Raw genomic sequence first — 531186 nt, forward strand, 5'->3', positions numbered from 1 at the left:
TAACATTTTGTTTTGGCTTATTTTGCTTCCCCCTCCCCCACCCCAACAAAAGTATGCCAAGAGTCTATTCAAGGATCTAATATCCTTTTGTTTTAAAAGCAGTGGAAGAGTTTGCAGAAAGTATAACCACTTAGGAAAAATTACCACAGTAAATAAGCTAATCCTTCCCATAAGAGATAAAGGCAGGACTGGCCATTTCTGAGAATTATGTTTTATGACAGCTAACAAGTAACTTAGTAGATGACGGCAGATAACGACACAAATAGTCCATCCAGTCTGCCCAACCTGATTCAATTTAAAAAAAAATTATGTTTTTTTCTTCTTAGCTAAGTGATATTAAGCTTGTATAAATTAGATGTACTGTATCTGCACAAAGATGGATGCCCACATACTTAAATTAATCTCAAGATGATTTTAATCAGCAGTAATGTGGGAACCATGACTGCCATGTTGGATGTGTCACTAAATGTTCTGATTTCAGAAGGTTCAACTTGAACTGGAGAAATCCCTAAATTCAGTAATATTTTGAAACAAAGCTGGCAATGATCTCTCAAGATTAATTATATGCACAAGCAAATCATTTGTGAGAGCAGAGATCTTGAAAGTTTCAGTCCCTAATTTTACCTCCTCGATTTCTGGATTACTTATTATAATATCTAATTAAAGAGTCCAGGACTAATACAAAAAAAGGGGGGATAGAGGGCATCCCAGCCTTGTTCCCCATGCTATTTTAAAGGGCTTGGAAAGACAGTTTTTAACTCCAACTGTTGCTGTTGGCAAATGGTATAAAGCCTTTTTTTCGATCATGTCACACCATTGCTCCAAAAAGCCCACTGGCTGCCAATTTCATACAGGATAACATATAAAATAGCTCTTTTAGTCTTTAAGACAATAAAAAACAATACTCCTGCATTCATAGATAGGCTCCTTATTCCATATAGTTCATCTAGAGTTCTTAGATCATCCTCTCAATCTACTCTATATGTTCCCTCTTTAAAAATCATTGGAACTCGCCGTGCCGTTATCTTTTTGGTTACTGCCCCAACAATTTGGAACTCACTCCCTTTATACCTAAGACTTGAACAGGACTTGCAAAAATTTAAGAATAGCTTAAAGTGCCTTCTTTTCAAAGAAGCCTTTAACTGAATGTCCATTTTCTTGGTCATTTACGATTCTTATCATCCTCCGCCAAATTCAGACTATCATCCCCTTTCCCTTTGACCTTTTCTCTGTTCTCAACTTTTTTTCCTCACACCCTCCTATTGTACTACCCTTACATGGACTCTTTCTTTCAAAATTGTATTTCTTTCCCTCTTTCCTATTGTTTCATGTGGTTTGTTACCCTTGTTTTAGTTGTTAACTTTGTATGTTTTTTTTTAAACCAGTTAATTTTATTTAATTTGTATATGTGATTATTTAAATCCAATTTTATTTCTTGTAAAACGCATTGTAATTTGAAAAGCGTTCAATCAAATAATATAATAAACTTGAAACTTGAAACTTTATCACAGAAATAAAAAGCCCCTGAAAACACATATGTATTTAACTGTGAACAAGAAAGACCAATTAATCCTGTCAAATGCCTTCTCTGCGTCAAAGCAAATAAGCAGAGAAGGTGACAACACCCTTTTCACCTTCTCTAAAGAAAGCAGAATTTGTTTGATGTTCTTTGCCACCCAATGATCCCAGACAAAGCTTGGCCTCAAAATTGATCAATGACATAGGGCTAGATTCACTAAAGTCCACAAATCTATCCTATTCGTGTCCTATCCGTTTTCGATTCATTCTGGCTGATCAATTCAGTAAAGCTTGTCCATGCAAATGATCAAATTGTAAACATGCCCCCACGTCTCGCTGTAACATTGATTGATGCGCGTGCGCACTGTCTCCTTGTTGGTTTTGAAGCACATAACGCATGCGCTAGCTCTTTAGGACTTCACTGTTTAGAAATGGGGTGGGGTTTAATCGCAGACGTCATTGGCAGGCTCCGAATGTGACTACCGCAAAGCATTGTCATTAAAAATGCAATATAAGAACTGTAGTTTTTACCAACTTCTCTTTTTTCTTAAGTGCTGTTGCAAGCTGTTTAAGCTATGACCATAGCTTTTTGAAAAATTTGTTGGACAGGTTTAAGGAGAAATAGCATTGGAGGTTTGTGAGCAAGCTGTGGAATTCTTTGAGTTCATCCTTTTTTTACGGATCAATCTTAAAGTTTATTGCGCGCTTCCAAACAGCTTAACATTTCTCTCAGGAAAAAAACTGTTTAAGTTGCTAAAAAACACAACAGTTAACAGCAGTTGAATGCACTGGGACCATGCGGTGTTATATACAGCCTAGGAATCCCAAGAGGCTGTGTGGCTCTTTCTGCCGTGAAGCACAAAGCAACCAAAGGCAACCCCGTGATGTCAGATGCACGCGACAATCTAGCTGGAAGGAAGGGGGGGGAGGGATAGCTGGCCCTTAAAAGTTATTTTTGATTTTTAAAAAAATTTGGCATTGATATATGAAATGTACAATGCACAAGGAGAGCACGGGGTTAATCTGCGATTTTCTTGCCATGCGCATTATAAATCTGAGATTCACTCCCGCGCTCGCTATGCGCATTCCAAAAAAAATCAAAAAAATATTTCTAACGCTTATGTACATGAAAGTTTACATATATTTAAAGTTTAGATATATTATGGATTTTTTGCGGGGTAGATATATATTTTTAATGGGGTTCTTAACATACACGCGGCAGTTACTAGGCAGGAATAGTCAGCGAGGATGTAAAGCAACTGGTCCTCAGCAGTTGAAACTTTTTGGAACGGAAAGGCCAGTCGGTTTGGACAAAATGGTAGTACGAAAGTGAGTGCAAACCAAGCAGTACATGATCGGTTTGCTTAGTGAATCTAGCCCATAGATCTATAAGACTGTTGGGGATCTTTCCATGGTTTCAGCAAGAGCACTATAAGTGCTCCGCACAACGATGCTCACATTTGTCATATCCTTTTTCTTTGATACAGTGTAGAGATTGACAAATTTTTCCTGTCCCTGCAGGAACTCAATTTCCCCATCCCATCCCCATGAGTTTTATCACTGACCCTGTCCCATTCTTATAAGCTCTGCCTTAACCGCACAAGCCTCAAACACTTATGATTTTAAAGTGTTTGAGGCTTCTACAGATGAGGATGGAGCGTGTAGGAATAGGACAGGGACAGGAAAAGAATTCGTGGGGACGGAACAGGAAAATGAGTTCCCGCGGGGAAAAATTTGTACCCATGTCATTCTTTAATATAGTGCTTAACATTTTGCATAATCATAAACATGAACAAACCCTTCCCTTCCCCCCAACAGTCTCATTATATACCCTTATGATGGAAGAATGAGGTAGCATTTATATTTTAAAAAATTGGTTCCATCTGTCTCAAATCATTTAACATAAGGATTCCAAACTTTCAAGAAAGGTTCCAGTCTATGGCGTTTCAAAGCAGTTAAAGTTTGAATTTGTCTTTTGAATGTCTATCTTGCTTAGAACTTGTAGATGAGTTGGGACCTCAGGTTGTTTCCACATCAACCTAGTCACAGTTAACAATGGCGGCTATCATCTTATGATGCTTATTGTATACTAGTCTTATAGCCCATTACATTAACAGGTGCTAGAATAGATGTGTGTGTCTGTCTTTCTTTCTTTTTATATCTCTCCTTGGCTGCTGTCTGTATGTCTTTCTTTCTTTCTTTCTTTCTGTCTCTTTCCTTGGCTGTCCACCACTACCCCTTGCCTGCTCCCCCTGTCCATCAATAGCCCTTCTCCCTTCATTTTACCTCCCCTTTGTTCAGCAGCACCTCTTCCCTGCTCCCCCTGTTCAGCAGTAGGCCTCCCTTCCTGTTACCTCCCCCCCTGACAATCAGCACCTCTTCCCTGCTCCCCCTTTCCAGCAGTAGGCCTCCCTTCCTGTTACCTCCCCCCTGACAATCAGCACCTCTTCCCTGCTCCCCGTCTAGCAGTAGGCCTCCCTTTCTGTTTCCTCCCCCCCTGTCCAGCAGCACCTCTTTCATGCTCTCCCTATCCAGCAACACCCTTTACTTGCTCCCCCTGTCCAGCATCCGACTTCCGTTCCGTTCGCGTCTGCCCTCCTGTCCTGTCAGCACCCGCATGATGCCTTTCGCCACAGCTCAACTGCCTGCACCGCCGACAGCCACCTGAAGCCGCTGCGGCCTGCATGTGCTGATAGCCGCCGCGCACGCCTCATGCCGACTCAAGTCGCCCTGGTACTGGCCCGCTCCCGGCATCGCTGCCACTGCCGCCATCCCTGCTGGGTGGGAAGGTGGGCTCCATGAGAGGCCTGCGGGGCCGAAGCCTTTCAGCGTGGCTGGGGCTCGGGAGGAGGAGTCCTGGTGTCTTCTAGTGCGCATGCGCACTCCTGCCTGCCATGGACATACGGATCACGGAACATGCAGGTAGGAGTGCGCATGCGCGCTTAGCGTTTTATTATAGTAGATGTTCATTGGTTTTATATTCAGCAGTCCACAGCCCATATCCTTAGAGATCATGACCACACAAATGTTCCTTAGTATAGTAAAATTGTTTCCCAAAATGGACGAACCTTGGGGCATGTCCACCAAATATTCTCAAATTTCTCTTGGCCTCCATATTGTTATGGTTGTATTTATCTTATACAAACAAACTGATGTTAAATACTACTGGTACAAGAACTTATATACATTCTCAACCATATTGCTTGCTATTGAAACTCACAGTAATGAGTGCATCTTTCACACTTTGGGGGGGGGGGTTGAAATGCATATTCAACAAGCACTCCCACTGAGATACAGCGATTAGGTGTTATCTGCTGTAACAACAAATGATATAAGTGAGAGATACGTCCTCTGCTGCTGCTGTTATGCTGAACTCGCTCACATAGATTTTCTTCCTTGAGTAAATCTGATAAAGAGTTTTTTTCTGTATAAAATCAGTGACTTGATTATACTGGAAAATATCCGTTTGGGAAAGCCCATATTCTGCTATTAGTTCAGGCACCGGTAATAGTTTTTCCTCTATTAAAATCTGACCCAGTGTGACAAGTCCTCCAGCCACCCAATTTCTATATCTTGGATCCATCTGTACCAGGAGGAATTCCTCTACCGCTACGACTGGCGTCTGTTTAAAGTAGACCCAACCCCAGAACAAACAATTCCTAGCTGTGAACACATAGAAAAAAATGGACAACTAAAAGCGAGCCAGCATGGCTTGTGCAAGGGAAGATCGTGCCAAACGAACCTACTGCACTTATTTGAAGGGATAAACAGCCAGATGGACAAAGGAGAACCCGTAGACATCATCTATCTCGACTTCCAAAAAGCCTTTGACACGGTACCCCATGAGCGGCTTCTTAGGACGCTGTGGAGCCACGGGGTGGAAGGGGACGTACACAGATGGATTAAACACTGGTTGGCAGACAGAAAGCAACGGGTTGGAGTGAAGGGCCACTACTCGGACTGGCGGAAGGTCACGAGCGGTGTTCCCCAGGGGTCGGTGCTCGGACCGCTGCTGTTCAATGTATTCATAAATGACCTAGAAGCGGGGACAAAGTGTGAAGTTATAAAATTTGCAGATGACATCACCATAATCCTCCCATTCGACCCATCAGAGACCACCACCACAACAAAGCTAGAAACAACCTTAGACACAGTAGAAAAATGGATGATGGATCACAAACTAAAACTAAATTCTGAAAAAACAAAATTCCTTTTGCTCGAAAAAGCCCAAACTCCTACCATCACTGAACTGAAAATCAAAAATACCAAATACCCAATACAACCCGAACTAAAACTCCTAGGAGTTACGATAGACAGATGTTGCACAATGCAGCCCCAAATCAACAAAACAACCCAGAAAGCTTTTTTAACCATGAGAAATCTCCGCAAAATCAGAAAATTCTTTGACCAAGCACAATTTAGACTAATCGTCCAATCCCTAGTCTTAGGTCTGCTGGATTATTGCAACTCCCTATATCTTCCTTGTCCAGCCACTATGATAAAACAACTCCAGACCATACAAAACACCGCCCTCAGATTGATCTACTCACTCAAAAAATATGATCACATAACAACTGCCTTCTTAGACTCTCACTGGCTACCCATACAAGCACGAATCCAATTCAAATTCTACTGCCTGATATTCAAAGCATTACACGGCTCTTCCCCCTCCTATCTAAATAACCGCTTAAACCAAATCTCCACCTCAAGACACAGAAGAACCTCGAACCCTTTCGCCTTCCCCCCACTCAAAGGCATACAACGCAAGAAAATGTTTGACAACCTTCTGGCAACACAAGCAGTAAAAATCAACCATTCCATCTCCAATCTTATGACAATATCAGACAACCTCAAAACATTCAGAAAAGAAATCAAAACCCTGCTTTTCAAAAAATTCATCCAAATATCTTAACCCCTCCTCTTTTACCTCCAGAAGATTCACCTACCTTCAGATAACCTTCCCCCAAATTACCCACCTTAACACCTTCCAATTAAACAAATACCATAAATAGATTGTAACCTACCCTCTCTAACTGCATTCCATATGTATTTTTCATACAGTTCTTCACTGTCAGTTTAATTTCCATCCTATAAGTTCACATAGAATTTTTCTTTTTTCAACCATCTTTATTTTCTCTTCTTTATTAATTTCCAGGTACTTTAGTTAGATTGTGAGCCTTCGGGACAGTAAGGGAATTTTTAAGTACCTTTTTACTTCTCATTTATAATCTTAATGTATATTTTCTTCAAACCGCTTAGAACCTAACGGATGTAGCGGTATATAAGAAATAAATTACATTACATTACATGACACCAAACTCTGCAGCAGGGTTAGAACCACGGAAGAATGTGAAGACCTATAAAGGGACCTAAACAAACTGGAAGAGTGGGAAAGCAAATGCAAGGTCATGCATTTAGGGGAAAAAAACCCGATGTTCAGCTACAAAATGGGGGGATCAGTGCTAGGGGATAGTAACCTTGAAAAAGACTTGGGTGTGCTGGTAGATACTACAATGAAACCAACGGCACAATGTGCAGCAGCCTCCATGAAAGAAAACAGAATGTTGGGTATTATTAAGAAGGGCATTACAACTAGGACGAAGGAAGTCATCATGCCGCTGTATCGTGCGATGGTGCGCCCGCATCTGGAGTACTGTGTCCAGTATTGGTCACCGTACCTCAAGAAGGACATGGCGATACTTGAAAGGGTTCAGAGAAGAGCAACAAAAATGATAAAAGGTATGGAAAACCTTTCATATGCAGACAGGTTGGGAAGGCTGGGGCTCTTCTCCCTTGAAAAGAGGAGACTCAGAGGAGACATGATAGAGACTTTTAAGATCATGAAGGGCATAGAGAGGGTGGAAAGGGACAGATTCGTCAGATTATTGGGAACCACAAGCACAAGGGGGCACTCAGAGAAGCTGAAAGGGGACAATTTTAGAACCAATGCTAGGAAGTTCTTTTTTACACAGAGGGTGGTGGACACCTGGAATGCGCTTCCGTAGGTTGTGATAGGACAGAGTACACTACGGGGGTTCAAGGAAGGATTGGATAAATTCCTGAATGATAGGGGGATTGAAGGATACAGATAGAGGTAGAGATAGGTTTTAGACAGAGTATGGATAGAAGGATAAAAGGGATTAGAGAAGGATCACATTACAGGTCATGGGCCTGATGGGCCGCCGCGGGTGCGGACCGCTGGTCACGATGGACCTCGGGTCTGACCCAGCGGAGGCAACTTCTTATGTTCTAGCTTGGATCCAGAGATGTAATAAGACTCCTATAATTGGATTAGCTAATATTGCAATAACACGAAACTGCCCAATGATAGCAGGGTAGATGAGAGGTGGAATATCTCCCATAAACCATGATTCCATTTGTACCCAATTCTTATGTGTATCTCTTTGCCATGCAAGCAAATAACAAGGTTGGGCTGCTACACAGTAATACTGCAGTTGAGGAACTGCTATCCCACCCTGATCTCATAACTGGAATGAAAAACGAAAGAAAAAACTGCAGGAATGGTGTACAAGACACCAAGGCCCCGATTCTGCAAACTACACCTAACTTTAGGCATGGTTTAGATGTCTCCCATGTGCATGTCGCGCTGAGCATCACTTAGGTGTCAGATACGCTTCGCCAATAATACTTTTTTTTCCCTTCTAGACGCCTGGTAGACGTCCCCACAATGTATTTAGTTATGTTTAAATAATTTTTTATTGAGCATCAGGAAACAAGCACAGCCAATGCAAGAACCAGCAATTCCAAACAGAGTATGAAAAATAGCAAATAACATGCTGAAAATGGAGTAGATTCTGCGCCGTTCACGAAGCGATGGGACCAGACGGGATCCATCCCAGGATACTAAGGGAGCTCAGAGAGGTTTTGGGGAGTCCTATTAAAGACTTGTTCAACAAATCTCTGGAAACGGGAGTGATTCCTGAGGATTGGAGGAGAGCAGATGTGGTCCCTATTCATAAAAGTGGTCACAGGGATGAAGCAGGAAACTACAGGCACCGGAGCCTCACTTCAGTTGTTGGAAAAATAATGGAAGTGTTGCTAAAAGAAAGGATAGTGTACTTCCTTGAATCTAATGGGTTACAGGATCCAAGGCAACATGGCTTTACAAAAGGTAAATCGTGCCAAAAGAACCTGATTGAATTTTTTGATTGGGTGACCAGAGAGCTGGATCGAGGACATATGCTAGATGTAATTTACTTAGATTTCAGCAAAGCCTGTGATACAGTTCCTCATAGGAGGCTGTTGAACAAACTTGAAGGGCTGAAGTTAGGACCCAAAGTGGTGAACTGGGTTAGAAACTGGCTGTCGGACAGATGCCAGAGGGTGGTGGTTAATGGAAGTCGCTCAGAGGAAGGAATGGTGAGTAGTGGAGTCCCTCAGGGTTCTGTGCTGGGGCCAATCCTGTTCAATATGTTTGTGAGTGACATTGCTGACAGGTTAGAAGGAAAAGTGTGCCTTTTTGCAGATGATACCAAAATTTGTAACAGAGTAGACATTGAAGAGGGAGTGGAAAATATGAAAAAGGATCTGTAAAAGTTAGAGGAATGGTCTAATGCCTGGCAACTAAAATTCAATGCAAAGAAATGCAGGATTAATAATCGGAAGGAACCGAATATGCTGGGAGGAGAGAAGCTGATATGCACGGACAGGGAGAGGGACCTTGGGGTGATAGTGTCCAAAGATCTAAAGGCGAAAAAACAGTGTGACAAGGCAGTGGCCAGTAGAAGGAAGAAGGTGGTGATGCCCCTGTACAGGTCATTGGTAAGGCCCCACTTGGAGTATTGTGTTCAGTTTTGAAAACCGTATCTGGCGAAGGACGTAAGAAAACTTGAAGCGGTCCAGAAGAGGGCGACAAAAATGATAGGAGGTTTGCGTCAGAAGACGTATGAGGAGACTGGAAGCCCTGAATATGTATAACCTAGAGGAAAGGAGAGACAGGGGAGATATGATTCAGACATTCAAATACTTGAAGGGTATTAATGTAGAACATAATCTTTTCCAGAGAAAGGAAAATGGCAAAACCAGAGGACATAATTTGAGGTTGAGGCAGTAGATTTGAGGTAGTAGATTCAAAGGCAATGTTACGGAGTCTACTTTACAGAGAGGGTGGTGGATGCCAGGAAAGGCTCGTTTGAAATCGGTGCCAGCTCCTCCACGGAACCTCCATCGAAACTTCCCCCCCCTCCAGCCGCATGTATAGTCTGTACTGCATGTATAGCCCGCATGTATAGCCAGCTACTGCATGTTTAGCTTGCCACCGCATATATAGCCTGTATTGCCCATCACTGTTACCGCATGTATATCCTGCTACTGCTTGTACAGTATAGTTACCACCATTCCCCAGCTAAGCCCCACCTCTGTTTCTATCTTACTAGTAACAAATGCTAAGCTCCACCTCAGTCTGTATCTCACTATTAGCAATTGTTAAGTCCCACCCGTTTGTATCTCACTAGAAACAACTGAATGCTAATTCTTCTTCAGTTTTTGTCCCTCTCCCGTTTTCACTCAGTCCTCACCCGACTCAACTCTCCTCCCTCCTGCCTGGCAAACTCCACCCCAACCTCCTCTCATTGGTTCTACTTGATTCTCACCATGAAGCCACCTTTCTGGCTCCTCCTCCTACTCTGCTCTTTCACCAACACTTCTTACTGTCAAAAACCTCTCCCCCCCAACCTTCCCGACTCCACATATTCCAACAACACCTGCCCTGGCCTCAGAATCCCCACACTAGTACGTACCAGAACCCACCCCTTCAAAAAACACCGAGGAGTTAACCACACCTCTCTAAAGCCTGTTCCTTCAGCCAACCTATCCAATCTTACCTCTGACTCTCTCACCCCAGTCCCAACACTTTACTGTAACGCCAGATCTGTCCGAAATAAGACCCAAATACTAAAAGATTTACTTGGAGACTTCGATCCGGGTTTCTTGTGCATCACTGAATCATGGATCGAAAAAGATTATTTTTTCACACAAAACGAACTTTGCCCCCCTGGCTACTATGGCCTCTTCTCTCCCAGAATCAACCGGAAAGGAGGAGGCCTGGCTCTGCTTTACAAATCATTCTTCGATGTCCAGCTCCTTGAAAAGGGCAGCCATACCTCTTTAGAATTCATGCTAGCTTCAGTCAACGATGAACTTCATACCTACCCATTAGGTATCCTGTTACTTTACCGTCCACCTACCCCCTGGAACAAATCCTCAGAACTCGTTCTCGAGACTATAATAAGGGCCTTTTTAAAATTCCAGAGACTATTGATCATTGGCGATATTAACCTCCACCTAGATGATAACACCAACAAGGATGCAACTGATTTCAAAGACTTCCTCACCTCCCTAGGCTTCACTGCTCCTTCGTCCACCCCTACCCATGATAAGGGGCATACTCTAGACATCATCAGCTTCCTCGACCTGACCGAACACAAAACTTCTGCTGAAGAGGCCCGTTGGGAACATGTTCCCTGGTCTGATCACCTTCTAGGCTCCATCTGCCTTCCCATTTTTATGTCTCACCTTGGCACTCCACCCCGAGCCACTAACTCTATTACCTACCGCAAAAAAATCACGAGTGAATTGTTCTGGTCCCAATTTCTCAACCAACTTCCCCCTTTTCCTAAACATGCCGACCCAGATACCAACTGGCACAACTGGGTAACCCTTTCCGGGACCACTTACCGTGCTCTTGCCCCTTTATCTACTAAACCTATCTCCTATTCCCCCAAGGCTCCCTGGTATCTTCCATACCACAGGGAATTGAAGCAGAAATGTCGAGCCCTGGAACATAAATGGAAAGAATCGAAATCCCCTTCTGACAGACAATCCTGGAGAGAACATAAGAACATAAGCATTGCCTCTGCCGGGTCAGACCAGGGGTCCATCGTGCCCGGCAGTCCGCTCCCGCGGCGGCCCTCCAGGTCCATGACCTGAAAATGTTCCCTACCTAACCTAAAATGTCCATATCCTATTTGCTCAGTGTCCTGTGAGGTAAACCTCAATCTGTACCCCGTTATTCTCTTCGCTTCCAGGAAGTCATCCAGTCCCTTTTTGAACCCCAGAATTGTACTCTGGCTTATCACCTCTCCGGGAAGTGCGTTCCAGGTGTCTACCACCCGCTGAGTGAAGAAGAACTTTCTTGCATTCGTTATGAATCTGTCTCCTCTCAGTTTTTCTGAGTGACCTCTTGTTTTAGTTGCCCCTGCTAGTCTAAAGAATCTGCCCCTCTCCACCTTCTCTATGCCTTTCATGATTTTATAAGTCTGTATCATGTCCCCTCTCAGTCTCTGCTTTTCCAGGGTAAAGAGCCCCAGCCTGTCTAACCGTTCGGCATATGAGAGGTTCTCCATACCCTTTATCATCCTCGTTGTTCTCCTCTGGACCCTCTCGAGTATTGCCATGTCCTTCTTGAGGTATGGCGACCAGTATTGGATGCAGTATTCCAGATGTGGGCGCACCATTGCTCGATACAGTGGCAGGATAACTTCCTTCGTTCTGGTAGTGATACCTTTTTTGATAATGCCCAGCATTCTGCTCGCTTTTTTTGAAGCCGCTGCACATTGCGCCTCCGGCTTCATTGTGTTATCCACCAATACCCCCAGATTTTTTTCTTGGCTGCCTTCCCCGAGTACCCTCCCTCCCATCGTATAGCTGTACCTGGAGTTCCCCTTCCCTATGTGCAAGACCTTACATTTCTCCACATTGAAGCTCATCTGCCATTTTTTTGCCCACTCAGTTTGTTCAGGTCGCTCTGCAGTTCTTTGCATTCCTCAACAGTTCTGACCGTTCTGGAGAGTTTTGTGTCATCCGCGAACTTGATAACTTCGCACTTCGTCCCCGTTTCTAGATCATTAATAAATATATTGAACAGCAGTGGTCCCAGCACTGACCCCTGCGGAACACCACTTGTGACCCCTATCCAGTCAGAGAGACAATATCAAGTTCTATAACACTGTATTAAAAAAAGCAAGGAACAATTTCTATGGAGATAAAATCACCAGATCAAAAAAACAAAATAGTACATTGTTCAACATCTGGCGCAACCTAACCTCAAAAAACGACTCCACCTTTCCCCCCATCCGCAAACAACCTAGCCAAATTTTTCAACGAAAAGATTACTACCATAAGGAGTTCTTTCCCCCCAGCTGTCTCTTACAATTCTCTGCCTCCCAATGACTCCAACCCTATCCCTGCTGATAGATCCTGGACTGCCTTCAAACTAGAGAGTTGCGCGGGGACAGAAATTCCACCCGTCCCCGTGAGGAATCACACCCGTCCCCGTGAGGAATCCCTCCGTCCCCGCCCGTCCCTACAAAACTTCAGAAATAGTTATTTCATTTAATTATGCTACTGAATTAAAGGCTCTGGTAGAAACCCATTTACAAATAAGCAAAAAGATTATTAATTTGGAAATATTAATTGGGAAGAATACATACTTTGTAAACGGGTTTCTACCAGAGCCTCTAATGTTTATAAATTTTTATAAACACAACTAATATACTACTTTATCCTGAAGCAAAAAAAAAAAAAAAAAAAAAAAAGAAATTGAATTCTTTTCCTACCTTTGTTGCCTGGTTTCTGCTTTCCTCATGTTCTCATTCAATTCCTTCCATCCACTATCTCTCTTCCTTCTGCGTCTTCCATTTGCTCTGTTACTGTGCCTCTCCCTTTCTCCCCCCTTCCAAAATGGTCTGGCACCCATCTTCTTCCCTCCGCTCCCCCCATAGTCTGGCATCTTTGTCTTCTTCCCTGCCAGCGTCTTCTCCCCACTCTCTCTTCACCATTTCTTTTCAGCGACCTTCTCCCCCCCCTATTCCCCATGTCCTGTCAGCGTCCTTCTCCCCCCTCTGTCTTCCACATGTGCTTTCAGTGTCCTTCTCCCTCTCTGACTTCCCCATGGCCTTTCAGCGTCCTTCTCCACCCCCCCGTCTTCCCCATGTCCTTTCAGGGTCCTTCTCCCTCTCTGTCTTCCCCATGGTCTTTCAGTGTCCTTCTCCACCCCCCCCCCCGAGTCTTCCCCATGTCCTTTCAGCGTCCTTCTCCACCCCTTTGTCTTCCCCATGTGCTTTCAGCGTTCTTCTCCCCCCTCTGTCTTCCACAAGTGCTTTCAGTGTCCTTCCCCCCCCTCCTTCTCTCCCGCCCCGGGTGCAGCACAGCCGGTCAGGTCCCCTTACTTTTGTGGCGCTTCCCCGACCGACCGACCGACAACAGCCCCGGTCCGACAAACCTCTCTGCCCTTAACCGTGAATCTAAATTACCTTCTTACAGCTGCTGTAAGAAGGTAATTTAGATTCGCAGTTAAGGGCAGGGAGGTTTGTCTGACCGGGGCTGTTGTCGGTCGGTCGGGGAAGCGCCACAAAAGTAAGGGGACCTGTCCGGCTGTGCTGCACCCGGGGCGGACCGCCCCCTTCCCTCGCCACTCGAGCCGCGAGGTTACTCTCCTTCTCCTTACCTGCCCTGCCTGCAGCACAGAGCCGAACGGAAGTCTTCCCGACGTCAGCGCTGACGTCGGAGGGAGGGAGGGAGGGCTTTGTGCTGCAAGCAGAGCAGGTAGGGAGAAGAGCCGCGCGACTGAGTACATCCAGCCCCGCAGGAACCTCGCGACCCTCGGAGGCATCCCCACGGGATCTCCGCGACCCTAGGGGGCGTCCCCACGGGATCCCCGTGACCCGAAGGGGGAATCCATGGGATGCCTGCAGGATTCCCGTAGTCCCCGTTCCCGTGCAGCTCTCTACTTCGAACTCGTATCCAAACCCCAGATCTCTAAATTTTGTCTCAAACTGAAATCCTGCAAATGCATCCTAGATCCTTTCCCATTCTACCTTTACGAAAACATTCCTGCGCAGGCCATCTCCTCCCTTACCAGTCTTATAAATACTGCTCTACTATCGGGCCTGTTCTCCACAGAAATGGGACACATTGCCTTATCCCCTCTTCTGAAAAAAGCCAATCTCGACCCTTCCTTACCATCGAACTTACCACCCCATAGCAAATATCCCTCTCCTAACTAAACTGCTAGACGCCATAGTCGCTACCCAGCTCTCTTCTTACCTAGAAAGATTCTCCATTCTCCACCCCTACCAACATGGCATCAGATCCAGCTTCAGCACTGAGTCCCTCCTAGTTTCCCTAATTTCAAAGGTTCAACAACTACATTCTCGTAACAAATTTGCTGTTCTTTTACAATTCAATCTCTCTGCAGCTTTCGATGTCGTCCACCACGATATACTACTTTATCAACTTTCTGAGATAGGAATTGACTCCACTGTCCTAAAGTGGTTCTCAAACTTCCTTCGCTCTCGCTCCTACACTGTCAACACAAATGGCACCATGTCCGTACCTTGGACACCATCTTGCGGTGTCCCTCAGGGATCACCCCTATCCCCTATTCTCTTTAACATCTACATGTCCTCCCTGAAGCTCCTCCAACTTCCCCCCTGAAACAATCTACACATATGCTGATGACATCCTTGTCCTCCTTGAAACAGACCAGAACCTCTCCAACCTCCACGAGAACATTACATCCTGATTAATGAGACTCCACTCCTGGTCCCTTTCAGTACAGATGAAACTAAATGAATCAAAAACAAAATTACTCTGGCTCGGCCCAAAGTTAGAACACCTGCCCACCATCTTCGCACTACCCACAGGCGCTGCTCTGCACCTTGAGTTCTCAAGCAAGGTCCTTGGCATCACTATTGATTCTTCTCTCTCCCTCAATGACCACCTCAACTTCTTGGCAAAATCATGCTTTTTCAGCCTCCACATGCTGAGGAAAGTAAGATCTTACTTTCGCCAAAACATTTCACCGTCCTCGTCAATCCATCATCCTCTCCAAACTTGACTACTGCAATGCCATTTATGTATGCCTAACAAGAAAAAGTCTTCAAAAACTCCAGCTTATCCAGAATACTGCAGCCAAGTTGATCTTTGCAAAACGCAAATCTGACCATGTCTCCCCACTCCTATCCAATCTTCACTGGCTCTTTTAAGATCATTCACGGCATCCTTCCTCCCCTAATCCCACTATCCTTTAACTCCTCGAGTCCTGACTCCACCAGACCCGCTCAAAGATATAAACTATCCTTCCCCTCTCTATGCGGTATTCTCTATGCAGGTAAACTGGGAAAATCTCTTCTCTTCAAAATCACAGGTCTCTGGAAAGATCCTTACTATCCCGTTGTGGAACCTGGGCTCTCTCCAACTATTCTGCAAGCAACTGAAAACTTGGCTCTTCTCTAACATGTAATTCTATTTTCCCCCTTACCCTTCCATTTTATATATAAGCTCATGTAAACCTTTTCCTTCCTCTTCTTATATTTTAAGTTCTTGTAAACCGTGATGAGCTCCACTTCCGTGGAGAGGATGCGGTATATAAACAAGGTTTACTTTAGTTTAGTTTTACGTTAATACCCTTCAAGTATTTGAACGTCTGAATCATATCTCCCCTGTCCCTCCTTTCCTCTAGGGTATACATATTCAGAGCTTCCAGTCTCTCCTCATATGTCTTCTGGCACAAGCCTCCTATCATTTTTGTCGCCCTCCTCTGGACCGTTTCAAGTCTTCTTACGTCCTTCGCCAGATACGGTCTCCAAAACTGAACACAATACTCCAAGTGGGGCCTTACCAATGACCTGTACAGGGGCATCAACACCTTCTTCCTTCTACTGGCTATGCCTCTCTTTATACAGCCCAGCATCCTTCTGACAGCAGCCACTGCCTTGTCACACTGTTTTTTTGCCTTTAGATCTTCGGACACTATCACCCCAAGGTCCCTCTCCCTGTCTGTGCATATCAGCTTCTCACCTCCCAGCATATACGGTTCCTTCCGATTATTAATCCCCAAATACATTACTCTGCATTTCTTTGCATTGAATTTTAGTTGCCAGGCATTAGACCATTCCTCTAACTTTTGCAGATCCTTTTTCATATTTTCCACTCCCTCTTCGGTGTCTACTCTGTTACAAATCTTGGTATCATCTGCAAAAAGGCACACTCTTCCTTCTAACCCTTCAGCAACGTCACTCACAAATATATTGAACAGGATCGGCCCCAGCACCGAACCCTGACGGACTCCACTACTCACCTTTTCTTCCTCCGAGTGACTTCCATTAACCACCACCCTCTGGCGTCTGTCCGACAGCCAGTTTCTAACCCAGTTCACCACTTTGGGTCCTAATTTCAGCCCTTCAAGTTTGTTCAACAGGTTCCTCCTATGAGGAACCGTATCATTGGCTTTTCTGAAATCTAAGTAAATTACATCTAGCATATGTCGATCCAGTTCTCTGGTCATCCAATCAAAAAATTCAAACAGGTTCATTTGGCACGATTTACCTTTTGTAAAGCCATGTTGCCTCGGATCCTGTAACCCATTAGATTCAAGGAAGTACACAAGCCTTTCTTTCAGCAACACTTCCATTATTTTTCCAACAACCGAAGTGAGGCTCACCGGCCTGTAGTTTCCTGCTTCATCCCTGTGACCACTTTTGTGAATAGGGACCACATCCGCTCTTCTCCAATCCCCAGGAACCACTCCCGTCTCCAGAGATTTGTTGAACATGTCTTTAATAGGACTCGCCAGAACCTCTTTGAGCTCCCTTAATATCCTGGGATGGATCCCGTCTGGTCCCATCGCTTTGTTTTTCAAGTTGCTCATAAACACTCTCCTCCGTGAACGGCGCAGAATCTACTCCATTTTCTCGTGTAACTTTGCCAGACAATCTCGGTCCTTCTCCAGGATTTTCTTCTGTGAACACATAACAGAAGTAGTTGTTTAGCACATTTGCTTTTTCCTCATCATTCTCCACATATCGGTTCCAAGCATTTTTTAGTTTATCAATTCCATTTTTCATCTTCCTCCTTTCACTAATATATCTGAAAAAAGTTTTGTCTCCCTTTTTTACATTTTAGCCATTTGTTCTTCCGCCTGTGCTTTTTATTTATTTTTCAATTAACATATCAAGTATAAACTTGTACAGAAATGTAAGGTTAAGCTGAAAATAAAATACAATGTAAAATGCAACACAAATCAGATTAATATCTGCTATCATAACACAAATATATAAAGCTTAACTTTAACTCAAGTCCTAATTAAACCAAGATGTAGAATAGGCAAAAATTATAATAAAGAAATACAAACTACAAGATTAAAGACTGTATAGGCTGAGCTAGGAGGTCAAACAATCAAAGAGTACTCATATCTCTCCTCCTTTTTTCAGGCGAGCCATTGACAAGAAGGTTGTAAGTTGGCTAGGTTCAAAGAATACATATTTTTGCATCTGTTGCAATATCACACATTTAAATGGGTGACGAAGAAAAAAGGTCGCCCCTAGAGCTATAACAACAAAAATTCACGTCGATGTTTTTGTATATCTCGTGACAAGTCTGGAAACATTTGTATCCTATGTCCAAGAAATTATTTTTGTTTATTTTTAAAGAAAAGTCTCAATAACCAGTTCTTATCAGGTGCTAAGGCAATTGTAAGAAGAAGTGTTGCTGTCATTGCTACTTCCCTGTCCAAAAGTTCCAAAACCGTAGAAATGTTTAACAATTGTTGATCATCTTCCTTCAGTTTTTCTTCCCTTTTAGTAGGTAAATAATACACTTGGGTGAATGGCGGAACTAGTTCCTCAGTGATTTCTAAAACTTCCTTCAAGTAACGTTTCAACATGTCTCTATGAGTCACTGCCGCAACCCTGGGAAAATTAATTAACCTAAGATTATTGTTACGGGAAAAGTTTTCTAGAGACTCCAATTTTCTCCTTAAATTAATATTGTCTCTCACCAGTGTTTCAGTGACTTGTTTAGTAACTTTCATTCCTGGGAAGAATTCAATGTTGAATTTTTTAAATCTTGCAGGTCAACTTTAATATTGTTAATTTCGTTTTCTTGGATATGAACCTTATGCTCCAACTGAGACAATTGGGGCTTGATTGATTTGGCTAGATCTGCTACGAGATCCCAAATTGCCTCAAGAGTTACCTCTTGGGGTTTCTTTAATGTAATAAGAGGTTCTTTAATAGTAAAACTCTCACCAACCGATATGCCCTCCTGACTGTGGCTCTCCTGCTCTCGGACAAACCAAGGCGATGACAAATCCTTAGGTTCCACTAGGTTCCCCTGTAAAGACAGGGAATCATAGAAACATAGAAAAAGCGGCAGAAAAGGGCTATAGCCCACCAAGTCTGCCCATTCCAAGTATCCCCCCCCTGAATTTACTCCCTTAAAGATCCCACAAGAGTATCCCATTTTTTCTTAAAATCCATCACGCTGCTGGCCTTTATCACCTGGAGTGGGAGTCTGTTCCAATGATCCACCACTCTTTCGGTGAAGAAGTACTTCCTGGAGTCGCCATGAAACTTCCCTCCCCTGATTTTCAGCGGATGCCCTCTGGTGGTCGAGGGTCCCATGAGCCAGAAGATATCATCTTCTGACTCGATGCGTCCCGTGATGTATTTATACGTTTCAATCATATCTCCCCGTTCTCTTCTTTCCTCGAGTGAGTACAGTCGCAACTTCTTTAGTCTTTCTTCATACGGGAGATCCTTGAGCCCCATGACCATCCTGGTGGCCGTTCGCTGAACCGACTCGATCCTCAGCACGTCCTTTCGGTAGTGTGGTCTCCAAAACTGAACACAGTACTCCAAGTGTGGCCTCACCATGGCTCTGTACAACGGCATCATAACTTCAGGTCTCCTGCTGACGAAACTTCTGCGGATACACCCCAATATTTGTCTTGCCCTGGAGGAAGCCTTCTCCACTTGATTGGCAACTTTCATGTCTTCGCTAATGATCACTCCTAGATCGCGTTCCTCCGTGGTCCTAATCAAGGTCTCACCATTTAGTATATAAGTTCTACGCGGGTTTCTCTTGCCCAAGTGCATTATCTTGCATTTTTTAGCATTGAAGCCTAGCTGCCAAGTATTTGACCATTGTTCCAGCAGCAGTAGGTCATGTGTCATATTATCAGGTAATAAGCTTTTGCCTACTATGTTGCAAAGTTTGGCGTCGTCGGCGAACAGTGAAACCCTTCCTCTAAGTCCTTGCGTCATATCTCTTATGAATAAGTTGAATAGAATCGGGCCCAGGACCGATCCCTGCGGCACTCCACTGATCACGTCCGACTCTTCAGATGGGGTACCGTTCACCACCACCTTCTGAAGTCTGCCGCTCAGCCAATCCCCAATCCATGTAGTTAGAATGTCTCCTAATCCTATCGATTTTAGCTTGTTCAGTAATCTTCGATGAGGGATGCTACCAAATGCTTTGCTGAAGTCCAAATATACCACGTCCAGTGACTCTCCGGCGTCCAGTTGTCTAGTAACCCAGTCAAAAAAGCTAATCAGGTTAGATTGGCATGATCTACCCTGGGTGAACCCTTGTTGGTGTGGATCACGTAGTTTTTCTTCGTCTAGGATTGTGTCAATATGCTGTTTGATCAGTGTTTCTATGAGTTTACACACTATAGACGTGAGACTCACTGGTCTGTAGTTTGCTGTCTCTGTCCTGCAGCCCTTTTTGTGGAGTGGGATTACATTGGCGGTTTTCCAGTCCAACTCCATGCTCCCCTCCTTGGTCCCAGCAGCCTCCGGGAGGAGTCTCTCACCGCCTTCCGATGGTTCCTCCAACCGCGGGGAGCTGGCAATCTGAGAAGGAGGAGGAGGCACTCCGGCATCGGGGCTCAGGGTAGTCTCTAGGCCCATGGAGAACGCCTCCATTTCGCCATGGTGCGTGCCGCCGTGACATCCTGCATTCAGTGCACAAGTTGATCTATGCTAGCGAGACTGGCTGGGGCTGAACACCACAAGGCTCCAACAGTGCTGCGGCCCCTCCACTTTGGCATTACCATGGGTCAGTATCCAGGAAAAGGATAAAATTGCACAGAAACTCTGCAGCAAAGCACTCAGCCGTCCAGTCCATCTGCCATCTTGGCCCCCACTCGCAAAGACTCTGCTCCTTGCTGAGAGTGTGAGGAATCCTGTCGATGCACTCACAAAGAATCTACTCCTTACCTTTTGTGCTTAATAATAATAATAATAATAACTTTATTCTTGTATACCGCATTACCATGGAAGTTCTATGCGGTTAACAGATGAAGAGACTGTACATTTACAGCGAAGTTACATTTTTGGCGACGCTGCATTTACAGTGAAGTTATTTTTACAGCTAGGTTACATTTGCAATGAAGTTACATTTGCTGTAAGTTACTTACAGCGATATTACATACAGCAGTGTTACATACGGTGGTGATACATACTGCAGTGTTCGATAAGGCAAAGCAGAGGCATTTAGTATGGGGAGTAATGAAGAAGGGATAATTAGTTAGATTGAGTGATCCATTTTGTTAAGTCATTTAGTGGCTAATAGGATTGGAGGAGTCGGAGAGTCTGGAGGTAAGTCGGAATTAGAGGAGGAGTCTAGTAAGAGGGGGGGAGAAGTTAGAGGAATTTGTCAAAAAGGTAGGTTTTGATAGACTTTCTGAACATTTGGTAGGGGGGGGAATTGGAGATGAGGGTTGTGAGGCATTTGTTCCATTTGCCCGCTTGGAATGCTAGGGATCTGCCGAGGAATTTCTTGTAGAGGCAGCCCTTCAGGGAAGGAAAGGAAAACAGGTAGGTGTTTCGTGTACGGGAGGGGCCTGCAATTTCAAGGTGCTCCAATAGGTAGATTGGTGAAGAGCCTGCTAAGGTTTTGAAGCAGAGGCAGGCGAATTTGAAGATGATCCTTGCCTCCACCGGCAGCCAGTGGAGTTTAGGTGGAGCTTAGGTGGCAGACAAGACACTCGCAGAGATTCTGCTCCCTGCAAAGAGTGTGACTCTGACTGGGACATAGGAAGCGGCTCGACCTCGCGGAAGTCTGCTGAATGCCTAGGCAGGATAATAGGAAGCAGTTTAGGACCCATAATAGTAAGGTACTGAAGAAACTGCTTCTCCAATATGGTCTGGAAAGAAGCCGGCAAGGTGGGATCCGCGTCTGAAACTGGACCACCTGCCTTGGCTGGAGGATCCTTTGAGGCAATGTGAGAGTGCTTCGACTTAGGAGTCTTAGACACTTAATCACCACCGGCGGAACCGACTGCTAAGCTATCTGACCTGAGGAAACAGGGGAAGATACAGCAGGTGACGTCGAAGCAAGAGCTGCTGCAAATGATGAAGGTTTGATGAGGCTCGAGGTAGAAAAAGGAGGCGTGGAAGGAGGCTCGATGAAAGATGAGTTCGAAGACGCCTTCGAAGTCGAGGGATCAGTCGAAGACTGCATCTCGAAGAGCTTATCCACTTGAATGCAACGACACTTAAAAGCATGAGGCTGAAGTGTTGGCAAGGCAGGCACGACCTGGGATGATGTGAAGGCCCAAGGCACTTGAGACAGCATCTATGAGGGTCTGTGATAGAGATTGCGTGCCGACACTTGCTATACTTCTTAAAGCCTGTAGCAGGCCGGGACATAGGCCGAAAAACAGCCGCTCAAGGTCGAAGCTCTTGGGCTGCGGCCCATCCCGGAGAACGGACGGAAGACGAAAAAAATTTTTTTTTAACTAGATAAAACATATAAAATAAAATAAAACAGCGATTCGTGAAGAAAATACACCAATTGCGGTTGAGAGAAGGCAAAAGTGAACGAAGTTGAACGCAGAGAGTCAAAGACGGACTTCTCGGCTCCGCGGAAAACTAAGAACTGAGGAGACGCGCCCTGTGCTGGGCGGGAAGGCACTCGCGCATGCGCGATGCGGGCGACTCGAAACTTCTAGTTTCTTCAAGCAAGTCTGCTTGTGAGGCGTCCGGATCGGGGCTCCGTCGGATGACATCACTCATATGTGAGAATACCTGCCTGCTTGTCCTGGGATAATGATCTTTTCTATCCCCACTTCTATTTAATATTTTCTTATCTCCTCTTCTTACATTAGCTCAATCCATCGGATTTACTATTTTTGCTTACGCCGATGACATACAACTCCTCCACCCAATCAATACTTTAAACATTTCAGACATCAAAGACATTAATAATAAACTAAACATCATATATGACTGGTTGTACACAAACAAGCTTTCCCTCAATCTAGACAAATCCCGAAGTTTGTTACTCCCTATCAATTCCACAGAATTTTTATTGGACAATATCTCTATTAAATCTACACCAATCCAAATGGACACTAAGATAAAACTTCTAGGTGTAATCATTGATAGAGACCTTACCTTTCATGATCACATAAGTTCAGTGGTTAAAACTTGTTTCTATAAATTACGTATCACCCGATCCCTAACTTCCATCCTTGAAACCAATTCAATCACTTCCCTGATACATTCATTAGTAATTTCTCATCTCGATTACTGTAACTCTCTTCTAAATGGCCTTCCCCAAAAAGAAATTCGTCGTTTACAATTAATACAAAATACCGCAATAAAACTAATCCATAAAGTAGGCAGATACGACCATGTTACCCCTCTCTTAAAAGAAGCTCACTGGCTCCCTATTACTCACCGTATCACCTTTAAAATTATCTTACTATCCTTTAAAATAAAACACTCTCATTTGCCCTCATTCCTTGACAAACTTCTCATTCCCTACTGCTCCTCACGCGCTCTAAGATCAACCGATCAAAAACTTCTCTTTATCCCCTCTATTAAAGACTTCTACAATACACGTAAAGTAAATTTCGCAGTAACTGCCCCTACCCTCTGGAATTCACTGCCACAGCAACTCCGCGACGAATCACGACTTGATAAATTTAAGACAGATTTAAAAACTTTTTTATTTTGCGATGCCTTCGCTTACACTTAGAGCCATCATCTCTATTTATCAACAATAACCGCTTTCTTTAAAGCGTCCCTCTCCATTATGTTTTATCCTAACCCCACTTTCTCCATTTTCTTCTCAAATATGTAACTTTACCTTCCCTTCCCTTTTACCCTCACGGTCTAGTTCGTCCTGTAATGTTATTTGTATATACACAATACCTCTTTTAGTTAGATTTTTTTTTTTTTACTTTCTCTTTCTTTTAACCATATTGTTAACCAGCCAGATATTAATTTGATGGTTGGTATATCAAAATTAATAAAACTTGAAACTTGAAACTAGAGAGCTACTCCTCCACCTTTTTGACCATCTCTGTCCTTCCTAAAAAGATTATATCCCGGTATGCTTGCATCCCATCCATGTGATTCACTGAACCATGTTTCTGTGATAGCGACAATATCTAGATCTGCCTCTAACATCAGGGTTTGCAGATCATGAACTTTGTTGCTTAGACTGCGAGCATTTGTGGTCATCACTTTCCAGGTATTTTTCAGCGGTAATCTCCTTTTTCGTATAGATTTTTGTTTAGTTTCACTCTCCGTTGCAATGCTATGAAATGAGTTGCTGATATTGTTTATGTTGCAATCTTTACTACTATCACATCTTTTCTTTTGCCGGGGATGGTCTCTATAATTGTCCTTCATACATACACCACCCCCACCTTCTAGTTTAAATGCCTAGAAACATATTGTCTAAATTTCTCTGCAAGGTTTCTTTTTCCTGCTGTAGTAATATGTAGCCCATCAGTGCAATATAGCTTCTTGTCCTTCCATGTATTTCCCCATCATCCTATGTACTTGAAGCCTTCTTGATGACACCAGGCTTTGAGCCATCTATTAAAGTCCTCTGTGTTTTTCACTCTTTGCTCTCCCTTTCCATATGCAGGCAGTATTTCAGAAAAAGCTAAAATCTTTACAAAAGGTTTCAAGCCCTCACCAAGCTCATGTAAAGCTTTCTGTGCTGCAAGTGTGGAGTTGTTGGCCAGGTCATTTGTTCCCAGATGGATAACAACATCAGTATTAAAATCCTTAGTTTCTTCCTTAATTATAGTCTGTATTTGCCTGGGACTCCTGGTAGCTAAGGATCCTGGAAGACATTTCACTATTTTGGTCTCCTCGCCTTGTGTTCCAAGGTTAATGCCTCTGATAATGGAATCATCCAACAGTAATAGTTTTCTGTTTTTGGCTTTTTTATTTGTGCTTAGGGTGCGCTTGTTCTCTTGAGTTACCTTCATTGGTTTCAGTCCCACCTCCCTTCTGTTTTCTTGAGTATTGCAGTGCACAAGTGGAGCAAAAGAATTCTGTAGAGGTAATATTTGTGAAGGTGGATGTTTCTGTGTTACATGTCGCAGTCTTCCTGAGCCTACTGTGACCCATTTATTCCTGGGCTGTTTTATTATTTGAGGTAGAGGAGGTAAGTTGGTATGATTTTGTGGAGTGATGGAAGCTGCTTTAATTGTATTAAATTCCTGTTTAAGTTTGCAGAGCTCCTCCTTAATACTAGCAAGTTGAAGACAGATGGGGCAAGCCTTAAGCCTCCAAATAGTGTCTTGGAATTAAAGCACCATAGTGATTGCATAGAATAAAGGTCATCTTATTTGGTTGTGAAGTGACTTGATTTGAGTAGTCCTGATTATTTGGGTCTCTATATATGAACAGTGGTCCCTGTGTTATTTTTTGTTTTTTTAAGTAAGAAAAAGGGAGGAGGAGAAGAGAAATTAAGCAGATATAATGCTGAAAAACAGTGAAAAGAGCAGAATATGAAATGCTGAGTAACTTAGCTTTTACAAGTTCACAGGGCAGACTTGTTCACAGCACTAACCTTCATTCTAATGCGTTGTGCTACACAATGAGTCATACAATAACAGCAATTCTGGTTCTATTATACTGTTCTGTATAGGCAGTTAATTGTGCTAGGATAGATGCCAGGAGACAACACAAGCTGGATCTCACTGCCCTGTCATATTCTTTGTCTTCATTATTTCAGGATTGTAAGCTTTAACATAATAAAACAAAAAAGGAGATTTATAATATTTTATTTTCAGTGAGAGGTACTGACTGGGAGTTGAACTGGGAACATCAGTGTAGAAGGGTGTAACTTTAAGCTGTGTGCCACATTGGAAGCTGCAGAGTAATTGTAAAATTAGGTGCACTATAAGGAATAGCTGTTTGAGCATTGTTTGGCCTTCCGAAAGACGTTAGTTGGATAGATGCTATTTAGACAGCCCTGTAGGTCATCCGTTGAGCTTTGTTTGGGCTTTAGATAGACGTTTCTCTGAATGGGATTTAGGCAGATTTTGGACGTTTCCAAAGTGATCTTCTAAATACAGTTCAGGGATTTTATTCTGTGATTCAGTCAGCACATAAACAGGACACATCCATACAAGCATATTGAATTTAAAACTTACTCATTCCCTGGCTAAAGAAGCAATGTCATTAGTTAATTACAGCACATGAATATCACAGCTTTAGGTTTCTTGCTCCAAATAACACTTTCTTTCTCACTAAACATTGCTGCATTCAGCTCATTCTTCAAAGCAAAGAAAGACCATAACTTCATTTGGCAAAGCTTAAAAACAGAATAAAGCACATAACAGATCTGAATATGGCTTCTAGTTCATTGCAAAGGGAGTGTGCAGTTGCACAATGCTGACCTCATTATGAGATAAACAAGGTGCACCTGCAAGGTACAATGTCACAAGTAAAAGATGGGCTGGGAGTTGAACTCACAACCTCTGCAAGATCAGCACAGAGCTTTTACTCATTAAGCTACACCACCTTCCACTCCAGTTTCTCTGACTCCCCTGTCATATCATAGCTTAGTGATCTGCTAAGGTATCATCTGCTTAGCTATCATATCACAGTTAGCTGAGACAAAAGACTGTTAGCTCAATGGCTTACAGCACTGCTTTCATTGTCCCAAAAGCCAGAATCTCAAGTATGGTTGAATAAATGTGACATGGAGTAAAATACTGCTGTTTATATCAATTGCAAACTCCTCTTTTGGAATATTTTGCTTCTAGTATTGCTAATGTTGTGCTGTTTGAGATGAAAATTACATTTGATTGGTCTGTAGTTTGTAATTTTTATTAAAATGAGTATTGTGTCAGCTGAAGTACATGAGGGAGTTGAACCTGCACCAGGCTCACACTAACTTTCATTCTAACCGCTGTACTACACAATGAACCATAAAATAATAGAAATTCATAAGAACATAAGAATTGCCACTGCTGGGTCAGACCAGTGGTCCATCGTGCCCATCAGTCTGCTCATGTGGCGGCCGTTAGGTCAAAGACCAGTGCCCTGAGACTAGCCTTACCTGCGTACATTCTGGTTCAGCAGGAACTTGTCTAACTTTGTCTTGAATCCCTGGAGGGTGTTTTCCCCTATAACAGCCTCCAGAAGAACGTTCCAGTTTTCTACCACTCTCTGGGTGAAGAAGAACTTCCTTATGTTTGTACGGAATCTATCCCCTTTTAACTTTAGACAGTGCCCTCTCATTCTATCTACCTTGGAGAGGGTTATTATACTGTTCCGTATAGGCGTCGTTAAGGCTGTAACTACAGCATGCTTGCGGCTCTGTAGCAGAGCGCCCGAAGCATGCCTAAATGGCTGCAGTTAAGCATATCTTAAATTGTCAGGGTAGGAAACCTCTCCCCTGACTAAAAGAAGCCATTTCTGGCTCACCAAGTTAAGGCACCTTGTTCATCCTCTCCAGCTCTCATATAATGCCATTTTCTCAAATATTATGCTGTTTGCAGGCTGTGAGGCAGGACACATGCCAGCCCCCCCGAAATATAGCACAGCTACCCTGTTTGCCACCCCACTTCTCTCCTTTGCAGTCTGGGCCTCATGGAACACTAGATAAGACAAAGGTCAATGTGACAAAGTGGTGATTATTAAGGAAACACTAATGCCCGGATGCTACTCAATGTATCTGAATGAGCCCTGTCCTTCGTATTGTAAATAAGCACAAGGTAAAAAATGGTTTAAGATTTTTATTGTAAAACGTCTAGAATCATTGCACAGTCCAGGAAAGCAGCATGCAAGTGTAACATCAGGCAACTGCAGTTCGATAAGATAGATGACAGGTATGCTGAGAGCCACGCCTAGGTCCAACTTTGGTTGAATTGTTAAGGTCCCATAATCTTCTCCTCGTAGGAGAAGGCAGGCTATAGAAAAAGGAAGATGGATTGAGACAAATTAAGAGTATATTGGTGAGTAGATCGGCAGATGTCATAATGCTGCTTTACAGAGCAATGGTCAGACCACACCTGGAGTACTGTGTCCAACACTGGTCTCCCTACCTAAAGAAGGATGTGACCCTAGCCACGAAGCTAGTAAAAGGTATGAAAAATTTGAGCTGCAAAGAATGCCTTAGAAAACTGGGCTTGTTCACCCTTGAGAAGAGAAGACTGCGAGGGGATATGATAGAGACTTTTAAAATACTAAAAGGATTCGACAAAATAGAGCAAGAAACATCGTTATTCACGTTGTCAAATGTGAATCAGACAAGAGGTCATGGACTGAAATTGAGAGGCAACAGGCCCAGGACAAATACCAGGAAGTTCTGTTTCACACAGCGAGTGGTAGACGCTTGGAATGCTCTCCCAGAGGAGGTTGTGACGGAGACCACCATTCTGGGTTTCAAGGGTAAGTTGGATGCACACCTTCTTGCAAATCACATTGAGGGATATGGGTAAACAAGGTCTTCATCGGGAAACACCTGGCTTGGCCTCTGCGTGTGCGGGACACTGGACTAGTTTTATGCTCTCTTTTACAAAGGTGCGCTAAATTGACGCATGTGCTAACTGCTAACGCGTCCATAGGATAATATGCACACGTTAACATTTGGCACACGCTAAAGGTGCCCTAAATGGCACTGCTTTAAGCGCATGGTAAACGTTAATGCGTGCAAGTTATCCTATGGACACGTTAGCAGTTAATGCATGCGTTGATTTAGCGCAACCTTGTAAAAGAGAGCCTAATACACCAATTTACTGTTCTCTGAGAAAATCATCAAAAAGTACACCATTTTGAAAGAAAAAAAGTGTGAAAATGTATATAATTAATCACAAGGGCTATTCAGGGAAGAGGTATAGTTATTACACTTGTGACAAACAGACGTCTGTCCCAAGGTTTGCCACAAGGATAGGAAGGAAAATATACAAACCCCAGTGCAGAAGGGTTGACCAGGTCAGTGCCCAGGACAATAAATTAGCTGACTACCTGGTGAGTGACAGTGAAGAAATGGAAATAGAACAAGAAGGCTTAGACTTACCTGAAGCAGTCCCAAAGCCAGGCAAGAAGAAGCTGCCTTGCTTTTGTCCAATGCCTGTAAGGCAGAAAGCTCACAAGCAGTTTCCCCTCAGAGAAACGGCATGGGCTGAGGAAGGAATTCCCTTCCCCCAACCAAAGCCAAGGGGGAGTGGTTCTTTCCCTCAGCTTAAAGCCAGGCTCATCAGAGAGCAAGGGGAGGAAGGAGGAGGAGCAGAACGAGGCTTGGCAGTAGAGCAGAGGCAGGACGGGGCTGAGCAGTTCCTCAGCACTGACTGGGAAATGACTGAGGAACAGGCTGGTAATTTGGCCACCGAATTCCTTCCCCCAGAGCCAATGGTGTTGGAGGAAAGTGGGGCTATACAGGAAAGCTGGTCAGAGGAAATGGAGAGCTGAATATCCTGGAAAAGGTCTGTGAACAGAGGTTTTGTTTTGGCTGTATTTCTCTGTTTGCTCTTTGAACTAATGACTGTGGGAGTTACTAGGGAAAATAATCCTGTACTGCAATTTCACATGTTAGTGTGCTGGAATTTGTAAAGGATACAGTAATCTCCTCTTCAGGTTATGTTCACAGCTGAACCAAACGCCAGGCTGTAATGCTGGCTAGTTTAAACCTCAGAGTTTCCTGGCTTCAGGACTCCGTGAAAATGCCCAGCTGTAAAGAGATTGCCATAGCAACTAACTAACTCAATTAGCCTGCCTGCCTCGTAGGGAGAAGGAGATTAACCCTCTCAGGGAAAAGCCTGCTCGGGTCTAAGGAGAAAGTCCAGCTCAGCTAGAGAGAGTGAGTGCACTGCAGGACAGCACAGAATATTTCTCAGACATGAACAGGAATGTCTCTTCTGTAAAGCTACAGTGGAAAGTTATTTAGAAACATAGAAACATAGAAATAGATGGCAGATAAGGGCCACGGCCCATCTAGTCTGCCCACCCTAATGTCCCTCCCCTACCTTTGCCCTGTGAATAGATCCCATGTGCCGATCCCATTTGGCCTTAAAATCAGGCACGCTGCTGGCCTCAATCACCTGTAATGGAAGACTATTCCAGCGATCAACCACTTTTTCAGTGAAAAATAATTTCCTGGTGTCACCTCGTAGTTTCCCGCCCCTGATTTTCCACGGATGCCCTCTTGTTGTCATGGGACCCTTGAAAAAGAAGATATCTTCCTCTGCCTCGATGCGGCCCGTAAGATACTTGAACGTCTCGATCATGTCTCCCCTCTCTCTGCGCTCCTCGAGCGAGTATAGCTGTAATTTGTCAAACCGTTCTTCGTATGGAAGATCCTTGAGTCCCGAGACCATCCGGGTGGCCATTCTCTGCACCGACTCCACTATTTGTGCTAACTGTTTCACCTCCTAGCCTCATGAAATACTAAGGACTGTATGTGGTTTATCAACCAAGCCCAGAGCTGATTACTGGGTGACCAGGAGTGAAATGAACTTTTTCTGTTGGTTTCTGTATGATGTTCATGCTACCAGGAAAACCTGGAGTGGCACAGTAATTCCACGGATGGAGACGTCGGCATTGGCAGCAGTGGCAGCTGAATGGCAGCGGCAGAACGAGGAGCTCAAGAGAGTCCTGGAGACCAACCAAGGACTGTGGCAAGCCAGCCAAGAGGCAGCGGAGCATCACCATAAGGACTTTGTCAAATTGATGGAGGCACAGTCACAAATCATGGGACAGCTGTTGCAAGCTTCAGTGACTGGTCCGGCGGTGAATCCGGTAATGGGGGGCTTGCCTACCCAACCCACGGTAGGACAAAACTCTCTTAACATGCTTAACCTTAGTAAAATTACAGCAAAAGATGCCCCGGACAATTTTCTGAGCTCGTTTGAGCGTATTGCCACGGCAGCAGGGTAGCCGGTGGATCAATGGGCTGTTAGGCTGTTACCATGTCTGGCAGGAGAATCATTGGCTGCGTTCCAAACTTTACCACTGGGACAGGCCAATAATTATCAAGCCATTAAAACACACATTCTGGATTTTTGGGGGTTCATTAGGGAGCATTACAGACAGGCTTTCCGTGGCATGCAGTGGCACGAGAAAGAGAGGCCTAAGGTATTGCTTCAGCGCCTAACCAAGATGGCGGAGAGGTGGTTGCAACCTATGTTAGCAGACCCCGGGGCACTGTTTGCGGAAATAGTAATGGAACAATTTCTAGAAACAATGCCACCGAAAATTCAGGAATGGGTGCGTAGGCAGGGATGCCAGGATCTAACACAAACCTTGCAGGTGGTAGAGGCATATTTGGATGCCCAAAGTAGGGTAAACATTATAAGACCAACCTACAGAACATACCCACCCACACCCGCCCCGACACACACACCTAGGAATATGACACCTAGCGGGAATAGGGTGCCCAGAGCCCAGGGTATTGCACCTCAGAGGAAGGGTACTCCATCCAATGAGGTTCGATGCTTTAAGTGTGGGGGGAAAAGGACATTGGCAGTGGGCATGTAAAGAAACAGGAAGCCCCAGGGTGGCTTGGGGTGCCCGTAAAGAGGAAGTAGGGACCCAAGGGGGGTACTTCCTAACGGTGTCCATAGGGGGACATGAAGTGGAAGCATTGTTGGACTCAGGGGCGGACCAGTCCATGATGGCCCGCCAATTGTGGAAAGAGGTGTTTCCTGGAGAAAGTGCGGGGAAAATAGGAACAGGGTTAAAATTAGGTGTGTCCACGGGGACAGTAGGCAATACCCGGTGCGGTCTACCCTTATCAGGTATAACGATAAGGTATATAGAACCCCCCTAGCGATAGTCCCCGAAGCTCCTTTTGAAATTATATTGGGTCGTGATTGGCAGGGGTTCCCAGAAGCTATGGGGAACAAACGGTGTCTGGTGAACACCCGTTCTCAAGGGCTGCCTAGGAGGGAGCCTGAACCAGAGTTGGGGCGGATCTTTCCTTTCACAGGGAAGTCTTCCAGAGACCCCAAGGGAGAGGAGTACGGGGGACACACACCCAGAGGAGGAAGCAACAGCAAAGGAGGGGTCAAGCGATGGCACGAGCTGGCAACACCAGGGGAAGTACCCTGGTTGCCTAGGGAAGTCATGGAAACCTTCCCGACTTTTAAGGCGGAATAGAAAGCCGACCCCATGTTGAGGGAGGAGTGGCAGCGAGCAGCCGGTAGACAAGAAGGAGAAACCCGGTGGATTATAAAACAAGGGCTACTGTATAAGGAAGTGCCGGGAAGCCACACAGGGAGTAGAGAACAGAAATTGGTAGTGCCCCGGGGATTCAGGAGCTTAGTCCTCCGGGTGGCGCATGACCATCCTCTGTCAGGACACAAGGGGGCTGAGGCCACCTTTAGTCAGGTTGACCGACGATTCTTCTGGCCAGGGAGTAGACAAGAAGTGATAAAGTTCTGCCAGTCCTGCCCGACCTGTCAGAAGCTCTCCTTGGCTAGACCAGCGAGGGCACCTCTCATACCTATCCCGGTCATTGAGGAACCATTACGGCGCATAGCGATGGATATAATAGGTCCCTTAGAAAAGACCCCTAGGGGGAACAGTTTCATCTTGGTGGTCATGGATGTGGCTACACGGTTCCCCTGGGCTTTTCCCATTAGGAAGGCCACATCCACCGCTATCATGAAAGAACTGCTGGGACTATTTTGCATGGTGAGGTTTCCCAGAGAGGTCCTTACGGATCAGGGGAGCAATTTCCTGTCAGCAGGAATGAGGATGTTCTGGGAAGGATTTCGAGTGAGGCACATCAAAACCTCGGCTTACCACCCCCAGGCCAATGGGATGGTAGAGCGGTTTAACCAGATCCTCAAACAGATGTTGAAGAAAGGGGTTGGAAAGGAGCCGCAAGACTGGGATTTGCTAGTGCCCTTCGCCCTCTTTGCAGCCCGGGAGAAAGTACAGGACTCTCTAGGGGTAAGCCCTTACGAGCTGTTGTTTGGGCGCCCGCCGAGAGGAGTGTTGAACATGCTTAGAGATGGATGGAATTTTCCAGAAGAAGCTGGTAGTAACATCATCTCCTATCTGGCACGACTTAAGAAGGGTTTGAGACAAGCTCTTAGCCAGGCCAAGGAAAAGTGGGAGTGGAGTCAATAGCGGCAAAAGGCCTATTACGATAGGAAGGCGAAGTCACGTCAGTTAAAGGTGGGAGACCAGGTATTGGTGCTAATTCCCACAGATACGCATAAGTTCATGGCTCAGTGGAAGGGCCCATTTAGGATTACGGATAAAGTGGGGGATGTGGATTATCGAGTAAGGGATAATAAAGGGCGCATCCAGACGTACCACATTAATCTACTTAAACCCTGGAAGGACAGGGATGGCATTGCTCTGCTGGCTCAGCGGGGACCGGAGGAAGATTTAGGGCCCCAAGTGACAGAATTTGAGATACAAGGGGAGGTGAACATAGGGACTGATCTCTCCCAAGGGCAGTATCAGCAAGTACAGGCACTCATCGAGCAGTTTGGGGATGTCTTTTCACCACTACTGGGGACAACAGACTTAGTGACCCATGATATTACAACAAATCCGGGTAAGGTGGTACGGGTCCGACCCTACAGGCTGTCAGAAAAAAAGAAAAAAGTAGTGCTGGAACTGGTCCAAGAAATGCTGAACCTAGGAGTAATAGAGCCTTTGCAGAGTCCTTGGTGTAGTCCTATCGTGATAGTCCCCAAGGCTGACGGTACACCGAGGTTCTGCATTGATTTTAGGCAATTGAATGAGGTGTCCCAGTTCGATGCCTTCCCTATGCCAAGGGTAGACGAGCTACTAGATAGGCTGGGGCAAGCCCAATTCCTAACAACGTTAGATTTAACGAAGGGATACTGGCAGATCCCGCTCACAGACTCCGCGCGACTCAAAACGGCGTTCAGCACCCCAAGGGGGTTGTTTCAGTTTAGGCGGATGCCTTTTGGCCTTCATGGGGCGGCTGCGACATGCCAGTGCTTAGTCCGCGAAGTGCACTATGATTATGCGGACACATATATTGACGACATCGTAATCCACTCAGCGACATGGGAGCAACATCTGGGGCATGTGGCAGCAGTACTGAAGGCTTTAAGGGAGGTGGGGTTGACAGCAAACCCGAAGAAGTGCTTCGTGGCCCAGCGGGAGGTCCGGTATTTGGGGTACATTGTGGGAAGAGGGCACATAAGACCCTTAGTGGATAAAGTAGAGTGTATCCGCATATACCCACAACCCAACAACAAAAAACAGATAAGAGCCTTTTTGGGGCTCATAGGATACTATAGGCGTTTTATTCCACACTTTGCATCACAGGCAGGGCCACTTACTGACATGCTGAGGAAGGGAAGCCCTGAGATCTTGTGTTGGGGAACCTCTAGCAGCCAGGCCTTTGAGGCACTTAAGAATAAGCTATGTACACGGCCAGTGTTGAGAGCCATCGACTTCGCCCAACCATTGGTGCTGCAGACGGATACATCAGGTACAGGGCTGGGGGCTGTTCTGAGCCAGGAACACCAGGGGGTGGAACACCCAGTACTCTTCCTTAGCAGGAAGTTGCATCTGAATGAAAGAAGGTATGCTACAGTAGAGCAGGAGTGCCTGGCTGTAAAATGGGCAGTCCAGGTACTGGAGCATTACCTGCAAGATAGGCCATTCACGCTGGTTACCGATCAAGCCGCTCTGAAGTGGCTTAATACTATGCGCAATAATAACGCGAGACTTACAAGATGGTATCTGGCCCTTCAGACATTTAAGTTCAAGGTGGTACATCGGCCAGGGAAGCTAAACACAAACGTGGACATTTTGTCACGTATCCCAGAAAACACAGGGGGTACTCTACCTAAAACAGGTAGTCAGCTTTTAAGTGTGGGGGAATGTGACAAACAGACGTCTGTCCCAAGGTTTGCCACAGGGATAGGAAGGAAAATATACAAACCCCAGTGCAGAAGAGCTGACCAGGTCAGTGCCCAAGACAATAAATTAGCTTACTACCTGGTGAGTGACAGTGAAGAAATGGAAATAGAACAAGAAGGCTTAGACTTACCTGAAGCAGTCCCAAAGCCAGGCAAGAAGAAGCTGCCTTGCTTTTGTCCAATGCCTGTAAGGCAGAAAGCTCACAAGCAGTTTCCCCTCAGAGAAACGGCATGGGCTGAGGAAGGAATTCCCTTCCCCCAACCAAAGCCAAGGGGGAGTGGTTCTTTCCCTCAGCTTAAAGCCAGGCTCATCAGAGAGCAAGGGGAGGAAGGAGGAGGAGAACGAGGCTTGGCAGTAGAGCAGAGGCAGGACGGGGCTGAGCAGTTCCTCAGCACTGACTGGGAAATGACTGAGGAACAGGTTGGTAATTTGGCCACCGAATTCCTTCCCCCAGAGCCAATGGTGTTGGAGGAAAGTGGGGCTATACAGGAAAGCTGGTCAGAGGAAATGGAGAGCTGAATATCCTGGAAAAGGTCTGTGAACAGAGGTTTTGTTTTGGCTGTATTTCTCTGTTTGCTCTTTGAACTAATGACTGTGGGAGTTACTAGGGAAAATAATCCTGTACTGCAATTTCACACGTTAGTGTGCTGGAATTTGTAAAGGATACAGTAATCTCCTCTTCAGGTTATGTTCACAGCTGAACCAAACGCCAGGCTGTAATGCTGGCTAGTTTAAACCTCAGAGTTTCCTGGCTTCAGGACTCCGTGAAAATGCCCAGCTGTAAAGAGATTGCCATAGCAACTAACTAACTCAATTAGCCTGCCTGCCTCGTAGGGAGAAGGAGATTAACCCTCTCAGGGAAAAGCCTGCTCGGGTCTAAGGAGAAAGTCCAGCTCAGCTAGAGAGAGTGAGTGCACTGCAGGACAGCACAGAATATTTCTCAGACATGAACAGGAATGTCTCTTCTGTAAAGCTACAGTGGAAAGTTATTTGTGCTAACTGTTTCACCTCCTAGCCTCATGAAATACTAAGGACTGTATGTGGTTTATCAACCAAGCCCAGAGCTGATTACTGGGTGACCAGGAGTGAAATGAACTTTTTCTGTTGGTTTCTGTATGATGTTCATGCTAACAATACAAAATTGGCTAGCACACCTAGTCCTTGGGGAGTAAAAGTCTAGGTAGATGGGGCAAATCTATCAATTAGTAAATAATGGACGTCAGCCCTTCATAAGTGAATGAACGTGGACCACTGGCTCAGACAATATCTCAAAAGGTGACCAGCACCAGACCGCAGTCTAAATGAGAATAGCCTCATACATCATATAGTCCATATGTGCCAAAAAGATACATGCAAAATTTCATACACCCAAAACCAACTAGACTTTTTTTACACCAAGGAGAAGGGGTTAATGGGCAACACATACATACTCTCCCTGAAATCACACCTTGTAGATAAAAACTTTCCTAATACATACAACAATGAATATGATAAATGCTATAAATATACTGGACCCTATAGTAAACATATAAAATATAACAGTGTCTATGTGTAAAGTGCAGAGAAGTAAAATAAATAAATAAATGCCTAATAAATAATTCTAAAAAAGATACAAAGTGCAAGGTGCTTCATAAAGTGCAAAATATATGGCAAGAATGAAACATAAAGTGCAAATGCAAAAAATCCCTCTGCAAATACCTAATTAGGTCATATCATACTAAAAGTGAGAATGCAGCCTGTAGCACCATAAAAAAACAGTATAAATATAAGTATAAATATAAATATGAATATAAGTATAAGTATAAAGTGCAAATACAGGTCCTCGCTAACAATCCATTATTGGTCTTATCGTTTAAAGTGCAAGTGCAATTCCTCACTAACCATACATAATATAATATAATCCTATATAATAAAAGGCTAACTCGCGCATGCGCACTCCTATTTGTGTGCTTCCATGATCTGTAGTTCTGTGGCCGCATGAGTGCGCATGCGTGAGTCACCAGCCTTCTTCCCAGCCTACCTTGGCCGTCAGCAGCGGCAGCTCATCTCCTGTGGGGACCTCATGTGTGCTGTGTCCGTCCGTGGCCGCGGTTTGAGGCGTATGCGCCAGTTAGGTGCATCGGGCGACAGGAGCGGCGCTGGCGGCGGATGGAGGAGGGCTCATGGTCCTGCCGCCGCTGCCGCTCCTGTTCACAGCGGCCTGCATGTTGCCGACTCCCCCCCTTCCCGCAACCGCTACCGCTCCTGTTCAAAGCGGCCTGCTGAGGTTCGCGGCCGGCTGTAACGAACCTCGCAAGCCGCTCTCCACATGGTAGCACGTTCCCTCTGACGCGATTGCGTTGCGTCAGAGGAGAAGCTTCCGCCCACACACACAAATGATGCACGTAGGCTCTGGCAGCTTTCAACAAGTACTCTGAAACCTTAAAATGCGCCGAGAAGGTAAGGGGGAGGGAGATGCACAGACTCTGCGAGGGATGCCGAAGGGCAGTAAGGTGTCAAGAGGTAAGGGTGGATGCTACGGGGACAGGGAAGGTGCGGGGAAGGGGATGGCGGGGAAGGTGGTCTAGTGACGGGGACAGATTTTTTTCCCCGTGTCATTCTCTAAGTTGAGGCAGATATAAGGGGAAAAAAAGTTAAAGGAGAATCACCATAAGCAATAACACAGAATGGGAGTCCAAAAGAAGAAATCAGTTCTGCCTGAGCTTTTTTGTAATAAAGACACCTAAGTAGCTAGCAATATATCATTCTCACCTGGATTTGGTATCTGAGCTACTAGCAAGGAGTTCCTTGCATAGGTGCAGCATATTCACCTGGAAAGATGAAAAATGGTAGAAAGACATCAATTGCAAATTACTATAGCTGCTAATGGTCCTGTGAAATGGAGAGTTGTGGCAGATAAAGGAAATAAAATGTTAAAAGATAATCAAGAAAGCTGAGGTCTTAGAAATCAGCATAAGCAATAACACAGAATGGAAGTCCTAAAAGAGAACACTCTGCTCTGATGGACCTTCTTATATTAAGCACGCCTAAGTGGCATCTGACATCATAGGCACCGTTAGGACTTCCCGCCAGAAAACGTTCAAACAGATTGGGCGTGCTTTGGGTGTGGTTTGGCCAAATATACCTGCACTGACTTTTAATCATTTTCTTCACTTCTCAAAGCTTTGACAAGAAGCCATTCGTCATCTGTTTAGTCTGTAGAGGCTCCTGTTACCAAATTCTAAAAGGAATTCCCTCTGTAGTTCTATGCTTCAGAGCACTGCTTTTATCTTCCAAACATCAGGGGTTCGAGTCCTGAGTACGGTTAGCAAAAATGTAATATTAATTTTTCTACCAGAAAACCTTCAAACTATTTGGGCTTAAACATATTTGGGTTGAGCTTTAAAATGATCTGCAGCAATTCTCAGATGTCTAAAGCAGCCAGTTCTCTCATCCTAAACCCCTTCCCTCACCCCAACACACACTCCTCAGGCATGAAACCACACACGCAATTCTAAAGCCAAGCTGAATTTACCAATAGTAATGTCTCTAGGATACATCTCAAAACATGTACCTTCCTTCAACATCTGTCCAAGCCCTCTGAAGTTTTAGTAAACTCTTATACCTGTTGCCCTGTGCGTATATTGCATAAAAAGAAATACATTCCTACCACAATGACTTGTAGTTGAGAGCAAATGAATGTATCTGATCCACAGTGTTGACTTCACTGTGAGATCAAGATGCACCTAGATGGCAGATTGTCAACAAAAACTTGACCATGTTTTGGTGTATCCAAACATCATTTGGATTTGACTTTGAGGATGGGGAGGTGCCATTAACTGTTCAGCCACAGCCAATTCCTTTGAGTTAGGGGTTTCTTACCATGAGAGCATAGGATATCTTAGCCATGGCAAGATCAAAAAGCACAGTTACTTACCGTAACAGGTGTTATTCAGGGACAGCAGGCAGCTATTCTCACATGTGGGGTGACATCATCCACGGAGCCCGGATGCGGACAGCCTCGCAAGCAGACTTGCTTGTAGAAAACTTCAGAAGTTTAGAGTCTGCTGCACCACGCATGCGTGAGTGCCTTCCCACCCACCACAGGGCGCGTCTCCTCAGTTCAGATAGCTAGCAGAGAAGCCAACCAGGGGAGGTGGGTGGGTTGTGAGAATATCTGCCTGCTGTCCCTGGATAACACCTGTTATGGTAAGTTTATCCATTGACAAGCAGGCAGCCTATTCACACATGTGGATGACCTCCAAGCTAACCATAATGGGATGGTGGGAATGCTGGCAACTTAAGAGAAAAAATTTTGTAATACTCTCTGGCCAAAATGGCCATCCCATCTAGAGAAAATATCCAGACAATAATGAGAGGTGAAAGTATGAACTGAGGACCAGGTGGCAGGCTTGCAAATTTCATCAATAGGAGTGGATCTGAGGAAAGCTACTGAAGCCGCCATGGCTCTGACTTTGTGGGCTGTGACTCGACTCTGTAGATGCAGTCCAGCCTGAGCATAGCAGAAAGAGATACAAGCAGCCATCCAGTTGGAGATGGTATGCTTAGAAATTGGATGTCCCAACTTGCTTGGATCGAAGGAGACAAAAAGTTGAGGAGCAGATCTGTGTGGTTTGGTGCATTCTAAGTAGAAGGCCAAAGCACATTTACAATCCAGGGTATGAAGAGCTGATTCTCCAGGATAAGAATGAGGCCTTGGAAAAAACACTGGAAATACAATGGATTGGTTGATATGAAATTCTGAAACCACTTTAGGTAAGAATTTAGGATGAGTATGGAGAACCACCTTGTCATGAAGAAAAACTATGAAAGGTGGATCAGCAACTAAAGCTTGCAGCTCACTGACTCTTTGAGCAGATGTGAGGGCAATGAGAAACACCACTTTCCAAATGAGATACTTCAGATGACCCGAAGCCATTGGTTCAAAAGGAGGCTTCATCAATTGAGCAAGAACAACATTGAGATCCCAAACCACTGGAGACGGTTTGAGAGGAGGTTTGACATTAAACAGTCCTTTCATAAATTTGGAAACCACTGTATGAGCAGAAAGGGGTTTCCCTTCGATAGGCTGATGGAAAGCAGCGATTGCACTGAGATGGACTCGAATAGATATAGACTTGAGGCCAGAGGTAGATAAGTGCAAAAGATAATCCAAGACGGAAGTCAAGGAGGCATCTCGAGGCTCCTTGTTCTGAGAGATGTACCACGTAGAAAATCTAGTCCATTTTTGGTGGTAGCATTGTCTAGTGGCAGGCTTTCTGGAAGCCTCTAAAATGTCCCGAACAGGTTGAGAAAACTGAAGCGGAGTTATGTTGAGAAGGCAGAAGGTAGGGCTCTCTGCTGCTGAGTTGAAGGAGAAGGGAGTGGGTCATTCCATGTCAAGTGATCAGATTCTTGGAAAGTGCCCTGCATGACCATCACAGATTTTGATGAAACTTCATATGCAGTGTCCACCATGTCTCAAACGAACTTTGGTAAAGTTTTAGTTTCGCCTGTGGAATATTTGTGGAGATATAGCCATTTGTTTGACCCCATACCACAATGAAATACAGTACGACAATGACATTCTGACAACTTTGAGACACAATATCTCCCGAGCTGTGTTTCCAAAAAAACTGAAACTTAGCTACCCTGCACAACTTTTTGAGCTCTGTTCATTGCTACCAATAACAATTTTTGCCGAGCACTGATTGAATGCCTGAATTACAGTAAACTTGGCCGAAAAAATTAGTACTCCAAAAAAAGTAAAAGTTTGACATTACTTAGCTCCCACAATAATTGAGTAATAAATGCGAAATTTGGCACATAATGTCTCAGTACAACCTTGTTTTCAAAAGTACAATTTCAACATCCAAGCTCTTTCCATTAGTTTACAAATTAAGTGTAAAATTGCTAATTTGTGTAAAAAGGCCAAAAATAGGGTATTTTCAGCCTGCTTTTACAGAAAAATACCTTTTAGAAACTCTTTCAAATCAGTCTCATTAGAAAGAGCATATTTCAAACCCCCTAGAAAAGTGGACTTCATTTTTCAACGCAGGTTAACAATGGCTGAAAAAGGGGGACAAAGTTGGGAGACGTTGCCACGGCAACAACCTCTATTTCAACATAGTTCTGTCATTTTTAAAGTTACAGTTTTGTATTGACATAGTATTGGTCCATGGTGACATTGTCACTACCAGTTCAAGAGTTTGAACTGGCAACCCCATCGCCATAGGGGTCACGCCCGATAGCTGTGCAATACCAGCCACGGGTGGGCCACTTCGTCCAGGTTCCCAAGCCTCGCATTTGGTTTCTTTGTCAAGGTTCCAAAGCCTTTTGTTGGTATCTTTCTGGTTCCAAAGCCAATGATTAGGGTGTCTTATCCTAGGTTCCCAAGCCTAAATTGGTATCTTATATGGTTCCCAAGCCAAAGTTAAGTCCACTTTGATTTTAACTGCCAGCAATCTTTATAACATTCTGTTAAATTTTTGAGCCACTTTCTTCAATGCAATTTCTGGAAATTGATATTGGCAGCCGGATGATGTAACTGAAGGGGCACAAAGCATGCAGATGAGGTGTTGCTCTGGAACCCAACAAACGTCTTGCCTTTCTGGCCAATAAAACGAATGAGCTGGACCGTGAGGATGCATAAATTTTATCAATGCATCATTTTGTTCAATTGAGACTTCAACAACGTTGCCTATCCACCATTGATTATTGTAAGTACAGGCAACGTAGCAACCAGGAAAGATTTCGGACACTTTCAAATTTGGAATGGCAGTATCAGAAATTTTGGCAACAAAATTTATTGTGTCATTTGAAACTTTGCTGACACGAACCGAGTTTGAGTCGACTGGTACAAATTGGTGGTGCTCTCTGGTACCGGCTACTGTGCTGCTTTCATGCCATCTTTCTTCTTGAAACTTTTTGCTTTCTTCAATTTCTTCTTTTGGAACATAAATGTATTTAACTCCGTGTATATTTTGGTCACAAAAATTAAATAGATCCTTTGGCGTTAATATTTGATCCGTTGATGGTCTTTGGAGGCTAGCCCGGGCAGCCAGTCGTTTAGTTGTTCCACCAACTCCATCGCAGGGTGATTTTCCGTGGCTAGTTCCAAAAAAATTCCATTCAGCCTCAATGTTGAAATCATTTCTGTGATTGCACAAATTCACAAAGTTCTTGTAGTTTTTATATTGTGCAGCTGAGCTGTCACTGAAGTAGTATATTTTGGTAATGTTTGTTTGAGTTACCAAAAATTCGATCAACTTTTGAATAAACTCGTGTACAGATATCGTATCATGTTGCATATGATCAGAAATAATGCAACAGTTTACAACTTGCAATGTGCCCACTTCATTGAGGTAATGTGCAACAAAAGGATGTACCGTAGCTTGTGAATTTTCCCAGTGAAAGCCTTGGGCGGCATCCTGTACAACAAATGAGTAATTTTCAGCGAAATCCATCAAAACGATCATTTCCGTTTCTTTTAAGCCTGTCTTCAACATCTTCAAATATTCACTTTGATGTTTTGAAATGAAATGGTGGCTTGTCAACTTCCAAATCTTGCTTGCAAGTCTTTCAATAAAGTTGTCCATGGGTTAGTACGCTTGTTTCTAATGTTTCACGGTCAGCGTGAACCCATTGCTTAAATTCTATTGATTCTTCTGGATCTAAATCCTTGAATATTTCTTCCAGGTATGCTGTTAGTGCTTCTTCACCAGGGCAGTTTTGACATCATTGTAGCATACAGTCCTTGACATTTAGGTCGCACACAGTTTTTTCCATAAGAACTTTGTAGTTCTCTTTGACATCGGCGCCTTGTAGCATGAGCTTTACATTTTGATGTATCGTGCAGACACACACGGAGTGTGCACCTGATGCACCAACGGTTACACACCACTTTGGCTTGAGCTCACAGAATTTGGAAAAACCAATTTCAGTTCCGTATTTGTTACAGTACGCCACGTACAGCTCTTTTAAATTACACAACAGCAGCCGCTTTTGCTTTTGTACTTTTAAACCATTGAGGCGGACTGAAATGCAATCTTTTTTGCCAGGACATATTCTGCTGAATTCATCGTCTTCGTAAAAATCTTGAACTCTATTTGCAATTTCTTTTGGAAGGGAATTGCCAATTTTTGCATCAGGTATAGAACAAATGCCTTTCTCTTTCTTTACTTTTAGGGCTGTTCTGACCATGCGCTCTGAAACGCCAAACTTCATTGCTGTTTCCTTTATTGACCAACTTTTTGGGCCATCGTCAATAATTGAACTTTCATTGACCTGTTGGATATTGCAATTTTCGTTTTCATTTCTTCAATGAGGTCAGTGTAATCTTCACATAACTTGCATTCTACAGACTGACGAGACAGCCCAACTTCAGCTGAAACTCCAGCAGCAGATGTAATCTTCTTGGCTATCACATTCTGCACACGTTCAATTTTTCGTATCACATAGCCGGCTTTATCTCTACTAGCTAACCTTCGAATTTTCAATGGAGAGGTTCCTAAAGCAGTCAAGCTTTGATCAACTGCATCGGAGATGCTGATATCAAAATCGTCTGAAGATGAAGATGCTGCAGTAGCTTCACTCATTGAAACGTATTGGGCTTTGCACCTACTGCAAAGTTTCTGACCTGGCTTGATATTTATTTTTGCCACTTTTCTAAAATCATTAGAAATGGCAAGATCGACTTTTAACAATCCACTTTGAACAATGTGATTTTTCTTTTCAAATGGATTACAACATGATGTTTGCTTTAATTCGTATTTGTCGAGATACTTTGCTTTGTGGTGGAGGCAGATTTGGTCTTTATCCATCAGTTCAACTTCAGAGCGCCCTCGGCAATTTTTCATCGGTTGACAAATTATGTAAAAAAATGAGCCCACATTTTTTAGAATAAAATGTGCCGTCATGACACTTTGACAACAATTTTTGCCCAATGGCACAGTCTGGCAGAAAAGGATTATTATTAGTCGATTCGTTGGCATCCATTTTAAACTGAATTAATAATAATGTGGATCTGAAAAAGAAAACAAGTTGTAATTTGTGATCTGCATGCAACAAAATTATCACCTCAATTTCTAGTTAGGAATAATCATTAATTAAGAATACTATAATTGTACCCAAAGCTTGAGTAAAAATAAACAGGGAAAAACAGTGTGAAAAGTGACATAATTGTAAGTTGAAACGTAGGCCGTTGCCATGGTGACATCTCCCAACTTTGTCCCCCTTTTTCGGGCATTGTTAACCTGCATTGAAAAATGAAGCCCACTTTTCTAGGGGGTTTGAAATATGCTCTTTCTAATGAGACTGATTTGAAAGAGTTTCTGAAAGGTATTTTTCTGTAAAAGCAGGCTGAAAATACCCTATTTTTGGCCTTTTTACACAAATTAGCAACTTTACACTTAATTTGTAAACTAATGGAAAGAGCTTGGAGGTTGAAATTGTGCTTTTGAAAACAACGTTGTACTGAGACATTATGCGCCAAATTTCGCATTTATTACTCAATTATTGTGGGAGCTAAGTAATGTCAAACTTTGACTTTTTTTGGAGCACTAATTTTTTCGGCCAAGTTTACTGTAATTCAGCCATTCACTCAGTGCTCGACAAAAATTATTATTGGTAGCACTGAATAGAGCTCCAAAAGTTGTGCAGGGTAGCTAAGTTTCAGTTTTTTTGGAAACATAGCTCGTGAGATATTGTGTCTCAAAGTTGTCAGAATGTCACTGTCGTACTGTATGTCATTGCAGTATGGGGTCAAACAAATGGCTATATCTCCACGAATATTCCACAGGCGAAACTAAAACTTTACCAAAGTTAGTTTGATACATGTGGGACTTTGTGCATAAAGGTTTATCAAAATCCGTGATGGTAATGCAGGGAGCCCTTGATCACTTGACATGGAATAACCCGAGTACCAAGGTTGCCTGGGCCACCGAGAAGCTATCAGAATCATGGTGGCATGATCGGTCTTGAGCTTGAGAAGAATCTTGAGAATGAGAGGGAATGGAGGAAATGCATACAGGAAGAGATTTGTCCATTCCAATAGGAAAGCATCTGCCTCGAGGCAATGAGGAGAGTACATCCTGGAGCAGAACTGAGGCAGTTTGTGGTTGTGGGGAGATATGAAGAGATCTGAGGAGTTCCCCACTGTGAAAAAATGTGATGAAGAGGCGAGGAATTGAGTGTACATTCATGAGGTTGCAGAAGACGACTCAATTTGTCTGGCAGACAGTTTTCTCTCCTTGAATGTAGACAGCTTTCAGGAAGTTGTTGTGAAGGATTGCCCAATCCCAAACCTGTAGAGCTTCTTGGCAAAAAGGGAGATATCCTGTTCCTCCCTGTTTGTTGACATAGTACATGATGATTTTGTTGTCCATCCGAATGAGGACTATCTGGTCGTGAAGATGTTGAAAAGCTTTGAGAGCATTGAAGATCATTCTGAGTTCCAACAGATTGATATGACACTGATGATCCATGCTGGACCAATGGCCTTGAGTACGGAGACCATCGTGATGAGCCCCCCAAGCGTAGGTCGAGGACCTTCTGATGAGGGGGTGTTTGAAACAGTAAACCTCTGGAGAGATTGGAAGAGAGCATCCACTAGCGGAGAAGTGGATGTCTCAACAAAGAAGTGACTGTAATGTGGTGAGAGAGTGGATTGCAAGCTTGTGTCCACTGAGATGCCAGGGTCCACTAAGGAATTCTGAGGTGACATCTGGCAAAAGGAGTCACGTGAACTGTTGAGGCCATGTGACCGAGTAGTACCATCATGTGTCTCGCTGAGAGTCAAGGTAAGACACTTTGTGGCAGAGCTGAAAAAGAGCATCCAGACACTGCTGAAGAAGGAATGTCTGAGCTGGATAGTGTCCAGGATAGCTCCGGATTCTAGAGGTGCTAGAGGTGGGATTTGGGAAAGTTGATTTCAAATCCCAAGCTTTGTAGGAACCACGTAGTCCATTGGGTTGCTACAATAACCCCCTGAGATGAATAATTTTGATGAGCCAGTTGTCCAGGTAGGGGAACACCTGAAGACCATGGTTCCTTAGAGCTGCTGCTACCACCACTAGGCACTTGGTGAACACTCTGGGAGATGATGCCAGGCTGAAGGGTAACACTCTGTATTGAAAATGCAGATTCCCCACCCGAAATCTGAGGTACTAACGGGAGGCTGAATGAATGGGAATGTGAGTGTAAGCCTCCTTGAGATCTAGAGAACATAACCAATTGTTATGATCTAGAAGGGGATAAAGCAGGGGTAGGGAACTCCGGTCCTCGAGAGCCGTATTCCAGTCGGGTTTTCAGGATTTCCCCAATGAATATGCATGAGATCTATTTGCATGCATTGCTTTCAATGCATATTCATTGGGGAAATCCAGAAAACCGAACTGGAATACGGCTCTCGAGGACCAGAGTTCCCTACCTCTGGGATAAAGGGATGCCATGGACAACATGCAAAATTTTTCTTTGACCAAAAATTTGTTGAGAGCCGTGAGATCAAGAATGGGCTGCAGATCGCCCGTCTTCTTTGGAACGAGGAAGTAACAGGAGTAAAACCTCCTGCTCTACTGTTCCAAGGGAACCTCCTCGATGGCACGGATATGAAGAACATAAGAATATAAGAAGTTGCCTCCGCTGGGTCAGACCAGAGGTCCATCGCGCCCAGCAGTCCGCTCCCGTGTCGGCTCATCAGGTCCATGATCTGTAAGGTGATCAGCGTTTAAGCCCTTTTAATCCTCTTATCCTTCTCTGTAAGCCCTTTTATAACTTATCTCTACCTCTATCTGTATCCCTCAACCCTCGCGTCCTTCAGGAATTTATCCAATCCTTCCTTGAAGCCCGGTAGGGTACTCTATCCTATTACAACCTCTGGAAGCGCGTTCCAGGTGTCCATCACCTTTTGAATGAAAAATAATTTCCTAGCATTGGTTTTAAACCTGTCTCCTTTCAATTTCTCCGAGTGTCCCCTTGCCCTTGTGGTTCCCAGTAGGCTGAAGAATCTGTCCCTTTCTACCTTCTCTATACCTTTCATGATCTTGAAAGTCTCTATCATGTCTCCTCTGAGTCTCCGCTTTTCCAAGGAGAAGAGCCCCAGCCTATCCAACCTGTCTGCGTAGGAAAGGTTCTCCATCCCTTTTACCATTTTTGTCGCTCTCCTCTGTATCCTCTCAAGCATTGCCATGTCCTTCTTGAGGTATGGTGACCAAAACTGGACACAGTACTCCAGATGCAGGCGCACCATCGCGCGATACAGCAGCATGATGACTTCCTTCGTCCTGGTCGTAATTCCCCTCTTAATAATACCCAACATTCTGTTCGCTTTCTTTGAGGCTGTTGCACATTGTGCCGTTGATTTCGTTGTTGTATCCACCAGCACACCCAAGTCTTTTTCAAAGTTACTTTCCCCTAGCACTGATCCCCCCATTTACTGAACATCGGGTTCTTTTTCCCTATATGCATGACTTTGCATTTCTCTATATTGAAGTTCATTTGCCATTTATTTGCCCACTCTTCCAGTTTGTTTAGGTCCCTTTGTAGGTCTTCACATTCTTCTGCAGTTCTAACCCTGCTACAGAGTTTGGTGTCATCCGCAAACTTTATAACTTCACACTTCGTCCCCGTTTCCAGGTCATTTATGAATACATTGAGCACCGACCCCTGTGGAACACTGCTCGTGACCCTTCTCCAGTCCGAGTAGTGGCCCTTCACTCCAACTCTTTGCTTCCTGCCTGCCAACCAGTGTTTAATCCATCTGTATACGTCCCCTTCCACCCCGTGGTTCCACAACTTTCTAAGTAGCCGCTCATGAGGTACCTTGTCATTTAAGGAATGGAAAAGGTCAAAAACGGATGAAAATTGGAACAAGCAGAAACAACATCAATGCAGGTGCCATAAGGCGGTAAAAGGGGCCAAAAGAGACTACGAGGAAAAAATAGCCAAGGAGGCGAAGAACTTCAAGCCGTTCTTTCGATATATTAAGGGGAAACGACCCGTAAAGGAACTGGTGGGACCGTTGGATGACCATGGAATAAAGGGAGCACTAAAGGAGGACAAAGCAATCGCTGACAAACTGAACACATTTTTTGCATCTGTATTTACCGAAGATGTACACAACATACCGGAACCCATCAGGCTATATGCTGGAAACGAAGACGGACAGCTGACAGGATTGACAGTCAGTCTAGAGGAGGTATGTATGCAGACTGAAAGGCTTAAGAGCGATAAATCCCCGGGACCGGATGGCATCCATCCGAGGGTCATCAAGGAACTGAAAGGGACCATAGCTGAACTGCTTCAACTAATAGCCAATCTGTCGATCAAATCGGGAAAGATTCCGGAAGACTGGAAGGTAGCGAATGTTACACCTATCTTCAAGAAAGGTTCGAGGGGAGATCCGGGGAACTACAGACCGGTTAGTCTGACCTCTGTACCAGGAAAGATGGTAGAGTCACTGATAAAGGACAGCAACATTGATCACCTTGATGGAAACGGGCTGATGAGGACCAGTCAGCATGGTTTTAGCAAAGGCAGATCATGTTTGACAAACTTGCTGCACTTATTTGAGGGAGTAAACAGACAGATAGACAAGGGCGATCCAGTCGACATTGTATATTTGGATTTTCAGAAGGCGTTCGACAAGGTTCCACATGAACGACTACTTCGGAAAATTGCAAGCCATGGAATTGAGGGTGAAATACTCACGTGGATTAAAAACTGGCTGGAGCATAGGAAACAGAGAGTGGGGGTAAATGGACAATACTCAAACTGGAAGAGCGTCACCAGTGGGGTGCTGCAGGGCTCGGTGCTTGGACTTGTGCTTTTTAACATCTTTATAAATGATCTGGACATAGCTACAACGAGCGAGGTGATTAAATTTGCGGATGATACGAAGTTATTCAGAGTAGTAAAGACGCAGGGGGATTGCGAAGATCTGCAACGTGACATAATCAAGCTCGAGGAATGGGCATCGACATGGCAGATGAGGTTCAACGTGGATAAGTGTAAAGTGATGCATGTCGGTAACAAAAATCTCATGCACAAATACAGGATGTCCGGGGCGGTACTTGGAGAGACTTCCCAGGAAAGAGACTTGGGAATTCTGACCGACAAGTCGATGAAGCCGTCCACACAATGTGCGGCGGCAGCAAAAAGGGCAAACAGAATGCTAGGAATGATAAAGAAGGGGATCATGAACAGATCAGAGAAGGTTATCATGCCACTGTACCGGGCCATGGTGCGCCCTCACCTGGAGTACTGCGTCCAGCACTGGTCGCCGTACCTGAAGAAGGACACAGTACTACTCGAAAGGGTCCAGAGAAGAGCGACTAAGATGGTTAAGGGGCTGGAGGAGCTGTCGTACAGTGAAAGATTAGAGAAACTGGGCCTCTTCTCTCTCGAACAGAGGAGATTGAGAGGGGACATGATCGAAACATTCAAGGTACTGAAGGGGATAGACTTAGTAGATAAGGACAGGTTGTTCACCCTCTCCAAGGTAGGGAGAACAAGAGGGCACTCTCTAAAGTTGAAAGGGGATAGATTCCGTACAAACGTAAGGAAGTTCTTCTTCACCCAGAGAGTGGTAGAAAACTTGAACGCCCTTCCATAGGCTGTTATAGGGGAAAACACCCTCCAGGGATTCAAGACAAAGTTAGACAAGTTTCTGTTAAACAAGAACGTGCGCTGGTAGGGCTAGTCTCAGTTAGGGTGCTGGTCTTAGACCAGAGGGCCGCCGCGTGAGCGGACTGCTGGGCATGATGGACCACTGGTCTGACTCAGCAGTGGCAATTCTTATGTTCTTAAGGCTTTTTGGAAGTCGAGATAAATGATGTCTATGCGTTCCCCTTTGTCCATCTGGCTGCTTATCCCTTCAAAGAAGTGCAGTAAGTTTGTTTGGCACGATCTTCCCTTGCAGAAGCTATGTTGGCTCACTTTCAGTTGTCCATTTTTTCTATGTGCTCACTGATGCTGTCTTTTATCAGTGCTTCTACCATCTTGCCCGGGACTGAAGTCAAGCTTACTGGCCTGTAGTTCCCCGGGTCGCCCCTCGCTCCCTTTTTGAAGATAGATGTGACATTTGCTATTTTCCAGTGCTCCGGGATCTCCCCAGTTTTCAAGGATAGGTTACAAATATGTCGTAGTATTCCCGCTATTTCGTTCCTCAGTTCTTTTAGTACCCTTGGGTGGATTCCATCCGGGCCTGATGATTTGTCGCTCTTCAATCTATCTATCTGTTTGAGGACATCCTCATGGCTTACCTCTATTTGCGACAGTTTTTCTTCTTGGTCTCCACTTATGATCTCTTCGGGTTCTGGTACATTGGATGTGTCTTCGCTTGTGAAGACTGACGAGAAGAACTTGTTTAACCTGTCAGCTACTTCTTTCTCCTCCTTTACCACTCCCTTTCTGTCTCCATCATCTAACGGTCCTACTTCCTCTCTCGCCGGTTGCTTCCCTTTAACGTATCTGAAGAAGGTTTTTAAGTTTCTTCCTTCCCCGCCAGCCTCTCTTCATATTCCCTTTTTGCTTTTCTAACCACTCGGTGACATTCTTTTTGGTGTTTTTTGTGAACCTCCCAGTTTGGTCCTTTTTCCATTTTCGGAACGATTTTTTCTTGTCACCTATCGCTTTCTTCACTTCATGTGTTATCCACACCGGGTCTTTCGTTCGATTTTTCTTGCACCCTTTCCTAAACCTGGGGATATACAGGTTTTGTGCTTCCTGCACTGTGTCCTTGAATAGGGACCAGGCTCTCTCTACGGTCTCCATCCTTTTTCGGCTGTTTTTGAGTTTTTTTTCTCACCATTGTTCTCATAGCATCGTAGTTCCCTTTCTTGAAGTTTAGCGTTGTCACTGTGGTTCTCTTCACTTTTGATGTTCCTACTTCTAATTTGTACCGGATCATGTTGTGGTTGCTGTTTCCTAGTGGTCCTACTACTTCCACTTCCTTTGCAGGTCCCCCTAGCCCGTTGAGTGGCATCCCCTCATGTTGATTCTTTGACAAGCTGTTCCATGAAGCAGTCCCTCACAGCCTCTAGGAATTCTGCTTCCCTCGCACAGTTCCAATACTCCAGTCTATCCCAGGGTAGTTAAAATCCCCCATTACCATCACACTTCCACTTTTGCATTCCCGTCTCAATTCTGCTTCCAGTTCCTTGTCCCTTATATAAAGTGCTATTCCTCCGCCCTTCTTGTGGGTCCTGGCAGTACTACGTCCCATTTGTTTTCCTCAGTCCACCAAGTTTCTGTGATTCCAATGATGTCTAGGTCCCCCTCTTTGGCCGTGACTTCCAGTTCTCCCATTTTGGCCCTTAGGCTCCTTGCATTTGTGTACAAGCAATTTAAGTTCTGGTTTCTTCCTTCCCCTGCTGTTTTTCCTTGCGATTTCGATTTGCTCCTCTTTCCGTCCCCCACATGGGCTGCCAGCCCCTGAGTTTCTTTTCGTTTTTCCTCTTCCTGCGGTGTGTCTTTTCATCCTAATCCTGTTTCTTCACTTCCACCCGCTTCTCCAGTTCCTGCTGTTTGCTCGTCTGTTTGTTCTCTAATTTTTCTTGATCCTCGCACCCCTTTTGTTCGTCTTTTGTTTCTTCCCAGCAGTTTCCCTGCTCAGTATCTTTATTTGATACTCTTGTCCGAACTGTCGACTGCAGCTCGACTGTCAGCTTTCCCCTTCTTCTCAGTTTAAAGCCTGCTCTATTCCTCTCTTGATGTTGTTCGCCAGCAGTCTCGTCCCTGCCGTGTTCAGGTGTAGTCCATCCCTCCTGAAGAGCTTGTTCTTCCCCAAAAAGTTGACCAGTTCCTCACAAAGTAGAAGCCTTCCTCCTCACACCATCTCCTCAGCCATGCGTTTATTGCTTGTAGCTCAGCCTGCCTCTTCACATCTGCCCTCGGTACCGGCAGGATCTCTGAGAACGCTATCCTCTGTGTCCTCAGCTTCAGTTTCCTTCCCAGGATCCGGAACTGCTCAGATAGTGTAGTCCTGCTGTAATTTCTTCTGTTGACATCATTTGTTCCAACGTGGATCATCACTGCTGTCTCCTCTGTCTCGGCTCCCTCCAGGATCCTCTCGATTCTGTCGGCGATGTCCTTTGTTCCTGCCCCTGAGAGACATGTCACTAGCCGGTCCTCTCTCCCTCCTGCTACGTGGCTGTCCACTTCTCTCAGGATTGAGTCTCCCACTACGATTGCAGATTTCCCCTTCTTCAGCTTTCTCTTTGGTCTCAAGTCAGTATCCTCGGTGTGGGTCAGTACTTCTCCCTCAGGGTTCTGGTGAGTCTTCGCCTCCTCTGCTCGCTCGATTTTTCCGTGAGGTCCCTCATCCCTAGTGTCTGGTTGTTCCAGTTGTCCATCTGTTGGTTCCTGTCCGCGCTGCTGATGGTCCTGTTCCTCCACCCTCCTGTAGGCCTCTTCGATGAATTTCTCGAGCTCCCTTACTTGCTCCTCAATGTGCCTCTCTCTCATGGGGTCCTCAGGTGTCCTGTACAGTTCTTCCGAGGTGCGTTGTCCCTCCATCTCCTGGACCCTGTTCTGCAGTCTACCGACCTCCTTCCTCAGGTCTTCCAGTTCCTGACACCGACTGCATATGTACGCCCGCCTCCCCAAGGGGAGGTAGTCATACATATGACACTCTGTGCAGTACACTGGGAAGTTCCTCTGGGTTCCTGTTACTTCCATTTCTCTTCCTAGTCTCTTGGAGTGTGGTGCGCGAAAGTGGTCCCTGCTGTGCAGTTAGCTGAAGAAGAGAGAAAGAGGGATAGAAAGAAAGAAAGTGAGAAGAAAGAAGTACTTGCTACTTGCTTTCTAGTTTGATCTGCTGGGCGGCCTGGTCTCCTGGCTCCTTCGCAAAGGCGCTCTTGATAATGCGAGCGCCTTTGCTGCTCGCCTTCCCGCGCGCCGAATGGCTGCGTGCCGTTGGCTCCCTTCCTGTTTAAGGGAGAGTCCGGGCGCCGATGCTGGTGGTGATGCGGTGCGGTTGGGTGGAGCTAACTCTCGCCACATCCCGCTCCTCGCTCCCACCGTCCCCTGCCTCCTCCTTGCTCGCCTCAGTCCCCGCTCTCCTGCTGCTCTCAGCCTCCTCCACCTCCGCCTGCCCTCAGCTGCCGCTTGCTCTGCCTGCCTCTTCCACACAGTCGCTGTGTCTTTTCGCCCGCGGCTCCCTTCCTGTTTAAGGGGGAGTCCAGGTGCTGACGCTGGTGGTGACGTGGTGCGGGTGGGCGGAGCTAACTCTCGCCACTACCCGCTCCCACCATCCCCTGCCTCCTCCTTGCTCACCTCGGTCCCCGCTCTCCTGCTGCTCTCAGCCTCCTCCGCCTCCGCCTGCCCTCAGCTGCCACTTGCTCTGCCTGCCTCCTCCACGCAGTCGCTTGAGCTTCCTGAAGAAGAAAGGCAGTCTGGGATGGATTGGATGTAATGAACTCCCATCAGTGGTAAAAATGATGGAGACGATCTCCTATGGGGGAGGAGAGGACAGAGGCAGAATGATGGAGGTTATGCTCTGTTTGAGACAGTCAAAAAGGCTGAGTAGCCTTGGGTGCAGCAGAAGACTGAGGTTTTTGTTACTTCTGCTTCTGCTGTTTCTTAGGAGATGCTCGAGTGTAAGGAGCTGCCCTCAGAGGATAACACCTCTGATAGGATGAAGAGGCCGAGAAGGCTTTGCAGGAGCTGGCTTAGGCTTTGGTCTGAGGATAGAAGCAAAAGATTTTTCATGCTCAGACAACTTCTTAGTGGCGGCCTCTATGGATTCATGAAAGACGTCATTGCCCTCACAAGGAATATTAGCCAGACGATCCTGAAGATTGGGATCCATATTGATGGTGCGAAGCCAGGCCAGACGGCACATTGCTACCGAGAATGCATTGACCCTCGAGGAAAGTTCAAAGGCATCATAAGATGACTGAAGAAGATGCAAACTGAGTTGTGCCAAGGTAGCAGCGACTTGCTGAAACTCCAAAAGTCTTTGCTGACCAAGGTCCTTAGAAAAACCAGGGAGTGTATCAATCAAGTACTTGAAATAAGTAGTGAAAATAAAATTATAAGTTAAAACCCTGGAGGCCATCTTCGAATTTTGATAAAGACAACGGCCAAACTTGTCTATGGTCTTACCCTCTCTTCCAGGAGGTACGGTGGCATAAACCCTGGAAGGAAGGGTCCTCTTTAGTGAAGATTCCACAAGAAGGGATTGGTAAGATAGTTATGAATTCTCAAAGCCCTTGCAATGTAGAGTTCTATACCTCGATTCCAACTTGCCTGGAACAGCAGGAATAGCATAAGGAGTCTCAAGGTTTCGTTTGAAAGTTTGAAACAGAAGTCTGTTAAGAGGAAGCTTGAGAGACTGCAGGAGATCAAGGCATACTCATTTCCTCTAAATACTCCTTAGAGTACTTCGATCCAGCGTCTAATTTAAGATCCAGGTCCTCAGCCATCTGACGGAAAAAGGAGGAAAAGGATAATTGATCCGCCTCGAGGGATTCGATGACCTCGAGGCGCCTCGAGTGGAAAACAAAGGTGAGGCTTCTATGGAGTATTGATATCCCAGTGAATAGACAGACTGGGATGAGGCGTTGGAATCAGCTGAGTCCTCGAGTTCTGCGATCAGTGTCCTCGATCGAGGAGTTGGAGGCCTCAAAGAGCTAGAAGGCCTGAACGAGGAAGGCTTCTCTCTGGAAGAGGACCTGCGTTTCGATGAATGCCTCGATGAGGGTCTCTACTGGAGATGAGAGTGCTGCTTGGAAGCAGGTCTCATACGAGGTTGAGGAGACTTCGCCCTGTGCCTCGAAATGAGCAATGCCTTTGGTGAGGGTATAGTGCTGGAAGCTGTAGATCGAAACCCCACAGACTCAGTGGTTTGGATCGAGGAATCTCAAAGCACTCCCAGAGACTCGGCTCCTTGTATGGAGTGTGAGGATTTCAGTCGAGACACTCGCAAAGACTTGACTCCTTGCATAGAGTGTGAAGATTCCAGACCAGACACTCACAAAGACTCGACTCCTTGCATAGAGTGTGTAGATTCAGCTCAAGGCACAGGCAAGGACTCGACCTCTTGTGAGACTGCTGAGTGCCCAGGCTGGACTGCAGGAAACAGAGTCGAGGCAGGACTGTATTTGCTCAGTAACTGAACAAATTCCCGCTCTAAAATGGTCTGGATGGTAGCCTGCAATTGTGGATTCGAGTCTGAAACTGGACCTCTTGCTGAGGCTAAAGGTTCCGAGGTGACAGAAGAAGCATGCTTCAACTTGGAGGAATGATGCTTGGGTAGCTTGAGGACTACCGCCGGAACCGTCTGCTGAGGTATCTGACAGACTTGGCAGATTTACTCAAGGTCGAGGATGTTCCAAACGAGGAAGGAATGATGAGACTTGAGGTTGGAGTCATGGAGGCAGGAGGACACCCCGCAGCAGGCCTGACCGAGTCAGAGGTCGAGGGTATAGCAGGGGTTTCCATACTGAAAATCTTCTCCACTTGAACTCGATGACATTTTAGGGCTCGAGGTTGAAGGGTAGCACAGTGAACACACGACTCCGGGCAATGGTCAGGCCCCAGGCACTAAAGACACCAGCGGAGTCGGTTCGGGGAATCGCCCGATGGAAGCGTCAGCAGAGAGGAGTGCTTCGACGATATCCCATGGGCTAGACGTGATTCTGAGCCCCGACGTTAGGACGCCTCCCCTCCAGCCGTTGCCGCTGGGAGCTAGCTCACCGCGAGAGGAGAGCACGTCAGACGAGAGTGTGTTCTCCCCTCGAGAGGCCAGCACGTCGGAGGGCTTGCAGCAGGAGACAACTCAGAGGGACTCGTTCCCTTTGGAGAAACCAGCGACTGGGACAACTCGTGCTATGGAGGAACAGGGCACTGAAGAGGTAGACCAGACATCTGAACTATCTTTGCCTACACTAACAATTCCTTTTGTTCCAGTTAAACCCCCAGAAGTCACTTTAGACTCGCTCTGGGAGTTAGTTGTGGCTTTGGGTAATTCTCTGACTCCTCAAATTAAAAACTTAGATAAAGAACTTAAAGACCAGAAAGAAGTTATTAAGAATTTGAAAGAAGACATAGAAATATTGAAATCTGATACCCAAGAAGATAAGAAGGACATAAAAATGATAAAAAGTAATCATGACTGGAGGAAGTGACGTCATCGTGGCTGATGGCAGCCTAGAGCGATAGCTCCGCGGACCCCCGGGCTAATTTCGGCGATATTCGCGCGATTTCGCGTGCCTGCACTATCTGCCTTCTTCTGCCTGTCTGTGAAGCTGCGTGGCTAAATCTCGATGGCGACGCGAAAAAAACAAACGGACATTAAAACGTTCTCCTCCCCGATCCCGAATGGGCCTCCTAAAACTGGCCCTAAAATGGCGCCCGATCCGGGCGCGGCTGCGGAGGGCTCACCTGGTGATGCAACACTGCCGAATCTGCAGATGGAGATGCGAGGCTGGTTCCAGGAATTAAAAACTGAGATTTCTGCAGTTCGGGCTGATATCCATACTGTAGTTGCTGAGCTGAAAAGAGAGGTGGGTGACCTCGGGAGTCGGGTGGGGGAGACGGAAGTAGCAGTGGAAGCACATGGCACTGAATTAACACAGCTGAAAAATAAGATTGCAGCACTGGAGGAAAAAGCAGATGTGAGCACCCTAAAGCTGGAGGACCTGGAGAATCGCTCCAGACGCTGCAACCTTCGCTTTCGGGGCGTCCCTGACACTGTATCTGACCCTCGCTGTATGGAGGTGATTGATCATATATGCATACAGGCACTGGAGACTGCTGGCTTGCCTGTGGAGGTGGGTAAGCCATTGCTGGATAGGGCACACCGCATCCCTGGCCCTCGTGATATGAACCGCCCCCGAGATGTTGTGGCTTGTTTCCATCGCTATATGGATAAGGAACATGTGCTCAGGGCGGTGAGACGCTCTGGGGGAACCGTTAAATGGGAGGAGGCGGATATTGATGTTTATCCTGATGTGGCCCCAGCAACCCTGGCCCGCCGTCGCATGTATAGAGACTGTACCCGTATACTCCAGGAGCGCAGTGTTCGATATAGGTGGATTTATCCTATTGGATTGGCTTTTACGCATGCCGGCAAGAACTACACTGCAATTTCTGTGGCTGATGTTCAGTCTCGTATGGTGGAAGCAGGTTTGATGACAGCTTCGGAGATGGCTCCTCTGCCTCAGAGGTCTCCCGTGCCCAAATCGGGACGAGGACTAGGATGGCAGCGAGTAGTCCGGTCGGCTGCTGCCCGTCGCCCTCTGGAAGCGGCCACGTCCTCATCCCATTGACCTGTAGTATTTGAGTGATGTGTTCCTGAACAGTTCTGCTATGTACATTTTCTTTTTCTTTTTCCTTTACAGAGCGGCCTCAGTCGCGAAGGTTATTACTACAGGGCTGGTTCTGGGGGTCCATTTGTGAACTGTTGCTCTACACTTCCTGTACCGTGGTTGCCAGGTGCCTTGGTAGCTGGACCATGTGGGGTGATGTTGGGGGGTTGGGGGGTGGGGGGGGTGGAAGGGAGGGGAAGGGTTGTGACCGAGTGTTTCTTTGTATGGTGGTATGGGAGAATGTTTATCTATTGTTTTTCTTAAGGTTGCACTTGCAGGGGTTATTAGGTTTGCTTGCTTCGGGATTTGGCATAGATTTGGCGACGCAGTGCTTTCTCTTCTCTGATATAAATGGATAAGCTTACTTTGCTGTCTTATAATGTACATGGTCTGAATTCACCGCAAAAGCGGCGCTTATTATTTAAGGAACTGAGCCGTCTGAATAGTGCTATTGGATTTATTCAGGAGACTCATTTTCTATCTCATTATGAGAAATTGCTTACACACCATAACTACCCACATGTTTACCTTTCTTCAAATAAGGTCAGAAAAAAGACCCAGGGGGTGGGTATTTTAATCCATAAACGTGTCCAGGTGGTATTGAGAGAGGTAGTGCGGGATGTCGAGGGCCGCTATATAATGGTCAAGGCTGAGTTGGATGGTATATTATATAGTCTACTGAATGTCTATGCCCCAAACGTTGGGCAGGGGGCCTTCTTCACACTGTTGGAACAAGTGTTGTTAGATCATGTTGAAGGTACTCTCCTTGTAGGTGGAGACTTTAATCTTACTTGCTACCCTCAGGAGGATAATTCCAATTCATCCATCCGCTATGCTAGAGGCGATAGAAAGATCTTTCTGCGCTTCTTGCGTAGGCAGGATTTGATAGATGTGTGGCGTTTCTTACACCCTGACACGCGAGATTATACCTTCTACTCCTCGAAACATGATTCCTATACTAGAATTGATATGTGGTTGCTGCCTCGATTTGCTCTGCCTCGAGTTTTAACCTCTAGTATTGAGCCCCGGGTATGGTCAGATCATGCCCCCCTGTCCCTGGAGTTACAGGTCGGACAGGTTAAAGAAGGTCGTTGTTTGTGGCGTATGAACGACTCTCTGTTGAAAGACCCCGCTACCTTGGTTCTACTAGAGTCTGATGTCAAGGAATTTTTTCTCTTTAATGATGTGGATGACATTAGTGTTGACACTTTGTGGGAAAGTTTTAAGGCTACCCTTCGGGGTTGTTGTATTTCAAGAGGGTCATATCGCAACCAATGTCGAGTGGCTCGTAGATTGAAGTTGCTGTCCCTCCTTCGACGCCTGGAGACTGCTCATAAGAGAGCCCCATCGAAGGCTGGGGGGGTAGCCCTGACGGAGTGTCGGAGGGATTTACAGGAACTTGACCTAGAGGGCATGGCCTGGGCCCTACAGAGGCGTCAACAGCGATTTTTTGAATGGGGTGGTAAGGCGGGTCGCTTGTTAGCTACACAGATTAAACAATCTCAGGCACGCCATTCCATTACTCGTATTCGTACTGAATCGGGACAGCTATGTGCGGATGATGGGGCTATTCACCAGGCTTTTTTGTCCTTTTACCAGACTCTGTACACTCCGGAAATTGAAATCACAAAGGGGGAGATAGATGCTTTTCTGTCTAATGTCACCTTGCCTTGTTTGGCGGAGGTGGATGCGGAGTGGCTATCTTCCCCTATTCAGCCTGCTGAGGTGGTGGCAGCTATACATCATCTAGCTGCTTCCAAAGCACCGGGTGTTGATGGTTTTTCGCCCTTGTTTTACAAGAAAATGGAAGCCCTTATAGTTGCTCCTTTGACTCGATTGTTTAATTCTTTTTTGGAGGGGGATTGTTTACCGTACTCATTTCGTCAAGCAGCGGTCTCTCTTCTTCTTAAACCTGGGAGAGATCCCCTCCTCTGTGGGTCTTACCGCCCTATCTCGCTGTTAGGAGTTGATTATAAGCTGTTTACCCGTATTTTGGCAGTCCGCTTGCAACGTTTTTTGCCTTTCCTAGTCCATAATGATCAATGTGGTTTTATTTCAGGGAGGCAACCCGGTGATAATATACGAAGGGTGTTAGATCTTATTGGAGTAGCCCATCAACACTCTATTCCGGCTGTCTTGTTATCAGTAGACGCTGAAAAAGCCTTTGATAGGGTTTACTGGCCGTTCATGTTAGCAGCTTTGAAGAAGATGGGAATATCGGGTGCCTTTCTGCATTGGGTGACTTTATTATATGCTGCACCGGAGGCTTGTTTGAGGGTTAATGGAAGATATACTGCCAATTTTTTGATTCGTAGAGGAACTAGGCAAGGGTGCCCTCTGTCACCGTTGATTTTCGCATTGGTCATGGAACCTTTAGCAGTAGCTATACGTGCGAATGCTGATATTCGAGGGATTGCGGTGGGTGATGAAGAACATAAGATCTTATTGTACGCTGATGATATTTTATTTACCTTGACCCAACCGCACCATTCCTTAACGGAGGTGCTTCGTGTTCTGACTGAATTTGGTACGGTGGCTGGCTTTAAAATTAATATTGACAAATCTGAGTTGCTTAATATTTCCCTCCCGGACTCGCTAGTAACGGATCTACGTGCAACATTTTCATTTCGATGGGCGGCTAAATCTATCAAATACCTCGGTGTACGCGTTTCCCGCAAACTTTCTGACCTTTTTGAATTGAATTACCCTCCGCTGTTACGAACTGTGTTTGCGGATTTAGATCGATGGGAGGGATTGCGATTGTCTTGGATGGGTAGGATTAGTGCTTTGCGTATGAATGTGCTGCCTCGCTTTCTGTATTTGTTCTCCTGCCTACCTCTCTCAATTCCTAAGCGTTTTCTGCTTAGGCTACAACGACGGGCCTTTGCTTATATTTGGACTCGTAAACCCCCTAGGGTAAGGAGGGAACGTATGTACTGGGACAGGTTACACGGGGGAATGGGAGTCCCTGATTTCTCTACATATTATTTTGCATCCCAACTGCAAGGGCTGTTTCATTGGGCATATCCCTCCCAGCGCTGGGTTTCTCTGGAACAGGCTCTACAACCTACCTACCCTTTAGCGGCGCTGCCTTGGCTGTCTCTGGATATCCTTCGGGATCAGCAGACTGGAACGTCTTATGGGATGACATGTACTCTGCTGGCGTGGAGCCGGGTTCGACGAGCTTGGTTTCCACGACAGCGTTATTTCTATGCCACTCCCATTAGATTTGCCCCTGATTTTTTGCCTGCTAGAGATACTGTGATTTTTAGGCGTTGGGAGATGGAGGGACTTCGGGTCCTGGGTCAACTGATAGTGGGTGGACAACTGATACCCTTTGCTGCCTTACAATCTATATATGACCTCCCCTCGACAGATTTTTTTGCCTATATCCAGCTTCGAGATTTTATGGTGAGGAGGGTGATCCCTGAGTGGGAGGGGGCAGACTCTGCTTTCCTTCAAGTGTTTAGGATGGGATCTGGGGTGGGCCTTATCTCACGACTTTATAGGGCACTTCTATACACTAGGCCACAAGCCCGCACATATGAACATCGTTGGGAACTCTTGCTGGGGAAGGCTTTTGAATTTCAGCAATGGGACTCCCTTTATAATACATTGTTAAGAGTTTCCTTAGCATCCCCCTTAGTTGAACAGGGCTATAAGATGTTATTTCAGTGGTATCTTACACCAGAAAAGATACACCGATTTTATCACTGTGGAGATGGCCACTGCTGGCGTAAATGTGGGTGTTTGGGCACCTTTGGACATATCTGGTGGGATTGTGTTAAGATTGTACCCTTTTGGAAGATGGTTCAACGACTGCTTACTGATGTACTACATCTACCCATTCTATTGCATATGGAAATATTTTTACTTAACTTTCCGTTGGGGAGCTTGGATGTAGATCAGAATCACTTTGTGGCCCTAGTTGCAACGGCAGCTAGACTTACTGTGGCTGCGTACTGGAAGCGCGACACGCTGCCTTCTCGTACTGAATTGTTACATAAAATAGACCAAATCTACCTGATGTCTAAATTGACTGCTTTAAATAATGATTCCTGTGGCACGTTTCATCGCCAGTGGTCACGTTATGGCCTTTGGCGGGGTCTTCTTTGAGCTGTTGCCACTTGTATTTTCATTTTCCTAAGGTTTCTGGTTTATATTGTTTCACTCGGTGGGGGGTGGGGGGGATTATGTTGATTCTTATGGGCATTATACTTGAATTGTTGGCATGCTGCCTGTGTATTGTTATCATTTTGCTCAATAAAATATTAAATTTCAAAAAAAAAAAAAAAAAAAAAAAAAAAAAAAAGTAATCATGACTTATTGGTAAAAGATAACTTGATAATGAGGAGAAAATTGGAAGCACTTGAAAACAATTCCCGGATTAATAATTTGCGTTTAATTAATTTTCCAAAGGTCTCATCAATTTCCCCAAGAGACATGATAAAGCGTTACTTTCTGGAAATATTAAAAATTCCTGAGAATTCATTACCTCCATTGATAAGAGTATATTATTTACCTATAAAGACTCAGGATGCTCAGAAGAAAGACGTAATTGGAAAATCCCAGGAAAGTTCTATGGATGTATCTGCTTTATTAGAGCAGTCGGACAGAGAAGTGGCTATTCCAGCCACTCTCCTACTGACTGTAGTTCTGGCTCCAGATAAAGACTGGATCCTTAAACTTTTCTTTAAAAATAGAACCACAGACTTCCTGGGTTTTCATATTCAAATTTTTCCGGATGTCTCTAAGGAGACTCAAAAGAGAAGAAGGGAATTTCTAATGTTGAAACCTGGTGTGATCCAGATTGGGGGGTTTATTTTTCCTTAGATTTCCTTGTAAATGTGTAGTAAGGTATCATACTTTGAAATATGTGTTCTTTGAACCAGCTCATTTGACAGCCTTCCTCTCCACGAAGCGCCTTGGGAATGAAGGAAAATCAGCGTCCAAGGAATAATTAGCTCCTTTTCAGTATCAGATAATGTGATTTCCTTTAGTTGTTATTTTGTATCCTTAAATCATTCCGTTTCTTAAGTCTTGGATCCTAATTTTGAGGACTAGTGTGCGATTAAGTTGAGAGTTATTTCTTCTTTTTTGGATAAAAAGTTTTTTTAATGTTGTGTTCAGTGTTCCCGCTAAGCTGCGCTGGCCAGCGCTCGCGCACAAAATATTACATCGCAGCGCAAAGTTTCTCTTCACAGCGCACACACGCGTCGGTAAGGTAAGGGGACGCATTGGGGGGATTGCACTTCCCCACAATTGCCATGCTTCGGTTCCTCTTCTTCCTTCCTTCCTCCCCCCCCCCCCGCGGGACCCTGCGGCACCATCAACTCTTACTCCCTCTAATGTCGGCCCTGCAGCTCCAGACTTCCTCGCACCTTCTCCCCTCCCCCTTTGGATCGCTATTATTTTAAATGTTATAGCCGCGGAGCTGTATCCATCAGTGCAGATGTCTAACCTCGGCCTGCCCCGGAACTCTTACTGCAACAGTGACTTCCTGTTCCTGCCTAGACGGGCGGCTGCTGCAGTAAGAGTTCCGGGGCAGGCCGAGGTTAGACATCTCCACTGATGGATACAGCTCCGCGGCTATAACATTTAAAATAATAGCGATCCAAAGGGGGAGGGGAGAAGGTGCGAGGAAGTCTGGAGCTGCAGGGCCGACATTAGAGGGAGTAAGAGTTGATGGTGCCGCAGGGTCCCGCGGGGGGGGGGGGGGAGGAAGGAAGGAAGAAGAGGAACCGAAGCATGGCAATTGTGGGGAAGTGCAGAGCTGCAGGGAAGAGTGTTGCGGTACCCAGCTGGAGGGAGAAGGAAGATGAGGGAGGGAATTAAAGGAGATGCCAGGGCTTGGAGCGTAGGAGGAAGGTATGCCAGTCTAAGGGAAAAGGAAGGGGGAGATGTGAGAGCATGGAGGGGGAGCGAAAGATGGAAGAAAAGGAAAGGAGAGAGATGCCAGAGAATCAGGGAAGGGGAGATACCAGACTATGAGGAGAGGTGTGGGAGAGGGAAGGCGAGGAGAGAGATGCCAGACCAATGGGGTGAAAGGAGAGATGGAAGGGGGAGGCATACAGTTTCTGGAAGGGGCATAGAAGGAGAGAAGATGCCATATAGGGGAAGAGAGACGGCAGACAGTGGATGGAAGGAAGAGAGTTACAAGAAGATGAGGAAAGGAGAAACCACAGAAGACAAAGGTAGAAAAAAATTTCTATTTATTTATTGCTTTAGGAGACATGTGTCACTGTTTCTGTGAAGCATTGTATGCAGAGTCCAGCTGGTTCAATTTAACCTTTGTCTATGTATTTTTATTTTATCCCCCCTTTTACAAAACTGTGAAGCGTTTTTAGCACCAGCCTTGGTGGTAGCAGCTCTGATGCTCAGAATTTTATGAGCATCAGAGCTGTTACCTCCGTAGCTAAAATCCACACTACAGTTTTGTAAAAGAGGGAGGGGTTAGTTTGTGATTACATATTCCTTACTAGGCGAAGGTGTTTTCTGTGTTCTGTGTGTTCGAAAGACATGGTTTTCTGTTAGGATTGACGGTGTAGGATTGATCTGTGCTGGTCTGGCTTGTTTAGTTTTACAATGGGTGTATTGATGTACTGCTCACTGCAATATGTAAGATGCTGCCTTTTCCTAGGTACTCATGTGTGACGTGTGGTTTGTTACTAAAAATCATGTTTTTCTTACAGATGGGGGGGGGTGCCAAAAAATGATGGGCCCCGGATGTTACATATGCTAGGTACGCCACTGTATGTAAAGATACCAGAAAGCTGGCGTAGCAAAAACTTCTAAGTTTTGAGTATTTAACCCTCCCACAATCTCACGGGCACTCGTTTCAAGTTTATTGAGATTTTGATTTAAACGCAATATCAAATATTTTCAATGCGTATAACAAAAATAAATTAGGGGAAATAAATAAAACCATTTGAACCAGTGTTCCCGCTAAGCTGCGCTGGCGTGCGCTGGCGCACAAAATATTACATCGCAGCGCACACGTTTCTCGTCACAGCGCACGATCGGAAGAGGCGTACGGCAGATGGCAGGGCGGCGAGAGGAGAATCGGGCGAGTTGGCTCATAACTTGCTGGCGCCCGATATTTTTGGCTCACGGTGAAAAAAGTTTGCTCACAACACCCGCCCGCTTAGAGGGAACACTGGTTGTGTTTAATATTATGTTTTCTTAATTGCACTTTCTGTACAAGATGATATGCTTGTTAAATAATGTAAAAATTTCTAAAATAAATAATAATAAAAAGACACCAGCGGTGTGGGTCAGTGGGGGAGATCGTATGCTGGCACTAGCTACAGTTCTTGAAGCCCGTGACCGGCTGGGACATAGAAGGAAAGATAGCTGCCACAAAGTTGAAGCCCGCAGGCTGAGGGCATGCGGCAGGCCCTGCCAGTCGACAAAAATTAAAACTTTTAAAAAAATAATCAAAAGACAAAACACAGCGACACGATAATAAGAAAACACGAGCCGCTGTGAGAGAAGGCACAAAGCAAACAGACTTCTTGGCTTCATGGAAAACTGAGAACTGAGGAGACGCACCCTGTGCTGGATGGAAAGGCACTCGCGCATGCGCGTTGCGGCAGACTCGAAACTTCTGAAGTTTTCTACCAGGGCTGTGGAGTCTGAGTCGAGGAAATTTCGGGTACCTGGAGTCGGAGTATTTATCTACCGACTCCATTTTTGAACTTGGCATACCAATCACGAGCAATTCTTTTAGCTATAGCACCCACTATATACACAGCACAAATGTTGTGAGCAGCTTCTGCGGCCTTAGAACCTTGATTAAAAGCAAAAAGAAGGTGATGTCGAAAATGCTCATTTCTCTCAACTTGACATTCTATTTTAACGATCTGAAAATTAACCAGTGCTGTGGAGTCGGAGTCGGAGGAAATTTCGGGTACCTGGAGTCGGAGTCTGAAGTACAAAAAACTGAGGAGTCGGAGTCGGAACATTTATCTACCGACTCCATAGCCCTGTTTTCTACAAGCAAGTCTGTATACATCCGGGCTCCGTGGATATTGTCACCCACATGTGAGAATAGGCTTCCTGCTTGTCCTGGGATAACAGTAGTGACATGCTGAGAATGCAGAAAGGGTAGGATGCTGTATGGGAGAGAGGAGACACAAAGGGAGTGATGAGCAAAGGACAGAGTGTGGAACACGATGAGTGATTGATTGCCTCATGATTAGGTCTTCATGTTTTATGAATTTTAATATTTGATAATTTACATAGCCCCAAACAGAGGAGCTGCCTGCACTACTGAATCCTTGAAGCTACTGACGTTTATGGCAACAATCACAGACAATACTGTGCTGCCAATCACAGACAATAAATACTGTGCTATTTTTTTTATTTTAACCTAAGTTTTAACTTAATTTTTAACTAAATGTAAATCGCATTGGATTTGGATTTTGCGATCTAATCAAATATTTTAAATAAACTTGAAACTACTGGCAACTGCAATATTTGGCATTGTCTGTAGTTTGAACTTCCTGGGATCCATAATCACAGAACCCAGAACCATAGCTATGGTGCTCTATTAATAGTGTTCCTGAAAAAATTTGATACCAGTAAAAATATATATATTAATTTTTGTTTAAAAAATATTATTAAAAGATAGTGGCCGAATCGCTGATCAGGGAAGGTATCAATGAGCATATAGAAAAAATAATCTGATGATAACAAGCCAGCATGATTTCTGTAAAGGACGATCATGCCAGACGAATCTACTGCATTTCTTTGAGGGGATAAGTAAACAATTGGACCAAGGTGACCCTGTAGACATCGTATATCTAGATTTCCAAAAAGCCTTCGACAAGGTACCCCATGAACGCCTACTGAAGAAACTGTGGAGTCACGGGGTGGAAGGGGACGTGCACAGATGGATCAAAAATTGGCTGGCAAACAGGAAGCAGAGGGTAGGAGTAAAGGGGCACTACTCTGACTGGATAGAGGTCACGAGTGGTGTTCCGCAAGGGTCAGTGCTGGGACCGCTGCTGTTCAATATATTTATTAATGATCTGGAAACAGGGACAAAGTGCGAAGTTATCAAGTTCGCGGATGACACAAAACTCTCCAGCAGGGGCAGAACTGTTGAGGAATGCAAAGAACTGCAGAGCGACCTGAACAAACTGAGTGAGTGGGCAAAAAGATGGCAGATGAGCTTCAATGTGGAGAAATGTAAGGTCTTACACATAGGGACGAGGAACTCCATGTACAGCTATACGATGGGAGGGAGGATACTGGTGGAAGGCAACCAAGAAAAAGATCTGGGGGTATTGGTGGATAACACAATGAAGCCGGCGGCGCAATGTGCAGAGTCCTCAAAGAAAGCGAGCAGAATGTTGGGCATTATCAAAAAAGGTATCACTACCAGAATGAAGAAAGTTATCCTGCCACTATATCGAGCAATGGTGCGCCCACATCTAGAATACTGCGTCCAATACTGGTCGCCATACCTCAAGAAGGACATGACAATACTCGAGAGGGTCCAGAGGAGAGCAACGAGGATGATAAAGGACATGGAGAACCTTTCATATGCCGAACGGTTGGACAAGCTGGGGCTCTTTACCCTGGAAAAGCGGAGACTGAGAGGGGACATGATAGAAACTTATAAAATCATGAAAGGCGTAGAGAAGGTGGAGCGGGACAGATTCTTTAGACTAGCGGGGACAACAAAAACAAGAGGTCATTCAGAAAAACTGAGAGGAGACAGATTCATAACGAATGCAAGGAAGTTCTTCTTCACTCAACGAGTGGTAGACACCTGGAACGCGCTTCCCGGAGAGGTGATAAGACAGAGTACAATTCTGGGGTTCAAAAAGGGACTGGATGACTTCCTGGAAGCGAAGGGGATAACAGGGTACATATAGGACATTAAGCGAACAGGGTATGGACGTTTTAGGTTAGGTAGGGAACACTTACAGGTCATGGACCTGGGGGGCCGCCGCGGGAGCGGACTGCCGGGCACGATGGACCCCTGGTCTGACCCGGTAGAGGCAATTCTTATGTTCTTATATGGTGTTATTTTGAAATATATATAACATTTAAAATATTTTGATACTGAATTCTCCCAGAAATTGTTTATGGTGCAATACAGAATTACATGAATTTTTCCTGATATTCTTTGGGCTGTGTTCCCCCAATTACTACACAGGAAAACTCCACGAAAATAAGAAGCCCCAGCTTTTAAGCCTAAACAGATATGACATAAAAAATATCAGTGAAAATATCCAGAGCCACGAATCATGTCTCTGGTGCCCTGAGTTCAGGTTTTGTAAGGCTGTCGTCCCGCCCCTCTCCTGAGTACAAGACAATGGGGCTCATTATCTGAACATAAGACAGAAATATTTTTGTAGTAGCTTGTGCATCAATGTGTTTTGAAAATGAGCTCCTATATCTCGATAAATAAAAAGGTGAACCTCGGGTACCCTGGTCTACCAAAATGGCGATGGTAAAACGTGTCAATAAATAAAAATTAAAGTTGTTATTAAAAATCTTTCCAAAGATGGATACTAAAAATAGTAACTAGTAACACAAGCAATAATTTAAAAAAGCCAGATATTTGGGAATCCATATGAAACCTCGCCGAAATCTACAGGAAAAAAATCCATGATTTTTGTTTCTCAGTGGACCTCGAGAATATCCTCAGATTTTGTCCAACTGAAATCAGGCATTTGGCTAACTAAACTTTAAAAAAAAATAATATATATATATATTATTAATGCATTGTAATGAACGGGTCCTTCTCCTGTTATCTATTGTTAGACATTTTTCTTGACTGGTAATACTGTGCAACGCCACAGGAGATTTCTATCTGAAAACAGCATTCACGGCGCATGTGTACCTGTTTCCGATCATCTGGCTAAAGTCAAGAGCACCTTGGGCGGGTTTTTTGGCGGCTTAAACCCAGAAAATGGGCTCTGTTCATATCCGGGTATTTGTGAGGGGGAGATTTGTGCGCATGCGGTTGTGACGCAGAAGACGATTCTTTCTTGCTGTTCAGTGCTGGTTTGGTGAGGCGCCTAAAATGGCTTCCACAGCGAGTGCCGTGGAAATTAAGAAAATTACTGAACTTCGAGTTATAGATCTCAAAAACGAGCTTAAGCAGAGGAATCTAGATGTTACGGGGGTGAAAAACGTGCTTATTTCGAGGCTGAAGCAGGTAGGTAAAACTAGTTCGGTGATGGGCTGGGCTTAGGCGGGTGTGGAACTACTGCAGGCCGCGTGCTGGGCTGGAGGTAACATAGTGATTACTTTTTTTTTTCATCCCAACGTGGTGAGGCTATCGCCTTGTACTAAAATATTTTATATGGTTGGTGTTTTTAAAGTTTATGTGGCCTCCCGTGAGGCTAATTTAAGTATTGCTTGGGTACTCCATTTTTCTGGCCTTCCGTTTTTCGTACACTTTTAAGGTAACAGCGTGGTAGACGCGCGTGCTTCTTCCCTCTAGGAATTTTGCGTTGCTTTTCAGTGTGTTTTTTCAGTATTTTGTTTTATGTAATTCTAGTTTTACGGATTTTGATATGCTGACTTTTAAATGTAGTTTGCAGGTATATTTTTAAAATATGTAAATCGGAAAAATTGTTTTCATTTTTTTCATAGGAACTTCATATGTTAATGTGCGTTTTATGATAAAAAGAAAATTCTAACTTCCTTATATAAGGTAGTCTGTTTTATGAGCATATTTAGAATTTTATTTAGAATTTATCTTGATTCAAAGTTCAGTATTGCGGTTTTCTGGACCTTCATAACATTTATTGTTCGGTTACAAATAACCTTTATTTAAGTTTTTTTTTATGAAGCTTGCAGGCTTGATGAAAACACGAAATTCTACTGTTAGAGATACAATAAGCCTGTAAATTTGTATAAGGGTCTGGTGTTGTCTTATTTCTGCGTTGGGGGGGGGGGGGGTCAGGCCCTGTATCTAGGTCTTTCACCTTGCTACCGGGTAGTAGATCCATCTCCCTGGGGATCTCTTTACTAGGGCAAAACCTGTCTCCTCCACAAAGTTTAGTTGCTGTTCATTTAAGTTTAAAAATAGACAAATGTGGTAGGTAAGGTAACTGAGATGGAAATGGGATATGACATGGATAAGTACTTAATAGAAGGAAAATAAAGGTTAGCAGTTTTGTTGAGTTTTGTTTTCTTTCTGTGAAATATTCTTTAACGTGAACTCGAAAAACGGGGGTGGAGTGGAGTAAAGGACAAAAGGATAAAGAAATAATGGCAATGGGATCCAGTGGGATGTGATACTTTGTGTATGTTGAGGCACAATATATTTTTTAAGTTCTGCAATATGTCACAATTTGGTGATTCTCTTTGTAGTTAATATGTACTTGGAATTGTTTTCTTTTGTAGAAACTGAACTTGAGTGTTTAAAATTATAATAGAGAATTTGTGTGAAAAATTGCTGAAATTTTATGTCTTGGCATATGACAAAGTAAATCATTAATGCTTGTATTTTTTTTTTTAATTTAGGCTATTGAAGATGAAGGAGGAGATCCTGATAATATTGAAATAAATATTGTTGCTGATACACCTACCAAGAAAGCAACAAAAGGCAAAGGTTAAATTCTGACCTTTTTTGCATATTGTGTCTAACAATAAGTGTGATTTCTAGTTTTTTAATATAATTGAGGCACTAGGGGTATGAACTAGGAAGTCAACATTAACACATCATATGTCCAGTGCTATGAACTATTTTTCTCTGTTACAGCAGGTAATTCAGTCTCATAGTTGCTGATATAATTCTGACCTTTCCCGTGTGAGCTTCTTGAGTTTTGTCCTTTTAGTCTTGAAACATGCCTTTCCCTTCCTTTGGCTTCTTTGGACTCTGCTTTGGTCATAGTCATGGCACTGGCTTTTTCAGGAAAGAGCTCATTAGCACTGCAAGTCAGTTGTGCTACACCACAGATCCAATTTGCCTAGGTAGGTGCCTACCCTAAAGGGTGGGGGGGGGAATACTTGACGCAAGAGCTGTTGTTAAAAGCATATCACTATCTTGTTCTATTTAAGAACATAAGAATAGCCTTACTGGGTCAAAACATGGTCCATCAAGCCCAGTAGCCCATTCTCATGGTGGCCAATCCAAGTCACTAGTACCTGGCCAAAACCCAAGGTGTAGCAATATTCCATGCTACCAATACAGGGCAAGCAGTGATGTCCCCTGTGTCTTTCTCAATGACAAGACTATGGACTTTTTCTCCAGGAACTTGTCCAAACCTTTCTTAAAACTAGCTACACTATCCGCTCTTACCACATCCTCTGGCAAGGTGTTCCGGAGCTTAACTTACACAGGTCCCATTTTATACATTGAGACCTAGTTACTAATAGCAGAGAGTTAACAATAAAATGTCTTAAAAGTAGTCCCAAGTGAATAACTCTCCACCCCATGCCCAATATCATACTTTTCATGCCCTTATTTTTTAATATGGTATTTAGAACTACCTGTATATACTTAAATATAAACGGAGATTTTTGGGCCTAAAAATGGGGGGGGTCTCAGTTTATTAATTTGGATCAGCCCCCCTCCCCTCGGGACCTGTTGCAGGCTTTTGGGGATTAATAATCGGCATTTGGGGATTAATAATCGGAAGGAACCGTATATGCTGGGAGGTGAGAAGCTGATATGCACGGATGGGGAGAGGGACCTTGGGGTGATAGTGTCCGAAGATCTAAAGGCGAAAAAACAGGGTGACAAGGCAGTGGCTGCTTTCAGAAGGATGCTGGGCTGTATAAATAGAGGCGTAGCCAGTAGAAGGAAAAAGGTGTTGATGCCCCTGTACAGGTCATTGGTAAGGCCCCACTTGGAGTATTGTGTTCAGTTTTGAAGACCGTATCTGGCGAAGGACGTAAGAAGAGTTGAAGTGGTCTAGAGGAGGGCGACGAAAATGATAGGCTTGCGCCAGAAGACGTATGAGGAGAGACTGGAAGCCCTGAATATGTATACACTAGAGGAAAGGAGGGACAGGGGAGATATGATTCAGACATTCAAATACTTGAAGGGTATTAACGTAGAACAAAATCTTTTCCAGAGAAAGGAAAATGGTAAAACCAGAGGACATCATTTGAGGTTGAGGGATGGTAGATTCAAAGGCAATGTTAGGAAATTCTACTTTAGGAAGAGGGTGGTGGATGCCTGGAATGCGCTCCCGAGAGAGGTAGTGGAGAGTAAAACGGTGACTGAGTTCAAAGAAGCGTGGGATGAACACAGGATCTAGAATCAGAAAATAATATTAAATATTGAACTAAGGCCAGTACTGTGCAGACTTGCACAGTCTGTGTCTGTATGGCCGTTTGGTGGGGGATGGGCTGGGGAGGTCTTCAGTGGCTGGAAGGGTGTAGATGGGCTGGAGTAGGTTTTAACGGAGATTTCGGCAGTTGGAACCCAAGCATAGTACCGGGTAGAGCTTTCGATTCTTGCCCAGAAATAGCTAAGAAAATAAATTAAAAAATTTAAATTGAATCAGGTTGGGCAGACTGGATGGAACATTCGGGTCTTTATCTGCTATCATCTACTATGTTACTATAAGTGGTCCAGCGGTGAACCAGGGCAGGAGTGAACTTCTATGCTCCTGCCCTGTGCAGAGCCACTATCTGAGTGACTGCCGTGAGTTCTCGCAATGTTGTCTCAAACTTATGACAGCCATTCAAATAACAGCTCTGCATAGGACAGGAGCATAGAAGTTCTGCGTTGGACCACCTGGGCTTTAAAGGTACTTTTTTTAAAAAAAAAAAAGTCTGGGAGGTGGGATGTTTGACTAGAGAAGGAGGGATCCCGTCTGTCAGGCCCACCAGGGCTTACGGCAGGCCTGCAAGGGGTCAGGTGAGGGGAAGGGGTGGAGCAGGGGAAAGAGGGCACTTGCATATAAACTGGTTTATATTCGAGTCAACCTTTTTTTTTTTTTTTCGGGGGATAAAGGTCACCTCGGCTTATTTTAAAATATATATATGGTAAATTGAGTGTTTTACTTATTTTCAAACTATTTTATTGATGACTGATTTCCACATATTAGTAGTCTATATCCAGATTGAACAATGAGAATCCCTGAGAACAGACTTGTTCTCTGAGACACACCATTACGTGTTCAAAAGTAAGCTTCGTTCTCTTGGATTTAGAGATGCCAAGCATTCCAAATGAGTAAAAATTGTTTTGTTTTTAGAATGGTTTGCCATTTGCACCTTCCAAATGATTGTGTGGAGTTGATGCCTCCACTTTCAAAAAGATGGAGGCTCTGAAGAATTCCAGGGTTGTAGTATTTTACAGCTCACCCCCTCCCCAACCTGGGGCAGTCCCCTAAACTACCCTGGCAGATCACCATTATTTATTCTGAGGCCCCGTTCTTGGGGATTCTCTCTCTGGGAAAGGACGTAGACCCGCTTTGCCAGTGTGTAAAGCAAACGTTCAGATGAACTTGGAGAGGCCAGCCTGCTGTGTTATCTTTTGGGCTTGGGGGTCTGTTCCTCTGGGAGCCTGCTCGCCTTCTGAGTTTCTCAGTGCAGGCTGTGGATGACCTGAGTAAAAACCCTCGGGGTATCGGGGTGCCGGCTGAATGTTTACCCACTCTGTCGCACTCCAAGGTCCCTTAGGGGTGGGGTGTTGAAGGTCGGTCCGTCTGGCTTGCAGCCTGAAGATTCTGTTGTCTGGAAGAGTCTCGAAGTGACTGAGGTAGATAAATCTCTTTATCCCAGGACAAGCAGGCCTCACATATGGGTGACGTCATCAGCGGAGCCCGGATGTGGAAGCTCGCAAGTAGACTTGCTTGAAGAAACTCGAAGTTTCGAATCGACCACGCATGCGCGAGTGCCTTCCCGCCCAGTGTAGGGCACGTCTCGTCAGTTTTCCGCAGAGCCGAGAAGTCCGTTTTTGATTCTCTGCGTTTAACTTCGTTACGTCGTGCCTTCTCTGAACCGCGATTTATATTTTTTTCTTCACGAATCGCTGTTCTTACTTTATTTTATTTCTAGTTTAAAAAAAAATAATTTTTTTCAATCTTCCGTCCGTTTTCCGGGGCAGGCCGCTCGGCTGCAACCCAAGGGCTTCGATCTTGCGGCAGCTATTTTTCCTCCTATGTCCCGGCCTGTAACGGGCTTCAAGAAGTGTAGCCAGTGCCAGCGTGCGATTTCCCTTATGGACCCACACTGTCGGTGACTCAAGTGCCTTGGGCTGGACCATCACCCGAAGTCGTGCGAGAGCTGTGCTACTCTTCAAGCTCGAGCCCTTAAGTGTCGTCACCTTTTAGTGGAGAAGCTGTTCGGGATGGATTCTTCCTCCGATCCCTTGACATCGAAGATGCCCTCGACCTCACCTTCGACCAAGACTCCTGCTGTTTCTACTGCTTCCACCTCGAGCCTCATCAGACCTTTGTCATTTGCAGCAGCTCTCTCTTCGACACCTGCTGTATCTTCTCCTGTTTCCTCAGGTCAGATAACTCAGAAGAAAGTGCTTAAAGTGCCTAAGACTTCAAAGTCGAAGCACATTTAAACTGTCTCGGTGGAGCCTCCAGCCATAGCAGGTGGTCCGGTTTCAGACGCGGATCCATCCTTGCCGGCTTCTTTCCAGACCATGTTGGAGAAGCAATTCATTCAGTTCCTTACTAATATGGGACTGAAGCTTCTTCCTCTCATCCAGCCTGGGCATTCAGCAGATTCCCGCGAGGTCGAGCCGCTTTCTTTGCCTCAGTCTGAACTTACACACTCTTTGCAGGGAGCAGAGTCTCTGCGAGTGTCTGGTCTGGTATCTAAGCACGTGAAGCAAGGAGCAGAATCTTTGCAAGTACCTCGGCAGGAATCCTCACATTCTATCCAAGGAGCAGAGTCTTTGGGAGTGCATCGAGGTTCCTCCATCAAGCCTCTGGAGCTTCGCTGTACAGCCTCCAGTCCTATACATTCTTTGGTGGCATCGGCTGCTTCTGTCTCCGAGGTGAAGTCTCCTCGATCTTCGAGATCTGCTTCCAAACATTGTTCTTGCCGACGATCGAGGCCTTCGAGGCATACTTTCAGTCATAGTTCTTCTTTTAAAGAAAGTCCCTCTTCAACTAAGCCTCGCTCTACTCCTACTTCGACTAGACCGCCGACTCCTCGCTTGAGGTCTCCACTTTCGAACCTCGAGGATGCAGCGGTTTCGATTGCTTCGTCCAAGTCTCCATATTCTATTGATGCCTTTTTTCCTGCCGAAGCTTCATCTTCGACCCAGGCTGCCTCGACGTCCTCGAGTCCATCTCGAGGCAAAGCATTGGCGGATCAGCTATCTTTCTCATCTTTTCTTCATCAAATGGCTGTTGACTTGGATCTTCAATTAGATGCTGATTCCAAATACTCTTAAGGAGTACCTTGAAGTCATGCAACTTCCTCAACCTCCGGCAGAGTCTCTTAAGCTTCCTTTTCACAAGCTTTTGTCTCAGACTTTTGGTTGATGCCTGGAGACCCCTTATACCATATCGGTTGTTCCAGGCAAATTGGACTCTAGGTATAAAACTGTACATTGCAAAGGATTTGACAACTCAGTTATCTCGCCATTCCCTTCTAGTCGAGTCCTTCTTGAAGAGGTCCCATCCTTCCAAGGTTTATGCCACCGTTCCTCCTGGAAGGGAAGGGAAAACTATGGACAAATTCGGACGTCGCATCTATCAAAATGCCATGATGTCCTCTAAAGTCCTCAATTATAATTTTCAGTTTATTACTTATTTTGAGTTCCTCATTTCTCTATTACCAAAATTCTTGACTTATTTGGATACTTAAAAGCACTTTAAATTTCAAGAAGTCCTTGCTTTTTTATCACAACTCCGCTTACATTTCCTCCAGTCATCTTACGATGCCTTTGAGTTATCTGCCCAGGCAGCTGCTTGCTCTGTAGCCATGCGTCGCCTTGCCTGGCTTCTTACTATTGACATGGACCCTAATCTTCAGGATCTTTTAGCTAATATTCCTTGTGCGGGCAATGACCTCTTTGAGTCTATCGAGGCAGCCACCAAGAAATTGTCTGAACATGAAAAATCTTTTGCTTCTATTATTGGACCTAAGCCAAAGCCAGCTCCTGCCAAACCTGCACGCCCTGCTCCTATCTATCAATGGCGTTTTTTCTCCGAGGACGGCTCCTTACAATTGCCCTCCTCTTAAGAAACAGCAGCCTCGGAAGCAACAAAAACCTCAACCTTCTGCTGCACCTAAGGCTACTCAGCCTTTTTGACTGTTTACAACAGAGCATAACCTCCACCGTTCTGACTCTGTCTCATTTTCCCCCTATAGGAGGTCGTCTCCATCTTTTTTACCATCGATGGACGACAATTGCATCCGATCTCTGGGTACTTACCATCATCAGGGAAGGATACTCTCTTCATTTCTATCAGGTTCCGCCAGAGCTTCCTCCAAGAAAGTATCCTTCCAATCCATCCCAGACTGCCCTTCTTCTTCAGGAAGCTCAAGCTCTGCTTCATCTCCATGCAATCGAACCAGTTCCCTTGGAACAGCTGAACAGGGGGTTTTACTCCCTTTACTTCCTTGTTCTGAAGAAGACGGACGATCTGCGACTCATTCTGGATCTCAGGGCTCTCAACAAATTTCTAGTCAAGGAAAAGTTTCGAATGTTGTCCCTGGCATCCCTTTATCCCCTTCTCAAGCAGAACGACTGGTTATGCTCTCTGAATCTCAAGGAGGCTTACACTCGTATCTCCATTCATTCGGCCTCCCGTCCATATCTCAGATTTCGGGTGGGGAATCTGCATTATCAATAGAGTGCTGCCCTTCGGCGTGGCTTCATCTCCCAGAGTGTTCACCAAGTGCCTGGTAGTGGTAGCAGCAGCTCTATGGAACCATGGTCTTCAGATATTTTCCTAACTCGACGACTGGCTCATCAAGAATTCAACATCTTAAGGGGTTATTGTAGCGACCAAACGGACTACCTGGTTCCTACAAAGTTGATTTTGAATCCTAAAGTTTCCCAAATCCCAACTTCAGCCCTCACAGATTCTACAATTCATTGGAGCTGTTCTGGACACTGTCCAACTAAGAGCATTCCTCCTACAACAACGTCTGGAAGCTCTTCTTCAACTCTGTCATACAGTTTCTTCCCGGTCTTCCATCTCAGCGAGACACATGCTGATACTCCTAGGTCACATGGCCTCCACAGTACACATGACTCCTTTTGTCAAACTTCACCTCAGAATTTCTCAGTGGACTCTGGCATCTCAATGGACGCAGGTTTGCGACCCACTTTCTCAACACATAAGTCACTCCTTCATTGAAGCAGTCTCTCCATTGGTGGATGCTCTCTTCCAATCTCTCCAGAGGCTTGCTTTTTCAAAGCCCCCCCATCAGAAGGTCCTCACGACAGATTCCTCGACCTACGCTTGGGGCGCTCATCTCGATGGTCTCTACACAAGGCCACTGGAGCAGTACCGATTGTCAGTGTCGTATCAATCTGTTGGAACTTGGAGCAATCCTTGAGGCTCTTAATGCTTTTCAACATCTTCTTCACGACCAGGTAGTCCTCATTCGGACGGACAACCAAGTCGCCATGTATTATATCGACAAACAGGGAGGGATGGGATCTGCCTCCCTTTGTCAAGAAGCTCTGAAGGTTTGGGACTGGGCAATCCGCCACAACACCTTCCTCAAAGCTGTCTACATCCAAGGGGTGAAGAATTGCTTGGTAGACCCAACTTGAGTCGTCTTCTGCAACCTCACGAATGGACACTCCATTCTTCGCCTCTTCATCTCATTTTTTCACAGTGGGGCACACCTCAGATAAACCTCTTTGCAGCTCCCCAAATCTACAAACTGACTCAGTTTTGCTCCAGGATATACTCTCCCTATCGCCTCAAGACAGATGCTTTTCTTCTGGAATGGACAAATCTCTTCCTATATGCATTCCCTCAATTCCCTCTCATTCTCAAGACTCTGGTCAAGTTGAAGAACGATCATGCCACCATGATTCTGATTGCTCTTCGGTGGCCGAGACAACCTTGGTACTCCCTTCTACTTCAACTCAGCAGCAGGGATCCATACCTTCTACCAGTTTTTCCTTCTCTGCTTACACAGAGTCAGGGAACTCTGCTTCATCCCATCCTGCAGTCTACACCTGACAGCTTGGTACCTCTCAACATAACTCCTCTTCAGTTTTTTCAATCTGTAAGATGTTTTAGAGGCTTCTAGGCAACCTACCACTAGACAATGCTATCGACAAAAATGGGCTAGATTTTCTGCATGGTGTTTTTCTCATGATAAGGAGCCTCAGCATTCCTCCTTATCCTCTGTTTTGGATTATCTGTTGCATTTATCCACTTCTGGCCTCAAGTGTACATCGATCCGAGTCTATCTCAGTGCAATTGCAGCTTTCCATCAGCCTATTGAAGGGAAACCCCTCTCTGCTCATCCGGTGGTTTCCAGATTCATGAAAGGACTTTTCAATGTCAAATCTCCTCTCAAACCGCATCCTGTGGTTTGGGACCTCAATGTTGTCCTTGCTCAACTGATGAAGCCTCCGTTTGAACCACTGGATAAGGCTCATCTGAAGTATCTCACTTGGAAAGTGGTGTTTCTCATTGCCCTCGCATCTGCTCGACGAGTCAGTGAGCTGCAAGCCTTAGTTGCTGATCCACCTTTCACGGTGTTTCATCATGATAAGGTAGTCTTACGTACTCATCCAAAATTCCTCTCTAAAGTGGTATCGGAATTTATCTCAATCAATATATTGTTCTTCCACTGTTCTTCCTGAAGCCTCATTCTCATCCTGGCGAAGTAGCTCTTCACACTCTGTACTGTAAATGTGCTTTGGCCTTCTATTTGGAACGCACCAAACCACACAGAACTGCTCCTCAACTTTTTGTCTCATTTGATCCTAATAAGTTGGGACATCTTATCTCTAAGCGTACCATCTCCAACTGGATGGCTGCTTGTATTTCATTCTGCTATGCCCAGGCTGGATTACCCCTACATAGTAGAGTCACAGCCAATAAAGTTAGAACAATGGCAGCTTCAGTAGCTTTCCTCAGATCTATATCTATTGAGGAAATTTGCAAGGATGCTACTTGGTCCTCGGTTCATACTTTCACTTCTCACTATTGTCTGGATACTTTCTCCAGACAGGATGGACAGTTTGACCAAACAGTATTACAAAATTTATTCTCTTAAATTGCCAACACTCCCACTATCCCATTTTGGTTAGCTTGGAGGTCACCCATATATGAGAATAGGCTGCCTGCCTGTCCTGGGATAAAGCACAGTTATTTACCGTAACAGGTGTTATCCAGGGACAGCAGGCAGCTATTCTCACAACCCACCCACTTCCCCTGGTTGGCTTCTCTGCTTGCTATCTGAACTGAGGAGAAGCGCCCTACGCTGGAACGGAAGGCACTCGCGCATGCGTGGTGCAATCAACTCAACACCAGGCTGTGGAGTCGGAGGAAATTTCAGGTACCTGAAGTCGGAGTCTTGAGTCAGAAGTACAAAAAACTGAGGAGTCGGAACATTTATCTACCGACTCCATTTTTGAACTTGGCATACCAATCACGAGCGATTCTTTCAGCTATAGCACCCACTATATACACAGCACAAATGTTGCGAGCAGCTTCTGCGGCCTTAGAATCTTGATTAAAAGCAAAAAGAAGGTGGTGTCGAAAATGCTCATTTCTCTCAACTTGACATTCCATTTTAACGATCTGAAAATTAACCAGTGCTGTGGAGTCGAGGAAATTTCGGGTACCTGGAGTCTGGAATACAAAAAATTCAGGAGTCGGAGTCGGAACATTTATCTACCGACTCCACAGCCCTGCTCAAAACTTTGAGTTTCTTCAAGCAAGTCTGCTTGCGATCTTCCGCATCCGGGCTCCGCTGATGATGTCACCCATATGTGAGAATAGCTGCCTGCTGTCCCTGGATAACGCCTGTTACGGTAAGTAACGGTGCTTTTCCTTCTTTCAGCTGCATTGAAAAAAACACTGTAGCTAGGAAACAAAACTTGAGTAGAACCTCATTCATTCCTATGAGAGAATGGGGTGGTTCATAAAATTCCAAATTTGAGGGTTTCTGGAGTTAGAGGCAAGGTCTTCCACCGGCAAAACTCCTATTTCTTTGTTTTTTTGCACTTTTTTTTAAAATAATTCTACAATGGGCTGTTTTTGGTATGATTTTTACTGGTGGTGACTCTTGGATTTCAAGTGATCTGATTCCCCCCCCCCCCCAATCCTCTGTCTGCCTAAAAAGCCTCAATTTTTGTTCCCAGTCAGCTGGGATGGACTCCTCAGGGGGTGGGGATGCAAATTCATGCCAAATTTATAGTTACTGGTAGAAGAGTGTTCATGTACCATAATGCACACGAGGAAGGGCCAGGAACCTCGGGCTTACCCTTGTCTTTATCAGCCAGGGCTAGTTCACCACCATGGGTCCGAGATATAGGTAAAAAATATTGCTTGGGACCCTTTTTGCACATTGATGCAAAACAGAGGTGTGTGGTGTCTGGAGATCCTGTGTGTGCCCGACTGAGGACTTGCAGGCTTCATTTACTTCCCCTACACCATGCTTCTCCACAGAATTTGTGAACCTTATATGGAGAGCCTTTGATGTGTCCAGGACAGGGGGTGCTGCTTTCGACCCAGGGAGTGTCTTCTCTGATATCTGCTTCTCATGTAAGCAAGCCGGCCCCTAGCTCCAACGACCAGGCGGAGATAGAGAAACTGATTAACAGATGGTCCTATTGGCTGGCACGCCTGCTGCATCTCCAGTATTCTCTATCTCCCAGCAGGTGATGGTCGCTATTCAACTAGCTCCTGAATTCTGTCTGTGACTGGAACTTTATTTTCTCCTGTTAAGGTTTCAGTGAGCTGGCAATGCTATTTCTCTTGATTTTCTCTTTAGTGAGACAGGGGTGTCCGGCTGAACGGTGCCGGCTTTAGGAGTTACACGGTCCCTGCCTCACCCTCCCTCCATTGCTAGAGGGTCTGACTGGGTCTCAATTTTTTCTTCTTTCCCTTCTCTGTTTAAAAAAAAAAAAAAAAAAAAAAAAGAGAGACCAGAGTTGCTACATTCTGCCCTGTTATTGCTGCACTACTAGCTCTAACTGGCTTCAACCGACCCTAACAACAAGCTTGTGAGTATGTCTGGTTTTTACTGTTGTTTGAACTTCAGGTTCTGTTTGGGAGTCTTAGTACTGTGGGTTCGGTCATCATACATTTAAGGAATGGATATTTTATTGAGGCTAAGTTTTATGACTAGAAATCCGTTAAGGGAGCTGGGACTTTCCCGCTCTTTGCATGCACGCGCTTGATTTCCTTGTTGGTTACAGCGCGGCAATAGTAGTGCGATTTCATGCTCGCACTTGTTCTCCTTGTTGGGTTTCAGTGCAGTAGTAGTAGTCCTGTTTATTCTGAGGCTCTCTTTCATCGGTGTTTTTCATGATTGTGCAGGTGCCGGTTTATAGCAGCGCGCATGAGAAGGGACATGTTATTTCTGGCAGCATTGCACCATTCTTCTGGTTATTCCCCTAGTTTGATTTTTTTTTCTATGCAGGCTGGGGCAGGGTAAATTTTGCGGGGCTTGAATCCGACTATGTTTCTAGGAACGTTGATGCAGCGGTCACTTGTCGGTGAGAAATAGGCGTGCGCTTGGGTCTCCAGCGATGGCAGGAGATCTGCAGTGTTCCAGTAGTTTATTTACAGCTGACTTTGGTCAGGGTATGCCGCGGCTTCTCTCCTTTCCAGTTCAGACAGTTGTTCGTGTTTCACCAGCTTTGGGACAAGCTTAGGCAGATTTATATGTCTATGGCTGTGTTCCTGCTGTATTCCCTTGAAGGAAGCTGCTAGTTTAATCGGACTCTGGGGTTAGCACTCAAGGGGATTACCAGAGAGACTCTGACCTGTGCTAGGTCACCCAGTCTCGGTTTGTTTCCGAACTGGGTCGACATACGGCACCTCACAGCACAGTGAGATCAGCAGTAAGATAGTGCCCTGTATTTCACACGGGTATTTCATTATCTCTCTTGGGGTCCCTGCAGATTGAGCCTTTGTCTGTTGGTAACTGTCCTTATTTGGGCCTCTGTGCTGCACTGCATGTGTCTAGTAGTGGCATAGGCTATATATGCCTAAAGGTAGTACTAACAGTTTACAAGTTCGGGCTGTTTCTACGGGCATAATGACACTTCGCATCTTCCTGCGGCCAGGACTCTCTTTTTCTATTTCTGAGAGGGCCTAGACTTCAGATTTCCATTCTTATCACGCTGGTTTCTCCTGTCGCCATCTTCTCATGGCACATGCTAGACGGACCACCCGACCAGACGGAAGGGCTGTGCAGCTCCTTCTAACCAGGAGCCAGTTACCTATTCTATCAAATCCGCGGAGGAGCGCGCGCTAAGCTCTCATTAGCGATGTGAGCTTTGTCTGTTACCTGTTAGGATGCTGTTGTTTTCCACGGGGCGATAGATGCAGCATCTTGATTGCGTCTAGTACGTATTCACTTTAAAGGACATACATATTTAGCTCACGTTGCATGGAGTTCGTACTGTTTTCATGGTTCCAGTATACTCCTCTTTACATTGCGAAACTTGATTTTTCCTAGGAGAATGTCTTTCTTTCTTACAGATCCTACAGTTCTATTCCTGCCGTTCCTTGACTTTCTGCACTTCCTTCTGAGGCGATCTTGACTTCTTCCAATGACTCAGGCTTTCTCATGAGGGAGAAGACTTGGAGGAGTTTTGACTCGCAGGTACTTAGTCTTCCGAGAGTGCTTTCTCTCAGCATTACTGGTTGGATGTGGGGGTGCATACGGTAGATGCGTTTAGTGCTTTGGTTGTAGCGGAGGCGGCGTTTGCTTCCCACCCAGATTGCGGATTGCTTTGCTACATCCCATTGGTCTCTGGATTTATCTGCTGCTGTTGCTAGGGAAGGAAAAATTGGATGTTCTTACCTGTTAATTTTCTTTCCCTTAGACGCAGCAGATGAATCCAGAGCCCCACCCTTTCTGGATATTGTCTGTCGGTTTTTTTTTTGCCAATTTTCGAAGTTTGTTATTATTGAGGGTTGTATTTTGTATTATTGCCTTTTGAGATTTGTTATGGGAAATAAGTTTTTTACCTGCTATGCCTTTTGATGGTTATGGATGCTTGGGCAAGGAGCTATACTGGAGATACAGAAGGAGTGCCAGCCAATAGGACCACCTGTTAATCAGTTTCTCTATCTCCGCCTGCTGGTAAATGTGTGCTATCCCCATTGGTCTCTGGATTCATCTGCTGCGTCTAAGGGAAAGAAAATTAACAGGTAAGAACATAATTTTTCCTTGGTGGTATGGATCCCTTTGCCCCGGTCTCGACCTCGCATCCGGTCAAGGTTACTGGGGTTCCACTTTCTGCCTCGGCCTTGATCAAGCCTGCCTTGAGCAAATCTGATAAGTCTTCAACTGACATGACACTTGCCTCCCTCAGTTCAGGTGCCAGCAGTTGTTATCAAGCTGCCTAAGAAGCATGTCTTCGCAAGTCAAAGAGTCGTTCTTCCTCGGAGGCTGTGGCTCCAACAGTCCCAGATCCTCCAGTCTCGGAGTCACGCTTGGAGGCTCTGATCCAGACCATTTTGGACCGGCAGATGGGCAGTATCCTTGCCAAACATACTGATGCCTCGACTCTGGTTCCTGTAGTCCAGCCTAAGCAAGCAGTAGGAGTCAAGTCCTTGGCTACGCCTCGAGCTGTCGGTATGCAAGGAGTCGGTTCTTTGCGAGTGTCTCCTCTGGAACATAAGTACGCTCATCAAGGAGCTGAGTCCTTGGGAGTGCCTCGAGATGCCTCGACACCAGGAACTTGATCTCTAGTGGCGTCTCAATCTCCAGCCCTCGTTCCTCGCATAAGACATTGCCCTTCCAGAGGCATAGGGCAAAGACTCAACGACTTTCTTCTCAGCGAGACCTGCCTGGTTCGAGGCACAGCTCTCCATACCAGTCGAGGCATCCATCAAGGCATAGATCTTCTCGAGACATGCTTCATCTTTCTACACCTCGAGATTATTCAAGGCTTTCTACTCCGATGTCAAAGACGCCCCTCCATCTGCTTCTCCTGCGAGGGATTCTTCTACCAGTGAGTCATCTATATCTGCATATTCAGGTCTCAGGTGTGAGTATTCCAGGGAAGCTTCGCCCTCGTTCTCTGAACTTCGAGGTCACCTTCCCCTCGGTCAGCCTACCTTGGAGCAGATATCCTTCTTTACTTTTCTATGTCAAATGAGTAAGGAACTCAAGATCAATTTGGACTCAGATTCCAAATATACTACTGAGTATTTAGAAGAGATGGGAATGTCTCGACCACCTGTGGAGTCTCTTAAAATATCAATTAATAGACTTCTTTCTCAAACTTTCAAGAGGAACCTTGAAACACCTTATTCCATTCTTGCTGTTCCAAGCAAGTTGGAATCCCGTTACAGAATGGTCCATTGCAAGGGCTTCAAGAAGTCTCAATTATCAATCCCTTTTCATGGAGTCCAATTTGAAAAGGAACAACCGTTCCAAGGTCTATGCCGCTGTCCCTCCTGGAAGAGAGGGCAGGACCATGGACAAGTTTGGACGCTGTTTGTATCGGGATTCTCTGATGGCAACCAGGGTTTTGAATTATAATTTTATCTTAATTTCTTATTTCAAGCATTTGGTTGATACACTGCCTGCTTATTTCAAGTATGTTCCTCAACACCGTCTTACAGGTTTTCAAAATACCATTACTACTTTGCATGCATCTCCTTCAATCTACCTATGATGCATTTGAGCTTGCCTGGCTTTACTCATCTATGGACCAATTGTTCCCCAAATCTTTTTCCCATTCTTTCATATATGATTTAGTTGCTTTGTCTTCGTTTATAATCTTATATAACAAGGAGATACACCCTTTCACTACTAGTTTTCCTAGCCCTTTTTCAAATTCAGATTTCCTTAAAATTCCATTATTCTCACCTTATGTCAATATATAATTTTTTATCTCTAGATAAAGAAAAATCTTGCGCTTCTAATTGATATTTATCTTGAATATCTATAAAAGCTTATCTCCCCCTTTTCAACTAATTGACCAAAACATACTAACCCTTTTGCCTCCTTCTTAAAAATTCCCCCCTCCCTACCTGGCATAAAATTTTGTGCATATAATATAGGGATGAAAAAGATACCTTTTTTCCTACCTAGAAGTTTTTTCCTAACACTTTTCCAAATTTTCAGAGAATATTTACTAAAGGGATTATTTATGTTTAAGTCTTTTTCTCCCACCGATGGTAAATATTTCAGATCTCTTATACCTTTTCTCCCGAGCTTAGGAGGAGATGCATGCCATTTAACTATTGCTCTTAATTGTGCTGCTTTATAGTAATTCTCCAAGGAAGGTAGACCTAATCCTCCTTCCGCCGTAGACTTAAACATTGCTTGTTTTCTGACCCTTGGCCGCTTCCCTTCCCATATAAATCTCAATATCATTCCATTTTTGAAAAAACTGTTTTGAGATTTCTATCGGTAGCACTTGAAATTAAGCAGTTACTTACCGTAACAGGTATTATCCAGGGACATCAGGCAGCTACTCTCACATATGGGTGAAGTCATCGATGGAGCCCAGATGCAGACGCCTCGCAAGCAGACTTCCTTGAAGAAATTCGAAGTTTCGAGTCGCCCGCACTGCCCAGCGCAGGGCACGTCTCTTCAGTTCAGATAGCTTACAGAGAAGCCAACCAGGGGAAGTGGGTGGGTTGTGAGAATAGCTGCCTACTGTCCCTGGATAACACCTGTTACGGTAAGTAACTGTGCTTTATCCCAGGACAAGCAGGCAGGTATTCTCGCATATGGGTGACCTCCAAGCTAACCAGAATGGGATAGTGGGAGCGTTGGCAATTTAGGAGAATAAATTTTGAAGTAGAAGGGAGTACCAAGGTTGTCTTGGCGACTGAGGAGCGATTTAGAATCCTGGTGGCATGATCGTTCTTCCACTTGACCAGAGTCTTGAACGAGGAAAAGGAGAGAATGCGTAGAGGAAGAAATTCGTCCATTCCAGAAGAAAAGCATCTGCCTCGAGACGGTGAGGAGAGTATATCCTGGAGCAGAACTGAGGCAGTTTGTAGTTGTGGGGAGCTGCGAAGAGGTCTATCTGAGGAGTTCCCCCCCACTATGAAAAAATGTGATGAAGAGGCGAGGAATGGAGAGTCCATTCGTGAGGTTGCAGAAGACGACTCAAGTTATCTGCCAAGCAATTCTTCGTCCCTTGAATGTAGACAGCTTTGAGGAAGGTGTTGTGGCGGATTGCCCAGTCCCAAACCTTCAGAGCTTCTTGACAAAGGGAGGCAGATCCCGTCCATCCCTGTTTGTTGATATAATACATGGCGACTTGGTTGTCATTCCGGATGAGGACTACCTGGTCGCGAAGATGTTGAAAAGCGTTGAGAGCCTTGAAAATCGCTCTGAGTTCCAGCAGATTGATGTGACATTGACGATCCGTACTGGTCCAATGGAGACCATCGAGATGAGCGCCCCAAGCGTAGGTCAAGGAATCTGTCGTGAGGACTTTCTGATGGGGGGGGGTGGGGCTTTGAAAAAGCAAACCTCTGGAAAGATTGGAAGAGAGCATCCACCAACGGAGAGACTGCTTCAATGAAGGAGTGACTTATGTGTTGAGAAAGTGGGTCGCAAACCTGCGTCCATTGAGATGCCAGGGTCCACTGAGGAATTCTGAGGTGAAGTCTAGCAAAAGGAGTCACGTGTACTGTGGAGGCCATGTCACCTAGGAGTACCTCCATTAAGGGTGCACAACTCAAACAAATGGTGTTAGAGCTCACAAGGGAACAGACAATACTGGACCTGGTACTCACCAATGGAGATAGTGTCTCAGAGGTATCAGTAGGAGACACGTTGGCTCCAATGACCACAACATGGTATGGCTCAACCTCAGGAAAGGCTTCTCTAAATCAAACACAGCGACGAGGGTCCTCAACTTTAGGGGCGCAGACTTCGACCACATGAGAGACTTTGTCCATTAAAAGCTGCAAAACCATGCAGAAACTGACAATCCGGAAACTATGTGGTCAAATCTGAAATCCATCCTTAACGAAGTAACTAACCGCTACATTAATACAGTAAGCAAACGCCGGAGACACAAAAGACCACAATGGTTCAGCAAGGAAATTTCGGACCTCATTAAAAAGAAGCATTTATCACCTACGAACATCTTGGGAAGAGGGAGGCAAAGGAAGACTATCTGGTCAGATCGAAAGCTGTCAAAAAGGCAGTCAGGGAGGCCAAACTACGAACAGAAGAAGATCTAGCACGGAACATTAAAAAAGGGGATAAATCCTTCTTCAGGTACATTAGCAACAGGAAGAGAAACAAGGATGGGATAGAGCGCCTTAGGCAGTCAGATGGAAACTACGCGGAATCTGATTCTACCAAGGCAGAACTACTAAACGAATACTTCTGCTCAGTATTCACCTGTGAAGCACCGGGAGCTGGTCCACAACTACAGACAAGAGACAGCCAAAAAGACCTGTTTCAAGATTTCGAGTTTACGCCCAGTAGCGTCTACTACGAACTTTCAAGACTCAAAGTAGACAAAGCCATGGGACCAGACAATCTACACCCCAGGGTGCTCAGAGAGCTGTGTGAAGTTCTAGCTGAACCACTATCCGTGCTCTTCAATCTTTCCATGCGCACGGGAAGAGTACCCCTGGACTGGAAAACAGCTAACGTAATTCCACTCCACAAAAAGGGCTGCAGAACAGAAACAGAAAATTACAGACCGGTGAGTCTCACATCCATAGTGTGCAAACTCATGGAAACACTGATCAAACAGAAACTCGACCAAATACTAGACGAAGAAAATCTACGTGATCCACACCAACACGGATTTACCAGGGGAAGGTCCTGCCAATCTAATCTGATTGACTTCTTTGACTGGGTGACCAGTCATCTGGATGCCGGGGAGTCCCTGGATGTGATTTATTTGGACTTCAGCAAAGCTTTTGATAGCGTCCCACACCGCAGGCTGTTAAACAAACTAAAATCTATGGGATTAGGGGATACACTCACTACATGGGTTAGGGATTGGCTAAGCGGTAGGCTTCAAAGGGTGATGGTAAACTGTACCCCCTCCAAAACGTCAGCAGTGACAAGTGGAGTACCACAGGGCTCCGTCTTAGGGCCGATTCTATTCAATTTATTCATAGGAGATATGACCCAAGGGCTTAGAGGAAAAGTATCACTGTTTGCCGACGATGCCAAACTATGCAACATAGTAGGTAAAAGCAGTGTGCCTGACATTATGACGCAGGACCTACGGCAGCTGGAACAGTAGTCGTCAACTTGGCAGCTAAGCTTCAATGCTAAAAAATGTAAAGTGATGCACCTAGGTAAAAAAAATCCACACAGAACTTACACACTAAATGGTGAAACCTTGTCCAGGACCACGGCAGAACGTGATTTAGGAGTGATCATTAGTGATGATATGAAGGCTGCCAATGAAGTCATAATGCCGTTGTACAGATCCATGGTGAGACCTCATCTGGAGTATTGTGTTCAATTCTGGAGACCGCACTACCGGAAAGATGTGTTGAGAATTGAGTCGGTTCAGCGAATGGCTACCAGGATGGTCTTGGGACTCAGGGAACTCACGTACGAAGAAAGGCTAAAAAAACTGCGGTTGTACTCGCTGGAAGAACGAAGAGAGAGGGGAAACATGATTGAGACCTTTTATATTACGGGACGTATAGAGGTCAAAGATGCTATCTTCTGTTTTACAGGGCCCTCGGTTACAAGAGGGCACTCGCTGAAAGTCAGGGGAGGGAAATTTCATGGTGATACCAGGAAGTACTTCTTCACCGAAAGGGTAATCGATCATTGGAACGAGCTACCTCAGCAGGTGATTGAGGCCAACAATGTGTCAGATTTTAAGAGAAAATGGGATATTCACGTGGGATCTCTAGGGGAATAAAAGTCAGGGAGTGGGTCATTGGTGTGGGCAGACTTGATGGGCTAAGGCCCTTTTTTGCCGTCAATTTCTATGTTTCTACCATCATGTGTCTCGCTGAGATGGAAGTCCGGGAAGACACTGTATGACATAGTTTTAGAGCTTCCAGATGTTGTTGTGGGAGGAATGCTCTGAGTTGGAAAGTGTCCAGAACAGCTCCAATGAATTGTAGAGTCTGTGAGGGCTGAAGTTGAGATTTGGGAAAGTTGATTTTGAATCCCAAACTTTGTAGGAACCAGGTAGTCCGTTGGGTTGCTACAATAACCCCTTGAGACGTGGAATCTTTGGTGAACCAGCCGTCGAGGTAGGGAAATACCTGAAGACCATGATTCCGGAGAGCTGCCGCTACCACTAACAGGCACTTGGTGAACACTCTGTGAGATGAGGGCCAGGCCGAAGGGTAGTACTCTGTATTGATAATGCAGATTCCTCACCCGAAATCTGAGGTATTGATGGGAGGCCGGATGAATGGGGATATGAGTGTAGGCCTCCTTGAGATCCAGAGGGCACCCCTGCCTTGTTCCTCTTTCCCCTGCCTTGTTCCTCTTTGTAGGTCGAATGTAGTGGAATAAATTCCATTTTTTTAACACATGCTAATGGCTTGTTATATAATGTAAATATCCAATCCCTATACCTTTTCCCAAGGCCTGTGTGCCCCAAGACTGCATCCATAAACCTCCGTTCAACTCGGTCAAAGCCTTTTTTAGCATCGACCAAGACTGCCACCCATCTAGTTCTTTCCCTTTTAGCCCTCCATACCAAATCTAGCACCTTTCTAATACCATCAGATGCTTGTCTCCTGGTGATAAAGGCTACCTGATCCGGGTGGATAAGTGACGGCATATATGATGACGGGCTATTAGCAAGAACTCTAGCCATGGGGCGGTGAATGGCCTTGTCCCTGTCCCTGCAGCGACTGCTATTTTTCTTTCCCCGTTTCAACGGGTTACCTTCAGCTACTTGCGGCTAGCCGTGGGTAACAACCACCATGTCATTCTCTACTCTCCACTTCATCAATAAACCACCAGATCATCCGCCAAGAGTCCTCTTTCAACCCTCAGCAATGTCCCTTTTTCTGGAGATAGAATCCCTTCTTGTCAGTGCTATAGAGGATATTTACCTGCACAGAGAAACCGGGGGTTTTACTCCCAGTATTTTCTCATTTCAAAGAAGACAGGAGGTCTGTGCCCAATCTTAGATCTCGGGGCCTCATCAGATTTCTAGTGAAGAAAAAGTTTTGGATATTGTCCCTGGCAACTTTGTATGCCCTATAAGATCACGACGACTGGCTATGCTCTCTAGATCTCAGAGACTTATACTCGCATTTCAGTTATTCTGATCTCTAGAAAATTCCTCAGATTTGAGGTGGTAAAGTACCATTATCAATACAAGGTCCTGCCTTTTTGGCCTTGCATCATTTCTTAGTGTTCACCAAGTGCCTGATGGTAGTGGCAGGGGCATTGCGGATTCAGGGGATTAATGTTAAAGATGTATCAGTGTTTTTAATTACTGGGTCTTGTTTTAAGATCAATAAATGGAGATGGTATAACTTTTAACAGTGTTCTCTGGATAGGAAAGAGTTAAATATTTTACAGTTTAACAGCTAAACTTCAGAATAAAATATGGATCTTTTATATGTGGCTATCTGATTGGACAGTTTCCTTTGGTCCTGCCTCATTCTATATTTCCGGTAAGGACGTCACTTTGACACGATATAAGAGTATAATATCTTTTACCAGACGAGTTGCTATTGTTTCGAAGAAATCAAGTCGGATATACATTAGCTGGCTTTGCACTGTATGCTGGCTTTTGAGCGATTCTATACAGAAGGAATAGTAGAATTAATGCTATGGAAGCTTCGATGATTCAATTCTAGGCGCCGAGGAAGTGGAAGCATCAGGTCTGAAGAAAGAGATAAAATGGGTCATTGAGAGCCAGCATGTGCCAACCTGGGCCACGTCTACACAATACTGCAGCGAACGTCGAAGGGAACGGCTGTTGGTCTGTCGTATGCCTTAGATTTAATGAGGCATTGCCCTTTCCTACATAGCATGAAGAGAGTTTTGAGAGACTTTATTAATCTAATCCTTAGGTTTGTATACCGCATCTTCTCCACGTTCGTAGAGCTCGGCACGGTTTACAGGAGATGAAATAGGAAGGAACTACAATAACGGGTTATGGGTCAAAGCATGAAGAATAATTAAAGGATTTGGGATGCCAGATAAGAAGAGAGTTTGAGGACTTGGGATACCAAAGTTGGAGAGAGGCTTACATTTTTGAGAAAAGCCAGGTTTTCAGATGTTTGCGGAAAACTTGGAGAGAGCTCAAGTTCCGAAGAGGGGTGATTTTGAAGGGGAGGGAGGTCCCTAGTTTTCCTGTATGGGAAATGCCTTTTAGCGAGGGGAAGGATAGTTTTAATTTGTGGGAGGGTCTGGTGGTATTAGGATTTGAAGAATTCCTAGAAAGAGGGATAAAGGGAGGGATGATACCGTGTAGGATCTTGAAAGCTAGACAGGCGCATTTAAAGTGGACCCTGGTGATTTATCGGAAGCCATTGAAGTTTGGACAAGAGTGGAGAGACATGATCAAATTTACTTTTAGTGAAGATTAGCTTGGCTGCGGCATTCTGAATCCGCTGAAGTCTATGAAGGTTTTTCTTAGTTAGGCTTAAGTAGATAGAATTGCAGTAGTCTAATCTGGAAAGGATGATGGATTGGACAAGGAGGGTAAAATGGTTTTGAAGGAAGCAGGATCTAACTTTCCTCAGCACATGAAGGCTGAAAAAGCATTTTTTACCAAGGATTGAAAGTGGTCGTTGAAGGACAATGTGGAATCAATGATGACATCCAGAACATTGCTCAAGAACTGAAGCTGCAGAGTGGAGCCAGAGGGTAGTGGGACGGAGGTGGGTCTAGTTTTGGGCCGAGCCAAAGAAGTCTTGTTTTGGACTCGTTTAGTTTCATTTGCACAGTGTGGGCCCAAGATTGTAGGTTCATTATATAAGAAGATATGTTTTTAGACAGGTTGGTGAGGTTCAAATTGGTCTCGAGGAGGACGAGGATGTCATCAGCATAAGTGTAAATTGTTTCAAGGGGGGATAGATGGAGGAGTTTGAGGGAGGACATGTAGATGTTGAAAAAGGATAGGAGATAGGGGAGAGCCTTGCAAGACTCCACAATTCAGTTTCCAGGGGGAGGATGAGGTGCCATTCATGTTGACAGTATAAGAACGAGATCAGTTACTGAGGTTTGTCAGAGACAAAAGATAGGAAAAGTTTATCTAAAGTATAACATGACTTGTCCTGCCTCTTATGGATGGAGCTTTGCCTTCTGGCTGTCTATTGAAACTGGATGTTATAACCAATAATGCTATGATAAATACCGAGACCTATACTTTTGAAATTCTTGAGAACCAGACCTTTCCGGGGGTTGTATTGATTAGGAAAGCTGAAGATGGTCTATGGAAAATTGAAGACCGATGGGATTATTTCATGTTGTGGAGGTCCAGAAAGTGTCAAGTGATCGCACTGAGTATTACGAGCTAATATTCATAATAGTGACTTTAATTGTAGACTAACAAGTCTGGGTCAAATGTCCTGTATTTTCGAAAGAGCCTCAGAAGACCAATATTGGAAGACTAGTGGAGGATATGGTGAATAAGATACAAAATACAATGAAAATAAGCATTCTTAAATAGCAATATGTTTTTACATTTTCTTTTCTGTATTTAATTGTTCTGAGTATGGTATAATTGAATTTTGGTAATTCAGTGAGTCATAAAATAGAAAGTGGTGAGTTATTGAAATATTGAGAAATATTAGTTACAATTCATCTTGAGTTTACATATTAAAAAAAAAGATGTTTTGTAATAAATAGCTGAAGAAAGTAGATGGCACTGTTTGGGGTTCTCCAATCTCTAATAAGAATATCTGAATAAATTAACTTCTTAATTTCTGTTTGTGATAAGAATCTGAATTTTTAATTAATATCAGTAAATAACATTTAATGAAATATAAAATAGAAGTCCCTTTTAACATTAAATAATTTAGTTTGATTGGTATAAGGGTGATGCTCGAGATCTTCCTAAAATCAATATGGGGAAATGTCAGATATACATTTAAAGCTAGAAATAGATGTGCTTGCTTTCATAATGACATGATAATAGGTCATGTAAATATGGAGTATTTTTAACTTGGTTTATAATTGTTTATTATAATTAATTTGAAAGGTGGTTGGTTGATTAATGAATTATTATTTAAAGATAATTTAATTCTTTTTAAAAGATGATCTTATTTTCTATTGTGATCTGTTCAGATATAAGAATGTAATAGATTAAGATACTTTTCTATTTAATCTGTTTAAGTCTATTAAGTTAATTCAACTAATATAAATAATATGAATGATAAATGATGAAAGTCTACATTCTTCTAATATGATATATGTGCCTGGGGGAGTTTTTTGGTTGCTAGTCCTGATAAGCGCTTTCAAGTATTCATATCATTTAATGGGTTAGGGGGACGGTAAGGGGAGGGGTGTAGGGTGGGGAGGGCCCTGGATGTGCATGGGTTATTATATAAATAGTAGCATGAATAGAGAACTATTAATTAATAATTTAACATGTATATGAAATTACTTTCATTAAACGTCAATGGCCTTAATCACCCCATAAAAAGGAAAAAAACACTGAATTTTCTCAAACAAAATGCGGATATTTATTATATTCAAGAGACCCATTTATCTAATATAGAATCCAAAAAGTTAGAAGGAGGTTGGGTAAATGAATTTTTATGCACCTGCTGTAGGGAAGAAAGGGGGGGGGGTTGCCATATTAGTAAATAAAAAATGTAATGCATCATTTAACTTGATTTCAGCTGATCGTATGGGTAGGTGCGTATATGTGAAAATGAACTCAGGCAAGGATACTCTGTCACATGTATATGGTCCTAATTCGAATCAAATTGAATTTTTCTAAACAACTCTAACATTCTTCTACCTCTGGCTACAAATAATTTAGTAGTGGCGGGAGATTTTAATGCTGTTGTGGACCCTTTATTGGATAAAAAAATCAAGTGGACTGATAAAATCATTAAGATTGGATAATTTGATTCAAGTTTGTGGGTTGAAAGACCTTTGGAGAATTTTATACTTTAATGCTCGAATCTTCACATGTTAATAAATCATTTTCTAGGATTGATTATATTTTTGTTTCAGATAATCTAGTACAACAGGTCAGAAAAGCTACCATAGATCCAATTATTTTATTAGATCATGGTGGAATATGGATAGAATTTGAATTGGAGGACCAAGATGGAAAGAGACCTGTTTGTGGAGGTTTAATAATACATTGCTTGAGGATATAAAATTTATAGAAAAATTTAATATAAAAATGGAGGAATATTTTCAATTAAACTCTTCAGATGAGATCTCATTGGGAACCTTATGGAATTCTTTTAAAGCTACCATGAAAGGATATATAATTTCATATTCGGCTTATGTTAATACTCAATCTAAAAAAGATTTTTCTGAATTGGAGGAAAAGATTAAAGAATTAGAAGCAAAATTAACTGTAAAATGGGAACAAGATACTTTTCAGTCCTTCTTAAAAGCTAAATACAAATATAATGAGATCTCTTCTAAATGGGCCAGGAAGGAATTAATTTACTCAACAGGCTTTGTATTATGGAAACTCGAATAAAGCGGGAAGATTACTAGCTAATTATTTGAAAGCAAAAAAAAAAAGAAAAGTAAAGATTGTGGCTATTACAGATGAAAATGGGGTTACTCATTCTAAAATTGATAATTATTAAAACAGTTTTTGAAATATTATAAGACTTTGTATTCTTCTGAGCATTATTCAAATAAAGAACTTGATGGGTAGAGTTTTTGAATTTAATTAAGGGTCCTAAAATTCACGAGCATATAAAAGGATCTCTTGATGCACCTATTAACATTGAAGGGGATTCAGACAGCATTGAAGTCCCTTAGAGTTGGATCCGCTCCAGGAGGAGATGGATACACTGGAGTTTTATAAATCATTTCAAAATACATTACTGCCTTATTTATTAAATTTATATCGGGTTCAACTGAATAAAGGCTGCATTTCAGGTACTATGGCAGAATCTTTGACTATAGTTTTGCCGAAGCCAAATAAAGATCCTTTATTGGTTTCAAACTACATAAATGTTGATGGAAAACTGTTGGCTAAGTTATTGGCCCTACGTTTGGCTAAGGCTTTCCCTTATATTATAGGTATGCATCAAACCGGATTCGTTGCTCATAGACATTCCTCACATAACACTAGATTGGCTCTTCATATGTTGACATTAACAAAATTCATGGAGGATCCTGCCTTCTCTGTATCTTTGGATGTGGAGAAGGCATTTGATCGTGTAGATTGGACTTTTATGTACCAAGCAATGGATTGGTTTGGAGTGGGCTCTGGATTTATACAAATGATCAAAGCTTTGTATAACTCGCCTTTGGCCAGATTGTATATAAATAATTCCTTTTCAGATGGTTTTTGTCTGGAGTGGGGAGTCGGGCAGGGATGTCCCTTATCTCCTCTGTTGTTTGATATTGTATTGGAACCTTTATTATTGGCTGTTCAACAAGCAGATGGGATTCAGGGTATTCCTTATGCTGGTCGGGAATACAAAGTTTCTGCATATGCAGATGATATTTTGCTTCATTTGAGAAATCCAGAATCTACTATTCCACATTTATTGGACTTGATCGAAAGATTTGGAAAGTTTTCAGGATATAAAATAAATTGGAATAAATCTGAAGTCCTTCTGCTTAATATACATTCTCAAAAAGGATTGTTTGATCAGTTCCCTTTTCTATGGAAAGAAGAGGGTATAAAATATTTAGGAATATGGATTTACAAGTCACTAGAAGAAACAATAAAAATAAATGAAAAATACATTTATTGTTAAAGGTTACAGAAATGTGTGAGCAGTGGAATCCGTTATATATATCTTGGTGAGGGAGAGTTCAAACAGTGAAAATGATGATTTTGCCTGTGATGTGTTATCAAATGGGAATGTTACCAAAAAATTGAACAGTATTCTTATTTATTTGGAGGGGCAAAACTGCTAGAATAGCTTTAGTATCTTTACAAAAATCAATTGAGGAGGGAGGGATAAATTTTCCAAATTTCTATAGGTATCATCAGGCCTATATTCTGCGTCAGGGTATGTACTGGATCCTTCTTGATATCATGGAACATTATCCAGAGTGGTTAATTTTAGAATGGAAAATTATGTCCCCAATGCGTTTATCTCATATTAGACATTAAACTACCCTGTTATGCCAAGGATAATAACATTATTTTGGATACTTGGAAGACTCTGAGATGCATAAATAAATTAACTGAAATTCCTATAGCACAGTCTTTGTGTCAATCACTATGGCCAACTCCAAGATACAAATAGGCAGTTCAAAAATTGCATGGAAAGATTGGATGCAAGTAGGCAAAAGAACATTAGAGGATGTTATTTCTAATGGAAAACTGCTTGATTTTTCTCAGTTGTAACAATCTTTTGGTATCTCAAAATTTCAATTTTATAAATGGTTGCAACTGAAGCAGGCTATTCAGAAAGGGTTCCCTGAATGGCGTAATTTGATAAATTTTTATAGCCTGCAATTCCTCTGTTTTCAGGCAGATATGCTAGGGCATCAAGCTGCCAAGTGGTATAAATTAATATCTGAACTTATGAATAAGAAACCCAAAAACGCTCTTAGGGATATTTGGAGCATTGAGATTAAGCATCTCGATCGCCACGTATTTGGTCTTGGAGGATGAGGTGTACAGCGTCAGCATCTATGAAACAAACTTGGTTCTTTTTGGACCCCAGTTAGATAATTCTAGATCTAATAGATGCTGCCACTGTCACCTAGACATAGGAACATTAGACCATCTATTGTTTTACTGCCCTAGAATTCTGATTTTTTTGGAAATCAATTTGGGGACAAAATAATATTTTAAATTCTGAGATTCCTTTAACCTATGAAATAATTTGTGGTACTATTTTGCATATTAAAGATCCCCTAGATAAACATAAAAGACGTCTCTTTTTAATTGACAAGTACAGCTATACGATTGATTACACGAAACTGGAAAAACTGGGATCGTCTCAACTTTACATTTTGATGGGCAAGTTTGTCTAATATATAAATATGAGAAAATGAATGCTGCTATACGGAATAATGAAAACTTTAAATTAATTTGGGGCCCATTGATGTCCTTTGTAGAATCTCTATAGTTATGGTTTGTTATTAGATAATATGCACATCCAGGGAGTGATGGGAGGTAAATGAGGTAGGAAAAGTTTTGGTGAGGGAATATTTGACAAATTTTAAGTGATGTCTATATTGTAAAAAGATTAATTTACTCTGTATTTCACTTATTGTATATGTTTTAAAAATGAAGAAATAATTTTTAAAAAAAAAGTTAAGTTGCTTGCTTTTCCAAAACATTTTTGACTATGAAATGTTGTTTTTATTTTATTTTTTTTTTTAACCATTTGAAAGCTATTTAATTATATGTTAGACATAGGGGTTTTATCCCAGGACAAGCAGGCAACATATTCTCACTTCCCTAGCAACAGCAGCAGATGAATCCAGAGACCAATGGGATAGCCCAAATCTACCAGCAGACGGAGATAGAGAAACTGATTAACAGGTGGTCCTATTGGCTGGCACTCCTCCTGTTTCATCAGTATGCTCTATCTCCCAGCAGGGGAAAGTCGCTGTTCCACTAGCTCCTGAATTCTGGCTGTGGCTGGATAAATATTTTCTCCTGTTGAGGTTTGCTCTTCAGTGAGGCAGCAATTATATTTCTCTTGTTGAGGTTTGCTCTTCAGTGAGGCAGCATTTATATTTCTCCTGTTGAGGTTTACTCTTCAGTGAGGCAGCAATTATATTTCTCCTGTTGAGGTTTCCCTCTTCAGTGAGACAGGGGTGTCCGACTGGACGGTGCTGGCTTTAGAGGTTACACTTGGGCCCCCTCTTGTCCCTGCCTCACCCTCCCTCCAGTGATAGAGGGGTTAGTTGGGTCTCTAATTTTTCTTCTTTCCCTTGAAGAAAAAAAAAAGAAAGAGACCATTTGCTATTTGCAGTTATGCATTCTCAGGGGTGCTCAACTGGTGTCTGTCAGTCCTGTAAGCCTGGTTGTGAGTATCCCTTTGTTGCATTGTCCTGCGGGTTATATTATTTTGCGGTTGTGTTGGACCTATGGATTTGTGTTGGTTTTGTGCTTGTTCTGGAGTACCTGCAGCTGTGCGGTCGCGTGCCTTCCAACTAGCTTTCCTCATCTTCTAAGCCTTGTTAGGGCAGTGAACAATGTGCAGTATGGGGAGTTTTTCATTTGCAATGTGTGCTTTTTTCAGTTCAGGCCTTCTGTTTGTTGTCTTGGGCACTGTTATTCAAATCGGTGTTTTCCTGCGCGCGGGAGCCGCGAGCTTGTTTTTGTGCGTGGGCGGGAGAGACCTGACTTTTGCGGCCTGTTCGCTGGGGCTGTCCTGTGCGCAGTGGGTGCCACGGCGGTGTTCAAGCCGCCTAGTGAGTCGCACTTGTGGAGTCAGTGCCTTTCAGCGAGCGGGTGGCTCGCGCTTCTGCTCCGACGCTGGCGGCGGAGCCACTGCGTTATTGGCGCCTGTTTTCAGCTGCGGCCTTATCTCTGCGCCTCCCCAGTCTCCTGGTTCTGGTCCTGACTGTGTCGGGGGGTGCAGGTGCAGTTGCTGTTCACGCGGCGGTGGGACTCTCTCCCGAAGTGCTTCTTTGGGGTCTGGGAGCCATCCTGCCTTGCCTGAGGGGGCTGAGGGAGTCCATTCGGCAATTGGCCCCTCGGTTACAGCTTGTCACGGCGCTGGGTCAGCAGGAGGTGCTTTGCCGCTGGGACGGTCAGCGGCGGGGGAGGGATACCCGGGTCTTGGTTCGGATCTCTCCTCCTGCATCCCGGGGTCCCGGTATGGTAAGAGTTCTGCCTGTTGGCTGTTGCCTCTTATTTGAGCCTTGGGGTCGCGCTGCTGGTATCAGGTGGTGCGATTACAATATTTCCTTTTCATATGTATGTCTATTATATTGCTGGAGAGTTTAAGTGATTTTGTACACTTACTGATGATAATACAAGGGATATAGAATTTACAAAAAAAAAAAAAAAAAGAATAAAATAAAAATAAACCGCCTTGTACTGGCGTGCTGAGTTTCCTGTTGGGGCTACGCGCTCTTAGTAATGTGGGGTTACCTGGTGGCACCTTCACTTTTCAAGTGGGCAGGACTAGGTTTTGTTTGTATCTGGATCAACACAGGGTCCTGTGTTTTTCGGGATACTCAACAGCCTTGTGCGGCTATCGTCTTTTCCTGATGTATGTTAATCAGCTCCCCTATTTCTTTTTTTCCCCTCTTCGCATTGTTATGCGCGGGGTCGTTCCCTGGTAGCCATGTGATGACCGGCTCTCTGAGAGGGGAGACAGGGCTGTTTGTCAGTTTGCATCATCCCTGCAGTGTATTTTGGACAGGGTGTTTTCTCTTTCTGCCTGCCAGGTACATGTCCTTCGCTGAGGGGCACTGAACTCAGTTTTGGGGCGGCAGTGCTAGGTGCCCTGGCGGAACTTATCTGCTTATGGTAGGGGGAATACCTTTCTTCCTTTCCTGTGCTTTTCATGTTCCTCCGCTGTTGCACAGGCCTTTCCGGCGTTCCCCTATTTCATGGTAAAGGATACTCCGCACAGATTCTTTCTGTATCCAAGCGGCGTGCGGTCTCTCTTTTCCAATCTGGCCCCTAAATGGGACGGTCTAGTGGCCTTGCTGGTATATATTGTGTCCGATGTATCTCCATTGGATTGATAGCGCCTCACTCTGGACAACCTGTCTTTGCAGCGGTGTCCCGGATGAACGCTTTTCCGGTTTCTCTCCCAGTCATTTGTTAAATTGATCTAGCAATTCCTGATTGACCCTCCCTGATCCCGCCACATACCTCTCTTACCCATGTATTCTCCATGGCAGTGCCGAGGCACCCTCTTGTTGTAATCCACCTAGACTGAGAGGTATTGGCGAGATAGACGGCATCAATTTAATGATATAATATGGAGGGGTGGCAATCATGGATTCAATACCTTGGCAGTTAGTTGCTTGTCTCTCTTTGGGCAGCGCTTTCGATTTTGGCATGTGCCATTTCTCCTATCCAAGGTTCAAGAAAATTTTAGAAAATGTGGCCAGAGGTACTGTTTTGGCGCTACCAGGTGATTCACCTAATTTCTTCTTGACTGAATGCTGGATTCGGACGTCTTTCAATCGGGTCATTTGACTGACACGAACAGGGTGATTTCTTTCCTCAGTTCTTTGGATGTGAATCTTTGAAATTTGCACAGCGCTTTTTTCTCCTGTACTATTTATAGGTATGTCAAGGAGATGTTTTTTTTGTTCCTATGGGAGAGACATGTGTTCTTCCTAGAAACTTGGGCGATGGGTCACAGTCTCAGGTTTGCAGGCTTCTTTGGTCACCATGACTCAGAGTATGGAATTCTCTTGTTGACCGCGCTGGGAACTTCGGCTTGCTTTCCCATTATAACGCTACAGCAGTCGCCCTTGTTCTGGTGGTGCCCGGTTTCTCAGGGCTCCGATTAGTTCATAGACTCCTCATGCATCGCTCTGTATGCTTTGGTGGCTCAGTGAGATTTCTCTTTTAAAAGGCATGCCTCGGTCTTTGCTGGACTAGCTCATGGCCACCATACATCCTGGGCTGTTGGGTTGGGGGGACTCTGTGCCTTCCATCCTCAGCTCCAGGAGTCTGGTCTTCAGGGTCGACTCCGTACTTGTTCATTCTTCTACTCTTGAGCGTGGTCAGGCTACCTTTCTGGAGCTTCAGACCCTTCTTCCGGAATGCCACTGAGGGCCTTTCAGTCGGTATTTTGATGGGGGTATTTCTCTACAGCTTGGGCAGTAGGTGCTGTACTCCATTGCCGGGTACAATTGTTATTCTACTTCGATGGGTAGACCCTCATCTTCCTCTTCTGTTGGCAGATCATTTTAGGGGTCAAGAAAAGAGTTTGGATAGACTTTCTCTCTGTGCAATCTGACCATGACCCATTTCTTGTATGTTACAGTGTTCAGCACTGTGTACGCTCTAGCTAGTGTGCACGTTAGTGATAGTGAAATCTTCTATGTCCTGGATATTGGGAATTTTGGCTCAGGCGTTCCAGCTCTTTTTATGGATGTGAGATCTCCTGGTACTAGACCTCTTGGTCTCGTCTCACGATTCAATACTTCCTAGCACAGGGAGTGGGGGTTAGAGGGGGGAAACAGCGTGGCTTCTTTCTCACCTCTGGTTTCTCTTTATCAGTGTTTTCCCCTGGCTGATGATGGCTTGGATTTGCCATCTCCAGCTTGCTTTCCGGGCACTATATTTGTAGAATTCTGGCTTGGCTATGCCATCCTTGCTATGCGGATCGGATGACTCTTTCGACAGCTGGACTATGACGTTTCCTGGTATCTCTGGATTTGCTCACCTAGGGTCCGATCGACATGGATATTCGTACTACTTTGGTATTACGACCTTGCTTTTGAGAAGTCCTGACTGACGTGTAAGGGTTATGCGCTGCGGGTTGTTTCTTCTCTTATCCTGGCACTACAGACGTCTTCACCTGTGGATTCTGCTTCCTTTTGGATACTTCTCAACTTTGCACCCTTACATAGTTACTTTTTGGCACCGGGGTATTGCCAAGGGCTTAGCGTTCCATTCCCTTCAACTTCAAGTGTTATTTCTTAGCTGGTTACCGGGGCTAGGTATATTGCTCTTCGATTACTTCTCAGCTTCAAGTAGTTCCGTTCCTAAACGGAGCATGGTATATTTGTACACCTCTTAAAAGCCCTGTCTGGAGTGCAATCTTCCGGTACCTCTTCGCAGTTTTCCGTAGGCGTCATTTCCTCCTTGTGCCGTTGACCACGGGGTTTCTTGTGGCTTTGGTTTCGGCTCTGCAGTTTTCCGAGTTGCAGGCCTTGTTCAGCGGGGATTCTTATTTCTGATTTCCATTATCTGGGGTATCAGTTCAGTCGGTATCACAATTCTTTCTAGGGGGTGTCATCCTTTTATGACTAGCTCACTTTTCCTTCCTTCTTCCTGGGAGGAGTGCTTTTATTCATTGCATTTTTTTGATAGTGCATAGCTTTCTTCGAGAGCAAGGTTTCTAATGCCTTTTGGTTGTTTAGATCACCTGTTTTTGTATTATTCACGGGACGCCTCGATTTTCTGGCGGCATCCAAAGCCGCCATGGCTCGATGGGTCCAGGAGGATATTCTGCTTACTTGATGGCAGGAAAGCAATTGGCGAACGAACTTCATGACGATTCCGCCAGTGCGATGGCTACTTCTTGGACTCGGTCCAGAGGTTTTTTCCTTGGAGGAGTTTTGTCTCGCGGCTGCTTGGTCTTCCAAGAGTGTTGTTTCTCAGCATTTCAGGTTGAATGTGGGGACACATGCGGTAGATGTGTTTAGTGCTTTGGTTGTTGCGGAGGTGGCGTTTGCTTCCCACCCAGATTGAGGATTGCTTTGCTACATCCCATTGGTGTCTGGATTCATCTGCTGCTGTTGCTAGGGAAGGAAAAATTATGTTCTTACCTGTTAATTTTCTTTCCCTTAGACGCAGCAGATGAATTCAGAGCCCCACCCTTTCTGGTATTGTCTGTCGTTTTTTTCTTGTGCAACTTTCGCGTTTTGTTGTGGTTGATAGTTGTATTCTGTATCATTGCCTTTTGCGATTTGTTCTGGGAAATAAGTTTTTTACATGCTATGCCTATTGCTGGTTACGTGTGCTTGGGCAAGGAGCTATACTGATGAAACAGGAGGCGTGCCAGCCAATAGGACCACCTGTTAATCAGTTTCTCTATCTCCGCCTGCTGGTAAATGTGGGCTATCCCATTGGTCTCTGGATTCATCTGCTGCGTCTAAGGGAAAGAAAATTAACAGGTAAGAACATAATTTTTCCGTATGGGTGATGTCACCGACGGAACCCTGGTACGGACCATTTTAAAAGTGCACCGCCATTTTAGAAAGTTTGCGATAGCCCAAACCGCATGCGCGAGTGTTTTCCCTGCCAATATAGGGCGTGCGGTAGTGCTTCCCGATTTAGGAAAAAAAACTTCGATTCAAATTGGTTTTTCGATTATATTTTCCTGCCCAATTAGGTGGGTTTTTTTTTTTTTAATTTTATCTTTTTTTTCAAACATACTGGTGGGTTTATTTTATAGCTTCTACACCCCCTTTGCCCTATCCTACCCACACTGGCGTTGTGGTGTGAACAAAAAGGACTTTTTCTCTCTGTTAAATTCTAGGTTACGTTTGCAGTCTAATACCAGCTCTGGCAGGATACACTTTTCAAATCTGACATATTGTAATTAACAAAATAAAATGATTTTTTTTCTACCTTTTGCTGTCTGGTTGTCTTCTGATAAGTTGCTTCTTTCTTCATTCTCCGTGCTAACCATTCATCTTCCATCTGTGTCCTCCCCTTCCATTTCCATTCCTTTCCCCTGGTCTGGCATGTGTGTCCTCCCCCCCAATGCCCTGACATCTCTCCCTCCATGGTCTAGTATTGCCTTTCCTTTCCCTCCCTCCCATGGCCTTGGCATCTCTTTCCTCTCCTCTCCCTTCCTGGGCTTCCTTATCCCTCCTTCCCTCTCTCCTCAATTGGGTGCAGCAACAGCATTTCTCTTCCCCCTTCCGTTCTCTTAGTCCTGCTTCAGCTTTCCCTCTTCCATTTTAAGTCCAGCAGCACTCTCCTCTGTTCCCAATCCTGCAGCACCTCTACCTCTCACCTCCCTCTTCCACTCAGCTCCAACAGTACCTCTGCCTCCCCTCTACTTCCTTTTTCCCCACCAACTAGCTGTAGCACCTCTCCTTTCCACCCCCAGGGCAAGCAGCACCTCTCCTCTCCGACTAGCAGGGCTCATCTCCCTCCCCTCTGACCAGAAGCAGTACCTTACCCACTCGCCTCCCAGGTCTAGCAGCATCGCTCCTCCTCTCCTCGCTCCTATCGGCCCCCCTCTCTCTTGTCTCCCAGATCCATCGGCACCACGCCCCCCTCCCTATTAACAGGCTCATCGGCTCTCACCAGCTTGTGGATTCCCCGGCCTGACTCGGCACATCCTGAAGAGTTTGACTCAGGCTAAAGAAAGTTCAAAAGAAAAAAAAAAAAACAGGTGATTTTTCAGACCCTCCCTGTAACACTAGTCTGTATTAGCAGCTGCACCGCTCTCTCCTTCCGTAGCTTTAGTGAGCCAATTCCCTTCTGCAGCCTCAGAGCCTCTGTTAGGCCGTCGCGCCTCTGATGATGCAACTTCCGTCTTCCCTGGAGGCGGGACGGCCTAGCAAAGGCTCTGAGGCTACAAAAGAGAATTGGCTCGCTAAAGCTACGGAAGGAGAGAGCGATGCAGCTGCTAATACAGGCTAGTGTTACAGAGAGGATTTGAAAAATCGCCTTTTTTTTTGTTTGGTACTTTCTTTAGCCGGAGTCGAACACAACTTCAGGCTGTGCCGAGTCAGGCCAGGGAATCCACAAGCCAGTAAGAGGGTTTAAAAAAAAAAAATGTTATGAGTGGCAGGATTTGTGAGCGCGATGACAGCCGGGCACAGGGAGGTTGGGCCCCAAATCGGAGAGGCCGGTTTTTAAAAAAATACACATCGATTTGAATCAATTCACCCAAGGTGAATCGATTCAAATCGGGCAGCACTAGCGTGCGGTCCCTCAGTTTCTTAGTTACCGCGGAGCTAAGACACGTCTCTTTCAAAGGCCATTGAAACTTTTTTGCTGCCTTCCCGCCCTCACGGATTTCTGACTTTTTAGTCAGTTTTGTTTTATTTTTAGGTCTCCTTTTCGGTGTTGCAATGGAGGGAGATTCAATACCGCTGCTGACATTGGCGGCACTTCCCAAATTGACACTGCACCAATCGACATTGGTGGATCCATCTTCGGTGTCGAACACTTTAGTGGGTAAGCTGGCTAAGAAGCTTCCCCCCCCACCCCCTCTGGCCCTTGGGTTAAAGCAGCAGTGAGTCAAGTCCTGCTGACATCGAGGAGGCCCAAGAAACGCTTCGATCTCGGTGAGTGCCTCAACATTGGCTTCCTCATCGCCGGAGCATAGAGCTGCACCGAAGATACCGGCAAAAAAGCCAGCGGTACCGGTGCTTACTCTGAACAGATTAGAGAGTTGCTACAAGAGGAACTATGGGAGTAGTTCCAACTGCTGGTTCTGACTCAGACTCTGCCCATGTTGACACCGATTCCCCTGGTGCCAGTCAGGTCTGAACCCTCGACACCGGTTGCACCTGTACAGGAGTCTCCATCGGTACCACCACGTCTCATTAAGGAGCTGACACAGATGAGTCGCCGATACCAGTCGCCTTCAACACAGACGTCACCTGAGACGATGTTGGTGCGGTCCAGTAAGGCATTGAGGAAGTTAAAACATTTCGTGCCTTCGACACAGAATTCTTGGCATCGACCCTGGATAACTGAAGATTCAGATATCTGGGGAGATTCTGAGCAAGAGAAATCTTCATGAGCTAGTGTCTATGCCTCTCTACCCCCTGGTAGAGAGGGCAAGGCTATGGACCGGTTTGGCAAAAGGCTATACCAGAATGCTATGTTGGCTAACCGGTCTGGCAACTACACTTTTCACTTCTCATTTTATATGGAGCATTTAGTCAAACAAGTTGCCATGTTCCAAAATATCTGCCTGAACCTAAGCTTCCTGCGTTTCAACATTTCATTTCTGACCTTCAACTCCGCAAGTACATGGTTCATTCCGTCTATGATACCTTCAAACTTGCTTCACGTGGTATGGCAATGTCAGTGGCCATGAGATGTCTGGCCTGGCTTTGAGTTTCTGAGTTGGACGTCAATCATCGAGACAGTTTAGCCAATGCACCTTGTCTGGGGGACGAGCTTTTTGGTGCCTCCATGGACACGGCTGCTGATGAGACTAGATGGGACACTGGTAAAGCCCAAAAAGAAGCCTCCACTTTCTTGCTCCTTCAGACCAGCCTCTTCATATCAACGAAGGTTTGCTGCAAAACCTGCAACTCCTGCTTGGTCTCAACCCAGGAGACGGAGACAACAGCAAAAACAGACTGCCCCTCAAAAGTCTACACAGCCTTTGTGTTTCTTCAGAGCATAGCCAACGTCACCATTCTGCAGACTTTGCCTCAGCCCATCGGAGGCTGTCTTCAATTTTTCATAGCTCGCTGGGAGCTCATAACATCAGACCTCTGCATCTTCACCATCATTTGTCAGGGTTACACTCAATTTTCAAACCCTGCCAGCAGACCATCATAAGTACATAAGTACATAAGTAGTCGCCTCCGCCGGGGCAGACCAGAGGTCCATCCAGCCCAGCGGTCCGCTCACGCGGCGGCCCATCAGGCATATTGCCTGGTCAGCGGTCCCTGACTAATTTTATTGCCTACCTCTACAGTTATCTCTAAACCTTCCACTGCTCTTATCTGTACCCCTCAATCCCTTTGTCTTCCAGGAACCTATCCAGGTCATCCTTGAAACCCTGTACTGTGCTATTCCTTATCACGGCCTCCGGAAGGGTGTTCCATGTGTCCACCACCCTCTGTGTGAAAAAGTACTTCCTTGCGTTTGTTTTAAAACCTGTCCCCCTTCAATTTCATCGAGTGACCCCTTGTTCTTGTGGTTTCTTTCAAATTGAAAAATCTGTCTTTGTCAACCTTTTCGATGCCCCTCAGGATCTTGAAGGTCTCTATCATATCTCCTCTGAGTCTCCGCTTTTCCAGGGAGAACAGCCCCAGCTTCTTCAGTCTGTCAGTGTATGTAAGGTTTTCCATACCCTTAATCAGTTTAGTTGCTCTTCTCTGGACTCCCTCAAGCATTGCCATGTCCTTTTTGAGGTACGGTGACCAGTACTGTACACAGTATTCCAGATGCGGGCGCACCATAGCCCGGTACAGTGGCAGGATGACTTCCTTCGTTCTGGTCGAGATACCCTTCTTAATGATACCTAACATTTGGTTTGCTTTCCTGGAGGCTGTGGCGCATTGTGCCGACGCCTTCAATGTCGTGTCTACCATCACTCCCAAGTCTCTTTCCAGATTACTGACCCCTAGCATCCTCCAAAAAAGTCTGTTTTGGATCCTGCACAGTCCTCCCTTCTGCAGGAGGCTCAATCCCTTTTGCTGAATGCCATTGAGGAAGTTCCCCTCAATCAGCAGAAACAGGGATTCTACTCCCGGTTCTTAGTTCTCAAGAAGACAGGAGGACTGAGACCCATCCTGGATCTCGGAGCTCTCAACAAATTTCTAGTCTAGGAGAAATTCAGGATGCTATCCTTTGCCCTTTATTCTCTCCTCAATCAGAACGACTGGTTATGCTCTCTGGATCTCAAGGAAGCCTATACACATTCCAATTCATCTTGCTTCCAAGAAGTACATCTGTTTTTTCAAATCAATCAATGTCATTACCAATACAAGGTTCTTCCCTTTGGCCTGGCGTCTTCACAAAGTGCCTGACTGTAATGGACACATTTATTTATTTTATTTTAAAGTGTACATAATCTTAAAACATGTTAAGACATACAAAAAGTCTTAAAATTCATATTTAAAAGATGCTAACGTAGCTTTACATAAAACACAAATCTTAAAACAAGTAAACATTAATATTGTGTCATGGATCCAGATTAATAATGTAACTGCAGATCACAAACAGCTCATCAAATTTAGCAAATAGAAGAATATGACTAAAAGAAAGCATCAACAAATAACTTCCCTTACCTGGATGACTGGTTTATCAAGGCTGTATCCTCTCAGGAAGTGGTCCAGGCAACATATCAAACCATTTATTTATTTATTTATTTTTTAGGCTCTAGGATTCAGTCAACGTCTCCAAATTGCATCTTCTTCCAACTCAACATCTGCCGTTCATTGGGGCCTTCAGGCTCTCATCCGCCTTTGTCAGCAGTTGCTTCCTCTCCAATCCATCTCTGCCAGGCACATGATGGCTCTAGGCCACATGGCTTCCACTGTCCATGTGACACCACTGGCAAGGCTGCATCTTCGCACTCCTTGGTGGACCCTTGCTTCTTAGTGGTCTCAAGCAACGGATCGTCTCTCATAACATATCTGTGACATCTCTTCTGCAGTCTCTATCCAGAGGTCTCCTTTTCCACTTGCCCCCTCATCACAAGGTTATCACAACAGACGCATCCCCTTATGCCTGGTGGACTCATACGGTCGATCTTAAAACTCGGGGTCTTTGGACCGCCAAGGAACACAAATTTCACATCAATTTCCTGGAACTCAGAGTGATGTTTTATGTCCTTGAGGCTTTTCATCATCTCCTCTACCCTCAAGTCTTCCTTCTTCGCACGGACAATCAAGTAGCTATGTACTACATAAGCAAGGAGGCATGGGCTCTCTCCTGTTATGCCAGGAAGCCCAAAAAAAATCTAGACTTGGGCTACTACTCGAAACCTTTTCCTAAAGGCTGTCTATATTCAAGGGGAGAAGAATTCCCTAGCAGAAAACCTCAACAGAATTCTTCAGCCTCACGAATGGACTCTCAACTCTGCAACTCTCCAGTCCATCTTTGCTCAATGAGGCACTGTCTGATTCTGGCCTCAAATCTACATCTGTAAGAGTCCATCTCAGCGCTATTGCAGCTTTTCGCATGCCAGTTGAGGGAAAACCTCTCACTGTTCATCCTCTGGTCTCCAGATATATGAAAGGACTTTTCAGTGTTAAACCACCTCTCAAGCCTCCGCCTGTCATCTGGGACCTTAATGTGGTTCTTTCAAGTTTGATGAAGCCACCATTTGAACCAATGGCCGCAGCTCATCTCAAGTTTCTTACCTGGAAAATGGTCTTCCTTATTGCTCTCACCTCTGCCAGGAAGGTCAGTGAGTTACAAGCGTTGGTGGCAGATCTACCCTTCACAGTTTTTTCACCATGATAGTGGTTCTACGCATGCATCCTAAGTTTCTATCGGAAGTTATCATGGAGTTTCATCTCAGTCAATTGTTCTGCCGGTGTTTTTTCCCAAGCCTCATTCTCATGTTGGAAAAACCGCTTTGCACACTCTGAACTGTAAACGTGCTTTCGCCTATTACATCGACAGGACAAAGCCTCATCGTACTTCTCCCCAACTCTTCGTCTCCTTTGATCCAAGTTGGGACATTCTGTTTCTAAGAGAACGATTTCCAACTGGCTGGCTGCTTGTATCTCATTCTGTTATGCTCAGACTGGACTGGCACTTGAGAGTTGTGTCACAGCCCACAAAATTAGAGCTATGGCAGCTTCTGTTACTTTCCTTGGATTATTCCCATTGAAGAAATTTGTAAAGCTGCCACCTGGTCCTCAGTTCATACATTCACTTCTCACTATTGTCTGGAGTCTTTCTCCAGATGGGATGGGTACTTTGGCCAATCGGTATTACAAAACTTATTCTCCTAAGGGCCAAAACTCCCACCATCCCATTCTTGTTAGCTTGGCCATTACTCATCAGTGAGAACATGCTGCCTGCTTGTCCTGGGATAAAGCAAAGTTACTTACCATTAACAGGTGCTATCCAGAGACAGCAGGCAGATATTCTCACAACCCACCCACTTCCCCAGGTTGGCTTCTTAGCTGGCTTATCTTAACTGAGGGATCACGCACCTATGTCAGGGGGGAAGGCACTCTAGCATGCGTGGTACGAGCTATCGCAAATTTTCTAAAAGACTTAGTGGCGATGCCCTTTTAAAGTGGTCCATACCGGGGCTCCGTAGGTACGTCACCCATCTGTGAGAATATCTGCCTGCTGTCCCTGGATAACACCTGTTCCAGTAAGTAACTGCCTACCTTGCAACAAGAGAAGCCATTGCAGCAGACAGGCCCTGGACCGACTTCCCCTCAGTACAGTGGCCTGACCTGAACAGACTATATAAAAAATACTGTCGAGCAGCATGCGACCTGAACAACTGCCCCACATACCTGATAAAAACAGCCTCCTCCAAATTTAAATCTCACCTCGTGCAATGGGTGCAAACTATGCTCGTGGAAGGTCAATTGCCACAGGACCTCGCGAGATCATAATCATCCCAATTATGAAAAACCAGAAAGCTCACTAGATCTCCTCTCCAACTACAGACCCATTGCCTCAATACCATTATACGTTAAACTAATAGAAGGCCTAGTTGCACGATACCTCAGAAACTACCTGGAAGATCACAACCTACTTCACCCCTTACAATCTGGGTTCAGAACCAACCACAGCACAAAGACACTACTGGAAACCCTCCTAGACACAGCCCAACAGCACCTAAGCAAAGGCAAAAGGATGTTGATAATTCAACTGGATCTCGCCACAGCATTTGACCTGGTAGACCACACCATACTACTACAAATACTAGAAGTCATAGGGATCTCAAGCAGGGTACACAACTGGTTCCAATGATTCCTTAAATCAAGATCATACAGAGTCAAGACGAACGTTCTTAAATTGGACTCCTGGTCTAACCCCTGTGGCATTCCCCAAGAGTCTCCACTATCTTCCAAAGCTCTTCAACCTCTTTATTGCCTCTTGGGTCCAGTCTAGAAAATCTAGAAGTAGCATCATTCAGCTATGCAGATGACATTACCATTCTCCTCCCCTTCGACCCAGCCTCAACTTCAATAGAAAAACTGAAAAAAATACTAGAAACACTGGAACAATGGATGATAGATCACAAACTAAAGTTGAACTCGGATAAAACAAAATTTCTATTGCTAGAAAAGGACAAAACCCCCATTTATAACAGAATTAGAAATAAATGATGCCAGATACAGACCGCTCTAAAACTCCTCGGAGTGATGATAGACAGATGCTGCACCATGCAAGTCCAAATCAATATGACCGTCTAGAAAGCCTTTATAGTCATTCACATTTGATCTCTCTGGATCAAAATTCCTGGTCACAATGGCGCAGATACAAAAATTGGCCTTTACTATCGTCCCCCAGGACAGGCGGAGGTCACTGACTCAGAAATGATGGAGGAAATCAAACAAGTATGCAAGACAGGCAATGTAGTTATATTGGGAGACTTCAATTTCCCAGGAATAGACTGGAAACTAGGAACCTCCAACTGCGGCAAGGAGGCCAAGTTCCTGGAGGTGCTAGGGGATTGCTTCCTGGAGCAAATGGTAAAAGAGCCGACAAGAGGCGACGCCACCTTTGACTTGGTCCTAAATGGTCTCACCGGACCGATAACAGAAGTAGAAGTCATGGTTCCACTGGGAACGAGTGATCACAATGTAATCAACTTTAAACTTGACATCGGGAAAGGGAAACATGCCAAAACCTTAACCACCACCTTAAACTTTAAAAAGGGTAAATACGATTGCATGAGAGCCATGGTAACAAAACGACTCGAGAAGATGGTGGACAAACTTGAAACAGTAGATCAGGCATGGTGCCTATTGAAAAATACTATTGCAGAAGCACAAGATCTCTACATTCCAAGGATTTCCAAAGATCGGAGAACTAAAGGCAAAGGAGAACCGGCATGGCTTACCATACAGGTGAAGGAAGCCATAAAAGAAAAGAAGGACTCTTTCAAAAAATGGAAATGCACGAAGACAACCGAAGCCTGGAACAAACATAAAGATGAACAGAAGAAATGTCACAAGGCGGTGAGGGATGCAAAACAGGACTATGAGGAAAAAATAGCCCAGGAGGCCAAAAACTTCAAGCCCTTCTTTAGATACATGAAAGGGAAAAAACCTGCAAAAGAGGCAGTGGGACCCCTGGACGACAAGGGAAGAAAAGGGTACATCAAGGAAGATAAACAAATCGCAGACAAACTAAATTCCTTCTTTGCGTCCGTCTTTACGAAGGAGGACACCTCAACAATACCTGAAGTGGAGAAACTGTTTACAGGAGAAATAGAGGACAGCCTCACCACAGTTGAAGTGAACTTAGATCAGATATACTACCAGATCGACAAACTTAAAAGTGACAAATCCCCTGGACCGGATGAAATTCACCCGAGAGTCTTGAAGGAATTGAAGGTCGAAATCGGAGAGTTATTGCAAAAACTTGCAAACCTGTCAATCAGAACTGGTCAGATACCAGACGACTGGAGGAAAGCGAACGTCACGCCAATTTTCAAAAAAGGATCGAGAGGAGAACCGGGCAACTATAGACCTGTGAGTCTTAAGTCTGTCCCCGGCAAGATGATTGAATCACTGATCAAGGATAGCATAGTTCAGCACTTGGACACACACGACTTGATGAAACCCAGTCAACATGGATTCAGGAAAGGGAAATCGTGTTTGACGAATTTACTCCAATTCTTTGAGACCGTGAACAAGCAAATTGATAGTGGAAAGCCGGTGGACATAATATACTTGGACTTCCAGAAAGCGTTCGACAAAGTTCCACACGAAAGACTTCTCAGGAAACTACAAAGCCATGGCATAGAGGGAGATATACAAAGATGGATAGGCAAATGGCTGGAAAACAGGAAGCAGAGAGTGGGCATAAATGGGAAGTTCTCCGACTGGGAGAAAGTGACTAGTGGTGTACCCCAGGGCTCGGTACTTGGGCCGATCCTTTTAATATTTATATCAATGACCTGGAAAACGGAACATCCAGTGAGATCATCAAGTTTGCAGACGACACAAAACTCTGCCGGGCAATCAGATCGCAGGAGGACAGTGAGGAACTCCAGAGCGATTTGTGTCGGTTAGAAAAATGGGCGGAGAAATGGCAGATGAAGTTCAACGTGGAGAAATGCAAGGTAATGCATTTAGGCAGTAAAAATAAGGAATACGAGTACAGAATGTCAGGTGCAACTCTGGGAGAAAGGGATCTGGGTGTACTGATAGATAGGACCCTGAAGCCGTCGGCACAATGCGCGGCAGCGGCAAATAAGGCAAATAGAATGTTGGGCATGATAAAGAAAGGAATCTCGAGTAGATCGGAGAAAGTTATAATGCCGCTTTATAGGGCAATGGTCAGACCCCACTTGGAATACTGCGTCCAACATTGGTCTCCCTACTTAAAGAAGGATATAAAACTGCTGGAGAGGGTGCAGAGACGAGCAACTAAACTAGTGAAGGGTATGGAGAAACTGGAATATGAGGATCGACTTAAAACACTGGGATTGTTCTCCCTTGAGAAAAGGAGACTGCGTGGGGATATGATCGAGACCTTCAAAATACTGAAAGGAATCGACAAAATAGAGCAGAGAAGATTATTTACATTGTCCAATTTGACACGGACAAGAGGACATGAAATGAAGCTAAGGGGGGGTAAGTTCAGGACTAATATCAGGAAGTTCTGCTTCACACAGAGAGTGGTTGACATCTGGAATACTCTCCCAGGGGAGATTATTGCGGAATTGACAGTCCTAGGCTTCAAAAGCAAACTAGATGCATATCTCCTTGAGAGAGGCATATAAAGATATGGTTGGCTATAAAATAAGCCAGGTGTATACCTAGCAGGGCCTCCGCGTGTGCGGATCGCCGGATTTGATGGACCGAAGGTCTGATCCGGAGATGGCGCTTCTTATGTTCTTAGAACCTGTGAAAAGTAAGAAAATTCTTCAACAGAGAGCAATACAGGCTCCTAGTCCAATCCCTAGTCCTGGTACTTTTGGACTATTGCAACATCCTCTACCTGCCATGCCCCCAAACATGATAAAACAATTAGACAGTACAAAACACAACCCTCAGACAAATCTATTCACTAAGCAAATATAACCACATCACCACCACATACCTAGACTCACACTGGCTACCTACACAAGTGCGAATACTATTCAAATTCTACTGTCTATTATTCAAAGTAATGAACAGCACTGCCCCCACCTACCTAATCAATCACCTAAACAGGAACAAATCGACCAAACCAAGAAAGCAAATCCCATTTACCAACCCCCCAATCAAAGGTACAGCGCAAGAAGATGTATGACAACCTACTAGCAATGCAAGCAGCGAAACTTGATCACCACCTCTCCATCATGCTGACAACAGAAGATGACAAATCATTTAAAAAAAAAAATCAAAACCTTGTTACTCAAAAAAATTTATCAAGAAATCCTAACATTTGCATGACTATCCCCACTCTTGTAAATTTCCCAACAAAGTCTCAATCATGTAAACTGCACCTTAATTTGTAATTTTCCTGAAAATGTCCAGTTATCTTTTGTAATCCACTCAGAACTGCAAGGTATTGGCAGAATAGTAGTCACTAATGTAATGTAATACCAGTTTGTAGTTTAATAAGCGTCCAAATAACTTAGATAGTCCACAAATAATAATAATAATAATAACTTTATTTTTATATACCGCCAGCTATCTTGCGACTTCTAGGCGGTTTACAAAGGGTGTACACAGTCAGAAGTGACTCTCAGGATAGAAACCAAATAATATATACAATAAAAATGACCCAACACGGGCTGTGTGGTTTTGGCAAAATAAAAATGCCTTTCTCGGGGGTCTTGTCTTGAGCTGTGTTGCTTGTTTTTAGCCTCTTAAATACTTGGAGTTCTTATGACTTATGTTTTTATATTTGACAGCCAAGGAACCCTATAAGAACTCCGAGGAAGGCATTTTATTTTGCCTATGTTGGGTCACTTGTGACTGTATACACTCTTTGTTGATTGTCTTTAAGATTGTTTTTAAGTTATTTGGATCCTTATTAAACTACAAACTGGTATATCCGATCTTCTGTTCCAAAATCTTTGTTTTGACATTTGGTTTGCAGCAATCTTTGTTTAGCCTTCATAATTTATATTGTTTGTTTGAACTTATTTTTAGGCAGAAAACAGGACACTGACGAATTAAGTGGTGGTGATGCTTCAGTGGAAGATGATGCAAAGGTAAAAATGTTCTCTTTGTAGATTTTGAAAATGTGACTCAAATATGTAACTAGTGTATGAAGTACAGAACTTCATAAAAGGAATGGAAAACATTTGAAAAGGTTTTTATTTATTTATTTTTTTAAAGCTTGACATAAGGACTAATAAAAGATAGAAGTTGAGAGAGGATATTGAGCGGGCAAACTGAAGTACCGTATTTTCACGCATATAATGCGCGCGTTATACGCGTTTTTACCTACCGCGCATACCCCTCGCGCGTTATATGTGTGAGCGCGGTATACAAAAGTTTTAAAACATAGTTCCCACCCCGCCCGACGCACGATTCACCCCCCCAGCAGGACCGCTCGCACCCCCACCCCGAACGACCGCTCGCACGCGCTCCCACCCGCACCCGCATCCACGATCGGAGCAAGAGGGAGCCCAAGCCCTCTTGCCCGGCCGACTCCCCGACGTCCGATACATCCCCCCCCCCCGGCAGGACCACTCGCACCCCCACCCCGAAGGACCGCCGACTTCCCGACAATATCGGGCCAGAAGGGAGCCCAAACCCTCCTGGCCACGGCGACCCCCTAACCCCACCCCGCACTACATTACGGGCAGGAGGGATCCCAGGCCCTTCTGCCCTCGACGCAAACCCCCCTCCCCCCAACGACTGCCCCCCCCCAAGAACCTCCGACCGCCCCCCCAGCCGACCCGCGACCCCCACGACCCCCCCACCCCCCTTCCCCGTACCTTTGGTAGTTGGCCGGACAGACGGGAGCCAAACCCGCCTGTCCGGCAGGCAGCCAACGAAGGAATGAGGCCGGATTGGCCCATCCATCCTAAAGCTCCGCCTACTGGTGGGGCCTAAGGCGCGTGGGCCAATCAGAATAGGCCCAGGAGCCTTAGGTCCCACCTGGGGGCGTGGCCTGAGGCACATGGGCCCAACCCGACCATGTGCCTCAGGCCGCGCCCCCAGGTGGGACCTAAGGCTCCAGGGCCTATTCTGATTGGCCCACGCGCCTTAGGCCCCACCAGTAGGCGGAGCTTTAGGATGGATGGGCCAATCCGGCCTCATTCCTTCGTTGGCTGCCTGCCGGACAGGCGGGTTTGGCTCCCGGCTGTCCGGCCAACTACCAAAGGTACGGGGAAGGGGGGTGGGGGGGTCGTGGGGGTCGCCAGGGGGGTCGCGGGTCGGCTGGGGGGGCGGTCGCAGGTTCTTGGGGGGGGGCGGTCGTTGGGGGGGGGGGGGGGTTTGCGTCGAGGGCAGGAGGGCCTGGGATCCCTCCTGCCCGTAATGTAGTGCGGGGTGGGGTTAGGGGGTCGCCGTGGCCAGGAGGATTTGGGCTCCCTCCTGGCCCGATATTGTTGGGGGAGTCGGCGGTCCTTCGGGGGGAGGGATGTATCGGACGTCGGGGGGGGCATCAGGCTTTCAGGATGGGGACAGACCTTCAAGGGGGGACAGTGCACGGAAGTCAGGGGGGGGGGAACGGAGAGTCGGGACAGCGCACGGAAAGTCAGGGCGGGCGAAAGGAGCGTCGGGCAGCATGCGCGGTATACCCGTGAGCGCGGTATACCAAAGTTTTTGTACATATCATCGTGATTTCTGCGCGCTATACCCGTGTGCGCGTTTTATACGGGTGCGCGTTATTTGCGTGAAAATACGGTACTCATCAAATCTTCATCTCCCTACATTCTTCTAGGCTTTGATTCCCCTTCCCTTCCTCCTTTTCCTTATATTTTTATCTTCTCTACAGTTGTGGCTGTAAAGGTCTGACCTTCAGTAGCTTCTTCACTTGCAAATAAAGTTGTTTTCATTTGAAGGGTGGGTAGGTGTGCCTCCCTTACCATGCTTTCATATACTTCAGAACCCTGAAGAGATCTAGAACACTAAGCCTTCCTTTGCATGTATTAGGTATTAAGTTTTCTTTGTCCTTCTCCTTAAGCTGGTGATAGTCATTAGCCAGAGGTATCATAACCATTCTTTTTTTTTTGACAATGGCATGCCTCCAAGTCCTGTTTCTGTTGAGTGATGCCTTCATCCTGGGCATTATGAGTACTGTCTTTTGCAGTATATGTATTTGGTCTGTGGGGCAGAGTTCTGGCTTGGGAATTTAAACCCAAGTCCCTTGCACAACAGGGCTTCTATTGGGCTGATTTCTTAAAATATTTATTTTTAAAATTCTCCTGTTTAAGGCAGCTTTTCTTAGTGTTGGCTCACATCTCTGTACAAATGGGTTATCCCTTCCTACCAGCAGGAGGAGATTAAAAAAAAAGGCTGAATTCTACCAATGAGGTCAGTGGATAAGATGTGGTGCCCTCTAGAAGATTCCAGTATTTTTTAGCAGGTAGTAGCTTGCAGTTCGGTGCCCTTCTGTCCTTGGTCTAGCTCCCTACTTGTTGGTTATGACTGTACTGCATGGTTAAGCCTAAGAGCCGCTCCTAGGCTCATAAATGTGCTCCCAGTTCACACTTGATGGTGCTAATGGCTATGGGTTTGATCAGTCCCCATCCTGCCTTGCCTTGCACCCCTGTTGGGGTAGACACCCTTGAGCTCCTCTGCAACCCCAGATTTAATTTCTCTTTTTTAAGCCTTTTGGCTTTTATCTGCTGGGCGAGGGAGGCTCAGTGTGTTGTGATTTGTTGGTTTTGGGTTTTTTTTTGGCTCCAAAGTTTGGATCATAATGTCAAGCAGCTCCTGATGATGAAAGGGGGGGGGGGGGGGCTATCGAGGGAGGCTGCATGGGTCCAAATGGCATTGGATGGAAGCCATTCTTCTGGAGGTGCCAAGGGGAGTTCAGAGGTTCTCTCGTGCTCCCTGTCCCCTTTGGATTCCAATGTGGAGTACCTCCCTCAGTACTGGTGAAAGAATGGTCTCAGGAGAGAGGTAACTGCTTCTCTGGTCATGGCTTGGACCTTGGATGTAGACCCTATGGAGGGGTTCTTGGCCTCTGAAAGTATTTTTCTCTGCACAAGGCTCTTGTCCACATGATGGCAGAGTGGAAAGTGGTGGATGGATCTGTCTGGGCTCTAGAGTTCTGGTATCACCTGTATACCTTCACTCCTGATTTGATGGTGAAGTAGTGATGGTTTCCCATTGTCGATGCCCTAGTTAACATTCATTAAGGTGGTCATAGTCCCAGTTCAGGTAGGCTTTGCCCTTTGAAAATATCGCAGTAAAGTGAAGCATCAGCTTTGCGTTTTCATTAGGGACATCCAGTGTCCAAGTGACATCTCCGTGGGCTGTGTTACGCTGGCCACGTTGCTGTGGCTTCAGCAGCTCCCAGAGTCCGCAGAGGTATTTTGCTTGGTGTCTGCTTTATTTTATTTTATTTTTTTTCTTTTTGCCAGACATTTCTTTGAACTGGTCAGTCTTCCTGCTTCAGTGGTGGGTTGATGGTAGCTGTAGCTCAACCACTGGGAGGCACTCACTTTATTAAGTCAAGCTGATTACTATTTACAGGATATCTGCTCTTTGGTGAAAGATATGGGGGGAGATGCATCCTCTGTTTCCCTACTTTACATTAGAAGGAGGCACAGTGCTCTCTGAAGCTTCTAAGGGCTGTGCAAAGGCACTGTGAAAAGCTCTATCTGTGAAAAGCTCAGGGTAAGTTCTTTTCTTGGGCCCTGCAAGTCTAATGCTGCCAGCTTCTCTGTGGGAGCAGTGGCTGTCCATTCTGCCCAATGAGGGGTAGGGGGCATGCGCTCTTCTCTAGGATGAGTTAGTCTATATCACCTCAGATCATTGAGTCCTGGAGGTGGTAGACGGGGGATACTCCTTGGCGTTCACCTGTCGAGTTCCTGAAGGCTTCATGGTTCTCCCTACTGCTTAGCCCTAAAGCAAGAAGCAGTCTTTTGTATTCTTAAGCACCTTTTGCTCACCTAAGGCAGTGGAATGTGTAATACCAGCCTTATCCATGCTTTGCTGGCGGCAAATCTCTTGTTGTCTCAAGGAAAGGAGGTACCCTCTGGCCCATTTTGGTCCTCGATGAGTGAGCACTTTCTCTTGGAGACTCTGCATTCTATCACGTCAGTTTGGCCAGGTAAGTTTCCTAGACCTCACAGAGGCCAATCTGCAAATCCCCATTTGGATTGCCACAGGAGGGGCAGCATTTCCAGTTCCAGGCTTTACCTTTCGGCCTTTGACAGAATGCCACACACCAGCAGCAGTATGGAGCCACACTGTGCCCAAAATCTTCATTCGTGAATTTTTTTGCTGACCTGTAGAAATGGAAGCGTGTTCGCAAAAGATTTCAAGCTTTGCACAGAAACTTGCCCCAAGGTGTTTGACCAAACTGCAAAATTTCAGACTCCTAGGTAGTTTCCTTCTGCCGCAGTGCTTAAGCAAAGTTGGCGTTTTAGGTCGTACGAGGTATTCGTAGATCGATTGCTTTTGTTCAACCACCCCTAGCTCCTGACAAAATTGAGATAGATCCAAAAATTTTTTTGCAGAGTTTTATTTGAGACCCTAGACAACACCCTTGTAAAATTTGGTTGGATTTCAAGAAGGGTCGAGTGTGGGCGATTTTCAGTATTGGTCCACTTGACATGAAATGACACCTATGCCATATACATCTCTCTTAGAGTGCTCAACAGCAATAGCTTTTGTTTTTTTTTTATCTCGACTCCAGGGCACATTCTGCTGAATTCGTCATCTTCAGATGAGTACTTTTGGCAGTTGCTTGCCAACTTTGGGATAGGCAAGGCACAAATACTAATATTTGTGTGTCACGCACACCTAAACAGGCTCTAGGCGCCTTGAAGAAGGAAACGGAGGTGAGGGTAAAGAGGGAGGATGGAAATACCCTGCTTTTCCTTGACTCTTCCTGTCGTCTTTACCATATATTCTGAAACTCCAAACTCTGTTAACATAGAAACATAGAAATAGACGGCAGATAATGGCCATGGCCCATCTAGTCTGCCCACCCCAATGACCCTCCCCTACCTTTCTCTGTGAATAGTTCCCACGTGTCTATCCCATTTGGCCTTAAAATCAGGCACGTTGCTGGCCTCAATAATCTGAAGTGGAAGACTATTCCAGCGATCAACCACCCTTTCAGTGAAAAAGAATTTCCTGCTAAGTCTAACAAATACCAACTGAGTACCTCAGCCCAAGCTCCATCCCTGACCCCACCCCCATTACTAATTGTAATGCAATTTCTTCCATTCATTTTTCATGTACACACAATATAATCTTATTAATTCATAACAGTAACCACAAAATGAAAAAAAAAACCCACAAAACATACTGTATGCAGAGAAAATGTTAATTATCATTTATATTTGTTTTATTTTTCAAAGCGGTCAAGGCAGATGACTTTAAAATATGCAATGTCACCTCAGTAACAACTATAGAAAAGTAGACAAATATAGTGCAAAATATAGACAACAGATTATAAATTCTCAAAACTGACACATTTCGATCACTAAATTGAAAATAAAATAATTTTTCCTACCGTTGCTGTCTGGTGATTAAATTAGTTTCTGGTTGGACTTTCTTCTGACTGTGCATCCAACATTTTTTTTATCTTTCTGCCTCCTGCATGCTTCCTCTCCAGACGTCATTTTCTTCCCCAACCAACATCTCTCTCTGTGCCTCCATGACTCCAACTTTTCTTCCTCTCTCCTCCACCCCTATTGACAACATGTCTCCCTCTCTCTCCCTCCTCTGTTATGATCTTGCATCTCTCTGTTCTACCTCAGGGTCTCTTCTCCCCCCCCCCCCCCCGTCTCTTCAGTCTGCATCTCCCATAGTCCAGCATCTGCCCCTTTGGTCCAGGCCTCTGTCTTTCTTCTGCTTACAACACCCTGCCCCATCCCATGTCCAGCATTTGTTCTCCTTTCTTCCAGGTGTTTCTCTACCTCTCTCTCTCTCCCTCCCTTCCCCCCTCCCTGGTACAGAATCTTTGCACCTCTCTGCAATCTCTCTCTTCCCTCTATACACCCCCAAGTCTAACATCTGCCCCTCTTCTGCCTCCCCTTTTGTTTCTGGTTTTTCCCTCTCTCTCTCTTCCTTCTGCTAACATTTTGAGTCCTCCCACCTTTGATCCAGGTCTTTCTGTCTCTCACTCTCTTTGTCTTCCCCCTCCCCCAGGGCCTGGCATCTCTCTCTCTCCTCTGTTCAGGGTGTTTCTCCTCTCTACCCTCTCTAGTCCAGCATCTGCTCTGTCTTCCCCCTCCCTTTTGATTCAACTCTGCTTTCCCCGCCACTCCTCAAGGTCCTTTTCTGTCCCCACCCCCGGTATCCAGATCTAGGGTCTCTGAGTTTTCCATTTGATAGCTTTTGACTGATTTGCTCAGCATATTGGGAGGTGCTATACTCGCAATCACAGTAGTCTCTCTTGTAGACCAATAAATGCAAAAGGGTTAATTACTTGCCCCAATCCCGTTTCACAATGTATTAGGTAGAATTGTGCTTTTTTGTCAAATCCAGTTTAATGGTTGGAAGATGAACATTCCCTACATATCCATCTTCCTGGTGCATTTCCCGTTCTCTACTTTGGGATTCATAACTGTTAATGCAGAAGCTAATTGTGCTGAATCCTAATGATATTGCTGAAAACTTGAAAATCTGTTTTGCTGGGCTTCTTCTGTTTAAGGTAAACATGCCTGATGCAACTTTGATATTGCAGCCTGCTGCCCACCGGGGCCCTCACAATAGGCGGGGCCTTACCTCCGCTGCTTCCCCGCCTTTACTCCTTCACCTGATGGTGCATAGCATTGATGTTGCAGCCTGCCACCCACCGGGGCCCTCACGACAGGCTGGGCCTTACCTCCGCTGCTTACCCGCCCCTTCTCCTTCATATGACGGTGCATAGTGTTCCAGGCCGCGCACCAACCCTTTTCCCCGCCCCTACTTATCAGTGAGCAGGGAGGGGTAATTTGCATAGTATTCGAGGCCGCGCGCCACAAACGCTATGCAAATTACTCCTCCCTGCTTATGGTGAAGGAGTAGAAGTGGGGAAGAGGGTTGGTACGTGGCCTGGAACGCTACGTAAATTACCCCTCCCTGCTTACGGTGAAGGAGTAGGGGCAGGAAAGAGGATTGGCGTGCGGATTCGATGCTAGTGGTGGGATTAGCAGGGCTGCATCTGTGGATGCAAGATACCAGCTGGGCACTCCCCTAAATTAGCTGGGCGGAGCGCCCGCCTAAAACACGCAAGGGAGAACACTGGTTTAGGTATTAAATATGGAAAGAGAGGCTACAAGTCTACAGTGGCTTGTTAAACTTTGACCCTAATTTTTGGCGTTATGTCCTAGCATTGAAAAACAATCTTTTTTTAGGGGTATGAAAAGTGCATCTAGTAGAGTTGGTTTGAAAATTTTTTTTAGATGAGTTGTTTTTTTGTTTTTTAAGGTAAACAATTTCAACTTAGTTAATCTCACTTTAAATTTTGTGATTTTTTGACAAACTTCAAAAATTTAGTATTTTTAAACCAGCTCTTATTTCCCCTTATATAGGCTGCGGCCTATATATAATAATAATAATAATTTTATTTCTTATATACCGCTGTACCGTGAGGTTCTAAGCAGTTTACAGTAGAAACAGAAGAAATGCAATAAGTAAGATTAATTAAGATGAAGAGAAAGTACTTAGAGTTCCCTGACTGTCCCAAAGGCTCACATTCTTGCTAAAGTACTTGAGAAGAATAAATTAGTTAGGTTATAAACATAGAGTAGAAGAAGGTAGGAAAACAGTTCATAGGAAAATTAATTTCGAATACATTATACATTATATATTGTTCAAGGTGTAATACAAATTATAGGAATTACCAAAAGAATTGCGTAATAAAGATTATCTAGATAAATTACATAACAGTGATTTGTGTACATTACATGGTGTGGTAGAGGATTCAATATATATATGGGTTTTAGAAACCCGTGTATGGGGCGCGGTCTAGTTAAATGGGGCGGCCTATGTATGGACTTTACATCATCCCCCCCCCCACCACCTTTTATCAGGGTCCCCTGGAAGGCGGAAAGCGAGTCTCCAGCGGTGCAGGGCAGCCGTAATCTCTTCAACATCCGGTCTACCCCCGCACCACTTGCTGAGTGACTGACGTCAGTTCTTGTGAGTCCTGCAAGAGCTGATGGCCATTCAGCAGGTGGTGCGGTGGCAAGCCGGATGCCAAAGAGATCGCGGCTTCCCTACACCGCTGGAGATTTGCTGTCCAGGGGGGTTCTGATAAAAGGTACCGGGGGTTGGGGGATGATGTTAAAAGGCAGGGAAGGTACCGGAAGATAAGCCGTGGCTTATACTATGGGGTGGCTTATCTTCTGGTTTTTAAACATAGGCCTATGCAGAGGGATGGCCTATATGCGGGGAAATATGGTATTTGAGAAGTCATTTCATAAGATAGACAAAAAATTTATGGATATAGTTTTGTAAGAGGCGCCACAGAAGGCAAAACTTTGAAATTTGTTAGCGCGTCCATTTTTTCAGTCCATTATGAGTCTTTATGTATAGCAGTTTGAAAAAATGAAAATTGTAAAATTTTTGTATAAGATCACCCAGTTTAATTTTTTTGCTTATATAACCAAGGAAATACTTTTGACTTTTGTGAAAATTTTGCAAGATTACTGTACATTGTTGCAGTATGGTATCAAAAAAAAGTATCTATCTCCACTGTCAAATCTTTAAACTTTACCAGTTAGATTATCTAAGTAAGATTCAGCATAAAAAGTTTTTAATGAAAATCCATGATGGGGAGGTGGGGCAAGATTTCTAAAATTAGACCACTTAACATAGAATGACCCTTCTGACCAGAGGCAGAGGCCTACTTGTCATGGTGGCTCCCTTCTAGTTGAGACTTACTATCCCTTTCCTCTGCATGTCTACCTCTGGCCCTACTCAGTGGGTCTTTATCTCCGTGGATATAAGTCTTTGGTTGAGGAGATCACTGTCTAGGTTGTATGGCTTGGGGCCCTTGGTCCATTAGCTATCCAGAGGCCTTGGTGGTATGTCTGGCCTTGCTTGAATTTTGGCTGCTTCTAGAAGGCATTGTGGTTAGTGATGGAAAATGCCACAGTAGTAGCATATATCAAGCAGGGGGCTACCTGGAGTCAGGTGGCGAATCTGCTGGGGAAAGACTCATCTGTGGGCAAGGATAATGTGCAGGTGGACTTTCTCAGCCACACTTGCCTGGATCCAGGGTGTGGCTGCTGGGGCTTATTCTGGACTTCTAAGGGCCCCTTGCTCTTTGACTTTACAGTGACATGGAACAATGAAGTCAGGTCGCTTCAATCAGGAGGGATCTGGCTTCTCAGGGACTCGATTCTTTGATTCAACTAGCCAAAAGCCAGAGGCCTTTTTGTCTTCTCTCTGTGGCCCCTCATAGGGTGCCTTCTATACAGGTTTGCATGGTTGCTATATCTGATTTTGCTAGTGGCTCCATATTGGCCCCACAAACAGTGGTATGTAGATTGCCAGCATCTTCGCATGGAGTACCAGTTTCCACTACACAGAACAGGTAGAAATCGAAGACATGATTCCTTTTTGGCTTACAGTTTAGCTGTTGAAAGAAGGTACTTAGAGAGGTGAGGGTACTCTTATTGCGGTGATTCTGTGCTGCTTCATTCTCACTAGGCCTTTGTTAGGATCTAGTGCATTTTTGAACTCTGTTGTTGGGAGTATGTTTTGTCTCCTTGTAGGGTTGAGGTTCTCGATATTTTGGAGTTTTTACAGCAGATCCTCAACCATGGGTTTGTCTTAAGCTTCCTAAAGGTTCAGGTGACAGCAATCTTCATTTTCTAGGGAAAAGTTAATGGCATATCTCTGGCCTTGCTTAGAGAGGTAATGTGGATTCTGAAGAGGGTGGCACATGAGTCCTCTGCTTTAGCCTTTCTTCTGTTGTGGGATCTCGGTCTGGTACTCAAGGGACTACCTTAGTATCCAGTTGAGCCTTTTGCCTCCATTAAGGATCTCAAACTTTAAAGGTGGATTTTGGTGGCCTTGGATGGTCTTGGAGCTCCAAGCTCTTTCATGTTGTGACCTTTCTTGAGGATTCTGTGTCCTTGTGGACAGTCACTTTTTCTGCCAAAGGCAGTTTCTCCTTTCTGTAAAAATCAGGAGATTTTGTTTGCTGCTCTTTGTGGAGGAGGGTTTGGTGATCCCAAATTGGAGACACAAGCTAGACATTTGGAGGACTTTTTTCTTTTATACATAGAGATGAATGAATTTTTTTTTCTGACAACTTTTTTTTTTATTTTTTAGGATTAAGCAGCCTTAAAGACCTCCATTGCAAGATGGATTAAGGCAGCTATTGAATTTGCCTACATCAGGGGTGTCAAAGTCCTCTTCGAGGTAGAGAGTTGCGCGGGGACAGAAATCCCACCCATCCCCACCCGTCCCCGCCAAAGTCCCACCCGTCCCCGTGAGGACTCCCACCCGTCCCCACCCGTCCCCGCGAGGAATCCCTCCGTCCCCACCCGTCCCCGCGAGGAATCCCTCCGTCCCCGCCCGTCCCCGCGAGTATTGAAGCTGCTGTAAGAGGTAATTTAGATTCGCGGCTACAGGGCAGGGAGGTTTGTCGGCCGGGCCTGTTGTCGGTCGATCGGGGGACCTGACCAGCTGTGCACATTCTTCGGGGCGGACCGCCCCCTCCCCCCTCTTTCGTTCGCCATTGCCTTCTTCCTACCTGCCCTGCCGCACACAGCCGACCGGAAGTCTTCCTGATGTCAGCGCTGACGTCGGAGGAAGGGAGGGCTTTGCTTAAGCCCTCCCTCCGATGTCAGCGCTGACATCGGGAAGACTTCCGTTCGGCTGTGTGCTGCGACAGTGCAGGTAAGGAGGAGAAGACTACCCTCGCGGCTCGAATGCAGTGCACTGCGATCCAACCCCGCAGGAACCCCGCGATCCTCGGAGGCGTCCCCACGGGATCCCCGCGACCCTAGGGGGCGTCCCCACGGGATCCCCGTGACCCAAAGGGGGAACCCGCGGGTCCCGCGGGATTCCCGTCATCCCCGTTCCCGTGCAGTTCTCTACTTCGAGGGCCGCAATCCAGTTGGGTTTTCAGGATTTCCCCAATGAATATGCATGAGATCTATTAGCATACAATGAAAACAGTGCATACAAATGGGTCTCTGTTGCAGACAAGAGAGAAATTTCCTTATTTTATATTTTGACGCTTCCCTTGTATATGCAGAATAGCAAGTGCCACTTTGTGTTTTTATTCACTTGCTGCTTGTAATGGTTAGGGCACAGGTGCATTCTGAAGGGACTTTTTGTTTGGGTAGATGCATACTGTAATTCTCCAGAGGGTGCCACAGCATATCTAGTGATGTCACTGGTAGAATTCAGTCTTTGCTCTATCTCCGCCTGCTGGTAGAAAGAAATAACACATTTGTGCAGAACAGTTTTTTGCTGACTGAAAAAAAAAAATCAGGTAAGATTATATATCATTCTCCTTTAACATTTAAATTCCATTAGGAAAACAGAATTATGCAATTTAGAAACAACATTGTAGATGATTCTTAGCTAATGCCCCTTCAGTAATACCAAGCATTAACATTAAAAGGAAAGTGAATTGGAAGGTCAAGATGCAAGTGATCAAGATGGAAATGAAGACCAGAAAGATGATGATGAAAATGAAGAAAATGGAAGTTCTGCTTCAGCGCTGCCCCCTGATGAAGAAAAAAGTGATTCAGTGAAACATGCAGAGAATATGAAAGATGGCCAGGAGGTGAAACTTCAATTTTCCTCTTATTTTTCCAGAATTCAAGTTAATGCTAAAAATCTTTTACATATATCCTTTGAATTTCGCTGTGTATGTGTAATTTACTTCAGAAATTGATGCATATATTTAAGTTCAGCTAGGTACATTATTTTTTTTTCTTTAATGTAGGAAAATCAAGTTGAAGAATCAAAAGATGAAAGCTTTCTAACAGCTGATGTAAGTTTTTTCTAGCTACTTTAAACTTTGATTTCAGAAACAAAAAAGGTAAATGATAATTTACTGTTCATATGGCATAGAACTTTTGGAGAGATAAGTGAAGCAATTGATACTGATGAATATTTATATTAAGAGGCAGAACACATGTGGTACTAAACGTATAGCTTTTTTTAATGACTATTAAACGGGATGTTACCACTGCTCGTCTTTTAAACTTTTTAAGTGTTGATTCTTAAGCTAAAACAGTTTGGAAGTACTATTGCAATACATAGAGATCAATATAGCTGGGTTAGTAAATATGAAGATGAGGCTATTTGAACAGATTAAACTTCCACAAATGCACAGGGGTCTTTGAGATGAAAAAATCCAATTTTGAGTGCTGTCCCTGCTAAGATCATACATAACTGTTTTTTTTTTGGCAAATGGTGGCTTACCATTACCCTTCTATTCTGTTGGAGAGCTATGTACTATTTTCTTTGACAAATGGTGGCCTGCCATTGCCCTTTTGTTCTATTGGAGAGCTATGTGCATTATTTTACTTAAGTAGTCTATATAGATATGTGTATGTACGTATGTATGTGTATATCTATATAGATAGATAGTCCAACCTCAGTTTACGAGTAATGCAGTTTGCGAGTTTTGCAAGATGAGCAAAACACTTGCAAATCGTGCCTCGCAAACTGAGCGTTGACTCGATTTGTGAGCCCTGACAACCGGCATTGCCCCCTGCCCATGAGCCCCCTCTAATGAGATTCTCGGAGAGAGCAGGAGCCAGAAGACCTTGAGTATGCGCAGATGCTCAAGGCCCAGATCAGCGGCAAAAGGCAGGCTCTTCTGGCACCTGCACGTCCTGTGGGTTGGTGCTGCGTGCTGGTGCCAGATTGCAGTAAGGGTTTGGGCAGGCGGGTGATGCTAGTTCTCAGGGGTGGGGGCTCACGGGGGGGAGGGGGTGTTTCTGGTTCTCAGGGGGGGGTGTATGTGTGGAAGTGCACTTGTGGCTTTGGGAGTAGGGTGGAATTGAGCAGTGCCAGTGGCCTTGTGTGGGTGGGGGGGGGGGATGTTGTGAAGCCAATCAAGTGTTTATCCCAGGACAAGCAGGCATGATATTCTCACATGTGGGTGACGTCATCTACGGAGCCCCGATGCGGAAGCATTTTCAAGCAAACTTGATTGAAGATTTAAGTTTGCTCTGCTGCTCCACGCATGCGTGCCTTCCTGCTCCACTAGGGGGTGCATCCCCTCGTGGTCTCCAGTTCAAAATTTTCCGCGAGCCTAGAAGCCGTGTTTTTCAGGCTCTGCCCCAACTGCCTTCTAGCACCGCGATTTTTTCTTGTTTTTTCACGATTAAGTCGCTGTGCACGAATTCTTTACCTTTTTACTTGATTCCTGCTTCGTTTTCAACGACCCGGAGGCTCCCGGGTCCCCGTGGCCGCGTGGCTAATCGAGCCGCGGCTACTTTCGATTTAATGTCCCGGCCTTTGACCGGCTTTAAAAAGTGCACCCGGTGCGAGCGGCTTCTTTCTCTCACAGATCCGCATCGCCGGTGCATCCTCTGTCTGGGGGCGGCTCATCCAACCGACTCCTGCCCCCAGTGCGCTATTTTCCAAAACCGGGCCCTCCGCCGAAGAAAAGCCCGCATGGCGGATCTCTTCACCCCGGACCAACCCTCCGCCTCGGCCTCGAGGTCGGCCCCGGCCTCGGCCCCGGCCTTGACCTCGGCCCCGGATACCTCAGCATCGCCTCGAGACTCGACCCCGAAGTCCTCGGGACAACAGAAAGCCTCGGCTCTGGGTAAGTCCCCTCTTCCCTCTTCAGGTTCTGTAACAGCGAAGAAGCCAGCCTCGGGGACAACGGCGACGCATGGCGGAAGCCCCATGCTTACAGCCCCATCTAAGCCCTCCAAGCCTTCGGGCCGTGCCTCCACCACACGGGAATACTCTGATACGAGGTCGCCCCCGGTGGAGCGCACCGAGGCAGTGGACATGCCTTCGATGCTGTCCGTGCCCGTCTTCCAGGACCTACTCCGAGCGATGATTACGTCGGAGCTGTCCACTGCAATGGCCCAATTTCAATCGGCCTCGACCTCGAATGTGCCAGACCAGCCTGAGCCTCACACCGAACAACCTCGAGGAAAGGTGCGCAATCCTCGCCGCATCCCATCCTCCTCGGACTCCTCGCCGAGACGCCCGAGACGTTCCCCCTCCGCAGACCAACGAGGGGCAAAACGTCGGGCTAGAATGACAGAAACCTCGAACCGCCGTACCTCCAAGAAGGCCCGAGGTTCACCAACTCTACGAGGCCGTTCTCCCACACCTCGTACGGGACCACTAAGGGTGGCTGAGTTATCACTCTCCAACCCGCGCATCCTCCGAACTCCCCCTTGGACGTATTCTCCGAGGGAGTCCGGATCGAGGTCACCAATCCGACATCGATCGGTACCCCTAACCCCGGCATCGTCTCCGAGGGGCTCCTCGAGACGCCGAAGATCGACAACCCCGGAACACTCTCACAGTGCTTCCCCAGTCTCGGAGCATGGATCAGAGCATGAACCTCGATACTCGAGGGAAGCCTCCTTATCCTTCTCCACCCGACGAAGGTCTCGTTCCCCGACCCCGCACGGGGCCCCGGGGACATCTCGCCCATCCTTCACTCGCTTTGCCCAAGACATGGGCCACGCATTGGACTTAGACCTCCAGTCCGACTCCAGATACTCTAAGGAGTACCTGGCGGAGCTGGATATACCATCACTGCCCAGAGAGTCCCTTCGCTTATCCACCTAACCCGGTACTTCCAACAGGCCTTCTTCAGGAACCTGGAGACCCCCTACATGGTCACGGCCGTACCCTCCAAAATGGAGGCCAAGTACCGCACAGTACCTTACCCGGGATTCGAGCAACCACAGCTCTCCCACCAATCGCTGCTAGTGGAATCCTCCTTGAAAAAGGCTCACCCGTCCCGGGTCTCAGCAGCGGTCCCCCCAGGCCGAGAAGGCCGAACCCTGGACAAGTTCGGCAGGAGACTATACCAAAACGCAATGATGGCCTCTAGGGTGCAAAGCTACACTTTCACCTTCACATCATACCTCAAACACCTCATTGGACTATTGAGAGCCTTTGAGACTGACTTCCCGGCCTCCCGGCAGGGAACGTTCGGCCTGCTTTTAGAGTCCCTCTCCAACCTGCGCCTTCATCTATTCCACGCGGCCTACGATGGCTTCGAACTCTCCTCCAGAGAAGCAGCCTTCGCTATCGCCATGCGCCGACTAGCTTGGCTGCGCCTGGTCGACATGGACCCCAACTTACAGGACCGGTTGGCTAACCTCCCCTGCGTGGGAAAGGAATTGTTCGATGACACTATCGAGGCGGCGACAAAACGCCTCTCCGAACATGAACGCTCGTTTGCCTCCCTTGTCCGGCAAAAGCCCAAACCGCCAGCGTCCAGGCCATACAGGGCCCCTCCACGCCGCTACCCACAAAAGTCCACCCCTGCTTTCTCGCGGCCCCCACCCAGACGTCCGCAAGCCCACCACAGGGCCATGCCCAAGTCTCAACCGCCCGCGACCACCAAACCATCCCCGTCCTTTTGACGGGACACGCGGAAGGGGGAGGGCCCCCTCCGCCATAGTCCCAGGCCGCCTTCCCATCGGGGGTCAACTCAAAGCCTTTTACCCTCGCTGGGAACAACTCACGTCGGACGCATGGGTCCTTGGCGTGATCTCATCAGGGTACTCTCTCAACTTTCGGACCATTCCCCCAGACAACCCCCCAAGGAATTGCCCTCCCAACCGGACTCAGCTACCCCTACTCCTCTCCGAAGCTCGAAACCTGCTTCGCTTGAGAGCAGTGGAGAAGGTTCCCCCCGACCAACGGGGGAAGGGCTTCTACTCCCGTTACTTCCTGGTACCGAAAAAAACGGGAGACCTACGCCCAATACTGGACTTGAGACGCCTCAACAAATTCCTGGTACGGGAAAAGTTTCGGATGCTCTCACTACCAACACTCTACCCCCTGATCGACGAGGGCGACTGGCTCTGCTCCCTCGATCTCAAGGAGGCGTACACACATGTCCCAGTGCACCCCGCTCACCGCAAGTTCTTGCGTTTCCAGGTAGGGGACTGGCACCTACAATACCGAGTCCTCCCCTTCGGACTAGCATCATCACCTCGGGTCTTCACCAAGTGCCTCGTGGTGGTAGCAGCAACCTTACGTTAGTAAGTCTGAGCCGAAGGATCTCCCTGCTGACCTCGGTATCAGCTCGACAGATGATGACCCTCCTGGGCCACATGGCCTCCACTGTCCATGTCACACCCTTCGCCCGCCTCCATCTGAGAATCCCTCAATGGACCCTGGCGTCTCAATGGCGTCAAGACCGGGACCCGATCGACCACTCCGTGACAGTGACTCCTTCATTGCAACGATCGCTACGCTGGTGGGCCGACTCTTCAAATCTTTCCAAAGGTTTGCTCTTCCTCACCCCACCCCACAGCAAGGTACTCACCACGGACTCGTCGGAGTACGCTTGGGGAGCCCATCTGGACGGCCTACGCACCCAAGGAATGTGGTCAGCACAAGACCGTCGCTGCCACATCAACGTGCTAGAACTTCGGGCCATCTACCTCGCAGCTATAGCCTTCCAACATCTGCTCCACGACCGAGTGGTTCTCATCCGAACCGACAACCAGGTAGCGATGTACTACGTAAACAAACAAGGGGGGGACAGGGTCTTGGCCCCTTTGTCGGGAAGCCCTGCGCCTCTGGAAATGGGCAATCTCCAACAACACCTTCCTTCGAGCGGTGTACATACAAGGAGAACAAAACTGCCTGGCGGACAGACTCAGCCGCCTCCTCCAGCCACACGAGTGGTCACTACACTCGCAGATCCTACGAGGAGTTCGAACAGTGGGGAACGCCTCAAATAGACCTGTTCGCGTCCCCTCACAATCACAAGCTGCCTCTCTTCTGCTCCCGGATATACTCCCCGGACCGGCTCGAGGCCGACGCCTTCCTCCTCGACTGGGAGGGAAGGTTCTTGTACGCGTTCCCGCCGTTTCCTCTGATACTGCGGACGCTTGTCCACCTGAAAACAGTACAAGCCACCCTGATCCTAATTGCCCCTCGCTGGCCACGCCAGCCGTGGTTTTCCCTGCTACTTCAACTTAGTGTCAGAGATCCACTGCCTCTGCCTCTGTTTCCCTCTCTACTGTCACAGGGCCAGGGTTCACTGTTACATCCCAATCTTCAGTCTCTTTATCTGAATGCTTGGTTTCTCTCCCCCTGACTGCTCTCCCCGTGTCTCAATCAGTCAAGGAGATATTGGAGGCCTCTAGAAAAACCTCGACGAGAACATGCTACTCCCAAAAGTGGACCAGATTCTCAACCTGGTGCTCCTCCCACAGCCAGGACCCGGTGTCGATCCCCTTCCCCCTGGTCCTCGACTATCTACTTCAACTATCTCATTCCGGCCTAATGACCAACTCCATTCGAGTACACCTCAGTGCGATTGCGGCCTTTCATCAGCCCTTGGAAGGGAAAGCCCTCTCGCTCCATCCCTTAGTCACTCGCTTCATGAAGGGTCTGCTGAACGTCCACCCCCCTCTCAAACCTCCCCCGGTGGTTTGGGACCTTAACGTGGTTCTGGCTCAATTAATGAAACCACCATTTGAGCCACTAGACAAATGCCATCCAAAATTCCTCACTTGGAATGTAATTTTCTTACTCGCGTTCACGTCCGCACGGCGGGTTAGTGAGCTACAAGCGCTGGTAGCGGACCCACCCTTCACGGTATTCCATCACGACAAGGTGGTATTCCGCACCCATCCAAAGTTTCTACCTAAAGTAGTGTCTGATTTCCATCTCAATCAGTCCATCATCTTACCCGTGTTTTTTCCCAAGCCCCACTCTCACCCCGGAGAAGTGGCGCTCCACACTCTTGACTGCAAAAGAGCGTTGGCCTTTTACCTCCAACGCACTCAGCCACACCGGAAAGTCCCACAACTGTTTCTGTCCTTCGACCCAAACCGGTTAGGCCACCCAGTTTCCAAACGCACCTTGTCCAACTGGTTGGCCGATTGCATCTCCTTTTGCTACGCTCAGACTGGTCTCGCGCTGCATGGTCGAGTAACGGGACACAAAGTCCGAGCAATGGCAGCCTCCGTAGCTTTCCTCAGGTCCACACCTATTGAGGAAATCTGCAAGGCTGCCACGTGGTCTTCGGTTCATACCTTCACCTCCCACTACTGTTTGGACTCCCTGTCCAGAAGCGATGGCCGGTTCGGCCAATCGGTATTGCGAAATCTATTTGCTTAAATTGCCAACTTCCCTCCATCCCTCTTCAGTAAGCTTGGAGGTCACCCACATGTGAGAATATCATGCCTGCTTGTCCTGGGATAAAGCACAGTTGCTTGCCGTGGCAGGTGTTGTCCAGGGACAGCAGGCATATATTCTCACAACCCACCCACCTCCCCGAGGTTGGCTTCTTGGCTAGTTAAGTGAACTGGAGACCACGAGGGGATGCACCCCCTAGTGGAGCAGGAAGGCACGCATGCGTGGAGCAGCAGAGCAAACTTAAATCTTCAATCAAGTTTGCTTGAAAATGCTTCCGCATCGGGGCTCCGTAGATGTTGTGAAGCCAATCAAGTGTTTCCCTTCCTATGGGGAAACTCGCTTTAATATACAAGCACTTTGGTTTGTGAGCATGCTTCTGGAATGAATTATGCTTGCAAATCCAAGGTTCTACTGTATACAGATAGTTGTGTGTGTGTGTTGGGGGGGGGGGTTTTCGGCAACAGGACAGATAGTCTTGTCCAGCAGGTTAAACACTCATTAGCCATGAGGGTTGTATAGAGCCCACTGTTCTGTCTTCATGTTCAACCTCCCATCACTCTGGGATGAGCTTCACCTCCTCGGTCTTCTCTCTACAAGCGAGGAGTAGGGAGCCTGTCTGTTCTACTCAAATTTTATCTTAATTTTCAAGGTTTTGATTAACAGGTCAGAGGATCTCTGTGCTGCATAGGATGCCAATCACCCCGGGGCATCTCTGGCTCTCAGGGATGAGGTCTGTAGCCTACAAGCACATGCCTCGCATGATTCCTTTATCCCACGACAAGCAGGCAGCATATTCTTACACATGGGTGACGTCACCAACGGAGCCCCGGCATGGACCACTTCAAAAGTGCATCGCCATTTTAAAAGTTTTAAAAAGTTTGTGATAAGCTTGCACCGTGCATGCACGAGTGCCTTCCTGTCCGACGTAGGCGCGTGGTCCATTCAGTTTCTTAATCTTTGGAGCTAAGAAGTCGCGTGTCAACGGCTGTTGAGATTTTTGTATTTCGCTGCTTTCCTGCTCTCGCGGAGTGTGACTTTGTCATTGTCACTTTCTTCCCCTTTATTTTATTCTTTTTTTCATTAAATAAAAATCAGACAAACAGAACCCCCCCCCCCTGAAAACATCAACCTTCATTTTTTCCGTCATGGCTTCTAGCCGGTGGGGGTCTCTTGTCCCACCTATGCCTCTGACTTTGATTTTGTGGATGCTCTCTTGACATCCATGTCACGCCTGCAGACGAGGTTTAAAAATTGCAGTTGTTGCGCTTAGCTCATTTCGGTTACAGATCCGCACCGTTTGTGCTTCCATTGCCTAGGGCCTGAACACCGCTTGGAGACTTGCACTCGGTGTTCTTCACTCCAGAAACAAACTTTAAAAAACAGTCTCCTTCAACAGAAGATCCTTTTCGGTGCCGCTATGGAAGGTGAGCAGGCACAACTCGCATCTACCTCGGTGCCAATCAAGACGACACCGCAGTCTATGACACCGGCGGAGTCTTCTCTGGCATCGCAACCTTCGATAGGTAAACCAGCTAAGAAGCCTCTCTCTACCCATTCCGGGACTAAGGTTACACAGGCATTGAGTCAAATTATGTCAGCTTTGAAGTCCTGCAAGCGCCCGGTGCCGATATAGGTGAGCGCCTTGACATCGGCCTCCTCATCACCGGACCGGAGTGCAGCACCAGCGATACTGGCTAAAAAAAACAAGTGGTACCGGTGCTCACTTTGAAGCAAAACATAGACCAATTGCTTCAGGAGGAACATTTTCACATGCTCGTTCCATCCCAACTCTCAACACTGCTTTCTCAAGCTCAGTCGACAGGCTTTTCCAATGGCAGTTCAGTCTCAGCCTGCAGCGGTTTCGATGGAATTGCATACTACTTCGGTACGCAGGCCTTTACCACAGTACCAACTGTCTTCCGCTCCATCTTCTCTGGAGGCAACCCCGATACGGTCTGGTAAGGCCTCTCGCAAACTGAAGAACATTGAGCCCTCAACACTGAGTCACCAGACCCGACTTCGATCCGTTCAGGACTCATCTTGTTGGGAGATTCGGACCAGGAGCCACTTACATCTGATGATGAGGACTCAGATGCTTCAACTTCTCCTCAACAGCCCATTCCAAATCCTGAATTTATCCCGGGACAAGCAGGCAGCATATTCTCTACATGTGGGTGATGTCATCAATGAAGCCGCCTAGTGGATGTTTTTGCAGGCAGACTTGCTCGAAGACCTTCAGGCTTGCGATTGGCCCGCCCTGCCTAGGGCATGCATCTCCTCAGCATGTCCTCAGTTTTCCGTGGAGCCAGAAGCACTGCTCCCTTGTATCGCACGATCTCACTGTCCCTCTTGCACCGCGGCTTATTTTGTTAGTTTCTTTTGAGTCGATGTGCTCGCGTCTTTTAAAATTTTCTTTATTTTCATTTTTTTCAGTTTGTGTATTTTTGACCGGTGTTCCTTTGGCCGCCTGGCCTCGGCTCTTTTTTTTCTTATGTCCCGGCCTCGTTCCGGATTTAAACACTGCACTAAGTGCAACCTGGTTATCTCCATCACCGATCCTCATCGTTGGTGTGTGGAGTGCCTAGGTGCAGAGCACCGCGCTGAGTCATGTCCCTGTTGTGCGACTTTACAACCGCGGGCTCTTCGTAGACGGGTGGCCAAGATTTTCCAACTCTTTGGCCCCATGGATCCTGTGGAACTGGCCTCGAGCTCAGCCTCGACACCCTTGTTGGGCGCCTCGGCCTCGAAGGCTCCGACCTCGTCCCCACCAGCTACTCCGGCTTTGGTTAAGTCTCCTCTTTCCTCCTCAGATATGCCAGCAAAGAAGCCTACCTCGGAGTCTCATGTTAGCGCCGCCTCGGCGTCTTTAAGACATCAATCTAAGCATGCCTCCTCACGTAGGGACTACTCTTCTTCGAGGTCGCCCCCGAAGGAGTGCACTGCTGCACCGCCGACCCACTTACCTTTGGTCTCGGTGCTTATGTTCGAGGACATGCTTAAGGCTATTATTACCACGAAGTTTTCCTCAGTGGTCAGCCAACTAGTCCTGACTTCGACGCCTTCGACCTTGGTCTCGACCCAGCCACGGTCTAACCAGCCGTCTCTCGAGGCCTCAACCATAAAACTCGTCAGATTCCCTTGAGCGAGTCTTCCTCTCCGGAGTTGCCGGTGACTTTTTGAGGGTTCAAGTTGGGGGCCGCTTTTTTTCCCTGCTTCTGCGGCGAGGCTCGCCTCTTCCAAATGGCCCCGGTCTTCCCCGCTCTGTGGAGGCTAGTCTCCGACCTCGAAACCGTCCAGACACACACTTGTCCTCGAATTGGACTCTAGCGTTTGTTCCCCATCGAGGTGCTTGCCAGTTTCTAAAGGGACTGCTTTGAAGCCAGTTGGGGATTTTTCCTATACCTCGTCTTCTCTGAGGCTTTCTCAGCGTTTTCCTAGGACCCTGGGGTCTTCCCCGGTCCATCTGGCGCAGGGCTGTTCGACACTCCCTACACGCCTTAGTCGAATCTCTTTGGTGTCCTGTTCACGGGACTCTGAAGCTCCGGCTTACTATTCCAGGGAAGTTTCTCCCTCTTTCTCGACTGCACTCCGATCTCGGTCAGAGTCTCATCCGGAGGATGACTACTCTTCTCAGACCTCCTCTTTTTCTCGTTTCATCTCCGACATGGGCAGAGCTCTGAACTTGGATCTTCAGTCCGACTCCCGCTTTACCCAGGAATACCTGGCGGAATTGGGAGTTGACCATACGCCTCGTGAGGCACTTCGCCTTCCATTGCATCAGGTTCTCCAGCAGACATTTCTCCGGAACCTGGAGATACCATATGCTGTCACAGCTATTCCCTCCAAGTTGGAGTCCCATTACTGGACTACCCGTTTTAAAGGGTTTGAAAATGCTCAACTTTCACACCAATCCTTGGTGGTTGAGTCTTCCCTGAAGTCTAACCCCTCTAAGGTCTACTCTGCCGTCTCCCGGGCAGGGAGGGCTGTACGATGGACAAATTTGGTTGCCGCCTTTATCAGAATTCAATGATGGTGAACCGTGTCCTTAATTACAGTTTCCTCTTCACGTCCTATCTCTGGTTCTGTGTTGATGCCTTCCGCTCACTCCAGGAGGTCATGCCAGAGCCTCTGTGTCGGGAGTTTCGTCTCCTCGTGGAGACCCTCTTCCAGCGCCGCCTGTATATGTTCCAGGCCTCTTACGACGCCTTTGGATTGACCTCGAGAGTTACAGCCTTTGCGATCACCATGCGTTGCCTCGCTTGGCTCCTAATTGTGGATATGGATCTGAATCTACAGGATCGTCTTACCAATCTCCCATGTGTGGGTCATGAGCTCTTCGATGATTCCATCGATGCGGCCACGAAGCGCCTCTCGGATCACAAGCGGTCCTTTGCGTTTCTGATGAAACTTAAACCTAAAGCCCCTCCGGCTCGCCAATATAAAATTCCTCTCCGGAGGTATCCACAAAAATCCACTCCTGCTTTCTCTAGGCCTCCTTCGAAAGGGCCACTGCAACAGCAGCAACGTCAACCTAAGACTCAGCCACTGGCCCCGGCGAAGACCGGGCCGTCCTTTTGACAATTCAGTCCGAGCCTTCGGGCTCTATTCTTACTGGAGGCTTCCCCCCTCCCCATCGAGGGTCGTCTCCATCATTTCTATGCCCAGTGGGAAAGTCTTACCACCGACAGTTGGGTACTGTCTATCATCCGAGATGGGTACTCCCTCCACTTCAATCACGTTCGCCCGGATCTGCTTCCAAGAGAGTTTCCTTCTGCTCTGTCTCAGCTTCCCCTACTCATGCAGGAAGTTCAGGCCCTTCTTCGTCTTCGGGCGGTTGAGGAAGTTCCCACAGAACAATGGAACTCCGGATTTTATTCCCGGTACTTTCTGGTACCCAAGAAGGCGGGGGATCTGTGTCCGATCCTGGTCCTCTGTGCTCTGAACAAGTTCCTGGTCTGGGAACGATTCGGAATGCTCACCCTTCCCATGCTGTATCCTCTCTTGGGTGTGGGTGACTGGCTGTGCTCACTGGACCTCAAGGAGGCGTACACGCACATTCCGATACACCCGGCCTCTTGCCGGTATTTGAAATTCCGGGTGGGGGATCTCCATCTCCAGTATCATGTTCTTCCCTTCGGCCTGGCGGCCTCTCCGAGGGTTTTCACGAAATGTCTGGTTGTGGTGGCTACGGCCCTGCGCCTCCGCGGCCTGCAGGTGTTTTCCTACCTCGAGGATTGGTTGATTAAAGCGTCCTCTCGCGACGAAGTCCTGCGAGCAATGGAACAGACCATCTTGCTCCTTCAGAGTCTCGGCTTCGAGGTGAACTTTCCCAAGTCTCACGAGTCCCAGTCTCTCGAGTTCATCGGAGCAGTCCTGGACACGGTTTGTCTCAGCTCCTTCTTGCTTTGGCCTCATCAGGAGGCCCTTATCCATTTGTGCCAATTGGTGACCCATCTGCACTCGACGCCGGCTCGGCTCATGATGGTCCTCCTAGGACACATGGCTTCCATGGTTCATGTGACTCCTTTTGCCAGACTTCACCTCTGTATTCCTCAATGGACTCTGGCGTCCCAGTGGAACCAAGATCGGGATCCTCTCTCGACGTATTGTTGTGACTCCTTTGTTGAGAAGATCTCTCCTTTGGTGGATGCTCTCTTCCAATCTTTCCAGAGGTTTTCTGTTCCATGATCCTCCTCCACAAAAGGTCCTCCTGACGGACTCGTCGACCTATCCTTGGGGGGCTCATCTGGACGGTCTGCGCACCCAGGGTCTTTGGTCCCGTGCCGTCTTTGTCACATCAATCTTCTGGAGCTTCGAACGATTTTCCTCGCTCTGAAAGCCTTTTGTCACCTACTTTGTGACCTGGTGGTGCTAGTTCGCATGGACAACCAAGTCGCCATGTATTATATCAACAAATAGGGGAGCACGGGGTCCAGGTCCTTGTGCCAGGAGGCGATGCGGCTCTGGGATTGGGCCATCCGCCGCAACATTTTCATTTGAGCTGTCTACATTCAGGGCCGGCGGAACTGTCTGGCAGGCAAGTTGAGTCGTCTTCTGCAGCCTCACGAGTGGTCCCTCCATTCCGTGACCCTGCATCAGGTGTTTGCTCGTTGGGGGACTCCGAACGTCTATCTGCTTGCGTCCCCCCTCAATCACAAGTTGCCATGCTTCTGCTCCAGGGTTTACACTCCTCTCAGGATCGAGGCGGATGCCTTCCTTCTGGATTGGACGAACGAGTTCCTGTATGCGTTCCCTCCATTTCCTCTGATTCCGAAGACACTCGTGAAGCTCAAGTCTTTGCGTGCCACCATGATTCTAATAGTTCTCGGTGGCCTCGACAACCTTGGTTCTCCCTTCTGTTACAACTCGGTTTCAGGGAGCCTCTTCCTCTGCCTGTTTTTCTTTCTCTGCTTACACAGAGTCAGGATTCTCTGCTTCATCCCAACCTCCAGTCTCTGCACTTAACAGCTTGGTTCCTCGAGACTTAATGCCCTCGTTCCAGTTCTCCCAGCCTGTGCTGGATGTCCTGGAGGCGTCTCGGAAGGAGTCCACTCGTCAATGTTACCATTAGAAGTAGACCCGCTTTTCTTCCTGGTTTGCTACTCGGCAGCTGGAGCCGCTGTCCGCCTCCTTGTCAGCTGTCCTGGATTATCTGTGGCACTTGTCTGGCGCTGGGCTCAAGTCCTCTTCGGTTCGAGTCCACCTTAGTGCCATTGCTGCTTTTCATTAGCCAATTGATGGGAAGCCTATCTCTGTTCATCCTATGGTTTCCTGCTTCATGAAAGGACTTTTCCACGTTCATCCGCCCCTCAAACCTCCTCCGGTGGTTTGGGACCTTACCGTGGTCTTTGCTCAATTGATGAAACCCCCGTTCGAGCCGCTAGTGTGGGCTCACTTAAAGTATCTTACTTGGAAAGTTGTGTTTCTTATTGCTCTCACTTCTGCCCCTACGGTCAGTGAGCTTGGTAGCGGACCCACCTTTCACCATCTTACATCACGATAAGGTGGTTCTCTGTACCCATTCTAAGTTCTTGCCTTAGATTGGTTCTGATTTTCAAATCAACCAATCTATTGTTCTTCCTGTGTTTTTTCCGAAGCCCCATTCTTGCCCTGGTGAGGTGGCTCTGCATTCTCTTGATTGTAAGCATGCGCTGGCCTTCTACTTGAAGCACACCGCTCCTCGCTGTACTGATCCCCAGCTGTTCATCTCTTTCGATCCCAATTGTTTAAGTCGCTCTGTATCTAAGCAGACCATTTCTAACTGGTTGGCCGCTTGTATCTCTTTTTGTTACGCTCAGGCTGGTCTCTCCCTTCCAGGTCGAGTCACGGGCCACAAGGTCAGAGTGATGGCAGCGTCTGTTGCTTTCCTCCGCTCGACTCCCATTGAGGAAATCTGTAAAGCTGCCACTTGGTCCTTGGTTCATACGTTCATCTTGCATTACTGTCTGGATGCTTTCTCCAGGCGTGAGGGCCGCTTTGTCCAATCTGTTTTGCAGCATCTGTTCTTCTAAATTGTCAACTTTCCCTCCATCCCATTCTAGTTAGCTTGGAGGTCCCCCACATAGTAACATATTAGGTGACGGCAGATAAAGACCCGAATGGTCCATCTAGTCTGCTTCTTTGCTAGCTATCTGAACTGAAGACCACGTGGAGGGGATGCACCCTCTAGTGGAGCGGGAAGGCACACATATGCATGGTGCAGCACCAGCAAACTTGAAATCTTCAATCAAGTTAGCTTGAAAAGCTGTTTGCGTCGGGGCTCCGTGGTTGACATCACCCACATGTTGAGAATTAGAGAATGACATGGGGAAAAAATCTGTCCCTGTCACCGGCCCACCATCCTCTGCACCGCCCCGTCACTGCCGTTCCCTTCACCGCCCCGTCACCGCCGTTCCCTTCACCGCCCCGTCACCGCCATCCCTTTCACCGCCCCGTCACCGCCACTGCCATCCCATTCACCGCCCCGTCACCGTCCCCGCTGCATCCATATAAGCCTTAGTACTGTAATATTTAGCTTATTCCTTTCTTATAAATCAAAGTTCCTGCTGCTGAACTAGAGAAAGAGATGTTCAGCTGGCAGGGCTTTGTTTATAAATTTTTATCAACACAACTAATATACTATTTTATCCTAAAGCAAAAAATAAATAAATAAATATAATTTTTTTTTTCTACCTTTGTTGTCTGGTTTCTGCTTTCCACATCTTCTCATTGAATTCCTTCCATCCACTGTGTCTTCTCTCTGCGTCTTCCATTTGCTGTTACTGTGCCTCTCCCTTAACCCCCCCCCCCCAATTGGTCTAGCACCCATCTTCCCTCCGCTCCCGCATAGTCTGGCATCTGTCTTCTTCCCACTCTGTCTTCCACATTTCCCTTGGGGGTCTGTTCCTCTCCACCCTCCTTCAATGTCTGTTCTATTCCTTTCCACCACCACCCTTCCCTCCCTCCTTTACCATCTGTTCCTTTCTACTACCCTTCAGCTCCTCTCACGTGGCCTATCTACCTTCCTTCCTCTTATTTTCATGGCACGTTACAATGTAATTTGTGCAAGCCACTGGAGCCTGCAAGCTCGGTCCCTGTCCCATCCCCACAAACCATCTCGCTTCTGTGCTCCTATTTTCTCCATTTCTAATATCTCCCCTATGTATCTGTCATTGCCCCCCCTGTGTCCATATACCATCTCCATGGCATGTCCCCTTTATGTCTCTGTCCCTATGCCCCATGCACATAATTTCCCCTCTTTCTGTTACCTTCCTGTGTCCAGATTTCCCCTATCTTCCTCTTCCATACCAGCGTGTCTCTTCTTTTCAACCCCATCTAGCTTTTTTCTCTCTTTCTTCCCCCCCCCTGCTTCTAGCATCTGGCTCACCTGCCAGTCCTTCCCTTTCTTTCCTGCTGTGGGTTTTTCTTTCCGACTTCATCCCCTTGGCCCAGAATCCTTTTCCCTTTCACTCCCTCCTTCCAATTTGAGCCGGGAACACTAGCGATCGCACGGTCCCCGCAGCCACTACCTGCCTGCCCAATCGATCCTAGTGTTTAGCCAGCTCTCTCCCTTCTCCTCACCTTAGTTTATAGGTTTTCTTTTTCGGCGACCTGCACGCTTTCCCAAAGAGCCGCGCACGCGCGGCTGCTCAGTGTTCAATCTTCTGCTCTGCTGCAACTTCCTGTTTCCGGTTGCGTCAGAGCAGAATATCGAAACTGAGCAGCAGCGGGTGCGCGGCTCTCTGATAGCGTGCGGGTCACCGAAAAAGAAAATCTACAAACTAAGGTGAGGAGAAGGGAGAGAGCTGGCTAAACACTAGAATCGATTGGGCAGGCGGGTGTGAGCTGCGAGGACCGCGCGATCCTTCATGCCTCACTGCGGGGACAAGACCATTCACCGCCCCGCGGGCGGTGAATGGCCTTGTCCCCGTCGCCGCAGCGACTGCTAGTTTTCTTCCCCGTTTTCGGCGGGTGACCCGTGGCTAAAATGCGGTGGCCGCGGGTAAACCGCCACCGTGTCATTCTCTATTGAGAATATCTGCCTGCTGTCCCTGGATAACACCTGTTACGGTAAGTAACTGTGCTTTGTGGTTAACCATTGTGTTAGTAAGATTATATTGCGTGTGTGTGTGTGTATATACGTGTGTGTATAGGTACACACACACAAAATATAATCTTAACACAATGGTGAGATTTGAGTGACAGGCAGAAAAGTTGAAAGGGAAAAATCAATATGTTGGAGAAAGGGACTGGAGCAAGAGAGAAGAGGAGAAAGACAGCAGACATTGGAAAGAGAATTAGAAGATAGACAAAATCAGGAAGAGAAACTGGGACTAAAAGCAAAATGACAGACAACAAAAGGTAGAAACAATAATTTTTATTTTTATTTTGTGATTACAATGTCAGATTTGAAATGTGTATCCCGCCAGAGCTGTTAGACAGCAAGCGTGAACTAGGACCTAAAAGAGAGGAAAAGTCTTTATTTATTTTGTAGCCAGCGTGGGGTTGGAGAGATTGTATCCCTATACTTCTAAGACCATCCCCCTCCTTTGCTGGTGTGCAGCATAGGTTTTGGCGGCGGCTGCGATTGATCCAGCGCTCACAGAAGTCTTGTGAGCGTCGGAGCAGCCGCTGGCGATGGGGCCCACACTGCATCAGCAAAGGAGGGGAGTAAGTATCTTAATAAAAAATCTGGCCCACGACTTAGCCTGCGTTTTAGATTTCGGTCCCTTATGTGATTTGAGTTTAACACTCCTAGCCTATAAGCAAAGCCATCAGACCAATGAGCATTGGCGCCCCTCGGGGAGGCTAAAGATCTTGGTTGCCCTCCCTCAGTAAGTATTTTAGCTCCCCAAGTCCGAGAGAATGCAATGAATGAAAACTGGGGCTCTCCGAACCTGATAAAAAATTTCCTATTTCCCTGTAAAGCTATTATGTGATTGCGCTGTAATTGAAAGTATTTTGTAATTGTACTGTCTTGAACTATTTTGAATGTTTCGATTGTTAACCAAGGAAGAAATGTCCATTGTTGAAAATAAGATCTGGTAATAGTAAATGAGAAACATTGAGCTCATGTAAGGTAGAAGTGTCTGTGCCCAGTTGAATGCCAAGTATTTATATGGGAGATGGGCCCTTTGTAAGCGACAATGAAAGTATCCTTGGGCACCAGTTTGAATCTGGAGAAGGCCACACATTCAGCAAACGTCTCTAACAGTGCAGGCAGATAACTTAGGCTGGGTGTTGTGCATGAGAATGTTGTCTGCAAAAACGGAGATCTTAAAGCAGGAGTGGGCAAACTTTTTGACTCGTGGGTCACAATGGGTTCTTAAACTTGCCAGAGGGGCTGGGTGATCGGAGGTGGGTCTGATGGCGTCCCACATTTCCACAACAGCAGTGTTTCACAGCCTTCGCAGATGATGGCAAGAGAAAGGGCTAAGGCAGAATGAAAGAACCCCCCCAAAGGGCAGACTGTTTCTGGTTTCTGCTTTCATCTTCTTCTCACTCTCTCCAATGCTTTCATCTTCTTCTCACTCTCTCCAATCCAGCATCTGCCCCTTTCATCCACTGTCTGCCCTCTCCCCCTTTCATATGGTATCTGCCTTCCTTCTATGCCCCTTTCTTCATTCCAGCTTCACTGCTCTGTTCATTTTTTTGTAATGTTTAAGACAGAAAGCAATCGCACACAAGCATAGCCACAGCAGAGTGGCAAGTAAAGCAACACAACAGATGAAACATGAAATACAGCAAGAATAAGCTCTAGTGCAGAAACCCAGAACCAGATAGTACAAATAAGTTAAATGATCAGCAGAAAAGCTGGGTAGAGAACCACCAAATATCAGTCGGATCACCTCTGTTCATTTGTACTATGAACCCCACAAATCCCCAAACACTCAGTGATTCCCCCAAACATCCTAAGCACTCGTATCACACCCACGCCACCATGCGATCCACTCTCTCCAAGCACTGCGAGACCAGACTACCTTAGAGACAATGAATAAGTAAGTTAAGTGATACCTGAAAGAAGGCCAAACCCTTGACATTACAACGAATCGCCCTAGATAAGAGCAAATAGAGACAAACAGCTGAGAAGGCAACAAAGGAGATATGCAAAGGTGGATATCCTGGATAAAAAAAACATCCCAGCAAAATCATAAGCAGCAAAACCTTCAAACGACAGTATTCAATCAGCATTGTTTAAAAACCTCTCCCAAAGTCCACACAGTATGTTTTCCGCACTTCTGTAGGACGAGTCAAAAAGGTATCCATTTCATAACATGCTTGCTGCTTCATAGAGTAGGATGGGATGTCTTTAGAAGCCCAATATTGCAAAATGAGCTTTTTCCTCATAATATCTTCCCCATAATAGTGTGCAGAACAAACTTTTTAAAAAAAAAATCTTTATTGATTTTCAAGTAGTAACATACATATGAATCTGAACGTATAACAAATTAAGAAAAGCACTTTGAACTTACAAATATTCGAAAGTAATTTTTTTCCCCACCCTCTTTATTTAATCAATTATATAATGCAATTATCCTTCCAATAACCCACTCTTATTTAAAGTAATACATTCCCACCCCCTCCCTCCCTTCTGAGAAGCATCCAATCCTTGTTTAACTAAGTCCTGTACTTCCCCCAGCAATAGAGCTGGGCCATTCCAAGACAAAGCATACTTTAACAAGCCAATCAAACAGCGCTGGTCAGGAACCCAAAAAGTTAAGGATGAACATTCCAAAATAGGAGTGCAAAAAAGTTTCCTTCTGGGCTTTGCATTTAATCCACTTGCTATCGGGCCAAAGCCCCATGATATACCCTTGGGAACATGTGAAGTTTGCCGTATGCAGAATTTTATATTGTCTCCTGCAGAGACACCGCCTTGACATGGGAGTAAAGTGTTTGAAAAAGTAAATAGAGGTTGTGTTTGGCAACTGCTATTCCCAGTTCAGCAAACCATTCCCGTGCTAAATATGACAAATTCCTCTCCCCCTGGCAATCTCTACCCACCGTGTACCAAGTGGAGATCCTATTGGAAAATGTGGGAGTAGATAAAAAGCTTAGATCCAGTCTTCCATAATCCCAGTAATCCCCATGCTCCCTTACCAGTGAAGTATAGTAATGTTGTACAGTGGAACCTTGGTTTACGAGCATAATTTGTTCCAGAAGCATGCTCGTAAACCAAAATACTCATATCAAAGTGAGTTTCCCCATAGGAAATAATGGAAACTCGCTTGAAACGTCCCCACCCCCCGAGGTCAGCGGCGCTGCTCTCCCCCCGCAAACTGGCACCCCCGCCTGAACAACTTGACTTACCCCCCGTCTGGCACGCAGCCCACAGGACGTGCCGGTGCCGCTTGAAGAACTTCCTGCCTCTGTGCATTCTCAAGGCCTAATTCTCCCTCTCGCATGGGGGGTGGGGGGGTCGGTTCGCATGGGGGGGGGGGGGCCTTTGCGAGCGGGGGGAGCGATGCCGGTTCTCGGGGAAGGGGGGGGTGCTCGCAAATTGAGTAAACACTCGGTTTGCGAGACAAGTTTTACGAGAATGTTTTATTCGTCTTGCAAAACACTCGCAAACCGGGTTACTTGCAAACCGAGGTTTGACTGTATTTGGAAATATTTGTAGGTGTATGTAGGTGGTAGGTTCCAAGCATCTCGCATCTGGGGAAAGGAGGGAAACTGTCCCCCCATCCAATAGGAGTGCAGCACCCAGAGTCGTGTCCTTCCCTGCACGGGCTCATAAATCCTTTCAAACCAGGGACAAAATCAGGATTATGAAGAAGGAACAAGAATGGAGATATAGTGGGCAGCTTGCCCTGCTTCTCTCTTCATTTTTCTCTCTCCTACACCAGATCTAGCATCTTTGTCTCTCTCTCCTTATTTCTCTGTTGATCCCCTTCTCAGCATCAATCTCTCTCTACTCTCTCATTCCATCATCTGATCTCTTCATTCCACCCTGACCCCCTTCCCTTCTAATCTTCTTGCCAGCTGTTTCCTTCCTTTGTTCCTCCTCTCTTGTCTAGCAGTATCCCTTCTCCCTTCCCTCCTCCCCCTATCCAACAGTAACTCTCATTCCTTTTCTTTCTCCTCTCACAGCAGTATCTCTCCTTCTCCCTCCCTTCTGGTTCAGTAGCAGCTCTCCCTTTATTTTCCTTTGTCCAGCAGCTTCCCAGCCTCCAACAGTGGCTTCCTCCCCTTCCGTCTGCTGCCCTCCCAGCAGCTCTCAGTACTTGCCTGGAGCAGTGCCAGTGGCGTCAGTGCAGTGATTCACTTAGGCAGCCTTGGGTCCTTTGAGTTGTGCTTGCCTCTGAGGAAAGCGGAAGTTGCATCATCAGAGGTGGGCTGCGACTCAGCAAAACACCAATGCTGCCTAAGTGAATCACTGTGCTGATGACGCTAGCACTGTTGCAGGCAAGTACTGAGAGCTGCTGAGAGGAGACGGGGGGGAAGGGAAACCACTGTCGGAGGCTGGGAAGCAAAACATTGGAGCTCATTAGGCCCCCCTGATCTTGCCGGCCCTGCATGGACCGGCAAGAAATTTTCGGCGGGCCGAATTAAAGGGCCATGGCCCTCGGGCCGTGGTTTGCCCATTTCTGGCTTAAAGGTTTCTGACCCAATGAGAGATCCCACTATCTCCAGGTTGCTTAAAATGTCTAATAAGGGAGTCTGGAACCAAAATAAAGAGGGGACATAGAAACATGATGGCAGATAAAGGCCAAATGGCCCATCTAGTCTGCCCATCCACAGTAACCATTATCTCTTTCTCTCTCCGAGACAATGGACCTCCCTGTCTTGTTCCCCTATGCACTTTAGTGGACTCTTGAGACAAATCTATTAACCCCAATTTTTGCTAGAGGACCATGATATAATGCTCGAACACCTGACACAAAGGCTCCTGAAAATCCATAGGCCTGTAACACTGCAAACATAAACGACCAATTGATCCTATCAAATGCCTTTTCAGCATCAAAGATGATAAGTAGTGATGTTAGTCCTTTTTTACCTTCTCTAAAGACAAAAGGATTTGTTTTATTATATTGTTACCGTATGACCCCGAACAAAGCCCACTTGAGACAATGTCAAAAGACCTGGCAGGCCCGAGCCATTCTATTGGCTAGGATCTTCACTAATAGTTTAGCCTCATAAGCAATCTGAGATATTGGTCTATAGGAGTCCATTAAAAGAGGATCTCTTCCAGGTTTGAAATGGACTATGATGAAGGCTTCTCGCAGGGAGTCAGGCAGCGTTTCTCTCTGGCTCTTGGGCCCTCTCTTTGGCTCTCAAAGAATGTACAACTGCAAAGAACTCATGAAATGCATGAGAAATTAAGCCTGTTCTGAGAATATCCCTCTTATTCTTAAGCTGCAGGTCTTGCCTAGGACCCTGGGCTTTAGCTACAAGACTGGCCAAAAGAGAGCCAGTTTTATTTGAATAGTTGAAATTTAGAGTATTCAGATGACTTCCCTTCTCTCCTCTCTCCCCCCCCGGTCATGTAGTAATTGGTTAAGGATTGCCTGAGAGGCCAGCCAGGCCAGCTCCTAAGGCATTAGCACTGTATTGTTGTCTATCTAGTCATTCTAGTCATACTTTTGTCTCCCCAGCATATTTCTTATGGGCACTGTAGGAGATCTCTCCTTAGAGAACTGCTTTCGCAGCCTCCCAGAAGAGGAGGGTCAAATTTTTCCTCTTCCCCGTCCTGTCGTCATGAGTTTCATCTTTGTCCCTGTCCCATTTCTGTAAGTTCTGCCTTAACCACACAAGCCTGAAAAGATGAGATTGGCAAGTAATCTATTCATGATTGAGATCCATGTGCCTGAGAAACACATGTATAATCTCTACCATCTGGATAAAGAAATCTCCAAGAGTCCAAGTCCAGGGAATTGCATAGTAAAGGAACATCCTTAGATTAATCAATAGGTATGATCCCTAGACAAGCAGATTTATCTAATAAGGGATCAAAGACTCTATTGAAATCCCCTCCCATAATAGCACATTAGCAAGCAATTAAATGAGTGTGTCTTATAAGGTTTCCGAAAAAAACCTTGTCATATGTTTTGAGTACATATACATTAACCAGCAGTAACTCCTGTCTATTTACTGAAATGTGGACAGTGATATTTTCCCTGGACATCCTTATAAACTTGAGTGTCCGCAATCATGCTTTTCTGAAGCGAGATGACTACCCCTGCTTTTTTTTTCCATATAGCAATGATTTCAATTATATCACCCACCTACCACACAAAGTTTGTTCTAATGCTTATAATTGAGTTTCTTGAAGTAGAGCTATATGTGCCTTATACCTATTCAGTTTGCAAAATCTTACTATGTTTTATAGGTGAGTGGATACCCCCCAAGTTCCCCCAAGATATGATTTATAAGACACTGCACAAGAGACAAATAGTCCAGAGAAAAATACAATGATCCCCAAAAAGTCGGCAACCCCAGCCTGCACCCTGCCCTCTTCTATCTGTTGTCCATTCTGTGTCTTCCTAACTAAATGTTCCCCAAATATCAATGCAATCACTCCATTCATATTCCACTCACAAAATAGCTAATAACCACAACAGCCAATGCCCCAATTCCCTCCCCCCCAAGCCGCATAGGCTTCTGTCCCCTTCTCTTCCTCCCACTTTGTTTTTTGAGCTAAAATGAGCTCAAGAGTCACAGCGCCCACTTCCCCTCCTGAATTCCAGGCACCATATGTGTCTGAATTGAGAGAGTCTAAAGATAGAAAAGACATTGTGCAATATACAGTTTGGTAAACAAGCCAAAGTCTGTTCATGTGAAGTCGCCTCTCTGAGAATCCAGTACCAAGTAAAAAATCTGGCAAGGTCTCAACATACTATGTCCATATCAGTCATATACTCTGAGTAGGCAACTCTGGGGGAAAAAAAGAAAAAGAGACCTCAAGCAGCAGAGAATTAAGTCCAAACAAGATAAGAGCCTTCATTAAGTGTGTCTAAATAGTAGAACAGCATATCAGAAAGAGGTGGGTTTTTTTTGTTTTTGTTTCAAATCTTTATAATTGTGTACCCTGTTTCACCAGATTTGGGGAGTGTGTGGCACAGGGGTTAGAGGTACAGCCTCAGCACCCTGAGGCTGTGGGTTCAAATCTCTCACTGCTCCTTGTGACCCTGGGCAAGTCACTTAATCCCTTCATTGCCCCAGGTACACTAGATAGTTTGAGCCTACTGGGAGAGAGAGAGAAATATGATAAAGTACCTGAATGTAAACTACTTAGGATATAAGTGATATATAATAATAATTTTAAAAAAATTCTTGGTTGGTATCAGATTGTTTTATGCCAAATTCGCTCTAACTTCCTGATTGAACGTCTTTAAGACGGAGAGATCTTTATCAAAACCATCCTGCAGATTTGCAGGCACATGGTTTGTGAAAGCGCTTAGGGGCTATGTCGTCTAGGATAAGAACATTTGCCTTATTGGGACAGACCAAAGGTCCATCAAGCCCAGTATCCTGTTTCCAATAGTGGCCGTCCCAGGCACCTAGCTAGATCCCAAGTAGCAAAACAGATTATATGCTGCTTATCCTAGGAATAAGTGGTGGATTTCCCCAAGCCATCTCAATAGTGGCCTATGGACTTCGCTTTTAGGAAATTATCCAAACCTTCTTTTTTTTAAACCCTGCTAGTTTCTTTCCAAAAAGAGTCAAAATTGTGAGGATTAGAATTCCCAGAAGCTAGAAGTCTATGAAACTTTTATGTTGAAATATATTTATTAAATCTTAAAGTGCACACATACAAAGTTAACAGAATACAACAGTTTTCTTGTAAATCTGCATGCTATAGTCCCCACCAACCCCCCCCCTTCCCTCCCATCCCACCATACTAAACCAGTTCGTGAGCATTCAAAACAGTAATAACTCCAAGTCATACATTCAAAAGTCTTCTCCGAGCGTACGGAGTGAGATCATCCAAAAGTGTTCCCAAATTGCCTGGAAGTGTCAACCCGGACTCCCATCAAGAGCTGCAAAGTGTCTATGTTCCAATGATGCTTGAATGATCATCAACAATCTCCATTGACTAAGTCGGTGGGTCAGTAGACATCCAATTAGTTAAAATGGCTTTTATGCCCAGTAACATCACTCTAGCTACAAAACCCGACAATCCTCTGGGCATAGGCAACCATCGTCTGCCCCATACAACCATCTGTATTGACCCAAACAATTCCAAAATTGCGTAATACGTGGGCAGGTCCAAAACATATGGCCCAGTGTGGCCTGAGCCCTTGCACATTTGAGGCAGTTATGCACTGGAGTAATTCCCATCCGGTATGCTCTCATCTATAATAATAAAACGCTAAGCGCGCATGTGCACTCGCGCCGCGTGTTCCGTTTTCCGTGTGCTGTAGTCTCCCGCAGGCAGGAGTGCGCATGCGCGCTTAGGGTTTTGTTCCGTGCTGTTCTTCGGTCTGCCCTACTCCTTGCCTTGGTGTATTTTTAAGTTGAAAGACATGGCAGTGGCTCCTCTCAAGATCCCCACCTGCGTCGGAAGTCCGATGCAGTCGGGGATCTTGAGAGGAGCCGCCGCTGCGTCTTTCAACTTAAAAATACACTAAGGCAAGGAGCAGGGCAGACCGAAGCTTCCAAAACTGCATGCATGATGCTTTCCCATACTGTTGTTTTCTCCGCCGCTGCGTCTTTCAACTTAAAAATACACTAAGGCAAGGCGAGCAGGGAACAGGGAGTACTTCCGCCCTTACACTACTCCAACAAGCGAAAAGTGAATCGTGGACCCAAACAGCTTTGGCAGCTGAACTGAATCGCGGCCCCACACAGTACTTCCATCCTTACAAAGGTCCTTTTTGTGACGGCTCCCGGTTGACAATGAAAAAGCGGAGCAAGGAGACCATGATCACTGTAAGTGAAAACCAAGCGCAAGTTCGGGGCATTAGCGAGCAGGGTTGCCATGGAAACCCAGCCGGCAGAACAGAAATGATGCAGTCGCAAGGGTCAGTGAAAGGGGAGCAGGATCGACATGCAGAGTCACTTGCAGCAGGGGCTTAGAGGGCAAGAGAGATGCAGTTGTGTACACTGAGGAAGGGAATGTTCAGAGATATAACTGAGACTGATGAAGGAATAAAGAAAAAAAAAAAGGAAGAGACACCTACAGGGAAACGCAGGATCAGGAGCATACAGAGAAAACAAGAGAGGTCAGAAACATATAGAGAAAGGAAAGCAGAGACCCCTGCAAGAAGAGAGAAAGAGCAAAGGGATTGGGGATAAGAAAGAGCTTGCTTGCAGGGAGAAAAAGCAAGGCAGAGGGCAGAGTGAGGAAGAAAGCAGAGACAGCGCTGCACAGGGAAATGGAGGGGGACAGAGACAGACATATATTCTAGTACCTGTTAATGTAACGGGCTTAACGACGAGTAGGTGGAGAAAGAACTTAAGCTGAAGTTCCCAATGGAGTATATTAGAGGACAACTTCCTCAAATTCTTCAAGACCTGATGCACCTGTAATGCCGTAAGCACACACTGCAAGTTCTCCGACCAGGTGTAATGTAATGTAATGTAATTTATTTCTTATATACCGCTACATCCGTTAGGTTCTAAGCGGTTTACAGAAAATATACATTAAGATTAGAAATAGGAAAGGTACTTGAAAAATTCCCTTACTGTCCCGAAGGCTCACAATCTAACTAAAGTACCTGGAGGGTAATAGAGAAGTGAAAAGTAGAGTTAGAGGAAAAATAAAAATAAAATAAACATTTTAACAAGATTTTAGTTTCCAGAAAAAGGTGGCTGCTAAAATCTCCAAATTGACGCCTGGTTGCATGTCACGGAGTCCCACATGGTGAAATCGTAAGGGAATCTGTTTTTAAGCAGAAAAACTGAATATCTCAGAAAATGCTTCCCAGCAGTCCTCCTGTTAAGTGGGATGCCGGCAATGATTGTACATAATGGCTGATTTGCCAATAAGCAAACATGTCCATCTCCGGAAGTCCAAAAGTGTGTTGCAAGGAGCGAAAGGAGACGAAAGTCCCCTCCTCCCTGTACAATTGGAAAATATATTGTAATCCTTGGGATGCCCACCTCTGAAAGGAAGGTTCTGCAATCCTGGAACAAAATCACAAATTACCCTGTATCGGAAGGTATGGAGAAATCACAGGTGACAATTTTAAACAACCACAAACCCATTGCCACGTCCGCTTCACAGGTGCAAATATAGGATCCTTTGCCACCACGACGCGGAGAATCGGGGCTAATACATATAACAAGTAGCTAATATGATAGGGAATTAACACCGACAATTTCACCTGGGTGGCAGAGAAATAGGATGTACCTCTAAACCAATCATTAATGTGCCTCATCTGCAGGCCAATGCATACTAGCGAATATTCAAAAGACCATAACTCCCCCCTTTCTCAGGATAGACACATACGCATAAAGGTCATACATGGCCTCTTGCACCCCCCCCCACACACACACACATAGATATTATTGTAAGACTCTAAAAAGTTGGAAATGGTGGGCATGGGTTAACAGTGGTAAAACCTGAAAACAGTATAACCATTATCCCAGGACAAGCAGGCATGATATTCTCACATGTGGGTGACGTCATCTATGGAGCCCCGATGCGGAAGCATTTTCAAGCAAACTTGATTGAAGATTTAAGTTTGCTCTGCTGCTCCACGCATGCGTGTCTTCCTGCTCCACTAGGGGGTGCATCCCCTCGTGGTCTCCAGTTCAAAATTTTCCGCGAGCCTAGAAGACGTGTTTTTCAGGCTCTGCCCCAACTGCCTTCTAGCACCGCAAATTTTTCTTGTTTTTTCACGATTAAGTCGCTGTGCGCGAATTCTTTACTCCTTTACTTGATTCCTGCTTCGTTTTCGACGACCCGGAGGCTTCCGGGTCCCCGTGGCCGCGTGGCTAATCGAGCCGCGGCTACTTTCGATTTAATGTCCCGGCCTTTGACCGGCTTTAAAAAGTGCACCCGGTGTGAGCGGCTTCTTTCTCTCACAGATCCGCATCGCCGGTGCATCCTCTGTCTGGGGGCGGCTCATCCAACCGACTCCTGCCCCCAGTGCGCTATTTTCCAAAACCGGGCCCTCCGCCAAAGAAAAGCCCGCATGGCGGATCTCTTCACCCCGGACCAACCCTCCACCTCGGCCTCGAGGTCGGCCCCGGCCTTGACCTCGGCCCCGGAAACCTTGGCATCGCCTCGAGACTCGACCCCGAAGTCCTCGGGACAACAAAAAGCCTCGGCTCCGGGTAAGTCCCCTCTTCCCTCTTCAGGTTCTGTAACAGCGAAGAAGCCAGCCTCGGGGACAACGGCGACGCATGGCGGAAGCCCCATGCTTACAGCCCCGTCTAAGCCCTCCAAGCCTTCGGGCCGTGCCTCCACCACACGGGAATACTCTAATACGAGGTCGCCCCCGGTGGAGCGCACCGAGGCAGTGGACATGCCCGTCTTCCAGGACCTACTCCGAGCGATGATCACGTCAGAGCTGTCCGCTGCAATGGCCCAGTTTCAATCGGCCTCGACCTCGAATGTGTCAGACCAGCCTGAGCCTCACACCGAAGAACCTCGAGGAAAGGTGCGCAATCCTCGCCGCATCCCATCCTCCTCGGACTCCTCGCCGAGACGCCCGAGACGTTCCCCCTCCGCAGACCGCAGAGGGGCAAAACGTCGGGCTAGAACTACAGAAACCTCGAACCGCCGTACCTCCAAGAGGGCACGAGGTTCACCAACTCTAAGAGGCCGTTCTCCCACACCTCGTACGGGACCACTAAGGGTGGCTGAGTTATCACTCTCCAACCCGCGCATCCTCCGAACTCCCCCTCGGACGCATTCTCCAAGGGAGTCCGGATCGAGGTCACCAACCCGACATCGATCGGTACCCCTAACCCCGGCATCGTCTCCGAGGGGCTCCTCGAGACGCCGAAGATCGACAACCCCGGAACACTCTCACAGTGCTTCCCCAGTCTCGGAGCATGGATCAGAGCATGAACCTCGATACTCGAGGGAAGCCTCCTTTTCCTTCTCCACCCGACGAAGGTCTCGTTCTCCGACCCCGCACAGGGCCCCGGGGACATCTCGCCCATCCTTCACTCGCTTTGTCCAAGACATGGGCCACGCATTGGACTTAGACCTCCAGTCCGACTCCAGATACTCTAAGGAGTACCTGGCGGAGCTGGATATGCCATCACTGCCCAGAGAGTCCCTTCGCTTATCACCTAACCCGGTACTCCAACAGGCCTTCTTCAGGAACCTGGAGACCCCCTACATGGTCACGGCCGTACCCTCCAAAATGGAGGCCAAGTACCGCACAGTACCTTACCCTGGATTCGAGCAACCACAGCTCTCCCACCAATCGCTGCTAGTGGAATCCTCCTTGAAAAAGGCTCACCCGTCCCGGGTCTCAGCAGCGGTCCCCCCAGGCCGAGAAGGCCGAACCCTGGACAAGTTCGGCAGGAGACTATACCAAAACGCAATGATGGCCTCTAGGGTGCAAAGCTACACTTTCACCTTCACATCATACCTCAAACACCTCATTGGACTATTGAGAGCCTTTGAGACTGACGTACCGGCCTCCCGGCAGGGAACGTTCGGCCTGCTTTTAGAGTCCCTCTCCAACCTGCGCCTTCATCTATTCCACGCGGCCTACGATGGCTTCGAACTCTCCTCCAGAGAAGCAGCCTTCGCTATCGCCATGCGCCGACTAGCTTGGCTGCGCCTGGTCGACATGGACCCCAACTTACAGGACCGGTTGGCTAACCTCCCCTGCGTGGGAAAGGAATTGTTCGATGACACTATCGAGGCGGCGACAAAACGCCTCTCCGAACATGAACGCTCGTTTGCCTCCCTTGTCCGGCAAAAGCCCAAACCGCCAGCGTCCAGGCCATACAGGGCCCCTCCGCGCCGCTACCCACAAAAGTCCACCCCTGCTTTCTCGCGGCCCCCACCCAGACGTCCGCAAGCCCACCACAGGGCCATGCCCAAGTCTCAACCGCCCGCGACCACCAAACCATCCCCGTCCTTTTGACGGGACACGCGGAAGGGGGCGGGCCCCCTCCGCCATAGTCCCAGGCCGCCTTCCCATCGGGGGTCGACTCAAAGCCTTTTACCCTCGCTGGGAACAAATCACGTCGGACGCATGGGTCCTTGGCGTGATCTCATCAGGGTACTCTCTCAAATTTCGGGCCATTCCCCCAGACAATCCACCAAGGAATTGCCCTCCCAACCGGACTCAGCTACCTCTACTCCGCTCCGAGGCTCGAGACTTGCTCCGCCTGAGAGCAGTGGAGAAGGTCCCCCCCGACCAACGGGGGAAGGGCTTCTACTCCCGTTACTTCCTGGTACCGAAAAAAACGGGAGACCTACGCCCAATACTAGACTTGAGACGCCTCAACAAATTCCTGGTACGGGAAAAGTTTCGGATGCTCTCACTACCAACACTCTACCCCCTGATCGACGAGGGCGACTGGCTCTGCTCCCTCGATCTCAAGGAGGCGTACACACATGTCCCAGTGCACCCCGCCCACCGCAAGTTTTTGCGTTTCCAAGTAGGGGACTGGCACCTACAATACCGAGTCCTCCCCTTCGGACTAGCATCATCACCTCGGGTCTTCATCAAGTGGCTCGTGGTGGTGGCAGCAACCTTACGTTCCCAGGGCCTCCAGGTATTCCCCTACCTGGACGACTGGCTAATCAAAGCCCCGTCCAAGGAAGGGGTTATCTCAGCGACCCAACAGACTATTACCTACCTACAAAGTCTGGGGTTCAAAATAAACTTCCCAAAATCTCAACTACGCCCCTCGCAGTCCTTACAGTTCATCGGGGCCACGCTGGACACGGTTCGCCTCCGTTCCTTCCTCCCCCCTCCGCGCCTGGAGGCGTTAGTAAGTCTGAGCCGAAGGATCTCTCGGCTGCCCTCAGTATCAGCTCGACAGATGATGACCCTCCTGGGCCACATGGCCTCCACCGTCCATGTCACACCCTTCGCCCGCCTCCATCTGAGAATCCCTCAATGGACCCTGGCGTCTCAATGGCGTCAAGACCGGGACCCGATCGACCACTCCGTGACAGTGACTCCTTCATTGCAACGATCGCTCCGCTGGTGGGCCGACTCTTCAAATCTTTCCAAAGGTTTGCTCTTCCTCACCCCACCCCACAGCAAGGTACTCACCACGGACTCGTCGGAGTACGCTTGGGGAGCCCATCTGGACGGCCTACGCACCCAAGGAATGTGGTCAGCACAAGACCGTTGCTGCCACATCAACGTGCTAGAACTTCGGGCCATCTACCTCGCAACTGTAGCCTTCCAACATCTGCTCCGCGACCGAGTGGTTCTCATCCGAACCGACAACCAGGTAGCGATGTACTACATAAACAAACAAGGGGGCACAGGGTCTTGGCCCCTTTGTCGGGAAGCCCTGCGCCTCTGGAAATGGGCAATCTCCAACAACACCTTCCTTCGGGCGGTGTACATACAAGGAGAACAAAACTGCCTGGCGGACAGACTCAGCCGCCTCCTCCAGCCACACGAGTGGTCACTACACTCTCAGGCCCTACGAGGAGTGTTCGAACGGTGGGGGACGCCTCAAATAGACCTGTTCGTGTCCCCTCACAATCACAAGCTGCCTCTCTTCTGCTCCCGGATATACTCCCCGGACCGGCTCGAGGCCGACGCCTTCCTCCTCGACTGGGAGGGAAGGTTCTTGTACGCGTTCCCGCCGTTTCCTGTGATACTGCGGACGCTTGTCCACCTGAAAACAGTACAAGCCACCCTGATCCTAATTGCCCCTCGCTGGCCACGCCAGCCGTGGTTTTCCCTGCTACTTCAACTCAGTGTCAGAGATCCACTGCCTCTGCCTCTGTTTCCCTCTCTACTGTCACAGGGTCAGGGTTCACTGTTACATCCCAATCTTCAGTCTCTTCATCTGAATGCTTGGTTTCTCTCCCCCTGACTGCTCTCCCCGTGTCTCAATCAGTCAAGGAGATATTGGAGGCCTCCAGAAAAACCTCGACGAGAACCTGCTACTCACAAAAGTGGACCAGATTCTCAACCTGGTGCTCCTCCCACAGCCAGGACCCGGTGTCGGCCCCCGTCCCCCTGGTCCTTGACTATCTACTTCAACTATCTTATTCCGGCCTAAAGACCAACTCCATTCGAGTACACCTCAGTGCAATTGCGGCCTTTCATCAGCCCCTGGAAGGGAAAGCCCTCTCGCTCCATCCCTTAGTCACTCGCTTCATGAAGGGTCTGCTAAACGTCCCCCCCCCTCTCAAACCTCCCCCGGTGGTTTGGGACCTTAACGTGGTTCTGGCTCAACTAATGAAACCTCCATTTGAGCCACTAGACAAATGCCATCCAAAATTCCTCACTTGGAAGGTAATTTTCTTACTCGCGCTCACGTCCGCACGGCGGATTAGTGAGCTGCAAGCGCTGGTAGCGGACCCACCCTTCACGGTATTCCATCACGACAAGGTGGTACTCCGCACCCATCCAAAGTTCCTACCTAAAGTAGTGTCTGATTTCCATCTAAATCAGTCCATCGTCTTACCCGTGTTTTTTCCCAAGCCCCACTCTCACCCAGGAGAAGTGGCGCTCCACATTCTTGACTGCAAAAGAGCGTTGGCCTTTTACCTCCAACGCACTCAGCCACACCGGAAAGTCCCACAACTGTTTCTGTCCTTCGACCCAAACCGGTCAGGCCACCCAGTTTCCAAACGCACCTTGTCCAACTGGTTGGCCGATTGCATCTCCTTTTGCTACGCTCAGACTGGTCTCGCGCTGCATGGTCGAGTAACGGGACACAAAGTCCGAGCGATGGCAGCCTCCGTAGCCTTCCTCAGGTCCACACCTATTGAGGAAATCTGCAAGGCTGCCACGTGGTCTTCGGTTCATACCTTCACCTCCCACTACTGTCTGGACTCCCTGTCCAGAAGCGACGGCCGGTTCGGCCAATCGGTATTGCGAAATCTATTTGCTTAAACTGCCAACTTCCCTCCATCCCTCTTCAGTAAGCTTGGAGGTCACCCACATGTGAGAATATCATGCCTGCTTGTCCTGGGATAAAGCACAGTTACTTACCGTAACAGGTGTTATCCAGGGACAGCAGGCATATATTCTCACAACCCACCCACCTCCCCGAGGTTGGCTTCTTGGCTGGTTAAGTGAACTGGAGACCACGAGGGGATGCACCCCCTAGTGGAGCAGGAAGGCACGCATGCGTGGAGCAGCAGAGCAAACTTAAATCTTCAATCAAGTTTGCTTGAAAATGCTTCCGCATCGGGGCTCCGTAGATGACGTCACCCACATGTGAGAATATATGCCTGCTGTTCCTGGATAACACCTGTTACGGTAAGTAACTGTGCTTTTTGGGAATAGTACGATATTATAAAAGGCCACCCGTCCTGCCACTGATAAAGGCGAAAGTTTTCCAAAGTTTAAGCTGTTGCCTCGTTTCCTCCAATAACGGAGGCACATTGCATGCATATAAGGTGGACAAATCACGAGGCAACCACACACCTAAATATTTTATCGCCGTTGGAGCCCAATAAAAGGGAACCCTCCTCTTCCAGGTATCCTGGAGAGAAACTGGAATAGCTAAGACCCTGGATTTATGGTAGTTCAGTGTGAATCCCGAATAAAACCTAAACTCTTCCAGGGATTGTAAGAGATGAGATAAAGAAGAAAGAGGCTGAGTCAATATAAATATTAAATCATCGGCAAACGCTAAAACCTTTACCGTGTGGTCTGCAAATGCCATCCCCATCGCATCAGGATTCCGCACTATTGTTAAAAAGGGCTCTAGATTGAGCAGAAAAAGAAGTGGGGACAAGGGGCAGCCCTGCCTCGTTCCACATTCTATTGGAAAACTCTCAGTTATTGTGTCATTTATTAATAAACGCGACACGGGGGATATGTACAGAGTCTTTAATGCCTGTGCATACCATCCCATCACCCCCAAATAATGCAGGACACCGAATAGGTATGCCAAGTCAACTTGATCAAAAGCACAGGCTGCATTTAAACTCACCAATAACATTGGAATGTCATGGACTTGAGAATGGGCCATTGTTAAAAGCACCTTGCGAACGTTTTGTACTGACAGCCCTTCACAAAGCCTACCTGTTCTAACCCAATGAGTTTAGGGAGAAGTAAAGACAGGCTGTCCGCCAAAATCTTAGCCAAAATTTTGATGTCGATATTAAGGAGCGAGCTAGGGCGATAGGATTCAGTAGAAGTTGCCTCCTTACCTGGTTTCAAAATTAGTGTAATCCATGCCTCATTAGCACCCGGGGGAAGCTCCCTCGTGCAATAACATGTGTAAAATAAACTCAAGTGAGTGCCAATCTGAGAGGACAGCAATTTATAAAATTCGGTTGTAAAGCCTAGGTCCGGGGGTGGAATAATTTCTCTGATTCTGAATCACCCGCTGCAATTCTCTAGGTATAATAGGGGCATTTAAAGAAGCAATTTCTGCCTCATTAAGCTTAGGTAAGCCTTTATCAGTGAGGTAATCCCCCAATCAGGGAACTCGCTCCCTGATCTTGCTTCACATAGAAATCCTGAAAGTAGGACCTAAAGAGGTCTGCAATCTGGGTAATTTTATGATGAAGTCTCACCGTTCCATCTTTTATCCCCATTATAAAACACTGTCCTCTTGCCCTCTTCGTAAGGTAAGATAGTAATTTGCCTGCGCGATTACCATATCTATGATATTTTAATTTTTAATAAAATAATATCTTCAACATGCGTTCATGTATGTGCATGTTAAGAGATGTCTCAATGGAAATTAAGGTTTCTTTAGTGGCAGGGGATGGACAAACAGCATATTGTCGTTTGGCAGCCGCTAAATCTCTGTCCAAAGGGAGAGTTCCTCTGGATAGTCGTCAATTTCAAGCTATAACATAAGCTATACAGTCCTCCCTAAGAACTTTAGCTGGATTCCAAAACAAGTCCGGGTCATGCATATGTTGGCCGTTAAACTCCAGAAAATCCTCCCACCGTTTTTGTAAAAATTATTTAAAACGGGTATCATGAAACAAATAGCTAGGAAAACGCCAACATGCTGGTCCCCTGATACCAAAAACAATATTCACATCTAGTCAAATCAGAGCGTGATCGGAGATGACTACGGGTCTGATGGTTGCCGAGTCGACATTCAAAAAAATGTCTAGTGGTAAGGATATAGTCAATCCTAAAAAACATACTGTGCGCTTTAGATCTGCGAGTATAATCCCGTTCAATAGAATGGAATAAACGCCAGCGGTCCACCAAATCCAAGGCTGAACAAAGATCTGAATTCCATGCATCCCCGTCCCCGATGGAGTAGGTCTGGGATTAGAGCGGTCGCAACTTGGATCAGAAACCTGATTGTAGTCGCCTGCCAAAAACAGTGGGTCCCCCGCATGTTCCACCAGCACAGCTGTCAAACGCTCAAAAAAAACAACAAAACATTCGGAGCATATATACTCATAAGATAGAGTAGGTACCCACGAATGGTACCTCATCCTCCCCTTGGAAACCGATCTGCGGAGTCCTTAAGGGTTCACCTCTATCCCCGATTCTTTTCAATGTTTATATGTCCTCCCTGAACTCCTCCAACTATCCACCTCGGAGACACTTTACACCTACGCCGACGACATCCTTGTCCTTCTTGAGACCGACTCTAACCTCACCAACCTCTCTGATAACATCTCATCTTGTATAACAAATCTCCAATCCTGGGCTCTCACCATTCAAATGAAACTAAATGAGACCAAGACAAAACTACTTTGGCTTGGCCCGAAATTGGATCAACTACCCTCCCTCATCCCACTTTCCTCTGGCACCAATCTGCAGCTTGAGCACTCTAGCAAAGTTCTGGGAATCATCATTGACTCCACATTGTCCTTTAACGACCACATCAACTCCCTAGTAAAAAAATGCTTTTTCAATCTTCATATGCTAAGAAAAGTCAGATCCTGCTTCCACCAACAACATTTCGCTGTCCTTGTCCAATCCATCATTCTATCCAGACTTGATTACTTCAACTCCATCTACCTAAGCCTAACAAAGAAAAGTCTTCTCAGACTTCAGCGGATTCAGAACACCGCAGCTAAACTAATCTTCGCAAAAGGCAAATTCGACCATGTCTCCCCGCTTCTGTCTAAGCTTCACTGGCTCCCAGTCATCCTCAGGGTCCGCTACAAATGCGCCTGTCTTACCTTCAAATCTCTTCACGGCATCCTTCCTCCCCTCTTTCCATTATCTTGGCTCTTGAGTACTCACTCCACCAGATCCACTCAGAAATTCAAACTATTCTTCCCTTCTCTAAATGGCATTTCCCATACAGGAAAACTTGGTACATCCCTCCTCTTCAGGATCACAGACTGTGGAACAGCTTTACTGCCCATCTTCGGAGTTCGGCCTCCCTCCAACACTTCAGAAAACATCTGAAAACCTGGCTTTTCTCCAAAATGTAACTACCCCCTCCCTCTCCATTATTCTAAGTCCCCTCTTTCCTTCCTGTTTACCAAGCCCTTCTTCCTTCCATTGGAGTTCCTTTCTTTGTTTTTAATTCCTGTAAACCGTGTCGAGCTCCACTTCAGTGGAGATGACGCGGTATATAAACTTAAGGTTTAGTTTAGTTTAGTTAGTTTAGGTACCCACAGTGACATGAAGCAATAAAAAGTGGCCCTGTGGATCTCGTTTCACCAGGCGTGCCTTCTGTGGCAATGATTTTTTTAAGTAGAATTGCTACGCCTGCCCGTTTCTGTGGGAAAGAGGCTGCAAAAACTTCATCCACCCAGGATCTCTTTAATGTGGAGTGTTCTTCATCCGTCAAATGGATTTCTTAAAGACGCACAGTCTGCTTTATGACGTTTCAACTGATTCAAAATTTTGGCCCTTTTGATAGGGGAGGTGATACCTGAGACATTCCAGGAACTATGTGTAAAGTGGTGGCTAGAGACATGGAGAGCTAGGGAATCGATTTGTTTGGCAAACCCAGTCAATCACCAAAATCCCTCCTGGGCTCCCAGCCTAACCCAGGATGGGTAATTGGAGAGAACATAGCGTTGCCTATTCACATAGAAGAGTAACCAAGAAACCACTTGCCTCCTAACATTAAGGAAATAGAACCCATACATGCTCACATACATCCCTCGCAAAGAACATCTCATACCTGTATCCCCCCATCCCAACTACCCTCGCCCACCCCCCTCCCCTCCCCCTCTCCTACCCCCCCTCCCCCGAACTGGACACATCTGCAGATCCCACCGAAGTGGGCCCGGAGGTGTGTAGAATCGTGAGAAGATGCCTCTCCGAGCCCCAAGTCATACCATCAAAATAACTAAAAGTGCATATACATCCCAATGCTCCCAAACTTTAAACTAACAACATTTTAAGAGCGGAGTTGTGCATAAAAGACAGAACCTGATACACACAGTCAAGCATGAAATCCAACAGTATGTCAAACCCTACAGCAGAGTACACTAGGTAGCATCTGCTAGATATGACATGACCACAGCTGTACTGGTCCCGACCACTATCAAGTTGGGTCTTGTGGTTGAAGCGAATGAGTATTGATGTATGTTGCTGCTTCGTCTGAAGACTCAAAGGTGTGCCACTGGCCTTGATGCTGAAGGCGCAGAAGAGCTGGATAGAGAAACATAAAACGCAGCTTTTTCTCTGCCAGTGTAGAGCAGAGCGGGTAAAGGGTTCCCCCCCCCCCTGTTTCTCCAGTAAGGCCACAGAATAGTCCTGAAAAATACGAACCTCAGAGTCTCCAAACTTTAAACTGTCTCAAAGTTGTTTGTATTTACATGGGATCTCGACCTTGTGGTTGTAATTGATCAACTTTGCTATGATCATTAGTGGGTGCGTTTTGCAGTTCAGTTCTCTGCCCAAGCGGTGCGCCCGTTTTAAGCGGATGGGGCCAAAATCCTCCCGTAAGGGAAACTGATCCCGCAGCCAGGTCTCGAGCGTCTGCACTATGGAGGGTCCAGCCACTGTCTCCGGAATCCCCAAGAACCGTAGATTAGACTTATGGGATCTATTTCTAGATTTTCCAAGCGTTCCACCTGCACTCGAGTAAGATCCTGTAAAGCCTGAATAGCTGAGGCTTGTTCTCCCTGCGTGTCATCTAGACGAGAGATGCGCGTTTCAAGCTCCGTGGTGCATCTAGCCTTGTCTATTAGTGTATCGTCTAGGCTCTGGAAGTGTTCCGAGAGCCTGTCCAAACTAGGCTGCAACGCCCTGGTAACAGCCTGCGTTATAACCGGAGCGCCTCAGGGGACAGCTGGCTCACCTCCGTACTGGGGCCTGGCGCCATTTTGTCATCGGCCAGCTTAAGACGCTCGCGGTCTTTTTTTGTGGTTTTTGTGGCCATGGGGAGCACCACTGAGGTTAAATATTTGTCCATGCACCGGTCCCCGCAGCAGAAAAATTGTTTATGCGTCTTGTGACTGCCAATACTGCGGTAAAATAGTAAGTTTAAGATTCGGTGCCTTGGAGCTCAGGCAGGGTGCGTCTGCCCTTGCTTACAGCATCATGTGATCTATCTATGGAACTTTTAAAGTTCCTCTGTGTAGGACTTCAGTGTAAACTGCCTAGAAGTTGTAAGATTGTGGCAGTATAGATAAAATAATGTTGTTGTTGTTGTTCTCTTTTAGATTTAGATAATTGAGCATTTTTTTGCCTGCAGCCCATTAAGGTTAAAACTATACTTCAGGTGATCTGACCATAAATTTAGTTTTCAAGTACCATAAGCCACATAAATATTAGGTAAAATATGGTCCTTGGAAGAAAATGTAACCAAATGAAGATGACTTTTTCTGTGGTAGGCTTAGGAATTTCATAATCTAAAGTTGACAGATATGCTTTTAAGTCTTACTGCACTGTCTTACCTCTATATCTAAATGTAAATTAATATCCCCTAATAACAAACAAGATCCTTAGTCAATTTGGAATCTAAAATAGCAAACTCCAGGCAAGTCTTTTAAAATTATGGATAAACCACCCCCTCGTCTGTTTTCTTTGCCTAAAGGAACAATATTATACTTTGTTGGCAAAATATCTATCACTGGGTTGTTTTGTTGTTGATAACCAAGTCTGTCAGAAATGACCAATCTAATTGTGTCTTTTCTGAACATATCAGTCACTGAAAGTCAAGGAGTAAAGCTGGAAGTTAAATCATGACTGTAGATCTTTTCATGGACATAGTAGCCTTCTGTGACAAGAAAAGCAGTTCCTTAATGCAGTGTTTCTCAACTTCAAACCAATTACTCCTAAGTCTAACAAATATCAATAGAGTACCCCTGCCCAAGCTCTCCCCTTTCCAGGCTCCAGCCTTTTAATCTCCTTCCCAACCTCACAATTCCCCCACCCCGGGCCTACCGAGGTACCTGGTGGTCCAGCGGGAGTCTTTGTGGCAGGAGCTGGACCCACTCAATCCTGCCTCCTCAGAAGCGAGGGGGCCACACTCCTGCCACAAAGGTCCCTGCTGGATTACCAGGTACCTCCGGGGGGGGGGGGGGGGAGGGTGGATCGTGAGGTTGGGAAGGAGATTAATGGTCAGGGCCTGAAGAGATTCCATCGATCAAGCTCAGGGCCTTTGCTAGGCCAGCCATCTGAGGAAAGAGGAAGCTACATCAACGGAGGCGGGCCAGCTTAGCAAAGGCCTCGAGGATGCTTGATAGAATCACTAAAGTAATGCTAGCAGCAGCTGTATATGTGGAAGTTGAAAGCATAGTGAATTGCTGCTAGTCCGGGAGGGCTGGGGAGAGAAAACAATGATAGCAAAAGGAACATGGACGACGGTAGAAGGAGGGTGAGAGACTTACAGCACCATGCTGCATACCCCCTGACGATGGTGCTTGTACTCCCTGGGGTGCGCATACCATGTGTTGAAAACCTATGCCTTAATGTATAAATTTGTGAGTTTATATAAATGTGAAAAAGGTAACATTCTTGTCCAAATGAGTGGAAATTAGTGCTGTCCGATTCGCGATTCGAATAGATTCTCTGATTCACTTTGGGTGAATCAATTCGAATCGGTTTTTTTTTTGTTTGTTTTTTAAGAAAATCGGACTTACCGATTCATCGATCCCCTTTTTAGAGACCCATTCGGGCTTTCCCTCTGCCACTGAAGTCCCTTGCTTCTGGTGTAACTTCCGGTTTTGCAAAACCGGAAATTACATCAAAGCAAGGACTCTAGCGGCAGAGGGAAATCCTGAACGGGTCTCTGGTGCAGATCAGCGGCAGCAAGGTGCGCTCCTTCCTGGCCGCAAGTATTTCTCCTCTCCTCCCTGGCCAGCCAAAAGCAGCAGTAGCAAATGCGATTCACTACCCTGCCGCTACTCCAGGTGTCTTCTCTCCATTCAGCTGCCCTAGCGGAAACAGGAAGTTTTTACTGATGGCGGGCTGCAGTGGAGAGAAGAAGCAAGGAGTGGTGGCAGGAGTGGATCATTACCGCCACCGGCAGACCTCTTCCCAGATGCATCCCTCCTGCCAGACTCTCTTTGGGAAAGGTGCGGGGAGGTGTGGTGGAGGCTTAGGAGTGCCATGGAGTCTACAGGTTTGGGGAGGTCTACTGATGTAGGAGGATCTGGAGAGGGGGTGTCACAGGTTGGGGGGATTGGGAAGTTCCAGTTGGGTGGTGGCAGGAGAGTGGCACATTGGCTAACCCTAATGAGGAAATGTCCTTGTGCCAGCCACTCTGATGGGTCTCACATTTATGTGCCTTAGAGAGATATTGTAAAGCCTTTTTCTTTTCTGGCTAAAATCTTTAATAATTGTGCTACACCACAATAAGTATTTTGTGTACCATAAAAATAAAAAAGGTAGATAGAGGGAGAGGGGAGTTGGTGGACTAGAGGAAAGAGGGGGAGAAGATGAGAGAAATGAACTTGGTGGAGGGGGAGATCATGGAGAGGGGAGATGGGGGAAGGATAGAAGAAATAAGGATCTATAAACAGGAGAGGGAGAGAGATGGTGGACAATGGGATTTAGGGAGGGAAGGAACAGAAAGGAAGATAAGTTGGACATGAGATGGTGGGGGGGGTAGAGATACTGGATAGGAGGGTAGTTAGAAAGAGAAAAGTAGAGCTGGTGGGGAAGGAGGGAGATATGCTGGATGACAGGATAGTTGAGAAAAGGAGAGATGGTGGATCTGGTTAAGAGACGCTGGCAAGCAAGTTATTAGAAGACGTTTGTTGCAGAGCCTGGGACCAACATGATTTGAAAAATGACCAGACAACAAAAGGTAAAAAAAATAATCTTATTTTCTGTTTTGTGATTATAATGTGTCAGATTTGAAATTTGTGTCCTGCCATACACTGGGGCCATCGCCCAGGGACAACTCTTGATGCTATTTCAAGCTTAGTCCCACAACATACTAATTTAATCTCAATTCAAGCTAATGAAAAACCTCTTTCCACTCCCCTAAACTTTTCATAAATTGGTCTTATTAACTCCAGATCTCTTAAAACAAAACACCATTTGATCTGTGATTCCATAATAAAACACAAGTTTGACCTCTTCTTTATTACGGAAACCTGGCTGTCCAAGGGGGAAGAATTATCTGGCCTTTTCTTGTCCTCCAGGTTTTACTTAACAATATAATCACCGTCAGTGGGAAAAAAGGAGGGGGTTTAGCCATTATCTATCGCTCCACTATACTGGCTGATTTCAAATTCTCCCCAAGCAACAACTCTTTGAAATATCTAGAGGTTAGACTTAAAACATCTCCTCCGTTAGATTACTTGCTTCTATATCTCTCCCCTCCTGTTAGTGTTCAAACTTTCACACACCTTCAATCAACTATATTAGATTTTTGTGTTTCCTCCACTAATCCTGTCATCCTAGGTGACTTTAATATTCACTTTGACACCAGCAAAGCTTCTACTTTAGAAGTCCTCACCTTTTGGCACCAGCAAAGTTTCTACTTTTAGAAGTGCTCACCTTTTTAAGCGATCTAAATCTTTTCCACTAATAACCAATCCTACTCACATTGCTGGCCATGGTGCTTATTCAAGCATCCCACTATAATAACTTTCAAGTTTCTTCCACCATGCAAGTTCCATGGTATCCTTCCAAAATCAAACCTTAGACCATCGCCCAAAGTTAAAACCTAAAACAGTTCAGTGTTCTCCTCAGAAATTTTTTCCAGCCGGGACAGGGAAATTTGGTGGTGGAGAAAATTAAGGGCTCCTTTTACTAAGCTACAATAGCGTTTTTAGCGCGTGCAGAATTGCTGCGCTACATGGCAAGAACTAACGCCATCTCAATGCTGGCGTTAGCGTCTAACACGTGCAGCAATTCTGCGCGAACTAAGCGCGCAGTAAAACTGCTATCGCAGCTTAGTAAAAGGAGCCCTAAATGTGTACTATTTGTATTAGTTAATTATTATTAGTTATTTTCCAATGCTCAATATGACTGCCTTTCTTAAGGATTGACACTTGTTCCATAATTTTTTTATTAAATTTAAGAAGTATCCAATTCTAGAAGTGAATAATTAGATATTTGCCCTCTTTCAAATGGTATAGAGTAGCGTCTTTCAAACTTTTTTAACTCCGGCACACTAAACAGAGCAAATTTTTTTGTGGCACACTAAATGCAGTAAATGTTTTTCATGGCTGGAAAAAATTTCTGGGGAGAACACTGTTGCCGTTAGTTTTGAAGGTCCAATCACATCAAAGAATGATGCTTATCTGGGCAGTTATATAATAAAAAGAATGGATAAGATAACATGAGAAGTGAAATTGTCATGAATCAGAGGGATACATACCCTGTAGGTCGTAGGTCCTAAAAGAAGGCTTGTGGATTAGATATAAACTATGAATTCAGTGGTGTACCTAGCATATGTAACACCCGAAGCCCATAATTTTTTGATACCCCCCCATCTGTATGAAAAACATGATTTTTCGTAACAATCCACAGATCACACAAGAGTGTACCTAGGAAAAGGCAGCATCTTACATACTGCAGTGATCAGTACATCAATACACCCATTGTAATACTAAACAAGCCAGACTAGTACAGATCAATCCTAACTGAAAACCATGTCTTTCGAACACAGAAAACACCTTCGCCTAGTATGGAATATGTAATCACAAACTAACCCCTCTCCCTTTTACAAAACTGTAATGTGGTTTTTAGCCATGGTGATAACAGCTCAGACTCTCATAGAATTCTGAGCAATTACCACCATGACCGGTGCTAAAAAAACGCTCTACAGTTTTGTAAAAGGAGGGATAAAATAGTAAAACGTAGACAAAAGTTAAATTGAACCACCAAGAAGCTGGACTCTGCATATAATACAGCACCACAGAAACAGCGATGCATCTCCCCGAAAGCAAAAAAATAAATATAATTTTTTTCTACATTGTCTTCTATGGTTTCTGCTTTCCTCATAGTCTTGTCACTCTCTTCCTTTCATCCACTGTCTACCCTTTCTCTGCCCCTTCTATATGGCATCTTCTCTCCTTGTATTCCACTTCCATCTCTCCCTTCACCCCTATTCTGGCATCCATTTTCATCCCTCCTCCAATGGTCTGGCATCTCTCTCCTCTTCTTCCCTTCCCTCTCCCACACCCCCATGGTCTGGCATTTCACTCTCCTCTCTCTTCCCCCCCACTTTCCCTCCAACCTAATTCCATCCAATATCCTTCCCCCTTATGTCTCTCTCTCTCCTTTCCCTGCACACCAATTCCATCAGCATCTGCCCCCTTTCTCTCCCTCCACCACCCTTCCATACCACCCTGACCCCCTTTTTCTCCCTCCACCACCCTTGTATGCTCCTCTCTCCCTCCAAACCAGCAAGGTCCCATGATGACTGCTTCTGTTACCTCTGCCTCTGGAAGATGTAAGTGACGTTGATGGGCTGGCAGATGCAGGGAGTTGCAGCAAGGTTCCGCAATGACTGCAGCTGCCGGTCCACCCCTTCCGGAGGCAGAGGCGGCAAATGCAGTTATCGCGGGACCTTCCTGCACTTCAGTGCGGCTGCCAACTCTGCTTCGGAATAAGTATGGCAGCCGCGCTGAGGTGCAGGTGCCATTTAGAGCAGCTCGAAAGTTTCTGGATCCAGCTGGCTGTGTACCCTCCTAGGGCTGGCACCCGGGGCGGTCTGCCACTGTATGAGGGGACAAAAAATAATAAAAAGAATGGATAACTTGACCGATTTAGACATGTCATACAATTATAACCACAAAAATGTCATAAAATGTAATTCTAAACTCAACAGACTCCAGACGAAAAGCAGACTATAGAAAGGAAACCAGAAAAGACCAAACCCATAGTACTAAGATCCAAATGCTAAAATCGGACATGTCCATTATGAAGAGACGTGTGGATCACCGCTAATTATAATGAGTGAGTCTTTAAAATATGAGACGGTAACGGATAGCCAGACCTTGTGGACGGAAGTGACAAATACTGGAAGCAAAACCAGAGCACTGTGATGAAACTTGAATGGAAATATGGATACCTATTTATACTTTTGAGTAAAATTGAGATGCGAACATGTCATAGAAAAGAATAAATGTGTAAACTAAAAACCAAGAACAATATATTGTAACACCAAACTCAGAATTAATGAAATAACATTCTAAAAGAACTTAATCTCCCACCTAAAATAGGGCATATACATACTTAAAATGATGGCTGGTTACAAACAGTATGCCTAGACTATATAGACCTAAACAGGGCAAAAGTAAACGTATGGGAAATGAACAGCTGATAATACAGTGTATCTTGAAAACATAAGCCGATAGTAGCTCAAAGACAAGCCGACCGGGTAGATGAAAAGTGAAACCTAGGAAAGATCTAAATTATTGTTCAAATGAGCTTCTATTAAAACCAAAGAATAAAACCACAGCATGCGGGAGAGTAAAATGGACTTACCGAAAAGGTCTCTGCACTGATGAGATAAAACTCGTACGCAGAATAAATGTGAACACGCGATAGTGGGGCTATGATATTTGATCCATTGAAAGAGGCGCCAAAAAAGTGTCGGCAGTGGATTGGATGCACACTGAGGAGGGGCATTGGGCTGTTAAAAAAGGTTGCTTTAATAAATAAATGAAAATACTGGTGAAAAACTAAATAAAAACAAAACCATGATAAAATGCCAAACCTGACTGCAAGTGGTAGTGAAAGTAGCATAAGGCACCCGTAGTACTGTTAGTGCCAGAGCTGCTTAGAATAAAGAATCGTGCTGTACATGAGGAGATAAGATGTAAAGTGCTGGCCCCTCACTGCACCACTTGATAAATCTAAGGAGTGATGTTCTAGAGCAGGGGTGCCCACACTTTTTGGGCTTGCGAGCTACTTTTAAAATGACCAAGTCAAAATGATCTACCAACAATAAAATAAAAAAAAAAAAACACAAAGCACACTGTACGCATAGAAAATGTTAATTATCATTCCTATTCCGGGTTTTTTTCAGAGGTCAAAGCAGATGACTATGCACTGTCACCTCAGTAACAACCATACAAAAATAGACAAATATACCCCCTCCGTTTTTACTAAACCATGATAGCAGTTTTTAGCACAGGGAGTTGCGCTGAATGCCCAGCGCTGCTCTTGACGCTCATAGGCTCCATGCGCTAAAAACCTCTATTGCGGTTTAGTAAAAGGGGACCATAATGTAAAATATAGACAGCAGATATAAATTCAGACACATTTTGATCACTAAATTGAAAATAAAATCATTTTTCCTACCTTGTCTGGTGATTTCATGAGTCTCTGGTTGCACTTTCTTCTTCTAACTGTGCATCCAATCTTTCTTCCTTTCTTTTAGCCTGTATGTTTCCTCTCCTCCAGACCTCATTCCCTCCCCCAACTTTTTCTTCCTCTCTCCCTACCCTTTTTCTCCCTGCCTCCCTTTCTTTCTTTCTCTCTTCATGCCCCCTTTCTTTTTTTGTTTCTCTTCTTTCCTTCTGTCTCCCTGCCTGCCCTCTTTTTTTTTTCTTTCTCCTTGCCCTCCCCCAAGCCACTGCCATTGCCATTAGGGAACAAGCCGCTGCCATTGGATAACAGGCCCCAAAGCCGCCCCCCCAAGCTCTCCCTGCTTCAGGCCGACCAGCATTCCTCTCCCCGATGTCGATTCTGCCGTTGGGGATAGAAAAGCTGATCGGCCCAAGATCGCGATCGACCTATTGGGGAAATACTGCCGGGTCCTCCTGCCTTTGCGGAAACAGAAAGTAGGTATGACCCGGCAGCAAGAAGAGCAAATTGTAAGCTTCACTGACCTGTCTCCCGCCTTAGCCCGTAGCGAATGCATGCTTCGGGGCTCTAACATGTGTGTGCAGGCTTCCCTTCTCTTCTCTCCCCCCTCCCCTCCATTCCCCGAACATAACTTCCGGTTTCGGAGGGAAGAGAAGGGAAGCCCCATGCATACATTAGAGCCCCAGAGCATAAGTTCGCTATGGGCTAAGGGGTGAAATCTCCAAGCCGTTTTTTTTGTGCTTTTTTTTTTTGTGTTGAGCAGCACCGGCGGCAGCAGCAGCAGAATTCACAGCGGATGATACGCAGACCACCCGGCTAAAAGGCCCTAGGGAGAACACTACAGTTACCACTAGGAATTATAAGAAATTAGAAGATGCTGCTATTTTGTCTAATTTTGATCTTACCTTAGAAAACATGTCCAGTCTTGCTATCGATGATAAAGCTTTAAAATGGAACCAATCTATCACCAAACTTTTAGACTCGTTAGCGCCTACTACCTTCACGATCTCCCCCCGCAAACTTAAAAATCCTTGGTATTTATCTAATTTGCATTTAATCAAAAAACAATTACGCGCACTCGAGCGTAAATGGAGGCATAACAAAACACTCATCAATCTCAATAAGTTTAAGGAACATGCGGCAATTTATAAAACTGAAATTAATAGAACCAAAAAAAGAATATTACTCCAAACAAATTAAGAAAGCAAAAAATACTTCTGCATTAATTGCAGTAGTCAAATTTCTAACAACGAAGAAAAAAGAAACAAATTAAATTAACCAAGCACCATCAGCACAAGCCCTTGCTACTTACTTTATAGACAAAGTACAAAGAATCAGGGACACCTTTTCCCTAGCCATGCTAAAGATCTTACCGATTCTACTACTTCTTCAAATTTGTCCTTTTCTAAATGCTCTCGTTTCACCCTCCCAACTTCACAGGAATTACAAAGATGTCTTAACTCACTTAATATAAAAGGGACCAGCTTAGAAGTCATTCCTCCTTTCCTCTTAAAACGATTCTTTTCTATTTTTGGTCCATATATCAAAGACTTGGCCAACTCTAGTCTATCATCGGGTTCCTTACCCAAAACTTGGAAACAATCGATTATTTATCCAATTATCAAGGATCAAAAAACCAGCATCCAAGACATGTATAATTATCGATTTATAGCTAAACTTATTGAAAAAAAATTGTCTTCCACCAAATTTCTGATTTTATTGAGAAAACAAAGGTTCTATATCCCAACTAAACTGGTTTTCGTCACCATCATTCCACCGAACTCTCTCTCTGCTAGGTTTAACCACAAAAATACTCTACCATCTTGACCATCATCAGTCAGTTCTGCTCTTCTCCTTAGATATTTCCTCTGCTTTCGACACCATTGATCATAACTTGTCATGTCTTCACGAAATTGGCATAACAGGTCAAGTCATGGACTGGTTCACCTCTTATTTTTCAGATAGATCGTCCAAGGTTATTTTCAACGATACATCATCTGAGCCTTTTTCCACTAAACACGGAATTCCGCAAGGCTATATTTTGTCGCCATTACTTTTTAACATCTTTATGTCCCTCCCCTTTTGACCATGGGACAATCCATCGGCTTCACCACATTTGCTTACGACGATGTGCAGTTAATCTACTCCATTGATCTTAATAACTTGGAGGATATTGCTTCCATCAACCACAAAGTAGAAAAAAAACAATATTGTGGTTAGATTCAAATAGGTTGTCCCTTAACATCAAATCAAAACTAATGATTTTTCCCTTTAAAGGTGGAATAACTCTTCAGGCCCCCTTGAAATTTGAATCTCTCCCAATTAAAGTCGTACCCACTTTAAAGCCGCTAGGAGTCACTTTTGACTGTAAATTTTCCTGTCACAATCATATTAGTACGGTGGTTCAGAAATGCTTTCACCGTCTTGGAATGATACGTTCCCTCTCTAAACTATTAGTCCCAGCTTCCTTGAATACACTGATCCATTCTTTGGTAATTTCTTGTATAGATTATTGTAATGCCCTTTATAAGCGCATTACAAAAAAAGAAATAAGACGCCTTCAGATAGTGCAGAATACAGCTATCAAGATCATTTATGGCACAAAGAAGTATGATCATGTTTCTCCTTTTGTTAGATGCACATTGGCTACCCGTTGAACATAGAATTAGCTACAAAATCTTACTCTTATCTTTTACTACTTGCTCAATCAACCAGAGTTAATTGATAGACTCCTAATTCCTTATAATCCCACTAAATCGCTTCGCTCTACATCACAGAATCTCCTTGTTGTACCATCATTAAAATTAACACGCTGAGATCCAAAAATTTCGCTGTCACTGCACCTTCTCTCTGGAATTCGCTGCCTAATCATTTACGGATGGAATCCGTGCTAAAGCAATTTAAAGCAAAATTAAAAACATTCTTGTTTCAAGATGCTTTTGGATAACTACTGTCCTTTTAAGGACAAAAACAAATTTTATAGCTTTTACCATCAACTATTGTTTTTTCCCCTAAGTGTGCTTTTTCCTCAAAGATTGTAGTTCTGCCCTTCTTTCCTAACTGTGTGTAGTTAGTATATATGTTATCCCAGGACAAGCAGGCAGCATATTCTTGACTGATGGGTGACGGCACCGACGGAGCCCCGGTACGGACAATTTTAGAGTGATTACACTCTAAGAACTTTAGAAAGTTCTAGCTAGGCCGCACAGCGCGTGCGCGATTGCCTTCCCGCCCGACAGAGGCGCGCGGTCCCCAGTTTTCTTAATTCCGCGGAGCTAAGAAGACGCGTGTTTCCAACGGCTGTTGGAAGTTTTTTCTATTTTCACTTGCCTTCCCGCTCGCGCGTATTTTTCTCTTCATATTTTATTTCTTTCCTTCTTATTTACCGTTTGTGTAAAAAAAAAAAAAAATCTTTTTATTTTTCATTTTTTTGTCGATCCGCCCCGGCGGGGCCTGTTGGCACCATCGAAGCCTTGGGCTTCGATTTTGCTACAGCAGTATTTCCCTTCATGCCCCCGTCACCGGGTTTCAAAAAGTGTCAGCGGTGTGCTCGCCCTATCTCCCTCTCCGACCCACACAAGTGGTGCCTCCAGTGTCTGGGTCCGGACCATAGGGCTGAAACCTGCACCCGCTGTAGTTCTTTACAAAAAAGAACTTTAAAAAATCGACAAATTCAGCAGCGGATCCTTTTCGGTACCGCTATGGAAGTTGCACCGGTATCGACGTCGACGACTTCCTCCAAATCGACTCCGACTGCCTCGGCACCGCAAGATACATCGCCGGTGTCGACTCCTGTAGGTAAGCCGGCTAAGAAGCCTTCCCCTACTGTTCTAGGCCCGCCAGTCGAGCATGCAGTGAGCCAAGTCCTGCAGACTGAGCGCCGGCCCCGTAAAACGCTCCGCTCCCATTGAAGTCACTGCCTCGTCATCGGCATCGACTTCACCCGAGCGTCGAGCGGCACCGAAGGTACCGAGCAAGAAAAAAACCGGTACCGGTGCCATCAGGACCAACGTTGGATGAGCGCATTGCCTCTATCCTCCAGGCCCAGCTTAAGCAGCAACTCCAACAGTTGCTCCCGGGCTCAATTGACTCCGAACTTCCAGTGTCGGTACCGACTGAGCCTTCGGTGCCGTCTGTCGAACAGCCTCTTTTATTGTCATCGACTGTTTTCGGCACCGCACAAATCTTTGTCCATGCCTGTTCTGTCAGCAGAACCAAAACGGCGTGCTACTCCTACGGTGTCGGAACCGGTACTGTTCTCTGAACCCCGTACCGTACTACATTCCCCAGGTACCGTCTCCACTCAGTCTGGTAAATCGGTACGCAAGACTAAACATACTGAGACATCGTCTCCACTTTCCCAGGGCCGTTTACAATCGGTACGGGACCCTGACTTGTGGGACGATTCAGATGATCCCCTCGGTACCGAGGAGGATTATACATCTGATGAGGAGGAACCCTCGGTGCAGGATACTACTGCTAAGCCAGAGCACTCCTCCTTCACAAAATTTTTAAAGGAGATGTCAGACACCCTGTCTATTCCTTTAGAGTCTGACTCTAAAAAATCCAAGGCATTTTTGGATGCTTTGGATTTTGACCAACCTCCTAAAGAGTTTTTAAAGTTACCCCTCCATGACATCTTGAGGGAAACTTTTTATAAAAATCTTGAAACTCCTTTGACAATTCCAGGAGCCCCAAGAAAACTGGAATCTCTGTATAAAGTAATTCCAATCCCTGGATTTGACAAACACCAACTTCCCCATGAATCTCTGTTGGTAGAGTCAACCCTAAAGAAATCTGCAGGAGCCAGTGTGTATGCCTCTGTCCCTCCTGGCAGAGAAGGAAAGGCCATGGATAAATTTGGAAAGCGCCTTTACCAAAATGCCATGCTAGCCAACCGTTAAGGTAATTACGCATTCCACTTCTCGTTTTACTTGAAGCATCTCATTCAATAGGTAACCTCTTTTCAAAAGTATATTCCGGACCGTAAACTTCCTGCTTTTCAGCAATGTACCTCTAGTCTTTTTTAAACTCAGGAAGTTTATGGTCCGTTCTATTTATGATACTTTTGAACTGACGTCTCGAGCTACTGCTATCTCTGTAGCAATGAGAAGGTTGGCATGGCTACGGGTCTCAGACCTGGATCTAAACCATCAGGACCGGCTTGCCAATGCGCCTTGCCTAGGGGATGAGCTGTTTGGGGAGTCCATGGATACCACCACACAAAAGCTCTCCGCCCATGAAACTAGGTGGGACACCTTGTTGAAAAACAAGAAGAAACCTCCTCCTCCTCGTCCATTCAGGCAACAATCTTCATATCAAAGGAGGTTTTCTGCTCGACCGGCTCAGCCTCATCCTCCTCAACCTCGCAGACAGCGTCAGCAGCAGCAACAGGCTCGTCAACAACAGCAGCCTACTGTCAAACCGGCTACTCAACCTAAGCCGATACAGCCCTTTTGACTCTCTTCTCCAGAACATTGCCAGTCTTCCTCCCTCATGTCCTCTACCTCAGCCCATAGGGGGTAGACTACAGGTTTTTCTGTCTCGATGGGAAGCAATCACCTCCGACCAGTGGGTACTTGCTATCATCGCTCACGGCTACTCCCTACACTTTCAGACTCCTCTACCGTTAAGTCTGCCAAAAGAGTCTGCTTCCAACAAGGCTCAGTCCCTCCTCCTCGCTCAGGAGGTTCAATCCCTCCTTCTTCTCAATGCCATCGAACCAGTTCCTCTAGACCAGCAAGGTCTGGGATTTTATTCCCGGTACTTTCTTGTACCCAAAAAGACCGGAGATCTCAGACCAATATTAGATCTCAGAGATCTCAACAAATGTCTGGTCAAGGAGAAGTTCAAGATGTTATCTCTTGCCACCCTATACCCTCTTCTCTCTCAGGAAGACTGGCTATGTTCCCTTGATCTCAAGGAGGCGTATACGCACATTCCAATTCATCTGATGTCCAGACAATATCTTCGCTTTCTTGTCAACCAACATCATTACCAATACAAGGTGCTACCCTTCGGCCTAGCCTCCTCTCCCAGGGTATTCACCAAATGTCTGATTGTGGTCGCAGCTTATCTCCGCTCCCACAATTTTCAAGTCTTCCCTTATCTGGACGACTGGCTCATCAAGGCTCCTTCTCCTCAGTCCGTTCACATGGCCACCAACCAGACCATTTACTTCCTTCGACTGTTGGGGTTCGAAATCAATCTACCCAAGTCGCACCTCATTCCAACTCAGCGACTTCAATTCATTGGAGCCATTCTGGATACTGTTCGGATGAGGGCTTTTCTTCCTCCAAACCGCCTTCACAACATCCTTCATCTTTGTCAGCAGGTGTTCCAGCAAACTTCCATCTCTGCAAATCACATGATGGTGCTCTTGGGACATATGGCCTCCACAGTACATGTCACTCCCTTCGCACGTCTCCACCTGCGTACTCCTCAATGGACCCTAGCGACTCAGTGGTCACAAGCGACGGATCCTTGTTCACGACACATATCTGTGACCTCGTCTCTTCGACAGTCGCTTCTTTGGTGGTTGAAATCATCAAATCTATCCAGAGGTCTACTGTTCCATCTACCTCCTCATCAACTGGTCATCACCACGGATTCCTCCCCCTATGCATGGGGAGCTCACTTGAACGAGTTCCAAACTCAGAGGTTTTGGACCACCCAGGAAAAGAAACACCACATCAATTTCCTGGAACTCAGAGCGATGTTTTACGCCCTCAAAGCTTTCCAACATCTCCTTTTTCCTCAGGTTCTTCTCATTTGCACAGACAACCAAGTTGCAATGTACTACATCAACAAACAGGGAGAGACGGGATCCCGTCCCTTGTGTCAGGAAGCTCAAAGGATTTGGACCTGGGCGACTGCTCGTCACCTATTCCTGAAGGCAGTCTACATCCAGGGGAACAGAATTGCTTAGCAGACAATCTCAGCAGAATTCTTCAACCTCACGAATGGACTCTCGACCCCTCGACTCTCCAGTTCATTTTTTCTCAATGGGGCACTCCTCAAGTGGATCTTTTTGCAGCTCCCCACAACCATCAACTGCCCCTGTTTTGCTCCAGACTTTACTCTCCTCACCGTCTGGAACCCGATGCATTTCTCCTAGATTGAACCAATCTCTTCCTTTATGCATTCCCTCCTCTTCCGCTCATGCTGTGCACCTTATTCAAGCTCAAGAGGGAACAAGCCACCATGATTCTCATCGCTCCACGGTGGCCCAGACAGCATTGGTTTTCCCTTCTACTTCAACTCAGTTCCAGGGAACCCATACCTCTTCCTCTGTTTCCTTCACTGCTTACACAGCATCAGCAAACACTGCTTCATCCCAACTTACAGTCTCTGCACCTGACAGCTTGGTATCTCTTGGGCTGACTTCAGCTCATGCTCTCCTTTCTCAGCCTGTCCGTTCTATTATTGATGCCTCCAGGAAACCGTCTACTCTTCAATGTTACCAACTAAAGTGGTCTCGGTTTTCTTCCTGGTGCCTGTTACATCACCATAATCCCATATCTACAGCAGTGGGACTGGTGTTGGACTATTTATTGTCCTTATCTGACTCTGGTCTTAAATCCTCTTCGATAAGGGTCCACCTTAGTGCCATTGCAGCTTTTCATGAGCCGATTCATGGAAAACCCCTCTCAGCTCATCCCTTAGTTTCAAGATTCATGAAGGGCCTTTTCAATGTGAAACCACCTCTTAAAGCCCCTCCTGTTGTATGGGATCTTAATGTGGTTCTTTCTGCGTTAATGAAGCCTCCTTTCGAGCCCTTGGCCTCAACGCATTTTAAATTTCTAACTTGGAAAGTGGTCTTTCTAATAGCTCTCACTTCTGCCAGGAGGGTCAGTGAGCTCCATGCACTGGTGGCGGATCCACCTTTCACTGTTTTTCACCATGATAAGGGTCGTCCTCCCGTACACATCCCAAGTTCCTTCCTAAGGTTGTGTCTGAATTTCATCTTAACCAATCCATCGTTCTACCTGTTTTTTTCTCCCAAAGCCTCATTCTAATCCAGGTGAACAGGCTTTGCATACCTTGGATTGTAAACGTGCTCTGGCTTACTATCTTGATCGCACCAAACCTCACAGATCATCTCCTCAACTGTTTTTTGTCCTTTGATCCTAACAAGTTGGGTCATCCTGTATCTAAACGCCACTCTGTCCAATTGGCTTGCTGCTTGCGTTTCTTTTTGTTATGCTCAGTCCGGCCTGACACTGGAAGGTTCTGTCACGGGCCACAAAAATTAGAGCTATGGCAGCGTCTGTAGCTTTCCTCCGTTCCACTCCTATTGAGGAAATCTGCAAGGCTGCTACTTGGTCCATCAGTTCATACTTTTACATCTCACTATTGTCTGGATGCATTTCTCCAGACGGGATGGACACTTCGGCCAATCTATTTTACAAAATTTATTCTCCCTAATGGCCACCTTCCCTCCATCCCTCTTTTTTGTTAGCTTGGAGGTCACCCATCAGTCAAGAATATGCTGCCTGCTTGTCCTGGGATAAAGCACAGTTACTTACCGTAACAGGTGTTATCCAGGGACAGCAGCCAGATATTCTTGCGTCCCTCCCACCTCCCCGGGTTGGCTTCTTAGCTGGCTTATCCTAACTGGGGACCGTGCGCCTCTGTCGGGCGGGAAGGCACTCGCGCACGCGCGGTGCGGCCTAGCTAGAACTTTCTAAAGTTCTTAGAGTGCAATCACTCTAAAATTGTCCGTACCGGGGCTCCGTCGGTGCCGTCACCCATCAGTCAAGAATATCTGCCTGCTGTCCCTGGATAACACCTGTTACGGTAAGTAACTGTGCTTTTTGGTATGTGTCTACTAACCTGGTTCCGTTTAGTATTTTAACTAACTTGTTTTTTAAGATACTTTTTATTTCTGTACACAGCCTAGAAATTTGATTAAGCGGTATAAATTTTTTATAATAAACTTGAAACTAGGATTTAACAGAGAGAGAGGAAAAGTCTTTGTTTATTTTGTTTACACCACAGCACCGATGTGGATAGGAGAGGGTAAAGAGGCTATAAAATAAACTCACCAGGATGTTTGGAAAAAAACACCTAATTGTGCAGGAGAATCGAAAAAATCGAATCAAAATATTTTTTTCCTGAATTGGGCAGCACTAGTGGAAATATTGTGTGTGTGTGAATAAAGATTCTAGAGGAGAATTGACTTCCTTGATTTTTTATTTTTTTTATTTTTAAAGGAAGCAGAAGAGGATGAAGATGATAAAGGTAAGTTGTTTGATTATTTTTTTTTTTGTGGAGTCCAGGGTTTGTGAAACAATTAAAAGGTGCAGGTTAGACAGTAATTAAAACAAGTGCAGTGTATTGGTGTTAATTTTTGTAGTGGTTTTGTATATAGTTGATTGCTGAATGAGGAGTATTGTTTGAAAGTGGTTGGGGGGAGTGCATAAGCTATTATAAATTTCACTTAAGCTGAATAGTATATGTGAGTAGCTAACTATGTAGATCACAAATCTTATTTATTCAAGAATGCATTTTAGAAGGGGATTTATTCCTTAAGTTTTAACTGCAATGTTAAGACTAACTTAAAAAGGCATTTATAGTCTGTTCTTATCAGACTGGCTCATAATACAAAAAGATGCTGCCTTTAAAGCCATTTATCCTAATATTTATAATTTAACAGTAATGAGTTATAATTTGTTCAGAGTTCCATGTATAACTGAGCTCCAAGTGAAGATTAAATAATGGGAGCAGCATGTGGCCTTGATGCTGTCATGTGAAACTATTCTGGTTTAGTTGGAAAAGTGACTTTTTCCTGAAACTCTTAAGAAAAGTGTTCTGCTCACTGTAATTGAGTGGCTTTTCTTCAGCCCTTTTGTTGGATGAAAAGATGATGCCCTGTGTTGATTTTAAATGAGGTATGAAGATTGAGTTGGTTTCCACTTTTGGACTGGAAAGAACTTGGATCATTTACCTAAGAAGATGTAGTAATGAGAATGTAAACATTGGGCCTAAATTATTTTCAAGAACCTGACAGAGATGGTCCTTGGGATTTGGTATCCAAAACTATCACATAATGCAAGTTTTGGGACTGATTTGGAACTGAAAATCTGTGCATTGGGTAAAGAAGACTGAAAGGTATCTGCAAGAGACACTTAACCAGTTTGGACTACAAAACGACATAGATAAAGAAAAACTGAGGTGATGCTAGAACATGCTTTTTAAGATGGAATTTGGTTCTAGACAGCATTTCTTTATAGAAGACCTTAATGAATGAGCAGTTTTACCCCATGTCACATTTACAAGGTTTTTCAACAGCTGATGGTATGCAACTATTGTACAGGTGTATAATCAAAACTGGAAAAACCTGTACATATTATGAACATCTCATCCTACTACTTGAAGACAATGACAATGTTCAAATGCTGGAGATTCCTGATCCGAGAACTATATTGTGTGGTGTTTATCTAGAGAATGTTTATCCATGAAGAATGACCCTTGATAAAGGATTATGTAAAATGTATATGCATCATATGCTTTTCTTACATTCTGTGAATCCTAATAATTAGCTTGTATGTTCTAGGTCATATTCCAGCTTATGAAATTTTGAAATTGTTTCAACTTCTTGTTTTGCCATGTTTATTCCTGTTAAATCCTCTTAGATATAGCAGGTTCTGGTGATGGTACACAAGAAGTATCTAAACCTCTTCCTTCAGAAGAACATGCAGCTGAAGCTGAGCAGGCAGCTCCTGAAGAAATGGAAGCTAGCACATCTGTGAAAGAAGTGGAGGATGATAATATTTCGGTTACAATCCAGGCTGAAGATGCAATTACACTGGATTTTGATGGTGATGATCTCCTTGAAACAGGTAAAAATGTGAAAATTACAGATTCTGAGCCGAACAAGCCCAAAGACGAGCAGGATGCTGTGGCACAGGAGAGCCTGGAGGAAAGCAAGGATCATGAGATGACGGAGAACCATAAAGATGGCAAAAAGGAGGGTGATCCTGTCAAAGAAACCAGAGAAGGTTCAAAGAAAGCAGAATCTGGAGACAAAGACAAGGATTCTGTGAAGAAAGGTCCCTCGTCTACTGGGACCTCTGGTCAAGCAAAGAGGTTTGTTTTTCTATGTCAGTTCTTTATGGTACTGGGTACCAGCATTCAATAAGATCACTCTACATTAAGGGGGTAGCATCAAGAACCTTGTAATTAGTACCATATGCTCCTGCTTATAACTTTTTTGAACACCATAAGTTACTTTTTAAGCAAACAAAAAAAAAAATCAAGATCTTCGTATGTACCCAGTATGTTCTACTGATTGCCTTTTTGAGTTGTCAGCTTTTTTATTTTTAATCAGTTTGGCGTGTTTCTAAAAATCCCTGTGATGGTAATGAGCAACAGTCTGTTCTAAGAACACAATGAAGTCAAGTCCCAGTCCAGAAATCTGGAGAAGATTGTCATATATCCACTGAATAGAAATCTCAAAAATCTAGATCTTCAGGCATCATGGGGAAAATCAGTTCAAGGATTCCTAAGGGAATAATTTGTTCATGTAATCCAGCCCTTTAAAAATTTTAACTGTGTGTACTAGTAGTAGTTTTTAAATCTGTGGCTTATTTTTTTAAAAAAAGACTTCTGTTTATTTTGTTGTTTTTCTAATAACTTACTTTTATAGCTCCACTAAAGAGTCTAAAGAAGGAAAGACATCAAAAGATGATAAAGGTAAGCTTTCACATTTTCTACTTTTGCTATATTATTCTGTGGGAAAATTAACAGTATACGAGTTAAGCTGATGCCTAATGTCTGCATAGTAAATGAACAGACACTTTATGGTAGCTACTGCTCTGTATTTGAATACTCGTCGATCATTTTACTTCATGAAATGAAGAGAGGATTTCCTGTGAATCTATTTTGGAAATATTTCAGTATTTCAGCCCCTAAAACAAGCAGTCCATTTTTTAACTTCCATTTTAGCATTGCCAAAAGTATGGAGTATCATAACACATCTGACATTTTAACTTCAATTGGAAAAGCTACAAACTTAGAATTATTACCCTGAGCATAGATCTATGTAATATCATGCTACCTACTTTAGAGTTAGGCTGTTAATTCTAATCCTTTTACATATTTTTCATTACAACTTTATAACATTGTAGAATAAAACTCGGAAACAGCATGGCACATGCTTTCCAAACAATACATCATTCATAAAATCCCCTTCAACTGCAGTAATTCTGAAGTAGAACCATAAAATATATTCTAGCTTGTAACTGAAACACTTTTCCCCTGGTTAAGTTACCAATCCACAAATGTGTGTGTATGTATGTGTGTATATGTACATATGTGTGTATATGTACATACATACACACACAGTATGTTGTGGATATCCTAAAAACCTGCCTGGTAAAGGGGTACTCCAGGACCTATTTGGGGCAACAATGAAATATGGTACCTTTTGACACAATGCGGCAGTGCCAAAAGGAACCAACAATGGGGTGCCACCACCAAATGTTGGTAAGATTGTGGGTAGGAGGGAACATATCTACATTTCCCTTCAGAAGTCAGCGAAAGACACCAGTGATAACATTTTTCTGCTAAATTAGAAGAGATAGGAATTTTAAACATATGATCAAAAGCCATGCATCATTCTTTGTCAGCAAGCTTAGTCCCCAGCTCCCTCTCTCACATAGTAATGGTTTGGTCTTTTAGCTTTCTGTAGGCTCATAGACTATACAACTTAGAAATTTCTGCTGTTGTGGATTCATACACTAAGGTTCTTCCAAAATGAGTCAACTTTCCTGTCTACTACTGCCCCACCAGAGTATTCTTTGCCAGATGTCTGACTTAAAGGTAGAAGAAAAAAATCTGAGTTTGAAATACCAAATATGTTCTTCACAGTTGAAAAAAAACCATTTTTAGATTATAAAATTGCAATCTTAAAGCCTCCCACCTTTTTATAGACTGCCTGGCCCCAACTGGGACTCCGAGTATTGAAAAGGAGAAAAAGCTAGGTCCATTTTGTTCCCACTAGATATCCTACCCAATCTCAAATGCTTATTCCAGTACAATAGGGATGATATGCTGAACCATAGGGTACTCTATCTGTGCTCATTAACATACTACAGAAGATGTCAAACACAGCTTTTCAACTTCTCCAGTCTCTTCTGCCCTCTTCAGTTCTTCCTTCTGAAGGTAAGCATGAAGGTGTTTTGAAAACTCTTGTTTCAGCAGTTAGGTCTTTGGTCCCCATCCTCTAAAACACATCTTTTTTTTTTTTTTTGTGGTTTTGGTCAGCTCTTAAGTGTTAAAGCCATTTATTGGTGCAAAGACTCTACTGCAGATTTCCTGATATTTTTTTTTTTTCCTTTTAACTTCTTCCAACTCGTTTTGCCTTATTTGTGCTGGATGGTGGTTGTGGTACACTCTTATGCCACATGCCATGCGGCAAGGATGGGAACTTCAGGCTTAGCTCCTCCACAGGCCCTGAGTGCTGGAGAACAGTCAGTGGTTCTGTTGGGGGAGGGGAGAGAATTAAACACCACCTGGAGTCCTGGGACAGACTATGTGCACCGTAAGAGCATAGATGCTTCACAGCCCAAGAAAAGGCGGTTACTCCACAAACTGAGAATTATTTCGCTGAGTATGGATCTATGTAATATCATGCCTGGAATGACAGGTGTATACTATGAAGGAGGCTATAGCTTCAGCCTTAATCCCTAGGGCTAGAGCCTCAAACTGTCTCCTGAGGACCATATTTACTCTGCGGTCCTGCGGATCGTTTAAGAACATGCCTTCCTCACTGGATAGGGAAGTGGGTTTGGTCACTTGGGCAACCAGAGAATCTGTTTGGCATAGCAAACATTTGCTTGAATTCCTGATCCATGGGATACAATTTTAGCCACCCTCAGGGAGTCTTCGGGAGTCTCCCAGGGCTCTGACTAGGATCCTCTTTACTGGGTGTGGAAAAGACTTGGACTGTGCAGACCCCACTCAGAAGGGATCACTGAGAGGATGAGGTTTGAAGAATCTATCTTTAGTACTCGAAGGGACTCGGTAATGATCTCCAGCAATGCAGAGGACTTGATTGATCATGAAATAATGTTACACTGCTTAGATGAAATGGGACTCTCGGGAAGAACCTGGAATTGGTTTCAGAGTTGTTGTTGTTGTTGTTTGTTTTTTTTTAAAAGATCCTATCGAGTGGTGAGTGATGAAAATTACTCCCATTTCTGGAGTAATCCTTCAGGGGTACTTCAAGGCTCCCCATTATCACGCTATTTAATATATACATTTCATCTCTAGGACATTTATTGCAGAAGCTAAATTTAATCTTTTATATATATGCTGATGATATTTCCATTTTAATTCCTTTGAATAACATAACGAAAGAAATTTTAGAACAAATTTCTTAGACTATGTCTGAATTAGAACAATGGACAACCAATTTTAAACTAAAATTGAATACAGAAAAGATAAATCTTTTTAGCAAGTCCAAATGACAAAAAAAACTAAGACATTGCTTCACCTGAATGGTCATGACTATCCAATTTTAAAATCTATAAAAATATTGGGAGTCACCTTTAGACTCCCATTTAACTTTGGAAGAGCACACAAATTAGTGTAAAAGTGCTTTTTTATATTATGAAAGTTAAAGACCCATCAAAAATTATTTTGATTTCTTAGCGTTTAGACTGTTGGTGCAGGCATTGGTATTATCCATATTGGACTACTGTAATATTGTCTACTTGGGCACACCAAAGAAAGTTCTGAAAAAATTAAGAATAGTGCAGAACACGGCTGTTCATCTGATATTCGGACTAAAGAAAAGTGACCATATGAGTCCTTATTACCGATCATTGCACTGGTTGCCAGTGGAGGCATGAGTAATGTTTAAATTCTCATGCCTTTCTTTCAAGTCAGTTTGGGAATTGGCATCTACATACCTGCTATCTCATTTTGTGTTATATAACCCTGTGCTGGATAACCAGGTACTGCAACCTATTTGCTTACCTGAAGATTTTAGGCTGTAAACTCAGTTCTTATATAGATAGGATGTTTGCTTTTCAAGCAAGCAAACAGCAATCCTGGTTGGGTAACTATATCATCGAAGCCATGTTGTCCTATGATGCGTTTAGAAAAGAAATCAAGACAATATTATTTGATAAATTCATCTCTTAATCTGTGCTTTTATCTTTATTTTTTTAAACATTAATTAATTTTTAATACAACAGGTTGTATTCATTTTTTACTATTTTGTATTTCACGGATTGTCCAGTTTTTCTTTTTTGTGGAAACTGCCTAGAATTCTTTCGATTTAAGGCGATATAGAAAAATAGTTGTTATGTTTTGTTAAAAGTTGGCGTTGGGGGGGATTTTTTTTCTCCTGGTCTTTCCAAGCTTGTTTCCTGGTCTTCCAGATGGGAGGCTACTTCTCTCCTCTCACCTCTTCTCCCCGTTTCCAGGTTCCCTTATTGTTCCCAAGTGAAGAAGTTGCTAGACCACTTAAAACCACTTCCACTGCAACATAAGTACATAGCAACAGGCTGGAACTATGAGCAAGGCAGGCAGTCTTTTCCAACAATGCCATTGCGGTGGCTGTATCAACAGGAAGGGAGGCACTAGGAGTGCTCTGCTCCGGCAGGAGGTGAAAGTATTTTTCTGTTGGGCAGTAACATACCTGCAAGCAATCTTTGCGGTACATGTGGCTGGAGTAAACAGTGTGGATTATCTCGGCAGACAGACATTAGACTTGGGAGAGTGGTGTTCCCTGAAAGCATTACAGACAATTCTGAAGAGATGGGGTTTTCTGATGATCAACCTCCATGGGGACGACAAAGAACAAAAAGGCAATTTGGTTCTTCAGCTGAAGATACAAACCAGGAAATGTACGGTTAGACGCTCAGGTTCAACCACAGCCAGAGTCTGGGCTACTGTACATGTTTCCCCCTGACCCATAAGGCTGGGTGATATGCAGAATAGCACATTACATGGGAACAGTAGTTCTTATTGCGTCAGATTGGCCCAAGTAACTGTGATATGACTTGATTATCGCAGAAGATCTGGGACACTTTGGTTTTATGGCTTGGCTCTTGAGCGTGCAGTGCTAGTTCAAAAAGAATACTCTGATGTAGTCATTGCTACTCTTTCGTGCTAAAATACCGATGACAATTGCTAAGGCATGGGAGAAATTTCAGCCTGCCTTCAGCAGCGAAAATTTAGAGCCGAGCAGTGCCCCAATTTCATCGGTACTGGTGTTGCTCCAAGAGGGCCCTGACAAGGGATTGGCAGTGGTATCCCTTAGAGTTCAGGTAGTACGGATCTCATGCTTCCGATGCTGAGAAAGAAGAGATTCACTAACAGCCCACCTGGACATGGTTGGGTTCCTTAAAGGTGCTCTAAGACTATGACCCCTGATTTGAGATTGTTTCCATCCTGGAATCTTAATATAGTTTTAGAGCAGTGGTCTCAAACTCCTACCCTCTGCAGGGCCACATTTTGGCTTTGTAGGTACTTGGAGGGCCTCAGAAAAAAAAAAATGTCTTATTAAAGAAATGACAATTTTGCATGAGGTAAAACTCTTTATGGTTTATAAATCTTTCCTTTTGGCTGTCTTAATAATAATATTGTCATTTATAGCTAAAGAAACTGTTTTTATTTTACTTTTGTGATTATGATAAACATACCGAGGGCCTCAAAATAGTACCTGGCGGGCCGCATGTGGTCCCCGGGCCGCGAGTTTGAGACCACTGTTTTAGAGGGTCTCAGCAGAGCCCCATATGAGCCCTTAACAGGAGGACTCCTTCATGGATCTGACAGTCTAAGCAGTTGTCTTGATGGTAATAACTTCTGCCAGGAGAGTCTTGGAATTGCAGGCCCTATCTTGCAGAGAACCATTCCTCAGGTTCATGGAAGTGGGAGTTAACTTGCATATGGTTCTCTCTTTGTTACCCAAGGTCATTTTGACATTTCATGTAAACCAAGAGGTTAGGTTAAAAGCATTTCACTCAAGTCCAAGAAGATAAATAAGGCCTTAAAGGTTTTAGATATCAAGATTAAGAGTCCTGTGTTAGCTGGACTTGACTTGACTTATTTCTTAGATCCATCTTTTTTGTTAACCAAGGCTAAACAAGGCAGACCGGCTTGCAAGGCCACCATCTTTAGATGGATTCGTAGAACTATTTCCTCTGCATACATTGGTGTGGCAAATAGCTGTCTCGTCAAAGGCGTATTTGACAAGGAGAAGCCTCTTGGATGGAAGCATGATTTCCCTCTCGGGATATTTGTAGGTCACCCACCTGGTCCTCCCTTCATACCTTCACCAAATTCTTCAGGGTGGACATGGCTGCACAGGAGGATGCCATTTTCAAGTCCTCAGTACTACATACAGGCTCATCTCTCGTATCTTAGACCTTTGGGGTCTGCCTAGGTACATCCCTACAGTTCACCATACTATCCCTATTGCACTAGAAAAAATGATTAGGTTCTTAATTTGTTAATCTTTTCCAGTATGCTGACACCCTCTTTCCCTTTCTTCCCTCCCCTCCCCCCCCCACAACCAGCCAAGCAATTTATCTGATGAGTCTGCTTTCTGACTCAAGCTTAATGGTCAGTTCCATAGCTAAGAGTTTGCTGTCAGACTATTAGATTTGGAATGGTTGAGCTCCATAAATGTTCTGGCTGTTTCTTGCTTTACTTACATTTTCTTACATTCTTTCTCTGATACTTGTTAAGATTTGAACTATATTACTGTCCTTTCAGTGGTGGTTTTGAATTCATTTGAGCAGATCAAATGTATGATTTCAGTGAATTCCCTGTACTCCTCCTTCTGCTGCCTTCCCCTGAAGGGCTGGAAGCAGCAGAGACCATGGAGAAGGATGAGTTGTCAGTCACAACTTTTCATCTTCTATAGTATGCTTGCGAGCACAAGATGGAGTACCCTACAGTTCTGCATATCATCTATCTACTGGGAAAGATATCGGGGTAAGAACCTAATCTTTTTCTAGTACAGTAGGCATATCACTCTTGAACCTGTGGGCTGTGTACCTCTGTTCATATGATCTGGTGTAGAGATCTTCATTTACATTTTTCTGCTCCACCTTCCATCACTCTAGGAGGTTGTCTTATAATTCCTCAATTTTACACATGGTGGTAGGGTGGTCACGGTAGTATTTTTTTTTTTTTGTTCATTTACTATGTCTTGCTCGTATCAAATTTCAGCTTGATTTAGACAATATTTAGAGGTCATCCCAGCATGCACTGTTTGCTTGTGTTGATGGCATCTGAGGTAATTCGAGCACTAGGGCATACACACCATGTGAGATGGATGGGCAGAAGGAATTGCGTACTAAAGTTATTCCTTATTCATAGCACAGTTTCAGATGACAGAATGACAACTTGGCAATGTAACTAACTTGGCTTTATTTGTTAGTGTACATACGTTCGACAATGGAATGAAGCGCCAATGGGGAATTGGGGCTCCATACAAAGACATTGAACTGTTGTCTACTCGGCACATATCTGAATAAAACTCTTGCAAACAAGGCACTATGATTTCTGTCTGAACATCTAGCAGCACTTGCCTATTTTGATAACAGAATCGCACCAAAAACAAAGCTACAAATGGCGCAAAACCTAGTGTCCACCATTGCCAAACATTCCACGATGCCTCATGCGTACAGATGAAATGGAAACTGTGATCTTTGAAAATCTTATAACACGGTCACTTTTTTGAGCTCTTGATTGGAGGATCAACAAAAGCAAAAATATTCCTGTCAGAATTCCTCAATGCAGTGTGCTCAGCAAATATGGACATGCTTTTCTGCTTTGTGTAACCTTCATTACTGGAATGGGAATCCACCTCTGTTTCCGCAGTATTGGATTCTCTTTTTTTTTTTTCTTGTCTGGTTCTGGCCTCAACGCTTCTTTAGAGTACTTATCAGTTCTATCTATGTTTCTCATCAATCCATGGATGCCACCTTTTTGTCTGTTCATCCTTTTGCTGTCCAGATGCATGAAGGGTCTTCTAAGGTTTATCCGCCTCTCCCATCTCCAGTGGTTGGAATCTTTTGGTTGTTCTTGCTAAACTGATGTAGCCTTCCTTTGTATCAAATTCTTCGGCTCATCTGCAGTTTCTTTCTTGGAAAATAGTTTCTTCTCTTTGCCCTGACTTCTCGCTAAGTAAGGGAATTTCACATGTTCAGGGGGGACCTACCTTTCTCAGTGTTCCTCCATTACATGGTTGTACTTCACACTCTTTAAGTTCCTCCCATGGATTGTCTTTACTCTCGATCCATCCATTGTTCCAGTATTCTTTCCTGAGCCTTATTCTCGTCTTGGAGAACTGGCTCTCCACACTTTGGATTGTGCATAGTTATTGGCCTTTTATCTTTACAGTACATGGCCACATAGTACATCCCCCTCAACTGTTTGTCTCCTTTGTTTCTAACAAGTTGGAACATCCTGTTTCCAAGAGTGATTTCCATTTAGTTGACTGCTTGCATATCGTTCTGTTAATGCTTCGGCTGGGCTGCAACTACAGAGTTTGGTCACAGCCTACTTAGAGCTCTGGCAGCTTCAATAGTTTTTTTGTTTTTTTTCTCTCCCTCCCCCCCCCCCCCCCCCCCCCCCCCCACACACACTATCTCTTGTTGAAAGCTGCTGTTTTCGCCTCGTTTTATACCTTCATCTCACATTACTGTCTGAACTCTCATTCCAGATAGGATGGGCACTTCGGCCAAGCAATATTGCAACATTTTGTGTTTTTCCTACAGGCCAACCTTCCCACCATCCCATTCTGTCTAGCTTGGAGGTCACCCATATGTGAGAATATGCTTGTCCTGGGATAAAGCACAGTTACGTACCGTAACAGATGTTATCCAAGGACACAGGCAGATATTCTCATAACCAACCCTCCTCCCCTGGTTGACTTCTTAGCTGGCTTACTGATCTGAGACATGTGCCCTACGTTGGGCGGGAAGGCACTCGAGCATGCATGGTGCGGTCAGTCATGAAATCTCTAAATTTCTTAAATTGCCGGTGCACTTTTGTAGCTGTCTGTACCGGGACTTTGTGGATGACATCACCTATATGTGAGAATATCTGTCTGCTGTCCCTGGATAACACCTGTTAACGGTAAGTAACTGACCCAACACACATCGCATATATGCACAAACTCATTTCCAAAAAAGATGCACGACAGGGCAAGTCCAAAAAACCATGAATATGATCTGTGCTTTCCAGGGAACATTTTACAAACATTGCTAGCCAAAAAGCCAATGCGATGAAGTTCTGCTGGAGTAATATAGGTCCTATTAATGAAGTGATAGCGACATTCCCGAAGAGAGGTGCTATAAATAAGACGAGGTATGACACGCAGACTAGCCCCAGTATCACAATCCTGGAGAGAGAATCCTAAATCCTGTTCCCAGCTATTTCTCAAAGGTGAAAAATCTGTAGGGGGGAACCATGTCCATTTATTTTAAATCCTTACTTAACAGTTAGTTTGAGGAATTCCTTCCTCTAGACCAATGTTTCTCAACTCTGTCCTGGAGTACTTCTTGCCTATCAGGTTTTTAGGATATCTATAACAAATCTGCATGAAAAATCTGCATATAATGGAGGTGGTATATGCAAATCTAGTTTATACGTTTTTGTGGATATCCTGTGAACCCAACTGGCAAGGGGGTACTCCAGGACAGAGTTGAGAAACTGCTCTAGACAAACAAACAGTTTTAGCAATTATCTAAACTTGTTCATCATGAGAAAATATATTTGGTTTGGCTCGGTGTCTGATCTGGAAACTTAGGTACAAGAATGCCTTTCAAATGTCTCTTGATCTGTAACTCAGGGACTGTCTAACTCATCTTAACAGTAGCCCACATTGATAGCTTTACCTTATAGTGTATAATGTTCAGTTCCATTCTGCAGAAGTAAGAGTAAGAATTACCTTTTAGTTTCCCAGTGAGCTCCAAATGCATACTGTCAACTCTGCATAATCGTAATGTTCCCTTAAAATATGTTGTAACTTTTAAGGAATTCAGTTAAGGGGAGATTTATAGCCAGGTAAGTGCATAAATGTATGTCTTCTTGTTTAGCCAGATATTCAACTGCAGTGATCCAGCCAAAAGCACAGTTGAATATTTGACCAAATGTACTGCACATAACCCCCCTCCCCTCCTGCCTTTTTACAAAAGCATGAAAGAGGTTTTTAGTGCCGGCTAGCGCGCTGATTGCTCTGGGCTGCTCCAATGCTCATAGGAACTTTATGACCATTGGAATAGTTCGGCATGCGGAGCATTCGGCGCACTAGCTGGTGCTAAAAACCTCTTCTGCGCTTTTGGGAGACCACTTTTTTGGAGCTAAAAATTTAAGTTGCAGGTAAGATCTAAAACACACTTATGCTATGATACCTAAACCACACACTTCTCAATCTTATTTTCTAGAACAGGGATAGGCAATTCTGGGCCTCGAGAGCCACAGGCAGGTCAGGTTTCCAAGATATCCACAATAAATATGCATGAGATGGATTTGCATCTCAAGGTGGCAGTTCATGCAAAAACATCTCATATATATTCATTGTGGATATCCTGAAAACCCAGTCCTCAAAAGTCACAGGCAGGTCAGAATTGTCTACCCCTGGTCTAGAAGATATTTTTCCTCCTTCAGACATTCCTATTTTAACACCAAAAGGTGTTATCAGCTTTCACAAAATCACAATTACAACTTCAACCTTGGTCCAAACAGCAGGCACCTTTTTGACCTATTTCTATAGAGCTTTGCTAACATTTCCCTGCTGCTTCCTCCCAATTTCCCTTCCAGAAGCAGGTGGTTCTATTTCTATCAATGCTTCCATCTGCTCTGGATTCTTAAAACAGAGAAATGGGTGCTTTGAGTCATCGCTCAAGGTTATGCCATGTGCTTGATAAGAATCTCCAAATCACCCACTAAGTCTCCGTTCTGCTCCTTACAGAAGACCCTCCTTCATCATCAGAAACAGATCAGCATGCCATCAACTCAGTTTGTCTTCTGGAGATCCTCTAATTTGCCATCAACTATCAAAAGTCACATTTGCACCCTTCTTAGGCACTTGAGTTCATAGGGGCTCTCCTGGATACTGCTCAGGGTTGAGCTTTTTCTATCGAAACAAGAGTAGACTATCTCATTCACATATGCCAAACAGTCTGTACCCTATAACACAATTTTGCTCGTTAACTGTTATGCCTTCTGGGTCATATGGCGTCAGTGGTGGTAATCCTACAATGGATCCTATTGACCCGATTGGTCTCGAGCCACAGGCCATTTGTCTGCTCCAGTCCAAGTTACTTCATACTTCTATCACTCTCTAGTGGTGGATTATTCCTCAAAATCTCCCTCTGTCTCCCAGCCCCGTCCAACAAATCTAACCACAGATGCTTCAATGTTTGGATGGGGTCCTTATTTAGATGGCCTAAACAATCAAGGTGGAGGGTCTCGCCATGAAAGATCCTCCATATCAATCTTAAACTATGAGCAACAGGCAATACTTTAAATATATTCTTGAAACTGTCTCCAAGTATTCATCTGTGCAGACAACTGAGTTGCCAAGTTTTATCTGAAACAAGGATGTATGGGTTCTCACCCCTTTGGCACGGAAGCAATTTGAAATTGGCACACTTCCTCACAGCGGTTTACTTGGCGTGGAAGCACAGTATCTTGGCAGGCAAATTGAGCAGACTACTTCAGCTGTATAAATGGTCTCTCAGCACAACCATCTTGCATCAAATTTTCTTCACATGGGGGACACCAAGATAGATCTTTGCTTCCCCCATAGCAACAAACTTCCACAATTTTGGTCCAGACTCTATACCCCCAATATGCCTTCCTCATTCATTTGGGGGGGGGGGGGGGGGACGGGACGGGACGGGACAGATTCCTCTATGCATTTCGTCCAGTAGCTCTCATTGAGAAAACTCTACTTAAACTTTGCCAAGATTGAGACACCAAGCACCTTGTTGGCCTCGTCAGGTTTGGTTCCTACTCCTAGAGAACGAGAGATCCTCCTTCACCCAAACCCCCACTCATGACATGGTTTCTTTAACCAAACTAGTAAATGCTTTCTGCCTCTTGGCTGCTGTATCTGCTGTCATTGAAGCATCTAGAAAATCTTCCTCTCGGCGCTGTTGTAATCGGTTCCTGAGATTCTGGTCCACATGTCCACTTTCATCCATATTAGAGTACCTTCTCTCTGGTCTAAAAAACAATTCAGTTTGTGTACATCTTGGTTAAGAACATAAGCATGGCCTCTGCCGGGTCAGACCAGGGGTCCATCGCGCCCGGCAGTCCGCTCCTGCTCCTGTCGTTCCTTTGATGCTTGGTCCTTCCGGGGCCTACTCCTTCATTCTTTTCTGTGTTTGCTTCCCTTTTGCCTTTTTGCTTGTGTGTGTGCGTGTATGTGTATACTTCCTTACCTTGCTGTCTTCCTTTCTTGGAGTCCTTGGATGTAGTGATCTGGCCTGCCCTTCTTAAGGCCCTATGCAAAGGCGCTCTCGCTAAGGCGAGCGCCTTTTCCGCTCGCCTTCGTCACGCGCCGAACGGCTGTGCGCCATTGGCTCCCCTCCTTTAAGGGGGAGTCTGGGCGCTGACGCGGTGGGGGTGGGCGGAGCCTCCTCTCGCCGCTACCCACTCCTCGCAGCTTCTGTAGCTGGTCTCCGGCCCCTGTCTCCTCTCTCCGGCTCCCCTGGCTTGTCTCCTCTCACTCCTTCTCTCTTCGCTGCTGCTATCTATTAGTAAATTTTATTCTTAGAGGACAAGTAGTTGTTCTCACATCTGGGTGACATTCATGGAACATGGTATGGACAATAAAGTGTACTGTCAATTTAAATCTTTAGGACCACATGTGCTGGTACCTTCCCACTCAATGTTGGCTCCTAAGACCTGCAGTTTTGTTTTCTGCAGAATGAAGAAGCTGTTGGTGAGTTCTCCTCAGAGCGTTGGCTAATTCCCTTCAATTTAATTTTGTTTCTGTTCTGTTTCTTCAAATTCCTTTTGTTCATGCATGGAAAAATGGTCACCGAAGGCCCCTAGACTTCAGTTTGAGAAATTTTTTTTATATCACCTCAAAACATCAGATGTGCCTGTAGATTCTGATTCAGATTCTTTGTCATCCGGCTTCGTCACCTGCATTGACTTCCCATTGAAGTGACTCCACACATTATCGTGCTGGCAGCAGGCGAGCATCAAAAGAAAACTAAAAGTATGCATAGCTGGTGGGAGGTATGTCTGCTTCCCATGCGTCCTCAACTTCGTACTCTGTGTCAACTCGTGGAGCATCGCTCACCTCCTCTGTAGCGGCTGTCACCACAGACACATTGCTCATTGTTGAAGTCTCCAATTCCTCAACAAGTGATCCCAGTACATGTAGTACCTTTGCCAACATTGATACAGGTGTCAGCTATCTAGGACCAGCTTTGTCGGTTGCAACAGGAGTTAGCTGGGCTTCTCCAGCCTTGTTCAGTGCAGACTGCATCAGCAGCAGTTTCATTCCAGCCTATCGATGTGCCCATACATTGGGCTGACTATCCAGGTCACTTTGTCGATAATCGGCATTGAGAAGAATGGTGCACCCATCAGGGTTCTGTGCTGCTTCTTGACACTCCCTGATACACACCAGACACTTGTCTCGATTCTCCTATTGCTACTCCTTGACACATTTGAGACCCTTCCATCGACCTTTTTTCATCCCAGTCATCCAGAAAGAGAGTATTTTGAGTTTTTAGACTTAAGAACATAAGAAGTGGCCTCCACTGGGTCAGACCAGAGGTCCATCGCGCCCAGCGGTCCGCTCCCGCAGCGGCCCATCAGGCCTATGACCTGTGAAGTGGTCCCTGACTATTCCTATAACCTACCTCTACTTCTATCTGTACCCCTCAATCCCCTTATCTTCCAGAACTTTGTTGATAACTCTTATAGCATACCGTCTGACTCTGCATCTTCCCTTCCATATTAACGGTCTGCTCAAGATATCTTATTTAAAAGATATATGTATATTAAATAGGTCAAGCTCTCCCCCATTGAAATGGATTCTTGAAGAGCCCAGATCAGAGCTTTTAGATTGAGAAATGGCCTGCCGATTGTAATAAAATTCCAGTGTACAAAGACGCTCTTCAAAAATTGGGAGACTTCTTACAGTCCCAGTGCCTCTTCACAGAATAGACCCGCTACAGACTACAATCTTATCCTGGCTTTGATAAATCACAATTGCAATACCAGTCTGTGATTCAATTGACTTTAAAGAAATATAACAGCTAAAGGTCCTATGCCAATGCTCACCTGATAGAGGCCAGAACTAGAGAATGACACAGGAAAAAAAATCTGTCCCTGTCACTGCCCCGACCCCGTCGTCCCCGCCCTCCCCTTCACCACCCCTATAGTAGAGAATGACACGGTGACAAAATTCATCACCGTTCCCGCGGATAACCGTGGGAAACCATCTTCATATCATTCTTTAAGGAGCGAGGGAAGAATCAGAATATGAATGGCCACAACCACTGACCCTCAAGCTTTGCTTTGAAGAATGCTGGTATAGAAGAGCTGAGGTTGAAATAGACACTAAAAAATGACATGGGATTATTTCCCGCGGTTATCCGTGGGGATGGGAACGGTGATGAATTTTGTCACCGTGTCATTCTCTACCCTATAGCATCCACCCTTCCTCTCGCCACCTCACCGCCCTTCAGCGGCCCGAGAATCTCCCTCCCTCCCCCTTACCTTCGTGGGGCGTTAGTAAAAAAACTTAAGGGAGGGAAGGTGCGCAGTCCCATCCCTACCTAACTACGGCTAAATCTATCTACCTCCCTCCCCCCCTTACCTTCACGGCGCTTTTGTAAAAAACTTACAGAAGCCGGCGAAGCCTGCCTGCCTGCAGTCACGTGTGTGTGTGGGCGGAAGCTTCTCCTCTAACGCAACTTCCGGTTGTGTCAGAGGAGAAGCTTTCGCCCACACACACGCGACTGCAGGCAGGCTTTGCCGGCTTCTGTACATTTTTTACGAAAGTGCCGTGAAGGTAAGTGGGGAGGGAGATAGATTTGGCCATAGAGAGGAAGGGGGCCCATGTGATCAGTGACCGCGCTCCTTCCCTCCCTTAACTGTGGGGACAAGGCCATTCACCGCTCCACAGGGCGGTGGATGGCCTTGTCCCCATGCCCGCAGTGAGCACATCCCTCCCCCACCGTTTCTGCAGGTTACCTGCGGCTAGCCGCGGGTAACTGTCACCATGTCATTCTCTAGCCGGAACTCTGGACAATTAGGTAAGCACATGTTTTATGCCATCATGTTTGTCCATTTAATTTTAAGCCCTTGTTACTCTCCACCAGAAAGCATATGGCTTGAATCATTTGATTGTTTTGATGCATCTTCCAGAGCTTCAGAAGTTTCCATTTGCTATGTGCTGCCTTGCTTCACTTCATATATTTGATTTGGAGACCTCAGCCCAGGATAGGTTTCACTAACATCCCTTATAAGGGAAATGACCTGTTTGAACATATTGAATAGACTGCAGACAGGATTAAACAATGCAATGACATGCTTATCTAGGTTTCTGTCCTCCCCCGCAGTAAAACATCCAGGAGGCACTCCAGCCCTTCACTGCGCTCCTCTTATTCTTATCCTTGCAGATACAACCACAGACATCCTAAGCAACAAAAACAGTATAAATTGACTGTGTAATCTTGAGTTAAACAGTACTCCCCCCTTATTTCTTGGAGAGCATTGTCGATACCTATATCTAATCGGGGACATGCTTCTGTTTTACTATTACTGTTAGGTACAAAACTTTCAGAAGAGAAATAACCCTGCTATTCAAGAAATCCATCAAGACAAACTAACATCGCAGGAAGCATTTCAATCTTCCCCAGATCCTACAATCTTCTAAACCAAATTATCTAGCTTGTAATGACCCAGATACAATGTCTAGATCTCCCCTGAAGCAACCCGCTCTACTTTGTAATTCTCCTGTAAATGTCCAGATAACCGCTTATATATTCCGCCTTGAACCAAATTATCTATTATCCCAGGACAAGCAGGCAGGTATTCTCACTAGTGGGTGATGTCATCAGACAGAGCCCCGGTACGGACGTCTCACAAGCACGTGTTGCTTGTAGAAACTTAAAGTTTCTAGATGCCCGCACCGCGCATGCGCCGGTGCCTTCCTACCCGGAGATCCGGGCGTGTCTCCTCAGTTCAGGTAGCTAGCCTGAGAAGCCAACCCAGGGGAGGTGGGTGGGACGTGAGAATAGCTGCCTGCTGTCCCTGGATAACAACTGTTACGGTAAGTAACATTGCTTTATCCCAGGACAAGCAGGCAGGTATTCTCACTAGTGGGTGACCTCCAAGCTAACCTCAGTGGGATGGAGGGGGAGTTGGCGACTTAAGAGAATAAATTTTTCAATACTGTTTGGCCAAACTGTCCATCCCGTCTGGAGAGGGTATCCAGACAATAATGTGAGGTGAATGTGTGAACCGAGGACCAGGTGGCAGCCTTGCAAATTTCCTCGATTGGTGTTGATCTGAGGAATGCCACTGAGGCTGCCATTGCTCTGACCTTATGGGCTGTGACCTTACAAGGGAGTGATAATCCAGCCTGGGCATAGCAGAAAGAGATACAAGCCGCCATCCAGTTAGAGATGGTGCGCTTTGATACAGGTCTTCCCAACTTGTTAGGATCGAAGGAGACAAAAAGTTGAGGAGTGGTTCTGTGTGGCTTGGTGCGATCCAGGTAGAAAGCCAAGGCACGTTTACAGTCTAGAGTGTGAAGGGCCGATTCTCCGTGGTGAGAATGAGGCTTAGGGAAGAATACTGGAAGTACAATGGATTGGTTGAGATGAAATTCGGAGACCACCTTAGGCAGGAATTTCGGGTGAGTGCGGAGGACCACCTTGTCATGGTGGAATACTGTGAATGGTGGGTCCGCCATCAATGCCTGGAGTTCGCTGACTCTGCGAGCGGACGTAAGGGCTACAAGGAAAAGCACTTTCCAGGTGAGATACTTCAGAGGGGCCCTGTTGAGTGGTTCAAACGGGGGCTTCATGAGGTGGGAAAGGACTACATTGAGGTCCCAAACCACTGGGGGTGGTTTGAGAGGAGGGTTAACATGGAAGAGTCCTTTCATAAATCTGGCGACCACCGGATGGGCCGAGAGGGGTTTCCCTTGTAGAGGCTGGTGGAACGCCGCAATAGCGCTCAGGTGGACTCGTATGGATGTGGACTTGAGCCCAGATTGAGATAGGTGCAGGAGATAGTCCAGCACGGAGGATAAGGAAGCTCGCTGAGGTTCCTTTGACTTAGAAACGCACCATGAGGAGAATCTGGTCCATTTCTGGGAGTAGCATTGTCGAGTGGTGGGCTTCCTGGAAGCTTCCAAGACTTCCCTCACTTCTTGTGAGAATTGGTGAGGGGTTACGTTGAGAGGAACCAAGCTGTCAGGTGGAGAGACTGCAGGTTGGGATGAAGTAGTGATCCTTGATGTTGAGTAAGTAGTGAAGGAAACACTGGAAGTGGTACTGGTTCCCTGCTGCTGAGTTGAAGTAGGAGGGAGAACCAAGGTTGTCTGGGCCACCGAGGGGCTATTAGAATCATGGTGGCCCGTTCGAGTTTCAGCTTGACCAGAGTCTTCTGGATCAGCGGGAATGGTGGGAACGCATATAGAAATCGTTTCCCCCAGTTCAGTAGAAAAGCATCTGCCTCGAGGCGATGAGGAGTGTAGATCCTGGAGCAAAACTGAGGCAGTTTGGCGTTGTGGGGAGCCGCAAAGAGGTCTATCTGAGGCGTCCCCCATTGCGTGAAGATTTGGTGAAGGGGGTTGGAATGGAGAGTCCATTCGTGCGGTTGTAGCAGACGGCTTAGTTTGTCTGCTAGGACGTTGTTCTCCCCCTGGATGTATACTGCTCTGAGTAGGGCGTTGTGGCGCACCGCCCAGTCCCAGACTCGTAGAGCTTCCTGGCAAAGGAGGGACGAGCCCGTGCCCCCTTGCTTGTTGATGTAATACATGGCAGCCTGATTGTCTGTGCGAATGAGGATTACCATGTCGTGAAGTAGATGTTGGAAAGCTTGGAGCGCATTGAAGATGGCTCTGAGTTCCAATAGATTGATTTGGTGTAGTCTTTCCGCACTGGTCCAGAATGTCTAGAGCTCCCCTGAAGTAATACGCTCTACTTTGTAACACTCCTAGTAATCTCCAGACACCCTCTTATGTAATCCACCTTGAACCGCAAGGTAATGGTGGAATAAAAGTCACCAATGTAATGTAATGTTCTGACCAGTGGGTTGTCATGTAATGGGGTATGCTCTCAATCTTCTTTTGCCTTTCAATCATTCTCCAAGAATCTTGTTTAATCAACATACAAAAGACCCCCCCCCTCCAAGAGCTCTGCCCCCGCTTGAGCAGACTGCTGAGCACGATGGACCACTGGTCTGACCAAGCAGCGGCAATTATGTTCTTAAGCCCTTCAGCTCAATGCAAAATAACAAGTTTCTCTGCAGGAGAGGGCCCAAGGGTTCTATTTTAAGTATTTTCTGATACTGAAAGACTAGATGTCTCTGCTCAATTCTAGACTTCCATGCTATCTCCAAATATTTAATGGAGAAATTTTGCATGGTTTCTGACTCTTATTGGGGAAGAATGATTGGCTCTGGTTTCTAGACTTCAAAGAAACATACACTTGCATTTCCATCTTCCCAGCCCACAGGAAATAGCTTTGCTGTGAAGTAAGTTTACACCATTTCCAGTATAGGGTCTTACCCTTTGGTCTAGTGTCTGCACAGTGTGTTCACAAAATGCCTGATGATAGTGGCTACAATCCTCTACTTTGCAGGCTTCGTGTGTTTCCTTATATAGACAACTGGTTAATCAAGTCCTCATCACAACAAGCTTGGCATCCCATTTTCAGTCTGTCTATTGGAGCTATTTTGGACTCAACGCAATCTCAAGCTTTTCTAACTCAGCAGTATGTCCCCTTGCTACCATACATTACTGCATGCCTTCTGGGCCATATTGCTTCCACATTTCATGTCCGGTCTACATTTGAGTGCCTCAATGAACTCACCTCTCAGTGGACTCAGGCCACTGGTTCTCTCTAATATAAGAGACCTCAGAGCTTCATCAGTTCCTCCAGTGGTGGATGCTTCTGTGCAGTCTCTCGAGAGGCCTGAGAGGTCTCTCGAGAGGCCCCCCCCCCCACCAGAAGCTGCTTAACACACACTTCCATGATACACTTGAGGGCACACCTCAACTGCGTAAACACCCAGGGCATCTGGATTTAACATGAACTCTCCATATCAACCTTGAGCTCTGAGCAGTTCACAATGGCCTTTGCACTTTCCAGGATCACCTACAGAATCAAGTAGTTCTCATCTACACAGACAATCAAGTCACCATGTGCCATTTGAACAGACAAGGTGATGCAGGATCTCTCCCACTCTGCCAAAAAGTGATACAAATATGGACCTGGCAATTGCTCACAACATAATTCCTCAAAGCAATTTTATCTTGGAGGAAAACAAACTATCTTAGCAGCAAGCTGAGCAGACTCCTTCAACCTCACAAGTGATCTCAACACACCCCTCTTGTGGCAGATATTTTAAGATTGGGGTATCCCCAACCTAGACCTCTTTGGTCCCCTCCCCCCCAAACTTCTGTTCAGATGCCTTCCTCCTCGACGGTGAGACAAGTTTCTATATGCATTCCTTCCAATTCCTCTACTGGAAAGACTACTCAAGCCACCATGATTGTCATCATGCCTGTGGCCACAACAACCATGATTCCCTCTCCTAGGTTTTTCCAAGTTTTATTATGGTTTGATATAATGCATTTCAAAGGTATTACCAATGCAGTGTACAATGGTTACAACATGAGTAAAGGAGAGAGAGGAAAATATTTCCAATATAACGGGAAAAGAACAAAGGTTTTCTCCTCCGTTCTAATCTGTGTCTCCCACAGAACAGATTTTTTTACTTTATCTGCACCACTGTCAGCCATTATAGAAGCTTCCAGAAAAACATCTATACAATGATATTTTTTCAAAAAGACTCGCTAGATTTAATTGCTCATCACCTACCTCAATTCTAGATTCTCCTTCACTTTTGTAATTTTGGATTTAAAATTACTTCAGTATACGTTCATCTCGGTGCTATTATTGCCTTTTATTCGCCACTAGACGAACAATATTGTATGAACTTCCCTTGTTTTCCAGATTCATGAAAGGTCTTTAGCGTACTAAGCCTGCTATTGCTTGGAACCTCAGTCATTCTCTCCATATTGATTGTCTCCCTTTGAAATTCTTGCAACTTGTTACTAAATCTACTACTCAACTGACCTAACAGATTTTGGACTGCTGTCACCAAAAGACCTATCTCCACATGGTTAATGGTCTGTATCTCTTTCATATGCCCAGGCTGTGCTGATGCTGGAAGGCCATGTCCCTAGTCAAAAAGTTCGAGCTATGACAACTTCTTACTAGGATGGAGAAAATGTTGAAATTAGTCATAACCCAATCTCAGGATTTTTCCAAAGAAGTAGTCGAGAAACTGGAAAATATTGACTGAAATATAAAAATTCTAGATGCGCGCACGACTAAGGTAGAGAAACAAATTACTAATCTACAGGCAATTCCTATGTCTGCTATGAAGGATTCTCACTCAATTCATGTTAAATTAGAAATAATGGAATACGCCACAAGGGTACGTAATTTACATCTAATTTTCTTGAAAAACATATGATATCTCCTGAGATCCTTTTTCGGAAGTATCTCGGAGAGATATTATGGATTACTAATTCAGAATCAATCTCATCACTTTATATTCCAAAAAGGAAAAAAAATACAGTGGAACAGGGACTAGACCAATTGGCTTCTATTGATGTAAATTTGACAGAATTTTTAGAAGACTCGCAGGACACAATACAAACCAGGTCAACTTTTTTAGTTTCATGTATCAATGAAAGTGATAAGGCATTGATAATGGAATTATGTTTTCAGAATAAGCAAGCAATGTTCTGCGGCGCTAGAATTCAAATATTTCCAGATGTAGCGAGATCAACACAGCTCAGACGAAAGGCCTTTTTGGCTCTTAAGTCTAAGGTTGTGGAATCTGGAGCCACTTACTTTTTTAACAGCTCGAGAAAAGAATTGTGTTTTTCGATCCGCTTCAATTGGAACATTTCTTTGAACATTGAGTTTTTCTTCTGTTATGATGCTTGAATTGGAAGTTGTGATATTTCACTGAAATTAGGAGTTCATAAATGCTAACCTTTCTTAAAGTAGAGGGTATATACCCTTTTTTTGATTTCCTTATTTCATTAAGATTTTTCTCTCCCCAAAATGTGGACTTGATGGGATTTCTTTGACTACCTGTGATAAGTTGTATACATAAGTTTGTTTTATTCCTTATTTTCGTACATTTACTTGATTGATCTAAATTGATAAATCTGCAATAATAATTAAAAAAAAGACAACTTCTTACTCGGTCATTTTCCTCACTGTGTGAGTGAACACCACTCTTGAATTTCTCCCTACTCAAGATTCTACCAAGACAGAGCAGTACCGTATTTTCGCGGATATAACGCGCACCATTGTAAAACGCGCACAGGGGTATAGCGCGCAGAAATCACGATGATATGTACAAAAACTTTTCTATACCGCGCTCAGGCATATAACGCGCATGCTGCCCGACTATCCTCTGGCCACCCCGACTCTCCTTTCGCCCTCCCCGACTCTCATCTGGTTGCCCCGACTCACCCTGACTTTCGGTGCACTGCCCCGACTCTCCTCTGGTTGCCCCGACTCACCGTTCACCCGCCCTGACTTTCGGTGCACTGCCCCGCCTCTCCGTGCCTGTCCCCCTTGAAGTCCTGTCCCCCCTTGAAGGTCTGCCTGTCCCCCCTTGAAGGTCTGCCTGTCCCCCCTTGAAGTCCTGTCCCCATCCTGAAAGCCTGATGCCCCCCCTCGACGTCCGATTCTTCTCCCCCCTCGGCAGGACCACTCGCACCCCCACCCCGAAGGACCGCCGACTCCCCGACAATATCGGGCCAGGAGGGAGCCCAAATCCTCCTGGCCACGGCGACCCCCTAACCCCACCCCGCACTACATTACGGGCAGGAGGGATCCCAGGCCCTCCTGCCCTCGACGCAAACCCCCCTCCCTCCAACGACCGCCCCCCCCCCAAGCCCCTCCGACCGACCCGCGACCCCCCTGGCCGACCCCCCCACCCCCCTTCCCCGTACCTTTGGAAGTTGGCCGGACAGACGGGAGCCAAACCCGCCTGTCCGGCAGGCAGCCACCGAAGGAATGAGGCCGGATTGGCCCATCCGTCCTAAAGCTCCGCCTACTGGTGGGGCCTAAGGCGCGTGGGCCAATCAGAATAGGCCCTGGAGCCTTAGGTCCCACCTGGGGGCGCGGCCTGAGACACATGGTCGGGTTTGGCCCATGTGCCTCAGGCCGCGCCCCCAGGTGGGACCTAAGGCTCCAGGGCCTATTCTGATTGGCCCACGCGCCTTAGGCCCCACCAGTAGGCGGAGCTTTAGGACGGATGGGCCAATCCGGCCTCATTCCTTCGTTGGCTGCCTGCCGGACAGGCGGGTTTGGCTCCCGTCTGTCCGGCCAACTTCCAAAGGTACGGGGAAGGGGGGTGGGGGGGTCGGCCAGGGGGGTCGCGGGTCGGTCGGAGGTTCTTGGGGGGGGGGCGGTCGTTGGAGGGAGGGGGGTTTGCGTCGAGGGCAGGAGGGCCTGGGATCCCTCCTGCCCGTAATGTAGTGCGGGGTGGGGTTAGGGGGTCGCCGTGGCCAGGAGGGTTTGGGCTCCCTTCTGGCCCAACTACACAAAGTACGGGGAAGGCGGGTGGGGGTGTCGTGGGGGTCGGCCAGGGGGGTCGCGGGTCGGCTGGGGGACGGGCGGAGGTTCTTGGGGGGGGCGGTCGTTGGGGGGAGGGGGTTTGCGTCGAGGGCAGGAGGGCCTGGGATCCCTCCTGCCCGTAATGTAGTGCGGGGTGGGGTTAGGGGGTCGCCGTGGCCAGGAGGGTTTGGGCTCCCTCCTGGCCCGATATTGTTGGGGAGTCGGCGGTCCTTCGGGGTGAGGGTGCGAGTGGTCCTGCCGGGGGGGGGGGATGTATCGGACGTCGGGGAGTCGGCCGGGCAAGAGGGCTTGGGCTCCCTCTTGCTCCGATCGTGGATGCGGGTGCGGGTGGGAGCGCGTGCGAGCGGTCGTTCGGGGTGGGGGTGCGAGCGGTCCTGCTGGGGGGGTGAATCGGGCGTCGGGCGGGGTGGGAACTATGTTTAAAAACTTTTGTATACCGCGCTCAGGCATATAACGCGCGAGGGGTATGCGCGGTACGTAAAATCACGTATAACGCGCGCGTTATATCCGCGAAAATACGGTACTTTTGTACTCGTCCAAAATTATTCTCCAGATTGTATCTAAATTTCACCTCAACCAATCCATAGTTCACTGTTTTCTTTCTAAAGCTACATTTGTTTCATGGAGAGGTAGCACTGCAAACTTTGTCTGCCATACTACCTGAAAAGCACTAAACCTCGCTTGGAGTTCCTAGTAACAAGAGAACCTTCTTCATTTGCCTGGTGGACTGTATCTCCTCCTCTATGTATATTCGGACTGGTCTGGTGCTGCAGGACCATGTGAAAGCCCACAATGTTTGAGCTATGACTGCTTTTATTGCTCATTTCTGTTCTGCATCTATTGAGGACATTTGCAAGGTAGCCATTTGCTCCTCAATACATACCTTTTACTTCTCACTATTGGGAACAAATCTCCCAAAGAGATTTGGTTTGAACAAGCAGTTCTGCAGAGTTTTACCTCCTGAGTACCAACTTTCCTTCCAACCCACTTGGTTTTGCCACACTTGTATTTATATTGTATCTATACTTGTATCTGTTATCCTCATCCAGTCATGATCCTGGCAGCTTGGGAGTCCCATAAATGAAAATATGCCTGCTTGTTTTCAGAGAAAGCAAATTTAGGTGTTCTCTGAGGATAGCAGGCAAATATTCTCACAATTGGCAAATATTTCCCCAGTTGGCGTTATAGCTTTTTTACTGAACTGAAGGTGTGGTGAGTTGATGTTGGGTGCAAAAGCACCAGCACATTGCCAAAATATTTAAAATGACTGTGCACTTGGCAGTGTCTGTACTAGGTTTCACCTACATATGAGAATATATGCCTGGTTTTCCTCTAGGACTGCATTGGGGCAGTAAAAATAAAATGGTGTAGAAATGAATTCTTGAATGAAATGTATGTGTTCAGATTTTTTTTTTTTTTTTTTTGATAGCTGCCCATAGGCTGAATTTGCAATATTGGGATGTTGTCTTGAGTATTATGACCTATACACTGTATTTCCCCATATATAGGCCACCCCTTTGTATAGGCCGCAGAAAATGCCGATGTAGGTTTTAAAACTCTAAGCCATGTTACTAGCTGTGGCTTATCTAAGAGTTTTAAAACCTACATCGGCCTATACAATGGGGGTGGCCTATACATCATCTGCCCCTTAAATACCTCCCTTGCCGGTAATATTCCTCGACGGCCGCGCCTGCCTCCTCCAAACATGTTCGCTGCCACTTCAAACACATTGTGCAGGGCAGGAGCGATGTTTGCGATCTCAAGCCTTTTCCTGCATCCTTCCTGATTGGCTGCCATCAGTTCTTGTGACAGCTTCCTTGGGCTTCCAGAGAGACTGGTGGTGGTGATTAATACAATTTTTTGTTGCATTAAAATATATGGAATCTCTTGCCTTTAAATTTTTGATTAGAATGCCTGAGTTGTATATAAGAATAAGTTATTTTATTTAAATTCATCAGCTTGCTTTGTGCTTGTTTAATGTACTGTAAACAGCCTTTATCCTGTTGGGCTTATGCAGTATATCAAATGTCAAATAAAGTATAAACTTTTAAAGGATGTTTTGCTGGCCGTTTGGTGTGGGGGGGGGTGTTTTTTATTTTATTTATTTTTTTTTTAAATGACATTTTAATATTTATCAATCTTATTTACCTAATCTTAAAGTTGCAGGTCAAAATAATTTCCTGCTCAACTTGCTACCATTTCTAATTGGATATTATATTGGGGTCTCTCTGTGACTATAACAGAAAACCCAATTGTTTGAGGGGTGTTCAGTTTAAAAAGTGCATGTCCTGAACCTGTGGGTTGTGCATCTTCACTTGTGAGGAATGCAGAAGGCATTATCTACATTGTCAATTCCATCTCCCTGCATCACTGGGCACTATCCCCTCTCCTCAATTTTTTTTTTTCCTTCTGCAAGTGAGTTAAGAAGGCCTTTTCCATCTGTTCTCTTTAAATTTCTTAATTTTGGGTTTTATCCAATGGTGGGTGTGGTGTGGGTAGGGTTTTTTTTTGTTTGTTTTAAGGCTTATGGTTTTATAGATGTTTCCAGTAGTCCTGGGACAGCTCTGCTTTGGGAGAAGCTGCAGACTCTGTGTTCTGAGGTCCATAGCTGGGTGGGCCTCCTTTGCTGCAGGCCACCTATCTAGCCAGCCTGCCCTAGCACTTGGATCAATTTGGGATTCAAACCTCTGGGATTCCTTTTTCTGATTTTAATTAAAGCATGTGAGCGCAGGCTGTATTTGGGCTCTATACTGGTTAGACTTTGCGGTTGACTGCTGCATTCCTGCTGAAGAATTGTGTGGAGACTGGTGAGGTAGAGGGTTTCAGGCTGGTTCAGCTTTTGTAAAAGGCAGCCTGAAGACACAAGTCCCTGAATATCCTGCTTGCTTGTCTAAGGGAGAAAAGCTTTTTCTTTATCCAGCTCTAGTGAGAGCTGATGCAGGCACAGCACATGGCAGCACTGTGATATAGCCCATTACTGTATATGGGTGACATTGGGTTGGAGTTGATTGGGGAGGTTTGAGGGATTTCTTTGAAGGTCCCCTTCCCCTAATATACTGCTTTTCGTATTTTTTTGTTCTACATGTGTTCTTCCAATCCCTATGATTTGGAAATCTTTAATTAAAGTTTCAGCAGAATCCAACCACCATGATTCTCGTAGCTCTGTGGCAAGGGTGTCAAAGTCCCTTCTCGAGGGCCGCAATCCAGTCGGGTTTTTAGGATTTCCCCAATAAATATGCATGAGATTTATTAGCATACAATGAAAGCAGTGCATGCAAATAGATCTCATGCATTTTCATTGGGGAAATCCTGAAAAACCGAATGGATTGCAGCCCTCGAGGAAGGTCTTTGACATCCCTGCTCTATGGTGAGTGAGACAACACTGATTTCCTTTTCATCAACTCAATGTTAGTGTCAACCACCATAGCGTCTATGCACAGCTCTCCACATGGTGATGTTACTGATTCATGTGGACACATTTTACCTTCTGGTGTTGTCTTCAGGACTTGGCTCCAAACATATGTCCTATATCACTGGTGCTGCATTACCTTTTATGTCTCTTTCATACTAGTAAAAAAAAAAAAAAAAAAAACCAAAAAAACCAACAACAAAAAAGTCAACCCCCAACAAAAGCACTTCAATAATATTTGTTTCTCAAAACTTTGTGCCTTCCATGTGTCTTTGAGCATTAAACTTCTGGCTACATATCAGTTGCTTCTCGCCTCATGAAATGACTCGTGCTGTCAAAGTCTTTAACTCAATCTCCTCCAGCCTATATGTTATCCTCTCCACTTGATGAAACCTCCATTTGAAAGACTTGTATCTACGTCTCTCAAGCACCTTGCTTGGACAATAGTCTTATCACTTTGTATCATTTCTTTAACCAAGTCAGTGAATTCCAAGTTTATTTAAAATTTGATTAACCACCTAATCAAAATTCTAGGCGTTGTACAATATAAAATACAAGTAAATATTTAAAATTGACAAAATACAAATACTCGGAGGACTATATACGAGACAAGACATACAGAAACATATGGAATATGGGGAAGAACTACAATCTTTGGAGATAAAGAATTGAAGCATACATGAAGATTCATATACAAGTTGTCACATATGCCATTCCCTGGCCATAGGCATAACACCCTCCCACCTCCCCTGGTTGGCTTCTTAGCTTCCTTATGGTACTGAGGTACTGCAAGCTGACATCTGGTGGGAAGACGCCCGCATGTGATGTGCGGACAGTCACAAAGCTTCTCTGAAACTTAAAGTAACAGTACACTTTTCACTGTCTATACTGGGCTCCGTGGATGGCGTTTTCACATGTGGGTGACATCTGCCTGCTGTCCCTGAATAACATCTGTTACAGGTAAATAACTGTGCTTTCTGGCAGTGCCAGCCCCCCATGGCATGGCATTGTCTACAGTTATTGGGGTCCTGTGGTGGTGATGGAGATGGTACCATGAGTGAAAGCTCATCTGAACTTGCTTTTGTCCAGCTGGTTGCCACAGACACTCCCTTTACATAACATAACTTTATTCTTCTATACCGCCACAATCAGACGATTTCTAGGCAGTTTACACTGAAGAGAGCTGGACATTCGGCAAAATACAAATAGCATGTGGCCCGCCAGATACTATTTTGAGGCCCTTGGTATTATAAAGAATGATTCTTTATGGAAAACTTGAGTCTTAAGTGTCCGACAGTAGTGTCTGGTCACGTTCTGGAACATTGCCCGCCTCACTGCTGTAACCTCATGCAAGTGCTTTCCTGCGTCTGTATGCGATTGTTCTCTACATTCCACCTCACAATTGCATACAGACACAGGAAAGCGCTTGTGTGAGGTTACAGCAGTGAGGCGGGAAACGTTCCAGAACGTAAGGTAACCATTGGAGGCAGTGCAGCTTGTGCATGTGTCCTGTGCTGGAGGAGGTGAGAGCTGAATGCAGTTGTGGACATGACTGCCAGACACTTAAACATGTTAAACAAGTTTTCCATAAAGAATCTTTCTTTATAATACCGGGGGCCTCAAAATAGTTGGTCCAAAATCTTGTCTTTCAGTTGATACTTCGATAGTTTTTCACTTTCTGCATGTTGCACTGCTTTCACCTGTGTATAGCTGAAATTATGAGAAGCAATTACCGTATTTCCCCATATATAGGCCACGACCTATATATGGGTTTTGCAGCCAAACAGTGAGTGTGGCTTCATTATATAGGGCGGCCTATCTAACGACATTGTAGATAAGCCGCCCATTAGTAGATCTCCTTATACCTTTTTAAATGTAGCTCCCTCGCTGGCTTCCTGCAATGCCGCGGTGCAGGGCAGGAGCTATTTTTTTCAGTGTCCAGCCTGCCCCATGCTGCTTCTTGAATCCTGTGAGAAATGATGCAGGCATTGAGGAAGCAGGGTAGGTTGGACGCTGAAAATATCGTTCCTGCATCGCAGCCGCCACATTGCAGGAGGCAGGCAGCAGATAAGATGCAGCATGTAACATGGGGGGCTTATCTAAGAGTTTTAAAACAAGTATAGGCATTTTTTGTGGCCTTTATTGGGGAAATATGGTAAGGAAAGATTTATAAACTATAATAGTTTATAAATATTTCCTTAATTGTTTCCGATAATGTCAGGTAATCCACATTTTGGATTTGTAGGTACTTAGCTCGTGCAACATTGTCTTTTCTTTAATAAGACATTAACTTTTTTTCTGTGGCCCTCCAAGTTACCTACAAATCCAAAACGTGGACCTGCGAAAGGTTTGAGATTGAGACCGCTGCTTTAGATGCTTTGTAATGGACAGTGGAGGCCCAGCAGAGTTTGCAATGGTGGTTAAGGCTGGAGATACTGTCCAAAGGATTGCTCCTACACATATAAGAACATAAGAATTTCCGCTCCTGGGTCAGACCAGTGGTCCATCGTGCCCAGCAGTCTGCTCCTGCAGTGACCTGTAGGTCAAATACCAGTGCCCTGACTGAGTCTAGCCTTACCTGCATACTCTCTGATTCAGCAGGAACTTGTTGAATTTGTCTAACTTTGTCTTGAATCCCTGGAGGGTGTTTTCCCCTACAACAGCCTCCGGAAGAGTGTTCCAGTTTCCAACCACTCTGGGTGAAGAAGAACTTCTCTGCGTTTGTATGGAACCTATCCACTTCCAACTTTAGAGAGTGCCCTCTTCTTCTCTACCTTGGAGAGGGTGAACAACCTGTCTTTATCTAATAAGTCTATTCCCTTCATTATTTTGAACGTTTCAATCATGTCCTCTCCATTTCTTCTTTTCAAGGGAGAAGAGGCCCAGTTTCTCTAATCTCTCACTGTACGGCAACTCCTCCAGCCCCTTAACCATTTTAGTCGCTCTTCTCTGGACTCTTTCGAGTAGTACCATATCCTTCTTCATGTACGGCGACCAATGCTGGACGCAGTACTCCAGGTGAGGGCATACCATGGCCCAGTACAGCGGCATGATAACCTTTTCAGATCTGTTCGTGATCCCCTTCTTAATCATTCCTAGCATTCTGTTTGCCCTTTTTGCCACCGCCGCACATTACGGCTTCATCGACTTGTCGACCAGTACTCCCAAGTCTTCTTTCCTGGGGGGTCTCTCCAAGTACTGCACTGGACATCCTGTATTCATGTATAAGATTCTTGTTACCGACATGCATCGCCTTACACTTATCCATGTTAAACCTCATTTGCCATGTCGCAGCCCATTTCTCAAGCGATTTTGTCACGTTGCAGGTCTTAGCAGTACTTCTGTGTCTTAACTACTCTGAATAACTTCGTATTGTCTGCAAATTTAATCACCTCGCTCATCGTTACAATTTCCATCCAGGTCATTTATAAATATGTTGAAGAGCACGAGTCCAACACCATACCCTGCGGCACTCCACTGGTGACGCTTTTCTAGTCTGGGTATCCATTTATTTATTTATTCAGTTTTCTATACTGTTCTCCCAGGGGAGCTCAGAACAGTTTACGTGCATTTATTCAGGTAATCAAATAGTTTTTCCTCTCTGTCTCGGGAAACAGCGATCACAATATGATCCGCTTTGATATGGACGCAGGGGAGAAACATCAGTCGAAAACGACAGCCACGGCACTGAATTTCCGAAAAGGGAATTACGAAGGGATGAGAATCATGGTAGGGAAGAAGATTAAGAAGAGGATAAGTACTGTAAAAATGCTAGAACAAGCTTGGTCCCTTTTTAAGGACACAGTCACCGAGGTGCAAAATTGATATATACTACATATCAACAAGGGATCCAAAATGAAAAAGATCAAAGAACCTGATGTGGCTCACTGTAGAGGTCAAGGAAGCAATCAGTCAAGAAAACTTCATTTAAGGAATGGAAAAGGTTAAAAACAGACGAAAACTGGAACAAGCAGAAACATCAACGCAGGTGCTGTAAGGCGGTGAAAGGGACCAAAAGAGATTACAAGGAAAAAAATAGCTAAGGAGGCGAAGAACTTCAAACCGTTCTTTCAATATATTAAGGAGAAACGATCCGCGAAGGAAGCGGTGGGACCGTTCGATGAACATGGAATAAAGGGAGCACTAAGAGGACAAAGCAATTGCCGACAAACTGAACACATTTTTTGCGTCTGTATTTACCGAAAATGTACACAGCATACCAGAACCCATCAGGCTGTATGCTGGAAACGAAGACGGAAAGCTGACAGGATTGACGGTCAGTCTAGAGGAGGTGTGTAGGCAGATTGATAGGCTTAAATCCCCGGGACCGGATGGCATCCATCCAAGGGTCATCAAGGAACTGAAAGGGACCATAGCTGAACTGCTTCAATTAATAGCCAATCTGTCGTTCAAATCGGGAAAGATTCCGGAAGACTGGAAGGTGACGAATGTTCCGCCGATCTTCAAAAAAGGTTTGAGGGGAGATCTGGGAAACTACAGACCTGTGAGTCTGACCTCGGTACCGGGAAAGATGGTAGAGTCACTAATAAAGGACAGCATCATTGATCACCTTGATGGACACGGGCTGATGAGGACCAGTCAGCACGGTTTTAGCAAAGGCAGATCGTGTTTGACGAACTTGCTGCACTTTTTTGAGGGAGTAAACAGACAGATAGACAAGGGCGATCGGTCGACATTGTATATCTGGATTTTCAGAAGGCGTTTGACAAGGTTCCGCATGAACGACTACTTTGGGAAAATTGCGAGCCATGGAATTAAGGGTGAAATACGTGGATTAAAAACTGGAGCATAGGAAACAGAGTGGGGGTAAATGGACAATACTCAGACTGGAAGAACATTACCAGTGGTTGCTTGGACCCGTGCTCTTTAACATCTTTATAAACGATTTGGACATAAGTACGACGAGCGAGGTGATTAAATTTGCAGATGATATGAAGTTATTCAGAGTAGTGAAGACGCAGGGGGATTGTGAAGATCTGCAACGTGACATAATCGGGCTTGAGGAATGGGCATCGGTAACAAAAATCTCATGCACGAATGCAGGATGTCCGGGGCAGTACTTGGAGAGACCACCCAGGAAAGGGACTTGGGAGTACTGATCGACAAGTCAATGAAGCTGTCCGCTCAATGTGCAGCGGTGGTGAAAAGGGCAAACAGAATGCTAGGAATGATAAAGAAGGGGATCATGAACCGAAAGGAGAAGGTTATCATGCCGCTGTACCGGGCCATGGTGCGCCCTCACCTGGAGTACTGCGTCCAGCACTGATCTCCATACATGAAGAGGGACACGGTACTACTTAGAGAAGAGCGACTAAGATGGTTAAAGGGTTGGAGGAGTTGCCGTACAGCGAAAGATTAGAGAAACTGGGCTTCTTCTCCCTCGAACAGAGGAGATTGAGAGGGGACATGATCGAAATATTCAAGATACTGAAGGGGATAGACTTAGTAGATAAGGACAGGTTGTTCACCCTCTCCAAGGTAGGAAGAACGAGAGGGCACTCTAAAGTTGAAAGGTGATAGATTCCGTACAAACGTAAGGAAGTTCTTCTTCACCCAGAAAGTGGTAGAAAGCTGGAACTCTCTTCTGGAGGCTGTTATAGGGGAAAACACCCTCCAGGGATTCAAGACAGTTAGACAAGTTCCTGCTGAACAAAAATGTGCGCTATTAGGGCTAGTCTCGGTTAGGGTGCTGGTCTTTGACCAGATGGCTGCCACGTGAGCGGACTGCTGGGCATGATGGACTACTGGTCTGACCCAGCAGCGGCAATTCTTGTTATGTTCTTATCTAACGTACCTGGGGCAATGGGGGGGATTAAGTGACTTGTCCAGGGTCACAAGGAGCAGCGGGGGTTTGAACCCACAACCTCAGGGTGCTTAGGCTGTAGCTTTAACCACTCCTCCCACTCTCCCCACCTACTCTCGGTTTCCTATCTGCCAACCAGTTTTTAATCCACATCAGTGTTCTCCCCAGAAATTTTTTCCAGCCGGGTGGCATGAAAAAGTAGCCAGGTGGGGCGAGATGGGGAAATTTGGTGGTGGGGAAAATTAATCCCCCTCTTTTACTAAGGTGCGCTAGCATTTTTAGCGCGCGCAAACCCCTGCGCTGTGTGGGAAAACTAGTGCCAATTCAATGCTGGTGTTAGCATCTAGCACACATGGCAATTCCTCCGTGCGTTAAGTGCACATTAAAACCACTATCGTAACTTAGTAAAAGGAGCCCTAAATGTATACTATTTTTATTAGTTAATTATTATTATTTTCCAACGCTCAATATGACTTCCTTTTTTAAGGTTTGACACTTGTGCCAGAATATTTTTACTAAATTTAAGAAGTATTTGCCCTCTTTCAAATGGTATAGAGGTTTAAAAAAGGGAAAGGCATTAATGAAGTCATTAGGTTCAATCTAGCCATTTATTTCTGCATGAATTTAAACAACTAAAAAAAAAAGATAAATATAGCTCATCCAGTCATACAAGAAATGGCTCTATAGCAGGGGTGCATAAGCACCAGCATTTCTCTTCCCCCTCCCCCTCTAATTGGGTACAGCAGCATTTCTCCTCCCATTCACCCCACCCCCCCGGCCTCACACACCCGGCAGATTTGCTACAAACAAAGGCAAGTTGCAAGTTTCCCTTCGTTGCTGACCTATCTCCCAAAGGTCAGTGATAGAGGGAAGCTTACAACTTGCTGCTCTTGCTTACTTCCGGCCTTTCTCGTTGCCGGGTCCTGCCTTCACGGAAGCAGAAAGTAGGCAGGACCCAGTTGCGAGAAAGGCCTGAAGTAAGCAAGAGCAAGTAAGCTTCCCTCCGTGGCTGGCCTATCTCCCGCTTGCTCTGGGGCTCTAATGGTCAGTGCCGGCTTCTCTTCCCTACCCCCCCCCCCCCCCCGACGTAACTTCCGATTTTGGAGGGAAGCCGGGTTCGAGTCACTTGCTGGGTTTTGTTTTGTTTAAAGTCCGGCGGGAGTCTTTCAGCGGCTCTTCAGGCTGCACGTTAAGCAGTGGTGGCAGCAGGATTCGGCAGATGACAGCCGGGCGGTAATCTAAATTTGCTGGGCGGAACGCCCGGCTGAAAAGCGCTGGGGAGAACACTGCACATGAGTATTTCACCCTCTATTCTATGGCTCACAATTTTTCGAAGCAGTCGTTCATTATGGGTGATCCTGACTACAGATGCCAGCCTTTACGGCTGAGGGAAGGGTGTCACTGAAGGTCATACAGGCCAAGGCCGCTGGTTGCCTTCACAGAGAACATGGCTCATCAACAGATTGGAACTGAGAACCATTTGAATGGTGCTAAGGGCATTCCAGGAGTCCCTGGAAGGGAAAACGCTCGAGTTCTCTGGGACAGTGCCACAGCAGTGGTTTGTTAGCATCAAGAGTGCGCTATTAAAACTGGAGGCTCAGCTGTTATTTCACTGGGCAGAGAACCATTTACTAGCCATCTCTGCAGTGCATGTAGCAGAAGTGAATGATGTTCAGGCTGACTTTCTCAGTTGTTAGACACTGGATCTAGGTAGCATTGAACAGTATTGTTGAGCACTGGGGGCATCTGTTTGACCTGATGGCATTGGCCCAGAATCACAAAAGTGCATGATATTTCAGTCAAAGGTGTGAGTGGGGAAGCCCTGGTGTAGATACCATAGTGCAGCCGTGGCCCACTAGGGATTTCTTGTATGTGTTCTTCTTTGGCCAATGGCCGTGTTGTTCAGAGAACCAATGCCTCAAGAACTTGTGAACCTTGTGACTGTGGATAGTCCGTACCGATCATGGTACATGGATTTAGTTAGGCTACAGAAAGTCTTGAGTCTGAAACTCCCTCTCCATCTGGCACTGCTCTTGCAAGGTCCAATCACCTTAGAAAATCTGGAATGCTTATGGCATGGTTCTTGTGCGTATGGCCTTTGTGCAAAAAGGGTATTCAGAGGTGGTTATTGCCACATGGCCTGGAAATTATTTCAACACTGGTGTTCAGACCAGCAGATAGAGCTGGTTAGGGCTCTGATAGCTGCTGTCCTGCCCTTCAAGAAGGGCTAGAAAAGGGCTTTGCAGTCAGTCAAAGGTTCAGATGGCCAGTCTCTCTCCTGTTTTCAAGCTCATTTGGAAAAAATGTTCCTTGATCTCTTACCCTGATATTTCCATATTTTTAAGGAGGGGAGTGTAGTTGCGTACATTGTTTCAAAACTATCCTTCATGAAACTGTAACCTTGTGTTTGAGGTCCTAAGTAAGCCCTGTATGAGCCTTGTATGAGGCCATGCTGATGGACTTCACTGTAACGACAATCTTTCAGGTAACCATTGTTTCAGCTAGAAGAGTTTTGGAATTCTAGGCCCTGTCATGCAGGGAACCATTGCTCAGAATTACAGAGGCAGGAGTTTTTGACGTATGGTTCCATCTCTTCTTCCAAAGGTGGTATCTGTGCTCCATGTGAATCAGGAAGGTCCAATTGCCTGCATTCCGAAGCAGGACAAAATACTAGTATGGCTAGATGTTGGAAGTGTTCTCATTCGTTACCTGGAAGCGTCCATTGATTTATTTATTTATTTTTTTTCCAGTTGTCAGATAATCTCTTTGTCTTAAAGGGCTCTGGATGCAGAACCCAAAGGCCTTGATTTCCAGATGGATACGGACGGCTGTTTCCTCTGTTTTCATAGGATGTGGTAAACGTCCACCAATTTCCTTGAAAGTGCATTCAAGTGTGGCTTCATGGGTGGAATCAGGACAGTTTCTCCTGATGAGATTTATAGTGCAGCTATGTGGTCCACTCTACATAACATTAAGTTTTACAGAGTGAATGTGGCAGCTGAAAAGGACTTCGCTTTTGGGTTTGGGGTGCTAGCAGAAGGCTCTTCTATCCTACCCTAGGCTTAAGGGATTGTACCTTTTTTTTTTTTTTTGCACTGGAACAGAAGATCAGATTCTTACCTTAATCTTCTTTCCAGTAGAGAAGCATAAGTCCTGAAGCCCTAACCCGGGGGTCGGCAACCCGCGGCTCTTTTCCACCTTTGCTGTGGCTCCGGTAGTGTGTCACGCAGGCATGCAATTTACAAGTCCGGCGTCGCGGCGGGAAATAGCCATGCTGAGCAGTGAGCTCAGCACGTACACAGATGAAAGCCTTGCTTGCTGATTGGTCCGGCGGCCCTGCCCCGCCGTGCCGCCGGACCAATCAGCAAGCAAGGCTTTCATCTGTGTAGTGCTGAGCTCACTGCTCAGCATGGCTATTTCCCGCCGCGACGCCGGACTTGTAAGATGCACGCCTGAAAAAGAAATCATCCTGGCTGGGGTCGGTGTCATGCTCCGGAGATCTACAGCCTTCCTATCTCCCTCTCCCTTCTACCTGCTTCCAGCCACATCCCCTGCTCCGCGGCTCTCTTCGGCAACTCAGCAGCAGCGATCGACACAAGCTTCTGACGTCGGGGCCTACCCTCTGCGAGTCCCGCTTGTTTCAACTTCCTTTTTCCACAGAAGCGGGACTCGTAGAGGGAAGGCCTCGATGTCGGCAGCTTGTCTTGATCACCGCTGCTGAAGAGAGCCGCGGAGCAGGGGGGTGTTGCCAGGTGCAGGTAGAAGGGAGAGGGCCAGATGCAGGACTCGTGGGTGAGGGAGAGAGAGAAAGAGAGAGGGGAGGGAAACAAAAGGAAATATTTCATACTGGGCTGGGCTGGAGTGGAGGGAGGGTGGAAAGATTCTAGCTACAGGGTGCAGTAACAAAGGAAAAGGGGGGAAAGCTGAAAATGGAGATAGTGACACAAAGAAGAGAAAGGGTAAGCAGGACCTACTGAATAAGGATAGAGATACAGAGGGGACATGAAGAGGAGGTGAAATAGAGACATAGAAGTAATACTGAAAAAGTATGTGTGTGGGGGGGAGATAAAGACATTGAAAGGGCAAATGGTGAACATGGGGTAAAGACAAGGACAGAGACAAATGAAGATTCTGAAAAAATGGTGAGATAGGGATATAGGTGAGATGGACACAAAGAAGGGTGATGCTGGAAAATAGGTGGAATGGTAATTCTGACAGACACAGAAGGGAAATGCTGGATCAAGGAGAGATGGGGCTCAGGCTGGATGGAATGAGGAGAAATGCCTTGTTGGCCCGGAACTTCCTCTCCTACGTCAGAATTGACGTCAGGGAGCGGAATGCTGGTCAGCAGCGCAACACTTCTGCAGGGAAAGCTTGGGACGGCGGTGGCTTGGGGGCTGTTTCCCGATTGCGGTGGCAGCAAACCGAGTGGCTTGGGGGAGGGCACGGAGACAGAAAGAAGGGGGAACAGGGAGACAGAAAGAAAAAGTTGGGGGAGAGAATGAGGTCTGGAGGAGAGGAAACATACAGGAGGCTGAAAGAAAGGAAGAAAGTTTGGATGCACAGTCAGAAGAAGAAAGTGCAACCAGAGACTCATGAAATCACCAAATAGCAAAGGTAGGAAAAATGATTTTATTTTCAATTTAGTGATCCTGTATATAGCATTAAGATAAGAAACAATATATGCAGTGTTAGATTTGTTTTATAATGGTTTTGCGGCTCCAAGTTTTTTTTTCTTTTCGAAAACGGGTCCAAGTGGCTCTTTATGTCTTAAAGGTTGCAGACCCCTGCCCTAACCTATGTTTTCAGTGTAGCCTGCTTTTGGCTTCAGACAGGTATGATACTGCAGAGACTTATCTATTGACACTCGAGCAATATGGAGCTACGACTTCATAGATACAGAAGCCATAAGATTGCTCTTGCCAAAGTCAGAGCTAGCCAAGTGTTAGTGCTGGTTGCCCTCAGGTGGCTGTTTCTTGTTCAGCCTTGTTGATGCTATGTTGCATTTGTTAGAGTTGTGTTTTTTTGCAGAGCAGATCAAAAGAACATGTTTGGGGAGTTCCCTATGCCTCTCCTTGTTTCTGCTCTGGGGTTCAAGTTTCAAATTTTATTATTTTTAATATACCGACCATCAGCATGTATCTGGCCGGTTTACAATGCTAACAAAAAAAAAAAAGTAAAATAATAATTTATAGAAGGGGGAAGAGTGAACATTAAAAAGACAATTTACAAATACAAACATGAACTTGAGGGTAATAAGGGGAAGGGAGGGTCAATTACATTATTAAAAACAAAGTTTAAGAGAAAAGGGAGGGGGGATATAACATCAGGAATGGAGTCGCTTCTTAAAAGCGATTGAGATTAATTTTGCTAGCTTTTGAAGAGGAAGTATTTAAAAGTTGTGGTATGCGTCTTGAAATAAGAACTTTTTTAGTTTAGTCTTGAATTTGTCGAAGATTTTCATGGCAGAATTGAGGTGGCATGGCGCTCCATAAAGTTGGAGCAACTACAGAGAAGTTCGTTTTCCTAGTGTAGTAGAATTCTTTGATGGAAGGGACGGTCAGTAAGTTCTGATCTGCTGACCTTAAGGGTCCAAGAAGGGCAGAGAGGGATGATGAGTTTGTCGAGAAAAAGTGAAAGACGCGAGAGTTTGATTTTAAAGACCAGCATTAAGGTTTTATAAGTGATACGGTGTGTGATGGGTAGCCAGTGAGCTTCTTTCAGAAGAGGAGTAACGTGATCATATTTCCCTATCTTATGGATAAGTTTGCTGTATTTTCGATGAGCTGCAGACGACGTAGTTCTTTTTGGGGAATTGCGTTATATAGGGAATTACAGTAATCTAAATGAGAAATGACCAATGAGTGGACTAGGGTTATGATAGCATTAGTTTTGAGAACTGAAGTTAAGGAACGGAGAAGCTGAAGTTTGTAGAAGCAGGTTTTTACGACGGAGCTTATCTGGTCGTGACAGGTTAAATCTTTGTCTGTAGTTACTCCGAGCAGTTTTATTTTTGTTTCTATTTTTACTTGGCAATATTTAATGGTGATTTTTCCTTTTATTTTTTCATTGTTCCTGATCAGGAAGAGTATACCACAGGATTTATTGATGTTAAGGGAGAGTATTTATGTGGAGCCAATCACTGATTTTGTCCAGTTTGTTATTAATTTCTTGTATTTCATTTATTTTTGAAGAATCAACAGGATGGATTAGTTGAATGTTGTCTGCATATGCAAAAATAGTAAAACTGATGGACTGAGCTAGGGTGAGAAGAGGAGAAATAAAAATTAAATAGTAAAGGGGAGAGGATAGAGCCTTGGGACGCCGTAAGTTTCAACAATAGGAGGTGAGGTTTTCTCTTTCGAGTGAGCTTTAAAGTTACGTTCATTAAAGTAAGAGATAAAACCATAAAAGGGCTGAACCTGTGATACCACAGTTCCTAAGACGATCAATAAGGAGATAGTGATCGACAGTGTCGAAGGCAGTGGAAAATTCGAGAGAGGACAGATTTTCGGTGGTCAAGAAAGTAGTGTACAGTAGTGATGAGACCAAGTAAAGATAATTTGGTGGAGTAATTAGAGCGTAAGCCTGTTTGGGGGTGGAGCGCGTTGGATTTATCGATAAATTCTGTGAGCTGGTTATGTATTATTTTTTCCTTAAGTTCGTTGATGCAAACTGATAAGAGGGCAGTGCCCGGTGATGCAGGGAGGTGGAGTTGAAAATGTAGATGCCTTCTGCGTTCCTCACGGTTGAAGGTGCACTAACCACAGGTTCAGGACTCTGAGTGCTCTTCTATTGGATAGACCATCAAGGTAAGAACCTAATCCTCTCTCTCATTTTGAAGTAACAGCAATTATAGTGACAGTTCAGACTCGCAGTTCTGAACCCTATATATATATATATATATATATATATATATGCACTACCTTTTCTTTGTGACTTTTTGTTGTTGTTGTTCTGTGCTGCCTCCAGCATAGTAGAACAAAGTGCAGTCTTAGAATGAATTCCAGGTGTGCTATCTTGCATATGCTGATATGTTCCCTTCATTAATGACCTGTTAAATATATTCTAGGCAATTCAGGCAGCAGTGGTGGTGGCAGTGGGAGTTCTACCAGAAACCTCTGGGTCAGTGGACTTTCTTCCAATACCAAAGCAGCAGATCTGAAAAATCTTTTTGGCAAGCATGGGAAGGTAAAAGTTTTTAAGAGTTTGTTTGCTAAACATATTGCAAGAAGGTGTTAGAAACTGGTTTTATCGAACAAAGTGGACGTTTTAATACCTCTAGTGGCATAGTGGAAGAAAAGATTAGTGTTCCATGAGAGAACCTGAAGTGTAGTTCTTGGGGAAACATAATATGCAGGCTTTTGGGGCTATTCTGTTATTTATGTATTCTATATACTCAAATATAAACCAGGATTTGGGGGCTAAAAAATTGGTCCAAAAATGGGGGTCCCGGTTTATATTCGGGTCAATGCTCCCTCCCAGAATTTTTAAGGCCGCTGCTGCCAGGCTCTGCCCTCCTCCTACTTCCTGCCCTATCATACCTCTGCCGATCCCTGGTGGAGGTGCAGCGGGCAAGAGCAAGCTTTCCAAACTCGTGCCCTGCTGCTAACTGGCTGCACAATTCAATTTCTTCATCTGAGCAGCACATGCAGCAGCGCGATTTGGTGCTGCTTTTCGGTCCTGAGCGGTTTCCTTACTAGCTTCCGCAAATTCTCGCGAGAATTTGTGGGAGCTAGTAAAAAACAGCTGTAGCGAAGTTCACACAGAGACTTGTTTCGGCTGTTTTTTACTTGCGCAGGCTAAAGTTTTTGTTTGCAGTTCTATTTGATACCTTATCAACCTGGGACCACTGATGAAGGCGTGTTAACCAAAACACGGACCATGTCGGGTCCTTTGGTTTGGTTTAAGGTGGTAATATTAACCGTATTCATAATTTTGTTATAGTAAACTTAGCCTGCATTCTTGTACATTTGTCTGCAGTTTTTCTTTTTTTTGGCTCAATAAGGGAACAAACAATAGAGCCTTGAAAAGTGCAGCCACGCTGAAACCAGCCTTTTTACCTCAAGTACTTGATTAAACAGATTTCACCTTTTCCAGAAGTACATTCCACAGCGCAAACTTCCTCCTTTTCAACGTCATGTTTATGATCTGTTTCAGCTGAAGAAATATATGGTACGTTCTACTTAACATTCACGATACAAGCAGAATATCTTCAGAATTAATAGCCACACCAAATGATATTCATAGACTTATACTGTCAGAAACCAAGTGCTGTAAACTTTTTAATCTGTGAAAACTGTAAAAGCCTCAGTGTTTCCCAGGATAAAACCTGTGAAACTAACTATGCCAATAATACTATTGACATAGAGAAATACATCCTTGGCCTTATATTCTACCGTTACACATTCTCTTATTTATCTATTTAACAGGGCCTGTTGGGATATTTCTATATGAATTGATCTGATTTGAAATTGTTTAAGAGCAGCATACTGATACCGCTAAAACTGCAGCTTCGGTGGTTTTGCACTGTCAGAAGAAAACAAGATAAGTGCTCACTTTTCTATAAAACTTTAAAAGCCAGTAAAAAGTTAAAAAGTAAATGACAGCAAAAAAGTTAAATAGATAAATAAGAGAATGTGTAACGGTAGAATATAAGGCCAAGGATGTATTTCTCTATGTCAATAGTATTATTGGCATAGTTAGTTTCACAGGTTTTATCCTGGGAAACACTGAGGCTTTTACCGTTTTCACAGATAAAAAGTCTACAGCACTTGGTTTCTGACAGTATAAGTCTATGAATATCATTTGGTGTGGCTATACGTTCTACTTAACGACACATTTGAAATTAACTCCCGTGCTGCGGCCATGTCCGTAGCCATGAGACACCTGGCCTGGCTTTGTGTGTTTGAATTGGATGTGAACCATCAAGACAGGCTTGCAAATGCTTCAGGTCTTGGAGATGAACTTTTTGGTTCCTCTATGGACATGGCTACACAGAAGCTGTCCACTCATGAGACCAGATGGGAGACTGGTCAAGCCTAAAAAGAAGCCTCCACCTTCTCGCCCTTTCAGACTGGATTCTTGTTACCAGCGACAGTTTGCTGCTCAGTCTCAACCTAGAAGGCAAAAACAGCAACCTCGTCAACAACAGAAACCACAGGCTGCTCCCCAAAAACCTACACAGCCTTTTTGATGTGTTTCTTCAGAGCATAGCCACCGTCAACATCTTACAGTCCTTGCCTTAGCCCATCGGAAGCCGTCGACAGTTTTTCATCGATTGTTGGGTGCTCATAACATCAGATTTCTGGGTCTTAACCATCCATCAGAGTTACACTCTCCATTTTCACACCCTGCCTCCAGATCATCTTTCAAAAGAGTCTGCTCTGGGTCCTGCACAATCCTCTATTCTCCAGGAGGTTCAATCCCCTCTCTCTTGCTGAATGCCATTGAGGAAGTTCCTCTTTCTCAGCAGAATCAGGGATTCTACTCCCATTACTACTTAGTTTCAAAGAAGACGGGAGGACTGTGACCCATTCTGGATCTCGGAGCTCCCAACAAATTTGTAGTCAAGAAGAAATTTCAGATCATCTCCCTGCTTTATCCTCTTCTCAATCAGAATGACAGGCTATGCTCTCTGGATCTCAAGCAAGCCTACATGCATATATTTTAATTCATCCGGCTTAAAGGAAATATCTCCGTTTTCAGATACATCATCACTACCAGTGAAAGATCACTTTGGGCAGCCACAAAACTTAGAGACTTGAAAAAGCACAGATGTTTATTCAGCATATACGGACCCCTGAGCCCCAAGATGGCTTCAGAAGTCCCAAAACCAGGAAGTTACAGAGATATTTATACATTCTTCTGGCTATACAACTGAATTCTAGAGAAAACTTTTCACGTGTTACTTTTCTTAACAATCATTGGTCCTAAGCTCACACTAGCAGGGCACTAGCAGGTCACTTATCTAAGCCCTGCAGTCTTTCTGTTACATGTCCAGGAGGGCGGAATACAATATCGTGTATGCTGAGATAGCCATAAGAAGCTAGAATGCCCAAGCTAAAACACCCAGTGCAGGCAGGCTAGAACATGAGATCAGTTAGGTCTGCAGCTAAACATAATTCAGCATTTTATTAAAGAGAAAACTTAGTTCAATACTTAGGAAAACCAGTCCCAGACTCCTTCACCAATACAAGGTCCTTCCCTTTGGTCTGGTGTCTTCTCCCAGAGTTTTCACAAAGTGCTTGGTTGTAGTTGATCCATCTCTCAGATTGCACAGCCTTCAAGTCTTTCCCTATCTGGATGACTGGTTGATCAAGGCTGTTTCATCTCGGGAGGTGGTTCGAGCAACATCTCAGACCTTTTATTTTCTTAGTCAACTTACCCAAATCACATCTCATTCCGACTCAACATCTTCAGTTCATTGGAGCTATCAGACACCACTCTCATGAGTGTTTCTACCTCCAGATTGCCTTCAGGCTCTCATCTGCCTTGTCAGCAACTGCTTCCTCTTCAATTAATCACTGCATGACACATGATGGTTCTTCTGGGCCACATGGTTTCCACTGTACATATGTGACACCACTTGCACGACTTCACCTTCGTACTGCTCAATGGACCCTTGCGTCTCAGTGGTCTCAAGCGACAAATCGTCTCTCACAGCATATATCTGTAATATCATTTCTTCTGCAGTCGCTTCAATGGTGTATGACTTCCAATCTATCCAGAGGTCTCCTTTTTTCACATACCCCCTCATCGCAAGGTCATTATGACGGATGCATTCCCTTATGCTTGGGGAGTACATATGAATGCTCTTCAGACCCAAGGTCTCTGGACCACCAGATAACGTAAATTTCACATCAATTTTCTGGAGCTCTGAGCAATGTATTATGCCTTCAAGGCTTTCCATTATCTTCTCTGCCCTCAAGTCCTCCTCCTTCACACAGACAATCAAGTAGCAATGTACTACATAAACAATGTAGTACAATGTACTACATAAACAAGCAAGGAGGCAAGGGCTCTCTCCTGTTAGGATGACCAGAAAATCTGGACTTAGGTGAAAGCTCGCAACCTTTTCTTAAAGGCTGTCTATGTTCAAGGGGAGAAGAATTCCCTAGCAGACAACCTCAGCAGACTTCTTCAGCTTCACAAATTCACTCATCTTTGCTCAATGGGGCACTCCACAATTGGACTTGTTTGTAGCTTCCCACAATCACCAGTTGCCCCAATTTTGCTCCAGACTTTACTCTCTTCTCTGTCTGGAAGCTGATGCCTTTCTCCTTTCTCCTGGATTGGATGGGTCTGTTTCTTTATGCATTCCCTCCAATTCCTCTCATGTTGAGAACTTTGTTCAAACTCAAGAGAGAAGCAGCCACCATGATTCTCATTGTTCCTCGGTGGCCCAGGCAGCATTGGTTCTCCCTTCTACTTCAACTGAGCTCCAGTGAGCCCATACCTCTTCCAATTTTTCCTACTCTGCTTATTCAGCATCAGGAATCAATTCTACATACCAACCTGCAATCATTGCACCTGACAGCTTGGTTTCTCTCAGGCTGAATCCATCTGACTTGCATCTCTAGCAGCCTGTTAGACTTATTATCCCAGGACAAGCAAGCAGGTATTCTCACTAATGGGTGACGTGAGCCAACAGAGCCCCGATGCGGATGCTTCTTTGAAGAAAACTCAAAGTTTCGAGTCGCCCGTACCGCGCATGCGCGAGTGCCTTCCCGCCCAATGCACCAAGCGTGTCTCCTCAGTTCTTACTTTTCAGCGGAGCCGAGAAGTCCATCTTTGACTCTCTGTGCAAAGTTCCTTCGCTTGTGTCTTCTAAGTCTGCGGTTTTGATTTTAATTGATCGTAATTGCGCCTCGTTTGTCCTGGCTCAGTCTCCAGCGCCTGCTGCGATGCCTTCCTCAACCTCCTCAGGTCAGGTAGCCCAGCAGCCCATTCCCCCAGTTGTGTTGAAAGTGCCCAAGGCCTCGAAGTCCAAGCACTCACGCTGCTCTGAGGGAACGCGAGGCCCGCGCAGGTGGTCCCATTTCAGATGCGGATCCATCCTTGCCGGCCTCGTTCCAGACCATGCTACAGAAGCACTTCATCGAGCTCTTTACCACGATGGAGCCTCAGCTTCTCTCCCAAATCCAGCCTGGGCACGCGGAGGCCTCCCGCGAGGTCGAGCCGCCTCCAGTGCCTCAGTGGGGAACACACTCTCAACAGGGAGTAGAGTCTCTGCGAGTGTCTGGTCTGGCAACAATGCATGCATCGTAAGGAGCAGGGTACAGTTGATGCAGTCCTCGTACGGCGCTTTTGAGCTTGCGGCTCGGGCAACAGCGTGCTCAGTGGCCATGCGCCGGCTGGCATGGCTGAGGACCATCGACATGGATCCCAACCTCCAGGACAGGCTCGCAAACGTTCCCTGTGTGGGCACCAACCTCTTCGACAAATCCATCGAGGCGGTGACCAAGAAACTATCAGACCATGAACAATCCTTCCACTCCATCCTACGTCCGAAGCCCAGTCCTGCTCCTCCTCGCCAGCCTCGCCCACCGTTGGTATACCAGCGGCGCTACCCTCCAAAACAGGCTCCCCCCAGCAGACAGCCTGTGAAGAGACAGCACCCGCAGAAACAACAGCATAAGCCTCAGCCACCGGCTGCACCTAAGGCCCCCCAGCCCTTTTGACTGTCTCAAAGAGGACATTTCCTCCATCGTCCTCCCTTTCTCAGTAAATCCACCCATCGGAGGTCGCCTCCATCATTTCTACTGCCGATGGACGACTATCACCACAGACCTCTGGGTCCTCTCCATCATAAAAGAAGGATACTCCCTTCAGTTCCACCAAGCTCCTCCGGAGCACCCTCCAAGAGAGTATCCTTCCAACTTGACCCAGACCGCCCTTCTTCTTCAGGAAGCTCAGGCTTTGTTACAGCTGGGGGCTGTCGTACCGGTCCCCCAGGTCCAACAGAATAAGGGGTTTTACACCCAATACTTCCTTGTTCCAAAGAAGACAGGCGACCTGCGACCCATCTTGGACCTCAAGATACTCAACAAATATCTGGTCAAAGAAAAGTTTTGCATGCTGACCCTGGCATCACTGTACCCCCTCCTCGAGCAGAACGACTGGTTATGCTCATTGGATTTCACATTCCAATTCATCCAGCCTCCCGTCAATATCTCAGATTCAGGATGGGACACCTTCACCTCCAATACCGAGTGCTACCCTTCGGCCTGTCCTCGCCACCTAGAGTCTTCACCAAATGCCTGGTTGTGGTGGCCGCAGCACTCAGAGCCATGGCCTCCAGGTGTTTCCTTACCTGGACGATTGGCTCATCAAGGATTCCACGTCTCAGGGAGCCGCTCTCGCGATCCAGAAGACAATTTGGCTACTGCAACATCTGGGATTCGAGATCAACTTCCCTAAACTCTTCCCTTCATTGGGGCGATTCTGGATACTACCCAATTCAGAGCGTTTCTCCCGCCCCCACGCAGGGACGCCCTCCTTCATCTCTGCCACTCAGTGTCCTCTCGCACGTCCATCTCAGCGAGACAAATGATGGTCCTTCTAGGCCACATGGCCTCTACAGTTCACGTGATTCCGCTTGCCAGACTTCACCTCAGGATTCCCCAATGGACCCTGGCATCCCAGTGGTCCCAGACGTCTGACCCTCTGACTCACCTCATCCGAGTCACTCCTGCTCTACAACAGTCTCTTCGCTAGTGGATGCTCTCGTCCAATCTATCCAGAAGCTTGTTATTCCATACCCCCCCCACCACCAGAAAGTCCTCACGACCGACTCGTTGACTTATGCCTGGGGGGCCATCTGGATGGCCTCCGCACCCAGGATTACTGGACCAGCACGGACCGCCAGTGCCACATCAATCTCCTGGAACTCAGGGTGATCTTCAACGCTCTCCAGACCTTTCAACATCTCCTTCGCGACCAGGTTGTCCTCATTTGCACAGACAACCAGGTCGCCATGTACTATGTGAACAAGCAGGGAGGCACTGGATCGGCTTCCCTCTGCCAGGAAGCTCTGAAGATGTGGGATTGGGCGACTCACAATAACACCTTCCTCAGAACGGTCTATATTCAGGAGGCGGACAATGCCTTAGCAGACAGCCTGAGCCGTCTTTTGCAACCTCACGAATGGACCCTCAACTCCACGCCCCGCATCATATCTTCTCTCTATGGGGAACGCCTCAGTCCTCTTTGCAGCCCCCCACAACTTCAAACTGCCTTGCTTCTGCTCCAGGATCTACACCCCTCAGCGCCTTGAGGCAGATGCATTCCTCCTGGACTGGATGAATCACTTTCTATATGTGTTTCCTCCATTTCCTCTCATCCAAAAGACTCTAGTCAAGCTGAAGTCAGACCATGCCACCATGATCCTGATTGCTCCACGGTGGCCCAGACAACCTTGGTACTCCCTTCTACTTCAACTCAGTAGCAGGGTGCCATACCTCCTAGCAGTCTTTCCATCTCTGCTTACACAGCATCAAGGATCTCTGCTTCACCCCAACCTGCAGTCTCTACACCTGACAGCTTGGTTCCTCTCAACGTAACCCCTCTCCAGTTTTCTCAACCTGTGAGAGATGTCCTAGAAGCTTCAAGGAAGCCCACTACTAGACAGTGCTACCACCAAAAGTGGACTAGATTTTCTGCTTGGTGTTTTTCCTCATCATCATGAGCCACAACACTCCTCCTTGTCTTCAATTTTGAATTATCTTTTTGCACCTCTCCCATTCTGGTCTCAAGTCTACATCGATACGAGTCCATCTTAGTGCAATTGCTGCTTTCCATCAGCCTCTTCAAGGGAAACCTCTCTTTGCTCATCTGGTGGTTTCCAGATTCATGAAAGGACTCTTCCATGTCAATCCTCCCCTCAAACCGCCGCCGGTGGTTTAGGACCTCAATGTGGTTCTTTCTCAGCTTATGAAACCTCCATTTGAATCTCTTCACAAGGGTCACCTGAAGTATCTCACTTGGAAAGTGGTGTTTCTCATTGGCTTCACTTCTGCCCGAAGGGTCAGTGAGCTACAAGCCTTGGTTGCGGACCCGCCTTTTACAGTATTCCATCAGGACAAGGTGGTTCTCCACACACACCCGAAATTCCTTCCTAAGGTTGTCTCGGAATTTCATCTCAACCAATCCATCGTCCTACCAGTGTTCTTCCTGAAGCCACACTTTCACTCTGGAGAATCTGCTCTTCATACTCTGGACTGTAAGCGTGCTTTGGCTTTCTACCTAGAACGCAACAAATCTTACAGATCTGCTCCTCAACTTTTCATCTCCTTCGATCTGAACAAGTTGGGACGTCCCGTTTCCAAGCCCACCATCTCCAACTGGATGGCGGCTTGTATCTCATTCTGCTATGCCCAGGCTGGATTGCCCCTTGACAGAAAAATCACAGTCCACAAAGTCAGAGCGATGGCAGCTTCTGTAGCCTTCCTCAGATCAACACCGATTGAGGAGATTTGTAAAGCTGCCACTTGGTCCTCGGTTCATACCTTCACCTCACACTATTGTCTGGATACCTTCTCCAGACGGGATGGACAGTTTGGCCAAACAGTACTACAAAATTTATTCTCCTAAGTTGCCAACTCTCCCACCATCCCATTCTGGTTAGCTTGGAGGTCACCCATTAGTAGGAATACCTTCCTGCTTGTCCTGGGATAAAGCAATGTTACTTACCATAACAGTTGTTATCCAGGGACAGCAGGCAGCTATTCTCACGTCCCACCCACCTCCCCTGGGTTGGCTTCTCTGCTAGCTAGTTGAACTGAGGAGACACGCCCGGTGCATTGGGCGGGAAGGCACTTGCGCATGCACGGTGCGGGCGACTTGAAACTTTGAGTTTTCTTCAAAGAAGCTTCCGCATCGGGGCTCCGTTGGATCACGTCACCCATTAGTGAGAATAGCTGCCTGCTGTCCCTGGATAACAACTGTTACGGTAAGTAACATTGCTTTCTTGATGCCTCCAGGAAACCAGCCACCCAACAATGTTATAAACAAAAGTGGATTAAGTTTTCTTCCTAGTGTCTTCATCACGATCCAACTTCCCAGTGGATTTGGTGTTAGATTATTTTCTTCATCTGTCTGACTCTGGACTCAAGTCTACATCTGTCAGAGACCGTCTCGGTGCTATTACAGCCTTTCATGTACCAGTTGAGGGAAACTCATACTCTGGTCTCCAGATTTATGAAAGGACTTTTTAATTTTAAACCATCTCTCAAGCCTCCACCTTTCGTCTGGGATCTTAATGTGGTTCTTTCCAGTTTGATGAAGCCACCATTTGAACCAGTGACCACAGCTCATCTGAAGTTTCTCCCCTAGAAAGTGGTTTTCCTTATTGCTCTCATCTCTGCCAGGATGGTCAGTGAATTAATAACGTTGGTGGCAGATCCACCCTTCACAGTTTTTCACCATGATAAAGTGGTTCTAAGCATGCATCCAAAATTTCTACCGAAAGTTGTCACGGAGTTTCATCTCAGTCGATTGTTCTGCCAGTGTTTTCTAAGCCTCATTATCACCCTGGAGAAACCGCTTTGCACGCTCTGAACTGTGAAAGTGCTTTCGCCTATTACATCGACAGGACAAAGCATCATTGTACTTCTCCCCGACTCTTCTCCTTTTATCCAAACAAGTTGGGACATTCTGTTTCCAAGAGAACGATTTCCAACTGGCTGGCTGCCTGTATGTCGTTCTGTTATGCTCAGACTGAACTGGCACTGGAGAGTCATGTCACAGCCCACAAAATTAGACCTGTGGCAGCTTTTGTTGGATCTACTCCCATTGAGGAAATCTACCATCTGGTCCTTGATTCGTACCTTCACTTCTCACTATTGTTTGTAGTTTTTCTCCAGACGGGATGGGCACTTTGGCCAATCTGTATTACAAAATTTATTTCCTATGCGCCAACACTCCCATCATCCCATTCTTGTTAGCTTGGAGGTTATCCATCAGTGAGAATATGCTGCCTGCTTGTCCTGGGATAAAACAGTTACTTATCGTAACAGGTGTTATCCAGGACAAGCAGGCAGCATATTCTCAACATATGGGTGACGTCAACCAAGAAGCCCTGATGCGGACAGCTTCACAAGTAAAATTGCTTGAAGAACTTTTGGAAAGTTTGCGACTGCCACACCGCGTATGCGCGAGTGCCTTCCCGCCTGACGTGGGGCGTGCATCTCCTCAGTTCTCAAAGTTTTCCGCAGAGCTGAAAAGCCCTCGTTTCAAGGCTCTGCGCAAGAGTTAGTTCCTTTCATGCCTTCTCATTGCCGCGTCTTGTGTTTTTTCTTCTTTTCTTCAGAGTCGCTGCATTGTGTGAGAAAAGCTTTTGTGTAATTCCCCCCCCCCCATCCCCCCACCCATGTCATGGCGGGGCCTGTTCTGCGGCCTCAGCCTGCAGGCTTTGATTTAGCCATGGCTGTCTTTTGTTCCATATCCCGGCTGGTCACAGGGTTAAGAACATAAGAATTGCTGCTGTTTGGTCAGACCAGTGGTCCATCGTGCCCAGCAGTTCACTCCCGCAGTGGCCCCTAGGTCAAAGACCAGTGCCCTAACAGACCTACCCTACCTGCGTACGTTACTGTTCAGCAGGAACTTGTCTAACTTTGTCTTGAATCCCTGGAGGGTGTTTTCTCCTGTAACAGCCTCAGAAAGAGCTTTCCAAAACTCTGGGTGAAAAAGAACTTCCTTACGTTTGTACGGAATCTATCCTCTTAACTTTAGAGAGTGCCCTCTCGTTCTCCCTGCCTTAGAGAGAGTGAACAACCTGTCTTTACTAAGTCTATTTCCTTCAGTATCTTGAAAGTTTCAATCATGTCCCCTCTGTCTGCTCTTTTCAAGGGAAAAGAGGCCCAATTTCTCTTAATCTCTCACTGTACGACAACTCCAGCCCCTTTACCATTTTAGTTGCTCTTCTCTGGACCCTTTCGAGTGTACTGTGTCCTTCTTCAAGTACTGCGTAGTATTCCAGGTGGGGTCATACTATGGCCCTGTACAGTGGCATAACATTCTCTGATCTGTTTGTGATCCCCTTCTTAATCATTCCTAGCATTCTGTTCGCCCTTTTTGCTGCCGCCGCACATTGCATGGACGGCTTCATTGACTTATCTACCAGTACTCGCAAGTCTCTTTCTTGGGGGGGGGGGGGGTCTCTCCGAGAACTGCACCAGACATCGTGTTTTCGTGTACAAGATTTTTGTTACCAACATGCATCACCTTACACTTATCCACATTGAACTTCATTTGCCATGTTGTGGCCCATTTCTTGAGCGTATTTATGTCCTGTTGCAGGTCTTCGCAATTCTCCTGCGTCTTCAGTGCTCTGAATAACTTTATATTGTCTGCAAATTTAATCACTTCGCTTGTCATTCCAATTTCCAAGTCGTTTATAAATATGTTGAAGAGCACAGGCCCAAGCACCGAAGCCTGCGGCACTCCACTGATGACGCTTTTCCAGTCCGAGTATTGTCCATTTACCCCTACTCTCTGCTTTCTATCCGCCAAACAGTTTTTGATCTACGTGAGTATTTCACCCTCAATCCCATGGCTTGCAATTTTTTGAAGTCGTTCATGCGGGAACATGTCAAATGCCTTCTGAATATCCAGATATACAATGTTGACCGGGTCACCTTTGTCTATCTGCCTGTTACTTCCCTCAAAGAAGTGCAGCAGATGCCTTTCTCTATGCGTTTCCTCCATTCCATCTAATTCTCAATACACTCATGAAACGCAAACATGAACATGCCTCTGTGATTTTGATAGCTCCTTAGAGGCCCAGACAACCTTGGTTCTCCCTTCTATTTCAACTCAGCAGCAGAGAGCCACTACTTCTTCCAGTTTTTCCATCTCTGCTTCATCCTAACCTGCAGTCTCTGCACCCAACAGTTTGGTACCTTTCAACGTAACTGCTAACCTACAGTTCTCTCAATCTGTAGCAGACATTTTAGAAGCTTCCAGAAAACCTTCCACCAGGCAATGTTACAACCAGAAATAGACTCGTTTTTCTACTTGTGCTCTTCATCACAAGGAGCCTCAATCTACCTCCATGTCTTTAGTTCTGGATTTTCCTGTTTCACTTATCTCAATTAGGCCTCAAATCAACATCCATTCGAGTACATCTCAGTGCAATTGCTACTTTCCATCAGCCATTAGAAGGGAAACCCCTCTGCTCATCCTGTGGTTCCAGATTTATGAAAGGACTTTTCAATGTCAAACCACCTCTCATACCACCTCCAATGGTTTGGGACCTCAACGTGGTTCTTGCCAAATTGATGAAGCCTCCATTTGAACCAATGGCTACAGTTCATCTGAAATATCTCACCTGGAAAGTGTTTTTTCTCATTGCTCTCATGTCTGCTCGCAAAGTCAGTGAGCTACAAGCTTTAGTAGCGGACCCTCCTTTCATAGTATTCCATCACGAAAAGGTGGTCCTCCATACTCATCAAATTCTTACCAAGAGTTGTTTCAGAATTTCATCTCAATCAATCCATTGTACTTCCAGTGTTTTTTCCAAAGCTTCATTCTAATCCTGGAGAAACAGCTCTTCATACTTTGGACTGCAAGCATGCTTTAGGTTTCTATGTAAAAAGGACTACCGTATTTTCACGCAGATAACACGCACCCGTGTAAAACGCGCACACGGGTATAGCGCACAGAAACCACGATTTTATGTACAAAAACTTTTGTATACCGCGCTCACGGGTATACCGCGCATGCTGCCCGACTGTCCTTTCGCCCACCCCGACTCTCCTCTGGCCACCACGACTCTCCTTTCACCCTCCCCAACTCTCCGTGCGCTGTCCCGACTATCCGTTCACCCTCCCTGACTTTCCGTGCACTGCCCCGCCTCTCCGTGCGCTGTCTCGACTCTCCGTTCACCCTCCCTGACTTTCCGTGCACTGCCCCGACTCTCCGTGCGCTGTCCTGACTCTCCGTTCACCCTTAGGCGTGGCCTGAGGCACATGGTCGGGTTGGGCCCATGTGCCTCAGGCCGCGCCCCCAGGTGGGACCTAAGGCTCTAGGGCCTATTCTAATTGGCCCACGCGCCTTAGGCCCCACCAGTAGGCGGAGCTTTGGGACGGATGGGCCAATCCGGCCTCATTCCGTCGTTTGCTGCCTGCCGGACAGGCGGGTTTGGCTCCCGTCTGTCCGGCCAACTACCAAAGGTACGGGGAAGGGGGGTGGGGGTGTCGTGGGGGTCGGCCAGGGGGGTCGCGGGTCGGCTGGGGGGGCGGTCGTTGGAGGGAGGGGGGTTTGCGTCGAGGGCAGGAGGGCCTGGGATCCCTCCTGCCCGTAATGCAGTACGGGGTGGGGGTAGGGGGTCGCCGTGGCCAGGAGGGTTTGGGCTCCCTCCTGGCCCGATATTGTTGGGGAGTCGGCCGGGCAAGAGGGCTTGGGCTCCCTCTTGCTCCGATCGTGGATGCGGGTGCGGGTGGGAGCGCGTGCGAGCGGTCGTTCGGGGTGGGGGTGCGAGCGGTCCTGCTGGGGGGGGGTTAATTGGGCGTCGGGCGGGGTGGGAACTATGTAAAAAAAATTTTGTATACCGCGCTCATGCGTATAACGCGCGAGGGGTATGCGCGGTAGGTAAAAACGCGTATAACGCGCACGTTATATGCGTGAAAATACGGTAAGCCATATAGATCTTCTCAACTTTTTATCTCTTTCGATCCAAACAATTGGGACATCCAGTGTTAAAGCGAACCATCTCCAACTGGTTGGCTGTTTCCATCTCATTCTGTTATGCTCAGGCTGGACTGCATCTATAGGGTCGAGTCACAGTCCATAAAGTTAAAGCCATGGCAATATCTGTAGCTTTCCTTAGATCTACTCCTATTGAGGAAATCTGCAAAGCTGCCACTTGGTCCTCGGTTCATACGTTCACATCTCATTATTGTCTGGATTCTTTTTCCAGGCAGGATGGCCACTTTGGCCAGGCAGTATTACAAAATTTATTCTCCTGAATTGCCACCACTCCCACATCCCATTCTGGTTAGCTTGGAGGTCACCCATATGTTGAGAATATGCTGCCTGCTTGTCCTGGGATAAAGCACAGTTACTTACTGTCACATGTGTTATACAGGGACAGCAGGCAAATATTCTCACAACCAACCCACCTCCCCTGGTTGGCTTCTAAACTAAACTAAAGCTTAACTTAGTATACCGAGTCGTCATTCTAAGAAGGCTCGACTCGGTTTACAGCAATTGAATAGGGAATGATTTACAAATGATAAATAAAAGATAATGGCAAAATTTCAAAAGGATTAGTTTTCAAAATATTTGGCAAATAGAGTAGTTTTTAAAGATTTATGTTAAAATTGAAATGAACTGGAACTCCTTAAATAGGGGAGATGATTCCGGAGTTAATAAAATGTAAAGACCAAAGATTGACTGAAGATCTTGACTCCTTTAATCCCTTTTTTAGAAGGAAGGGGAGAGTTTAAATTGTTGTATTTTGCAAAGGAGAATCGGTAAACATTTAAAATAAAGGGATAAGAAGATTAAAGATACCATGTAGAATTTTAAATTGAATTCTAAAATAAACCGGGAGCCAAAGAGGACTCTAAAGCAAAAGGTCAAATTTACATTTTCTAAAAATCATCTTCGCAGCAATATTCTGAATTAATTGTAATCTATGAAGACAAATTTTAGTAATGCCGAGGTAGATAGCGTTACAGTTATCAAGATGAGATAATAAAATTGATTGAACTAAGATGAAAAAGATGTCTAACTTTCCTCAGCATTTGCAAACAAAAGATGCATTTCTTGACCAAGGAATCTATTTGGTCCTTAAAGGAAAGAGAGGAATCAAAAAGGACTCCCAATATCTTAGCAGAGAACTCAGTTGATAAGGAGGAACCAGATACCAGAGCTACAGTAGGAGGAAGACAGTTCAATCTTGGACCTAACCACAAAAGCCCAGGCTTGTAGTTTGGAAATGCAAAGATTTACTTTGGAAACTAGATTGGTAATCTCCAGATCAGTCTCAATCAGTATAAAGATATCATCCGCATAAGTGAATAACATTTCCCAAGCTGACAGCTTAAAGGTGTGCAGTGTGGTCATATAGAGATTGAATAAAATTGGAGAGAGTGTGGAGCCTTGAACTCCACAGGGAGGCTGTCAGGAATTGGAGATATCGTCTTCAATATTTACTGTATTGGAATGGTACAGAAGAAATTTAGAAAACCAATCCAGACATCTTAGCTAGCTATCTGAACTGAGGAGACGCGCGCCCTACGTTGGGAGGGAAGCAACATGCACGGTGTAGCAGTCGCAAGCTTTCCAAAATTCTTCAAGAAAGTCTGCTTGTGAAGCTGTCTGTATCAGGGCTCCGTGGTTGACGTCACCCTGCTGTCCCTGGATAACACCTGTTACGGTAAGTAACTGTGCTTTACCTAGGGACAGTAGGCAGATATTCTCACAACTCTCCCACCTCCCCGGGTTGCCTTCTTAGCTAGCTTATCTTAACTGAAGGGACCACGTGCCTACGTCGCACAGGAAGGCATGCGCGGTGTGGGCTATCGCAAACTTTCTAAACTCTTAGTGCCAATGTACTTTTGAAGTGGTCTGTACCAGGGCTCCATTGGTGACGTTGCCCATCAGTGAGAATATCTGCTGCTGTCCCTGGTTAACACTTGTTACAGTAAATAACTGTTTGGCCACTTGTATGGTGAGCTTTAAAAATGTTCAAGCGAACTCTCAGCAGAAGTGTGCTGGATCCCAGAGAATGGAATTTGAGCTATTTGGACTTTTGGCTTGATAGTGAACATTTGGGGTCTTCCAGTGATTACCTTGATGGCACTTTTGTTGCCACAGTGCTGATATTTTTCAGCAGGAGGTGGGATTACAAAGCAGAGGACACTGGTGCAGAGGTGGGCTTTGTCTGATATACTATGTCTTTCTTCCTTGGCCCCTGTTCATTAGAGAATAAAGTCCCTCATGGATTGAGTGATGCTGATGGGTCAAGATTGGCTGTGAAGATCACAGTATGGAGATCTGATGCGGCTGGCGAGGAATTGAATGTTTCAACTTCCATATTTGCGGAATCTGAATCGGGTGCCAGTGGTTATTCCCAACTTGGCTCTTCTCTGTCTTGTTGCTTGGCTTTTGAATAGATGTGTTAGAGGAAGTAAGGCTTCTAGCAAAGTTATTATGGTTCTTCTGCATTCTCAGAAGGATCTACCTCACTAGCTTATGTTCATGTGGTGTATTCTCGGGGAATAAATGAGCATTTAATATAGGTGTTGTCATCCTCAGATTCTGGTACAGACACTGCCAAGTGCTCTGTCATTTTAAATCTTGACAGTGCTCATATTGTGCTCATACCAATGCTTTCCTAACTGACGTTGGCTCATGGGACCTTTGGTTCTTAGTTTTCCATAGTGCAGAGAAGCTGTTCTTGGTTTCTTCAGTATTTTTAACTTAGAAGTTGTTGTTTTTGTGCCTTGCATAAGTTTTTTTTTTTTTTTTTTTTTTTTTTTTGTGGTAGTTTTCCTTTTTTCTATTTTGTTTACTTTTCCTTTTAAGTTTGGTTTTTGTTTTCTGGCTTTTGGGCCACTATGAAACCCTTATTCAACCCATGGAGTGTTGGACTGTTTAAAGCAGGGGTAACCAAAACGTCAATCACAATCTACCGGTCGATTGCAAAGGCAACGCCAGTAGATTGCAGAGCAGTGTTCTCCCTAGCATTCCCGTAGTCACTTTCTCACCTTTAAAGTATTGTAATTATAGCAGCCTGCAGAGCCAACATAGCAGGCTGCTGTCAGCCTCTGTAGCACGTTCCCTCTGCCTTGGTCCCGCCTGACGTCTGAGGAGGTGCGGGACCACGGTAGAAGGAATGTGCTACAGAAGCTGGCGGCAGCCTGTTACGTGCGCGCTGCAGGCTGTCGTAATTAACTTTCAAATGTGGTAGGCCCAGAGGGAAGAAAGGAGGTGAGAACTGACTTGACAGTCACCGTGTGCAGGGAAGCATCGGAGGTAAGGCCCCGCACCTCAGGGTAAAATTGTGCCTTTCGCGAGGACTCCAACAGGATGGGGATTGCCTTAGAGACGCTGGATCGGTGGAGGGGGAAGAGACAAAAGGACCTTGAGGGGTGGGAAAGCAGCCTTGAACCAAAAGGAAGGGGAAAGACAAAGCAGATAAGGCAGATCCTGGACTACTAGAGGGGTTAGAGAGGGGAAACACTCTGAACCGAGGGGAGAGAGATGCCAGGCCCTGGGGAGGGGGAAGACAAAGAGAGTGAGAGAGCCAAAGACCTGGATCAAAGTTGGGAGGACTCAAAATGTTAGCAGAAGGAAGATAGAGAGAGGGAAAAATCTGAAACAAAGTGGATGCAAAAGAGAGGGGGCAGATGTTGGACTATGGGAGGTGCAGACAGAAGAAACAGAGGGGGAGAGACCCTGAGGAAGAACAGAGAGATACAAGATTAGAACAGATGAGGGAGACATGTTGCCAATAGGGGTGGAGGATAGAGGAAGAAAAGCTGGACTCCTAGAAGGATAGAGAGATAGATGTTGGTTAGGGAATGGAATGAGGTCTGGAGGACAGAAGAGGTGCACTCAGGGTGTGTGTATGTGTGTGGGCACCCCTGGTTTAAAGCATACCTTTCACTCAGGCTCCCTCTGCCTTCAAGCCTTTTGATTTTGCATCAGACATTTTCCTCTCTGTCAGAGTGCTGAGTGGCTTCATGAAATGTACTTGATATAATTTGAACCATTTCAGGTTCTGACCTCCCTAATTGACTTGTCCAGTGTCTGAGTTCTGACATTTGGGACGTTTGTGTTTTTAAAAGAGGATACTTAAAGCCCAACAACTTGTGTGACTTTTTGGTTTAGTACTGACATTGAACATGGTGGAATATTGAGAACCCAACACACAGCCTACATTGACATTTGCATTGGTATCGACACTGCATGCACAGACTGCATAGAGAGCATCAAGCATCGGATTGTCTCCTAAAAAAGGTCTCTTGTCTTCTGGGGAGGTAGTGCATAAAGCTAAGAAGCCCAAACATTCTTGCCTTTCTAGGCATACTATGACATTGTGCCAGGTGTCCACCTCCTTGATGCATAGTAAGCATCAGCGCACTGTAGGTTGCTCTTCATCACAGCATATCTTGTCTCCTCTCAAGCATGCCTCTGATATCAATGTCCCCAACACCCAGGCAATATGCATTGCAGTCTGCTTCCATGTTAGTGTGTCTTCCGTTGCAGATATGGACAGGAGATCATCTGGGCTAAGCTCAAAAGAGCTTTTGGGGCTTTTGCAGAGTCAGCTCAAACCAAGGACACATCATCGAAGAATGAGGGCATGCACCCCTGCTCAACCATCTAGCATTAAGATTGGCAACTACCCATTCACTGCATGCCTCATTAACAGCAGAGGGTGCTCTTCTGGTTTAGAGCATCGAACCCTGCCTCGATGCTCCTGGACACGTACTTCCAGATTTGCCTAGGAGAGTGTTTTGAGGAGAATGACTGATATTTTAAACCACTTTGAGGGTTTGCCAAATTTGTCAGTAGAAGAATCCTGTGGCATATTTTATCCTTCATCTCAAAGGTGTACGTCTTATCAAAGAGCATATCCTTTACTGACTAAGACAAATGGATCAAGCTCTTCCTATTAAATTGGAGACTGAGGAGGAACCTCATTCTGAATTTTTTGAGTTTGTGGACCATGAATTGCCACCAACTGACTATATCAAGGTGCCTTTATATAGGGTCATGAAAGATGCCTTATTTAAGAAATAGGAGACCCCTCTTCAGTCCAGGTAGCTCCTTAAAAAAATACTTGACACAATGTATAGAATACAAGTTTGAGTTAACTCAACTTCAATATCACTCTCTCGTATACAGTCTCACACAGTTGAAGGTCTTATGCTTCTGCTTCTCCAGGAAGGGAAGTCAGAACTTTACTCTTCCGATAAATGTATTTTTCTGTCATCCATGCTCATAAATAGACCCTTCCTGCTGACTTATTTCCTTGTCCTTTGAGAGTCCGAATGCTGCCATTACATGGATTGTTGACTTTTTGCAGGATCATAGTGGTGTAACCATGTTTTATCAACAGTAACTAGTCATTCTAAAAAGTTGATACCTGCTCACTGAAAATGCTGCAAAATTAACTTGGGAAGTGTTCACACAGATGTGGTAAGATTTGAGAGATGTTCTGTTTCAAGCCTTCCAAGAGACTGACTGTGCCCACATGGGATCTGAATCTTGTATTGTCTGCTTTGATAGCTGCACTTTTAAACATTTTAGAGAAACTACACTGTTGACCATAATTCCGGTGATTATATTCAGTTTGGAGGGTTTTAATTACAGATTAAATCTTGTTGAAAGCTTTCTAACGAGACTTGTTGGAAGCATTCTAAAGAGAACTTGGTTATTAGGCCAATTCCTTCTTTTCTCTTTAAGGAATATGTTACTCCTGATTTTCCAGACTGACGAAGGAGACAGGATTCAATTCATCTTCAGTGTGATCTAAATAGGTTACTGCAGATAACCACACAAAATCTGAAGCGTGTAGGAAGACTGGGTGGGGGGTTACAGGAAATGAGTTACAGTTTCTAAGGCTAGTATATGTAGTCTGCTGAATCAAACTAGTTCTTGCATCTCCTTAAGGGGGTAGGCTTCTTTCTGGGTTCAGCATGTTCTTTATATTCCACATGTGTAATGCAGCTACTTGTCTCATTCTTTTGCAAAGCACTACAGGCAAGCAAAGTGGGATGTAGCCTTGCATGCCTGTATCTTGAAGACAAGTCTGTCCAAGCACCATCCTTGACGTTTTCTGCTTTGGTGGTACTTGTACATCTGAACTAGTTTGGAGGGAACATTTAAGAGAAGGGGAAAAATTAAATCTTACCTACTAATTTCCTTCCCTGTTAGTCCCTTCACACTAGTCAGAATCTGTTCAAGTTTGCCAGATGCTTTAGTCAAGACCTCTGAGGGGAATTATTTGCTGTCTACAGTATGTCATTGTTCTAGGGCATGAGCTTGCATCAAGAGGTATAGCCTTGGTTTACTAAACTGTTCTGTTCGTTTTGATTAGTTTCTTCCTGGGTTTCTTCATAGAGAACATTGTATCCTTCTGATTGGTTATTGAATGCTGACTGAAATTGCATAGGATTGTAAAATGTCATTAGTTGGTTGTCGCATCTGCTTTTTACAGAAAGGGTGGTAGATGCATGTAACAGTCTCCCGGAAGAGGTGATGGAGACTGTGTCTGAATTCAAAAGGGCCTGGGATAGCCAAGTGGGATCTCGGAGAGAGAAAGAGATAATGGTTACTGCGGATGGGCCTTTATCTGCCATCATGTTTCTATGTTTCTATATGGCTCCAGAAGGAAGATGGCTTGAGACTGTTTTACTTCTACTGAAAGCAATGGAAGTAAGGAGGGCAGAGGCATCTGAGCTTTATTTTCATTGAAAGCAATGGAAGTGAAACCCAAATGTCTCAATCCGTCCTCCTTTTTCTAGAACCATATGATAACTGTACATCTGCTGGTAGGAAAATGCAAACCACACATCTGGAGAGGATTGTGATAGGTGTATTGCAGGTAGAGCAGAAAAATTTGCCACTGTAGGAGGTACAGTGCAGGTAAACATGTATAAATAAATGTTCTCTTTTTATGCTGTAACTCAGTAAAAATTAAGTTAAGCGATTCATCAAATTAAAATAAAACTTGAAACTAGAGCAGAAACCATTGTGAGCTCTTTAGTTACAATATCTTATGTTGAAATTTGTAAAATATAGCATAAGGAGTGCTCATGCCAAGTCTTCAGATATTTATTACATTACATTAGTGATTTCTATTCCGCCATTACGTTGCGGTTCAAGGCGAATTACATAAGATTTACCAGGAGGTTACAAGAATTATAACTTTACATAAGAATTGTCATAGGTTACAAGAATTGTAGCTTTACATGAGTTGTCATAGGGATTACATATGAATTATCTAAGAGATTGTCGAGAACTTGAGGTGATACATGTTGGGTAGTTAAAAACTTTTTAGATTTGAAAGGGGTTAGAGTGAGATGGTGGAGTTTGGGAAGGAACTGGTGTTGTGTTATAGGTTTTATGTATTTTTTGAAGAGTAGGATTTTAGTTTCTTGAAGGTTTTGTAGTCTGTGGTCGAAGATAGCAGATTGGTGATTTGTCTGTCTTGTTTCAAAACAAATGCTGCTTTGGTGGCTATTAGATTGTCATATAGTTTTTTTGGTTTTTTTTTTTTTACATTTTTGGTTGGTGGGTGTATGAATAGTGAGTGGGTTCTCCTGTGTCTGGTTGTGGTGGATTGAATTAGTCGGTTGTTCCAGTAGGATGGGCTTTCTCCATTAATCGCTTTGAATAGTAGGCAGTAGAATTTGAAGTGTACTCTTGCTTGAATTGGTAGCCAGTGTGTGTCGTGGTATGCTTCTGTTATGCGGTCATATTTTTTTTAATGAGTAGATGAGTCTTAAGGCTGTATTTTGTATTGTTTGTAATTGCTTTATCATGGTCGCTGGGCAGAGGAGGTATAGTATGTTGCAGTAGTCTTAGTCTAAGGATAAGAGATTGTACCAAAAGTTGGAATTGTTTCCCGTTGAAGAATTTTCAGATTTGTCTTAGGTTTCTCATAGTCATGAATGATGCTTTTATAATTTATCAGTCAAATATCAGGTTTTCCTTTTATAGAATTTTATGCTAAAATAGTTGCACTGTTTATTCTTTGTTCTATCTTCATCTTTTTTTTAAAACACAAACCAACTTTGTTTTATATACTGTTCTAGGTTCTGAGTGCAAAGATAGTCACTAATGCACGAAGCCCTGGGGCAAAATGTTATGGAATAGTTACTATGTCTTCAAGTGCCGATGTGGCAAGATGTATTTCACACCTTCATCGAACAGAACTGCATGGACAACAGATTTCTGTTGAAAAGGCAGGTATTTTAATTTCTTTATATAGCAGATGAATTTGTGATTTCTACTGTGCATGTTAAACACATGGCTTTGTGTTTTAGGTAAAAAATGATCCTTCCAAAAAAGACGTAAAGAAAGAAGGTGATGAAAAGCAAGGTTCAGGTAGATCTTCTGGTGATAAGAAAGCAACAGGAAATGACAAAACAAAGTAAGTTTTTTATATGTGCTTATGTGTCTAGCCACTTTAAAATGAAGACATTTTTGACTTGACAGTCTCTTCTGATCTCGTTTTACAAGGGCTCAAACATCGGTCAAAAAAGAAGAAAAGAAATCTGAGAAATCAGACAAAAAAGAAAACAAGGAAACTAAAAAAACAGAGGGTAAAAATGAAACTGATGCCGATTCTGGTAAAGAGGCCCAAAAAAAATCTGAAGAAAGGAAGAAATCAGGTATTCAAATTTTTATTGAAATTGCTCAAATAGAAAAAAAAAGTGACTGCAGAACGCAAAATATATGGTAAAGCCATTATAATGCCTGCTTTCACACTTTCCCAGTGGAATAGGATTTGTTAACATACTTTTTCTAAAGCCTTCATAGGAAAATGATTAGTTTCATTGACCGTACTATTCCAAATCCAATGAGTAAGATAAGTTATCCCAGGAAAAGCAGGCAGGTATTCTCACATATGGGTGACGTCATCGACAGAGCCTGGATACGGACGCCTCACAAGCAGACTTGCTTGAAGAAACTTGAAATTTCGAGTCGCCCACACCGTGCATGCGCGAGTGCCTTTCCGCCCAGTGGAGGGTGCGTCTCCTCAGTTCTCCACGGAGCCGAGAAGTCCGTCTTTGACTCTCTACATTTAACTTCATTACTTTGTGCCTTCTCTGAACTGCGGTTTGTATTTTTTCCTCACGAAGCGCTGTTCTTTTATTTCTTTAATTTTCAGTTTAAAAAAAAAAATTTTCCTCTTCCATCCGTTTCTCAGGACAGACCGCTCGGCCACAGCCCGAGGACTTCGATCTTGCGGCGGCTATTTTTCCTTCTATGTTCCGGCCTGCCACGGGCTTCAAGAAGTGTAGCAAGTGCCAGCGCGCGATCTCTCTTACGGACCCACATCGTCGCTGCCTTAAGTGCCTTGGGCTGAATCATCATCCTAGGTCATGCCTACCTTGCCAAACGCTTCAGCCTCGTGCTTTCAATCGTTGTATTTTGGTGGACAAGCTGTTCGAGATGGAATCTTCTAATGATTCCTCGACTTCAAAGGCATCCTCCGCCTCGACTCCTACCGATGTTCCTCCTGCTTTTACTGCTTCCACCTTGAGCCTCACCAGACCTTCGTTGTTTGCAGTGGCTCTTTCTTCGACGACATCTGCTGTATCTTCCCCTGTTTCCTCAGGTCAGATAGCTCAGCAGTCGGTTCAACCGGTAGTGATTACAGTGCATAAGACTCCCAGGTCGAAGCGCACTCAACACTACCTCGAAGGAACCTCCAGCCAAAGCAGGTGGTCCGGTTTCAGACGCGGATCCATCCTTGCCGGTTTCTTTTCAGACCATGTTAGAGAAGCAGTTTATTCAATTCCTTACAAATATGGGACCCAAACAGCTTCCTCTAATCCAGGGGTGTCGAAGTCGGTCCTCGAGGGCCGCAATCCAGTCGGGTTTTCAAGATTTCCCCAATGAATATGCATGAGATCTATGTGCATGCACTGCTTTCAATGCATATTCATTGGGGAAATTCTGAAAACCCGACTGGATTGCGGCCCTCGAGGACCAACTTCGACACCTGTGCTCTAATCCAACCTGGGCATTCAGCAGACTCCCATGAGGTCGAGCCGTTTCCGTTGCCTCAGTCTGAGCTTACACACTCTTTGCAGGGAGCAGAGTCTCTGCGAGTGTCTGGTCTGGTATCCAAGCATGTGAAGCAAGGAGCAGATTCTTTTTATTTATTTATTTATAATTTCTATAGAACCAATAAAATGGTACAAGAAATACTGAAATACATATACTTAGTCAATACAGACTAAAGAAACTACAAGGAGCAGATTCTTTGCGAGTGCCTCGGCAGGACTCTTCACACTCTATACAAGGAGCAGAGTCTTTGGGAGTGCATTGAAGTTCCTCCATCAAGCCTTTGGAGCTTCGATCTACAGCCTCCAATCCTATCCATTCATTGATAGCTTCGGCTGCTTCCATCTCCGAGGCGAAGTCTCCTCGATCCTCGAGATCTGCTTCCAGGCACAGTTCTCACCGACGATCGAGGCATCCTTCCAGGCATAGTTCTTCTTCTAAAGAACAACCTTCTTCAACTAAGCCTCGATCTACCCAAACTTCGACTAGACTACCGACTCCTCGTTCGAGGTCTCCAATGCCGGACCTCGAGGATATCCCGGTTTCGATTGCCTTGTCCAAGTCACCATGTTCCTTTGATGCCTTTTTTCCTGCCGAGGTTTCTTCTTCGACCCAAGCTGCCTCGATGTCCTCGAGTCCTTCTCGAGGCAAAGCATTGGCGGATCAGCAATCTTTCTCATCTTTCCTTCGTCAGATGGCTGTAGACTTGGATCTACAATTAGACATGAGCTCTAAATACTCTAAGGAGTATCTCGAAGTCATACATCTCCCTCAACCTCCGGCGGAGTCACTTAAGCTTCCTCTTCATAAGCTTTTGAATCAGACTTTTGGTCGATGCATGAAAACACCTTTTTCCATACTAGCTGTTCCAGGCAAATTGGACTCTAGGTATAAAACTGTGCATCGCAAAGGATTTGACAACTCAGTTATCTCATCAATCCCTGCTGATCTAGTCCTCCTTAAAGAGGTTCCATCCTTCCAAGGTTTATGCCACCGTTCCTCCTGGAAAGAAAGGGAAAACTATGGACAAATTCGGACGTTGCATCTATCAAAATGCTATGATGTCCTCTAAAGTCCTCAACTATAATTTTCAATTCATCACTTATTTTGAATTCCTTTTTTCTTTACTGCCAAAGTTCTTGAATTATTTGGATACTCAAATGCACTTTGAATTTCAAGAAATCCTTGCTTCTTTGTCTCAACTCCGTTTGCATCTCCTCCAGTCACCTTATGATACCTTCGAGTTGTCTGCCTGAGCAGCTGCTTACTCTGTAGCTATGCGTCATCTTGCCTGGCTTTGTACCATTGACATGGACCCTAATCTTCAAGACCGCTTAGCTAATATTCCTTGTGAGAGCAATGACCTCTTTGATGAATCTATCAAGTCAGCCACCAAGAAATTGTCTGACCATGAGAAATCCTTTGCTTCTATTGTCAAGACCTAAGCCAAAGCCAGCTCCTGCCAAACCTGCACGCCCTACTCTTATCTATCAAAGGCGTTTTGCTCCGAAGCCGGCTCCTTGTACTCGCCCTTCTCTTAAGAAACAGCAACCTCAGAAGCAAAAGAAACCTCAACCTTCTGCTGCACCTAAGGCTTCTCAGCCTTTTTGACTGTTTACAACAGAGCATAACCTCCACCGTTCTGACTCTGTCTCATTTTCCCCCTATAGGAGGTCGTCTCCATCTTTTTTACCATCGATGGACGACAATTGCATCCGATCTCTGGGTACTTACCATCATCAGGGAAGGATACTCTCTTCATTTCTATCAGGTTCCGCCAGAGCTTCCTCCAAGAAAGTATCCTTCCAATCCATCCCAGACTGCCCTTCTTCTTCAGGAAGCTCAAGCTCTGCTTCATCTCCATGCAATCGAACCAGTTCCCTTGGAACAGCTGAACAGGGGGTTTTACTCCCTTTACTTCCTTGTTCTGAAGAAGACGGACGATCTGCGACTCATTCTGGATCTCAGGGCTCTCAACAAATTTCTAGTCAAGGAAAAGTTTCGAATGTTGTCCCTGGCATCCCTTTATCCCCTTCTCAAGCAGAACGACTGATTATGCTCTCTGGATCTCAAGGAGGCCCACACTCATATCCCCATTCATCTGGCTTCCCGTCAATATGTCAGATTTCGGGTGGGGAATCTGCATTATCAATACATAGTACTACCCTTCGGCCTGGCCTCGTCTCCCAGAGTGTTCACCAAGTACCTGATAGTGGTAGCAGCAGTTCCAAGGAATCATGGTCTTCAGATTTTTCCCTACCTTGACGACTGGCTCATCAAAGATTCCACATCTCAAGGGGTTATTGTAGCGACCCAACGGACTACCTGGTTCCTACAAAGTTTGGAATTTGAAATCAACTTTTCTAAATCTCAACTTCAGCCCTCACAGAATCTACAATTAATCCAACTCGGAGCATTCCTTCCACAACAACGACTGGTAGCTCTTCTTCAACTCTGTCATACAGTGTCTTCCCGCTCTTCCATCTCAGCGAGTCACATGATGGTACTTCTGGGTCACATGGCCTCCACAGTACTCGTGACTCCTTTTGCCATACTTCACCTCAGAATTCCTTAGTGGACCCTGGCATCTCAATTAAGTTTGCGACCCTCTTTCTCGACACATATCAGTCACTCCTTCATTGAAGCAGTCTCTCCATTGGTGGATGCTCTCTTACAATCTTTCCAGAGGCTTGCTTTTTCAAACGCCTCCCCATCAGAAGGTCCTCATGACAGACTCTTCGACATACATTTGGGGCACTCAACTCGATGGTCTCCATACTCAAGGCCTCTGGACCAGTATGGATCGTCAGTGTCATATCAATCTGTTGGAATTCAGAGTGATTCTCAAAGCTCTTAATGTTTTTCAACATCTGCTTCACGACCAAGTAGTCCTCATTTGGATGAAAAACCGAAGCTCTGAAGGTTTGGGTCTGGGTAATCGCCACAACACCTTCCTCAAAGCTGTCTATATTCAAGGGGCGAAGAATTGCTTGGCGGACAACTTGAATCGTCTACTGCAATCTCACGAATGAACACTCCATTCCTCGCCTCTTCATCACATTTTTTCACAGTGGGGAACGCCTCAGATGGATCTCTTTGCAGCTCCCCTCAAGTACAAAGTGCCTCAATTCTGCTCCAGGATATACTCTGCTCATCGCCTCGAGGCAGATGCTTTTCTTCTGAAATGGACAAATTTTTTCCTCTATGCATTCTCTCTATTCCCTCTCATTCTCAAGACTCTGGTCAAGTTGAAGAACGATCATGCCACCATGATTCTAATTGCTTCTCGATGGCCAAGACAACCTTGGTATTCCCTTCTATTTCAAATCAACAGCAGGGAGCCTTACCTTCTACCAGTTTTTCCTTCTCTGCTTACACAGAGTCAAGGATCTCTGCTTCATCCCAATCTGCAGTCTCTACACCTGACAGCTTGGTACTTCTCAACATAACCCCTCTTCAGTTTTCTCAATCTGTAAAAGCCGTTTTAGAAGCTATCACCAAAAATGGACTAGATTTTCTACGTGGTGTTTTTCTCATCATAAGGAGTCTCAACATTCCTCCTTACCTTCTGTTTTGGACTACCTTTTGCACTTATCCAATTCTGGCCATCTCAGTGCAATTGCAGCTTTCCATCAGCCTATTGAAGGGAAACCCCTTTCTGCTCATCCGGTGGTTTCCAGATTTATGAAAGGACTTTTCAATGTCAAACCTCTTCTCAAACTGCCTCCTGTGGTTTGGAACCTCAATGTTGTCCTTGCTCAACTGAAGCCTCCATTTGAACCACTGGATAAGGCTCATCTGAAGTATCGTACTTGGAAAGTGGTGTTTCTCATAGCTTTCACTTCTGCTCGACTTGTCAGTGAGCTGCAAGCTTTAGTTGCTGATCCACCATTCACAGTGTTCCATCATGACAAGGTAGTTCTTCGTACTCATTCTAAATTCCTCCCTAAAGTAGTCTTGGAATTCCATCTCAACCAATCCATTGTTCTTCCAGTGTTTTTTTCCAAAGCCTCATTCTCACCCTGGAGAAGTTAAGAACATAAGAAGTTGCCTCCGCTGAGGCAGACCAGAGGTCGGACCTATCTCGCCCAGCGGTCCGCTCTCGCGGCGGCCCATCAGGCCCACTGCCTGAACAGTGGTCTCTGACTAATTTTACAATTTACTTCTAATCCTATCCCTATAACCTTACCTCTACTCTAATCTGTACCCCTCAATCCCTTTGTCCTCCAGGTACCTGTCCAGACCTTCTTTGAAGCCCTGTAGCGTGCTTCTGCTTATCACATCCTCCGGTAGCGCTTTCCATGTATCCACCACCCTCTGGGTGAAAAAGAACTTCCTGGCATTTGTTCTAAACCTTTCCCCTCTCAATTTCTCTGAGTGCCCCCTTGTACTTGTGGTTCCCCATAGTTTGAAAAATCTGTCCCTGTCCACTTTTCTATGCCCTTCATGATCTTGAAAGTTTCTATCATGTCTCCTCTAAGTTGTCGCTTTTCCAGCGAGAAAAGCCCCAGCTTTTTCAGTCTGTCAGTATATGAGAGGTCCCCCATACCCTTTATCAGCTTAGTTGCTCTTCTCTGGACTCTCTCAAGTACCGCCATGTCCTTCTTGAGGTACGGCGACCAGTATTGGACACAGTACTCCAGGTGCGGGCGCACCATTGCACGATACAGTGGCAGGATGACTTCCTTCGTCCTGGTCGTGATACCTTTCTTAATGATACCCAACATTCTGTTCGCTTTCCTTGAGGCTGTGTCTACCATCACTCCCAGGTCTCTTTCAAGGTTGCTCACCCCTAGCGGTGATCCCCCCATCTTGTAAGTGAACATCGGGTTCTTTTTCCCAACATGCATGACCTTGCATTTCCCTATGTTGAAGCTCATTTGCCATTTTTTGGCCCACTCTTCCAGCATTGTCAGATCTTTTTGGAGGTCTTCGTAGTCCTCCATGGTTTTGACCCTACTGTATAGTTTAGTGTCATCTGCAAATTTAATAACCTTACATTTTGTTCCCGCCTCCAGGTCGTTAATAAATATATTGAACAGAAGTGGTCCCAGCACCAACCCCTGTGGAACTCCACTCGTGACCCATTTCCAATCTGAGTAATGGCTCTTTACTCCAACCCTCTGTTTCCTATCCGCCAGCCAGTTTTTGATCCATCGGTAGACCGCCCTTTGCACCCCGTGGTTCCATAGCTTCCTTAGCAGTCTTTCGTGTGGTACCTTGTCGAAGGCTTTTTGGAAGTCAAGGTAAATGATGTTAATGGATTCCCCTTTATCCACCTGGCTGTTTACCCCCTCAAAGAAGTATAATAAGTTCGTGAGGCATGACCTGCCCTTGCAGAAGCCATGCTGGCTCGACTTTAGCTGCCCATTGTTTTCGATGTGTTCCCAGATGCTGTCCTTAATCAGCGCTTCCATCATCTTTCCCGGAAACGAGGTCAAGCTCACCGGCCTGTAGTTTCCCGGGTCTCCCCTTAAGCCTTTCTTAAAGATGGGCGTGACATTTGCTATTTTCCAGTCCTCCGGAATCTCTCCAGTTTTTAAGGATAGATTGCATTTCTGTCGAAGTGGCTCAGCTATTTCGTTCCTTAGTTCCATGAGTACCCTTGGGTGAATGCCGTCCGGACCTGGCGATTTGTCGCTCTTTAGCCTGTCTATCTGCCTGAGGACATCCACCTTGCTCTAGTTGGACCAGATTTTCATCCTGATCTCCTTTTACGATCTCCTCGGGTTCCGGAATGTTGGTTGTGTCCTCCCTTGTGAAAACTGACGTGAAGAACTCATTTAACCTATCCGCTATCTCCTTTTCCTCTTTTACCACTCCCTTTCTGTCTCCATCATCCAAGGGTCCCACTTCCTCCCTAGCTGGTTGCTTCCCCTTGACGTACCTGTAGAATGATTTGAAGTTTGTTGCTTCCCCTGCCAGTCTCTCTTCATATTCTCTTTTTGCTTTCCTAACCACTCGGTGACACTCCTTTTGGTGTTTTTTATGCTCCTTTTGGTTGTCCTCTGTCTGGTCTTTTTTCCATTTTTTGAATGATGCCTTCTTATCACTTATCGCCTTTTTCACTGCATTTGTTATCCACACTGGGTTTTTTGTTCTATTTTTTTTGCACCCTTTCCTGAACTTGTGGACGTACAGGTTCTGTGCTTCGTGCACCGTGCCCTTGAGTAGGGTCCAGGCTTTTTCTACGGACTCCATCTTCCTTGCGGTATCGTTGAGTTTCTTTCCCACCATTTTCCTCATGGCATCATAATTCCCTTTTTTGAAGTTGAGTGCTGTCGTTGTGGTTCTTTTCACCTTTGATGATCCAATTTCTAGCCTGTACTGGATCGTGTTGTGCTCTTCATACTCTGCACTGTAAACTTGCTTTAGCCTTCTATTTGGAACGCACCAAACCACACAGAACTGCTGAACGTTTTGTCTCCTTCGATCCAAACAAGTTGGGACATCCAATTTCTAAGCGCTCCATCTCCAACTGGATGGCTGCTTGTATCTCATTCTGCTATGCCCAGGCTGGATTACCCCTAACCAGTAAAGTCACAGCCAATAAAGTCAGAGCCATGGCAGTTTCAGTAGCTTTCCTCACACCTATTGAGGAAATTTGTAAGGCTGCTACTTGGTCCTCGGTTCATACTTTCACTTCTCGCTATTGTCTAGATACTTTCTCCAGATAGGATGGACAGTTTGGCCAAACAGTATTACAAAATTTATTCTCCTAAATTGCCAACACTCCCACCATCACATTCTGGTTAGCTTGGAGGTCCACCCATATGTGAGAATAGGCTGCCTGCTTTTCATGGGATAAAGCACAGTTACTTACCATTATCCAGGGACAGCAGGCAGCTATTCTCACAACCTATCCACCTCCCCTGGTTGGCTTCTCTGCTAGCTTTCTGAACTGAGGAGACACGCCCTGCGCTGGGCGGGAAGGCACTCGCGCATGCGCAGTGCGGTCGTCTCAAAACTTCGAGTTTCTTCAAGCAAGTCTGCTTGCGAGGCTTCCGTATCCGGGCTTCGTTGATGTTACCCATATGTGAGAATAGCTGACTGCTGTCCCTGGATAATACCTGTTACGGTAAGTAACTGTGCTATATATACTTGATCACCAGGTAAGGCTGGGGGGCTTACAGGGCTTAATAGTCTGAAAAATTAAAATGTGGTGTTTTTTTTTTTTTTTTTTTTTTTTTTAAATTGAGAATAACCAAATCCTCGGATGCTGAAACCGTGGATTCGGAGGGGGAAGTGTAGTACTATTATGGGGGCAGGGTCTAGGGCAGAGATGGGCGGGTTCTGGTCCACGACTTAGCCCATTGTTCTTCAACTGCTAGTCCGCGGACTGGTGCCTGTCCACAAAATAATGAGTTTATTTCTGCCAGTCCATAGGTGTAAAAAGGTTGAAGAACACTGGTCTACATGGCATAGCAGGGCTCATAGCATAGGCATCAGTTAGATCTATCATGTACTGGAGTTCAAGCATGTGGGTAGTTGCTCTTTTTCCTGTGTTCTTTTGGGAAGTGTTGGTAAATGAGTAGGGAGTGTTCAGAGGATCTAATGGCTTGATGAGGGTGCATTTTTCTCTTATTTAATGCTTCAAAACAAGATCTACTGAAAAATATTGTAGTAGCCAACCAGAAGGGTTCTCCTTCTTTGGGGATTCTGGATTAAGTCACTAAATTGAGGGAAAAAGTTCTTGGGCTTTTCTCAATTATTTGGGGGGAGAGCCAAGCACAATGAAGTGGGCTCAGTGCACTTGGAGAAAGGTGAGATCATTTGAGTGGGCAAAAGTGGAATTGGTAATGCTAAGTGAAGCCAGATATATAAACAGAATGGATACTAGAGCGATCAGTTTGACTTTATTGCTAACTGTTGACAGTCCTGTTGATTATGTCACAGTGGTGTATCTGGAAGAGAAAGGAGGCACCAAGTGTTCCCAGGAGGCAGAATAGTTTGATTCTCAAAACTTGGAATTCTCTAGATCTGCACTATGTCACTGATGGGTAATAGCTCACCATGACCAGAAGGTGGAGACTTGAAACTAGAGAATGACATGGTGACAAAATTCATCACCATTCCCGTCCCCGCAGATAACCGCGGGAAATAATCCCATGTTATTTTCTAGTGTCTATCTCAACCTCAGTCCTTCTACACCAGCATTCTTCAAAGCAAAGCTTGCGGGTCAGTGGTTGTGCCCAATTATACTCTGATTCTTCCCTCTCTCCTTAAAGAATGACATGAAGATGGTTTCCCGCGGTTATCCATGGGGACGGGAACGGTGATGAATTTTGTCACCGTGTCATTCTCTACTTGAAACCTAAACTTTTGGCTGTAGTACAACTGGGCTGTGTATTCCCATATACCGTCTGCTCTGTCTCCTGCAGGTGGGGGTGGTAAGCCTGTGCAGTCTTTCCTGGTTTAGTGTACACCTATTGGATTTTGTTTAGGCTTTCTTGTCCTCATCTGTGGTGCCAGATTGAGCTTGTGTAACACTTTCGGGGATCCATCCAACATCAGGGGTGTTGCACTCGATGGGTCGAGTCCCTCCCTCTATTCCCCCTCCTGAAATTTTTTTACTATTTTTATTTATTTGTGTATTTATTCATTCAATTTTCTATACCGTTCTCCCAGGAGAGCTCAGAATGGTTTACATGAGTTTATTCAGGTACTCAAGCATTTTTCCCTGTCTGTGCAGTTGGGCTCACAATCATATTTTGGGAGGACTTAAATGACTTGCCCAGGGTCACAAGGAGCAGCGTGGGTTTGAACCCACAACCCCAGGGTGCTGAGGTTGTAGCTTTAACCACTGCACCACTTACTCCCCTAGAGGTGCTTCAGCTGTTAGCCTTGCCACCAATACCGGAATTACATATGGCTTAGAGAGCCAGTGGAGTCGTTTGTTTGTCCCTTATATGGGTTGGAGGTGGGGAATCCTGAGGCAGTGCTGGTCAGAAAGGAAGTCTTCAGTTGAGGTAAATTTCAGTTAATTGCTAACAAGCACTTTTTTTTATTTTTCAGCTAGTAGCAGTTTTCATAATGAACATTTTTAAAAGGACAAAGTGCTCTTTGTGTTCCCAACGTGAGGTCGATATGGCTGGCCTGTGTTTGTGGTATGCTGGTGAGTAGGGTTCCCCTTTGTGACGGCTTCATGTGTCAGAAGCAGGCAGGGGGAAGCCCGGACATCACCTACCGTCCATGCAGGGATATCCCCAGTCACCAACAGGGAATAAAAAAATTAATTGTTTCTGTATCACCAGGTAGACAGGTATAGTTCTTTACGGATGGGTTATACCTCACTGTCACTGGCAGATGGAGACTGACAACAACTTGTATTTTAGGTGAGGCTCCCCCTTCCCATTCAGTCTTTCTCATTCTCCAGAGTGTGGTAACACTAATTCGGCTCCCCCTCCTAGGGCTGTTGGAATTTGTTTAGGACTTCCGGGTTCCCCTTTCGTGCCGGACAGAGCTTGGATGGGTCCTGATTGGAAATCCATCGGACCTCAGGGATGTTAAAACCGGTGTGTCTCATGCTGGGTCTCTTCCTCCACCTCCCTACATTTTTGTAGAGGTGCCTCAGCTGGCAGCCTGGACCCCATGGTTAGTTAGGCTTCCAGGTTTGAGAGCTGTGGAGTCTCTTCTGTTTAGGGGGGGGAAAAAAAGGGGCTCATTTCCCTTTAAATTGCTCTCTTCTGGTGCTTTTCTCACCTAACTGGCACTTATTTTACAACTAGGAGCAGTTTTCAGCACAATGAGCACTTTGAAACAGAAAAAAAGTGCTAGTTGTGTTCCAGACGTGAGATACTTAGCGGCTGGCCTGTGCATTGTACAGGCTGGAGCGGTGAGGGATTCTCATCGGCTTTGGGTGCTGGCAGCCAGGGAACCCCGCTGCACGTACCTTGCGAGTTAGCTTTGGATCATGAGGAAGCCCGGGTTTCCCCTGACGTCCACGCGGGAGGTTCCCCAGCCGTCGACAATCAGAGTAAAAAAGGATTCCCTTACTCCGTCGGTCAGCTCCTCAGTCTTGGGCGGCAGGAAAAGCCCAAGCTTCTCAGATGCTGCAGGCCTCTGGAGCTATGATTTTGGTGGGAACCACCTCCATTTCGGTGTCATCAGGTGACCTTCCCCCTTTATTGGAGAAGTAGGGGCAAGATGTTGCTGGGTCCTCTGCTGTGGCAGGGAGTCTCTTGGGGCCGCCGGGGTTTTTCCTCCTGAATTTGTTGGCACTTTATAAATCCTTTGTGCTAGCAGTTGGAGGTTGTGTTCAATCCAGGGGGGAGAGGAGGATTTGTCCTTGATGTCTTCTCCAGTTCAGCCCAAGATGGCGATGGTTTTGCCCCATCTACTCCTTTCTCGTCCAAGCGGCTGCGGGTGTTTTGGGATGAGGATTTGGGGACATTTCTAGGATCCTCTTGGGGGACGGATTCCGCCAGCGGTGGGTTTGCGCGCCCACCTGCTGAGCTTCATGAGCTATTTCTTCAGGTCTTTGTGTTAAAGTTTGAGGACACCGTGTCGGAGCCCTTGCTTTAGGGGATCCGCTCTGCTTCCCACTTTTTTCCTATGCATCAGGATATTTGGTATATTATGTTTGCACAGTAGCAGGTGCAGGAGGCGCCTTCGCTTTTCAAGCTAAATGGCCCGCCTAGATCCCATCCCAGATGGGGATAGGGACCCTGAAATTGCCTGTGGTGGATACAATGGTCTCAGCCATCTCGAACAACATACCTTGCCTTTTGAGGGCAGTGCTGCCTTGAAGGACCCTGAGGAGCGTAAATTGGAGTCTCTTCTTAAACAGAGTTTTGATGTGACAGCTCTGGCGGTCCAGGTGGTGATGTGTGATGGGCTGGTGGCTCGGGCGTGTTTTCATTGGACTGAGCACATTCTTGACCATGAGTCTGATAATTGGGACTTAGGCAAAAAGTTGCCAAAATTGAGATGGGTGCTTCGTATCTCTCAGATAACCATGTGTGACTTTTTGTGGTCTTCTGCTAAGTCTATGGCTTTTGGAGTGGCAGCATGCTGTACCTTGTGGCGTCTTTGATTGGTTGGTTGATATGGCGTCCAAAGCTAAATTGATGAAATTTCCCTTTAAGGGGTCTTTCTTGTTTGGTGAGGACTTGGAGAAGCTGGTTCAGACATTAACTGATTCTATGATGCCTCGTTTGCCTAACGATAGGCCTAGGCTGCTAGCTTGGGGTGGTGCTGCTTGCGGGCTTGGGTATGATTGAAGATCATAAGAATTGCCGCTGCTGGGTCAGACAAGTGGTCCATCATGCCCAGCAGTCAGCTCACACAGTGGCCTCCAGGTCAAAGACCAGTGCCCTGAGACTAGCCCTACCTGCGTACGTTCTGGTTCAGCAGGAACTTGTCTAACTTTGTCTTGAATCCCTGTAGGGTGTGTTTCCCTGTAATAGCCTCCGGAAGAGCGTTCCAGTTTTCCACTTCTCTCTGGGTGAAGAAGTTCCTTATGTTTGTATGGAATCTATCCCCTTTTAACTTGAGAGAGTGCCCTCTCATTCTCTCTACCGTGGAGAGGGTGAACAACCTGTCTCTACAAAGCCTATTCACTTCATTATCTTGAATGTTTCGATCATATCCCCTCTGTCTCCGCTTTTCAAGGAAGAAGAGGCCCAGTTTCTCTAATCTCTCACCGTACAGAAACTCCTCTAGCCCCTTAACCATTTTAGTCACTCTTCTCTGGACCCTTTCGAGTAGTACTGTCCTCCTTGATGTAAAGCGACCAGTGCTGGATGCAGTATTCCAGGTGATGGCTTACCATGGCCTGGTACAGCGGCATGATAACCTTCTCCGATCTGTTTGATCCTCTTCTTAATCATTTCCAGCTTTCTGTTAGCCCTTTTTGCTGCCGTTGTGCATTGTGTGAACGGCTTCATCAACTTGTCAACTAGTACTCCCAAGTCTCTTTCCTGGGGGGTTTCTCCAAGTACCACACTGGACATCCTGTAGTCGTGTATAAGATTTTTGTTAACGACATGCATCACCTTACACTTATCCATGTTAAACCTCATTTGCCATGGCATGGCCCTTTTCTGAAGCGTGTTTGGCTCGTTGCAGGTCTTCACAATCTTCCTGCGTCTTCACTACTCTGAATAACTTCGTATTGTCTGCAAATTTAATCACCTCGCTCATCGTACCAATTTCCAGATCGTGTATAAATATGTTGAAGAGCACGGGTCCAAGCACTGAACCCTGCGGCACTGCATTTGTGGTGCTTTTCCAGTCTGAGTATTATCTGTTCACCCCACACTCTGTTTTCTACCCGCTAGCCAGTTTTTAATCTATGTGAGTATTTCACCCTCTATTCCACGGCTCGCAATTTTTCAAAGTAGCTGTTCATGTGGAACCTTAAATCCAAATATACCATGTCAACTGGGTCACCCTTGTCTATCTGCCTGTTTACTCTTTCGAAGAAGTGCAGCAAGTTTGTCGAGCAAGATCTTCCTTTGCTGAAGCCGTGCTAGCTGGGCCTTATCTGCCTTTTCTGCTCTAGTTGATGGGCCACTTTCTTTCAGTCTTCTGGGCTTTTCAGAGGCCAGTTCTTTCATAGTATGCTATCTTTTTGAGGGGCCCACCGGGGAGTGCATAGTGCCCTCACCAAGTCCCATGTAGCCTGTCTTGCCTAATGACTCCTTGCCGGCACCCGTGGTGGTTCCGGTGGGCCCCTGGCTGCACGATTTTTATCCAAAGTGGGCAGAGATCACGTCGGATGGTTATGCCCTAGATCAGTGGTTCCCAACCCTGTCCTGGAGGACCACCAGGCCAATCGGGTTTTCAGGCTAGCCCTAATGAATATGCATAAGAAAGATTTGCATAAAATGAAAGTGACAGGCATGCAAATCTGCTTCATGCATATTCATTAGGGCTATCCTGAAAACCCGATTGGCCTGGTGGTCCTCCAGGTCAGGGTTGGGAACCACTGCTCTAGATTTTGCCTGTTCCTTGCCACATCATTTTTTTGCTTCTCCCTTGCAGGTAGAATGGAAGCAGCAGGCCTTTAGCCAGGCCCTCCTGAAAGATTGTTAGATCTCAAAGCTGTAGTTCCTGTCCCCCCTCAGGAGTGGGGCACAGGATGGTACTCAATTTACTTTGTGGTGCCAGAGAAAGAAGGGATTTTTCAGCCCATTCTAGATTTGAAAAGGGTCACCACGTGCCATCCTTCTGCATGGAAACTCTGCGGTCTGTGATTCTGGCAGTTCAGCCTGGGGAGTTTCTGACTTCTCTCAATCTGACGGAGACTTACTTGCATATTGCAATTCAGGCCTCCTATCATCGCTTCCTGCGCGTTGCGATCTTGGGGCAACATTATCGGTTCTGCGCTTCCTTTTGGTCTGGCCACGGCTCTGTGGACGTTCATCAAGATGAAGGTGGTCATCACGGCGGCGTTGCCCAAAGACGGCATTTTGATTCATTCCTATCTGGACGACTGGTTGATTCGAACAAAGTCGTTCCAGGAAAGCACCCGAGTCACGGCTTGGGTGGTGGAGTTTCTGCAGTCACTGGGATGGGTCATCAACCTTTCCAAGAGCCAGTTGGCCCCCTCCCATCACCTGGAGTATCTAGGAGTTCTGTTCGACATCTCCTTGGGGAAGGTCTTCCTCTTGGAGACCCAGGTAACCAGATTGCAAAATCAGATTTAGAGAGTTGCACGGGGACAGAAATCCCACCCATCCGTCCCCGCCAGCATCCTCTGTCATAAGAACATAAGCAGTGCCTCCGCTGGATCAGACCTGAGGTCCATCGTGCCCAGCAGTCCGCTCACGCGGCGGCCCAACAGGTTCAGGACCTGTGCAGTAATCCTCTATCTATACCCCTCTATCCCCTTTTCCAACAGGAAATTGTCCAATCCTTTCTTGAACCCCAGTACCGTACTCTGCACTATTACGCCCTTTGGAAGCACATTCCAGGTGTCCACCACACATTGAGTGAAGAAAAACTTCCTAGCATTCGTTTTGAATCTGTCCCCTTTAAACTTTTCTAAATGCCCTCTTGTTCTTTTATTTTCCGAAAGTTTGAAGAATCTGCCCCTCTACTCTCTCTGTGCCCTTCATGATCTCGTAAGTCTCTATCATATCCCCTCTAAGTCTCCTCTTCTCCAGGGAAAAGAGACCCAGTTTCTCCAGTCTCTCAGCGTAAGAAAGGTTTTCCATACCTTTTATCAAACATGTTGCTCTCCTTTTGAACCCTCTCGAGTATCGCCATATCCTTCTTAAGGTACGGCGACTAATATTGGACGCAGTACTCCAGATGCGGATACAACGGCAGGATAACTTCTTTCGTTCTAGTTGTAATACCCTTCTTGATTATACCTAGCATGCTATTCGCTCTGTTAGCGGCCGCTGCGCACTGTGCCGTCGGCTTCATTGTCATGTCCACCATTACCCCAAGTCCCTTTCTTGGGTAATCTCATTCAATAACATCCCTCCCATCGTATAGCTGTACCTCAGGTTTATACTTCCCACATGTAATAATAATAATAATAATAATAACTTTATTCTTATATACCGCCAGCAATCTTGCGACTTCTAGGCGGTTTACAATAAGAGAAACTGTAAATACAATAAAGGGAAACTGTACATATGACGAATTTAAGAGTATAGCAGTGTACATCTGATAACATTAATAATGTTAACGACAGTTTGTGTGCTGCAAGGCCGGGAGGTGCCAAGCTATTTATACAGAAGTAGAAATAATCCGTAGATTGAATGGAGTGTTCATAATTAGTGATTAGGGGTTAGGGTTACCAATTTACAAGTTCAGGTATGTGATGATGTTACGAGGGGGGCTGATGTTCCGGTTCGTTACCTAGGTATTTCAAGAATAGGTAAGTTTTTAGGTGTTTTCTGAATTCTTCATATTTGTTTGTGTGTGCAATTAGTTTTTCTAGGTCTTTACCCCATATGGCTGCTTGATACGATAGCAGTTGTTGATGGTGTCTCTTATATTTGCACCCTCTAGCCGGTGGGGAGACAAATTTCATGTGTGTTTTTCTTTCATGTCTGTTGGTTGGGAATGAGAAGAGGTCTGTAATGTATTTTGGGGCTAGACCATTTAATACTTTGAAGCAGAGACATCCTAGCTTGAACTTCGTGCGTGCCTCCATCGGCAGCCAGTGTAGGAGTCGGTAGGAAGGGGTTATGTGATCGGACTTCTTCAGCCCGAAAATCATCCTGACTGCTGCGTTTTGTATCAGTTGTAGTCTTTGCATTTGCTTCTGGGGGATTGTCAGATGGGTGATGTTGCAATAATCCAGGTGGTTTAGTATTAGTGATTGTACTAGAATTCTGAAAGCTGAGGTATGGAAGTACGCCTTAATGGACCTAAGTTTCCAGAGGGTGAAAAACCCTTTTTTGACTAGGGAGTCTATATGGTCTTTCATGGTTAGACTTTGGTCTAGTATTACTCCTAGAATCTTCATCGTTTGTTGAATGGGGTAGTTCAGATTGTTAATGTGTAATGATATTGTCGTGTTATGTGCGTGTGGCGAGGCTATGAAGAATTTAGTTTTATCTGGGTTGAGCTTCAGTTTGAAATCTGTGGTCCATTGTTCCATCATGTTTAGCGCTTCAGTTGCTGTGGGGGTGATTTCGGAGGGAGATGCAGTAAACGGGATTATGATTGTGAAGTCGTCTGCATAGCTGAATACTTTTATGCCTTGCTGGGTTAGCTGCGTGCCTAGTGAAGCTATATAGACGTTGAAGAGTAGTGGGGATAGTGGGGACCCCTGTGGCACGCCTGATGGGTTTCTCCATGTTTTAGAGAGATGTAGTACATGTAGTACTTTACATTTCTCAACGTTGAACTTCATCTGCCATTACGTTGCCCATTCCCCCAGTTTGTTTAAGTCCCTTTGTAATTCTTCGCAGTCCTCTTTAGTCCGAGCTCTACTAAATAGTTTGGTGCCATCCGCAAATTTTATTATCTCTCACTTTGTCCCTGTTTCTAGATCATTTATAAATATATTAAAGAGCACCACTTGTGACCCTCCTCCAGTCCGAGTAGTGGCCCTTCACTCCTACCCTCTTGTTTCCTACCCGCCAACCAATTCCTGATCCATCTATGTACGTCTCCTTCCACCCCATGGTTCTTCAGTTTCCGAAGTAGGCGTTCATGGGGTACCTTTTGGAAATCTAGATATGTGATGTCTATGGGGTCTCCTCTGTCCATCCGTCTGTTAACTCCTTCGAAGAAGTGCAATAAGTTCGTTTGGCACGATCTCCCCTTGCAGAATCCATTTTGGCTGGTTATCAAAAGTTTGTTTCTTTCAAAATGTTCATCGATTTTGTCTTATCAGCGCTTCCGCCATTTTCCCCGGAACCGAGGTCAGACTCACCAGTCTGTTGTTTCCCGGGTCATCTCTTGATCTCTTTTTAAAGATGGGCTTAACATTGGCTATCTTCCAATCCTCCGGGATCTTGCCTGTTTTCAGGGATAGATTGCAAATTTGCTGAAGTAGTTCCGCTATTTCCTTCTTTACTTCCTTCAGAACCCTTGGGTGGATTCCGTCCGGACCCGGGGATTTGTCAGTTTTTAGTTTTTCAATCTGCCTGCGCCCATCTTCAAGGCTCACTTCCATGGATGTTAATTTTTCTGCTTGATTTCCATTGAAGAATTGCTCAGGTTCCGGTATGTTGGATGTGTCTTCATTTGTAAATACAGATGAGAAGAACATCTTAAGTCTTTCTGCCACTTCTTTCTCCTCCTTCACCACTCCCTTCCTGTCTCCGTCGTCCAGCGGTCCCCACCTCCTCCCTAGCCGGCTGCTTCCCTTTAACATATCTAAAGAACGGTTTGAAATTTCATGCTTCCCTACCTAGCCTCTCTTCGTACTCTCTTTTGGCTTTTTGAACCACAAGGTGACATTATTTTTGATACTTCCTGTGCTCTTTACAGTTCTCAGTTTTGTCCTTTTTCCTTTTCCTGAATTAATTTTTTGTACTGCCTATCACTTCCTTCACTACTTTAGTTATCCACGCCGTGTCTTTTGTTCGACTCCTTTTGCACCCCTTTCTGAATCTGGGGATATGTAGATTTTGCGTCTCACTCACCGTGTCCTTGAAAAAAGACCAGGCATGTTCTTCCATCTGCCATTTCTTGGAAGTGTCCCTAAGTTTCTTCCTTACCATTTCCCTCATTGCTTCATAGTTTCCTTTCTTGATGTTGAAAGTAGTTGCTCTTTCCTTTCGGTATCCCTCCCTCAACCTTGAACTTGATCATATTATGATCGCTGTTTCCCAACGGTCCCACTACTTTCACTTCATTTGCAGGTCCCCTTAACCCATTTAGGATTAGATCCAGAGTGACATATCCTCTCATTGGTTCTCTAACAAACTGCTCCATGAAGCAATCTTGTGTAGCCTCCAGGAATTCTGTCGCCCTAGCGCATTTTGAGCTTCCAAGACTCCAGTCTATCCCGGGATAGTTAAGTCTCCCATAATAACTGTGTTACCGCTATTGCATTCTCGCTTTATCTCGGCTTCCATTTCTTTATCGATTTCTCTGGTTTGCCCAGGTGGATGATAGTAGAGGCCCATCTTTATTTCAGGCCCTTTCCTTCCCGGTATTTTAACCCATAGCGATTCCAGATTGTTGATCGTCTCTGCTGTGTTCACTCGTCGATTGTATGCTTTCTTTTATGTATAGGGCTATTCCACCTCCTTTCTATCCTGACCTGTCCTGGCGATAGAGCTTGTACCCTGGCAGTGCTGTCCCCACCTGTTCCTGCCAGGATCCTCCCCGTCAGGATCCTCTCCGTCCCCACCCATCTCCGCAAGGAATTACCTCCAACCCTGCCCGTCCCCATAAAAAGCAGCAATTACTTCTGACAGGATCAAAAATTCCACAGTTTCTTTTGTGTTTGCACTTCTGTTTTCCTTGTGGAATCTCTTTGGTGGAACCCTTTTTTGTTTTGTTCAGGTAATTAACTTATAAACCCCCCTCTTTTACTAAGGCTGACGTGTCCATTATATTATATGGACGAACCCTGCTTCCTAAGCCTTCCATCCCCTTGGGAGTCCCGTGGGCCAGAGGGGGAGTCCCATGGGTTAGGGGGGATTCCCGCGGGACCCCTGCGATCCCCGTTCCTGTGCAGACCTCTAATCAGATTAGCCTGCTTCTGGTGGCCCGGTGTCCTCTGGCGTAGGATTTCCTCTAAGTCTTGGAATCGATGGTGGCTTCCCTAGACATAGTGAGGTGGGCTCGTGCCCATATGCGTCATCTTAAATATGCACTTCTTCGGAGGTGGGTTGCCTCAAAAACAGTCTGGATCATCCTGTTCCTCTGCGGGGCTTGGTTCGCTGGTGGCTTCAGACCTCCCATCTAGTGCAAGGGGCGAGTCTGGATCAGCCCCAAAGTACGGTGCTGCTCAAGGATGCCAGTCTCCTTGGTTAGTGAGCTCAGTGTCTAGGTCACTCAGGGCACCTGGTCCAAGGAGGAGGCATCCTGGTTGATCAATTATTCTAGAGACAAGAATCATCCGTTAGCGCCATTAGCCTTCCGGTCCGTTCTGATGTGCAAGTCAGGGTTCTTTCGGCCAATGCCATGGCGGTGGTCTATGCCAATCATGGGGGCACCGAGAGCACTTAGGTGCAGGAGGTGGCTCTATTCATGATCTGGGCAAAGTCTCATCTTCAGGACATCTTGGCCTCCCACATTGCAGGCGTGGACAATGTGCAGGTGGACTTTGATTCATCACACCCTAGATCCTGGATAGTGGTGTCAGCCTTTCAGCTAATAGTACAGTCTTGGGGTCAGCCCCTCATGGATCTGATGGCCACGTGCTTCAACACTAAAGCACCCCACTTCTTCAGTCATCGCAGTGACGGTCAGTTCGAGGGACTGAATGCTCTGATTCAACCATGGCCAAGAGGGTCTGTTGTATGTGTTCCTTCTGTGGCCATTAGTGGGCAGAGTTCTTCTCCAGATTGTTCGACATCCAGGCCTGGTGATTCTGGTGGATCTGGATTGGCCCAGGCATCTGTGGTACATGGATCTGGCAAGGCATCTGGTGGCGGAGCCTTTCTCTGCCTCTCTCGACCAACTTACTGTCTCCGGGCCCCATTCCAATGTTCGATCCCGGTCCCTTTTGTCTTATGGCTTGGCTCTTGAAAGGGACTGCCTAGGTAAGAAGGGGTATTCAGTTACATAGAAACATAGAAAATGACGGCAGAAAAGGGCCAGGGCCCATCTAATCTGCCCACACTAATGACCCACCCCCTAACTTCCTTCATGAAGAGATCCCACATGCCAATCCCATCTTTTCTTAAAATCTGCCACGCTGCTGGCTTCAATTACCTGTAGTGGAAGATTATTCCAGCGATCAACTACCCTTTTGGTGAAGAAATATTTTCTGGTGTCGCCATAAAATTTCCCACCCCTGATTTTCAACGGATGCCCTCTAGTTGCCGTAGGTCCTTTAAGAAAAAAGATGTTAAGAACATAAGAACATAAGCAGTGCCTCTGCCGGGTCAGACCACAGGTCCATCCTGCCCAGCAGTCCGCTCCCGCGGTGGCCAAAAACAGGTCAAGGCCTGTCTGAATCATCAGAAGGGCTCCCCTGTCACCTTGGTTTCCCATTTAAGTTCTGCCCTCCTATCGAAGTCCTAGCCCTTCGGTCTTGCACATGCACGACCAGGTTGGTTTACTCAGTACCCCACGATCCCTCTATCCCTCAGGAATCCATCCAATCCCTGCTTGAATCCCTGTACCGTACTCTGCCTGATCACTTCCTCCGGAAGCGCATTCCAAGTGTCCACTACCCTTTGGGTGAAAAAGAACTTCCTTGCATTTGTTTTGAACCTGTCTCCCTTCAGTTTCTCAGAATGCCCCCTCGTATTTGCTGTCCCCTTCAGTCTGAAGAATCTGTCCCTATCCACCCTCTCTATGCCCCTCATGATCTTGAAGGTCTCTATCATATCTCCCCTGAGTCTCCTTTTCTCCAGAGAGAAGAGCCCCAGCTTATCCAGCCTCTCGGCGTACGAGCAGTGTTCCAGCCCTTTTACCATTTTTGTTGCTCTCCTTTGGACTCTCTCAAGTACCGCCATGTCCTTCTTGAGGTGCGGTGACCAATACTGGACGCAGTATTCCAGATGCGGACGTACCATCGCTCGATACAATGGCATGATGACTTCCCGTGTTCTGGTTGTTATGCCCTTCCTTATGATGCCCAGCATCCTGTTGGCTTTTTTCGAGGCTGCTGCGCACTGTGCAGATGGCTTCAGTGATGCATCCACCAGCACACCCAAGTCTCTCTCGAGTCTGCTGTCTCCCAACAATACACTCCCCAATTTGTAGTTGAACAACAGGTTCTTTTTCCCTATATGCATGACCTTGCATTTGTCTACGTTGAAGCGCATTTGCCATTTGTTTGCCCAGTCTTCCAGCTTGTCCAGGTCCCTTTGTAGGTCCTCACACTCCTCCCTGGTCCTAACTCTGCCGCACATTTTGGTATCGTCTGCGAATTTTATAACCTCACACTTTGCCTCCTTTTCCAGGTCATTGATGAATATGTTAAAGAGTAAAGGCCCCAGCACCGATCCTTGTGGCACACCGCTCGTGACTCCCCGCCAGTCAGAATATTGGCCCTTTACTCCAACCCTCTGCAGTCTACCCGACAGCCAGTGCTTGATCCATCTGTGCACATCCCCTCCCACCCCGTGGCTCCACAGCTTCTTAAGTAGCCTTTCATGTGGCACCTTGTCGAAAGCCTTTTGAAAGTCGAGGTAAATGATGTCTATGGGCTCCCCATTGTCCATCCGGCTGCTTATTCCCTCAAAGAAGTACAGAAGGTTCGTTAGGCACGACCTTCCCTTACAGAATCCGTGCTGGCTTGTTCTCAGTAGGCCATTCCTCTCGATGTGCTCACAAATGCCGTCCTTGATCATAGCTTCCACCATCTTCCCTATTATTGAAGTCAGGCTCACCGGCCTGTAGTTCCCGGGGTCACCCCTCGATCCCTTCTTGAAGATCGGTGTGACATTTGCCAATTTCCAGTCCTCTGGCACCTCACCAGTTTTCAAGGATAGGTTGCAAACATGTTGGATTGTGCCCGCTATTTCCTGTCTTAGTTCTTTCAGCACCCTTGGGTGGATCCCATCCGGGCCCGGTGATTTGCCGCATTTTAACCTGTCTATCTGTTTGAGGACATCCTCCCTGCTTACCTCTATGTGCTCTAATTTTTCAGCCTGTTCCCCACTCATGAGCTCCTCTGAGTCCGGTATATTAGATGTGTCTTCGCTCGTGAAAACCGACGAGAAGAACGTGTTCAACCTCTCAGCTACCTCTTTATCCTCCTTAATCACTCCCTTCCTGTCCCCATCGTCCAACGGCTCTACCTCCTCTCTCGCTGGTCGCTTCCCTTTAATGTAACTGAAGAATGCCTTGAAGTTTTTCGCCTCCTTGGCCAGCCCCTCTTTGTATTTCTCTTTTGCTTTTCTAACCTCCCGGTGGCATTCCTTTTGGCATTTCCTGTGCCTGTGTGACATTTCCTGTGTTCTTCCGCCTCGATACGGCCTGTGACATATTTGAACGTCTCTATCATGTCTCCCCTCTCTCTGCGTTCCTCGATTGAGTATAGCTGCAACTTACCCAGCCGTTCCTCATACGGGAGATCCTTGAGTCCTGAGACCATCCTGGTGGCCATTCGCTGAACCGACTCAACTCTCTGCACATCTTTTTGATAATGCGGCCTCCAGAATTGTACACAATATTCCAGATGGGGTCTCACCATGGACCTGTACAACGGCATTATGACCTCGGGCTTACGGCTGACAAAGCTTCTACAACCCATGATTTGTCTGGCCTTGGATGAAGCTTTCTCCACTTGATTGGCAGTCTTCATGTCTTCGCTAATGATCACCCCCAAGTCAAGTTCTGTTATAGTCCTTGCTAGGATCTCACCATTTAGGGTGTAAGTCCTGCATGGATTTTTGCCGCCAAGGTGCATGACCTTGCATTTTTTGGCATTGGAACTTAGTTGCCAAGTCTTTGACCAATGCTCCAGCAGGAGTAGTTCTTGCATCATACTGTTGGGCATTGTGCTTTTGTCTATTGTGCTTTTTCCTACTATGTTGCATAGTTTGGCGTTATCGGCGAATAATGTAATTATCCCAGGACAAGCAGGCAGCATATTCTCACATGTGGATGACGTCATCTACGGAGCCCCAACGCGGACAGCTTTTCAAGCAAACTTGATTGAAGTTTCAAGCTTGCTATGCTGCACCACGCATGTGCATGCCTTCTCCCTCCACTAGAGGGCGCATCCCCACCTCGTGGTCCTCAGTTCTGTTTCTTCCGCGGAGCCAGAAGCCCTGTTGTGTTTTTGCTCCGTGCTAGTTGCCTTCTGTCACCGCGGCTGAGTTCTTTTTCTTAGTCGCTGTGTGTTTTATTGTTTTTCCCTTCATCGCGTAGTTGATTTCCATAAAAAAAAAACAACAAAAAACAACTTTTTCTTCCAGGCACCGGGGGCTCCCGGATGCCGCGGCCGCGGGACTTCGCTCGTTCGCGACCTTGTTTTTTGTTCATGTCCCGACCTTTGTCAGGCTTTAAGAAGTGCACCCGGTGCGATCGGTTGCTCTCCATCACCGATCCCCACCGGTGGTGCCTTGTCTGCCTGGGTGCGGATCACCCGACGGACTCTTGCACTAGGTGTTCCACCTTCCAGCCTAGAGCGCTCCACCGCTGACGTGCCCGCATGGCGGAGCTCTTTATTGTGGAACCCGTGCCGGGGAAGACCTCGACGTCGGCCCTGGCCTTGACCTCGGCCTCGGTGCCTTCGACCTCGCCGTGGATGTCTTCCTCCTCGAAGATTGCGTCCTCAACGCCGAAGTCGGCCCTGGGTAAGTCCCCGCTTCCTTCCTCTGCACCAGGGTCCTCGAAGAAGCCGTCCTCGGGTTCTTCGACGGGGGCGGGTGGGTCGTCCTCGGCCCCGCCCCGAACGTCGAAGTTGGGTGCTCCTCGGGAATACTCATTGCCGAGGTCGCCCTCTAGGGAGCACCCGCCGGCACCGGACATGCCGTCCATGATGGCCATTCCTGTGTTCCAGGACATGCTCCGAGCGCTTATCTCCTCGGAGCTGTCCTGTGCCCTGGCCCACTTACAGCCGTCCTTGGCCTTGGCCCCGGTGGTTATTCCTGCCTCGGCCCCGGCCTTAGCCTCGGTCTCGGCTACTGACCAGCCTGTACGGAGCGTGCGCCGAGTTCGCAGGATTTCTTCCTCCGATTCCTCGTCGGGGACCTCCCGTGGGTCCTCGCCCTCCGGTCGGCCTCGGGCGAAGCGCCGGTCCCAGAAGTCCAAGCGCCCTCGTGGGTCGCCTCGGAGGCGTAGTCGCTCCTCGCCGGCCCGGGAGGCTGAGGTTCTGGGGGTTTCGGAGCTCAGCCTGACTAATCCAAGGCTGTTCCGTTCCCCTGCGGGGAAGGGGTCGAGGGATTCCTCCCCGAGGAGGCGGAAGGTCTCGTTGCCCCGTACCCCGGGGACTTCCCCGAGGGGCTCCTCGGGGCTTCGGAGGTCTCCGACCCCGACGCGGTCCCTCGGTGCGGCTTCCTGGGGGTCGGAGGCTGGCACGGGTCGTGAACCCAGATACTCACGCGAGGCTTCTCCGTCCTTCTCGGCGGCGCAGGCCTCTCGCTCCCCTTCCCCTCCCTCGAGGCCCTCCTCGTTTTCGAGGTTTGTGATGGATATGGGGAAGGCTTTGGACCTGGACCTTTTGACGGGGTCCCAGTATTCCAAAGAATTTTTGGAGGAGCAGGATTTGCCCTCCCCTCCGCGGGAGTCTCCACGCCTGCCCTTGAACAAGGTTCTGCAGCAGACCTTTGTGCGGAATTTGGATTCCCCCTACGCGGTGACGGCTGTCCCCTCAAAGATGGAATCAAAATACCGCACGGTCCCTTGTAAGGGTTTCGAGAAGGCTCAGTTGTCCCACCAGTCTTTGCTTGTGGAGTCTTCTCTAAAGAAATCCCAGCCTTCTCGGGTGTCCGCGGCGGTTCTGCCGGGGCGTGAGGGGTAAACCCTGGATAGGTTCGGGCGCCGCCTCTATCAAAATTCCATGATGGCGAATAGGGTACTTAACTATGCGTTTACATTCACCTTGTACCTTCTGCATCTGATCAAGTCCATGCCCCGTTATCACGGGATCATGCCCGACTCTCATAAGGGGGACTTTGGCAAGCTCATGGATTCTCTGTCACAGCTGCGCCTTTTCCACGCCACCTACGACGCCTTCGAATTGACCTCTAGGGTCGTTTGCGGTGGCGATGTGCCGCCTGGCGTGGTTGCGCATTGTAGATATGGACCCCAATCTGCAGGAGCGCCTGGCAAATTTGCCCTGCGTGGGCTCGGAGCTCTTCGATGAGTCCCTGGAGGCGGCTACTAAACGCCTCTCCGAACATGAGCGCTCCTTCGCCTCCCTTGTGCTCCCCAAGGCGAAGGCGTCGGCTCCGAAACCGTACCGTCCTCCACCGAGGCGCTATCTGCAGAAGTCCACGCCGGCTTTCTCCAGATCCCCGCCCAGGCGACCCCCCTCAGCAGGCCAGGGCTCAGCAACAGAAGCCTCAGGCGCAAGGGGCGTCTAATCCGGCGCCGTCTTTTTGACGCTCTGAGCGGATGGGGGTGGGCCCCCTCCGCGCTATCGTCGACCCAGCTACCCATCGGGGGTCGGTTGAGGGCATTCCACCCTGCCTGGACTCCTATCACCTTCTATGCTTGGGTTCTCCGAGTCGTCTCGGAGGGTTACTCCCTCAACTTCAGAGAATTCCCGCCGGATAGTCTGCCCGGCGAGTGTCCTTCCAACCGGGCACAACTTCCCCTTCTCCTCTCGGAAGCCTGGGTCTTCGGGCTGTAGAGCGGGTGCCCCCCGACCAGCGGGGTTTGGGTTTTTACTCCCGTTATTTTCTGGTCCCGAAAAAGACCGGGGACTTGCGCCCCATTTTGGACCTCCAGATGCTCAACATCTTCCTTGTCCGGGAGAAGTTCCGTGTGCTATCTCTTCCAGTCCTGTACCCGCTGCTGGACGAAAGGGACTGGATGTGCTCCCTGGACTTAAAGGAAGGTGCATGAAGGACTTAAAGGTGCATGTTCCGGTGCACCCCGCCTTCCGCAAGTTTCTATGGTTCCAGGTGGGGGAGTTGCATATTCAATACCGGGTCCTCCCCTTTGGCTTGGCTTCGTCCCCTCGAGTCTTCACGAAGTGTATGGTGGTCGTTGTGGCGGCCCTGCGCTCCCAGGGTCTGCAGGTCTTTCCCTACCTGGACGATTGGGGGGTTATCTTAGCGACCCGACAGACTATCATCTTCCTTCAGCGTCTGGGGTTCGAAGTGAACTTTCCCAAGTCTCAATTGTGCCCTGCTCAATCCCTTCAGTTCATCGGGGCCGTGCTGGACACGGTTCGCCTCCGTTCGTTCCTCCCTCCTCCGCGGTTGGAGGCTCTTCTCCGCCTCAATCGACAGGTATCGCTGCTGCCCTCAGTATCGGCGCAGCGCCTGATGATTCTGCTGGGCCACATGGCCTCAACAGTTCATGTCACGCCGTTTGCCCGCTTGCACCTGAGGCTTCCTCAGTGGACGTTGGCCTCACAATGGCGTCAGGACCTGGACCCGGTCTCCTCCCCTGTGACAGTGACTCCCTCCTTGCGACGCTCGCTCCGTTGGTGGACTGACTCTTTCAATCTTTCCAGGGCTTTGCTCTTTCTCACCCCTCCGCATTGCAAGGTCCTGACCACGGACTCTTCGGAGTACGCTTGGGGGGCTCATCTCGACGGTCTGCGGACTCAGGGCCTGTGGTCGGCGGAGGACCGTCTTTCTGGCTGCTCGAGCTTTCTGCCACCTGCTGCACGATCAGATAGTCCTAGTGCGGACGGACAACCAGGTGGCAATGTACTATATAAACAAGCAAGGAGGGACAGGCTCTTGGTCTCTGTGCCAGGAGGCCCTTCGCCTTTGGGAGTGGGCAGTCTCTCAGAACAGCTTCCTTCGGGCGGTTTATATTCAGGGAGAGCGGAACTGTCTGGCGGACAAACTCAGTCGCCTTCTGCAGCCGCACGAATGGTCGCTCAACTCAAGAGTCCTGCACGAGATCTTCGACCGTTGGGGGACTCCTCAGGTGGATCTGTTTGCCTCTCCGGAGACTTTCAAGCTCCCTCTCTATTGTTCTCGAATGTACTCCCCGGATCATCTCAAGGCCGATGCCTTTCTTCTCGACTGGGGGGGGGGGAGGTTCCTTTATGCATTTCCTCTTTTCCCTCTGATCTTGAGAACGTTGGTACATCTCAAATCGACCAGAGCCACTATGATTCTCATTGCGCCTCATTGGCCTCGTCAACCCTGGTTCTCCCTGCTCCTCCAACTCAGTGTCAGGGAGCCTCTGCTTCTGCCTATTTTTCCCTCTCTGCTGTCTCAGAGTCGGGGTTCGTTGTTGCATCCCAATCTTCAGTCCTTACATCTGACAGCTTGGTTCCTTTCCCCTTGACTTCGGTTCCTGTTTCTCAGTCTGTCAGGAAGATTTTGGAAGCTTCGCGCAAGGTCTCGACTCGGCTTTGCTATTCCCAGAAGTGGACCAGATTTTCATCCTGGTGTTCCTCGCGTCCTCTGGATTCGTGCTCTGTTCCGGTGGCTTCGGTCCTGGAATATTTGCTTCATTTATCTCAGTCTGGTCTGAAGATGACTTCCATTCGGGTGCATCTCAGTGCTATTGCTGCTTTCCATCGGCATTTAGAGGGAAGGTCTCTCTCTCTTCATCCTCTGGTTACTCGTTTTATGAGGGGTCTTTTGAACGTTCATCCTCCGGTTAAGCCTCCTCCTGTGGCTTGGGATCTTAACGTGGTTCTGGCTCAACTGATGAAACCTCCGTTTGAGCCTATGGACAAATCTCATCTCAAGTTCCTTATTGGAAGGTGAATTTTCTGCTTGCACTCACTTCCGCTTGACGGATTAGTGAGCTGCAGGCTTTGGTTGCGGACCCACCCTTTACTGTGTTCCATCATGACAAGGTGGTTCTCCGCACCCATCCTAAGTTTTTGCCTAAGGTTGTGTCTGATTCCCACCTCAATCAGTCCATTGTCCTTCCGGTGTTTTTTCCGAAGCCCCACTCTCACCCTGGCGAGGTGGCGCTTCATACGCTTGACTGTAAGAGGGCGTTGGCTTTTTATCTTCTACGCACTTCGTCTCATCGGAGGGTTCCGCAATTGTTTTTGTCCTTCGACCCTAATCGGTTGGGACGTCCTGTTTCCAAGCACACCTTGTCCAACTGGTTGGCTGCTTGTATTTCTTTTTGCTACGCTCAGGCTGGTCTCACGCTCCATGGTCGAGTCACGGGGCATAAGGTCCGGGCTATGGCAGCTTCTGTTGCTTTCCTCCGGTCTACACCTGTTGAGGACATCTGTAAGGCTGCCACTTGGTCTTCGGTTCATACTTTCACCTCTCATTACTGTCTGGATACGTTGTCCAGAAGCGACGGCCGGTTTGGCCAGTCGGTTTTACGTAACCTGTTTTCCTAAAATTGCCATCCTCCCACCTGCCCTTTTTGGTTGGTTTGGAGGTCACCCACATGTGAGAATATGCTGCCTTCTTGTCCTGGGATAAAGCACAGTTACTTACCGTAACAGGTGTTATCCAGGGACAGCAGGCAGATATTCTCACAAACCGCCCTCCTCCCCGGGGATGGCTTCTTTGCTGGCTATGGAACTGAGGACCACGAGGTGGGGATGCGCCCTCTAGTGGAGGGAGAAGGCATGCACATGCGTGGTGCAGCATAGCAAGCTTGAAACTTCAATCAAGTTTGCTTGAAAAGCTGTCCGCGTTGGGGCTCCGTAGATGACGTCACCCACATGTGAGAATATCTGCCTGCTGTCCCTGGATAACACCTGTTACGGTAAGTAACTGTGCTTTTTACCTCGAAGCCCTTTAGCCAAGTCTCTTACGAAGATGTTAAATAGGATCGGGCCCAAGACCGAGCCCTGCGGTACTCCGCTTATCACCTCCGTCGTATCGGAAAGGGTACCGTTTACCACTACCCTCTGAAGTCTACCTCTAAGCCAGTCCTTAACCCATGCAGTTAACGTTTCACCTAATCCCATCAAACTCATCTTGCTCAATAACCTGCGGTGTGGGACGCTATCAAATGCTTTGCTGAAGTCCAAGTACACGACGTCTAGGGACTCCCCTATATCCAGCTTTCTTGTTACCCAGTCGAAGAAGCTGATCAGATTTGATTAGCAGGACCTTCCCTTCATAAAACCATGTTGATGGGGATCTCGTAGATTCTCCTCGTTCAGGATTGCATCTAATTGGCGTTTGATTAGTGTTTCCATAAGTTTACTTACTATCGATGTGAGACTCACTGGTGTGTAATTCGCAGCCTCCGTCTCGCATCCCCTTTTGTGGAGTGGAATGACGTTAGCTGTTTTCCAGTCCAACAGGACTCTTCCTGTACCTAGGGACAGATTGAAGAGCGCAGATAACGGTTCCGCCAGGACGTCACTCAGCTCCCTGAGCACCTTGGGGTGTAGTTTGTCTGGTCCCATAGCTTTGTTCACCTTGAGTCTTGTTAGCTCATAATAGACACTGCTGGGCGTAAATTCGAAATTACGAAACGGGTCTTCCAAGCTTTCCTTTGTCTGCAGCTGAGGGCTGGATCCCGGCGCCTCGCAAGTGAAGACTGAGCAGAAGTATTCATTTAAAAGTTTGGCTTTATCGGAGTTTGATTCTACATAGTTCCCGTCGGGTTTCCTAAGGCTTACTATCCCATCTGTGTTTCTTAGTTTCTGTCACTGATATACCTGAAGAAGGATTTATCGCCCTTCTTGATGTTCTTTGCTAGATTCTCCTCCATTCGGAGTTTGGCCTATCTGACTGCTGTTTTGACTGCTTTAGACTTGGCCAGATAGTCTTCCTTAGATTCTTGCTTCCATGATTGTTTGTAGAAGATAAACGCTCTTTTCTTCTTTTTTATGAGGTCTGAGATCTCCACAGAGAACCACTGTGGTCTATTGTTTCTTCGCCGTTTACTTACTGATTTTATGTAGCGGTTGGTTGCTTCGTGTATGGTTGATTTCAGAGTTGACCACATTACCTCTACATTATCAGTTTCGGCTTGGTTTTGCAATGCCCGATGGACGAAATCGCCCATGCTTTTGAAGTTTGTGCCCTTAAAGTTGAGGACCTTGGTTGATGTGTTTGACTTAGTGAGGTTGAACCATATCATGTTGTGCTCACTGGAGGCCAACGTATCGCCTACCGAGACCTGTGTGACACTTTCTCCATTGGTGAGTATCGGGTCCAGTATCGCCCGGTCCATAGTGGGCTCTAATACCATTTGTCTGAGTCTCGCTCCCTTTATAGAGGTTAATAGCTTCCTGCTGCTGCTGGTCGTAGTGGAAAGTTTGTTCCAACATCAGGCATATTGAAGTCTCCTAGCAATACTGTCTCCATGCAAAGTGATATTCTCTCTGTCGTCGACTAATTCTATATCCATGTCCTCCAGTTGTCTTGGAGGTCTGTATACCACCAAAACTAACGAGAGAAAAATAAATAAAAAAAGGGGCAAAACGAATCAAAACAAGCTTGGCTTGGTCTGTATACTATGCCAAGATACAGGCATTTGTCCTTTCCCCTAGCCAAATTCACCCAGAGGGATTCCCTGGTATACTTGACATCTGCGATTTTGGTAACTTTGATGTCCTCTTTAGTGTATAGTGCTACCCCTCCTCCCATTTTGCCCTCTCTGTCTCGACGAAGTAAGTTGTATCCCGGTATAACCATATCCCACCCTTGGGAGTCTGTGAACCAAGTCTCGGATATCGCCACCACATCTAGGTCGGTATTCCTCATTTCCGTCTCTAATTCCAGAATCTTATTGCCCAAACTGTGGACATTAACGTACATAGCCCTCCATACCTTATGTTTTCTATGTTTCTGTATAGATATTCCTGCTTGAGCTAATTGGACTCTTATAGTACTGTTTACAATGTGTGTACTTACCTCTGACTCGGAAATGCAATGTGTACTTACCTCGGACTCTGAAATGGATTGGCAACTTACCTCGCCATGTTGGTTACTTGGCCCAGCACGTGAGTGGTTACCCTCCCCCAACTTACCTAGTTTAAAGCCCTACTAAGTAGGCGGGCTAGTCGGTGTCCAAAGATGTTCTTTCCCCTTCTGGTCAGGTGGAGTCTGTTTGGTCCCTGTAGTCCTTGCAGCGCCTCTCCATGGTTCAGGAATCCGAAGTTCATCTCTCTGCACCATCCGTGCAGCCAATCGTTTGTCCTCTGGATACGATCCTCCCTGGCTCTTCCCTTGCCCCTCACTGGGAGGATCGAGGAGAATACTACCTGCGCTTCCATCCTCCTCAGCTTATCATCCAGGGCTCCAAAGTCTTCAGATATGCTCTCCGTGGTGTTCCTGGCAGTGTCGTTCGTTCCGACGTGGATGAGAAGCTTGGGGAAGTTGTCATGGGGCTTGATTAGTCTGTCTAGGCAGGCAGTTACATCTCGGATCCTGGCTCCTGGCAGACAACAAACCTCTCTTGATTGCATATCCGGTCTGCAAATTGGTCCCTCAGTGCCCCTCAGCAGGGAATCCCCAATGACTACCACTCTGCCCTTCTAGGGAGGGAGCTGATCTGTTGTCTCCGGAATCATCTACTGGACAACTTCCTGTATCTCATTGGCAGGTCCTTCCTGTAACAGCTGGAATCTGTTCCTCAAGGTGATTAGTGGGGTCGATGTAAAACTGCCCTGTGTACGAGAGAAAGAGACAGAGGAAGAGGAAGGTCTTCTGAGTTTGCCTGTGGAGGAAGTTACCAGCTGCCATGAGTCAGCGTCTCAGCCTCTTCTTGTACCCCAATCGTTTGTTTCAAGGTTGCAGGTCCAGACTGTTTGGGCATCCTGAGGGTGGTCTTATCTGGCTCCTGTTCGGTGATCTGGGACAGCTCCTGGATCACCGTGCAGGAGCCAGATCATCCTCAGGACGCCCAAACAGTCCGAACCTGCAACCTTGAAACCAGCGATTGGGGTACAAGAAGGAGCTGGAGATGCTGACTCCTGGCAGCTGGTAACTTCTTCCACAGGCAAATGCTGAAGACCTTCCTCTTCCTCTTCTTCTCTCTTTCTCTCGTACACAGGGCAGTGATAACCCTTTTGGTGTCTTGGAGACTTTCCACTTCTCGGGCTTATGTGCAGGTTTGGCATATATTTGACGAATGGTGTGCTGTGCGTGGATTGGTCCCATTTCGCGCTTCCCTGCCTAACATCTTGGAGTTCTTGCAGGATGGCCTGGTGAGGGGCCTAGCTCGGTCTTCTCTCCAGGTTCAGCTTGCAGCCTTGTCAGCCTTTCATGGGTTGTTGAAAGGTCAGCGTTTGACTGCCATTCCTGATGTTGTTCAATTTTTGCGGGTGGCCAAATTGCTCAAGCCTCCCATATGTCCGTCTGTTCATTCTTGGGATCTTAATCTGATCTTGCTCGTGCTGGTGCGCTCATCTTTTGAGCCTTTGGGTGCCTGCTCGTTGAAGGATCTTACCTTTAAAGCGGTGTTCTTGGTTGCTATCACTTCTGCTAGATGTGTTTCTGAGCTACAGGCTTTATCTTCCTGGAGTTTTCTAGGGTGCAGGTTATGTTGTGGCCTGTTCTTTCTTTTCTTGCAAAGGTAGCTTTTCCTTTTCATGTCAGTCTGTGCTCTGGCTATATCTGTCACGACCGCCGAAGTGCGGTCGCTGTGCTCTGGCTATATCTGTCACGACCGCCAATGGGTTTTGAAAAGTGCGGTCGCTGTGCTCTGGCTATATCTGTCACGACCGCCAATGGGTTTTGAAAAGTGCGGTCGCTGTGTTCTGGCTATATCTGTCACTGACCCTCACTGCTGGTGTCTCCAGTGTTTGGGGGGCCTGAGCACTGTCCTGAGATTTGTACGCTCTGCTCTTCCTTACTGAAGAGGACTTTGAAGAATCGTCTTCTGCAGCAGAAAAAGCTCTTCTGTGCCACCATGGAAGGTGAGCCCACTTCAACAGCAACATCATCTGCGCCGATCAAAACGACAATGAGGTCTTCGGCGCCGGAAGATCCACCAATGCTGACTCCGGTGTCGCAGTATACCATCTCTTTGGGTAAGCCGGCTAAAAAGCCTTCCCCTTCTCCCTCTGGGGCGCATGTCAAAGCTGCGTTGAGCCAAGTCATGCCGACCTTTTGAAAGTCCCGTAAGCACATGGCTCCGATCCAGGTTAGTGCCAGCGAAATAGCCAACGGTACTGGTGCTCTCTCTCAAGCAAAAAATAGCTTGCTTAGGGAGGAATTAGGGGAGCATTTTCAATTGTTGGTGCCGACCTTCCTTATGCCGTTGTCGACACCGACTTTCCCAGTGTGGGTCCAGTCTGAGCTGCTCACGGCGCCGATTACACCTATCTCAAGATACTCCACTGGTGGAAATGTCTTCGAGATTGGAGTCTAGCATTTCACCATCATAGCAGTATTCCTCCTCGACTCAAAACTTCTCGAGAGGTCACTCCAGCACAGCCGGGTAAGGCCTCTCATAAATCTAAACATACTGAGACCTCAACACCAATCTGTCGGCACCGTTCCCAACATTTTATTGAGAGATTCTGAACTAGAGCCACCATCCACCACTGAAGAGGACTCTTCTGCTTCAGGTTCACCTCGCTGCTCTTCAACTCTGTCCTCTTCCCCTGAGAAACTCTCCTTCTCCAAATTTCTCTGCCAGATGGGCAAGGATTTGGACATTCCCTTGGAAGCAGACTCTAAATACAGCAAAGAATATTTAGAGACTTTAGATTAAGACCTGCATCCCAAAAGACATGTTGAAGCTTCCTCTTCATGCTATCTTATGAGACGTTTTTCAAGAATTTAGAGACTTCTCTTTCCATACCAGTGGCTTCCAAGAAATTGGAGTCACTATACAAGATGGTGCTTCTTCCAGGCTTTGACAAGCCTCAACTGCCGCATGAATTACTAGTGGTGGAATTCATTTTGAAAAAGTCTTCTTGGGCCAATGTTATGCTTCTGTTCCTCCTGGCAGAGAGGGCCGGACGATGGACAAATTCGGTAGACTTTACCAAAATTCAATGTTGGAAAACCAAGCAGGAAATTACATTTTTATTTTTCCTGCTATCTAAAGCATCTGGTTAAGCAATTTTCTTCTTTCCAGAAATACATTCCTACATGTAAGGCTAAGTCTTCAAAATTTTGTCTCCACTGTTTTTCAGCTTCAAGTATATGGTGAGGTCCACCTATGACACGTTTGAGCTCACTTCTTGGGCAGCAGCCATGTCGGTGGCTATGCGACATCTTGCGTGCTTACGTGTCTCTGACCTAGATGCTAACTACCAGGATCATCTGGCCAATGCTCCTTGTCTTGGTGATGAACATTTTGGTGACTACCTACACTACCACACAAATTTTCGGCCCATGAGACCAGATGGGACACGTTAGTGAAACCTAAAAAGAAGCCTCAATCCCCTCGACCATTCAAGCCTGCCTCTTACCAATGAAGGTTTCTGCTAAGGCTGCTGCTCCTCCTCCACCTAGAAGTCAGAAGCAACAACCGTGTCGTCAACCCAAACAACCGCCTGCTCCACAAAAACCTACACAGCTTTTTTTGACGTGCTCTTTCTGAGCATAGTCACAGTTCCCATTCTATGTTCTCTTCCTCAGCCGATAGGGGTTGCCTTCAGTATTTCATCAATCGTTGGGAGCTTATCACCTCCGATTTCTGGGTGTTAAACATCATTCGTTAGGGTTAAGTCCTTCACTTCCACACCCTTCCTCCGGATCATTCTCCAAGAGTCTACTTCAAACCCTGCACAGTCTTCTCTTCTTCTCCAGGAGGTTCAATCCCTTCTCAATGCCATCAAGGAAGTTCCTCTCTCTCAACTCAACCAAGGATTCTACTCTCTCTCTTTCTTGGTTCCAAAAAAGACAGGAGGACTGCGACCCATTCTGGATCTCGGAGATCTCAACAAATATCTCGTTGAGGAGAAATTCTGAATGCTCTCACTCGCCCTTTTCTATTGGCTCTGAACGAATGGCTATGCTCTCTGGATCTCAAGGAAGCCTATACTCATATACCAATCCATCTGGCTTGCAGACAATATCTCTGCTTTCAAGTGAATCAATGCCATTATCAGGACAAGATACTTCCGTTCGGCCTGGCATCTTCTCCCAGGGTCTTCACAAAGTGACTGATTGTGATAGCGGCAGCCCTATCATGGTCTTCAGGTTTTCCCTTAACTGGACGACTGGTTGATCAAGGCTTCATCATCTCAGGAGGTGGCTCTTGTGACAACTCATACCATCTCTTTCCTTCAAATCTTGGGGTTTGTGATGAATTTCCCCAAGTCGTCCCTGCACCCGACTCAAAGTCTCAAGTTCATCAGGGCTATTCTCGATACTGCATTCATGAGGGTGTTTCTTCCTCCAGATTGCCTAATTGCTGTGATTCATCTCCAAACAATCTCTGCAAGGCGCATGATGGTTCTACAAGGCCACGTGACCTCCACAGTTCATGTGACACCACTTGCTAGGCTGCATCTTCGCACTCCTCAGTGGGCCCTTCTCAGTGGTCTCAGGCGACAGCATATCTCTGTAAACTCATCTCTTCAATAGTCGCTCCACTGGTGTATGACCTCCTCCAGTCTATCCAGCGGTCTGCTTTTCCACTTACCTTCTCATCAAAAGATGCTCATGACGGATGCTTCCCAGTACGCCTGGGGGGGGAACGCTCATGAACGGTCTTCAAACACATGGCCATTGGACTGCCACAGAGCACAAATTTCATATCAATTTGCTCTAACTCGGCGCAATGTACTATGCACTGAAAGCTTTTCAATATCTTCTGAGCAATCAAGTCCTCCTTTGCACGGACAATCAAGTAGCAATGTGTACTACATAAGCAAGGAAGCACGGGCTCTCTTCCACTGTCAGGAGGCTCAAAAGATCTGGATTTGGGCGACTGCCCGCAACCTTTTCCTGATGGCAGTCTACATTCAAGGCGAGCAGAATTTCTTGGCAGACAATCTCAGCAGAATTCTTCAGCCTCACGAATGCACTCTCAGCTCGACAGCTGCTCTCCAGTCCATTTTCACACAATGGGGCACTCCGCAAGTGGACTTGTTTGCAGCTCCCCACAATCATAGGTTGCCCCAGTTCTGCTCCAGACGTTACTCACCTCACCGTCTGGATGCAGATGTGTTTTACTGGATTGGATGCAAATGTTTCTGTATGCATTTCCTCCCACTCCTCATCTTAAAACTCTTTTCAAACTCAGACAGGAGTCAGCCACCATGATACTCATAGCGCCTCGGTAGCTCAGACAACATTGGTTCTCCCTTCTACTTCAACTCAGCACCAGGGAGCCCATACCTCTTCCAATTTTTCCTTTTCCGCTTACACAGAATCAAGGAGCTCTTCTTCATCCCAACCTGCAATCGTTACACTTGATAGCTTGGTATCTTTCGGGCTGAACTCAGCTGAGTTACATCTCTCTCAGCCTGTTCGCAGTATCATCGTCTCCAGGAAACCAGCCACTCAACAGTGTTATCAACAAAAATGGACTGTTTTCTTCCTGGTGTCTTATGCATCATCATGATCCTGCTTCCTTGTCAGTTAATCTTGTCTTGGATTATTTGCTTCACCTTTCGAACTCTGGACTCAAATAAATGCCTGTTAGAGTCCATCTCAGTACTATTACTGCTTTCCATTTTCCAGTCGAAGGTAAACCTCTCACGGCTCATCCTTTGGTCTCCAGATTCATGAAGGGATTTTTCAATGTAAAACCACCTCTTAAACCTCCTCCAGTGGTTTGGGACCTTAATGTGGTTCTTTCCAGATTGATGAAGTCACCCGTTGAACCAATGGCTACAGCTCATCTCAAGTTTCTTACCTGGAAAGATGTTTTTCTTATCTCTCACTTCAGCTCGGAGAGTCAGTGAGTTACAAGCACTGGTGGCAGATCCTCCTTTCACAGTTTTCCACCATGACAAAGTGGTTCTGCGTACCCATCTAAAGTTTCTACCGAAAGTTGTTACTGATTTTCATCTCAATCAATTGATTGTCCTTCCAGTTTTCTTTCCTAAGCCCCATTTTCATGCAGAAGAAACAGTGCTTCACACTCTGGACTGTAAACGTGTTTTGGCCTACTATATCAACAGGTCAAAACTACACAGAACATCTCCCCAACCTGTTCATCTCATTTGATCGTACCAAATTGGGGCATCCTGTTTCCAAGAGAACGCTTTCCAACTGGAGAGTCGTGTCACAGCTCACAAGGTCTGAGCTATGGCAGCTTCTGTAGCTTTCCTTAGATCTAGTCCTACTGAGGAAATCTGTAAAACTGCCACCTGGTCCTCCGTTCATACATTCCTCTCATTACTGCCTGGAAAGTTTTTTTCCAGGCAGGATGGACATTTCGGCCAGTAAATTTTGCAAAATTTTCTTAAAGGCCAACTTTCCCACCATCCCATTCTAGTTAACTTGGAGGTCACCCATGTGTGAGAATATGCTGCCTGCTTGTCCTGGGATAAAGCACAGTTACTTACTGTAACAAGTGTTATCCAGAGACAGCAGGCAGATATTCCTCCCCTGGTTAGCTTATTAGCTGGCTTATCTGAACTGAGGGACCGCGTGCCTATGTCAGGTGGGAAGGTACTCGCTCATGCATGGTTCGGAATGATCGCGAACTTTCTAAAAATTGAAGTTGCGATTCACTTTTCAAGTGTCTGTGCCTGGGCTCCGCCGGTGACATCACCCATCAGTGAGAATATCTGCCTGCTGTCCCTGGATAACACCTGTTATGGTAAGTAACTGCTATATCGGAGCTTCAGGCTCTTTCATGCAGGTAACCTTTTTGTATTACAGACGCAGGTGTTCTTCGTTCTGTACCTTCCTTTTGGCCAAAGGTGGTATCAGCCTTTCATGTCAAGCAGGAAGTTTGGTTTCCTGCTTTTCATCTCTCATGTTCAGAGCGCAAAGATCAGATCTTACGCAAGTTGGATGTCCAGAGTTTTGCTCCACTGTTTGTAGAGGAGTAATGATTTCAGGCTTTCTGATCATCTTTGTTCTGACTGCTGCACCTCGCCATGGTTGGTCTTCGTCCAAGTCTTCGATCGCTCAATGGATTCAAATGGCCATTTCCCCAACTTACATTGCGTGTGGCAAACAACTGTCAATTTTGCTTAAATCCCACTCAACTACCATGTTTCTTTGAAAATAATACTTACCCTGAAAATCATGCTAGGGCTTATTTTCAGGGTAGGTCTTAATATAAACTCTACCCCAAAAATAAGCCCTAGTCCCTGGATTCGCTGGCAGCAGCACTTCCTCCTCCTCCTTCCTGCACAGCCGAACCTCCGCTGACTCCCATCTTTCCATCTCTCCCTACCGTCCAAATCCCGCTGAAACTCTGACCTACTACCTCCCTTAACAGAGTAGCATCTGAATTACTCTAAACAGACTGCTTCGGGGCCTTCTCCTGTTGCCGCATCACTGATGTCATCAGCAACGCAGCGCAGGGAAGGCCTCAGTGGGAGACGGCCACGAAGCAGCCTGTTTTGGATGTGAGGGAAGATGGGATGGTGAAGGGGCTGCTCAATGGTTCTACTGCAGCTGCATGGAAGGGAGGGCTAGAAGCTGGGCAAGGGTTCTGTTGCACAGAGGGCTGGAAGCTGGGCAAGGGCTCTGTTGAACAGAGGGCTGGAAGCTGGGCAAGGGTTCTGCTGCACAGGGGAGATGAAAACTGGGCAAGGGTTCTGCTGCACAGGGGGGATGGAAGCTGGGCAAGGGTTCTGCTGCACAGGGATGATGGAAGCTGGGCAAGGGTTCTGCTGCAAAAGGGAATGAGAGGGAGGGATAGAAAGTTGTGCACTTGTGGGGGAGAGAAAGGAAAGAAGAAGAATTGGGGTAGAGGAGAGGACCATTGTACATGAAGAAAATAAGACCTAGTGCATTTTTGGGGCCAAAAATTAATGACAGTTTTTATTTGGGGGGAAACACGGTAGAAGTATGGCTACGTTGTGGATGGAGTCTTGCACGATTCATCTTCTTAATATTTTTACCCGGTTTTACCAAGTGGATGTGGCTGCTCGTTCTTGGGATTGTGGTGTTGAGGGCAGTCTTTTCTGTCCTTCCCTAGCTATTACCATTACTTTGGTACATCTCCTAGCGTATGGCATCCAGAAGGGATGAAACAGAATGGCAGATTAGGTTTATACCTTCGTAATCATCTTTTTGCTAGTTCCTGTAGGATTCCATACGACTCGCCATCTCTGTATGCATTCAGTGGTTTGAAATAGCCTGCTTTTGTGCCTTGGTTATTCTTCTTACAGGCTTAAAGATTTTCCAGCCAGATCCTGTGGTTAGTTTCATGTGTGCACATTACCAAAGGTCTCTTCTTGGTGTGCTTGTTGTACACAGCAGGTTAGTTCTACATTGTTCCTCAATGTTTTTCTGAGTCGCATTTTTGCCTGTTTATTACTTCATGTTTTGCAGAGCAACCAAGTTCCTGTGTGTTTATGTCAGGGGACCTTTCCCTTTACCCCCTTGTCATCAATTTGTTCAGGTACACCTCAATCATACTTATAAGGAATGCTAAAAAATTTGATCACGTGACTCCTTTACTCAAGGAAGCGCATTGGCTTCCAGTTGCTCACCGTATAACTTACAAATTATGTCTACTGACTTTCAAATCCCTTCTTTATAAAGCACCTGCTTTTATTCATAGATTATTGATTCCCTACTCTTCCCTTAGATTTCTTAAATCCACTGATCAGCATCTCCTGACTGTTCCTTCCCTAAAAACTATTAATACACGGCGACAAACTATTTTTTCCGTTACTGCCCCCAAATATGGAATCTACTCCCAATTCACTTGCGAGACGAACTGAATTTGGATAAATTTAAGAGCAATCTAAAATGCTTTCTTTTTAAAGATGCATTTGACAACTAATAAAACTATATTTGGTTCACTAACAAGGCATTAGGTTTATATCAGGTGCTTTGATTGACCCCTGGTTTCTAAATTCTTTGATACTTATTGCTCTTCCCTTCCCTAACGTTTTTTCCCTTATAAGTCTTCTTTACTATTTTTTAAATTGTATTTCTGCACCTATCCCTTCCTTCTGTATCAATTAATTTTGTCTTGTCAGTCATATTTATATAATTTGTTTCCCATTGATTATTGTAACCCAATATTTTTATCTTTTGTTCAACGCTTAGAAGTCGATATAAACGATTACTCAAATACATAATAAACTTGGAAACTTGCTAGCTCTCGGGCTTAAGGGGGTGGAGCGTTTGCTCAGAAAAGTGTTGTATTTCTGCAACACACGACGACTTTGTCTGGTGTAGAAGAGAATACCGAAATACTCCCTGGACTGGAAAGGCGTCAGGTTGCTCTTCCTGAAGTTGACAATCCACCCCCAACACCCTAGTATATGAAATACTACAGGGACTAACAGAAAGAAAGAAGATTATCAAAGACATAAACCCTTCCATTTCATGTCAGTGTCCGGTCCGTTCTTATGTGTTGTCCCTTTCTTCTCTCCCCCCGTTCCATCAATAGCTCCTTTGCCTGGTTCCAGAACAATATGATGCCCAGGTTGCCTTTTTGGCTCTCTCTCAAGCTATGTCTAAGCTTTTATCTGCTGGCTCCTGCTTTTCAGCAGTTTTGAGCAACCTATGTTGGATTTCGCTGTGATATTAGAATACTTGGCGCATGGACTTCCCTAGTTATGGATGAGTAATGTTTGAAGTCTCCCAGGATCACAGAGAGGATAATATATTTAAATATAAAAAAACACCTTTTTGAAGTGACTTTTTCAGGTATGAAGGTGTTGGGCAGCCTCCTTTTGTAGCGTGTGCCTGTCGCTCGAGATTGTGCAGGGTGCCCTCTGTGGAAATGGATACCTTTCCTCAGCTAGTGCTGGGTGGTGTGGATTGAGGTGGACACCCTTTTTGACATCATTCAATTTCTTATCGCATATGCTTTGTTTGCATGCCAGCCTCTTTGGATCATGCCAGCAGTCTTTGGGCTGGGGCTACTGCTTCCAAGTTTACTTTAAGCATACTTCCTTTCAAGGGTTAGCTTCTTTTTTGGAAAGGTCTGGATGACCTCATGGTCAGTGTTGATCACTGCCTTAAGTCTCTCCCTATGCACAAATCATGCTGGACTTTAGATGGGGACGGTAGTAATTTTTGTCCCTCTTTGACAGATCCTTGATCTCCCTCCCAGAGAGATTCCCAGGAAACAGTCTCTGTGATAAATTCTTCCAATTCCAGGTGTCCTCAGGCATCCACATCCCAGGCAGCTACTGCTCCTAAACAGTCCTTCAGAGGTCTACCTTGCTCAGTTTTACCAGGCGTGAACTTGCTTTTCCTTGGATATATATGGGTGCTGGACATCATTTAGGAGGGGCAGAAGAGATTTATTTTGCCTTACTTCGGATTTGTTTCTGTACTCACCAGCAAGTCAGCCAGAAAATACAGCTCAGGAGTAGAGACCTGTTCTGGATCCAAAGTCAAATCGATCGCTTCCTGCAGATTCTTTATTTCCAAATGGAAACCATGTTTACAGTCATTGCTGCTGTGTCTCTTGCGCAGTTTCTAGTGTCCTTGGATCTCTGATGCTTCCCTCCATATTCCACTATTTCCAGAGTATCTCATGTTCCTGCAACAGCATTTCTAGTCCACGGCTCTTCCCTTTGGACTTGCAACATCTCCCACACTTGCACCAAGGTGATGGTACTTGTAGCAGTTTTTCTCCTCAGGCAGGGTGTCCAGGTCCATTCTTTCTTGGATGTCGGGTTGTTTCGGGCTCCGTCTCGACTTAGTGCGCCCATATGGTGGAGACAGTGCTTGAGTTGGATTGCCAATTTCAATAAAACCAATTGACACCATCTTGGACCTTGGCGTTTCTTCCCAAGTCATACAGTCCAGCACTTCAGTAGCAGAACAGAGATTTCCTGAACTTTCTTGCTTCCATGCCCTGGCATTATTTGCAGGTGCTAGGGTCCATGACAGCCTCCTTTGGAGGCGGTCCTCTGGGCTAGTACTCACATGTGCTCTCTAAGAGTCTCTTTTTCTGTGGTCTCCATCATCCATTTCAGATGATGCTCCCCTGGACTGAGCCAGCATGCAGAACTCTGTGCTGATGGCTTTGGGAGGAGGCTCTCCACCAGGGCAAGCATCTTCTGATCTTAGAGTGGTTAACTCTTAGGACAGATGCTACTTCAGGGCACGAAGGGGTTCTAGTTAGCTTCCTGCGTATCTGAATGTGACTAGGTTTCTGAGAGGGGCGCTTCGTTTGCGGCCTTCCTTGTGTCCTCCTTTCCCTTCGTGAAATCTTACTATTTGTTCTGCAGGGCCTTGTGATGCCCCCATTTGAGCTACTGAAGGCTGCTACTCTTCTGGGATCTGACGCTCACAGACTGCCTGGCCACCTTTGTCTCAGCATGGTGTATTTCAGAGCTTCAAGCTCTTTCATGTGGGACCCTTTCTCCGTATTACAGATGCCGGAGTTCTCCGTACTGTACCTTCCTTTCTACGACAAAAAGTTTTTGCTTTCCATGTCGCCCAGGAGGTTTGTTTGCCTGCGTTTCATTCCACAGCCTCAGAGCGAAGGGATCAGATCTTAACACAAGTTGGATATCGAGAGTTTTGCTCCACTTTTGGAGAGGGACTAATGATTTTCAGATATCTGTTCTCCTCTTTGTCCAGACTGATCCACCTCAGCGTAGTTAGCTGGCATCTATGGCTTCGATCGCCCGATGGATTCATATGGTTGTTTTCATGGCTTATGTCACCTGCAGCAAGCTGCCACTGGCTTTCCTTTAGGCTCATTCCACTAGAAGTTTTGCTGCTTTGTGGGCAGAGTCTTCTGTGTTTTCACCAGATGAAAATTGCAGGGTGGCTACTTGGTCCTCTCTTCCTACCTTTACTTGTTTTTTTCCAGGTAGATGTCGGCTCACTCTGATGCCACTTTTGGGACCTCTGTGTTGTTGGCAGGTTCTGTCCCCCTGTAGACGCTACCATTGCTTTGGTACGTCACCTAGTGTATTGAATCCAGAAAGGATGTAACAGAATGAAATATTCTAACCTTTGATAATCTTCTTTCTGTTAGTCTCTGGAAGATTCAGTATGGCCCGCCTTCTCACTTGGTCTGCATTGTCTGCTTTCTGCCTCGCTTATTCTCCTTCCAGCCCGTTGACAGATCCTGTGAGATGTTTTCCACTTCTGTGAGTATGCGTTACTGAAGGCTTTCATATGTGGGTGCTCGTTGCACACAAGTTAGTTCTACAGTGTTTTGCAATATTTTTCAGTGCGGTGTTGTCTTTGTTCCTGTTTATTGCTTGTTTTCACGTTTTGCAGAACAGACCAGTTCACAAATTGCTGGGGAGCTTTCTCAGTACCCCCTTCCTTGTCTTGGATTTGTTCAGGTATGTTGCTTTGCTTTGGGATATAACTACAGGAGGCTTTAACGCTCTGAGGTGGGAGGAGCATGTGCTCTGAAAGTGTTTGGATTTCTGCAACTCCCGGATTGCGGGAAGGGATTGAACACCTAGCATATTGACTCCTCCTGGGACTAACGGCAAAAAAAGAGTGTATGTGTGAGAAAAGGTGCCCATTTATTGGGGCTTACTTATACTTTTATTTTTTTTTATTTCACAAAAGTGACCATAGTGACCAAAGATTTCTTGTTTCATTTTCCCAGAGAAAAGATGAAGCTAGATTGGTACTGTGAACAGCTTTTATGGAGAACTTTCTCTTTTTTTTTTATTTTTATAAATAGGCCCTGTCTTAAGTCTCATTGTTCATTTTTACTCTTTGCAAAAATACACACCACCTGTCAAAGGGGCCATGCAATTTATATGAAACTGGAATATAGCAGATCATGCCAACTGTTTTGGTCTGTACTAGAGAATGACACTGTGGCTGTTAGCTGCGGATATACCGTTGAAATGGGGAGAGAAAAAAATAGTGGTTGCTTTGGGGACGGAGACAGGCCATTCACCGCCCTGTGGAGCGGTGAATGGTCTTGTCTCCGCAGTGAAGTAAGGGACCACAACTGGAAACCAGAAGTTGCGTCAGAGGAAAAGAGTCAACTCAAGCAACTGCATGCGACTTGTTGAAAGCGTTCCGCTAGGGGAAGAAAAATTAAGTTCGCCACATAAGGTGAGGGAAAGGGAGGGAGGTGGAAGGATGTGGCGAGAGGGGGCTGATGGACTGCACAATCTATGACTGCGCATGTTTCCTCTCAGTAGGAAGGAAGGAGTGAAAGGGAAAGATGTTGGGCCAAGGGGACGAAGAGGGAGACAAATATTGAACCCACAGCAAGAAAGAGAAAGGGGAGGACAGGCAGGTGAGCCAGATACTGGAAGCAGGGGGGAGAAAGAGGGAAAGAAGCTAGATGGGGTTGGAGAGGAGAGACACACATTGATGTGGAAGAGTAAGAGAGGGTAAATCTGGACACAGGAAGGTAACAGAGGGGAAATTATGTGCATGGGGGGCATAGGGACAGTGACATAAAGGGGAGATACATGTAGATGGTATATGGACACTGGGGGCAATGCCGGCCACAAGAGGGAGTATACAGATTAGAGAATGACACGATGACAAAATTAATCACCGTTCCCGTCCTCGCGGATAACCGTGGGAAACCATCTTCATATCATTCTTTAAGGAAAGAGGGAAGAATCAGAGTATGAATGGCCACAACCACTGACCCGCAAGCTTTGCTTTGAAGAATGCTGGTGTAGAAGGACTGAGGTTGAAATAGACACTAGAAAATTACATGGGATTATTTCCCGCAGGGACGGGAACGGTGATGAATTTTGTCACCGTGTCATTCTCTAATACAGATACAGAGGAGATATATTAGAAATGGGAAAATAGGAACACAGAAGGGAGATGGTTTGTGCGGATGGGATCAGATGGTTTGCAGGGACAGAACGGGAACTGATCTTATGGGGCGAGGACAAATTTTTCCCTGTGTCATTTTCTTGTCCGTACAGCAGTTGCAGTGACTTTCATTTGTTATTTATGTTGCTGCTCAGTTGTACTCAGTTGAAAATTGGCTTGAAGCTAGAAATACTGGACCTGAGTATATATGCGAAACTTTTGTTGTGATTTTACATTTGTATGTGCCACATGTGATTGCTGGTATAATTTAAGTTTTTGTGTGTAGTTATAGATGTTGGGTTTTTCTTTTTAGGTGGGAAAAGCCCTGGGCAGATGGTTGTCATAGACCAAACAAGAGGAGACCCATTTTACATGAGACCACCAATGAGAAGGGGCAGATTTGACAGAGTAAGTTGCACTATTTTGTGCTAGTTAACTTGGTCATGTATGTATAATATCATCCTGCTTGGTGTCTTTTAGATATTTCAAAAGTTCTAGCAATTAAGTATGCTGTTTTCTCCCTGTACATTAACCAGTATACTGCAAGTACAGTTAAACCATTTCATCATTAACAAATGGAGTCCTCACCCAGTTGGGAGGAGAGGGAAATATTTATTTTTAAGAGCTAAAGTATAATGAAAGGAAGAAATGTGTGCTTTATGCTAAGTAATTTCTTGTACAGTAGAAGCCCTCGAATTGCAGACTCAGTCATTCGCAGTATTTTGGATTCAAACCACATTCACGGAAGGCCAATTCCCACTTGAACTAGGTGAGATTATAATCACCCCTCTATTGAAAGATCTCAAAGGCCCAATAGATACCCCCTCTAACTACAGACCCATCGCCTCAATATGCTAAATTAATAGAAGGACAAGTAGCACAATACTTCACCAACTACCTAGAAGACCATAACATACTTCACCCCTCTCAGTCAGGATTCAGATCCAGCTATAGTACAGAGACATTATTAGCAACACGACTAGACACAGCCATACAGCACCTTAGTAAAGGAGGAAGAATGTTGCTAATTCAACTCAATCTCTCTCTCAGCGGCATTCGACCTGGTAGACCACACCATACTTCTCCAGATACTATACGCCATAGAGATCTCGGGAGCAGTATACAACTGGTTCCAAGGATTCTTAAAAACAAGAACCTACAGAGTCAAGTCAAACGACCACAAATCGGACCCCCTATGCTCGTCAACCTCTTCATATCCTCCCTTGGCATCACTCTAGATACCCTAAACGTAACATCCTTCAGCTACGCAGATGATATAACCATACTCCTCCCCTTCGACACCCAAGACCCCACCTCATTAGGCAACCTAAGAACAACACTGGAAGCAGTGGAAGAATGGATGCTAGACCACAAACTGAAACTGAACTTGGACAAAACAATTTCTACTACTTGAAAAGGACAAAACCCCATCCATAACAGAACTAGCAGTAAACGTCACCAAATATCCCATACAGCCCTCTTTCAAAATCCTTGGAGTATCAATAGATAGATGCTGCACAATGCAGATACAAATCAACAAAACCACTCAAAAAGCATTTTTCACCATGCGCAACCTTCTTTTTTTTAAGCAGTGCCTCTGCCGGGTCAGACCAGAGGTCCATTCCTCCCAGCAGTCCGCCCCCGCGGCGGCCTAACAGGTCATGACCTGCCTTAATCACCAGAAGGGGCCCCCTTGCCCCCTAGGTTTCTCATCGAAGTCCTATCTTCCCATCAATGTCCTAACCCTCCGGCCTTGCACTTGCACGACCTGGAATACCAAAATTTTTCGAAAAAGATCACTACTGCAATATCCTCTACCTTCCATGCCCCAAAAACTTGATAAACCAACTACAGACCTTTAAAAACACAGCCCTCAGGCTGATCTATTCACTCAGAAAATTTGACCATATCACTAATGCCTACCTAGACTCAAGTTTCAAGTTTTAATAATAATTTGATTAATCGCTTAATCTAAATTCTAAGCGATGTACATGTTAATAAAATTACAATGTAAGGGGGATAATACAATAAATAAGACTAACAAGATTATTGACAAATTTGATAAGACTAGAAACATAAGGGAGGAGATGGGTAAGAATTACAATTTATATAAAAGTTAAAGAAACAAATAAGGGGGACACATAAGGAAAGGGGAGAAGAAAAAAAAAAGATTACTTCAATAAAATTATAGAAAGAAAAAATGAAATTGGTTCAAAGACTAAATGATTAATTTATAAAGGCATCTTTAAAGAGAAAACTCTTCAGTTTACCTTTAAATTTTTCTATATTGGTTTCTTCCCTTAAATGGCTAGGGAGAGAATTCCAGGTTTGGGGAGCTGTAACTGAAAAGATCAACTGTCGTCGAGTATTTATAATTTTAAGAGAAGGAATCGTTAGCAAATGCTGTTCAGCGTATCTTAATGTTCTATTGGAGGTGTAAGGGATTAATAACTTGTAAATAAAAGCCGGAGTTTTAGAAAGAAGAGATTTAAATGTAAGCAAACATAGTTTATATATTACCCGATGTGCAACTGGAAGCCAGTGGGCTTCCTTAAGAAGGGGTGTTACGTGGTCGAACTTCTTAGCTTTAAAAATGAGTTTAATGGACGTATTTTGAATGATCTGTAGACGTTTGATTTCCTTTTGAGCTATTCTGTTGTACAGAGCATTACAATAGTCTATTTTGGAAATAACGAGAGAGTGGATAAGGATATTAAGAGAATTAGCACAAAGAAATTGAGAAACAGAACGAATATGTCGAAGCCTAAAAAAAGAAGATTTAACAATACTACTGATGTGGTCATGAAAAGAGAGTTTGATCAAAAATAACTCCAAGAATTTTAATGTTATATACTTCTTGTAACGGAAGACCCTTGATAGTAATCGGAAGGTTAAGTTTTAAGTTATCCTTCCAGGGAAAAAGCATAACATTTGATTTATTGATATTCAGTGCTAGTCTATTATTATTCAGCCATTGATATATTTTTTCAAGTTTCATATTAATTGATGGTATGTCCAAAGGGTTATTGGTATAGGATGTAATAGTTGAATGTCATCGGCATAAGCAAATACATTGAAGCCGATGGATTGACACAGGCTCACACTGGCTACCAATACAAGCTCGAATCCAATTCAAATTTTATTGTCTATTATACAAAGCAATAAACGGAACTGCACCCACCTACCTCAACAACCGTCTAAATCGTAACCGCACATCCAGACTAAGAAGAACCCAGATCCTATTCTCCTACCCACCACTCAAGGGAACTCAGTGAAAGAAGATGTACGACGGCCTCCTAACGATGCAGGCAGCGAAGCTGGACCCCTGTATCTCCAACCTATTGTCAACTGCAAGTGACTTTAAATCATTCCAAAAAGAAATCAAAATCCTGCTATTAAAAAAAAAACTATACAGCCTTCTGTCCCCCCTCGCACCCTCCCCCCTCCGTGCAAACTACAGTTGACCTCCCCAACGACCCTAACAAGTAACCATCATCTTCCCTACTAGTAATATCTTTTATCCCAGGACAAGCAGGCAGGTATTCTCACTAGTGGGTGATGTCATCAGACAGAGCCCGATACGGACGTCTCACAAGCACGTGTTGCTTGTAGAAACTTAAAAGTTTCGAGATGCCCGCACCGCACATGCGCCGGTGCCTTCCCGCCCGGAGAGCCGGGCGTGTCTCCTCAGTTCTTTTCTTTCCGCGGAGCTGAGAAGTTCAACTTCATCATGCGCTAGCTGAATTCAGTTAAATTTGCCTTCCTTGTCCGCGTTTTCGCTTTCTTTTAATTCTAATAGTACCTTTCTTTTTCAGTAAAAAAAAAAAACAAGATTATTTCCTCCGGCGGGTCGAACGGGCCGGCCACGTGGCTTAGGCCTACGGGCTTCGACCTCGCAGCGGAGATTTTCCGGCCTATGTCCCGGCCAATCACCGGGTTTAAAAAGTGCAGCAAGTGCCAACGCGCGATTTCACTCACGGACCCGCACCGACGCAGTTTACAGTATCTTGGTCCTGACCACATTCCGAAATCGTGCAGGCCTTGCTCTACCCTTACGGCACGCTCTTTCAAACGGCGTTGCCTATTGTGGGAGTCGATGTTCAAGATGGACGCAGCTAAGGATCCTTCAGCTTCTACTTCATCTGATACCTCCCCGGTTCGTGCGAAACCTGCATCGAGTGTGGTGAAACCGGCATCGTTCATCCCGACACCATCCACGAGCTCGACGTCGGTGCCTGCCCCGGTCTCCTCGGTTCAGGTACCTCTTCCTTCCACAGTACCACCAGTGGTCATCAAAGTGCCGAAAGCTACCAAGCAGATGCACTCGACCTCGAAGGAACGCGATGACCGTGCAGGAGGACCCCCTTTCGGTGCGGATCCCTCCTTATCGGCTTCGCTACGGTCCATGCTGGAAGCTCAATTCGTTGAGCTCATGCAGACCATCGGACCCGGGCTCATCGCTGCCATACAGGGTGACCTCCCGGTACCGGTCCAAAGGGGCGGTCCGCCCCCTCCCCCACGCCGTTCGACATCGACAACCGACGAGGACGAACGGGGGAGGGCGGCGATGCCCATGCGGCAAGCCTCGCTTACTGATATGCCGCCATTAGAGCCCATTACGCCTCCGCGCCAACATGGGTCCAGACCTCCGATCGATAATCAAAGCCCTGGGCATAGTCAGGAAGAGTTCTTCCGCACTCCTTACCAGACTTGGGTAGCATCGCAAGAACCTGCATCGCAACCCCAGTTGCGATCCACCGCTTCCAGCCCTATCCATCACTTGGGGGCCTCGGGAGACCATGCGATGCACAGACGATCCCGATCTCCGTCCCGCCACCGAGAGGGACATCGATCCAGACACTCATCTTGGCACTCTTCACGCCATTCGGAGGTGTCACCGCAGAAAAAACTGCAACGTATGGGATACTCCTCAGATGTATCCCCGCCGGAGGGACCGGAGTACGAGGAACCACCCGTACCCGATTCTCCTTGCCATTCCCCGATGTCCATGGACCCGGAGGCCTCTTCCTCCTCCAGCCCGTCTCACAAACCGACGCTGGCGGATCAATTGTCTTTCTCATCATTCCTCCGACAAATGGCGGATGATCTGGATGTGACTCTTGACACGGGCTCCCGATACTCCAAAGAGTATCTGGACACCATGCATTTGCCTAACCCTCCAACGGAGTCACTTCGGCTCCCTCTGCATAAATTGCTGGATCAGACCTTCATGCAGTGTTTTGAAACACCGTACTCCATACCGGCGATTCCCAGCAAACTCGATGCCCGATACCGCATCGTGCACCACAAAGGGTTCGAGGGCCCTCAACTCTCTCACCAATCCCTACTGGTCGAGTCCTCTCTTAAACGCTCTCATCCCTCTCAGGTCTACGCCTCTGTACCGCCGGGCCGAGAGGGGAGAACGATGGACAAATTTGGTAGAAAATTCTATCAAAACTCCATGATGGCGTCACGGGTGCTGAACTACAATTTCTTTTTCTCTTCCTACCTGGAGTTCTTCTTGCCGGTGCTCCGCAAGTTCACTCCTTTCATAGACACCCAAGCTCGATTCGAGTTCGAGGAAGTGGTAGCCTCCCTCTCCCAGTTACGCCTCCAGCTGATGCAATCCTCCTTCGATGCATTCGAACTCTTGGCACGTGCTGCCGCAAGCGCGGTAGCCATGCGTCGCCTGGCATGGCTCCGTACAATCGATATGGATCCCAACCTCCAAGACAGACTCGCCAACGTACCATGTGCGGGAGCTGATCTGTTCGATGAGTCTATCGAAACTGTTACCAAGAAGCTGTCGGATCACGAAAAATCTTTTCAATCCATCCTGCGGCCCAAACCCAAACCTCAACAGTCTCGACCTTCCAGGCCACCCCTGATTTACCAGCGGCGTTACATGCCTCGACAAACGCCTGCTGCGAGGCAACCTGCGAAGAGACAACCTCCCCAGAAGTCTCAGCAAAAACCCCAGCCACCGGCTGCACCTAAGGCTACCCAGCCCTTTTGACTCCCTTCCTGGGAGCATAACCGACACCGTTCTGCAACCCTCAGCCTCTCCCATAGGGGGCCGCCTCCATCTTTTTTACCATCGATGGGAGGCCATAACCACGGACCTATGGGTCCTTACCATCATAAGAGACGGATACTCCTTTCACTTCCATCGGGTCCCCCCGGACCATCCTCCAAGAGAGTATCCTTCAAGCTCGACACAGACCGCCCTTCTTCTTCAGGAAGTCCAAACCTTACTTCAGCTTCGGGCCGTCGAGCCGGTCCCATCAGACCAATTGAACCGAGGGTTTTACTCCCGGTACTTCCTCGTCCCGAAGAAAAGGGGCGACCTGCGACCCATTTTAGACCTTCGGGCCCTCAACAAGTTTCTGGTCAAAGAGAAGTTTCGTATGCTGACTCTGGCATCTCTATACCCCCTCCTCGAGCAGAACGACTGGTTATGCTCCCTGGATCTCAAGGAGGCCTACACTCACATCCCCATTCACCCAGCCTCCCGAAAGTTCCTCAGATTTCGAGTGGGAAATCTGCATCTACAGTATCGAGTGCTACCATTCGGCCTCTCTTCGTCCCCCAGAGTCTTCACAAAGTGCCTGGTGGTAGTGGCCGCGGCACTCCGGGACAGGGGTCTACAGGTGTTCCCATACCTCGACGACTGGCTCATCAAGGCCCCGTCAGCCCCAGAGGTCACTTCGGCGGTCTTGGCTACAACCTACTTCCTCCAGAATTTGGGCTTGGAGATCAACTTTTCCAAGTCTCATCTGCAACCCACCCAGTCCCTCCCCTTCATCGGGGCAGTCCTGGACACCATTCGACTCCGAGCATTCCTGCCTCTTCAACGCATGGAGGCTCTTCTTCATCTCTGCCAGTCGGTGTCTACTCGCCAAACCCTACCGGTGAGACAACTGATGGTGCTCCTGGGCCACATGGCCTCCACAGTACATGTGACACCCTTTGCCAGACTCCATCTCAGAATCCCCCAGTGGACCCTGGCATCACAGTGGAATCAGACGTCCGATCCACTAACCAAACACATCGTAGTCACACCTGCTCTTCGGCAGTCTCTACTTTGGTGGATGACCTCTTCGAATCTATCCAGAGGTTTGCTGTTGCACTCTCCCCCCCATCAGAAAGTTCTCACAACCGATTCGTCGAACTATGCATGGGGGGCCCACCTGGATGGTCTCCGCACCCAAGGATTCTGGACCAGTGCGGACAGACTACATCAAATCAATCTACTGGAGCTCAGAGCCATCTTCAATGCTCTCCAAGCTTTCCAACACCTACTTCACGACATGGTGATCCTCATTCGCACAGACAATCAGGCCGCCATGTATTATATCAACAAGCAAGGAGGCACGGGCTCGGCCCTCCTTTGCCAGGAAGCTCTACGAGTCTGGGACTGGGCGGTGCGCCACAACACCTTCCTCAGAGCTGTCTACATTCAGGGGAAGAACAACGTCTTAGCAGACAACCTAAGTCGTCTTCTACAACCTCACGAATGGACTCTCCATTCCAGCCCCCTTCACCAAATCTTCACACAGTGGGGGACGCCTCAGATAGACCTCTTTGCGGCTCCCCACAACTCCAAACTGCCTCAGTTTTGCTCCAGGATCTACACTCCTCATCGCCTCGAGGCAGATGCTTTTCTACTGGACTGGGGGAAACGATTTCTATATGCGTTCCCACCATTCCCGCTGATCCAGAAGACTCTGGTCAAGCTGAAACTCGAACAGGCCACCATGATTCTAATAGCCCCTCGGTGGCCCAGACAACCTTGGTTCTCCCTTCTACTCCAACTCAGCAGCAGGGAACCAGTACCACTTCCAGTGTTTCCTTCACTACTTACTCAACATCAAGGATCACTACTTCATCCCAACCTGCAGTCTCTCCACCTGACAGCTTGGTTCCTCTCAACGTAACCCCTCACCAATTCTCACAAGAAGTGAGGGAGGTCTTGGAGGCTTCCAGGAAGCCCGCCACTCGACAATGCTACTCCCAGAAATGGACTAGATTCTCCTCATGGTGTGTTTCTAAATCAAAGGAACCTCAGCGAGCTTCCTTATCCTCCGTGCTGGACTATCTCCTACACCTATCTCAATCTGGGCTCAAGTCTACATCCATACGAGTCCACCTGAGCGCTATTGCGGCTTTCCACCAGCCTCTACAAGGGAAACCCCTCTCGGCCCATCCGGTGGTCGCCAGATTTATGAAAGGACTCTTTCATGTTAACCCTCCTCTCAAACCACCCCCAGTAGTTTGGGATCTCAATGTAGTCCTTTCCCGTCTCATGAAGCCCCCGTTTGAACCACTCAACAGGGCTCCTCTTAAGTATCTCACCTGGAAAGTGCTTTTTCTTGTAGCCCTTACGTCTGCTCGCTGAGTCAGCGAACTCCAGGCATTGATGGCGGATCCACCATTCACAGTATTCCATCATGACAAGGTGGTCCTCCGCACTCACCCGAAATTCCTGCCTAAAGTGGTCTCCGAATTTCATCTCAACCAATCCATTGTACTTCCAGTATTCTTTCCTAAGCCCCATTCTCACCACGGAGAATCGGCCCTTCACACTGTAAACGTGCTTTGGCTTTCTACCTGGATCGTACCAAGCCACACAAAACCACTCCTCAACTTTTTGTCTCCTTCGATCCTAATAAGTTGGGTATCAAAGCGCACCATCTCTAATTGGATGGCGGCTTGTATCTCTTTCTGCTATGCCCAGGCGGGATTATCACTCCCCGGTAAGGTCACAGCCCATAAGGTCAGAGCAATGGCAGCCTCAGTAGCATTCCTCAGATCAACACCAATTGAGGAGATTTGTAAGGCTGCCACTTGGTCCTCGGTTCACACTTTCACCTCACATTATTGTCTGGATACTTTCTCCAGACGGGATGGACAGTTTGGCCAAACAGTGTTGAAAAATTTATTCTCTTAAGACGCCAACTCCCCCTCCATCCCACTGAGGTTAGCTTGGAGGTCACCCACTAGTGAGAATACCTGCCTGCTTGTCCTGGGATAAAGCAATGTTACTTACCGTAACAGTTGTTATCCAGGGACAGCAGGCAGCTATTCTCACGTCCCATCCAGCTCCCCTGGGTTGGCTTCTCAGGCTAGCTACCTGAACTGAGGAGACACGCCCGGCTTTCCGGGCGGGAAGGCACCGGCGCCTCGAAACTTAAGTTTCTACAAGCAACACGTGCTTGTGAGACGTCCGTATCGGGCTCTGTCTGATGACATCACCCACTAGTGAGAATAGCTGCCTGCTGTCCCTGGATAACAACTGTTACGGTAAGTAACATTGCTTTCTACTCCCATCCTCAATTTCTTCCCTCTGCCTCCTCAATTCAATGTCCCCCAAATTGTAACTTCCTGGAATTGCCCAGCTATCTTATACTGCATTCTGCTTAGATCTGTAAGCATCCCCTAAATTGTAACTTCCTGGAAATGTCCAGCTATCTTATACTGTAATCCGCTTAGAACTTCAAGGAACAGGCGGAATAGAAGTCACTAATGTAATGTTTTTTCTGACTGCCTTTTCCGGTCAGAAAATACAGGGAATGACTGAGTCCGCGAATCAGCCTTCTGCACAGCCATCGATTCCAGTCGGCCTTCTGCACAGCTGATTCCTCCTCTTCTTCCCCCCTCCCCCAGCCTAACTGACTGCCAGCCTAAATATTGGGGGGGGGGGGGGGTGTTTAAGCACCTGCTGCCGCCCCTGCAGCCCTCTCCTGCCTCTGATCCGCTCCTAAACTGTTTTTTGAAATTTACGGGTGCTCCTGGAATGGAACGGAACCCCCGTGAATTTCGAGGGACTACTGTATACATTTTGAGAGAAAAGGTGTGGTGGCCATGTTCGCTCTTCAAGGTAATATGTAGAAATAAAATAAAAACATAAAGGAAAGAAATACCACCTTCAGTGTCCTTCCAGACTGGCACAGGTGGATGGGTTTACATAGTAACGTAGTAAATGACGGCAGATAAAGATCTGAATGGTCCATACAGTTTTACCTGTAATCCCATGCATTATAATTTCATGATTAAATTAAAATGTCTATTTTCTTTGTTTCTGGGCATAGACCATAGCAGTCTACCTGGTACTGTCCCTAGGTTCCATCTGTTGGAGTTTCCGTTAAAATTCATTCCAGCTTATCCAAATCATCTCCTTTGTTGGATTCAGTCTGTAGCAATTAGAGAATAAACACTGTGGTGACCTGCAACAACGGAAATGCTAATTTCCTCTCCGTGGAAATGGTGACCAAACTTTGCACCATCCGCAAGAACGGTTAAAGATCCTTGTCACCGCAGTGTGGAACAACCCATGGTCCTTCTCTTTGCTCCCCTCTGAAATTCATATCCCAGCGGTTCATCTTCCTTTCGTCTCCTCCCCCTGGAGTGCAACAATGGAAGAGGGATAGCACTGGTCAGCAGCTTTGGAAAGGCTTTGCAGTTCTGATTGGGGAACTTGGTCTGAAATCCCCAATCACAACCCAAAATAAGCATGAGGGATGCCTACTTCCTCCTGCCTGGACAACTATGAACACTCCCTCAAACCTTATCTTGTCTGCTATCTGGATTGGAAGACCGTCAAGAGTGATGCTTTCTCTCTCCCCAGCAGGCCTGCCTCTTCAAAATAGTGGGCCTTCCCCCTTAGTGCTCTTTGGGAAGCACTGGGAGGGGCCTAAGACCCTAATTGGCCCAGGTGTTCAAGGCCCCTCATACTTCCGGTCTTCGTTCCAATCCAGACTTCAGTCAAAGTAAATAAAAATAAAAAAGGGCGGGTTCTGGGTGTTCATGGCTGTTCAGGCAGAAGGGAGTGGGTATCCCTCATGTCAATTTCAGATGTGGTGAGCATCGGGTGTTGAGGGAGTAGGGCATCCCTAACGTGACCATTTATTTTTTTCATCAAAAGGGGACATCTATTAATTGTCAGTCCCGCCCCCCCCATTCCTGCCCTAGCCCCGCCCCCCAATCCCACCCCCAATTTCTTCCATTAATTTTTCATGTACATATCTTCATATTAATTCATAATGGTAACCTTAAAATTAAAAAAAACTACAAAGCACACTATAAGCAGAGAAAATGTTAATTATTTATATTTGGGGAGTTTTCAAAGATGTCAAGGCAAATGACTTTAAAATATGCAATGTCACCTCAGTAACTATAGAAAAATAGACAAATATAGTGCAAAATATAGACAGCAGATATAAAATCTCAAAACTGACATGTTTTGGTCACTAAATTAAAAATAAAATCATTTTTCCTACCTTTGCGGTCCTGACTGTATCCTTTCTTTCATTTCTTTCTGCACTCAGGCCCAACAATTGTCCCTTTCTATTCCCTCCCTCCTTCCTTCCTATGTACACTGTGCCTCCTTCCCATGTCCATAGTGCACCCCAGTGCCTCCTTCCCATGTCCATAGTGCACCCCAGTGCCTCCTTCCCATGTCCATAGTGCGCACCAGTGCCTCCTTCCCGTGTCCCTAGTGCGCCCCAGTGCCTCCTTCCCGTGTCCCTAGTGCCCCCCAGTGCCTCCTTCCCGTGTCCCTAGTGCCTGATTCAAATCCTCCACCCGTCTGCCCATGTACTGCCGCTGCCTACCAGTCTGCCTCCCTGCCGCGCCGATTCCAACTCTGGTCCGCCGCCGATGCTTCATGCCTTCTTCCCGACATCAATTTTGAAGTCGGAGAGGAAGTTCGGGCTAGCCAGGCAGCGATTGGCTGGTCCAGAACTTCCTCTCAGACGTCAAAATTGATTTCGGGAAGAAGGCAAGAAGCGGCGGCTAATTGCACAAATAATGTAGCTAAGGTAACCTGTTCTGAATCTGATTTTTCTATTAAATTCGTCAAGTCCAATAAGTCTAATTCCGGTTCCTTGTGATCTTCCAGAGTTTTCTTCTTTCCCAAGGAAATATAATAAATTTTAGAAATAGGTGGAAAGGAATTCTGTGGGATTTTCAGAATCTCTGAACGATATCGTTTAAACATATCCATTGGTGAAATAGTTGTTAATTTAGGAAAATTAATCAGCCTTAAATTTTGTCTCCGTGTAACATTTTCCAAGACTTCCATCTTAGAATTAATATTGCCATTTTCCTTCATTAGGAGATTTTGTGCTCCAAGATTTTCTAATTTTTTCTCTTGTTCAATTGATTTTTTTTTCCTCCAATTTATCCACCTTTTGTTTCAAAGTCAATGTCTCAGCCAATGTAGCAGAACGTTGGGTGGAAAAAGTTTGAAATTGAGTCCCCAGTGAAAATTGTAATGTGGCAATTGCTTCCCATATTGAGTTCAAGTCAATCATTGTAGGCTTTTCCAAGGGTGTCAATGTACAAGTAAATTTCAACTCATTTAAATTCACAGTACCTGGTTGAATATTAGATGGTGACGATACTTGCTGTTCCCCTGCCAATCACCGGTTACCTCGTGGCGTCGATTGAGAAAGGGGAGTAATTGACAGACTCCTAATCACAATTTCTTCCTCCCGTCGCTGCCTTAAGTGCCTTGGGCCAAATCATCATCCTAGGTCGTGCCTGCCTTGCCAAACGCTTCAGCCTCATGCTTTCAATCGTTGTATTTTGGTGGACAAGCTCTTCGAGATGGAATCTTCCAATGATCCCTCGACTTCAAAGGCATCCTCCGCCTCGACTCCTACCGAGGTTCCTCCTGCTTTTACTGCTTCCACCTCGAGCCTCACCAGGCCTTCGTCGTTTGCAGCGGCTCTTTCTTTCTTCCATCTGCTGTATCTTCCCCTGTTTCCTCAGGTCAGATAGCTCAGCAGTCGGTTCCACCGGTAGTGATTAAAGTGCCTAAGACTCCCAGGTCGAAGCACACTCAACACTACCAGGCGATACTGGACCTAGTACTCACAACGGAGATAGTGTCTCGGAGGTCTCAGTGGGTGATACACTGGCCTCCAGCGACCATAATATGGTATGGCTAAACCTCAGAAAAGGCTTCTCTAGATCAAGCACGGCAACGAGGATTCTCAACTTTAGAGGCACAGACTTCAACCGCATGGGAGTTTTTGTCCATCAAGAGCTACAGAAACATGCAGAAACTGACAATGTAGAGGATATGTGGTCGACTCTGAAGTCCATCCTACATGAAGCAACAACCCGCCACATAAAAACAATAAGTAAACGCAGGAGAAACAAAAGACCTCAATGGTTCACCAAGGAAATTTCAGACCTAGTTAAAAAGAAAAAAGAAGCATTTATCACCCACAAACATTTAGGAAGCCAGGAGGCGAAAAAGGACTATCTAGAGAGAGCTGTCAAAAAATCAGTCAGAGAGGCCAAACTCCGTATGGAGGAAGAGCTAGCACGGAACATTAAGAAAGGGGATAAATCTTTTTTCAGCTATATTAGTAATAGGAAAAAAAACAAAGATGGGATTGAACGCCTGAAGCAAGCAGACGGTAACTTTGCAGAATCAGATTCTATCAAGGCAGAACTGCTAAACGACTACTTCTGCTCAGTCTTCACATGTGAAGCACCGGGAGATGGTCCACAGATTCAGACGGGAGATAACCAGAAAGACCCGTTTCAAGACTTCGAATTCACGCCCAGTAGCATCTACAACGAACTATCGAGACTCAAAGTAAACAAAGCCATGGGGCCGGACGACCTACACCCCAGGGTGCTCAGGGAGTTAAGTGAAGTCCTGGCGGAACCACTATCTGTGCTTTTCAACCTTTCCTTACGCACAGGAAAAGTCCCCTTGGACTGGAAAACCGCCAACGTAATCCCACTCCACAAAAAAGGCTGCAAAACAGAGACAGCAAACTACAGGCCAGTGAGTCTCACGTCTATAGTGTGTAAGCTCATGGAAACTGATCAAACAGAATCTCGACATAATCCTGGATGAAGGAAACCTACGTGATCCCAACCAACACGGGTTCACCAACACGGGTTCACGGGTTCAGTCCAATCTTATTAGTTTTTTTGACTGGGTTACTAGACAACTGGATGCCGGAGAGTCACTGGACGTGGTATATTTAGACTTCAGCAAAGCATTTGATAGCGTCCCACACCGAAGGTTATTGAACAAGCTGAAATCGACAGGATTGGGGGACATTCTAACTACATGGGTTGGAGACTGGCTAAGTGGTAGACTACAGAGGGTGGTGGTGAATGGTACCCCATTAGAAGCGGCGGACGTGCTCAGTGGAGTGCCACAGGGCTCGGTCTTGGGCCCGATTCTATTCAACTTATTCATAAGTGATATGACGCATGGACTTAGAGGAAAGGGTATCACTGTTCGCCGACAATGCCAAAATCTGCAACATAGTAGGCAAAAGCTTGTTACCTGATAATATGACACAGGACCTACTGCTGCTGGAAAGATGGTCAACGACTTGGCAGCTGGACTTCAATGCTAAAAAATGCAAGGTAATGCACCTGGGCAAGAAAAATCCGCGCAGAACTTATGCACTAAATGGTGAGACCTTAGCTGCGACCACGGCAGAGCGTGATCTAGGGGTGATCATTAGTGACGAAAGCTGCCAATCGGGTGGAGAAGGCTTCCTCCAAGGCAAGATAAATGATGGGTTGTATCCGTAGAGGGTTTTTTCAGCAGGAGACCTGAAGTCATCATGCCATTATACAGATCCATGGTGCGGCCTCACTTGGAGTACTGTGTCCAATTCTGGAGACCACACTACCGTAAAGACATATTGAGGATCGAGTCAATTCAGCGAATGGCCACCAGGATGGTCTTGGGACTCAAGGATCTGACATACGAAGAAAGACTAAAAGAATTGCGGCTGTACTCACTTGAGGAACGAAGAGAGAGGGGAGACATGATTGAAACGTTCAAGTACATCATGGGTCGCATCGAGTCGGAAGATGATATCTTCTGTCTCGTGGGACCCTCGACCACCAGAGGGCACCCGCTGAAAATCAGGGGAGGGAAGTTTCACAGCGACTCCAGAAAGTACTTCTTCACCGAAAGAGTGGTAGATCATTGGAACAGACTCCCACTGCAGGTGATTGAGGCAAGCAACGTGACGGATTTTAAGAGAAAATGGGATGCTCACGTGGGATCTTTAAGGGAGTAAATTCAGGGGGGCGGGTACTTGGAATGGGCAGACTCGATGGGCTATGGCCCTTTTCTGCCACCATTTTCTATGTTTCTATGTTTCTACCTCGAAGGAACCTCCAGACACGGATCCATCCTTGCTGGCTTCTTTTCAGAGAAGCAGTTTATTCAGTTCCTTACAAATTTGGGACCCAAACAGCTTCCTCTTATCCAGCCTGGACATTCAGCAGACTCCTGCGAGGTCGAGCCGCTTCCTTTGCCTTAGTCTGAGCTTACACACTCTTTGCAGGGAGCAGAGTCTCTGCGAGTGTCTGGTCTGGTATCCAAGCACGTGAAGCAAGGAGCAGCTTCTTTGCGAGTGCCTCAACAGGACTCCTCACACTCTATACAAGGAGCAAAGTCTTTGGGAGTGCATCAAGGTTCCTCCATCAAGCCTCTGGAGCTTCGATCTACAGCCTCCAGTCCTATCCATTCTTTGATAGCTTTGGCTGCTTCCATCTCCGAGTCGAAGTCTTCTCGATCCTCGAGATCTGCTTCCAGGCACAGTTCTCACCGACGATCGAGGCCTTCATCGAGGCATCCTTCCAGGCATAGTTCTTCTTCTAAAGAACGACCTTCTTCAACTAAGCCTCGATCTACCCAAACTTCGACTAGACCACCGACTCCTCGTTCGAGGTCTCCAATGCCGGACCTCGAGGATATCCCGGTTTCGATTGCCTCGTCCAAGTCACCATGTTCCTTTGATGTCTTTTTTCCTGCCGAGGCTTCTTCTTCGACCCAAGCTGCCTTGATATCCTCGAGTCTTTCTCGAGGCAAAGCATTGGCAGATCAGCTATCTTTCTCATCTTTCCTTCGTCAGATGGCTGTAGACTTGGATCTTCAATTAGACACGGGCTCTAAATACTCTAAGGAGTATCTCGAAGTCATGCATCTCCCTCAACCTCCGGCGGAGTCACTTAAGCTTCCTCTTCATAAGCTTTTGAATCAGATTTTTGGTCGATGCATGAAAACACCTTTTTCCATACTAGCTGTTCCAGGCAAATTGGACTCTAGGTATAAAACTGTGCATCGCAAAGGATTTGACAACTCAGTTATCTCATCAATCCCTGCTGGTCTAGTCCTCCTTAAAGAGGTTCCATCCTTCCAAGGTTTATGCCACCGTTCCTCCTGGAAAGAAAGGGAAAACTATGGACAAATTCGGACGTTGCATCTATCAAAATGCTATGATGTCCTCAAGTCCTCATCTAATTTTCAATTCATCACTTATTTTGAATTCCTTATTTCTTTACTGCCAAATTTCTTGAATTATTTGGATACTCAAATGCACTTTGAATTTCAAGAAGTCCTTGCTTCTTTGTCTCAACTGGAGAATCAGCTCTTCATACTCTGGACTGTAAACGTGCTTTGGCCTTCTACTTGGAACCCCCACACCATACAGAACTGCTCCTTGACTTTTTGTCTCCTTCGATCCAAACAAGTTGGGACAAGCGTACCATCTTCAACTGGATGGCAGCTTGTATCTCTTTCTGCTATGCCCAGGCTGGATTACAAATACAGAGTCGAGTCAGAGCAATGGCAGCTTCAGTAGCTTTCCTCAGATCTACACCTATTGAAATTTGGAAAGCTACCACTTGGTCCTCTGTTCATACTTTCACTTCTCACTATTGTCTGGATGTTTTCTCCAGACGGGATGGCCATTTTGGCCAGAGAGTATTACAAAATTTATTCTCCTAAGTTGCCAACACTCCCATCATCCCATTCTGGTTAGCTTGGAGGTCACCCATATGTGAGAATAGGCTGGCTGCACCGTAACAGGTGTTATCCAGGGACAGCAGGCAGTTAGTCTCGCAACTCACCCACCTCCCCTGGTTGGCTTCTCTGCTAGCTATCTGAACTGAGAAGACTCGCCCTACGCTGGGCGGGAAGTCACTCGCGAATGCGCAGTGCGGCTGTCTCGGAACTTTCGAGTTTCTACAAGCAAATCTGTTTACGAGGCTTCCGCATCCGGTCTTTGTCGGTAACGTCGCCCATATGTGAGAATAGCTGCCTGCTGTCCCTGGATAACACCTGTTATGGTACGTAACTGTGCTATATAAAAAAATAACGATGCTTCCAAGACTTCCATTGTGCGCTGGATAAAGGATTCTGTGCTTCCACATAGCTGCAGAAGAAGCCTGATCCAGAATTTGAAGGCTCATTCCTTTCGGGGTCAGATAGCTTCTTGGGCTGAGTCTTCTCTTGTGCCTCCAGTGGATATCTATAAAGCTTCAGTTTGGTCTTCTCTCCATTACTATGTGCGACACTACCATGTTCAGGCGCATTGGGATGCCATGTTCGGTTAGCGTGTTCTGATGGTGTCCTTCCAGGTTGGTACTGCTTTGGTACATCAATCAGTGAATTGGGCCAGTCTGGAGAATTTGAAAAGAAGGCGAAATTAGGTTCTTGCCTGCTAAATTTTCTTTCTCTTAGGCTTTCCAGACCGGCCCAGTTCCCCCACCCTGTCTCAGGTATTTTTGGGATTCGTGTGAAGTGTGGTGTGTTCTTTTCTATGGGTTCTTGTATTTTTCTAGGGTCAGGGAGATTTAAAGAACAGTGGCTTTGGCTCAGCTGGCGAACTGTGGGGCTGTTTGCTGACAGGGCTTCTATTCAATTTCCAACAGTATTGTTCTATGTTAATTTACTCCTGTTTGGAGTGTTACTGTTATACTTAGTAGTTCTGCTTGGCTCTTCATCAGACTGCATATATTATGGGGAAGCACAGCTATTTACAGCCTATAGGTTTTTTCTCAGTTTTCACCTGCTGGTCATTGGTTAACTATTACTCATCAGTGAACTGGGCTGGTCTTGGAGAGTCTAAAAGAGAGAAAATTAGCAGGTAAGAACCTAATTTCTTTTTCACTATGCAATCAAAATATTTGCTTTTGACTAGTAGTGATATATACCCTTATGCTTCTGATCAACGTTTTATTTGCTAGCGGTTGTGATGTTTACACATTGGTTATAGTTGAGCAGTTGGGGAGATGTGGACACAATTACTTCAAAGTTAGCATCTGGGTGTGTTTTCTAATATTTGTATCTGCAGATGATGGTTAGCAGATGCCCAGGGTTTGGCCCATGTGAATGTTAGGGCAGATGGAGAGGACCTTTCCCCTCTTTATTTTTTGCATTACAGGAATGTTAAGAGCCAGGGGCAATTTATGGGTTTTTTTTAAATAGAAAATTATGTAGACATATACTAAAATCTACAACATTAATAAGTTATTTAGACCTTCAAAGAAAAGTTGTACATACTAAGGCTGATGTTCTTGCAAATGTGTATTTGCAGATTATGGGTAACCGAGAGAGGTTCTTTCCAAACAAAATGAGGTTCAGAGACTTTAGGGGTCGAAGAGATATTTTACCTTTTGAAAAAATGAAAGAACAGAGACTTCGTGAGCACATGGAACGAATAGAGCGAATTCGCCGTACAGTGGAACTTCGAAGGTAGGATATGACCAGTTGTGGGGGTTTTTTTGTTTTTTTTACACTTCAGTCATTTGTCAGGCATGTTCTCTTAATGAAAGCACTTCCTTGGTATTCGTGTATGACTACAAAGTAAAATATGTATTTGTGCCAATAAGTCAAATTCCAGTGCAATAGGTGAGACATTCTAGACAGTAGGTTTATTTCTCCTTTAGTCGCATAGTTACAGAAAGAATTCACTCTGGATTTTTCACTCTGCCTCGAAAATACTTAACTTTAGCTCTTTCTACAGTTTTTTCCTTCTGCAATGCATGGATGCAGTTATGTGTTCTGCTCTCCCCCATTTTATTTTATTTTATTTTTTTATTTATTTATTGTGTTAAAGCCCGTTACATTAACGGATGCTAGAAAGCAGCCCCCTTTCCCTCTCCCCCTCCAGTTCCTTCCTGACTGTCTCTCCTCTCTCCGTGGCCCCCTTCTCTCTCCCCTCCCCCAAGCAAAGCTGTCTGCCTCTCAGCACACCCCTCCCCCCCAAAGCAGCCTCCTTTCCCTCTCCCCCTCCAGTTCCTCCCTCACTGTTCCTCCGTGACCCCCCTTCTATCTTCCTCCATCAAGCAAAGCTGTCTGCCTCCCAGCACACCCCTCCCCCAAAGCAGCCCCCTTTCCCTCTCCCCCTCCAGATCCTCCCTGACTGTCTTTCCGTGGCCCCCCTTCTGTCTTTCTCCCCAAGCAAAGCTGTCTGCCTACCAGCACACCCCTCCTCCAAAGCAGCCCCCTTTCCCCCTCCAGTTCCTCCCTGACTGTCTCTCTGTGGCCCTTCTTCTGTCTTCCCCCCAGCACACCCCTCCCCCAAAGCAGCCCCCTTTCCCTCGCCCCCTCCTTTGAGAATTTTTACCTGCATGGGACACCTGCAACACCGGCACCATACCCTCCAGCTGTTCCTCTGAGCGAAATTGACACCACCGCTCAAACTCCTTCACGCGCCGCCTGCCTACACGCTGTTGAGGATCCCGCGCACCGTCCCCGCGGTCTGGCCGGCTCCCTTAGTCCCTTGCCGCCCCTTCTCTTCCTGCGGTCCCGACAAACGTCCTGACTCCAGCAGCGCTGCAGTACTCTAAACATGGCATGGCAGAAGAAATCAGGGCAGTAGAAGGCCGCGAAGCAGCGTGTTTAGAGTGCTGTGGCGCTACAGAAGTCAGGACGTTTGTTGGGACCGCAGGAAGGGAAGGGGCGGCAAGGGACTAAGGGAGCCGGCCAGACCGCGGGGATGGTGCGCAGGATCCTCAACAGCGTGTATGCGGGCAGAGCGTGAAGGAGTTTGAACAGGTGGTGGCAGTTTTGCTGGAGTTTGAGCGGTGGTGTCAATTTTGCTCAGAGGAACGGCTGGAGGTTATGGTGCCGGTGTTGCAGGTATCCCATGCAGGTAAAAATTCTCAAAAGAGGGGGAGAGGGAAAGGGGTCTGTTTTTGGGGAGGGGTGTGCTGGGGGGGAAGACAGAAGGGGGACGTTTGTCGGGACCGCGGGAAGGGAAGAGGGGCGGCGGCAAGGGACTAAGGGAGCCGGCCAGATCGCGGGATGGGAGGCTGAACGGGGGTTCGGGTGTGCCGGGGAGGGGGGGTGTGAAGATGCTGCCGCTGAAGATGAACTGTCTTACAGGGGTGGGGGGAACCCTAAGCGCGCATGCGCATTCCTGCGGATCATGGTAGCACGCAGATAAGAGTGTGCATGACGTTACTCGAGAGGGTTCAGAGGAGAGCGACACGTCTGATAAAAGGGATGGAAAACCTTTCATACGCTGAGAGATTGGAGAAACTGGGTCTCTTTTCCCTGGAGAAGAGGAGACTTAGAGGGGATATGATAGAGACTTATAAGATCATGAAGGGCATAGAGAGAGTAGAGAGGGACAGATTCTTCAAACTTTCTAAAAATAAAAGAACAAGAGGGCACTCGGAAAAGTTGAAAGGGGACAGATTCAAAACGAATGCTAGAAAGTTCTTCTTTACCCAACGAGTGGTGGACAACTGGAATGCGCTTCCAGAGGGCGTAATAGGGCAGAGTACAGTACTGGGGTTTAAGAAAGGATTGGACAATTTCCTGCTGGAAAAGGAGATAGAAGGGTATAAATAGAGGATTACTGCACAGGTCCTGGACCTGTTGGGCCGCCGCGTGAGCGGACTTCTGGGCATGATGGACCTCAGGTCTGACCCAGGAGAGGCATTGCTTATGTTCTTATGTTCATCCAGAACAAAGTTATACATATTCAAAGAATAAAAAATCCTAACTTAAATCTAGCTCAAGTCCTCTTATGGGATCCAAAATTAAATTAAACGGAATTAAAGCAATTTATTTATTAAGGAAAAAAACAATTATAGGTTAATTTTGCTAAGGGCAGTCATCTATCCTTCATTGAGCATTCTTCAGCCTCAACAAAGACAGGAATGTTGTCAGTTCTGAGGGCTCAAATAAATTTAATTTATGTGATTTATAATGAATAATACATTTACAAGGGTATCGAAGAAAAAAGGTGGCACCCAAGGCTGTAATAGCTGGTCTTAATAAAATAAATTATTATCCCAGGACAAGCAGGCAGGTATTCTCACTAGTGGGTGATGTCATCCGACAGAGCCCCGATACGGACATCTTGCAAGCATGTCTTGCTTGAAGAAACTCAGAAGTTTCGAGTTGCCCGCACCGCGCATGCGCCAGTGCCTTCCCGCCCGATGTACCGGGCGTGTCTACTCAGTTCTTTTCTTTCCGCGGAGCTGAGAAGTTTCACTTCATTCTGCGCTGACTGAATTTCAGTAAAAATTGCCTTCTTTGTACTGCGTTATTTGTTTATTTGATTTATTTCTACTTTAATTAGTATTTCTTTAAAAAAAAAAAAAAAGTTAAAATTATTTCTTCCGGCGGTTCGGCCGGGCCGGCCTCGTGGCTTAGGCCCAGCGCCTTCGACCTTGCGGCGACGATTTTCCGGCCTATGTCCCGGCCAATCACCGGTTTTAAAAAAGTGCAGCAAGTGCCAGCGTGCGATTTCGTTGACGGACCCGCATCGACCCTGTCTTCAGTGTCTTGGTCCAGAACACATACCGAAATCGTGCCGGCCTTGTTCCACGCTTACTGCGCGCTCATTTAAACGGCGCTGCTTGCTCTGGGAGTCGATGTTTAAGATGGAGACTGCTAAGGAGCCGTCTGTTTCCACTTCTACTGATGTTTCGCCGGTCCGTGCGAAACCTGCATCGACGACTCCTGCATCTGGCCTTGTGAAGCCGGCATCGTTCACACCGACTTCAGCCTCGAGTTCGACACCGGTGCCTGTCCCCGTCTCCTCGGCTCAGGTACCGCCTTCCACTGTCCCTCCGGTGGTCATCAAAGTGCCTAAAGCTAGCAAGCAGAAGCACTTGGCCGCAAAGGAGCGCGAAGACCGTGCTGGAGGACCCCCTTTCGGTGCGGATCCCTCCATATCGGCTTCGCTGAGATCCCTGCTGGAAGCTCAGTTTGTCGAGCTTATGCAGTTTATGGGACCCCGGCTTATCGCCTCCATTCAGGGTGACGTCCCGGTCCCGGGGGGCGGACCGCCCCCTCCCCCTCCTCCTCGTCGTACGATCTCACTGCTCGACGAGGAGGATCGGCGGAGGGCGGTGGGAGCCTCGAGGCGGGCTTCCTTTAGTGATATGCCGCCTTTGGAGCCCATCACGCCTCCTCGACATCAGAGTACTATGCCAGCCCCTGATAATTGGAGTCCTGGGCATGCTGCATCGCAGGAAGAGTTCTTCCGCACTCCATACCAGGCCTGGGTGGCATCGCGTGAGTCCGCATCCTTGCCACCTCTACGATCCACTGCATCTAGTCCCATCCATTCCATGGAGGCTTCGGGGGACCGTGCGATGCATAGGAGATCTCATTCTCCATCCCGACACCGGGAGGGGCATCGATCTCGACACTCCTCGCGTCATTCGGAGGTGTCCCTGCAAAGAAGATGCAGCGTATGGGATACTCCTCGTCGGATTTATCCCCGCCTGAGGGACCGGAGTATGAGGAACCATCTACCTCCTATTCTCCTTGCCGCTCCCAGCTCTCTCTGGACCCGGAGGCTTCCACTTCTTCTAGTCCGTCTTGCCGGCCGGCGCTGGCGGACCAACTGTCCTTTTCTTCCTTCCTCCGACAAATGGCGGATGACTTGGATGTAACTTTGGACACTGGTTCTCGATATTCCAAGGAGTATCTGGACACCATGCATTTGCCTCACCCTCCGGCGGAGACGCTCCGGCTTCCTCTGCATAAACTGCTTGACCAGACTTTCATGCGCTGTTTTGAGACACCATATTCCATCCCTGCAGTTCCCAGTAAGTTGGATGCTCGATACCGCATCGTCCACCATAAAGGGTTTGAGGGGGCGCAACTCTCTCATCAGTCCCTCCTGGTCGAGTCCTCCCTCAAACGATCTCATCCCTCCCAGGTTTACGCCTCAGTACCACCGGGCCGAGAAGGGAGGACGATGGATAAGTTTGGTAGACGTATCTACCAGAACTCTATGATGGCGTCTCGAGTGCTCAATTACAATTTCTTCTTTTTTTCATATTTGGACTTCTTCTTGCCGCAAGTTCATACCTTTTATCGATGCTCAGGCTCGATACGAGTTTGAAGAGGTGGTGGCGACCCTTTCCCAGTTACGCCTCCAACTGATGCAATCCTCCTACGATGCCTTCGAGCTCTCGGCACGTGCTGCTGCCTGTTCGGTAGCCATGCGTCGCCTGGCATGGCTCCGTACGATTGATATGGATCCGAACCTCCAAGACAGGCTTGCAAATGTGCCTTGTGCGGGGGCTGATCTGTTCGATGAGTCTATCGAGACTGTTACTAAGAAGCTTTCGGATCATGAGAAGTCCTTCCAGTCTATCCTACGGCCTAAACCCAAGCCTCAACAGTCTCGACCCACTAGGCCACCTTTGATTTATCAGCGGCGGTATCAGCCGAGGCAAGCTCCTCCTGCGAGGCAACCTGCGAAGAGACAGCCTCCCCAGAAGCCTCAGCAGAAGCCTCAGATGCCGGCTGCACCCAAGGCTACTCAGCCTTTTTAACTCTCTTCCAGGGAGCATAACCGACCTCGTTCTGTCTCCCCCCGTTTTTCCCATTGGGGGTCGTCTCCATCATTTTTGTCATCGATGGGAGACCATCACCACGGACCTTTGGGTCCTTACCATCGTAAGAGAAGGATACTCTCTTCATTTCCAACGGGTCCCCCCGGACCACCCGCCAAGAGAGTATCCTTCAAACTTGACGCAGACCGCTCTTCTCCTTCAGGAGGCTCAGGCTCTGCTTCGGCTTCGGGCCGTCGAGCCGGTTCCATTAGATCAGCAAAACCAGGGGTTTTACTCCCGGTACTTCCTCGTTCCGAAGAAGACGGGCGACTTGCGTCCCATTTTGGACCTTCGAGTCCTCAACAAGTTTTTGGTCAAGGAGCGGTTCCGTATGCTGACCCTTGCTTCTCTCTATCCCCTCCTCGAGCAGAACGATTGGTTATGCTCTCTGGATCTCAAGGAGGCCTACACTCACATCCCTATTCATCCGGCCTCCCGCAAGTTCCTCAGATTTCGGGTGGGACATCTACATCTGCAGTATCGAGTGCTTCCATTCGGCCTCTCCTCGTCTCCCAGAGTCTTCACGAAGTGTCTGGTGGTGGTGGCCGCGGCACTCAGGAACATGGGTCTTCAGGTGTTTCCATACCTCGACGACTGGCTCATCAAGGCCCCGTCAGCTCCAGAAGTCATTTCGGCGACCTTGACTACCATTTGTTTCCTGCAAAGCTTGGGCTTAGAGATCGACTTTCCCAAGTCACATCTTCAGCCCACCCAGTCTCTCCCCTTTATCGGGGCGGTCCTGGATACCATTCAACTTCGAGCATTCTTTCCTCCTCAACGCATGGATGCTCTTCTGCTACTCTGCCAGTTGGTGTCTTCTCGCCAATCCATCTCAGCGAGACACATGATGGTCCTCCTGGGCCACATGGCATCTACAGTTCATGTGACGCCTTTTACCAGACTACATCTCAGAATTCCTCAATGGACCCTGGCATCTCAGTGGACTCAGGTGTCAGACCCGTTATCCCGTCACATTGTAGTCACTCCTGCTCTACGGCAGTCTCTTCTCTGGTGGATGACCTCTTCGAATCTATCCAGAGGTTTGCTGTTTCATTCTCCTCCCCACCAGAAAGTTCTCACGACCGATTCTTCGAACTATGCCTGGGGGGCTCATCTGGATGGTCTTCGCACTCAGGGGTTCTGGACCAGTGCGGAACGGCTCCATCAAATCAATCTTCTGGAGCTCAGAGCCATCTTCAACGCTCTCCAAGCTTTCCAGCATCTGCTTCACGACATGGTGGTCCTCATCCGTACAGACAACCAGGTCGCCATGTATTATGTCAACAAGCAAGGGGGCATGGGCTCGGCCCCTCTTTGCCAGGAAGCTCTTCGGGTCTGGGATTGGGCTGTTCGCCACAACTCCTTCCTCAAAGCTGTCTACATTCAGGGGAAGGACAACGTCTTGGCAGACAACTTGAGTCGTCTCTTGCAGCCTCACGAGTGGACGCTCCATTCCGACCCCCTTCATCAGATCTTTGCTCAGTGGGGGACGCCTCAGATAGACCTCTTTGCTGCCCCCCACAACTTCAAACTGCCTCAGTTTTGCTCCAGGATCTACACTCCTCATCGCCTCGAGGCAGATGCTTTTCTGCTGGATTGGAGGAATCAATTTCTGTACGCATTTCCTCCATTTCCTCTCATTCAGAAGACCTTGGTCAAATTGAAATCAGACCACGCCACCATGATTCTGATAGCTCCTCGGTGGCCCAGACAACCCTGGTTCTCCCTTCTGTTTCAACTCAGCAGCAGGACACCAGTCCTTCTTCCAGTGTTTCCTTCTCTGCTTACTCAACATCAGGGATCACTGCTTCATCCCAACCTGCAGTCTCTCCACCTGACAGCTTGGTTCCTCTCAACGTAACTCCTCACCAGTTCTCTCAAGCAGTGAGGGAGGTCTTGGAGGCTTCCAGGAAGCCTGCTACTAGACAATGCTATTCCCAAAAATGGACCAGATTCTCTTCCTGGTGTGTTTCCCATGCCACGGAGCCTCAGCGAGCTTCCCTATCCTCTGTGTTGGACTATCTTCTACACCTGTCTCAGTCTGGTCTCAAGTCTACCTCTATACGAGTCCACCTGAGTGCTATTGCGGCTTTTCATCAGCCTCTACAGGGGAAACCTTTGTCTGCTCATCCTGTGGTTTCCAGATTTATGAAAGGACTTTTTCATGTCAACCCTCCTATCAAACCTCCTCCTGTGGTTTGGGATCTCAATGTTGTCCTGTCTCATCTCATGAAGCCTCCGTTTGAACCTCTCAACAAGGCTCCACTTAAGTATCTCACCTGGAAGGTGGTTTTTCTGGTGGCCCTCAAGTCTGCTCGTAGGGTCAGTGAGCTTCAGGCCCTAGTGGCGGATCCACCATTCACAGTATTCCATCATGACAAGGTGGTTCTTCGTACTCATCCAAAATTCTTGCCTAAAGTGGTCTCTGAATTTCACCTCAACCAATCCATCGTGCTTCCAGTGTTCTTTCCAAAGCCTCATTCTCACCCTAGAGAATCTGCTTTACACACTCTGGACTGTAAACGTGCTTTAGCTTTCTACTTGGATCGCACAAAGCCACACAGAACTGCTCCTCAACTTTTCGTCTCCTTTGATCCAAACAAGTTGGGACGACCTGTATCGAAGCGCACCATCTCCAACTGGATGGCCTGCTATGCCTAGGCTGGATTATCCCTTCCATGTAAGGTCACAGCCCATAAGGTCAGAGCAATGGCAGCCTCTGTAGCCTTCCTCAGATCGACACCGATTGAGGAGATTTGTAAGGCTGCAACTTGGTCCTCGGTTCACACATTCACCTCTCATTATTGTCTGGATATTTTCTCCAGACGGGATGGACAGTTTGGCCAAACAGTGTTACAAAATTTGTTCTCTTAAGTTGCCAACTCTCCCACCATCCCATTGGGGTTAGCTTGGAGGTCACCCACTAGTGAGAATACCTGCCTGCTTGTCCTGGGATAAAGCAATGTTACTTACCGTAACAGTTGTTATCCAGTTTCCTGCGCCTCTGTGTGTTCCTGGCTAAGTCAGGAAACATTTGAACCTAAGAACTCTTTGTGCTTGTTTTTAAAGAATAATTTCAAAAGCCACGTTTTGTCTAAGGTAAGGGCGATTGAAAGAAGCAAGGTAGCTGGAGTGGCTACTTCCTATCAGAAGTCTCTAATAAGGCTGATATATCCAGTGGGTCTTGAATCACTTCTTATGGATTCTTTTGGTCCTTAACAGGAAGAAAGTAAAACCTATATGAATGGTGGCATGGAGGACTCGGGTATTTGCAATATTTCCGTTAAGTAACGGTTCAACATTTCCCTAGGGGTTGTATAGCAATCCTAGGGAAATTAATTAATCTAAGATGATTACTTGTTCGTATTATCCTTATTAGTGTCTCCTGTATTAGTTTTGAAGATTTATTGTCTTGTTGCTGATTTTCTAATTGTGATTTAAAATCACAAGTAATTTTTTCAATTCAGAAATTTCTTTATCATGCTCTTTTAAGTCGAACTTATATCTGGTGAAATTGAAAAGCTATAGTTTTAGGAATATTAGCTACCAAGTCCCACAGGGCATCCAAAGGTACTTCCTGGGGCTTGTGAAATTGAGGAAATTGTAAATATGAAGATTTATTCTCACCCACTGGCAAGTCTTCCCATTGCTGTTCTGGCTGGACTGAACCAGCCCCAGTAGCTGTTAGGTCATCAAACTCTGTATTCAAGTTCCCTTGGAAAAGCTGGGAGCCCGAATCGCCACTCCCTGCAACGATCTCCACTGCCTCCGGAGGAGGAAGCACTCCGGTTCCCGGAAACTCCACCTCCCTCGGGGAACTGGTAGTCTGGGGATGCGGGGGCGGTGCTTACATATCTGGGCTAAAGGTCGTCTCAAGCCCCAAGGAGGACTGCTGTGTGCCCCTTCCTTGCAGCGTCTCCAGCAGGGGTTTCTCTGACACTATCGGCATGCGCCGGAAGAGTTCCTCGATGTTGCCGACCACGGGAGTCCTGGAGCATCGCAAGGCCCTAGAAACACTTCTCCTTCTCCACTTTAGCATTTTTAAGGTAGGAAATTGTGTTGAAATGCCGATAAAATAACTATGCTAAGAGGAGACTCCCGGAGCAAAACACAGCCAACCTATGCTGTCGCCATCTTGGATTCAATTGCTTTGCATTTTAAAAGCGGGGTCTCCCCCATTTTATTGTCTTAATTTGATGTACAGTCAAACCTCGGTTTGCGATTAATGCAGTTTGCGAGTGTTTTGCAAGACGAGCAAAACACTCCAGCAAACTTTTATTTGCAAACTGAGCATTGACTCTAATCGAGCCCCCACCCCACCCCTGAGAACCAGCTCCCATGGCACCCCCCTTCTCAAACCCTTACCTCGATTGGACACAGGCATGCATCACCAACCTACAGGACATGCTGGTGCCAAAAGAGCCTGCCATGCTTGCCAGTGATCTCTGCTGGGCTGTGGGTTGGTGCTGCATGCCGGTGTCCAATCGAGTTAAGGGATTGGGCCTCGGGAGTGTGGTGGGTGAGGCGAAGCTGGTTCCCTGGTGTGAGGTGGAAGCGCGCCAGTGACCTCGGGTGGGGGGTGTCTTTTTGTGGTATGATGGGGTAGAAGTGCATTAGTGGCCTTGGGGGAAGGGGGGCGGTCTTTTTGGGATGTGGAACGAATCATCCGAGTTTCCCTTACTTTCTATGGGGACACTCGCTTTGTTATACGAGCACTTTGGTTTATGAGCATGCTTCAGGACAAATTATGCTCACAAACTAAGGTTCCACTGTATTTTGTCCCCTTTTCGGTAATGTAATGCTTAGAGCGATTTTATAGCCAGATCTCTTTTTTGGGTACCTGTTGGCCAATCTACATAGTTTTATATGGAATTCAGGGCCATTCTTGAAGTGGCTTACCTGCTATTAATCAGGGATCAAGTGCAGGCTGTTAGATGCCCTTAGGAGGCTCAGTGGTGTCTTGCAGTGTGCCAGCTGCATCAAGCCTCTGTTCTAGTGTGCATCTGATGGTAACAAGGGTGGAGGTACAGCATTTGTAACAGATCTTCTCAGGTCACAGTGAGTACACAAGCTGACAGCCTGTTAGAAACATTGGGTTGGGAGAGGGGTGATAAGTGGTGTTGAGTGTTTGTGAATGTTCCCCCCTCCTAAAAAAATTCTGAAATTGCCATTTTTAACAGGAAATATGAAACAATATTGTGCTTTTGGTGCAAATTTTGTGACGGACATCTTGGATTTTTAGTGATTTAATTTCTAAAGCGCCTTTCTTCAAATCTGCAAAATTTGCCTGGAAACATACTAGGATAGTCATTGCGTGTAGTTTCTTGCCAGGATTGTGCACTTTTTGAGGGTGAGAGTGTGGCGCAGTAGTTAAAACTACAGCCTCAGCACCCTGAGGTTGTGGGTTCAAACCCACGCTGCTCCTTGTGACCCTGGGCAAGTCACTTAATCCCCCCATTGCCCCAGGTACGTTAGATAGATTGTGAGCCCACCAGGACAGAAAGGGAAAAATGCTTGAGTACCTGAATAAGTTCATGTAAGCCGTTCTGAGCTCCCCTGGGAGAACAGTATAGAAAATTGAATGAATAAATGAATAAATTTTTGCACCACTTGGCGTAGCCAGGTGGTGGAATGATGTGTCCAGCTTAGCCTCTTTCCTGCTGAAGCAGGTAACCACTCAGCTAGCCCTGCGGAGTGGCCTTCATGGTTTTCGGGGCTCCGCAAGGCTGGTAATTCCATCCGTCAGGCTGCAGACCCTGCACAGCTTCAGTAAAGCTCAGTTTCACCACCATAATGTGACCTTTGCCCCAGGAGCTGGACGTGCAAGCAGACTTCCTTAGCAGACAGCCTCTGGATCCAGGCGTTTGAGTTCGGTCCCCAGAGGCGTTCCATGAGATAGTGGGGGAAGATTTCGCATCAACCTCAGAGCCACAGCAAGAAGCAAATAAATGTATCACTGCTTCAGTCCAAGATCCGAGCCAGGAAGTGAGGGGCTCAACACTCTGCAGCTGTGGTCTCAGAGATTCTCCTGTATATGTTTCCTCCTAGGCCATTGATCAGCCAAGTCCTTCAGAGAATCGCAGCTATTCCAGGCTGTGTCATTCTGGTGGCTCCATGGTATGCAGATTTGCTGTACCTACATTTCACTTTACCGTTGGTTGAATTCATGAGCAGAACAGTTGGTTTGAGCCTGTTGCTACAGGTGCCTCTACTAGGGGAGTGGGCAACGAGATGGCAGATGAAGTTCACTGTAGAGAAATGTAAAGTCTTGCACGTAGGAAACAGAAACCCGAGGTACAGCTGCACCATGGGAGAGCAGTTATTGAGTGAGAGTACCCAAGAAAGGGACTTGGGGTAATAGCGGACAAGACAATGAAGCCGTCAGCACAGTGCGCAGCGGCTTCTAAGAAAGCGAATAGAATGCTAGGTATAATCAAGAAGGGTATTGCAACAAGAATGAAAGAAGTTATCTTGCCGTTGTATCGGGCGATATTGGTCGCCGTACCTAAAGAAGGATATGGCGATACGCGAGAGGGTTCAGAAAAGAGCGACATGTTTGATAAAAAGTATGGAAAACCTTTCATACGCTGAAAGACTGGAGATTGGGGCTCTTTCCCCTTGAGAAGCAGATACTTAGAGGGGATAAGATAGAGACTTACAAGATCATGAAGGGCATAGAGAAAGTGGAGAGGGACAGATTCTTCAAACTTTTGAAAACTACAAGAACGAGAGGGCATTCGGAAAAATTAAAAGGGGACAGATTCAGAACCAATGCTAGGAAGTTCTTCTTCACCCAATGGGTGGTGGACACCTGGAATGTGCTTCCAGAGGGCGTGATAGGACAGGGTACGGTATTGGAGTTCAAGAAGGGTTTGGACAATTTTCTGAAGGAAAAGGGGATAGAAGGGTATAGATAAGAGGGTTAAATACAGGTTTCTGGACCTGATGGGCTGCCACTAATGAACCACAATTCATAGACCGGTTACTAGTTCCACATAACTCGACCTGTTCCCTGCGGTCTACTGCACAGGGGCTGCTTATGGTTCCTTCCTTGAAAATCATAGGAACCAGACGTCACGACATTTTTTCAGTTATGGCCCCCCTTACCTGGAATACTCTTCCCTTATATATCAGAGAAGTTAAAGATCTTAATTTATTTAAAACTAATTTAAAAACTTTTCTTTTTAAAGCTTCTTTTAATCTCTAAAATAGCTCTTTTTACCCATTTTATCCCAATCCCAATGTTTTTTCCCTAACTAGACACTCCCTCTCTTTTCATTATGAAAACAGTATTTTGTAACTTTTGCCCTCCTTTGTCCTTCCCCTAAAGTATTCCAGTTCGTCTGTATTGTCAGTCTGTTGTTTACCCCTCTCTTAATGTTGTATAATCTAATCTAATCTAATCTAAATCTTGGGTTTATATACCGCATCATCTCCGCAGATGGAGCTCGACACGGTTTACATGGTTAGGGAAGGAACGGAACTCCAGTGGAATTATATAAGTATGAGAGAAGAGAGGTTGGTGTGAAAGTGCCAGGAGCGGGACGGGGTTACGTTCTGGAGAAGAGCCAGGTCTTCAGATGCTTACGGAATGGTAGAAGGGGGCTCAAATTGCGGAGAGGGGAAGGGAGACTGTTCCAGAGCTGAGTGATTCTGAAAGGGAGGGAAGAGCCAAGTTTACCAACAAGGGAGATGCCTTTTAAGGAGGGGTAGGATAGTTTTAATTTTTGAGTGGATCTAGTGGAGGTTGGATTTGAGGAATTCCAGGATAGAGGGATAAAAGGAGGAAGGATACCGTGGAGGATCTTGAAGGTTAGGCAGGCACATTTAAAGTAGACCCTGGAAATAACGGGAAGCCAGTGGAGTTTGGATAGGAGCGGTGTGACATGGTCAAATTTACTTTTTGAGAAGATAAGTTTGGCCGCGGTGTTCTGGATTAGTTGGAGTCTGTGGAGGCTTTTCTTTGTTAAGCTTAGGTAAATGGAATTGCAATAATCCAATCTGGAGAGGATAATGGATTGTACGAGGACGGCAAAGTGTTTTTGGTGGAAGCAGGATCTCACTTTCCTCAGCATGTGAAGGCTGCAAAAGCATTTTTTTATCAGGGAGTTGAGGTGGTCTAATGTTGTATACCATATATTTTCAATGTTACTCGCTTAGTATGTAATAAGCGATTTATCAAATTTAAATAAACTTGAAACTTGACTGCTGGGCATGATGGACTTCTGGTCTGACCCAGCAGAGGCACTGCTTATGTTATGTTTTTATGTATATTTGGTGCTTCTCAATGCTTGGGTACTAACTGTAGAGGGTGCTAAACTGATCAGTGAAATACTTAAGAGGCAGAGTGAAAAATCTGGAGTGGATGCCTTCTGCAACTAAAGGGAAATAACCCTACTGTCTAGAACAGTGGTCTCACTTGAAGCCTTTGCAGGACCACATTTTGGGTTTGTAGGTACTTGGAGGGACTCGGAAAAAAAATAGTTAATGTCTTATTAAGAAATGACAATTTTGCATGAGGTAAAACTCTTTATAGCTAATAAATCTTTCTTTCCGCTAAGTCTTAATAATAATAATAATATTGTAATTTATAGCTAAAGGGACATATGATCAAGAAACTGTTTTATTTTACTTTTGTGATTATGATAAACATACCGAGGGCCTCAAAATAGTAACTGGCGGGCCGGCCCACATGTGGCTCCTGGACCGTGAGTTTGAGACCACTGGTCTAGAATGTTTCACCTATCTACTAGAAAAGAGCTTACCAAGGTAAGTACATAATATCTCCTTTTCAAACTTTTATTGTAGTGATTGAAAAGGATTTGGTCCCAATTACTGCCTCACACACTCTGTCATTAGTAAGTCAGATGCATCTGGGGACAATATCTTAGAAAAAGCATGTCCAATTTATTGTCAGTTCTACAACCCTTTTTATATCATTTTACATGAGTCAGTGTCGTCAGCATATGACGTGAATACAAACCATATATGGACACAGATCACATGAAACTTTAAAAGAAATAACAAGCATCTTACTATCTAAAAAGGTTAAAGTCTAAAGGGTGCTCTGCTTAGCAACCACTTTCTTTATCTAAAGCTTCTTACAAATACAGCTGCGAAGACAATTGAGTTCACTTCACAACAGGATAAGAAAACACATCTCTCAAACATAAAATGGCTTTGTAGTATATCAGCAAGAGAAAGAAAAACAAACAGGGTCTGGATTTACAGCTTCAAACACAGTTGAAAGAAAAACTACAAGACACATGTAACATATCCCTTCAGTGATCAATGTAGTACAAACCTACTTAAAATTTAAAGTCTGTTCTACATCGTGACTTTTTTTTTTTTTCCTAAGCTTTTTTTGTTAGTCCATCATTTTATCTTGAATGACTAGTGGGTTGTATTCTCTGCCTCTCAGCAGATGGGGTAGAGAGATCATTGGAAGTGTCAGATAGACTATTGCTCTGGAAAATGCCAATATCTTCTCTACCTCTAGCACAGTGGTTCTTAACCTTGTTGGAGGTACTGAACCCCACCAGTTTCATATGCGTGTTCACCGAACCCTTCTTTATTGGAAAAATAAAATGATTTTTACAAATTCAAAACATAGGTATACAGTGAGGGAAAAAATATCAATTTTGAAAACAAAAAAGTTCTCCTATATTTCGAATAATAATTACATAATAATGAAATTTACTGCAAATCAGTGTGACTTCTGCTGTTGCCTCTCAGAGACCAGTTCAGAAATGCGCTGCTTTACCTTGGCAAGTGCCACTCATGTCATTTTCGCAACAAAGTCTGTTCCTTTTCTTCGTTTTTATGTCCAGCATCCTCAAAGGATTGCTCGCAAAGATATGTTGTAACAAACGGTATGAAAATTTCCAGAGCTTTCTTAGCAATAACAGAGTACGTTACCATTTGTTGACACCAAAACGTTGAGAGCGTTGTTCTGAAGAGTTGCTGTTGAACCTGGCTCTGCTGAATTTCAATGATTTCATCGAGGTATTCATCATTGACATCTGTTGTCTCAACACTAAACGTGAACAGCAGTCTCACCCATGCTGGATATGACTCTCTTGTAGGGAAGTATCCGTCGAGAGACTTTGCAAGCTCATCTAAGTGCGTGGCAATAGTTTGCTTAGGTTCTGCGGGTACAGAAATGTCTCCGATTCCAGATACATCTTCGATCTTACTTACACAGTTGTCTAGCAGGGGAAAGTTTGCGAAGTTATCGTTTTCTGTTCGTCGTTTCCATAATGGTAGCTTTTTTTGAAAAGCTTTCAAGTTTTCTTCCGCTTCGATGATGTTGACTCCACCACCCTGCATCTACTTATTGAGATGATTGAGAGCTGCAAAGATATCAGCCATGTACGCTAAAATGAGAATGAACTCAGAATTTTTGAAGCAATCTGCATGACAATGTTGCTGCTCTTGCAAAAACAGAGCTAATTCCACACGCATGGCAAAAACATGATTCAGCACTTGTCCCCGGGATAACCACCGAACGTTAGAATGGTACAGAAGTACCTCGAATTCAGATCCCATTTCTTTACACAGCTCCTTGAAGATGCGGTGCTTCAGAGCATTATTTTGCACATAGTTCACGCATTCCACAACAATTTTTAAAACTTCTGCCAGTTTTGGAGGCAAGGTTTTTGTTGCCAACGCATGCCTGTGCAGAATGCAATGCGTAACAATGATGTGTGGTGCATCGGCATTCACTAGCGCATCAAAACTGGACTTTCTTCCGAGCATGGCTGGAGCTCCGTCCGAACAAACTGCAGAAACCATATCACACGAAAGATTGTTGTCTTTGAAGAAGTCATCCACAAGTTTCTTCACATCAGTTGCCTTAGTTGTTGTTGTAAGAGGCTTACAAAATAAAAAATCTTCCTTTATCACGTCGTCTTTCACATAGCGCACGAATACTGCAAGCTGGCTTAGATTGGAAACGTCTGTGGTCTCGTCGAGTTGAAGGCTGAATTTTGCCGGGCTTGAAATCAGATCTGCAACTACTTGAGCCAAGATGTCTTTGCTCATGTCCTCTATTCTGTTGCTGATGATGTCATTTGAAAGAGGAATTTCAGATAACTGAACTTCAGCCACTTTTCCCAGCATGATATTTGCCATCTTCAACATAGCTGGTTTTATGAGTGTTTCACCAATGGTGTGTGGTTTGCCCAGCTTTGCGATCAGGTAAGCAACTTCGTACGATGCTATGAGGAACAGTTTGTTGATGGGTACAAAGCCGAGAACAGGCAGAGTAGCCTTTTCATCGAATCTTGCTCTCTTCACCTTGAATTCAGCGAGCGTTGTGTTCTTGTATTTTCCATCTCCATGCAGCTTAAGGAAGTGTTCCCTTAGTTTTGCCGGAGCTAGACTAGAATTACTCAACTTGGCATTGCAAATCATGCAATTAGGACGCTGACTCCATCACGTTCCGTTATACATGTGAATCCATATTGTACATATTCGTCCGACCACTTTCATATTTTGCTCGACATAGTAAGGGATTAAAATATTAAGATAGGTATCACACGACGTACCATCACAACAGTTACAATTCAACTACTGTGCGCATCAAATCCCCTGCAGCACAGATAGGCCAAGCGATGTTGCGTGATCACCTGCAGCCAATTATGGACAAGCAGGGCGTATCATCATGAATCATAAGCGCTTCGGTCACGTTCAATCATCTATCAGTTAAATCTCAAATTTTGATCAGAAATTGATTGATGTATATAAGGCGTTAGTTACAGATTGATAGATCAAGAAACCGAGTACACGATCAATCTTGATCAAAATCACTGAATAACTGATAGATGATTGAACGTGACCGAAGCGCTATATGAGTCGGAGGTGTGTTTTGACCTCCGCCGAACCCGCGAGACTGACTCACCGAACCCCTGGGGTTCGGTCGAACCCAGGTTAAGAACCACTGCTCTAGCAGGTAATGGATTGTGTAGGCTGCTGCATATGGTCCCAGGCCTAGCTCCCAGCTGCACTGCTTGGTTGAGCCTAAAGTCCCACTCCCAGGTTTCTTCATCCACTGATCCGACCTGGTAGAATGTGGAGCTCCCTAGTCTCCGCCCATGGGCGATCAGTCTTCAGCTCAGCCCCAGTGGGGGGGGGGGGGAATTTGGGTTCCCATACCTCTTCTAACCCCTTTTATCCTTTATTGGTATTTCCCTCTTGCCAGTTTCCAGTTCTGTGGGGGACTAGAGTTACAGAAAAAAAGGAGGGGGTCCGAATCCTGGATCGTAATCAATTTAAAGTGCATTGGAAAGGCTTGTATGTGCTAGCTTGTCAGAAAGCCAGTAAATAAAGCAATTTATTTTATTTAAAAAATTTCTTTTCTATCTACAACCTAGGTCAGGGGTAGGCAATTCCAGTCCTCGAGAGCCGGATCCAGGTCTGGTTTTCAAGATTATCCACAATAAATATGCTTGAGATATAGGTTTGCATCTCAAAGAGGCAGTGCATGCAAATCCATCTCGTGCATATTTATTGTGGATATCCTGAAAACCTGACCTGGCTCCGGCTCTCGAGAACTGGAATTGCCTACCCCTTACAATAAAACAGAATATTTTACATAATGTTCACAACAAAACAAACTGCAACAAGTAACTCTACTACATCATTCCTGCTTCTAAAATTTAAAATATAAAATCTCAGAAAGATTTCAATAAAAAAGGAATATTCACAACATTTCATTCTAGAAAAAAGCTCGTACAAATAAGTAAATTGAATTGTATTGGCCCTATTTAAGGTTAAAGTGAGTTTTTTCCCCTCCCCCTTTCTCTCCTTTGATTTCTGAAAGAAGTTTAAATAATTGAAGATAAGTTGTTTCATCATGTCAAGGTATCAGAACTGCAGCATTTGTTCCAGTGGGAGTATGCACCCATACTACAAGGTGAAAGGAATGATTTCCTTTGTTCAGTTTGTTCCAAGGGAGCTTAGATTAGAGCAGGGGTAGGGAACTCCGGTCCTCGAGAGTCGTATTCCAGTCAGATTTTCAGGATTTCCCCAATGAATATGCATTGAAAGCATTGCATGAAAATAGATCTCATGCATATTCATTGGGGAAATCCTGAAAACCCAACTGGAATATGGCTCTCGAGGACCGGAGTTCCCTACTTGGGATTAGAGGTTGAGTGTTCAGTCTGGCAGTACTGCTTCCAGAGCATATAGGCTGAAGTAGAGAGTTGCGCGGGGGAGGAAATCCCACCCGTCCCCGCGAGGAATCCCTCTATCCCCACCTGTCCCAGTGAGGAATCCCCTCCTTCCCCACCAGTCCCCGCGAAGAATCCCCTCCATTCTTGCCCATTCCTATAAACTTCAGAAATAGTTATTTCATTTAATTATGCTACTGAATTAAAGGCTCTGGTAAAGACCCATTTACAAATAAGCAAGAAGACTTTATTAATTTGGAAATATTAATTGGGAAGAATACATACTTTGTAAATGGATTTCTACCAGAGCCTCTAATGTAAATATAAAATATAAATACTCAACTGATGAGAACCCCCAAGCTGTCAGCTGAGGACTTCTCTTGCAGTTGGCCGGGGGTCCCTTTTGCCAATCTTGGCAGGCAGCAGTAGCGTCCCTGAGTCACTGATGCTGGCACCTCAGTGGCTCATGGATGTTGCCAGCGACTACTGTGCTTGGTGTAGGGGAGTTCTGTCCGTCTCTAGAGGAGGTCCTCTGTTGGCGGTGCTAGCAGATCCCCACCAGTCACAGCAAGGGTCAGCAAGTACTTCAACACTGTAGAAATAAAACCAGAAATGCATTTCCTTTTCTTTTGAACACAATACAAAGACATCTGCTATATACATTTCCCAAAGCTAACATATTTTGGTTAATTGTGTTTTTTACCTTTGTTGTCTGGAGATTTATTTTTATCCCAGGACAAGCAGGCATGATATTCTCACATGTGGGTGACGTCATCTACGGAGCCCCGATGCGGAAGCATTTTCAAGCAAACTTGATTGAAGATTTAAGTTTGCTCTGCTGCTCCACGCATGCGTGCCTTCCTGCTCCACTAGGGGGTGCATCCCCTCGTGGTCTCCAGTTCAAAATTTTCCGCGAGCCTAGAAGCCATGTTTTTCAGGCTCTGCCCCAACTGCCTTCTAGCACCGCGATTTTTTCTTGTTTTTTCACGATTAAGTCGCTGTGCGCGAATTCTTTACCTTTTTACTTGATTCCTGCTTCGTTTTCAACGACCCGGAGGCTTCCGGGTCCCCGTGGCCGCGTGGCTAATCGAGCCGCGGCTACTTTCGATTTAATGTCCCGGCCTTTGACCGGCTTTAAAAAGTGCACCCGATGCGAGCGGCTTCTTTCTCTCACAGATCTGCATCGCCGGTGCATCCTCTGTCTGGGGGCGGCTCATCCAACCGACTCCTGCCCCCAGTGCGCTATTTTCCAAAACCGGGCCCTCCACCGAAGAAAAGCCCGCATGGCGGATCTCTTCACCCCGGACCAACCCTCCACCTCGGCCTCGAGGTCGGCCTCGGCCCCGGCCTTGACCTCGGCCCCGGATACCTCGGCATCGCCTTGAGACTCGACCCCGAAGTCCTCGGGACAACAGAAAGCCTCGGCTCCGGGTAAGTCCCCTCTTCCCTCTTCAGGTTCTGTAACAGCGAAGAAGCCAGCCTCGGGGACAACGGCGACGCATGGCGGAAGCCCCATGCTTACAGCCCCGTCTAAGCCCTCCAAGCCTTCGGGCCGTGCCTCCACCACACGGGAATACTCTGATACGAGGTCGCCCCCGGTGGAGCGCACCGAGGCAGTGGACATGCCTTCGATGCTGTCCGTGCCCGTCTTCCAGGACCTACTCCGAGCGATGATCACGTCGGAGCTGTCCACTGCAATGGCCCAGTTTCAATCGGCCTCGACCTCGAATGTGCCAGACCAGCCTGAGCCTCGCACCGAACAACCTCGAGGAAAGGTGCGCAATCCTCGCCGCATACCATCCTCCTCGGACTCCTCGCCGAGACGCCCGAGACGTTCCCCCTCCGCAGACCGCCGAGGGGCAAAACGTCAGGCTAGAACGACAGAAACCTCGAACCGCCGTACCTCCAAGAAGGCCCGAGGTTCACCAACTCTACGAGGCCGTTCTCCCACACCTCGTACGGGACCACTAAGGGTGGCTGAGTTATCACTCTCCAACCCGCGCATCCTCCGAACTCCCCCTCGGACGTATTCTCCGAGGGAGTCCGGATCGAGGTCACCAATCCGACATCGATCGGTACCCCTAACCCCGGCATCGTCTCCGAGGGGCTCCTCGAGACGCCGAAGATCGACAACCCCGGAACACTCTCACAGTGCTTCCCCAGTCTCGGAGCATGGATTAGAGCATGAACCTCGATACTCAAGGGAAGCCTCCCTATCCTTCTCCACCCGACGAAGGTCTCGTTCCCCGACCCCGCACGGGGCCCCGGGGACATCTCGCCCATCCTTCACTCGCTTTGTCCAAGACATGGGCCACGCATTGGACTTAGACCTCCAGTCCGACTCCAGATACTCTAAGGAGTACCTGGCGGAGCTGGATATGCCATCACTGCCCAGAGAGTCCCTTCGCTTACCACCTAACCCGGTACTCCAACAGGCCTTCTTCAGGAACCTGGAGACCCCCTACATGGTCACGGCCGTACCCTCCAAAATGGAGGCCAAGTACCGCACAGTACCTTACCCGGGATTCGAGCAACCACAGCTCTCCCACCAATCGCTGCTAGTAGAATCCTCCTTGAAAAAGGCTCACCCGTCCCGGGTCTCAGCAGCGGTCCCCCCAGGCCGAGAAGGCCGAACCCTGGACAAGTTCGGCAGGAGACTATACCAAAACGCAATGATGGCCTCTAGGGTGCAAAGCTACACTTTCACCTTCACATCATACCTCAAACACCTCATTGGACTATTGAGAGCCTTTGAGACTGACTTACCGGCCTCCCGGCAGGGAACGTTCGGCCTGCTTTTAGAGTCCCTCTCCAACCTGCGCCTTCATCTATTCCACGCGGCCTACGATGGCTTCGAACTCTCCTCCAGAGAAGCAGCCTTCGCTATCGCCATGCGCCGACTAGCTTGGCTGCGCCTGGTCGACATGGACCCCAACTTACAGGACCGGTTGGCTAACCTCCCCTGCGTGGGAAAGGAATTGTTCGATGACACTATCGAGGCGGCGACAAAACGCCTCTCCGAACATGAACGCTCGTTTGCCTCCCTTGTCCGGCAAAAGCCCAAACCGCCAGCGTCCAGGCCATACAGGGCCCCTCCGCGCCTCTAACCACAAAAGTCCACCCCTGCTTTCTTGCGGCCCCCACCCAGACGTCCGCAAGCCCACCACAGGGCCATGCCCAAGTCTCAACCGCCCGCGACCACCAAACCATCCCCGTCCTTTTGACGGGACACGCGGAAGGGGGCGGGCCCCCTCCGCCACAGTCCCAGGCCGCCTTCCCATCGGGGGTCGACTCAAAGCCTTTTACCCTCGCTGGGAACAACTCACGTCGGACGCATGGGTCCTTGGCGTGATCTCATCAGGGTACTCTCTCAACTTTCGGGCCATTCCCCCGGACAACCCCCCAAGGAATTGCCCTCCCAACCGGACTCAGCTACCCCTACTCCTCTCCGAAGCTCGAGACTTGCTTTGCCTGAGAGCAGTGGAGAAGGTTCCCCCCGACCAACGGGGGAAGGGCTTCTACTCCCGTTACTTCCTGGTACCGAAAAAAACGGGAGACCTACGCCCAATACTAGACTTGAGACGCCTCAACAAATTCCTGGTACGGGAAAAGTTTCGGATGCTCTCACTACCAACACTCTACCCCCTGATCGACGAGGGCGACTGGCTCTGCTCCCTCGATCTCAAGGAGGCGTACACACATGTCCCAGTGCACCCCGCTCACCGCAAGTTCTTGCGTTTCCAGGTAGGGGACTGGCACCTACAATACCGAGTCCTCCCCTTCGGACTAGCATCATCACCTCGGGTCTTCACCAAGTGCCTCGTGGTGGTAGCAGCAACCTTACGTTCCCAGGGCCTCCAGGTATTCCCCTACCTGGACGACTGGCTAATCAAAGCCCCGTCCAGGGAAGGGGTTATCTCAGCGACCCAACAGACTATTACCTACCTACAAAGTCTGGGGTTCGAAATAAACTTCCCAAAATCGCAACTACGCCCCTCGCAGTCCCTACAGTTCATCGGGGCCACGCTGGACACGGTTCGCCTCCGTTCCTTCCTCCCCCCTCCGTGCCTGGAGGCGTTAGTAAGTCTGAGCCGAAGGATCTCACTGCTGACCTCGGTATCAGCTCGACAGATGATGACCCTCCTGGGCCACATGGCCTCCACCGTCCATGTCACACCCTTCGCCCGCCTCCACCTGAGAATCCCTCAATGGACCCTGGCGTCTCAATGGCGTCAAGACCGGGACCCGATCGACCACTCCGTGACAGTGACTCCTTCATTGCAACGATCGCTCCGCTGGTGGGCCGACTCTTCAAATCTTTCCAAAGGTTTGCTCTTCCTCACCCCACAGCAAGGTACTCACCACGGACTCGTCGGAGTACGCTTGGGGAGCCCATCTGGACGGCCTACGCACCCAAGGAATGTGGTCAGCACAAGACCGTTGCTGCCACATCAACGTGCTAGAACTTCGGGCCATCTACCTCGCAGCTGTAGCCTTCCAACATCTGCTCCACGACCGAGTGGTTCTCATCCGAACCGACAACCAGGTAGCGATGTACTACGTAAACAAACAAGGGTGGACAGGGTCTTGGCCCCTTTGTCGGGAAGCCCTGCGCCTCTGGAAATGGGCAATCTCCAACAACACCTTCCTTCGAGCGGTGTACATACAAGGAGAACAAAACTGCCTGGCGGACAGACTCAGCCGCCTCCTCCAGCCACACGAGTGGTCACTACACTCTCAGATCCTACGAGGAGTGTTCGAACGGTGGGGGGACGCCTCAAATAGACCTGTTCGCGTCCCCTCACAATCACAAGCTGCCTCTCTTCTGCTCCCGGATATACTCCCCGGATCGGCTCGAGGCCGACGCCTTCCTCCTCAACTGGGAGGGAAGGTTCTTGTACGCGTTCCCGCCGTTTCCTGTGATACTGCGGACGCTTGTCCACCTGAAAACAGTACAAGCTACCCTGATCCTAATTGCCCCTCGCTGGCCACGCCAGCCGTGGTTTTCCCTGCTACTTCAACTCAGTGTCAGAGATCCACTGCCTCTGCCTCTGTTTCCCTCTCTACTGTCACAGGGTCAGGGTTCACTGTTACATCCCAATCTTCAGTCTCTTCATCTGAATGCTTGGTTTCTCTCCCCCTGACTGCTCTCCCCGTGTCTCAATCAGTCAAGGAGATATTGGAGGCCTCTAGAAAAACCTCGACGAGAACCTGCTACTCCCAAAAGTGGACCAGATTCTCAACCTGGTGCTCCTCCCACAGCCAGGACCCGGTGTCGGTCCCCGTCCCCCTGGTCCTTGACTATCTACTTCAACTATCTCATTCCGGCCTAAAGACCAACTCCATTCGAGTACACCTCAGTGCGATTGCGGCCTTTCATCAGCCCCTGGAAGGGAAAGCCCTCTCGCTCCATCCCTTAGTCACTCGCTTCATGAAGGGTCTGCTGAACGTCCACCCCCCTCTCAAACCTCCCCCGGTGGTTTGGGACCTTAACGTGGTTCTGGCTCAATTAATGAAACCTCCATTTGAGCCACTAGACAAATGCCATCCAAAATTCCTCACTTGGAAGGTAATTTTCTTACTCGCGCTCACGTCCGCACGGCGGGATAGTGAGCTACAAGCGCTGGTAGCGGACCCACCCTTCACGGTATTCCATCACGACAAGGTGGTACTCCGCACCCATCCAAAGTTTCTACCTAAAGTAGTGTCTGATTTCCATCTCAATCAGTCCATCGTCTTACCCGTGTTTTTTCCCAAGCCCCACTCTCACCCCGGAGAAGTGGCGCTCCACACTCTTGACTGCAAAAGAGCGTTGGCCTTTTACCTCCAACACACTCAGCCACACCGGAAAGTCCCACAACTGTTTCTGTCCTTCGACCCAAACTGGTTAGGCCACCCAGTTTCCAAACGCACCTTGTCCAACTGGTTGGCCGATTGCATCTCCTTTTGCTACGCTCAGACTGGTCTCGCGCTGCATGGTCGAGTAACGGGACACAAAGTCCGAGCGATGGCAGCCTCCGTAGCTTTCCTCAGGTCCACACCTATTGAGGAAATCTGCAAGGCTGCCACGTGGTCTTCGGTTCATACCTTCACCTCCCACTACTGTCTGGATTCCCTGTCCAGAAGCGATGGCCGGTTCGGCCAATCGGTATTGCGAAATCTATTTGCTTAAATTGCCAACTTCCCTCCATCCCTCTTCAGTAAGCTTGGAGGTCACCCACATGTGAGAATATCATGCCTGCTTGTCCTAGGATAAAGCACAGTTACTTACCGTAACAGGTGTTATCCAGGGACAGCAGGCATATATTCTCACAACCCGCCCACCTCCCCGAGGTTGGCTTCTTGGCTAGTTAAGTGAACTCGAGACCACGAGGGGATGCACCTCCTAGTGGAGCAGGAAGGCACGCATGCGTGGAGCAGCAGAGCAAACTTAAATCTTCAATCAAGTTTGCTTGAAAATGCTTCCGCATCGGGGCTCCGTAGATGACGTCACCCACATGTGAGAATATCATGCCTGCTGTCCCTGGATAACACCTGTTACGGTAAGTAACTGTGCTTTCCATAAAGTTGGTTCCAGTTTCTTTTTTCCGCTTTCCCATCTTCTGTAAATTCTTCTGTTGCTGTCTATTGGTTCCTCCTCCCATGGTTCAGCATTTATCCCTTTCTCATCTTTTGTGTCTGCCCACCAGCCCCATGCCCAACATTTCTCCTATCACCCCTCTCCAGCACCATGCCACATCTCTCCCTCCATTCCCTTCACCACTATGTCCAACATTCCTCCCTCTTGCATCCATTTCAATCTGTCCCACTGTTCCCTTTCCTCCACAATATTTCTCCCTCTCATCTGTACCTCACTCGCTCCCTATGACCAAAAATTCTCCTTTCTTCTATTCCCGTGTACACAACCATCTCTTTCCCTCCCTCTCTCCCAAGTTCATGCTTTCTGTGTCCAAAAACGCATTCCCTCCCCACCTCAGCATCTCTTTCCCTCCCTTCCTCTCTCCCAAGTTCATGCCTTCTGCGTCCAAAAACGCACTCCCTCCCCCACCTCAGCATCTCTTTCCCAAGTTCATACCTTTTGTCCAAAAGCACTCCCTCCCCCACCTCAGCATCTCTTTCCCAAGTTCATACCTTTTGTCCAAAAGCACTCCCTCCCCCACCTCAGCATATCTTTCCCTCCCTTCTTCCATCCTCTTTCCCAAGTTCATGCCTTGTGTCTAAAAATGCACTCCCTCCCCCTTTTGTGTTCCGTGTTTGCCTCCCAGCCCTCATCTGCAAGCAAATTACCAGCAACCTTCTCAGCCAAATGGAGCTCGAGCCGCGGAGCTCGTTTTCTATTTTCTGCCTGCACTGCCCCAGCACACATTGCCAACCGGAAGTCTTCCCCGATGTCAACGCTGACGTCGGAGGAAGAGAGATAGATACTATGTCTATATAGTTATTATATCTATCTATATATTATATCTATAGAGAAAGAGAGAGAATAACGCTAGGATTCTCAAACTATCAATAAAATATCACAATAGAATCTGAATCAATTTAACATTATAACAAGAATTTATTTAATCAATATTACTGCATTTAAATCACAACATAATCATAAAATTCATAAAATATTGAAAACAATAAAAATTTTACAAATATCGACAAAAGATTTAATATATAACATTCAATCATCCATTTTTGCCAAAAATCAGTGAAGGAATAAAAAGAATGTTCAAGATAAAGTAAAAACTTTAAAATCCAGATGTTCTCAATCCCAATTTGTGAACTAGTCCATAAGGTGCAAGTGCAGGTGTTTCATAAGTGCTTCACAAAGTGACCAATTTAAAGTCCACATAGATGAATCCAGCTCCAAATACGAACAGATACTCCAATACAGATACAACTCCCTCAACACGGATCGTGTTTTGTAACTGTCTTTTTCAAGAGGAAGAACAGTACTGAATAGGAGAGAAACATATGGACAAAAATACAAACCAAAGTGCGTATGACATACAATAAAGCAAATAAACAAGATAACTAAAAACTAATTCATCAAACTAATTCAAGGCAGTCTTACCGGGAGAGGAGAAAAACTGGATTAACCATGAGCAGTGTAACAAAACTGCCAGCCAGCGGAAGATTAACAGAATGAACAAGTCTCTGCTGAGCTCCATTAAAAAGCATACAGCGTGATGACGTAAAGGGATTCACTAAAGAACTAAACGTCAAACAAAACTAACAGCTGTGGCAGGGAAAATTAGGGAACCCTCACTCATTCAAAAATGCAAAGCAGGCCAACAGAGACATTTAACGTATCACTAACCATTCAATTTCTTTGTTAAGGCCATGAGGGACAACCATCCTCACCATTCTGATAAATCAAATGTTTCAAAACATAGAACTTAAGATCAGTCAGGGAATGACGGACTTGTGCCCAATGTTCAACGAGCGGAGAGTCCATTTTATTTGTCCTAATACAACTAATGTGTTCGGCTATTCGTAATTTAACAGCTCTTTTTGTTTGTCCTACATATAATTTCTGACAGGGACAAAATATACCATATATTACTTGAGTAGAATTACAATTTCTATTACCATAGAGCTCAAAATAGATATTAACATTAGGAATCAACACATGATTGGTATTCAGGGAGAACTGACAATATCTGCAGGAGCTGCAAGGTTTATGTCCTAATCAAGAATTAGTAGAAAAATGGCCCAAACAATTTTTAAGACATTCCCCTAAGTTTCTACCTCGTTTAAAGGCAAATCTCGGTTTATTTTTAAACTCAGGATGGAAACTTAATAAATGCCAATGATGCCTGATAATCTGCAAATAAAGGGGCAAATGGCAAAATACAAGTGACCCTTTGGTCAGCAGTTGCAGCAGTGGAATTAGGGAGATAAAGCCACTCGCAATTGGCACATGCAGCACGTTTAGCAGCCCGTTTGATACTATTAGGATAACCACGTTCTTTAAATCGGTCAGCCATACTCTGAGCTTGGATTTTAAAATCTGTATCAGAAGAGGAGGAGAGCAAGATGGCGGCGGTGTGATAGCAGCTGGGAGCTGGAGATCATCTTACCGTGTATACCTCTTGTTCATGTTTCCTACGACATTGGAATTTCTATTCTCTCTTCGGGGAGATTGCAGAATGCCTCATAGTAAGCGCAAGAGGATTGTTCGGGCGGAGCCTTCTACACCCAGACAAGTTCTGATGGACCGGTTCCTGACGAGCTCGCCAGCCATAGCGAGGGGGGGGGGGAATTTTCCATGCGGTTGCTCCGGTGTAGGGAGCCAGCAGAGACTTAGGGCTGGAAGCATCATTGTCCCCCCCCCCCCCCCAGAAGCCCATTCACCGCCTAATCCAGCTCAGGAGGACATGATTGGTGAGAATGCAGAGGACCTAATCGGCCTGACACAAACCAAAGGAGGACCCCCACGCTCTCCAGCAAGCCGAGTTGACATCAAGTAGAGGAGCTGAGGGAACCGACTCCTCATTGGCAACTTATTTACTATCTGGAGAGTGCTCCAAAAGTTAGAAGCTGCAGCAACCAAATCAGCCAGCGATATTTCTAATAAATTGTGAGTAAACTTGATGAATTATCTGAATCAGTTCATAATATAAAGGTTGAAATGGACTCTAAACTGGCTCAAATGACTAAAGAAATTTAATCTTTACAAAATATTTCTGCTACAGTTTTCAAGGATAGAGTTATTCTACAAAGAAAAATTGAGCAGCTGGAGAATTTTAATCAGAGGCTTAATTTACGTATTATTAATTTTCCTAAATTAGCTTTATCTTCACCTTTTAGATTTGCTCAAGAAGTATCTTACAGAAAATTTGAACTTCTCCTCTGAAATGATGCCTCCTATAAATAGAATCTACTACCTACCTAAAAGGAAAATAAATAAGTCTAAAAATCAACAAGAAATAGCCCAGCAAATTGACTTAACAATTTTAACTGATAGATTAGAGAATTCACAGGAGGAGATCAAATACCGAGGAACTTTAGTTATATCTTTAGCCTTTGAACAGGACTTTAAATTTAATTATGAAGGCTTTTTTCGTTCTCCTCAAAGCTTGTTTATGAGTCAAAAAATATGGATTTTTCCCAATGTTACAAAGGTGACTCAAGATCGTTGAAAATTATTTTTAGCCATGCGGGAAGAAACAGTAAAAATTGGGGGCCAATTTTTTGTTAAATTCCTCCTGCAAGTGTCAAATAAAATATGCTGGGATTAAATATGTGTGTTTTGCACCAGAGCAACTTCTACACTTTTTGGATACAAAAAAAGTAATGAATGTATGAATTATGGCTTCAAAGAGAATGGGCTGGTTTGATTCACGTTAAGTCTTTCCTTAATATTTCTCCCTATCTTAACTCTCTTGTTTCTCCTCAAGGTAATATTGAGGTCTAACAGAGTATTGCGAATACATGTAAACTTTATATGATTTAGTTCTCAACTATTGTATTAGAGTTTTGAATGAATGTTTAAATGTTTCTTTGTGTAAATCATATAGATATATATATACCTTGATGACTTGTGTTCTGTTTTACTGTATCAAGTGGATGCTTGTAAGAGATTGAAATACTAAGCATCTGGCCTGTAGGAATACTATTCCACAAAATTTTAGGATAACTACTATAGTGTAATAGAGAGTTGGTATCCATTGATTTACAAAAAATAGATGTTTCAAATTGACCATTTTGATAGATCAACTGAATATCAAGAAAATTGATCTTGGTAGTATGATATGTGACAATAAATTGGATGTTATGATTGCACTGATTAAAATATGTGGAAAATTCCATGAGTTTAGAGCAAGAGCCTGACCAGACGACAAAAATGTCAATGTATCTCTTCCAGTAAAGAACTTTAGAGAAGAAAACAGAAGGATAAATAATGATTTTCAAACTCTTCCATAAACAAACAAGCAACTGAAGGGGCGACAAACGCTCCCATCGCTACACCTTTCTTTTGAATGTAAAAGATATCCTCAAATTTGAAATAGTTCTTGTTGATCACAAAATTGCCCATAGACAAAAGTAAATCCAAACAGTTTCCAACCCCCGAAGAGTTAGATAACACTTTTTTAATAATTTGAAGAGCTTCATATTGGGGTATGCTAGTATTGTATTCACAGTTTCTTTTATTGTAAACCGCTATACTCTCTAATTCGCTGTATGTAAAACTTCTCTTGATTGTATTTACAGTTTAGTTTATTGTAAACTGCCTAGAAGTCGCAAGATTACAGGCGGGATATAAGAATAAAGTTATTATTATTATTATTAAAGGGAAACAATATCCATAGTAACTAATAGAATCGAATCATTATGTTCTTGAGGTATATTCACTAAATGGAGTTGAGTTATGAAATCTGTAGAATCACGCACAAAAGAAGCTATTTGATGCACTGAAGGTTGTAAGAAAAAGATCAGTATATTGAGATAAGGGTTCAAATAAAGACTTACGGCAAGAAACTATAGGACGAGCAAAGGGATTATTTCAAGATTTGTGAATTTTGGGAAGAAAATAAATCACGTGTATAACTGGAAATTGGCAAAATAAGTGAATATACCTCAAACATAATAATTTGATTCTGTTAGTAACTATGGATATTGTTTCCTTTGTGCCACCAGCAAGCTCCAGTGGAGAGAAAGAAGCTCTGTTGTGTGCAAACCCTGGAAACCTGGTTTTCTCTTGCCTGATAAATTCCAGGCCTCCTCCGACAAAGATGTCTTTGACAAAAGCACACAGCATTTTGTACAAACCTATATCAGATAGCTATGGAGTTCTCCCTACTTGTTGTGTGATAGCACCCTGTTCCCACCACTCCCTGTCTTTAACATTTTTCAGATCCTTTAGGAATGTGTGGTATGTATCGCAATCATTCCTTCAATACTGCACTTGACAGAAGCAAAGTATATGATGATCCAACTTTGCAACACATTGTGTGATAGCTTTTAAAGGTTTCAAAAGCAACAGAATGGTACAGAAAATTTGTTGTTCAATTATTTTTCTTGAAAGATGCATAAAACATGTTTATACATTTTGACATTAAATATATCAAGAATGTAGAGTTTTATACCTAAAAATAAATGGTTATAAATCTTTTATGGTTCAAACTGTCACATACACTTTAGAGTAGATGGTAAGCTATTTGATGCTGTATCAAAGATTGTGTAGGGAAATGGAATATAGTTCACCAAACCTGCCACTTTCCCATCTATGTACAGCTATAGAGAAATTGTCAAAATAGAAGGAAAAACTCCCTGACAATGTTTTAAAATATTGACTTATAGGATATTCAAGTCATTGGCTGGAAAGAAAACTTTCCATGTGAGTCATCACAAAATTTATAGAAACTTTTAAATAAAATGCAAAAATATAACAATCTATGTACAGTGCAAAATAGTGTTAAGGTATTTAGGCCCCCTTTTATGAAGCCACATTTGACTTTTTTATCGCCAACCACAGTGGTATTAGCTCCAGTGCTCCTAGGAATTCTATGAGCATTGGAACTTTTACAGCCACGGCTGGCAATTAAAAAGCCTAACACGGCTTCATAAAGGGGGGGGGGGTAGTTTTTCAATAGTCTTCCTCCACAAAAAAATGTGATCCCACCAAAAGAGGTCAGTGTTTCACAGATATTATATAAGTTAAGCAGGCGTTTGCAGAACAGCACTTAGGTGGAATCTGTTAACATAGCATGTATGCACATTTGTGTACAAATTTGCATGTATAATAGGTGTGTAAATGTAGGCACCTATGTTATAAAATTACCCATTAAATACAAATTAACTTAAGTTAACTAATCAATACACATTACTAAATCTAGCCCTAAATTTGTATCTGAGACAGTGGAAGAGAAAGAGACTTGTCCAATATCAGGAGAAGTAGCAGGGTTTGAACCCTGGCTTCTTTAGTTCTCAATCAGCTGCCATTACACCACTTCTCCACTCCAAATCTCTATAAGCAGTACTGGGATTCAAGCACAGGTTGGATGCACACCTTCTTGCATATTATATTGAGGGATACGGTAAAGTCGGGTCTCCAAAAAGGAGTACTTAAATGGGTCGCTGCGTGTGCGGAGCACCGGACTAGATGGACCTCGGTCTGATCCGGTGAAGGCGTTTCTTATGTTCTTATGTTATGTTACCATTCTCCTCCCAACTGCCAGGATGTGTTGCCATGATCCATTTTCCCTCAGAAATCATGGGCAAAACCTGAAGCCAGTCTGAGGAATATAAGAACACACTTTTTTTTTTTTTTACGGAGACATGTGTACACAAACCAGTTGGGCTATTAGGCCAGTTCCAGTGTAGCCTCTTTCAACAATAATATTTGCAATATATTTTTCAAGCAGATTCTTGCACAGTTTCTTGAATTATCTGTCAAATCTTCTCAGCATCTCTTTGTACATTTTCATTAGAGGGAGCAATCTTAATTGCTGCTTCATAGCTTGCAGACCTACCAATAGTGAAATATAGGATTTCCAATTACATGATACACGCCTAGCTTAGAAAGTTTCAGTACAAAATGGTTCTGTTGTCCAGGATGAATTAAATACGAGTATGCATAAGTTATTGATATTAAAAAATTATAACAAATCTTTCTAAATTTTAAAATATCCAAACCTTCTACGACACTTATTTGCAGCTTAGATGTATATAATTTCACTGTGATACAGTTGGTGAAGAACTCCAGAACAAGGTGTGGTATTGTTCCATTGTTTTAAATGTCCAGTGTCAGAACAGTCTGCTGCCCCACTTCTTCAGACAGCCTGCTGGGCTTATGGTTGTTACTCTTCATTTTGTTTTATTACCATCACTACTACCGCAAGAGATCCCATAGAGATATGGCAAGAGCATAGCAGTAATGACAGGGTTGGAAATTTGTAGGCTGCCACTGTAACAGCTTTTTGGGGCATTTTCTGCCACTCTAGGAGAGTGCCCAGTTTGCCTACAAGGCATGAAAACACAAACATACAAAAAAATCTAGGTTTTAACTAGGATAGCTCAAAATACATTGCAGTTGGGTTGCATAAATAAGAACAAAAGAATTACCATAGTGGGACAGACTGAAGGTCCATCAAGCCCAGTATCCTGTTTCCAACAGTGGCCAACCCAGTTCCCAAGTACCTAGCTAGATCCCAAGAAGTAAAACAGATTTTATGCTGTTTATCCTAGGAATAAGCAGTGGATTTCCCCCTCTGCACATGAAATTTCAACCCATAGTGATTCTAAGGTGTTTCTGCTCCTGTAGCATTTTCAGTCCATTCAAAGCCCTCCTTTATACACACCCTATCTATCATTGCCCCAGGTAGATTTTGAGCCCGCCGGGAAAGATAGGGAAAAATGCTTGAGTACCTGAATAAATTAATGTAAACCGTTCTGAGCTCCCATGTTTTGAAAGTTCATTTCACCCAGCTGGCTTTGACCATCTGATTAATGTAATACAAAACTTTTTTCTGCTGCCCTTACCTGGTTGACATTTTCATGGCAAGCATGGAATAATTCTGCTTTGGCTGATTAACACAGAGAATTCATGAGTACTAGCTTTTATTGAAAAGTTAATATGATGGGCATAAATGGTAATTCCCTAAGTCCTGGTATGGTGTTTGGCTGCTTTGCATGTAAGTGAGTTTGTTCATCAGATGAACAAACTCACTTACATGCAAAGCAGCCAAACCCCATACCAGGACTTTTATATATATTTATATATATATATATATATATATATATATATATATATATATATATATATATATATATATATATATATATATATATATATATATATATATATATATATGTATGTATATATATATATATATATATATATATATGTATGTATATATGTATATATGTATATATGTATATTTAAATCCAAGTGGTGAGTATTTCAGGTCTGTTAACTTTTTAAAAAATTTTTTAAGGCGCAGGGAAATGGCAGAGAACGCACGCCGTGAGAGAGAACATTTTAGAATGATGCGGGAACGTGAAGAGCGTGAGCGTTTACAAAGGGAGAGAGAACGGTTGGAAATTGAAAGACAAAAACTGGAAAGAGAGAGAATGGAACGTGAGCGCTTGGAAAGAGAACGCATTCGAATTGAGCAGGTAAACTTTGTCAATTGGACGTGTATGTACTGTATTAGGTAAACAATTGCTTAGTGGAAGTTTACTAACACCCCTGCTGAATATAAATTGCAGTATTCATAGGGATGTATGCCATCTGATACTGTAGAGCATCTTGGTATTGCCAACATAATTTTTGACTTTAAACTATAATGCTGCTTTGGTAGAGGTTAAGGTTGGTCTTAAGGTTGTTTATAATAGCTATTTTTTGATTGTCATAGAATAAACTGATCTTGAAAAGCAAGATTGAGTTCGGCACACAAGTAGTAATTACATACTGCTTGGATGGAATAGTTTTCTCAGGGCTCAAAATTAAATGTAGGTTGTGAGTATATATAGCCCTTGCTCTGCATAAGTGTTTCTACTCTGGTGAGCAGATGCAAAAACACTATTTGTTTGAGGTTTAGCAAGCTAATGGGGAGCACTGTTTATGAATAAATGGGGTGTGGGATTTTTTAATTGTGGCATGTGCTTGTTGGAATTCAGGGTTCCACCCTTGGCCAGAGCTTTGGTAACTACTCCAAATGTTAAATATACATGGGCTCCACTCATAATCAAGCTGTTGGTAAGCAGAGTTGTATATTTCCATGAACCTGAAACGACTGTCTTTGCTATCTCTGAACCAAGGACCCAGCGAAGAGGTGCCTGCTTTTTTTTTTCCTTGTTCAATTTCTTTATTGAAATTTTTAAACAATACATGGTCATAAGACAGTGAAACATCATTTAAGAATATCTCAATAAGACAAAGCATAGAAAGCAGTTACTTACCGTAACAGGTGTTATCCAGGGACAGCAAGCAGATATTCTCACATGTGGGTGACGTCATCCACAGAGCCCCGGCACGGACGGTCCCAAGTGGGTAGCCACTTTTAAGAACTTTAGAAAGTTTGCGACCGACTGCACCACATATGCCTTCTCGCCTGATATAGACATGCGGCTCCTCAGTTCAGATAGCCAGCTAAGAAGCCAACCAGGGGAGGTGGGCAGGTTGTGAGAATATCTGCCTTCTTTCCCTTGATAACACCTGTTAATGGTTAATGTTCTTTATCCCAGGACAAGCAGGCAGCATATTCTCACATGTGGGTGACCTCCAAGCTAACCAGAATGGGATGGGAGGGAGTGTTGGTCTTTAGGAAAATAAATTTTGTAATGCTGCTTGGACAAAGTGCCCATCCCATCTGGAAAAAGATTCTAGACAGTAATGTGAAGTGAATGTATAAACTGAGGACCAGGTAGCAGCTTTGCAGATTTCATCTATCGGAGTGGAACACAGGAAAGCTACTGAAGATGCCATAGCTCTAACTTTATAGACTGTGACTTGACTCTCCAGTTGCAGCTCAGCCTGAGTGTAACAGAACAAGATGCATGCAGCTAGCCACTTGGTGATTGCTCTTTTGGAAACAGGACGCCCCAATTTGTTAAGATCAAATGAGACAAAAAGCTGGAGAGATGATCTGTGATTTAGTCCTGTGCAAATAGTAAGACGATTCTCGTTTGCAGTCTCTCCAGGATGAGAATGAGGCTCTGGAAAAAATACTGGAAAAATAATCGACTGAGATGAAATTCAGTGACATTTGGTAAAAACTTTGGATGAGTGCAAAGTACAATTTTGTCATGATAGAATACTGTGAATGGTGGATCTGCCATCAATGCTTGAAGTTAGCTTACTCTGTTGGCAGAAGTGAGAGGTATGATATGAGGAAGACATCTTCCAAGTAAGATATTTGAGATGAGCCATAGACATTGGCTCAAATGGAGGCTTCATTAATTGATCAAGAACCACATTAAGATCCCATATCACTAGAGGTGGTTTGACATTGTAAAATCCTTTCATGAATATGGACATGAGGAGATGGACCGCGAGAGGTTTACCATCCAGTGACTGATGAAAGGCTGTAATTGTGCTGAGATGAAATCCTAACAGATGTAGTTTTGAGTCCATAATCAGACAAATGAAGAAGATAATCCAGAATTTGAGAAATTGAGATGGTTTTTGGTTGTTCATGATGAAGACGACAGGAAGATAAGAGTCCACTTTTGATGATGACATTGTTGAGTGGATGGTTTCCTGGAAGTTTTTAAGATAAGTCGAACAGGCTGAGAATGATGATCAGCAAAACTCAGCCCGAGAGGAACCAAGCTGTCAGGTGTAGAGACAGAAGGTTGGGATATAGTAGAGATGGAAATATTTGCAGAGGTATCAGTTCCTTGATACTGAGTTGAAGTAGAAGGGAAAACCAGGGTTGTCTGGGCCACCGATGCGCTATCAGGATCATGGTGGCAGACTCCAGCTTAAGCTTGATAAGCGTCCTGAGAACAAGAGGAAAAGGTGGAAACGCATGCATACAGGAACTTGTTTGTCTTATAGTAGAAAAGTATCCACTTCCAGGCGATGAGGAAAGTAGAGCCGTGAACAGAAGTGGGGTAGCTTATGATTGTGGCTAAATTCGGAGTCCACTCATAAGGTTGAAGACTGTGACTGAGCTTGTCTGCAAGAGAATTCTGTTCCCATTGAATGTAAACAGCCCTGAGAAAGATGTTGTGAGGAATGGCCCAATTCCAAATAATTTGAGGCTCCTGACAGAGGAGAGACCCTGTTAGTTTACATAATACATTGCAGCTTGATTGGCCGTCCGGACAAGGAGAACTTGATTTTGTATCAGATGCTGGAAAGTTCTGAGAGCATTGAAAATCGCTGAGTTCCAATAGATTTATATGATGGTGTCTGTCTCTAGAGGTCCATAGACATTGAGTGTGTAGGCCATCTAGATGAGCTCCCCAAGCATAGGTTGATGTGTCTGTTGTAAGCACCTTCTGATGGGGAGGTGTTTGGAAAAGCAAACCTCTGGATAGATTGCTAAATTGCATCCACCACTGTAGTGACTGTCGAAGAGATGAGGTCACTCCAATATGCTGGGAGAGGGGGGTCCAGATCCTGTGACCACTGAGAAGCCAGAGTCCACTGAGGAATTCATAGGTGAAGCCTCACAAATGGAATGACGTGGACTGTGGAAGCCATGTGACATAGGAGAACCATCATGCGTCTTGCTGACAGATTGGATCTGGGCAACTTGCTGACAATGCTAAGGAAGGGTGTCTTGATGTTGTGGAGGAAATGCCCTGCCTTGAATTGTGTCCAGAATGGCTCTTATGAATTGAAGTTTCTGAGATGGTTGAAGTTGAGATTTGGGGAAGCTGATTTCAGATCCCAAACTCTGAAGAAAGGACACGTCTGGTGTGTTGCTGAAAGCACAGCTTGAGAAGAGAGATCCTTAATCAGCCAGTCGTCCAGGTAGGTAAAGACTTGAAGGCCCTGAGATCTCGGGCACTTTTTAAAGATTCTAGAAGAGGATGCCAGGCCTAAAGGTAGCAGTTTGTATTGGTAATGGTGTTGCCCAACTCGAAATCTAAAGTACTTCCTGTAATTTGGATGAATGAGTGTAGGCCTCTCTTAGATCTAGAGAGCATAGCCAATCGTTGTGATTCAGTAGGGGATACAACGTTGCTAGGGATAGCATTCTGAATTTCTCTTTGACCAGAAATTTGAGATCTCTGAGATCCAATATAGGTTGAAGATCCCCGTCATCTTGGTGAGGAGAAAGTAGTGGGAGTAAACCCTCTTGATAGCATTGAGAAGTAGATTTTTGACCTCCTGAAGGGAGGACTGAAGGAGATTGGAAGCAGACTCTCTTGGAGGATGATCTGGGGGTACATTGAGAAAATGAAGGGAGTAATCCTCCTGAATGATCTTGAGAACCCAGAGGTCGGACGTTATTGCCTCCCAAAGCTGAGAATAAATTTGTAGACACCCTCTGATAGGCAGGGGTAACCATCCCTTTCCCTTCTCCCCTGTCAGCAGTACCCCCTTCCCCTCCCTTGTCCAGGAGTACCCCTTCTCCCTTCCCTCCTTCCCTCTCCAGCAAATGTTTCCTCTATGTAGGCTAGCGGCAGCTCTGTGTGCTTTTAACTTCGGCACACAGCTACCCCTAAGCAGTATTTTAGCCATGGATTCATGAGGCAGCCTCAGGGCCTTTGGTAGGCCAGCCCACATTGGATCATCAATGACCCTGAGGCTGTCTCATGAAACCGTGGCTAAAATACTGCTTAGGGGCAGCTGTGTGCCGAAGTTAAAAGCACACAGAGCTGCTGCTGCTAGTCTGGGGGTGCGGAGACAAAGACTGGAGCAGGAGACATACGCAGCAGGAGTTGGTGGTGGAAGGTAGGAGTGCCAGCATAGCGATGGCAACAGGAAGTTGCATGTCAGCTGACGCCAGCACCTTTTGCTGTGGCGGGAACCCGAATCCTTCACGGACCGGCAAGATTTTTTTGCGGTCTTGCACCGGTCTGCGGACCAGCAGTTGAAGAACTGTGGTTTAGACTATATTATAAAGTATAGAAGTTTTACATGTAGCAAACTCCACTGATTTTCATCCATGAAATCATCATGTTTGTAGATGCTTTAAAAGGCAGGTTCTTAAAGCCAGATGAATCTTGTGATGAACTGGATCTCCAGCAACAATCACTATCTGCATCAAAGGGACTATCCTAATCATTTCTGAAAGGCCCAAAAACCCCATTTAACTCTAAATTGATCACCTGTGATGATCTTACCAAAATTTTTAACTTGGTGTCTAACCTGATTCTACACTATCCCAATCACATTGTCCAGATTTCCAATACACCTTATGTCCTTTTATCGATTAGTTTGAATTTCATAAGAAATTTGAATATTCCCAGTTGGCTCTTATACCTTTTACCTCTGTGAATTGCTTTCAATCTCATTTCTTCCTTTTTCTAATCAAAAGTACTAACATCTGCATCTTTTATGCTGGATATTATCCATCTTATTCTTTTGAATAACCTTTCCTTGGGTGGATTTGACTCTATATCTTGTGACTTAAATGGAGGCTTTCTGAAGGTTGTTTTAAGCACCGTTGTGGAAAATGCCACCATATACCCCCTAAAATTACTCTTGATCCTGTCAACTATTATTCCATATTGACATTCCATTTATCTCAAGAATTGCTGAGAGAGTGGTGTTGCTTTAGGTTTTTCCTTTATTACTATCTCTATCCTAGGCAGGACAAAATACATTTCTTCTACTGTGGTCTTTTCCCACCTATTGTCTGTCCCTTTTTTTTTCCCCTCCAAACATTGTAGTTCTAACCCTCTTCCCTTTTGTCAGCGTTCATCTGTTTTTTAAGCTGCTCGTTGAAGTAACAATCCCTAGTGATGTCTTTTTATTAATTTTTGTAACCTTTTTTAACCCTATATGTATTTTGTATAATCTTATTATTGTACACCGCTTAGAAGTCTGATTAGGCGGTATAAGAAATTTTGAATCTGGAAGCATTGGATGAAGGCAGGTATATGCACATTGGAGGATGTAATATCTGATGGTAAGCTGCTTAACTTTTCACAATTGTTACACAAATTTGGCCTTAATAAATCACAAAATTACAGATGGTTGCAGTTGAAGCAGGCCATTCAGGAGGGTTTCCCTGAGTGGAAAAATCTTACAAATCAGTATAGCTTGCCGATTTTATGTTTTTAAGGTGGACTTCTTAGGGCACCAGGCTGCTAAGTGGTATAAATTAACATCTGGATTTTTGAATAAAAAACCAAAAACTGGTCTTTGTGACATTGGAGCATTGAGATAAAGCATTAGATTACTGCGTCTCAATGGCCACGAATTTGGGCTTGGAGGATGAGATGTACGGTTCTGCATCTGAGACAATCTTGTTTGTTTTTTTATTACATAGTTTTTTTGGACCCCTATTCGATAACATAAATTAGATAGTTGAAGTCTAATAGATGCTGGCACTGTCATTTCGAAGGTGGGACGTTGGATCATTTATTATACTATTGTCCCTTGATACTGCAGTTTTGGAGGTCTATTTGGGATCAAGTAAATAATTTATTAGAGAATCCAGTGGCTTTATCGTATACTATTTTATTTGGTACACTTATGAGAGCTAAAAGTCAATTATCTGTGAGAAATAATAAGCTACTTTTTGTAATGACGGGGGTTGCCATACAACTCATTTTAAGAAACTGGAAAAATTTGGATAGGTTGAGCTACACATTCTGGTGGGAATCTTATACCTTTAAAATGGAATGTTGCATGGCCATATAACGGGGACGTTACAAGAGTTTTATGGATTTTTGGGAGCCATTGACTAAATTTTGTAAGGAGGAATAAATGAGTTATTTTATAGACATATAAACATACACATCCAAGGAGGGGGGGAGGAAATACTCATATAGTTTCAAGTTTATTTGGAATTGATATACCGCTGGAATGGGAGCTTGATTTAGGGATTTCATGAATAGTTTTATTAAGGTTTTATTTTACTTGTATATCAGGTGGGAGGGTGGGGATAATATAATTGTACGTTGAAGTCTGTAAGTTCCATTGTGCTTGTTTTTAAGTATCCATATTTGTGAATCATTTGTTGCACAATTGTAGTTGAAAAACTCAATAAAGAATTTAAAAAAAAAAAAAAAATTTTAAATAAACTTGAAACTTATAAAACCTTTGAAATTAAAATGATAAAATATTTTGACACCAACCAGACAAGACTTAAAGATCAGGGCTTTCTTTCCCAGTACAAAGACATTTAAAACTGCTTTGCCATCTGTCTCCGGCTCAACCACCCCTCCTTCTTTCGGCAAAACTTTCACTGAAATGCTTTTTGATGTTTTCCTTATATATTTAACATTTGCTTATTTCTGATCTGAAGTAGGGTTACCTTCGAAAGCTCATCATAAAATGCATTGTTAGTCCAATAAAAAATGTATTATGTTATTTCCATTGTTTTATTTCTATATATTACCTTGGAAAGTGGACTAACACTGTTACCACACCATTTCATTATTGACTGTTATAACACTACATGATCAGAACCTTGGTTTTGGGGAGTTCCTCCTGTCTTTTACTCTAGAGCTCTTGCATGCTTTGGAACGAACTGAAGGGGCAGCTGACTCCTGGGAGAAGGAGGTTTCAAAATCTGTGATTGACATCTTCCTGCAGTATGCTTGTGAGAATGGACAGAGTACCCTAAGGTTCAGCATACCATTCCTTTCTACTGGAAAATTATCAAGGTATGAACCTAATCTTTTATGACATCCGAAACACTTGCCATATTCTACTTCAATTTCCTTTTCCTCATTTTATACCTTTGTACATGACTTTAGTTCTTCTAACTCTGATCTTCAATATGCTCCATTTCTTCATCTATCATGTCGATGAATCCCTCACTACCAACTTCTCTCGCTGTTTGATCTTTATTATAATGCCTTAACTCGCCTAAATGATACCCTGGTCGAGAGGCTGAAGCAGTGAGGTTATTTGGCAAAAATACCACCTGAATATTTTTATTCTCTATGCTGAAACTGTGGATGGCCAGGTGCATTGTCTGTTACCTGTAAAACTTTTAATGCAGCATTTGCTTCTCCAAACCACTCTGAACAACACTACCATGACCCATGCCTTGAGAATATGTTGCCAGAAGATGGGCAGATTTTTTTGTTGTTGTCCTTATGCACAAGGAATCTTTATCATACAAGGAATCTTTATCATACGTCCAGTTGTGTTGCCATATAGTATCTGCATCATTCTATCCATGCTTTAAATTTGGCACTTGTTTTGTACTTTTGTGAATATTTGTCCTGTTGGGTCACTTTCTTCCAAAACAGGCCTGTTGAGTCATAGTTGAAAACTTGCCTAGGATTATTCTCTCTCTTTTTCTCTCCTTCTTTCTCTCTCTCCTTCTCTCCTTTCCGGATGCAGCTGCTTCCCTACAATTTTAATGTGTCTGAGATTAAGTGTGTTCCTAAACCTATGTAACCATCTTCTGCTTGCTATAAAATGCTTTGGTTTCCTTTTCAGTTCCATTTTTCTTTTGAAAGTCCTTGTATTGGCTTTAGGCTTCTTGCCATAACACGTTGTCATCAATGAGTACTGTTTTTATTTTTTAATTTGTTTTCTATCCCATCCTCTCCAAATAGCTCAGAAAGGGTTACAGGCTAACACTGTACATAATATAGTTTACAGGTTGCAATTTGCCGTAGTTAGTTCAACACTTTTCAATACATGTACATAATATACAGTTTACATGTAAAATTTGTCGGTTACGGTACATTGCAAGATTTTTCAATACAAGTTTTTATACCAACGTGACACATAATGAGGTTCTTGTATCAATATACAGTACATCTATAATAATAAAATGCTAAGCGCGCATGCGCACTCTCACTGCGTGTTCCCTGAGATCTGATCTGTCGGGCTGTGGCCGGTAGGAGTGCGCATGCGTGCCAGACAAGCCTCCCTATTCTCCACCTCGCGCGGCTGCAGAAACAGCCCCACACTTGCTGCTTCAGGCTCAGAACAATTACTGGAATGGGTTGCACATCAGGGCAGAAGGAAGGGAGAGAAGCACCTCCTCCCTACTTCATGCCTTTTCATTAAATGCCCCTTTATGAACGTGTTTTTCTTCTTGCCTTTATGAACGTTTTCAGATGCTATTCCCTTCCTCAGATCTCCAGAGATGGTAGGAGAGGGTAAGGTAATAGTTATGCCTTCACCACCCCCAGCTGGCAGTCTGTGCCTCTCTCCCACCGCATGGTAGCACTCAAAGGCCCCACAGTCAAACACGCACAGGCTCAGACCCCCTATGACCCCTAACTTGGCAAGAGGAAGCAGAGATACAACAGCACTACCCGCCTCCCTACCGACTACCAGAGACGAGGGGCGGTGTGACAGGGGAAGCCCATTCCCTCACGCTGCTTATGGTCGGCTTCTCTGTGATAGCTGACTCTCAGTCCAGTACACAAGAATGCGCAGTCCCAGAAAGTACCACTTGAAAAGTTTAACTTCGGGGGCAGCTATTGTGCCATGGCCATTATGCCCGCTCGGTATGTACAAGTTGTTGGGGTTTTTCCAACAATCCAATCGGTCCCGTGCGAAATAGTGAAAGAAAAGAAAACCACCAGAATACACGCGAGACAAACGTAACTGCTGTACGCACCGAGCAAAGTTCCAGGGACTGTAGAGAGAACCTTCTACTGCCCTGATTTACTCTGGCGCGTCCCTGATGACATCATCAGAGATGCGACAGAGCAAATCAGGGCAGTAGAAGGTCCCGAAGCAGCGTGTGTACAGTGCTGCAGATGCTGCTGGAGTCGCAGGTTTGTCGGGACCACGGGAAGGGAAAAGGGGGTGGAAAGGGACTATAAGGCTTACTTCTAAGAGAAAATCATACACTTCCCCCTCCCCATTCGCGGTTTCTCCATTTGCGGTTTCAGATAATCGTGATTTTTTTCTGGGGAGGGGGAAAATAAAAAAAGTCTAAACTTTTAAAAACCCCATATTTTTTCCTTCCCTGCCGCCTTCAGTTCAGTTTAAGATCCTTTGCCTGAAGTTTTGTTCATTACTCTTGGATGGCTTGTTATATCTTCAGGAATTACCTTTTAAGCCCCCGTACCTTTAAAACACCACTGCCCTGACCTACCTTTTAACCCCCCACCCCCATCTTACCTGTATCCAACTGGCTCCTGCCCCTGTTGATACATGCTGGATCACCAGGCTATAAGGGTGTTTTTAAAAAGTAAGGGGGGTGGTTGTTTTTAAAAGGTAGGACAGGGCTGGGGGTGTTTTAAAAAGATACAGGGGTTAAAAATTTGTATCTTCGCTGCATAAGATGCACTGACATTTCCACCCACTTTTGGGTGGAAAACAAGTGCGTCTTATGGAGCGAAAAATGCGGTAATTGGAATGTAAAATACAAGTGTACTACACAAGTTACTCACTCCCCTTGCAAAACATTTAAAAGCAAATTTTATTTTGGAAATAGGATGCACATATGCTTTTAATTTTATGCTTTGAGTTCTTGACAGTAATGTGTGTTGTTGATGCTGGTGCCAAATACCATTGTGTGTTGAACATGTTCAATGTAGCTGGGATTCTTAAGTGGTGGTAGTTTTGCTCACCTAGGATGATTATGGCAAATTTTGTCTGTTCAGCATTTTACAAAATTTAAATTTCATTTTCATTTTGTGAAGGAACGTCGCAAAGAAGCTGAAAGGATAGCTCATGAACGTGAGGAACTTAGACGTCAACAAGAGCAGCTTCGTTATGAACAGGAAAAGCGGAATTCTCTGAAGCGACCGCGTGATGTAGACCACAGGTAGCTAATTTCTTCCTAAAAACTAGGTGGCTTTATGGCCATATAAATTACTATATGACATTTAAAATAAAATAATGAAGCTTTTTGCTAAATATTTTCCTACGTTACAGTAATAGCCAAATGATGTATGGTGAAGGATGCTGCAGAACCCTTGGATTTTGTAGCTTGTGGCCTTTAGTTGACAATTATTGGTATTTATATCTAGATGAAGTTGGAAACTGATATAAAATAGGAAAAGGAAATACAGTGAGTTCCAAACGAAGGCTTATGATATTCTTATCCAATCTGGAACTAACAAAACTAGAAATAGAAAGTTGCTGGAGGAAATTTTAGTGTCTCGAACCCCTCCCCCCTTCCATTCCTTTCTGTTGCAGTTCAGATTGATAGATTTATGATTAACTGCTGTTGGAAAATGAGCAGCTGTATAAATTTTATGTTTATGGTTTATTAAATGTGCTGTACTGCTTAACTTGTACAAGAACTCTGCAATTTGCATCAGTATGTTGTGTTTTTAGTTTGTTTTTTTGAACAGTTTTGTGGAGGAAGCAACATTTTTTAAAGATTCATTAATTTCACTAACTTAAAAAATGGGTTGCTATAACAAGTTGCTGAGTGGACTTTAAAGGGAGGTTCATTCATAAACCAGTGGTTCTCAAACATGTCCTGGGAGATCACCAGCCAGTCTGATTTTCAGGTTACTCCTGCATGTCTGTCAACTCCCATTATATGCAAATCTCTTTTGAGGTATGCCAAGCAGGCTTGGCTTTTCACACTAACTCTCTGAGCGTTAGCAGAGATGACATTCACATGGGGGGGGGGGTGTTTCTTTTAAAAAAATTAACCCCCAACAGATATTTGTAGCTAGAACCATTCAGCTTGTTACTACTGATGCAAGTGCAACACAGCACCATGTTGAGTTCTTCTGAACTTCCACTTTTGGGGGGAATTTTTTTATACAGACTTGTTTAGATTTTGTCCATAGTTTTTGGGGTCGGGTTTTTTTTTTTCCCTTCAACTCACAGGTTTGTTTGTTTACTTTCTTGGTCCTTTACTACTTTTTTGGTTTTGAAATTTTACTTTTTGTATTTTTTGGTAAGGGATTTTTCTCCTTTGTTTTATTTGGTCCATTCTCTACCACATATCCTATTGGTACTTTTGCTAACTATATAAATATATTTCATTTATTTTTATATCATGTATAACATTTAACACTAGTGTTTCTCTAATAGCTTTCCGTTCAGCCTCCCAATATGCTTATAATATACTGTATACTATCTTCGAAAGATCAGAATGTTTACTTTTGTCATCCTATATATGGGTCTATTCAGGTGTCATACTAATAATGGTTAGAGTATGAACATAGCATGAAAAACTCAATGGGTTGTATGCTGTTACACATGTTTTTATTTTAAGAAATAAGACAGACTAGGTCCTAGATATGCAAAAAGTCATATACTGTAAGCAGGAAGATGTGAAGAATTGTTTTACATAGTTTTTGTTGCCTTAATTATTCAGCACACAAGTTTTGAACAGCATAATGCACAATTGGAAAATGTTCCAACTTGTGGTTACAGAAGAAGTTTTTCTTTGAGAACAAGCAGAACATTGACATCCTCACACATGGGTGATGTCATTTGACGGAGCCTTGCATGGAAACTCCCAGCACTGAAGAGAGAGCTCAACTGCACATGCATGCTTCTTCCTGTCCGCTACTGTTGTGTGGGACCTTGTCAATTGTCTTTTTCCCTGGAGCCAAACAGGTGTCTGTCATTGCCTTGGTGCTATTTTTGTTTAAATTCTATTTACATAGGACTTTTTACTGTTGTGGGTGTCTCTTCCTGGTAGTATCCATAGTTTAAAAATGAAACCTTTTCTCATTTTTCTTAACTTAGTGAGGTCTTGTTATACATTGGGCACCTGACCAGGCCTTCTTTTTTTTTTTTTTTACCAACACTGAGGAGTTTGGTTTTGCTGTGGCTATTTTTTTCAGATATGTCCCAAAAGATGACCCCTAGCAGCATCAAAGGTGTTCCAGTGCAACAGGACTGTATCTGTTAGATACCTGTAGCTGGTGCCTGCAATGCCTGGGGACCTTCCCATGGTGCCGGGGGTGGGGGGAGGAGGAGATTCATTGTTTTCAGTGTTCTCAGATCTCAAGATGGGGCTTTTATGATGGGGAACAGCATCAAACACCTGTCTCTGGTTTTTGGAAATGCAACATCAAGTGTCATGGTCACCTTTGACATCATTCATCAGACCATCGGGATTGCTCATTGTAAGATTCCTTCCCAAGAAGGAAGGTTTTATCCTCAAATTTTATTGATATTGAGAGTGTGGCCACTTGTCAGACAAGTTGAGATTTCTCAGCAGCATCCCTCATTAAAGTATGGCATCAAAAAACACCAGCGTCCGCTTCCCAGCTTCCTCGACATGAGAACTGCCCATCCAGGGTACGACAGCCTTCATAGACCCGAGACCCTAGTTAGGTAACACTCTAAATCACTTGAGAGGACTTTGCCTTTCTAACTGCTGCTTACTCCATGAATCTCAATGGGATGATGGACTTCTCGCATGTGACATGTTGCTGCAACTTGGATATTTCTGTCAAAAGAGACATCCTTGAGATGCATGCACTGCCTCTTTAGTATCAGGACCTAAAGGGTCTGAGTAGTTGTTGGCTACACCAATGGTTTCTGTGATGCTGTCACATGACATTGACACTGTCCTCGGTGTCAGTGTCCCAGCTAAGGCCTGACCTTGTCTTTATTGCAAGTTAGGCAGACTCTCAAATATCTTTGGAGTATTTTGATGAATTTGACTCGGAACACTCCTGGGATCTTGAGGAAGAATTGAGAGGGGGCTTCTAAAAGAGGATCCTCATGTCTCCCTTTCAATTCTTGGTCACCTCACAGACTTAAATCCCCAGCAGATGACCTCCTCACTCATTGATATGTACCATATCTTACAAAAAAAGAAAAAATATATATGCCATCCCATTTTTAAAGTTGAGATAGAGGAAAAGCCCAGTACAAGAAACATTTTTTATCCTAATTCTTTGACCCACCCAAGGAGGCTATGGCAGTGCAATTCACAGAATTCTAAAGGAAGTTCAGATAAAGAATATGGAAGACTACTTCACCTGTCAATAAGGTCATCTCTGTGTACAAAGTCTAGAAGGCGCCTTGATTCAAATAGTAGGAGTTTCACCATTCCATTCTGGTTTTACACTATCAAAAGAGCCAGATGTGTTCCCTTTGGGGGGGGGGGGGGGGTGGAACGTGGTCATTGGAGAGAGGTTTTGAGAATGATATACCAGTATTCTGCATAGCATCCTGTCAGCTATTCGTGGGCATATACTTACAGGACATTATTCACAGTGTTGGGGAGTTTGCTAATCTTGGATCAAGGATTCTCAAATCCAGTCCTTGAGATCCAGCATCCAACCTTGTTCTCAGGATTTCCACAATATGTATGAGATCTATGTGCATTCCATGGAAGCAGTGAATGCAAATAAATGTGGTCCTTGTGGACTAGATTTGAGGACTCCTGCCTTAGGTTGGGCTAGTAGCCAAAGGAAAATAGTATGGATTTCTATATTCAATGTGACATCAAGAGCTTCTGCAAAGGGTACTGGTACCTGCAGACTCATCTGGCTAAGAGCTTCAGACTGAGTCACCTGCAGGAAAAGTTCACAGACATACCATGGAGGGAATCTCTTCAGAGTACAGGAGTCTACAGCTCTCAGGTAACATAGACCCCTTTTCATACTCTCAATCTGACTTTCTTTCCCAGGAGGTGGCCAGTGATAACTGGTTTTAGTCATAAGTATTCTTCCTGCAGCTTCAAGACTAGACATGGATCTCTGATATTACATAAAAACACAAGAATTGCTGCTGCTGGGTCAGACCAGTGGTCCATCGTGCCCAGCAGAAGGCCCAGAAAACCCAGTCAGCTCAACAGCTAGTATCAGGAAGGGAGTTCCAAGAGAATATAGCATCAATCCCTGTGTATCTGTTTGTTCCAGACAACCTTCAAATAGGAGGAGGCTAATTGTCACCTTCAAGTTTGCCTGCCTCTGTTTCAAAACCATAACAGGTTCATCCCCAATCTACCTGTTGCACCATTTTGAATTTCCAGGCACCACTTGCACATGTAATGCCTATCTGTTTGCCTTCCCATCCTTGAAGGGCTGTATCTACAAAAGATTCCTTGATAGATCACTGTCGTTTCAAGCAGGCAAATGGAATAAATGTCTAACCACCCTCATCTCAAATTCACCCTCCTACCAAATCTTCAGGAAATCAATTAAAACCTATATCTCTTTGATAAATTTCTCTGACCCCTTTCCTGTATCTCTGAAATATTTCCGGATATACCTGACTACTCTTGGCTGCTAATGTAATTTGAAAGTCTCTCTTTCTGTAACATCGCTGTCTGTGTACAGTCTCTTCCTCTGTAAACCGCTCTGAATTGCTTTTGGTATTGCGGTATACAAAAATAAAGTTGTTATTATTATTACCAGTGGCCCCATGTGACTTCAGACTAGAGGGTTCTCAAAATAGTCTAGGTAGGGTATAATAATCGACTATTGAATTTTTTTTCCAAATTACCTGCAAACATTGAAATTAAGCTCATAGCAGGAAATTATAAAGGAATTTCCTTTCCTCTTAAAAGCCAATACGGTAGAACCTATTCCATTAAGGGAAAATAAGCAGGAATTTTTTTTCACCTATATTCTGCCCCATCTTAAACCCAAAGCTCTGGACAAATATCTCAAGGAAAACTTCAGGATTTCTCTGGGATCTAAGCTTACTATCTGTCTTCTCCAGGATCTCTAATATCTCTCCATAGTGGAAACTAGCTTCCTTCTCTGGACTAAAAGGATCCTTATATCCACATACATACTACTTGTGGATTTGGATGTCGATAACTGAGGTTTGTTATAGGGAAAAACCATTAACAGCATTATATTCTGCTCTTTGGCCTTGAGTCAGCTCCCTGCACATTCAGAAAATACCTAGTGGTAGTTGCAGTGTTTATATTGAAACTGGACATACACATTTCCCTATTTGGTAAAGTACATATCTTGAGAAGGGGCAGAAAGAAAGTTTGTTTAACCATTTGAGTGTTGGAATTACTAGGTTTTGTCAGTAAACACTCTCAAATCTCATTTAATCTGCCATAGTAATTGGAGTTCACGGGAACCTTTTAAAAATATGAATCAAGCACCTGCCTTTTTTCCACAGACTGTTTCATTAATTATCCATTGTGGAGGAAATTCAGAGGCATTATCAAGTATCAACTAGACAAATTTTGCAGATGCTGGGCTGCGTGGCTTACACAGTAATGTAACACTCCTGGCATGCCTCCATTTTAAACAAGCCCAAGAGACCCTGTCCATATAATGGATTTAAACCATTGGAAATCTGAGGAATATATCATTCTTCTGCAAGACTTGGTCATGGTAGACAAATCATTCCAATCTGGAAAGAGTAATGTCTTTCCAAATCTAAGTTAAAGTATCTGATATGTGCCCAAACTGGATTTGGGGAACTCATTTAGATGGGTTTCATACCCAGGGGCTGTGATCTGCTCAGGAACAGCTTTACCTGATACTTTCTTGAGCTAAGTGCAGTATAGTGTGCTTGTAAGGGCTTTCAGAGATCTGTTGTTCAACAAGGTTATCCTGGTTCAAACAATTTAGCAGCTATCTACTTCAAAAACAAGTAGGGAGGGACAGAGGTTCATACTTCGTATTGGAAGATTATCAATGTGGAAATCGGCCATATCTCATGGAACATCCCTCAGGCCACATCTGACAGCTGAGGACAACATTCTGGTAATCAGACTGAGTTGAGTTCTTCTACACAAATGGTCCTTGGATGTCTGTCACCCATAACATTTTTGAGAGTGGTGCTTTCACTTATTGACATTGTTCTGCAAGAAAGTACCTCAGTTTCTGTACACAGCAAGCTAGCCACAGATGCCTTCATTCTTTATTGGGGAGAAGGTCTTGTGTGTGAATCTTCTGATTCTCCTCCATAGCAAGGACCATTGTGAAACACGCCTCTTGGCTGAAGCAGGTTTAGTTTCTACTTTGATTTCTCCATCCAAAGACTAGAATGTTTTCCAAAGCTGATAATGGAAGTACAGGAGTGATGGTACATCCCAACATCGAGTCCCTAGTCCTTTCATCTTGGATATTGAGAGGTTAAAACTAGTTTTTCTGGACTTGCTTAAGTGATTCTCAGATCTTTGCTTACAAAAGAGAATCTACTTAGAGATCTTATAGTTTTAAATGGAGGAACTATGATGGTGTCTTGGGAAGATGTAAGGTGTGGCCACTCAATTGAGCTTTAGGCAGTTTGAGACTACGATGGGGGAAAAGGAAGGCAAAGCTGCGAACTTAACCCCTTGGTGCCAGCAAGCTCAGTGGCTTGGGCAGTCTTGGTATAATCAGCAGCTTTGGACTGCTCTGGGACCACTGCAGAATTTAGTAGCTCAACACCCTTCTAAAACGTGTTGTGCTGCCTCAACCTAGAAGTATAACCACTGCAGGGTCAGGGATGCCAGACACTGGAGGAATTTGGAGCGCCTTCCTTGGAGGGTGCCCTGCTGGCTGTGTCTTCCCTGATAGCAGTAGTCACTTTGGACACAGTATGGAAGGCTCTCAAGCTACTAGATATCTCTTATGCAGGTATTTGTTTTAGTTTTTGGCTTAGACTTCACTGGAAGCCCAGCAGACAGACCAGGTGGATCAGTATGAGAATCAAGTGTCTGATGATGAAAAAAACCTTAATGTTCAGTAAATTAAAGAGAAAATGTTAAGATTGTTTTGTGGATATTCCAATGGAAGGAATAATCTTCAGTTTCCTAGGTCTTCATTAATATCTATGGACATGGTTAAAAGATACTTGAATGAGGTTTTGAGCTTCATATGGTTTACTGCCTATTGTAAGGTCTGTGTATCACCATCTGGTAGAGAACCACCTGGAGTTAGAAAACAGAAAAATCTGTAACGGTTATTGGAATGGGACCAAAACACTGTTAAGGCACTACTTCAGATATATTTATGACCAGCTTTTGAGTCTCATTTGTGTATATTTCCTGACTTATCTAGAAGTGCTCAGTTTAGATGACAGGAACTCCTGTCTTTTTTTTTTTTTTTTTTTTTTACTTAAATTTCCTTATTGATGTTTTTAACTGACATAAAAGTGGTGCAAACTATTTGTTATTTTGACACCCTAAATTCAGATTTTCTCAACTCTAGGAAATCTAGTTCTGTGAAAAGAGTTCTCTTTCTCTCTTTCCTCTTAATCAGCTGCTGGTATGACGCACTGAGGAACTTTTTTAGAAGTGTGTGGTGTCTTAAATGTTTTGTATTTCCTTTCTTGGCCCTAAATGTTAGTATATTTGAAAATTTTTCTTGTTTAATTGATGTGATTTAGTTTAATTTCATGATTTCTGATTACATTCAGTGTAATTAAATGTTAACATATAAAATTCATAAATAAAGAATTTTAAAAACATGTTTTAAGTGGAGGTTTGTTCGCACACGAGTCAGCATAGCCCTAGATCCTTTTCAATGTTCCACACAAAAATGGTTAAATATTTTCTGCATTCAGTCAGGTCTCAAAACCAGCTCGTATGGAATATTTTAATGTAGTTAGATTTTATATAAAAGTAATCCTATTTCTATATAGTCTTTAGTTCAATTTATGTGGGTCTTTGTTGAAATTTCCCATCAAGCCAAGGGACCTCTATGTTCTTGCCAACTGAAAGCTCCTTTTTGAGCTGTTTGATACCTATTAGCTGAAATTGCTGATCGAGAAGGTCTTGTTTTTGGTGGCCTTGTCAGCTCAGTTTGTGAGTCTCAGGCCTTGGTGTAATAGATCTACTTTATACTAAGTGTAACAGAGTGATTCTGCACAACAATCTGAAGTCCTTCACAAAATTGAAGGAGCTGAAGTTCCAACACTAATAGTTCTTCCAACTATTTTTCCTAAATGTTGAACCCCCCCCCAGAGGTGAAAGCATACTGCATGTTTCAAACTACTAGAGAGCCATGACTTTTTCTGCAGTAGGCTAAAGCCATAGTCCACTAGGCATTAGTCTAGCTAAAATGAGGAAAATGGTTAAAAAGAAACAAAGGATCAGTGCAACAGTTAGGACTTCAAATCAGGCATGGATATTATTTAAAAACACCATCGTGGAGGTCCAGACCAGGATATATTCCACCTATTAACAAAGACAGAAAAGAAAGAACAAGAACCAGCTTAGTTAGAAGGTGAAGTGAAAGGCTATTGGAGCCAAAAACATTCTTTTAAGAATGGAAAAAGAATTCAGATGAAGACAATAAGGAGCAACATAAGCACTGGTAAGTTAGATGCTAAAAAAAATAATAATAAATTTGCCAAAGAGGTACATCAGAAGCAGAAAACCTGTGAGGGAATCTGTGGGACCATTGGATCATCATGGAGCAAAAGGAGGCATTCAGGGAGGATAAGGCCATGGTGGAGAGACTGGATGAATTCTTTGCTTTGGTCCTCACAGAAATTGATGTAAGATCTACCTGAACCAGAAATAATTTTCAAGGGAGTCAATGCAGAGGAACTGAAAAATCTGATTCTGGAAGATGTACTGAGTCAAATCAACAAATTGGTGATAAATCACCTGTACCAAATAGTATATATCCCAGGGTTCTGAAAGAACTCTTACATGAAATTGCTAGTCTGCTGTTAGTGATATGTAACCTATCACTAAAATTGTCCCTAGCACCTGAAGATTAGAGGAGCCAAGTTTTAAAAAGGGCTCCAGGAGTGATTCAAGAAATTAGACTGGCAAGCCTGACTTTTGTGCCGGGCAAAATAGTGGGTCATTGGTATAGGGAGTGGGTCATTGGTATGGGCAGACTCGATGGGCTATGGCCCTTTTCTGCCATCAATTTCTATGTTTCTAACATGTGGACAAATGTGGTTTAATGGGACTATCAGCATGAGTGCAGCCAAGAGAGGACTTGCCTGACCATTTGCTTGATTTTCTTTGAAGGCATGAATAAACGTGGATAAATGTGAGCAGGTTGGTGCAGTGTACGTAGATGTTCATAAAGCTTTTCACAAAGTTTCTTATGAGACTTTTGAGAAAATTAGTCATGGGATAGGAGGCAGTGTTCTATTGTGGATTAAAAATTCATTATTAGTCAAAAACCAAGGGTAGGTAAATAATGGAGTGTTGCAGGGATCAGTACTGGAATCAGTGCTATTTAACATTTATAAATGATCTGGAAATTGGACTAGTGAGGTGATTAAATTTGCAGATGACACTATTCAAAATTGTCAAAACAGACAAGGACTAAAATTGCAGGAAGACCTTAGGAAATTGGAAGATTGGACATCCAAATGGCAAATTAAATTTAATGTGGACAAATGTAATGCACACTGGGAAGAATAACCCAAATCAGTTACCTTATGTTTGGGTCCACCTTGGAGTCTGCACCCATGAAAAAGATCTGGGCGTCAAACACTATACTGAAATCTTCAGCCTAGTGTGGCTGCAGCAAACAATGCTAGGAATTAGGAAAGGAATGGTAAATAAAAGCTAGAATAAGCCTCTATCGCTTCATGGTGTAATCTCACCTTGAGTATTGCAGATTTCAGGACACCTGGATCTCAGATACAGTGGATTTAGAAAAGGCTCAAAGAAGAGCGACCAAAATAATAAAGTGGATGGAATGCCTCTTATATAAGGAATGATTAAAGTGGTTAGGGCTCTTCAACTTTGAAAAAATAGCTGAGGGGTGAATATGATTGAGGTCTACAAAATTCTTAGTGGTGTAGAACAGAAAAGTGAATTGATTTTTCACCCTTTCAAGATGTGTAAAAACCAGGGGGAACACTTGATTAAATTACATGGGAATACTTTAAATAGTTAAGTTTTGAAACTCAATGCCAGAGGATGTAGTTACAGCAGTTAGTGTAGTTGAGATTAAGAATGGTTTGGACAATTTTTGGAGGAAAAATCTATAGCATGTTATTGAGACAGATGTAGGGGAAACTGCTGCTTGCCCTGGATTGTTTGCATGGAATGTTACTATTTAGGTTTTTGTCAGGTACTGTGACATGGATTGGCCACTCTGGGCATCAGGAAACTGGGCAAGATTGATCATTGGTCTGACCCAATATGGCTGTTCTTATATTACTAAATGTATGGGGGCTTTTGTGGCAAACATTTTCCATTAGGTAGTAGACTGCATTTTTCATTTATGCTTAGGCATAAACTCTAAAGAGCTAAAACACTGTTCATGTCGGAGCTGTTGCAGCATTGGTAGCCCACTTAGTCATCCTCCATTGAAGAGATTTCAGGGCTGTAACATGGGCTTCTGTCCACATTTTAACTTACTGTCTAGAGCAGTAGTTGTCAACATTTATGTTGACACAATGAAGACCAAAATTCACTGCTGAAGAAAAACTTAACTTTTTAACAAAGAAATATTAATGCAAGGAAAATATTCTTACAGAATTTACTGGTGTTTTTTTGTGTGTTTTTGAACGGAGAACTACGGTATTCAACTTTAATTTTTTCTAAAAATTCATCTTCACTTTCAGTTTGAAATCCTAGTACTGATGTTTTGCATACAGTTTTTCCAATATGGGATAAGTCTGCAATACAAAACAAATATATATTCAAATTCTGGTGCCACCCTTTGGAGAAATTGCCTCCAAATACTGAAGTAACACAGTACCCTGCAAATATAGAGCTGCAACATTTTTAGTGGGGCTGGTGGCAGTATTTCTCATTGAAGGTAGTGAGCATGAAGAAATTGGGACAAGTTATGGGGATTTCAAATACAGTACATGACTCTCTGGATCTCTGATCTTCCCAGCTTGCAAGCAAAGATGGTGGTTAAAGAAAACACAGGTATGGTGTCTGTGCTAAACCTTTGGAGATGCACTTCTATTGGTCTACAGCAAATGTTTTTCTATGATAGTGAGTTTGGCTAGAGTTATCGGGAATCCCCCAGGCCCATATCTGTTCCGGGCTACCTTGCTCTTTTAAATACAACAGGCAAATTTTATTTTTGGCAGCAGGAAGCAGCCTGTAAAGCTAGGGAGTCCCATGTGTGAGGATTTTGGTGTCCTCCTTGTCCTCAAAGAGAAGTTTTCTTTAGCAGGTGTTCTCAGAGGACAGTGGGACACACATCCTCAAACTTTCCCAGCTCATCAAAGAGATATGTCCTGTTATAGCTGCAGGTGGGAATTGGTGCGGTTGAGTGATCTCAAAAGTTTTCTTCAGTGCTGGGGGACGTTCCTGTGCATAGGTCCATTGGATGTCACCCATGTGTGAAGATTTATCCTACTGTCCTCAGAACACCTGCTTCGGGTAAGAGTTTCTTCTCAGAGGGGAAAAAGAAAACCCCAAAATATTTACTGCTGTAGCAGCAGTTTCCAAAATGAAGAAATTTTATATCACCTGTTGCTAGTATGTTTTTTTTTTTTATAGTGAATCAGTCAAATCAATTTTGCCTTGGTTTTCCTAGGCGGGATGATCCTTACTGGACAGAAAACAAAAAAATATCTTTAGATACTGATACATGCTTCAGCCATGGGTCTGACTATTCTCGCCAGCAGAATCGATTTAATGACTTTGATCACAGAGGACGGTTTCCTGAGGGTAGCTCATCTGTACCCTCCTCATCTTTTGAAAGGTAAAGCTGTTCTACCTCCTAAGCTGCTTTTCTATATATTTTATATTTAAATTTGGCTCTCACCTTTTCAGTATGAGTGTTTTCCTCTTTACTTGTTTTTTTCCCTCCATTTCCACTTGCAAATTTCTGGTAAAAAACAAACAAAAACCCAAAATAATTGTCAAACGTGGCATGCTCGGGTCCAAAGCAAGATTTTGTTTTTGAAAATGAGTATACACTTTCCTGTTAGTGCTTATAGACTGAATGTTTGGACATAAGTGGTATACAGAATAGCAAATACTTCTCTTGAAAGATCTGTGAAGGTGTAATAAGTAATATTAAAACAAATATATATAGAGATGAACATTTTTTAACAGGCATTAGCATTTGCAAAGTTATGTAGAAAAGCACAAATTGCAAACTAGGTATGTGCTTTAAATTTAAAAGAACGGGTAAGTTAACAGTTTTTAATGGCTTAAGAACATGAGTTGCCATACTGGGACAGACCAAAGGTCCATCAAGCCCAGTATCCTGTGTCCAACTGTGGCCGACCCAGGCCACAAGTACATGGCAAGATCCCAAAAAGTGGAACAGATTTTTTATGCTGCTTATCTTAGGAATAAGCAATGTATTTCCCAAAGTCCATCTTAATAATGGCTTATGGACTTTTCTTTTAGGAAATTATCCAAACCTTTTTAAACTCGTAAAGTTAAGTGCTTCCACCGCATTTCTCTGGCAATGAATTTGAGTTTAATTACATGTTGAGTGAAGATTTCTTTTAAATCTACCATTTACTAGCTTCATTGCATGCTCCCTAGTTCTAGTATTTTTGGAAAGTGTAAACAAGTGATTCACATCTACTCATTCTACTCTGCTCAGTATTTTATAGACATCTATCATATCTCCCTTGAGCTGTCTCTACAGGCTGAAAAGTCCTAGCCACTTTAGCCTTTCCCCATAGGGAAGTCGTCCCATTACTTTCATCATCCTATGTCCCTTTTCTAATTCCGTTATCTGGCAACCATAATTGCACACAGAATTTGAGGTGCAGCCGCATCGTGGATCGATACAAAGATATTAAATCTTTATTTTCCTTTCCTGATAACTCCTAACATTCTATTTGTTTTCTTAGCCACTGCCGCACACTGAAATGAGGGTTTCAACATATCCTCAACGATGATGCCTAGATCTTTTCCAGGGTTGTGACTCCTAATATAGAACCCTGCATTATGTATCTATATTTTGGGTTCCTCTTTCCCACATGCATCACTTTGCACTTGCTCACATTAAACATTTGCCATTTTATTGTCTGGTATCCCAAGGTCCTCGCAAGGTTCATGCTGTATGATTTTGTTTTTGGCAAGTTCAGCGATGGACAACAGAGAGACCATATGACCTATATAGCCTTGTCTATTCACAGGTACTATTCAATTCTACAATCTCTTCATCCTTAGAGCCTCTGCGTCTCCATGATTTCTTGAATTCAGATATTGTCTTTCTCTCTACAACCCTTTCTATAAAAACATCTCTAGATTAAAAGTATAGGCACTTCCATTTGACCCTATTCAGAGCTTTTCCATGAAATGAAAGTCTCCTGTGTATTTATTTATACTTTAAAAGAATTTATAAATCTAAGCATTTATAAATCTCTCCTAGCTCCCATAACTTACATGTCATCCATTCTGATCATGTTTTAGGTCTCTGGATTTGTCCCCTTTTTCATAATATTTTATCTGTTTTATATCCCTTTGGAGGTGCAAGCAGTATTTGTTCTTGACAGTTACTCTATATAAATTATCCCTACTCTTCTTGACCACTTTTGAATTTAATAATCCTTTGACTTTTGCCATCACCTTAATCATCTGGTTGGCCACCTTAAAAGCAGGATCTGGAGATGGCATTTCATACACAAAACAATTTTATGCTAATATATCATGCTGTTCTCTTAGATTTTTGCAGGCTAGATGCATAATCCTTAGCCAGGTAGTTCTTAAACTATTCTCTACCTCCCTCCCCCGCCAGTGAAGTGTTCAGGATATCCACAATAAGTGTGCAAACGCTTGAGAAATTTGTATACAATTCAATTAATGTATATTCGTTTCAGATACTGTGACTACTCAACTGGCTAGAGATTAGCAAGGATAGATTTTTGGGAGCGATTGTTCTAGACCATTCCTCAAAATTGATTAGATCCTTTCGCCTTGTTTTCTATATTTTGCAGTGTCTGCCCTTTTGGTATTGCATGTAAAAAGGCAAAATATTTTCTCCGAGGCAAAGCAGAAGATATCTCATGCTTTTAGAAGAATCTACTGCACATGCATGCAGTTTCTTGCTAGCATATTGCTTTTAGGACCAAGGCAGTTGCCTCTTCCCCTCCCCTGCAAAGCAGAGTGGATGTTTTTCCTGTTCTCTCTTCAACATGTCTACTATTTCAAATTTGGTAGTCTTGTATTGTTTTTGTGGGTTTTTCATTTGCATGTGTTTCTATGGAGCCAGGTTCCCCATTTCCTTTAGTTTTTGACTTTGATAAGCTTTCTTTTTCACAGCTTGGTAAGCCCTTTTAGACATTGAACATCCCAGCTGGGTACTTTTTTCATAAATCATTAGATTTTTGCATCGGCTATTTTCCAGACATGTTGCAGAAAACTCGGTGGTTTTTAAAAGTGCTTCTGGTGTGGCAAGAACATATTTCTGATACATTCATAACTGGTACTTAGCATGTCTGGAGTCAGATCATAATCCTTAAACTGTTTACAGATTTCAAGTAGAAATATCAAGAGTTGGGAACAGCAACACAACTATTTCTGGCACAGATAAGTCCATTGACTGTAGCATACTGTTTACAGATTTCAAGTAGAAATATCAAGAGTTGGGAACAGCAACACAACTATTTCTGGCACAGATAAGTCCATTGACTGTAGCATAAGAGTTGTTCAGTAGCTCTCAGTGCTGCACTGATATCAAGGTCTCCACCTGCCTCAACTTTGGTACTGACCATCAGGATCAAGCATTCTTGGATCCCATCCCAAGGACACATACAGATTCAATATAATCCTCATCAACACTGAAGGACATGGATGTGTTTTGGCCTTCCCTTGACAAGACATCGATCCCCATAGAAGCACAGCATCAAGAGCATCAGGGCATCGATATCCTCAATCAAAAAGCATCTGAATTTAGAGGGCCACTCATCCTCCAAGGACTTGATATAAATTTTGATCTCCTTTGAGCAGAGCCAGGCCATCGATTTGGCCCTAATGCTGCCTTTCAAATGTGACCATACTTGGCCCATGGCCTTGACCGATGGCTGACCTTGAGAGGTGGATCTGGGCAATGCTCCAGGAAGAGATGAAATGCTTCCTTGCCCACCATGATACTGAGGCATTGAGGACTTCGATGTTGGGTCTGTTGCAGCCTCAACGCATCCTGGAGGTCCACATAACCCTTCTTTGCCTTCGGTATATAACTAAGATTGTGAGCCTACTAGGGACAGAAAGTACCTGCATATAGTATATGTAAACCACTTTGATTGTACCCACAGAAAGGTGTATCAAATCCATTTTTAAAAAAAAGGATGTTGGTGTTAAGCAGTCACTTCAGGAAGGAAATTTTCTTTGGGTTTCAGGAAAATTCCCATTTCTCGGTGTTCACAGAACTCCATCAGCTAGTAGCTAAGCAGCAGGACTATACAAAAACATTTGGCTTGGGCATTCTGCAGTATGATGCTCTCTGTGATGGGTATTGAGATGCATTCTCATCTGACTCCATGCCTCATATCTAGAACCTGTGGTTTAGGAATAACTGGCAGGCATCCTGTACCAGGGTGGCAATCTTGGGATGCATTCTCATCTGACTGCATGCCTCATATCTAGAACCTGTGGTTTAGGAATAACTGGCAGGCTTCCTGTACCAGGGTGGCAATCTTGGGATGCATTCTCATCTGACTGCATGCCTCATATCTAGAACCTGTGGTTTAGGAATAACTGGCAGGCATCCTGTACCAGGGTGACTATCTTTTTGGTGATGAGGTAGAGGTTGCTGGCCTTATTGAGAAGCTTTCTGATACCATCAAGTCATTCTCTTGGGGCTGCCTTCATTTCATGAGGCTTTCTGGCAAGGGCGATAGAGGTCCTACTACTTTCATAGGCATAGGTTTCCTCTACCCTGTCATCCACCCCAGCCAGCCCAGAGATCCCACTCCTACAGAAGCAGAAAGCTTAGAAGTCCTAGTTAGCTCCCTAATCAAAGCAAGGGACCAGCTTTTGAGGGCCCCAAGAGAGCATAGCTGCAAATATGACTGTATTGGATGGCCTACTGGTATGAGGGAGGATACATTTTTCTGTAATCTCGGATCAGTAGCTTTTCAATATTGCAGACAGGTTTACACCTTCATTAGCAATGATTGATTAATTCAAACCCAATTGCCCACTGAGAGGTTGGGGATAAGATAGATCCTTGTGGAATCCCATAAGTCACTGTTAGTTGAATATCTGTTTTCTTGATCAACTTTAAAAGATCTACTAGTAATGAATGACTTGAACCATTCTAAAACTGCTCCTGTGATACTAGTGTTTAATCTTTGAGTAAGACATGATCCCACTAGATCAAAGGCTGAACTGAGATCTAATGAAACAGCCAATGACAAATGTCCAGCATCAAGAGGTGAATGCAATTAAGTAAAGCCGTTTTAGTTGTTTCTGTACTAAAACCTTTCCTGAAGCTAAATTGTTTAGGATGTAAGACATTAGAATTGTCTAAGAAATTTAAATGACCTTTTAAATTAAACTTAGGGCTTATATACCGCATCTTCTCTAACAGTGGAGCTCGGCACAGTTTACAAAAATTAGAAAAGAGAACACATTCAATGTGGATTTGGAATAGTATGAAGAGCGGAATTTACAACTTTGAAAATAGCCAAGTTTTCAAAATAGTTGGATAGAGCCCAGATTGCGCAGTTGAGCAGGAAAATTATTCCACAACTCGGTAATTTTGAAAAGTAGACTTCAACGTAGGAAAGGACAATTTAAATTTTTGAGTAGATCTGGTAATGTCAGATATTGCAGAATTCCAAGACAGGGGAATTAAAGGAGGAAGAATGCCATGCAAAATCTTAAGTGTTAAGCAGGCACATTTAAAATAAACCCTGGAAATTATTGAAAGCCAATGAAGTTTAGAAGACAATGAAGTTTGAGAAATTAGTTGATTTATTGCATTAGTTTGGATCAAGCGAAGACTGCTTAAGAATAGTCTCTAGTTCCTCTTTCCAAGTAGAAGGTACTGTGGAAGTTGATAATGAAGTTGTAATCATAACAAGGGCCAGTGGGAAAAGACCATGAGTAGGCAAATTGTGTGTACCAATAAAGTGTGTTTGAGCAAAACCTGATTTAGAGGTGGATACAGGTTTTACAACAGTTTTCAAGTATGGAAACACCACTACCAATATCACATTCTGCCTTTTGGCCTCATGGCAACTTCTCAAGTTTTCACAAAATGTCTGTCTTGCTGAGCAAGCTGAGTGTACATTTCCCTACCTGTATGATAGACTGTTAGAATATATCAAAGGAAGGCACTTAAACTCTGTTCAGAACTATTCAGGTGCTAGAGCTATAAACTACCCCATCTGACACCAGTGTAACAATCGGAAATCTATAGACGCTCAGTTCGTTCAAGCCTTCATTATAGACTAGTGTATGGATAACCTAGTAGCCATGGTGCTGCAAGTTCGCCAGAGCAAGCAGGTCATAGCTCAGCAGATGTTTAGTCTGTTAGGCTATATACCATGCACAGTTGAGGCCACATATCTAGTTGAGACTGGCCTTGTCCATATCCAGTTGAGACTGGCCTGATGGACTCTAGCTTCTCTGTGGTCCCAAACCACAGGAAACTAGTAAATGCCATTGTCATTCTTTCTCTCAAGAAGTCTTTCTTGTTGGGCGATTTAAAGCAATTTGGCCAAGGGATTGTCATTCCAGATTCCTCCTCCCTAATTCTTCCTCTCCACAAAACATTTACAACAGATGTATACAATTTGGGCTGGGGAGCTCTCATAGATGGGCTACATGCCCAGGGTCAGTAATCTCTCCAGGGAAGTCGGTTCTATATTGACCTCATAGTTACAAGCCATATGGAAAACAGTAGTCTATAGCTTTTGAGATATAATGCATGAAATTATCCCTTCAAGTGGACAATGAAGTTGCAATGTATTATGTTTACAAGCAGGGAGGCACAGGTTCATAACTGCTGTGCTGGGAAGGAAGCAGGATATGAGATTGGGTATATCTTGCAGTAGCATAGAGTTGCTTACCTGGCAGGGAAGAACTGTCTGACAGATTGAGCCACATAATGCAACCATTGTTGTCTCAGCATGGGCAGAGCTCAGGAGATCTTCTCAGAGTGAGACAACCCCTTGATCTCTCTTACCACACACCTGAATAACCAGGTCCCTCAGTACTGCTATAGATTGGGATCACATGACAGGCTAGTCTTGGGTGCCTTTCTCCTGCATAGCCCTTTATACCCCTTTTCTGGAAAACATGACTGAAAAGCAGGACTGGAAAACCATGATCCGTATTGGTTGAGACAGATTTGGTTCCCTCTACTTACAAAAGTTGGTCTCCAGAAATCCTAGAAACTTGACATACTTTCCAACTCTCATCACTCAGAACAAGGGGGTTACTTCTGCATCCAATCTTCAGTCACTGGCCCTCACAGCTTGGATTTTGAGAGGCTAAAAGTTGACTTTTTTCTAACTGCATGAGTGTGTCTTGTGTCATCCTTACTTCCAGAAAAGATTCCACTAAGAGGTCATATAATTTTTAAGTGGACAAAGTTGAAAAGATTCTTTTTCCTGCCCTACACAAGAACTACTTAAATACCTTCTGTACCTTTTGAGTCTGACATTAAAAACTAACACTTAGGAGAGTCTATCTTGGTGTAATTGGCACTTACCATCATCATGTGTAGAGAGGGTAAGCCCATCTCTGCAGTTTTTAACTTGCATCATATGGGGGTTTGCTATTACTAAAGCCCTCTGTCATGCCTTCTCCAGTGTCGCAGGTTCTCAGTGTTTTCTCTCAATTGATGAGTTACTGTTGAACTGCTTGATATCTGAAGTACCTGACTTGGGAAGGCCCTGTTTTGGTAGTGGCCACTTCAGATTGCAGGGTCACTGAGTTTCAGGCCCTAGTAGCTAATCCTCCATTTACAAGATTTCATTGTAACAGAATAGTTCTTTGCACTCAATCTAAGTTCCTAAGGTGATGTCACATTCCACCTTAACTAGTCAATTGTTCTACCAATGTTTTTTTCAAAATCTCATGCCCACTCTGGTGAAAGTGTACTGAATATTAGCAAGAGAGCATTGGCCTTTTATCTTGAACAGACTAAAGCCCATAGTCCACTAAGTTTTTATTTTTTTCTTTTGACAGGATGGGGGCAAGAATCAGTAAAGCACTTTATCCAATTGGCTAGCAAACTGCATCTCGTTAACGCTTTATTTGGCATTGTTGCTCAGAAGCAACATGTGTTTCTATGGCTCTTATGGAGATCTGCATCTCCAAATGCCTGTTTCCTTGGCACTGTTACTCTTGTTCAACAAGTTATGTAAAGCAGCGGTTTCACCATCTGTCAATTAAAGGGCTAATATGTCCAAGCTGGGCTGACTCTGGAGTCATGTCATGGCTCACTGTGTAGAGTCATGGCTGTGATAGTCCACCTGAGATCAGCTTCTGTTGAGCAGATTAGCAAAGTTGCAAAGTGGATACATGTCCACAACATTCACATCTTATTACTGTCAGGATCAAGATTTCTGATCCTATAGCTGCTTTGGTCAGACAGTGTGATTATATTTGCTGTCTAGAATCCAATTGCTCTCTATCCCTCCCAAGTAACTTTGCCCTTGTCCGTTGCTGACCTTGTTGGGGCTTTCTCTTATTTCAGACAATCTGGTAGCTAGAGATTTCCACCTGAGACTTGCCCTGCTTGTCTTCAGAGAAAACAGTTACTCACCTATAACTGGTTCTGTCTGGTCACATCCACTCACTTCTCCTTAGTGTTGAATTCTGTCAGCTATTGTAGATTGCTCTGGTCCTTTTGTGGTGACAGTGGGTGGGAAGATGTGCATGTGTACTGTGGCGAACACTTCTAAAACTCAGGAGTGTCTGCATCAGGCTCCCTCAGTGATGTCACCCGCATGTGAGAATATATGTTCTGCTGTACTCAGTTTCTACAGGTGAGTAACTTCACTTTCTTGGCAGCCTTTCTGTAATATTGTGCCAAACATGTTGAAAATAAATGCATGAAGGATGTATTCCTGTGGCACACCACTGATAATGTCTGTTCAGAGAACTCCCATTTAACAATAACTTTCCTTCCATACAACTAGAGCAGGGGTGGGCAACTCCGGTCCTCAAGGGCCGGAATCCAGTCAGGTTTTCAGGATTTCCCCAATGAATATGCATTGAAAGCAGTGCATGCAAATCTCATGCATATTCATTGGGGAAATCCTGAAAACCCAACGATTACGGCCCTCGAGGATCGGAGTTGCCCACTCCTGAACTAGAGTCTGTAACATGTACTCCATTTTAAGATCTATATACAGGCGTAGAATTCATAATTGATCTATGCAGAACTGTCAAAAGCCTTGCAGAAATCCAGGTATAGCACAATAGTATCTTCCCTTGATCCAACTCTTTGGTCACATGTAGTTAAAACAATGCTGCTTTGGTTCACTAATCCATTTGACTCCAAAGAATGCACTTTGCTGTTCATCCTTCTACACCAGTCCAGATGAATGTGTTTATGCTGTTTTGTTAGCAAATGGAGGCAGAGAGCCTAAGTTTACAAAGACATCACTACTGCAAATATAAAGGTATTGTATCCACAACCCTGGGCTGTTGCTATGCTGGCTGGTCTATCTACCAGGACATCAGTCTGAGTTGCATCTCCTGGCTGAAAGAAGTGTTCCTTGTAGAGGGGGCAATTCCTTTTTTTTGTATACTAGGTCCCAGGGATTTTCATGGAAAGCATATGAATTAAAAACCTAAATAAAGCAGTAGCTCTCAAGACAAGGACCTACATCACCTCAGATGCTTGGGCTCTAGACATTCATAAGGGCTATGTCTTAAACTGTCGTCTCCCATGCTTCAAAGGAAAAAGATAATGAAACAGGAGTCTGCTGTTTCTAACTAGGTAGCTCAGGAGGTACTAGTGTCAGTGCTATTGGCTAAGTTGGGGACTGGATATTTCATCTTATGTTGTTCCCAGAAGGGATTGTTTCTTCAGGTCCATTCGCAACCTTGTCCATTACCTTAGGGTAGAGAATGAAGTGGGGGAGGAGGAGGAATTGTCCCCGCCGTGTCCACGTGGACAGTCTCAGACCCCGCCCCATCCCAGTGGACTGTCTGATCCCATCCGCACAAGTCTTGAATAGCTATTTTATATTGAAACTAGTCTTTAAGCCCGTTACATTAATGGGTGCTAGAATACTGTTCACCCTCTATGTTGCCCCTTCCATTCACTGCCCTCTCTTCTCTTTCCATCTCTCTCTTTCTCTCCCATATGGCCTCTCTCCATCTCCTCCTTCCTTTTGCCTTGGTCTGGCATACCTTCCTCCTTCCCTCCAAGCCATTCTCTCCCCCTCTGCTCCCTTTCCTCATTTAACTACTTCATTGGTCAGCAGCAGCATTCACAATTCATTGCTGTTGCTGGCTTCAGGTCTTTCTCTCTGGCCGGTCCTGTCTTCATGAAAACAGGAAGTAGGCAGGACCAGCCAGAGAGGAAGGCCTGAAGCCAGCAACAGCAGCGAATTGTAAATGCTGCTGCTGCCTGAAGCACCCGAGGCAGACGCTTCTCTCCCCTCCCAGTCCAACCCCCGCTGACTCTGCGTCCCTCCCAGCAAGATGACTGTAATATCAAACCTCCCTCCAGCGTTGGCATCCGCTGCACGTTAAACAGGCTGCTTCGGTTTTCTTCTGCAGTTGAGTCCCTCTGTTGCGTCATTGATGATCTCATCGGTGACGCGGCAGAGGGACTCAACTGCAGGAGAAAGCCCAAAGCAGCCTGTTTAACGTGCAGCGGCTACTAACGCTGGAGGGATGTTTGTACCGGTGCAGAAGCGATATGTCTCTCCCCCTCCAGTACCTGTGCAGCACTTTGCTGCGGCGCATCCTCCCATGGGGGGTGGGGGGGGGGGGTTTGCACAGTGGGAGCGGGTGAGAGCGCCGATCTCCAGTTGGGGTTTGGTTCTTTTTTTTGTTTTAAGTTGAAAGCCGGCGCTGCAGCTCCTCTCTCGATCCTGGTGCAGTTCGAGAGAGGAGCCGGTACCATTCACGGTGAGGAAGGCCGCCGCAGCTGTGTAATTTTTTTTTTATTATTTGAAAGCCGCCGCGAGCAAGTGGTGACGTAAAGCCCGCGCATGCGTAATCGTGTTTTCGCGACGGATCAGGGAACACGGTTTTTTTAGTGCGCATGCGCAGCCTATCATTTTATTATATTAGATAGTTTTTATTAAAGTGTAAAAAGGAACAATATGCTTTACAACTGTCATTTTATAAATCACAAATACAGAAAAAGGATCAACAACCCATCTCCCCTCACAATATCTCCTCCACTATAAGGATAACTGAATGCTACATAGAAAATTTCATCCTAACAGAATACCTCGGTCACAATGACAAATACATAACTGACCAAAAATGATAAACCATAAATTAAACCAAAAGCTAATCTACACTTTCCATATAGTACAACACCAAAGAAAGAAGATTCATTTTCTCTAATACTGTGCAAAACAAAGATCACTCATGCCAGGGATGGTGGTAGACCAAGGAGTACAATTAGAGCAACTGCCTCCTGGCTAGAAAAAACCCTAAGTCTGCTGGAAGCTGAAGATGGCACAGGCTAGCTGAGGGCTTTGGGGCCCCCTCCCAAATTTCTGCCCTGGGCCCTATCCATGTCTAACATCTGCACCAGCAGGATAAATATTTCAGTTATATATTCTAATGACAAAATGGAAAATAAAATTATTTTTCTGCTTTTTGTTATCTGGTCATTATTCAAATTGTGTTGGTCCCAGGCTCTGATTTCTGTTTGTCTTATGATAACTCGCTTGCCAGGGTCTTCCTCCGTGCTCACCGTCCATCTTTATCTCTGCCTTTCCCTTCTCTTCCCTGGAGGTCTGGCATCTTTCCTTTTTTTTCATCCCCGCTGTCCAGCATTTCTGTAATGACCACTTCACCCCCCACTGCGATCCTCCAGTGATTCCCCCCCCCCCCACACCACCACATTCCTCTCCTCCATGGGATCTGATAAGGCTTTACTCTTGCACACTTCGCACTGCCGACAGCGTAAGTGAACGTTTCCCTCTGCTACTGCTTCGTGCCTAAGCAGGGCCAGGACACAGTAGCAGAGGAAAAATCTTTCAGCCACAGAAGGCAGCAAATTTGCTTCACTCATGCTTTCGGCAGCCTTAAGAATAAAAGAGCGGCTACAACGATGGATCCCACCATCCCCAGATCCACCATCTCTTCCTTTTTTCAAGTTACCCTTTCATCCAGCATCTCTCTCCTTCCCCACCACCCCAGGGTCTTTCATCTCTCCCTTTCTATTTCCAACTGCCCTCAAATCTAGTATCTCTATCCCCCCTCCCTGCACACTACCCCTTGGGTCCAACTTGTTGCCCTTTCTTTTCCCTCTCTCCATCCCATTGTTTACCATCTCTCTCCCTCTCCTGTTTTTAGACCCATTATTTCTTCCCCTCTACCTTCTCCCCTCCCTCTGCCCCTCTCTTTGGATCCTCCCTTCATGTACTTTTTTTTTTTTTAATTCTTTATTATGATTATTCATTATAATAACAAATATTCACGAACACCCCTCCACCATCACCCACCCTCTTAGCAGAACACTTCAAGAATAAAATTACCAACACCAGAGCCACTCTCATCCTTAACCCATCCCATCAAAACCCAATCACAATCCACCCTACAGGAAAAGAGGCAACCACAGCAGACAGAATTTGGACTCAATTCCCCAACATACAATGGTCAGAATTCAACAAATTCTACAAAAAATACAGCCATGCCTCCTGTGACCTCAACCATTGCCCCTCATATCTCCTTACCACCTCTAGTGTAAAATTCCGCACCATAACTCTACAATGGATTCAATTCACGCTCACAGAAGGCACATTCCCTGCTGACCTCAGCGAAATCGTCATCACCCCAATCCAAAAAGACCCAAAAGCACCACAAAACCACCCATCTAACTTTAGACCTATAGCCTCAATTCCGCTATATGTCAAAATTATAGAAGGCCTAGTAGCCAAACTCCTCACCGATTACATAGATGACCACAACCTACTCCACCCCATGCAATCAGGCTTCAGAACAAACTTCAGTACAGAGACACTACTAGGCTCCCTTATGGATACCGTCAGACAACAACTTAGTACAGGGAAAAAAATGCTTCTCATACAACTGGACCTAACTGCGGCATTCGACTTAGTGGACCACAACATCCTTCTACAGATCTTAGATGCAATAGGCATCTCAGATAAAGTATACTCTTGGTTTGAAGGATTCCTAAAACTCAGAACCTACAGTGTAAAATCAAACAAAGAAAAGTCAGAATCCTGGTCAAACCCCTGCGGCGTACCACAAGGATCTCCACTATCCCCTACCCTCTTCACTCTCTACACTGCTTCTCTAGGAACGCATCTGGACAATCTGGGCATAACCACCTATAGTTATGCGAATGACATCACCATCCTCATCCCATACGATCATTCTAAACCTACCATGACAGACAAACTTCACCAAACACTTGAAACAGTCACAACCTGGATGAAAAATCACAAACTTAAACTCAACCAAGACAAAACCAAATTCATCCTCCTCGAAAATGACAAGGTCCAAACCACAACCAACTTAGATATAAACGCAATCAAATATCCCATCCAAACCACCATAAAACTACTTGGCATGACCATAGACAGATGCTGCACTATGCAACCGCAAATAAATAAAACAATTCAGAAATCATTCGCAGTCATGAGAAATCTGAGACAAGTCCGAAAATTCTTTGAAAGAACACAATTCCAACTTATAGTACAATCCCTAATACTAGGTATATTGGACTACTGTAACATCCTCTTCCTTCCTTGCCCTGCAACTACGATAAGACAACTCCAAACAATCCAAAATACAGCTTTGAGACTCATCTACTCATTGAAAAAACATGACCACATCACTGAAGCCTTCATCAACTCACATTGGCTTCCAATCCAAGAAAGAATCCAATTCAAATTCTACTGCATATTATTTAAAACCCTACACGGAGACAGCCCATCATACCTGAACAATCGCCTCATCCAAGCACCCACTACCAGACACAGAAAAACGCACTCCCCATTCATACCCCCCCCCAATCAAGGAAGTAAAAAGAACAAAACTACACGACGGCCTCCTAGCCACTCAAGCCGCAAGGCTGGACAACCAGATCTCCAACCTTCTGATGACCACCCCAGACTATAGGACGTTCAGAAAAGAAATAAAAACCACACTTTTCAAGAAATTCCTGAAGCAGCAATAACACCACGACCTCCTAGTAACTCTAAAACTGACATTTGATCTACCCATTACTCCACTAATAATAACAAAAGAATCTCCACTATGACCACCTATTAACTCTCTTACAAACCACCTCACCCTCAACAACCCGCTAAATGTTTATAAGATCTACAACTTACCTCTCTAGCTAATCATTGTAACTCTGTTTTTTTTAAATTAACCTTTTGTAATCCGCCTTGAACCGCAAGGTAATGGCGGAATAGAAATCCCTAATGTAATGTAATGTAATATCCACAAAAACTCTGTATATAAAATACATTAAAACATATATAGGTAATAAATCAACTTGATCTAGTCCACATTACACTGGTCGCCAGAATTTAAACTAGGAAATCAGCTATATATAATTTGCCATTATGGACAGGCTAAATTGTGGCTTATTTTATATATCATACATCATCCTCCCAAATGAAAATAGCGATAACAGAAATTAAACTTTTAACAAAGGTTTTCCTTTAATAAAATCTTCTAGCTGGGTTGGCTCAAAGAACACATATTTATCCCATATGAAATAAGGCATTTGCATTGGAATTTTAAAAAGAAAATGGCTTCCACTGCCAAAGCCTTAGGCTTTAGCTGAAGGAATTGCTTCCTTTTAAACTGAGTATGTCTCAAGACATCTGGAAAAATTGTCACTCATTGACCATAAAACAGATCTTGTTGTTTTTTTTTTAAATATAATTTCAAAATAGCCTGTTTTTCAAGATCCATCTTGAAGGCCACTAACTGGGTAGCCCGTTTACTAATTATATCTTTAGAAGATTCGAGAAACTGATACATTCAAACTATCAGGTGAAACTAATTGGTCCATACCACCTTCTTCTACTATTTCCTTAGATACTCTTGGAAAGTAATAGAGGTTATCAACTTCAAAGGTATCCACATTAGCATATTGTAATATATCCCTCAAATACATTTTCAAGAGTTCTATTGGAGAAAGGTAATGTGTAATAGGAAAATTAAAAGACGAAGGTTTTTAGCCCTAATAGAATTCTCCAGTTTCTCTAATTTAGCATGTATTAACATACCATCTTAATGTTAGAAGCAGCATTAACTTGTAAAGTATTTACTACTTGGTCTAATTTTTCCAACTTTTTTGCTGTTTCTTCAAATTTAACTTCATACTCATTAATTTTAACAGTAACATCAGATGAAAATTGACAAATTTGACGTAAGAATGACTGTTCTGTTTACAACTATCCATACATTTTGAGTGATCACTTTGTCTTTAGGTTGGACATCAGGGTCCGTCCCCGTAGACATCTGAACGGGGATCAACCCTTTAGTTCCCCTTAAAGATTGTCCTTAGACCTCCAATCCAGATATTGTAGATGATTGTAGGGGCGAGACTGCTCCCTCAGACTGAAGGGAAGAGTCTACTGTCCCAGGAGAAAGTAGTGGCTGAGGAGGTGGTGAAGATTCCCCTGAGGATATTGAAGCAGCTTGAATATCTAAAGTTACCTACTCTTCCACTTGTGGCAAAACAGGGGCCACAAGGGACGATCCATCGGACATGTCATCGAAGTAGATGGAATTACTTTGGCCTTCCTCTTTCCCATAGTAGAAGGATTCGATATAGCTGCTCCCTGCTCCTCTTGGGCTCAAAAGGGGCAAATCATGCCCCTTTATTCACGTCCCTTCAGCTCACGACCACGGGCCGCGTTCCGTGGCCGTCCAAAGGTTTTAAATGGGCCGGCAAGGACCCTCTCAGCTGGCTGGGGCGGTTGGCTGCGGGACTGCCTGTCCCGGTAGAGCAGTGTTGCAAAACCCTGGCGGCAAGTCTCCTCCACAGCCGTCTGGAGGTTTTAAATGTGCCGGCAAGGACCCTCTCACCTGGCTGCGGGATTGCCTGTTTCAGTAGAGCAGTGCTGCAAAACCCTGGTGGCCCATGTACTTCTAATAACTACACTAGAGGGCCCCCAAAGACTGGCATGTGTCCCCCTTTCTCTCCTCCATTATCTGACATCCCCCTGGTCTCTTGGTCTCACTTTAAAAACTAATTGCGTCCTGTGGAAGATCACTGGTGCACTTTCCCTCTTCCACGGTCCGCCCCAGACCAAAACAGGATGTTAGGTCAGAAGAGGGGGGCGGGACAGTGGCAGAAGGAAAGTGCACCAGTGATCCTCCACAGGCCATAATTTTTAAAGTGAGTCCGGGAGGCAAATTGGGAGGTACTGCTAGCTTGCGGGTCCAGACGACTTCCCTCCCTCCCTACGGCTGGCACAAAATTTGCAGAGAGAGCTTCGAATATAGGCATTCTCAACGATGCTCATGGCCTGCCCTCTGCTAGGCTTCTCCTTATGATGCAACTTCCTTTTTTTATTTTTTGCGAAAAATTGAAGTTGCGTCATAAGGGGGAGCCCAGCATAGGGAAGGATATGAGCACCATCCAGCAGCCTTGTGTAGAGGGAAGCTGGCTGCAGTCACCGAACCCACAAGTGGGGGATGGGTGGGCTGGAGCCATTGGACCCATGATAGTGGGATGTCGGGGAGCTGTTGTGGGTGGGGTTCCCCTCGAACAAAGCTTTTTACTGCTCCATGGAGTGGTGAAAAGGTTTGTCCCTATGCTGGCAGTGAAGAGATAAATTTTACCCGTTCCTTCAGTTTTACTGCGGTCACATGTGGTTAGCCTCAGTAAAGGGTCACTCATTCTCTACGTTAGGGTTTTGTATTTTGGCATATAGAGACTCGACTCGGTGGTGATTGAAGTCTGGGAGAGTTCTTAATGTCCCTGGGTTCATCAGAGGCCTATTTTCATATTCTTTAGTATTCCTCCAGACTGGCACACAGATGGATTTATGATTCTCTACCAGCAGGTAGAGACTGAGCACACTGAATTGTATCAGCAGTGCAAGTGGGCTGTGCATTCCCTCTTAGAATCAGTCTGTTCTCAGCCACCAGTAGGTGGTGGTAAGCCTGTGCAATCCTGTTGGGCCTTTAGGTTGTTTCAAGTTTTATTTTATTTGATATACCGCTTATAAAGCCTAAGCGGTTTTCATATGAATGATAATACAATTTAAAAACAAAACAGAAAAATATAACTAAAGGGAACATACTGTATATTGTATTTTAAAACAACTGCAAGGGATAGACATGTGGCTGTTGGAAGGCAGAGGTGTTCTTTATCTGGCCCTGTTCTTGTCTTCTGGACAGAGTTTGGGTCCTGCAGAGAGCTCTTCTGTCTTCAGGAGTGTCATTCAGGTGACTGAATCCCTTCCCCATCTCCCCCCCCCCTCCATGTTAATGTTGCTTCAACTGTAGATTTGCCTGTGGGCACTAGTGCTGCCTGATTCAGGAAAAAAAATTTTGATTCAATTCAGCCTACTGAATCGATTTTCCGATTTGATTTTCCTGCCCAATTGGGTGTTTTTTTCAAACATCCTGGTGGGTTTATTTTGTAGCCTCTTCACCCCCTTTGCCTTTTCCTAACCACACTGGCGCTGTAGTGGTGTAAACAAAATAAACAAACAAAAGTGTAGTTACTTACCTGTAACGTAGGTTCTCCGTGGACAGCAGGATAGTCAGCCACATATGGGTGTTGTCCCAACAGCTCCCAATTTGCGGATAAGCTCTCCAATAGCTCAGAGAGATTTTTTTTCCCCCCCTCTCTGAGCACGTGCAGTGCCCGGGCCCCACTGGGCATGCCCGAGCCCTACCCATTTCCCCCTGCTTCCCCCTAATCCCCAGGATGTTCCTAGCTGTGGCCGGGTCAGCCGTATGGGGAGGCGGGTGGGTTGTGTGGCTGACTATCCTGCTGTCCACGGAGAACTTAAGTTACAGGTAAGTAACTACACTTTCTCCTAGGACAAGCAGGATGAGTCAGCCACATATAGGTGACTCCCTAGCTGAGGGATGTACTGACTGGACCTGCGCCTTAGCGCTCTGTGCATCCCTCACCTAGCTGTGGAGGCTGAGCCAGGCAGGGTGGCGAAGCAGGTGAAGTTGTGGGAACAAGGTTTTTGATAAAGTGCTGTGTTAAATGAGCAATAATACTCACAGAACAGTGAAACTGGTCAATGACAATCAATGAACAGTTAGAAACCAACTGGTCAACAGTGACAATTCGTACTTGCAAGTGAGAATTCATACTTGCCTATTCCACATTCAGTCTAGACAGGAGTGCTGGAAGACCTACTTAATCAATATCTATCACACCCTACTTGATCAATGTTTGTCGATATTTATAAAACCCTACTTGATCAGTGTTTGTCAAGGCTGTGCTAGTGGTTGTGTCCCTCCCGGGAGGGAAGAGCTACTTCCACGACTGCTCGGCCGTATGCATTTGTAGCGTGGAATGCTATGTCGCAGCAGTAGTGCTTGGTGAAGGTGTGCATGGAGGACCAAGTGGCTGCATCGCAGATGTCCCCTATTGGTGTGTGGTATAGATGAGCCGTTGTGGTGGCTATGGCTCTGCGCTGGTGGGCGTGGGCTCCCACCTGCGGTTGACGCACTCTTCTATAGGTGAAGGGGATGCACTTGGATATCCAGCGCAAGAGCCTGCGTTTGGTGGCCGGCAGTCCTGGTCTGTTTTGGTCGCAGGAGCGAACAATTGAGGCTTGTCTAGTCTGTTGCATAGTCAGGGACCCCACACAGTCCAGGAGGTGTTGCTGAGGTGGCTGTGTGCCTCCCTGTGGGGGGATGTAGAGTGCAGGGAGGCATGCTGAAGCCACCTTCGGCAAGAATCGGGGGTGGGTTCTGGGTACCACCCTGTTCTCATGAAGGAGTTGTCGGGGGGAGATGGACCAGGGCCTGGATCTCGCAGATACATCTGGCCGACGCGATGGAGGTCGGGGTTTTCCCAGCCAGGAATACGGGATCTGCCTCCCCTAAAAGTTTGAAGGGGTCGAGGTGAGCTGATGCGGCACCAAGTTGAAGTCCCATCCGGGCGGTGGTGGTCTGACCGGTTGGTGCAGATTGGACAGTCCCTTCATGAAATTTTGTGATTACTGGATGCCTTGACACTGGTTTGTTGTCTAGGCCAGTGTGGTATGCCGCGATTGCACTTAGGTGGACCTTGATGGAAGTGGGTTTTAGGTCCCACTGAGATAAGCTCAGTAGGTACTGCAGGATGTCCGGTATGGGGCAGTAGTAGGGGTCTCACTGCGTGTCTGTGTACCGGTAGTGGAACCTTCTCCATTTCAACCCATAGCATTTTCTGGTTGAAGGTCTTCTGGCTGCCATAAGAGTGTGCTCCACGTCTTGTGGTAGGTTCATCCTCTCATCATCCATGCGGCCAGGGCTAAGGAACACAGGTCGTGGTGGAGGGTAAGGTTCCCGCGTTGTGTTATGAGAACTGCACTGATCGGGAGGGGGGAGAGGTGGGTGAACCGCTATTCCTTGCCGGAACGGGAACCATGGTTGCTAGGCAATCATGATCACCGTTGCTCTGTCCTGAAGGATCTTCTGCAGGACTTAAGGCATGGCGAGTAGGCGTATAAGAGTCCGTGGTTCCAACTCACAGACAGACCATTGGGACTGAGACATCGATGGGTTGATCTCTTTGCGCAGAAGGGCGAGTATTTGAGTTCAGTTCGGTTGCAAATAGGTCGATGCTCGGTGTGCCCCAGGTGCTGAAGCTCTTCGTCGCCGCTGGGTTGAGACACCACTCATAGGGATCCAGCTGGTGGCTGAGGCTTTCTGCCAGGTCGTTCTGCTCCCCCGGGAGGTAAGTTGCCTGGATTGGGCATTGAATGGAGTTGGTGAACTCCCACATGCGGCAAGCTTCCTTGCATAGCGAGGTTGACCCTGTCCCTCCCTGCTTGTTGATATAGTGCATGACCACCTGGTTTTCTGTTTGGGTGAGGACTGCCCTGGCTGTCACCCATTGTTTGAAGATTTCGAGGGCATTCCCTATGGCCCTGAGGTCCAGTAGGTAGATATGGAGTGAGGATGCCTGGGCCGACCATATGTCCCCTGTGCGAAGATGGAGAGGGTGTGTCCCCCTTCCATGTTTAGAGGCATTCAAGGTGGCCACCAGCTGGTGAGGTAGTGGTCTGGTTTCCCTTTCGCTAGTTTATCTCGGGCCGTTCACCAGTGAAGCGTCTTGTGTATGGGCTGGCGAATGTGTATCTGGGTGGTCAGAGGTTGGGTATACTGATCCCAGTGACGTCTGAGGTGCCCTTTCAGGGATCTCATGTGTAGTCTGGTGTGCTGGACAACAAAGACCGCAGCCAAGACACAGGAGGGAGCGTGCTGACGAAGAGCTGCTGGCAGGGATGCACTGGGCCAGGGATGTCATGGCATCGATCTGGTAGTCCCGTAGGACGGCCTTGGTCTGTGTGGTGGCAATGACTGCCCCGATGAATGATATCCCTTGGGTGGGTATCAGGTGGGATTTCATGTAGTTGATGAGGAACCCCAGTTCTTGGGGGAGGGTTACGGTGGTTGTCGGGACTGCCAGCTGTTGAGATAAGATAGGACGCACATCCTTTGAAGGCAATGTGCTACTGCCACGCACTTTGTGAACACTCTTGGAGCTGTTGAGAGTCCAAGGGGTAGGACCATGTACTGGAGGCGTCTGTCTTGTCTTTAGAAGCGACGATGCCTCCTGTGGGCTGGGTGCATGGGCACGTGAGTGTATGCATCATGTAAGTCCAGGGATACTAGCCAATACTCGGGCTGTAACAGAGCCAAGACTGTACCCAGAGAGTGCATCCGGACCTTGTGTATGCACCTGTTGAGCTTGCAGAGATCCAAGATCGAGCGTTGTCCTTGTCCATGGGGACGCGGGGGTTCCTGGAGTAGAAACCCCTTGGTGATCTCCTCTGTTCTGCACCGCCTCTATTGATTCTGCCAAAGCCGGTCCTCTCCTTGCTGCAGGACAATTGGGTCGTCAGATGGAGGGTGCCCCGCCCACTCGGGGGGAGGGGCAGGAGTGGAAACGAATTTGGAATCCCTGCTTGATGATGCTGAGGGCCCACTGGTCGATGGTGATCCTGGGCCAAGCCTTCGCAGACAATCTGATCCTGCTGGGCTGGAGGGTGGTCAAGATTCTGTTTTTGTTTTGGGGAGAGGGCTGCCCTTGGATGCCCCTGCCCCTCGGGCGGTGCTTGTTTGCGTAGCAGTTATGTTATTGTTGCGAGCGCTGGGGCACAGACTGCTGCTAGTGTGGACTGGCTCGGTGGTGAGCTGGAGTCCCTGTTTTATTTTATTTATTTATTTTCTCTCAATGGCCTCCTGATAAAGCCGCATCTGGAACTGGAGTGCAGCAATTCATGCGCTCAGCATTGCACCCTCAAATGTCTTTTTCCCCGTGGAATCCAGGGTTTTTCAGGTCCTTCCCTGACGGGGCGTTGGAGGGGGGGGGGTCGTGCTGCCCTGTTTCTCTTAAGCGCCAAGGCTACCGCAATGTCCATGTATGGCTGCTGCGGGTTGTCGAATCCCCGGGCTGGAAAGATCTGGTACTTCAGTCCCAGTCTCCTTGATGTTGGTTGCCCTGAAGAGGGAGTCAGCCAAATCTCGTCTCTGCAGTCCAGGAGGTTCTTGTGGACTGGAATCGCCACTCCCTGCCTGAAGTACTGGTACTGGTAGTTCAGGCATTGTAGTACTGTCTTGGGTACTTGTGGTCCACCCACGTGGATCTTGAGAAAGGCTGTGAGTTTCTGGAGGAAGTTGGGGTGAATCCTCGTTTGTGGGTTTTCTTTTTTTTTTTTTTTTTTTTTTTTTTTAAATATTTATTTATTTTTATAGATGGTGACTCGGGGCGTGGCTGGAGGCTGGTGTGTTGCTTGTTCCTCCGTTGCTTAGGTGCATGGCATGCCGCTGGAGCGCGCCATGTTGTGCGTGGCTCCCTCTAAAGGGGGGCATTGGGGGGAGTGTTGCCCGCTGAGAGAGGAGTTTGGTCAGCAGGAGGATTAACTGTTGCTGCTGCTCCCACCCCTGGTGGTTCGCAGGTTCATGTGCTGCTTCACTTGACTGGTTGGGTGGCTCCATGTACCCCACCGACATTCTCTGTCCTTCTTGAGAGGGGGGGGTGAGCCTGCAGAGAGGGGGGCGGGATGCACCCCTTCATCTGTGCCAGTGCTCCTGGCTGCGTTTCCCACTGTGCCTGGAGGCAGAGAAAGAGGAGTGATGATGCCTCCTGTGTGGGCTTCTCCTGCTGTACTGCCTATTGTATATTAAACTGTACAGCGTTGCATATGCCTTTCAGTGCTACAGAAATCATAAATAGTAGCATAGTCCCTGCTGCTGGCTGTGAGCTGAGAAAAAACACTTATCTGAAGTTTCAAACCCCCACCTTTGGGTAGGCGTGGTCTGACATGATGACATCAGCCCCATGCTTTGAGAAGAGTTCCCTGAGACTGCCCCTGTTGCCGGGCAGGAAGGAAAAACCTGTGCTGCAATTGGTTGCCAGCAGTTTCCATCATGGCTGGTAGCTAATGTGAAAGGCAGACTCCTCGTTCCCGACATGAGGGGGGTAGGGGTGTGGGGGAGGTGTGAACTGCAGACTCTGCAGGACCCCAAGAGGGAAAGAAGCATCGAGTTTGTTTGTGTTTTTTTTTTTTTTTTTCCAGCATGTGGGGTGATTGCAGGGAGGAGGGGCAACCCCCTGTCCTTTACAAGCTGAACTTTGGGACAGCATGTCTCCTGCTGGTGGGAGAGGTCTGCAGGTCCTCCACCCCCCCCCCCCCCCACGAGGGAAAGAAGCATGGGAGTTTATTTCTCCTTAAATTCAGATTGGGAGGAGGGTGGGGCAGAGCCCTCGGGGCTGCAAAAGATTATCAGAGGTTTTCCCAAAACCAAGCAAATAGTACTTACCTTTGGGGCTGGAGGGGGAACCCCGATCGGCTCCCTGCAGAGGCTGGCTGTACGCGGCAGCATGCAGTGACTCCTGGAGAGATCTCTCGGTCTGGTGAGACTCCTATCGGCTGCCCTGCAGAGGCTGGCTGTACGCGGCAACATGCAGGGACTCCGGGAGATATTTCTCTACCGGGCTGAGTGCAGGCGGGGGGATTAGCTGAGCCAGGGCATCCTGGAGGCTCCTTGCCGCTGTAGCTTGTGGATCCCCCGCTGCTGCATTCCGATGAGGATGGCTGCTGGAGGAAGATTCTCGGGCCTCACTTCTCTTCATGAAGTCTCTCAGTGCCCTCTTTCTTAGCTTGCGTGCACGTGGTGACATATGCGCACAATGCAAGCAACACGAAAACCTCGAGCGCCGGATCCAATCAGTGGGCACACAATTCATGAGGATCCAGTGTTTTCATCCTTCTCCTGCATCCCAGTCGTTTCTTTAGATGATTCAGGCATCTTCAAGGTGATGAGTAGAAAAGTTGTAATGGAGAGCTGTAGAAAATCCGACTGATGGGAACGGGCGGAAACTAAAGACTGGGGATTAGGGGGAAGCAGGGGGAAATGGGTGGGGCCCGGGCACTGCACGTGCTCAGAGGAAAAAAAAAATCTCTCTGAGCTATTGGAGAGCTTATCCGCAAATTGGGAGCTGTTGGGACAACACCCATATATGGCTGACTCATCCTGCTTGTCCTAGGAGAAAGACTTTTCCTCTCTGTTAAATCCTAGCTCACGTTTGTGGTCTAACAAAAGCTGGCAGGATATACGTTTCAAATCTGACATATTGTAATCACAAAACAGAAAATAAAATTATTTTTTCTACCTTTTGTTGTCTGGTCATTGTTCAAATCGTGTTGGTCCCAGGCTCTGGTTGTCTTCTGATAGCTTGCTTGCCAGGGTCTCCTTCCTCTTTCTCCATGCTAACCATCCATCTGTCATCTCTGTCCTCCCCTGGAGGTCTGGCATCTTTCCTTTTTTTTCATCTCCCATCTACAGATCCACCTTTTCTCAACTACCCTTTCATCCAGCATCTCTCCCTTTCTGTAACTTTCACCCTTAAATCCCATTGTCCACCATCTCTCTCCCTCTCCTCTGTTTTTAGACACCTTATTTCTTCCCCCCATATGCACGTCTCTTTGAACCCCCCTTCCCTCCCTTCCTCTGTGTACTTCTACACCAGAGCCCCCTCCCCTGAACGTCTGCACCCCCCTGAAAGCCTGCGTATTCAATTTACCTAATTTCAGCAGCCTCCCTGCAGAAGATCGCTGGTTCTAACGATCTTTGAAAGCTGCCAAATGTCGTCTGAGTTGTCTTCTCTCTGCCGCGGTCCCGCCCCTCCAGTTACATTAGATTGGAACGAGTCTGGCGGCCGGTGGTGAAAAAAAATTAACTTGAATCGGGGAGTCCAGTTTTTTTTACCAAAATGAACCGATTCGAATCGATTCACCTGATTCGAATCGGTCAGCATTAGTGGGCACTGACTACAGCTTAGAGAGCCAGTGGAGTCTGCTCCTTTTAATTAAAACAAAAAAAGCAGGCAGATCCATTCACAATTTTAGTGCTGTTCTGAAGGAAAACGTCATTCATATTTATTTTTTTTTTCCTTAGCTAATTGTTTTTTGTTAGTTGGGCCTCCCTAGCAGTTTTCACAATGAGCATTTCTCGGGCGAAAAAGTGCTAAGTGTGTTCCTGCCAATACCTCAATGATGCCGGTGTGTGTAATTTCTGCTTGTGGCTGTGCGAAGAGGAATCCTTGTTGGGCTCTGCTTTGTGAACTGGCAAGAAGGATTCCTCGGCAGCTGCGAGGGCAGAATTGGCTGTGGGGAGACCCAGGGTTTCCCTTACTGCCAACTGTTTTGGGGATTCCCTGGCTGTCAAGTCAGCTGACAGGAGTCCTGGGGGTTCTTATTGCCACAGGCAAAAGGGATTCCCCTGCCACCTCATCAGAGTTTACTGGGGATTCCTTTATCGTGATTTTACCTTTTCACGCTTCTTCAGCATGTTCGATCTCTGAACTTTTTTTGGCAGGTTCTTTGGTGGGAAACTGCCATTTTGACTGAGTCTTCTGCTGAGCTCCCATCTAGATTGGAGAGACAGAAATAGGTCTTGCAGCCCTCTTTCTTAGTGGTGGAGTGTAATTCCTCTCTATTTGTGGGGGTTTCCCCAGATTTTGTGCTTTCTACATTTAAAAGCATTTGGCATGAACTCGACTGGTTTCTCAGCACACTTTCCAGGAGTCTCGGCTGTGTCTGGGGGGGGGGGGGGGGGTTGGCCCTTTGGCCCTTTGGCCCTTTGGCCCTTTGGCCCTGGCACTTTTTGTTCCCTCTGTCCCCCACCTAAGCGACAGTGTGGGTGGATGAGGTTTGGATGGCAGACAATTTATCTCCTGATGAAGACCTGAGTCTTTTGGGTGGCCAGGACCCTCAAGAGGGGGGAGGTGGCAGGTGACTCGGTGTTGGAGTTGCCTGCAGAGTAGAACTCTTTGGTGGTCTGCATTTTTCACCGGGAACAGTTGCAGGAGCTCATTCTCCAGGTGTCTTCTGTTTTGTGTTTTGAAGCATCATGCTAGAGATAATCCCCCCCCCCACACACACACACACACCTCATGTGATAGATCCTCACTTTTGTGGGGTTCAGGCAGCATCACATTCCTTTCCCATCCGTAAAGGTATCCAGGATATTGTGCAAGCACAGTGGAAAGTCTTGCTTTTCGTCTATGACCCATTTGTATCCTATTCCTGATGCGGATAGGAACTCTTTGCAGCCGCTGGTAGTGGATGTAGTGGTCTAGGCCATTGCTTAAAAGTTCAAGATTCCAGTGGAAGGGGGGTTCTGCTCTGAGTGACCAGCAGGGCCGGAGGTTGAAGGCTCTTCTCAGTTTTGACATAGTGGTCCTAGCAGTCTAGGTGGTGGTTTTGTGGCCTGGGCATGCATCAGGTGGGCTAAGCATGTTTAGAGTCCAATGATTGTATGTTGGTGGACCAGGAAGTAGCAAAGATTGAATTGGGCTCTTATCTGTCGGATGCCATTTATGATTTGTTGCTGGCTTCTGCAGCGTCTATGGTGGGGGGGGGGGGGGCTATTAGACATACCTTTTGGCTCTTTGGTGATCGGCAGACTCAACCTCAATCTGAACTCAGTCGATTTCCCTTTAAGGATGCTTTTCTTTTTGGAGAGAAATTGGATAAGTTGGTGCAGAGTTTAGGAGACTCCAAAGTTCCTCTGTTGCCGGAGAGCAATCCTCAGCAATCCAATAGGGTAGGTAGTTTCTAGAGTTCTGCCAATACTTCTGCGGTCTCTTCTTCCAGGGGTTGTTTCGTCCAGCATATGCAGTCCTTTTGTGGTGTATGCCTCTTCTCCTCTTCCTGACCTGCACAGTGACGGTGTTCTGGTCCTCCCCCCCCATTCCTGTGGGAGCCTGTTTGAGGGACTTTTACCAGGTGTGGATTAGCGGGTCCTGGAGGTGATCTGTGATTTTGCTCTTGAGTTCGATCAGAATATAAGAATAGCCTTACTTGGTCAGACCAATGGTCCATCAAGCCCAGTAGCCTGTTCTTCGCTGTGGCCAATCCAGGTTACTAGTATTGGCCAAAACCCAAAGAGTAGCAACATTCTATGCTACTGATCCAGGGCAAGCAGCGCTTACTCCATGTCTTAATAACAGACTATGGACTTTTCCTCCAGGAAATTGTCCAAACCCTTCTTAAAATCAGTGGCGCTATCTGCTTGTACCACAACCTCTTGGTAATGTGTTCCAGAGCTGATCTATTCTGAGTGAAAAAATTCATCCTATTGGGTTTTAAAAGTATTTCCCTGTAACTTCAAGTGCCCTCTAGTCTTTGTAATTTTTGATAGAGTGAAAAATCGATCCACGTTCTATTCCACTCAGGATTTTGTAGACTTTAATCATATCACCGTCTCTTTTCCAAGCTGAAGAGACCTAACCTTTTTAGTTTTTCATTATACAAGAGGAGTTCCATCCCATTTATCTTGGTCACTCTTCTTTGAACCTTTTCTAGTGCCTCTATATCTTAAGATAAGGAGACCAGAATTGAACATAATACTCAAGATGAGGTCACACCATGGAGCAATACAGGGGCATTATAACATTTAGTCTTGTTAACATCCCTTTCCAGTGCAATAGGTGATACATTCTAGACCAGTGGTCTCAAACATGCGGCCTTAAAAATACTATGATGGTTTGCTGACCTTAAAAATACTATGATGGTGATGCAGAAGGAATTGCATTCCGACGTTTCTGCTTTGCGGAAGACGGTGATGGATATGGGCCAAAAATTAAGCGATTTTGAAGAGCGTGTTATAGATCATGATGGAGACATTTTACATCTACAGCAGCAATGTAAGGGAATGGAGGCAAAGTATGAGGAGCTTTTATTGAAGACTGAGGACATGGAAAATAGGGCCCGTCGTAACAACTTGTAGGCCCGGGGAGTGCCGGAGCGTGGTGGTTCGCTATCGCTAGAGGATACCATGCGCGCTATCTGTGAAAAATTTTTACAACTTGATGATCCTACAGTTGTTCCCCCTACTATGGAGTTTGAGGGAGTTCATCGGGCTGTAGGGACTTCTCTCATGAATCGCCCGCGTGATCTCATAGCCTGTTTTCACAGGTTTCCTTTAAAAGACCAGGTATTGGCGGCGGCGCGGAGAGTGGAACATATTGACTAGGAAGGAGCTAAAGTTGAATTGTATGCTGATATGTCTGCCCTCACTCTCAGGAAGCGGAGGGATTTTCGTGGCGCTACCAAGTGTTTGATGACTCATCAAATTCGCTATAAATGGAACTATCCGTTTGGTTTAACTTTTCCTCTGCAAAATCAAGTCCATAAAGTCACGACCCCCGAGGAGGCCAAGTTATTGCTGCAACAAGCTACACTGTGGTCGGCGGAGGAGACTCGCCCGGCAGTGGCCCTACCACAACGTAGTGGGAGCGTGAGTCAGTCCCGTTGGCGACGAGGGGAAAAGAGTGGACAGCGTCTTCAGCGTCATTCTGATGTGGCTACAGTGACTTTACCCACATGAAGTGTTATGTATGATTCTGGGATTACTATTTGTGGTGGGGGGTCACTTCTTAGTGATCTAGTCTGGTTTATCCTCCTCATAGGGGTTGGGTATGTGTTGGTTCTTTGGTGGGTCAGGGTTTGTTTTTTTTAAGCTGGGTATGAGTGTGGGCGTGTAGTTGGATTTGATTGTTCGGGGTGTGTATTGGGGGCAGGGGGTGGGGATCTGTATGCATGTAGGGGTCATTGAATGTAGCTGGGTGAGGAGGGGAGGGGGTGTATGCTGGAAGTTCTTTACTGGTGTGGTTTTTGGGGGGAGGGGGGAGAGTTGGGAATGGAGTTGGGATTGGGTAAGGTTATTGAAGGGGAGGGGGTTGAGGTTCTGGACATTGCTTTTGAGTTGTTGTATCAGCAGTGGATTGCTTGGAAATGGGGTTTATGTTTGTGTAATTGGGGGGTTTATGGTGATATAGCTGTTGGCTTGGATGTTTGAGTTTTACTATGGTACGATGGATGTCTTTTAATGTGCGGGGATTAAATATTCCCAGGAAGCGTCAATTGTTATTTAAGGAAGCTGCTCGTTTGAAGGTGGGAGTGGGATTTATACAGGAGACCCATTTCCGACCGATGCATGAACATTATCTCCATCATAAGAAATACCCACATGTGTATTTGGCTTCTAATACGGTAGCAGGAAGAAAAAATGGGGTGGGAATTTTTATAGCGCAGGACTTGGCTCCTGTAGTGCACAAAGTAGTCCGGGATAAACTGGGGCACTATATCATTGTAAAAGTTACTATTCAGGAGGAACTTTTTACTTGTGTTAATATCTATGCTCCCAATAAGGAGCAGGGCTCTTTTTTTGAGACTTTGGGACAGGTGATGCAGGAGTTGGTTGAAGGTCATGTGGTGCTGGGGGGGGGGGATTTTAATTTAACTTGGAACCCATCTTTGGACAATTCGGCGGGTGGGGTGTCATATGGTCATCAGGACAGAAAAAAATTGATGGATCTTTTTACTCATTGGGGGTTGACTGATCCCTGGCGTCACCATAATCCTGGGGAGCGGGATTATTCCTATTTTTCTGAGGTGCATAATTCCTACTCCAGAATTGATTTTTGGGGGGTTTCTGCGGAAGTGTTAAGGGTGGATGAGGTGGATCTCTCCTTAAACCTATTGCTAACAATATGGTGGAAAATGGTTATAAAATGCTATATCGGTGGTATTACACGCCTGAACGATTACATAGGATTAATCCTGCTCTCCCTGATGATTGTTGGCATAGCTGTGGGGCCTCTGGAACGTTTGAACATATTTGGTGGGCTTGTCCAAAGGTGGGTCCCTTTTGGGATATGTTGTTTTCTGTTATATCGGACATTTGTGGGGTGCTCATGGTTAAAGATCTGGGGTTAAATTTAAGATCTGGTTAAATTTGTTGCCACAGGGAGTACCTTCTCGATTTTCATCTCTCATTGCCCCTCTGGTTACTACTGCACGGTTGGCTTTGGCTGCTGCTTGGCACCAAGATAATACACCGTCTAAATTCCATGTGGTTAACAAAATGGATTACATATTTCGTATGTCTCAGTTAACTGCTATGCGCCAGCACACATTGGGTATGTTCATGCATCGGTGGAAACCATATCTTGACTGGAAGACTAGAAGGGATGGATGAAAAATTTTTTATCTACCACTTTTTGTTGCTCTATACCCCATGTTATGTTTTGTTTTCTTTGGACTTATTTCTACTGCTGATTCTGTATGCTCTCCGGGACTAGGGGGGAGGGGGGGTTGATTGGGAGGTTTCGAGTGGGGGGGTTGAGCTCCTGGTACTGTACTATTTTGCTGCTTTTGATTGGCCTTGTTACAAAGAGTTATGTTACAACTGTGTGCTATGTACTAGTGATTATGGTGTGTTCTCTATTTTGTATGGTTCCTTGAATTTTTTCAATAAAAAGTTTGAAACCGAAAAAATAAATAAATAAATAAATTACAATATTATTATTAAGACTTAGCCAAAAGGAAAGATTTATGAACTATAAAGAGTTTTATCTTATACAAAATTGTCATTTCTTTAATAAGACATTAACTATTTTTTTCTGCGGCCCTCTAAGTACCTACAAATCCAAAATGTGGCCCTGCAAAGGGTTTGAGTTTGAGACCACTGTTCTAGACCATAGGTTATTTCCCATTACTCGCATGGTGTGCAGAAGAAATCCATTATATGTTTTTCACTCTGCCTCTAGTGTACTTCATAGGCTAGTTTAGCACCCTCTAGCATGGTTGCAGCTGTGTAGATTCTGCTGTTCCCATTTTATTTTAATTCAGTATAGTTCATACTTTTTTATGTTTTCTCATGTTTGAAGTGGATTTGAAGGTCTGCCTGCTTGAGAATTCACAGACTTCAGTCTGTAGCTGACAGGCCAATCCCTTCAGGGATACCTGTTAGCCCATCTGCTTAGTCTTCCTTGGAGCTCAGGGAAGACCCTGACCTAGTCTCACTCCCTGTTAAGCGGGGGATCGAGCGCAGACTGTTGCGTGCTTAGGGGGCTCAGCGGTGTTCTGCAGTGCACAGGCTACGTTTTCATGCCTCCGTCCATCCTAGTGTACATCCGGTGGTCTGCAGCGGTGGAGGCATAGTCAGACAATGGTGTTTGACTGGCAGCCCGAAGATCAGCTTAAAAGATGAATTTCCAGCAGTGGAGCAATGAATTCTGAATCGGCCATTGAAAAGGCAGGATCTCTCCCTGTTAACCACTGTAGCTGGCCTTGTAATCACCTAGCACACTCATCTGCCCTCTTATATCAATTTGGTGAATGTCTTAATATAAAACTGCTTCTTCAGCCTGTGGAGGTCTATATAATCAAACCAATATAACTAGATGTTATATCACTCTATATTAATCCAGAAGATTGTCTCATCAACTCTGTGATTCTGTGTTTGTGTGTATGTATATTTAATTGGTGCTCTTCTGCTCATCCTTCCTTTAGATTGTAACCTAGTATAACTATGCCAGTCATGGGTCTCTGATCGCCAGTAAAGCTGTTGGCCTTTTAAATTGTCTCGGGATCCAGGATTTTCCCATACTATGGGCATTGCTATACATAGTTTTCCAGTTGCCTTTCCCATTTCTATAAAAGCATTAAATTTTACTTATCTTGAGCTGTTTTGACCCATCTCTGGCAATCCTAGTTTAAAGCTGCCCTCATTAAGTTAGCCACTCTCTTCTGGAAGACATTTCAGTAAGTCAGGAGTGTCCAATGTCGGTCCTCGAGGGCCGCAGTCCAGTCGGATTTCCCCAATGAATATACATGAGGTCTATTTGCATGCACTGCTTTCATTGTATGCTAATAGATCTCATGCATATTCATTGGGGAAATCCTGAAAACCCAACTGGATTGCGGCCCTCTAGGACCGACATTGGACACCCCTGCAGTAAGTGAATGGAATCTTTCTGAATATCCCATTGTTAAGGAAACCAATGTGCTCAACATCATTCTATATAGCCATGCATTTATCTCTAGAATGCAAGTTTCTCTACTGCAGCCTTTATTCTCAACTGGGAGGAGAATACAACTTGCCTACTTTATACATTGTCCCACAGCCATGAAGTCACTTTGTATTATTTTTGGGGAGGAGGGCGATGGAGTACCTAGCAGCAACAGCATTGGGTGCTAACTTGGGACGAACAAAACTTAGCTTCTGAGAACTGTTGTAACTTTTGGCTGGATATCAAATTTTAATAAACTTAAACATTTGATGATAGGCTTGATGATGTTGGCAATCTCTCTGTAATGTCTCAGATCTTGGTGTTTGGCAGACAGCACAGACATCTACCTCCCAGGAAATATTCCACTTGAGAAATGGATTTCTCGATGCCCCTCAGAAAGAAGTCTCCAACCACCACTACTGTTTTCACTTCTAGGTACAATAGTTGTCAGTGGTACAGCTTTGGGAGTTTACAGATTGCTTCCTCCTTCATGGGAAGATTTTTTTTTTCTTTGCTTCTAGAACCTCACACTGGTTTTTCAGCTAAAGTGAAGGTGGTTGGGATGTATATTCTACTGGCTTTGGGTAGTCTTGTGTCCATCTGTCATTTTGAGGTCCAGGTTCACCATCCATTCTGCCGGAGTGTTTAAATATCTCGAAGCATTCCTTTGCTATAGCCCTTGTGATGTTTCTCATCCTTGCCATCTCCATTCCACCAGTTTCCTGAGGGAGTTGATCTGCAGGCATCTTTTGCATTGACCTGGTTTCTTACTGTGGAACGTCTGACTTGAAAAAAAAATCCTCAACCTTCTTCTACTCAAGTGAACAATAACAGAATTGGTGTTTACCGTTGGGGTGTGGGGTTTTGTTTCCGTGTTAAGTTTTCTGTACCTGTTTGACAAGCACCTAAATCTAATTAAATGCTGAGACTTGAAATATGGTGGTCATATCCCTCTGCTGTACAAAATCACAAGACATTTCATATTTTTAGAAAACAAGTGCGAAGAAACAATTTCATAGAATTCCTGTTTTCAGTGACTCATAAAACTTTGCCAGGTTGTGCATATATTTGATGCTGTTTATCTGTTGGACGGGAGTGTTTTTATCAGTCCAGAGGATACAAAAAGGCTTGTGCAGCTGGACGAAGAGAGGAAGTATTAAAAAATCCCTTATGTGGGAGTTCAGAGAAGTTGATAGCAGAACACAACCAGATGCAAACAATTCCTCAAATTTCTATATATATATGTACCCTCAGTGCAGTAATTAAAGCTAATGGGGCACTGGAAAACCAGTGTTCCAGGCTTAAAATGTTAGTGCAGGCTACTTCTCAAGCCCCACTGTGCACCATCATAGGCGTACATACATGCAACAAAATAATATAGTGTAACCCAAATAAGGTGAAATTTAAACATGTGTTATTCACTAATCAAGTTGGAGTGATATCAACTAATCTGAATGGTCTTGGATCCAGCGTGTTACTTAGTACGTCTCTGGTTAATTCCGTAGAAATTTACAGCATTCTTCCAATCGGCTACTTTTCAGTTCCAACCGTGGCATTAATGTAAAGCCACGTTGAAAGAGGAGGCAGGGTTTGAACACTGCCAAAAACTTCAGTGACAACAGGAGAATGAGCCTCCACAACCAAGAAGTGACCCTGATAGGTGGGCAGTGAGAGAGACAGATAGATGATCAGTGGTAATTAATGAAAGTCTGGAACCAATAGAGAAGGGCAGATTTTTGAAACAGGAAAAATGAATAATCCTGAAAAACCAAATGGTCATTCACAGGGAAGTCATTCTAGTGCTACAAGATAATCAAACTGGAAGAATGAAAGTGGAATAACCACAGAGAAACGAGATATATTTAAACACAAACATGTCTCAAAAGGTACTTATATCTACACCAGTTTTAATCCCTGGAGAAGAGGGCAGATAGTGGAACTGTTCCTGGAATGGATTCATCTGCTTTTCGGGTCTTTTTTAATTTGATATAACTTTGCAGGTATTGCAAGTATTTGATACGTTGTCATAAGACCATTTCAAACCTTTGAGGTTACAAAGCAGATGTTGGAAAAGCTGACTAAAGTGATAATGGTCATAACTAAAAAATCTTTAGTCGCATTGAGGTATATTATAGAGTTGATGATGCTGTGTTGTGCAGTGATAATTCTTATTTGTTCGTGTGAATTCAGGGTTACCACCACAGCTTTGTAATTTAAGGAAATATAATTTTATAGAAAGGGTGGTAGATGCACAGAATAGTCTCCTGGTAGAAGTATTAGATGCACTGTGAATTCAAGAAAGCATGGGGCAAGCACAGGGATCTCCTTAGGGAGAGGAGGAGATAGTAAATGTTGCAGATGGGCAGATTGGATGGGCCATTGGGCCTTTTATCTGCTGTAATGTTTCTACAAATCTTAACGCACCAACTGGAACAGGATATGGGCTTGATGATTGACCACAATGATTTAACTATAGTAACTGAAATAGAAATTGAGACTATTTTGCATGTTTTTCCAAGTAGGAAAGTTGCAGAGTTTTTATTTTGGAATTACAACTGGTCTGATACTGGTAACACTAACAAACTTGTTTATCATGTTTATTTTCTATACAGAAGCGAGAGACCAGAAAGATCTGGAAGAGATACTGGGAGTCGTGGCAGTGCATCTGGTTATGGAAGCAGGGAAGGAGAACGGGGAGTAATTGGAGACAGAGCCACAGGGGGACAGGTAAACAGGCAGAGTTGGTTTTTCAGCTAAGTACTGTTTGGCATGTTAATGCTATTATACATTGGGACTTAATGTTTTTTAAAGAAGGGCAAGTTCTAAGCCGTGGAAAATTGTTTTTTAAAAAAAAAATCATGTTTTGGCCAAGATTTATTGCTTACTCTAAGAGATGAAGCCAGCCAACATACCCTAATACCCATAACCACCAAGATCCAATACACTACACATAAATTGCATATCTAGTAATTAGTGGCTGTGCAACCAGGTAACCTAAGGGTTTATATGTCTTCAAATTAAGCTAAAGAATTCTCAACATTAAGTTTGAGAGAATAACACATCCCAAATTCTTTTCAGTAGTTCCTTAAAAAGAGGAGGCATTTCTGCTTCTGAGACACAATTATCTCCGTTCTAGCTGCAGTAATGCAGTGAATAAATAATTCCCTTGCCACATCGTGGAAACGTTTTTAAAACAGAAATTCTAGCCTCATAAGAATAAATTTTTAGAAGCATAGGGTACTACTAACCCATAATTGCCCAATATTGCTTCGTGTTTGGGCATTCTCGCCATTTGTGAAGAAATGTCCTTTCCTTCCCGTGTTGCTTCCAGCAAATTTTAATGGTGGAAGTAAAAATTCTGTGTACCGTATATACTCTACAAATACTATACAAACTAAAACTAAATTCTGAAAAAACAAAATTCCTTTTGCTCGAAAAAGCCCAAACTCCTACCATCACTGAACTGAAAATCAAAAATACCAAATACCCAATACAACCCGAACTAAAACTCCTAGGAGTTACGATAGACAGATGTTGCACAATGCAGCCCCAGATCAACAAAACAACCCAGAAAGCTTTTCTAACCATGAGAAATCTCCGTAAAATCAGAAAATTCTTTGACCAAGCACAATTTAGACTAATCGTCCAATCCCTAGTCTTAGGTCTGCTGGATTATTGCAACTCCCTATATCTTCCTTGTCCAGCCACTATGATAAAACAACTCCAGACCATACAAAACACCACCCTCAGATTGATCTACTCACTCAAAAAATATGATCACATAACAACTGCCTTCTTAGACTCTCACTGGCTACCCATACAAGCACGAATCCAATTCAAATTCCACTGCCTGATATTCAAAGCATTACACGGCTCTTCCCCCTCCTATCTAAACAACCGCTTAAACCAAATCTCCACCTCAAGACACAGAAGAACCTCGAACCCTTTCGCCTTCCCCCCCACTCAAAGGCACACAACGCAAGAAAATGTTTGACAACCTTCTGGCAACACAAGCAGCAAAAATCAACCATTCCATCTCCAATCTTATGACAATATCAGACAACCTCAAAACATTCAGAAAAGAAATCAAAACCCTGCTTTTCAAAAAATTCATCCAAATATCTTAACCCCTCCTCTTTTACCTCCAGAAGATTCACCTACCTTCAGATAACCTTCCCCCAAATTACCCACCTTAACACCTTCCAATTAAACAAATACCATAAATAGATTGTAACCTACCCTCTCTAACTGCATTCCATATGCATTTTTCATACAGTTCTTCACTGTCAGTTTAATTTCCATCCTATAAATTCACATAGAATTTTTCTTTTTTCAACCATCTTTATTTTCTCTTCTTTATTAATTTCCAGGTACTTTAGTTAGATTGTGAGCCTTCGGGACAGTAAGGGAATTTTTTAAGTACCTTCTTACTTCTCATTTATAATCTTAATGTATATTTTCTTCAAACCGCTTAGAACCTAACGGATGTAGCGGTATATAAGAAATAAATTACATTACATTACATTACATTACATACTCTAATATAAACCGGGATTTTTAAAATGGGGGTCCCTTTTATATTTGGGTCACCACCTCTACCCCCTTTCCAAAATTATTGCAGGCCGCCACCACCAGGCTCTACAGTCTGCCACCCTCCCTGTCCTAGCCTGAGGCTCATACCTCTACTGATGATTGTCGGTGGAGGTGCAGCAGGCAGGAGTGAACTTTTCAAGTTCCTGCCCCGCTATTAACTGGCTACCTATGAGCATCTTCGACCACTGAGAAGAAGAAAAAGCAGGGGCACGATTTTGCGCTGCTGCTCATTGCTGAGTAGCTTCCTTAATGGTTCCCGAGAATTCTCGCGAGAATTCGCAGGAGCTATTATGGAAGCCATTCAGCACTGAGAAGCAGCGCAAAATTGCGTGCCTGCTTTTGGTGGATGATAAAGGTATCTCTAGTGAGTACCTTAGTATAAATTTTGGTCAGATGTTCTGCGTGAATTTCTGCTAGAAGAAAATAGAGAAACATAAGTTATCTTAGAACTTATTAATTTAGGGTGTGCCGTTGAGAAATATTTTTCCAGTGCAACAGGTGTCATTCTGGACATGCGGATAATCTCCCCATGGCTGAGAGCTTCTGCAGAAGGAATCCACTCTGGATTTTTTTCTGTAACCTTCCTCCTTCATATAGAGCTGTACTGCAAAAGGGGGCTTTTCCCTTCTGCACATGAACCAAAAGGAATATTTCTGTTCTGCTCTGCCTTTTTATTTTAGTCTGTTTTTCAACTTTTTCTTTGGGTTTCAGTGCTCAGAGCTTCCTATTTACAGGGTTAGGAGGCTCTGCCTGCGTGGAGAAGAAGCAGACTGGTCTGCAGCTGACAGGCCAATTCCATGTGAAACCTGTTAGCCAGTCTGCAGAAATGTTTTTGGAGCTCAGGGCTGTCCCTGTTTGGCATTGTTCACCTACTGCTTTTCAGGGGTTTGAGCACAGCTGTTAGGCATCCATAAGAGGCTCAGCGGTGTCTCACAGGGTATCGGCTGCATTTTTGCCTCCCCTTCTGGTTTTGCGCATCCTTCAGTCCACAGGGGTAGAAGTTGTCAGACACCATGTTCAACTGGCAGCCTGAAGATCAGCATTGGAGGAGACGTTCTTCATAAGGCAGTGATTTTTTTCTCCCTTCCAGCTACTGTTGAGGGCTGAAGCAGGCTGCAACTCATTGTCAGCACAGGTCACAGTGAGTAAGGCTGTTACAGCCTATGAGGTTTATGCGGTTTATGCTTGTTTCCCTATGTTCCCCCTACCATAAAATCCTGAATGTGCCAGTTTTTACCTTTTGCTGAATTTTTACTGTTTTGGCAACAAAATCCTGCCAGCAACCATCTTGGATTAGTGATCTGTTTTCAAAAGTCTCCTGCAGTTGTAAATCTTATTTTTGCCTCAAAACTGATAGGAATGGAGACCTTGGGCTATTGTACTCCTAATTTATGCCAGGACTTGACAGATTGTGCGCCAGAAGAGCATCCTTGTACCATGTGTCGTGCATGAAGAAGGGGCAGGAGCATCAGGTTTAGACTCCTGTTTGCGCACTCGGGCTGAAGAATGGGTGGCTAGTCCAATAGTACAGGCCTTATTCTTTAATGAAACCGGAAATAGTGACCGTCCTACACAGGTTGCTAGATATTCTCACAATGACTTGCACCATAGAGTCTGTGCTGCCCTAAGACTCGGGCAGACACTCCATATACTTCCATCGTGCCAAAGAAAAAGACTGATTGGCGATCCATTTTGGACATTACATAAATGTGGTGCTCGGAGTCTCGCATTTTCCCATGAAGACAGTTCATTCTATTATAGCAGCGGTGACTCCAGAAAAGTTCCTATCCTCTCTAGATCTGACAGAGGCCTACTTGCATAGTCCCATATTCCCAGACCACAAAACGTTCCTACAGTTTCATGTCCTGAAACAGTATTACCAATTCTCTGCTCTGCCCTTAGGCCTGGTGATAGCTCCCCACACATTCACCAAAGTGATGGTGGTGGCAGTCCACCTGCAAAAGATGAGGCTGCAGGTGCATCCCTACATGGACAACTGTCTCATCCAGACCCCTTCATTGTCTGAAGGTAGATCAGGTGATCCGAGTCCTGGAGGGTCTGGGTTGGATTGTAAATTACTGGAGTACCAGGGTGTCTGTCTGCCAGAAGCTCTGCAGTCAGAGCGTACCTCCTGGCCAAGCTGGCTCCATCAGTGTGGGACTATCTTTAAGTCCTAGTTTCTATGGCAGCTACGATAGATGGTCCTTGGGCAAGGGCCCTTATGTGTCCTCTCCAGCATTCGTTGGGTCTCCACAGATGCACTTTACAGAAGTCTCTTCCTTAGATGCTGGAGGCCCAGGCCAGCATGAATTGGTGACTACGCTTTGCTCCTCACCAAAGGTATGCTCTTCCGCATAACATCCTAGATGTCCTCATGACACACCAGTCTCTTCGACTGGGGAGCTCAATACAACCGTTGGCCGATTCAAGGATGTTTGTCACTCACCCAGAGGAAGTGGAACTTTGAGCCATTTGGCTGGCTCTGCTAAAACTGCAGAAGACTACTGCTGCTACTATTTGGATTTTTGCCAGGCACTTGTAACTTGAATTGGCCTCCATGAAGACAGGATACTGAGCTAGATGGACTATTGGTCTGATCCAGTAAGGCTATACTTAGTACTGGGACCGTCCCTTTTCAACATATTCATAAGGGACTTGACCCAGGGGCTTCAGGGAAAAGTAGCACTGTTTGCCGACGACGCCAAACTGTGTAACATAGTAAGTGAAAGCAATCTCAAGGATAATATGACGCAGGATCTGCTCGCGCTGGAAAACTGGTCCTCGACATGGCAGCTGGGATTCAACGCTAAGAAGTGTAAGGTCATGCATCTCGGCAGCAGAAATCCATGCAGAACATACACCTTGAATGGAGAGGCACTAGCTAGGACTTCAGAAGAACGGGACTTGGGAGTAATCATCAGTGCAGACATGAAAGCTGCCAAACAAGTAGAGAAGGCCTCGTCCAAGGCAAGGCAAATGATGGGATGTATCAAGAGAAGCTTCGTCAGCCGCAAACCTGAAGTCATGATGCCACTGTATAGAGCCATGGTGAGACCTCAGCTGGAATACTGTGTGCAATTCTGGAGGCCACATTACCGTAAAGATGTGCTTCGAGCCGAGTCGGTCCAGCGGATGGCCACTAGAATGGTCTCCGGACTCAAGGGTCTCTCATACGAAGAAAGACTGGGCAAATTACAGCTCTATACTCTAGAGGAACGCAGGGAAAGGGGTGACATGATTGAGACATTTAAATACGTCACAGGTCGTGTAGAGCTGGAAGACGACATATTCGTTCCCAAGGGACCCTCGGTCACAAGGGGGCACCCGCTTAAACTTAGAGGAGGGAAATTTAGTAGTGACACCAGGAAGTACTTCTTCACAGAAAGGGTGGTGGATCAATGGAACAGACTTCCGGTGCAGGTGATCAAGGCCACCAGCGTGCTCGACTTTAAGAATAAATGGGACATCCACGTGGGATCCCTACGAAGGTCGAGCTAAGGAACTAAGTCATATGCACTCAGACTTAATGGGGTGGGTCAGTAGAGTGGGCAGACTTGATGGGCTGTAGCCCTTTTCTGCCGTCATCTTTCTATGTTTCTATGTTTATGTTCTTATGACTCTAGAAGGCTAGGTAGTCTGGATCTTCTCAGACAATGCTACGGCAGTGGCTTATGTCAAATTGCCTAGGGGCCTTTGTGTCTGGAAGCCTGCTTACTTTTCAATTAGGCATAACATCTGCAGGTATTCTTGGCAGTACACGTATCAGGAGTGGACAATGTCCAAGCCGACTTCCTTGGATTTTGTAGAGTGGATGCTGTTTGAGACAGCATTCTAAGCCGTTGTTAGTCGCTGTGGTCAACCACAATTTGGTCTCATGTCTATGGCAAAGAACAAAAAGGTGGACAGGTTCTTCAGTTGAAGATATCAGCCTGGAAGTGCGGGTCTGGATCATCAGTCCAGCCATGGCCACTGAGCTTATTATTATATGTTTCTTCTCTGTGGCCCATGATAGGCTGAATCTTTCAAAGAATCTCGAGTAGGTTTTTTTTTTTTTTTTGGGGGGGGGGGGTTTGGTGGGGGGGAGGAGTGTCTGGTAGTTCCAGATTGGCCACGCAGATCCTAGTGAGTTTTTGGTCAGGTCTCAAGCTACTGGTGCATCTGGACTTCCTTTCCCAGGCCCAATTACTCATAAAGGATCCAGATCGCTTTGCATTTACGGCTTGGTTCTTGAATACGAAGCGATAGCACGTAAGGGGTACTCATAAGTGGTCATTACCTCTCAAGTCTAAGAAGGTGACAACTGTCTTGGCCTATGCTAAGGTGTGGCACTTTTCAGCAGTGGTGTGCCCAGGTAAAGGTGGAGCTGTTTTCAGCTTCGGTTTCTGTGGTGTTGGTTTTCCTTCAAGCCAGCTTTGACAAGAGTCTTACAGTGGCATCCCTTCGAGTCCAAGTTGCAGGGCTCTTGCTTCATAGCTCGAGACCAAAGAACTATGTTGGTGTCGTATCTAGACATAACCAGATATTTGAAGGGTGTATTACACATCAGACCTCTAATTAAAGTCCTTTCCCTTCGTGGGATCATAACGTGGTTTTGCGGGGTCTTGGCCAAGCTCCATTTGAGCTACTAAAAGAAGCATCGCGGATGGATTTGACACTGAGCCGTTTTTCTGGTGGGTGTGACCTCGGCGGCACAGGTCTCAGAACTCCAGGCTCTTGTAGGGAGCCATTCCGTAAGATCTGACACTGGAGTGTTTTTATGTATCATACCTTCCTGCTGAAAGTGGTTTTGGTGTTTCATGTCAATTGGGAAGTTAGAGTTCCAGCGTTCCAAGAAACATACCGAATTTTAAAGAAGTTGAATGTGAGAAGAGTACTGCTTCAATATCTGGAGGTCAGAGTTTAGCCTTTCTGACCATCCTATTTCTGTGAAGGCACAATCAGAAGTGTAGCTTCATCGTGGGCAGAAGCAAGGGCAGTCTCCAGTGGTGACTTGTGTTCTACATTTGCTTTCTCTTACCTTTTTCTGCTGGACAAGAGTTTGGTTTTTTTTCATGTGTTGCTAGATGACCACGTTGATATGGGAAAGCGGCAAGGAGCTCCCTGGCCAATTCTCCAGTTTCTGGGAGCTCCAGAAATCTGGTGCAAACAACGATCAAGATGAGAATAATGCGCCAAGTGAAGGAGACACTCCTGCCTTCGGGAGAAACGCCGAAGTCTACGGCAAGCCTTAATTCTGATCGTGTTTCTCTTAGCCCGATCCATGGGTAGGCTCCTCTCCAATCCCTGTGGAGAGAGAGGCAATAGTCTGCCCATGAAGAAAGGTAGTTGCTAAGCCCTGAAGGAGCAGTGGGAGGAGAGTTGGTGGTGGTTGAGAAAGATCCTGCTGGAGCCCTGACATCAGCCCTCACTGCGGAGGCTGGAGAGACCTCATCTTCCATGAGAGGGAGCGAGTATTTTGGAGAGTTGGTTAAATCTGTTGTTGTCAATATGGATGAACTGGAGAGTTATTGAAATCATGGACTCCAATCTCAAAAAAAGCAATAACTTTGTGGTAAGATCTGATTGTGCTTCTGTCAACTCCCAGGTAAATATCCATGGTGAAATGTTGCAAGAACAAGGTGAGAGTATAAAGGGACATGAAGAACAGATTAAACAAATTAAAACTTTAGGAGTGGAGCTTGTTAAAGAGCCTTTATTCAGAAAAATTGGAGTCTGGTAAATAGAGGAAGAATAATCTGAGACTTTTAAACTTTCTTAAATGTCCAATAATCCTAAATCTCCAATAATACCAACATTTGAAATGGTTCAGAGATATCTGAAAGATTTTAATACCAACGGAAATCTACCACCAATAATTAGAGCTCAGTATATTTCTCTAGTGAGGAAACAAGATTCTATTCCCACTGGAGCAATGGGAGTAGAAGGTGGTGAACTGAATTTGACTAACGTTCTGGAGAATTCACTGGAAGTAATAACTGAAAGGTCCATGCACATAGAGACGTTTGCCTTAGAATTTGATAGAGATTTAATTCTTCTGACTTATTTTAGACATATGAATGAGAAATTTTTCAATTCAATAGTATTTTTCCTGACATATCAAGTGACTCAGAAGAGAAGAAAGGAGTTTTTGGGCATATAGGCCAAGGGTCCAAGCTTTGGGTGCATCTTTTGTATTGAAATTTCCTGCAAAATGCTGTTTCACTAGAAGGGAAAAATTCATTTTTATTTTTTTTTAACCGAAAATTGTTGGAATTTATTGTGTCTAAAGAACGGGAGAAAGGGATTGGTACAATAGCATCGCTCACAATTTAATGAACCGGTTGTCAGAATTTGTTTTTCAAAGCTGTCCTTTTGGTTAATGTGTAATTCTCATTTATTTTTTTTCTTACTTTTGGATCCTCAAATATTGTGGACTAAATAGTTAATTATAATGACTTAGAATATTTTGGGTACCACATGTGGGTGTTTTCCAAGTCTGTATTCAAGTAAGGTTTGCTTGTTTATATTTTGAAATTCATAAATAATAAAGCAAAGATGGGAGCTTAGCGTTTGAGCTCAGATCTGGCCGAGAGTTTCCCCGAATAAACTGAATTATTTGCCAGTGTGTTTCTTTTCCTTCCTCTGGCACGAGTGGCTACAACAGCAGCGCATCCATGGCCACGAAACCCCCTCTCCCCCTGGAGATCGATAAACCAGCATCGTGCGCCTGCAAGTAACAGTCTGGCTGCAGCGCATGTTCAGGGCTGCAGGAGGAGGCGGGTCAGTGGCAGATGTGTGCAGATGGAGAATGCAGTCCTTAGTCCGGAGGGTTTGGAGTAGAGAATGACACGGGGAAAAAATCTGTCCCCGCCCCGTCACCGGCCCACCATCCTCTGCACCGCCCCGTCACCGCCGTTCCCTTCACCGCCCCGTCACCGTCACCGCCATCCCTTTCACCGCCCCGTCACCGCCACTGCCATCCCATTCACCGCCCCGTCACCGTCCCCGCTGCATCCATATAAGCCTTAGTACTGTAATATTTAGCTTATTCCTTTCTTATAAATCAAAGTTCCTGCTGCTGAACTAGAGAAAGAGATGTTCAGCTGGCAGGGCTTTGTTTATAAATTTTTATCAACACAACTAATATACTATTTTATCCTAAAGCAAAAAATAAATAAATAAATATAATTTTTTTTCTACCTTTGTTGTCTGGTTTCTGCTTTCCACATCTTCTCATTGAATTCCTTCCATCCACTGTGTGTCTTCTCTCTGCGTCTTCCATTTGCTGTTACTGTGCCTCTCCCTTAACCCTCCCCCCCCATTGGTCTAGCACCCATCTTCTTCCCTCCGCTCCCGCATAGTCTGGCATCTGTCTTCTTCCCACTCTGTCTTCCACATTTCCCTTGGGGGTCTGTTCCTCTCCACCCTCCTTCAATGTCTGTTCTATTCCTTTCCACCACCACCCTTCCCTCCCTCCTTTACCATCTGTTCCTTTCTACTATCCTTCAGCTCCTCTCGCGTGGCCTATATACCTTCCTTCCTCTTATTTTCATGGCACGTTACAATGTAATTTGTGCAAGCCACTGGAGCCTGCAAGCTCGGTCCCTGTCCCATCCCCACAAACCATCTCGCTTCTGTGCTCCTATTTTCTCCATTTCTAATATCTCCCCTATGTATCTGTCATATACCATCCCCATGGCATGTCCCCTTTATGTCTCTGTCCCTATGCCCCATGCACATAATTTCCCCTCTTTCTGTTACCTTCCTGTGTCCAGATTTCCCCTATCTTCCTCTTCCATACCAGTGTGTCTCTTCTTTTCAACCCCATCTAGCTTTTTTCCCTCTTTCTTACCCCCCCGCTTCTAACATCTGGCTCACCTGCCAGTCCTTCCCTTTCTTTCCTGCTGTGGGTTTTTCTTTCTGACTTCATCCCCTTGGCCCAGAATCCTTTTCCCTTTCACTCCCTCCTTCCAATTTGAGCCGGGAACACTAGCGATCGCACGGTCCCCGCAGCCACTACCTGCCTGCCCAATCGATCCTAGTGTTTAGCCAGCTCTCTCCCTTCTCCTCACCTTAGTTTATAGGTTTTCTTTTTCGGCGACCTGCACGCGCTACTGCTCAGTGTTCAGTCTTCTGCTCTGCTGCAACTTCCTGTTTCCGCTTGCGTCAGAGCAGAAGATCGAAACTGAGCAGCAGCGGGTGCGTGGCTCTCTGATAGCGTGCGGGTCGCCGAAAAAGAAAATCTACAAACTAAGGTGAGGAGAAGGGAGAGAGCTGGCTAAACACTAGAATCGATTGGGCAGGCGGGTGTGAGCTGCGGGGACCGCGCGATCCTTCATGCCTCACTGCGGGGACAAGACCATTCACCGCCCCGCGGGCGGTGAATAGCCTTGTCCCCGTCGCCGCAGCGACTGCTAGTTTTCTTCCCCGTTTTCGGCGGGTGACCCGCGGCTAAAATGCGGTTGCCGCGGGTAAACCACCACCGTGTCATTCTCTAGTTTGGAGCCACTGACAAAGGTGGATATGAAGCAGTGGCTCCAGGAGCTGAAATCGGAGATCTCTGCTGTGGCGGTGCAGGAGTTCTGCTCGGACTTGATTGATATGGGAGCCCGGGTGGATGTGATGGAAACCAGACTAGATGGGTGAAAGGAGGCTCTGATAGGTGTCCAGCATAAGATGGAAGATGTGACTAGGAAATATTACATTACATTAGTGACTTTTATTCCGCCATTACCTTGCGGTTCAAGGCGGATTACAGAAGAGGATTTCTGGACATGTCCAGAGGTGTTAGTGTAGGGCAGGTTGCTTCAGAGGATTGAAATGTTTCATTTGTTAATTAGTCTTAATGGATTTCTTGAATAGCAGGATTTTTCTGAAAGTTTTGTAGTCTGGGGTCACGATTAGTAGTTTGGAGAGTTGGAGTATTCTTGCTTTAATTGGGAGCCAGTATGATTTGAGGTATGCCTCGGTGATGTGGTCATGTTTTCTTATTGAATAGATTAGTCTCAGGGCTGTACTGTTTATAGTAGTTTTATCATTGTTGCGGGACAGGGGAAATAGAGGAGGTTTGGGTGATCTCACTGGATGGGAAGGGGAGGTTAGGGGGGTAAGGGGTCAGTTTGGGGGGATTGGAGGAAATGAAATCAAACAAAATGAAAAATTTGGGCCGTACACTCCTACCGTGGGACAATAATGTACAATTGCTGTATTTCTGATCACCACAGAAAACATAATAATGAGATGTATGTAAATACATATAAAACACATCTTTATTATATAAATTAAATAACCCAGCTTGCATTGTGGGGCTAAAGGAGGTGCAACAGGACCATGCCTCCAAGTTTTTAAATCTCTAGTGATGCCACCAGTGGCATGCGGCGAGGGCTTTCAAGGGGATTCCGTGAATCCCCAGCTCTGCAGCCCTGCTTTTTAATTTTTTTTGTTTGATGCAGTTTGATTTGTTGAGTAGGCAGCCTGTTCAACCAAACTGCATGAAACAAAAAGTAAACCCCCCCCCCCCAAAAAAAAAAAAGTAGGGCTCTTGGACTGGGGATTCTCCAAAACCCCTGAAAGCCTTGACAGTACTGATCTGAATTTAATTGGCTGAGCAGCATCTGTTTCTTGCTCAATCAATCATTCAGAGCAGTGCTTTCAGGGCCTTTATGGGTTGAGGTGAATCCCCTGAAGGCCCTGACTGCATGCCACTAGATGTTGCCATGATATTTGGACAGTTACATAGGCCTTTATCATATTAGGTGCAGAGGGGTTTTCTCACTTTTTTTTTTTCAATAGGTAGTACTGAACCTTGCCTTGATAATAGGGGGGTTAGAAATGTCTAAAATCAATCAATCGTGTGCTGCCCTCAGAGGATGCCCATATTCAATTCAGGAGCTTAACGAAGTCTTGCCTGTTTTGCTACTGGCTGAGAGCCTCCACTCCTGTGGCATCTGTCAGCGGGTACCCTAGAGGAGCAGGAAAAGTGAGAGGAATGTGGGCGCCTGTGAATGTTTTGTTTTTCTTGTAATTGTTGCTCCTCTGTCTTGGATATGGGTAGGAAGAGCAGCTGGCTGGGCTTATTCTCCTTGGCTTTTACTGGCTGACCTTCAGCTTTTACACCCAGCCTCTAGCAGCTAATTAGAGCTAGGGATCTACCATCATTTGTCTGGCTGAGATTGATGGCACTCCTGGGCCACATGACTTCCACAGTGCATGTTACTCCGTTTGCGAGACTTCATCTCAGGATACCTCATTGGACTCTCGCATCTCAGCAGTCTCAAGCTCTTGATCAACTCTCTCAACACATTAGTCACGCCTTCACTTTGACAGTCGCTGCACTGGTAGATGAACTCTTCCAATCTGTCCAGAGGATTTTTGTTCCATACCCCTCCTCATCAGAAAGTTCTGACCACGGACTCATCCACTTAATGCTTGGGAAGCTCATCAGGACCACCTTTGTCATATAACTCTGTTGGAACTCAAAGCAATCTAATAATAATAATCAGTTTATATACCGCAAGGCCGTAAAGTTCTATGCAGTTTACAATAGTTTATAGTACAAACATCCCAACTTAAAGATTATTCAAACCTCGACCAGAAGCCAGTGCAGTTCGATGTAATAAGGCATTACATGGTCAAACTTCCTCAAATGGTAAACCAGTCTTACCACTGTATTCTGCACCAAGGTCAATCTAGCTAGATTTTTCTTGGTGCAAAAGTAATGATTGAACAAGAGTTTTGAAAGCAGCAGTCTCAAGATAGGGTTAAGAGTACGTAACTTCCATAAAGTGTAATATCCTTTCTGGACCACTGTGTCAATCTAATTCTTCATAGTTAGTCCTTGGTCAAGAATAGAAATATAGAACATGACAGTAGAAAAGGGCTACCGGCCCAACAAGTCTGCCCACTCTAAGGACCCTCCCCCCTAAGCACTTCCTCAAAGTGAACCCACATGCTTATCCCATTTTTTCTTAAAATCAAGCATGTTGCTTGCTTCAATTACCTAAAGTGGAAGATCATTCCAACGATCAACCACCCTTTCAGTGAAGAAATACTTCCTAGTGTCGCTATGAAATCTCCCACCCCTGATTTTCAACGGATGTCCTCTTGTTGCCGTAGGTCCTGTAAGGAAAAAGATCTTCTACCTCAATACGGCCAGTAACATATTTGAATGTCTCTATCGTGACTCCCCTCTCTTTGCGTTCCTTGAGAGAGTATAGCTGCAACTTACCTAGACGTTCCTCATACAGGAGATCCTTGAGTCCTGAGACCATCCTGGTGGCCATTCGCTGAACTGACTCCACTCTCAGCACATCCTTTTGATAATGTGGCCTCCAAAATTAAACACAATATTCCAGATGAGGTCTTACCATGGACCTGTACAATGGCATTACAACTTCGGGCTTTTGGCTGACAAAACTTCTTCGGATGCAACCCAGCATTTGCCTAGCCTTGGATGAAGCTTTCTCTACTTGATTGGCAGTCTTCATATCTTCACTAGTAATTACTCCTAGGTCCCGTTCTGCAGCAGTTCTTGCTAAGGTCTCGCCATTCAGAGTGTAAGTACTGCATGGATTTCTGCTGCCAAGGTGCATAACCTTACATTTTTTGACATTAAAACTCAGTTGCCAAGTTGCGGACCATTGTTCCAGTAAGAGTAGGTCCTGCGTCATACTGTTGGGCACTGTGATTTTGCCCACTATGTTGCACAATTTAGCGTCATCGGCAAATAATGCAATTTTACCTCGAAGTCCCCGAGACAGGTCCCATACAAAGATATTAAATAGGATAGGACCCAAGACCGAGCCCTGTGGTACTCCATTGATCACTTCCGATGTTTCAGAGGGGGTACCATTTACCACCACCCTTTGAAGTCTGCCACTGAGCCAGTCTCTAACCCATGCCGTCAATGTTTCCCCTAATCCCAACAAATTCATCTTGTTCAATAACCTACGGTGTTGGGACACAATCAAAAGCCTTACTAAAGTCCAAGTACACAACATCCAGGGACTCTCCCATATCTAGATTTTTCGTTACCCAGTCAAAGAAACTGATTAGATTGGATTGGCAGGACCTTCCCTTTGTAAATCCATGTTAGTGGGGATCCCTTAGTCTCTCGTCGTTCAGGATCGTATCTAATTTGTGTTTATTCAATGTTTCCATAAGTTTACACACTATCGATGTGAGACTTACCTGTCTGTAATTTGCAGCCTTCGTCCTGCATCCCTTTTTGTGCAGTGGAATGACGTTAGCTGTACTCAGGGAAAGATTGAAGAGCTTAGCTAACGGTTCCGCAAGGACATCTCTCAACTCCCTAAGCACTCTGGGATGTAGTTTATCCGGTCCCATGGCTTTGTTCACTTAGAGCCTTGATAGTTCTTCGTAGACGCTGCCAGTGGTAAACTCAAAATTCCGTAACGGGTCTTCTGAGCTCTCCCTTGTATTTTAATTGTAGGACTTAATGTATAAGATACTGAATTAATCTTAATTGTTGGTTCAAAAAGAATCTGAGATGTTGCAAAGAAAAATTTAGTTTTATCCTGATTTAATTTGTTTAAATTCCCGCATCCATGTCTCCATTAAAAGTAATATTGAATCAATAGAAAACCATCTATGCAGCTACCAGCAAAAATGGACACTGTTTTCCACCTGGTATGCTCGTCGTCATGAGGCTAAATCCATCTCTGTATCTTTAGTGTTGGAGTATCTTCTACATTTATCCAATTCAAGTCTCAAAACCACTTTCTATCAGGGTTCATTTCACTGCTATAAATACTTTTCACAGACCAGTTGATGTTAAATTTCTTACTGCTCATCCTTTTGTGTCCAGATTCATGAAAGAACTTTTCTATTTCAAACCACCTCAAGCCACCTTCAGTGGTTTGGGATCTCAATGTGGTTCTTGCTAAACTGATGAAGCCTCTTTTCGAACCAATGTCATCTTAAGTACCTTAGTGGAAAATGTTTTTTCTCATCTCCCTTATGTCAATTCGAGTCAGTGAGCTTCAAGCACTTGTGGTGGACCCCCCTTTCACAGTATTCCACCATGACAGTGGTGCTTTGCACCCATCCCAAGTTTCTTCCAAAGGTTATCACTTAGTTCCACCTTAATCTTTTGTACTTCCAGTATTCTTTCCTAAGCCTCATTCTCACCCTGGGGAAACGGCTCTTCACATTCTGGACTGCAAACGAGCATTGGCTTACTTTTTGCATAGGACTCAACCACATAGAACATCACCACAACTTGTCATCTCCTTTGATTCTAACAAATTGGGACGTCCAGTTTCTGAGAACGATTTCCACATGATTTGGCCTCTTCTATCTTCTGTTATGCTCAGGCTGGACAACAACTGGAGAGTTGTGTCACAGCCCACAAAGTCAGAGCTATGGCAGCTTCAGTTTCCTTCTCTCAACTCCTATTGATAAAATATGTAAAGCTGCTACTTGGTCCTCAGTTCATCCGTTCACATAACACTACTATCTGGAATCTTATTCCAGATGGGACGGTTACTTCAGTCAAGCAGTATTGCAAAATTGATTTTCCTAATGGCCAACTCTCCCTCCATCCCATTATAGTAAACTAGGGAGTCCCACATGTGAGAATATGCTGCCTGCTTGTCCTGGAATAAAGCACACTTTACTTGTTACTTACTGTAACAAGTGTTATCCAGGGACAGCAGGCTAATATTCTCACAAACCACCCACCTTTCCCTGGTTGGCCTCTTAGCTTGCTCACTGAACTGAGGAGCCGTGAGCGGCGTCAGGTGGGAAGTCACTCACAGATGCATGTTGCGGGCAGTTTGCAAACTTTCTCAAGTTCTTAAAGTAGCGATGCATACCGGGGCTCCATGGATGATGTCACCCCACATGTGAGAATATCTGCCTGGCTGTCCCTGGATTAACATCTGTTACAGTAAGTAACTGTGCTTTCTCTGCACTCACCCTGTTCCATCTGAACCAGTGAATCATCCTACCGACATATTTTCCCAACCATTATGCCCATCCTGGTGAAAGTGAACTGAACACCTTGGGTGGCAAGAGAGCATTGGCTTTTTACCTGAAGTAGACTATGCCCTATAGACATTGCACCTAGCTTTTTTCCTTTTGATCTCAACAGTATGGCAGTTATTGGCAAATACGCTCTTTCCAATTGACAGTTTCTTTTACTTATGCCCAGGCTGGGCTGACTAGATGTTCATGTCAAGGTTCACAATATCTGAGCTATGGCTGCATTGGTAACTCATTCAAGGTCCACCTCCATTGAAGATATTTACAAAGCTGCAATGTGGTCATCAGTATTTACATTCACATTCCACTACTGCCTTGAGCATAACAGCTAATATGACTGCTGGTTTGGTCAGAAAGTCCCGCAGAACCTTTTGGGGATTTAGAATACAGCTCCACCCTATTGGACCCATTTTATTCTGTTTAAGTTACATTTTTACACAGTGTATATGTGTGCATATTCAGGTTGATTGAACTTTTTAGATTCAACATTGAGCATCCCTCTTGTTTAAAGTAAGCCTGGTCATTAGGGATTCCAAAATGTTAGAATCGTATGGCATCATCTCTGAGAAAGAAGTTATCTGTAGCAGTTATTCTCTTGAGAACAGAAGGCCAATTATTCTCATACCCTCCCACCTCCCTTAGGAGTTGTATTTACTTGTTAGCTATATTGTACTGCTGGTCTCACGCTTGCGAGCTGGACTGGATGGCACCTGTGCATGCCTGGTGGGAGCACTGCCTCCAAACTTTTAAACAACCAGTATGGTAGGCAGTATTTCCACACTGGGCTCTGTAGATGTTACCCACATGTGAGAATAATGGATCTGTTCTGCTTTAGCTGCAGGTGGTTTTAAGTTTATATATAGCATAGTTTGTAACAGTAAAAGCACACCCTAATTATGTATCTTTTTTGAAAAAATATTTATTTGATTTTCTAGCATTATAGTGAAAGTAGGCGAGCTGTGGAGCGTCATGGGCGTGACAGTAGTGGACCAAGAAAAGAATGGCATGGACCTGGTTCACAAGGCAGTGGATATGATGCAAGAAGAATGGGAGATGGACGTGCTGGAGGCATAATGTCTCAACATTCAAGGTACAGAAATCATTTCTGAATGTTATATTTTGAAGAAGGAAAAAAAAAACAACAACCTCCACTTGCTGTCAGGAACAGAGACTGGCAAAAGAAAATTCAAAATAACAAAGAAAAATAAAGTTACCATTAACTCCTTTGCAGAATAGGCCCTCGCCTTCCCCAGTTTGTCGCCCAGTTCCTAACAAATCTAAAATCCTCTTCCCTGCACCATCGCCTCATCCTTGCTTTGAGACTCCAGAGTTCTGCCTGTCTCTTGGGTCCTGCATGTGGAACAGGGAGCACTTCTGAAAATGCTACCCTGGAGGTTTTGGATTTTAACTTCATACTTAAAGAGCCTAAATCTGGCTTTTAGAACCTCCCTACCACATTTCCTTATTTTATTGGTACTCATATGTACCAAAGATAGCAGACTCCTTCCCAGCACAGTCTAAAATCTTATCTAGATGATGTGTGAGGTCTGCCACCTTTACACCAGGCAGGCGTGATTAAGCGATCCTCACATCCACTAGCCACCCAACTATCTACATGCCTAATAATTTAATCTTCCTCTATAATGGCTGTCCTAACCTTTCCCGCCTGGTCAGAAGCCCCTGGAGAGACATCCTTGATGTGAGATGACATTGCATCCCATGGTAGGCAGATCCTGGCTACAGGGTTGCCTTGTCACTAGAGTGATGCTGTTCTTTAAGAAGACAAATAGAAATGGAGGTGTGGTAGAGCCTGAACAATTTTCAAAAGACTGTTCATGAAGAACTGGCTAAACAAAGGTGAATGGCATATATCCAATGGTACTGAAGGAACTTAGTGAATTTCTGGTGGTGGTTCTGCTGGCTGAATTTTCAGTGCTTCTCGTGACCCTTATCCACAAAAGTAGAATTATTCGGGCACTGGAGCTACTAGATACAGGTTACTACCCCAAGCCCCCACCTACTGTTAGTGTAATAATTGGAATACATAGGAGCCCTGATAGACATGGTTCAGCCAACGGCATGTGCAGATGTCCTCATCACCTCTCAGGTTCTGAGTAGTCAGCAGGTCACAGCTTGGCAGATTTTGAGTTGGTTAGGCCTGGCTTCCACAGTACATGCCACCGTGGGGGCCAACTTTTGAAAATGATTGGGGGTGCTCAACTAATAACTCAAAACAAATTTCTTCTTGCCCAGGAAAGAAAAAAAAAGGAAAAACAAAATACAGTAAAACCTTGGATTGCAAGTAACTTGTTCTGCAAGATAAGCAAAACATTTTATTAAATGCTAACTTTTTTTTTTATTATTATTTTTATAGTTCTTTATTCATTTTAAATTTTACAAGTGTACAAAAATCCATTCATTGATATACAATTCCACTTGAAATTCTACAATTTTTCCACGAAAAGAATTTACCCCCCACCCATCCGAAACATATTTATAGATAAATATCCCATATTATAATAACTATATCAAATGCTAACTTGATGTACAGTCAAACCTCGGTTTAAGAGTGCACCGGTTTGCGAGTGTTTTGCAAGACGAGTATAACATTCGCAAAATCGGTGCCTCAGAAACAGAGTTTGACTCAATTTACGAGTGCGATTCCCCTCCCCCCCCCCCCCCCCGCTTGTGTCGTCCTCCCCCGCGATCCTACATCCCCCCAAGCACCGAAACGAAATCCCTTACCCCTATTGGGCACCAACGCATAGGACGTGCCGGTGCCCAAAGATCCTCCCTCGGCTGGGCGGTGTGTCAGAGATCCTCCCTGTTGCCTGTGCTCGGCTGGACTGGGCCTTGAACATTTGCGCATGCTCAAGGCCTTCTGGTCTTGCTCTCTCTGATGTAGAATTGCGGGAGGGGGGATATGGGGCAGCATTGGTGGCCTGAAGGGGGGGAGCGCTTTGATATACGAGCAATTTGGTTTACGAGCATACTTCTGGAACAAATTATTCTCGTAAACCAAGGTTCCACTGTACAAGCAAGGTCTTGCAATACAAGGACATATAGTATATGCATCACATCACAATTGAGCCGATGGTTTCTCGCTCTCTCTCACTCTCTCTCTCTCACGAAGTGTAGTGACTGTTCTAAACAAGCAAGGTCTTGCAATACAAGTACATAACAGTATTTTGTTTTAAAGTTTTTGGGGTTTGGAGTTTCCTTTATTTTTTATGGGGAAATTCGCTTTGATACATGAGTTTTGGATTACAAGCATGCATGTTTTCGGAATGAATTATGCTTACAAACCATGGTTTTACTGTACTTCTGATTAGTGAATGGTAATAATGACCAGCCTGTATCAAAATGTAAAAAAAGCAGGGACAGGGAATGTGGTCAAATCAAAAGTTAGGGTTGAGCCTGTGTCAACACCTTTCTCTCTCTCTCGCTCTCTCAGGAGTGGAGACCTATCCTGGACCTTAAACACATCAACCTGGCCCTTAGAGTCCCTTGGTTCTGATTGGAGACCATTGGTCTGTCATTGCAGTGGTAGAGCCAGAAGAATTTCTGGCCTCCCTGAATTTGACAGCTTACCTTCACATTTCGATTTTCCCAGAGCACAGAAAGTTCTGAGTTTTCATGTATCTGAGAATCACTACCAATTCTCAGCACACTCCTTTGGGTCATAAACAGCGCCCCACATTTTCACTAGTTAATGTGGTAGTGGCTGCTCATCTTTTGCAGAGCGGGTTGGCAAGTGCTTGGGCGATTGGCTCATCAGAGCTCTGTCCCAAACGGAAAGAGAAAGCAGTAGTGGCAGTTGTGGAGATGTTACAGTCTGGACTGGATTGTGAACTTTCAGAAAGAGCCACCTGGTGTGGACAATATTTTAATCAAAAACCAATACATGCAACAAGATGATACAATGTACATTCCCCCTTCCCCTACTCCTGAACCCCCTTCCCCAGGCAGTGTTATCGAATATCCAGAGAAGCCTAGGAATCATAGTCACTTAGTCTGTCCAACTTGGGAGGCACAGCATGCTCTCCATGTTATATGATAATCCCAAGTTCTATGATAGTTAATATATTCTGTCGAAGAGAGACGTTTGCACATTAATTGGGATATGATCCAACTGCCCCAAGAGGCTATTGCGGTCTGTTATCCTAGCTGATTGCCAATGGTGAGTGAGTGCTATCCACACTACTCACAAAAATTGCCAAGCGGTGTTCATGAGCAGTAGATCCAAAGGGGGGGAGGGGGGGCAGCATTAAGCAACATTCTAATAGCACAAGAAAGTGTTTTCTAATAATGTTTATCAGCAGCTGGCCAACCAGCTGTCAGTAACGCCACACCAGAGGGCAATCCCACCAGATATGCCATATGTCCTCTCGCTGGCCACAGTGCCTTCAGCATAGGCCCTCAGGGATGCCATATATGCAGGATAGTTTGCATGAAGTCATATGTCATCGATAATAGTTTATATCAATTTTCTATTAAGTTAGAGGAGACAGGTAATACAAACATTTTTATATATCAGTGTCCAAATATTATCATGCCCTCGCCAACCCAAGTCTCCCTCCCACTGTTCCCTATAGGGGACATGGGGGAGCCTTTCTTCCCAATAGAACCAAATATAGCCTGGAAACTCCACCTCTCCCAGGACCCTTAAGCAATGCTTTCTCTAAGTGGGTCTCTCTTAAACTGAGGTCCCAAAACGCTTTCCTAAATAGAAAGGTGTATAATTGTATGTAAGAAAGGTATCTTGGCTCAAGAGGCCATACTTCTGTAAATGCTCAAAGGAAACGGTCCCCGAGTCCTGCCACACTTGCTCTAAGGTGCGCAGCCCTGCCCTGACCCATTGATATCAAATGGGATCCTCACTCCCAGGATTAAAATCAAAAGTTAAACTAATGGGAGTATTGGTAAAATAAACACGTTCAAGAAATATCTGTCTACAAAGCTTATACCATATATTAATTATTGCTCTTAAGAAAGGGTTAGGGCAGGGGTGTCCAATGTCGGTCCTCGAGGGCCGCAGTCCAGTCGGGTTTTCAGGATTTCCCCAATGAATATACATGAGGTCTATTTGCATTCACTGCTTTCATTGTATGCTAATAGATCTCATGCATATTCATTGGGGAAATCCTGAAAACCCGACTGGATTGCGGCCCTCGAGGACCTACATTGGACACCCCTGGGTTAGGGATATAGAGTTTTGTGTGCAATATAGCTATGGGGGCCTCCATAAAGAAATAGCAGATAGGAATGCCTGCTCTAAATTTATCCAGGATTTGTCTGCATAAGTGATCCATGCCACTATTTACTGTAGTAGTGCTGCCTTATAGTATTGAAAAAAGCATGGCACTCACATACCTCCTCATGTCTTGACCTGATAACAATATAGAAAGGACTACCTGGGGCGGCCATCACTTCCAGATATAGGCAAAGTCTTTGCGTGTCAACTTACGGAAAAAGGACTGGAGGAGTACAATTGGCAGCGCCATAAAGAGAGAAAGCAATTTAGGCAGAAGCATCATTTTGTTCGTGGCAATTCGTCCTAAACACCACAAGATTAAGCCCTCCCATTTGTCCAATTCCAAAAAGAGGAGATGGGGATCTGTGAAGTTAGCTTTGTGTAACTGGGCAGGGTCGGGGGTAAGCTGGATACCCAGATATTGTAGAGAACCCTTCGTCCATTGAAAAGGGAAGCCTAACTGTAGTGCCCACGCTCTAGGTACCTCTAGGTTAATAATCAGAATTTCTGATTTAGCCATGTTAACCTGAAACCCAGAGGCCCTCTCATATTCCTCCAACATAGGCATTAAGTGTGCGAGGGAGGTCTCTGGCTCTTGTACAAAAAGCAATACATCATCTGCAGAGAGGAGGATTTTATATTCCTTCCCCCCTACCTGGAGTCCCTGGATATCCATACGGGCTCATATAAAGCACTCTAACAGTTCAATAGAGCACACATAAAAGCAGAGACAATGCACAACCCTGTCTAGTTCCTCTCTCCAACTCTATAGGAGCTGTGTGAAATCCATTGATCTTAAAGCTCAACAGGGCACCTAACCCATTATAAAAGCTTATCTTGAAAACCTTGCTGTTGCTTGTTCTTTCTTCTTAGTCTCTCACTCCTCTTTCCACTTCCATCCCATTCTTCAGGTGCTTCTTCCAACCTGATCCTCTGCTCAGAACCCTTTTCTCAGCCTCTCCCCTATCAGACCCCTGCTCTTTGAATCCCCCACAGTTCCTTTTTCTGTCCTCATCTATTTCTTCAGCTAATTCCTCACCCATTTACCTTTGAATAAAAGCTGCCCCCCCCCCCAGCTTTTATTCAGTTCTGTTCTCCCTTTCACAGTCCATAACTCTTCCCTCAATCTCTTTCTCTCACAAGCTATCAGTAGTGCCTGTGACTGTTTCATTTCCTTCTTTCACTTCCTCTCCCAGTCCCTCCCTCAGCACTTATCCCCCTCTATGGTAGACTAAAGGCAAGAAGCCTGTCTGACACACTGTTGCTCTCCTCTGCACCTATTACTCAGACATTTCTTACCTTCCCATGAGGCATGAGGGGGAGGCATGAACCGTCTGTCCTGCTTTTCCCTGTAACTTATTGGCTGGCTAAGGAATGCCTGACAAATAGGGGGAGATCAGAGCAATAGCTGAGAAGAGAAAGCCTTTCTTCTTTAGCACTCTCCAGACTGGTATAGGAAATCTTACAAGCAGGTATATATCTCATCAACACCAACAGGTGGAGACTGAAACAAAACTGTAGAATAGTACATAAGAGGTACCTTCCCCTATTGCTATCAGTCATCTTTCAGTCATCAGGTGTGAGGAGTTGTACCCATCTCTCTTGGTAGGGTTGTTGGAATTTGTTTAGGATCCTAGCCCCTGTTTTTGTGCCGGATTGAGCTTGGGTGGGCCCTGCTTGGGGGGTCTGTTCAACCTCGGGGGTAGTGCTGCCCGATTCAGAGAAAAATATTTCAATTCGATTCACCCTGTTGAATCAATTATTCGATTCTATTCTATTCACTGTAAAAGTCAATAGGTTCTCGAGTGGGAACAACCTGATGTCTCAGCACTTGAGGAAAAGACCACGTAATAATGTCTAAGATAAATCATATAAATAATTATACTGAAGCAGGGTGTCCTTAGCGTGAGAGGTAAGCGAGGGGAGAGAATTCTCCAGCTTTTTACACAATAAGGCACAGGTTAATCACCCTCTGCCTGCAGTGCACACCATCATAGGACACCTCATGTGTGCTCAAATTAATCAATGTGATAAATTAAACAGTGATATACAATTGGTCAATCACACGAGTGCAAGATCAAACAGGTTGTTCCCACTCAGAACCTATTGACTTTTACTGCTTTTCTGTGTGAGTAAATAATTAAGCAAATTTCTGATAACCTACAGAAATGATTCTCAGCTTCCATCCCCAGCCCCCTGCCTATTCTGAGCTTCCATCCCCGGCCCCCAAGACTCACCAGGTTTCCTGCCGATTTCAGCTTCCATGTCCAGCCCCCAAGACTCACCAGCCCCCCTGCCGATTTATTTACTTATTGGACTGTATATTAAATCGCGGGGAAGAGAGAAGAAATGCGGGGAAAGAGCCAGCCAAAAATAGCATTTGCTGCTGCCGAGGTCTGCTGCACAAGGTCCACTCGCTCGCCCGCCGATTGACTCTCCCACTCCTTTCATTTCTTCCGATTTTGCAAAACCGGAAGTTACATTAGATGGGTAGAGGCTAGCGGCGTGAAATATCCTGAACTCGTCTTGCAGCTGATTGGGTAAGTCCGGTTTTTAACAAACACGAACCAATTCGAATCGATTCACCTGATTTGAATCAGTGAACCGATTCGAATCGTGAATCGGGCAGCACTACTTGGGGATGTCAAACCTGGCGGGTCTCGAGCTGGGTCCCTCCCCCCATTTCCACCACCTCCCCAACATTTTTTTAGAGGTGCCTCAGCAGTAAGCCTTGCCCCCTAAGTCAAACAAGGCATGCTGCTTTGAGAGCCAGTGGAGTCTGTTCTGAAAAGAAGAAAAAATCCTAAGGTAGTACCAGTTTGAAGGGTTGCTTTCCCTTTAAATATGCTGTAATTTACTGTATTTTTTAACTAACCAGCACTTTTCTTTTAGCTAGATCGTGTATGGACCAATTGAGCACTTCTCAGGGGAAGTGGTGCACAATTTGGTCCAGACGAGAGGCATTCGCAGCCAGCCTGAAATCGGCTGTTCAGGCTGGTGCGGTAGTGGAGCTCCGTCCGCAGCAGTTGCAGGCGTCCAGGGCTCCCTGGTCTTCCCCCACCGCCCACAGAGGATTTTCCTCAGCCACCGATAGTAAAGGTAAAAAGGACTCCCTTGCTGCCAGTTCGGCTCGGGACTCCCTCTCACCTGATTTTTTAACAGCTGATGCCGGCTTGCCTGTTTAGTGGCTGGGGCAGTTCAGGCTTCTCAGCCGCTAGAGGCCCTGGAGGGGGAGTTATTTTTGGCGGGAACTTCGCCATTTTCACAGACAGACCTTTTCATTTTGTCTGCAACCTCAGGTGACCTTCCCCCTATGTTGGAAAAACAGGGGCAGGTTTCAGCTGGGTCCCTTGCTGTGGTAGGGAATCCCATGGGACCCCCAGGGGTTTTTACCCCCTGATTTAATTTTTTCATTGTGCAGGGCCTATTTTCAGGTGGCTGGGGGTCCGATGTGCGCCCAGGAGGTTTTGGGAGGGGTGGTTCCCCCCGCATCCCCTATGGTTTTGCCTCCCCCGCACCCCCTAAGGCTTTGCCTCCCTCTTCTCCTTTGGTGTCCCCTCTTCCTCCCTCGTCCAAGCACCCCCCAGGTGGCTTGGGAAGCGGATTGGTGGTCAGAGGAGCGTGTTGGCCTGGATGAGGACCTGGACTCTTGAGGAATTCCAGGATCCTCTCAAGGGGATGGCCAATGGTGGCGGGTTTTCCGCCTTCTGACGAAGAGGTATCCATGGTGCGCTTTTTTCAGAGGGATGAGTTACAAGACCTGATTCAGCAGATCTCCTCGGTGCTGCATTTTGAGGAAGCGCCACCGGAGACCCTGCGTGTGAGGGACTCTCTTAGGAGGATTTTCTCTGCTTCCCGCTCTTTCCTATGCATCAGGATAGTCGGGATCTCGTCCTGGCGCAGTTGGCTCGTTTATATCATGGCTCGTTTATATCCCATCCCGGAGGGGGATAGGGCTACTTTGAAGTCGCCAGTGGTGGATGCGGTGGTCTCAGTGTTTGCTAAGCGGCATGGAAGACGCAGGCTTTTCACCAGACGCTTCAACGCTTGCTCAATCTCAAAGTAGTTGTTCCAGTACCTCCTCAGGAGTGTGGCACCGGGAGGTACTCAATTTACTTTGTGGTGCCCAAGGTGAGGACCTTTCGGCCCATCTTAGATTTAAAAGAGGTCAACAGGGCTCTTAAATTCCCTCTTTTCGCATGAAAATGCTGCAGTCTGTCATTCTGGCAGTTCAGCCAGGGGTGTTCCTGACTTCTCTTGATTTGAAGGAGGCCTTCTTACATGTTCCAATTCGGGCCTCCCATCAGCGCTTCCTTTGCTTTGCGATCTTGGGTCAGCACTATCAGTTCTGTGCGCTTCCTTTTGGCCTGGCCACGGGTCCCCTGACGTTCACCAAGGTTATGGTGGTCGTCATGGCAGCCTTGGGTTCAGAGGGCATTCTGGTGCATCCCTACCTGGACGACTGGTTGATTCAGGCAAAGTCGTTTCAGGAGAGCACCCAGGTTACGGCTCGGTTGGTGGAGTTTCTGCAGTCGCTGAGATGGGTGGTCAGCCTTTCCAAGAGTCAGTTGATCCCATCTCAGCATCTGGAGTACCTTGGGGTTCTATTTGATACCTCCTTGGGGAAGATCTTCCAGAGGCCCAAGTAAGCAAATTGCAATCTCAAATTCGCCTGCTTCTGGTGTCCTTGGGCGTAGGATTTCCTCCAAGTCTTGGGATCGATGGCGGCTTCTCTAGACATAGTAAGGTGGGCACGGGCCCCCAAGCGTCCTCTTCAGTATGCTGTGCTTCGGAGGTGGTTGCCCCAGAGGAACAGTTTGGATCTCCCTGTTCCTGTGAGAGGCTTGGCATGCTGCAGTCTTTTTATTGTGATTTGATTTATTTTGATTAGGCGATATAAGAAATTTTAAATAAAGTTAAAACTTGGTGGTTCCAGACCCCTCCTCTTGTTCAAGAAACATAGAAACATAGAAATAGATGGCAGATAAGGGCCCAAGGCCCATCTAGTCTGCCCACCTTAATGTCCCTCCCCTACCTTTTCCCTGTGAATAGATCCCATGTGCCGATCCCATTTGGCCTTAAAATCAGGCACGCTGCTGGCCTCAATCACCTGTAGTGGAAGACTATTACAGCGATCAACCACTCTTTCAGTGAAAAAGAATTTCCTGGTGTCACCTCGTAGTTTCCCGCCCCTGATTTTCAACGGATGCCCTCTTGTTGTCGTGGGACCCTTGAAAAAGAAGATATCTTCCTCCGCCTCGATGCGGCCCGTAAGATACTTGAACGTCTCGATCATGTCCCCCCTCTCTCTGCGCTCCTCGAGCGAGTATAGCTGTAATTTGTCAAGCCGTTTTTCGTATGGTAGATCCTTGAGTCCCGAGACCATCCGGGTGGCCATTCTTTGCACCGACTCCAGTCTCAGCACATCCTTGCGATAATGCGGCCTCCAGAATTGCACACAGTATTCCAGGTGGGGCCTCACCATGGATCTATACAATGGCATAATGACTTCCGCCTTACGACTGACGAAACCCCTTCGTATGCAGCCCATGATTTGTCTTGCCTTGGACGAAGCCTGCTCCACTTGATTGGCAGACTTCATGTCCTCACTGGATGGGTCTGGATCAACCACAGTGGACGGTGCTTCTCATGGATGCCAGTCTCCTCGGTTGGGGAGCTCATTGTCTAGGTCACTCAGTTCAGGGAACCTAGTTCACAGTAGAGGCATCCTGGTCGATCGATGTGCTGGAGACCAGAGCCGTCCATCTGGCACTGTTCGCCTTCCGCTCCTTGGGCAAAAGAGTTTTTTCAGACAATGCCACGGCGGTGGCCTATGTCAATCGTCAGGGGGGGGGGGCACCAAGAGCACTCGGGTAGCGCAGGACGTGGCTCTGCTCATGGTCTAGGCCAGTGATGGCTAACCTTTTTGAGCCCGAGTGCCCAAACTGCTGCACAAAACCAAAGAATTTCCTCAAAGTGCCAGCACGTCAATTAAACCTTAATAACAAGATTTTAGTATCTAAAAACTCTTTATAAAGTTGCCTGAACTATGTAACATCATTTTTAAAGGTTGGAATCTTTGTATTGTCAGAGAATCAATTTGATTCACAATCCTTTGGTTTTCATGGCAATTTATAATGTTTTAATGATTTCATTCAATTTAATGAATTTAGGAAGAATTTGATTCAGTTACACAATATAATTTAAATGTATTATTCACATAACATGTCAAATGTATCCTGAGTAAAAAAAAAGATAAACTTCTTAAAACTGTTAACTGTGTCAAGACTCGGTGTGCATTCCCAAAGAGTCTATACATGTTTTTTTTGTAAAATTTACAATCAAATTAGAAAATAGTTAAATCATTACATTTCTAATAATATGATGTAAAGAAAACAAAAGAGCTTTCAATTAAACCAACCGTTTTTATTGGAAATTCCAGATTGGAATACAACAGGGCCATGTAAAGTCCCTTTTTTAAATAACATCTTTAAATAATATTTAAATAACTTAGAAAAGTGTCTTAACTGCAAACTGAAAACACTGCTTCATGTAAACATATGCATTAGGCATGCTCTGAAAAAAATTAATGTGATTTTTGTTGTTGCATGCATGCTGATAACTTGTCAATCCTTGGCTCATAGTGCGTTAATTTCAGAGCAACACATGCAGCACTCATGTCATCCGTTAATCTGTTTCTAGCATCAGATTTTATATGATTCAAAGCCGAAAACAGCTGCTCACAAGCATAGGATGACCCAAACAAAGTAAGAAGAGCAATCCCAAGTGCTTTCATGGACTTAAAATTGTCTGGCAGAGAATTCCACGCTTTTAGGATTTCATTTTCAGAACTGCTAGCAGTGATTTCATTTGTCACCCTTTCACACTCAATACGTTCAAGAGCCGCACGCAGGTCATTGAATTTACTTTTCCAGATAGAGCTTTCTTGAAATTCCAGTAGCTCCATTTCCAAATTTTGAATATCCAACCACTGTAAGCAGGAAAGATCAAGATCTTCAAATGTGGACTTTTCTGGGGAAGTTATAAATGAAAGGGTTGTCTCCATCTTACGGAACTGAGAAAATCTTTTACTAAAATTCTCCTTTGCTTCGGCTACAATGGTGGAATATGCTTTGTGGATTTCTTGGTGTTTTTTATGACTGTCCACAAATGTTGTAGAATTATCCAAATGTATTTTTAGGTTGGGAAAATATTTTAGCTGTCCACTCTCAAGGTCTTTTTCAAAAACATGCAATTTTCTCTCAAAAGCTTTGATGTCACTAAACATGCTTTCTGCTGTTTTTCCCATGCCTTGTAATTTTTTGTTTAGTACATTAAAGTGGTTAGTAAAATCTGTAAAGAACATGAGGTTGGTAAGCCAGGCCGTGTTGGTGAGTTGAGGATAATCTTCCCCCTTTTCGTTCATAAATAGCCTAACTTCTTCCAAGCAGGCCACAAATCTCTCTAACACTCGTCCTCTGCTCAGCCACCGGACATTATTGTACATCAGTAAAGTGTTATATTGTGCCTGAACCTCATCGAGAAGGGCTTGAAATTGTCGAAAATTAAGAGCACGCGCCATGATGAAGTTCACCATTTTTGTTACATCTTTGAGGACATCGTCAAGTTTTTTGCTGCTTTCTTTGGCGCAGAGAGCCTCTTGATGTATTATGCAATGAAATTGAATCAGTGGATGTTTTGCTTCCTTAGCAAAGAAATAAATGAATCCTGATGTTGTCCCCACCATGCTAGGTGCTCCATCGCTAGTAACTGAAACTACTTTTTCTGGACTTATGTCTAGTGATGAAAAAGCCTCCATCACAGCATTGTGGATATCTATCCCTTGTGTTCTTCCAGGCAAAGACGGCAGTTTTACCAGCTCTTCTCTCATGATGTCACCAGTAGCATAACGCAAAATGAGCGTTAGTCTTGCATGGTTAGTAATATCTGTACTTTCATCCAAGCACATGGAGTAGAAGGGTGCTTTTTGTAAGTCGCAAGTAAGCTGTTGACTAACATCAGCAGCCATTCGCAGAACCCTATCTTTTGCAGTATTTCTGCTTAGCGGCATCTCAGAGATGCGCTGCACAATTTTATCCTTGTTTTGGAAATCATGGAAGAGTGAATTACTCCCAGCCAAAATTGCCTTTTTGATAAAATCTCCATCAGAGAGGGGCTTACCATGTTTTGCCATGCACAGTGAAAGTTGAAAGCTGGCAACTGTAAGATGATTAGTTTTTGAAAGATAGTTGCTAAAACTAAGAGACTGGGAGTGATATTTCTTTAATTTTCCTACAAGGAACTCTTTTCTTTGAGCTAAACCAAGTTCAGCAACACTGTTATGGTTGGTCTCAAAGTGACGTTTGACACGATGTGCGAGACACAACACTTTCATTACACATAATACACAATGCTTTCCCACTGCGTTCAATCACTTCATATGTACTCTGTCCAGGCCTCTTGGAATGGTCTTCCACTTTCTGTTTTTGCTTTTTTTGCTGTACTCATTTTCTTTGTTCAAGACTTCAAGTCTACAAAAAGATAAAATTTGTATAATAAAAAAAAATCTAATGAAGTGCTGTATACAAATCCGTCCCCATAAAAAAATATGTGATTGGGGAATTTTACTAATTGTAGACATCCGTTTTGGTCAAAAAATATACTGTCCGGGTGAAAACCGGACTTGTGCAACCTGAGTGTATGGGAAAAGGAGTTTTATTTTTCATTATTGGAGCCTTTGTTATTTTATTATGATGTTTACAAAAGCACTGTGAAGGGCCACATATACACTTTACTGTTTTTTTTGCTATATTGAGTTTTCCATAAGGTACAGCGCAGAGGATTAGTGTGTTGGTTGTTCACAGAGAGCCCAGCCCTCCTCTCAGCTTACTGAACTTCTCTATGCAATCATCATAAGCATCTTTTTTATTTCCTCGAATTTAGCATGTCCCCCATGGAAGATACAGAGGTTTTTACAGAGGAGCACATTATTAGACACATTAACTTCCCCCCATATCCTCACCTCTCTAGCATGGGAGCACTAGGAACTGTTCCTGATTACAGATGTCACATGTGGAGTCACACTACAGCCTCACTGAGTTCCTGTGATAGACTCAGTGTGAAGCTTCTCTTCCTCCCCCCACTTCCCCCTCACACACTGCCTGGCTCATAGGATACTAAGGGGAAGACAGGCAGGCTAAACATCCACTCACAGGACTGCAGCCAGCACAGGAGGATGGGCCGCGGCCCACCGGGACAATGCCCGGTCCTCCCAATGGCCAGTCCGGCCCTGTTGCCAGGTGAGCTGCAAAGCAGACACCGGCACACTCGCCTCCCGCCGCACCGCATATCTTAATTGCGGACTAGAGAGTTGCGCGGGGACAGAAATCCCACCCGTCCCAGTGAGGAATCCCCTCCGTCCCCGCCCGTCCCTATAAACTTCAGAAATAGTTATTTCATTTAATTATGCTACTGAATTAAAGGCTCTGGTAGAAACCTATTTACAAATAAGCAAAAAGACTTTATTAATTTGGAAATATTAATTGGGAAGAATACACACTTTGTAAACGTGTTTCTACTAGAGCCTCTTTTGTTTATAAATTTTTATCAACACAACTAATATACTACTTTATCCTGAAGCAAAAAGAAATAGAATTCTTTTCCTACCTTTGTTGCCTGGTTTCTGCTTTCCTCATGTTCTCATTCAGTTCCTTCCATCCACTGTCTCTCTTCCTTCTGCGTCTTCCATTTGCTCTGTTACTGTGCCTCTCCCTTTCTCCCCCCTTCCAAATTGGTCTGGCACCCATCTTCTTCCCTCCGCTCCCCCCATAGTCTGGCATCTCTGTCTTCTTCCCTGCCAGCGTCTTCTCCCCACTCTCTCTTCCCCATTTCCTTTCAGCGTCCTTCTCCCCCCCCCCCCCATCTTCCATGTCCTGTCAGCGTCCTTCTCCCCCCTCTGTCTTCCCCATGGCCTTTCAGCATCCTTCTCCACTCCCCCCCGTCTTCCCCATGGCCTTTCAGCGTCCTTCTCCACCCCACCCCCCCATCTTCCCCATGTCCTTTCAGCGTCCTTCTCCACCCCTTTGTCTTCCCCAGTGCTTTCAGCGTCCTTCTCCCCCCTCCTTCTCTCCCGCCCCAGGTGCAGCACAGCCGGCCAGGTCCCCTTACTTTTGTGGCGCTTCCGCGACCGACAGACCGACAACAGCCCCGGTCTGACAAACCTCCCTGCCCTTAACCGCAAATCTAAATTTCCTTCTTACAACTGCTGTAAGAAGATAATTTAGATTCGCGGTTAAGGGCAGGGAGGTTTGTCGGACCAGGGCTGTTGTCGGTCGGTCGGTCGGGTTAGCGCCACAAAAATAAGGGGACCTGGCCGGCTGTGCTGCACACGGGGCGGGGCGGACCGCCCCCCTCCCTTGGTAGCCACTCGAGCCGCGAGACTACTCCTCCTTACCTACCCTGCCTGCAGTACAGAGCCGAACGGAAGTCTTCCCAACGTCAGCGCAGACGTCGGAGGGAGGGAGGGCTTTGTTTACCGACGTCAACGCTGACGTCGGGAAGACTTCCGTTCGGCTTTGTGCTGCAAGCAGAGCAGGTAGGGAGAAAAGCCCCGCGACTTAGTACATCCAGCCCCGCGACTTAGTACATCCAGCCCCGCAGGAACCCTGCGACCCTTGCAGCTCTCTATTGCGGACCTTCCCGCATGCCAGCTGCAAGGCCTTCGCGTGCCACAGCTGGCACGCGTGCCATAGGTTCGCCATCACTGGTCTAGGCAGAGTCCCACCTTCAGGACATCTCGGCCTCCCACATAGCCAGAGTGGAGAATGTTCAGGCGGACTTCCTCAGTCGTCACATGCTAGATCCCGGAGAGTGGTGTATAAGCCACGTGACCTTTCAGTTGATAGTGCAGTCTTGAGGTAAGCCCCTGATGGACCTGATAGCCCCGAGTGTCAATGCCAAAAACCCCTACTCTTCAGTCGTCGCAAAGACAGTCAGGCCAAGGGTCTGGATGCTCTGGTTCAACCATGACCAACGGAGGGGCTGTTGTATGTGTTCCCTCCGTGGCCATTAGTGGGCAGAGTTCTTCACCGCAGTGTTCATCACCCGGGCCTGGTAGTTCTGTTGGCTCCGGATTGGCCCCGACATCCATGGTATGCAGATCTGGTGTCAGATCCTCTTCCTTTTTCGCCCTATCTGCTGACTCCGGTCCTTTTTCCCTTGTTCTATCCAGGTCCCGTTTGTCTTACGGCTTGGCTCTTGACAGGGAACATAAGAAGGGGTATTCAGATAAAATGATCTCCACCCTCTTGGGGTCTCAGAGACTTTGTACATTTCAGGCTTCTGTGGGGTCAATTCCTTTCGTTTTTTTCTGTGTGGATATGGCATATCTTTGAGGACTGATGTAGGGTGCGTGGAGTGGTCTCTTTTCTTGCAGAATGGCCTGGACAGGGGCCTGGCTTGGTCTTCTCTCAGAGTTCCGCTGGGGGCTGTTAAGAGGTCAGTGGTTTACTGCCATTCCTGATGTCGTTCGCTTCTTGCGGGTGGCCAAATTGCTCAAGCCTCCCATGCGGCCGTCTGTTCCCTCTTGAAATTTGAATCTGGTCCCGTCCGGGCTGGTGTGCCTCCCCTTTTGAGCCTTTGGTTGCCTGCTCGTTGAAGGTCCTTACCCTTCAGGCTGTCTTCTTGGTGACTATTACTTCTGCTAGATGTGTTTCAGAGCTGCATGCTCTTGTAGGTCTCCCTTCCTGAAGTTTTCTAGAGAGTGGGTAGTGTTGCAGCCTGTTCCTTCTTTTCTGCTAAAGGTGGTTTCTCCTTGTCATGTCAAACAGGCAGTGGTCCTCTTGGTGTTGGATAGTCGGGAGGATCTTCTGAGCAGAAGCAGTTGCGCAAGTTAGATGTCTGGTTCTTCGTTTTTATGTGCATAGAACACAGGAGTTCAGGAGGTTAGATCATCCCTTCTTGCGGGTCCTTGTTAGGGGATGGCGCTTCTAGGGCTACCATTGCGCGTTGGATCAAAGACTCTATTGCATCCGCTTCTCTTCTGAACCAGCCTGTTCCAGAATTTCTCAATGCTCTTTTCACTCGGGGTCCGGCGGCATCTTGGACTGAATCTTCGCTGGTGCCTCTAGTTGAGATTTGTAAGGCTGTTGTTTGGTTTTCCTTGCATTCCTTTGTCAGACACTACCTTGTGGCTGTTCAGGTGTGTCGAGACGCGGTGTTTGGTGAGCGTGTTCTGGTGTCGGCCCTTCGGGGGTCCCACCCATGATGGGAACTGCTTTGGTATGTCCCGCTTGTAAGATTTCCTATACCTGTCTAGAGAGTGCTAAAGAAGGAGAAATTAGGTTCTTACCTGCTAATTTGCTTTCTTTTAGTTTCTCCAGACCGATATAGGATCCCACCCTATTGTCGTGGTGTTCTTGTTTCAAGTTTATTAAATTTTTGTTATGTATGCAATATCAAAAGCTAACATTTTAAAAATGGGGGGCAGAACAAAACTCTTTCTTGTGGCTGTTGCGCATGCAGATTTTGGTTTTTCTGCGGGTTGTAGTATTTTTTTAGGGCCAGGGAGAATTGAAGAACAGTGGCTTTGGCTTAGCTAGTGAGCTGTGGGGACATTTTCTTTCTGGTATCTCTCCTCTGCATTTTCCAACAGCATTTGGGTATAATTAGTTATTACTCCTATTCGTAGTATGTATGGTTTATTTCTGTTTCAAGTTCTTAGTTCTGCTTGGCTGTTCGTCAGACTGATAAGAATAGGGGAAGGTACCTCTTATGTACTATTCCACAGTTTTGTTTCAGTCTCCATCTGCTGGTCATGATGAGATATATACCCGCTTGTAAGATTTCCTATATCGGTCTGGAGAAGCTAAAAGAAAGTAAAGTAGCAGGTAAGAATCTAATTTCTCCTACCTGTTTTTCCCTGTAGCTCTACATCTGAAAGACTTCTGCTCAGTGCTGAAAAGAATATCGGGGATGCTCTACCACTCACAGAGTTGGAAACTATGCTTGTCATGCCCATAACACATTCATTTGCAGGGCATTCAATGGACCCTTGCTTCTTAGTGGTGTCAGGCCACAGGGAACCTTGTGGATATTAGTCTAGAATTGGCCCAATCATGTCTTTGAACAATTTGAAAGCTATCCTTAAATATAACAGTAATTTGTTGTACATTTCCTCTGTTGTGCATTTTGTAGGCAGTTACAAGTATATGTGAGAAGTGCTATTAGAATTTTACTTATTTTTACATCTTTGTTTCTAGAATTGTGCAGGTCACAGGCAATTCAATGCCACGAAGTGCTTCAGGATTTAAGGCATTCAAGGGAGGCCCACCAAGAAGATTTTGAGATCCAGTGCTCCTGAAACATGAGTTAAAGTAAACATCTGATGAGACCAGAAAAAGCAGGGCTAGAATTGAAAATTTTAGTTTGGGTTTTTTTTTTTTTTTTTTTGTGTGTGGAGGAGAGAAAGAAAGTGGTTTGATAATTTTAATGCGATTTCCCTGTCCAAGACATTTTAATGGTTATGTTGTAATTCTTCTGACTTGGTGCATCTTTGATACGCATTTTTCCTACATTACTGAAGTTCTGTAAAACAAATTAGAACCAAAATAGTTAATGCTGTTAAATATGCTAAGGATAAGTAATTAGCTAAGGTATTTTAGAGGTATTGTTTATCAAGGCTTTGTGTTTCCAAGCTTTTGAGTAGATACTTATCATAGAATATAAACCTGTGTAACATCCATTTGGGGAAATTATACATGCTATTAAATGAACACCTCTGTTGCACACACTTGTGTGTTCTGGTACTAACCTATCTTTCCAGAAGATACTGCTACATGAAGTGCTTCTGTACTGTGTATCTTGGCAACTATGTATCTTTATTTTTTTTAATAAACTTTCATGTGTACACTTAACTATTAACATGTCTTTCTTAAGCTTTTTAGGTCATAAGAATAAACATTTTTATTTATAAGCTGTTGTATGGATTGCATCTTTCACTTAATTGATAACCTTAATCTTTAATTAGGAATCAGAGAACAAAAGTTTTCATACATGTTAGTACATGTAAATGTTGAACTTCAGAGCCTTCTACATTTTGAATCTGTGAAAGCCCATTATAGAAATTAGCTGAAAGATGTGTCTTGATGATCCAAGGGGAATGATGCCTAATGACATGATGGTTATGTTCCAGTGTTTGTATTGTATTGGGATTTTTTTTAATTATAAATCCTAGGGCCTCTTTTATGAAGCCGTTTAGCTCATGCCGCTGTGGTAAAGGCCCCGAAGCCCATAGAGATTTAAAGAGCTTCGGGGCTTTTGCCACACGGCTTTGTAAAACAGGCCCCTAGTGTGTTTGATTAAACTTCCTGATATTGCAAACAATCCAGATATTTTTTGCCTATAAAATCATCAGATATCTTTTAAGAACTCCAGAATTTAGATTTGGCAAATCTGATATTTTAGACTGTAATGCAGTCAGTTGTAGAAATTCTGAAGCTGTTTTGGGACAAAGAATATGGGGTTTTCTGGATGTTAAGGCCAGCTTTACATCTTTTTCTTTTCTCTTTTTTTTTCCCCTCAAAAGTTTGAGAAAATGCAAAATGATACAAAACCACGAACAAGGCAACCAACATCCAATACAAGCACAACCCCCCCACCCCGCCAAAAGTCATACTGGGATTCTTCAGTACTAGACAAATCAGTCCAAAACAAAACCCCCATCCACAACCCCTCCTACCTCCCCTCCCCCAACCCCCATCCCATTTGTGTGCAGAAAACCAACTAGAAACCACTAAAGTAGCTGGGTGAGACCACTAGGAGACAGAGGACCACTTAATGTAAGGATCCCAAAGCTTCAAAAATTGAGAGGCGATTATGCAGGAGAGCTGTCAATTTAGACATATGAAAAATAAACGCTAATTTCCCCAATAAATGCTGCCTAGTAGGTGGGTGAACTTGCTTCCACTGTACAGCCAACAACAATCTGCTAGCTGTAAACACATGAAAGGAGCACGGCAACACCCCATGCGGCATATGCAATAAAGCACTGCCCATAGATTTACAAATAGGCCTATGAAAAATTTCAGTAAGGATATCAAACACCATAGACCAATAAGGGACCACTTTAGAACAATCCCACCAAATGTACAAAAACGTACCTCTTTGCCCACACTGCCTCCAACACAAGTCAGAGGTGTGCGAACTGGTGTAAGGTACCACTGATAGAGCATCTTGTATCCATTTTCCACCAAAGAGCTAGCAATAGAGGGGCGCAGCAAGTGTTTGAAAAGATTGGCCCACCATCGAGAAGCAAAGGTCTACCCCAACAAAGTCTCCTAAACCTGAATATATTTGATAGGTTGGGCATTTTGGGAAGTAAGTGCCTTATAAAAGCGAGTAACACATCCCCAACCACAACTGCCACCCATGGCCCATTTCAACAAAGTTTCCGGGATCGACAACTCGCCCAGGGCCCTACGCTGGAGAAAATCGCAGACCTGGTGATAGCAAAAGAAATCCATGTCCCCCAAATCGTAAGCCTCCTGTAAGTCCGAGTAGGACACAATCTGACCCTCAAGAAAATCCCCCAAATCCGCAAGGCCCTAGAGGGCCCAAGTTTTAAATCGCAGGTCTAGTCTACTGGGTGTAAACCCCTCTGCCACCCAAAGGAGCATAGACAAAAAATAGCACCTACCAGGAAGCAAACAAGCCCAAGTACGTGCCCAAATATTGAAGGTAAGAGAAAGAAAAGGGTTAGAGCCTCTCAATAGAGCCCGGGCCTCCGGCAGAGACAGTCAGAGAAGCCCAACACAAAGGTCATCAGCAATGTGTGGGTGTTCGATCTTAACCCAACTTTTAGAGCGAGCTTTACACCAAGTCAGAAATGCCTTCAATTGGGCTGCCACATAACACTTCAAACAAGGGACACCCATCCCACCATGGTCCTGGAATTGATATAACACACTCCTTTGAACCCACAGGGGCTAACTTTTCCAAATAATACTGACAGTTTCCTAGAGAGCCTGTGGAAAAAGACATCCGAGAGTGGAATCGGCAAAGCTTGAAAAAGATATAAAAGTTTCAGTAATACCATTTAAAAAAATGACAAATCGCTGGGCCCGGACGGAATCCACTCTAGGGTACTGAAAGAACTAAAGGAGGAAATAGCAATCTATCCCTGAAAACAGGAGTGATCCCGGAAGATTGGAAGATAACCAATGTTACGCCCATCTTTAAAAAGGGATCAAGAGGTGACCCGGGGAATTACAGACTGGTGAGTCTGACCTCGGTTCCGGGGAAAATGGAAGCGCTGATAAAAGACAGCATCGATGAGCATTTGGAAAGAAATAAACTTCTAATCACAAGCCAACATGGCTTCTGCAAGGGGAGATCGTGCCTAACGAACTTACTTCACTTCTTCGAAGGAATTAACAAACGGATGGACAAAGGGGACCCCATAGACATATATTTAGATTTCCAAAAAGCCTTTGACAAGGTACTCCATGAACGCCTACTTCGGAAACTGAAGAACCATGGGGTGGACGGAGATGTACATAGATGGATCAGGAATTGGTTGGCGGTTAGGAAGCAGAGGGTAGGAGTGAAGGGCCACTACTCGGACTGGAGGAAGGTAATGAGTGGTGTCCCGCAGGGGTCGGTGCTCGGACCGCTGCTATTCAATATATTTATAAATGACATAGAAACAAGGACGAAGTGCGAAATAATAAAATTTGCAGATGACACCAAACTATTTAGTGGTGCTCGGACTAAAGAGGACTGCGAAGAATTACAAAGGGACCTGAACAAGTTAGGGGAGTGGGCAATGAGATGGCAGATGTAAAGTATTGCATGTAGGAAGCAAAAACCCGAGGTACAGCTATACGATGGGAGGGCTGTTACTGAGTGAGAGTACCCAAGAAAGGGACTTGGGGGTAATAGTGGACATGATAATGAAGCCATCGGCACAATGCGCAGCGGCTGCTAAGAAAGCGAATAGAATGCTAGGTATAATCAAGAAGGGTATTACAACCAGAACGAAAGAAGTTATCCTGCCTTTGTATCGGGCGATGGTGCGTCCGCATCTGGAGTACTGCGTCCAATATTGGTCACCGTATCTTAAGAAGGATATGGCGATACTCGAAAGGGTTCAGAGGAGAGCGACATGATTGATAAAGGGTATGGAAAGCCTTTCATACACTGAGAGACTGGAGAAACTGGGGCTCTTTTCCCTGGAAAAAGAGGACAATTAGAAGGATATGATAGAGACTTACAAGATCATGAAGGGCATAGAGAAAGTAGAGAGGGACAGGTTCTTCAAACTTTCAAAAAAATACACGAACGAGAGGGCATTCGGAAATGTTGAAAGGGGACAGATTCAAAACCAATGCTAGGAAGTTTTTCTTCACCCAATGGGTTGTGGACACCTGGAATGCGCTTCCAGAGGGCGTGATAGGGCAGAGTACGGTATTAGGGTTGAAGAAGGGATTGGACAAATTTCTGAAGGAAAAGGGGATAGAGGGGTACAGATAGAAGACTACTACACAGGTCCTGGACCTGTTGGGCCGCCACGCGAGTGGACTGCTGGGCACGATAGACCTCTGGTCTGACCCAGCAGAGTCACTTATGTTCTTATCTTCACACTCTGGATGCGTCCAAACCAAGAGATGGAAGCGGCCTCCCATTTATCAAGATCCTCCCAAAGGGACTTAAGCAAAGGAGGGAAATACAAGTCATAAAGAGACTGAGGACTAGAAGTAATATTAATCCCTAGATATTTAAGACATTTAGCCGTCCATTTAAAAGGGATTCAGCGTTGCAACTGAACCCTATCATCCGGAGTCACCGACAAATTAAGAATTTTGGACTTATCCATATTCGTCTTAAAACCAGATACCTGGCCAAAACATTCAAGTTCCGACACTATCCCCGGGAGAGAGAGCACCGAGCGTGTGACAGTAAGCATAATATCATCTGCAAAAAGCAGCAACTTAGAGACCTCACCATGAGCCCTTGATGTCCTGACGAAGATGAATATGGTTAGCGAAAGGCTCCATCGCCAAGGCGAAAAGAAGGGGTGACAGGGCACAGCCTTGTCTAGTCCCCCGTCCCAATTCAAAAGATTCCATATATCCACCATTGATCAACAGAGCAGCCAGTGCCTTAGTATACAATTGCACCCATGAGAAAAATTGCCCTCCTATGCCCATAGTCGACAGTGTGTTCAGCAAGTATGGCCAATACACCCTATCGAAGGCCTTCTCAGCATCAATCCCTAGTAACAAAGCTGGTGGGCCTCCCTGCTGGGCCGACCAAATTAAGTGCAACAAACGGCGGATATTATCGAAGGACTGCCTCCCTACTATAAATCCAGCTTGGTCATCACAAACCAAGCGCGGCATATGATATTGCAACCGGCGAGCTATGATCTTAGTAAGAAGCTTATAGTCAGTGCCCAACAGCGAAATCGGCCTAAATGAGCCACAGTTAGCCAGAGCCTTACCAGGCTTTAATATAAGAATTACCCTAGCCAAACGCCATGAATGCAGCAACTCGCCAGCCACCTCAAGGCCATTAAACATAGCAGTGAGAGGGCCCACCAAAAGATGTTTAAACTGCTTATAAAAGCGATTAGAAAACCCATCCAATCCAGGAGCTTTATCCATTGGCCAAGGTCGAGATCGCCCAAAGGGTCTCCTCCATTATCGGAGCCGAAAGCTCCTTGGCCTCTTCCGCCATCAAGCTATGCACTTGAGCCTGCTCTAAATAGTCATCAATAGAGAGAGCCCTGGGGGGCATGATGCTCCAGGGTATACAAAGTTTTATGAAAAGCCAAAAAAACCTGCGCAATATCCTCCGAGGAGTGACAGAAAGCACTCCCATCAGAATGAACCTCAGGAATAAAATTCCACAGCCTCTTCTTTTTTTAACTTGTAACTTGCACGATTACCATGTTCAAAATGTTTTTGTTGCAAGCATTGCAGCTGTTCAGAAATCTTCTCCAATTTCATCTGCTGCAAGTCCTTTCTAGTCTGCTCTAGGTGAGTCAGCAAGGAGGTATTCCCAGAAGCACTCCAGAAAAAGGAGCTGTTTCCGCAACACTTCCAATTTCCGATCCTTTTCCTTCCTACAAAAAGATCCAATAGAAATAACCTGTCCCCGCAATACCGCCTTCAAGGCCTCCCAGAAAGTAATTGGGGAAACCTCCCCAGTCCCATTGAGTTGAATATATTCTCGTAACTCTTTTTCAACTCGGAGAGCTGTGATAGGGTCGGTCAACAAACCATCCCCAAAACGCCAGTATCTCTTACCAAAAGGGGATGAGGTGGGAAGCAAATCTAAACAGACAGGTGAATGATCGGACCAGACTCACGGTTCAATGGTGGCGTGGGAAATTTGAGAAAGCAAACACTTGCTCACCTGCCAGAAATCAATGTGAGAGTAGGACTTATGCACCCCAGAAAAATAAGAATAATCTCTGGTGAAAGGATTAAGATGTCTCCAAGGATCTTCCAAATCCCAAGCCTCCCACAAAGCTGACAGCCGTTTGCGATCGGCCTTACCATACTGAACCCTGGTGGTCGAGTTATCTAAGGAGGGCTCCATAGTAATATTAAAATCAACCCCCAGGATCAAATGCCCCTCAACTTCCTCTCCAAGGACAAGGTCCAAAGCATCAAAAAAACTCGCTTGCTCTGCATTAGGAGTGTAAACATTACACAGCATATATAGAACATGTTCAATTTCAACCTTTACCAAAAGATATCGGCCATGTACATCACTGACCACATGTTTAACTAATTGATTCAGTTGAGCAGCAATTATAATACCCACCCCATGTTTCTTAGTACCTGATGTATTGGAGGCAAAATAGATAGGGGAGTACTTTTTATGATAGAAACATAGAAAATGACGGCAGAAAAGGGCCACGGCCCATCTAGTCTGCCCACACTAGTCTAACTACCTCCATGAAGAGATCCCACATGCCAATCCCATATTTTCTTAAAATCTGGCACGCTGCTAGCCTCAATTACCTGTTGTGGAAGATTATTCCAGCGGTCAACCACCCTTTCGGTGATGCAGCAAAGATTCAGATTGTGGTTTAAAGTGGGATTCCTGAAAGAAACCCACCCCAGCTTTTAAACGCTCAGCCTCCTGAAACAAAAGCTGTCTTTTACGTGGCATATTGAGACCACGGACATTTAAAGAGAAAAAAGTAAGCCCCCTAGCAGTCATCACCCAGCCTCAAAACACAAACTCACATTCACCCCAGCACATAAATAGCAAGAAATACCACACACAAGCCCCCAAATCCACTCCTGCAACCTTTTCCCAGCTACTCCCACACCCCAAACCCTCCCCCACCCAGTAACCCATCCCCAAGAAAAAGGCCCACCAACAATAGGGCAAACAGAGGAAGCATATCACCCACAAGCAGTTATCACCACCCCCCTCCCACTGTACAGAAAGGAAAAGAAAGAGTGCAGAGAAGAAGTCCCACACAATCCAACCAGCCAGTGAGTAGATGGCAAGTTTCTGCATCAGCACAAAACCAAGTACCAAAGTCCACAAAAGAATAAGGCCGGAGGGCCTGGGGCCGAGCCCGGGGTCAGACCCCGTGTGCCGTTGCAAGCGCCTGCCATTGCGAGATACCCGGTGCCATCGCTGGGAAGATGCTAGAGAGACTGTCTCTGATATCTCCATCACAGGGTCCGCAGGCTCGCCCATCAAGCTAGCTGCTCGAAGCACTTGAGAGGCCTCCTCCACTTTGGCCACAGAATGATGCTGATTAGCCACCTGAAAGGAGAGTCCAAAGGGGTACAGCCAACAATATCGGATATTGTGAGATTGCAAGCACTTAGTGACCTCACGAAAGTCACGCCATTTCTGCAATATAAGGGCCAATAAGTCAGTAAATAATTCCACTTTTGAATTTTCTCACATAATGTGCCCCACTTGCCTGGCGGCCTCCAACACCTGGGAAACGCAAAAAACACGCCAAATGTCACAGGATCAATCTATCCGGGGCCCCAAAGCCCGATGAACCCTTTCAAAGTCCAAGGAAAGTACTTCCGTGTCAGGATACGCTGCATGCCAAAATTTTGAGCAAATATCCACCAACAATTGTTGAACATCCTGGGCCTGCGCAGTTTCCAAGGCTCCACGGGTGTGAATATTATTGCGCCTGCTGCGGTTCTTACCATCTTCCAGCTGGAGAAGCAGATCTTCCTGGCCTTTTTCGAGGAGCTGACACTTGGCCTGGAGTGCGTCCAACTCAGCATCATGGTCAATGACCCGTTCCTCAAAATCACCCATGTCAGCCACAGATTGTTGAATTTTAGCCACATCAGTCTGTAAGGCTGTTTGAAATGAATAGTCAACATCATGCCCTTTAAATCTTTCATCCAGGATCTCAATTCTGCTCCCGTAGCTGGGTGAGAATCTATCTCTGGCGATGCAGGCCACTGTCCCAACTCACACCCACCAACTTGAGCACGCACCTCCAGGCTGCTGTGGGCCTCAAAAACATCCCCCATCTGATAAGCAAAAGATTTAAAGTCCGTGCAAGTTTTTTTGCTTGCCATTAGGGCACAACTCGGTAAGCTGCTCCTGGATAGGGACAAGATCAACTCCGTACTCCCAAGTAACTCAAAAATTCGCTAATGCAGCATGAGGTTCAGGGGCGCTCCGCGATTAAGCTGCCATTGCCCTTGGTGACATCACTTCCTCTTCCAGCTTTACATCTTTTCTGAGTAGCTTTATCAGTGACAGGCAAGATATCATCTGAATGTTCTCTTTCAGTTGAGATAATCCATATAAATGTTCAGTATTTCTGAAATTCTGAAAATGTAATATTAAGAAAACACGATTGAGACAAGTAATCGGATATTCATACTATTAACTGTTTTCTCATCTTGTTTAATTTCTCCTATTTTTTCCTTTAAAATTTTGTGGGCTAAACTTTCACTGCAATTTTTTTGTTTGTTATATAGGCAGTCCCTGGGTAAAGAATGAGTTAAGTTTTTAAAGCTGTTAAGTCGAATTTATATGTAATTTGTAACTTGTAGATTTTAAGATTCTTGCTGCTTACCTCTGCTTATCCAGGACAAGCATGCAGCATATTCTCACATGTGGGTGACATCCACAGAGCCCTAGTACTGACAGCTTTAAAAGTGCATTGCTACTTTAAGAACTCAAGAAAGTTCAAGAACTGGCCACACCGTGCATGTGCGAGTGTCTTCTCGCCCAACGTAGGCTCGTGGTATTTAAGAGAAGAATGCTTCCTGGATAGATTTAAAAGTAATTTAAAATGCTTTATTTTCTGAGATGCCTTTGATCTCTAGCCCTGCTTGATAGGCCTTTTTGATTCCATTAGACGTCCCCTTTCTCTGCAGAACAACTATTTCTTGCTTTTTCCTTTCTCCCTTTATTCCATCTCTTCATCTTTGTTCTTTTTTTCTGTCTTGTCTTCTTTCTGATAGTTCCTACTCACCCATCCTAATTTTCCCTTTTGTGTTCTCTTTACTATTAATTATTGTATTTCCTTCCTTTTGGCACTGTAAGTCTTGTAGGTCTATCGTACATGAAGGGCATAGAGAGAGTAAAGAGGGACAGATTCTTCAAACTTTCTAATAACAAAAGAACAAGAGGGCATTCGGAAAAGCTGATAGGAGACAGATTCAAAACAAATGCTAGGAAGTTCTTCTTTACCCAACGTGTGGTGGACACCTGGAATGCGCTTCCAGAGGACGTAATAGGGCAGAGTACGGTACTGGGGTTCAAGAAAGGATTGGATAAATTCCTACTGGAAATGGGGATAGAAGGGTATAGATAGAAGATTACTACACAAGTCCTGGACCTGTTGGGCCACCGCGTGAGCGGACTGCTGGGCATGATGGACCTCGGGTCTGACCCAGCAGAGGCATTTCTTATGTTCTAATCGCTTAGAAGTTTGATTAAGCAATTTATCAAATTTTAATAAACTTGAACTTGAGTTCTTAGTTTTCCATGGAGCTAAGAAGTCGTGTCTCTGAACATTCAATTTTTGCCATTTTTAATTTTTCTAATTTTATATTTGGGAGAAGCAAGATGGCCGCGTTGCAGTGAGGCGCTCACTATCTGTTCTCCTGCTGGAAGTATTCCTCCCGATAGTCGGGTTAACTATATAATTCGTTATGCCTAAAAAAAAAGGGGAAGAGCGGCTGCTACAGCCCGGCAGACTGAACCTACCCTGGGAAGGCAGGAGACGATTCAGAGCTTCTTTACTTCTTCACCCTGGGATGAACCGGCAATGCCGAGGCAAAGGGAAGTCTCGGCTATCGGGAGTGATATTTCACTCAGCCCCGCAAGACCTGAGCCTCCCCAACAGCCGTGAGAGAAGGAAACCATGGTGGCTCTGAAGGGACAGGAGGGATCCTCCCTGATAGAGCTGGAGGGCTTACCGGTATCCCAAGTCTCCCAGGCAGAGATTCTACCATTGGAGAAGGCAAAGTTGGCGTCAGAGGTCGAAGGACAAGTTCTATCGATCCCCCCCACTGGTAAGGCCAACTGAGTTCACTTTGGAATCCATTTGGACTGCTTTGGACTCCTTATACAAACTATGTGCAGGAACTCTTCCTTTGGTAAATGCACAAACTATGAGAATTGATTCTATGCAGGAGGAAATAGTCACAGGGGGAAAAGGTAGATTTCTTGTACCAACGGGTCCAAGGCATTCAATCAATACAGACTACTTTAATGAAGGATAAATTGCTACTAGTAAGGAAAGTAGAGAACTTAGAAAACTACACTAAAATGCTGAACTTGAGAATACTTGTCTTTCCTAAGACATTAGCAATGACGCCTAAAGATTTATTTTATAAATTTTTGAAAGATTCATTCAAATACCCTGAGACTGGTTTTCCTCCTCTACATAAAGCTTATTACCTTCCAGTTTCAAAGAAGGCTTCTAAAACTGAGGCTTCAACTAATTTAACAAGTCCTACGAATGTCACAAAAATCCTGGAAACCTCAGAGGATGAAGTCACATCATACTCTACACTCTTGGTGACATTTGTTTTTCAGCAAGATAAAGAGGCACTTCTTAGGCTGTTTTTCAGGCTTAAAGAGGTGACCTTTATGGACTCTTAAGATTTCCATGTTTCCAGATGTATCTAAATTAACTCAATCCCAAAGGAAAGAGTTCCTGGGAATGAGACAATTTGTAATTTCTCTGGGGGCTAAGTTTCAACTTAGATATCCCTGTAAATGTTTAATCTTTTTTGATCAACATTCATATATCTTTTTTGATCCCCCGCAGTTACGATTTTTTCTTGAGGCTAAAGAAGTAATTCTTTCCAGGGCTTCCACAGTGGAATAAGGTCCAATTTTCATTTATTGGAAGAAGTAACACTGCATTAATTATGGTTTCTTAAATTTCTGTATAAATAAGACTTTACCAATGTGAATTGCTTCTCCTATAATGTGGACTTTAGTTGAGAGATGATTAATATTAATTAATGATACTTGGTTAGATTTTTTCTTTTTATTTAATATGTTAAATCTCTCTTTCCTATATACATACTGTATGAATGTATATTTATAAAATTATAAATTAAAAAAAAAATTTATAGTTATCTTTAACATCAAAGAAAAACACCTTTGAAAAAGAAAAATAACATCCAATAAGGAAATATTACATATGATATTCATAAGTGTACAATAAAAATAGTCCACAACTAAGGAGAGAGATTAAAGCACTGTCAAGGGTAGTTGAATTCAGGAAAAAAGAGAACGTAACAATATACAGAGCGAAATCAGTTGTTTAAATTACTAAATGGTCTGGACAATGATATCAGTAGATGTCTTGGCTACAGAAGCAGCCTTGCCCTCCAAGAAAAATTGTAATTGGTCAGATTCAGAAAATTTGCCTTCCTGCTCACGCATTTTTTCTTCTACTTTTCTTCTAATTTTTCTCTGTTAAGAATATTTATATTTTTTTTTTAAAAAAAAGAGCAAGAGAATTTACTTTACTCTTTTCCCCTTGCAGGCTTCAGCCGGTGAGGCCATTTCATTTTTCCTCAGTCAATTTAGCAGAGGCGCTTTTTCCATCGATGTTCTGGCCATTAACGTGTTTTCAGAACTAATTGCCATCACTGACCCTCATAGTTGGTATTTGCAGTACCTTGGCCCAGAACATCAGGTAGATTCTTGTGCTCGGTGTTCTACCCTGCAGAAACATTCCATTAAGAGCCGGAGACTTCAACATAAAATATTGCTGGTGCCCAGCATGGAAACGAAGACATCGACACTGGCATCAGGAGACATCGCTCCGTCAGGTAAACCAGTAACAAGTTGCCAGCTTCCCAGCAGGTCTCGCAGGTCACTCTTGCATAGAGTCCCTTGATGCTGACTAAGCGATGACCTCTTCTGCATCTTGCCTCTCCTACATTGTGGTGTGCATCCTCTTTGAGGTCGCCCTCTCTGAGACAAAATACAGCACCGTGGTACCAGCAGAAAGGCCAAAGGTACTACTACTATTTATTATTTCTATAGTGCTGAAAGGCATACACAATGCTGTACATTTTAACCTACAATAGACAGTCCCTGCTCAGAAGAGCTTACAATCTAATTTAGACAGGACATTTCAGGGTTGGGGGGGTTATAGTGGGTATAGGTATCTGACAGCAGCAGGGTTGAGGAGATTATAGCAGGTATATGCGCTTTTCCAATTGAGTGATATGTTCAAGCTCTTTACTCTGACATTGACTCCCTCTGTACTGATTCAGCCTGAGCATAAGGCAACCAGGTCCTGCGGTACCGACACTGGCTTTCCAGAGGAGCATTGACGTTCCACGCCAAAGCGTGGACCTCATCATTGCAGGTTCAGTTCGCCGTCGAAGCATCATCATTTTTCTTTCTCGTATTAATGCTCCAAATCCAATGAGCATCGTTCATCTTCAGGAGCTTCTAAAAGAAAACATCACTCTTCACAGTCTTTCAAACGTGTCACGTCTGAGCACAATTACTACCTCTTTGCTCAACATAGGGTACCTTTTGACGCAAATAACTGACACAGATATGCGTATTCATAAAAATATTCAATTTATATCAAAATTAAACAAGGTTAGAATTACAATTAAAATGTTAATTATGCATTACATGTATTTCCATAAACCATAACCCCATAATTCTGTGTGAGGGGGGATTCTTTCCTAGGGACTAAGTGGTCCCTGTGGAGAGAGCTTCTTCCCCGAACCAAAGCTGGGGACTTGTTTTATGTACTATTACAATGATTGGTGACGCATCATTTCAGTTTCCAATACTTAGCTAACACATTCTCTTAGAAGGCGGGACTATTTGAAAGAAAATTCTTTAGGTTTTGAAAGATAATAGAAAGTTTACAAAATATAAAAGTTAAATACAGTCAAACCTTGGTTTGCAAGCATAATTCGTTCCAGAAGCATGCTTGTAATCCAAAACACTCGTATATCAAAGCGAATTTTCCCATAGGAAATAATGGAAACTCAGACGATTTGTTCCACAACCCAAAAATTTTAATACAAAATACACCGAAAACATGCTTGTAATCCAAAGCATTTGTATATCATAGCGCATTTCCCCATTAGAAATAATGGAAACTCAGACGATTCATTTCACAACCCAAACATTGTAATACAAAATACTATGCGTACTTGTATTGCAAGCCCTCGCTCATTTAGAACAGTCACTACATTCTCGCAGCGTCAGAGAGCGGAGAGCAAAGAACCATCGGCTCAGTTGTGATGTGTGTATACTGTATGTACTTGTATTGGAAGACATTGCTTGTATAACAAGTTAAAATTTAATAAAATGTTTTGCTTGTCTTGCAATACACTTGCAAACCAAGTTACGTGCAATCCAAGGTTTTACTGTATTTGTTATAACAATTTCTAAAATATTCTGAATACGTATTTAGGATTACACTCCCCCTCCGAATCTGTGGTTTCAGCATCCGCGGATTCGGTTATTCGTGATTTTTTTTGGGGGGGCGGGAAAGCTTCACTTCGGACCTTCCCCCCAGCATCCCGGTCTTACCTGGTCATCCAGCAGGCTTTCGGGGCAGGAGCAATCTTCCTATGCTCCTGCCCTGTGCAGATCGCCAATAGAAAATGGCTCCCATGAGCTCCCGTAGTCTCTCGAGACTACGACGGGACCTCACGGCAGCCATTTCCTATTGGCGATCTGCACGGGGCAGGAGCCTAGGAAGATCGTTCCTGCCCCGAAAGCCCACTAGACCATCAGGTAAGGCCGGTACAGGCTGCCTAGCCCAGAGGAACAATCTTCGCTCTGCCCAGCACCGAAGCGGGGAAAGAGGAGACTGAAGCACCCGCACTGGCCTCTGCATACACGCACGGAAGGAGGCGATCGGAGGCGGAGACCACCAGGTAAGGTCAGGGGGAGGGTCAGAGCTGGCACAAAGTTATTCGCGATTTTTCACACTTTTGTGGTCCGGTTCTCCCTCTAACCCCTGCGAATACTGAGGAAGAAGTGTACATAAAATCATATGATGATGTATTCTTAGAAGCACCACTTATCTTAGTGTAATAAAGATGACAATTTACCAAAGGAATGCAAAACTTGTTTTTAGCAAGAAAGGATATATCTTATTCTTGCCCAGTACCTTTTTTTATAGGCTAGCAAAAGATTCTTAGGCTCAAGTAAGTATACTTTATTGAATTTCAGAATATCTTTCTACAGTCTTAAAGAATGAAAAAAGCTCTTTCTAACCAATATAATTTTCTCTGGAAAATGACAGTTTGTTACAGACACAAAACCAACTAATTTCTTCAGTACCTCTGCTTCAAGAGCCAGGTAGGCTACACAAGGTTTCCTTACAACTTTTCTTATCTACACTAATAGAGAAAAGACCAGTTTATGAACAGAAAATATTCTTAAATTAGGAAAACTTAAATTTTAAATTTATTTCTAAGGATAAGGTCAAATAGTTGACCTATATCCTGGCTTGGGCCTCATGAAATGTCTAGTGTCTGTAATCAAGCTTGAAGCACTGAGAATTTCCCTGGCAACGATCCAGATGACTGGCCAAAGGTCAGATAGGTCAAACTGCACATGTTCACACGTCATCTGGATTTCCTAAAGTTTTGTAAAGTAAGTTTTTAGAACATTTTACTATTTGAATATCACACATGCAATTATCCTTGGAGCTCCAAATTCATTTATACATATATCCCCATCTTATTGATTGAGGAACAGGACTGGGAGGATTGGAGGTTTCTTGTTAGGGACCGGGAGTCAAGAGATGATAGTTGCTCTCAACTAAGGGGATGATTCAATGGTGCGGTGGCTTTTCAAGTTGGCTGCTGACCTACATATTATTAAGTATGAGCTCGGGAGTTGAAGTTGGAGCCTCAACAGCCATCCACTTCACAGAGGATAGTCATGAGCGGTTCAGATGCTCAGACCACTTTTCCCTGGGCATCTAGACATTACCTTGCTGGTCACTGAGCAATGAGAGACCCTGGAAGGCTCCCTGAAAATGGCAAAAAAGTCCAAACTTTACCCTATGGCTCTGGAGTATCAGCAGCTGTTTAGCCAGCCAAAAGTGGATTTTGCAATGCTGAAGTGACTAAACACCTTTCTCCCTAGTCAGGGGGGAGTGCTAAAGGATTCACAAGATTTCAAGGTAGATATGGTGCTTAAGAGGCAATTTGAAGCACTGGCTTTGTGGATCAAAGCTACAGCAGCAGCCTTGTTTGTGGCATATGCCTGCCACACCAGATTAAGGCAGAGTCCTGCAGAAGAAGTCATCTGTCTCCAGCTGATGTTCTATGACTCATGAGCAAATTTTCAGCATATGCCTTTTCATCCCACAGGATGCTCTGGATCAGGCAATGGGTGGGCAATTCACCCTCCAAAGCCACATTGAGCAGACTGCCCTTCAAAGGGCAGATGCTATTTGCTAAAGGCTTAGATGACCTTATGGCCAGTGTGGCAGATCACCGTGCTAAATTTCTGCCAGAAAAGACTGTGCTGACCCATCGGGGGGTGGCAGAGGCAATTTTCATTTTTGTATAACCCCACTCTTCTTGAACCCTTCAGGTAATCAACCCTTTCTCGTGAGGAACTATTGTAGGAAGTTTCATTTGCACACATTTGTTCCTCCTTTTATCTCTGGGCTGACCTCCAATTCCTCGGTTGTCTTCCTACAAGTGAGACAGTAGGAGCTCATCTCTACTCGTGTTTATTTTTCTTTAAATTGTCTCTTCTGCTATTTGCGAGGCCTATTTTTTGTTCTGCAGAGGATCTCCTTGGAGGACAGCTCTGACTGCAGGAGAGTACAGACTTAAGAGATATTTGGAGCATTGAGATAAAACAGTATATTTCTGTGTCTCGTTGGCCACGGATTTGGACTTGGAGGTTGAAATGTACAGCATCAGCATCTATGAGACAAACATGGTTATTTTTATTACATAGGATTTTTTGGACCCCAGTTCGTTTGCAAAAAAATAGATAATTCTAAGTCTAATAGATGTTGGCATTGTCATATAGGGACTTTAGATCATCTGTTGTATTTCTGTCCACTGATACTTGGTTTTTGGAAGTCAATTTGGGGACAAATACATTTCATTTTTGATTCATCTATTCCGCTGTCCTATGAGGTGATAATTTGTGGTATGTGAAACCTACTTTAGATAGATATAAAAGTTGCCTTTTCCTGATCTTAACAGGAATAGGTGTTCAACTTATTACTCATAATTGGAAGAACCATGACAGAATCACCTACACTTTTTGGTGGGTAAATGTATGTACTGCTTATAAATATGAAAGAATGATGGCGGAACGCTTGGAAAATAGTAAGTCCTTTAATGATATATGGAGTCCATTGGCTATTCTTAACTGTACAAGAGTCAAGTTTCTTTTTTCTTTTATATGAGATATCCTTACACATACAGAGGAGTTTAATAATTTAATCACAATATTGTAATCGCATCATTGGTATTAATTATGTCCACTGGGTGAAAATGTCTAATGTATTAATTGTATAGTTAATAGTGCATTTCATACAATGTTCATGATTAACTAATTGTATTGCACTTCAAAGTTTAAAAATCAATAAAGATTTAAAAACAAATGAAGTGCAGGCTGAGTTCTAATTATTCAATTGTTCTGTTTTCAAAAAATGTTTGTTGTGATGTTTACTAATATGAGCGGATCAGACATGTTTCCCAGGAAGAATCCCCGTACCCTTCTCTTCTGTCCTCTCCAGGAATGACTGCTTTGTTACATACTTAGTAATTAGAGGACAGCTAAGAGGTAAAATGTGCAAAAGTATGCATATGAAGCTTCCTACAACTGAGTTCTCATGAGAAAGGATTGACTACCTGAAGGTTCAGGAAATAGTGTGGGTTTACAAGAACAATTGAGCTAAGAACCTAATCTTTCCTTTTTCATATGTCCCTGCCAGTACTTCATGGGTTCCTCTGCTCAGATATACTTTCAGGACTCCAGCCAGATTTAATAATTGCAAATGCCAGCAGCCCACGGTCTTGCATCAGCACAACCTCCAAGAAGTCCTAGTGATGCCACGTCAGCAGCTGTGCCCCTGCACATTGGCTGCATTCTGGAGGGGAATGGGAGAAAATTTTCTTGGACCTCTAGGTCTAGATCTTATTTAAGAGAGCCACAAGATCAAATTAAATCACCCTTCAGATTTGTTCATTGACTTGCTGTCCAGCAAGAGAAACCAGGGTCCAAGCAACAGTACAAAGACTATCAGATATTCAAACCATAGTACCAGTTTCTGAAGAAGAATTGAGTTCTGGCAGATGCTCCATATACTTAATAGTGCCCAAGAAAAGCACAGAAGACTGGAGACCAATCCTGAATCTAAAGTTTGAATGCGGCGGTGAGAATACTGCACTTCTGCATGGAGGTGGTTCGGTCAGTCATTTGCAGTGGTAGCTCTGGGGCAATTCTTAGCCTCCCTGGATCTGATGGAGGCATACTTTATTCCCATTTTCCCTGACCATAGGCAATATTTGAAATTCCATGTCTTTCAAAGGCATTTCCAGTTTGTGACTACCTTTTGGGTTGTCAATAGTGCCAGACACCTTCACCAAGGTGATGTGATTGCAGCTGAACTGTAGGATAGAGATATAAGTACACCTATACCTGGACAATTGACTGATCAGAGCACAATCAAGTTTGGAGGGCGAGCACAGTGTGACAAGTTGTGGATTTCCTACAAGATCTGGGCTGGATAGTCATCTAGAGCCGACACAATGCTTGGAGTACTTGGGAGTCTACTTAGACTTGGCAGAAGGCTGTGTTTTTCTTCCTGAGGCACACACTCAGAAAGCAAATTTCATAGCTTTTACCAAGGCCAAATCCCACAGCCTAGCATTACCTCCAGGTGCTTGATGGCAGCCTCCCTGAAAGTAGTTGCCTTAGTGAGGGTGCAATATGTGTAACCTACAGGATCCCCTACTCTCTTTAGGTGGTCCTGGCAGTGACATTCTCTCCAGCTGCAGTGTCCCTGAACAGGGGAAGCAAACAGCTTACACTGGTGGCTTAAGGGGAGCACCTTATTGAAGGGCAAGTTCCTCTGAATCTCCTCTTGAGTGACATGCTGACACCAGCCTGTTCAGCTGGAGGGCCCATTACTGAAGTCATCCAGTGCAGGGCCAATGGACACTCCTGCAAATCGTGATCCATAAATCATCTGGAACTTTGAGCCATCTAGCGTTGAGGGTGTTTGAAAAGCACCTGGAAGGAAAGGCAGTCTGTGTTCTCAGACAATGCCACAGTAGTAGCTTATGCGAACAGACAGGGAGGCACCATAAATTCTCCATTATGGCTGGAGGCCCAGCTACTGTTAAGATGGGTGGAAGCTCATCTTCAGGTGCTCTCTGAAGCCCACGTAGTGGAAAACATACTGGCTGACTTTCTCAGCCAGCATACTCTAGATCCAGGAGAATGGTTACTAATCTCAAAGAGCATTCAGCCTCCTTGGCCAGCTTTGGGGAAGACCAATGATAGACTTGATGGCTTCAGCCAAGAATGTGTTCGTCCAGCCTTGACTGAAAGAGAGGTTTCGGTATGCATTTCTACCTTGGTCCATGGTAGAGGCAGGGTCATCCCCCAGAAGCATGAATCACATGGACCTTGTGATCCTGGTAGCTCCAGATTGGCCTTGACAACCTTGGTATGTGGATCTAGTGTGTCTTCAATGAGACAGATGCATCAAACTTCCAATGCACACAGGACTTCTCATTCAGGGACCGAGTCCATGGAGAACCTTGAATGCTTTGGTCTTACAGCAATCTCTCTTAAGTGCAAGGTCTGAACCCATAGGGATTATTCAGAGGTGGTCATTAAGGCTTTACAAGCTAAAAAGCTGCCATTTGTGGCTAAGGCCTGGAAGGCTTTGCAGGTATGGTATGCTATTAAAAGTTCGGTTGTCTGCCTTTCAGCCTATAGGTTCAATAAAGCAAGTTAAAACATTGCAGAGACTTGATGAGTGCAGTGCTACTTTACTACCTGGAAAAAGACTAGTGATTTTCAACTTTCTGACTATCTTTTTGTTCTAACTATTCAGTCCTGAAGAGGCAGACCAGCTTCCAAGGCTCACCGGATCAATTCATATGGCAGTTTCGTTGTACATTGGTTGTGGCCATTTCAAGGCACAGTGTGGAGATCTGTAGAGCAGCTACTTGGACTACTATCCATACCTTTACAAGGTTCTATAGAGTGGACGGGGCAGCTTAAGAGGATGCTGTTTTTTGGGAGCCTTGTCTTGTGAGCAGGCTCATCTGTCACACCCTAGATGTCTGACATTGCTTTGGTATGTCACCTAACATACAGACTCCTGTGTTTATATAATAGAATGAAAAATTCTTACCTGGATAGTCTTTTCTGTTAATAAAGACAAGAGTCTGTATGGCCCACTCTGGGTTTTGCATTATGGCTGCTTTTTGCTTCAGACAATCCTATAGTCCATAACTGCTCTTTTATCAGTTGGATGAACATGTATGAATAAATTATTAATAAAGTAATAAGTTTGTTGAGTTTATGTTAGGGCTAGTTGCACTCAGGTTTGTTCACAGATACATTGTTTGCAAGTTCATGCTAATTACTATTTTTCATGAGTTACAGAGCAGAACAGAAATGTATCATATCTTCAGAGAAGTTTCCCCTGCCCCTCCTTCCCTTTTCTCTTACAGTGGAGATAATTGATTTGGTACAAATTGAAAAGGGCACTTTACTCCACTGGTGTAGGAGGAGGAGCTGAATGATGTGATTGACACCCTTCTGCAAGCAGTTTGTGAATACAGATTGATCACCTACTGTACAGAATCCTGTGTGTATTAACAGATCATCCCAGGACAAGCAGGCAGCATAGTCTCACAGATGGGTGATGTCATCCATGGAGCCTGGTGCAGAGAGTCATAAAGTGTACTGTCACTTTAACTTCTCAAAAGTCTCTAGAAGGCCCATACCACACATGTGCGAGTGTCTTCCTACCTGACGGCTCACAGTATCATTAGTTCTTAGTTTTCCGCAGAGCTAAGAAGACATTATCTTCAGTTTACTTGAAATTCTTCCCAGTAGCCTCGTTGGAGCCATTTGTTTCCCTGCCACCCCTCTCCTGACTGGGAGCATCAAATATTTTCTTGCATAACTCTGCCATCACCCTTGATCACGTTACATTTGATTTTGCCTCTATGGTTTTCCCTTCCATATCAAAGCCTTCCACCAGGTTCAAGAGATGCACTCAATATAACAGGGTCATTTCAATCACTGACTCCCATAAGTGGTGTATTCAGTGCCTCAATTTCACTGTTTAACCCAGGGGTCCCCAAAGTGCCTCCTTGAGGGCCGAATACAGTCGGGTTTTCAGGATTTCCCCAATGAATATTCATTGAAAGCAGTGCATGCACATAGATCTCATGTATATTCATTGGGGAAATCCTGAAAACCTGACTGGATTTGGCCCTCAGGGAGGGACTTTGGGACCCCTGGTTTAACCCTTCAAAAACATCCTTTGAAGCTCTTTGGCTCCTCCTTGATTATAAACACAGTTGATCCACCTTGCCCTTCGGTGTCATCAACATCGGTACCTGCAGACATGTTCTGGGATTCATTTCAAGACAGATTGGAATAACTATACCAAATTATACAACAAATACTCCAAATCATACTGCTTCCTGGACTCATGTCCCCCGGAAATCATGAAAGCGGCACCACTTGAATTTAAACTATCTCTACTGCACTACTTAGCCCATAACCTGAAAAACGGAAAATTCCTCACCAACAAAGGCCACATAATAATAACCCCTATCCTAAAAAATAGCAAAGAATCGTCAGCCCTAGTTTCCAACTACAGACCAATTGCTTCCATACCACTCTTTGTAAAGATCATGGAGGGGCTGGTACACTCCCAATTAATGGAATATCTAGACCAGTTCTCACTCCTTCATGAGACTCAATCCGGCTTTAGACCGCTTTTCAGCACAGAAACGGTAATTGTGGCCATCTTAGATTACTTGCACCTATTTTTAAGCAAAGGCCTCAGTGCCCTGATCATGCAATTCGACATGAGCTCTGCCTTTGACCTTGTAGACCATGCAAATTTGCTACAGTGTCTAGACGCTATTGGCATCAGAGGCGAAGTGCTAAACTGGTTTCATGGTTTCCTTTCGTCCTGAACCTATCAGGTTCGCTTCAACAGTGATCTCTCCAACACCTGGAGCAACCCATCTGGCGTTCCGCAAGGGTCCCCACTATCCCCTCTGCTTTTCAATATCTACATGACCTCACTGAGCGTTCAATTAACCCAGCTGGGGATAAAATTATTCAGTTATGCTGATGACTTCAAAATTATTATCCCATTTGCCAAATCCATCTCGGAAACAATTCCAAAAGCATCAGAAGCCATAAACTTGATGGAACATTGGATGACAGACTTCAAACTCAAGCTCAATACTGAGAAGACAAAATTCTTTGTCGCTTCACTGCGCCCTCTTGATACCAAAACCCCACTAGACATCAACAAACATAACTACCCCATACAGCCCACCATTAAAATACTGGGTGTAACTCTGGACCAATGCCTCACCATGAAAGATCAGGTGGACTCCCTAATCAAAAAGAGTTTTTTCATCCTCTGGAAACTTAAATCCATTAAAGCATACTTTGATAACTCTGCCTTCAGAATCTTGGTACAATCCCTCGTATTAAGTCAATTCTACTGTAACATCGCCTACTTAGAAATCCCCCAAAATAATATGCGACGATTACAACTAATGCAAAACACTGTGGTCAGACTAATCTTCGGTCTAAAGAAGTTCGATCACGTGACGCCATACTTTAAACAGCTACACTGCCTGCCGATGGAAGCTCGTGTAAAGTTTAAGTTTGCCTGCCTCTGTTTTAAAGTTTTCTACGGTCTAACCCCTAAATACATCACTGACCTATTCTCCTTCTCAGCTAACAAACACAAGAGAAGCTCCCACTCGCACTTCGTTTCTCCCCTGGTTAGAGGATGCAAACTAAAAAAACACCATGAGCATCTTCTCTCACATCAGGCTGCTCTATGGGGTAAATACCTAGAACAACTCCTATTGCCCACCACTTATGAGGTATTCAGGAAACGCCTCAAAACTCACCTATTCCTGAAATACCTAGACAGCTGACCCACTTCCCTCCTTCCCCTCTCTTGCCCTTTCTCCCCACATCCCTTAAGTTAACTCAACTTGTACGTCAACTCAACTTGTACTCCACTAATCTTCTGTAAACCGCATAGAACGTAACGGTATTGCGGTATATAAACTGTTATTATTATTATTACCTCCTTCAGCATTGGACATGGTACTACCATCAGTACAATCAGTTATCCCAGGACAAGCAGGCAGCCTATTCTCACATATGGGTGCCATCATCGATGGAGCCCGGATGTGGAAGCTCGCAAGCAGACTTGCTTGTAGAAACTCAGAAGTTTTGAGACAGCCACACCGTGCATGCGCAAGTGCCTTCCCGCCCAGCGCAGGGCGAGTCTCCTCAGTTCTCAGTTTTCTGCAGAGCCGAGAAGGCTGTCTTTGACTCTGCGTTTAACTTACTTCGTGCCTTCTCTCTAGTTTTCTTCACAAGTCGCTGTGTTTTATTTCTTTTATTTCTAGTTAAAAATTTTAAAAAAAATTTCTTCCGGTTGACTATAGGGGCAGGCCACTCGGCCGCAGCCCAGGGGCTTCGACTTTACGGCAGCTATTTTCCCTCCTATGTCCCAGCCAGCATTGAGCTTCAAGAAGTGTAGCCAGTGCCAACGTGCGATTTCCTTCACGGACCCACACCGTTGGTGCCTCAACTGCCTTGGGCTGGGCCATTAACCGAAGTCGTGCAAATGCTGTGCTACTCTTCAAGCTCATGCCCGTAAACATCTTCAAATTTTAGTGGATGGACTCTTTAGTCACACCCTCGTCTTCGAAAGTGGCCTCTGGTCCACCTTCTACTGAGGGTACTCCTGTCTCCATGACTTCGACCTTGAGCATCATCAAGCCTTCCTTGTTTGCGGCGGCTCTTGCTTTGAGTACACCTGCAGTATCTTCCCCTGGTTCCTCAGGTCTGATAGCTCAGCAGAAAGTTCCAATGGTGGTCATCAAGGTTGCTAAGACTTCCAAGTCAAAGCACATTTCAACTGCCACTTTGGAACCTCCAGCCAAAGCAGGTGGTCCGGTTTCAGACGCGGATCCATCCTTGCCGGCTTCTTTCCAGACCATGTTAGAGCAGCAGTTCATTCAATTCCTAACTAATATGGGACCAAAGCTAGCTACTCTAATCCAGCCTGGGCATTCTGCAGACTACCGCAAGGTCGAGCCTCTTCCTATGCCTCCGGCTGAAGCTACACACTATACAGGGAGCAGAGTCTCTGCGAGTGTCTGGTCTGGCATCTATGCACTTGAAGCAAGGAGTAGATTCTTTGCAAGTGCCTCGACAGGAATCCTCACACTCCATACAAGGAGCAGAGAGGCACTTTGGGAGTGCCTCGAGACTCCTCCACCAAGCCTCCTGAGCTTTGATCTACAGCTTCTAGCCCCATCCTTTCCTTGGTGGCAACATCTGCTTCCATCTCCGAAGCCAAGTCTCAATCTTCGAGACCTGCTTCCAGGCATCACTCTCGTCGTCGATCGAGGCCTACCTCGAGGCATACCTGCAGGCATATCTCTTCTAAGGAGCGTCCTTCAACTAAGCCTCGATCGACACCTTCCAGCTCTATTAGACCTCCGACTCCTCGATCGAGGTCTCCGCTTCCAGACCTTGAGGACTCAGAAGCTTCTATTGCTTCGTCCAAGCCTTATTCTGTTGATGACTATTTTCCTGCTGAAGCTTCATCTTCGACCCAGGCTACCTCGAGGCAAGGCATTAGCGGATCAGCTATCTTTCTCTTCTTTTCTTCGTCAGATGGCTGCTGACTTGGACCTTCAATTAGATGCTGGTTCTAAATACTCTCAGACTTTTACACGATGCCTGGAGACTCCTTATGCAATTCCTGCTGTTCCAGGTAAGTTGGACTCCAGGTATAAAACTACATTGCAAAGGATTTGAGAATTTGCAGTTGTCTCATCAGTCCCTGCTTGTGGAGTCCTCCTTGAAGAGATCCCATCCTTCCAGAGATCGCTACTGTTCCTCCTGGAAGGGAAGGGAAAACTATGGACAAGTTTGGACGTCGCCTCTAAAGTCCTCAATTATAATTTTCATTTTGTCACTTATTTCAAGTTCCTCATTGATCTTATTCCAAAATTTCTCAGCTATTTACATACACAAAAGCACTATGAATTTTAAGAAGTCATAGCTGCTCTGTCACAACTCAGATTACATCTTCTCCAGTCTTCGTATAATGCCTTTGAGTTGTCTGCCAGGGCGACTGCTTGTTCTGTAGCAATGCGCCGAATAGCCTGGCTTCGCACTATGGATATGGACCCTAATCTTCAGGACCGCTTGGCTAATATTCCTTGTGCAGGCAATGACCTCCGATGAATCTATCGAGGCTGCCACCAAGAAATTGTCTGAATATGAAAAATATTTTGCATCTATTGTCAGACCAAAGCCTAAGCCAGCTCCTGCCAAGCTTGCACACCCTCCTCCAATTTTCCAGAGGCATTTTGCTCCAAGAGCGGCTCCTTACACTCGTCTGCCTCTCAAGAAACAGCAGAATCAGAAGCAGAAACAGAAATTTCAACCTTCTGCTGCACCTAAGGCTACACAGCCTTTTGGACTGTTTAAAACAGCATAACCTCCACCATTCTGTATGTCCTCTCTTCCCCCCATTGGAGGTCATCTCCATCATTTTTATCATCGATGGGAGATAATTACTTCCGACATCTGGGTGCTATCAATCATCAGAGGAAGATACTCTTCATTTCACTCAGGTTCCACCAGAGCTTCCTCCAAGAGAGTATCCTCCAGTCCAACCCAGACCGCCCTTCTTCCAGAAGCTCAAGCTCTGCTTCATCTCCATGCCATCGAACCAGTTCTTCAGAACAGGGGTTTTTACTCCCGTTACTTCCTTGTTACGAAGAAGACGGGCGATCTGCGACCCATTCTGGATCTCAGGGCTCTCAACAAATTTTTAGTCAAAGAAAAATTTTGCATGTTGTCTCTAGTGACCCTTTATCCCCTCCTAGATCAGAACGACTGGTTATGCTCTCTGGATCTCAAGGAGGCTTATACTCATATTCCCATTCATCCGGCCTCCCGTCAATATTTCATATTTCAGATGTGAATCTGCATTATCAATACAGAGTGCTACCCTTTGGCCTGGCTTCATCTCCCAGAGTGTTCACCAAGTAGCAGCAGCTCTAAGGAACCATGGTCTTCAGGTGTTTCCCTACCTAGACGACTGGCTCATCAAGGATTCCACATCTCAAGGGGTTATTGTAGCGACCCAACGGACTACATCCCTGGAAAGATGGTTGAAGCACTGATTAAAGATAGCATAGTCCAGCACTTGGACCTGATGAGAGCCCGTCAACATGGCTTTAGGAAAGGGAACTCATGTTTGACGAATTTACTTCAATTTTTTGAGACCGTGAACAAACAAATTGATAGAGGAGAACCGGTGGACATAATATACTTGGACTTCCAGAAAGCATTCGACAAGGTTCCACATGAAAGACTTCTCAGGAAACTACAAAGCCATGGAACAGAGGGAGATATACTAAGATGGATAGGCAAATGGCTGGAGAACAGAAAGCAGAGAGTGGGCATAAATGGGAAGTTCTCAGACTGTGAGAAAGTGACTAACGGTGTGCCCCAGGGCTCGCTACTTGGGCCCATCTTATTTAATATTTTCATCAATGACCTAGAAGGAACATCCAGTGAGATCATCAAGTTTGCATACGACACAAAGCTATGCCGGGCAATCAGACCGCAGAAGGATAGCGAGGAACTCAAGTGACTTGTGTCAGTTAGAGAAATGGGCGGAGAAATGACAGATAAAGTTTAATGTGGAAAAGTGCAAAGTAATGCATTTAGGCAGAAAGAACAAGGAACACAAGTATAGAATGTCAGGTGCAACTCTGGGTAAGAGCGAACAAGAAAAGGACCTGGGTGTACTGATAGATAGGACTCTGAAACCGTCAGCACAATGCACGGCAGCGGCAAAGAAAGCAAATAGAATGTTAGGCATGATAAAGGAATCACGAGTAGATCGGAGAAAGTTATAATGCCGCTTTATAGGGCAATGGTCAGACCACACTTGGAATACTGTGTCCAACATTGGTCTCCCAACCTAAAGAAGGATATAAAACTGCTGAAGAGGGTGCAGAGACGAACAGTTAAAGGTATGGAGAACTTGGAATACGAGGAACGACTTAAGAGACTGGGATTGTTCTCCCTTGAGAAAAGGAGACTGCGAGGGGATATGATCGAGACTTTCAAAATACTGAAAGGAATCGACAAAATAGAGCAGGAAAAAAATTATTTACAATGTCCAATGTGACATGGACAAGAGGATATGGACTGAAGCTAAGGGGGGACAAGTCCAGGACAAATATCAGGAAGTTCTGCTTCACGCAACGAGTGGTGGACACCTGGAATGCTATCCCAGAGGAGGTTATTACGGAATCCACCGCTCAGAGGCATAGAGGGATATGGGTGACTAAAATTACGCCAGGTGCACACCTGGCTGGGCCTCCGCATGTGTGGATCGCCAGACTTGATGCACCGAAGGACTGATCCGGAGATGGCAGTTCTTATGTTCTTACAAAGTTTGTGATTCGAAATCAATTTTCCCAAATCTCAACTTCAGCCCTCTCAGTATCTGCAATTCATCGGAGCTGTTCTGGACACTATCCAACTCAGAGCATTCCTTCCGCAACAACATCTGGAAGCTCACCAACTCTCATGCAGTGTCTTCTCGCTTTTCAATCTCAGCAAGACACATGATGGTACTACTAGGTCACATGGCCTCCACAGTACACGTGACTCCTTTTGCCAGACTTCACCTCAATTCCTCAGTGGACCCTGGTATCAGTGGACGCAAGCTTGCGACCCACTTTCTCAACACAGCAGTCACTCCTTGAAGCAGTCTCTCCGCTGGTGGATGTTCTCTTTCAATCTCTCCAGAGACTTACTGTTTCAACTGCCCCCCATCAGAAGGTCCTCACAATAGATTTCTCGACCTATGCTTGGGGCGCTCATCTCGATGGTCTCCGTACTTAAGGCCTCTGCACCAGTACGGATCGTCAGTGTCACACCAATCTGTTGGAACTCAGAGCAATCTTCAACGCTCTGAAAGCTTTTCAACATCTTCACGACCAGGTAGTCCTCATTTGGAAGGACAACCAAGTTGCCATGTACTATGTAAACAAACAGGGAGAGACAATATCTTCCTCCCTTTGTCAAGAAGCTCTGAAGGTTTGGGACTGGGCAATCCATCACAACACCTTCCTGAAAGCTGTCTACATCCAAGGGGCGAAAAACTGTTTGGCGGACAAATTGAGTCATCTTCTGCAACTTCACGAATGGACACTCCATTCCTCACCTCTATATCACATTTTTTCACAGTGGGGAACGCCTCAGATCTCTTTGCAGCTCCCCAAAACCACAAACTGCCTCAATTCTGCTCCAGGATACATTCTCCTCATCGCCTCGAGGCAGATGCTTTCCTACTGGAATGGACGAATCTCTTCCTGTATGCATTCCCTCCATTCCCTCTCATTCTCAAGACTCTTGTCAAGTTGAAGAACGCTCATGCCACCATGATTCTGATTGCTCCTCAGTGGCCGAGACAACCTTGGTACTCCCTTCTATTTCAATTCAGCAACAGGGAGCCATATCTTCTGCCAGTTTTTCTGTCTCTGCTTACACAGTCAAGGATCTGTACTTCATCCGAACCTGCAGTCTCTACACCTGACAGCTTGGTACCTCTCAACATAACTCCTCTTCAGTTTTCTCAACCTGTAAGAGACATTTTAGAGGCTTCTAGAAAACCTACCACTAGACAATGCTACCACCAAAAATGGACTAGATTTTCTACGTGGTGCATCTCTCGCGATAAGGAGCCTCAACATTCCTCCTTATCTTCTGTGCTAGATTATCTTTTGCACTTATCCACCTCTGGCCTCAAGTCTACATTGATTCGAGTCCATTTCAGTGCAAGTGCTGTTTTCCATCAGGCTATTGAAGGGAAACCCCTCTCTGCTCATCCAGTGGTTTCCAGATTCATGAAAGTACTTTTCAATGTCAAACCTCCTCTCAAACCACCTCCAGTGATGTGGGATCTCAATGTTGTTCTTGCTCAATTGATGAAGCTTCCATTTGAACCAATGTTTACGGCTCATCTAAAGTATCTGCTTGGAAAGTGGTGTTTCTCATTGCCCTCACATCTGCTTGAAGAGTCAGTGAGCTGCAAGCTTTAGTTGCTGATCTATCTTTCACTGTTTCATCATGACAAGGTGGTCCTTCATACTCATCCTAAATTCCTACCTAAAGTGGTTTCAGAATTTCATCTCGACCAATCCATTGTTCTTAAGTGTTCTTTCCAAAGCCTCATTTCACCCTGGAGAATCATTTCTTCATACTCTGGACTGTAAACATGCTTTGGCCTTCTATTTGGAACGCACTAATCCACACAGGACTGCTCCTCAACTTTTTGTCTCCTTCGATCCAAACAAGTTGGGGCATCCAATCTCTAAGCGTACTGGATGGTTGCATGTATCTCTGCTATGCCCAAGCTGGATTACAACTACAGAGTCGAGTCACAGCCCATAAAGTCAGAGCAATGGCAGCTTCAGTAGCTTTCCTCAGATCTACACCTATTGAGGAAATTTGGAAAGCTGCTATTTGGTTCTCGGTTCATACTTTCACTTCTCACTATTGTCTGGATGTTTTCTCCAGATGGGATAGCCATTTTGGTCTGAGAGTATTACAAAATTTATTCTCCTAAGTTGCCAACGCTCCCACCATCACATTCTGGTTAGCTTGGAGGTCACCCATATGTGAGAATAGGCTGCCTGCTTGTCCTGGGATAAAGCACAGTTACTTACCATAACAGTTGTTATCCAGGGACAGCAGGCAGCTATTCTCACAACCCACCCACCTCTCCTGGTTGGTTTCTCTGCTAGCTATCTGAACTGAGGAGACTCGCCCTGCGCTGGCGGGAAGGCACTTGCGCATGCGCAGTGCGGCTTTCTCGAAACATCTGAGTTTCTACAAGCAAGTCTGCTTGCGAGGCTTCCGCATCCTGGCTCTGTCGACATCACCCATATCTGAGAATGGCTGCCTGCTGTCCCTGGATAACAACTGTTACCTAAGAAGCCAGCTTCGCCTTCCCATCAGATGTCAAGGGCATATCCGGTATCAAGTCGATGCATGCCAAATGTCTTAAGCAGGATTCCCCATGGATACAGGCTATCTCTGGGGCGTGTGTCTTCATTGGAGGTCCCCAATGCCTTGATGCCCTGCTGCACCCTCTGTACCAATGTCAAACACAGTACTGATGCTACCTAGCCAAGACCAAATTCAGAAGCTGCCTCAAAAAAGGCTAGCAGCAGTACTGCAAATGCAGTTGACATCAGCAGCTCTCCAGACTCTCTTCCAGTACTGGCCCAGCCTAAGCATGGCTCTTAAAGTCCCTAATCTACCAGGTCGTGCTTGCCTTCCACACTCGGGAGATTTTGTTCATGGTGCCACAGCGTTGTGAGAATTTTTCTCAATGCTACCATCGGCATTGCAGCCCATGTCCATCAAAGCATCACATTCTTTTTTTCAGCACCAGATTTCTCGATGTCGCAACGTTCTGAATGAGCCTTGTCTTCTGACTCTGATGATCTGTCTGCACTAGAGGTCTGCACGGGAACGGGGATCGCGGGGATCCCGCGGGTTCCCCCCCTGGCCCACGGGACTCCCACGGGGACGCCCCCTGGTCCACGGGACTCCCACGGGGATGCCCCCCTGACCCACGGGACTCCCACGGGGACGCCCCCTTGCCCACGGGACTCCCACGGGGATGAAAACAACCTACCTAAATTCTGGCGATGCAAGCATGCAGCTTACAAGTCTGGCGTCACGTCGGGAAATAGCCATGTTGAGCAGTGAGCTCAGCACGTACACAGATGAAAGCCTTGCTTGCTGATTGGTCCGGCGGCCCCGCCCCACCGTGCCGCCGGACCAATCAGCAAGCAAGGCTTTCATCTGTGTACGTGCTGAGCTCACTGCTCAGCATGGCTATTTCCCGACGCGGGCATTAGGCTGTTTTTTGTCATTTCGGGTGGGGGATGGCAGCGGCAGCAGCAGCCTGAAAAAGAAATCATCCTGGCCGGGTTCGGTGTCATGCTCCGGAGCTTCTACAGCCTTCCTATCTCCCTCTCCCTTCTACCTGCGGCTCTCTTCGGCAACTCAGCAGCAACGATCGACACAAGCTTCTGGCGTCGGGGCCTACCCTCTGCGAGTCCCGCTTGTTTCAACTTCCTTTTTCCACAAAGGTGGGACTCGTAGAGGGAAGGCCTCGATGTCGGCAGCTTGTCTTGATCACCGCTGCTGACGAGTTGCTTAAGAGAGCCGCGGAGCAGGGGGGTGTTGCCAGGTGCAGGTAGAAGGGAGAGGGCCAGATGCAGGACTCGTGGGTGAGGGAGGAGAAGAGAGAGGGGAGAGAAACAAAAGGAAATATTTCATACTGGGCTGGGCCGGAGTGGAGAGAGGGTGGAAAGATTCTGGCTACAGGGTGCAGTAACAAAGGAAAAGGGGGGAAAGCTGAAAATGGAGATAGTGACACAAAGAAGAGAAAGGGTAAGCAGGACCTTCTGAATAAGGATAGAGATACAGAGGGGACATGAAGAGGAGGTGAAATAGAGACATAGAAGTAATGCTGAAAAAGTGTGTGGGGGGGGGAGATAAAGACATTGAAAGGGCAAATGGTGAATATGGGGTAAAGACAAGGACAGAGACAAATGAAGATTCTGAAAAAGTGGTGAGATAGGGATATAGGTGAGATGGACACAAAGAAGGGTGATGCTGGAAAATAGGTGGAATGGTAATTCTGACAGACACAGAAGGGAAATGCTGGATCAAGGAGAGATGGGGCTCAGGCTGGATGGAATGAGGAGAAATGCCTTGTTGGCCCGAAACTTCCTCTCCTACGTCAGAATTGACGTCAGGGAGCGGAATGCTGGTCAGCGCGACGCTTCTGCAGGGAAAGCTTGGGACAGCGGTGGCTTGGGGACTATTCCCCGATGGCGGTGGCAGCAAACCGAGTGGCTTGGGGGAGGGCACGGAGAAAGAAAGAAAGGGGGCAGACAGAGAGACAGAAAGAAGGGGGAACAGGGAGACAGAAAGAAAAAGTTGGGGGAGAGAATGAGGTCTGGAGGAGAGGAAACATACAGGAGGCTGAAAGAAAGGAAGAAAGATTGGATGCACAGTCAGAAGAAGAAAGTGCAACCAGAGACTCATGAAATCACCAAACAGCAAAGATAGGAAAAATGATTTTATTTTCAATTTAGTGATCAAAATGTGTCTGTTTTGAGAATTTATATCTGCTGTCTATATTTTGCACTATGGCTCCCTTTTACTAAACCGCAATATTGTTTTTTAGCTCAGGGAGCCTATGAGCATTGAGAGCAGCGCGAGGCATTCAGCGTAACTCCCTGTGCTAAAACCTACTATTGTGGTTTAGTAAAAAGGGAGGGGGTGTATTTGTCTATTTTTGTATTTTGTTACCGAGGTGACATTGCATAGAGTCATCTGCCTTGGGAAATGTATATGGCAGATATCTTTGTTTTGTGTTCAAAAGAAAAGGAAATGCATTTCTGGTTTTATTTCTACAGTGTTGAAGTACTTGTTGGCCCTTGCTGTGACTGGTGGGGATCCCCAAGCACCGCCAGCAGAGGACCTCCTCTAGAGATGGTCAGAACTCCCCTCCACCAAGCGCAGCAGTCGCTGGCAGCATCCATGAGCCACTGAGGTGCCAGCATCTGTGACTCAGGGACGCTACTGCTGCCTGCCAAGCTTGGCAAAAGGGACCCCAGGCCAACTGCAAAGGAAGTCCTCAGCTGACAGTTTGTGGGTTCTCATCAGCTGAGTATTTATATTTTATATTTACATTAGAGGTTCTGGTAGAAACCCATTTACAAAGTATGTATTCTTCCCAATTAATATTTCCAAATTAATAGTCTCTTTGCTTATTTGTAAATGGGTCTCTACCAGAGCCTTTAATTCAGTAGCATAATTAAATAAAATAACTATTTCTGAAGTTTATAGGGAAGGATGGTGACGGATGGGATTCCTCGCGGGGACGGGTGGGGACGGAGGGGATTCCTCGCGGGGACGGGTGGGGACGGAGGGGATTCCTCGCGGGGACGGGTGGGGACGGAGGGATTCCTCACGGGGACGGGTGGGGACGGAGGGATTCCTCACGGGGACGGGTGGGGATGGGTGGGATTTTGGCGGGGACGGTTGGGGACGGGTGGGATTTCTGTCCCGCGCAACTCTCTAGTCTGCACTTAGTCTGACAAAGCTACTTTATACTTTACTGTACCCATTTTTCTATGGAACATTTTAATTCCTCCAGATCAAGTTACTGCCATAACATATAACAATTTGCTTATATACCTTTCTTATCCCAGGACAAGCAGATAGCTATTCTCACGTATGAGTGACGTCACCGATAGAGCCCTGGTACGGACCACTTTAAAAGTGTATCGCCACTTTAAGACTTTAGAAAGTTTGTGATAGCCCGAACTGCACATGCGTGAGTGCCTTCCCGCCCGACATAGGGCACGTGGTCCCTCAGTTTTCTAGTTTTCGTGGAGCTAGTAAAATGCACTTCAGCTTCTGTTGAAATTTATCTTTCTATGCTTGCCTTCCCGCTTTCGCGGTTTGTGACTTTTTTGTCATAATTTGTTTCTTTTTATATCATTCATTCATTTATAAAAAAGGACAGTATTTTATTTTCCCACCGTGGGCTCTGACCCACTAGGGCCTTATGGATTCTTTTTACCATAGAGTTTGATTTGTCAACGGCTATTTTCCTGTCCATGTCCCGCCCGTCGACGGGTTTCAAAAAGTGCGGTCACTGTGCTCGTGCCATTTCTTTAATTGACCCTCACCGCTGGTGCTTGCAATGTCTGTGACCCAAGCACCATGCAACTCTTGCTCCCTTTGCTCATCCCTTCAGAAACGCACCCTAAAAAATGGTTACTTCAGCACAAACTACTATTCGGCGCCGCAATGGACATGGGAGTCCAGTTCATCTTCGACACCGTTCACACTGACCAAGACAACACCAAGGGTGGATTCACCAACGTTAACTCTGGTGTCGCAACTCGCAGTGGGTAAGCCAGCTAGGAAGCCTTCCCCTTCCCCCTCTGGGCCTCAGGTCAAAGCAGCAGTGAACCAAGTCCTGCCAACCTCAAGGAAACACAAAAAATGTTCCGTTCTGATTTTGGTGAGTGCCTTGACTTCGTCCTCCTTATCGCTGGAGCGTAGAACCGCACCAAAGGTACCGGCAAAAAAGCCAGCGGTACTGGTGCATACTTTGAAGCAACAGATTCAGGAGTTGCTTAGGGATGAGTTACGGGACCAGTTACAAATTCTGCTCCCGACTCAAGTTTTTCCCATGTTGACATCGACTCCACCGGTGCCCATCTGGCCTGAGCCTTCGACACCAGTTGAGCCGGCCGTGAAATCTCCATCGGTGCTGCCACTGCTTGACCAGGAACTGACACCTACTAGTCACTGGAACCGTTTTTTTTCAACTCAGACATCCCCTGACTCGACGCCAGTGAGGTCGGGAAAAGTATTGCAGTTGAAACACCTTCAACCTTCTGTGTCGCTTCCTCAACATCGAATGACTCAAATGATTCAGATCAAGAGCCTATTCTATCTGACCATGACAGCTCTTCAGAAGAGGATTGTCTTCACCAATCTTCTCAAGAGCTTTCTGTTTTAATTGAGAAATCTTCATATTCTAAATTTTTGAGAGAAATGTCTGAGATCATGTCTATTTTTCTTCAAGCTGACTAAATGGTCTAAGGAGTTTCTAGATGCTTTAGATTATGATCAGCCACCTAAGGAACTCCTCAGCCTCCCTATTCATAATATTCTACAGCAGATCTTTTACAAAATTTGGAAACGCCACTTACCATTCCAGTGGCTCCTCATAAATTGGACTCTTTGTATAGGGTAGTCCCTATTCCAAGATTTGATAAACCACAGCTTTCTCATGACTCTCTTGGTTGAATCTACCTTAAAGAAATCCTCTGGGGCTAGTGGGTACGCCTCTGTCTCTTCTGGTAGAGAGGGCAAGACTATGGACTGGTTTGGCAAGAAGATATTCCAAAATGCTATGCTAGCCAACCGGTCTGGTACCTACACTTTTCATTTCTTTCTCTACATGAAACATCTGGTTAAGCAAGTTGCTACGTTCCAAAAATAACTACCAGAACGTAAGCTTCCTGCTTTTCATCTTTTCATGGCTGACCTGCTACTTCTTAAGTACATGGTTCATTCCATTTATCAAATCAGCCAGAAAAAAACAAAAAATTACCAATAATACCAAATAATCCAAAAACAAATAATTGGTAATGTCCTATCTAGGCATCGAAGTCTGAATCTTCAAAGGCATGTGCCAAGCACCACCAATAGGACCTAAAATAAGGTCACAAAAACTGAAGTAAACTGCAATGCACTAGTCAGTACAGGCTAGATATTCCCTCACGATGACCAATAGCCCCAGGCAGATATTTATTAAGTGGTAAACACTTAGACCAAAGTCTAAATAAATCCTGCCTGTACATCATCGTGCCTTTGAAAATTATAAGTTAGAGAACAGGTGGAAAAATCAAGTGCTTGAGCAAAACCAAAGGAGAGACGGAAGGAGCCAAAAATAGGGAACAGGGAAGAAAAATCAACCCTCCAAAAAACACCCCACACTACCTAAATAAAAAGAAAAGAAAAAATAAAAAAGTCTATCAATCAAACACTGGAACAAATGAATGAATAGAATGAAATCACAAAAATAGTCCACAGTCCACAATAGTCACATTCCAACTACCAAGGGTGAAAAGCAATCAACGGAACTTTATGTAGAATGGCCTTCCTCAGTGAAGATGAATATAAAAGGGTGTCCAAAATAACAAAAGCAACAATAAGAACATAAGAAGTTGCCTCCGCTGAGTCAGACCAGAGGTCCATCCTGCCCAGCGGTCCGCTCTCGCGGCGGCCCATCAGGCCTAATTGCCTGAACAGTGTCCCTGACTAATTTTGTAACTGCCTCTAATCCTATCCCTATTACCTACTTCTACTCCTATCTGTATCCCTCAATCCCTTTGTCCTCCAGGTACCTGTCCAGACCCTCTTTGAAGCCCTGTAGCATGCTCCTGCTTATCACATCCTCCGATAGCACGTACCATGTATCCACCACCCTCTGAGTGAAAAAGAACTTCCTGGCGTTTGTTCTAAACCTTTCCCCTTTCAATTTCTCTGAGTGCCCCCTTGTACTTGTAGTTTCCCGTAATTTGAAAAATCTGTCCCTGTCTACTCTTTCTATGCCCTTCATGATCTTGAAGGTTTCTATCATGTCTCCTCTAAGTCTCCGCTTTTCCAGGGAGAAAAGCCCCAGCTTCTTAAGTCTGTCAGTATATGAGAGGTCTTCCATACCCTTTATTAGCTTATTTGCTCTTTTCTGGACTCTCTCAAGTACCACCATGTCCTTCTTGAGGTACGGCGACTAGTACTGGACACAGTACTCCAGGTGCGGGCGCACCATTGCACGATACAATGGCAGGATGACTTCCTTCGTCCGGGTCGTGTTACCCTTCTTAATGATGCCCAACATTCTGTTTGCCTTCCTTGAGGCTGTGGCACACTGCGCCGACGCCTTCAATGATGTGTCTACCATCACTCCCAGGTCTCTTTCAAGGTTACTCACCCCTAGCGGTGATCCCCCCATTTTGTAAGTGAACATCAGGTTCTTTTTCCCTACATGCATGACCTTGCATTTCCCTATGTTGAAGCTCATTTGCCACTTTTTGGCCCACTCTTCCAGCGCTGTCAGATCTTTTTGGAGATTTTTGCAGTCCTTCTTGCTTTCAAACCCTGTTGTAACATCCGCAAATTTAATAACCTCACATTTTGTTCCTGCTTCCAGGTCGTTAATAAATATATTGAACAGGAGCGGTCCCAGCACCGACCCCTGCGGAACTCTGCTCGTGACCCATTGCCAGTCTGAGTAATGGCCCTTTATTCCAACCCTCTGTTTCCTGTCCGCCAGTCAGTTTTTGATCCATCGGTGGACCTCCCCTTGCACCCCGTGGTTCCATAGCTTCCTTAGCAGTCTTTCATGTGGTACCTTGTCGAAGGCTTTTTGGAAGTCAAGGTAAATGATGTCTATAGATTCCCCTTTATCCACCTGGCTGTTCACCCCCTCAAAGAAGTATAATAAGTTAGTGAGGCATGACCTGCCCTTGCAGAAGCCATGCTGGCTCGGTTTTAGCTGCCCAGTGTTTTTGATGTGTTCCCAGATGCAGTCTTTAATCAGCGCTTCCATCATCTTTCCCGGGACCGAGGTCAAGCTCACCGGCCTGTAGTTTCCTGGGTCTCTCCTTGAGCCTTTCTTGAAGATGAGCGTGACATTTGCTATTTTCCAGTCTTCCGGAATCTCTCCAGTTTTTAAGGATAGGTTGCATATTTAGAAACATAGAAAGATGATGGCAGATAAGGGCTACAGCCCATCAAGTCTGCCCACCCTATTGACCCTCCCTATTAAGTCTAATGACCCCCTTAAGTATGATTGTAATTATACTTCCACTCTACTGACCCGCTCTTTCAAGTCTATACCCTAGTGACCCTATCCCTTGGCATGACCCTCGTAGGGATCCCACATAGGTATCCCATTTATTCTTGAAGTCTGAGATGCTGCGTGCCTCGATCACCTGCACTGGAAGCTTGTTCCAATGCTCAATCACTCTCTCCGTGAAGAAGTATTTCCTGGCGTCTCCACGAAACTTCCCTCCCCTGAGTTTGAGCGGATGACCTCTTGTGGTCGAGGGTCCCTTCAGAAGAAAGATATCATCTTCCACCTCGACCCGTCCCGTGATGTACTTAAATGTCTCAATCATGTCTCCTCTCTCCCTACGCTCTTCGAGAGTGTAGAGTTGCAATTTGCTCAGTCTTTTTTCGTACGGGAGACCCATTAGCCCCGAGACCATCCTGGTGGCCATCCCCTGAACCGATTCAATTCTGAGCACATCTTTACGGTAATATGGCCTCCAAAATTGCACACAGTATTTCAGATGAGGTCTCACCATGGCTCTGTACAATGGCATCATGACTTCAGGCTTCCTGTTGACGAAGCTTCTCTTGATACAACCTATCATCTGTCGTGCTTTAGATGAAGCCTTCTCCACTTGAGTGGCTGCTTTCATGTCAGCACTGATGATTACTCCTAAGTCTCGTTCTGCCATAGTCCTGGTTAAAGTTTCTCCATTCAGGGTGTAAGTTCTGCAAGGATTTCCGTTACCGAGATGCATGACCTTACATTTCTTGGCGTTGAAGCCCAGCTGCCAGATCAAGGACCAACTTTCTAAAGTACGCAGGTCTTGCTCCATAGCATCCTGTAGATTATAGCCGTTTACTATATTGCATAGTTTGGCGTCATCAGCGAATAAGGTTACCTTGCCTTGAAGCCCTTGAGTCAGATCCCCAATGAATATGTTGAAGAGGAGTGGGCCCAGGACTGAACCCTGTGGCACTCCGCTAGTCACCTCCGACATTTTAGTGAGGGTACCGTTAACCACCACCCTCTGAAGTCTGCCACTAAGCCAATCTTTAACCCATGCAGTTAGTCTCTCCTAATCCCATCGATGTCATCTTGTTCAGCAGCCTGCGGTGTGGGACGCTGTCAAACGCTTTGCTGAAGTCCAGGTACACGACGTCCAAGGACTCTCCTGAGTCCAGTCTTCTTGTTACCTAGTCAAAGAAGCTGATAAGATTGGACTGGCATGACCTACCCTTGGTGAATCCATGTTGACTGGGAATGGGATCCCGGAGATTTCCCTCGTTCAGGATCGTATCTAATTTATACTTAATTAGTGTTTCCATTAGTTTACACACTATTGAGGTGAGGCTTACCGGTCTATAGTTCGCAGCCTCAGCCTTAAAACCCTTTTTATGTAGAGGAACGACGTTGGCTGTTTTCCAGTCCAACGGAACTATCCCCGTACTTAGTGAGAGATTGAAGAGCACTGCCAACGGTTCCGCCAGAACATCTCTCAATTCTCTGAGCACTCTTGGGTGTAAATTGTCCGGTCCCATGGCCTTGTTTACCTTTAGCCTTGCCAGTTCGTTGTAGACGTCCCCAGGTGTGAACTCAAAATTCTGAAATGGGTCATCCACGTCTTGTTTTACCTTCAACTGTGGTCCGTGTCCCGGTGCTTCGCAGGTGAAGACTGAGCAGAAATATTCATTTAGTAGTTCTGCTTTTTCTGAATCTGCCACCGCGTAGTTTCCGTCCGGTTGTCTAAGGCGTACTATACCGTCTGTGTTCCTTTTCCTATCACTGATATACCTAAAGAAGGATTTGTCCCCTTTTTTAATGTTTTTTGCCAGAGTTTCTTCCACTCGAAGTTTGGCCTCCCTAACTGCTGTTTTGACCGCTGCAGATCTGGTCTTATATTCTACTTTAGTTTCCCTTCTCTGCGTACGTTTGTAGGAAAGAAATGCTTTTTTCTTCTCCTTAATGAGGTGCGAAATCTCTTCGGTGAACCATTGGGGTTTGTTGTCTAAGTGGCTCAGCTATTTCGTTCCTTAGTTCCTTGAGTACCCTTGGGTGAATGCCGTCTGGACCTGGCGATTTGTCGTTCTTTAGCCTGTCTATCTGCCTGAGGACATCCACTTTGCTTACCTCTAGTTGGACCAGATTTTCATCCTGATCTCCTTTTACGAACTCCTCGGGTTCCAGAATGTTGGTTGTGTCCTCCCTCGTGAAGACTGAAGTGAAGAACTCATTTAGCCTGTCAGCTATCTCCTTTTCCTTTTTTACCACTCCCTTTCTGTCTCCATCATCCAAGGGTCCCACTTCCTCCCTTGCTGGTTGCTTCCCCTTGACGTACCTGAAAAATGATTTGAAGTTTGTTGCTTCCCCCGCCAGTCTCTCTTCATATTCTCTTTTTGCTTTCCTAACCACTCGGTGACACTCCTTTTGGTGTTTTTTGTGCTCCTTTTGGTTGTCCTCTGATTTGTCCTTTTTCCATTTTTTGAATGATGCCTTCTTGTCACTTATCGCCCTTTTTACTGCATTTGTTATCCACACTGGGTTTTTTGTTCTATTTTTTTTGCACCCTTTCCTGAACTTGGGGACGCACAGGTTTTGTGCTTCGTGCACCGTGCCCTTGAGTAAGGTCCAGGCTTTTTCTACGGACTCCATCTTCCTTGCGGTGTCGTTGAGTTTCTTTCTCACCATTTTCCTCATTGCATCATAATTCCCTTTTTTGAAGTTCAGTGCTGTTGTTGTAGTTCTTTTCACCTTTGATGATCCAATGTCTAGCCTGTACTGGATCGTGTTATGATCGCTGTTTCCTAGTGGGGCTAGTACCACCACCTCTTTAGCGGGTCCCCCATGTCCGGTGAAGATTATGTCAAGAGTGGCATCTCCCCGTGTTGGTTCCGTGACCAGTTGTTCCATGAAACAGTCCCTCGTGACCTCCAGGAATTTGGTCTCCCTCATGCAGTTTGAGTGCCCTATACTCCAGTCTATTCCCGGGTAGTTGAAGTCCCCCATCACCACCACACTTCCGCTTTTGCATACCTGCCCCAGTTCAGCCTCCAGATCCTGGTCGATTTCTTCCGTTTGTCCCGGTGGGCGATAGTACAGACCCAATTTTATGTCTGCTCCAGTTCCTCCGGATAGCTTAACCTATAGTGATTCCAAGTCATCCGCCTTGCTGTTGTTTCCATCCTGGTTGAATGCATGGAATCCTTTATATATAGCGCTATTCCTCCACCTTTTTTGTGTGGCCTATCTCTCCTGTAGAGTTTGAACCCTGGTAAAGCCACATCCCATTTATTGTCATCAGCCCACCACGTTTCTGTGACTCCGATTATGTCTAGGCCCTTTTTGTTGGCTAAGACTTCCAACTCTCCCATTTTAGCCCTTAGGCTCCTAGCATTTGTGTATAGGCAATGTAAGTCCCGGTTGTTTGCCTCTCTTGCTGGTTCCCCTCGTGGTTTGGCGCTCCTGGCGACCCCCCTCGTGAGTTGCCAGTCCCCAAGCCTCGTCTCGGTCATCCTCCTCCTGTGGTGTGTATGTTTCGTCCTCAGCCTGTTTCCCCATTTTTGGTTGTCCTTTTGGATTCCGTTATTCTCTGTTAGTCCTGTTTGCCAATTTCATTTGTGCCCTAGACCCCTGCAAATTGTCCTTTGGTCCTTCTTCAAAAAATTCCCACTCAGTTCTGAGCCCTCCTTTACAGTGTCTTTGTTCAATGTCCTTGGTCCTGAACATCTGCATTGTGTCCTTAGGTCCTTGTCCCAAAATTTCCCACTCAGTCCCGATCCCTTTTTACTGATTAAGGACAGCATCTGTGACCATATCGAAAAAAATGGACAGCTAAGGTCGAGCCAGCATGGGTTCTGCAAGGGTAGGTCGTGCCTCACAAACTTGTTGTACTTCTTTGAGGGGGTAAACAACCAGGTGGACAAAGGAGAACCCATAGACATAATTTACCTAGACTTCCAGAAAGCCTTCGATAAGGTACCACATGAGCGGTTGCTCAGGAAGCTATGGAACCATGGGGTGCACGGGGAGGTCCACCGATGGATCAAAAACTGGCTGGCAGACAGGAAGCAGAGGGTTGGTGTAAAGGGCCATTACTCGGACTGGCAAGGGGTCACGAGCGGGGTTCCTCAAGGATCGGTGCTGGGACCGCTCCTGTTTAATATATTCATTGACGACCTGGAGGCGGGAACAAAATGCGAGGTCATCAAATTTGCAGATGACACCAAACTATTCAGCAAGGTTGAAACCACGGTTGACTGCGAGAATCTCCAAAGGGATCTTACGACATTGGAAGAATGGGCGAAAAAGTGGCAAATGAGCTTCAATGTAGGGAAATGCAAGGTCATGCATATAGGGAGAAGGAACCCGATGTTCACTTACAAAATGGGGGGATCAATGCTAGGGGTCAGTAATCTGGAAAGAGACTTGGGAGTGATGGTAGACACGACATTGAAGGCGTCGGCACAATGCGCCACAGCCTCGAGGAAAGCAAACCAAATGTTAGGTATCATTAAGAAGGGTATCTCGACCAGAACGAAGGAAGTCATCCTGCCACTGTACCGGGCTATGGTGCGCCCGCATCTGGAATACTGTGTACAGTACTGGTCACCGTACCTCAAAAAGGACATGGCAATGCTTGAGGGAGTCCAGAGAAGAGCAACTAAACTGATTAAGGGTATGGAAAACCTTACATACACTGACAGACTGAAGAAGCTGGGGTTGTTCTCCCTGGAAAAGCGGAGACTCAGAGGAGATATGATAGAGACCTTCAAGATCCTGAGGGGCATCGAAAAGGTTGACAAAGACAGATTTTTCAATTTGAAAGAAACCACAAGAACAAGGGGTCACTCGATGAAATTGAAGGGGGACAGGTTTAAAACAAACGCAAGGAAGTACTTTTTCACACAGAGGGTGGTGGACACATGGAACACCCTTCCGGAGGCCGTGATAGGAAATAGCACAGTACAGGGTTTCAAGGAAGACCTGGATAGGTTCCTGGAAGACAAAGGGATTGAGGGGTACAGATAAGAGCAGTGGAAGGTTTAGAGATAACTGTAGAGGTAGGCAATAAAATTAGTCAGGGACCGCTGACCAGGCAATATGCCTGATGGGCCGCCGCGTGAGCGGACCGCTGGGCTGGATGGACCTCTGTTCTGCCCCGGCGGAGGCGACTACTTATGTACTTATGTACAATGGCCTTGCTCAATGCCCTTGGCCCTGGGCCCCTGTATTGCATCCTTAGGTCCTTTTTCCAAAAATTCACACTCAGTCCCGAGCCCTCTTTTACAATGTCCTTGCTCAGTATCCTTATTTGATACTTTTGTCCGATGTGTCAGATCGACTGTCGGCTTTCCCCTCATCCTCAGTTTAAAGCCAAATCTATGGCGCTCTGGACGTTGTGTGCCAGCATCCTTGTCCCAGTAGTGCTCAGGTGCAGTCCGTCTCTCCTGTAGAGCTTATTTTTCCCCAAGAAAGTTGTCCAGTCCCGAACAAAAAGGAAACCCTCCTCTTCGCACCATCTCCTGAGCCATCCGTTTATTGCTTGTAGTTAACTCTGCCTCCTTGTGTCCGCTCTCGGTACTGGCAGGATCTCTGAGAAGGCTATCTTCCTTGCCCTCAGTTTCAGTTTCCTCCCCAGGATCCTTAACTGATCAGTTAGTGCAGTCCTGTTGCAGCTCCTCCTGCTGACGTCGTTGATTCCCACATGGATTACTACAGCTGTCTCCTCCGTCTCGGCCCCTTCCAGGATCCTCTCAATTCTGTCGATGACATCCTTCGTTCTTGCCCCTGGGAGACATGTCACTAGTCGGTCCTCTCTCCCTCCAGCTATGTGACTGTCCACTCCTCTCAGGATTGAGTCTCCCACTACGATAGATCTCCCCTTCCTCAGCTGTCTCTTTGGTCTCAGGTCTGTGTCAGTGGCGCAGTCCTCTAGTCCTTCCTCCGGGTTCTGTTGGGTCTCCTCATCTGTCTGTCCAGATTCTCCGCAAGGTCCTACTCCCGTGGTGTCTGGTGGATTAGGTCGTCCGACTGTTGGTTCTTCCCTGAAGTGCTGGTGGTCCTTTGCCTCCACCATCCTGCAGGCCTCCTCAATGAATTTCTCGAGCTCTCTAACTTGTTCCTTGATGTGGTCCTCTCTGGCATTGTCCTCGGTTTTCCAGCACTGTTCCTCCATGGTGCACAGTCCCTCCAGTTCTTGTACTCGAACCTGCAGTCTCCCGACCTCCTTCTTCAGGCTATCCAGTTCCTGACATCGATTGCATATGTACGCCTGCATCCCGAAAGAGAGGTAGTCATACATATGACACTCGATGCAGAATACTAGGTAGCTCCCCTGGGTTCCTGTAGCCTCCATTCCTGTAGCCTCGGTGATTGGGAGTGGTGCCTGGCGTGCAGCTAGCTGAAAAAGTAGAGAGAAAGAAAGAGTGAGAAGAGGAGAAAATTACCTTTTTTTTTTTTTTTAGAAGTTTTTGAGGTTAGAAGTTAGAAATTAGATTTGCTGCTGGGCTGCCTGGGCTCCTTCTCGAGGCTCATTCGCAAAGGCGCTCTCGCTAAGGCGAGCGCCTTTGCCGCGCGCCGAACAGCTGGGCGCCATTGGCTCCCTTCTACTTAAAGGGGAGCTCGGGCGCCGATGCGACCTGTAATGCGGTGGGGGGGGCGGAGCTATCTCTCGCCGCGACCCCGGGTCTTCCTGCCTGATTCTGGCTTCCTCCCTCACTGCCTCTCCTGCCCCTGCCCTGCAGCAGCTGAATCTACAAAACAGAAGAAGAAAAAAAAGCAAAACCGCCGAGGTCTCCCTCGTGCCCTGGCTTCCCTTCTACTTAAAGGGGAGCCCGGGTGCCGATGCGACCTGTGACGCGGTGGGGGGGCGGAGCTACCTCTCGCCGTGACCCCGGGTCTTCCTGCCTGATTCTGGCTTCCTCCCTCACTGCCTCTCCTGCCCCTGCCCTGCAGCAGCCGAATCTACAAAACAGAAGAAGAAAAAGGCAGAAAACCATCCGTGAACAAAACTTAATACTAAAAGAGTCACTGTAAATTCCAGCTGAATCGACCACTAGTGAGATGATTCAGTGAAAAGTAAAACGTGAGGTAGAACCATTCCACCTCACAGAACCAGTAAAAATTAAGTCTGTACGGATACTCGTCTGTGTTGTATTTCCACTCGACAGGTCCTGTTTCAATTTCCTCATCTGGAGGGAGACAAGAGTCACCAATACAATGTATTAAGTATGGTAAACTGGAGAGCCAAAACCTAATAAGGTCTAAGCGCTACACGGGCCACGGCACAATCAACCTGGCACTGAAAGAAGCAAAAAAGGAGGGGCCCATTTAAGGATAACCCTGAAGCCCCGCCCATAGCAACGTACTATACGTCATGACGACATACTGAAAGACCAAACGTGGCTGGTTCAAGTAAAGCATTTGTCTACGTTTTCATTCAGTCCAAAAGGGCAAAATGCTTTTAAAGTGAAAGTCCCAAAATTTTCTCTTATCAATAGTTGAGCTTGTTTGTCCCCCCTAAAAGTATAGGGGATTTGTTCAAGAACACACCATGTGAGTTGGGAAAACTGATGATGATGAATCAGATTGTGTGATACCATAGGGGCAGTATGTTTTTCAGTATTAAGGCAGCTCCAATGTTCAATCAATCTGACCCTTATGGCTCTGCTAGTACATCCGATATAAAATTAGTCCACATGGGCAGGAGATGACATACACAACATAAGTGGAATCACATGAGGTTATAGATTTCAAATGAACTATACGTTGAGTCCTGGGGTGAATTCATGTATTTCCATGATGGGAGGTGGCACCCATAGTGCAGTGACCACATGGAGAGTGATGACCATCTGTGGCCTGGGGATAGGATTGAATGGAGAAGTCGGATGATACTAAATGTTCTGACAAATTTTTACCTCTGGTAAAGGCAATACATGGATGTTCTTTAAAAATAGGATGAAGCTGAAGAACATGCCAGTAGGCCTGTAAGCTACGGGCCATAATAGCAGATTGAGTAGAATGGGAAATTACACAGATCTGATTAGAAGATGTTTCTTTATTTTTTTGAAGCAATAGTAAATCACGATTCGCGTGACGAGCACGTAAATATGCTTTACGTATCACAGGAATTGGATAGCCCCTTTTGAGGAATTTCTGCCATAAGATCTTAGCTTCTACTTGAAAGTCCATAATATTGGTACAAATTCTCCTAGCATGAAGGAATTGACCTATGGGAATGGCTGCTTTTAACCTTTTTGGATGACAGCTAGAGTAGGATAACAGATTATTACGTTCTGTGTGTTTATGGTGCAGTTTGGTGAAAAGAATGCCTCCCTTATTCATAACTTCAGTATCTAAAAAGACTATACTCTATTTATGGTAAGTATGAGTAAACCTTAAACATGTTGTGAGAGAATTGATCCAGGACATAAAAGACCCAAGATATTCTTCAGTAGAGGTCCAAATAAAAAAGATATCATCAATGAACCTCAACCAACAGGTTATATGTTGGAAATAACTGTGAACATACACCCTTTGTTCTTCGAAGTTGGTCATAAACAAATTCGCAACACTGGGGGCTGCCGTGGTACCCATAGCAACCCTCTGATTTTGTTGAAAAAAATCTTGATCAAATTTGAAATAATTCTTGGTTAAAATCAAAGTGGCCAAATTCAACAAGAACATCGTGGGGATCCTGCTGGTAGGATCACGTTTATTCAAAGTCAATTCTACAACCCTTAATGCTTCAGCTTGTGGTATACTTGTATACAAAGAGACTACGTCTAAAGTAACCAGGATGCATTTTTCCACCCGTTCTCTAACTTATAATTTACAAAGGCACGATGATGTACGGGGCAGGATTTATTTAGACTTTGGTCTAAGTATTTACCACTTAATAAATATCTGCCTGGGGCTATTGGTCATCGTGAGGGAATATCTAGCCTGTACTGACTAGTGCATTGCAGTTTACTTCAGTTTTTGTGATCTTATTTTAGGTCCTATTGGTGGTGCTTGGCGCATGCCTTTGAAGATTCAGACTTCGAAGCCTAGATAGGACATTATCATTCCATTTATGACACTTTTGAACTCACTTCCTGGGCTGCAGCAATGTCAGTTACCATGAGATGTCTGGCCTGGCTTTGAGTCTGAGAGCTGGACATCAATCATCAGGACAGGTTGCCAATGCTCCTTGTCTGGGGGATGAACTTTTTGGTGATTCTACTGATATCACAACCCAGAAATTGTCAACGCGTGAAACCCAAAAATAAACCTCCTCCTTCTCATCCTTTCAAACCACAATCTTCCTATTGGAGAAGATTTGCTGCAAAATCCACAGCTCCTGTTCCACCTCAGCCAAGGAGACAGAGAGCAACAATCGCGTCGGCAGCAGCAAAAGCAACAGCCTGCTCTTCAGAAGGCTCCTCAGCCTTTTTGACGTGTTCCTTCAAAACATAGCCAATGTCACCATTCTACAGACTGCTTCAGCCCATCAGAGGCTGTCTTAAATTTTACATAGCTCGCTGGGAGCTCATAACATCAGATCTCTGTGTCCTCAAAATCATTCGTCAGGGTTATACTCTCAATTTCCACACCCTTCCACCAGACCATCCTCCAAGAGTCTGCTTTGGACCTTGCACAGTCCTTTCTTCAGGAGATCCAATCCTTCTGCTGAATGCTATCAAGGAAGTTTCTCCCTCTCAGCAGCAGCAGTGGGGATTCTACTCCTGCTACTTCTTAGTTCTCAAAAAGACCGGAGGACTGAGACCCATCTTGGATCTCACAGCTCTCAACAAATTTCTACTCAAAGAGAAATTTAGAATGTTATCTCTCGCCCTGCTTTATCCTCTCCTCAATCAGAACATTTGGCTATGTTCTCTGGACCTCAAGGAAGCCTGCACACATTCCAGTTCATCCGGATTCCAGGAAGTACTTCCTGTTTCAAATCAATCAATGTCATTACCAGTACAAGGTTTTTCCCTTCAGCCTGGCATCTTATACCAGAGTCTTCATGAAGTGCCTGATTGTGGTGGCTGCATCTCTCCATTCACACGGCCTTGAAGTCTTTCCTTATCTGGATGACTGGTTGATCAAAGCTGTGTTGTCTCAAGTGGTCCAACCAACATCTCAGACCATTTCTTTTCTTCAGGTTCTAGGATTTGAAATCAACTTCCACAAATCGCATCTCATATTGACTCAACGTCTGCAGTTTATTGGGGCCATTCTAGACATCACCCTCAGAGCCTTTCTTCCTCCAGATCGCCTTCAAACTCATAATTCTGTGTCAGCAACTGCTTCCTCTTCAATCCATCTCTGCCAGATGCATGAGGTTCTTCTAGTTAATTTCTCCAATGGTATACAAATTTATTCTTAGAGCATTCAATAAACGTGTTATGGTATTCAGCCCTAAGATCTGTTACTTTATGCTATCTTATTTCTCATGCGATGACTTAATTCATTTATTAGCTTCATGTGTCATGCTTCTGAAACCTCAGATACACCTCTCCACTGCCCAACTAATATTTCTTTCAGCGGGGAGTCTCTGGTGTGAACTCAGGTTTGAGCATTGAGACATTTTGATTATTTTTTAGTTTAATTTTTAATTTCAACTTATCTGAATGGTTGTAGATTGTAAGTCTTTAAGGCTTAAGCAGTTCCTACAGCTGGACCCGACATGTTTCACATTAGCTTTGTCAGGGATCCGCTCTACAAAGTAAATAAATATATATATCTCACAATAATGTTAAAACTTGCCATTCATATAACAAAATGAGAAATAGTTACTTTTGAATGGACTGACTTACTGCTGCCGTTGTCATCTGACTCTTATCTATAAATTTTTTGGAAGTAAGATGGCGGCGGTGTGTGCTGGACTCTTTTTTTTTTTTCAACTCAAAACTTTAATTCCTACATTTGTGTTTCCCTGCTTTAAATTGGCTATATTCACCCACCTAGTATCGGCTCAATCCCACATCCTGGAAAGATACGTTTAGTGCATGGTGAAATCTAAAATGTGTTTGTCAAATCAGCTGAAACTTGCTTATCAAATCAGCGTGGACCATTCTACCTCTATGTTTAGACCTCCCATTCCACAGAATTGAGCCGGTAAATCCATCGTTCTTCTTTGGTGTTTAATATTTTCTCTATATTTCCTACCACCTTCCCTTCATCAATGTGATCTATGACTTTCCACTTTAAATCCTCCACCCTATGTTTCTGTTGAATCAAATGCGAAACTATAGGAGCTTGTACATTTTCATTATTAATATGGGATTTATGTTCGTTTAAGCGAATTTTAATAGGACTCCTCGTCCGACCTATATATACTAGAGGACACGGGCATTTGATTGCATAAATAACATTTTTACTGTTACAAGATAACCACATTTTTACCCGGTACATCCCATGTCTCACCTTCAATAGTGCTAGCACACCATTGACATCTCCCACACTGTCTGCCTTCTAGGCCACATGGCTTCTACTGTCCATGTGACACCACCGGCAAGGCTACATCTTCGCACTGCTCAGTTGGACCCTTGCTTCCCAGTGGTCTCAAGTGACAAATCGTCTTTCACAACATATATCTGTGACATCATCTCTTCTGCAGTCACTTCACTGGTGGATGACCTCCAATCTATCCAGAGATCTCCTTTTCCATTTACCCCCTCATCACAAGGTCATCACGACAGATGCATCCCCTTATGCCGGGGGGGGGGGGGCTCATATGGACATTCTTAAGACTCGGGGTCTTTGGACCACCAGGGAATGGAATTTTCACAACAGTCTACTCGAACTCAGCAATACTTTATGCCCTCAAGGCTTTTCATCATCTCCTCTGCCCTCAAGTCCTCCGCACTGGCAATCAAGTGGGCAACGGCTCGCAACCTGTTCTTGAAGGTTGTCTATATACAAGGGGAGAAGAATTCCCTAGCAGACAACCTCAGCAGAATTCTTCAGCCTCATGAATGGACTCTCAACTTTGAAACTCTCCAGCCCATATTTACTCAATGGGGCACTCCACAGGTGAACTTGTTTGCGGCTCCTCACAATGACCAGTTGCCCCAGTTTTACTCCAGACTTTACTCCCCTCTCCGTCTGGAAGCAGATGCATTTCTCCTGGATTAGATGGACATGTTTCTGTTTGCATTCCTGCCAATTCCTCTCATGTTGAGAACTCTATTCAAGCTCAAACGGGAAGCAGCCACTATGATTCTCATTGCTCCACGGTGGCCCAGACAACATTGGTTCTCCCTTAAGCTTCAACTTGGCTCAAGGGAGCCCATACCTCTTCCAATGTTTCCTACTCTGCTTACTCAGAATCAGGAATCACTCTTACATCCCAACATGCCATCACTACACCTGACAGCTTGGTTTCTCTCGGGTTAAGTTCTTCTGACTTACGTCTCTCTCAGCCTGAACGTTCCATTATTGATACCTCCAGGAAACTAGTCACTCAACAATGTTACCAACAAAAGTGTACTCTGTTTTCTTCCTGGTGTCTGGTTCATCATCATGATCAATCCTTCTTGGCAGTGGAATTGGTGTTGGATTATCTCCTTTGTCTGATTCTGGACACAAATCTATATCTATCAGAGTTCATCTCAGTGCTATTACAGCTTTTCACCTGCCATTAGAGGGAAAACCTCTCACTGCTCATCCTTTGGTTTCCAGATTCATGACGGGACTTTTCAATGTGAAACCACCTCTCAAGCCTCCACCTGTCATCTGGGACCTTAATGTGGTTCTTTCCAGTTTGATGAAACTACCATTTGAACCAATGGCCACAGCTCATCTCAAGTTTATCATTGATCTCACTTCTGCTAGGAGGGTCAGTGAGTTACAAGCCTTAGTAGCAGATCCACCCTTCACAGTTTTTCATCATGACAAGGTGGTTCTACATACACATCCAAAGTTTCCAAAAGTTGTCGCTGAATTTCATCTCAATCAATCGATTGTTCTGCCAGTGTTTTTTTCCTAAGCCTCATTCTCATCCTGGAGAAATCACTCTACATATTTTGGACTGTAAACGGGCTTTGGCCTATTACATTGACCAAACAAAGCCTCACCGAACATCTCCCCAACTGTTCATTTCATTAGATCCAAACAAGTTGGGGCATCTACTCTGGCTCGGCCCAAAATTAGAACAGCTGCCTACGACTCTTCTCTTTCCTTCAACGACCATCTCAACTCCTTGATAAAATCATGCTTTTGTAGCCTCCACATGCTGAGGAAAGTGAGATCCTACTTTCGCCAACATTTTGCTGTCCTTGTTCAATTTATCATTCTCTCCAGACTAGACTACTGTAATTCCATCTAAGTCTAACTAAAAAAGTCTTCAAAGACTTCAGCTAATTCAGAACACTGCGGTCAAGTTGATCTTCGCAAAAAGCAAATTTGATCATGTTTCCCCACTTCTATCCAAACTTCAGTGACTTCCAGTAATTTCCAGGGTTCATTTTAAATGCGCCTGCCTAGCTTTTAAGATCCTACACCACATCCTCCCTCCCCTAATTCTACTATCTTAGAACTCATGTCCTGATACCACCAGGTCCTCCCCAAAACTTAAACTATCCTTCCCCTCGCTAAAAGGTATCCTCTATGTGGGAAAATTGGGGAATTCTCTCTTCTTCAGAATCATAGGGCTTTGGAATAATCTTACTGCCCCACTACGGAATCTGTGCTCCTTCCAACTATTCTGAAAGCACCTGAAAACTAGGCTATTCACAAAAATGTAATGCTCTCTTCTCCCCTATACTCAACCTCCAACTCCATTATACTGTTCTTCCTATATTAAGCTCTTGTAAACCATGCCGAACTCTATAATTATGGAGAGGATGCGGTATATAAACTTAAGGTTTGAGGAGTCACGTGATGTGCTGAGCCGAGTAAGACGTGCCTTACTCGTGTTCCAGGGCCCCGAGTCCCTCTGTGCCTAACCTACTCTTTTCTGCTAGTCCTGTACTTTCCCTAACATTCGGGGTGGTGCATGGACAAGTTCCTTCAGCACACTAGCCCGGTCATGAGTGCCAAATTGAGCCGCTCCGCTAAAGAACGAGAGACAAGATCAGCGCGGCCTGACTCCAAGATGGCGGCGGGAGACTTGGGTTCCGCACTCCCCTTATCGGAGGCCCATATCACCACGTTGTCGGCGTCGGTGGTGCGGGCGTTGGATTCCCGCTTTGACCAGCTCTCAACCCAGCTTACCTCACTTGAGTCTCTCTTGGGGGAAACAACTAGGCACACAGGAGAATTAGAACACCGGGTCTCGGTGGTGGAAGACTCTAACGCTGCTTCTGTGGATATGGCATCCCTGAAAGCACAACTCCAGAGGCAGGCGGACAAATTGGAAGATCTCGAGAAGGGACAATCTACGTCTGGTTGGTCTCCCCGAGGCGGTTCCTGACTCTCGCCTCCTTTCTACTCTGGAGTCGTGGCTCCAGTCTGCGCTGCCCCTCCCGGCTGGTGTGGGTCCTCTGAAGCTCGATAGAGCGCACCGCCTGGGCCGGCGCTCCGACGATCGAGATCGCACTCGGGTCACCATCTTTAAAATTCATAACTCGGCTGTCAAGGCTGAGCTGATGCGACAGTACAGACAAAAAAGAAATACCCTTCTCTATGAGGGCACGCCGGTGCGCCTGTTTCAAAACTACTCACCAGCGCTACAGGAGCGTCGACGTCGCTTCTCCCGTGTGTGTTCGACGTTATTTGATTGGAAACAGCGCTTCCAACTTCGCTACCCGGCACAGCTAAAGATCTGGACCTCTAAAGGGTGGGAGACCTATGCCACGGCTGAAGTTGCACAGGCCTACATAGATGCTCTACCAGGAGAGTCTTGGGCCTTCTTCGGCCCCCTAAGTCCTGCGGCATAGCTGGAGCGTACCGCTGATACTCTTTGATGGCATTTTCTTCATTCCTGTTGACACTGGCTCTGTGGTGCCTTGTGGATTCACTGCACCTACTATGCCTCCTTGTATCTTGGTTCTGGGTAGGGTGTTTTCTCCTGCTCTACTCTGGAGTTGTTCAGAACTCCCTTGATGCTACACCTGAACTGTGACACTTTACTCCTACCTGTTACGGTGTTTGTACTCTGATATCTGGTGTTTCACCATGTGCCTTTCCAGGACCTTTCTTGCTATGCTGCGGAGTGTCTGGTTGTGTTCTTGTTTGCTTGGGGCTTTTGCAGGATGTGTGTTGGGGTGTTGGTTGAATCGGGGGGGCTATTGTTGGGACTCATGGCGGGAGTGTTTGTGTGTGGAGGGTTTGGGATAGGTGTACTCCCTACTGGACTGTTCAGCTGAGTCACCTGCACTTGGTGGACCTCTCGGATCTGGGCTTATTACCTCCTTTCTTGAGAGGGCCATTGGGTGACTGCCATCCGTTTTGATTGCGTGCCTGTTGTTTCTTGATTGATTTGAAAAGGCTTGTGGGGTTTCTGCTTTTGCTTGGGGTTGTGGAGTGGCTGAGTCTGGATGGGTTTGGCATGCTGGGGGGGGGGGGGGTTGGTTTGTTGCTTTGTTTGCGTGGGGCTTGATTGTGGACGCAGGGTTGGCATTTTCATCCTGGATCTGCGTTTGTTTGCGTTGCCTTTTTGTGCCTGGGATGTTGGGTGATCTCCTCATTTGAGTGTTGGTGTCTCTTTTGGGTGGGCGGGCTGGGGGCCTGGAGTGTTCTCTGCAGCCCGAGGGCGCTGGAAGGTCTTGTGTCCTCATGCCTCTCTACTACTTGCCACTTTGAAACTTTTCTTGGGCGGTAGGCTGTCTGCGTGTGGTGAGTGAATGATATGCTTTGGGTGTTTTGGGGTGGCGTGTGGTGCATAGAGTGGGTGTGGTTGGGGGACTGGGGGCCCTGTATACGTCTTAACGTGGCTCTCTCTCCGTTCCATTTTTGTGGGACGGGGTTTTCGTTGGTGTCTGGGATATTGGTATGGGTGGGAGGGGGTACTTGGGTGTGGGTGGGGCAGGTTTGTGGGGAGTGGGGGGGGGTCCTCCTATATGTTAGTTCAATATTTTCAATCTGTGCAATTGTTCAGTTTCTTTATCAGTCACTATCCAATAGTTGTCACTACTACTCTGGGGGGTGGCTGGGCCCTTGGGGTGGTTTTAACATTTCTTTCTTTCCTCTTTCAGTATGTTCTCCTTGATTTCTGGACCTGAGTACCCCTTTTAGACTCACATCTTGGAATGTTGGAGGCATCACGTCCCCTATAAAATGGTCTAAAATTCTGGCTGCCTTGCAACATGGTCGATCGGATATTGCTTGTTTACAGGAGACTCACCTGACTGACGCGGAACATCTTAAGTTGCGTCGTTCTTGGGTGGGGGAGGTTTATTTTGCTTCCTCTCAGGGCCACCATAGTGGCATAGCAGTGTTGGTTCGGAAATCTTCTATCGGGGTACAAGTTCTTGATCAAGCGACTGATGGTACATCTCTGCTTTTGCGCCTTACCTTGGGAACCTGTTCTTATCTTCTTCTGGTGGTCTATGGCCCAAATTCAGGGGAGTCGGCCTTCGTACAACGGTTGCTTACACTTTGTTCTCGTTTTCCTGGGGATCCCCTCTTTCTCATGGGTGATTTTAATTTGGTAATGAGCCCTGATTTGGATAAATACGGATTCCCCTGTTTCTTCTTTAGGTGCCAAGGGTCGTCTCCTCTCTGACTTTTGTGATACTCTTTCCGTAGTAGATCCTTGGCGTCTTCTTCAGCCTGAAGTTCGTGACTATACTCATCTTTCTCGTGCCCATGGCACCTGGTCTCGCTTAGATTATATTTTCTTGTCTTCATCTCTGTTTCCTTCCGTTCAGTCGGCCGAGATTGGTCCTCTGTCCATCTTTGATCACGCCCCGATTTGGGTGGATGTTCTCCTGGATGCCACGTATCTCTGGCTGTCGTCCTGGCAGTTTCCCTTCTATCTAGCGCAGGATGAGGAATTTCAGACCTTTTTACAGACTCAATGGGATGACTATTCCACCAATAATGCTCCCCACATGGATGATCCTATTTTGTTTTGGGAGGCTGGGAAGACGGTGATCCGAGGACATATCATCTCTTTCCTGTGTGCTCGTAACAAGCGTATTAACCGCGGGATAGTTACTCTGGAACGGGCATTACGTTCGGCGAAGCGATCCTTTTCCCTCCACCCTTCACGGGAGACTCGGGAATGTTATCTGTCTACTCAGGCGGCCTTGAACTCGCTTCTTCATTCTCGTTCCCAAATATGTAGAGCCTTTTATCAGCACCGCTTTCTTCGTTATGGGAACAAGCCTGACCGCCTCATGGCTCATTTAGTTACAGCTACGACTGGTAGGAGGCCGATTTTATCTCTCCGGACTCGGAGTGGTGGGATGGTGTCCAAAACGTCTGATATCTCCGGGGTCCTCTTTGACTTCTTTCGCCGGTTATACGACGCATCGGATGCTGTTGATGGACTATCTTCAATCTTCTGGTCTACCTCGTCTGCCAGCGGAAGTGGTGTCATCTCTTAATAGTCCGTTTCGGGCGGTTGAATTGGAGTCCGCCATTAAAGCGCTCCACTCTGATCGGGCTCCGGGCCCGGATGGTTTTTCGGGTGACTTTTACCGGCTTCTTTCTCCGACTCTTTATGGGCCTTTGCTAGCGTATTTTAATGCAGCTACTACTCAGGGCTCCTTTCCGCGTTTTGCAAATGAAGCCCTTATTACTTTACTATTGAAGCCTGGTAAGGAGGCTGACCTGCCAGGGTCTTATCGTCCCATCTCTTTGATAAACGTGGACCTGAAACTCTTTGCTCGTATGTTGACTGATCATTTTGCTCCTCATCTACCGCAGCTTATACATGAGGATCAGGTTGGTTTTGTTTGGGGCCGTCAGTCTGTAAGCAATGTCCGCAAGGTCCTTCTTGCTCTTGCTCAGTGTCAATCTCACCTGATCCTGACTCATTTTGTTAGCCTGGATGCTATTAAGGCGTTTGATAGCATTCATTGGTCCTTCTTGTTTCGTACCCTGGAACATGTTGGGTTGGAAGGTTTCTATCTGGAAGCTGTGCGTTCCCTCTATTCTAATCCGCGGGCTTCTCTGCTAGTCAATGGGACCCGCTCGGACTCTTTCCCTATCCTTCGTGGTACCCGGCAGGGTTGCCTTCTTTCCCCCCTCCTGTTCCTTCTTTCTCTGGAATCCTTATTGTGTACTCTTCGGGGGGGTTCGCGGAGGTCAGAGGTCTCTCAGTTGGTGCTTTTGAGCTTAAGACTCTAGCATATGCTGATGACATGTTTTTGATTCTTACCCGGCCTGAAGATTCTCTCCCAGCGGCATTGGACCTTATTTCTGAATTCGGTTTTTATTCGGGTCTGTCCCTCAACTTGGATAAATCCTTGGCCTTGCCTTTTCCACCAGATTTGTGAGCAACGTGGAGGGATGATTTTCCTCTTCGTTGGGCTGATTCCACTTTGCGGTACTTAGGGGTTACCATTCCACTGGACTTATCTAGTCTGTATCGATTAAATGTTGCACCTCTGTTCCAGGCCCTTCAGAATAAATTACACCTTTGGGAGACTTTCCCTTTCTCGCTTCTGGGTCAAGTGCACCTGTATAATATGCTCATCGTCCAGGTCCTTCCTCTTTATTTGACGTCTCCCATTGCAGATTGGAGTGCTTGGTTCAGAGGTTTCTTTGGGCTGGGAAGAGGCCTCGTTTGTCTTATAAACGGGCAGCGACTCCCTGGTACAGAGGTGGCTTGGGCTTATTGAACCTCAGATATTTGACAGTTGGTTGTGGCATGCGCCATATTAATGATCTTTTCGGGGCTACTTCAGCGTTCACCATCACTTCTTTGGAACTTTCCTGTTTTTCTTCTACTCACTTTAGTGCCTATCTCCATTCCATTCCTTCTACTGCACCTGATTCTCTTTCTGTGAAAATACTGCACCGACCCTTGTGGAAGGTTTGGCGTTGGGTCTGTAAATTTCACGCTCTTTCTCCTTCTGTCTCTCCCTTCCTACCTATCCGCTTTAATAGTTCTTTCTTACCTGGGATTGATGGATCGAGTTTTGCTCGGTGGGAAACAAAGGGTATTCACTATGTATTTCATTTGGTCGATGATGATGGAACCATTAACTCCTTTGCACAACTACGTGAAGACTTTGAGCTCCCGCCTACCGACTATTTTGCTTATATGCAAATACGTCATTACATTTCCTCCTTGCCATTTAGTTCTTTGCATGCCTCCTGTCAAGAGCTGTTGTCCACGGCTTTTACCATTGGTTCCCAGCTTCCGGTCCCCCTTAAGTTCCATCATCGCCATTTGAAGGATGAATCCCCTTTGTTTGACCACTTTCGATTGCGAGATGCTTGGTCTCGCGATCTTGCTGTTGCATTGCCCTCTGATATACTCTTGCAGGCTGTCCGTCACCTGCCTGTCTTTCGTAAATACACTACCTTTTGGGAACAACATTTTAAGTTGATTTTTCATATATACATCTCTCCTAAAAGGGCTTATTTGTCCCATCTTCGTCTTACTGCTGCCTGCCTGCATTGTCAGGCTCCGGAAGCGGGCTTGGGACACATGTTTTGGTCTTGCCCTAAGGTTCAACTTTTCTGGACTGCAATCTTTGCTTTTGTGGAGAGCATTTGGCATATCACCATTCGCCGCTCCCCTCTACTTTTATTTGAGACTGTTCCTCGCTACTTTCCTCGTTCAAAGGGAGTTGCAGTTTTCCTCAAGTGGACTATTCTGATTGCTCTGAAATGCATTTTGTTGAAATGGCTTGAGGCTGATGCTCCGGATACTCCCTCTGGTGATGCCGCATGATTACTCTCCTGATGTGGGAGAGGAGGGATGTGAAGGACCTTTCTTCTCTCCCAGGCCGCATTTTTCAGAATACTTGGGAACCTTTTTGGACGACCATGACTCCTCTGGCTCGTAGCCAGGTGCTTAACTGTTGATTCTTGTTTTGTGATTCCTTTTGTCCTGCTTGGTACATTAACTTTCTTTCTATTTCTTTGAAACTGTGACTTTGGATGGAGGACCCGGGGGTGGGGTGGGGGTGGGGAGGTTGCTTGGGTTGGGGTGGGGGGGTTCTTTGGGGGGGTGTTCTATAAACTGCTGAGCTGTTTTGGTTCTTTGTATCATTGCTTTGTTGCTGTTCTGTTTGCTCAATAAAATATATTTGACCATAAACTTAAGGTTTAGTTTAGTTTAGATCCTGTTTCCAAGAGAATGATTTCCAACTGGCTAGCGGCCTGCATCTCATTCTGTTATGCTCAGACTAGACTGGCACTGGCCCACTGTCACAGCCCACAAAATTAGAACTAGGGCAGCTTCTGTAGCTTTCCTCAGATCTACTCCCATTGAGGAAATCTGTAAAGCTGACAACTGGTCCTCATTTCATACCTTCACTTCTCACTACTGTCTGGAGTCTTTCTCCAGACGGGATGGGCACTTTGGCCAATCTGTATTACAAAATTTATTTTTCTAATGGCCAACTCTCCCACCATCCCATTTCTGTTTAGCTTGGAGGTCACCCATATGTGAGAATATGCTGCCTGCTTGTCCTGGGAAAAAGCACAGTTACTTACCATAACGTGTTATTCAGGGACAGCAGGTAGATATTCTTACAACCCACCCTCCTCCCCGGGTTGGCTTCTTAGATGGCTTATCTTAACTGAGGGACCGTGCGCCCTACATCGGGCAGGAAGGCACTCGTGCATTCGCGGTTCGGGCTATCGCAAACTTTCTAAAGTCTTAGTGGTGATGCACTTTTAAAGTGGTCCATACTGGGGCTCCGTCGGTGACATCGTCCATACGTGAGAATATCTGCCTGCTGTCCCTGGATAACACCTGTTACGGTAAGTAACTGTGCTATCTCTCCTATGAGCAACTGGTCACTATGCTCCATCTTGCCTCATACTATTCACTCCTGCAAAGCTGATTAGTTTTACTTGCATTTGCAACATCTTTGCCATCAACCAATCTGAATTGTACAACTCATCTCCAGCTGATTCTGCTGTATTGCTGCCTCAGGTGAGAGAGATTGTTCCACCCTCTGCCTGCAATGTCACATGCTGAGTTTGTTTAAAATTCAGCCTGGGAAAAGTATCATCTCCAGCTGACTGCTGTATGGCTGCCTGGGTGAGAGAGATTGTTCCACCCTCTGCCCTCCTATTTTTGTGAACTCTCTGGCTGTTGAATGGCATGTGAGCTTGCTCCGCCCCCTGCATTTCATCAGATGCTGGGCTCTGTTCAAAGCCCAGTGCGGGTGAAGTGGAAACATCTGACTTCCTATTTTTGCTGCTGCTCCTATACTTTGGTTCCAAGTTTTCTAATTTATTCCTGCTATTTCACTTATTGTCATTGCTGCTAGTTCATCAATTGTATACTGTTGTTGATCTTATTTGTGCTGCCAGCTTTTAATCATTCATTGCTGCTAGTTGACCAACTTGTTATTGCTGCCAATTCACTAATGATATATTGTTGCTGGCTCTTTAATAGTTTTTTTTAACTTACCACTGCAGTTCATTAATTTGTTTCTTAATAGTTTTGTTTAACTTACCACTGCAGTTTATTGTTTCTTAATTAGTTTTTAATCTATTATTTGTTATTACTAAGCTATTAATTTATCATGGATGTCAGTTCTTTTTAATTATTCACATTCTATCAACTTTTTATGAATTACTGCTGAAGGTAGATTAGCAGGTGGTAATCTTTCATTTAGCTTATTAATGTCTAAAACTATTATTGAATAATGTTTTTTGCTATTTACCATTTCATATAATTCCTCTTAATCTAATGCAAAGGTTTTTTTCACAGTACTATGGCACTTTTAAAAAATCATTTGATTTTACTGATGTTCTTTTGTTTAATTAGTTTTAGGAGCTGGTTAGTAGTCCTGTCCTATTCTATTCCTGTGCATTATACAAGGACTCGCCCTGTTAGGTTCTTCAATAACTCTTCATCATCACTTATATGATTGTACTGAAATGGGCCTATTTCATATTCCAGTTTTGTCTACCTCTAGTAGGTCTAATAAGCCTTACATCAAAAAACGTGTACTAAAAAATCTCACTCATTCTTACTTTGCCACAGTTGATTTCCCCCTCAGGTCAAAAGTTCTGTTCATACTTAAATATACAGTCCATCAGAAATAAGTCTCAGCTGGTAAAAGACTGGTTAAATGAATCTAATTTTGATTTTGTTTAATTAACAGATGGTTGGTGTTAGTGATATCATCATTAGAGAATGCCTCCCTTTAGGTTTTAAACTTATATCCATGGCCAGAAGTTGAGGAAGGGGTGGAGGATTAGCCATCATTTTTAGAGATTCTTTAGATATTACTGTTTTAAACTCGAAATCCACTTCTGATCTTGAAGTTCTATCTTGTAAATTAATGTCCAATCTAAAATGACCAAGTCAAAATGATCTACCAACAATAAAATTTAAAAAAACACAAAGCACACTGTACACAGAGAAAATGTTAATTATTTATATTCCTCGGGTTTTCAAAGAGGTCAAGGCAGATGACTTTATACAATGTCACCCCAGTAACAACTATACAAAAATAGACAAATTTGCCCCTCCCTTTTTACTAAATTGCGATAGCAGTTTTTAGCGCAGAGAGCTGCACTGAATGCCCTGCACTGCTGTTGATGCTCATAGGCTCCCTGCGCTAAAAACTGCTATTGCGGTTTATTAAAAGGGGGGCCATAGTGCAAAATATAGACAGCAGATATAAATTCTCAAAACGGACACATTTTGATCACTAAATTAAAAATTACAATCATTTTCCTACCTTTGGTGATTTCATGAGTCTCTGGTTGCACTTTCTTCTTCTGACTGTACATCCAAAATTTCTTTCCTTCTTTCAGCCTCCTGTATGCTTCCTCTCCTCCAGACCTCATTCCCTCCCCCAACTTTTTCTTCCTCTCTCCCTGCCCCCCTTTATTTCTGTCTCCCTGTCTTTCTCCATGCCCCCTTTCTGTCTCCCTGTCTTTCTCCATGCCCCCTTTCTTTCTGTCTCCCTGTCTTTCTCTCTCCATGCCCCCTTTCTTTCTGTTTCCCTGCCCTCCCCCAAGCCACCACCATCGGGGAACAGGGTGCCGCTGTAAAGAGGACACTGAAGTGCCAGGCTGACCAACCTTCCCCAACTGATGTCAATTCTAACGTCGGAGAGGAAGTTCCAGGCCAGCCAGGCAGCGATTGGCTGGCCCGGGACTTCCTCTCAGTCAGAAAGGTTGGTCGGCCCGGCGCTTTCAGTGTCCTATTTACGTGGTCGGGAAGCAAGTAGAACGGAAGGCAACATGAGTATCACGGAGCCTGGGATGTGCTCTGCAATCGACCTTTTGGGCATCCCTGTATTAGACGATGCCTTAATAATCATAAGAACATAAGCAGTGCCTCCGCCGGGTCAGACCCTAGGTCCATCCTGCCCGGCAGTCCGCTCCCGCGGTGGCCCAAACAGGTCACGACCTGTCTGAATCACCAGAAGGGGCTCCCTTGCCACCTTAGTTTCTCATTGAAGTCCTATCTTCCCATCGAAGTCCTAACCCTCCGGTCTTGCACATGCACGACCTGGTTGGGTTTCTATACTTATTACCTGGTTAGCTTTCTATACTTGTGTTACATCCCAGCTCCTCCCTCAGTATCCCACGATCCCTTTATCCCTCAGGAATCCGTCCAATCCCTGTTTGAATCCCTGTACCGTACTCTGCCTGATCACTTCCTCCGGTAGCGCATTCCAAGTGTCCACGACCCTTTGGGTGAAAAAAAACTTCCTTGCATTTGTTTTGAACCTATCTCCCTTCAGTTTCTCCGAATGCCCCCTCGTACTTGTTGTCCCCTTCAGTCTGAAGAATCTGTCCCTATCCACTCTCTCTATGCCCCTCATGATCTTGAAGGTCTCTATCATATCTCCCCTGAGCCTCCTTTTTTCCAGAGAGAAGAGCCCCAGCCTATCCAACCTCTCGGCGTATGGGCAGTGTTCCAGCCCTTTTACCAGTTTCGTTGCTCTCCTTTGGACTCTCTCAAGTACCGCCATGTCCTTCTTGAGGTGCGGCAACCAATACTGAATGCAGTATTCCAGATGTGGACGCACCATCGCTCGATACAATGGCATGATGACGTCCCGCGTCCTGGTTGTTATGCCCCTCTTTATGATGCCCAGCATCCTGTTGGCTTTTTTCGAGGCTGCTGCGCACTGTGCAGATGGCTTCAGTGATGCATCCACCAGCACACCCAAGTCTCTCTCAAGTCTGCTGTCTCCCAACAATGCCCCCCCCCAATTTGTAGTTGAACAATGGGTTCTTTTTCCCTATATGCATGACCTTGCATTTTTCCACGTTAAAGCGCATTTGCCATTTGTTTGCCCAGTCTTCCAGCTTGTCCAGGTCCCTTTGCAGGTCCTCACACTCCTCCCTGGACCTAACTCTACCGCACAGTTTGGTATCGTCTGCAAATTTTATAACCTCGCACTTTGCCTCCTTTTCCAGGTCATTGATAAATATGTTGAAGAGTAACAGCCCCAGCACCGATCCCTGTGGCACACCGCTTGTGACTCCCCGCCAGTCAGAATATTGGCCCTTCACTCCGACCCACTTTGTTTTATATCCCGCCTAGAAAATGGACTAGCCAAGGAACATAAGAACATAAGCAGTGCCTCTGCCGGGTCAGACCACAGGTCCATCCTGCCCAGCAGTCCGCTCCCACGGCGGCCCAAACAGGTCACGACCTGTCTGTATCACCAGAAGGGGCTCCCTTGCCACCTTGGTTTCTCATTTAAGTCCTGTCTTCCTATCGAAGTCCTAACCCTCCGGTCTTGCACATGCACGACCTGGTTTGGTTTCTATACTCATTACCTGATTAGCTTTCTATACTTGTGTTACATCCCAGCTCCTCCCTCAGTATCCCATGATCCCTTTATCCTTCAGGAATCCGTCCAATCCCTGTTTGAATCCCTGTACCGTACTCTGCCTGATCACTTCCTCTGGTAGCGCATTCCAAGTGTCCACGACCCTTTGGGTGAAAAAAAACTTCCTTGCGTTTGTTTGAACCTTCAGTTTCTCCGAATGCCCCCTCGTACCTGTTGTCCCCTTCAGTCTGAAGAATCTGTCCCTATCCACCCTCTCTATGCCCCTCATGATCTTGAAGGTCTCTATCATATCTCCCCTGAGCCTCCTCTTTTCCAGAGAGAAGAGCCCCAGCCTATCCAACCTCTCGGCGTATGGGCAGTGTTCCAGCCCTTTTACCATTTTCGTTGCTCTCCTTTGGACTCTCTCAAGTATGAATTTTTATTAACAAACTCAATAGCGGGTTGTTACAATTTACTGATTGGCAATATTAACATTCATCTTGAACAGGTAGATCAAACAGAAATTAAATATTTCTGGTCATTTATTTCTTTATTAGGTTTTTTCCAACTTGCTTCTGAAAAGACCCACCAAAATGACTACCAGTTAGATTTGGTCACTTTTTCTTCTAAAGAATTTTAATCCTAGGATTTGTTGGATGCAAGCTAACTGGTCTGACTCCTTATGGTCAGACCACCGATTATGTAATTTTGAATTCAATTGGCAAATAAAAAGAACCCAAGCTAAAGAATATAAAAGAAATATTAAATTCCAAGCTAGCAGATGTTTGATCAACCCAGATGAATTTTGTTCTCATTATGACATTTCAAACCCAAATGATGATGCCCCTTTTGTGGATTCCTGGACAAATATTAATACCCAGATTTTAAATGAAATAGCCCCCATTAAATTGAGAAGAAAGAGACAAAAAAAACTTAGATGGGTGGTTTGATAAAGACAGTGGGTAAAATCGGGAGACATGGAACACAAGGTTAAAAATAAAAGAATATAAAAATCTGATTAAAGAGAAACGTCTAGCTTTTTATGCTCAAAAGATAGGTAACTCATCTATTAATAGAAGCCTTTTTAAACTGGTCAATGACTTATATGATTTAGAGAGATATATCGGTTCCACTGAAGAATCCACTCTCAAGTTTCAAGTTTATTGGCTTTTAATATACCGACCATCAGCTAGTATCTGGCCGGTTTACAATAAAAAAAATTTGAAGGAAAAATAAATAGATAGTTTAAAAATAATCGAGGTGTACACTGAGGACATTACCGTATTTTCGCGGATATAACGCGCACCCGTGTAAAACGCGCACACGGGTATAGCGCGCAGAAATCACGATGATATGTACAAAAACTTTTGTATACCGCGCTCACGGGTATACCGCGCATGATGCCCGACGCTCCTTTCGCCCGCCCTGACTTTCCGTGCGCTGTCCCGACTCTCCGTTCACCCCCCCTGACTTTCCGTGCACTGTCCCGACTCTCCGTTCACCCCCCCCTGACTTCCGTGCACTGCCCTGACTTTCCGTGCGCTGTCCCGACTCTCCGTTCACCCCCCCCTGACTTTCCGTGCACTGTCCCCCCTTGAAGTCCTGTCCCCCCTTGAAGGTCTGTCCCCATCCTGAAAGCCTGATGCCCCCCCCCGACGTCCGATACATCCCCCCCCCCCCCGGCAGGACCACTCGCACCCCCACCCCGAAGGACCGCCGACTCCCCAACAATATCGGGCCAGGAGGGAGCCCAAACCCTCCTGGCCACGGCGACCCCCTAACCCCACCCCGCACTACATTACGGGCAGGAGGGATCCCAGGCCCTCCTGCCCTCGACGCAAACCCCCCCCCCCCCCCAACGCCCGCCCCCCCCCAAGAACCTCCGACCGCCCCCCCAGCTGACCCGCGACCCCCCTGGCCGACCCCCACGACCCCCCCACCCCCCTTCCCCGTACCTTTGGTAGTTGGCCGGACAGACGGGAGCCAAACCCGCCTGTCCGGCAGGCAGCCAACGAAGGAATGAGGCCGGATTGGCCCATCCGTCCTAAAGCTCCACCTACTGGTGGGGCCTAAGGCGCGTGGGCCAATCAGAATAGGCCCTGGAGCCTTAGGTCCCACCTGGGGGCGCGGCCTGAGGCACATGGTCGGGTTGGGCCCATGTGCCTCAGGCCGCGCCCCCAGGTGGGACCTAAGGCTCCAAGGCCTATTCTGATTGGCCCACGCGCCTTAGGCCCCACCAGTAGGCGGAGCTTTAGGACGGATGGGCCAATCCGGCCTCATTCCTTCGTTGGCGGCCTGCCGGGCAGGCGGGTTTGGCTCCCGTCTGTCCGGCCAACTACCAAAGGTACGGGGAAGGGGGGTGGGGGGGTCGTGGGGGTTGGCCAGGGGGGGTCGCGGGTCGGCTGGGGGGGCGGTCGGAGGTTCTTGGGGGGGGTGGTCGTTGGGGGGGGAGGGGGGTTTGCGTCGAGGGCAGGAGGGCCTGGGATCCCTCCTGCCCGTAATGTAATGCGGGGTGGGGTTAGGGGGTCGCCGTGGCCAGGAGGGTTTGGGCTCCCTTCTGGCCCGATATTGTCGGAAAGTCGGCGGTCCTTCGGGGTGGGGGTGCGAGTGGTCCTGCCGGGGGGGGGGATGTATCGGACGTCGGGGAGTCGGCCGGGCAAGAGGGCTTGGGCTCCCTCTTGCTCCGATCGTGGATGCGGGTGCGGGTGGGAGTGCGAGCGGTCGTTCGGGGTGGGGGTGCGAGCGGTCCTGCTGGGGGGGTGAGTCAGGCGGGGGTGGGAACTATGTTTAAAAACTTTTGTATACCGCGCTCACGCATATAACGCGCGAGGGGTATGCGCGGTACGTAAAAACGCGTATAACGCGCGCGTTATATCCGCGAAAATACGGTAACTAGACAAACTTGAAAGTGAGGCAAAAATGGGGCGGATGGGGGGAAGTTACATGTTAAAAGAAGAAATGGAAGGAAGTGACGTCATCGCCGCGGATGGGAGCTTGAACTGAGAGCTCCGTTCGGGCCGGCGAAATAACTATCATTTCGGTGTGTAAACGGCGCAAATTTTTTGTCCCCGGGTGCTGGTTAGGTGTGTGAAGCTACGGTGAACACTATGGCAACGCGGAAAAAGTTGCCTGGCGACAAACCCGGCCAGCGCACGATGGAACAAGCACAGAGCCAGGCTGCACGTGGCAGCATGGGCCCTGAGACGAGCAGCGGGGAGGCGGCGAAATTGAGCGGAGCCCTAGCGTCTGTGGTGGACCCGGTGCCGGAGAGTGCATCGCTGGACCCGCTTACTAAAGCGGACATGCAGCGCTGGATTGCAGAGGTAAAATCTGAAATCTCTGTGGTGGCTGTACAGGTTTGGGAGGCGGTGCAGGAGCTACGTACTGACCTGGTGGAGGTGGGCACGAGGGTCGAGGTGGTGGAGATGCGCTTGGATAGTTGTGAGGACAGTGTGACTGGAATGCAGAGATCACTGGAGACGGTGTCTGCGGATTACCAACTTCTTCTGGATAAGGTCGAGGACCTGGAGAACCGCACCCGGTGTAATAATTTGAGGGTGCGGGGCCTACCGGACCTGCCTGAGTTTAAAGATGTTCATGCTACTACAATCAAGCTGATCAGGTGGCTCCTGCAGGATGACACACTGGAGCCGGGATTGGAGCGGGCTCATCGTGCTCTGGGACCCCGGACACTGGATCAACCTAAAGATATAGTGTTGTGCCTCCAGAGCTTTGTTCTTAAAGAGCGGATCTTCCGCAGAGCCCGGGAGATGGGCACGGTCACCTGGGAGGGTCACCGGCTGGAGTTTTATCAGGATCTAGCTGCTGGCACGCTCCAGAAACGTCGGGCGTTCAAAGAAGTGACTAAGGCTTTGCAGCGCAGCAATTTGCGCTATCGCTGGACTTACCCTTTTGGGGTTGTTATTACCATCAATGGAGTCCATACCAGAGTTGCCACTGTTCGAGAGGCTCGTGGGCTGTTGCAACAAGCGGGTATTGAGATTCCTGAGGAGGCTGCTCCGGCGGGAGGTGTGATGCCTAATCAAGTGGGGCGTCCTGCCTCCTCCCGCTGGCAACGAGTGGAGAATAGATCCCGGAGCAGGAGGGGTGGCCAAGGGGGCGGACCCCCTCTTCAGGCCGCCGCTTCTTCTTCAAGTGCTCCCCCCTGAGAGCTGACTGACTGTACTTGTTCCTTCCCTAATTCCACTGTCATTTTTATGTCTCGGTGGGGGGTCTTTGGACTCCCCTCCCTGGGAATGGATTGTTGGGTCTTGCTCCTTGGGAGGGTGTTTTGTGGGGGTAACACACTGTCAGGTTGGGGATGAGGTGGGAGGGGGAAGTTGAACGTTTTGTGTTTGTGTTCTATGGGGGGTGTTGTAGCATGGGGGAGGGGGGATTGAGACTTGTGGTGTGGGAGTTTGGGGGGCGGGTGGGCAGGGTAAGGGGGATTCTTGTAAGCAATGTTCTTGATAGTTGATGTTTGATTGTGGGATATGTGTAAGAGGCCATGGGGATGGTTCACTTCTTTGTATGTTGGTGGGAGATCTGAGGACTCTCACTTTGGGGGAGGTGGGGTGGAGGGAAGGGGGGAAGAGGGGGGGATATGGGGACATGTTTGCTAGGGTTGGGTCTGTGTTGTTCTTGTTTAATTTGGAATATGGGGGCGTTTAGATTGGTCTCTTATAATATTAGGGGTCTCAATTCCCCCAATAAGAGAAGGGCTTTCTATAGGGAATTGCTCCGATTGAGGGCTGATGTCTGTTTTGTCCAGGAAACACATCTACTACAGTCCCATGAATCCTTGGTTGGGGATCATAGGTTCCTGCAGGCCTTTTGGGCTTCCCGGGTGGGTACTTCTAAGAGGGGTGGGGTGGGAATCCTCATCCGTAAGGGGATTCGTTGTGAGGTACGTAGGGTGGTGCGGGATCCTCAGGGAAGATACATCATGTTGGAAGCTCTGATTGAGGGGGTCTTATACTCCCTGGTAAATATATATGCCCCTAATGAGGGTCAGGGGACCTTCTTCCGTGAGTTGCTCCCTCGGATCCTCAAATTTAAGGGGGGAGCCCTGTTTTTTGGTGGGGATTTTAATCTTACAGTGACCCCTCACTTGGATAACTCAGGGAGGGCGGATCAATATGGAAGAAGGGATCGTAAACTGTTGCGTGAGGCATTGGCTACTCTGAATGTGGTGGATTGCTGGAGGTGGCTACATCCTTTGGTCAAGGACTATACTTACTTCTCGGGAATACATTCCTCATATTCTAGAATTGATTATGTTTTTGTGGAGCGGGGATTACTCCAGAGGGTGGAGTCCGCGGGGATTGAGTCCCTCACGTGGTCGGACCATGCCCCGGTGTGGTTGCGGATACAGGGGGTGGGTGGAGGCTCGGGACAGAAATTCTGACGTTTCAATGATAGTCTGCTAGATGACCTGGAGGTGGGAGCACAGATTGAAGGGTGGATACAAGAATATCTGGGTGTGAATGTGGAGTGTGGAGCCTCGTTGGAAGCGGTCTGGGAGGGGTTGAAGGCTGCCCTTAGGGGCAGATTGATTGCCCTGTCGTCGGTCCGGCAGCGTAAATGACGGGAGGATGCGGCGGTCCTGTTGGGTGTGATTGGTAGGTTGGAGGGTATGCATAAGCATTGTCCTTGGGATGCGGAGCTGCGGGAGCGCTTGTTTCAGGCACGTCGGGATCTCCAGGCTTTAGACTTGGACAGATTGCACTATAACTTACAGCTTCTCCAGCAGAGATATTTTGAGTTTTCTAACAAAGCTAGTCGACTGGTTGCCCATCGTCTTAAGGTGCGACAGACACATAACCAGATTCTTTCGCTTCGGGCGGCCTCTGGGGAATTGTTGCAGACTGAGGATGCTATCCGTGCCCGTTTTGTGGAATATTATTCCCAACTCTATACTCCGGAGGCACCTGGGCCCTCACAGGACCAGGACGCTTATCTAGCATCTGCAGAGTTGCCCCAGATTGCACAGGCAGATGTGGCACGGTTGGACCGCCCTCTTACATTGATTGAGGCTCGTGGAGCGCTGCGTTCTATGAAGCTTGGTAGGTCGCCTGGGTTGGACGGGTTTACCGTTCGGTACTACAAACGTTTTCAGGACCTGCTGCTGCCTGCTCTGTTGCGTTTTCTTAACTCTTTACAAGGGAATAGTGCCCTTCCCTACTTCATGCGCTTGGCAGGTGTGACAGTGTTGGCTAAGGAGGGGAAGGATCCACTTCAGTGTGCTTCCTACCGGCCGATATCCTTGTTGGGGTGGATACTAAGATCTTCACGCAGATTCTGGCAGATTGATGAGCTGGATTCCCTGGCTGATCCATCCAGATCAGTCGGGTTTTGTGGTGGGCAGACAGGTGGGTGATAATACTCGTCGGGTCTATGATTTGTATGACCGGGCCGGGGGGGGGGGCGGGAAACGGTGCTTTTATCTATCGATGCTGAGAAGGCGTTCGATAGGGTGTCTTGGCCTTTCTTATTTCGGGTCCTGGAGTCTGTGGGTTTGGGTCCACGAATGCGGGATTGGATTCGGGTTCTATATACTGGACCTCTTAGTTGTATCAAGGTGAATGGGGGTTATTCAGAGACTTTCTCTCTGGCGAGGGGAACACGTCAGGGGTGTCCTCTTTCCCCACTCCTTTTCGCTCTGACGGTGGAACCCCTAGCACAGCGAGTGCAGATGAATCAGGATATTCAGGGGGTTACGGTGCCAGGAGGGGATTATAAGTTGGCTTTGTTTGCGGATGACATTTTGTTTACGGTGGAAGACCCTGCTACTTCCCTACCGGCTATATTACGGGAGCTGGATATTTATGGTGAGGTGTCGGGATTCCGGGTCAATGTTGGCAAATCAGAGCTTCTTAATATTAACTTGCCTGCTGATCGGGTATCCTATCTCCGAGACCGGTATTTGTTTCGATGGGTTCAGCGCTCTCTGCGATATCTTGGAGTTTATTTTGGGCCGCCGGGAGTGGATTTATATGACCTTAATTTTCCTCCGCTCTTTCGTCGTAATCTCCAGGATTTGCTTAATTGGAAAGATCTGTATTTTTCTTGGTTGGGTCGGGTGGCCATTGTGAAGATGATGATTCTGCCTCGTCTGTTGTTCTTATTCCAAGTATTGCCTCTTTGGGTGGGTAGGAGAACGTTGGAGGGGGTTCAAAGGCATATCTTTAATTTTATTTGGGCTGGTCGGCGGCCCAGAGTAAGTAGGAAGGTCTTATGCATGGGGAGAGGGGATGAGGGGTTGGGGGTCCCTGATGTGGTAAAATATTATCAGGCTGCTCAGCTGCGCGCTCTTTTAGAGTGGCAGACGCAGACGCCGAAACAGTGGGTGGAAATTGAGCAAAGCTTAAGTGATGGGGTGCCTTTGCTACATCGGCCGTGGGTGCCTGGTAAGGTGCGACTGGGGGGGGGAGGTGTCTTCGGTTGCGACTTCTCTGAGGGTTTGGAATCAGACCCGAGCTAGTTTATTGGGGCGTAGGCGGCATTCCTGGTACACACCGTTGAGACATAATCCTGACTTTCCACCGGGAAGGGATAGGGGAGTGTTTACAGAATGGGAGTCTCGGGGCTTAGTCTGTGTGGGACAGTTGTGGGATCCGGTTCTGGGTAGGATTAGACCCTTCGCAGAACTCAGGGGCAAGTTTGAGTTTGGGGTACGGGATTTGTTTCCCTACCTACAAGTTCTCCATTATATCAGGACCTCGGGCATTCTGGGGGCTTAAGGGGTGGCAAGACGCCCTTTGAGCTGTTATTGGGTCCAGTGCTCCGGAAGGGAGCTCTCTCTGCGGTATACAGGTGTCTTAATTGTCAGGGGGCTCCCCTTCCCTACATGAGGGCCTGGGAGGGTGATGGTGGTTCCGCTATTTCCTGGGATACTTGGGGTGACATCTGGTCGGAGATCTCCTTGGCGGGTATAGCTGCTTTGCTGATCGAGAATGGATACAAGGTCCTCTTTCGTTGGTACTATACCCCTCAGGTTGTGGCTCGTTGGCAGGGAGGTGCGAGTATTCTGTGTTGGAGGGGCTGTGGGGAGGTGGGTACCTACTTTCATATGTGGTGGCAGTGTGGGCAGGTGTGTGGATTCTGGACTGAGGTTTTTGTTCGGGTGTCCCAGATCCTGGTTGTCCAGATACCGGCCGATTGGCGACACGCCCTGTTGTTTTGGCATCAATTGGATCTGGCTTGGGGGGACTCTTTGTTTTGTAAGTTGGCATTCACTGCTGCTCAATTAGCTATTGCCTCTTTGTGGAATCAAGCGCTCCCTCCCACGTGGGCCCTGGTGGAGCAACGTTTGCTTAATTGGCAGAACCTTTATCACTTAACGGCCTTGCGACATGGTAAACTACATGGCTATGCTCATGTGTGGCGTAGTTTTTGGGCTTCTGTGGGGGTTTGTGGCAGGGGTGGCCAGGGGCTTTGAGTTGGCCTTGGAATTGGACTGGAGGGGCGATGCTTGGGGGGATCCCATAACCATATTCCTTTCCAATTTTTGGTCTCTGTTTGGAATTGACTGTCTCTCAACCATATTAAGAGCTGTAGGTATTGTGTTTTGTCCCTGGGGGGTGGGAGGGGGGGTATTGGCTGTGTTTGGTGGGTATTCTAGACTGTTCTTCTTAGTTTGTAGGATTTGCACATGTCTATGTTGTTGATTTTAATTATGTGTGCTATTTTGGAGTGTGGTACTTTGCTCCATGTATTTTTGTTCTTGCATTTCATGTGCAATTGTTATGTTTGAAGTGTTTTTCAATAAAAGCTTCTCAATTGAAAAAAAAAAAAAAAGAAGAAATGAGAAAGAAGGAAGAGGGTAAAACAAATAGGGTGGGGGTCGCTTTATAAAAGCGGTTGGTTAAATGTAAAAAGGAAGATTAAAAAAAAAAAAAGATGAAGAATGGAGATAAGGAAAGAAGGAAGAAAATAAACTATATGCATTTAAAGGAAGATCTAAATACAGGAAAAAGCATCCCTAAATAAGAAGGTCTTCAAACTTATCTTAAATTTGTCGAGTTGATTTTCGGATCGGAGTAGTTGTGGCAGAGCATTCCACAAGGTGGGAGCTACTACTGCAAAGTTTATTTTCCTAGTGTAGAAAAAATCTTTTATAGTAGGAATTGACAAGAGTTTCTGATCTGCTGACCTTAGGAGACGTATTGAGCGGTGTGGGATGAGAAGCTTGTCTAGGTATACGGGCAGGTGAGAAAGTCTGATTTTAAAAGTAAGCAGAATGGTTTTATAAGTGATATGGTGTGTAATGGGGAGCCAGTGTGCTTCCTTCAGAAGAGGGGTAACATGGTCAAATTTCCTGGCTTTATAGATGAGTTTTATTGCTGTGTTTTGAATTAGTTGTAAACGTCGAATTTCTTTTTGAGGAAATCCGTTGTAGAGAGAGTTGCAGTAATCGAGGTGGGAGATAACTAGAGAATGAATTAGAATTTTGATCGCATCTGTCTCAAGGATCGAAGCTAAAGAGCGGATAAGACGAAGTTTGAAAAAGCAAATCTTAGCGACCGAGCTGATGTGATCGTGAAAAGTGAGATCTTTATCGATGATAACTCCTAGTAATCTTCCTGCAGATGTGCTGGAAGATTTTTTTTAATAACAAAGTACATAAATTGAAGACTACTCCTGCAGCTTCTACCAAAAATTATCTGAGCTTCCCTGTTTTTCAGAATTTAGAGGACCCTAGAGTTGATATGTGCTGGGATAAGTTTGCAGCTCCTAATTGGCAAACATTCTGTAAGTTTTACAAGTATGCAAATTTTTTGTAGACTGGACAGCTGTCCCCCCAAACGTCATGAAAGATGCTCCTGTCACTTTCAAGGTTAAACTCTTCAATTGGGTTATCTCCTTACTGTTTAATGGGACTTTTCTGGAGGAGTTACGTCGGATATTGATTATACCAATTGTCAAAAATTCCAAAGAATCTATTACCTTGGCTTCTAATTATAGGCCTATTGCTAGCATTCCTTTGTTTACTAAATTGCTGGAGGGTCTGGTTAACATGGAACTGACTACCTATTTAGATAAGTTTAATTTATTACATGATAACCAGTCAGGTTTTCAGTCGGGTTTCAGTACTGAAACAGTCATGGCTTCCCTATTAGATTATCTCCACACATTATTTAGTCAGGGTACAAGCACTTTGAATCTGCAACTTGATTTAAGTAGCGCTTTTGATCTGGTCGACCATACTATTTTAATTGACTGCTTAGAATCTATTGGTATTTTGAGAAATGTCCTGAACTGGTTCCGAGGTTTCCTGGGCAGTAGATTGTACTAAGTGTTCAAGGATGATAAACTCTCTTATCATTGGATAAACATATGTGGGGTTCCTCAAGGCTCACCTCTATCTCTGACCCAGTTTAATATTACCTTGCATCATTGGGAAACCTCTTGCAAAGTTTATATCTTAGGTTTTATATTTATGCTGACATCACTATAGCAGTGGCGTACCTAGGGTATGTGGCACCCGGGGCCCATCATTTTTTGACACCCCCCCCCCCCCCCCCCATGTAAAAAAATATTTTTTGTAATGACCATGAAACGGAATAAATGGTCAGAATAGAAACAGGCAGTGAAAATTTTCTTATATTCCAAACATAACATAACATAAATTATGTCTGAATTGTCATGACATCAGAAGTACATATGGAGTAGTTGCAGGTGATGCTTGGGACAGTTCTGATTGTGTTAGTTCGGTTTTATGTGTTTTTTGAATAGAAGGGTTTTTATTTCTTTTTGAAGGTTTTGCAGTCTGTGGTCGATGTCAATTGGTTGTAGAGTTGGGGGTCGAGTGTTGCAGCTCGAATGGCTAGGAGGGTGTCGAACAGTTTTTTTCTTTTGACGTTTTTGGTTGGAGGGTGTGTGAATGGTGCGTGAGTTCTCCTATGTCTGTTTGAAGTGGATTGAATTATTTAGCTGAAGAAATTAGTTACCCCCTCATCCCACACACATTAATTCTCTTCCATTTTTGTTCCCATTATAAAAAACACTGATAAGTTCCCAGAAAAAAAATACATTAAAATAAGAAGTGAAAACAAAGGCCCCTACAGATGAGAACATAACATAAGAATAGCCTAACTGGGTCAGACCAATGGTCCATCATGCCCAGTAGCCCATTCTCATGGTAGCCAATCCAGGACACTAGTAGTACCTGGTCAAAACCCAAAGAGTAGCAACATTCCATGCTACCGATCCAGGGCAAGCAGACACTTCCCCCATGTCTTAATAACAGATTATGGACTTTTCCTCCAGGAATTTGGCCAAATCTTTCTTAAAACCAGCTACACTATCTGCTTTTACCATAACTTCTGGCCACTTCATTTTTAAGTTTAGATCTTTCCTTTCAAACAGAGACCTTGCTAGATATCAAATACAGCACAAGGTAACTTCACATGGACTTAGCTGTGCAGGAAATGTGAATCTCCTCATACACCCACCATATAGTGCAAAAATGTGCAAAGGTCTGTTTTTTTCTTTCGATCACTACATAGCCTAATGCCACACAAGCAGCGCTGTTACAAACATATTCTGTAGGTCAATGCTAAGGATAACAAAGTTTCCTTCCTTGGACCAGAAGGAGATGCTGATAAACCACTGGAAGAGATCCCAAAACAACACCCAAAGACCTACTCAGTGTGTGAACCAGTTGAGTGGAGTGGACTAACTGGGGGGTGGAAATGGGCCCGGAGTTTGCTCAGCAGAATTTCCCAGACCACCTCTTCCTCTCAACACATTGACACGCTGCCACCAGTTGAGTGGAGTGGACTAACTGGGGGGTGGAAATGGGCCCGGAGTTTGCTCAGCAGAATTTCCCAGACCACCTCTTCCTCTCAACACATTGACACGCTGCCACCACCACCACTAGGAACACCTCACTGGGTAGGCCAGCTATGCTATAAACTTTATAAAACACGTTATTATATTTTCTTATAAAGCACATATTTTAACTGAACTCTCTGACATCCTCAGCCTTTCCATTCACAAAAATAGAAGGACGAAAAGTTCCCATTTCCTGCTGTCTCATGTCCCCTGCCTATACAATATTTTTTTTCTGCAGACCCTTCAAAAGTCTGACCAAATCCTCGTTTCACTTGCATTATAAAGTACTGAGGATGCAATCTCTACCCAATCCCAGGTCCTAAAGTCTAAGACAGTAGCGCAAACTAATGCTGCCAGATTCAGGAAAAAAAATTTTGATTCGATTCAGCCTATTGAATTGGTTTTTCAATTCGATTTTCCTGCCCAGTTGGGTGATTTTTTTCAAAACTCCTGGTGGGTTTTATAGCTTTTTCACGCCCTTTGGCTTCTCCTAACCACACTGGCACTATGGTGTAAATAAAATAAAGAAACAAAAAGGACTTTTCCTCTCTCTGTTAAATCCTAGCTCATGTTTGCAGTCCAACACCAGCTCTGGCAGGATACACATTTCAAATCTGACATATTATAATCACAAAACAGAAAATAAAATTAATTTTTCTACCTTTTGTTGTCTGGTTATATTTCAAATCTTGTTGGCCCAAGGCTCTGGTTTTCTTCTGATAACTTGCTTGCCAGGGTCTCCTTCTTTCTTCTTTCTGCATGCTGACCATCCATCTGCCAACTCTGTCCTTCCTTTCCATTTCCCTTCCCTCCCCAGGAAGTCTGGTATCTTTCCTTTTTTTCATCTCCCTCCACAGATCCACCTTTTCTTAACTACCCTTTCATCCGGCATCTCTCCTTCCTTCCCCACCACCCCAGAGTCCACCATCTCTCCCTTTCTTTTTCCAATTACAATTTCCAATTACAATTCCAATTACAATTTTCATTGTTTTAATTGTTTTAGTTACTGTTTAAATTTTTTTTATCTAGTCTTACTGCTTCTTCTGCTGCCGCGCAGCGGCAGCGAGCCGGACACCTCCCCCTCTCAGCCTTACTGCTTCTTCTGCCGCTGCGCAGCGGCGGCGAGCCGGACACCTCCCCCTCTCAGCCTTACTGCTTCTTCTGCCGCCGCGCAGCGGCAGCGAGCCGGACACCTCCCCCTCTCAGGTCAGCTGATGACATATATATTCGGTCCTTCTGCGGCGCACGCTTTCAACTGCACCACAGCACAAGCTACTAGGCACCTTAAAACTCTGCTTTTAACTTATGTTTTATGCTTAAATCTTAAGGTTTTCATTGTTTTAATTGTTTTAGTTACTGTTTAAATTTTTTTTATCTAGCCTTACTGCTTCTTCTGCTGCCGCGCAGCGGCAGCGAGCCGGACACCTCCCCCTCTCAGGTCAGCTGATGACATATATATTCGGTCCTTCTGCGGCGCACGCTTTCAACTGCACCACAGCACAAGCTACTAGGCACCTTAAAACTCTGCTTTTAACTTATGTTTTATGCTTAAATCTTAAGGTTTTCATTGTTTTAATTGTTTTAGTTACTGTTTAAATTTTTTTTATCTAGCCTTACTGCTTCTTCTGCTGCCGCGCAGCGGCAGCGAGCCGGACACCTCCCCCTCTCAGGTCAGCTGATGACATATATATTCGGTCCTTCTGCGGCGCATGCTGCAGAGGCGCGCACAAAAGGAGCAGATCCTGCTCCTTAGTGCGCTCCTTCGTGCGCAACCAGAGGACGCCATAAATTTTAGACTACCTGACACCACTAAAAAAAACTACAATACTATACATGCTTTGTATATTAACTTTTATATTAATAGGCGGCTATTTTAAAGTCAATCAACATTCTGATCTAATTCAATACACTCATTCCATCATGCTAACAGAAACAACAGATAACAATATTCCTTCCTTTTGGGGACATCGCCCTAAAACACACACTGAAAATCATAGGTACACGAAGAGCCGACATGTTTACAGTAATGGGGCCACAATGGTGGAATGCAATTCCCCAGTATATCAGAATGGAACAGGACATTACAACTTTTAAAAAATTGTTAAAAACTTATTTATTTAAAGACGCTTTTACTTCTGACTGACCTAAAAACGCTTTTTAATATTGGCTTGAATCTTATTGCTTTATCTTTTTTAAAATTACTTACTTAAAGAGTCTTTTGAATTTCAAAGCGTTCACTTCCTTTAAAGACAGCTTTAGCTTGTGTTCTGATAAAGTTAAACCCATCCTCTTGTTTTTTCCCTTTTTTTCCGAACCCAACAGTGTAACTTTATGCTATTCCTTACCCCTCATGTAGGTTTTATATAAAGTGTAATGTGTAATTTGTCATTATTTGTTATATTTTTGCCTCTTGAATACTTTTATTTTGTTAATGTACATCGCCTAGAAATTTTGTAATAGGCGATTTATCAAATATTCAATAAAACTTGAAACTTGAAACTTACCCTCCTATCCAGTATCTCTATCACTCCTCCACACCATCCCTTGTGTCCAATTTCCCTCCCTTTCTGTTCCTTCCCTCCCTAAATCCCATGGTCCATCATCTCTCTCCCTCTCCTCTATTTTCAGACCCATTATTTCTTCTCCCCCCAAAGTTTGGCATATACACATCTTTGAACACCCCCTTCTCTCTGTGTACTTCTAAACCAGGGTCCCCCCAAAGGCCTGTCCCCCCCTTAAAGGTCTGCCTGTCCCCCCTTGAAGGCCTGTCCCACCCCCTTGAAGGCCTGTCCCACCCCCTTGTAGGCCTGTCCCACCCCCTTGTAGGCCTGTCCCACCCCCTTGTAGGCCTGTCCCACCCTTGAAGGCCTGTCCCCCCCCTTGAAGGCCTGTCCCCCCCCTTGAAGGCCTGCACCCCCCCTGAAGGCCTGCACCCCCCCTTGAAGGCCTGTTCCACCCCCTTGAAGGCCTGTTCCACCCCCTTGAAGGCCTGTTCCACCCCCTTGAAGGCCTGTTCCACCCCCTTGTAGGCCTGTCCCCCCCTTGAAGGCCTGTCCCCCCCTTGAAGGCCTGTCCCCCCCTTGAAGGCCTGTCCCCCCCTTGAAGGCCTGCACCCCCCCTTGAAGGCCTGTCCCCCCCCTTGAAGGCCTGTCCCCTCCTTGAAGGCCTGTCCCACCCCCTTGTAGGTCTGTCTCACCCCCTTGTAGACCTGTCCCCCCCTTGAAGGCCTGCCTGCCCCCCCTTGAAGGCCTGTCCCTCCCCCTTGAAGGTCTGCACCCCCCCCCGAAGGCCTGTCCCCCCCTTGAAGGCCTGTCACCCCTTGAAGGCCTGCCTGCCTGCCTGTCACCCCCCTTCCCCTTGAAAGCCTGCCTGCCTGCCCGCCCGCCCCACCTCGAAGGACCGCTCGCCCCCCTGGCCTCCCCACACCACCTATGAAGCAGCACTACCTATGCTCCCGGTCTTGCCGTTCAGTCCCCCCCCACCACCACCCCCACCCCCGAAGGACCGTTCGCCCCACTGACCTTCCTGCACCACCTATGAAACAGCCGCAGCAGGATCGCAATGCGATCCCTGCGCTGCTTAGGCGCTGCTTCCTGCGCCGCGGTCCCGCCCCTCCTCTGACATCAGAGGAGGGGCGGGACCGCGGCGCAGGAAGCAGCGCCCAAGCAGTTCAGGAATCGCTGACGCTGCGGGCTGCTTCACAGGTGGTGCAGGAAGGTCAGTGGGGCGAGCGGTCCTTCGGGGGTGGGGGGGGGACTGAACGGCAAGGCCGGGAGCACCCCCTCAGGGCTGGCACCCGGGGCGGACCGCCCCTCCCGCCCCCCCTTTGGTACGCCACTGCACTATAGTCATCCCCCTAACGTGTCTGATAGTAGAGATAACAAATTTTATAGCAACTATTCTGAAACATTGAATTCTGGATGATTGATTTCAAATTGAAACTGAACCCTGAAAAAACTAAATTTTTTCTTGCAAGTCCTAGTGACAACATTAAATAATCAATGAAACATCTGAATGGTTTTGACTATCCTATAGAACAGTTCATAAAAATATTGGAGTGACTTTAGATCGACACCTTACCTTAGAACAACACACAGATTTGTTTCTCAGGAAATGTTTCTCAGTTCTTTGGAAACTCCGAACCATTAAGAAATATTTTGATACAGCTTCCTTTCGTTTGTTAGTTCAGACATCGATACTGAGTATCCTTGATTATTGTAATATAATATACTTATTTGCTGTCATCTACTGTTACTATGTTACCTGGGCGCCTATAAGAAAATCTTTTAAAAAACTGAGTGATTCAAAACACTGCTGTCCGACTGATTTTCGGTCTGAAAAAATGGGAGCATGTTACATATTATTACCAAAAATTACACTGGCTACCGATTGAGGCTAGAGTTTTATTCAAATTTGCATATATCTGCTTCAAATCAATGTTCGGTATGTCCCCAGGTTACCTCGTTTCCTATTTCTCTTTAAATCACTCCAATAAGCTCACACGTAGAGTCCAGTTATTCACATATCCTACTGTCAAATTGTGTTGTTTGAAGAGATTTCTTGAGAGCACTCTCCTTCCAGGCAGCCAAAATGAATGACTGGTTTGGCAAAATCATGCCAGGAATCTCATCCTATTATTTTTTTTAAAAAAACTATTAGACACAACTATTTGACAAATTTGTAACCCAAGTTTCCTAATGCTTTTTAAATACAACATGTATTGTGTACATTCTAGAAATTGATGTATCTTTTTGAACTGTATATTTGCTGGATGTTCAGCCTTATCTGCTGTGAACCGCCTAGAACCATTCGTGGTTTGGCGGTATATAAGAATAAATTATTATCTCACCACTAATTATCTAGTTATACAGAGTATACAGTTATACATAGTAGTGAAGATCTGCAATGTGACATAATCAAGCTCGAGAAATAGGCATCGACATGGCAAATGAGGTTCAACGTGGATAAGTGCAAAGTGATGCATGTCAGGAACAAAAATCTCATGCACGAATACAGGATGTCTGGGGAGGTACCTGGAGAGACCTCCCAGGAAAGGGACTTGGGAGTTCTGATCGACAAGTCCATGAAGCCATCTGCACAATGTGCTGCGGTGGTGAAAAGGGGGAACAGAATACTAGGAATGATCAAGAAGGGGATCACGAACAGATCAGAGTTTATCATGCTGCTGTACCGGGCCATGGTGCACCCTCACTTGGAGTCCAGCACTGGTCGCTGTATATGAAGAAGGACACGGTACTACTCGAAAGGGTCCAGAGAAGAGCGACTAAAATGATTAAGGGGATGGAGGAGTTGCCGCACAGTGAGAGATTGGAGAAGCTGGGCCTCTTCTCCCTTGAAAAGAGTAGACTGCGAGGGGACATGATTGAAACATTCAAAATACTGAAGGGAATAGACTTAGTAGAGAAAGACAGACTGTTCACTCTCTCCAAAGTAGGGAGAACGAGAGGACACTAAAGTTGAAAGGGGATAGATTCCATACAAATGTAAGGAAATTCTTCTTCACCCAGAGAGTGGTAGAAAAATGGAACACTCTTCTGGAGGCTGTTATAGGGGAAAACATCCTCCAGGGTTTCAAGACAAAGTTGGACAAGTTCATGCTAAACTGGTGAGACTGGACTCATTTGGAGCACTGGTCTTGACCTAGGGGCTGCTGCGTGAGCGGACTGCTGGGCAGGATGGACCATTGGTCTGACCCAGCAGTGGCATTTCTTATGTTACTTTCCCTCTTGTTCTTTTTCTTTCATCAGGGACCATAATTGCATTTTCCCCAATGAGCTCAGAACGGGTTACAGGTTGACATACATATTATATGGTCAATCTGGTTACAATCTGATGTACTTATAATACAATGTATTCATCCTAACTTGACATATACAGAAGATCCAGTTCAACATACATTTAGTATACATTCCTTTTTTTGTTTTAAACCATACGGCATTAGGCAAGGGGGTTAAGTGAAGAGGTAAATTTTTATTGATTTCCTAAAGTTCAGAAGCCCTTTGAAGGATCTGATCTGTAGGGGCAGTTGATTCCAGTACTGTAAGTTGCACTCGCAATTGCTGTAAACTGTGTTTAACGCATGTAAGTAATATAATGCTATGGTCATAATAATTGTGTTTTGTTGATATTGTATGGGATGAGAGTGCCAAGGTGTCGCTTGCCCAGTTTGAGAAACTGATCTTGCCACACAGGAAAGTTAGAAATACAAATGGGCTTTGGCCTGGCACTTAGCTGGGGATAGTTTTTTTGGGGGGAAGGGAGGTAGGAAAGAAGGGGCTGGGTAGGTCTAAGAGGATAAAACAGGAATAAGTAAATGGAGGTAGCTAAGGGTATTAGAGGTGGGTAGCTTCAGTTAGGAATGAGGGGAAGTCTAAGGCGTCAAGGATGGAGACTAGGGGCTAGATTCACTAAGCTCACCTTTATTGGGCGATCCGTGGCCGAGTTATGATGGGTGACCAATTCACTACGAGTCCTCATGCAAATTAATGTGATTGGATGCATGCCTCACAGCGACCCCATGGATTGGGACAGAGTGGCAGAGAGGAGAGTCGGCAGGGACAGGGTGGCAAAGAGCAGGACAGTCGGCAAGGATGTGAGTGACTGGTCCTCAGCAGTCGCTTCTTTTTGGATCAGCCAGCCCAATCATTGTTCCTTCTGTTTAGTGAATCACTGCCTTCCTACTTTGCATGCCATTTCCCCTCATTTGTATGGGTGGATCGGGTCAGAGAAGGCTTGCAAAGCTTAGTGAATCTAGCCCTAGGAGCATGAAGAGGGGAGTGGGCAACTGCACGATTTCCATTTTGCCTGCATCAACAACTGCTCTCTCCCACCCACACCCCAATTTAGGGGAGATAGGGGTCACATTGCAGCATTCAGCGGGGGTTCCTAGCCTGATAGAGCAATACTAAATCAAGCTTAACAGTAGTAAAAATGTGAAGTTGTTTTGTTACATGCTAACAATTACATGGATGTTGTAAAAGACCCAGGGAAGTCCCCCTCTTCTACAGAGGGGGGCTAGTGCCAGAGAAACAGCAGTGCCTACCCCAGACTTTGACGGAATGGGGAGCTGAAGGCTTAAAAGATTCTATTATGAAATAACCATATTATCCACTGATGTCTACATCAGCAAGGTCTACACACTTCAACACTGCAAACATGTTTCTGCTTTACCAGCCATCACAGCTGCACATCTTATTCCCTTGTTAAATCACAGGGCATCAACATTTTATGTACCCTGTTTGCATGGCTACATATCAGGGCTGCTCAGTGGACTCTAACTTCCTAAGTGGGCACAGGCTCCAGAGCTACTCTCATAACATCTCCAGGTCATTTCTACACTCTGGCAGTCTCTTCAGTGTTGGTGCAAAAAAACCCCCTACTTCTATTCCATGTTCCTACTGCATCATAAGATACTCACCTGGATGTCCTTCACATGACATTCATGGAGTCTCCATAAAGATTTCTCCATATATTTGGGCTTGGAGCCATTTACACTGCCCTTCACACCTTTCAAGATTGTCTCCTGAACCAAGTCATTCTAATCGAAACAGACATTCAGATGTTCATCTGCAGAAAATGCTACTATTTGGATTTTTGCCAGGTAATTGACCTTGGATTGGCCTATGTGAGGACAGAATACTGGGCTAGATGGACAATTGGTCTGACCCAGCAAGGCTTAAATAAGCATGGAGGTACAGACTCTTGTCCTCTCTGCCAAGATGCTTTCCAATTATGAATATATAGCTAACTTTTGATTTCTGTATAAGCCTGTTAGAAATTTGTTCTCTTCTTTTTTTATTTATTTATAAATTTAAGTTAACAATATCAGATGATACCAAGGAAAAAAAGGTTTCTAACACCAAATTTAACAATAATGTACAACACAAAAAATCCTTTTCAAGTCCACAACAATGGGGAGCCATGCTACTTACAGACTAACAAAAATAAGGAAAATTAAGAGATTGTTCTTGATTCATATGAATCTTGACATTCCCAACTATTTGGGACTCTGACATCCTACCATTTTCTCAGTGTTGAATCATTTAAAGGCAAAAATAAAAACTCATTTCTGCTCTCGAGCTATTAGAAATTGTTGTAACTGAATGGGATCCCAAAATACATATTCAATGTCTTGTATTTTGACAATTTATAAATATAGCCAAAATATAAACTTACTTAAGGCTATGAAGCCACCTTGTATGTGATTTTCAAAAATATTATCTTTTTTCTTACTCATATCGGTATGAACAGTGAGGGAGATTTGCAGTTGCAGCCTTTATATTTTATATTCAAATTTTTATTTTAGTTTGTATTTTACTTTACTTAATTTTTATGTTATGTAAACTGCTATGATGCTGTACTGAAGAGTGGTCTATGAATACAAATAAACATTGCTTTGAGGAAGATGCATGTTTATCTTGAAAGTAACCACCAATTGGACAGATTCCTTCAGTTATGAGTGGTCACTCAGTTTGAATGCATTACACCAAATCTCTTTTACTTTAGGAACTCCACCAATAGATCTATGCATATCCCAACATTCACAAACTTCCATAGTTCTGCTCCTGTCTATACTCTTTATTGTCTGCAGTCATCTGCATTTCTCCTAGACTGGACAACCACATTCCTGTTTGAGTCTCCGCCCATCCCTTTGCTTGGATAGACACTTTTCAAACTCTTGAGTCCAGCCTCCATAATCCTCATAGCTCCACAGTGGTTGAGACAACCCTTATTTCACTTTCTTCACCTCATCACCATTCCCGTCCCCACGGATAACCGTGGGAAACCATCTTCATGTCATTCTTTAAGGAGAGAGGGAAGAATCAGAGTACAAATGGCCACAACCACTGACCCTCAAGCTTTGCTGTGAAGAATACTGGTGTAGAAGGACTGAGGTTGAAATAGACACTAGAAAATGGCATGGGATTATTTCCCGCAGTTATCCGCGGGGACGGGGATGGTGATGAATTTTGCCACCGTGTCATTCTCTAATGCAAATAGAGGGTTACCAACCTTCACTGCTGAACTCACTATTTGCTGTACATTCCAACCTCTATTAGCCACATCTCACGATCTGGTTCCAGCATCCTGCAGTATAAAGAACTTCACCTCTCTCCTTCAGTATCAGCCATCATAGACTGTTCACTCAGCATGAAGTATCCATTCACCCAATCTCAAGTCTATATGTCACAGCCTGGCTCCCAATACATGGATGACTTCTATATCTCTGCTCCAGAGTAACTCCTCATATATGCCTCCTGGAAACCCTTCATACAACGATGCTACTGCTTCAAGTGAACATGTTTCACCCTCTGGAATTGCTTTTAGCAGTTACCTTGTCACATATGCCCTTTATCATCAATACTGGATTATCTACTTTATATGTCTGGATTATCTACTTTATATGCCTTACAACCACTTCAGTATGTGTTCATCTTGGGTGGTATCAGTACCACCCTTTCAGCCAACCTGTCTCCATCCATTAGATGCCCGATTCATCAAAGGCTATAGGAATTCAAAACCTCTAATCAAACATCCTCTAATCTCTAAACCAAAACCTCTAATCAAACATGGGATCTCAAAGTTCTCACCACTTTGATGAACCTCCTCTTGCGAATATGCATCTTAAGTTCCTTATTTGGAAAGTAGTCTTCATCTGAATCACTTCTGCACATTGAGTTTGTGAACTGCAAACACTAATTTTGGATCTAACTAATCCAACTTTTTATCATAGGTTGCTCTTTGCACTCCTCCAAAATTCCTTCCTAATGTAATCTCTTTTTTCATCTCAACCAGTCTTACCTGTAGTATTACCTGTCTTCTTTTCAAGACCACATTCCCACCCTGGTGAAATGGTGCTCCATATATTAGACTGTAAACCTGCCTTAGCTTACTACCTGGATCAAATGAAGCATCACAGAACTACCACTCAGCTGATCTCTCCTTTGATCCCAAAAGACTTGGAGTTCCTTGTCACCAAGAGAACAATCTCTACATCTTTAGCGAACTGCATTTCATTCTGCTATGTTCAGGCTGCCACTGAAAGGTCATGTCACAGTACATAAAGTCAAAGCAATGGCAACTTCAGTAGCTTACCTCCATTCCACTCCCATTGAGGACATTTGTAAAGCAACCACACATCCTATTACTGTCTGGAGACTCATAATAGGACAAATAAGTCTGTTCAGGCAAGCAGTTCTACAAAATTTATTGTTTAGATAATGCCATCTTCCCTTCATCCCTCTTGTATTAGGGAGTCCCAAGTGTGAGAATATTCTGCCTGCTTGTCCTAGGATAAAGTAGTTACCTATAATATTATCTAGGGCCAGCAAGCAGATATTTTTGCAACTCTCCTATCTCCCCTAGTTGGCTTCTTAGCTTGTTTACTGAACTGATGATCCCACGAGCTGACATCAGGTGGAAAGACACTATTGCATGTGTGATATGAGACATCTAGAGACTTCTAATAAGCTTTAGTGACAAGTACACTTTAGGACTGTCCATACTGGGATGATGTCATCCATCTGTGAGAATATCGGTCTGCTGCCTGAATAACACCTGTTACAGGTAAGTGTGCTTTATCCATGTAAGAACCTAATCTTTCATTAGAGCATTGGTGAAATTGATCGTGCTAGAGGCCAGGAAGTGGTCAGCTATTTATATAACTAAAACTAATCTAAAAAGTTCACAAACTGAAACCTTCATCTGATTATAGATATTAGGATTATATGAGTCTTCTGTGGACAACCATAAGAATAGCTTTACTGGGTCAGACCAATGATCCATCTAGTATCCTGTCTTCATGGTGGCCAATCTAGGGCAAGCAGTGGCTTCCCCTATGTCTGTCTCAATGGCAGATTATGGATTTTTCCTCCAGGAACTTGTCCAATCCTTTTTTTAAAACAGACTATGTTAATTGCACTTACCACATCCTCTGGCAACACATTCCAGAGCTTAACTATTCAGAGTGAACAAATATTTCATCCTATTAGTTTTAAAAGTATTTCTCTATAATTTGAGTGTCTCCTAGTCTTTGTAATTTTTGATGGAGTAATAAATCAATCCACTTGCATTCTATACTACTCAGTAGTTTGTAACTTCATATCTCTTCTCAGCTGTCTCTTAAGAGCCCTAACTTTAGTTTTTCCTCATGAATGCCATCCCCTTTTTTTTTAGTTAAGGTGACCAGAATTGAATGCAATACTCAAGGTGAGGTCACACCTCAGAGCAATGCTGAGGCATTGACATTCCTTGTTGTTTACTATTCCTTTTCTAATTCCTAGCATCTTGTTTGTTTTTTTTGGCCACTGTTGCACATTGGGTGGAAGATTTCAGCATTTAGTCTACAAAGACATCCAGATTTTTTATTTTTTTGGATGCTGACCCTCCAAGGTGAACCCTAGCATCTGGTAACTGTGATTTAGGTTATTCTTCCCAATATGCATCATTGTGCATTTTGTCCACATTAAATTTCATCTGTCATTTGAATGCCCAGTCTTTGTTTCCTAAGGTCTACCTGCAATTTTTCACAGTCTGCATCCATTTTAAGACCAGCTTAGTGTCATCTGGAAATGTAATCATCTCGCATGTTCTATAATTTAAATAGTCTTTCTGACTAGTCATTACATTACATTACATTATATTAGGGACTTCTATTCCGCCTATACCTTGCAGTTCAAGGCGGATTACAAAAGAGCTAACTGGACATTTCCAGTGAAGTTACAACAGTTTGGGGTTTTTGTTTTGTTTTTTTTTGTTACAAGGGAGGAGAGGTACCTGGATTAATTCCGGAAGAACTTGCAAATTGGATATTAAATTGACTGTACGTTACTGTGTGATATAACAAATAGATTACAGTTAGAGTACAAATAAGATTACATTTCAGGGATCTGAATATTTGGTTGGTGTTTTGGGAAGGAAGAGATTATTTAAGTGGAGGTTTTGGGGAGAATTTATCTATGAGGAGGGGGAAGGGTTGGGTTAAGATATCTGGATAAATTTTTTGAAAAGTAGGGTTTTGATTTCTTTTTGAAAAGTTTTGAAGTCTCCCATTGCCGTCAACAGGTTGGAGATGGAGTGGTTAAGTTTTGCTGCTTGCGTCGCCAGAAGGTTATCAAACATCTTTTTGCACTGAGTGCCCTTGAGTGGAGGGAAGGCAAAAGGGTTCGGAGTTCTTCTTTGTCTTGAGGTGAGCATCTGGTTTAGGCGGTTGCTTAGATAGGGGGGGCGGAGCCGTTTAATACTTTTAATAATAGACAGTAGAATTTGAATTGAATTCGTGCTTGCATAGGTAGCCAGTGAGAGTCTAGGAAGGCAGTTGTAATATGATCATATTTTCTCAGGGAGTAGATCATTCTGAGGGCAGTGTTTTGTATAGTCTGAAGTTGTTTTATCATGTTGGCAGGACAAGGTAGATAGAGGGAATTGCAATAGTCCAGTAGACTTAAGACTAGGAATTGGACAACTAGCCTGAATTGTGCTGATTTAAATTGTGATTCTTTAGCAGTCTCAGACCGGTATAGGATTAATCTTACAAGCGGGTATATCTCATCATGACCAGCAGGTGGAGACTAAGACACAACTTTGGAACTGTAGATATCATGTGACCCCTCCCTAATTACCTCAGTCTTCTCTCTGTCTCCAGCAGGTGTGGTGAGCTGTACCCATCTCCCTTGGTAGGGCTGTTGGAATTTGTTTAGCAATTTGTGTCCCTTTCTGTTGCCGGATTGAGCTTGGGTGGACCCTGTTTGTGGGTTCGTCCAACTTCAGGGGTGTCGAACCTGGCGGGTCTCGAGCAGGGTCCTTCTCCCCACCTTCCTCCACCTCCCCACATTTTTGTAGAGGTGCCTCAACAGTAAGACTTACTCCCTGGTGGTAAGGCATATATATTGTTTAGAGAGCCAGTGGAAGCTGTTCTGTGGAAAAAAAATCCTGAGGCAGTGCAGGTCTAAAGGGTTGCTTTCCCTTTAAATATGCTGTAAATTACTGCGTTTTTCAACTAACCGGCATTTTTCTTTCATCTAGGTCACGTATGGAGCAATTGAGCACTTCTCAGGGGGAGAGGTGCACAATTTGGTCCAGACACGAGGCATTCGCGGACAGCCTGAAAACAGCTGTTTGGGCCGGTGTGGTTATGGAAGTCTCGTCGGCATCAGTTGCTGGTGTCCAAAGCTCCCCGCTGCAAGTGCCTCGCCAGCCGGCATAACTTTGCAGGGAAGCCCGGTCTTTTCTTGCCGCCCATGGAGGAATTTCCTGTCAGCTGTTTTTTTCTCTCAGCTGATGCCAGCTTTTTCCTGCTTTAGCGGCTGGGACAGTTCAGTCTTCTCAGCCACTACAGGCTCTGGAGGGGCTATTTTTGGCATGTTTCTGCCATTTTTTCTCAGCTAGCCCCTCCATCTTGTAATTAGCCTCAGGTGCCTTCTCCCTGTTTTGACATAACAGGGACAGGTTACAGCAGGGTCCCCTGCTGGGGCAGGGAGTCCCATGGGGCTGCTGGGGGTTCCCCCCTTATTTTCTTTTTGCTTTGTGTAAAGTATATAGGCGGCCAGGGGTCCTACTTGTGTCCAAAGAGTCTCAGGGGTTCCCTCCGCGCCCCCTGATGTTTTGACCCCTTAATTCTGTTTGCGTCCTCCCTCATCCAGGTGCCTGTGTACCGCTTTGGACGAGGCTTTGTTGTCTTTTTTTTTTTTTAAGAGTTTTAACTAATGCATGAGGACCTGGGCCCTTGGGGACACCTCCAGGATTCTCTCGAGGGGACGGTTGCTGGTACTGGGGACTTTTTTTTCCCGTCTACCAGCAAGGAGGCATTTGAGGTGCCCCTTTTTCAGAGGGACAAGTTCTTAGATCTGATTCAGATCTGTGTTGCGCTTTGAGGAGGCACCGCCTGCGACCCTGAGTGTGGAGGACCCTCTTCTTTGGGGGATTTCCTCTGCTTCCCTCTCTTGTCCAATACATCCATTTTTTTTCTGGATACTATCCTGGTGTAGTGGATTTCGCCGGAGGCGTCTTCGGTTTGCATGCTCCTTGGCTTGTCGGTATCCCATCCCGATGGGGGATAGGACTTACCTTGAAATCGCCAGTGATGGGATGTGGTGGTCTCGGCTATTGCCATGCGGCATACTGTGGCCATCGAGGGCAGTTCTGTCTTAACAGACTCTGGGGAGTGTCAGTTGGAGACAATTCTTAAACAGAATTTCAATGTCTGCTTTGGGGTTCCAGGCAGCTATTTGTGTAGGACTGGTGGCTCGGGCTGTGTTTCTGTGGGCCAAGCGAGTCCTTGACATTGAATAAGATGGTCAGGTGGCAAAGATTCAGATGGCCGCCTTGTTCCTCTCAGACGCCCTCTATGACTTCTTGCGGATGTCTGCCAAATCCATAGCTCCGCTTCGGGCTTTGTCGACAGATGCGGTGTCCATCACTACACTCTAAATTTTATTTTCGGGGGTCCTTGTTTGCCAGAGGTTTTGGAGTAGTGAGTTCAAACTCTGACGGACTCTAAAGTGCCCTGCCTGTCTGAAGCCAGTGCTTGCCAGGCTCATCAAGGTGGCACTGCTCAGGGGAGTCTGCGTGTTTTCCGCAGGTACCGCCCTGAGCATGGGACTGCTTCCTACCCAACCTCTGATTTTGCCAGGGGTCATTTCTTTCAGCAAATGCAGGTCCTGTTGGGCCCGTCGGGAAGCTGAGAATCCCTCCATCGGTTCCTTCGCTCTCTGTCCTGCCCAATAACTGTGCCCACGCCCCCTCTGGTTCTGGTGGGTGCTCGGCTGGAGGTGATTCGGGACGGTTCTGCTCTGCAGTTTGCCCATTCCCTGCCAGATCATTTTCTACCTTAACATAAGAACATAAGCAATGCCTCTGCTGGTCCATCGTGCCCAGCAGTCCGCTCAAGTGGTGGCCCAACAGGTCCAGGACCTGTGCAGTAATCCTCTATCTATACCCCTCTATCCCCTTTTCCAGCAGGGAATTGTCCAATCCTTTCATGAATCCCAGTACCATACTCTGCCCTATTACGCTCTCTGGAAGCGCATTCCAGGTGTCCACCACATGTTGGGTAAAGAACTTCCTAGCATTCGTTTTGAATCTGTCCCCTTTCAACTTTTCTGAATGCCCTCTTGTTCTTTTATTATTCAAAAGTTTGAAGAATCTGTCCCTCTCTACTCTCTCTATGCCCTTCATGATCTTGTAAGTCTCTATCATATCCCCTCTAAGTCTCCTCTTCTCCAGGGAAAAGAGACCCAGTTTCTCCAATCTCTCAGCGTATGAAAGGTTTTCCATCCCCTTTATCAGAAGCGTCGCTCTCCTCTGAACCCTCTCGAGTAACGCCATGTCCTTCTTAAGGTACGGCGACCAATATTGGACGCAGTACTCCAGATGCGGACGCACCATCGCCCGATACAATGGCAGGATAACTTCTTTCGTTCTGGTTGTAATACCCTTCTTGATTAAGCCTAGCATTCTGTTTGCCTTCTTATCGGCCGCTGCACACTGTGCCGTGGCTTCATTGTCAAGTCCACCATTACCCCCAAGTCCCTTTCTTGGGTACTCTCATTTAATCTCAACAACCTTCAAGTTTTCTGTGAAACACACTAAATAATCATCCGATAAGGCTAAAATACAAGAGAGAATATATCCAGCTGGATCTACAGGAGTAATACTTAAGGATCTCAAGCGCTCACAGCTAAAGGCCCGTAGTATATCACAAGCCAATAACCAAAAAGTGAGCTATATAGGAGAATTTACAGGACCAATGATAGCTCACTTTTTGGTTATTGGCTTGTGATATACTACGGGCCTTTAGCTGTGAGCGCTTGAGATCCTTAAGTATTACTCCTGTAGATCCAGCTGGATATATTCTCTCTTGTATTTTAGCCTTATCGGATGATTATTTAGTACTCTCATTTAATAACATCCCTCCCATCGTATAGTTGTACCTCGGGTTTCTGTTTCCCACATGTAATACTTTACATTTCTCAACGTTGAACTTCATCTGCCATCTCGTCGTCCATTCCCCTAGTTTGTTCAAGTCACTTTGCAATTCTTCGCAGTCTTTAGTCCGAGCTCCACTAAATAGTTTGGCGTCGTCTGCAAATTTTATTATTTCGCACTTCGTCCCTGTTTCTAGATCATTTATGAATATATTAAATAGCAGCGGCCCGAGCACCGAGCCCTGCGGGACCCCACTCTGACCCTCCTCCAGTCCGAGTAGTGGCCCTTCACTCCTACCCTCTGTTTCCTACCTGCCAACCAGTTTCTGATCCATCTATGTACGTCTCCTTCCACCCCATGGTTCTTCAGTTTCCGGAGTAGGCGTTCATGGGGCACCTTGTCAAAGGCTTTTTGGAAATCTAGATATATGATGTCTATGGGGTCTCCTTTGTCCATCCGTTTGTTAATTCCTTCGAAGAAGTGCAATAAGTTCATTAGGCACGATCTCCCCTTGCAGAAACCATGTTGGCTGGTTATCAGAAGTTTGTTTCTTTCAAAATGTTCATCGATGTTTTCTTTTATCAGTGCTTCCGCCATTTTCCCCAGAACCGAGGTCAGACTCACCGGTCTGTAGTTTCCCGGGTCACCTCTTGATCCCTTTTTAAAGATGGGTGTAACGTTGGCTATCTTCCAGTCCTCCAGGATCATGCCTGTTTTCAGGTTGCAAATTTGCTGCAGTAGTTTCGCTATCTCCTCCTTTAATTCCTTCAGAACCCTTGGATGGATTCCGTCCGGACCCAGGGATTTGTCAGTTTTTAGTTTTTCTATCTGCCTGCATACATCTTCAAGGCTCACTTCCATGGATGTTAAATTTTCTTCTTGATTTCCATTGAAGAATTGCTCAGGTTCCGGTATGTTGGATGTGTCTTCATTTGTGAATACAGACGAGAAGAACATGTTAAGTCTTTCTGCCACTTCTTTCTCCTCCTTCACCACTCCCTTCCTGTCTCCTTCTTGTCAGGCACAGTGGAAGAAGCAGGTTTTTCACCAGATCCACTAGATCTCAGAGCTGTGGTTACAGTGCCCCCTCCAGAGTCAGGCACCGGCAGGTACTTGATTTACTTTGTGGTGCCCAAGAAAGAGGGGACTTTTCGGCCCATCTTAGATTTGAAGTGGTTAACAGGGCTCTCACAGTACCGTCTTTTCGCATGGAGACTGCAATCGGTGATTCTGGCGGTTCAGCCTGGGGAGTATCTAACCTTTCTCGACTGATAGAGGCCTACTTGCACATTCCAATCCGGACCTCCCATTAGCGCTTCCTTTGTTTTGCGCCTTCTTATGGCGTCCCGGTGTCCTCGGGTGCAGGTTTTCCTCCAAGCCTTGGGGTCAATGAAGGCTTCCCTCGACATGGTGAAGTGGGCTCGGGTCCACATGCATCCTCTTCAGTATGCCCTGCTTCAGAGGTAGTCGCCCCAGACCCTAAGTCTAGGTCACCCTGTTCCTTTGGGGGGACTTGGCTCGCTCCAGTCTTCGTTTGTGGCTCCAGACCTTCCATCTTGTTCATGGGACGAGTCTGGATAAGCCACAGTGGACGGTGCTTCTCCTGGTTGTCAGTCTTGGTTGGGGAGCTGTGTCTAGGTCACTCGGCTCAGGGCACCTGGTCCATGGAGGAAGCATCCTGGTCAATGTTCTGGAAACCAGAGCCATCCGTCTGGAACTGTTAGCCTTCCACTCCTTGTCAGGCAAATTGGTCCGGGTTGTTAGACATTGCCACGGCAGTCACTCTTCAGGGGGGCACCAAGAGCACTCAGGTGGCGGAGGCAGCTCTGCTCATGCTCTGGGCAGAGTTGCATCTTCAGGATATCTCGGCCTCCCACATAGCTGGAGTGGAGAATGTTCAAGCGGATTTCCTCAGTCGTCACACTTTAGATCCCGGAAAGTGGTGTCTAAGCCACGTGGCCTTTCAGTTGTTAGTGCAGTCTTGGGGTCAGCCCCTAATGGACCTGATGGCCACAGGAGTCAATGACAAAACTTCCTGCTTCTTCAGTCATCGCAGAGACGGTGGCCTAGGGTCTGGATGCTCTGGTTCAACCATAGCCAATGGAGGGGCTGTTGTATATATTCCCTCCATGGCCATTAGTGGGCAGTGTTCTACTCCGTATTGTTCGTCACCTGAGCTGGTAGTTCTGGTGGCTCCAGATTAGCCCAGGCGACTGGTACGCAGATCTGGTAAGGCATCTGGTGATGGATCCTTTCGTATGATCTTCTGTCTCAGGGCCCCCTTCCCATGTTTGATCTGAGTCCCTTTTGTCTCTTGAAAGGTCTCTTGAAGGTCTTGCTTAGTTAACAAGGGGTAGTCAGAAAAAGTGATCTCCACTCTCTTGGGGTCCCGCAGACTTTCCTCTTCTCGGGCTTATGTGCGAGTTTGGCGTATATTTGAGGAGTGGTGTATGGCACGAGGAATGGTTGCTTTTCACGCTTCCCTGCCTAACATGTTAGAGTTCTTGCAGGATGACCTGGACAGGGACCTGGCTTGGTCTTCTCTCTGAGTTTTAGCTTGTGGCCCTCTCAGCCTTTCGTGGGTTATTACAGGGTCAGAGTATGACTGCCATTCCTGATGTTGTTTGCTTCTTGCGGGCGGCCAAGTTGCTTAAGCCTCCCGTGCAACCATCTGTTCCCTGTTGGGATTTGAATCTGGCCCTGTCCCAGCTTGTGTGCCCTGTTTGAGCCTTTCGGTGCCAGAACATTGAAGGACCTTACTCTTAAGGTGGTCATCTTGGTGGCTATTACTTCTGCTAGACGTCTTTTGGAGTTACAGGCTCTTGTCTGTCTCCCATCCTGGAGTTTTCTAGGGAACGGGTAGTGTTGCGGCATGTTCTTCTTTTCTGCCAAAGGTAGTTTCTCCTTTTCATGTCAATCAGTCAGTGGTCATCTCGGTCCTGGGTAGTCGGGCAGGTTCTTCTGAGCAGAACTAGTTGCACAAATTGGATGTTGGATGGGTCCTAAGCACCTACTTACGCAAAACCCAGGAGAACAGGAAATCAGATCATCTTTTTGTCCTTCTAGAGGGTCCTCGTAGGGGGGATGGCGCTTCCAAGGCTACCATTGTACTCTGGATCAAGGAGACTATTGCTTCCACTTATCTTTTTCACAAAAAGACTGCTCCAGACTTTCTCAAAACTCATTCTACTCGGGGTCAGGCAGCTTCTTGGCTGAGTCTTCGCTGGTTTCTCCTGTGGATATTTGTACAGTGGCGGTCTGGTCTTCCCTACAATCCTTTGTCAGACACTACCGTGTGGATGTTCAGGCACGTGTTCAGTGCGTGTGTTCTGGTGTCGGCCCTTCGGGGGTCCCACCCATGATAGGGACTGCTTTGGTATGTCCCGCTTGTAAGATTAATCCTATATCAGTCTGGAGAGTGCCAAAGAAGGAGAAATTAGGTTCTTACCTGCTAATTTACATTTTTAGCTTCTCCAGACTGGTATAGGAACCCACCCTTTTCTATTGTCATGTTCTTCCGTGCAGATTTTCGTTTTTTGATCGATTTCTAGTATTTTTCTAGGGCCAGGGAGATTAAGAACAGCGGCTGTGGCTTGTGTGGCGTAGCTGGTGAACTGTGGGGACCTTTGCTTTTTGCATTTGTTCCTTTGCATTTTTCAACTGCATTTCTGTTATTTGTTGATACTCCTGTTCGAAGTCTTTGTTTATCTGTATATAGTTCTTAGTTCTCCATGGCTATTTGGCAGATTGAGGTAATTAAAGGGAGGGGTCACATGATATATACAGTTCCAAAGTTTGTCTGTCTCCACCTGCTGGTCATGATGAGATATATACTGTTCTGGAGAAGCTAAAAAAAAGTAAATTAGCAGGTAAGAACCTAATTTCTCCACACTGCTTCCACAATTCTTGTCTTTGAGCTTTCCATTAGTTCTGTTGAAAAAACTGTATGGTTTCTTTTTCTGATTGTAATGCTTATTTTTCTAATACAAATGGACTGTTATCCAAAACCCATGGAGATTGGGAGATGCCAGATAGCTGTATTTTCCTGTGCAATAGGTGAGACATTCTAGATCAGTGGTCTCAAACTCGCAGCCCAGGGGCCACATGCGGCCCGCCATGTACTATTTTGAGGCCCTCGATATATATTTATCATAATCACAAAAGTAAAATAAAACAGTTTCTTGATCATATGTCTCTTTAGCTATAAATGACAATATTATTAAGACATAGCCAAAAGGAAAGATTTATAAACTATAAAGAGTTTTACCTCATGCAAAATTGTCATTTCTTTAATAAGACATTAACTATTTTTTTCTGAGGCCCTCCAAGTACCTACAAATCCAAAATGTGGCCCTGCAAAGGGTTTGAGTTTGAGACCATTGTTCCAGAGATGGATGGTAGAATCCCCATGGCTGTATGCCATCTGCAGAAGGAAGTCACTCTGAGGGTTTTCTCTGCCTTTGCTGTACTTCACTGTGCTTTCTAGTACCGCCTACATTTTTTTTCCTTTTGCATGCGTACCAGGAGTATGGTGTTCTGCACTTTTCTTTATCTGTTTTTAGTCTTTTTATTTTTTTTTTTGCAATTTTTGTACTTGGAGCTTTTCTTCAGCTTTGCCTACATTGAGAACACACAGGCCAATCCCAGTGGGGACCTGTTAGCCAACCTTAGTTTTATTTGGAGCTCAGGGCTGTCCTCTGAAACTGCTCACCCCTGTTAAGCAGGGGTCGAGTGCAGGCTGTTAGGTGCCCTTAGGATGCTGGCTGTATCTGCCCATTCCACTGCACGTCCGTCGGTCCGAAGGGGTGGAAGGTGCAGTCAGGCATAAGGTCTGACTGGCAGCCTGAAGATCTGCATTTATTTATTATTCTAAAATTTCTAGACCACCTATGACTAAGCGGTTAACAATTGAAATATTCACAGTAGTTCAAAGACAATACAATTACAAAATACTTTTACAAATTACAATTACAAAATACAGTGCAACCACGTAATAACTTAATCCACTAAAAATAACGTCAAAAGCATTGCATAGGCATTTCCAGCATGAGGCAGTGATTTTCTGATCCAGCTACTTTGAGAGGTGAGGCAGGCTGCAGCACAGTTTCACAAACAGGTCACAGTGAGTATATAGCTTGTCAGCCTGTGAGGTGAATCAGGGGAGGTCTGAAAACTGGGGTTTTCAAGGTTTCTTTATATCCCCCTGTCTTCCTCCACCTGAAAAATCCTAAAATCACTGGTTTTCTTAATTTGGTAACTGAAAAACAGGATTTTGGTGCAAATTTGCTGGTGGTGATAATCTTAGATTTTTAGAGTGTTTTTTTCAAAAACTCCCTGCTTCGCCAAAACTGCAATTTTTGCCTCCAAATCTTATTGGGATTGAGTCCTTTTGGTTCTCCTGATGTGAATTCTTGCCAGGATTGTACTTATGTGGCACCTCCAAAGTGTTCTTGTAACACATGCCGTTTGACGTGCCCGGGAGAGGCAGCAGCATCCAGCTTAGTCACTCTCCTATTGAATCAGGTGCCCAAATGCTCAGCTAGCCTGGTGAAGTGGCTTTATTTTTTGGGGCTTGGCACAGCTACTAATTCAGTGTGCCTGGCTGCAGACCCTCTGTAGCCTAAAAAATGTAAAGTTATCAAAGGGTGACGAAGCCCCAGGAGCCGGAGGCTTTCTCTGAATTTATGAAACATTTTCTTCCCCTGCGCAGTCCCACTCCACCTCAGAATTAGTGGCATAGCTTTGGAACCAATACACTTAGAAACTTTTCTTTCTGATAAAACTAACTTAGGAGGGTAATTTAAAATCTTTTTCCCCAGTGGGTTTAAATGGGATTAAGTGTATTTTCTGCAGTGCATGTGAGATCAATCTCCCGTTCTCCATAATGTGGGCTTGAATTGTATTTTACTTTATTTTTCAGTATGATTGTTATTTTGTTTTCTTGTGATTTCCAAATATTGTATTATATGAAAAAATCTTTAAAAAATTTTTAAAAAGTGGTGTAGCTTCTATGGACATGTCGTCCTTTCAATCAGCTGTGTTTTCTGCACTGTGGTCCTGATTTGGGGGATCCTGCTGAAAATCTAGACTCCTGCCCTGACCTTCCTGCATATGCTGTATTTGCTTCTCCACGTTGTTTTCTGGATGCCCGTCAACCCTTGGGGGGGGGGGGGGCGCTGGGAGGAATATATCTGAGTTTCTCAATGTCTTCAAGCCAAGTACCCTCCGAAGTCTAACAAATATCAGCCTCTGCACCTGACCCCACTCCTATAAAGAGTACTAATTCAAATGCAATTTCTTCCATCCACTTTTCATATACACACAATATAATCTTAATACATAATGGTAACCACAAAATTTAAAATACACAAAAGCACACTGAAAAAAATGAATATAAATGGTAACATTTTCTCTATGAGCTCAAGGCAGATGATTTTAAAATACATTACATTACAGATTTCTATTCCGCCATTACCTTTCGGTTCAAAGCAGATTACAAAAAGAGTTATGGAAGAAGGGTTACAAAGTTAGATCAGAGATCGTTTCCAAGAGAGGGATAAGAAGGATCAGGGGTTGGGGAGGGGATGGTAAGAAGGGGTATTCATGGTATTAAGCTTTATTAAGGGATTTCTTGAAGAGTATAGTTTTTATTTCCTTTCTGAATATCTTGTAGTCTAGGGTTGTTATCAATAGGTTGGAGATTTGGTTATCTATTTTTGCTGCTTGAGTGGCTAGTAGGCCATCGTATAGTTTTTTCCGTTTTACTTCTTTAATTGGGGGGTAAGTGAATGGGGTGTGTGTTTTTCTATGCCTGGTAGAGGTAGTTTGGATGAGGCGGTCGTTTAGGTAGATTGGGCTGTCTCCATTTATAGTTTTAAATAGTATACAGTAGAATTTAAATTGTATTCTTTCCTGGATTGAAAGCCAATGTGAGTTGAATGCCTCTGTATTGTGGTCATGTTTCTTCAATGAGTAGATGAGTCTCAGAGCTGTACTTTGAATTGTCTGTAATTGTTTAATCATTATTGCAGGGCAGGGGCGGTAGAGGATGTTGCAGTAGTCTAGGATTAGAGATTGTACTAGGAGCTGAAATTGTTTTTTCAAAGAATTTTCTGACTTGTCTAAGGTTTCTCATTACTGCGAAAGATTTCTGTATTGTTTTGTTTATTTGTGGTTGTATGGTGCAGCCTTTGTTAATAGTCATACCTAGTAGTTTTAGAGTGGTTTGCAAAGGTAGTTGATAGTTGATTTCTAAGTTGGTTATGGTTGGGATTTTGTTATTTTCTAGGAGGATGAATTTAGTTTTGTCTGGGTTGAGTTTCAGTTTGCGGTCTTCCATCCAAGTCGTAACTAACTAGAGTTCGGTGTACTGGGTCTGTTATTAAGAGCTTTGGTTGGTCAAAAGGAATGAGGATGGTGATGTCATCAGCATAGCTATAAGAGGTTAGGCCTTGTTTGTTCAGGTAAACACCGAGAGAGGCCGTATATAGGTTGAAGAGAGTAGGGGATAGTGGGGATCCTTGTGGAACGCCGCAGGGGTTGGACCAAGGTTTGGATTTTTCTTTGTCTGATTTTACTTTGTATGTTCTGGATTTTAAGAAACCTTCAAACCATGAGTATACTTTATCTGAGATGCCTATTGAGTCCAAGATTTGCAGTAGGATGTTATGGTCTACCAAGTCAAATGCCGCCATCAGGTCCAACTGTATGAGCATTTTTTTTCCAATGCTGCGGTGTTGTCTTGCTGTGTCAATAAGGGAGCCTAGTAGTGTCTCTGTGCTGAAGTTAGTTCTGAAGCCGGATTGCGTGGGATGGAGTAAGTTATGATCCTCGAGATAGTTGGTGAGCAGTTTGGCTACTAATCCTTCTGTTAGTTTGATATATAGAGGTATTGAGGCGATTGGTCTGTAGTTGGATGGGTGATCTGTTGGTCCTTTTGGGTCTTTTAGGATGATGATGATTTCGCTGAGGTCAGTCGGGAAAATGCCATCTGTGAGCATGGTTTGTATCCAGTGTAGGAGTAAGGTACAGAACTTAGTGCTCGCTGATGAAAGTAGATATGGTGGGCAATGTTGCCTCAGTAACTATAGAAAAATATAGACAGCAGATATAAATTCTCAAAACTGATGCATTTTGATCACTAAATTAAAAATAAAATCATTTTTCCTACCTTTGGTGATTTCATGAGTATCTGGTTGCACTTCCTTTTGACTGTGTCCATTATTTCCTTCTTTCTTTCTGCCTCCTGCATGTTTTCTCTGCTTTGAATCTAATTCCCTTCACCCAAACATCTGTCCCTCCCTGAGTCTAACTTGTTTTCCTCTCTCTTCCACCCCCATTGGCAACATCTCTCTCTTTCACTGTCCTCCTTTCATTTCCTCCCTTGCTGCAAGTGGAGTGGGGAGATTGATCCAGGGTGCATTTACCCCACTCCCTCTACTGCCACGTACAAATTCTCCCTCTCATCCCCCGGCTCATGTGCATATTTCATCACTGCCCACCAGCCCCATGACCATTTCTCCTGTCTCCTGTCACCCCTCTCCAGCACAATGCCACATCTCTCCCTCCACATCCATTTCTCCCTTCTATTCCCCCTGTATCTCTACCTCATTCCTTTTCCCCATGTGCACCATCTCTTTCCCTCTCGCTCATGCCCACTTCTCCCTTTATATTCCCTCGTCCCAAGTTACTGACCCATGTTTGTGTCCCCCTGCCCTTCCTCCCTTTATCTCAAAATTGTGCTCCTCACCCCTCACTTGCTTGAGCCACAATTGCTTCCTTCAGGGTCATCTAGCTTAGCTGCTTCTGCCTTCAGCAGTTGTTGCAGGGATGCATGGGCAGTTCACATGGCTAACCCACAAGCCTTCCCTCTGACATTAGAGAGGTTTCTGCATCAGCTACATAAGAACATAAGTAGTCGCCTCCGCCGGGGCAGACCAGAGGTCCATCCTGCCCAGCAGTCCGCTCACATGGCGGCCCATCAGGCATATTGCCTGAGCAGCAGTCCCTGACTAATTTTATACCTACCTCTACACTTATCTCTAAACCTTCCACTGCTCTTATCTGTACCCCTCAATCCCTTTGTCCTCCAGGAACCTATCCAGGTCTTCCTTGAAACCCTGTACTGTGCTATTTCCTATCACGGCTTCCGGAAGGGTGTTCCATGCACTGTGAAAGAGCTGCTGATGTGTCCTTCTAACAAGTGCCGCTGAAGGCAGGAAGGAGGTAACAGATCCCACACTGCCCTGAAGGCTTTTATGATATCAGCTCTGATATTGCAGGGAAGCCTTCTGGGTTGACTTCGATAGTGGGCCCAAAGGAGGCATCCCTGGCTTCAGTGAAGGGAGGGTGGCCAGTGTTGCAGACCCCCAACAAACAGCTTGTGTACCCCTAAGGGTATGTATACCGTGTGTTGAGAAACTGCTGCATATATTACTTTTGCTATGGGAGTAGTGTCTGTGCTCCTTTGAAGCCTTTGGTGGCTGTTTGCAGTTGATCTCATGTTAATTCTTGAGCAGAATGGTTGTTGCTGAACTTGAAGTATACACCCCCATGGCAATCATGTTGATTTGGTGGCTCCTAGTGCTCAGGTACTAATTGTAGGTGGAGCTTGTGTGCACAGTAAAATACACAGAGGCAGAGAAAAAAGGCCAGAGTACAGATGACATACAGCAATAGGGACACTAGAATGTCTCATCTACTGGAAAAGAGCTTACCAAAGTACATAATCTCGTGCTGGCTGCTGGAGAGTTACTATTAAAAAAAAAATTTTCTCACTTCCCAACTCAACCTCCCCCCACCCCTTGTAGGTCTAGCATCTGTTCCTCCTTCCTTTCTGGTCTGGGTCACTCCCCCTTCCCCCACTCATGAGTTCAGCATTCATCAAATGACCTTCATCTTGTACATCCAGCATACATGTCTCTTCCTCTTCAACCCCACACCCACACAGTCTGCTTGCTCGCTCTCCCTCCATGTGTGTCTGGCCTCCCCTCACTTATTACTGCCAGCAGAGGCTGTGCTATAAACAAGCTGCTTGTGGCCAGCTCCAGCAGGGCCTTTCCTCTTGCAGCAGAGGAAAGGCCCTGCCAGAGCTATATTTTACTTACTTTTTTATATTGGTATGGAGAGTAATCAAACTGAGTCATATGATAAACACTTTATTTTTTTTATTTACATGTTTTTTTTTTCAAGTATTTCTTTACAATCCTTCAATATAGTCTCGTGGACTCATGTTTGGGCTGTAGGGAGCATGAGAAAACACCTAGCCATATTCATGTAGTTTTTCAATGATGACATTCCCTATGTGCGTTGTGAAGAATGAGTGGCCTAACCAAGAGCAACTGAGGTTGGGTTTTGTTCATTTTTTGCATAAAATCATGCTAATACACTGCTGTGACACTTCTTCCACATGGAACTTTGTCTGTGATGATGATGCCTTCATGATCATAAGCAAAAATCGTCATTTGACTTTTGAGCTTGTCAAAATTTTTTGGGTCATGGGGAAGATGGAGCTCTCCACTTGGACTGTGATTTCAGCTTAAGCTCAAAGTCTCTGACCTACGTTTCATCAATAGCAGCAATGATTCAAGAATGCCTGACCTTCATTGTCAAATCTTTGTTTCAGCATGGTTGCGTTGTCCAGGCATCTCTGCTGTTCAGCAGTCAAGAAGTGGGGGACCCATTGCACAGAAATTTTTCTCTTTTAAATTGTTGGAATTCGGTATACTGATGTTGGTGGAATCCCTGTGGTTTCAGAAAGTTCCTTGCATGTTGCACGATCTTGTTCAAGAGCATCAGCCATGAGTTTCACACATTGTTCGATTGCTGATTTCAGCCTTCCTGGTCTTGCATCATCTATACTCGCACAACCACTCTGAAAATGAGTTGCCCACCAAGAAACTATACTACGATCCAGTTAACTCACCACAAACTTCACATAACACACTGTGGATTTCTGTTAGCTTTTTGCCACATAGTTTCAATCTTAATGTATGACCTCTGATTACCTGAGACACCTGCAGCATCCATTTCCCTAAGCACATGTCCTGCTGCTTAAAGCACTGAAGTGGAAATGAAACAAGGTTTACTGCAATTGCATCATTCACTCCCCAATGTTGCCAACTTGTTCATTATTTATGAAAGGACCCTCATAGTTGGTTTCTGAATACAAAACTAGGGTTTTCTGTACTGAGAGCTAGTAGGTGTTGGCCCTGTTCATGTTACCACGCACTTGTATGGCTGATGCAGAAAGAAAGAAAATCACTCAGATATTCAAGATGGGTGGGGACTACTTAGCACTTGCTTGATAATGCAACACACTATCTTCCATCTTCCACTAGCAAGTAAAAGTATATATAGTATTAAACACTATATGCTCTCATACTTTACAGCAGTGTTCTTCAACTGCAGGTGCATGCAGGGCTGGTGCGATGCCCCCCCCCCCCCTGCCTGCAGCAGTGCAGCAATTTACTTCAGCAGCCTTGGGGCTTTTGCTGAGTCATGACCTGCCTCTGATGCAACTTCCTCTTTCCTCAGAGACTGGTGCAACCCATCAAAGGACCCAAGGCTGCCTAAGTGAATCGCTGGGCTGCTGCAAATACTGACAGCTGCCGGGAGGGAAGAGGAGGAAGCCACTGTTGGAGGGTGGGAAGCTGCTGGACAAAGGGAAAATAAAGAGAGAGCTGCTACTGGACCTGGATGGAGGGAGGAAAGATGCTGCTGGGAGGGGAGGAGGAAAAAAAGCATGGAAACAGCTGGCAGGGAGATTAGAGGAGGGGAAGGAGTCAGGGTGGAATGGAGAGAACAGATGAGGGAAAGGGGAGACAGAGGAATGAGAAAGTAGAGAGAGATTGATGCTGGGAAGGGGGTCAGCAGAGAAATAAGGTGAGAGGGACAAAGATGCTAGATCTGGTGTAGGAGAGGTTAAAATGAAGAGAGCAGTGAAACTTGAATGAATCATGTAAAAAGGAGAGGGGCATAGAAAAAAGGCAGATACCATATGGGAGGGGGAGAGGGCAGACAGTGGATGGAAGGGGCAGATGCTGAAAGGAAGAGAGTAAAAAGATGAAAGCAGAGAGCAAAAGGTAGAAAAAAATAATTTTATTTTTATTTTGTTAGAATATATCAGATTTA

General features: G+C 45.5%; 1 protein-coding gene and 1 long non-coding RNA gene across 4 annotated transcripts; one reads left to right on the top strand and one right to left on the bottom strand.

Moving 5' to 3' along the window:
- Nucleotides 1-27342: 27342 nt before the first annotated feature.
- LOC117348076 lies at nt 27343-67688 on the bottom strand. The gene is made up of 3 exons (XR_004536909.1): nt 67590-67688; nt 37194-37252; nt 27343-27496 (listed from the first exon to the last, which is right to left on the bottom strand). It is a non-coding gene; the product is annotated as an uncharacterized LOC117348076 (long non-coding RNA).
- A 3-nt stretch (nt 67689-67691) lies between these two features.
- On the top strand, nt 67692-430130 carry SLTM (SAFB like transcription modulator). Of its 3 annotated transcripts, XM_033919728.1 has the most exons (20): nt 67692-67907; nt 69224-69311; nt 113492-113553; nt 125049-125213; nt 125376-125423; nt 179115-179142; nt 180537-180990; nt 181550-181596; nt 220056-220174; nt 241762-241911; nt 241993-242099; nt 242189-242340; nt 287951-288045; nt 306015-306172; nt 339395-339575; nt 349656-349780; nt 361317-361484; nt 395000-395114; nt 411899-412053; nt 429477-430130. In XM_033919728.1, exons 1-20 carry the CDS (start codon nt 67773-67775, stop codon nt 429559-429561), a joined length of 2637 nt encoding a protein of 878 aa, XP_033775619.1. In that variant the 5' UTR covers nt 67692-67772; the 3' UTR covers nt 429562-430130. The 3 variants fall into 3 exon arrangements, with proteins under 3 accessions (XP_033775619.1, XP_033775622.1, XP_033775621.1); XM_033919731.1 differs by lacking the exon at nt 361317-361484 and having other exon boundaries at nt 67693-67907; XM_033919730.1 differs by lacking the exon at nt 125049-125213 and having other exon boundaries at nt 67693-67907.
- Nucleotides 430131-531186: the final 101056 nt, after the last annotated feature.

The sequence above is a fragment of the Geotrypetes seraphini genome, chromosome 14 (genome assembly GCF_902459505.1).
Source record: "Geotrypetes seraphini chromosome 14, aGeoSer1.1, whole genome shotgun sequence".
Classification (NCBI taxonomy): domain Eukaryota; kingdom Metazoa; phylum Chordata; class Amphibia; order Gymnophiona; family Dermophiidae; genus Geotrypetes; species Geotrypetes seraphini.

Bases quoted from the DNA above. Each gene is read 5' to 3' on its own strand.
- SLTM (XM_033919728.1), top strand. From the start codon at position 67,773: ATGGCTTCCACAGCGAGTGCCGTGGAAATTAAGAAAATTACTGAACTT. The intron at 242,100-242,188 runs GTAAGTTTTTTA...TCGTTTTACAAG, and splicing joins ACAGGAAATGACAAAACAAA to GGCTCAAACATCGGTCAAAA. The intron at 412,054-429,476 runs GTACAGAAATCA...CTTTGTTTCTAG, and splicing joins ATAATGTCTCAACATTCAAG to AATTGTGCAGGTCACAGGCA.